Genomic DNA, 576,716 nt, shown 5'->3' with positions numbered 1-576,716 from the left:
CCTTGAAAATCCTCACTGTGGAGAGTCCCCTGTCACAGCAGTTGCAGAGGATCGCTATCATCTCCCATTGATTTCAATGGGGCTGCGCTGCTACCGCCGGCCCCATTGGAAACCATGGGCAAGATCGCAAAAAATGGACATGCTACATCGCAAGTGTTAAAACATCACACATGTGAATGCATACTCTGAAGCCATTGGCTTCATAATTTTGCGATTTCTCGCAGTGCTAGGAAATCGCATGATTTCCTTACCAGTGTGAAGGCACCCTGAGGAGTTTACCAAGGGCACTAGAACTTGAGAGGGTCACTAACAGGCACTATCTATGATGAACACAGGGCACGGCTTAGTGGAAAAGGGGCATAGCCAAATGCAAAAAAAATTACATCAACTTCCCCTCTCTTTATTGGGAGGTATGGAATAGTACAATGTATGATTTGAAATAGACTCCAGCGCACATGTACAGCTGTCATTAAGAGATTTCTTGGCTTACACTGGCTACATCTAATTTACTAATGGTGTAACTTGATAGCTACAGAATTGCATAAGAAATTGCAACCTCTATACCAATATGTAATAATAGAGGTTTAGAATAAAGAATGTGATTTCATACAAGACTTTTTAATATTAATGCTAGATTTCTTCTCTGTGGTAAAGTAGCAACTTTGTACACCATCCTACAAGTTTTAGGTGACAAACTTCCTATTTTACTTCCACATTAATCATCGCTTCCCCTTTTGCCGCCAAGGCGGAAATCTCTTCCCTCCGACATAAAATTATCAATTCTTGATCAAAACCCCTTGTGCCTCAAGGACACAATGTGAGCAGGATATTATGAATATGGTGATAAGTGTAGCAGATGCCTCGTCCTGGCTCATTCCCCTCCCTCATAGTTTCTCCATTAACTCTCCCACGACCAGTTTGGTTCACTCCCCTCATAGGATCCTGGAGGAGTTTTGCTCTTATTATGCTAAGCTATACAACATTCCTAAATCAAAAAGCTCCTTTGAAGTTCTATTAACCCCTAAAGGACCAAGCACAGTAAATATCTGGCGCTTCGTCCTGGGCTTTAATCTCTGCAGATAGTAAAAATACGCAGCGGGATTAAAGCCTCTATTCCTGCGAACAAGCAGGAGCAGATTGGGTTCTCAGATGTTAGTCACAGCTGAGAACCCAGAGGAAAAGGCAGAAGCAGCTTATGGCCTCCTGCACACGGGCGGAAATTCCGCGGCGGGATTCCCCGCAGAATTTCCGCCCGTACACGCCTGCATAGGATTGCATTACAATACGCAATCCTAGGCAGACGGCCGTGGTTTATCTGTGCGAAATCACGTGCAAAAAAACAAACTGCAGCATGCTCTATTTCTGTGCAGGGCTCGCAGAGCTCCCCGCACAGAAACGTCACTCCCCTGCCGCCGGCAGCCGGCACATGAAAGAGCCGGAGCTGCGGGAGCGGGTGAGTTCCGTGCTGCTCCCTGCAGGCGCTCGGGTCCCGCTGTGAGAATTCTCGCAGCCGGATCCGACCCGGCCGTCTGCAGACGGCCTAAAGCGGAGGAAAAACTCATAGCATGCTCCATTTTTGCATGGATTCTGCATGGACAGCTTCCAATGAAGTCAATGGAAGCTGTCCGACCCAAGGCCCACGGATTACCGTGTAATCGCTTAGCAATGGCGCTGGAAAAAAAAATGTGAAAAATCCGTACTGCAAATGCTTATGATGGGGGGGGGGGGGGGGGGCAGGAACCAGTCCAACAGAAGCAGTGGGGATCAGGTGAGGTGAGCATTACTTATTTATGTTTCTACACCACCTTTAGAGAGTTTCAACACATTTTGCGAGACTGGACAAATTCTTAAAAGAATCCTAACCCTACAGAAAATCAGGATATTGGTATTATGAAGAAAATTTCCCTGGCTATGTGGGATGCTGAAAGTAAAGAATTCCCTTCCCTGGAAAATAAAAATCACTCATTAGGGACCAAAAAGAGGTTTATTACATAACAAGATCCAAGTTCAATAACCCCAGTAATGATCTGCTCTACAAACAGAAATCAGACCACTGCACCCATGTGTTCTTTTCATATGGAACAAATTCTCCAATTATTATGTGGTTGCCTCATGACTTTGCTCCGGTTGTTTTTTTCATTTGTCAATAGCGTTACACAGAATTTCTCCAGAATTTATTTAGTTTCATTTCTATTGTTCTCTATAGACATCCACATTTTAGAAGCTACTCACATCGGCCAATTATTGTATATAGGCATTCAGAGCTGTCCACAATATATTCAACTAATATGTTTTCCTGATGTGAGCTAAATCTGTAAGGGTTCATTCATACAATACAGTCAGATTGTGTTATTTGCCACAATTTTGCAAGAATTGCAGCAAAAAAACAACAGGACCATAATGCATGAATAGCCCCTATCCAGCACAAAATCTGTGTTCACAAATTGCGGACAAATCACAAAAATGCAGTATGACACCTACATGTGGACACAGCCTGGTGGTCGTGTCACATGGGCCGATTATTGTGTTGCATTTGTAATATGTGGGTTTCTTTGGGTGTTTTTCAATTCCTTTGGTAAAGACTATAGAAAAAATAATGCAATAACTAGGGTGTGCTGCGTTTTGAAAAAAAATGCTACTGCCCCAAAAATCCCCAAAAAACACATACAATAACTCCATGAAAAACATGGCAGTTTTCAGCTAATTGTTGCATGTGAAACCAGCCTAAGTCTTAACCTTCATTATTAATGCAAATACAAATATTCACTCCTATATATTTGCGCTTATATAAAATGATCCTAAAAGCTCTGTGCTTCCATATTCAAATTACCTGGAATCAAATATTCTAATGCCGTTCTGTGTGACTTTGCTAGTCTACTTCTATCCACAGCAACTTCTGGGATGGCACATCTAACATGTGCATATATTCCAATCATTCCAAATGTAAGTCTTCCCTTAGGTAAAAAGAAAAAAAGTAAAGTTTAGTACCAGGTTAGCCTGTAGAGCAAAATGTGACTGTTCTCAGTAAGAGAAACCAAGTGATCTTGTAGATATACCTTTTAATGTTTAACAAAAACACATGATGTTATAGCAAGCTTTCAAACCAACTTAAGGTTCTTCCTCAAGCATCAGGAAGAACCCTGCATAGGTTCTAAAGCTTGCTGTAACATAATCTCCGTTTGTTAGCCATTAAAAGGTATCATATTTATAAGATCACTTCGATGATATTATGTCCTGTAGATAGTGGGATATTCTTCGTAATTTTATGATAAAGAACATTTTTCTGAAATTGGTCCACATTTTTTAGACACCGTTTTTTCACAAATTGGTGAAACGAGATGTGTTGCTACCATTGACTTCTAAATGAGTTAATATTTTTAAATGAAATGGGAAAATGCTTCATTTTCAACATCTGATTAGTTGTATATATGATGTTGTGAGTAAAATATGATGATAGGAGATTTCAAAATCATTGTATTCTTTTTTTTCTTTACATTTATTCACCTTTTACACAGGGTCCCAACTTTTCTGAATCGGACTTGTAGAGGCCCCAAAGCAGGCTTACTAGACGTCGCTGCTGATGTTCCTGCTGGCCTCCTATTGGCTGCAGTGGTCATGTGGGTAAACAACCTACATCGGCGGCAGATGTAGGAGGTCAGGGGCGGCAAATTCAAATATAAGGAGCCGAGAGAATGCCAGAAAGTGGTGCCGAGCTCAGGAAAGGTGTGTTGTGCTGCACTTGAGAGAACCTTCAGCACTCGCTATCTAAATATGAGTGATCCAGAACCTGAGAACCCTGTACAGGCTGGTACCCCCGGTGTTGTAAGTAGCCAGTGTGGCACTTTCACGGAGTCAATGGTTTACTGCACAGGGATTTACTGCCTTATTATGTTTACTTAACAGGTGGATAAATCTGCAGCAGTGTCTATTAAAGCGAAACTTAAAAAATGTGTTTCCTGCCGGAGAAGTTTATCGCAGGATTACAACAAGATCCTATGTAAAATTTGAATAGCCCAGCTTGGAAAAGATGAATCAGCAGGGTTGTTGAATGACATTAAAATATTGGTGAGGGATGAGGTCCACACGGCTTTGGTTTCTCAGAGCAGTACTCCTCCCTCTACCTACAGAACCTGCAGGAGACCTCGTAACGAGGATATAGTCCCAGATTCAGAATATTACCTTCTCGGAGGAATTAGAAGAATCTTTTTTTGGAGTCCTCTGACGAGGAGGAATACAAGAGGTTTTTGTTTAGCCCTGAACATATAGGGGAGCTAATCAGAGCCATAAGGGGTAGATGGATATAAAGGAGCCTAGAGAGCCCAGATCAATCCAGGATAAGGTTTTTGGGAGTCTGGGGGAGAGACAGAGACCTTCTTTTCTGGTTCACAAGAATATTCCCAAAATGATCCGGAAGGAATGGAAAAGGCCCGATTCAGGTGGTAGATATAGGAGTATTAAAAGATGCTACCCCTTTCCGGAGGAAATCTGCTCTGACTGAGACACTGTTCCTAAAGTCGATGTACAGGTCGCAAAAGTGGCAAAATATACTTAGAGTTTAAAAGTGGGTTACCAGCTAGAATGGACCTCTCAGCCCCCACAGGCTTTTTGACTTACCGAGGGCCCAGCCGCCAAGATGACCCCCTTACTTCAGGGGATAAGAAATTTATTAAAACTCCAGGCTACTGTACCGTACCCCCAGATCAACAGGGGAAGGGTCATTATTCCCTCCTTTTTGTGGTAAAGAAGCCAAACGGGGATTCCAGACTTCTTGTGAAACTAAAACCTCTGAACAGATATGTAAGGTACAGGAGGTTTAGGATGGAAACGGTAGAATCAGCGGTCAAACTGATCCCGAAAAATGCCTATTTAGCCACTATAAATCTAAAAGACGCATATTTCCATGTGCCCATCCACCCCAAGGCTCATAAATATCTGAGGTTCGCAGTGCGTATTAGGGGCAACGTGAGGCATTTTCAATACAGATGCCTCCCCTTCGGGATTTCTTCAGCACCATGGATCTTTACAAAGGTTATGGCATAGGTTGGGTCCATACTAAGAGAAAGGGCGGTTACAATAGTACCTTATCTAGATGACATCATTTTAGTGGTAGACAACAAGGACCTTCTGCTGTCCCGCATTGTGGCCACCACACAGCTACTTCAGCATTTAGGGTGGCTGATAAATTGGAAAAAATCCGACATGGAGCCAGGTCAACAAAAGAAGTTTCTCGGGATCATGTTGGATTCAGAACATCAAAGCTCCCTTCTCCCCACTTCTCGGGGAGAGAGTCTTCATGTTCAAATCTTTCATTTTCTATCCACAAGGTCTTGTTCCATCAGGGCAGTGATGTCCCTTCCGAGCAAATTGACCGCCTGGATTCCGGCGGTAGCATGGGCTCAGCATCACTCCAGGGCCTTCCAAAAATTTGTACTAACAGTATGGGACAGGCAACAATACTCTCTAGACAAAAGAGTCATCTTGACAGACACCGTAAAAGTTGCCTTCTTTGGTGGCTATCAGAAACATATTTATTAAAAGGAGTAGAGTGGTTTCCAGACCCAGTAATATTAATTTTTGCAGATGTCAGCCTTCTGGGCTGGGGCACTCAAGTAGGGGAAGCTTATTTTCAGGGTTCTTGGCCTCAGGAGGTAAAGAGACATTCCTCAAATATCAGGGAACTCTTAGCGATATGGAAGACCCCTCAGAATCCTGTCCGACAATGTGACAGCGGTAGCATACATATGTAATCAGGGCGGAACAGGTCAGGCGCTGTTACAGAACATAGCGCAAAGAATTGTCCATTGCGTAGAAAGGCATGTCTAGTCTGTTTCAGCTACAGGCCTGAAACGGGTCCAGAATATAACAGCAGACTTTTTGAACCGCTGGAGGTTGGATCCTGGGAGTGGGTCCTCTCTTTGGATGTGTTCTAGGACCTGACTCGCCAATGGGGAATCCTCAGCATAGACCTATTTGCAACAATGAAAAATCGGAAAGTGGAGGAGTTTTTTTCCCTCAACCCACAGGATCAGCCGTTGGGTCTAGACATGTTAGTTCAGGATTGGGGACAGGAGCTAACATGCCTTTCCACTGTTTTCTCTAATCCCCAGGGTGTTACAAAACCTCTGGCGCAAAAAATGCGCAGTGATCTTTATAGCACCTCTGTGGCCCAAAAGAAACTGGTTCTCGCTACTAAAGAGTTTAAATATCAGCAACCCGATACCCCTCCCTCCCTCCCCACAAAGGCCTGCTAACCCAGTGGCCCCTATATTACCAAGGAGTGAAAACTCTGCATCTCAGGGCTTGGTTATTGAAAAATCCCTGCTCCTAAAGAAAGGGTTTTCCCATAGAGTGGTAGACACACTGTTGGCTAGTGGAAAACAGACAACTAATAGGATTTATTCCAAGGTATAGAAAAAGTTCTCCTCCTGGTGTGAAGAGAGACACCTTATAGCCTCATCTCCAGATACAAGTACAATACTGGAATTGTTACAGGGTGGATTAGACTTGGGACTGTTACCTAGCACCCTTAAGGTGCAGGTAGCAGCACTTAGTGTTTTTCTGGACGCCAGACTATCAGCTAGATTGCAAGATTTATGAGAGCAGCCAGCCACTTAAAACCTAAAATGCCCTGTTTGATTCCCCCTTGGGATCTCAACTTGGTTTTGTCGGTAAATTCCTGACCTGGAAGACTGTGTTTTTGGTAGCCATCACCGCAGCTTGGAGAGTGGGTGAGTTGCAGGCTCTATCTATCCGATCTTCTTTTTTTAGGGACACGGGTGAAAAAATAGTGCTCCAGTTAGACCCCTTGATTTTTCCCAAGGTAGTTTCCTTTTTACACAGATTTCAAGAGATAATTATTCCGTCGTTCTGTAATAACTAAGGATGAGCGAGTATACTCGCTAAGGCACTACTCGTTCGAGTAATGTGCCTTAGACGAGTATCTCCCTGCTCGTCCTTAAAGATTCGGGGGCCGCCGCGGGGCGGGGAGCTGCGGGGGAGAGCGGGGAGGAACGGAGGGGAGATCTCTCTCTCCCGCCCGCTCTCCCCTGCTCCCCGCCGTGACTCACCTGTCAGCCGCAGCGGTCCCCGAATCTTTATGGACAAGCAGGGAGATACTCGTCTAAGGCACATTACTCGAACAAGTAGTGCCTTAGCAAGTATACTCGCTCATCCTTAGTAATAACCCTAAAAATGGGAAAGAACGAGCATATCATTGCCTGGCTGTGAGAAGCGCAGTATTACAGTATATTTTCTCCACGGATCAGTAGATAAGAGACAAAAATTTTGTTTTTGCAGTTTCAAGGAAATAATAGGGGCAAAAAAGATGCTAAGAGCTCGATTAGCAGGTGGATCCGGACAGCCATCATGGAGGCTTATAGGGTATCAGATAAACCAGTTCCAAGAAATCTCAAGGCTCATTCTACAAGAGCAATGGCGTCTTCTTGGGCAGAACACGCTTCCGCTTCCTTGGACTAAATATGCAGGGCTGCAGTGTGGAAAAATCCACACACATTTATCAGACATTATAGATTAGATGTACGGGCAAACAAGGACTTGGCCTTTGGACGTAAAGTCCTGGCTGCAGTGGTCCTGCCCTGAAATTGTGTTTCTTTGGTATTTCTCACCCGGTGCTGTCGTGGAGATGATTTGGAAAGGCAGATTAGCCTTACCGGTAATCCTCTTTTCAGGAAGTCTCTACGACAGCACCAGTATATTGCCCCCTGTTCAATTTCTTTGGACTTTTCTTCTTTAGAGTTCTTCCTACGATAGGGAGGATAAGTTTATTTTAGATATACAGTCCTACTCCTGACAGGTCTTTCGTTATGAATACTGAGGAGTGTAGAAAGGGGGGAAGCCTTTAAACGTCTTAGTATGCTTCCTGTCCTATCAGGGGAACATAATCTCACCTGGTGCTGTTGTGGGGACTTCCTGAAAACAGGATTACCGATAAGGCTAATCTACCTTTTTCCATTCTATATGGTTGCAGGTGTTCAAAAATTACACTATTTTATGAGCACAAGAAATTGCTAGCGGCCTGATGTTACAGTGTTTTATTATGCATGTATAATTTATATAGGATGTACCGGAAGGATATACAGCAGAAACTATTGTGGTATTATTGGGTACAATATCCTTTTTTCCTAATCTATAAACTACTATTGTGGTCCTGCGAGACCTGCTATATGTTGTTCTTTTTTCTTTGGTAATGTGTAAAACTGCGTAAAAGTTTTAATAAAAACACATTAAACATAAATAGGACATGCCGCAATTTTTTGCGTGGCCCCAAATAACGCAGGTGTGAGTGGCCCAATAGAAATCAATTGGCTATTGTCATTGTGTGTTGCATGCGCAACGCACAATGACAATACTCTTGTATTAGTCCAGCCTAAGTATGCCCTGCGATTGGCCACAAACCACAAAGGTTTAAATAGGTGCAAGCCTCTTAATACATCAGTTTCATCTGGTGGCACCTTCATGCAGTAGAGCTGGAGAAGGTTCTGTTTACAATCTACGCAAGCTTCTGGGGTGAATATAGAAAAGAGACAAACTACATGTGGCCATGTCCTTTTATATGGGATGACTTTTTCTTAGAAGGGTGAGTGGGTTCCTAATTTTTGGTATAGGGCCCCATGATTTCTATGTACGCCCCTGATTGTGATTCACATAAGTGTTGACGCTCATGTGCCTCATATTGTACTTTTTGATAAAGCATTTTCATTGCTAACTATTTTCACTGCAATACATATGCAGTATTCTGGCCGGTCTTCTCAGAAGCTGTTTGGAAGAGCGGGCAACCTATAAGAGCTCTTCCATTTGTGTGAATGTGCATTTGTCAGTAACTGGCAATGGGGCATTGCGGGAGATGAAGTTTTTGCACTCCCCGGTAGTTTAAAAAAAAAAAAAAAGGAAATCTGAAGGTGGCTGGAACACAGCGGTGGTGCAGGGAAAAAAACTTTCCAAAGTTCAGTTTCATGGCTTAGGGCTTTTACTCACTAGTGGTTTTTTTGTGTTTTTTTTAAAGCTGCAATATTGCTGCGATTTTTTTAATGGGACTTTCTAATGTTAAAGTCGCATCACACAAAAATCACAAGTTTGTGCAATGCGATTTTAACATTAGAAAGTCCCATTGACATTTGCATTTAAAAAAATGCAGCGCTATCTCAGAGTAAAAAAAAATGCTAGTGAGTAAAAGCCCTTACATGGATATTTGTAATAATGGCAGTAAGTGGAAAAATTAAGCAAGTTTCTGAAAATTTTAGCCCCAAACACCCTTTTAAGGACATTGTCAAGATTTACGAAAACAGTCTTTTTTTTCCCAGCAAATCTCCCATGCGTTTCAATTATCTGGTACTGCTCCCTACTCCCATTCACTTGAATAGAGATGAGCTACAATACCAGACGCAGACCGTGAAGAAGAATTGTGCGATTATATGATTATTAGAAAGAAAATTAGATGCTTTTTTTCTCAGAAACCCTTTTTACATATTGACTCCATATCTCTGAATACTTTATATAGGTGTACTTTATATATGACAGCTAATTAAAGCGCCATCATAGCAGCACTTTACATTTCATCCCTGAATCACTAATATTATGATTAGGAATAATCTGTATATTACATCACGGTAACAGCAGTAGGTTACCGCCACTGAGCCAAGTACAGAGTCGAATGAGAAAAAGAAGTTGCAGTATTCAGGTAAATTTGTAATGGGTTGTAGAACATAGCAAGAAAATCATCAGTGTGTTCTAAAACAAAGAGAAGATAATTAGTTATTTCCCTTCGGATCAGGATGACAGTAGAGAGGAATAGGTGGGTCATCCAGCATAGTGGTTATTTATGTATGTAATCTTTTAAAATCAAATGAAAATTAATTTAAAAAAGGTAAAATCACCACTACTAAATGGGGCCACATAGGGGGCACTATTACTGATTGGTAATACTGAATGAGGGAGTAGCAGGAGAATGTGTAGAGACGAGTCGTGGCTGGAGGAAGTATTCATGGCAATGTTTACTTGGATAGAAGAAAGACTAAACGGACTTCACCAAACAGAAGAAATCACCTGTTCTGGCTGTATGTAACCGTACTGTAATCGCTATCTATAAAAAAAATTGGAAGGTGGGCCCAATTCTGAATTTTGCTAAGCGGCCCCATGAGTTCTATGAATGCCCCTGACTATAATAGGTTATGAGTGGTGCCTTAATCACCTATTTTTATGAAGGTGTAAACAGCTAGCGCCCCAATACGGGAGCCCGTCGTGACCAGTCTATGCCCCCCAATTACAGGTGCATTGCAAGCTGGCAACACAAAATGGAACGCATGTCAGTTGTCAGTTTATTCTGACAGTTCCATGTGAAATAACGGAGATGCAAGCTCACGCCATGCTAAGCCATGCCCCAAACCACATACCCCGATCCCATGCTATTTACTGTTGTTGGTACTTTTTGATGAAAAAGGGGGCAACCCTACTTATCAATCACATACTTGCTCTGGTTTTTATATATTGGTGTCTTTTTATTCCATAAGAGTAGTGAAAAGATAATGCTTACAGCACTGTATCTTTTTAGCCATCTAATTAATGTTTTTTCTGAAAAAACTTTTTTACCCTTACACAATGTTCTATTAAAAAGAATAAAACAAAAACGCCCAGAATGGGTATTGCCACGTCCATAACGAACCGTACTAGAACATTTACATTATTTATCTTGCACACAAATGGAATAAAGAGTTCAATTTGCCTTCAGAAAGAAAGTAATCAAAAAGTTATTTACCCCAAGATGGTATTAATTGAAAATTCCATATCGTTTTTCAAAAACCAAGCCGTGACATGCTCACCATTTTAAAGGCATGCTGAGATTGTGGGATATTATGTGGAAAAGTAATTATGTAGTAATTCAAAATACACATAAGGGAAATTTTGCTTACATAAAATCTCCATCGTAGTAAAAAAATGATTGCGGAAATTTATCAAGTGAAAAATAGAGCTGTCACCCCTATCAACCATTTAGATTGCTGCTTTCATTTCCTAAAGGGCTTCTAAAAAATGAAAGCTAAAACAAAAGGACACTGTATAATTTTTTAATTCTTTTTGGTTTAAAGGGGTTTAACAGAACTTAAATAATTGATGACTTATCCTTTGGAGTAGAGATAAGCAATCCAAATCTGTAGAATCAAAATTCGAGTCAAACTTTGCTAAAAATTCAGTTAGGCTAGAACCCAAACCTCAGACAGTTTGTTTCTGCCTAACCAGAAGTCCATTTACAAAAATACCTAAAACAAGTACTGAACACTTTCTAGGTTCAATTCTGACCAGAGACAACATCTGCATGGATTTTTAAAAACTTCATACAGATGTTGCCCTTGGTCAGATTTGAAACTAGAACCCCAGCAAGGCAAGGGTGATAACCACTAAACCATCATGCTTCTTCTTCTTTCTCTGGAGAAGATGAAACATAAAGAGAACATATAAATATAGATGAGCGAGTATACTCGCTAAAGGCAATTGCTCGAGCGAGCATTGCCTTTAGCGAGTATCTCCCCCGTTCGAGACAGAAGGTTCCGGTGCCGGTAGCGGGCACAGAGCTGCGGGGGAGAGCGGGGCGGAACAGAGGGGAGATCTCTCTCTCCCTCTCCCCCCCCCCCCCCCTCGCTCCCTCCTGCTGACAGCCGCTACTCACCGCTCCCCCGCGCCGGCACCCGAACCTGCAGTCTCGAGCGGGGGAGATACTCGCTAAAGGCAATGCTCGCTCGAGCAATTGCCTTTAGCGAGTATACTCGCTCATCTCTACATATAAACTTCATACAAAACTTATCCTTGGTCAGAGTTCTAGGTTCAAATCTGGAGTGTTGCCAGTGCTAACAAGGTTCAAGAAGAGTCGCCACACTTCTTTCTCCTTCTCCAGAGGAGGAGAATGAGGCGAAGAACAAAAAACATAAAGAAAACATAAAAACTACATACAGATGTTGTCCTTGGTCAAAAGTGAACCCATGACCTTTGTACTGCGTCTTCTGAGGAAGAAGGAAGAAGAAGCAGCAGCTCAGTGGTTAGCATTATTGCCTTGTAGTGCTGGCATCCTTAGTTCAAATCTGACCAAAGAAAGCATCTATATGGAGTTTGCATATTCTCTTCTTGTTCATCTCCTCCTCCTCCAGAGAAGGAAGAATTAGAAGGATGATGGTTTAGTGGTTAGCACCCTTGCCTTGTAGTGCTGGGGTTATAGGTTCAAATCTGACCAAGGGCAAAAACCACATCGAGTTTTTTAAAGTCCATGCAGATGCTGTCTGTGGTCATATTTGAACCTAGGATGCCAGCACTGCAAGGCAACAGTGCTAACCACTGAGCCACATTGAATGAATGACCACCAACAGTGTGGAATACCAGTTTTAGGGGTTCTTATGATGTTTTGGTTCAGAGCAAACCAAACCTTTGGACAAATTTTGGTGAACCATTCAAACCATACTTTTAATAAATTAGGACAGATCACCAGTAACAAAGTTCCTGAAAACCCCACTTTAAAGTGACACCCTGAGCAAATACAGAAACCCAGAGGACAGACACCCAACTCCCTACTTACGCTTCACTTACATTTTCTTCACATATTTGTTTTTTGGTCTTTACCGTTTGAAAAAACACAATGATTTTTCAGCATTTTGGGGTTGAATTTTTTGCCATTCACACTTTTTTTGACGAGCATTCTTTGTTTTTTTGCCGCTCTCTGCTTCATGTTACAGTGATAACACCAGGGACATGTGATCACTGTAGCCAATCACTGTTTTGGTTCCACCAGTGATTAACTGCAGCGACCAGATCTGCCTGTGTCAGGACATCATCACTGCTGCAGCAGGAAACAAAGACAAGGGGGGATCGGGCACAGGTGAAACGGGAGCAGTGAGAACATTTTGGGGGCTGGATAGTCCCTCTAACCGTTTGCAAACCAATTTTGGATTCAGGGTTTCCTAGGGGGCTTTCTCTTCCAGCCATTTTACAATGGCACCATCTGCTGGCTAGAGCCAGTACTGCGGTATGTGACATGCCAGAGAGGCCCCTGACAACAGAGCGGCCAGTAATATACAGTAAGAATACCCTGCCGGACATCTTCTGACATCGGAGCTGTACAGCCTTCAATCAGAATGTCTTTAGACGTCAGACAGTGGATTGGAAAGGGTTAAAAGAAGTCTTAACCTCATAGTAAATGATGACATTAGTATTATGAGGAAATTGTCCTTGGCCATGTCGAATGCAGAAAGTAAAGAATTTTTTTCACTGGAAAATAAAATGAATCAATAGGGACCAAATAAAAAACAGCTTTTCGACAAAACAAATACGAGTTCAATAACCCCAGTAATGATCTGTTCTGCAAACAGAAGTCAGGCCACTGAACCCATGTGTTCTTTTCATATGGAACAAAGCCCTAATAATTATCTGGTTGCTTCATAACTTCAGCTGTAACTTTACCCTTCATGTTTTTTCTTTTGTCAATCACACTAGACAGAATTTTTCAGAAATCCTTAAATTACTTCTCTATGGACAGCAACATTCATTATATAATCACAGCATACAGTCATTAAGAGTTGTCCACAATATACTCAACTACTCAGCTCTACTTATACATTGCAGTCAAATGGTATTTTTGCAAACATTGCAGCAAAAAAAGCAATTGAACCATGATGTGTGAATAGACCCTAACTAACACAAAGAAACATGTGCTCACATGTAGTGCACAAATCACGGTTGTGGAAGAACATGCAATTTGACAGCTACATATGAACACAGATTAAGGTTGCTTCACACGGCCGAGAAAATCTTGCGATATTTGTGTGATGCAAGATGTAAAAAACTCGCACAGATTACACAAAATCTCCATCGTAGTAAAACATGATTGGGGAAAACTATCAAGTGAAAAATAGAGCCATCATCCATATCAGCCATTTAGATTGCTGCTTTCAGAGGGCCTCTGAATAGTGAAAGCTAAAACAAAAGGACACTGTATAATTTTGGAAATCGTTTTACTTTAAAGGGTTTTCCCAGAACTAAAATATTGATGGCCTATCCTTAGTATATGTTATCCAAATCACATTGGTGAGGGTGCCGATCCCTGACAATTCCACCGATCAACTGTCTGAAGAGGATGCAACACTTGGGCGAGCATCGCTGCCTCTTCCTCAGTCTGTGACTTCATGTTCATTGGTTATATGGTCTTTTTGCAGCTCAGTCCCATTTCTAGTGAATGGGATTGAGCTGCAATGCCAGGCACCACGTTTACAAAATGCATGCATGGTACCACTACTGCTGCCCCATTAGAAGCAATGAGATGAAGGGATTCCCCGCTGTGATGCAGGGCTGTTTTGACATGAAAATGCCAGCTTGCATCCATGGGGCTTTTACATGGTGGAAAGTGCGATATTGGGCTGCGAATATTTTTGAAGGGTATGAACTGCTCATATGAAGTACTTAGGATATTTTTAAACTTCTCCCATTTGTACTGTTATTTTTGAGGACACTGTTCCAATTAAGATTGCAGAGAGTAATTCTGAGCTGATCAAATTTTGCTTTACTAAAGTTCATTTTTTTTTGTCACTCCCTGATGAGACTTCCTATTGAATGACAACTGGAAATTAATTATCTCTTCTGGCCGGGGATTGAAAAATCCCTGCCTCCTGGACGCACTGCCATTGATTGGCTGAGTGTTGTGATGCTTAACCAATCACAGCCAGCGCTCAAACCAAACCACGTTTTCGTGCGATACGATGCAACAGTGAGTAAGGCTTTATAGGGAAACATGGGCTAAAAAACCTCGCGAGTTGCGTGCATATCGCGAAACCCACGAGGTTTTTGACTCCCAATGTCGCATGCTACAAAACTTCGCAAATGTGAAGGAACCCATAGGAAAGCATGGGCATCACATACATGTGATTTGTAGCATTGCCGCAATGCGTGAAAATCGCGCAATTTTGTCGCCCGTGTGAAGGAGGACTTAAGGCTGCTTTCACACGGGCGACAAAAACGTGTGATTTTGTAGCGATGCAACAGCGCTACAAAACGCGTGTATGTGAAGCCCATGGTTTTCAATGGCTTCCTTCACATTAACTATGTTTTCACTGATGCCACGTTGCTAGAAAAAAAAATTGTGGCATGCTGAATATTGCGATGTTTTGTAGCCCATGTTTCCCTATGGAGCCTCCTTAGTTATCACATCGCATAGCAGGAACGTGCGAAACTCCATGATAATAGTGCGATTTTATTGTGTGAGAAAATCACGGGTATCACTGAAGGTACAAAATTGCGCGCACAAAGCTAAGATATCACCGCGATTTTGTAGCAGCGATATCGCTGTCGCCCGTGTGGAAGCGGCTTAACACACTGCTAAAGTGGAAAAATGGAAATACAACAGCAAACAGTGCTGGATTAAACCCTGTGGAGGCCCCTAGGCAGTTGAATTCTCAGGGCCCTCCTCGCAAAGAATCCCCTAATACGTTTTTAATTGCACCAACCAAAAATGTTAATAAACAGGTTTTATTACACCAAATAAGCATTAACAATTATTATGTTACACACAAAAAGTATTAAATATTCTTAAACAATATTAAATATAATACTTCTACTTGCAAAACTTCTACTAGGATGTGGAGTTGGTGGGAACTTGTAACATACTAAGGGCACTTCCACACGGCTGAGAAAATTGTGCGAAATTTCTGCATTGCGAGACACACAACTCCTGCAGAAATATGAACCCTTTTCTTTCGAATGGGGTCATATACACGAGCGATTCCCCCCCCCCCCCCCACATCGCATTGTGGTGTGGGAAAAAAATTGCGGCATATCCTAACTTTGGGCGTTCCCTCAGAACGCCTCACCCATTGTTTTCAATGAAGCCGGCAAAGCATCACAAAGCATGTAAGGTGCATGCGAGTGCGATGCGAGGTTTCCTATTGAAAACATTGGAAAATACTTGCCAGTCCTCTGGCGAGGCTAAAAGCCTGATGGAGGATCATTACTTCCCTGAAATGACGCATGGCGTTTTTAACACAAAGATTGCTCACAACTTCGGGGGCATTGCACGCTGGCGAGCGCGATATCGAGCTTCGAATCACTCGCCCATGTGAAGCTAGCCTGAGGCCACTCTCACACATGCGTTCAGTAAAAACGCAGTTAGAAATGTGGCGTTCCAGCACAGGTCTGCGAAGCCCCATTGAAATCAATGTCGGCGTTGTACTGCAGTTAGCACGGCGCTCGGGACACCGTACTAATTGCCGTAAAAAGTGGTGAGAGTGGCCTTAGGCCTCATGTCCACTAGCAAAATAGAATTGCGGATTCCGCTGTGGATTTCTGCTGTGGAATCCACATTCAATTTTGCCCATAGGGAATCATTGGCCATCCGCGGTCAATTAAATTGTTTTTGCACTCGCGAATGGCATTTTAATACAATTGCGTTTTTCACGCGTGGGAGAAAAAACACGGCATGCTTCATTTTACCGCGGATCGGCCACATTGCTATCACATTGATAGCAATGGGTGCAGATATCCGCATGCAAAAAAAAATGCCATTTAAAGCAAATCCGCGCGGAATCTGCCGTGGAAATCCGCAGTAGATTCTGCACGGATTATATTTTTGTAGTGGACATGAGGACTAAGGGTGGTTTTATATCTGCACTGGGGGTTTAGCTCTCAGGAAAGGGGAATCCCCACAGCCGAACAACTCCATCTCTGGACGGAACTGAACAGCGCTGGACGGACCCCATTGACTATTATAGGATTCGTCTGCTTTTTTCTTCCGGTATTTCGGGCCTTTTCTGTGCCGGGACCTCCGGTTGGAGGTTTGCCACAGATGTGAAACTGGGCTTACTAACAGAAAGCTTTATTTCCCGAGGTTTCCTATGCATGCACTCTAGTGTGATGACACTGAAGGAGGTAGTGTAGTGTGCACGCCGGCCACTAGATGAGATGATGCGATGGCCATTACTGCTGTACATTACACGTATGTAGGTTGCACTAAATTTTTTTTACAAACTGACAGTAGATGGAAGATGAGCTTTGAAGACACAAATTGTAATGTGAGCTTGATGATTATAGCTTATGTGCTTTAAGTTGTTAACTGGTACATTACTCTTTAGAGTCTTTAATAGAAAGTTTTAGTTTTTTTGAGTTGATTCATTTTTGCTCTATCTTTTAAAAACAATTTAATTGTAATTTTCTTTCAAGACTAAATCATTATCTGTCTGATCTGTTGCTTTGGTGCCCCTAAATGGCGCCAGGCCCATGGGCCCCAATTTGTAATGCACTTTTCTCCCAAAGCGCAAATGTTTATCGAATGGAAATAAGCCAGGTTCAACGTGTTTGTAAAAAACTTCTGTGGTCTGGAAATCAGAAAGGTGTCCTTGCGAAATAATCATTCCAGGGAACCGAGAGAAAAACAAAGATTTTCACTGAGAGTATAAATAAGGCTCATCACAGAAGTTTGGGAACGGCAGAGAACTTCTCATGATGGTAAGTGTTATATCTCATATTCACACAAGGTAGTTTTTGATGTGTTTTAGTCAAAACAAGAAGGGAATAAAAGAAGAGAAGTATAAGGGTATGTTCACATGTGACAGATTTGTGGCAGCAATAGGGCTGTGATGCAAGATTTCCCTGCCAGATCGAACATGTTGCGATTTTTTTTTTCCTGCATCGCATCGCTGCGCCTCACAGGAAAACATCGCTAATGTGTATGAACGCATTTTAAAAAATGGGGTTCAAATCTGCGTGAGATTTGTGGTTCTCAAAAACATCATCAGACAAGATTGCTTACATTTGAAATACAAAAAGAAATACGCAATTGTAATATAGCTTATAGATTCTACCCATTTCAATACCGCCCATCAAAGGGGCTTCCAGTCATTACATGCAGTTTTTAAAGAAGTAGAACAGGGAGAACATGAAAATCAGCTGTTCGGAAATAGAGCAGAAACAATAAGTTTATTAAAAAATTGTAAAAACCTTTTGCTTAGGATTTCCATTCGAAACGACTTTATCAGAAAATCCCATTTACATTAAAGGGGTTATCCCAAAATTAACTTTTAGGATAAAAGTCTGATCAGTGGGGGTCTCAAAAGTGAGTCTGCCACCAGTCCTCAGAATGAGGGTCCCATGTTACTCTCTCCTCTTCACTGTGGGATCATTGCATCTCCTGTAGTATTGTGGAAACTGAATGCAGCTGTAGACGAGCATGTGAGGTGCTGCTCCAGTCATTTCAAAGGGGTTGATGGAAATAGCTGAGGACAAGCGCTTGGCTATCTGCAGTTCCGTTGAAGATGATTGGAGCAGCACTGCACATGTTTGATCGCTGCACCATTCAATCTTCTCCTTACTGATCGCAGTGAGATCCCCACCAATCAGTCTTTGGATAGGTGATAACTGATTTTGGGAATACCCCCTTAATAGCCTAGACTCCCAGGGGTCTTCACTCCCTTGTGCTTAGAGCACATAGTGCAGTCTTGTCATCTTCTATATATATAAAATTGAATGTATGTCTGTGTGCATGTGTGTCTGTTTGTCCTTTATGCGCTACTACACCATTCATCCGATCGCCATGAAACTTTGGGAAGTTGTTGAGTACACTCCTTGGAAGATTATAGGCATAGTACATTTATGCTATGATAAATGGCGCACGTGTAAGCGTCATCGACAGTTACGCCCCCCCCCCCCCACGTAGATCGTTCGATTTCCATCATTGCCACTAATTCTCTCACTTCCCGATGTTGTAGAAACATGAAATTTGGCACGGGCATTAATTATGTCATAAATAGGAAAAGCTAATGAGTCCCAACTCGATTATTCAATTCTAAGCGCAAAAGAATTAGCGTCCAAATTTTACATACGGAATCTAATTCTCTCACTTCCCAATATCATAGAAACTTGAAATTTGGCACGAGCATTAATTATGCCATAAATAGGAAATGATAATAGGTCCCAACTTGATTATTCAATTCTAAGCGCAAAAGAATTAGCGTCCAAATTTTACGTACGGAATTTAATTCTCTCACTTCCCGATGTAATTTGGCACGAGCATTGATTATGTCATAAATAGGAAAAGTTAATGAGTCCCAACTCGATTATTTTTTTTTTTTTTTTTTTTGTAATTCACTTTTTATTGAAAGTTTTTCAAGTACATAGTAGTAACATTGTATGGGTGCACATTATTTGACCATAGTATACATTGTGTGGTATAGTCGAGTTTTCAACATTCGTATATAAACTTTGCAATATTGACTAAATAACTGTAATCACTTATCTCTGGTCCCGACGCCCTCTCCGGCCCATTTACCTAGGCTTAAAAGCTTTATTTTCAGGGCCAGGGTTGGCGGCGGTGGCTACTCCCTGAACTCGTTCATGCACCTGAGACTTAAATTAACTTAGTAAGTTATTAAATGATTAGCAGAGTGATGACTAGACAGAAGAGGAAAGGAAGTAGGGGGAAACTAGGGTATGCAAGGAATGGAAGGATAATGGATAGATGGGGTAGGGGGGGAGGGGATGGGTCACTGTTATCCGCATTTATGCTTTAACTTTTTATTCTGTAGTTAACTCTACTGTGTTATCTATAATATATTTTAAAGTATTATATTTCTCCGGTAGTCTCAGAAGCGCACCCTTTTTTTTTTTAATTTTAAAATTTGCGGTAACTCGTCTGATCTTGATCGCCCGGGGGTAAATGGCCGTGACTCCGCCGGGGGATTGCAGAGACAGTCATCCGGGCGGCGCTGCATTTTATGCTCCTCGGGGTGGCGCAATCTCGTGTGTACCGGAGAAACACGATTTAGAAAGCAAAAACATTAATTATGTCTTGTATCCGGGGATGTGGTATGGTATGGTATAAGGCACTAGAAGCTGTTTGGTTCTCATTGTATTTTGTTTTGTAGATTGTATACACTATGTATGGTATTTTGTGGACTGCTGTTGGCTTTCCAACTTGTTATTTGGAGGTATTGCTTAGTCAATGACAGAGTGGTCTCCTCTCTAATCTGGTGAAATCGGCTGAGAATGGTGGGGTGAATGTTCTGTTACCTCTAGTTTCATTAGAAGTAATATTATCAATCTAGGGAGGAGGGCTGATCGGCTGATGGAATGTTGAGCAGTAACTTTCCCAGGGGGACCAGACGTTCAAGTGTGTAGTGTAAGTCAAGTTTGTCCAGCTTAGGATCTCCTCAAACTGGTGGATCTGGTTGATCTTATCCTTCCACATCTTAATAGAAGGGGGTACTGGGTTTCCCCAATATAGGGGGATCAATGCTTTTGCTGCCGCTATCATAAAAGCAGCAAGTTTGTCTTTCAGGGGGTTAAATGACTTGTTTGGTCTGTTTAATATTATCATGTCTGGGGTGAGGTGGAATGTTTTGTTGAGAATTTTAGTGATTTCGCTTTCAATTTCTGACCAGAAGGGTTTGATTTTTTTACATTTCCACCAAATGTGAAGATAAGTTCCTGTATTTTCCTGACATCTCCAGCACTTATCCGATTCTGAGAGTTTGTAATTATACAGCCATTCAGGGGTTTTATACCATTGGGATAGAAGTTTATATTGGTTTTCTTGGAGGCGAACACATGTGGAGACACCATAAGAAGATTTAAATATCGTTTTGAGTTCTGCATCTGATATTCTTATGTCTAACTCCTTCTCCCAAGAGGTGATAAAAGTTGGTCTGCGAGTTGTTGTGAAATTTTTGGTCAAGTGTGCTATTTTCCTGGACTCTGTATTTTTAGATTTTATTAACCTTTCAAATTCTGTTGTTGGTCTTGAGGAAGGGTATTCCCTTCTAAAATCAGCGATTGTGTTTGTAATGTGCGCGATGTGTAGGTCTTGTAGCTTATTTTGTGAGCTTAATGAGTTAATTATTACATTAGGTGCCTCATGTATGATGTTTTGTAGGTCGTGTATTGACCTTCCCTCAAAGATATTCCAGAGATTCTCTGGCGTCCAGGTTTTAAGGTGTTTGGTGATATATGGGAGTAGACTTAAAGGAGCGCATGGGGATGGTGGGGGAGCTAAATCGTGGGAAAGGGAGTCCCAGGTCTCGCAGATGCCCCTCAGCAGTATACTGAAGTCTTTTGAGCGATATGTTTTGGGGTTGGGAAGCCACATATCCCTGATGAGGTCGTTGCCGTGAGTTAGTTGTGCGATTTTCCTCAACTTGTTGTTTTTTATCGGAGCTATCATTTCCAGCCATCTATTTAAATTGATTGCCCTATAGTATTCTAGAATGTTGGGGAGGCCCACTCCTCCCTGTTGTCTTCTCTTGGACATAAGTGAGTATGCGAGTCGTGGGCGTTTATATTTCCAAAAGAAACATGAGAATTTTGAGTTAATTTTTTTTAAAAAGGATTTGGGTATATGTATTGGTAGCATTTGTAATTTGTAAATAATTTTGGGTAATATGTATGTTTTTATGAGGTTTTTTCTCCCAAACCATGAGATGATGGGTAGATTATATGAAGTCAGGAGTGATGCGATATCTGTTAATAGTGGTCCTAAATTGTTCTCAAATAGTTTTGTTAAGTTATTTGTAATTTTAATGCCTAAGTAGTCTATTGAGTGTTCTGCCCAGACATAAGGAGAGGATTTTTTTACCTCCGTTGCTCTGTGAGGGGGTAAAGATATATTCAGAATAACTGATTTGTTTTTATTCACTTTTAAGTTGGAAAAACTACCATAGTCGTCTAGTAGGTGATTCAAACTGATGAGACCCTGTGCGGGGTTCGTGATCAGAAATAACACATCATCTGCGAAAGCCGCGGACTGTATACATTCGCCTCCTATTTCTAATCCTCGAATCTCTGGGTTTTGTCTAACCGCCTGTAGCAGAATTTCTAGGGTAAGAATAAAAAGTGTGGGGGAAAGTGGGCAGCCCTGGCGTGTGCCATTTGTTATATTAAATGGTTGAGATAGGGTATCATTTATTTTTATTCTTGCATAAGGTTTTGTGTATAGGGAGAAAATGGCTTCAATGAATTGGGGAGGGAAGTTAAATTTGTTGAGAACTGCTCTCATGAACTTCCAATCGACGCGGTCAAACGCTTTTTCAGCGTCTATCCCTAGGAATATTAAGGGGGTGTTCTTTTTCTTAGCGTATTGTATGGAGTGTAAGAGTATTGCGGAGTTATCCCTACCCTCTCTACCTTTCACAAAACCTGACTGTTCGTCGGATATTAGATTGGGAATAATTCTGCTCAGGCGGTTAGCTATTAATTTAGCCCAAATTTTAATATCAACATTTAATAGAGAAATTGGACGAAAGTTATTGCACTGGGTTGGGTCTTTGCCTTCTTTATATATTAAGGTGATGTGGGCTTCCTGTGATTGTTTGGGGAACTGGGCACCTTTCATAATAGCATTTAGTGAGGTTCTGAGGTGGGGTTCCAATATGTGTTGTAGTGTTTTATAATAGCCTGTTGTTAGGCCATCAGGCCCCGGGCTCTTACCATTCGGAAGATTATTAATAATCTCTGACAGTTCTTCTTTGCTTACAGGGACCAGAAGATCTGCGGCTTCTTCAGGATTTATTTTGGGTAGTGTAAGGTTTTTGAGAAATACTTCCATGTTTTTGTATTTATTATCTCGATCTGTTGATGAGAGCTTGTCGTCGAGATTGTACAGCTGTGAATAATAGTTGTGGAATTCCGTTGCGATGTCTTTAGATGATGTAGCCATCCCCCCTGCTTCCTTTTTAATTTCTTTAATATGCGTTTTTTCTCTAGCTTTCTTTATAAGAGTGGACATCAATTTGCCTCCTTTGTCTCCGTGGGCATAAATCTTTTGCCTGTAATTTACAAAGGATTTAGTAAACTTTTTATCTAAGAGAGTCTTTAATTGGTCTCTGAGGGAGTTCAGTTCGGTTAGTGTTTCCTCTATTGCTGATAGTTTTCTTTTTTGCTCTAAAGACGCAATTTTTGTTAGTAGGTCATCTATTTTCTTTTGTTTCTGTTTCTTTAATTTTGAGCCCATGGAGATGAAGAGGCCTCTAACATATGCCTTGTGTGTTTCCCAAATCATGGGGGTGTTTGTGTTATCTTTCAAGTTGATCTCGAAGAATTCAGTCACATCTTTTATTAACTCTTGTTTATATTCCTCCTCCCTTAATATCGATTCATTTAGAATCCATCTCCACTCTCCCTGATTATTAGACAGCATACTTAGGCTAGTGTGCATTGGGGCATGGTCTGAGATTGTTATACTATCTATCTGAGAGCGATGTATCGCTCCTAGAAGTTTATTGGATACGAGGATATAGTCGAGTCTCTGATATGATGAGTGAACTTGCGAGTAGAAAGTGTAATCTTTTTCTGCTGGGTGACTGTATCTCCAAGAATCGGCTAGGTTTAATTCCTGTAGGGCAGTGTGGACTCTTTTTAAAGCTCTCTGCGAGACCTGGGATCTCCCCTTTGATGTGTCTAGTAAAGGATTCAGTGTAATATTGAGATCTCCTCCCAATATTATAAGCCCCTCCGCAAAAGACTTTAGTGTGAGTAAAGCCTCTATTAACCAATTAGTTTGATTGGTATTAGGTACATATATGTTGGCTAGAGTATAGTGGGCGCCGCCTAATGTGCCTTTTACAAATATGTAACGTCCTTCCGTGTCAGTGAGTTGTTTGTCGCTTTGGAATGGGAGGTCTTTGTGAATGGCGATTGAAACTCCCTTGGAAGCTGAGGTCAGGTTACAACTGTGGAACCATTGTTTGAAATAGTTTTTTGGAAGAGCTGGGATCTTGTTACTTTTAAAGTGGGTCTCTTGAAGAAATGCGATTTTCGTTTTATTTTTCCTTAATAGCCATAGCATGTGATGTCTTTTGTTGGGGGAGTTTAGTCCTTTAGTGTTAAAAGTAGTGATAGTTGTAGTTCCTGTTTGAGGGGATGGGTTTTTTCTTTGTTTTTGCTTTCCTTTTTGTTGTGGGGGGTGATAATTACGTTGACTATGTGGAGTATCGGTATTGGTAGAAAATTTTGCGGGCATACTAGTGGCGTCTGTTTCCTTGTGCATATACGTGCGGTGTGTGGAGGCGGGGGGGGGGGGTAAGTAATCTGGAAACGGTGGCTAACGAAAGCTACCTGACCGGGAAAACAGTGCCCGGTTAAATGTTAAGTAAACTAGTAATGTTGTTGTGTGGATCAGAAGCACCCTGACAACTTCCCCAAGCGGGATCCTGTTGTCAGTATCTCTCTCATCCAAAAACTGCCCACTGGTAGAGGCAGAAGCAAGAATTTTGTATGTAGTAGACTCACTCACATGTGTGGTCCTCCTCCGTCCGTACCGGATCACGTGTCCTCCATAGGCTCGCTGGTACCATCGGAGATATCTTGTCTTCCCCCTGGTCCAGCTAGGTTTCTGTCATATGAGCCAGGACATTGCGGCTTGAGCGTGAGTAAGGAGAGAAGTAAACCAAAATAGGAGGGGGGAGGAAGAGACAGAAGGTAGGGAAAGGCACATAAACATGAACGATAATCTGTGCTAACGCTCCCTTTAAACCTAACCTGTCACAATCCGCATAAGAGACTTACTGTATCTATAACTAGTACACTCAGAGGTCGTACCCATCTATTTATAGTATCTTTGGTGTGTGTTCCATCAAGCAGGGGAACCCGGAGGGGGGCCGACCCCCGTACGACCCCCAGGGCCCCAACCCGCTCCAGGCACCAACTCTCCAATGTAGGTCAACCTCCGAGTGCACTACCCTGTTATTCAAGTTTGGCAAAACGCATAAAAAACTTTGTCGTCTTTAAGGTCCCCTCCAGGTGGTCAGAGGTCCCCTGAGGCGCATCTGGTATTCTTGCTCCTAACGATCTAAACTGTAAGCAGGTTACCATCTGAATTCGAAGGTTTAAAGTCCCATGTTTGTTCCTCTCTCCTATTGAACTAATATAACGCTCTCCCAAGAAGTCGCTACGCCGCAATTAGAGTCTCTTTTTCCGTCCTAGGATTGGGTTTTTGTGCCGTATTTCTTGCTTTTTGGAGATTTGGACTTAGTAATCGTTCTCCAGGGCTCCACTTCTGGAAGAGAGGGTATAGTTAAGTCGTATTGTGTCGGCATCCATGAAGAAATTTCAATTGGATCTATTTTCAGATGTTGCCAGATCATTTCAAGATCCTCAGGGGTTCTAATTGTCAACCTGCGTCCTGAATCGTTAATTGCCAGACCAAATGGGAACAACCAAGAATATTGGATTCCTTTTGATTTTAGGACCTCCAATAGTGGGCGAAGTAGGCGCCTTTTCGCTAGAGTAGAAGGTGCAATGTCCTGAAAGAGTTGTATTAGCGCGTCATTGTATTTGATAAGCTGGCGAGTTCTTGAAGCATTTAGTATATCACTTGTATCCGTAAATGAGAGCAGACCGCAAATTACGTCTCTTGGCGGGTCGCCTTCTTTGGGTTTGGGTCTGATTGCTCTATGTATTCTCTCAATTTGGATTTTTATAGCCCTCTCTTCTCCCAGTAAATCTGTGTATATTTCACATGCTACTTTGCTGCCCAGGACTCCGGGAGGCCTTTTATCCGGACATTACAACGCCTGCTGCGATTTTCTTGATCTTCAATTAGGGTGAGTGCTCTATCAAGATAAGATCGGTGTACCTCGACCACTTGTGTGGTAGCTTTTGCATGTTTGATGATGGCTGAGCATGATCCTTCCAGGTCATCCACTCTATGCCCGATTTGTTGAAGTTCAGATTTAATGTCCGCAAGCTCCGACATTATTGGTTGGGTGACCTTGAGAAGGGCTTTTTGTAGGAATGATTTAGAAATTTGGGCGCCTAGGTCGCAATCTTCTTCTATATCGCTGTCTAGCTCTGAGTCCTGAGCCGGTTGGTCTGGAATGTTTTGTGAAGGAAGTGGTTTTGCTAGGGCGCTTGGGGACTGTGAATTTTTTCTTTTTAGGAATTTCTGCATATCGGCTTGATTTTTCTGTCTTCTTGGTGTGTCTGGCGGATCACTACTCCGTTCTCTGCTACCTTTCACCATTCTGAGTGGCGATGCGAGACGTAAAAGTGTGACTGGCTATTTAGAGGAAACTTGAAAAATGGCTTGTTTTGTAATATATCCCGCGTTGCGGGTCAGGGAGCAACTTTCTCCACACTATATAGACATCAGTCCGTCATCTTCGGGGTTATTAGATACCCATTGACTGAAGGTATTGACTTAGGACTGTGAAAAATTAATTCATAGAGTTTTGGCAGACTTGTATCTGAAGTCCTGAAAAATTGTGTTACTGTGGATCTGTACAATACAGATCCGGAAAAAATTAGAGCTCTGCTCTTGAAAAAATTGCTGCTTCGGTGAAATTTGAATGAGAAAGTCTATTTCTGTAAAAATTAGAGCTCGGCTCTTTTGGTGAATTACACGTATTGATAGTTGGTTGGACTGTTGTGTTTCAGTTAACTCTCTCAAAGAATTTCCTCTCTTCCACCCAGCTGGTTGTTTTGCACAGCAGAGAATACCCTTTAATTAGTTATTTCTCTGGTACTACTTTTCTGGGCTTGAGAGTGTGGGATGTACTTGCTCAGGTATTAATAGGCTCTCTCTCAGAGGGATCTCCTCTGTCTCCTCAGGAGGTTAGGATGGAGGATGGGTTAAGCAGGTAAGCACTCTCACATGGGAGGGGAGGCCAGTTTCATAATGCTGAGGGGTTAGGAAGGGGGGGGGGCGCTATGACAGGCAGTCTTCTGGTTACAAGTATAACTTGTTATGGAGGATCCTCTGCTCCGAAGACAGGTCTGCCTTAAGCTGCCCTGTGAGGGTGTCACTTAATGTCTCTCTCCTGTGTCTGTGTCTGTCAGCACCTGTAGATCCGGAGGGAGGGGGGTGCAAGATAACTACTGTAGTGGCGGGAAAACTGGCTGTAGAAGATGGAGAAGGAGAAGGGGGGGAGGGGGGGAGGGCGCCACAGCAGGTAGTCCACGGGCTCCCGCTGTAACTTGTTATATAAATTCCTCTACCCCGAAGAGTGACAGGTCTGCTGTGCTCTGCTCTGTGAGGGTACCGTTCGAGGTCTCTCTCCTGTGCCTCTGACTGTTAGCACATGTAGGTCCGGGGGTGGGGGGTGGGGGGGCGCAAGATGGCGACCGGAGTCTGGAGTGGCGGGAAATTTGGCCTCAGGAGATGGAGATATAGGGTGGGGAGGGGGTGTTCACAGACCTGCTCTCCGGATCTCTCCTCCGATGTATCCAGAGGTCTCAACTCCTCAGATGCTCACCGGCAGCACCGCTGATTCCCCCGGTCCCCCTGCGCTTGAGTTGCTTCTCCCGTCTGTGACAGCTGCCGCCCCCACCACTGTGCCAGCGTGCGCTCTCGAGTCTCCAACCAGCCTCTCCTTACCGGCGCTGCTGTCCGGACACTGCAGGAGGTAGGATCGCTTTTGGTGTTCTGTTCTAGTGTCCTTTGTGTGTCTCCACGTCTCTCCCCTCACCTCCGCACCGGCGCTTGGATCGCTGCTTGAAGATCTTCCGGACCCTGATGCACAGGATCGGTCAAAATCACTGCGGAAACTCTCCGGTTTCTCCTTACCCTGCAGGGGTGTTGGATTTTAAGTAGCTCGGGTCGTCTGAGGGAATTAAACTGCCTAAAAGAAGCAATAAAAGCCTCTTGGCTTAGGAGCCCTGTTTCAGTGCGACTGAGCTCGCTGCAGGTTAAGCCACTCCCCCCAACTCGATTATTTAATCCTAAGTGCAAAAGAATTAGCGTCCAAATTTTACGTACGGAATCTAATGCTCTCACTTCCCGATGTCATAGAAACTTGAAATTTGGCACGAGCATTGATTATGTCATAATAGGAAAAGTTAATGGGTCCCAACTCGATTATTCAATTCTAAGCGCAAAAGCATTAGTGCCCAAATTTTACGTACGGAATATAATTCTCTCACTTCCTGATGTCATCTATATATATAAAATGAATGTATGTCTGTCTGTCCTTTTTGCATTACTACACCATTCATTCAATCACCATGAAACTTTGGGAAGTTGTTGAGTACACTCCTGGGAAGATTACTGGCATAGTACAACAATCCTACGATAGGTGGCGCGTGTGCGAGCATCGTCGACAGTTATGCCCCCCAGACAAAGATCATTTGATTTCCATCTCAAGCACAAAAGCAAAAGGCATTACGAGCAAACGTGTTCAACTACAAAATGATGCATCCGCCGAACGTTTCGCAAGACAATTGCTGGATATTGAGAATGCTGAGGTAAAATGAAAGCTGTGCTGTGATTGGTTGCTATTTCTTATACTGCTGAGGCAACATGAAAGCTGTGCTGTGATTGGTTGCTATTTCTTATATTACTGAGGTTACATGAATGCTGTTCTGTGATTGGTTGCCATTTTTTATATTGCTGAGGCAGAATAAAAGTTGCGCTGTGATTGGTTGTCATTTCTCTTACTGCTGAGGTAACATGAAAGCTGCACTGTGATTGGTTGTTATATATTATACTGCTGAGGTAACATGAAAGCTGCACTGTGATTGGTTGTTATCTAGATATATACAAACGAATGTATGTATGTGTGTGTGCCTGTCTTCGCAGCAACGCGCGACGGGTAAGCTAGTCTATATATATATATATATATACATATATATATATATATATAAAATTGAATGTATGCGTGTGTGTGTGTCTGTGTGTCTGTCTGTCTGTTTGTCCTTTATGCGCTACTACACCATTCATCCGATCGCCATGAAACTTTGGGAAGTTGTTGAGTACACTCCTGGGAAGATTATAGGCATAGTAACTTATGCTATGATAAATGGAGCGCGTGCGAGCGTCATTGACAGTTACGCCCCCCCCCCCCACGTAGATCATTCGATTTCCATCATTGCCACTAATTCTCTCACTTCCCGATGTCGTAGAAACATGAAATTTGGCACGAGCATTAATTATGTAATAAATAGGAAAAGCTAATGGGTCCCAACTCGATTATTCAATTCTAGTGCAAATAAATTAGCGTCCAAATTTTACATACAGAATCTAATTCTCTCATTTTCCAATGTCATGGAAACTTGAAATTTGGCACGAGCATTGATTATGTCAAAAATAGGAAAAGTTAATGGGTCCCAACCGATTATTCAATTCTAAGCGCAAAAGAATTAGCGTCCAAATTTTACATACGGAATCTAATTCTCTCACTTTCCAATGTCACAGAAACTTGAAATTTGGCACGAGCATTGATTATGTCATAAATAGGAAACGTTAATGGGTCCCAACTCGATTATTCAATTCTAAGCGCAAAAGAATTAGCGTCCAAATTTTACATACGGAATCTAATTCTCTCACTTTCCAATGTCACAGAAACTTGAAATTTGGCACGAGCATTGATTATGTCATAAATAGGAAACGTTAATGGGTCCCAACTCGATTATTCAATTCTAAGCGCAAAAGAATTAGCGTCCAAATTTTACGTACGGAATCTAATTTTCTCACTTCCCAATGTCATAGAAACTTGAAATTTGGCACAAGCATTGATTATGTCATAATAGGAAAAGGTAATGGGTCCCAACTCGATTATTCAATTCTAAGCGCAAAAGAATTAGCGTCCAAATTTTACGTATGGAATCTAATTCTCTCACTTCCCGATGTCATAAAAACTTGAAATTTGGCACGAGCATTGATTATGTCATAATTAGGAAAAGTTAATGGGTCCCAACTCGATTATTCAATTCTAGCACAAAAGAATTAGCGTCCAAATTTTACGTACGGAATCTAATTCTCTCACTTCCTGATGTCATCTATATATATAAAAATGAATGTCTGTCTGTCCTTTATGCATTACTACACCATTCATCATTTTATTTCGCCATGAAACTTTGGGAAGTTGTTGAGTACACTCCTGGGAAGATTACTGGCATAGTACAACTATCCTACGATAGGTGGCGTGCATGCGAGCATCGTCGACAGTTATGCCCCCCAGACAAAGATCGTTTCATTTCCATCTCAAGCACAAAAGTAAAAGGCATTACGAGCAATGGGATGCGTGTTCAACTACAAAATGATGCATCCGCCGAACGTTTCGCAAGACAATTGCTGGATATTGAGAATGCTGAGGTAAAATGAAAGCTGTGCTGTGATTGGTTGCTATTTCTTATACTGCTGAGGTAACATGAAAGCTGTGCTGTGATTGGTTGCTATACATTATACCACTGAGATAACATGAAAGCTGCGCTGTGATTGGTTGTTATCTATATATATAAAAACGAATGTATGTATGTCTGTCTGTCTTCGCAGCAAAGGGGCGACGCGTAAGCTAGTAATTTATAAATCTCACTTTGTTCCCTCCAAACAAAAGTAAAGACCCAGAAAGATAGATTTTCATTTAGTCAAAAACTGATTTTCCAACAGTTGTGATTTGTCTGGCAGTCTGGACTGTCCATCTGTTTCATCTGTTTCGTCATAGGCCAGTCAATCACCTTTCCATCTAAGTACAGTGTTTCCCATGAATGTCTAAGACTAGGAGTGTAGCAGCGTGCCGACACTGCAGAAGTACCTGGTGTCGGCCATTGGGAATACCTTAGGTTTTCCGTATTCTCTTACCTACTGCATCATTACCTCCAGTGCATGTTCTGATTGGTTGTCTGGGAGGTGATTCCCCTGGTTGACCAATTGAATATCATTATGCTATATATCTGACAGCGCCTGCCATTAACGCTGGTCATTTTGTCTACATCTGCTGTGGGGTGCATGCTGCTGTGCTGGAGCTCATGCTGTCTGATTCCCTGTATGTTCTGAGCTCTGTTTGTCTGTCATGTTGTTGTGTGCATGCTATGCTGTGTTTAGTGAGTTTGTCTGTCTTGCCAGCTGTCCGTCCGTTAGTCCGTCTCCCTGCTTGCTTGTCAGTCTATTTTTTCATATGTCTGATCCATTCAGATGATTGTTTGTCCTACCTGTCCGTTGGTGGGCGGATGCCCAAGCCTTGTACTGTTTGTTTCCCTTCGTCTCTTGGTAAGTGGACGCTAGTGCCTTGTCTTTATCCGTTCAGTCCATCGGTATGTAGATGCCCGAATCCCTTTTGTCTGTAGGTGTGCAGACACCTGACTGTATCTTATATTGTGTGTTTGGTGTGGCAGTGTTTCCTGTCTGACTTGTCCTTTTTGTTTGGTTTTCCCTTATTGTCTTCCAAGGAAAGACAAGACCCAGTAGGTACGAGATGTGGGGCCGTCCATATTGGGACGATTGCCCTGATTTCCAGCAGGAGCCCACCAATGTTCTGGTTTGTTTAGGGAAAGTATTCCCAGGTTCGCATTTATCCTGTTTAGTTCAATTTTAGTTCTGTCTGGTGAGGCCCGTGTAAGGCTTCGTGGTTTTCTCCTGCATGGATGTGACAAGTGTTTTATGTTTTATTTTTATATGGGTCAGTATAGTACAGTATAGATGTTCACACTAGCATTTAACATCTATCGTGTATATGCTTCAATGCATAAAAACTACTAAAACTTATTGCTTAAATTACCATTGAGTTTCTCCAACTATTATTGGAAAAACGTAGCTCAGACGTGCATACTTTTTATTCTGCTAGTGGAATCCACAATTCCTGCCTGCATGTCTGAGCGAACCGGCGAAAGTTCATGCCTTTCAACGCCCACGTATTATCGTGAATTGTCCATGTGGACGCCAATCACAGAATCCACAATTCAAATCAGCCCATGTGAGCCCGGCCTAAAGGGAGAAAAATCTCAACTACAGAACTTTACTAAGAGAGTAAAGAGACACATAGAAACATATGGATATCCGTTTAATGTATGTTTTAAAAACTTACAAGTATGCTTTAAAATGGCATATGTTTGTATATGTTTTTAATGTACATTTAAGGCCGGCTTGGAGTTTTTGCACACGCAATACGCAGAGCATAGAGCCCATTGATTTCACTGGGTTCGTTCCCATTCACGTGTTTTTCATACACATTTCGGTCGTGAAAGAAAAAAATAGAACATGTTCTATTTTTCTGAGTATTTGTGCACCAAAGGTCCCAAAAGTAGTCAATGGGGTGTGTGCAAATGTGTGCTCAATATGCAAGGAGGTAGAATATGTCCATTATACTCAGACTAAGATTTTGCCTTTTCTTACAGAAATACCTTTGGGTGATCGCTTTGTTTGGCGCTGGGATCTTTGTGGGCATTTGTAATGCCGCCTGCTTTCAATCAGCACCTAAGGAACATGAAGATGGAGATCCTGAAGGTAAGCTTGGGAGCACAAGATAGGGCAGTGACAGGAACATATGGTCGTATACCGTGTATCAATCAACTTTTACTATAAATAAAGTATCCCTCATTTAACCATTTTAGGAAAGTCTAGTAATATACTTACTGTATGTGAAACAGACTAATTAATAAATGGCTTTCACTCTAGGGGGGAGTTATTTTACCAAACCTTTACATAAACCTAGTTAAAGGAGTTCTATGGGATGACAAAAAAGGCTATTTTGGGGGGTTGATAGCTGCAGTCTTGTGCTGTAACCAATCACAGGCTTCAGTGATCAAGGCAGAATGACTACTGGAGCCTGTGATTGGCTGAGCGCTGAAAACTCACATGCACAATGAATGGCATATGACTGTAGCTGACTTCTTCCACGTTCAGAGCAGCAGGTATGGGGCTCCAGCACTGAAAGGGGAGCCACCAAAGGAAGTAATCATGCCTTTTTAAAAATTATTTTACAACATTTCACAGCTGTAAAAGAATTTTTGGGGGTCCTGAAAAAAAACCCTTTAAAGTTGTCATCAAAATTGATGATCCCACTGTCCACTTTCATGAAATACCATTCCTAGAATATATATTATATAGATTTATTTATTAAACACATTGGAGGAAATTTATCAAACGCTGGGCGGTAGTTTCATAGTTAGGCCTCCTGTCCGCAGGTGATTTTTCACTGCGTTTCCCATGGCGATAATCCGGCTGTCACATACAGGGATTTCCCCTTTGGTCAATGGGGCCGATGGCCGTATTCACATACAGAGAAGATCGCGATTCTCTGCCCGAGCTGTGACAGCTGTGGCAGAGGATTTCTTCATCTTCACGGGGAGTCTCCTTGTCAATGGACACTGTGACAGCATTGTCAGTGTCCAATGACAAGGGGACTCCCTGCGGAGATGAAGAAATCCTTTGTCACAGCTGTGGTAGAGGACTGCAATGCTATGCCATTGAATTCAATGGAGCCGATGCTACAGCAGTGAGATGCTGGCAGCCCCTGCAGTGATTTTCGGGGAAGAGCTTTAAATATAAGCATCCCTTGAATGTGTAAAAAATTAAAAAACATATATACTCACCCGTCTGCAGCTGCCGGGGCTCAGGCGCATCTAGCCGCATCTTCTCCCTGAACTGCTGTGAAGTGCTTTCAGCAAGCGGGGATTTAAAATCCTACCAATCAGATGCAGCACTCACTCATTCATTGAATTCGATGAATGGCTGAATTCAATGAATGTGTGAGTGCTGCCTCTTATTGGCTGAGCACAGGGACTAATCACAGGCAACTCAGCTGTCATTTAATAGCTGAGTGCTGCCTCTGGCTGGTCACAGTGCTCAGCCAATCAAAGGCAGCCCTTTCAGCAGGTGGGGATTTTAAATCCCCGCCTGCTAAAAGCACTTCACAGCAGTTCAGGAAGAAGACACGACTGGATGCGCCTGAGCAGCGGCAGCTGCGGAGAGGTGAGTATATATATTGTTTAATTTTTTCACATTCTAGAGATGCTTTTCAGGGAAGGGCTTATATTTAAAGCCCTTTCGTGAAAATCACTGCATGGCTTGCCGGCAGCTAATTGCTTTCAATTGGGCTGCAGAAGCGCCAACCCCATTGAAAGCAATGGGAGAGCATTGCGCTCCTGTGCCACAGTTGTCACAGCTGTGCCAGAGGATCGCGGTCTTCCCTGTATGTTCTCGATGGGGTCGGCGCTGCTGCCGCCGGCCCCATTGAGCACAAGGTGAAACCCCTGGATGTGACAGCATCCAGGGGTTTCACATACAAAAAAGGCGGATGCTGCAGTTACTTGCATTTTAAAATCCGCTGCACTATATTTACCGCTGCACATTTTTATGCGCAGGAATATATCGGGCATGTGACTGCTGCTATTGAAAAGCATTGGTTCATAATAGATACGAATCGCAAATGCGAGTAATATTTTCACATAAAAACGCCCATTTGACTGAGGCCTTACTCTATTTTTTTAAGGTGAAGAGAAAGTAGGGTGTGGTTTCAGGTTATAAAACAGATTTAGGAATTGCAACTCCTTTAAAAGTTACAAAATTTATTGCAATCTCTCTAGTGGATGGGTGGCGTAAAAAGTAAGTACACATCTGTAGACATATATAAGGATGTGACTAATTGATCATCAGTGGGCAACACAGATGACCACAAGGACTCCCGCAATACAAACTACGCAACCCTTCTCAATTCCCCCATAGATATATATGGATATTCATTCGTTGTATTGTGGATATTTGTAAGAAAACGCTTTTTTTGTAAAACCCATCAGGTAAAGTAGCAAACTTTAACAAATCTGCATTCTGCATATACATCCTATATTTAATGAGTATCTTCAATTCCTAGGATGCATGTATGATGGAGTGGTTCATGAATATGGCTCAAAATGGAGAACAAAGGAGTGTTTAGACTGTCACTGTTCTGCTGGTGGATCCATGACTTGCTGCCAAGCGTAAGATGTTTCATTTTCAATTTAATGGGACAGTTAAGGCTCTGTTCACAACAAGCAAGGGCTCATTCACACAGGCGTAAGCGCATTTTGGTAACATAAATATGCAGCGTATTAATGTGACCGAAAAATCGCCCGCTGCTTTACGGTTTTGTGCCTGCCAACACACTGTGTATTTGCGCATGCAAAAGAGTATACAGAAGGGCCCATTTTTTGCTGCTCAAGTACAGTGAATACACGTTTCCTGCATATTCAGGACTTAAAAAGATTGTTAAGGACCGTTACACATGACCGGTCACATTAACCTTTCAAGTCTTGGGTTCCAAATCAATTCGTATCCGCTGCAGCACGGAGGCCAAGAACCACACAAGAGTCGGTTTCCAGTTCTCCTCAGATACGGAGAGAGAGCCACGGCAAGTATATAGCTCGCTTTGCTTAAGGCGTACGTACTCTGAGCGTTTATTGACTGAGTATCGTTCTAAATACAGGAAAGCAATACGTCATCATTAGTCATGGGGTTAGAAAAAACATCAAGAATTGTGCTTTTTTCAACAATCAGCGCAGTGAGAATAAATATGTGAAATGTCCTTCAAATGATTCCTCCCGGACGTTATCCCATCCTCCCTTGTGGTGCTTGGATGATCGCAGCGTGTTATCAGCACGATTTGCTCTTTTCCCATAGCTCAGGAGTGGGGGAGTCTCTTTTGATAGCGACTGTACCAGGCAAATGTTCTCGGATGAATAGAAAAAAAACAAATCATTAGACATTGCACCGAAAGCCATGCTCTGCAAGTTATCTCTGATTTAATTATTGTTTCACTACACACAAGCTTATTTACATCTTATAATGCTCCATTTTGTATCTAGCGGCCATTTTGAGACAGATTCTTCCATTTTATGGACCTGTACCTTCTCAAGATGAGCGCATGCGCTAATACGCTCCCTACTATGCAGCGTGTCAACCGTTTTTCTTGCTTTTGACTATTCAAACTCCTCGCTATTGCGCTCAAGTTTGAAAAAAAGCAAAAAGGTAAAATAGATCCTGCTTTCTCTTTTGCGCACATAGAAAAACTACATACGACAAAGATAGGGGAAGTCCTATCTTTTCTCGCACGTAGTATTAACGCACAAGAGTCCCGCTAGAGAAACGTAAGCCATTGAAATCAATGGTTTTGTTACGTCCCATTTTAAAGTCATGATTTTCACAGCTGCAAAACAGGACAAAAATATGATCCTCTGTTTAAACCCTCACTGTGTATTAGCGTTGGCCCATTCAGTCAAATGGTCTATTGTGGTGCAGAATATGCCTCAAAGTAGGACATCTTCAAGCGCATGAAAAAACACACTGTGAATAAACCCATTATGAACTTCTTTTATAAATTATAAACTTCTTTTAACTGTTTAGATTTTAAGTAATAAATAGGAAAAGGGTTTTTTACTTTTGATAATTTAGCTTTTTAAAAATGATGTTAAACTTTTTGTTCAGTTCCTTTTTTTATCCCACTAGCAGACTATACCATGCAATTGCTTGATCACATTTAAAATATAGTGCAATCCTTCTGGATTGCAGTGTATTCTGCTATTAGCATTATCCTATTATACCATGCCTATGGTAGAGTGTAATGGGAGTACTAAGATGACATCTGTGGCAGCCATTGTTAGACTCTTAGCTACCATAGCAATGCATTGCCACTATATGCCCTGTGGGAGATGATGAGGTGATAAAGGGAGGCCACTCTGCTTCTAATAACTTAGTTGCTGTGGTCACTATTGACCATGACATCTGACAGGTTACATGGCCAAGATTAGAACTAGCTGAGCTCCTGAGCCTGCTCCATACACTCCCCTAGAATACTTGATGTACATGTATGTCTTGTTGGGAAGAGGTTAAATAAATATGGTTTGGGAGACGAGTTCACATGGGTTAAGAATTATTATATCATTAATGACTTAGCAAGGCTGTGTAAAACTGGGAAGGCAGCTTTGTTGATTAGTCTATATAGGAGGACTAGACAAGTTTGCCGTCTGTCCCCATTGAGCCATTGGCATAGATAAGAGAATCCTCTTTAAGGGCTTATTCACATGAGCATATATCGGCTGGCATTTTTACGGCTGGCCGCTGTACGCTGCCCCTCTGATGCATTGGTTTACAATGCATCAGTGCACAGGGGTGTATTTCCATGGAGTAAAAGCGCTCAGATGGGCGCTTTTACACTGGCGGCAGCTGCAGAGACTCTTATGGGAGCCAATGACAGCTGCCGGAGAAGGGAGGTGGGAGGAAGTTTATCAGTGTGACTCCTAAACTCACCCCCCCCCCTTCTCTTCTCCTCTCTGCCTCTTGCCGCTGTTTGCAATGAGAGTGGGAGAGGTGGAGCTAGGCTTCGCCCACTCCCGTTGCAAACAGTGGCAATGGGCGGAGAGGGGGCGGGAGCTCAGCACACTAACTCCTGCCCTGCTCCGCCTCCTTCCCTTGCAGAGAGTCGGGGAGGGAAGGGGAAGACAGCTAAGCTGTTGCCCCCCCACGTCCGATCATGTATACACCACCCCGTGAATTACTCGGTAGCTTCTGTCGGCCGATATACGCTCGTGTGACTAAGCCCTTATTCTGAGGTTTGTTTGTTTTTTATGAGCATTACATGGATAAGGCATTACACTGGTGAGAATATAAGGGTACAGTTAAAGTGTTAATAGCTTTCTAATATATTGTGTTTTTTTTCATGTAGTCATGGTACACCGAAAAATTATGATGAGAAAAACTGCATAAAAGTTTGGGACCAGGAGGCCTGTATGTATTATGTGCTGAGAAAAAATGCGACATGTGAACACGCCATGGTGGGCTAAATCCATTACTTAAAATGAACAATACAAATCGACATAAGTTCAGCATTTGTATTTTTGCGTAATTACAGCAGCTACAATATTTCTTGTCATATACCTTACTTCCAGCACTTCTTGTATTCCTGTCATATGCTCAATAAATAAAACTGCTTTTTGCCTATGGTGGAAATGAGACAGACTTCACAAGTGTTTGATTTCTTGATCCAGTAGCATGCAGTCTAGTAATAAAATATACAAAATAGTTAACCGTATGCTTTGTCTTGTAGTACTACCTCCAAGTAGTAATGACACCTAACAGATCTATTGTCATAGAAACTTATGGTGGTCTTAGCTGCAGATTTAGGGCGCCCACCCACTGGCGTTTGCGATTTTCGTGCGTGAAAAATGCAGCGTTTTCCGCGGCTTTTTCGCGGCATTTTCGCGGCTTTTTCCGTTAATTTACATTGACATTCATGGGTGCATTAAGAGAAAAATAAGAACACATATGCAACTGACAGTTCCTATGTTAAAAATTGCAACGGACTGAAAAAAAAAACGCCAGTGGACAGGAGTACATTCAAAACTAATTGCTCTTGAGAAAAAACGCAAAGGAAAAAAAATCGCCAGTGGGTGGGCGCCCTAAGGCAGGGATTCTGTGCCCAAATCTGCAGAATTTCAGAATTCTAGTAAATGTTACATTATCCTACAAAATGTAATTGGTTCCCTAAGCGAGAATCAAACGTAGTATTTATTTACATATGTTAATTCTTAGTGGGGCTTCATGACATTGGTTACTCTCTGTGGCATAATCTCTACCACATCTGATACACTTCAGTTGGTATTACCCTCTATTCATCCTGCCAATGTCTGGCGAGTTTTTTCAAAGATGTATTGCACTGTTTACAATGGTGCAAGGAACATCGGCATTGGACAGTTGAGCAGTGGAAGAAGCTTCTGTGAAGTGACATACCCTGGCTCAGACTAGGCCACTGGGGGGCCAGTAAATCCTCTGCAAGTGCAACAGCGCACACGGCAGTTCCTACAATATGTACTGTGCTGCCTCCATCCACTGAAGACTCAGTGCTGTCCGGAGGAGAGGAGGTCCTACCAGCAGCTCAGTCCCTTTCCGGGATAAACTGGTTGCTTTGTGCAGACTGACTGGAAGAAGGAGGAAGGAGGGGGGGGGGGGGGCTGAAGACCCTGTAAAGAGGCCAGGGTCCACAGAAGGAGTCCTGCCCTGAGTGGATAAGGTGCCTCCACAGCTGTCATACTTGCTGCTGTTCACACTTTATCTGCTGATATGATATGTGTAATGTGTGTATTACAAATGTGTGTAATGTATGTGTGAGGGATTAGCGTTAGGATAGGTAGCAATCTGGGCGTAAACAGTCAGGGACTGTTAAAGTTCGTAGTCCAGGCTTTGCCTGGGTTTATTTCAGTACGAAACAAAGGCCTTAACTCCAGGCCAACATAAAGTAACCCCTGCTCGTCAGAGCACTCACTAGACATAGACCGACCCTGACTAATCACTTGCAAAAACAAACACTTGCAGCGCACAGCCAGCCTGGCTCTCAGACCTGCAGGGGTCTCAGCACCCTTCCCTAGGACCGGCAGGCCCAGGCTTTATAAGGCCTGGTACCAGCCTCACCTGGTACGTGGGAGTGGTCATCCCACCCTTAACTTTGACCACTCCAGGAAAAGCTGGCCCGGATTATACTTGGAGCCACTTACCAACTACAACGTGTCAGTAACTTAATGTTACTGACACACAACTGCCGGCTTCCTCCATCGAGCCCAGGCTGCTCGGTGGCACGTATCTGCCCACGTGCTCATAGGAGAGCATCCTAGGCGAAATATATCTGCCCTCCAGTACTTTGCCCGTCACTGTCTCATATATATGTGTGTATATATATATATATATATATATATATATATATATATATATATCTCCACGGTATAATGTAAGGATCTGTTCACACTAGTGTTTTTGGCTCTGTCTAGCTGTTCCTCTTTAGGGCAATGTTTAATTAAACAAAACGAAAACACTGCCATCCGTTTTGGTTCCCACAATGGAACAGCAAGAAGCAAAAATCGCTGGTGTGAACTGACCTTTATATAGCTAAGTAGATATATAATGGTGGATCATCAGGCTGCCCAGGACCTGAGGCTCCCAGGGGCCCATGATCACCTGAACTGCTTGCTGTCGAACAGTGCACTTGACCTATAAGGGTGACTACCCACTACAGTTTTTTTTTCCCTGCGAAATTCGCAGCATTTTTTTTTCTGCAGGGGTCTATGGGACTTGTAATGTTAAAATCGCAATTGCGCAAAATCACGATTTACAGCGAAGTTGCGATTTTAACTTTACAAGTCCCATAGCACATAGACCCCTGCAGAAAAAAAAACCTGCTGCAAATTTCGCAGTGAAAAAAACTGTAGAGGGTAGTCACCCTTACAGGCCATTTATAAGTTAGCAGAAGTCAGACATTACCAGCAGCAACCCCTGCAATGGAGAAGAAAAGCCTGAGCGGTCTTATCTGTGTGTTAGGTTGCATTCACATGTCGCGATTTTTCTTGCGTCTTTGAACTTCAATCAAAAATTGTATTTAAAAAGCGCGTGTGCAGCAAAAACGTCAAGTGTGAACACAGCCTAAAAGTATGCCTGAGGGTCTGTATAGTATGCTGCTGTGTATGTAAAATGTGTCACGGTGTCTGCATTTAGGTAAGTGTATGGGTAGGTCCACATGGAGCATAAATGCTTCGGTATTTATGTGCAAAATTTATGTACAGAAAATCTGCAGCATTTATAATAGCAAAGTGGATGAGTTTTAACCCCTTAAGGCCACAGGATATAAGTTTACGTCCTGGCTGCCTGATGCTTGAAGCAACAGGATGTAAACTTATAGCTCATGTGCCATCTACAGCGTAAGCCGGCTGTGACTAACAGCTGGCATAATTAAGAATGCTAACCCCTTTCATGCTGTGATTGTGGCATGTAAAGGGTTCATAAAGGGAGCACACTCCCTCTGTGATGTCATCGGCCCACCATGATCTCATTACGAAGGGTCAATGGGTTGCCCTGGCAACTTGACACAATTGCCTGGCATCCAGGTCTGCCATGGCATACGATCGCTAGCGATAATACATTGCAGCACAAACTTACTGCAATGTATGGTAGTACATTGCTCATATGATCGTAAATCCAACTCCCTTACAGGGACATAAAAAAATAAAAAGTGAAAAAAAAACGTAAACAATTTTGCCCACAAACCGGTATGTTTAGTATTGGAACATCTGTAACAACCTATACAACAAATTGAATACAGTCTACCCTGCACAGAATCAAACATTTAAAAAAAACCTGAGAAACTTGAGCCAAAATGCTTATTTTGTTCATTTCACCTCTCAAAAAATGCAACAAAAGTGATCCAAAAGGCCGTATGTACCGCAAAATGATACCAATAAAAACTACAGCTCACCATTCAAAAAAAACAAGCCCTCATAGAACTCTGTGAATGGAAAACAAAAACAATGTTTTGAAACTTTGAATGTAGCAATGCCAAAGAGAGAAAAATTATAAAAAAAAGTTTTATTGTGAAAATCTATGGGAGTGCCATGTTACTATTCCACTTCCTGCCCAGGACAGTTTGACAGTAACAGGAGCATAACACAGAGGCATACCTTGACATTCTAAACAATTATTTTTGCCCAACTATATGGCAATACTCTGTGAATGGTCAGTGGTAAGCAACAATGTGCCTCATCACAAACCCAATGCCGTTTTACAGATATGGATGCTCTACAATTGGACTGACCTGCACAGAGTCCCAATATGAACCGTACTGCATGTCTTAGGGATGAAATAGAACGTCAGATCAGGAAATATGAAGAGCATTCCTCATTGACAGAACTTGCCAAATGTTTACAGGATGAATGGAGGGAAATACCAGCTAAATTGTATCAGATGAAAGTATGCCATGGAGAGTATCCAATATCATTAGGGTTAAAGGAGCCCCGCAAGATATTAGCATATGGAAATTAATAATACTTTTGATTCTTGCTCTTGTAGCGTCCCTGAACATCATTCTGGTCCCCTCCATAAATGTCATACATGTTTGTCCTATGTAGATGCACTGTGAAGAGCTTGTCTTGTCATATCCAGTGTGTGTTGCACAGCTGTGGCGCTTGAGAGGTTAACTTTCATAAAATCATTGCCTGCATGTAGATGTTTCAGTTTGTCATGTCATGTGGTTTGACTAAAGGTATAAATAGGAGTGTTAGAGAGCAGGAAGAGATCCATCTTCACTGGGGGTTCCATCTTCTTAAGTAGCAGGAATGCCACCTAACACAGAGCCACATGAAAGCACCTTCAGCTTCCTTGTGGTGAAGATGGAGGAGAAGGAGAGATATCCCATAGCGACTGCATTTTGAATGTGAGTGGAGTGGGCTCCAAGCCTAAGAGAGAGCCTTTGTAAGTAACCACTTTTCCTGACAGGACCCAGTGCAGAGGTACTAATTCAAACCCACAAGTTTCCCTATACGGCCGTCCAAAGTCAGGATCACCGTGTAAAAGTACTCTCCTAAGTCATACCCATGCGTCTTCAGTGCGGGGTGCAAATCCTAAAAATAAATAATACTACCAGAGTGTCTGTGGAGTGACCCCTACCCCCTTCCTCCTCCGGAGTGCTCCCTGTCCAGGAGTGGTACCTGACAGATAATGTGGGTTGTAGGACCAGTTTAATCCTGTGTATCCTCCCTTACCTTGGACCTTCCTTTCTTTCCTGCACTGTGAAGAATTGTACCTGGATTGCTGTATAAGAATTGTTTTGCCAAAGTTATTCCAAGTAAAGTTCATACCGGACCCTAACCGTTCCTGGGAACCCGAGGTACTAGAAAATCAGTGTCTGTGTTTATTCTCTGCCGTCTAACATATCGGTGTGTAGGAATGGTGGCGTCACCCGTGACAATTACTACCCCTATCATCCTGTTTATTGACATTCCCCATCCTAGGGGTGTCAATGGTGGCCTGCAATCTGCTCTGGCCTTGGCTATGTGTCATCCCTTTGGGAAAGAAGCCTGGTAACTGCTGCCGTGACAAGCCAACACTTATCCCTCTCAGCTCCCCATAGTTGTCAAGTGTCTGGGGTACCCCTCTGGGGTGTTGCACTCTTAAGATCCCACTAGGTAGGATGGTGTATGAAACTTTGTGCTGTATGAACTGTGTAGTGGGAAAAAACTTTACATGTAAATTCTTGGTACAATTTCTAAATGAAATCCACATGAAAGCTGGTCAGGCAGCTGCACACAAATTTTTCCTATTGCCTGGGGCTAAATCCATGGGCGGATGGGCAGAAAAATCTGCAACAAAGCTCCAAGACCCTTATCTTAGGGCTCATGTCCACAACTGTGTTGTACCATGGATGCGTTGCAAACACATAGGATACGCTGTGAGTAGAGTCAATGAAAGTCAACGGAGTTTCACTGATGCATGCGGAGCGTTGAGTAGACAATGTGTATTGACACACAAAAGAAATAAATAGCAGCATGCTCTATTTCTCTGCGTACTTACGCAGTGTGAGCCCTATAATAATAATCTTTATTTGTATAGCGCCAACTTATTCCACAGAGCTTTCAAAACACTGGAGAACATAGACGGTACAACAGTTACATGTAGTATTCAATTATTGGGAACAGATGGGGTGGGCGGCCTGCACCAACGGGCTTACACGCAACAAGGAGAAGGTGATGCAGGAGGTACGGGGGTAGGAGATGTACACGGTGGGGAAAGTGGAGAAATGTGGGGTGCTATAGATAGATAATAGTCCAGGCATGCAGCGGGGGCATGTTCTAGGGGGGAGGGGGAATTAGTTCAGGAGATTTGATAGGCTTTGATATGATATAGAGTCACATGGGGCCTGTCCTCCGTGCAGGGTTAGGGATTCTTCAGATGAGTGTGATTTTGGAACGTTTTGCGGGTGCCACGACATGAAGCCATTGATTACAATGGTTTTGTTTTAACTAGAGTGATTCTCGAGCCAAAAAAACTAGGCCGTGCGCGATCTTTCTTGACTGCAGTTTTGTTAGTGCGAGAAAAGATAAGGCAGATCTTAGCTTTTAGTTTTTATTTTTGCGCGTGAGAAAAAAGAAAGGCTTTTGACAGGTTCATGTGCAAATGCACTCCGCAGCATGTGGGTTTTTATGCCACCCCAAATCTGCACCAACTCCGCTACGTCTGAACATACTGTCAATCACACTAACACGATCTATAGCAGAGTCCCACACATACAGACCACACAGGGAATATTGGGGATAGCTTTGGGCACTGATACTCAAGAAGGACATCTGAGCTTGAGTGGTTCAAAGGCGGGTAACTAAAGTAATAAATGGGATGGTGGACTACAATACCCAGAGAGGTTATCAAAATTGAGGTTTTGTTCAGAAGAAAAACAAGACACGAAGAGCGACTAAAAAAAAAAACAATAAATACATTCATTGTAAACCAATCCCTCTCGTAGAAGTTGTCAGATGGATGAAACTTTCTCTGAGTGATTGTAAAATTGATATAAGTAAGTGGTTACAGTAACAGAATAATTTATTATGGAAAACAGACCCCTAGTACCCTGTTGTATCGCCTCTAGCTTGGATACAAGATGTGATACGGGGGGGCATGGAGGCTCTAGTACCCTGTTTAGAGATGAGCGAGCGTACTCGTTCGAGCTTGATGCTCGTTCGAGTATTAGGGTACTCGAGATGCTCGTTACTCGAGGCGAGCACCATGCGATGTTCGAGTCAATTCCATTTCCTACCCTGAAAGTTTTGCGCCATTTTCTGGCCAATAGAAACGCAGGGAAGGCATTACAACTTCCTCCTGTGACATTCCAGCCCTATCCCACCCCCCTGCAGTGAGTGGCTGGCAAGATCAAGTGACCCCCGAGTATTTAAAGTGGGGCCGCCCGCGGCTCGCCACAGTCACACAATGGGAGAGATCAGGGACAGTGCTGGTGCTGCTATAGGGAAAGTGTTAGTGTAGGATCCTGTTAACAAGAACGCCAACGGTCCTTCTTAGGGCCACATCTGACCATGTGCATTACTGTTATGGCTGCTGGTAGCAGTTTTGCAAATGTTTTTTTTTCGTATATCGGGTGTGCAGCCCCATTACAGCTATAGCTTTCTCAGGCTGGAGTCTCTACTAGAGATGAGCGAACGCGTTCGTCCGAGCTTGATATTCGTGCGAATATTAGGGTGTTCGGGATGTTCGTTATTCGTAACGAACACCATGCGGTGTTCTGGTTACTTTCACTTACTTCCCTGAGACGTTTGCGCGCTTTTCTGGCCAATTGAAAGACAGGGAAGGCATTACAACTTCCCCCTGTGACGTTCAAGCCCTATACCACCCCCCTGCTGTGAGTGGCTGGGAAGATCAGGTGTCACCCGAACATAAAAGTCGGCCCCTCCCGCGGCTCGCCTCAGATGCCTGGTGAGTTAGATGAGGGACAGTGCTGTTTGTACCGGAGCTGCTGTAGGGAAAGAATTGGTAGTTAGTGTAGGCTTCAAGACCCCCCAAAGGTCCTTATTAGGGCCACTGATAGCTGTGTGTTGGCTGCTGTTAGCAGTGGCAAATTTTTTTTTTCTCAAAATCGGCAGTGCAGAGCATTGCACCCGGCATTAGGGACAGAAGTGCTGCATAGGCAGGGAGAGTGTTAGGAGTGAGTGTAGCCTTCAAGAACCTCAACGGTCCTTTCTAGGGCCATATCTATCCGTGTGCAGTACTGTCCAGGCTGCTGTTAGCTGTGCTGCATTTTTTTTTGCTTCTCAAAATCGCCTCTACAGAGCATTGCACCCTCCATTGATACTGCAGGGAAAGAATTGTATAGGCAGGGCGACAACACAGTTGTTATTCATTGAATATACGCAGTGCTGCCTTTTGGTGCCAAAAAACGGAAAATAATTAAATTTGTCCTGCCTCTGTCCGGCCTAACGCCGGTGGACACGTGTGAGCTGCGTCTGCAACCTGTAAAAATCAGACGCACCCAGCTACGCTTTACTGCTGGCTTCGCCATTTGCTTTCCTTAATTGGGAAAAAAATACCTGCTCTGCCAGAGTTATAATAACTCTGCTACCCTCACGTTCTGTGACACATAAGCAGGGACACAGCACAGTTATTAAACTTCTCATGTTCATTGAATATACGCAGTGCTGCCTTTTGGTGGAAAAAAACTGAAAACAAATCTATTTGTCCAGCCTCTGTCCGTCCTAAGGGCTGTGGACACGTGTGAGCTGCGTGAACAACATTGCTAAATCATACGCAGCCAGCTACGCTTTACTGCTGGCTTCGCCATTTGCTTTCCTTAATTGGGAAAAAAATACCTGCTCTGCCAGAGTTATAATAACTCTGCTACCCTCACGTTCTGTGACACATAAGCAGGGACACAGCACAGTTATTAAACTTCTCATGTTCATTGAATATACGCAGTGCTGCCTTTTGGTGGAAAAAAACTGAAAACAAATCTATTTGTCCAGCCTCTGTCCGTCCTAAGGGCTGTGGACACGTGTGAGCTGCGTGAAGAACATTGCTAAATCAGACGCACCCAGCTACGCTTTACTGCTGGCTTCGCCATTTGCTTTCCTTAATTGGGAAAAAAATACCTGCTCTGCCAGAGTTATAATAACTCTGCTACCCTCACGTTCTGTGACACATAAGCAGGGACACAGCACAGTTATTAAACTTCTCATGTTCATTGAATATACGCAGTGCTGCCTTTTGGTGGAAAAAAACTGAAAACAAATCTATTTGTCCAGCCTCTGTCCGTCCTAAGGGCTGTGGACACGTGTGAGCTGCGTGAACAACATTGCTAAATCAGACGCACCCAGCTACGCTTTACTGCTGGCTTCGCCATTTGCTTTCCTTAATTGGGAAAAAAATACCTGCTCTGCCAGAGTTATAATAACTCTGCTACCCTCACGTTCTGTGACACATAAGCAGGGACACAGCACAGTTATTAAACTTCTCATGTTCATTGAATATACGCAGTGCTGCCTTTTGGTGGAAAAAAACTGAAAACAAATCTATTTGTCCAGCCTGTGTCCGTCCTTACGGGCTGTGGACACGTGTGAGCTGCGTGAACAACATTGCTAAATCAGACGCACCCAGCTACGCTTTACTGCTGGCTTCGCCATTTGCTTTCCTTAATTGGGAAAAAAATACCTGCTCTGCCAGAGTTATAATAACTCTGCTACCCTCACGTTCTGTGACACATAAGCAGGGACACAGCACAGTTATTAAACTTCTCATGTTCATTGAATATACGCAGTGCTGCCTTTTGGTGGAAAAAAACTGAAAACAAATCTATTTGTCCAGCCTCTGTCCGTCCTAAGGGCTGTGGACACGTGTGAGCTGCGTGAACAACATTGCTAAATCAGACGCACCCAGCTACGCTTTACTGCTGGCTTCGCCATTTGCTTTCCTTAATTGGGAAAAAAAATACCTGCTCTGCCAGAGTTATAATAACTCTGCTACCCTCACGTTCTGTGACACATAAGCAGGGACACAGCACAGTTATTAAACTTCTCATGTTCATTGAATATACGCAGTGCTGCCTTTTGGTGGAAAAAAACTGAAAACAAATCTATTTGTCCAGCCTCTGTCCGTCCTAAGGGCTGTGGACACGTGTGAGCTGCGTGAACAACATTGCTAAATCAGACGCACCCAGCTACGCTTTACTGCTGGCTTCGCCATTTGCTTTCCTTAATTGGGAAAAAAATACCTGCTCTGCCAGAGTTATAATAACTCTGCTACCCTCACGTTCTGTGACACATTAGCAGGGACACAGCACAGTTATTAAACTTAGATAATTCATTCACTAGAGGCAGTGGGGCCTTTCGTTTTCCAAAAAGGGCAAAAATTATATTTGGCCTGCAGTCTTGCGCCAATTTATTTCCTGCCTGTGAAATCAAATCACTGGTAATACAGCATGCTGAGGGGTAGGGGTAGGCCTAGAGGACGTGGACGCGGCCGAGGACGCGGAGGGCCAAGTCAGGGTGTGGGCACAGCCCGAGCTCCTGATCCCGGTGTGTCGCAGCCGACTGCTGCGCGATTAGGAGAGAGGCACGTTTCTGGCGTCCCCACATTCATCGCCCAATTAATGGGTCCACGCGGGAGACGGTTATTAGAAAATGAGCAGTGTGAGCAGGTCCTGTCCTGGATGGCAGAAAGTGCTTCGAGCAACCTATCGTCTACCCGCAGTTCTGCGCCGTCCACTGCTGCCAATCCGAATCCTCTGTCTGCTGCTCCTCCTTCCTCCCAGCCTCCTCACTCCACTACAATAACACCTGCTCAGGAGCGGGAACACTCCCAGGAACTGTTCTCGGGCCCCTGCTTAGATTGGGCAGCAGCGGTTCCTCTCCCACCAGAGGAGTTTATCGTCACTGATGCCCAACCATTCGAAAGTTCCCGGGGTCCGGGGGAAGAGGCTGGGGACTTCCGCCAACTGTCTCAACAACTTTCTGTGGGTGAGGAGGACGATGACGATCAGACACAGTTGTCTTGCAGTGAGGTAGTAGTAAGGGCAGTAAGTCCGAGGGAGCAGCGCACAGAGGATTCGGAGGAAGAGCAGCAGGACGATGAGGTGACTGACCCCACCTGGTGTGCAACGCTTACTCAGGAGGACAGGTCTTCAGAGGGGGAGTCAAGGGCATCAGCAGGGCAGGTTGCAAGAGGCAGTGCGGTGGCCAGGGGTAGAGGCAGGGCCAGACCGAATAATCCACCAAGTGTTTCCCAAAGCGCCCCCTCGCGCCATGCCACCCTGCAGAGGCCGAGGTGCTCTAAGGTCTGGCAGTTTTTCACAGAGACGCTTGACGACCGACGAACAGTGGTGTGCAACCTTTGTCGCGCAAAGCTCAGCCGGGGAGCCAACACCAACAGCCTCACCACCACCACCATGCGCAGACATATGATGGCCAAGCACCCCGCAAGGTGGGACGAAGGCCGTTCAGCGCCTCCGGTTTGCACCCCTGCCTCTCCCCCTGTGCCCCAACCTGCCACTGAGATGCAACCCCCCTCTCAGGACACAGGCACTACCGTCTCCTGGCCTGCACCCACACCCTCACCTCCGCTGTCCTCGGCCCCATCCAGCAGTGTAGTTCAGCGCACCGTCCAGCCGTCGCTTGCGCAACTGTTGGAGCGCAAGCGCAAGTACGCCGCCACGCACCCGCACGCTCAAACGTTAACCGTCCGCATAGCAAAATTCATCAGCCTTGAGATGCTGCCGTATAGGGTTGTGGAAACGGAGTCCTTCAAAAGTATCATGGAGGCGGCGGCCCCGCGCTACTCAGTTCCCAGTCGCCACTACTTTTCCCGATGTGCCGTCCCAGCCCTGCACGACCACGTCTCCCGCAACATTGTACGCGCCCTCACCAACGCGGTTACTGCCACGGTCCACTTAACTACGGACACGTGGACAAGCACAGGCGGGCAGGGCCACTACATCTCCCTGACGGCACATTGGGTGAATTTAGTGGAGGCTGGGACAGAGTCAGAGCCTGGGACCGCTCACGTCCTACCCACCCCCAGAATTGCGGGCCCCAGCTCGGTGGTGGTATCTGCGGAGGTGTATGCTTCCTCCACTAAAGCACCCTCCTCCTCCTCCTCCTCCTCCTCTGTCTCGCAATCAAGATGTGTTAGCAGCAGCATGTCGCCAGCAGTCGGTGTCGCGCGGTGTGGCAGCACAGCGGTGGGCAAGCGTCAGCAGGCCGTGCTGAAACTACTCAGCTTAGGCGATAAGAGGCACACGGCCCACGAACTGCTGCAGGGTCTGACACAGCAGACCGACCGCTGGCTTGCGCCGCTGAGCCTCCAACCGGGCATGGTCGTGTGTGACAACGGCCGTAACCTGGTGGCGGCTCTGCAGCTCGGCAGCCTCACGCACGTGCCATGCCTGGCCCACGTCTTTAATTTGGTGGTTCAGCGGTTTCTGAAAAGCTACCCACGCTTGTCAGACCTGCTCGTAAAGGCGCGCCAGCTCTGCGCACATTTCCGCAAGTCCCACACGGACGCTGCCACCCTGCGCACCCTGCAACATCACTTTAAGCTGCCAGTGCATCGACTGCTGTGCGACGTGCCCACACGGTGGAACTCTACGCTCCACATGTTGGCCAGGCTCTATGAACAACGTAGAGCTATAGTCGAATACCAACTCCAACATGGGCGGCGCAGTGGGAGTCAGCCTCCTCAATTCCTTTCAGAAGAGTGGGCCTGGTTGGCAGACATCTGCCATGTCCCTGGTAATTTTGAGGAGTCTACCCAGGTGGTGAGCGGCGATGCTACAATCATTAGCGTCACCATTCCTGTGCTATGCATCTTGAGAAATTCCCTGCAAACCATAAAGGCAGCTGCTTTGTGCTCGGAAACGGGGGCGGGGGAAGACAGTATGCCGCTGGATAGTCAGGGCACCCTCCTGTCTATTTCTCAGCGCGTACAGGAGGAGGAGGAGGAGCATGAGGAGGATGAGGTGGAGGGGGAAGAGACAGCTTGGCCCGCTGCTGACGGTACACCGGCTGATTGCCTGTCATCCTTTCAGCGTGTATGGCCTGAGGAGGAGGAGGAGGAGGATCCTGAAAGTGATCTTCCTAGTGAAGACAGCCATGTGTTGCGTACAGGTACCCTGGCACACATGGCTGACTTCATGTTAGGATGCCTTTCTCGTGACCCTCGCGTTGCACGCATTCTGGCCACGACGGATTACTGGGTGTACACACTGCTCGATCCACGGTATAAGGAGAACCTGCCCACTCTGATTCCCGAAGAGGAAAGGGGTTCGAGAGTGTTGCTATACCACAGGACCCTTGCGGACAAGCTGATGGTAAAATTCCCAGCCGACAGCGCTAGTGGCAGAAGGCGCAGTACCAAGGGCAAGGTAGCAGGGGATGTGCGTAGATCGAGCAGCATGTACATCCCAGGCAGTGCAACAGTCTTTAAGGGCCTGGCCAGCTTTATGGCTCCCCACCAAGACTGTGTCACCGCTCCCCAGTCACGGCTGAGTCGGCGGGAGCACTGTAAAAGGATGGTGAGGGAGTACGTAGCGGATCGCACGACCATCCTTGGTGACGCCTCTGCCCCCTACAACTACTGGGTGTCGAAGCTGGACACGTGGCCTGAACTCGCGCTGTATGCCCTGGAGGTGCTTGCTTGTCCTGCGGCTAGCGTCTTGTCGGAGAGGGTGTTTAGTGCGGCTGGGGGAATCATCACAGATAAGCGTAGCCGCTTGTCAACCGACAGTGCCGACAGGCTAACACTCATCAAGATGAACAAAGGCTGGATTTCCCCAGACTTCTGTTCTCCACCAGCGGACAGCAGCGATACGTAAGCAATACGTAGGCTGCACCCGCGGATGGAAGCTACGTTCTCTCTCACCATCCAAAACGGGGACATTTCTGCTTCATCAATCTGTGTCTAATATTCCTCCTCCTCCTCCTCCTGCTCCTCCTCCTGAAACCTCACGTAATCACGCTGAACGGGCAATTTTTCTTAGGGCCACAAGGCTCACTCAAATAATTTTTCAGAACAATTTTTATAAGTTTCAATGCGCTTAAAAGCATTGGAACTTTAACTTGAACCAATTTTTCGTTACACTGGGCTGCCTCCAGGCCTAGTTACCACTTAAGCCACATTAACCAAAGCGATTAATGGGTTTCACCTGCCCTCTTGGCTGGCCATGGCCAATTTTTGGGATGTACATTAGTACTGTTGATACAGCAATTTTTGTGGGCCCTCGCCTACAGTGTAATCAAATTAATTTTTAGCCCACCTGCATTACAGCTGACGTTACCTCAGCTGTGTTGGGCAATGCAATGGGATATTTTTATGTACCGCCGGTGGGTTCCAGGGAGCCACCCATGCTGTAGGTGCACACAGAGTTTTTAATACATCTGTACACTTCTAAAGAACCCCAGTCTGACTGGGGCATGCAGTGTGGGCCGAAGCCCACCTGTATTACGCACGACATTACTACCTCAGCTGTGTTGGGCAATGCAATGGGATATTTCTATGTACCGCCGGTGGCTTCCTGGCACCCACCCAGGCAGTGGGTCCACAGGGAGTTTAACCTACATGTGTCCACTTGTAAAGAACCCCAGTCTGACTGGGGCATGCAGTGTGGGCCGAAGCCCACCTGCATTAAGCACGACATTACTACCTCAGCTGTGTTGGGCAATGCAATGGGATATTTTTATGTACCGCCGGTGGGTTCCAGGGAGCCACCCATGCTGTAGGTGCACACGGAGTTTTTAATACATCTGTACACTTCTAAAGAACCCCAGTCTGACTGGGGCATGCAGTGTGGGCCGAAGCCCACCTGTATTACGCACGACATAACTACCTCAGCTGTGTTGGCCAATGCAATGGGATATTTCTATGTACCGCCGGTGGCTTCCTGGCACCCACCCATGCTGTGGGTCCACAGGGAATTATAAATGCATCTGTTTCCACTTATAAAGAAACCCAGTCTGACTGGGGCATGCAGTGTGGGCCGAAACCCACCTGCATTAACCCTTTCCAGTCCACTGTGTGACCTGTGAAGACATTAGGGTTTAAGGCTGTACAGCTCCGTTGTTGGTAGACGTCCGTCGGGGTTCTCTTACTGTATATTGCCAGCCTCTCTGCTGTCGGAGCCTATCCTACGTGTCAGCTCATGCAGTACTGGCTTTAGCCAGCATATAGCGCCGTTGTATAACAGCAGAAAAAGAGTAAGCCCCCTAGGAAAACCATATACAAATTGGATTGGAAAGGGTTAAGCACAACATTACTACCTCAGCTGTGTTGGGCAATGCAATGGGATATTTCTATGTACCGCCGGTGGCTTCCTGGCACCCACCCATGCTGTAGGTGCACACGGAGTTTTTACTACATCTGTACACTTATAAAGAACCCCAGTCAGACTGGGGCATGCAGTGTGGGCCGAAGCCCACCTGCATTAAGCACGACATTACTACCTCAGCTGTGTTGGGCAATGCAATGGGATATTTCTGTGTACCGCCGGTGGGTTCCAGGGAGCCACCCATGCTGTGGGTCGACAGGGACTTCACAATAGGGAGTTGTACCTGCCTGTGTCTATGAATTAAAAAGCCCGGTCTGACTGGGGCATGCAGACACCTTGACAGAATGAATAGTGTGTGGCACATAGGTTCCCCATTGCTATGCCCACGTGTGCAGCTCCTGATGGCGGTGGCACAGGATTCTATTTCTCATTGCTTCTGTACAGCATTGTGGGCTATCGCTCCGCCACTTTTAAAGAGGGTCGCTGCCTAGCCGTGCCAACCTCTGCAGTGTGTGCCTGCGGTCCCTCGTCATGGCAGACGCAATTCTAAATAGACATGAGCGTGGTGTGGCATGAGGGCAGCTGAAGGCTGCCCAGGGACACTTTGGTGTGCGCTGTGGGGGGGAGGGGGGGCGGTTGGGCAGCATGTAACCCAGGAGAAGTGTCAGTGGAGTGTCATGCAGGCAGTGATTGTGCTTTGTTGGAGGTAGTGTGGTGCTTAGCAAAGGTATGCCATGCTAATGAGGGCTTTTCAGAAGTAAAAGTTGTTGGGAGGGGGGGGGGCCCACTCTTGCCGGTATTGTGGCTTAATAGTGGGACCTGTGAACTTGAGATGCAGCCCAACATGTAGCCCCTCGCCTGCCCTATCCGTTGCTGTGTCGTTCCCATCACTTTGTTGAATTGCCCAGATTTTCACACATGAAAACCTTAGCGAGCATCGGCGAAATACAAAAATGCTCTGGTCGCCCATTGACTTCAATGGGGTTCGTTGTTCGAAACGAACCCTCGAGCATCGCGGGAAGTTCGTTCCGAATAACGAGCACCCGAACATTTTGGTGTTCGCTCATCTCTAGTCTCTACTACATAGTATAGAGATAGCGTTGCTGAGATAGGGAGATTGGTAGTGTAGGATCCTGTGTACAAGAACCCCAATGGTCCTTCTTAGGGCTACCTGTGACCGTGTGCATTTTACAGGTTGTCTGATGGGAGTTGTAGTCCATCACTATTGCACTTAGGCCTGTTTGTGGCCTTCCTGACTATTTTTTTCTGCCTGGAGTTTGCCTTACTAGAGTGCTCTCAGTGACAAAGTCTACGCACATAATTCCAAGATTATTTACACTGGCCTGTGTCTGCAGTGTATTAGAGACGCACAGCATACAGCCACAGCGGCTGATAGAGGGAAAGTGATATAAACAGTATATAGCCTGTATTCTTTGACCAAAAAAAAACAAAAAGCTCCTCAGTTGGGCTACCTTTCACTGTTTAAATTTCACTGGGTGTCTGATGGGAGTTCTAGTCCATCACTATTGCACTTAGGCCTGTTTGCGGCCTTCCTGACTATTTTTTTCCGCCTGGAGTTTGCCTTACTAGACTGCTCTCAGTGACAAAGTCTACGCACATAATTCCAAGATTATTTACACCGGCCTGTGTCTGCAGGGAATTAGAGACGCACAGCATATGGCCACAGTGACTGATAGAGGGAAAGTGATATACACACTATAAAGCCTGTATTCTTTGACAAAAAAAAAAAAAGCTCCTTCTTAGGGCTACCGCTGACCGTTTACATTTTACTGGCTGTCTGGTGGGAGTTCTAGTCCATCATTATTGCACTTAGGCCTGTTTGCGGCCTTCCTGACTATTTTTTTCTGCCTGGAGTTTGCCTTACTAGACTGCTCTCAGTGACAAAGTCTACGCACATAATTCCAAGATTATTTACACAGCCACAGCGACTGATAGAGGGAAAGTGATATACACAGTATATAGCCTGTCTTCTTTTTCAAAAAAAGCCGAAAAAGCTCCTTCGTTGGGCTCCCTTTGACCGTCTGCATTTTACTGGGTGCCTGGTGGGAGTTTTGGTGCATCACTATTGCATTGCTAGACCTGTTTGCGGCCTTTCTTCCATTTTTTTTTGCCTGGAGTTAGCGTTACGATTCCGCTCTCTGCGTGAAAGTGTACGCATATAATTACATAATTATTTACAGCGGTCTGTGTCTGCTCTATTCGTAATCCACCATGCTGAGGGGTAGGGGTCGAGGATGTGGATGTGGGCGAGGATGCGGAATTCCAAGTGAGGGTGTGGGCACAGGCCGAGTTCCTGATCCAGGTGTATCCCAGCCGGTTTCTGGGGTCCCCAGCTTCATATCACAATTTATAGGTCCACGTTGTAGACCTTTATTGCAAACAGAGCAGTGTGAGCAGGTCCTGTCATGGATTGCAGAAAATGCATCCAGCAATGTATCGGGCACCCAGTCTTCCACGCATTCCACTGCTGAAACTCTGAATCTTCTGGCTGCTCCTCTTCCTCCCTCACAGCCTATACTGCTGCTACAGAAATGGTACTGGGGTCTGCCTATACTGCAGCTACAAAAATGTTACAGGGGTCTGCCTATACAGCTGCTACAGAAATGTTCCTGGGGTCTGTTTATACCTTTGCTACAGGTATGTTACAGCAGTCTGTCTGGACTATGGGTGCACTAATTCTTCCCATCGCGGTGTTTTACCTATGTGGCACAAATAATACAGTGACTGACTAGGCCAGAATTGCTGGCCGAGGCCAAGTTGCTTGGCGGGGCAAAACTCTCCCATGGTTGGGCACTCCAATTTCTTCCTGTGTAATACCATCTTTGTGCACTTACAGCATAGGCTAGGCCAAGGAACTCAAAGACCGCCCCTTCCAGTGTTGAGCTATCTATGTTACGACACATGGATTTCCCATTGCTATGTAACTCAGGGCACCTTGGGTCACAAAGGTGGAGGCTTGGAACCGAGCCTGACCCTGGGCTCGCTAATGTGCTTCCCACACAGACTATAGCGGGTCCTGGTCATGGTGTCTTGGGCTTGTAATGCCACCTCCTCCTCCTGCTTGGGGTCAGGGGATCAGCACTGGGCATCATGTATTTTCTCCCGTGTTACCACAGTTATCTGAGACACTGATTTGGGCCAAAGAAGAGGAGCATTACTGCATTGATGAGACCTTCACAGCTGTACTAGCATCGGAGTCTGCTCTATGCCCACGATTGCTGAGGGTGTGTGCAGAGGCCTATGTACTAGGCACAGTAACAGTCTGGCATCTTTGGGCACTATTATTTCTTCATGTTTATTACTGTCTTTGGGTTCCTTCGGCTCACCTACGCTGTGGGTGCACAAAGACTTCCCATAGCGATGATTTACCTGTCCGGCACAAAGTCACTGACTGACTTGGGTAGGGTCCATAGTGCAGATGGCTTTCCCCTTGCGGTGTGGATAGAGCTATCCAACACCTAGACAGAATGAATACTGTGTGGGCACATGGACTTCCCATTGCTATGTCAGTCACGACACCTTAGTCTCACAAGGTGTTTGCTTGGACCGAGCCTGGCCAAGGGCCCGCTCACATCCTTCCCACACAGGCTACAGCGGGCACTGGTCATGGTTTCTTGGCCTTGTAAGGCCACCTGCTCCTCCTGCTTGGGGTCAGGGGATCAGCAATGCGCATCATGAATTTTCTCTTGTGTTACCACAGTTATCTGAGAAACTTGTTTGGGCCAAAGGAGAGGAGAGTAACTGCATTAATGTTACAAGGGTCTGCCTATACTTCAGCTGCAGCAATGTTACCAGGAGCTGCCTATACTTCAGCTGCAGAAATGTTACAGGGGTCTGTCTATACTGCTGCTACACAAATGTTACTGGGGTCTGCCTATACTGCTCCTACACAAATGTTACTGGGGTCTGCCTATACTGTTACTACAGAAATGTTACTGGGGTCTGTCTATACTGTTACTACTGAAATGTTAGTAATACTGGGCTATGCCTATACTGCTGCTACGGAAATGTTGCTGGGGCCTGTCTATACTGTTACCACTAAAATGTTACTAATACAGGGCTCTGCCTATACTGCTGCTACGGAAATGTTACTGGGGTCTGTCTATACTGTAACTACAGAAATGTTACTGGTGTCTCCCTAGACTTCTGCAACATAACTGTTAGTGGGGTCAGCTTATACCTTTGCTTCAGGAATATTACAGGAGTCTGTGCATAGTATGGGTGCACTAAGTTTTCTCATCGCAGTGTTCTACGTATCTGGCCCTAAAAAAAAAACCCAGACTGACTAGGGCATGGAGTGTGGGCCGAAGCCAACCTGTATTTGATCTCACGTTAGCTCAGCTATTGGGGGCACTGCAATGGGATTTATTAATGTACCGTCGGCGGCTTCCTGGGACCCACCCATGCTGTGGGTCCACACAGACTCTAATAGCGGAGTTGTACCTGCCTGTGACTATTAATGAAAAAAACCCAGTCTGACTCGGGCATGCAGTGTGGGCCAAAGCCAACCTGTACTTTATCTCACGTTAGCTCAGCTATCGGGGGCACTGCAATGGGATTTATTAATGTACCGTTGGTGGCTTCCTGGGACCCACCCATGCTGTGGATCCACACAGACTTCCCAGAGCGGAGTTGTACCTGCCTGTGACTATTAAAGGGGTTGTCCCGCGCCGAAACGGGTTTTTTTTTTAACACCCCCCCCCCCCCCCTGTTCGGCGCGAGACAACCCCGATGCAGGGGTTAAAAAAACAAACCGGGTAGCACTTACCCGAATCCCGGCAGTCCGGCGTCTTCATACTCACCTGCTGAAGATGGCCGCCGGGATCCTCTCTCTCTGTGGACCGCAGGGCTTCTGTGCGGTCCATTGCCGATTCCAGCCTCCTGATTGGCTGGAATCGGCACGTGACGGGGCGGAGCTACACGGAGCCGGCATTCTGCACGAGCGGCCCCATTGAAGACAGCAGAAGACCCGGACTGCGCAAGCGCGGCTAATTTGGCCATTAGAGGCCGAAAATTAGTCGGCACCATGGAGACAAGGACGCCAGCAACGGAGCAGGTAAGTATAAAACTTTTGATAACTTCTGTATGGCTCATAATTAATGCACAATGTACATTACAAAGTGCATTAATATGGCCATACAGAAGTGTATAAACCCACTTGCTGCCGCGGGACAACCCCTTTAATGGAAAAAACCCAGTCTGACTAGGGCATGCAGTGTGGGCCAAAGCCCACCTGTATTTTATCTGACGTTAGCTCAGCTGTCCGGGGCACTGCAATGGGATTTATTTATGTACTGTCGGTGGGTTTCAGGGAGCCACCCATGCTGTGGGTGCACAAAGACTTCCCATAGCAGAGTTGTACCTGCCTGTGACTATGAAAAAAGGCCAGACTGACTCTGGCATGCAGTGTGGGCCGAAGCCAAACTGTAGTTTATCTGACGTTAGCTCAGCTGTCCGGGGCACTGCAATGGGATTTATTAATGTAGCGTCGGTGGCTTCCTGGGACCCACCCATGCTGTGAGTCCACACAGAATTCCCATAGCGGAGTTGTACCTGCCTGTGACTATTAATAAAAAAAAAACAGTCTGACTAGGGTATGCAGTGTTGGCCGAAGCCCACCTGTATTTTATCTGACGTTAGCTCAGCTGTCCGGGGCACTGCAATGGGATTTATTTATGTACCGTCGGTGGGTTCCAGGGAGCCAACCAAGCTGTCGGTGCACACAGACTTCCCATAGCGGAGTTGTACCTGCCTGTGACTATTAATAAAAAAAAAAAAACAGTCCGATTTGGGCATGCAGTGTGGGCCGAAGCCAACCTGTATTTTATCTGACGTTACCGCAGCTATCCAGGGCACTGCATTGGGACAAACAAGAGGAGCGATACAGCACTAATGAGACGTTCACAGCTACACTAGCATTGGAGTCCGCTTTAGGCCTGCGATTGCTGAGGGTTTGTGCAGAGGTCTATGTCCTGGGTGCAGTGAAAGTCTGCTTCCTGCCTATGATTGCTGAAGCTGTTGGCCGAGGCCTATGTCCCGGGGGAACTGCAACTGCGCCAGGTTGGGGCTGTGGAGCTTTTTCCTGGCTAATCCAGTCATTGGAGTGGGGAAAGGAAAGGTAACTGATTTACTGAGCCCCTTACAGATGAACTAGCATCGAAGTCCGCTTCATGCCCACGTGTGCTGAGGGTGTGGGCTGAGGCCTATGTCCCGGGGAAAGTGCAAGTACGCCAGGTTGGGGCTGTGGAGCTTTTTCCTGCTAATCCAGTCATTGGAGCGGTGAAAGGAAAGCTAACTGATGTAATGAGTCCGTCGCAGATGAACTAGCATCGAAGTCCGCTTCATGCCTACGATTGCTGAAGCTGTGGCCCGAGGCCTATGTCGTTGGCGCTGTGCAAGTCTGCCATGTTTGGCCACTCTGATTTATTTATTGTTCATGTCTTCGGTTGCCTAGGACCCACCTATGCTGTTGGTGCACACTTAGTTCCCATCGCGGTGTTTGACCTGTCTGGCACAAAGACACTGACTGACTTGGGTACGGGGCAGAGTGCAGATGGCTTTCCCCTTGCGGTGTCGATTGAGCTATTCGACACCTAGACAGAATGAATACTGTGTGGGCACATGGATTCCCTGTAGCTATATAACTCATGCCCACGTTTGCAGCTCCTGACGGAGGTGGCACAGGATTGGAATGAAGATCGAACGTCAATTTCTCATCGATTCTCTACAGCATTGCCGGCTATCGCCCCGCCCCTTTTAAAGAGGGTCGCTGCCTGGCCCTGCCAACCCTCTGCAGTGTGTGTCTCCGGTTCCTCCTCATGGCAGACGCACTTATAAATAGACATGAGGGTGGTGTGGCTATACGGCCAGCGTGTGGCATGAGGGCAGCTGAAGGCTGCACAGGGACACTTTTGTGTGCGCTGCGGATGCAGGGTTGTGCGGGTGGGGGGGTTGGGCAGCATGTAACCCAGGAGAAGAGGCAGCGGTGTGTCCCGCAGGCAGTGCTTGTGCTTGGTTGGAGGTAGTGTGGTGCTTAGCTAAGGTGTGCCTTGCTAATGAGGGTTTGTCCAAAGTAAAAATTGTTAGGTGGGAGGGCTCACTCTTGCCGCTATTGTGGCTTAATAGTGGGACCTGGGAACCTGAGAATCACAGGGGCAGAGCTTTGTCTGACTAAATCAAATTGGAGCCCTTCACAGTGACAGACAGACTAAAATATAACTTTTATTCAAGACTAACATAAAATAGTGACTTGGGCTAAGAACAAGACAAACATTAAGACAGAGAATATTACAGATAGGTGGGTAGATGGAGTTATTAGAATCACCCCACCTAGGCTATGGTAAAGACGAGACTGAAGAGTCGCTAGTGATGCATCAGATAGTCCGTAATTTAATGAGTAGAATTACGGGTATCAGATATAAGTCTAGGAACACTTTGGTACTGGAGCAAAATTGCTCAAAAAACCTATGGAGATCGCACTGGTTTAGTCGTCACTTGCGATTAATCAATCCAATGGTCACTAAAGTGGGGCCCCAGTACCTATAAACTATAAGAAAAGTGTCACGCATCAGTGTAGCGACCGTCTGTAACAAAGTGGTCACATTCGGATAGGTTGATGATCACAGGATTTGATAGTTACTTAGCCAATAATATGATTTGAGGAAACCATAAAAGTACCTCGAGTATTTGGCTCAGAGTAGTATCAGTCCATATCATTTGGAAAGAACGGTAAGCTCTCTTTAGTATAAGTATAGCTCAATATACAACTCATATAACTCAAGAGAGAAGAATGGATGACCTCTCTTTATGTGAAAGGGTGATTACTGCTCAAGAATAATTACTGCTCGTAGAAATATGATTACTTGCTCAGGAATAATTACTGCTCAACGCGTTTCCCTACTAGGATTGTTGGTAGTTCATCAGGAGCAATTGTATGAGTTATGCCATACGATATGACAGGTTCATTGAGTTGAAAACTCAAGAGAAAGAGAGAGAAAGTACCACAAGGTCGCTAAATAGCGAAATAATAGCGGTCTGCAACTTGTTCATATAATAAGCTCTATAGATATATAGTAGCCTGGGACTAGTCTATCAAAAAAGAGATAGAGTTCTAGGCTACATAGAGCTTTTTTCAGATCCCTTTCATTCTATCAAGGTCTCTAGGCAGCGCATAGTAGCATAAGCAGAGCGGTGTCTTTGCTGCCTAGATATGAGACCTACATCCAACACACACACATTCAGATAAAATAACAAAAGTGGTAGAGCCTGGAGCTCTGATGGTGAGCTATTTAGCGACCTTGTTCAAAGATTATTGATGAACTAAGTATGGGTCTTGAATAATCCCCTACTTTCTAGTTCTGATCCCATTTCAATTCTTTGAGGTTAGTTGATGTGCAGTATTCCTCTATAAATCAGTATATCTCCTGCACATCTCCTAACTAGCCTGCATGACCACACCAACAAAAATCTGATAGAGATTATATAACCCTCTATGTCCCAATACACGATTGTGGTACTTTCTCAAAATCTGGCAGAAAGTAATTAACCCTTCGTGTCCCAAAACACGATTGTGGTACTTTCTCAAAATCTGACAAAGTATTTAACCCTTCGTGTCCCAAAACACGATTGTGGCACTTTCTCTTAACTCTTTGTGTCCCAAAACAAGATTGTGTCACTTTCTCAAAATTTGACAGAAAGTATTTAACCCTTCGTGTCTCAAAACACGATTGTGGTACTTTCTCTCTCTTTCTCTTGAGTTTTCAACTCAATGAACCTGTCATATCGTATGGCATAACTCATACAATTGCTCCTGATGAACTACTAACAATCCTAGTAGGGAAACGCGTTGAGCAGTAATTATTCCTGAGCAAGTAATCATATTTCTACGAGCAGTAATTATTCTTGAGCAGTAATCACCCTTTCACATAAAGAGAGGTCATCCATTCTTCTCTCTTGAGTTATATGAGTTGTATATTGAGCTATACTTATACTAAAGAGAGCTTACCGTTCTTTCCAAATGATATGGACTGATACTACTCTGAGCCAAATACTTGAGGTACTTTTATGGTTTCCTCAAATCATATTATTGGCTAAGTAACTATCAAATCCTGTGATCATCAACCTATCCGAATGTGACCACTTTGTTACAGACGGTCGCTACACTGATGCGTGACACTTTTCTTATAGTTTATAGGTACTGGGGCCCCACTTTAGTGACCATTGGATTGATTAATCGCAAATGACGACTAAACCAGTGCAATCTCCATAGGTTTTTTGAGCAATTTTGCTCCAGTACCAAAGTGTTCCTAGACTTATATCTGATACCCGTAATTCTACTCATTAAATTACGGACTATCTGATGCATCACTAGCGACTCTTCAGTCTCGTCTTTACCATAGCCTAGGTGGGGTGATTCTAATAACTCCATCTACCCACCTATCTGTAATATTCTCTGTCTTTATGTTTGTCTTGTTCTTAGCCCAAGTCATTATTTTATGTTAGTCTTGAATAAAAGTTATATTTTAGTCTGTCTGTCACTGTGAAGGGACCTGGGAACCTGAGATGCAGCCCAGCATGTTGCCCCTCGCCTGCCCTATCCTTATGCTTGTAGTTTCCATCACTTTCGTAGGTTTTCACAAATGAAAACCTTAGCGGAGCATGGGTCATATACAAAAACGCTCAAGTCGCCCATTGACTTCAATGGGGTTCGTTACTCCAAAAGGAACTCTCGAGTATCGCGGAAAGTTCGACTCGAGCAATGAGCACCTGAGCATTTTGGTGCTCGCTCATCTCTAACCCTGTTGTACCACCTCTATCTTGGATACAAGATGTGATACGGGGCCCATGGAGGCTCTAGTAGCCTGTGTACTGCCTTCAGCTTAGATACAAGATGTGATACGGGTGGGCATGGAGGCACTAGTACCCTGTTGTACCGCCTCTATCTTGGATACAAGATGTGATACGGGCACATGGAAGCTCTGATAGTCTTTGTACTGCATTCAGCTTGCATACAAGATATAATATTGGGTGGGCATGGAGGCACTAGCACTGTGTTGTACCGCCTCTAGCTTGGATACAAGATGTGATACGGGTGGGCATGGAGGCTCTAATACCCTGTTGTACCGCCTTTTGCTGGCCAACAGTATGTGATACAGGCAGGCATGAAGGCTCTAATACCCTGTTGTACCTCCTCTAGCTTGGATACAAGATGTGATATGGGTGGCATGGAGGCTCTAGTACCCTGTTGTACCACCTCTAGCTTGGATACAAGATGTAATACGGGGGGCATGGAGGCTCTAGTACCCTGTTGTACCACTTCTATCTTGGATACAAGATGTGATACAGGGGCATGGAGGCTCTAGTACCCTTTATACTGCCTCTAGCCTGGATACAACATGTGATACGGGTGGGCATGGAGGCTCTAGTACCTTGTTGTACCGATTTTTGCTGGGCTACAAGATGTGATACAGGCGGGCATAAAGGCTCTAATACCCTGTTATACCACCTCTAGCTTGGCTACAAGATGTGATATGGGTGGGCATGGAGGCTCTAATACCCTCTTGTACCACCTCTAGCTTGGATACAAGATGTGATACGGGGGGCATGGAGGCTCTAGTACCCTGTTGTACCACTTCTATCTTGGATACAAGATATGATACGGGCACATGGAGGCTCTAGTAGCCTGTGTACTGCCTTCAGCTTGGATACAAGATGTGATAAGGGTGGGCATGGAGGCACTAGTACCCTGTTGTACCACCTCTCTCTTGGATACAAGATGTGATACGGGCACAGGGAGGCTCAAGTAGCCTTTGTACTGCATTCAGCTTGGATACAAGATGTGATACGGGTGGTGATGGAGGCACTAGCACTGTGTTGTACCGCCTCTAGCTTGGATGCAAGATGTGATATGGGTGGCATGGAGGCTCTAATACCCTGTTGTACCTGCTCTAGCTTGGATACAAGATGTGATATGGGTGGCATGGAGGCTCTAGTACCCTTTGTACTGCCTCTAGCTTGGATACAAGATGCGATACAGGGGCATGGAGGCTCTAGTATCCTTTGTACCGCCTTTTGCTTGGCTACAAGATGTGATACAGGCGGGCATGAAGGCTCTAATACCCTGTTGTATCTGCTCTAGCTTGGATACAAGATGTGATACAGGGGCATGGAGGCTCTAGTTCCCTTTGTACTGTCTCTAGCTTGGATACAAGATGTGATACAGGGGCATGGAGGCTCTAGTATCCTTTGTACCGCCTTTTGCTTGGCTACAAGATGTGATACAGGCGGACATGGAGGCTCTAGTACGCTGTTGTACCACCTCTAGCTTGGATACACGATGTGATACAGGGGCATGGAGGCTCTATTACCCTGTTGTACCACCTCTAACATGGATACAAGATGTGATACAGGGGCATGGAGGCTCTAGTACCCTTTGTACTGCCTCCAGCTTGGATGCAAAATGTGATATGAACGAGGCATGTAGGCTCTAGTACCCTGTTGTACCGCCTCTTGCTTGGCTACAAGATGTGATACGGGCGGGCATGGAGGCTCTAGTACCCTGTTATATCACCACTAGCTTGGATGCAAGATGTGATACGGGCGGGCATGTAGGCCTACAGGTTCTATATGTTATCCTGCGTCATATTGGTCCACATTTGCTGCAACTGGCAATGACAACATATATTTGTAAAGCACTTTTCTCCCAAAGCTCAAAGTACAAAACAGTCATCAAATATACATGCAGTTGTACACTATGGTTATCAAATGGAAATATTCCAGATTCAATGTGCTTGTAATAAACTTCTGTGGTCTGGAAAACAGAAACTAAAACGAACAAATGGAATGTGCACCACAAGGTCCTGTTGTTCCCTTTTAAAGTCACCGTCCTGAGAAAGGTACCGAGAGGTACTGAAACGCGTTGTCCGTTCTGCATGTGTGTGTTATACGCATACGGCATCTGTGTTTGTCCGCTCTACACGTGGGTGTTGTACTCACACGGCATCTGTTTTTGGAGGAGGAGAATAAACCTTTGAAGAATCTTTCTTATATATTGGGTGTAAGAGGATTGGTTTGATCATTTGGAGTCTTCACTACAAGGAGGGGGATTCTGCATCACATACCCCCCTCCTATAGAGTAAGTGTTTGTTCATCACCTTACTTATGAAATAGAGGCAAATAATCTTTTTATGTTCACCATCTCTGGCAGCGCAGAGTGTTTTTAACAGTTCATTGGAAAACAGAAAGGCGTTCTTGCGAAATAATCATTCCAGGGAAGGGAGAGAAAAACAACGCCTTTCACTGGAAAAAGAAATGTGACTCCACTGAGAGTATAAATAAGGATCATCACAGAAGTTTGGGAACGGCAGAGAACTTCTCATGATGGTAAGCCATATATCTCTCGATTACTTTCATATTCACACAAGGTGGTTTTTGATGTGTTTAAGCCAAAACAAGAAGGGGATACAAAAAAGAGAAGTATAAGGGTATGTTCACAGGTGACAGACATGTCTGCAACTGTTATATAGATCTGAATGGGGTTTTAAAGATTTCTGTAACAATTTTACACTGTGTGCACTTTAAGGGCTCCTTCCCACGGGCGTCATTTAGACGCAGAGTAGCCGCGTCTAAAAATCACATCTAAAAGAACCCATGGTTTCGTATGGGTTCTTTTAGACAAACAATTTTTTTATGCGTCTTAATTAACATTTTTAATGCCGAGATTTCTCTCCTGTGAGAATCTATGCGAGCCGGCTAGCAAAGGAAGGGGAGGAGGGGGGGGGATTGCTTGTCGCTGCTAAACTCCCTCCCTGCTGGCAAAGTGAGGGAAAGGGAGTTTAGCAGCATGACATTGTACATTGGCCGAGGGTTTTCAAAAAATAGCTGCAGTTTTAAGCTCCAATAGCGGCAATCTTTTAGTGTGGTTATCAGATCGCTAAACTGACGCCCGTGTGAAGGAGGTCTCAGGGGAAAAAATCACTGATTTGCACCACTTTTTTTCTCGAATTCTGCCCAGAAATGTCACTAAGGACAGATAAGGACAGATACTCGAGCGGGTATCGTCCTTTTCAAGTACCTGCCTGCTCGCTTGCAGATTCGGGTGCCGGCGGGGGGTGGCGGGGGAGAGCGGGAGGTAGATCTCTCTCTCCCTCCCGCTCCCTCCTGCTCACTCCCACAACACACTGCTCACCCTCGCCGGCACCCAAATCTTTGCAAGCGAGCCGGCAGGTACTCAAAAAGGATGATACTCGCTCGAGTTTCTGTCCTAAACGAGTACGCTCGCTCATCTCTAGTCACTAATCATTATGTACAAAACAGTTAAGCATTTGGAACAAAAGTACAATGTTTGCATATGGCGCAAATTTTGGAGTACAACAAAGCCTGCTCAGAGCAGATGTCAATTTAATTCTCTTCAGCACAGCCGAAATTTATTAAGAGGCGTGTGCCCTTAAATTAATTTTCCTGCATATTTGTGCACCAAGGGCCCCATAGAAGTCTATGGGAGGTGTGCAAATATGCAGTCATTGCCCATGCAAATGCCTAATATGCTGCATAAAACCATGGGGCAAAGAATACATCAAGACCTTGTTGGGCTAAATTAGGGTAGGGATGCTTTTGTGTGCATGTGAACAAGCCATGTATGTGTAAAAAATACAGTACTATATATATGTGCATAAAAATGACTCGTTCATGCAGAAATATTTCACGCTGGGGGGAATGTATTTGCACATATGGTCATCTGAAGCTGCCCCTTAGGCTTCATTCATACAAGTGTACATCGGCCGCGCTTTCATGGCCAGCCGATATACGCTGCCCATCTGATGCATTGGTTTACAATGCATCAGTTCAGATGGGCGTATTGCGTGGTGTAAAAGCATCCAGCTGGCCAAGATAGCGCATGCAGTGCACATTCCGGCCAGGCTTTTACGCCAACCAGGAAGGATAGATCAGGAACTATCTTCTGGACAGAATACAGCGGCAGCTCCCATAGACTCCTGTGGGAGCCTATGGTAGCTGCAGCAGAAGTTAGGTGGGAAGTAAAAATGCATCTGAACTGATGCATTGTAAACTTTTCTTAGTAAAGTGTGGTAGCTGATACTTTTTTTTCCTTTAACACATTTGATAATAAACATCTACAGTCAATATATGGAAATGTAGAGCTGTATGTTTCCATAGGTTTTCCATTGACTAATGTTAAAAAATAAATACTTTTACATATTTTTGTGTGACAGAAAAGCGTGGCATGCTATGTTTTCTATCCCACAAATAAAGGAGAAAAAAATATATGCAAGTGTAAGGGAGATCATACAAAATCAAGGGTATGCACGTTTAAACTCCGCTTCTCAATAATAGCCAATGGTAATTTCAGCAATATGTTTTAATAGGTTTTTGTATTAAAGCATATACACTTGATAGATAGTAAAACCCTAATATGAACAGCCCCTTACTATACTGATGTAAAAACTAGGGCTCATTTTCAAGGTGGGGCTTATATTTTAAGCCTCCCTGAAAATTTGGCTTGGGCTTATTTTCATGGTAGGTCTTATTTTCGGGGGAACGGGGTATATGCAGAGAGCTTTCCACAAAAATGTCAATAATTTCCAAGTACCATACATTTATTCTTAGTTTATTAAGGTATTGGAGCTTGTCATACAGTAAGTACAGAATGTGCATGTTGTTGCTTCCATTACGAAAGTGGGTGGCAGTCTAAAAACTCTCTCTTGACGTAAGTAGACATGCTCTATGATACTCATTCACAGACTAAGATTTTGCCCTTTATTGTAGAAATACCTTTTACTGATTGCTGTATTTGGCGCTGGGATCTTTGTAGATGTTTGTAATGGTGCCTGCATTACCTATGGACCAAAGGGACCAGGGGGACCTCATGCTGAAGCTCCTAAAGGTATGTTTGAGAGCAGAAGGTGGGTACTTTAAATTTCACTTCACAAGGACTCCAGCAAAGCTAACCACCGTAAACAACTCTTCTTAATAAATTCCCCCCCAGTGTTCATTATATCGCAACATTGGAAGAAAGGTTCTATTTGTAAAATCCATCAGATACAGTAGCAAATTTTAACAAATCTGCATATATATCCTATATTTAATCCTATATTATATTTATCTTCAATTTCTAGGATGCACTTATGAAGAAGTCCTTCATGAATATGACTCAAGATGGAGAACACAGGACTGTCTTGACTGTGACTGTAATGCCGACGGATCTGTGAGATGCTGCCAAGCGTAAGATATTTCATTGCCAATTTAATGGGACACTAAGGGTGGCTTCCCACGAGCGTGTTTTTGTACGTGCATACGCGCGCACAAAAACACGCTTCTATTAGAACCAATGCATTCCCTATGGTGTATTCACATGTCCATGTTTTACAGGCATGTGCCTCTAAAGATAGGACATGTGTGCACCATAGGGAATGCATGCATTGTCCTCAATGGAGCCATGGTGGACAGGTAAGTATTTATTTTTATTTTTATTTTTTTTTACACTAAAATTCTTGTTTTTCAGGGAAGAGCTTATATGTAAAGCTCTTCCCTGAAAAACAATTCAGGGGTGCCGGCAGACCATTGCCTTCAATGGAGCTGCCGGCAGCAATGTGGCTCTATTGAAGGCAATGCACGTACCTTCATACACACGTGTTTTTGCGCATACAGGGGTGTGCACCTATGTACGCACACGCACACGCTCGTGTGAAGCCACCCTTAAGGTTCTGTTCAGAAGAAGTAAGGGCTCATTCACACGGACGTAAGTGTATTTCAGTTACACAAATATACTGCGTATTTATGCGACGAAAAATCGTTTATGGCCATGTATTTCACCTGCTTCTGTGGGGTTTTGTGCGTGCAAATACAGTGCATATTTGTGCACGCATAAAGATACGTAGAAGGGCCCATGTTTTTGCTGCATACATATGTAGTGAATACAGAGGTTTCCAGCGTACTCACTGTGTATTTGCGCCGGCCCTATTCACTTTTATTGCATTGTGTAATATGCACCAAAATAAGCCATGTCATGTATTTTTTTACACCATCAAACACTGTGTAAAAAAATAAGCCCATGTAAATGAACCCATTGAAATCAATGGGTTCTATTCACTGCGTATTACATGTGCAAAAAATGTGCAGTGACCAAGACACAAGGCACACCACTGAGGACAGGGCTGCTACTCCATGAACTAATCTCATGCAAGGAACCCCAGGAAGGACTGGTTTGTGTAAGGTTTTGTACCTCCTCATCGCACTCGTCTAAAGGGACGGGTTGAAAATGGCGAGTGGTAGAGTGCGGCACGGCCAACAGTTCCTCTTCAGAAGACGAAGTGTCTCTGATTACAATTGGAGACGTGGGTACTCCTTGCACTTGACACAGCCTAAGGTCTCTGCATGGAGGAAACATCTTTCCAGCTTGACCGTGGGTCATAGAATGAGCTGAGAGCTCTATCAGCTCCTCTGTAGAAGACACCTCCTCTTAGAGGCGATCTTGTCTTTGGTGCCAGAGTTCCTCAGTGGGGGTTGTCCTCCCCCCTTCTTTCACCGTAGCCAAGGTGGGAATTTCTTGGCGGGGAATGTTTGGCGGGAACTTTGTGGCAGGAACATCTTGTGAAGAAGAACAAGATGGCTGGGTGCCATTTTGAATGTCCATTTTGCAATCCTCAATGGGCTTTGTGGCAAAATCCAACAACTGTACATGATCCAGTAAAACAATAAAGTCATCTCTCAGCATGTAACGCATCCTCGCTACAGCGGTCTGAGAGGAAATTTCTTGCTCTATCTGTTGCTTAGACAGGAAACTTAATGCCGACTCTCCTAAGTCTTTTTGGGCACTGGCAGAAGACATATCAATGGTGGATACTTGTATAAATGGCAGGTTCAGGGACTTGAATCCTGTTCTTGACACGCCAGATATGCAAAAAAATGAGGTTTGCGTTAACGCAACCACAGGGATGCGGGATAGAGACGTTTTTATCCTGTTCGTGATGCCAGAAGAGAGGTTTTGGTCCTGCAACGACCGAGACACAATTCAAACCACTGGGGAGATGGCAGGGGTAATTGTTAGGGATGTTACAGTGGCACTAACAACTCCGGCCCGGAGGGACGCGTGTGGCACTTGGCCAAGGCGCTAACAACAAAGATATCGCCAGCAGCACACAGACAACCCTATATGGGTTGGACTCACTTCAAAATGCAGCAGCCCCCAGGACATGGGCCATGTCGAAAGGTGCAATCAAGAAAATAAAAAGTGGCAGTATCAAATGGCGCAAAGATTCTTCAAGTATTTATTCTCCCATAACAAGAATACATAGCAACATTTCGACCTATAATTAGGTCTTTGTCAAGCTCTTGACTAAGCTGTGTATAGGAGAATAAACACTTGAAGAATCTTTGCACAATTTGATACTGCCACTTTTTCTTTTGTTCTTTACTTGGCCAAGGCGCTGACAAGCCTCTCCAGGCAATGCTAGGGTAGCGGTTACCTGCATAAAGGGGTGTAGAGGACTGGAAAAATCTTTTCAGGGTGACGCCACCATTCCTTACTCCGTTAGATATCCGACGAGAAAAAGTCCAAACACAGTTAACTTGAGAAAACTCAGCTGCTGGTAAGGCCGCCTGCAGACGAGCGGGTCGGATCCGGCAGCGAGAATTCTCGCCGCGGGACCCGACCCGAGAGCCTGCAAGGACGAGCGCGTACTCACCCGCACCTGGCGGCCCCGGCTCTTTCATGTGCCGGCTGCGGCGCAGCCGGCGCATGCGCAGACCGGAGCCGGCGGCCAGGTGAGTGCGTGCCCCGCACAAAAATAGGACATGCCGCGGTTTGTTTGTCGCGCGAGATTTCGCGTGGCCAAACCGCGGCCGTCTGCATAGGAGTGCGTATTGTAATGCACTCCTATGCAAACTTTCAGTGGCGGAAATACCGCCGCGGGATTTCCGCCCGTGTGCAGGCGGCCTATCTGTCAACAACTGGAACTTTGCTTGTAGAAATACTTCTGAATATACCCTCACAGTTTCTTGTGGGACTTTACACACCAGTGCAGGAAAGGCAAATGCAGGAGGTCGAAGAAGAAGAACACAGAATGAAACTGGGCCTACAGTCGAGTTATCTGTATGACTCCGATCCTGGGCACACACACTCTCCAGAGGAGGACAAAGCACTCCACTGACACTCACTTTCGGACGGTTTGGGAACACTGCATGGCAGAACCTTTTTCTCCTCACTCGCTCTCTTTCTTAAGATAGGACTCCTGGAGTACAGTCATCAGGGAAATCTCTCTTCTTCCTCCATTCTTCACCATATGAGGGTTGAAGGTACCCTCATGTGGCCGGCACTCTCTCTCCACTCCCAACCATTGAAGAAATTTGAGACCCTCATCTGCACCTTGCACTCACATATATACTTGCATACTCACGTGACATGACAAATTGTCGTAATTTCCAGATATATCCCAGACATTCACAGACATTAATGTCTTGCATGCTGCAGCTGGGCAATACACATAACTAGTGACAGGACAATTTGCACAGTGCATCCACACTGAAGACATGGCATGTGAGACAAATACAAGACAGTTATGGGGGGCGAGATATATATGTTTCGGGCCACTACAAGTGCACATGTAATACGCACAGAAATATGCCCATGTGAATGAGCCCTAATACTGAATGAGTCTATAGACTTCTATGAAGTGAAGTTTGCCAAAACAGTGTGCTTTTAGCATGTCCGGGCAGTATATCTCAGCCTAACCTCCTTATGTGTAAACTGAGCCTTACAATGCACACAAAAAAGTGGGTTAGGCTCCTTCTAGTCCTTGTAGCCAAATACAAGGAATGTGAGAAGGGGGAAGGTGATGTACTAGTACATATACAGAAGAGTTCTTATATTTACACATATACATGAATTTCTTAAAATGATATTGGGTATTTTAGGCCTGTTTCACCCGGGCTACAAAATCACGCAATTTTGTAGTGATACGAAATTGCTGCAAAACGCATGTATGTAAAGCCCATGGTTTTCAATGGGTTCTTTCACATGTGCGATGGTTTGTAGCCTGCTACATTGTGAGACTACAAAATTGCGGCATGGTCTGCACAGCCGCAATTTGCGGCGTTTTGTAGCCCATGTTTCCCTATGAAACCTCCTTGTTTATCATATCGCATAGCACGAACTTGTGATTCTCGTGCGATGTGATGCGATTTTAACATATTGCGATATTGCTGTCGCCCGTGTGATAGAGGCCTCATGCCTTAAAGTCAGAGCACTCGGAGGAGAAGATTCTTCTGATTCTCAGCTGCTTTACAGGCTTCTATTGTATAAAGGATGCTGTAGTCGGTCGCCCAGACAGGCACAATCCGCATCTGAAAAATCCAACAGATTTCAGCCTCAGATTTGCACATGCTGCCGCTATGGATCCACATGCGGATTTATCCACATTCAGTGGAGCAAATTCATGTGTAGATTTCCAAACACGGATTCTTAAAAGGAATCTGCATCCCCACTGATTTCATGCCATATACTGTAATATAATGTATGGCACAAATTTCCATTAATATCAATGGTTTACGATTAAAACACGGATTTGCCCCTGATTTGATGTGGAATCTACTCAGAATCAGGATGAATTGCACATTAAATCCATGTGTGGGTTCGCTGACATGGAATCCACATTAAGAAGTTACGCAGTAACAGAAAGGGGTTGTCCAGAAAAAAATGAAGTGTTCAGCCTACTGTACAAACAAAAAAGAAAGTATCCCCTGATGGTGCCGAGCCCCGCCGCTCTTCCTGCTGCAGCCAAATAATGTCTTGCTTTATCACATGTCCCTGTGCCAGGACGTCATAGTGGAGAGCAGTGAGGGACTGGGCATCATGATAGCAGCGGGTTCGGGTGCAGTGAGAATGATTTCTTTTTTTGTTAATAGATTTTTAGTGATTTTATATTACCATTTATATCATGAGCAATACAGTTAAGAATGCTAATGACAACATAGAGCTTAAAGCCCATTTACACGGAGCGATGATCGCTTAAAAAAAACGCTAAAAAGCAATCATTTGAGCAATAATCGTTACATCTAAACGAGCGGCCATCGTGCACTGCTAGCTGATAGTTAAATTCAAGCCAACCTAAAAATCGTCGTTCAGCGTTATCAGTAGTTCTCCACGGGTAGTGCTGATAGCATTATTTACCATCGGAGAACAAAGGAACTGAAAGCAGATGAGAGCCTTCGGGCTATTAACTGCTTCCAGATAAAGGCTTCATTTGCACACTAAATAGCTATTAAGTAGCTGAGTAGCTACTTAATAGTTTATGCAAAATGATCGCTCAAAGCTGTCACTCAAACTGTCGTTTGAGCGATCTTTGAGCGATTATCGCTCAGTGTAAATGGGCCTTTACTGAGTAGAGCTTACTGAATAAAAGATAACAAACCAAAATTTGCAATGCTAGGTCCCCAGTCGATAGCATAACAAGCTCTTACACATAAACCACAAACAGGAAGGAAACATAGGGACCATGGTAGGGAAAGAGGGAAGGGTAATCCATTGACTTCTGAGCATCTGCCTCTTTATCATGCTTAATCGCGTTACTCACTAGTGCCTTCCTGGAGCCATTTGGTTAATATGGAGTTGTTCCTGACATCTGCCCACACAGCCTACGTGCGATAATAGCCTTTGTACACCAACTTAGAATCAGCGAGTCTCAGCCCTTCCATATGTTTAATCTTGTCTATCGCCTCTACCCATGCAGCCCTAAGAACGTCTATACTCTGTTTAAAGAGCCTAGGAATTACCTGCCTCGTGGCCATGATAAAACATTTCAACAAGCCTGTTTTGAGTGACAGCAAAGTGCCGGGTGAGATGGACAACAACGCCAGTTCCGGTGTCAGGACCAGTAACTCTCTACTCACTTTCTCAAACAGACACATTACATCCTTCCACAAGGGGGCCACTATGGGGCAATCCCACCATACATGGAGTATTGAGCCTACCCCAGCCCGGCACCGCCAGCAGACCTCTGAGGTGGATGGGAAGAAACTATGTAGCCTCTCTAGGCTCATATACCATTGTGAGATCAATTTTAAAACTGAACTCCTGAAGCTTACTAGATAGACATTTTGTGTGTTAACCGAAAAGCTCTACTTCAGAGCTCTCCGGGAAAACACCTGCCCAGTGCTCCCTCCCATGCCCCAATCCACCTGGGGAGGTGACTGTTGAGGCACTTCCCTTCCACCAGGCTATAGAACAACGAGACAGGGTGACTAGGTGTTTCTAAGACACAATACAGCCTTTTGAAGGGGGTGAGCGTCAGACTCCAGCCCTGTTCCAGTGTTCTCTTTCACAAATAACTAGGTATCTGGAAGTATTGCACACACCTCCCCCGCACAGGTCCATCAATGGCCTCAAATTCCCTGGGCCCATCACCTCCCCCACCCTGGACTCTGTTCCCACAGGCAGGAACACCAGGCTGCGCGTACCCAAGGTAGACGGGAGTTGCGGATTCCCCACCAAAGGAGTAAGAGGCCTGGGGACTGAGAACCCCCCCTCCAGGCCCTGAGTGATCATCATAGTCAAGGCTCCCCTCCCTTCCCAATTGACCCTCCTGCATATGATACAGACAAGGACTACAGGTGTCCAAATCGTCTTTGGGAAGCAGAGAGACACAACAGACCTACATGCAAACACAGCTCTCAGTGGGCACAAACCAGATACATCCAAACAGTACAAACACCAGCATCAACTACTGAGAGGTGCTGGTTCTTATGTGCTGCAGACTAAAGGGGATTGGCTGCTGGAGAATACCACACACAGCTAACTCAATTAGCCCTCACCTGTGGGGCTGTGCTGCTAGGAACCTTAGCACTACAGATCCCAGCAGCACACCCTGACACTCATCTTGCCAAACCATGACATTGGCACCCCTGCCCAACCCTCCAAATCCCTTCCAAGAGACAACAGAAGCGGTTTGTAATTCAAGTTGTATATCTGGGTCGGATCTGCTGGGATCTGAACCACTAAGTATTTTATTGACTTATTTTACCAAAGAAATTAGAAGGCCACCGCTAAATCCGTCGCCTCTTTCTGCAGAACTGAAATGTTTAGTATCACGGATTTCTATGCGTTTGAGTATGATTTCTTTTATGCTGGTGCAGCAGCCTGAGCACTTCATTTTTTCAATACAAGTGTTTTTTAACAAATAAGCTTTTTTAAACATAAGACTGTCTCCATATTCTGAAATTAATAACTTTTTATCTTTTTCCGTCGATGGAGCGATGTGGACGCTTGATTTTTATAGGGTGAGCTGTACTTGTTGTTGGTACCACACGACTATTCATTTCATGTTTTATAGGAGATGAGGTGACCGAAAAAGAAACAGTTTTGGCATTGCTTTTTTTTTTTTTGCCGTCCACCATCTGGAATAAATAACATAATATTTCATCAATTTGATACTTTTATTGACTGCAAAACCACTTATATTAACCTATTTAGAACTGTTTATATTTTAAGTGATCAATTGGAAATATTTTAGCTTTTTTATATTTTTGAAAATGTTGTTCAACGTTAACTCTTTTTGTCTAGTCGTTTTTTTTTCTTTAAATCCCACTAGCAGACTTTACCATGCGATTGCTTGATCACTTTTATAATACACTGAAACCTTTGTAAAGTTTAATAGTACTAAGATGACATCTGTGGCAGCCATTGTTAGACTCCCAGCTACCATAGCAATGCATTACCACTATATGCCGTGTTGGAGATGATGAGGTGATAAAGGGAGGCCACTCTGCTTCTAATAACTTAGTTGCTGTGGTCACTATTGACCGTGACATCTGACAGGTTAAATGGCCAAGATTAGAACTAGCACAGCTCCTGAGCCTGCTTCATGTACTCCCCTGGAACACTTGATGTACATGTATGTGTCTTGTTGAGAAGATGTTAAATAAATATGGTTTTGGGGACCAGTTCACATGGGTTAAGCATTATATCATAATGATTTAGTGTAAAACTGGGAAGGCCACTTTGTTGATTAGTCTATGTAGAAGGACAAGACAAGGTTGCTGTCTGTCCCCCTAAATTGTTGTGTTCACTATTGAGCCATTGGCAAAAAAAGAGGTTTCCTTTTATAAGCATTACATGGATAAGGCATTACACTGGTGAGAATATAAGGGTACAGTTAAAGTGTTAATAGTTTTCTAATATATTGTGTTTTTTTCATGTAGTTATGGTACACCGGTTGACTATGATGAGAAAAACTGCATAAAAATTTGGGACCAGGAGGCCTGTATGTTCCATGTGGTGAGAAGAAATAATCGAAGGAAGACATGTAAACACGCCATGGTGGGCTAAATCCATTACCCAAAATGAACAATACAAATCGACATAAGTTCAGCATTTGTATTTTTACATAATTACAGCAGCTACAATATTTCTTGTCATATACCTTACTTCCAGCACGTCTTGTATTCCTGTCATATGCTTAATAAATAAAACTGCTTTTTGCTTATGGTGGAAATGAGACAGACTTCACAAGTGTTTGATTTCTTGATCCAGTAGCATGTAGTCTAGTAATAAAATATACAAAATAGTTAACCGTATGCTTTGTCTTGTAGTACTACCTCCAAGTAGTAATGACACCTAACAGATCTATTGTCATAGAAACTTATGGTGGTCTTAGCTGCAGATTTAGGCAGGGATTCTGTGAACAATCAGCAGTATTTTAGCATTCTAGTAAATGTTACATTATCTTGCCAATTGTAATTGGTTTCCTGAGCAAGAATCAAAAGTACAATTTATTTAAACATGTTAATTCTTAGTGGGGCGTAATGACATCAGATACTCTCCGTGGCATAGTTTCTACTCTATCAGATACATTTCAGCTAGTATTACCCTCTATTCATCCGGCCAATGCCTATGTGTAGATTGTCTTTATTTCTACCGCCGAAGAGTCATCAGTGAGAAGGAATGGTGGCGTCACGAGTGACAGCTTATACAGTCCACTACACACCTACATGTAACCACTACCCAGCATTGCCTGGAAGAGGATTGGCGGTGCCTTGGCTGAGGTTCCGGGTATCCCTTCAGGGAGGAGTCTGGTACAGCCACTATGACAAGTGACACCTCTACCCCCACCAGTTCCACAGCGTGGGCATTGTGTCTCAGTTGCTGTACTACAATATATATACTGTGCTACCTCCATCCACTGAAGACTCAGTGATGTCAGGAGGAGAGCAGGTCCTGTCACCAGCTCAGGGCAAACTGGTTGCTTTCTGCAGACAGACTGGTAGAAGGAGGGGGGGAGGCCCTTTAGAGCGGCCGGGGTCCACAGGTACTTATACCATGAGGCTGAGTCCTGTCCTGAGTGGATAAGGCGCTTCATACTTCCTGCTGTTCACACTTCATCTGCTGATATTGTAAGTGTATGTGTAATGTATATACCGTATATACCGGCGTATAAGGCGACGGGGCGTATAAGACGACCCCCCAACTGTCACCTTATACGCCGGTATACAGTGGAGAAAAAAAAATAAATTTATTACTCACCTCCCACGGCGTTCTGTCGCGCTCCGGCAGGATGTCGCTCGCTCCGGCAGGCTGTCGCTCGCTCCTCGTCCCCGGCGCAGCATAGCTTTCTGAATGCGGGGCTTGAAATCCCCGCTTCCAGAAAGCTAATACACATGCCGGCAGCCATGACATCATTGAATGGCTGTGATTGGCTAAAGCACACGTGGCTTCAGCCAATCACACTATTCAATGACATCATTGAATGGGTGTGATTGCTAACACGTGCGCCTTCAGCCAATCACAGCCATTCAATGATGTCATTGAATAGTGTGATTGGCTGAAGCCACGTGTGCTTTAGCCAATCACAGCCATTCAATGCTATCATGGCTGCCGGCGTGTGTATTAGCTTTCTGGAAGCGGGGATTTCAAGCCCCGCATTCAGAAAGCTATGCTGCGCCGGGGACGAGGAGCGAGCGACAGCCTGCCGGAGCGAGCGACATCCTGCCGGAGCGCGACAGAACGCCGTGGGAGGTGAGTAATAAATTTTTTTTTTTTACACTTTTTTTTTTTTTTGTATTACCGGCGCATAAGACGACCCCCGACTGCAGAGCAGATTTTTCGGGGTTCAAAAGTCGTCTTATACGCCGGTATATACGGTATGTCCATAATATGGTTATAATGTAAGGACCTGTTCACACTAGCGTTTTTTGTCTGTCCAGCTGTTCCACTTTGGGAGTAGCAAATCAGAAAGAAAATGGAGATGAAAAACTGAAGCTTCCATTTTGTATTGACAGCAATGTTAATGTATTTAAAAACTAAAAAATTCTAAGGGAGAGAAATGGAAAAAAAATAAAATTCTGCCATCTTTCGCACCTTGTTTCTGCCGCCAACTTTGCGAACAATAGCTTTTTTATTTTTCCATCGACATAGTTGTGTGTGGGTTAATTTTTTGCGGGACGTCCTGTAGTTTGCGTTTGGTATCATTTTGGAATACATACGACTTTTTGATCGCTTTTCATTGCATTTTTTCTTGGAGACGGGGTGACCAAAAAAAGCTCATTTCTGGCGTTCTTTTTTTTTTTTTTTCTGACGATGTTCATTGTGCGGGGTAAATAATGCATTACTTTGATAGATCAGGCTATTTACGAATGCAGCGATACGAAATATGTATTTTTATTATATTATTTATATTCTTTTATTATAAATATGGCAATTATTTTTTTTACTTTTTTTTGCAATTAGTAAAACTTTATTGATTTTATTTTTACTTTTTTTTTTAGTCCCCAGAGGGGATAACAACTTGAGATGCTTTGATTGCTCCTGCAGTATGATGTAATGCCATAGAATTACATCATACTGCTATTATGGTTCAAAAATATTTTATTAGCTGTATCGGACAGTACAGTAGATAATCGTTGCAGGGTTAGTTGTGCATCAGTCAAATCCTAATCACAGACCTTTCTCCCTGATAGTTCCTCCGCCACCCAATGTCCCAGCTATTTTTATTTTTATTCGTGAAAAGTGAAATATAACAAAACAAAGTAATCCAAAATCCCCTGGTGTAAATTGCGACACATCCTGGTCTGGGGGATTGAGGTAATATCGGGGTCTTCAGGGTTTTAGAGTAGAGCACTGAAAGCCCTGAAGAAGAGATTTGGGGGGGGGGGGGGAGTAGGGGAGTAGAAAAGTAGAAAAAGAGAAAGGGAAAAGGGGGAAGAAGAAGGAAAAGAGAGAGAGAGAAAGATGTCTGTCCAGTCTATAAACACCTATCAGTAGGTTCGTCGGTATGTTTGTTAGGGTTCGTCAGCTCCATTAGGATGTGTTCTGGAACTTAAAGAGCGGCAACGCCACCAAACAACCAGGCGTCCAGTTTAGGTGAAGCCCGAAACTGTATCCACACCGCCCAGGTGTTATAGAATTTAGAATATTTCATCTTTGGCACAAAGTTCCTCCATTTGTTTTAAGTTGTCTATGGCTTCCAGCCACATCAGTCGTGATGGGGGAGTTACTGCTTTCCATCTCCTGGGTATGATCTGTCTCATAGCCAGTAGAAAGAAGCGTAGCAGGGAGCCTTAGGCTCGCGACACTGATCCTGGTATCATGGATAGAAGTGCCATCTCAGGGGTGAGATTGAGCAGACTTTTGCAAAGCGCTGTGTATAAAGCTTCCACCTCACGCCACAGTGGTTGAATTTGTGCACAAGACCACCAGAGATGTACGTAGGTACCCTTTTCGCTGAGGCACCTCCAGCAAAGATCCGGATACTGGGGGTACGTTCTGGATAGTCCCGCCGGGGTCCTGTACCATCGGGTCGGAATCTTATAGTTAAGCTCCTGTAGTCTGCTGGAGACGCTCATCTTATGGGTCATAGCATAGGCCTTCTCCCACAACTCTGCCTGAAACTCCTTTCCTAGTTCGTTCTCCCAGGTTAGTTCCAGGGTCCTATTTCCCCCTGATGTGTCTCTCTCTAGAAGTGAACTATACAGTGAGGAGATAGACTGTGGTGTATCTGGTGTAGTCAAACATAATTTCTCGAAGGCCGTGATTGGTCTCCTCAGTTGTTGTGGGCGTCCTAAGGACCTGATATAGTGGCGTAGCTGTAGGTATTGGTACCATGCTCCGGCTGGGGGGCTGCCATCCCGGCCGTCAGGGGTGTGCCCTTTAAGAAGGTAGGTATATCTGGATTGCCCACCAGTGGGGTAAGTGGACCCAGGGATGTAATCAACCCGGATTTGACGGCTGGTCCGATCCAGGCGCTGAGTAAATTTTCTATAAAGGGCGAGAATCCCAGGTCTCTGTGTCTGTCTTTTCCCGGAATCCAGATGCAACCTTGCCCCCCAAATAGGGTTGAGTCCTGCTCCGCCTCTACCCATCTTTTCCGTTCCCTACCATGGAGCAAATCTAGCACGCATTTGGTCAAGGATGCTCTATGATAAAGTGAAAGATTGGGGACTCCCATTCCTCCGCTAGCTTTCGGGCCAGAAAGGGCTTTCCATCTACACCTGGGTCTGTGATTGTCCCAGATGAATCTCCTGACTAACCGCCGAATCCGTGACAGAAATACGCCTGTTAGTTTTATCGGAACTGTCTGGAAGATATATAAGAATTTGGGGAGAGAATTCATTTTGATTGTGTTTATTCTCCCGAACCAGGACAGCGGCAGAGACCTCCATCTATCCAAATCCCTCTCAAGGGCCGCAAGCAGCGGGGTATAATTTTTTTCAAAAAGCCTGTCAGGGTTCGCTGTGATGACTGTTCCCAGGTATTTGATCCCGTCCTCTCTCCAGGCGAAGGGAAATGCCAGTTGTAAGGATTCTTTCTCTTTTCTGGGCAGGGTAATATTTAGCATTTCCGACTTATTAAGATTTACTTTGAAGTTAGATATTCCACTAAACATCTCAAATTCCTTTAGGATACAGGGGAGCGCTATTCTCGGATTGGTGATGTAGATCAGCAGGTCATCTGCATACAGAGCGACCTTGTGCTCCTCTTGGCCCACCCTGACCCCCTGTATACTGCAGTTAGCTCTTAGGGCATTTGCTAATGTCTCCATCACCAAGATATAAAGGAAGGGAGACAGGGGACAACCTTGCCTTGTGCCGTTATTGATGTTTATTGGCTGGGAGAGTTGTCCGTTGACCCGTACCCTAGCAGTAGGGCTGTGATACAGAGCCAGGACTCTACTCAAAAAACGCGGACCTATGCCCACCATCCGCAGGGTTGCCTCTAGAAACCTCCAATCCACCCTGTTGAATGCTTTCTCGGCATCTACGGATAGTAGGCACAGTGGGCTTCCCGAGCGATGTGCCCCTGATACAATCGCCAATGTTCTAATTGTGTTGTCCCCTGCCTCCCTTCCGGGGACGAATCCCACCTGATCCCTGTCTATCAGCGAGGGGACGAGCAGTCTCAAACGAGCCGCTAGCATCCCAGAATAGATTTTAGTGTCAATATTAAGCAGCGATATGGGTCTGTAACTGCCACAGGCAGAGGGGTCTTTCCCGGGTTTAGGGATGACTGTTATGGTGGCCTGTAGGGCCTGTGGTGGGAAAACGCAGTCATGTGATATGGCGTTAAAGGCGTCTAGCATTATAGGGGCCATCGCCTCCCCGCATATGTTGAAGAAGCGTGGAGTGAAGCCATCGGGCCCGGGACTCTTTCCCACCTTGAGGGCCCGAACACCGTCATTTAATTCCTCAAGTGAGAAGTCCTCTTTCAGTGACCGGCAGTCGGCTTCGGAAAGGTTTTTAGGGCAGTTTTGTAGTAGATAGGCGTCCTGACCCCTTATTATCTCCTCTGGCTTCCCTGTGTGCTCCTTCTGTAGGTTATATAGATCGTGGTAGAAAGAGTGGAAACTATCTAGAATTTCCGTGTTGGTATGTACCTGTGCCCCTTTTCGTGACTGGATAGAGAATATGTATGTCTGTGGGGACCTAGGGTTGAGAGCCCTAGCTAGTCCTCTGCTGCACTTATTCCCGTATTCATAGAAACTTCCCTTCGCCTTATCTCTCTGACACAGCGAAGCCTGATCCAGCAAAAGGGCATTACTTCTTTCTTTTTTGAGGCGTGCCCCATGGGATATAAAAATGCCCCATAACACGCATTTAAGCGCCTCCCATTTAATTGGGGCTGGGGTGTCATCCAGCTGATGGTTGGCTTTGAATTGTTCTATTGCCAGTTGGATGTCCTGTAGGCAGACCCTATCGTTCAACAGATTATCGTTGAGCCTCCAGCTGTTGTTAGTGTTATCCTTCCTACCCCACTCTAGGGATCCCCAGACCGGAGCATGGTCCGACCACAAGAATGACCCCATGGAGCACCCCGGGCCCCTATCTAGGAGTCTATGTGAGATGAATAAATAATCTATGCGGTTATAGCTATTATGTGCTGAGGAGTGGTAGCTGTAATCCCTAACCTTGGGGTGTAGCATGCGCCACATGTCTATTAGCCGCAGGTTTGTCAGTTCCCTCACCAATCTACATGTTGCTGAGTGCGATATGCCAGACTTACCCTCCGATGAGTCGAGGCCAGGATTCAGACCCAGGTTGAAGTCGCCTCCTAGTATTATAGAAGACCCGTCAGCAAAGGACGCCAGAGCCCCCAGCATCCGGATCCCAAAGCGAACCTGTGCCTGATTAGGAAAATAAGCATTGGCAATTGTGAATATCTCCATGCCCATTTGTATTTTCACAAACAGATAACGGCCCTCGGGGTCAATTTCTGATGAGAGGAGTTTGTGCGGAAGATTTCTGTGGATAGCAATAGAAGTTCCCCCCGCCTTTTTTTGCGGGTGAGGGCTGTGAAACCAGGTCGTGTAGTGGCGGTGTCTGCATCCGGGGATGTTTCCGGCTTGGAAGTGTGTTTCTTGTAGTAATGCGATCATTATGTGGTGTTTGTGTAGGTAGTCTAATATTTGCCCTCTTTTGACTGGTTTGTTTAGACCCCTCACATTAAAGGTGCCGAATGTAAAGTTAGCCATCATGTGGTTACCCTGTGGTGGTTTTCAAAGACTGGACAGACATCGAGTAGAGGAAGGAGAGACGTTAGAATGTGGGGGGGAAAGCGAAGCTCAGGAGTAGGAGAGAGAGGGAAAATAGTGAACGGCGTAAAATAGCCGTTAGATGGTGAATCAGTGGTACCAGCGATTCGCCGGGGGTCGCGTTCAGTTGCGCGACTAGTCACCCAGTAGGGAGAGTGAAAGCACATCGAGGGTCAAGAGGCACCCCCTGGCTACTACCACCCTTTAAAATATCAAAACTCAAACGTGTGACCTCCAAGAGGTCTCTGCTAATGAACCCCGGACACCGACGTCCCGGTAGATTTAGGTAATTTTTTTTCCTAAAACAGTAGGCCTTTTCAGAACTGGGTCTCTTAAACAGGAAGGCTTGAATAATCATAAACATTGCGCCCTTCAACGGGACCCGTCTCCGTCTCTTCCCCACCCCCGGCAAGTGGCCGGGGAGGGGGAGTCGACCGGAGACAGACCCCGCCACTCCGTATGCAAAGGCATCAGGCAAACATTCTATTCTGGGATAACCCCCTCGAGGGGGGGAGCATGCAGTAATAAACTTTCATGACGTTAAAGTCTCCATTCACGTGGTATGGCCTCCTCCTCTGTGGCCTTCTCATTGTCTCCTGGGGCGCGCTGTCTGCCACTGCTCCCGTGTGGTCTGCGTGAGCAAGCTGGGAGGTGTGGGCCATTCAGGGAGTGCGATCATTGGCAGTTCAAATGTTCCTAAAAATTTGGGTAGGTCGCCAAGTGATCGGAAGACTGCGGATCTGCCATCCTTTTTTGCTGACAGCGAGAATTGGAATCCCCAGCGGTATTGAAGTCCGCGATCTTTGAGTGCCATAAGGAGGGGCCGCAGAGCCCTTCTCAGTTGCAGTGTGTGGCGGGCCAAGTCCTGTAATATGATGATAGGTTTGCCCTCACACACTAGGAGGTCTGGCTGGTCTCTTGCTTTGCGAAGTATAGTGTCCTTGTCCCGGAAAAAGTGGACCCTGCATATGACATCTCTAGGGCGGTTTATATCAGTCGCTCTTGGGCCTAGTGCTCTATGGATTCTGTCAAGGTCAACTGGGCGCTCGGGTGGTCTGTCCAGTAAACGCATAAAGAGAGCTTGAGCCCATGGTTCTAGCTGGTTTCCTTCAATTTCCTCAGGGATACCTCTAATACGCAGATTATTTCTCCTGTTCCTGTTCTCTAAGTCGTCAAGGTGCATGGTAAGATTAGCGATCTGATCTGCCTGCGCTTGGATTGCTTGTTTATGTGATTCCAAGATGGCTGCTGTCTCCTCCTGCGCCTCCTCCACCTGGTGCAGCCTATGTCCAATCTGGTGTACCTCTGTATGGATGGACTCTAGCGCCTGTTTGTTGGATGCTTTGAACTTATTAAAGAGGGCGCTCAGTTCGTCTCTTGTTGGGATTGCCATGATATGGGCTTTCCAGCTATCCTCCCCTGCCTCATGTGGTGACATGGTTGGCAGTACCCTTCTTGCCTTCTTGTGGGACACTGTGGGATACTCTGTAGGGGATTGTGTCTCACTCCATGGGGGACTACCACTCCTCTCAGGCGTATGTCTCTGTTGTTCATGAGGGAGGGGGGGTGAGGAGTGCTGGTGTGCAGCGCTGCTGCTGCTTGCTCTACTCACATTTGCCCTGCCATGGGCGCTGGAGGAGTTCATGGGGCTGCTGCCTCTGCTGTCCTCATAGGCTGTGGGGCTCCGTGGAGGGGATCCTCGGTCAGCTGTGGTGCCGCTGGCTGCTTCGGAGGAGCTCCCCGTTCCTGTCTGAGCCGCCGGAGTCTCCTGCACGTGGCGCTCTGGCGCCATCTTGTGTCTGCCGGGGGTTGAGCGCGGGGTGCTGAGGAAGCGTTCAATCGCCCCCCCCCCCCCTCTGCTGCTATCGTCTGCCGCTGCCTCCGTCCTGTCGTTCCTGCGTCTTCCCATGCTTACTGCTGGGGCTTGCAGGGTGAGTCTCGTCGGTGTCTGGGGTCAGATTACGGGTGGGTGCCGTGGGAGCTCTTCAGGTTGCTTCCTTATCCCTCCATGCGCTGGCCACGCCCCCCATCATACTGCTATTAGGCAGGCAGTCTATCTTTCTATTGGGCATGGCTTGATAGGCATTCTGCCATGACAGCCATGGGGCCTTTCAGAAGCTCCCTGGCTGCCATGATACCTGCATGGCTCCCTACGATCTCATCCTTGGTATTGTAGTATGGTCAGAATTGACAGTGGTATTTAACCCCTTCCCACTCCATGACGTAAGGGTATGTCATGGCAGGCTGGTACTTCGCGCAAAATGACGTACCCTTACGTCATCGGGATAGAGCGAGATCATGACTGACCTCGTGCTATCCCGCAGCAAGAGTCAGTCACAGCCGGCGTCCCGCTACAACAGCGGGGGGGCATCGGAGATGCGCCCCTGCTGTTAACCCCTTCCCTGCCACGATCTAAGTAGATCGCGGCAGGGAAAGAGTTCACAGAGGGAGCGCGCTCCCTCTGTGTCTCTGGCCGGCTCTCTTATCGTGAGAGCCTGGCTTGTTGCCATGGCAACAGGACACCAGATACTCGCGTCCTGTAGTGCCAATGCCTATGATCGCTGTATAAGCGATAAGGCATGGCAGGGCAGTAGCTCTGCCATGCCTTATCACAGCGATCATAAGTGCAGTGATGTAAGCCCCTCAGAGGGACTCAAATAGTGTAAAAAAAAAAAAAAAAAAGAAAAGAAAAATGTAAAAAAAATGTTTAAAAAAACCCTTTTTTGTACTTTTTTTAATATTAGCATAAAAAAAGGTAAAGAAAAATTAAAACCCCACATATTTGGTATTGACGCGTCCGTAACAACGTGTACAAAAAGTTGAACATGCTTTTGATTTTGTACGCCAAAAAGTGTTAAAAAAAAACGCTTAAAAACAGAGGCAAAATGCTAATTTTTAGCATTTTGCCTCCCAAAAAATGCAATAAAAGTGATCAAAAAAGCCATACATTCCCCAAAATGGTACCAATAAAAACTACAGCTTGTCTCGCAAAAAATAAGCCCTCATAGAGCTCCGTACATAGAAAAATAAAAAAGTTACAGGACTTTAAATGCAGCTATAGAGAAAAAAAAAAGATTTCCAAAAAAAAGGGGGTTTTATTGCAAAAAAGTGTAAAAACCTAAAAAAAATAAGAATTTTGGTATCGTTGTAACCGCACCGACCCACAGAAAAAAATTAGTGTGTCATTTAGGGTGCATCCCCACAAACGTATATCGGCTCGGTTTTCACGCCGAGCCGATATACGTCGTCCTCATCTGCAGGGGGGGGAGGATGGAAGAGCCAGGAGCAGGAACGGAGCTCGCGCCCCCTCTCTGCCTCCTCTCCACCCTTCTGCACTATTTGCAATGAGGAGATGCAGGACGGGGCGGGGCTAATTCTCAGAACTTAGCCCCAACCCCGTCCCACCTCTCCCCATTGCAAATAGTGCAGAGGGGCGGAGAGGAGGCAGAGAGGGGGCGGGAGCTCAGTTCAGGCTCCTGGCTCTTCCATCCTCCCCCCCTGCAGATGAGGACGACGTATATCGGCTCGGCGTGAAAACCGAGCCGATATACGTTCGTGGGAATGCAGCCTTATGCTGCATGATTAATGCTGTAAAAAAAAAAAGTCTATGGCAGAATTGATGCGTTTTCTCTCCCTGTTATCATAAAAAAAATAATAAAAGTTTTATGATATAGTCTATGTACCCAAAAGTGGCACCGATAAAAACTACAGTTCATGGCTCCGATCAGCCGAACAGCTACTTTTGGATTCTTGCTCTTGGGATCCCAATACTTTTGGTAGGATACTGTATGAACATTTGCACCAGATGAACTGTGTTGTGGAAAAAAATTGGCATGTCAATTCTTGGTACAGTTTCTAAATGAAATCCACATGGAAGCCAGTCCGGCAGCTGCACGCAAATTTGTCCTATTGCTAATTCCATGGGCGGATATTCAGGAAAATCTGCAAAAAACCTCTAAGGCCTCATGTCCACGGGGAAAATCAGGCCCGCTACGGATTCTCCATGGAGAATCTGCAGCGGGTCCCTCCCGCCCCGCGGACATGAGCGCTGAAAATAGGAATTTAAAAGAATTAACTCACCCGCAGCGGGCCGGGAAGGTCTTCTCTTCCTCACGGCCGGATCTGCTTTTTCGGCCGGCGGCACGTCGCCAGCACGTCGCTGACGTGCCGCGCGCATGCGCCGGGCACATTCGCCGAGCCGAAGCAAGAAAGATCCGGCCATGAGGAAGAGAAGACCTTCCCGGTCCGCTGCGGGTGAGTTAATTCTTTTAAATTCCTATTTTAGGTCTCCCGCGGATCCGGATGGCTTCCATAGGCTTCAATAGAAGCCAGCGGGAGCCGGCCCCGCGGGAGACCCGCACGAAAATGGAGCATGGTCCAGATTTTTTCATGCTCCATTTTTTTAAAAATCCCTTTTATTGACCATCCGCGGGTATTTATCTACCCGCGGGTGGTCAATGCATCCCTATGGGGTGCGGATCCGCGTGTGGGAGAAGAGTTAAAATCCGCTGCGGATTTTAATTCTTCTTTTGCCCGTGGACATGAGGCCTAAGGCCTCATGTCCACGGGAAAAATCAGGCCCGCTACGGATTCTCCATAGAGAATCCGTAGCGGGTCCCTCCTGCCCTGCAGACATGAGGCATAAAAATAAGAATTAACTCACCTCTCGCCCGCTCCGGATCTTCCCTTCGCCGCGGCTTCATCTTCTCCCCGTCGCGGCCGGATCTTCTTTCTTCGGCTCGGCGGATGCGCAGGGCACGTCGGTCGCGTGCCCCGCGCAGGCGGCGGCCTGAAGAAAAAAGATCCGGCCGCGATGGAGAGAAGATGAAGCCGCGGCGAATGGAAGATCCGGAGCAGGTGAGTAAATTCCGATTTTGGTCTCCCGCGGATCTGGACGGCTTCCATAGGCCTCAATAGAAGCCCGCGGGAGCCGTCCCCGCGGGAGACCCGCACGAAAATGGAGCATGGTCCAGATTTTTTCATGCTCCATTTTTTTTAAAATCACTTTTATTGACCATCCGCGGGTATTTATCTACCCGCGGGTGATCAATGCATCCCTATGGGGTGCGGATCCGCGGGCAGGAGAAGAGTTAAAATCCGCTGCGGATTTTAATTCTTCTTTTGGCCGAGGACATGAGGCCTAAGGCCTTCATCTTAATCTCTAAGGCTAGTTCCACACGAGCGATTGCAATTTTACTGCAAGAAGATTGTGTCTTTGTTATCATGATTTTTGAGCGACAGCGATGCTTTTTTCTTAGAATACTTGTGTATTGCATCGCTGCCGTCCATGATAAAATTGCGCTATTTTTTATAGCGAAAGCCAATAGCACTTTCTAATGTAAAAATGGCAACGCAAGTTTATGCATTGCGATGCGATAAAAAGGAGGCTCCATAGGGAAACATGGGAGTTAAAAAAAACATTGCTAATTGGAAGGAAACCATTGAACTAGTTTGTTATTATAATATATATGAAGTCTAATCACTGTACAATGAAAAGATTTGCAACTTATCTATATATATATAAAATTGAATGTATGCGTGTATGTCTGTCTGTGTGTCTGTCTGTCTGTCTGTTTGTCCTTTATGCGCTACTACACCATTCATCCGATCGCCATGAAACTTTGGGAAGTTGTTGAGTACACTCCTGGGAAGATTATAGGTATAGTACATTTATGCTACGATAAATGGCGCGCGTGCTTGCGTCGTCGATAGTTACGCCCCCCCCCCCACGTAGATTGTTCGATTTCCATCATTGCCACTAATTCTCTCACTTCCCGATGTTGTAGAAACATGAAATTTGGCACGAGCATTGATTATGTCATAAATAGGAAAAGGTAATGGGTCCCAACTCGATTATTTAATTCTAAGCACCAAAGAATTAGCGCCCAAATTTTACGTACGGAATCTAATTTTCTCGCTTCCCAATGTCATAGAAACTTGAAATTTGGCACAAGCATTGATTATGACATAAATAGGAAAAGCTAACGGGGTCCCAACTCGATTATTCAATTGTAAGCGCCAAAGAATTAGCGTCCAAATTTTACGTACGGAATCTAATTTTCTCACATAGAAACTTGAAATTTGGCACGGGCATTGAATATGTCATAAATAGGAAAAGCTAATGGGTCCCAAGTCGATTATTCAATTCTAAGCGCAAAACAATTAGCGTCCAAATTTTACGTACAGAATCTAATTCTCTCACTTCCTGATATATATAAATGAATGTATGTGTGTCTGTCTGTCCTTTATGCATTTCATACACCATTCATCCGATCGCCATGAGACTTTGGGAAGTTGTTGAGTACACTCCTGGGAAGATTACTGGCATAGTACAACTATCCTACGATAGGTGGCGCACGTGTGAGCATCATCGACAGTTATGCCCCCCAGACAAAGATCGTTTGATTTCCATCTCAAGCACAAAAGCAAAAGGCATTACGAGCAACGGGATGAGTGTTCAACCAGAAAATGATGCATCCGCCGAACATTTAACAAAACAATTGCTGGATATTGGGAATGCTGAGGTAAAATGAAAGCTGTGCTGTGATTGGTGGCTACTTCTTATACTGCTGAGGTTGCATGAAAGTTGTGCTGCGATTCGTTGTTATATATTATACCACTGAGGTAACATGAAAGCTGCGCTGTGATTGGTTGCTATATATAATACCGCAGAGGTAACATGAAAGCTGCGCTGTGATTGGTTGCTATATATAATACCGCAGAGGTAACATGAAAGCTGCGCTGTGATTGGTTGCTATTTTTTATATTGCTGAAGCAGAATTAAAGTTGCGCTGTGATTGGTTGTTATTTCTCTTACTGCTGAGGTAACATGAAAGCTGCGCTGTGATTGGTTGTTATATTTTATACTGCAGAGGTAACATGAAAGCTGCGCTGTGATTGGTTGTTATATTTTATACTGCTAAGGTAACATGAAAGCTGCGCTGTGATTGGTTGTTATATATTATACCACTGAGGTAACATGAAAGCTGCGCTGTGATTGGTTGCTATATATTATACCACTGAGGTAACATGAAAGCTGCGCTGTGATTGGTTGTTATCTAGATATATAAAAACGAATGAATGTATGTCTGTCTGTCTTCGCAGCAACGCGCGGCGGGTAAGCTAGTTAGTAATAAAACATACGTTGTATTTTAATTTGTTACCATTTACCAGATCTCTGCTGCTCTCAATAAATAGAAATATTCTTATTTATGTCCAAAAGCAGAAAAATTGTCCTGATTATGTCCAGTGGAGTGTTAGGGATGTATGATCGCCCTTTTCCAATTTTTCTGATCCTCTGAATTAGACCCCTTATCTTTCATTCCACCCCTTGTGCCTCTTACCATAGAGGGCTGACCATCTCATAGGAAAGCTATTACCCCTTCCACCTAAAGACACTGCATGACACTCGCATGCCGATATACGGCGTCTTTCTCTGCAGGGGGAGGAGGCTGGAAGAGTCGGGAGCAGTGCGCTGCTCCCGGCTCTTCCAGCCTCCTCCCCCTGCAGAGAGAGACGCCGTATATCGGCTGGCGTGAATAGCCGGCTGATATACGGTCGTCTGAATGCACCCTAAGGCTGCGATTACACGGGCGTCTTTTCATTGCGCACACAATTTCTATTGGGCTACTTACACCTGCATTTTTTGCACATGCGTATTATTTGCACTAAGTTGACGCATATGACACGCCAATATAGTGTACGGTAAGTAGCATCACACAACAAGCACGCATGCCATTGTGTACTTGCTGCGTACTCGCGCATGAGAGATGTGTGAGGCCTGTAGGTAAACAGGGTTGTGTGAGCCTGGCCAAAGAGTGTCTCACGCTCTGGGGGGCTGTGTGTCCATGCATTACATGATCAGCCATTGCTTTGCACACTGCTGGGAAAACGTACAGCCAGATACAGCTTCATGTTTCTCATTTCAGGAAGTGTTCGCCACACAGTCACAAGATGAGCCAAACTCATCATAGTGACGCACAATGTGTGATATGACAGATTTGGCACATCTTACATGGAGCTGGACACTGTTCTTTTACTTACACCATCTCTTGATTGACCTACTCTAAATTGTGCCTAAAAATTAGGCACACCAATTAAAAAATATGTCACAAATTACAACTTCACTTAACCACACCCACTTCCAAGCAGAAAAAAAACCGCAAGCATGACACGCACAGCAATTGTATTTGGCACAAAGCATTAATAAAATCTGTATAACAAACAGAGTACCTGCACTTTTAGAGACTTTTGACAGGTCAGGGGGTCGCGCTGATGAAACCCCCGCTGATCGCTAGAACATGGGGGCTGCAGTGCCCACCAAAGTGCTGTGCCCCTTCAACCATCTTCACTGTTTTTCGTCTCCTCCCTGCAGCAGAAGATGGTCCACATAAAGGTTTATAGAAAGCACTAAAGACCCGATCTTCAGCTGCCAGGAGGAGACAAAAAACAGCAAAGATAGCCGGAGGGGTACAGCGCTCGTTTTAGAAATCAGTGGATTCCCAGTAGAGTCCCAGCAGTGGGATCCTCACTAATCAAAACTTTTGACATGTCTCTCTGACATCTCAAAAGTTTCTGAAAACTGCAGTTACTCTTTAAATGTTGGCTGAAAGGACCCCACACAACAGACCTAATGACTTTAGTAAATGTGGGATAATGCTGCTTAACCCCTTAATGACATGGCCTATTTTGGGTCTAAGGACGCAACGATTTTTGCAGAATTTTCGTCTCCATTTATCAAAAGCCATAACTTTTTAATTTTTCCGTTGACGCGGCCGTATAAGGGCTTGTTTTTTGCGTGGCGAACTATAGTTTTTATCTGTGCCATTTTTGGGTACATAGACTACATTGTAAAACTTCTATTTTTTTTATGATAACAGAGAGAAAACGCATCAATTCTGCCATAGATTGTTTTTTTTTTACAGCGTTAATCATGCAGCATAAATGACACAATATATTTTTTCTGCGGGTCGGTACGGTTACAACGATACCAAAATTCTTACATTTTCTTTAGGTTTTTCCACTTTTCTGCAATAAAAACCCTTTATTGGAGATCTTTTTTTTTTCTATATCGCTGCATTCAAAGTCCTGTATCTTTTTAAATTTTTTTATGTACAGAGCTCTATGAGGGCTTATTTTTTAAGAGACGAGCTGTAGTTTTTATTGGTACCATTTTGGGGAACATACGGCTTTTTTGATCACTTTTATTGCGTTCTTAGAAAGGCAAAATGCTAAAAATTAGCATTTTGCCTGAGTTTTTTTAGCGTTTTTTTTACACTTTTTTCTATGCACAGTCAAAAGCTTGTGCACCTTATTGTACGCGTCGTTACGGCAACATGGCAACAGGCCGGGCTCTCTGCGATTATATCGTGAGAGCCCAGCAACTTCACAGAGGGAGCGCGCTCCCTCTGTGAACCCTTCCTATGCCGCGATCTACATAGATTGCGGCAGGGAAGGGGTTAACAGCGGGGGGGGGGGGCACATCTCCGATGCACCCCCGCTGTTGCAGCAGGACGCCGGCTGTCAGTCACAGCCGCTGCGGGATAGCGCAAGATCATATGTGATCTCGCGCTATCCCTAGGACGTAAGTTTACGCCCTGTTGTGGGAAGTACCCCGCTTCCGAGACGTAAACTTACGCCCTGGTGCGAGAAGGGGTTAAATAGAATGTGTCATCAGAAAATGACCTCTTATATAAATCCAGAATTTATGTTAAACATTTTTAAATATTTTTAGGTGATTTTTTTTTTTTTATCCTAAAATCCTGCAGTTTTGCTACTGCCCACTAAGCCTAATAATACACTTCATATTCTGTACAGATTACTTTTTAGAAAACATCTCAATATCATCACAGGCAGGATTACAATGTAAGGCAACACCTATATATATAAATAACACATGATTTTACATTCATAGGTCATGGTTGCAGCTAACCTCCTTCCCCTTCCTGCACAATAACCATTACTCATGTCACAGAGCATGTCTAGAACAATCCCATAGAAGTAATTGGGCCAGCACCTATCCATTGTGTAAATGGCCCATTAGGCTGCTGTAAAGCACATCTGTAAATGTTGTTAGGTGCAGCTTAGGCAAGATGCAGCGCTCATGGTCATGTACAGACAACAGAATAAAACGTCTACCATCAGGAAATAAAAACAGATCAGAAAAATCTATCTTGCTTTAATTAGTCAATAAAATAAGTAATATGGTACCATACAATCCCTTTAAATCATGCTCCTTTGCTGCCATCAAGTGGTGATATGGGATATGGCAAGACAGTAAATGTGTCTAGTTTCAAAAAGATTTATTCCTCGCTCCTCGAGATCTTTACAGTTGTTTTATTAGTAAAGTCATTAGAAAGATCTGCTGTATTTAGGTAGTTATTTAAGTACCACTTTTCTTTCCATCCCAGCAGTAAGTAGGCAGGGGCAGGCGGCAGCCAAAAGATGTGCCATATTGGTGCATTTCACTCCAGCGTACTATGGATTAAGAACAGTATATGAAAATCTAGCCTTCACATGAGCGTATGTGTATTTGCACCGTGTTTTTGTGGAATGGGCGTCGCATATTTATGCATGCAACTACATTTTTAACTGTATTTTCTCACGCATGAATCATGCCCATTTGCACGCTTAAAAAAAGTGCAACAATGCTCTCAGCCATTGAAATTGCCAATTAGTTTCATGACTCCAAAATGTTCTCTTTTCCTGCTTAAGTGTTCAAGAAAATAGAACATGCTGAGTAATTTTAATAGAACATGCTGAGTAATTTTGGGCGTGACCAAAATACGTTTGCAAAATACGAGCATGTGAATAAACACAATGAAATCAGTGGGTTCTATTTTCTGCATATTGCGTATGCAAAATTTCCACATGCAAATATGCTCGTGTGAATCCAGGAAAATTCCCTTCACAAAGTTCAGAATGAGCGCCATATTTATGAAGCACCTTCACCGCTTTTTATGACATGCGAGTCAAGTAAAGCTGAAGAGGTTTAGAGTTATGTGGACTGTAACTTAAAACTCCCTCGACTGGGGATACTGGAGTGCATCGGTATTAACAGCGCTCCGCCTTTAAGGATCTGTTCTGAAAATATGCTCAAGTGCCTGACACGTGTCCAGTGTTAAAGGACCCTTAGCTTAAAGGGGTTTTCCGGTTACTGGACAGCTCCTTTTTTTAAATAGGACCCCCTGGGGTAAAATAATAGAGGAATACTTTCCTCTCCGCAGATGCTGGAATCTAGCACTACAGCTTGCAGCAGTCCCGGGGATTCCTGTGACAGATGATGCCCCAGGAAGTCAGGTGACTGGTGCAGCCAATGAGCACCATAATGCCAGGAGTACCAGAACCTCTCATTGGCTGCAGCAGTCCTGGGGATTCCTGTGACAGATGATGCCCCAGGAAATCAGGTGACTGGTGCAGCCAATGAGCAGCCAGGAGTACCAGAACATGACGCTGCAGCTTCTCGTTGGCTGCAGTGGCCACGTGATTTCCCTAGACATCATCTGGCACAATAAATCCTGGGACTGCAGCGCCGTATCCCGGCGTCCATTGAGGGGTAAGTATCTCTCTGTTCATTATTTTACCCAAGGAGCTCCTATTGTAAAGGGGTTGTCCAGTAACTGCACAACCCCTTTAACGTCTTGGTGGACTAGCATATCCCTTTTCCCCACGGCCCTGGATTTTAAATGTGTGTCAATTCATGCTGCAGATTTTTACCTTTTGTGATTCGGGGAATCTACGGCAAACCCACTAGGAATTCCACAACAAAAAGCATACGGAGTGAACATTCCCCTAACAGTCCTACCTGCCACAAAGACAGCAGCCAGATTCGCTTTCATTCCTTCTGAGCAAATGCTAAAAACTGAACAAGAATGAGGCTTACAAGTTACTCCAATTCTCCAACAAAATGTGAGCCTTTCACCATTAGCACAGATCCGCGCTTCATCCAGTAACTTACGCTTACCCATATATCTCTTGGGCGAAAGAAAACGAGAATCAATGCCATAGATATCAATGCAAATAAAAAAGGACGCCGTATAAATACATATTCACGTAGGCATAGTGTCATCAGAGTAAATGTCAAATGAGAGAGAATAAACTCTGCAGACCTTTCCGTACCCTGCAGGAACTGAGAAACATAAAGCTTTAATAACAGGAATGACCTTATTATTATGGTCTGTGGCCATATACAAGTCCTGCTTCTAGCATTAAAAGGGGGCTCCCATCTAAATGTAATTCTTAGGCGGCACAATATCATTTCAGATCTCACAGCCTGGCAATTTATTTCTCATAAAGCTTTTCTTATAATATCTATTCAGCCTCCCACATGATACTTGTTTATGTCTACTGCTACTGGTGCATCTTGTCTCCACTGGAAGTAGGGGTGGAGACATGGGTTAGTCGGGTTGACAGAGAGGGGAGGGGCAGGTGATGCCCACAGGTTGTGATTGGCTAATGCAGGCTGTCCCCAATGAGCTCCCACCCCAGCAGAGTGTTGCATCTCCGCTGGCAACTCCCCTATCTCCACTGGCTGAGACCCCAGAGCTGTGATTGTGTGGGATCGCATCTTCCCTGGCAGCAATGCCGCTGCTAAGCATGTCTTACTCCCCTGCCGATGTCGGTTACGCTCAGGACATATTCCCCAATCCAACTCATGGTACCAATGTCTCCCCTGCGATGTTCTATGGTCCTTCGCTGTAATTCCCCACCCCCCATCACTCTCCTGCACTGCTCCGGTATTCTGCTGCACCGTCCCTCACCACCCCCACCACTCTCCTGTGCTGACAGCCTCCCAGCCCATGTGCTCCGGTCCTACGCTGCGCTGTCACTCACCACCCCCGCCGCTCCCCTGCGCTGACAGTCTCCGGGGACAGTGACAGCAGCGCGGGTCCGGACTGCATATGGTAGCTGACAGTCTCCTGAGTTGGGACAGTGACAACAGCGGGGTCCGGGCGGAAGATGGGAGCCGAGACCTGGAGATGGCAGGGCTGCGGGGGCAGCCAATAAAAAGCTGTGGGCATCACCTGCCTCTCAACACAGCTCAATTATGTCCCCACCCCTAGCATCTGGTGGAGACATAATGCACCAGTACCATACCTACCTTCACCAAAGATCTACAGAGCTATGTAGACCTGCAAAACCTCTGCCATGTTGTTGATCCTGGATTACGGACCACCCAATGACATTTATCTCTGTATTAACAGTACATGTGATACATGTGAGAATGTTGGACAAGCCCGGACTGGCAATCTGCCCAACAAGGCAGATTCGGGTGGGCCGCAGTGCCAGAGAAGTCAGTGACCCAGCCTGTCTTTGTCCACCTGTGACCCTGCATCTCCACCTCCTACTGTGACCATGGCTGCGGCCAACATTATGAGATTTGATGTTGGCCATAGGTCATAGGCCAGTGTCAGTACACTTATCAGCCCACCAATGCTGATTAGTGAACTATTGAGCAGATTATTTTGGGTTCATTTTGCCTCCCAAAAAACACAACAAAAATGTGCCCAAAATGGTAACAATAAAAACTGCAGCTTGTCATGCAGGAAACAAACATTCACACAGTCCCATCAAGGTAAAATGTAAAAGGTTCTGCTATTTTTAATGCAGTCATGTCAACAAAGGGGTTCTATTGTGCAAAACCAAAGAAACCTCAAATATACAATCCTTGTCAAATAATCAAGGACCTAGAAGGATAAATGAAATATCCTCTGTGTGATTGTAACGCTGATATAAAGAAGTGATTACAATATCAGAGCAAAAGGATCATTTATTGCAGAAAACTGACCCCTTGAAGGGAGGCTCCAGTATCCTGTTGTACTGCCCCTAGCTTGGATACAAGATGTGATACAGGAGAGCATGAAGGCTCTAGTACCCTGTTGTCCTGCCTCTAGCTTGGATACAAGATGTGATACAGGTGGGTATGGAGGCTCTAGTACCCTGTTGTACCGCCTCTTGCTTGGATACAAGATGTGATACGGGCGGGCATGGAGGCTCTAGTACCCTATTGTACCACCTCTAGCTTGGATACAAGATGTGATACAGGCAGGCATGGAGGCTCTAGTACCCTGTTGTACTGCCTCTAGCTTGGATACAAGATGTGATACAGGCAGGCATTGAGGCTCTAGTACCCTGTTGTACCGCCTCTTGCTTGGATACAAGATGTGATATGGGGGGCATGGAGGCTCTAGTATCCTGTTGTACTGCCTCTAGCTTGGATACAAGATGTGATACAGGTGGGCATGGAGACTCTAGTACCCTGTTGTACCGCCTCTTGCTTGGATACAAGATGTGATACGGGTGGGCATGGAGGCTCTAGTACCCTGCTGTACCACCTCTAGCTTAGATACAGGATGTGATACAGGTGGACATGGAGGCTCAAGTACCCTGTTGTACCGCCTCTAGCTTGGATACAAGATATGATATGGACGGTCATGGAGGCTCTAGTATCCTGTTGTACTGCCTCTAGCTTGGATACAAGATGTGATACAGGAGGGCATGAAGGCTCTAGTACCCTGTTGTACCGCCTCTAGCTTGGATACAAGATGTGATACGGGCAGGCATGGAGGCTCTAGTACCCTGTTGTACCGCCTCTAGCTTGGATTCAAGATGTGATACGGGCAGGGATGGAGGCTATAGTATCCTGTGGTACTGCCTCTAGCTTGGATACAAGATGTGATACGGGTGGGCATAGAGGCTCTAGTACCCTGTTGTACCGTCTCTAGCTTGGATACAAGATGTGATACGGGCGGGCATGGAAGCTCTATTACCATGTTGTACCGCCTCTAGCTTGGATACAGGATGTGATACATGCGGGCATGGAGGCTCCAGTACCCTGTTATATCACCACTAGCTTGGATGTAAGATGTGATACAGGAGGGAATGGAGGCATACAGTTTCCAGATGGTATCTTGCGGCGTATTGCTCCACATTTGCTATGACTGAACTTTTAGATCGTGCAAACTCGTAGGTTGTAGAAGCTGGTGTCCCAGATGGTCCCATACATGCTCTATTGCTGATAAATCTAGTAGCCACGGCAGTGTGACAATGTTGTGGGGGCTCCTGTGACCCCCTTGTGTTTTTGCGCCTAGCCTTATCCTGCTGCCTCTTGGAAGCCGCCATGAGAGGAACACATGTGGCTGCAGGATATCCTGAACATATCGCTAAGCTGTCATTGTCCCTCGTACCACTACTAAGGGTGACCGACTGTCATATGCGCAGTACACAGTTTTTAAAAATATTTCCTGTGCTGTCGCTTAGCGATGACGCGTATGCCGACAGCCCATACACAATGTAATTGCATAGAGGCATGTGTATATATGCAACAATAGAGATCGCTCTATCTCGCATATATACACTGCACAATAGAACATGTTCTATTTTGTGCTTGCGGATTACGCAATTCCAGTATGATAACGTGAGTGAAGCTGCGTACGGCCATTTAACGGGTAGCCTGTGAGTGGCACTATGTGGCGGTGTTTGTGCGCGGTTAATAGTTAATGCTTGAAAAGAAAGGTTATCCAGCTTACAGAAAACTGAAACCAACTGCAAATGGTATGAAAAAAAGAAGAATCGCTTTCACCGCGGCGCTCGCCCACCCGGGTCCTTGTTTACAATCTCCCCTCCTTGATGGGGAGCCATGACGCCCTGCACACGACCGCTGTAGCCACTGACTGACTGCAGTCGTCACATCATGGCTGCTTCTAGGCTTCAGTGCTTGTCCATACGGGTGTAAGCGCATTTCAGCCGCGCAAATATGTCGCATGTTTGCGCAACAAAGACGCGCTTACGCCCGTGGATTTTGCTGCGTATTTGAGTACACATAAAATTACACACAAAATCACATTGCTCTTGTCCATATATGTTCAGAGAATACGTAGGTTTACGCAAGACCATTTATTTTACTCAGCTCTGGCCATGCGCAAATAAACAAGTCAGGTCATGATGCGTATTTTTTAACGTAATCGCGCATCACCTGACAAGATACGCTCATGTGAGTGAACCCAATGAAATGAATGGGTTCTATTCACTACGTATTACGTGCGCAAATACACTTCTGCGAATGAGCCGTCATTCACAAGACGACCTGGAAAAAGGTGCAGCTCATGTCCTCTTCCTGTTCGTCAATACGGACAGCAGGTCATGCAGCCATATTATTTTTCCCTAAGGACCGGCGGTTGGTGTGAACCGCCTCATATGTTTAGGTCCGTGTGCGCTCTGTGCCATACATGCACAAAAAATACACCCATGTGAATAAAAAAACGGAAGGACGGCGAGAGTTGGATTGTCGAGGTATTGGTTTTTTTTATTTTATACCATTTGCAGCAGGTTTTACATTTTTCTACAGTTGGATAACCCCTTTAATGGCTATAAACACGTGTTCGTGCAGCCATGTCACCATGGTTACAGTAGTGCAGTGTACTATAGAGACTATCACACACACTAGTGAATGCTTTCGACTGCTGTGCAACTCCAGTCCCAGCATACTTTGCCATAAGGCATGCTGGGACACGTAGTGCTCCATTTCCTCAGGACCACAAGCTATGGACAGCGCGCTCTATTCATTAATTCTGACGCGCCGCCCACGGAAGTGCGTCATCACGTCACCTCTGCGTTCCACGCGCTACCCTCGTCACTTCCGGTCTGGATCCCGCTCTTTGGTTGTCGCAGACTAGAGGAGGTGATCGGGCGCCGCGCTGGTTTCTCCAACGGACACATGTCACGGTCGTCGGTGATGCCTCGGATCTACATCGGACGGCTCAGCCACAGGGCCCGGGAGAGGGACGTGGAGCGCTTCTTCAAGGGCTTCGGGAAAATCGTGGAGGTGGATCTGAAGAACGGGTAAGAGATTGGCGCTTAGGGATGCGGGAGCTCCGGGGATGCTGCGGGACATCCGTCTCTCTCCTCCCGGAGCCGGGCTTTAGCTGATGGTCCGGCCTTCAGCGACGTATTCGGACCATGCGGTCGTTAGTCCGGAGCTGGAGGGGCGGTTGAGTGCAGGTGACCGGCTGGAGTGTCTACTCACCGGGGCCACAGCGGCCGTATGGTTGGCTGCAAAGGTCGGCTGTATACCGTAGTAATAGAGGCCTCAGTAATAGGCGCCCCCTGTGGTCCCAGCAGTAGAAGGGGTCCCCGGCGACGATAGCGGCCCCCCGCCGGCAGAAGGGGTCCCCGACTGTACTCTGATGCCCTCGCTGCTTTGGCACTGCCACCGCGGGCCACATGAACTGGGACAGTGCTCCGGATTCGCCTCGTATTTGGCGTATGGGCTGGCAGTACGACCGGCCTTGTTACCTCCAGCAACCAGTCAGAGCTTGGCTTTCGTTTCTGAAACTGCTCTGAAAAAATGAAAGCTGTGATTGGTTGCTACGGGTAACCACGGCCCTCTTCCTGCTAGATGACTGTGGTAAATGGGGCCTCATCTGTCTGCTGCCGAAATCAGAGGTTCGCTCAGTCTGCACCTGCTGTGTATAGCGACCGCTATTCTCCTCTCGGGGTGTGTGTAATGCGTGAAAACGATGCCCCCTTAGGCCTCATGTCCACGGGCAAAATAGGATTTTAAATCCGCAGCGGATCCGCACCCCATAGGGATGCATTGACCACCCGCAGGTAGATAAATACCCGCGGATGGTCAATAAAAGGGATTTAAAAAAATAAATGGAGCATGAAAAAATCCGGACCATGCTTACCCGCAGATCTTCTCTTCTTCCCGGCTGGATCTTCTTGCTTCGGCTCGGCGGATGTGCCCGGCGCATGCGCGCAGCACGCCGCCGACGTGCCAAGTACATCTGCCGGCCGAAGAAAGAAGATCCGGCCGTGAAAAAAAGATGATCTGCCCGGTCCGCTGCGGCTAAGTTTTTATTCTTATTTTCAGCGCTCATGTCTGCGGGGCAGGAGGGACCCTCTGCAGATTCTCCATGGAGAATCCGTAGCGGGCCTGATTTTCCCCGTGGACATGAGGCCTTACCCCAGCGTCTTGTAGATGTACTGCGCCACCTTATACTGCTCAGAAGACAGGAAGTAAAGCCCTTGTAAAACAGTCGCCACTTCCGCCGCACTGGTTTCACGATTTCTGCTCTTTGTGATGTTGCGCTTCCTACTAAATATTAATTGCGCTGTTTTTCTTTCAGCTACGGATTTGTAGAATTTGAAGACCTTCGTGATGCAGATGATGCCGTTTATGAGATGAACGGGCGGGACCTGTGCGGTGAGCGCGTCATTGTGGAACATGCTCGTGCGCCGCGGAGGGATGTGCGCAGTAAGTATACCAAGCGGGCCACCTAATAACGGCAAGGTCGTGCCGGCGCTCAGTCTGGTGTACCTAGGATTCGTCAGGTTTACTATAGTATCTATTAGACGTGGGGCTTGTGGGTACTACCGGGCCGCCACCGTTCATGGTATGCTAATTAGCGGAAACCTGCACCTGTGTGCGGTAGTACCCGGGAGCCCTGCGGGTTTTTGTTATGTTTTTTTATTTATTTATTTTTTGCTGCTGCACAATTTGCATGTGTTTTTTTGTTTTTCCATGTTGAAAGCTGAAATCCTCCCAAGAATCTGCAGCAGACACTAAGATGCTGCAAGTATTAGCTGCAGGTCAGATTCCCTGCGCAAAATGTTTCCGCAGGTCTGTGTGATTGGATGAGATCTCATCCGCACGGAGTAACCGCAGAATTCCCGTCTGGTCAGCATAGTCCTAGGAGGAGTCCACACACTTTTCTGCAGCTTACCCCATGCATATGAAGGGGGCTTGCAGAAAATCCTAGAGAAATTTACGTAAGTCTGTGCGCCAGAAACTCAAGCATAAAAAAGTCACATTGTTTGTGCAAGTCATACTTGCGCAGAAATGTACGTGTTTTTAACTTTTTTTTTTCCCCCCGCCGTCCTCACAACTTTTTAGTCTTTTTTTCTTTTCTTTTGTTCCTGGAGAACGGAAGCGGCAGTCGCAGCCCGACACATTTACTCTAAATTACACCAGAAACTGCCATCAATTAAAGTGTAATTCTACATCGGCTAATAGCTGCCGTAAATCTGGCTTTGGCGCACATAGGATGGCCAAATAAGAGGCCTGCATCTTACTACATCAGTCCTAGTCCCTGTGTGCTCGGGGCAGAAATGACCCCATTCGGATGAGTGGAACGGATGGTTAGAAGTTTCTGCACTCAAACTTTCACGTGTGACTCTCTCTTAAAGGGTCCTACGTAGAACTTACGTCTGACTGGGATTACAGTAAGCTGCACATACTTGTCAGTGGAGCAACGACTCTGTAACATGTATGGGGGCCACCTGATGCTTTCCCTACCCACAAGGGTCTGAATGCTGCTCTTTTAGCGTATCTAGACATTCTCATACCGGGATATAACTGACACTATAGATGTGAGTGTCGACTTCTCCTGTTTCCTGGCAGTTGGCAGTTCTGGGCATGAACACTTATGGAGAAGTGATGAAATAGTTTGGGCTTGCTGAGCGGGTCAGTCCGTGCTCACAGATGCCACACGTTATCTTCTGACACATCTATATGACTTGTTAGGCCGCCTGCAGACAGCCAGGTCGGGTCTGGCTGCGAGAATTCTCGCAGCGGGACCCGAGCCCCTGCAGAGAGCAGCACATACTCACCTGTTCCTGCGGCACCAGCTGTTTGATGTTCCGGCGGCCGGGTGGTGAGATAGAGCATGCCGCGACTTGTTTACCGCGCAGACAAATCGCGGCCCTCTGCCTAGGATTGCGTTTGTTAACGCAATCCTATGGCAGCTTCCACGTGCGGAAATTCCGCAGAAAATCCTGCCGCGGAATTTCCGCCCATCTGCAGGCGGCCTAAGAAGATGCATTTTGACGTAATTTCTCACACAGCAGCTGTAATTAAGGAACATTAAATGCGAATAATCCGCATCCAGGGGACACGGGCCCCAACATCTCCCTCTGGTCTTTGGATTGTGCTAGATAGGGGGCGGTAAAGGCTGCTGTGACTCAGGAGGGACACATTGTTCCTCAAGCTAGGCAGCAGCTTGCTGCAACAGTAACCTCCTTCCTGTTGTATCTGCAATGGGGGAGCAGTAATGTCCAGTCCACACACTCGGTCCCCAGCCAAATTGAAGGGTTAAGAGTCCATTGGCCCCCGCTGGATTTTGACGTTTAAGAACAGACTGAAACACAGGTGAGTATTTGTCTTTATAGCCTTTAAAAACTAACACAAACTTTGTTGCTTTACAAGAGTGATCATGAGTTTTTTTTGCTGCACCAAAAAGTTTTGTACTTGGGAGAGCGGTTTTGAGATACTCCATTTTTTTTTTGTGTGTATTGCTGATAATTTTGGATATCTCCAAACCCTCCTTCCTCTTGTCTTTACGACACTTTGCTGTTCTACCTAACTAATGCCTAATGCATTTTAAAATGGTCTCAAATTGTGGAGAATGATTCAACGGCCATTTTAAAAGTCTGCCATTGGGAGATTATGGAGAGGCTAGCATGGGGCTGACTCAGGGTCTGTCTCCAATAATACTGATTATGCAGCCTCTTCCTTCCCCCGCCTCTCTCTTCTTCTCGTGAGATCCGAGGAGGTGCCGCGGGGGGGCGCGTACGTGGGGGAACGCGTTGGGTTTACCAGTCGCAGGGGGGCCGAGGCTGATGCGCGCGGGCAAAGGGGAGCCTAGTACTGTAAGGTAAGTGAATTTTGGGGTGCATGTGTATTTTGATGAGAACTTGTTTAGGGGTGGGGGGACATGTACAAACAGCTGGTAGGCTGAACGAGTATTTGGATAAGGCACTATGGTGGCTTAAAAGATAAGATGTCAAAACTGAGGGAAGGTTGGATGGAGAGAATTGTAATTGGTGTGAACAGATGTATGTGCACATCTTATCTGCTAGTTGTCATGGGAGAAACCATAGTCTATATATATGAGGGGAGTGCTCACTTTATGCTAATTATTCCATAGCTGCACATTTGCTACCCCCTGATCTCTCTTCTCTGTCCCTGTGTCCCAGGTGGCTATGGCTACCGCAAAAGTGGCAGTGACAAGTTTGGACCCCCAGTTCGCACAATGTATCGTCTGAGAGTGGAGAACCTGTCTACAAGATGCAGTTGGCAAGATTTAAAGGTAGGCTTCCATGTGACAGACTTTCAAAGTTTAAAGAAACTCTTGTCAGCTCCCGTGAACTTCATAAACCAAAGCTAAGGGCTCATAGGAGCTGGAGCGCCGAGTACAGGGATGTTTGTGGAAGAGATGTTACAGCATCCGTGGTGTCATATAAAGTTATTTAATACCTCCAGACACAAATGACGTTTAGATTCCTGGGAGTCTTTTTTTAAATATGAGTACAGAGATGTCACTCTTTTTCATCCTTTCAATTTCCTCACAGGCCACCCACAAAGCCGTTGCTTCTTGGACTAAGGTGCACGCCCATTATAAAGATAACTAGTAATTATTAGGAAATTATAGTACCAGTGTTTTTGGTGACAGTGCTACATGGTACATCCATTATGATCCCCATATATCCCACACACACAGCTGTGGTACATCCATGCTGATTTCCAGACGTCACCAGTTCAGCAGACTCCTGGATACAGTGATCAACCACTGGTCATGTGATCCCTGACTCTACCCACGCAAATGGATCACATGACGGTGACCTCATCACAGATCCCGGTGGCTGCTGTCGGCTTATCCAGTAAACAGTATTTTCTACCAAACTGCACAATGGCTCCTCCCACAGCAGTTTTATATATTTTGTAGGACCTGCAATGACTTTACCAGGGGCCGTAGCATGAGAAGCACCCACACACAAACATACATACAGTTAAGTGGTCTTTAGTAATTTGACTCGTCCTCTTCGTTATAAGCGTGTATCTAAGTAATCTGCTGCATATAAGAACCAGCTGTATTGTAGGTGAACAGTGAGGCAATGGGGAGGATGGTGAATACGAGTGGCATCTAAGTACTCGGCACTCCAGCTTCTATGATCCCGTAGGTTTAGTTTATGTGGCTCATAGGAGCTGACCGTCTCTTTAACCTCTTAGAGACCAGCCTATTTGTGCCTTAAGGTGCAAGTGATTTTCATGATCACATTGCAAGAAACGTAAATCATAGACATAGCCATATGAGTTTTATTTTTTAATGGCACCAGTCACAGGAACATATAATGTGCTGTATATTACACTTTGGGGGGGAGAAGGGATACAGATGGAAAAAACATGCAGAAATTCTGCCATTTTTTTTCTTGCATTTTGTTTTTACAGCGTTCACCATTCTGTAAAAATAACTTGATCATTTTCTTATGTGGATCAGCACAATTACTGTGATATCAAGTTTGCATAGATTTTTTTTTTTTTTACTACTTTAGCGCAATTAAAATCATGTTTTTAAAGAAAAGCAATTGAATCTTCATCGCCTCATTCTAAGAGCCATAACACTTGTATTTTCCAGCAGCGGAGCTCTGTGAGGTCTTGTTTTTTTGTGGGAAAAGTTGTAGTTATTGGTGCCAATTTGAGCTACATGTGAATTTTGGATTGCTTTTTGACAGCAGCGTATTAGACAATGCAGGAGGTGGAGCCTAATAGGCTGAGTTACCTAACAAACATGGAAGCCTTTGTCAGGCTTCCAGTTGCCATAGGAAACCATTGGTAATTTGTGATTGTTTTTTGGGGTGCTGATGGATGACAGGAGCCCCCTTCCCCTGTCATCTGCTTACATGCTGTAGTTACTATTGATCGCATGGAGACATGCGGGTGTCATGGCAGCCTGGGGCCTTCTGAAAGGCCCCAGGGCTGCCTTAGCAGACTGCCTATCAAGTCATCCCTGTGGGGTGGCTTGATAGGCTGCCTGTCAGATTGCAGTATGATGTAATGCTATGGCTTTACATCATAGTGCAGGAGCGATCAATAAAAAAGTTATTGCGCGCAGAAGATGGTGCCAGAAAATAATTGTAAAAAATTTAATGTCTTTAAAAATAAAATAGTGCAATAAAAAGAAACTATACAAGTTTGGTATCGTAGCAATCGTACTGACCCATAGAATTAAGTTATCAGGTCATTTTTGTTGCAGTTTGTGCGCCGTAGAACCAAGACGCACTACAAGATCGCAGAATGTCTTTAAAAAATTCCAAGTGGAGTAAAAAATAAAGTTTTTCAGTACATTATACGGTACATTAAATAGCACCATTGAAAAATACAACTCGTCCCGCAAAAAACAAGCCCTCATACAGCGACGTCGGTGGATAAATAAAGGAGTTGCGATTCTTTTTTCCTTTTTATTAAAAGGGGGTGGAAAAACAAAAATGGGGGGGGGAGGGGGCCGCGTCATTAAGGGGTTAAAGCCCATTAGTGAGGTCAATAAAAAGGCGTATTACTGTCTCAACGGGTTACGGCACAGATCCTTTTTTTTTTCCATTGTGCTTGCAATTTATGCTTCTCTAAGGGATCTGGTGTCAAAAACCCATTTTCATACATTCTTTTGAGTTTAATGGGGTTATCTGGCAATGTATGATCACGCATACAGAAGCCATGATGCACATGTAAGACTGTTGACACAGAGTTGGGCATATTCTTCAGGATGGTATCTAGGCGTATACTTGGAAGTGGAAGAAGCCCTTTAAAGATTGGTTAGTTTTGGAAAAGGATAGGCCAGAAATGTCCCAGATGGAAATACTGCTTGAACTATAAGTGACATCACCTATGCTTTTCAGGACAACGGCACATTGCAAAAAAAAAAAAAAAAGTTGTATATGGTTGCAGAATTTTTTTTTTCTCTCGGTGTGCGCCCTGAAAGTAATTGTCGAACATCTTATGAATAGATTCTTACTTGGGTTGGGTAGGGGTTAAGGAAATCTCCATTCTACAAGTTAACTATTTTTCTGTTTAATTTTACATGTTTAGTAACTTCACATTTATTGATTTGTGTCTCCTTATGATGGTCTCACCCCACCGCCACCATTTTACACTTTTTGTTTGCCCCCAAGGACTTTATGCGGCAGGCAGGGGAAGTCACTTATGCTGATGCTCATCATCGCCGGCCCAATGAAGGAGTCATAGAATTCCGATCATACTCTGACATGAAGAGAGCATTAGAAAGACTGGATGGCAAAGAAGTGAACGGCCGAAAGATCCGTCTTGTGGAGGATAGGGCCGGTTCCGTCACCAAACGCTCATCTTCTCGCAGCCGCTCAAGGTAAAACTTTCGGTTCCATTAATGATCATTTACCTTTTGTTGGTGTTTGTCTTACAATTGATTAGAATACTATGGCTGAACTAGATGGACTATTATGGTTTCACCCCCAAAGAGATTTATTTCGTATCCACAGGATAGGGAATAAAATAATTACTGGTGGTCCAACCACTGAGATCTGCTGTGATATGAAGAACTGCGTCCATAAATGCACAGTGATTGCTGAGGGCATTGAACTCTGTCTCTCATAGAAGTGAATAGAGTGGCAGTCGAGCATCTGTACTGTTGCTCCACTCAGAGGGGAATTAAATGGTGCAGTTCTTAGGCAATGGGTGTCCCACATGTTGGACCTCCAGCAATCAGACATTCATCCTCTATCCTGTGATAGGAAATAAATGTATTTGGTGGTAAAACCCCTTTAAATAGATTTTCTCCATTGTATTCTTAGAGGAAAATAACATGCCAGGTGTAATGCTGAGTGATAAAGTCTTCATTAAATGTCGCCAGTATAATTTAGGAAGTGCGGGGCCGCCTTTAAAAAGATCAAAATAGGCACAATCGCCAGGGCCCGACAGCATACACCACAGGGACCTAAGGGAATTGGAAATAATGGTCTATATTTAGTGATTTGTGTGGGGTACCACAGGGGGCAGTACTGGGCCCTATTCTATTAAATATATTAAGGACTGAAATATCTATTTTTAGATTATACAAAACTATGTAAAGTAATTAACATGAGACGGCACACAGTTGCAAATGGATCTAATTAAGTTGGGGGCAGAAAAGTGGTAAATGAGGTTTAACACTAATAAATGTAAGGTCCTGCACATGGGCAGGAAATACATGTCACCCTTACACACTACATGGGAAACTAGTGGGTAAAAGTCCTGGGGTGCATTAAAAGGGGCAGAGATGCACATGGAAAAAGACTTGGGGATTTTAGTTGACTATAAACTTAACTCGGGCAACCAGTGTCAGGTAGCTGCTGCCAAGGCAATTAAGATCTTTGGGTACTTTGAAAGGGGGGTAGATGCACAGGATGTGAACATTGGAGATTTATGATTTATGCCCGTAGCAACCTATTACAGCACAGATTTTATTTAAGTGTATAGTATGTCACAACCTGACGGTGCATAAGGGTCCAGTAGAAATGGGCGCTGTAAAGGGGAGAAGCTGTCTGCATCACAAAATGGCTTCCCCTTATGCAGTGCCAGGAGACAGCTAAGCGGAGGCAGAAGACTAATCTGCACCAAAATCCATGCCAAGTCTACATGTCATACTTGTGGAGCCTACCACAGATCTGTAGTGGATTTCCACCGCGTTGACCATTTCCCATGTAGATGTATCATAACATTAAAATGAGCAAATGAAAATCTACTTTCGAAAATATATCTATTTATCTTATACATGCATATTTTGGATTTAATTTGTTTCCTGTATCAAATTTTAGGTCTCGCTCATGGAGGAGCAGCCGCTCTAGATCCAGGTAAGTGACATCTTTGTTTGTTTTTATCAAGTTGATGAAGTTCCCCACATTTACCATTCTTTTATTTCCTCCAAATCACTTGCAGATCTCGAAGCAGAAGCAGACGACGGGATAGAAGAAGCAGGAGTCGCAGCGGAGACAGGCGAGATAGTAGAAGTGTTAGCAGGGGTAGGAGGGACAGTCGGAGTCGCAGTAAAGACAGAAGCAAAAGTCGTAGCAGAAGTGGAAGCAAGAATAGAAGAGCAAGAAGAAGCCGTAGCTACAGTAAAGAGAGGAGCAGGAGTCTTAGCAAATCTCGAAAGAATAAAGATAGCAGAAGTCCCAGTGCAGAAAGAAAGAAGAGCCGAAGTAGGGAGAGGGAAAGCAGAAGTCGTAGCAAAGCGAGGGACAGTAAGAGTAAGGAAAGAAGTCCTAGTAAGGGAAAGGAAAAGAATGGGAGTCAAGAAAGAAGTCCAGTAAAGCAAGAAAGGGGAAGAAGTGCGAGTATTGATGCAGATAGAAGAAGCCACAGCAAGGAAAGGAGAGATAGTAAGCGAAGAAAGGATAGGAACAGAAGCCGAAGCAAGGACAGGAGAGATAGAAGCAGGACCAGGGATCGACACAGAGACAGAAGCCGGAGCAAGGAGAGGGATAGAAGTCAGAGCCGCAATGATAGATACAGTCACAGCAGAAGCAGAAGTCCCAGTGGAGAAGGAAGGAAGAAAAAGCGAGATAGGAGTCGCAGCAAAGAAAGGAGCAGTAAGAATGGTAGAACAAGTCGTAGTCAGAGCCGGGAGAGAAATCCGAAACATAGTCGCAAGGATCGCAGCAGCAGTGGCGAGCCCGCTCGTAAAAAGGATGACACTGTAGCATTCACTACAGAGTCTGATCAGGAAATTGAAGAAGGTGAGATTGTTTGCAATGAAGAGGCTACTGGAGATGGTAACGCCGCTCCGCCTTCTCCACCTCCTGCGGAAACCTCTGCCCCGGAAGAAATAGAAGAAGAAGAAGCCGCTCAGTCAGCTACCTCTCCTCCTCCCGAGCAACAGTCCAAACCAGCCTCCCCTGCAGAGCCTTGAAGTTTCTGGCTTTGACCTCTCTATTGAACGGAGTTGCACTCTGCTCCTTTACGTTGATGTTTTATATTTATTTCGGAAATTAAAACATTTTTAATATATCTCTCCTGGTCTGTAGGCATCTCCCCAGATTTTCATTTCCGGAGCAAAATTGTTGCTGGTAGACTTTGCAGCCAATGCATATCTAATGCATGACGATCGTTGGTGGAATTATTTTGTATGCTTAATGAGGTAGTTACTTGTTGAGTGGTAAAATGTCAAGAGTCCAGGTTATAGATTTCTGGTAACACCTGAAAATCTCATGGTGTCACTTTACATCTAATATTTTATAATAGTCATTTTTTTTTTTTTTTTAATCTGTACTTTTTTTTCCCCGTGCCAGTTGTTTTTTTTTGTTTGTTTTTTTTAATTTCATATTAGTGAAATCCTGCCTGGTATTCTTTCAGATTGAATAAAGAATATTTTTGCTTCAGAAAGCAATAGTGCCATTATTGAGTAATAGAAACTAAGTCTTTCCAAAAATTATGGAGGTTGTTTAAGAATGGCCACCCTGGCGATCAGCTGCTTGCTGCAGGACGGCTCCTGGAACTGTGAGAAATCAGCTGTTCTCCTCTGAAGAAGGTTCATCCATACATTTCATCTATGCCATTATGGCCACTGCTCGGAAAACATAGCATCAGAATAATTCCTGGATAGCCAACCTCTCTGTAGTAATCAGTGACTATAACATACAGTGTGGGTGGAAAGTATTTAGTCAGATACCAATTGTACAAGTTCTCCCACTTAAAAAGATGAGGCCTGTAATTGACATAGTTGAGGTCTACCTATGATAAGAGTGAATATAAGAAAAATGAAAAAAGATCCAGCGCTCCAGAAAAACCTTTCTGACTCAAATTAGTCAAAGGCTCCTTGAATATGCATACATACTTTTATTGAAAATATATCCAAATCCAAGACTTGAAAAAGTCGCTGTTAGGCGACGAAACGCGTCGGACATATTTGGATATAGTTTCAATAAATGTATGTATGCATATTCAAGGAGCCTTTGACTAATTTGAGTCAGAAAGGTTTTTCTGGAGCGCTGGATCTTTTTTCATTTTTCTTATATTCACTGATATATTGTCACATCACCACCTAGTGGTGCGACAGATCCTTGCTTGCTCCTTGTGTTTTATTTCATTTTTTTCTGGACTGGAGGGAGGAGTTCTAGGAAATTTGGATCAAGGAATTCCAGTAATATATACAACACCTACCAGGACGTGGAGGTGTTTGGTGGGGGGGTCACACACCAGGCCCACCCACCTACACTGGGTAAGTCCTGTTTATATATTTGCCACACTAACAATATACTACAGTGGGAGGAGCACTGTCTCACAATAGTCTTTTTGTTTTACCTATGATAAGAGACAACATGAGAAAACACATCCAGAAAATCACACTATCTGATTTTTAACGAATTTATTTGCAAATTATGGTGGAAAATAAGTATTTGGTCAATAACAAAAGTTCATCTCAATACTTTGTTATATAACCTTTATTGGCTATGACAGAGGTCAAACGGTTTCTGTAAGTCCTCACAAGGTTGGCACACACTGTTGCTGGTATGTTGGCCCATTCCTCCATGCAGATCTCCAAGAGCAGTGACGTTTTGGGGGTGTCGCTGGGCAACATGGACTTTTAACTCCTTCCAAAGGTTTTCTATAGGGTTGAGATCCATAGACTGGCTAGGCCACTCCAGGACCTTGAAATGCTTCTTATGACGCCACTCCATTGCCCTGGCGGTGTGCTTGGGATCATTGTCATGCTGAAAGACCCAGCCACATTTCATCTTCAGTGCCCTTGCTGATGGAAGGAGGTTTGTACTCAAAATCTCATGATACATGGCCCCATTTATTCTTTCATGTATACGGATCAGTCGTCCTGGTGCCTTTGCAGACAAACAGCCTCAAAGAGGAAGAACAATTTTCTTCTCAAGTGCCCCTAGACCTCTTTTGATGCACTCCATGATCCTATTTGCCTTGGCAGCAGCTGCCTGACACGGGTTGCTACAGTTAACTGTAACCTTAACTAAAATCCCCAAGTCCTTTTCCATGTCAGTGTTTCCCATTTAGTATAATGTGATTGTTCTCAGTAAGAGAAACGACGTAGTCTTGTAGATATGATACCTTTTAATGGCTAACAAAAATACATGGTGTAATAATAGCGAGCTTTCGTACCAACGCAGGGGTACTTCTTCAGGCTTATGGATTGGATCTGAAGAGGCATGGATATTTATACACACTTATAACACATACTTATGACAAGGCACAGATATGGATGTGATTGGTTCGCACTTAAAAGGAATTCTGCAACAGCAAACAAACTTTTTTTGTCTAGGCACTGATAGCAGAGTGAAAGTTTTATGGTCCCTAAATTACTGTTGGAGGGGGGAAAAGTCAGCAGGCTTGACTTTTTACAAGAGATACACAAACATTTTTAGCTAAGCACTGATAAGGGAGTGAAAGTTTATGGTCCCTGAATTACTGTTGATGGGGGTCTTATCTGTATAATAAATGTCTCACACTTCCCATTCACGCATAAATCCTGGGGAATAATTTAACCTAGTTTTCAGCGTGTCAAAGGTTGTTATTAATTTATATTCCCAAATTCTTCTGTGGTTTTGTGACTTGAAACCACCCTTCAATATCAAAACTCTCATATCACCTATGTCATGTCCATGGTTAGAGAATTGTTCGGCCACAGGTAATTCTCTTTTTCTGTGTTCAATCGTGTGGCGATGAGATCTCATCCTGGCTTTCAGTTTGTGCCCTGTTTCTCCAACATAAAGACCCCCAACAGGACATTTACTGCACATGATCAGGTACACAACATTGGATGAGGAACATGTGAATGTCCCAGGGATCTTATAGTCCTGCTGTGTGTTGGGGATCCGTACCCTATCCGCAGTCAGTACATGTGAGCAGGTCTTACAGCTCCTTACATTACAGGGATAAGTTCCTTTTTGTGTGTCAGAGGGTAATGCACTCCTGATTATCAAGTTCCTCAAGTTAGGAGGTTGCCTGTAACACAGAAGCGGAGGGTCCGGGAATATGGTTTTCACACGGTCATCCTTGTGCAGGGTATGGTGGAGTTTTCTTGCGGTTTTCCCTAGTACCTCTAGTTGCGGATTGTAGGTCACTACTAGAGGCACACGATTGTTTCTTTCCTTCTCCTTGTATTGGAGTAGTTGATTTCTGGGTATCCTGGTGGCTCTGGTGATTTGGTCATCAATTGAGGTGGGATGGTAGCCCTGATTTATAAATGTTCTTTTAAGATGGTACAAATGTTCCTCTCTGTCCGTTGGGTTGGAGCAGATCCGGTTGTTCTGATGGCCTGGCTGTAGACAATGGACTTTTTGATGTGTTTAGGATGGAAACTGTCCCATCTGAGGTATGTGGGTCGATCAATCGGTTTTCGGTATAGGGATGTCTGTATTGAGTTGTTTGAAATTTTTATGGTGGTGTCCAAAAAGTTGATTTCTGTATGCGAGTAGCTTAATGTCAGTTTTATGGTGGGGTGGAATGCATTGAATCTTTCATGGAATTTTATTAATTCTTGTTCGGTGTTGGTCCAGATGATTATGATGTCATCAATGTAGCGGAAGTAGGCCAATGGTTTGCTGGGGCAAGAGGCCAGAAAGTCACTCTCCAGTTTTGCCATAAAAAGGTTGGCATATTGCGGTGCCATTTTACTGCCCATGGCAGTCCCTGTGAGTTGCAGGAATTTCTCTTTGCCAAAGGAGAAATAATTGTGTGTGAGAATGAATCTTGTGAGTTGCAGCACTGCATCAGAGGCGACCCCATTGGCCTCAAGGTGCGCCTGGCAGGCAGGCAGTCAGTCCATCCTCGTGTGGGATGTTGGAATATAAGGATTCCACATCCATATTGGCCAGGATGGTGCCATTGGGGAGGGGACCTACGGTTGACAGTTTGTTCAGTAGGTCCGTGGTGTCTTGCAGGTAGCTGGTTGTGTTTCTCACCAGTGGTTTGAGGATGCCTTCCACCCATCCTGAGATTCCTTCAGTGAGGGTTCCCACACCTGAGATAATCGGCCTTCCTGGGTTGCCAGCTTTGTGTAGTTTTGGAAGCATGTAGAATGTTCCCACCTTGGGTCCTGTAATGGTGACCGGTATTTTCTTTGCCCGTGTGCAGAACTTTACACAATATTTAATGCAAGACCTATTTTTGGTCTTCGTTTTCGCGGTCAGTCTTTTTTTAGGTTGGATCTAAAGTTGTCCATCTTAAATGAAGACAACCAATATTCAAAAACATGAAAAGTCTGAGCTGGCAGCGGCTTCTCCCTTGACCTACATGCAAACAATGCTCACTCTGCCATTTCTCCTGCAACCCCCTCATCCATGAGCAGTCTTTGTGGACAGGTATCCAATGTGTAGCTTTACTTTTGGGCTTGTTCACACAATGGTGTTTAAGAAGAGTACGAGGTGCCCAAATTTTGCATGCATCATACGCAGTGAATAGAACTCAAATTTCAATAGTTTTGTTCACATAAGCGTATTTGTTTTCCGCACAATGTGTAATCATATGAAAAAACAAGGAAATACCAATTTTGTTCTGCATTTGTGCACTGGGAGCCCATTGACTCAATAAGCGTGCATAAATGGACATGTGATATACAGAAAACCTGCATATTTACTGCGCACATGCACACGATGTGATCTAGTGTGTATTTTATGTGAGCATTTGCACACTGAAATACATGCAGGAGTAGGTGAAATGTGTTTATGACCATGTGAACAAGCCTTTAGAAGGCATGCAGGAGCTAGAGAAGAGAGCAGGTGTGATGCCTTTATGCCATCAATGGCTCAGATGGGAATATCACTTTATGGCTCTACGAAGTGGCATATCTGATAATGTGGCAGAAGGCTCAAAAAGTCCGCATCCCTATGTTAGCCTATATTGATGTGCTGTGCAACAGAAGACAATGGAAACTATCTACTCCTAGTCCCCGCTGTAGTTGGGCCCTAAAACACCAACTGTCACATTCTCACCATGATTGTAACTTTTTGCATATGTAAAACTACACTTTTTGAACACATCACATTTATTGGAGGTGAACAAAACCTAGCAGGACTGTTCTTTGTCCTGAAAATAAGTTTCCAATCCCACCATGTTTAAAGCCTAACCTACATTAATATTACATATCTTTTATTACTTAGTCCCGCCTCCATTTGTAAACACTTTTCAAAACTTTTTCTAAGACAAATTTGCTGTACAAAATGTAATCCATCTATTTTTGCATCGGGCGAAGTAGTGCGGTATAATAACCTGTTGACTATAGCAGCCAATCACCTTTTATTTTCCAGAGCAGTTTTAGAAATGAGGTCAGTGCTTTGATTGGTTGTAATGAGTAACAAGGCCCACATCTGATGATTATTACACCTATTTATTTCTTGTGGTCCAGACATACCTGTAAGGAAGGGGGTGTGCTGTTCATGTAATTGCACAGAGAGTATCTGGGGCCAGTATAGCCTATGAGGACTGCAGGCCACTGGGAAAGAAAAAAAAAAAAGCACTTATGGCCGCCTGCAGACGAGCGGGTCGGATCCGGCGGCGAGTATTCTCGCCGCGGGACCCGACCCAAGCGCCTGCAGAGACTAGCGCGTACTCACCCGCGCCCGGCGGCCCCGGCTCTTTCATGTGTCGGCAGACGGCGGCCGGGTGAGTAACGTATTTGTGCGAGGCTCTGCGAGCCCCGCAAAAAACTAGGACATGCCGCGCGACATTTCGCGCTGCCAAACCGCGGCCGTCTGCATAGGAATGCGTATTGTAATGCACTCCTATGCAGGCTTTGAGCGGCGGAAATCCCGCCGCGGGATTTCCGCCCGTGTGCAGGCGGCCTATGGCGTGCGTTGTCCGTTTCACGAATGCTGTGTCTGTATATCAGAGAGGTGGTCATGTGTAAGCTGAAGCGTGATGTGTCTGAGATTCCCAGGGGCAACGCGCAGTTACGGCCCCTAGTCTAAGTGGACGAGACACATATGAAGCTTACTTATAAGTTTGCAGCAGGCATCCGTTGTCAGGTGCATGAGACAGTTTTTGCAAAGAGGCTGAATTTTTTTTTATCTGTTACGCAGTTTTTTTTCGGCTGTAGGTAAATAAAAGATGCAAAGCCCTACAACCATTGCCCTTTTATTATTTAGGTGTTTTTTCCTCACTTTGGCTGCATTTTTGGGGGGGGGGGGGGGGGTGGATTCTGACCTTTTTTTCCCTAAATTACAGCATACTGTGTGGCTGACTGTTTTTCCATAGGCTTCTCTCTACGGAGAGAAAAGCCACCAACAGCAGCAATATAACACAGGGTCATTCAAGAACTGCATGCAATTTTCTGTCTTTTTGGGGTTTTCCTCCACCACAAAGAACAGAAAAATACTGTTTGCCTTGACTACAACTCTACACTGTGTGAACACGGCCTTCAGGTTCCTGCAGTGGATAAGATGTGCAAAACACTGGTGTGCTGGGACTTAAAGGAGTTTTAGCATTAGGGGAAAAAAAATATCCTATACTTATCTGTTCCTCCCCCGTCAGTCTTCTTACTGCATCTTCTCCTCGCTAATCGCCTGGCTCCTGCGGTCCCCGGGTCACATCACCTCCAGCCAGCCAGATCCTCCTCCTCTTGTTATGTAGCGTACATGAGCTGCAGTTCACTTCTGCACTGCTTTAGCGCACATGCGTGATAGCTCGCTGTTAGTGTTTCATATAGCATATGAAACACTAGCAGCAAGACATTACACATGCGCGCTAAAGCAGGCTGTGAAGGATTTGGCATTTCCTGCTACGCAGTGAACGCTACATAACTAGTGACCAAGTATGTTGCCCTGCAGGAAGGAGAATGTAGCAATGTATGTTACATAACAGGAAGAAGAGGAGCCAGGAGATGATGTGGTTAGAAGATGGACGGGGAGAAATAGGCAAGTATAGAATTTTTTTTGATGACACAACCCCTTTAAAGCTGTATTCAGACCATACAGGGAGAACAGCATACACTTAAGGCTTCTTGTGTGTGCTAGTTGTGGCCCCAAGGGTTTGGACACAGCTCCCATCAGACAGCACAAGTACACCTGTCTGTTTTCTCATTTATGATACGGTATGAGGTTTGCTTACATGAACCACTGGTCCGTGTGAAAAAAAATGTTACTCTGCATCGCCCCATTGGCTACGATAAGGAGTTGTGCTGCCTGTGAATTAACATTGACAGCATACAGCCCCAACTACACTAGTGTACTGAACGCCTTAGGCCACTCTCACACATGTATTCAGATAAACAGCACTTGAAACCGCAGCATTTTACCGCAATTTCGAGTGGCATTTTTTTTTAATGCACAGTACAACGTTTGACAGTACTTTTTTACGTACCCCAACCTTGTGATGGGTGATGAAGTGCGTGAAAAAAAATGCAAAAACGCAGAAAAATGTAACAGACAGCACTAGAAAATCACAGTGTTAGGCTGGATTCACACCAACGTATATCGGCTCAGTTTTCAGGGGGGGGAGGAAGAGCCAGGAACAGGAACTGAGTTCCCGTCCCCTCTCTGCCCCATTGCAAATAGTGCAGAGGGGCGGAGAGGAGGCAGAGTGGGGGCAGGAGCTCAGTTCCCGCTCCTGGCTCTTCCATCTCCCCCCCCCCCCTGCACATGAGGACGACATATATCAGTTCAGAGTGAAAACCGAGCCGATATACGTTCATGTGAATCCAGCCTTAGAAACACCACGTTCGAGCGCAGGTTGAAATCAATGGAAGCACGGTGCTGCGCTAATTGTGGTAAAAAGCGGCTGGTGTGAGCGCCTTTAGCTCAATGTCCACAGGTGGATTTGATTTGCGGAACCCACAAATCAAGCCACCCATAGGGAGACCTGGGCGCGAAAAGCATGCGGATGTGATTTTTTTCCTTGACGTGCAGCGTACACGCACAGGAAGAAAACGCAGCGTGATCCATTGTCCTGCAGATCCCGCAGGGACGGCTTCCATTGAAGCTAACACTGTGGATGGCCATGGATCTGCGGAAAAGCGGGAGATTCAAAATAGAAAAAAAAAAGATACCGAGCATGCGCCGGGCGTGTCAGCTGGCACGCCTGGACACATCCACCGTGCTGAAGAAAGAAGATCTGGCTGCGGCAGCAGAGACCTGCACTGGATCCGGAAAGGTAAGAAACTACATTTCTGTTCATGGCTGCAGGCACGCACGGATTCCGCAGTGGACATGAGGCCTTACTGTGTATTCCAATATAGTCACACAGAAACCGTGGCAAATTACCATAAACTCACCTGTGGTTTTCAGCTGCACTGTCTGAATACAGCCGGAAGGTATGGTTGAAAACTGCAGCAAAACTGTGTGTGATTTCATCAATGTGGTTACATTAAAAACAACAACTATATTACAGTAAAACCGCATGTACATGATGGACTGGGGGCATTTTTGGCCTGTATTACCGCCGACGGTCCGGCCAGTCCGGGGGTCTGCTGAGGGGTTCTGTGAAGTCTCTCCTGGCCTCCAGCGATGATGGCTCCTCCCATCCGTACAGCACAATTGTAATTTGTTGAGAATTTTGACTTCTCCATTAAACTCAAGAGGAAAAATCCACAATAAATACGTGAGCAGTCCGTAGAGATACATAGTAAATTAGACCGAAAGAATACAATGTCCATCTAGCTCAGCGTGTTCCCCCACCCTTGTTGAGGGAGGAAGGCAAATAACCACCAATGAGGCAGAAGGCAATTTAGCAAATTTGGGGTAAAAAAATTGCTTCTCAACTCCATAATGGCAGTCAGAATACACCCTGGACTGCCAGCTTTCAGATTGTAGATGTGTACCACTGACCAATTTACCCTGCAGATTTTCTTTCCCCCATGAGATTTCTGTAATAAGCTGCAGAATTTTTTGCATGCAGATCCAAGGCAGAACATACACAGCATGTGCGCTACGCATGAACAGACCCATGAGGGCGTATTTAGAGGTGCAGTTTTACCAGGATTCTCAGCTCTGTTCCATGCATTCTAAAGGTACTGCTTTGAGACTGCCGCATGCAAGCAGGAGACCGATACAGTCATGACCCAAGAGAGGGAGGATGGATGGAGAGACCGGACTTTATTCCGTGCTTTTGTTTTTGTCCGGGGAATAGGGCCCAAGCGCTGTATATTTACTGAACTTGGTCCTTAAAGGGTTAAAGATGCAAAGATTTTGGAGGTAATTTCTTCTCCACTTTTCAAAAGTTGTAACTTTTTCTATCACCATGGCCATATGACGGCTTGTTTTTTGGGTGATGAACCGTATTTTTTTATTGGTACCATTTTGAGGCATATGTAATGTATGACATTCATTTTTCTGGAGAGCAGGGTGAAAAAAAACCCATCAATTCTGCCCTTTTTTTTTTTTTTTTAAAGAGCATTCACTACGCAGCTGAAGTGAAAGGATAACTTTTGCCTGTGAGCTGGTATGATTACAATAATACCAAAATGATCATTTGTTATTTCATTTTTTTTACAATTAAAACCCTTTAAAAAAAATCCATGTATATTTTTGTATTGCTGCATTTAAAGTCCCATAACTTTTTTAGACCGTCAGTGGAGCTCTGTGAGGGCTTGTTTCTTTTGTTTTTAGCAGCATTATTTTGGGTTACATATGACTTTTTTAAATCACTTAAAGCGTCAAGAAAATCCACACAAATCTCGTATTGCATCACGGGAAAAAAATTGCAGCACGTTCTATGTTTAGGTGTGCCCTTGCATCACCCATGGTCGGCAGCAGCACCGCACCACATGCGAGGTGCCCGCAGTGCCATGTTTCTCCACTGAAAACAATTGGAGAAACTCCACGATCCTCCAACACAGCTGACAGTTGCAATGGAGGATCACTACTTTCCCTAGCTCAAAACCACCTCGCCTCCGCAGGGAAATCGCATGTTGGTAAGCGCGATATTTCGCCTGTGTGAAATTTGCTTTATTGTGTTACTTGGCAGGCAAATTGGACAAAAAAAAAAAAAGCATTTGGCTCCTTTTGCTTTTATTTTTTTTGCCGTGCAGGATAAAAAGTGTGTTCAGTTTATTGTTTGGCTCATTACCAATGCGACAAAAACAAAGAGGGGGTAGTGTCAAAGAAGTTACTTTTTTTTTTTTTGGACTATTTTTATTTTTTTCGTGTAAAGGACTTTAACTTGTGATGTGCAGATCACTCAGATAATACACAGCAGTACTTCTCTGCTGAGCCCGGTCGCCTCGTGTGCCCTCGCACATCCACTGGTCCCAACACCCCCTTAGAGTCTGGTCAGAATGGTCCAGATGGCGGCAAAATATCACTACGACTATCTAGCTTCTCACGTCAGTAATCTTGGCTCTGGTTGGGGTATATACACGGGTGAGTTTCATGCACAAGTTCTGCCTGATAGCGATATGGACGGAACTCACATTGTTAATAATATTGATGTCAATGTGTTTATTCCCATGAGCAATTTTTTTTCACAGTGATGCTGTGAAATTGAAATATTTTGGGGCGATTCCTCGTAAAGAATTACCCATTATTTTCTATGGAGTCTTTACCCCCTTAAGATGGCTAACAAAAATACATGATGTTACCCCAAGTTTTTGGGTGGTTCTGTTAGCACCACCTGTTAGATGGCAACATTCTTTCAATCAATTTCTGAATTTTTATGAGAAAAACAAATGACAAAAAACAGACAATGCTTGGGGTGAGGACACCCGTCTTGACCTCCTGCAGAGCTAGTATTGATTGTACGAATGTTGCCATCCAATAGGTGGTGCTGCAGAGCTAGTATTACCATCTTTACATGTGCAGTTGAAGTAGAGATAAGAGACATCATAAAACTGTCACATTCCTCATCTCAGTGGAGTGATTAAGCATCTAAATCTTTGCTCAGAAAGGTGTTTAAGGGTACCTTCACGCGAGCGTTTTTGCACATACATAGGTGTGCACCCATGTACGTGCAAAAACACGCGTGAATGCAGGTCCGTGCATTGTTTTTAATGGGGCCGCTGCTGATTCCGGCGGCTCCATTGAAAACAATGGTCTGCCGGCACCCCTGCATTCTTTTTCATATAAGGCCTTCCCTGAAAAAGAAAAATTTTAGTGTAAAAAACACGCACGCACGCACGCACGCACACACCTCTCTGCCACTGCCGTGACCCCTGCGGGGATGAAGAACACATCTGCCGCGTGTGGCAGATGTTTCTTTCATGCCCGCTAGTTAAAATAATTCCCTGCTGCTACATCTGCCACATCTGTGACAGATGCAGCAGAGGAATTCTTCAATTTTCTACCACAGCTGTCACACGTCAGCTGCGGTAGAGGATTCTGCTTCTGGCAATTGATTTTAGGGAAGGGCTTTAAATATAAGCTCTTCCCTGAAAATCAAGTAAAAGTGGTTTAAAAAACAAAAATAATAGATACTCACCTCCCTTCAGCTGCCGGGGCTCAGCAGCGTCTTCTCCTGCTGTCTCCTGCACTGTGAATTTAAAATCCCCGCCTGCTGAAAGAGTTGAATGTGATTGGTGCTCAGCCAATCACAGGCAGCTCTCCCCGAATGAATGACGGGCGAGAGCTGCCCTTGATTGGCTGAGCAACTCAGCCAATCACATTCAGCTCTTTCACCAGGCGGGGATTTTAAATTCACAGTGCAGGGGACAGCAGGAGAAGATGTGGCTGTGCCCTGGCAGCTAAAGCAAGGTGAGTATGAATTTTTTTTTGTTTTTTAAACCACTTTTACTTGATTTTCAGGGAAGGGCACATAGTTAAAGCCCTTCCCTAAAATCAATTGCCGGCAGCAGAATCCTCTACCGCAGCTGACATGTTTGACAGCTGCGGTAGAGAATTGAAGAATTCCTCTGCTGCATCTGTCACAGATGTGGCAGATGTAGCAGCAGGGAATTATTTTAACTAGCGGGGATGAAGGAAACATCTGCCACATGCGGAAGATGTGTTCTTCATCCCCGCGGGGGTCACGGCAGCAGCGGTCAGGTAAGTATATATATATTTTTTACACTAAATATTTTCTTTTTCAGTGAAGGGCTTATATATAAAGCCCTTCCCTGAAAAAAAAAATGCCGGAGTGTCGGCAGCAGCCGCAACTCTATTGCCTGCATTCCCAATGGTGTACGCATGTACTATCTTTGCAGGCACACGCCTGTAAAGCACGGACATGTAAACACACCATAGGGAATGCAATGTTGCAAATAGAAGCGTATTTGTGTGCGTGCGTATGCCACCCTAAGGACGCCCACACACTTGCATTTTTAACACTGCTTTTTTTTAAACATGATTGTCAATGGGACTTTCTAATGTTAAAAACGCATCGCAAGTCCTTGCTTTACAATTTTTGTTCGATGCGTTTTTAACATTAGAAAGTCCCATTGACATTTGCGTTAAAAAAAAACACAAATGTGTGGGAGCCCTTAATCTCAAATTTCTGTGTGTGAACATTTATTTAGATCAAGAGGGGTCCCCCCTCCCCTCTGCATTTGTGTGTTATTGTGTGCCATCCAAACCAGTTTCATTTCAGCCTGATGAAGGGTGGATAACAGAACCACTTGAAAGTTTGCTGTAACCATTAAAAGGTATAGCTACAAGGTTACCTGGTTTCTCTTACTGAGAACAATCACACTTTACTCTCCTGGCTAACATATAATCCCTTAATGACGCAGCCCTTTTTTTTTTAACATTTTCTTTCTTTCCTCTCCCTTTAAAAAAATCGTAATTCCTTTATCCATCGACGTCGCTGTTTTTTGCAGGACAACTTTTATTTTTCAATGGTGCTATTTAATGTACCATACAATTTACTGAAAAACTTTTTAAAAATTCTAAGTGGAGTAAAATGAAAAAAAGGCAAACAAAAAACCGCAAATTCCGCCATCTTTCGGTGCGTCTTGTTTCTAGGTCCCACAAACGGCAACAAAAATGACATGATAACTGTATTCTATGGGTGAGTACAATTACTAAGATACCAAACATATAGTTTTGCTTTTTTTTTTGCTGTATTACTTTTTTCTTTTCAGAGATTTCATCTTTTTTCTTCCGCCATGTTCTGACCACAATCATTTTTTTATTTTCCATCGACATGGTTGTGCGAGTGCTTATTTTTTGCAGGACGTCCTGTAGTTTGCGTTGGTACCATTTTGGAATACGTAAGGCTTTTTGGTCGCTTTTTATTGCATTTTGTTTGGAGACAGGGTGACCTAAAAAGCACATTTCTGGCATTATTTTCTTTTTCTGACTACGTTCATTGTGTGGGGTGAATAACACGTTACTTTGATAGTTCGGAATTTTACGGACGCAGCGATACCAAATAATAATTTTTGGTTTATTATTTAGATTCTTTTATTCTAAATATGGCAAAAGGGTTTTCTTTTTTACTTTTATGATTTTTTTTAAAAATAATTCCTGTGTGGGTCGCACACATGGGAAGAAATCATACTTTGCGCCATTTCTATGCGGGTCTTTCGCATGGACGGCTCCCATTGAAACCTATGGAAGCTGTCTATATACGCGGCACAGCCGCAGCTGTTTTTGTGCTGTGCTGCAGATACGTGGGAGAGCAGGAGATTTTTTTTTAAATGGTGTGCACGGCACATGTGCACGACACGCTGCTGGCGTGACGAGCATATCTGCCGGCTGGAAGAAAAAAGATCTGGCCTGCACAGAGGAGAGCTCCGCAGCGTCCGGAAAGGCGAGTATAATGTATTTTCCCTCTCCATGGCCGCGGGCATGTACGGATTTCACTGCGGGATTCAGCAGTGGAATCCGTGCGTGAAAGTGGTCACGAGGCCTAACAATTATTGTTCAGATTCCTGTGATCCAGCAAGAATCTGAACGATTACCGTTCACTGTAAATGCATGCCCCGACTGAACGACGAATGAGAAGTCTTTAACTTCTTATTCATCATTCAGTTTCTGCATACAGAGGAGGATTCCCTGTTCAGGACCCTCATCTAAAAGACAGAGAAGTCAGAGACTGCAAAGTGTTTCGGTCACTCTGGAGGTCCATGCATTGATTTCAATGGCAACAGCGCAAACAAGAGAGATGGAACAATACCACTGCAGCACCACCTATTGGATGGCAGCATTTCTGCAAGTCAATGTTAGACTCTTTATACAAGCCTTGTAACAATGACTGAGAATTGAAAGCCAAGCCAGTATCCATACACAGGCAGCTGTTTCAGGGTGTTTGCTCCTCATCAGTATACAGTAGGTTTTTGACTTGGCTGGTGAGAGGTATTGTTCCATCTCCCAGCATGAATGGCCTTATAAGTAAGTCTCCTTACTCCCTTTCTAGGTGCTCTCCCTAAGGAAAAAAGATTGTGCTAATGATGCAGTGGCAACACTGTAATGCTTTATTTACCCTCTGCTAGCGCTGCAGAAAAAAAAAGACTTGCATGAAATCCATGTGCAAATTGACATGCCCTTTGGATATGTAATAAATATATGCTCATTGGGTGGTCCAACTGCAGGGACCCCCAGGATGACAATAACAGAACACCAGTGAATGGAGCAGTCTCTGGTCTTGCAACTCAGCTTCACTGAAGTGAATGTGCCTGACATGCAGTAGCGCACGCCACCTGTAAAACACAAGCCATGTTTTTCATAACCTCTACAACCCTTCAAAGCCATCTATTATATTAGACCACCTGGAAGGCCGGTATTCCGTCTTAACTACCTTAGATCAATAAAAGCTTTCTCCGCTTTCTAGCCGACCATAGAAGTCTTTTCCCTACGTGATTCTTCGTCCGTGTAGTCTGAAAAAACATAAGAAACGTTACTACAATATTCTCCTATACGATTCCAATGCTAAACAGAAAACCACAGAACAAAAACTACTTTTTAACGTAATAAAAGTTCTACATTTTTATTCAATATTACACGAGAAATTCAAAGATCTACCAATTTTGTGCATTTTCATTGGTAAAAAAAGGTCTTGAATACATGTGGTAGAAAAAATGTTAATTCCCCGACTACTTACAGATGCATTTTCCTGATATAACAAGGCAAAATTTGTTATCATCATGTGTAAAATGATAAAGTTGTGAAGAAAATGTTTTTTTTTTCCGTATATACAATATGTAAGGCAAGAGGTTGCACATTAATTATACTAGAAATGACAGAGCCAATTCTCTGTTCCGTAATGAAATCATTTTTTGAAGTCAATAAAGATATTACAAAACCATTTTTTTTTTCTTTTACACAAAAAAGTGCTAGATGCTCTTGTGACTCTTCAGTAAAGCAGGAATCTAAAAAGCGAGGGCCAAAAAAACAAAGATTTCATTGGCAGTAAGAGCAGTGGATGTGCTAAGAATGTCCCATCTTCTTCTCGAAGAGAATTAAGCTCCGGACTGTGAACCTCCTTCACTCGCTTTACCACAAGATTGAAGAAGCCATAAGTAGTTTGTACTTAATTAAGAAAAAAAAAGAAAGTCGACTTTTATGAGGTCTAGAATATTCCTTTAATTGATCGTGCTCCTGAATATGTTGGTTATTTCCTTTGTTCTTCCAAGAGGGGTAATAACTGCGTCTTTTACCCCTTTCGCTTGTAAAGACTCTTATAGTAGTAACAAACGGAGAAAAACTGAAAAAGTCGAATATTCCAGGACATTAAATCTACTGCTGCCTGCAGTCGGTAAACAGTCATCTCCTGAAAGAGGAACCCGGTCTTCACACTTGGAGGATTGCTGCTCCACAGTCTTCTGGTTCGGTGTAGTAAGACGAGTTTGTGTCCGAGTGATGAATGCCAAGAGCTTCTTTGCTCTCCAGATTTGGCTCAATTATGACAGTCGTTTTCTCAAAGGGTTTTTTTTTCGAGGTCTCGGGACAGTTCTGCACATAGATGACTCTGTTGTAAGCCTTTAGTCTCTTCCATAGCTGGACGTAGACTTTACATTGCACATACATAAACAAAAGTCCTCCGGTGAAGCCGATTGCTACCACGACTAATTTAGTCCAAAATGGCCACTCCAGGATACCTGTCCGAAGGGTAGAGAGAGGCATCAATATTCATGTATGCAACTATGACACATTATAACGGTAGGACATGGCCTGAAGACCTAGGTGTAGGGCTATACAGAGAGGATGTATGTTATGCTTTCATTGAGGGAATCGACACTTGGGTGTTGATTAGAGATGAGCAAGCGTACTCGCTAAGGCAAACTACTTGAGCAAGTAGCGCCCTATGGCACCCGAATCTTTAGAGACGAGCGGGCAGGTACTCGCATAAGGCACTACTCACTCGAGTAGTTTGTTTTAGCGAGTACGCTCGCTCATCTCTAGTCTTGATGTCAGTCATCAGTCATCCACCCTCTAAGTTAGTAATATTTGAAACAGTTTTCATTTGTGTGTAATGAAGCAGACGCATCCAGGCTTTCAGACTTCAACAAACCCATTCCCTCAATGCGTGAAAGAACTATTAGGAAACCTCTGTAAAATCATTCGGAACAATTTATACTAAAGGTTACCATCATAAAAAAAACAGACAAAAATGGCTTTGCGTGAATAGCAAAATATTACTCACTCCTCCTCCCCCAAACCGTTCTGATTAATCTTCATGAGAATGTGAAAAGCGGGCATCGGCATGCATGCATTTAATGATATAGTCAGGACCCAACATAGCTCTCCAGGCGGAAGAGAACAGTTTCTCAAAAGGCCCTATGCTATTTCGGAAGTTTTGTTCCTTGTCAATACAGTCTACCGATGGATCTCTCTGTCTTGGCTAATATCATGTTTCAAGGCTCGTTCCACTCATTTACATATATATTATGGTAGTAGAAAGGCGGTCCGAGCGCGGTGAAGGCAATCTATATTTTAGTATATACGGCAGTCCCTTCATTATTATATATTCGAGGACGTACTGTGATTTCACAGTCTGGAATTTGTTAAACCAATATTGTGCCCCTTTGTGAAACAGTCATCGTTTTGCGCTGCTTATGTGCATGTAGATGATGCGAGACATGAAGTTTGCTGTAGAAGCTATGGTGATGATGAGTGTCTTTTATGATCTTCACCTGGTTTTGGCTTCAAAAACAGCATTAGAAAACCCTGAACATAACCTGCATATGTAAATGCACCCTAAAGATAATGAGATGACTCCGTTCAGCTGCCTCATTCTACACCACAAAGCTGACAAGTGAGCTGCATGAAATGGGACTATTATTTGTGCTCCGGTGAAATCTGAAATATAGCAGGGTTCTTTATTTCATTATTTGCATGTCCTGTCTCAGCTTCCTGGACTACTGAACATGGCATAAGGGAGTGCGATTTTGAAGCTATTGCAGCAGCACCTGCATTGTCAGGTAAAGGGACCTTTCACACGAAAATTAATTGTTCCCCAGCACCCAGTTAAATTTGCTGCTGCGGAAATCTGCAAGTCTAACTGCGGATTTTGATACAGAAGTGCCAGCAGTATTAGGCAATTTTCAATCCTGAATTAAAATCCGCACATTAGACATACAGATACTGGTGCTGAATTTTCCACACAAGAGCAAATGCCGCCACATGTTGGGGAACAATTCTGCCCAAATGAAAGGCCCCTTATGCTTTGCTAGTTACAGGGACAGGACTATACAAAGTCCTTTTTAGGCCTTGTTCACTCGAGCGACATGGCATCACTGCGAGAAACTCGCAGCGATATCACATTGCAGCTCCGTGCGATATCGCTGCAGTTTCTCGCGGGGTTACCACGACTTTGTAGTGCTACAAAGTCACATGTGGTGCTACAAAGTCGCGCGACTTTGTAGTATCACAGGCAGGGATTTTTGGTGTGTAAGTATGTATGTGTAAGTCTGTGTGTGTGTAAGTGTGTGTGAGTTGGTTAAGGGGGTGGGGGGGTGGAAGGGGGGCTTGAAATATAAGCCCTACCCCGAAAAAAAGCTGTAGCTGAAGAAAAAAAATAAAAGTATATACCTCACCTTTACCGCACTGTCCGGGGCGCCGCTACAGCTTCGTCTTGGTCCTCGGCACTGTTTCACTTCATCATCTGGCCAGGGATTGAAAAAACCCCGCCTCCTGGAAGCGCTGGCTGTGATTGGCTGACGCTTAGAAAAATCACAGCCAGCACTCGGTGAATGGCTGTGATTGGTTCAATAACAGACATTCATCGAGCACTGGATGTGATTGGCCAAGACTCAGCCAATCACAGCCAGTACTTCTAGAAGGCGGGGATTTTTCAATCCCTGGCCAGAAGATGATGAAGAGAAACAGTGTTGGGACCCGGGGGAGAAGCTGCTGCAGCGTCGGTGAGCGCGCCTAAGGTGATGTATGTGTATTTTTAAAAAAATTTTTCTGCAGCTAGGACTTGGATTATAGCTTTGACGGTAGGATTTCCTATTGTCAAAGTTGCATTGCACCGCATGAAAACCGCGTTTTCGTGCAATGCAACAGAGAGGAAGGCTCCACAGGTAAAAGTGGGCTATAAAACCTTACGAGTCACGGGCTGTAAAGTTTATATCGCCGGACCCGTGAGGTTTTTGTGTCGGGTTGTCGCATGCTACAAAATATCGCATGTTTGAAGGAACCCATAGGAAAGCATTGGCTTCACATACATGCGATTCCTAGCATTGTAGCAACGCTACAAAATCGTGCGACTTTGTTGCCCTTGTGAACGAGGCCTTAGGAATTTAATCTACTAAGTATGGATTGAGTTGCATCAGCCTGTTTTATGGCAGATTACAGATGAGGGATGTGCAACAGCTCAGTAAGAATATGATAAAGTGTATGTGAAATATTTAGTATGTCATTGGTATGAAAGCAGTACATGCAAGAAATGCTATTAAAGAGGTGGTTCAGTTGTAAACTATTGACGGTATATTTGCAGAATAGGGCATCAACAGTAGATTGGTAGGAGTCTGCCAACCAGGACCTCTGCTGATCAGCTGTCCATGAGGTTAATGTACTCATACACTGAGCTGATTTCTGAAGGAAGCAGACAGCTCTGTTCGCATAGCAGTGGTCAGGCTTAGTATTACAGGTAATGCAATGAGAACAGAGCTGTCTGCTTCCTGCAGAAATTAGCTCAGTGAACAAGTGCATAAGTCTAGAATTCCAGGTGGTGAACTCCCACCGATCTACTTGATGGTCTATCCTACAGACATACCATCAATACTTTAGAGGACAACCTCTTTAAGACTGGATTTCCACACAGCATTTCTGCAGCATTTTCCAGAAATCTTTAAAAAAAAAACAAAAAAAAACAAAAAACGCAGTGGCTTTTGTTATTTTTTTGAATCTTTACCCATTTAGTCGGGGGGCGACTCTCAGACGCTTTATGGATCAGCCCTATCCATGTTACTTGTAAGTCTATAGCAAATCATTGAAAAGGCTACATACACAGAGTTTTTGTTTTTGTCACTGTTGTGTCCTTTTTTTCACCTTGCAGCATGCTTTGGGTATGGCGATTCACTTATTTCTCTATTGAACTTGAAAAATGGAGTTGCAAGCACATGGATTTCCGATGAATGGGACAGTTGCATCCTGAAGAAGATCTGTTGCCAGCAATGATCTGTTTATGACCAGGAAAAGCTCAGGCAGTGCCACTGTATTAGGTGGGCGCACTAGCACTCCTTCACCTCAAACACCATTGCTCCAGAACATGCCAACCCCCCCCCCCCCCCCCCCTCACTTACCAGTGGTTTGGCCCAATTTGATCTCCTCTGCAGTCCTGTCAATGAGAACATACAAAGACCAAACAACGCAGGTGATGGCAATGATGTGGAATGTAACCGAGCACATGATCTTCCTCCGTTCGCTTGAGGTCATCTGCAGCTTTTCCCACTAGAATGTCAAGATTAAAAATTATAATTTGTCTATCACAGAAACCAGTAAATGTCTCTACATGAATGCATTCTCTAGTAAGCTGGAAAAGTAAAGTTCAGCAATTAATGTATTGCGGCATTTAAAGCGCTGACAGAGAAACTATTTTTAAAACATTTTTGTAGGATGAAAAAAGGAAAGTGCAATTTTTTGGTGTTTCGCATGTTTGTTACTGACATACTAATTTTATACAGCGGGTCAGCAGGATTACGGCAATACCAAATTAATAATTAATTTTTTTTTACACCTGTTTTTTGTGAGTCTTTTAAATCACACTTAGGGCTTATTTACATGAGTGTATGTTGGCTGGCTGATATACGCTACCATCTGAGCAATCCTCCCTTCCCTCCGCCTCACCGGCTCTCTGCCTCTCTCCTCCCCTTTGAACAGTTTGCAATGGGAGGGGCGGAACGGGGCAGAGCTAAGCTCCCGCTCCTTCCCTGTAGCCAGCAATGGGAGTGGGCAGGATGGGGCGGAGCTTAGCTCTGTCCCCACCCTTCCCATTGCAAACGCCAGAGGGGAGGAGAAAGGCAGAGAGCCAGTGAGGGGGTAGGAATAGGAGGGGGAATGATCAGATGGAAGCGTATATCGTCCGGCTATGAAAACCCGACCGATATACGCTAATGTAAATAAGCCCTTAGTTACACTAACATATTTGCGCTGCGTATTACGCGTGCAAAATTTGCACACGCAATACGCAGCAAATAGAATCCATGGATTTCAATGGGCTTGTTCACATAAGCGTATTTTGTGTGCACATTTCGTTTACGCAAAAGCAACGCCAAAAAACGCAGCATGTTCTATTTTCGTACATACTGCGCCCACAAATAGCACATATTAAACTAATTAAACTTAATTACCCGTTGAAATCAATGGAAGCATGCTTGTGTCTTTGTGTACGCGCAAAAAATACAGTAAAATATGCACAGATGCATTCAAAAGCATAACGGGCGTCACGCAAATACGTTCATATATTGGCTTACGCCCATGTGGAGCCGGGTTTAGGGTGCTTTCACAATGGCGGAATTAGCCGCAGGACTCACCGCAACCTGCAGAAAATTCCGCACCGAAATCCCAGCAGATTTTAATGCAGAATTCCACAACGGCAGCTTAAGCTGCATCTTTTGCGGTGTGACGTGGCAAAATAATTCTGCCCATGTGCGGAATACGCCCTCTTGTGGAATATTCAGAATCAAAATCCCCACTGCTAACATGTGCATGCAGAATTGCAAATTCTGCTGGCAATTCCACATCATTTTCTGCAGTTAGCCGTGCCTAATTCCATGACAGCAAATAAACTGCAACACTGTTGCAGCATATTCTGTCCCATTAGACTTCCCTACAGATGGGAAAACCACCATCCCTAAAGTATGCTGGGAGTTGTGAAATAAAAAAGGGCATGTTCCCCAAAAATGTACCAAATGTGAGTGAAAATAATAATAAAAAAATGTAATGTTTGTAGGGAGTCTCACATTTACCATAACTGACTTCCAGCTAACGCTGGACACAAAACACACCATCATACCAGAAAAAAAAAACTTGTGTGATATCAGCCTTAAAAGATAAACTAAATTTTGTTTTTCCCTGTGTTGCTATTCTGAGTGTCACACATTTTTATTTTTTCATCAACTGAGCTCTGTGCAAGCTTATTTTTTGTGAGGCATTTTGAATTGTTCTTTAAATTAAAGCCATTTTGGCTTACATTCGACATGAATATTTATTTTTTGGGGGGCGTGGGGAAGATATAATTTTAATAGTTAAAAAATATAAAACAGGTATCATTGTGTCCATAAAATTTTGGTTACCGTATTTTCCGGACTATAAGGCGCACATAAAATGCTGAGAATTTCTCAGAAATAGAAAGTGCGCCTTATAATCCGGTGCGCCTTATATATGAACCCGACAGTAAAGAAAGGGGTTCATACAGGATCCTTTACCTCTATCGTGGGCGGCATACCACAGCACACACCATGCTCCTCCCCCCTCCCCCCGTTCGCAAGTCAAACAAGTAGTAGTATGGAGCGGGATCGCGGGTGGATCCTGCTCCATACAACGTCGGGTGCCGGCTGTTCTTACAGCGGGCACCCGGCGGCAGCAGTTCCGACGAGCCGCGCCGCTTGTCAGAACTGTTAACACTTTAAATACCGCTCTGACAGCGGTATTTAAAGTGTTAACAGTTCTAACGAGCGGCGCGGCTCATCAGAACTGCTGCCGCCGGGTGCCCGCTGTAAGAACAGCCTGCAACCGATGTTCAGGGGGCCCGTACAGCGTCCCACGATGAGATCGCGGGACGCTGTGCGGTTGCTAGGCAGCCGGGGACCTCCTGAAAGGCCCCAGGGCTGTCTATGCAGAGTGCCCATCTAGCGCACGACTTGCTAGGCGCTCTGCATAGACAGCCCTAGGGCCTTTCAGAAGGCCCCTGGCTGCCTAGCAACCGCGATCTGACCGGACAGGCTTCTATCAGGCTTGATAGAAGCCTCTCCGGCCCCTGCACAGCACTAATGTGCTGCGCCTTATAATCCAGTGCGCCTTATATATGAAACAAGATTGCTTATAATGCGCTCATAGAAAGTGCGCCTTATAATCCGGTGCGCCTTATAGTCCGGAAAATACGGTATTTTAAAAAAATTGCATAAGCAATAGAAAAGTTTTTTTTTTTTAAACTTTTCGTTTTTTTCTTTTATTATAGTTTTCGTTTATTTTTAGTCCCACTAGGGGTCATGAACATGTGATTGCTTGTATAACATACTATAGTATTTCTGGTATTTGGGGGTTAATAGGCTGAACTGGATGGATATAGGTCTTTTTTCGGCCTTACATACTAAGTTTCCTCCTGTCTTATATTAATTTTTGCCCTGAAAGAGGCACTAGGTCTTATTATACTTACCTAGCAGGCTTGGTCCAAGTCCCTCCTGCTGCTCGCCACAGCTCCGATGCGCTTCCCACAGTCCTTCAGCCACTCATACATCATCACTTCCTGGTTACAAGATTCATAAATCCCGTCTCCAGGAAGCAATGGCTGTGATTAGTTCTTTGACTGCTGCTCAGCCAATCAATGCAGAACTGGATGAACCAATCAGATGCTTTATCCAGTGCTGATGATTGGCTGAGCAGCGGTGTAAGAACTAATCACAGCCATCGCTTGCTGGAGGTGGGATTTATGAATCCTGTAACTAGGAATTGATGCTATATGAGCGGTTGAGGACTGCAGGAACTGCACTGAACCTCTAGAGAGCAGCGGGAGGAACCAGGACCGAACCTGCTAGATAATATATTCTTTTTTTTAATGTAGTGTAACTAGGGCTTATTTTCAGGGTAGGGATTATATTTTAAGCCTCCCCAAAAATTAGACTAGCTTATTTTCGGGTTTATAGGGTACAATGTTACGATACAGTGCATTGGACTATCAGCATTTAGGTATTACACCCTGGCGCAGTAGGTGTGCCACGTTGACCGCCTTGGCAGCCATTATTAGACCCTGGTTGCCATAGCAATCATTCGGCAACTTACCAGGGTTAATGGGTGATGGGGGAATCACCTTCCCTTTAATGGCTTAGATGCCACTGTTTTATTAACTGTAGCACCTAATGGGTTAAATAAACAGGATCGGAGAAAACACCGATACTGTCTGTCAGCAGTGTAATACAGTCGGCACCTGCTGCATAGTGCTTCACACACTCCCTTGCTACATGTACATTACATGCTGGGAAGGGTTTAAAGAAGTGAAACAACATCAATATTACAGCATTGCAATGCCCAATAGTCTCTCAGTGTGGTATGAGATAGGAACACTGGTAAATGTTCTGCAAGCATTAACCTTTACAGATTTGGTCTTGTGCTATAGAAGACTCAGCACAACAATGTAGCTGTTTAAAGTAGGAATATATGAGCTAGGCTGTGTTCTCATTGCGTTTGCGAACTCCTGGTGCTTACACGGAGGTCTAGACACTGACCCCATTCACGTGGGTTAGGTCTTTTTTCTCTTAGCTTGTGTTAGTGGTATTAATCATCCAATATCCACCATTCAAATATACTTCCATTGGTTGTACGGAAGCAGCTCTCCAACCATCCTGGTTTCAGTGGGACAGTCCTGAATTTAAGGCTTTTTCAGGAGGCAGGCAACGTCTCCTGATTTCCCCCTGCACTGATCCCTGCTCCTATATGCTGTCCACAAAAGAAACTCAACTTATGTAGAGTTTGGCCCGTTCATTGAGCTCTATAGAAGGGGAGGGTACCATGGCGTCTGGCTCTGGCTCTTAGAGTACAGTGTATCCAAGACAGAGGGCACTACAAGACAGCGGGGCCACAGAGGGGGCTCTACAAGACAGCGGGGCCACAGAGGGGGCTCTACAAGACAGCGGGGCCACAGAGGGGGCTCTACAAGACAGCGGGGCCACAGAGGGGGCTCTACAAGACAGCGGGGCCACAGAGGGGGCACTACAAGACAGCGGGGCCACAGAGGGGGCACTACAAGACAGCGGGGCCACAGAGGGGGCACTACAAGACAGCGGGGTCACAGAGGGGGCACTACAAGACAGCGGGGTCACAGAGGGGGCTCTACAAGACAGCGGGGCCACAGAGGGGGCTCTACAAGACAGCGGGGCCACAGAGGGGGCTCTACAAGACAGCGGGGCCACAGAGGGGGCTCTACAAGACAGCGGGGCCACAGAGGGGGCTCTACAAGACAGCGGGGCCACAGAGGGGGCTCTACAAGACAGCGGGGCCACAGAGGGGGCTCTACAAGACAGCGGGGCCACAGAGGGGGCTCTACAAGACAGCGGGGCCACAGAGGGGGCTCTACAAGACAGCGAGGCCACAGAGGGGGCTCTACAAGACAGCGAGGCCACAGAGGGGGCTCTACAAGACAGCGAGGCCACAGAGGGGGCTCTACAAGACAGCGAGGCCACAGAGGGGGCTCTACAAGACAGCGAGGCCACGGAGGGGGCACTACAAGACAGCAAGGCTGTAAAGGAGGCATTATAAGACAGTGAAGCTATAAAGGAGGCATTATAAGAGTGGCCATAGACTGGGTCAACAATTGGCACAATATATTTCGAAATATAATACAGCTGAGCCCACCATGTTTTAAAAGTTGTCAAAGCAGGATCTGTACTGTGATGGGGTCAGTAATGTTACTGCGAATGCAGTAGAAACAGTTGCTGACATGTATAGATACACTGTCTCTAAGGAAAATGGTACTGTATGACATCTGCAAGCCATAGTGCCCTAAATAAAACACTCGGCAGAAAATAGTTTCACTTACTTTTCTTAAAGGCTTTAATTTGGTTTCCATAATAAACTCAAACTTGCAAAGTTCACAGCACCGAGTATCGGAGCTCTTGATCCATTGCTGGAGGCAAGCCTGGTGCACAAAATGAAGGCTTCCTGTACAGTGACAGGGTGTTATCAGAGGACTTTCATCATCACCTTCACAGTGACATATCCTGAATTAAAGACAAGACATCCACAGTAGTACTTATAATAGGAAATCACTTTACTTTTTTTTTATATTATTGCATCCTACTGTATATAAGTGTAAAATCCCCAAATAACTGTATGTGAAAATCTTTCCATGTGTGCAAATGGAGTTTTTTTTCCTCTGTTGGAAATATATCCCTACTCTTGCCCTTACACAATAAATGTCACTGAATTATCAATAAAGGGGTTTGCATACGACTACAAAATTAATTGCCAATCCTTAGGAGTCCGATTCCCACATACCTGCCAAGCAACTAACTGAAGGGGCCGCAGCGCTCACTGGAACCCCTTTATAGTTCACCAGGCACAGCTCTCAACTTTTAGTTTTGGCTGTGCCAGATATTACAACTTACCACAACTATAAGTCCCAGTCAATGAAAGGGACTTAGCTGCCAAACGAGGCACAGCCCCAACTAAACTACAGAGAAGAGCCTTGTAAATAGAAGGGACAAGGCACACCTAGCCAGCTGATTGGCAGAGGTTCCGGGAATCGAACCTACACCGAGGTGATATGAGCTACTTCAAAGGATAGGCTGTTGATTTTGTAGCCCCACCCCTTTGATGCAATAGTCATACTTTTTAGCACTGGGTGATAGATAAGGCTATTTATGTAATGTAGGCAGTGTGTTTTATAGGTTTGTCTTTGAACCCCGAAAAATACAATTTCCAGTAAAAATATCTACAGTACAATTCCTTTAATCTGGCATCAACTGGACCACACACGTAGGAAGTTCTAAAATAGTCTTAATTACCAAATGACACAACGCAGAAAAACGTTTTCACTATGAATCCTCCAACATACGCAACTCAATATACAATACATAATTTTGTTGTTTTTTTTTTTGTCTTTTTGCTAATTCGAGGAGTCTGCTAAATTTTGGACTCCATTCAGTGTTTATTTACCCAAATATTTTGCGCTAGCCTTCCAGTAAATCGGATGCCAGATTAAACGAATGCCGTTGCAGTAACTAAGATGCTGGATGTATGTCACCGTGCACTAGTCACCTGCACTCACAGAAGCGACATGAAGATGTGGTGTTCATGAGAAGGAAGCAAATCACTTCAATTAAAACTAGTGAAATGTTTGAGGCAGGAGATGCCTACTGAATTGGCAAGCTAGTTTTACAAATGTATTCCGTTGGTTGAGTCTAAAAAGTATCTTGCCAGTTTTTGTAGGCCACCAATACACTTAGCTCAGGGGTGGAGAAAAGAAGGTTGATTTCAGGAGCCAGCTAATCCCATCCAAGATCCAGAAATACCTTGTAAGAGTCCAAGTGACGGGTATACATTATGACCAATAATAGAAATCTATAAAACACGAGTGGTATATTATACTCTGTCTCACGAAAAGAATACAGCCAATAGCGGTGGCATTCACCCAACCACAAACTAAGGAGTGATGCAACGCTATAGTTTGTGGTTGGGTGATTGGTCACTGGTGTCGATCATGCGACCATCTCTGTTGACCGGTGAGAGGTGTTGGCTATACACTCACTCTAATACCCCACCACAAACGGTGGAGCGATACGCTCAATGTCGTCGCTAACAGCTTCATTCTCTTCGTGAGACTATAACAACTATCACAAATTGCCCAGTGTGACTTTTCTAGGCTTAATGATGATCTGGCTCTTGAAAATTCTCCAATCCTGATCTAAAGACACTAACAATAAGAGTAACATGAAGCGAGGGCATACCGTTCCTCATATAGACTAATCTACATAAAATACTCAAAGCACAAACAAAGGTAGACTGATCTCGGAAGACATAATCAGAATATCTGCTCGAGTTCATTATCATATTTCTAAGTAATGTTGGCATGGGTATTGAATAGCAAATTGAAAGAAGAATGAATATGAATTTTATCAGATACCCAAGTAATTGAGTTGTAGACCAGAATTAATGGCCACTTGTCCTAGGTCCACCCAGAAAACAGCTTTGATATAGATATGCCAACAATACTGAGTGATATTCAGATCGTAAATCCCAATAATACTTCTTTAGCGTTAACTAAGATTTTGCATCCACAACTAAAAGCCCTTCTACATCTAACAAGATGTAATCCCACTGAAAGTTAAATTGGATAATTGACAGCCAAAAATGTACGAGCTACGTAATTGTGATGGGAATATCTTCATCGAGCACTGTCATACTTTTAGTCACTTTACATATCCATTCCTCTTAAGGTTACCCAAAGGGATTTTCATACAGGTTTTAGCTCAACTGCATTAAATAAAAACAAAAGGTTTGGAAATTTAATGGAGATATCATTCTTTAAAGCCAAGTTCCTGTTTGCAAAATCTGTCAGATAAAACATTCGACTTGTCAAAGCTTGATTGCTTGCTTTGACATCTCAAAAAGCCACCGGGTGGTAGGCTGTGATTTACTTACTCTAGCTGTCAATGATTCAATGTAACATTGTGGGACTGCACCTCAAAGAAGGTGGAGGGTGGTTCTTTTGTAAAACCAACCTGCATGCATCCCCAGATGCAGACACCGGGGAAGCGGGGGGGATTTTTTTGGAAGGGGTAGGACATTCAAGGTCACTATCCTCCACTGAACACAGAGGAGCCCTTAGTTCCTTTGGATCTTCTTTGACAGCCATATTGTCCTCAAACACATCATCATCCCCCATGTCATCAGAGCAAAAATCCGTACTTCCCAAAAGCATACTGGAAGAGGTGCCTGCGTGAAGACTTCTAGAGTAGCCATCAAGTTCTTGAAACCTGTTCAGGCTATGGACACTTGAACTTGGAGAAAACGAAAATATATAGTGGAGCAAGGTTTTGCTTTTTGAGGAATCGCTGTCTGCCTTATCATCCATTATGGGTATACATACAGATCCCAGACTAGTGTCCAGATATGGGATTTTCATTAGGTTGGAGGAGACAGATTGACCCCGAACAACATTACAGTTATTCGCCGAAACAGGATTATTAGTACATTTAGCTCCATTTTCTAGAAACTGAAATTTGTTCTTTGCAAAATGATGTTCTTCAGCTGAAAGTAGTTTCCCTTCTGAGCTAGTTCTTTCCACAAAATCACAGTTCCCAGATGACTCCTCAGTTTTTCGGTCCACATCATTGAGTGACTTTGAGAATGGGAGGGTGGACTTAGCCTTAGGGGGCTTCACAGTGCTGCTACAAGTTTTTATACTTGCATTTTCCATGGAGAAGCCATCTTGACAAATAATGGTCACGGTGGCCCCTGATGTCTTAGAACTCTGGCATTTGGGATTTTTCAACACAACAGCAGACTGCAATGGACTTTGATGACAACATTCAGAAAATACAGCACTGGAACTGCATGCAGAACAGTGAAAAAAGCATAGAAAGTAAAAAAAGAATGACAAGAGAAGACATTCATTGTGCTCAACATGAGAGTAAACAATACAGAGACAATATGGGGTGGAACAAGGCAGAACATACAGAACATATGCACATCGTTTCTGGTCTAAATCTATGGATTTAATACATTTAGCTTTTAGATGTATTTTTGTATACAAAAATAAAATGTATAAATTACCAGTCAATACCTGCAAATATCTTGGCTGGAAGGGGTCACTGATGTCCGTGGAAAGCTATTTGGTGCTGTAACCGAAGTTGGGCTTCCTGCCTGAAAAAAATATAAAACATTTGGTTCAACTAGACTGCAGTTACTAGAGGCTTCATTCCACATCAGAGATGAAAAATGTTTGGGCTCAATCAAATAAAGGGAGAAACTATAATCCTTGATGGCAGCAATTATTAGGGATTAATGCTTTAAGAAAAAGTCTTAGCCAAAACACAATTTACTAGATGGTCAGTATTATAGGCCACCATAGTCCAATGTGAGGCTGGATGATTTTTTTTTAACCTTTTCAGGATCAGAGATTTTTCATTTTTGGTTTTCATCCCCATATTCCAAGAGCCAAAACGTTTTCATTTTTTCATTGACATAGCCGTCTAGGGCTTGTTTTTTGGAATTTTTTAATGATACTACATGCTGACCATATAAAGTAAGGGAAAAAACTTTTACAATTTTTTTTTTAACAATTTTTATTGAAAGCTTTCCAATATACAAAAGAATAGCAGTATGAAAAAATATGTTGGCGTATTATAAATGAGTTATCACATAGCAATATTTGATCTGGTTTGATAAATGATACCAAGTTTTGGTGTTCCAGTATAACCAGAGTTTTTTTCAGCCTTTCATTGCTGTATTTCAGGATAGTAGCAATTCACTGGTAACAATGGCCTGGCCAGGGCCAATGAAGGTCAGAGGGGAAGAGGAGGGGAGGTTTCAGAGGGAGGAGGATTCTTCTCTCTCAGGGTGACGACCCAAAAAGGGTTGGGGGGAGCTGTAAGACTATGTTTTGGACTTAGAGAGGTTGTTGGGCCAACCTATGTTACAGGGAGGACATAATCTATCCATGGGGTCCAAATACTCAGGAACCTATCATACCTGTCTTCTATTATTGATGTTCGTTTTCATTGACTAGATACAAATTCATATGGCGCTTAACTTCAGAGAATTCCAAGAAAGCCTTACGCCAAGATTTAGCAGTTTTTTGTTTTGTGGCGAAAAAGAACAACAAGATTAGTTTTCTGGAGGATGGGGGTATATTTTCGATCCGCTTATTTAACAGGGATTCCCATGGTTTTTTTCTCAGGTTATGATAGGTTAGTTAGGGAATTTGTCCTAATCCAAAGTCTTTTGACTCAAAGGCAGCACCACCATATGTGGAACAAGCATCCCCAGAAGCAATCTCTGGAGTAGCCAGGAACCGCGTGTACTATTCTAGTGGGAACTAAATACCAACGCAGTAGAATTTTATATGAGGTTTCCAACATTAGTGTGTTCTGGGTACCGCAGTTGGTCAATCTCCATATCTGGGACCACTCATCCTCCTCTAAAGTTATTACCTATATCTTGTTTCCATCAAGATACATATGATAGTTGTGTGCGGTACGAGGTACGTATTAGCCTCAAGTAGATTTGTGAGGTGAGGCCTTTTGCTCGCAGGTATTTAAAACAGAATGTTTTAAAGGGGGTTATGGTTAATGGGGAGTTTGTACTTCGGTGGAGAGAGGATACAAAATTCTTAAGTTGTAGGAAACAAAATATTTCGGAAGGCAGTCGGTCATATGTTTCCTCAAGGGTGGGGAATGTTATCATGCCGATCAATGAGAGTAAGTGGTATATTTTGAAAATACCTTTGTTTGTCCAGATCTTAAATGAAAGGGGGGAGTCAAGATCTGGTGAAAATAGAGGGTTGCGCAAGAATGGTAGGAGGGGTAAATAAGGGGAGATCAACTTTACAGAATATTTAGTAGAGTCCCAAACTTTAAGGGAGTGCTTTATAATGGGGTTAGAGATTGCGGGCCTATATGTTGGGGGATCCATAAGATCAAATCTACGATGAGAGGATGTATCTCCATGGCTTCTGAGGCAAGCCACAGAGGGGCATTAGTTGTGGAGTGGAGGGAGGCTAGCTGGGCTGCTTGGTAGTATTTTATTAGGTTCGGGGCTCCTAATCCGCCCTGCAGTCATGACTAAACAAAGTGGAACGCGACACCCTAGGAATAGAGTTATTCCAGATACAGCTAAGAACTAGAGATGAGCGAGCATACTTGCTAAGGGCAATTACTCGAGTGAGTATTGTCCTTAGCGAGTACCTGCCCGCTCGGGAGAAAAGATTCGGGTGAGCAGTGAGTTGCTGGACTGAGCAGGGGGAAGCAGGGGAAGGGGGGGGGGGGGAGAGGGAGAGAGAGATCTGCCCTCCGTTCTCCCCCGCCCCCCGAATCTTTTCTTCCGAGCGGAGAAATGAAAAAATAAAATAAAGTTACGCATTTTATGGGGTGGGGAGTTAGTTTTTACAGAGCTCACAGTACAGTAAAAATGAACTATGAACTTTGTTATATAGGTCGGTTTGAACACTGTGATATTACATTTATATTGTTTTTCTTTAATGTTTTCCTACTTTTTTCTCAAAACAAAAATTGATTTCCATCACTATATTCTGAAACCTGCAACTTAATTTCTTGTGGGGGGAAATTATAGTGTTTATTAACACAATTTTTGAAAAAAATTGTGCTTTAGATCCCTTTTTATGCAAATTTTTGGGGATAACAAAAAAGGTCACCAATTCTGGCATCCCATACTATTTTTGTATGGCATTCACCGTGTAGGATTAATATTGTGGTATTTTAATAGTTGGGACACTTAGGTACACAGTGATACCACGTGTTTTTCTTTTGTTTTATTTATTAAATGTTTGGATTTCTTAAGACCTTGTGTCTTTTGCCCAACTGCAGTGAAACCTCCCCAAAAAGGCTGCCTTTTTTAGGGAAATCCACCCTGGTATCCACACCAGATTTCCTGTGCCCTATTTTTAGTCCTACCATAAATTAATCATACCGGTCATCTTTTGTTTGAGAAGACCATTCCCCAAAATAACCACTTTTTAGTGCAATTTCGGGTGGTCGTCTCAAAAAGATTTCACTGTATATCTTAATGGTAATGTAGTTTATCTTTGAACATTATCCTGCAGTTAAACAATCTACATGAAAAGTCAAGTAACTTTGTGATGACCAACTATGCGATCCTAGGTATATACCATCCATGTTACATATATAATGCAGGAGAGTTCATTCTCAGCATAGGGATAAGGCAGAGGTAAGTGATGGCTGCTCTGGGACGGTAGGGACTAAATAACTGGCGACAGTAGATAATACTACTCTAGGTACAGAATGGCACTGCATTGTACCATGAGAAGTGGTGTCATACAACTATGCAAGCACAGACGTTCACCATCTGGGCACTATAGTATGGAGGTAAAATTGGAGCATCCAGGGGTACTGCTAGCATCAAGTACATGACACTTCAGGTACATATTAACATTTTCTAGTTTATTTTAAATTCCGACCGTGTACAATAACCGATCGTGTTTGGGAATGGACCAGTACCTTCTTCAATGTAACTGACACCATATATACACTCAATGACCACTTTTATTAGATGCACCCAGCTATTAGCGAATCCAATGTCTTTAAGACTCTGAACCACAGCATGTCTTCATTACATAGGTTCCACTGGGCGTTGAAACCGTTCTGCAGGAGTAATGTCCCATGCAGACAGGACATCTTCCCTCAGTTTTCACAAATTAGATGGAGGTACTTATATTTTCAGAACAGCTGACAGGAAGTTTAAGTGCTGCTACTAGAGATGAGCGAGTATACTCGCTAAGGCTAACTACTCGAGCGAGTAGTGCCTTAGGCGAGTATCCTCCCGCTCTTCTCTAAAGATTCGGGGGCCGGCGGGGGTGAGCGGGGAGGAACTGAGGGGAGATCTTTCCCCCCTGCTCACTGCCGCAACTCACCTGTCATCCGCGCCGGCAGCCGAATCTTTACAGACGAGCGGGAGGATACTCGGCTAAGGCACCACTCGCTCTAGTAGTTAGCCTTAGCAAGTATACTCGATCTGTAGCTGTTACCCAAGCATTAATGGCACTCATGTAATGACTACTGCAGTCTCAAAATGATTCAAACCCTGAATAGAATCCTTCATAAGAGCACACATTTGAAAATCAAGTATTGACTCAAGCACACCTGATGCAACTAATCAAGGGCTTCATTAGTTGCATCAGATGTGCTTGAGATAAATCATCAAATATCTGGACTGGGGACTTTGAGGACTGTGAGGTCTGACTGCATGTTAGAAATAAGTCAAGAGTGGTCCACAAAGTTAAGAGAAAAGATTATTGCCTTGAACAAACAAGGAAAAGATAGAAAGGCATTGAATGTTCCCGGAGACACAGTTGAAAGCACAGTTTGCAAATTCAAAAAGTTAAAAGGACACTGCTTAGACTACTTGAATGTAGCAAAAAGAGAAAGCCATCAACAGCTGACATCAGATTCCAGAGGAGTCTGGTGGTCAAAAACAAAAGACCTACTAAACGCTGAAGGTCTTCATGGCTTTGGAGCTCTATGCACTATGATGTTTTTGCTCTCCTTCCACCTCTTTAGCACTGAGCTTCCTACCTTGGAGGGTGGCTAGGGTGCCTTAGTGGGGCTGTCACACCACCTGTAAGTTGCTGAACAGAGCGGTGTGGAAGCGTGTGCCAGAGCTCAGAATCAAAGATGGCTTCTACTCCCTGCGCCATCTGTGTCCTCCGGGGAAAGTGTAGAGCCAGTTGTTCTGCATCGGGAACATGTTGTGGGCAACTATAACACCATGGCGAGCCCGATTCAGGCAATGCGTGGCCTCTTGGGCAATGACGTATGCTGCACCATGTATATGGTCTCTGTAAGGTACAGAATGTGTACTGCATGTAGTAAATAGGAGTCGTATGGCCCTGTCCAGGCAATGTGTGGACTATTTGTCGGGGCACTGTAGGTCATCACTTAAAAAAAAATGATCAGTAGTTTAAAAAGGTATAATGGATGCCAATTTTTTGGTATTTTACCAAATCTAAGACTACAGTCAGAGCGGAAGTGTACACTTACCTGCACATTACTGCACGTGCGCAAAAAAAATTCTGATTTACGCGAATCATCACTTATGGTAATGTGTTTGGTAAATCAGCATGTTTACTCTCTATCAACCTCCAAAATGAACGGCTGCTTTAATGTTAGAAGACAAGCAGATCAAGCAAGAGGAGTGAGTCACAAGTGTATGTTAATAGGTTGTCATGGCAATGTATGATTTTAGTGCAGGCGGGAGCACGCAACATTTTTTTCCCTTTTTTTTTTTCCAGACTCTGGACTGATGATTTTCTCCTGCATTCACCAATATTAGATGTACTAATTTTCTTAAATGTCAAGTGATAGATATAGATTACTCGCCTGCAGATGAGGCGGCTTTTTTTTCAATAGAACACAATGTCCAAAATATACTTTTTGGAAACCCACAAATCTCTGGCTGTTTGAAGCACAATAGAACTATTCACAGAACTCGACATTTTCGTATTGACTACATTTATAAAGGTTAGTTCTGATCAATTTGACTGCAACAAAAAAGAACCGTTTTAGCATCTTAAATTGCGGTCACCGAGTCGGATGGTCATACGGATAAAGCTGGCATGCTTCTTTCTGGCCTAATTGTTCTCAATACCCGTTCTGAAATTGTATGAATGAATAATTGAGGCTGACAGAGATAAAATGATTGAGAAGTTATTCATGGTGTTTATGGAATCTAAGTACCAAGTCTTAATTCCGGCACTGCCAAGTGAATAATATGCGCAACAGTAAATTAACATGCATTATAGTAAATCCACTATCAAATATAGAAGATTTGCTTTGATACACTAGTTGAGCAAACGTACATGGACACTCCTAATTATTGAGTTTAGGAACGCACAGAGTCTATGTTAAAGAGGTTTTCCAGGCAAAATCTATGGGAGCTGAAGTAGCTATTAAAATTCCACACCTGACCTCGGTGTTGGAAGTGCTGGAAGTGTAATAGCTGGTGTTCAGCTTCCATCGAGTTCACTTACTCCCCCGACCACTATGACGACATCCGGCCTGAAAGCAGGCTGAGCGATCAGCTGATCGCCGGGGATCACAGGCGGAGAATCCCTGGTGATTGACTACTGATGACCTATCCTGAGGCGAGGTCATCAATCGTTTTTGCATAGAAAATCCCCTTTAAAATTTGGTAGAGGAGGGTTAACGGTCTTTGGCTTTTTCTTAGGGTTTGGCCCCACGTTTGGGCTGACGGATAATGTTAATAATCTTAATTATACCCCTATCATATTCCACTGCACTTTACAAATACAACTTTAGACAACTGTCTCTTTCAGCCTTAGGGCGCCCACCCACTGGCGATTTTTTTTTCTTTGCGTTTTGCGTTTTTTCTCAAGAGCAATTAGAATTGAATGTACTCCTGTCCACTGGCGTTTTTTTTTGCGTTGCGTTGCGTTTTTTAACATAGGAACTGTCAGTTGCATATGTGTCCTTATTTTTCTCCTAATGCACCCATGAAAGTCAATGGAAATTAATGGAAAAGCCGCGAAAACGCGGCAAAAAACGCCACGGAAAACGCGGGAAAAACGCAGCGAAAACGCCGCGTTTTTCACGCACGAAAAACGCAAACGCCAGTGGGTGGGCGCCCTTAGGGTAATAATTTAAGGAAGGTTCTTTCCTATTCCAGCAAGACTGAACCTTGTGCGCAAATCAAGGTCTACAAGTCATGGTGTGATCAGTTTGGAGTGGAGGAACTTGAGTGGTCCGTACGAAGCTCTAACCTCAATCCCATCCAAGCCTTTCAGATGAACTAGAACAATCGTGAGCCAGACTTTCTTGCCCAGCATTAACCCCTTAAAGGGGTTGTCTCGCGAAAGCAAGTGGGGTTAAGCACTTCTATATGGCCATATTAATGCACTTTGTAATATACATTGTGCATTAAATATGAGCCATACAGAAGTTATTCACTTACCTGCTCCGTTGCTAGCGTCCCCGTCTCCATGGCTCCGTCTAATTTCAGCGTCTAATCGCCCGATTAGACGCGCTTGCGCAGAAGGGTCTTCTCCCTTCTGGTCGGTCCGGGCACGAGCGGCGTTCTGGCTCTGCCCCCTTCTACACGTCATCATGTAGCTCTGCCCCGTCACGTGTGCCGATTCCAGCCAATCAGGAGGCTGGAATCGGCAATGGACCGCACAGAGCCCACGGTGCACCATGGGAGAAGACCCGCGGTGCATCGTGGGTGAAGATCCCGGCGGCCATCTTGGAGGAAAAGAAGGAAGAAGTTGCAGAGAGGGGATTCGGGTAAGTAAAAAATTTTTTTTAATTTCAACACATCCCTTGGGTTTGTCCTGCGCTGAACGGGGGGCCTATGCAAAAAAAAAAAAACGTTTCAGCGCGGGACAACCCCTTTAAGGGTGCTTTTGGACCTTAAAGGGGTTATTCTGCTTATAAAAAAAACAAAAAACTTGGCCTATCTTCAGAGTAGACCACCAATACGTGTTTCTTGCTCCATCCCAATGATTGTACAAATCAAATAATTAGAAAGGGGTTTTCATTTCTAGTTAGACTTGTCGCTTTCGAAATGATATAGTTTTATTGAAAATCCCAGACAAGTTATATCTGTCTGTTTAGATGAGTTTTATTGCCGGTTGCTACCATATGATTATCTCAGGAGCCGCTCTAACTAAAATGTTTTTGCACATTAAAAGGATAAGAGCTGTGAAGCTGGTATTCTCTTTTATTCTAGAAATCCCGACTGTAAACACGGCACAAAAATGTTGAAAGCTTCTTCTGGTATTACAGGCGAGCCTTGTTCTACAATGCATTTGTTCAGAGCGAGAACCAATTCTTAAAGTGACTTAACACATTCACATCGAAGCATTCACTAACTGAAGATATAATTATTTCTCTTAACATTTGCTTTGATTGCAATTAATTTTAGATTTCATTTTATGAAGTACGCAAATTCCCATTGTATTTAAATCATATTTAATCCCATGTTATTACATGCAATTGCAAAGATTTAAAAAAGCTCCATTCACACATGAAAGATTTGTTGCTGAAGTTTCTGTGACTGAAAATCAGCACTGTTCTTCTGAATGGTTTGGTGGCATAAGGATTGGGCTAGTTAAGTTCTACCGCTCGATCCTGGGAAGACTTAGGAGGTCGCCATACACATTAAATCAGTGGGCTCAGCTAATGTGTATGGCTACCTTTAGAACCAGGGTCCCATGTGGCGCAGAGTGTTAAGGCAGCAGAAATGCAGTCCTAAGGTCTCGCTCATGACCTGAAGGTTGTGGGTTCAGGTAATCGGCTCAAGGTGGACTCAGCCTTCCATCCTTCTGAGGTCGGTAAAATGAGTACCCAGCATGTTACCCTAGGAATCAGTCACAACTCGGTGCTTGCACCAGGGGACATTAACTTTACCTTACCTTTAGAACCAAATACAGATTAGACTACTTTTCTTGAATCTTTCAGATATCAAGTTCAATTCAGATTGAGACAATTCCAGAAACTTCTAACACAAGTTTGCCAAGTATGAATCCATAATAGACTTAACACTTTCAGCTGAAAGGGTGAAATTTGCTGGGTATCCGCATCAGAATCTATTTTGACACAGATTTAGGCATGGATCCGCAACATGTGATTGCACCCTTAGGTTATGTGCTGTCCACTTTACTCAAAACCCCATTCATTGGATGTTCTACTCTTGTCTGTGAAAGCACATGAGAATAGAACATGTAACAACTCAGTCACCTTGCATCCCAAAAATAGAAATGGAGTAAAGTGGTCAAAAAGTGTGTACCCCAAAATGGTACGAAAAAAAGCTGTAAACGGAAGCTCACAAGGCCCTATGTCTTTGGTTTTTTAAAACTAGAAGTAGATAGCAAAAACTATATAAATTTGGTAGACTTATAAATCGTACAGACCTGTAAAATGAAGTTAACATGTCATTCTTAACACCGAATGGGAGCTGCACCTGTAATACCAACCCGCTGCGTTATGGTCAGCGCTTTCTGCATCTTGCTCTGACTGCAATTAAAGTGGCTCAAGGAATCAGCTGATATGTGGGGATCCAAGCAGTGGGTCCCCACCAATTATCTATTGATGACCTGTCGGTCACCAATAGAGAAAAAGTCCTGTAAAACCCCTTTAATTCTAAATGCAATGTTATCTGGTGCCTGAAAAATTTGAGAACAGAAGTCTAATCTGTATTTTGTTCTAAAGGTGGCCATAGACATTGGATGTATACTAGCTGAACCCACTTAAAGGGGTTGTCCCGCGCCGAAACGGGTTTTGCTTTTTTTTTCAATAGGCCCCCCGTTCGGCGCGAGACAAACCCAATTCATGTGTTAAAAAAAAAAAACGTTTAGTACTTACCCGAATCCCCGCGCTGCGGCGACTTCTTCCTTACCTTAGCAAGATGGCCGCCGGGATCTTCACCCACGATGCACCGCAGGTCTTCTCCCATGGTGCACCGTGGGCTCTGTGCGGTCTATTGCCGATTCCAGCCTCCTGATTGGCTGGAATCGGCACACGTGACGGGGCGGAGATACGAGGACCAGCTCTCCGGCACGAGCGGCCCCATTCACCAGGGAGAAGACCGGACTGCGCAAGCGCGTTTAATCGGGCGATTAGACGCTGAAATTAGACGGCACCATGGAGACGAGGACGCTAGCAACAGAACAGGTAAGTGAATAACTTCTGTATGGCTCATAATTAATGCACGATGTACATTACAAAGTGCATTAATATGGCCATACAGAAGTGTATAACCCCACTTTCTTTCGCAGGACAACCCCTTTAATATCTTTGGTGACCTTCTGAGTCTCCCAAATAGGAGACAAGGATCAAGCAGTAGAACTAGCCCAATCTTGTTGTTCTTAATGAGGCAAGTCGCTGCGAGAAGGGTCTGGCATTGGCTTACTCCCATCTCTCCATTCAGAACACATGTAAACTCAGGTAAGCATGCATTTTTATGGGGATCTCAGAAGAGACTGCTATTGGCCATACAGAAATTTCAGCATCAAAATGGTGCCTGATAAGTATCAGTCAGGAGGCAGCACTGAATGGAAGTGACTGTAATACGCAGAGAAGACCTCCAGAGTGTGAGGGGGCAGGAATGAAAAATCTATATGTGTATGGTCCATCTAAGATAGAGTTTCACCGTGTAGTTTAGAACCAGTTTCATCCAGACTGGTTGGATAAAGTAAACCAGTCTAGGTAGGATCTATTATGTGTGAAGCGACTTAAAGCACTTTAATATAAATAAATGACCTGAGCATATAAAGAAGGAGGTCACATTCAAATGTAAAATCATAGAATGGTAGAGTTGGAAGGGACCTCCAGGGTCATCGGGTCCAACCCCCTGCTCGATGCAGGATTCACTAAATCATCCCAGACAGATATTTGTAGCAGACTTGTTACAAATATGTGGCAACTTAAGACCATCTTCATATGAGTGCTTCATATCCAGCATAGGTTTCGGAGCAAAATTGGATACGTGAACTATATCCAGTATACAGAGCCATTCAATGACCACATCGCTCATTTCCCAGTAGAGACCGCAATGAAATGTTTTGTATTATAGAGAAAATCTGTCCAGATAAGACAATTCCTGCACTTGTACCATTCCCATGGTGTTGAATTGTGTAACCTTTAATGAGATGCTGAGGTTTAATTACTCTACAGAGATAAAGAACTCCCTTAATTGCTAGCAGAACAAAGCACCAGTGTACCAGCTCACAACTGCTGTGTTTGCTTAGCCATGTATGTAGCAAGAGAATGTGGGCTTTCAGAATACTGTACGTACGGTTGGCAAATTTACAACATAAATTCATTTCCATGTCTTTTTATTGTGTTTTAACAAGTTCTTAAAAAATACACTCTAGGATGGAATGTCCAACATAATTGCCCTGTCATAAAAACAATGTTTTTATGATATTTGTCCTATTTTATTTATTTTAAAAGTCCGGGGGCTAAAGAAGAGGACAGTCATAGGTGATGACATATCAACAAGAACTAGTAACAGCTTAAAAGGGTTTTCTCATCTCTTAAAATTGCTCCACAACCACTCTGTCCTTCATGATGGCTGCTGATCAGGTCATGTGACTGCTGCAGCCAATCGCTGGCTGTAGAAGATCACGGCTATGGGCAGCGATTGGCAGCAGCAGTCACATGTCCTGGTCAGTAACAATCAGGAAGAACAGAGTGGTTGTGAAGAAATTTTAAGTTATAAGAAAACTCCTTTAAGAAGAAAGTATTAGTCTTTTGTCCTATGAGGATTTCATACCTAAATCAAATGACAGCAAATTGCTCGGGCCAACCCCTTTTATTAGCTGCCAGAGGGCCACTCTGGCAAAAATAAATTTTTCATCCCTGCCCCCTAACACTCTGGAGGTATTCTCTGTATTACAGTCACTTCTATTCAGTGCTGCCTCCTGACATACTTATCAGGCACCATTTTGATGCTGAAATTTCTTCCTGCTCCCTTCACTATTCTGTGCTATCAATCTCACGATACATCAGTACAGCATTACATGCATAGCTACAGCATTACCATATATGTATTATATATTCAACTTAATAGATTACAGACCAAAAGTATACAGTCATAAGGATGAGCTGTGATCTCCTCTATTATAAATGTGTGACAGGAGATCTGTGATCATCAGCAGCAACTGTGAAAGGAGTGTCTGTGTCCCTCGCCCATGCCGTATAAGCAGTTTCTGTTGCAAAGTCTATGTAATAGCATCAGACAGACTGCAAAACTGCCTAGTTCCAGACAAAATAACCCCAAGTAAATCTGCGCTGTTCAGAATTGAGATCACATGGCCATCTGAGACGAAAGAGGTTTCAGATAGGAAGGAATAACTAACCAATATAATACTAGCTGATATATTATTGCGTGGTTTATTTTAGAAAATCACTGGGGCGGAGAAAGTAACATAGTTTGTAAGGCCGAATGAAGACAATGTCCATCTAGTTCAGCCTATTTATCCCCCTGTGTTGTTGATCCAGAGGAAGGCAAAAAACCCCAAGAGGCAGGAGCCAATTAGCCCTTTTGGGGAAAAAAATTCCTTCCCGACTCCCTAATGGCAAGCAGACTATTTCCTGGATCAACCCCTATTAGTTCCTACCTGCCTGTATACCCGGATTTATAACCTATAATATCCTTCCGCTCCAGAAAGACATCAAGTTCCAAGGAATATTAAACACTACCACAGGAGGGGACCCCTTTAAAACATAACTTTTATTAAATAATATCTAAAATATATTTGGACCAAATGGGATAGACAAACAAACAATTACGTGTATAGAGTGGATGATGAGAGAAGTGGTTATACATCCACCGCTCTCTATAATGCTAGGATGGCTTACAATAGTATCTCCAGCACCAGTTGTGTCTTCTATCAGATATGTGGAGTATTTTATATCTATCTATATATATAAAAGCTACATTATAAGTGTGTGTGTGTGGGGGGGGGGGGGCTTTAAATCAGTGTTCTGGTCAGCGACATTCTTAGTCATTCATATTGGCAATACCTGCATGAGGTTGTCCATAGGACATTGCTAAAATAGCATTAAATGGGTTGTACCAGAATTAACTTTTATCATGTATGCAAAGGATAGGTGATAGAGGGAGTCTCATCACTGAGACCCCAATGATCCCGGACCTTGTGATATATCTTTTCCAGTCATGACCCGGATATGCCGTGTAGGCACTTCTGGTGTGCGTCACACAGGGGACCCGTGTCCTCCTCTTCTAGTCAGTGTAGAGATGCTTCTCCCACCTGTAGTGACAGAACACTGAATGAATAGAGCAATGGCTGCGGCTCCATTCATTTCGGTGGAGCTGAGGGAAATAGCCGAGCACTTGTACTTGGCTATCTCCAGCAGTCCCATTGAAAATGGAGTGACACCACACATGAACGGCCATCACACCATTCTGTCTCCTCCTCACTGCTAGGGCTAATGTGCACGGGCATTTTTTTTTTTTGTAAACTCTTTTTTTAATTTGCATTTTCATAGATTACAAACATGGATGTACATTTCTACTTCCTCTGTCCTTGCGGTAACAACTTATACAAAAAGAGTTTCTCTAATAAACTTGTTTTCGTACAAAGAAAAGGTTTTTATGCGTATTCTATTTTGTATTCTTACTGATAATTCAGATTTATCTCATTCCCATGTATAATCTTTTCCTTTTTCTTTATTGTCTCCTCTCTCGTCTTATAGCTTTTATAAAAAAAAACATTTAAACATTAAAATATTGAAATATTGAACTGAAATATTGAACTGTTGGGACTCGTTGACGGTGTGCAATTTTCCCTGACGTTTATCCTTCTTTAATCTAGATCTTTTGTGATCGGCTTCTCTCATGACATCTCTAATATTCCTAATCTGTTCATATCTTTCTGGCTGTAATACCATGTAGTGTTAGTGAATTGCATCATGCATTCCTTGATTTCATTGGGGGTCGAGGAATTTCTCGATGAATTCCCTCCATTTCTCAAAAAACTTTTTGGCTTGAGATTCCACCTTGCGTTCTATTTCAATTCTTTCCATTTTAAGGAGGTGTTTTACTTGCTGTATGACCTCTCCTACTCCCGGTGGGTCGCTTTGTAGCCAATTATTGAGTAAGCATCTTTTGCTAATCAGAAGTATGGTGTGGGTTATTGCAGTTTTTTTTGTCTGGTCTGGTATTACATGAAGTATGAATGTTTGTGGTGTAAGTTGTAGAGGTTGGGGTTGCCCGCCTACCTCTTGTATCAGTTTTTGGATCTCTGCCCAGAACGTTTTAATTTTTGGGCAGTGCCAAATGCCATGCAGAAAGTTAGACTTGGGTGCCGCACATCTCGGGCACACCTGTAGTCTCGTCGGACCGTTGGGAGTTTTGGGGGTTTGTCAAATCCGTATATTGCCCTGTGTATTATTTTGAAATAGGTTTCCCTCCACCTTTCGTTTAGTATCGCTTTTCTTACTGAGTTCCAGCCTTCAACTATTTCCTCTTGTAAGTCAGGGTCTTGTAATTCACGGGTCCATGATTTAAATATGTTCGAGCTCTTGTCTTTCCCCTTTACTTCCCTGATCCTAGTGTATGGTTGCCTGCAGACGAGCAGGTCGGATCCGGCAGCGAGAATTCTCGCCGCGCGATCCGACCCGAGCACCTGCAGGGACGAGCGCGTACTCACCCGCGCCTGGCGGCCCCGGCTCTTTCATGTGCCGGCTGCCGCGCAGCCGGCGCATGCGCAGACCGGAGCCGGAGGCCGGGTGAGTGCGTGCCCCGCAGAAAATTAGGACATGCCGCGGTTTGTTTGCCGCGCGAGATTTCGCGCGGCCAAACCGCGGCCGTCTGCATAGGAATGCGTATTTTAATGCACTCCTATGCAAACTTTCAGCGGCGAAAATCCCGCGGGAAATCCCGCGGCGGGATTTCCGCTCGTGTGCAGGCAGCCTATATTGTAGAGATTGAGTGTCTATAGGCGTGGTTGTTGGCAAGAGTGTCTATGGGATTAGTAGTTGCTTCTTTTGAAGCATCAGCTAGTGTATTTCGTAGAAAATTTTTCACTTGTGCATATGGGAGGAAATGTGATGACGGTAGGTTATATTCCTCACTCAGCTCCTTGAAGTTTTTATACCTTGGGGTGTCCCGGATGCATAAGCTGCTGGGTATTTAGGATACCGTTGTGATGCCACATTTTGAACATTTTATTCTCCCTGCCTTCTTTAAATTCGGGGTGTCTCCATAATTCCATGTGCTTGGATATTTTAAATGGCAAGTCGTATAATTTACGGGTTATCTTCCACGCTGCTATGCTGTCTTTGGCCATGACCGAATGTTTGCTTTCTATTGGGAGTTTGGAGAAGCTGGTATGCAAAAGTGCATTTAGGCTCCATGGGGCGAATAGCTCTGATTCAAGGTCGTAGTTGGAGAAGTTGCTAGTTCCCTTTAGCCAATCAAGGGAGTGTCTCATAATGCTTGCTATATTATATAGTTTAATGTCGGGGAAGTTTAAGCCTCCCTCACTTTTAGGGAGCATCAATTTTTTAAGTGCGATGCGTGGTCTTTTTCTTGACCACAGAAAGGTCGTGAACGCTTTATGGAGTTTTCCCAGGTGTCGTCTTTGTAGTAGGAGGGGAATTGTTTGTAATGGGTATAACATTCTTGGGAAGCTTATTATTTTGATTAGATGGGATCTGCCTATCAAGGAGAGTGGTAAGTTGCTCCATTTGTCTAGTTCCTTAACTATTTTGGCTATCAGAGGAGGATAGTTTAATGAGTATATTGATTTTGGTCTTTTTCCTATATGTATCCCCAAGTATTTGATACTATTTTTGACTATGTTTACTGAGTGGTCTTTGAAGGTTGAGTCTGTTAGTTTGCCTCGTGGTGAGATATCTATCAAGTCGCATTTTGTGGTGTTGGCTTTGAACCCTGATTTTTCCTCAAATGTTTTCAGTAGGTTAAAGACTTTATATAGGTCTGTATGTGGACGCCCTAGCGCTATCAGTATGTCGTCAGCGAATAGCATGGTTTTGATTGTTTTGTTCCCGATTTTGATCCCTTCAATCTCTATGGAGCTTTCTAAGGTTCTTGCTAGGGGCTCTATTGCTAAATTGAATAGGAGTGGGGATAAGGGGCACCCTTGTCTGGTGCCTTTCTGTAGAGGGAATTTTTGTGATAAGAAACCTGGTGTGTATACTTGTGCTTGTGGTGTGGAATATAGGTTCCATAGGTATGTGCAGAAGAGGCCCCCAAACTTCATTTTGTCCTTTACTGCCTTTAGCCAAGGCCATAGGACGTTATCAAAAGCCTTCTCTGCATCTATTGCTAAGAAGGCTGGTGTGGGATGGAGCAGAGGGTGTATTTTAATTTTGTCTAGTATTGTCAGTATTTTTCGTATATTAGTGATGGCTGATCGTCCTTTCGTGAAGCCAGCTTGTAGTGGGGAGATTAATTGGGGCATAAGTCCGGCCAGGCGGTCGGCCATGATTTTGGCCATCAACTTCAGGTCTGTATTGATTAGAGATATTGGTCTATATGATTTTACGTCTGTTGGGTCTTTTTTTTCCGGTTTGGGTAGTAATTTGACATGTGCTGTATTCATCTCAGAAGGGATGGGGCTGTCTTTCATGTATCCATTGAATAGAGATTCTAGTATTGGGGCAGTCTGGTCTTTTAGTACTTTGAAAAATTCACCTGTATAGCCGTCTGGGCCAGGGGCTTTGTTATTTCCCAATTTTGATATATTTTCTTTGGATTTCTGCTATAGTTATGGGCGCATTTAGTTCTGTTTTTTGGTCTTCTGACACTGTAGGCCAGTTTATGTTTATAAAATTGTCTAATTCTGGGTCCTTGTCTGTCTGCGTGTGGGAGTAGAGTTTGGAGTAAAATTCAAAGAATAGTTGGTTAATTTTTTGTGGGTGGTTTTGTGTTTTCCCTAAATTGTCTTTTAGGCCCACTATATTGTTCCTATGAGACAGTCCCCCTGCCAGGTTAGCCATTATTTTCCCTGCTTTGTTTCCATATTTGAATAACTTTGCCTCTTTTCGTGTGTATAGCATTTGTTCTCTTTTATGGAGCCATGTCTCATAGGATTCTTTTGCTGACTTCCATTTTTTTTGTTACTTTCATTTGGTTTCTCTTGAAATTGGGTGTATGTTTCCGGTAGTTGTTTACTGTAGTTGTTTATTTTGTCCTTGATTTTCTTTTTAAGGGAGATTACGTAGGCTATTATTCTGCCTCTTATTACTGTTTGGACGCATCCCACAACAGTTGGGGGTTGCTTGTATGTGGTTCATTATCAGACATATATTCCAGCCACCATCCTTTTAGTGAGGCACAAAAGGTTTCGTCTTCTATCAGAAATGTTGGGAATCTCCATATGTAGTCCGTTCCCCTTGGTGTTTGCTCGTTTAGGGACCATATCACAGGAGCGTGATCCGAAATTATCATTTCTCCTATGGTGATGCTAGATGTTCTAGAAACTAGCTGGGGTGTTGTAAATACATAGTCTATTCTAGACCATGAAGTATGTGCATGTGAGAAGTGTGTATATTCGCGCCCCTCTGGATTAAGTTCCCTCCATATATCTTTGAACCTAACGTTGTGCATAAAGTTCGTTAAATTGGTGTCTTGGTGTCTGGTATTATCTCCCTTGTTGTTCTGGCTGCTCCGGTCTTCTGACGATTTAATTGTCGCGTTAAAGTCTCCTCCCACTACTTTATGGGGCTCTGTGTCTGCAAGTAGTCTGTCGGATAGTTTTGTTAGGAATGGTTTATTCTTTGAGTTCGGTCCGTACACACTGTAAACACTAAATCTCTTCGATCCTATTTTTATATGGTTTACAATCCTCCCCTCTGTGTCGCTCCATTGATCCTGCACCTCAAGGTTTAAGCCATTTCTAATAAGGATCAGCACCCCTGCTTTCGATTGCACTGAAGGTGATCCATATACTTCCCCTACCCATAGTTTTCGCATACGGAAAAAATCTTCTTTGGTTAAGTGAGTTTCTTGGAGTAGTGCTATATCTGTTTTAGTGCACGGGCATTTTTCATGGCGTATCACGAGGAGGCAATGAAAATCAAAAAGGACTTTCATTCTTCCATGCACACCAGCATATGGCACACTGCGTGTCGATATGCGTGTGCAAAAAAAAAAAAAACGTGTCCTGCTCTATTTCACCGCGTAATACGTGCATACAGCCCCCATTGAACTCTTTGGATGGGTGTGAATATTCAGAACTTATGCAACCCTTTACGTAAGCCTTGTGTGTGAACCGCTTGTTAACTAGCAAAATGCTAAAAAATGCAGTATATGCTTATTTCCCAGTTTGCGTTTTTTCATGCACGTATGGAAACGCAGTTATATACACAGCCAAACCCACACAAAAAAGTAATGCATATGCACTCAGAAGCAGGGAAATATGCAAGGAATACGCAGGCTTTGATATGCTGCGGTTTGCGTATACTACCGTGGACATGAGCCCTTAGAGGTGCAGTAAGCCTGCAGTGAGAAAGAGGGGGCACAGTCCACCCTTCTTGGAATCGGTGGGTAGGGAGGGGACCCCACAATCAGACTTATTACCTATCCTATGGATAGGTGATAAAGTTAATTCAGGTACAACCTGTGAGCAAAGCCTGGCGGTACCTTTCTCCTTTCTCTCTATTTGAGTTGAGCATGCACATGTATGGGGATGACGGGAAATGTAGCTGTCAGCTGAGCGTTCAGCCAACTTTCAGCCTAAGAAAGCTCCTTCCATATACCCTATTAGGACTTATGGAAGTTATATAGAGGGGTGTCCCCTGCCAGGAATCATAGTCAAGAGAGTAGAGCTGGTAAGTCTCAACAGGTCTAGCCCTCAAAGACTCGTCCATGCATCACTGCTGCAGTGGAAATTTACGGCTGGACCTAAAACCAGAAACCAAACCCCCGTGATCAGATGACCGCAGGAGTTTTCGAATTGTGATAACCCATTTAAAACTTTCCTTAAAAAAAAACAAAAAACAGTGCTTCTGGCATAAGGCTTTACAAAAGAATACAGATCCATCAGATAAGGTCTTGTGACTCATCACTAACTTTCTCCACTTTGGAATCGCGCAGTGAAGACGGGTTATTTTGGGACACGGCATTCTTTACACTGTGCAGAAATGTTCTGTATTGTATTCCACAGCAGACTATGATCCCGCGGCGCTGCTGGTGAATTGAACAATGCTGTGCAGGTTAAACCTGCCCCTCTCGGAGGTATCGCTTTTCAGTTTTCATAGTCTTGGCAAATTTATGATAGCAGCTGGATACATAAAACTTTAATTAGCATAATTCATCTGAAATAAAAAAAACAACACACAAAACTGGTTCGCATTAAAAGCAACACAAGGTTTGTAAACAAGTTCAATGACAGCCAGTTTTTTTTTTCTTTTTACAAACACGCTCTTCGGAAAATAGGAAGATTCATCAACGCGTATCGATGTCATCTGTTGTATAGAAGGTAGTTACTGTATGGGTTACACAACGTAAAAGCCTGAGCACACACACTATAAAATACTGTAATATTTATACATGGGGTAATACAAATATAATGCTCCTCTAGGCTATAATTACCAGGGCTGGACCGCAATACTCCAGTGGAGACCTTGCATGGTCACACCTGCCAGCGGTGTATACAGATCACGGCGGCCATAGAAGGTGCAGATCTAGGTTTGATTCACCATCAATTTTATGGGTGAAATTATATTAAAATAAAGGATATTTGGGCTAAGCACCTTAATGGCATACAATCATCAGTTGTGTCACTAAATAGGGACGTAATGCTCTTTCATTAAAGAAAAAAAAATCAATTGAAGGACACTCTCAGGCCCTAAATGTCTGCCCACAGGCACCAGCAGATAGCATTTAACTACATAACATGTTTCCCTGAAAATAGGACCCCAAAAGAGGCACAAGGTCTTATTTCCAGGGGATGACGCATCATACTTACCTAGCAGGCACAGTCTGGGTCCCTCCTGCAGGTCTTCAGAGTTCTGGCGCTCTTGCTTGCAGTCCTCAGCCGCCGACAGAAGATCGCTTCCTGTAACAGGGTTCGTATACTCCGCCTCCAGGAACCGGTGGCTCTGATTGGTTCTCGAGCATGGCGGCTGAGCCAATCAATGCAGGGCTGAATGAACCAATGCAATGGCTGTGATTGGTTCTTCGAGCACTGTCTTGACTGGTTCTCAAGTGCCGAGACTGAGCCAATCAGAGCCAACACTTGCTGCCGGGGGGGTTTACAAACCCCTTTACCAGCAAGCAATCTTCCGTCGTCAGCTGAGGAATGCAAGCAAGCATGCCGAAATTTCGGAGACCAGCAGGAGGGACCTGGATGGCACCTGCTAGGTAATGTATTGCTTTTTTACTTTACTTTTATGTAGAGTAGCAAGGGCTTATTTTCAGAGTAGTTCAGTTTATATGTCAAGCCACTCTCCCCTCACCCCACCACCAGAAAATCAAGGTAGGGCTTATTTTAGGCGTAGGTGTTATTTTCGGAGAATCACAGTAGTAGATAGTGATAGTATAGACCGCCTATTTCGTGTTGCTTTAAAACTAATCGTGACTGTAGAAACCAAGTAAACCTGCAGATATGATACCTTTTAATGGCAAATAAAAAGACATGATGTTATAGCGAGCTTTCCAACCTACTGAGGGTTCTTCTTCAGATTTAGATCCGACCCATTCCATTAAGCCTGATGAAGAACCCCGAGTAGGTCTGAAAGCTCGCTTTAACATCAATGTCTTTTTGTTAGCCATTAAAAAAATCATAGCTATAAGATTACTTTGTTTCACAATTTGCTCTACTGGCTAACATGGTACCAAAACTTTTTTCTTTCTAAAACTAATTAAATGGCTTGTACAGGATTGAAAAACTGAAAAGTTCTTCTGCAGATCACACTTGATGAATAAGGGCTCCAGTAATGGCATTTCTTGCGATGACGGATTCTTGGGCAATAGTTCCAATAACAAATGATTGCCCAAAGCAGACAAGCCCTTTTGTTCTGGGGTGTCAAGATGTAAGGGCATATGTGATAACATTATTATAACATATAACAACTTTACGCAAGCCTCAATAAGTATACAATCTGATTACAGCAAAACCCCGGGCAAAAACTTATAAAATCTCACCATTCAAAGCTTTCTTACATGATCCCAGAAATAACACATGGATCTCATGTTATCAATTGCATCTCTTTCATTTATGGGCGATGGGTGATAAAGGCGCTGTCCTGAAGAAGTATATCTCAGGATAGATTGCAAGACCCAGGATAAGAAAGTATTTATGGGGTTGGGAAGACAACCCACTTTAATAACAATGTAGTGTTCTTTATCAGAAAAGGTTACATTGAAGCATTCAACTGATGGAAAGGAGGAGAGCCGCAGAAGAGACGCATCTCCATTCTAGCGCCAGCACTGCACCACTATCTCTTGCTAGAAAGCTAAGTTGTGGACGTGAGTAGATTCTCCTGTCAAAGTGAAACGGAGGAGAGATCAATTTAAATAATGCTTGTGTGTGCAAGACCTTGATTGTGTTTGCTATTACTGCAGCAAAATTTTGCAACAACATCCACGTTATCTAATTTTAGGGCTTCCTATATCCTGATTCACCTTTGCTTTCCAAACAGAAGACAGGCCTATACATCAGCCCGATGGCTTAAATTTACATTTTGCGCAGTGAAAACGATCTACTGTTCTGTCATATCCTGCATTTAATTTGCATATATTAGTAGTTATTCCCCACTTTACTTTGCAATTAAACCACTGGGACATTATACAGCAGATACTGCCAACCACCAATGGAGACCATGATTTAAAGTTCATTTCTGATTATATAAACAACTTTCCATGAATCAATACTACAATCCAAGAGAAGAAACGTATTAACGAACATTTGCCTCTTTCTCCACTTATCAGACCAAGGTATTTGTTCGATGCATGCATACTTCGTAGAGCTCTTTGAGACCGTGCACAGTCCCTTACAGAATTTTGTCAGGACACTATATTTTCTCCTTAGGGAGAGCACCTAGAAGGTGAGTGAGTGAGGAGACTTATAAGGCCATCCATGCTCCTCTGGGAAATATGCAAAAAAAGGGAATGGAACAATACCTCTGCAGCAAGACCTATTGGAAGGCAGCATTCCTGCAAATCAATGTTAGACTCTTTATACAAGCCTTGTAACAATGACTGGAAATTGGAAACCAAGCCAGAATCCATGCACAGACAGCTGTTTTGGGGTGTTTGCCCCTCATCAGTGTCCAGTAGGTTTCTGGCTTGGCTAGTAGGAGGCCTGTGATGTGGGTCAGGAACGCTAGCTTTTCTCTGTAGGGAGAGCACCTAGAAGGTGAGTGAGGAGACTTTATAAGGCAATTCAATTCCGAGTCAGTGTAACGAGGCTTGTATAAAGAGTCTAACAGTGACTTGCAAGAATGCTGCCTTCCAATATGTGGTGATGTATGGTTCCATCTCCCTTATTTGCACATTACAGATTTCTGTAATGCAGGGTCTCTATCTCAATAAGTCTTGTTTCTATCAAAGGGGTTTTCTGGGACTTGGGGGGAAAAAAAAAAAGCTAAGAGGGTTTAAAATAAAATAGAATTTGAATTCTTACCTCTCTTGGCTACTGCCCATCCAGTGCTGTGGTTCTGGTGCCTGCCACACAGACCCTGGAAGCAGCAACGAGTGGTCATGTACTGTTCATTGTGCATGTGACCCCTAAGTCACTCACAGGCTTCAGCGGCCATAGAAGAATCCCCACTGAAGCCTGTGAGTGGCGTGTAATATCGAATCAGTGGGGGAACTGCCACTTGGGACCTTATCAATCAACCGTCTGAAGTAGATGCAGTGCTCGGGTGATTGCCACTGCCACTTCACTGCGTACTAGGCACAATGCCATACATTTCATAGCCATATACCAGCTCAATCACATTCAGTTGAACTGCTGCTAGGTCATGTGACCGGGAAACGTGAAAACACAGGGCTGAGGTGAGAGCGTAGCCTCTTCAATCAGTGGGGGTCCTGAGCTGCAGACCCCAACCGATCTGATATTGATGACCTATTCTGAGGCCATCTTAGTCCCAGAAAACCCCCTTTAAGAGTTTTTAGCATAATTCCCAGTCAAATGAGTCCTACACTTGAGCCATCTACCTAAAGGCAGATTTGGTTATGTAAAGTGCAGAGACATCATCACACTCAACTGAGTATTTAGCAGTATTTAAAGTGACCCTGTAGTCCAGCGATCCCCTTTCTAGTAAGCATTAGTTGCCAACTGCTGCTTCACTGCATGAGATATAAGAGGACCAAGTATGCCCCTTTTACACGGGACGATTCTCATGTAAGCGAGCGCACAAGCGAGTGACGTGACCGCTAATTTGTTTGCAGTTGTTCGCGATCGTTGAGAATGTATAGACCAGCAGATTATCGTTGAGACTTTTTCCCTTCTAGTTCAGTACTTCACAGCCCTATGTGACACGCTGAGCGCGGAGCGTTTGGATGTAACGAGAAGTGAGCGAGCTGGCAATGGTTTTTGTGCAGGGTGAAACTGAGGGAAAAGCTAACCAGTGCACGAAAAAAAAAAGTGCGCGATGAGTCGCGAATACACGTAACAATTATCACGCAGTTTTGTTTATTTGTAAATGGACCTTAACCCCACTGCGAACCCTTAAGGCTATGTTCACACAATGATTTTTTTTTTATGAGGAATGTACTTGCCATAGAATGACAGGAAGAAATCCAAGGCTGCAACTCAGATTTCTGCTGAGCACTTGAAGTTAGGCATACAGCAGACCGCACATGAATTAACCCCATGCAATGGGGCTAAGTAGTGTGTGGCCACCTGTGGCCATTTCTGTACAAACTCTGCCTCAATAAGAGACATGTTGCTTATTTTTTCACATCCAAGTGCAGAAAAATCTGCACCATCACAGCATGGATTCCTAGATAACTCAATGCAAGGCGGAATACGCCTCAGAATTTGCGTAAAATGTACTATGTGTGAAGATACCCTAACTGGCTGCCATTCGGACTACCGCTCTTTGGCCATCAGGGCTTGTTGAACTGTAGTTTCAGAACAACTGGAGAGCCACAAGCCGGTGACCAGTGTGCCAGGGTCAGAGGCGTTTGCCCAACTGCTTAAGTGGAGGAAGAAAAGTATGAGAAGACGAAGAAGTTGTGTCAATATCTTACACTTATTTATACCACCGAGAAATGCTTAACTAAGGTTTTCCAACACTTCTAATGCTTGGATTTTTTTTATAGGTAATCAGATAGTGCCACCACTGCAATACTGAATGCACACAGACCGCAATGGAGGAAATAGTATCATCCTACATTACCTTGGAAATGTTGCTGGAACGGCTGACTGAACGCCCCAAAGTCTTTTCATTCTGAAATACAATGTAAATGGAAATACATGAGACGTGTTAAAAGACAATTCACATGAAAGAGAACAGACAACAATAGCCATCAGTCACCTCAGCAGAATACTCCTTAAGTCTGTATATTGGGCTGCAAGACACAATTTTATCTGCCTTCACATGTTGGAATGAGGTTTGTCAGAATGTAAAAAGAAAACATTGTATGTACTGGACATTTCAGAGCCCGTCAACATGAATGTAGACACAGAAATTGATGTACTTTCAATAGAACCTAATAGCTGCAGGCAACGCAACGGATTTCCGCCGCGAATTACGCGGCGGAAATCCGTTCGTGGGAAGGAGGCCTAATAGGCGTTAAACTCCTTTGAGCCCGGCCCTACTATGATTTTGCAAAACAATTTACTACTCAGGCATTTAGATCAGTCAGGGACTATGCTTCAAGACTCGCAGAGCGCTGGAATTACGGTGTGAGAGCCCTAATCTCATTAGCACAAGGAAAGATTAGAGACTGAAGGGGAGTAGACACAAAGTAGATGTTAGACAGTAATGGTGATGAATGAGTGGAACAGGTTGCCATGGGAAGTGGTGAGTTCTCCTTCAATGGAAGTTTTCAAACAGAGGTTGGACAGACACCTGTCTGGGATGATTTAGTGATCCTGCACTGAGCAGGGGGTTGGACCCGATGACCCTGGAGGTCCCTTCCAACTCTACCATTTGATGATAGATAAACCATAGATAAAGAGCAAGTGATTCTGCCCTTTTATCAATAATGGGGTCTCAGCACCTGAACCCCATCAATGAAAACATCTCAAGTCACAGGTTTTGTGAAAGGACCGCAACCTTTTAAAGCAATGTTCTGATTGGTTGTTATTGGTAACCTACCCACTTTTTGGTTTCATTATAAAATCCCGGTGAAAAATGGAGTTGCTGGGCCTCAATGCAAAATCTATAACAGCCCCCAACAATAATGCTTTATTTATAGTACTTCTCTCCTTATTTGGGGAAGAGAGACTTATGGGCTCCTAAGGCACCAGGGCCCGATGCGACTGCATCCTCGGTACTCATTATAGTTACACCCTTTCCTATCATCAGACTTGGAGACCCCCATGGTTCTAGAATAGGAGGTCTCCATCACAGTATATCACTATTTATCATTTCTGCAGTAATACACTATTTTTTTTGTTTTCTTTCAACACCAATGTGAATAATCCTTCAAGAGACCCGTTTGTGGAGAAGGAGCATGGTGCCATACGCTGAAATAACAGGCTCTTAAAATTGATGTCAGTCACCAGAGGGATGCTATCAAGTTCACTGCTATACATTTAGAAATGACCTTTTCCGAAAGTGTCCTTTATTGTCAAGAAATTCCTCAGCTATCTCCGCACTAAACGTACAGATTTCAGCAACTTTGGTTTTGCAGAATGACATCATATATAAATGTGCACTTAAAAAAAAAATTATTTTTTTTTACTTAAAAGCTTGAAACTTACAGTTTTCCCTTTTTTTTTATACAAGAAATGTCAGGCGAGAATATCGCTGGGTTTAACGTCTTCCATCACTTAAACACTTGTGGTTTTTCTAGCAGCAGAGTACATCACCTGTAATTGGGTATGTTTTGTCCTTGTTATAATTGAAGATTTCACTGTCAAAGCTGTTGCAGCGCTGAAAATCTCGACTCTGCAACCTTTGATTTTTATAAAATCCCAGGTCATCATTTGGCAACTCAATTTCCTCATCTTTCATTGCTTATGACACATCATGACTTCAATTGTACAAGGGGACGAACTCATCAAAGACCAATGTATCCGTCAGCTTATTCTCCGCAGTGTTTGTTTTTAAACAGTAAATGCGGCGTATTAAACTGGAATTTTAGCTTTTTTACAAAAATATTGCAGTTTCCACATTGCCCACAATGGACGGTCTGATAAAAAAAACAAAAAAAAAAACATACTCTCTCAGGTTTTACGGGGAGCAGCTCTATCGAGGCGATTTACCACTATTCGCAAGTGATGGCACATCGCTAGGCTAATCCATTACTTACTAATCGATGGGGACCCCAACCTTCCTTTATAATGAAGCTGTAGCTCCTTCATGGATTTTCCCTGCCACTATCTTGAATAGGGCTGTTCTGCAAGTTTCTTTGTTCTTCAGTTTGGCAAGCGTCCTAGAGATAATACTAAAATGGCATATCCTAGTGATATTCCATAACTTTCAATTACGGGAATATTCCTTTAAAAGGGGTTATGCCATCAGAATAATTCATCCAATACCATAAAATAGCTGATAAAAATGATTGATCATTGGTGGTCTGACTTCTGAGACCCCCAAAGATCATGGGACAGCACACCTCAAGTTTCCCTTAGTGAATGAAGTGGCGGTATGTGTGCATGAACACCACTTCAATGCATATGGATATAGCTGAGTGATGTGCTCGGCTATCTCTGTCAACCCTATAGGAGTCAATAGCGTATTGGGCATGTATGCGCACTATCACTCCATTCACTAAGGGGAGCTCAGTGGTAGTGGTGGTGGGTGTTTTATTCTCATGATCCCTGGGGTTCCCAGTGGTCAGGTGGATAGGCAATACATAATTTTGGTTAGAAAACTGCCTTAAGGACTGTCTCCAGTAGGTAAAAACAAAATACAGTAAAACCTCTTCTAAGGTTGGTAATCCGTCCGAAAGCAATTGACTTTACCTGAAACCATTGCTACTCAAGGTAATTATTTCCATGGGAATAAAGGAAAACCAATTAATTCGTTCTCGACATTCCAATAACACACCAAACCACATTTAATGGAAAATAAATATGGTCTTTAATATCAAAAACATAAAAGACAACTGTAAAGAATAAATGAACATTTAACATATTATTGAACATGTTACTGTGTGTTATTTGTGGTTACATCTACTACATCATCTGTACTCAGCATTATCACTGTGTTCTCTGTGCTGTTACATAGGACTGCAGGTGACATCATTATAGGTCCTCAGCGTTAGCACAGAGAAAACAGTGATGTTACATAGGGCTGCAGGTGATATCATTATAGGTCCTCAGCGTTATCACTGTGTTCTCTGTGCTGTTACATTTGAGTGCAACTGTACGGTACTGTACTGTACTGTACTAGTGTATTACCCGTCGCCGATTATGAAGAAGGGTGGGTTGCATTAGTAGACGCCGAGCAGGAGACAATGTGGATTTAGCAGCAAGCCCACATGGGCCGGCACACGCTGATGTTATTAGAGGCAACCAATGTTACTAGAGACAACATTTTGGCTAAAAAAAAAAAAATTCGGCCTTACTCAAAAATGGTCTTAGTAGATGTCAATGCTAGTAGAGGTATCACAATGAAACAGTGTCAGCAGCAAAATCAATTTTCTACCCTATTTAGGACCAGACCTTTATGCATTCGCCAGAAGGAAGCCTCAAACAAACGCCTCCAGAAGTAGATTCAGTCATGCAAAGAAGTACTGGTAGCATATCCGGATGCAGTAAAAAACTGAAGGTTTTTATTCTCCCATCACCACAAGAAACAGCGACGTTTCGGCTGAAGAGCCTTCCTCAAGCTAGTCGAGGTTTGACTAATTTGACTGTACATATAAAACAGATTTACCGTATATACTTGAGTATAAGCCGAGTTTCTCAGCACATTTTTGTGTTCTGAAAAAGCCCCCCTTGGCTTATACTCGAGTGTGGTGAAAAAAAACAAAAAAACAAACAAAAAAAAACAAAAATGCAATACTCGCCTCCCAGCTGACGTCTGTGTCCTCGGCGCAATGCTCTGCCCGGCGGTGCAGCAAGCTGCTTCAGATTTCTCTCCGGCTTGGTTTTATATTCCCCCGCCGTCAGCGCTGTGATTGGATCGAGCGCCGGCTGTGATTGGCTGGCGCTCGATCCAATCCCAGCGCTTCCTCACACAGCGATGATGGCAGGGGAAGTCAAAACAGAGCCAGGGAGATGACAGCGGGGAGAAGTCTGAAGCAGCTTGCTGCATGGCCAGGGAGAGCATCGCGCCGGGGACACAGACGCCGGCTGGCAGGTGAGTATTGCATTTCTTTTTTTTTACCTAGTATATACTCGAGTATAGCTAGGCTTATACCTGATTCAATGGGTTTTACCAGTATTACCAATGGGTTTTACCATATTGTTTTTCTTGTACTACTTTTAAAGAATATATTTTTAAAAAATGTCTTTCTCTCGCTATCTATTAACCGCCATATTTTTTTTATTGATAGAGTTATGTATACCACTTGGTTTTGAACTTAATATTTTTACTACTTAAAAGAAAAATGAGTTTTAATAGAGGTTTTTTTTTTCTTTAGTTATTTTATGTCCTCATAGGGGACATGGACTGCCATTGTTTGATCTCTTATAATATATTCAGCAATACTTCAGTATTGTAGTATAATGCATTCAAACAGGCATTCTATTAAGCCCTGCCCCGGGCAATGCTTAATAGGCAAGCAGTCATGACAGCCCTGAGGGCCTTTACAGAATTGACAGTTATTGACCGTAATAGGAGTTCTCTCCGATCGCAGCCACTGCGGCTGGGTTTCGGCTGTCAAAGACAGCTGACACCCTCTATGTGTGGAGGGGGCTCAGCACGCAAGCCTGCTCCATACAAAACCCACGCACATCGGACTTACATGGATGGCTGATGTCAACAAGAGATTAATTAAAAGAAAAACACTGAAAAATATCCATGCAAAAATTACTTTAGTGTTCTGAAGAAGATATTTAGAAAAATCTTTAGTGCCACCGTTGCCAATAATGATTTTTTGTTTAATACACAAAATTTTTCTAATGTGAGTGTCTCCATAGTTAGAGACTACAAACAAACCCTGTGTGCAGTCTAATCCCAATGCCTTCGCTCTGCTGCACGTTTTGCCAACCTACACACAGTAGAAGATGGGACAGTTGGAAGAAAGTAGCACATGACTATAGGATCAGACTACCTACAGGGTTTGATTGTGTAGTCTGTTACCATGGAAACGTAGTTCTACATAGAAGCTGTAAACATTAAATGGCAGATTTTCAATCAAGATTTTTCGTAAAACCGGTTTATTTTTTTACCCTACATGCATTAAAGTAATGTGATGAGATACTTTAATAAGACATTTAATTTTCCAATACCTATTACCAGATCCTAAGACAGAAGATGAATCAGATTCTCAATCTTAGTCGCTCCTACATATCCCTTACCTGTTTGTTCTTCTAAAACAAAGCATGAATGGAACTTTAAACGTTCAAGTGAGATCAAATACAGATGTTGAGTTAGAAGCGATGCTTTGTTTCTGCAGTGCAGGCAATTAACCTCTGTTAAAAACATCATTTTAATTGTCAAAGGTTTACATTTTGAAACTGCTCTTGGGAATTTGCGGCTTCAAAAGCACACCACGTGTTCCCTTAATTTCCATATGCAAAACCTCTTATTAATTGTACACACTGCAGATGAAATAACAATCTTAAAGCAACAGGTAGTTGTATTTAAGCATCGTAGTGAGAAATATTATTTCCTATGCCAATTAATTAAGTTCACTGGCAAAGAGATCGAGGAAAATCTGCATGCGGAGGCATGTAGCGCAAAATAAAAGGAAGTAAAAAAAAAAAAAAAGTATTTCATTCCGCCCCTTATTTTTTTTTCTCCTTTTTAAAGTGCATAGATCCAACAAGTCCTCCATACAGAAGTCTGATTAACTGCTTAAACTCTGCCTATTTAACATGAATATAGCAATATGCGTGGAGAAAAAAAAGGAATGCGGTGTATCAAGTGCCATGCCACGTGTTCCAGCATCCTTGTGTCACGACAAAAAAATTAATAAAAAAGTGCCCCCATCATTCTTCATCCCAGCAATTGGTAGGACGCACATATGTCAGAACATCCTTCCCCTCTGTACTATTCAAAAGAGGTATGGACAATACTTAGAGGGGTTGTCCAAAAGATAGCTTATGGACAAAACACCATTCCCATGCACTAAAATAACTAGACATATGCTCCCCTCTTCCTGTGTCCAGCATTGTTGCTCCAGGTCTCCTCTCTGACTTCACATGTACAGGCTGTGCCAAACTGTTTAAGGGACATCATAGGTGCTGCAGCCAATAACAAAGCTCAGTGATTGATTGCTGAGCTGCTATTGGCTGGAGCGCCTGTGACGTCCCATAAACTGGGAGGGACTGCAGCCTGTGCATAAACACATGGGGCAGAGGACAGAGCAGCGGTGTGGGACACAGCGGGAGCGAGGAGAGGCAAGTATATGTTTATTTGTTATTCTAGTGCATGGGAAAGGCATTTTACTCATAAGCTGTAACTCCCCTTTAAGGGAACCCATCACCACCATCTCACCCTTCAAACTTCACTAGATAGCAGGTGAGGAGAAATCTATCGCTTCTAATGCCAACTCTTTTCCTAAGATATTCATGCACCTCTGCAATTAGGTTCCAAAGTAAGTCCGTGCCACATGCAAATCAGCAGAGAAAATCATCTGGAAAGAAGAGTCATGCTGATTCATTAGCTGCCTCATTTATAAATCAGATTGTCACATCTCCATTACACAGGAAACTGTGTCCAGCAAAAGAGAGGGGGCAGACTTAACTCAGGGGTCATGTATCAGCATGACTCTTCTTGGCCAGATGACTCTTCTCTGCTAATTTGCATATTGCATGGAAATTCTGAAACCTAATTGCAGAGATGAACAGGTTCATTAGGAAAAGACAAGGAATGAGAAGTTATTGATATATTTCTATTTCAACCTCTGCCAAGCAGCGAAGTCAGGTTTAGGCTGGGCTCACATGGGACGGAATTCCAGTGGAATTTTCGCAAAATGGCCGCACCGAAAAACTGCGAGAATTCTGCTGGAAAAGCGCAGCTTCAAAACACGTGGCCTTTAGTGGCCTTTAGTTTTGTAGCGGTTTCACCATTGGCATTTCACTGCGGCCATCTCCCCCCAAAGAGAGGAGAGAAGCAGCTAAGGAATTGAAAAAAGAATTGACATGCTGCGTCTTTGTTTTCTGCACCGCATGTCAGTTTCCGCGTGGCTTGGCCGCAGCGTGTGGGCGAGATTTTTGCAAAATCTCGTCCACTTTGCTGGCTAATTCTGGGATTAGGAGCCGTGGGCGGAATAGCCATGCGGACATTCCGCCCCGTGTAAACCCAGCCTTAGGGGTGAGATGGTGGTGACATCCACAGAATATGCCATAAAAGTCTGCAAGTTGTTAGTCCCACCTCTGGGACCTGCACTTATCTTGCGTTTGTGTCCTCAGCACCCTGAATATTGGGGTTGAAGTGGTTTGGAGGATACAAATAGCCAAGCATCTTATGCTACACTGTTTCTGGACCTCCCACAGAAGTCGATGGTAGTTACACTAACAGCCTTGTACAAGAAGCTACGTTATCTCTGTAATTCAGGAGCTACAGAAACCACATAACTCGCTGTGCTATGCTGTTTGCGCAACTCTATGGGATGTTTGGATCTCTGCCAGTGTTGGCAAAGATGATAACACCCTTTAAAATAGGACAGGTGAAAATATAAAGGATGATTGCCAGAGGTTTGACTGCTAGGCCCCCTACAATCACAAAACCTGAGATCCCCCGTCCTCTGCAGGAATGGAGCAGGGATTACGAACGTCACCTACTCTCAATCCACAGTCCATGGGACTGACATACTGTGAGTAGCTGATACTGTTAGTGAGCCAACTCCTTTAAATGGGTTGACAGACTAGGACAACCCACTGCCATAAGCCCTATTATTGTAGGGTGAGGGTTCATTTGTAATGCTACTGTACATTTTCCCTATAGTGGTCACTCCCGGACCCACTACAATCAGACAATCCCCAAAGGGTTTGCATTTAGTAAACCTCTTTCAGAAAAGATCCATGTTCACTCCCAGTATAGCTACAGATGCGGCTGTCCTAATGAAAAGGCACACCCCGAATATACTTTGGGCTGCTTAAAAAAAAAAGTCTTAATGACTTGTAAATAAATTGTTTTATTATCTAAGAAAAATATTTAATGGATTAAATATTCTTTTTGTAAAGTTTCAATATATTAAATGGTCTACTTCGAAAACTCGCCTTACTACTAACAGAACCAATAATGGTGAAGCATTCACCTGCTATGGAGACACTAAGGGCTTATTCAAATGACCGTATATCAGCTGCGTTTTCACGCCGAGCCGATATACGGTGTCCTTGTCTGCAAGGGGGGGGGGGGGGGGGGAATGGAGGAGCCAGGAGCAGGAACCGACCTCCCGCCCCTCACCACTATTTGCATTGAGGGGGGGCGGAGCTAAGTGTCAGAACTTAGCTCCGCCCCCATCTCGCCCCCTCCTATTGCAAATAGTGGCAAGGGGCGGAGAGGGGGCGGGAGCTCAGTTCCTGCTTCTGCCTCTTCCATCCTCCCCCCCCCTCCCTGCAGACAAGGACACCGTATATCGGCTCGGAGTGAAAACCCAGCCGATATACGGTCGTCTAAATAAGCCCTAAAGCTGCTCTGTGATTTGTTGCTGGCCACATTATCTGTCCCACAGTTTCCACTAATGATGCATAATGTTACCGAACAGTACTAAAAATGACCAAATATTTCAAGGGAAATTAAATCAATTCTATTATTATGTTTGCCGCAAAAACTTTAATTGAAATCAGTTTTTCACTTAAAAATTCGGAACAGAAACCCTACTAAATATCTAATTCTACAGTAAAATGGGGTTACAGAAATATGGGGATTGAGAGGAGCTTCAACCCGAGAGCGAAAAGGTTAATGGATACGGAATGGGTTGTTTATTTTTAGCTTTTATCATGTCAGCCAGACCCTTTAAATGTGCTGATGAATGGCTTTATATAAACCGCTTTTGCTTGAGTAAGTAAAAAAATATATAATGACCTCCGAAGTCTCCTTGGCTGACATTAAACAATAACCAAGCAACTATTGAATTATGTTATTCAGCTGCATTGTAATAAGGAGACACGGCACAAATAATATATGCGTTTAATGGCTCTCTTGGATTACGGCGTTGCTCTGTAGATGCCTCGGACGCTGCTCACGGTAATGCTAGGTGGCGCTGTTCTCCTAGCTTCCTAACCAGTTGTGAGCAGGCAAAAAACAGTAGCGGAAGCGAGTGTGCACTGATGGGAAAGCCATTTTTTTCGGCTTAAACAGAGACCGCAGCCTATTTCCTAGCAAGAAACTTCCACAAGTCAAACATGCAAACAGTATTTAGAAAATAGGACTATTGCAATGTATTGGGGAGAGTTATTAAAGCTAGTGCAAGGAAATAGTGGAAAGGTGAATCACGTGACAAATCTGAACACTGCTTTAGTTTCCCAGAGAGCCAATGAGAATTTAGAGCTTTCATCTGATTGGCTGCCAATGGGACAACAGCTTGACATTTTCCCTCCCAATAGTTTTGATAACTTGCCCTTTATTATCGGTATTTATAATAGATTCTAGTCCACACCCAAAAACGTACCCAAAATATATATCTTGGGCTGCCCTCACACTTGCGTTCACAAAATAGTGTGCTCTAAATTGCGACAATTTTGAGCAGCGCTTTTCAACGCATTGTACAACATTTTTTAAAATGCCCCCCATCATTGTGATGGGTGATGAAGTGCATTAAAAAACGCAAAATTGCTCAAAAACGAAATCGAGCGCTAAACTGCACAGCCCTATTGAAATCAATTGAGGCATTGTACCGCGATTAGTAATCCCAGTAAAAAAATGGCCTGTGTGAGAGCAGCCTTATGGTGAATACTGAACAATGCCATCTCCTACATTTGGCAAGCAATTACTGTAATTTGGATGAAATCTTGTATATTTGAGGGCAGAGTTTTCAATACCCTCGATAATATCAATACCTGTAAGATCAGTCATATATTTGAGTGAGGTCATCTCCAGATTTATTAGAGTAAGGGCGCCCACCCACTGGCGTTTGCGATTTTCGTGCGTGTAAAATGCAGCGTTTTTGGCGCGTTTTTTGCGGCTTTTTCCGTTAATTTACATTGACATTCATGGGTGCATTAAGAGAAAAAGAAGGACACATATGCAACTGACAGTTCCTATGTTAAAAATTGCAACGGACTGAAAAAAAAAACGCCAGTGGACAGGAGTACATTCAAAACTAATTGCTCTTGAGAAAAAACGCAAAACGCAAAGGAAAAAAAATCACCAGTGGGTGGGCGCCCTAATAGAGAAGAATCTACAGAATCTACTCTTCCATAAAAACACTTTACAGTGTAAAGGGTCACTAACTTTCCAACAAACCTATAATAGTCAAAGCGATAATCGGCAAAGTTACTACCTACAATGGTGTTTTTATTCATAATAGTTGGATGAACCAATGCAATGGCTGTGATTGGGTTTTCAACTGCAATCAATGCAGCGCTGGATGAACCAATCAACAGCCATCACGTTGTGGAGGCAGGATTTATGAATAGGCTGGCCACGGCTCACAGCCAATTCATAAATCCGGCCTCCACAATGCGATGGCTATTGATTGGTTTATCAACTGCTGCTCAGCCAATCAATGCAGTGATGGATGAATCAATGCGATTGCTGTGATTGGTTCTTTGACTGCTGCTCAGCCAATCAATGCAGCGCTGGATGAACCAATCACAGCCATTGCTTCCTAGAGGCGGGATTTATGAATCCCATAACCAGGAAGTGATGTTGTACGAGTACCGAGCACTGCGGGGAAGCGCACGCCGAAGGTATGAAGAGGAGCGGGAGGGACCTGGACCGAGCCTGCTAGGCAAGTATAAGACTTCCCCAAAAAATTGTGCCTCTTTTGGTGCAAAAATTAATAAGACTGGGTCTTATTTTCGGGAACACAGTAGATAGCAAGACGAATTACAGAAAGTGGGAGAGGAGTGTTGTCTCATGCTGACCATAGAAGTCTATGGAGAGTAAATAGGTTGTCTACTCAGAGGTTCTGAGAACCCCTTTCATTACTAGCAAAACTCAAAAACATGCAACTGCATCTGACATATCTCAGTGCTGAAGTCTGGTCCAATTATTTCAAATCTGTGTGTAGAAAAACGCTGTACTGTAAAGACTACAAGGCAGATTCCCATTGAAAGCAATGGCATGCAGATCTGACATGGATTTAAGGTGGATTCACCACCAAATCTGCATCCAATTATCTGCCATGTGAACAGGGCCTTACATTTGTCACTAGGCAGAGACATATCTGACTGTAGAGCAGAATCCAAGGACATGTAGGCTACAGTATAGTCACAGGAGGAAGATTTGCTGTAGAGGTTTGTGCAACTGAAAAATCCATTCCATACATCTTAATTGTTTCTACAGCAAGCACATGGAATTTTGGTAATCCCTATTCAGAGGTTTGTGGCAATAGCAGAAGTAGTGGCCCAGAGTTAGTGGGGCCCCTTCATAATGTCTTTCTTGTGTTATTGTCTTGTCTGTGGCATGCATTTGATTTAGGTGTATTGAATGTTTGCAGGACTCAGAGGGTTAATGTCTGGTATGTCCTGTCCGGAAAATGTATCGTATTCAGTGTATCGTTTGTGGTCATGTGATTAGGATATATGTATATGTGTTGGCAAGAATGCAGAGAGTCGGTCAGTCTAAGTCAGTCTGAGTCTGTCAGTGAGTGAGCCACACAGACACAAGAGAAATCGGTCACTTGTGTGGAGTATGGGGGAGGCCGAGCAATTGCCAGAAGCTCAACCTGGCCCATCTGACCATAGATACCTCAGTATTTTGCGCTGAGCGCCGAGAGAAGGACAAACCACTTCATAGCAAGAAGAAGGGTGGGGAGCGAGTGAGTGTTTGCCGGTGGAGAGCGAGAGTTTGCTGGGAGAGGAGTGTGGCAGATAACTTGGACTGTGGACTATCCAAATGCCCTGAGAATCCTCCTGATTATACCACTGCGCTTTGTTTAGCTGTATAAAGACTGTTTATATGGATTTAGGTTCAGGAGTTTTCAGTAAACAAACAGAATCGACCATTCCCGGTTCTTGTTCAGAAAGTTACCCTGTGTGTGGACTACTTTATTACATCTGAGATATCAGCCGCAGAGTACAGAACAGTCGCATCACAAGTGACAACTGGACCTTAGGTAACCCCCGGTTATCTCTCCCCAGCAGTAACGTAGTCCGGTCCCGGGCTACCCCAGGTGGAGGAGATGGCAGAGCCCCGTGACAAGGCCTTTCTCTACCCCGCTGTCTCCTCGGCTGTGAGCCCGCTCCTCGGACGCTGGACAGAAATATACCATAATAGTGACCAAATGCTTATTTGTCCATTACCATTGTGTCTGACAGGCCAGGTTTTAATATCTTTTTAGTTTTATTTTCAAAAAGATGAAAAGTGAAGCATGCTGGGAGGTATAATTTAATAGTGACGAGCAATGTGGAAGGAAGACGTAAATGTAACAGTTTTACTGTACACTGTGATATAAACCTTGCAAAAAATGTCAATTACCTGGAAATATGAATTAATTTTACTTCTATAGATCTTTACTGTCTATTATAGTGAATGATTACCAGTTAGTTCCAAAGATCTTTCATCTTCCAGAAAATGAAGAAAATGAATATACCAGGAATATATTTTACTGAATGATTATGAAGGAGTTTTAAAGATTTTTGTTTTTCAGAAAGTGCAGAAATATACCAAGAACATATTTATTCTCGAGGTGTCGGTCCTCCATCTGTAAGTTGGTTAAAAACCTGGGAAACGCAGTCAAGTAAGATCCCTATTACATCTTTCCCAAACACCTGAGAGGGTAGTTATCTTAAAGGGTCTTGTCGTAAAACTAGAAAAAAGGGTCTTTTGTTTTTTCATAAACAGCGCCACATCGGTCACTGGGCTGTGCCTGGTATTGCAACGCCTCCCTATTCAAGTAAATGGAACTGAACTGTAAAGCAAAATCTCTGGCCAGATGTAGTGCCGTTAATGGAAAACCGGCAGACCTTTTTTTTTTCTTTTTAGACCCCGATAAAACTATTTAAATGGATAGTGAGAGTGTTTGAAAATGTCTTTTCTAAACCAATTACGGATCTTTCACACAGGACAGAATAGCTTGCACGACGCACCACAAGCTGGTAGGTTTCTGCGGTTTATGATACAGAATTGAAAAGAGCTTAAGCATCAAATTCGCAGTGAGTAGAACCCATTGATTTCAATGGGTTCGTTCACATGAGTGTATTCCGTCATGCAATGTGCGATCGTGTGAAAAAATACGCAGCATAAACTATCTTGGTACGCAGTGCAGACGCCCAGTGAAATCAATGGCCGTGCAAAATATACAGGAAAGCTGTGTATTCATGCACAAAATCAATGCAATTTTGTGCGTGAGAAAAAAAAACACAATATATTTGCACACACAAAAACACACCGAAGCGGCCCAAATAGGCAGGAGTAAGCACTTTTCACTCAAGTGCATACACAGCGTATTTACGTGGTCGAAATGCACTTATACGCATGCGAATGACCCCTTAAGGTGACAGATGCCATATGGTGAAATCCGTCACCTACAGGCTACCATACTAAACAGATACATTTAACCTATGGACTCCACAGGATGAAGCAGTATAGTCTACTAGGGTGAGCAGCCCACTGAATGACCTAGGATCAATGACCATTCTTGGTCGTAAAAGCAGGAGTGAAGCATGTCAGTAATTGTCTAATCACAATGAGTGCGTTATCTCACATAGGGGCTTGTTTTTGAGAAAGAAAGCTATAATTGGTGGTTCAGGTCACATGATTATAGGTAAAAAATGGCTGCTAATGGAGATAGTACCTAGACCTGCTCTTCGAGAAATGAAAAAGTAGCAAGACTTTTGACTGATTGCCCAAGAAATGCAGCAGCTCGGTTTTCTCTGTTTGCAGGTGGTGCCCAATGTTTTTTTTGTTATATTGGCATGAAAAAAAGACAAAACTGGTAGACAATCTGACACAATGGTTTCTGGCTGCCATTCTGTCAAGTAGTCATAAACTGGTCTAGTAAATACACAATTTCCAGTGAATGATCGAAGTGGTCATTCAATGAGCTGTTTTTGGTTGTACTTGAAATGCCTTTAGTACTAATATAAATTGTACATTAGTGTTGGTTGTACCTATATTATGTCAGTAAGTGATCATGTTCACACTCTATTCAGTGAATGACCAGGGTGTTTCAGTGGCATTGATTATATCACAGCTGAAGAAGAACCCCCAGTCAATAACGGGCCGTGTACAGTTCTTCATTGGTGATGAGCTGTTTTTTTAGGTCTTGTTTCGCGTAGGACAGTTAAAACCTAAATAAGAAGTAGTAGCCTAGGCCTATTTAGGCTGCAAGAAGAACGAAGATGGTAATGGGAGACATTTTTAATGGTTTCAAGAGAGCACTAGGCCTTCCAAAGCAGAAGATAGCAAGCCAGAAAAACAGATTGTATCAGCGTGATCGATACTTGGAAGCAATTGGATCTGTACAATCATATGGGTTGGGAATAAACACAGAAAGCAAATAACTTGGAACTGTGAAGGGTCCTCTCCTCAACAGGTTATGTGAAAAGAGATCAGAAATCAGGCTCATAGGTCTGCCTCCAGTGTTCTCAAGAAGATGTGCTTAATAAGGGATACTTTGGAAAGCCAACGTTGACTTTCCAATGCATCTCAATGAAGTCAAGGATACTGTGCAGACCATTAGAGAAGAGATAGGCAGACAAAATCCTCTTATGGACAACCGAATAGGTGAACTCAACAACTCGCCCAGCATCACCTTCAGAAACACAGATAATGAGGACAGGCCTACTAAAATGGCAATGGCTTACATTTCAGGTAGACCTATTAGTGTCAAAGCCTTCAAAATTGTGGAGTAGGATGGCAGATATTTTCTGGGATTTCTGACTAGAAAGACAGATGATGAGGCTGAAGTCAGTACAAGGACAGTGAGTGGTCCACAACATTAGAAATGGCCAAAGAAGACAAAATCTGGTACAATAAAGATATATCCGTGAACAAGCATGGTCATTACAGTGTCCCTGAAATGAAAATATACAGAGAGCGGTAGGCTGAGCAAGTGGGAAGAAACCCTATAGAACATGCCATAGAGGCTGCATGGAAGGTAAATTGATGGCGGTCATTAACTGGACTTAAGTTTCTCATTCAGTGGATGATAAAGGGCAGTGAATGACCTATAAAATAGACATTGTTTTTTCTAATAAATGTGAATTATTTTGCAGTTTTTCAGCAGACGGTCTATAACTCAGAATCAAACATTATGCATTCCAATTTGATTTTTAATACAAGAATACAAAACTTTTTAATTACTTTATTAAAATGTCAGTCTCCTTAAATAGTCATTTATTAGTGTGCCCACCCTATGTTATTCAATACCTGGTTTTCTGCAGTGTACTGGCCTGACTGAAACCCGACTCACCTGACCGTAACGTAAAACGCTGCATATAAATCACGTTTTACCGGCATGTGGAACTGTGTATCCCTGCGTTCTATTGCGTATGCCTGCGCATTGACCAGGTATCTTACGTATGCTGCCCTGCACAGACTTCCTGGTTTCTTCTTTTTTTTTTTTACTTTCCTTCTGTAGTCGCTTAGCAACGTTGCGTAAAAATGCCGCACAGCGTTTCGTACACCCATAGAGAACAATAAGGCTCTATTGGGCATAACATGCTGTGTTCTCATTTACGCCCATAACATACGCAATAAATATACGAAGGTGTGAGTTGAACAGCGAAAATCCATGTATTTTAATTGCAATGATTTACCACGTATTATATGCACGTAATACGCAATTCAAATACATCCGTGTGAGCCAGGCCTAAGAGGAAATCTATGTAGATGTTTTGCATGTAGGTCAGCAGCTTCACTGGCATAAATGCTAAAAGTAGACAAGGAACCTAATGTAAATAAGCCGGAATACAGTCATGGATTCCTCCAACACTTTGCATTCCGATGTCTACGAGAACTGGGTTACAATCTGTGTGGGAAATAATGGCGGCACGTTGGTAGCCAACCAACTCTAAAAGAGGTTTAGCTTACAGAGAGATGGTTAGGTTCTTTGGTAACTAGACAAATGAAGGTCAGGGAGGGTAACATTTCTCCTTAGGGAGGGTGTGAGGGGACATATAAGGCCACGCATGCTCCTCTGGGAAATTTATGCAACTGAAAATGAACCAATGTCTCTACAGCGCCACCTATTGTAAGGTAGCAATCCTGCAAGTCCATGTCAGACCTTTTAACAAGCCTTGTAAAAATGACTTGGAATATAAGCCAAAGCCAGAGCCTTCTCCAGAAGTTACCATCTACAGACTGGAGGTATTTGCCCCTTATCAGTGTACAGTAGATTGCTGGCTTGCTCTTTAAGAAGAATCTTTACCCCCCCCCCCCCGAACCCCCGTCATAAGCCTCTCACCCAGCCAATAACCTACTGTACACTGTTCAGGGGCAAACAACCAAAAATAGCCCATCTGTACACGATTATCTTTTCCTTCTGGAGAAGACTTAGGCTAATATTCTCAGTTATTATTACAAGGGCTGTTAAAAGGTCAGACGTTGACTTGCAGTAATGCTGCTTTCCAAGAGGTGACTTGGTTAAAAGTAATAAATTTTATTAAGTTTTATCTAAAAAAACACGATTGGGCACAACAAAAGACACAACACAAAATCTAAGTTGTAATGGAAAGGCGTTAACCCACCAAATAGTGGATAGAAAAATGATTGGTGGGTTTCAAAATTACAACTTGGTATTACTTCTGATACTCCGTATTTCTTAATGTCGCACGTCACTTAGGAATACAGTCTGCATGGGGGCTGTTCATGGATTTCCCAAAAACCGGAACCCCAATTAGATATCTGTAGTTTTATTAATATAATGACAGAATTCGACCAGAGATACTCAGGTTGCGGAAACGTGATGTTCAACCTGAGGAAGTGAATATCTCTGTCAAAAATACTGCCTGGTGGGCTGAAAAGTTTTTAACAGCTCAAAAGGACAGTATGTCAAGGAAATTGATTTTAGTCAATTTTTATTCCTTATGACCAGTACTCCTACTCATGGCGACAATGTTTGAGCAGAAACTTTCAGATTGCAAAAAAGTGATATTCAACCTAAGAAGATAGTTATCTCTGTCAGAGCTTGTTGCCTAGTGAGCTAAGACTTGTGAACGGCTCAAAAGGACAGTGTGTCAGAGATTTTAATTTTGTCAATGTTTTTTACTCATTATAAACAGTACTCCCACTCTACGCGTTTCACCACTGAGTGTACGTGGATCCTCAGGAGACTTAGTACTTAGAGAGTAGTAATAACAACAATAATGTTTACAGAGTTATGATGGTAAACAATTAGGGTATCACTCCATAGATAGAGTATCACTAAAATATTTAATCCTCAATCAGGAAATGAGCTCTTAGCGTTCAATTTGAGCTAGTAGGGTTTAACCTCGGTGAGGGAATAGATAAAGATTGTAAGTACGAGGTTCATTTCTTTCAAATGTTAAACCCTTCTTCTCTATCAATCCTACTTTCAATAGTCCCATGCCAGATGTAATGGTCAATAGGATCTCCTTACAATGAAAGTAGGGATAAAGAGTACTACATGCATGAGATTACTGGGTTTGGAATTTTGGTCTGGAGGTAATAACTCTAACAGATCCAAATCCCCTATAATTGAGTGAAGGAGGTTTCAAGCCCTAAAGTCCTTAACTACTCATGCAAATACAAGCAATGAGGCCGTTAGCATAGCAGGACAAGGAGTCAATCCTCCCTAGGCACAGAGGAGTATTTTTCCCTACACCCTCCTTTCTTTTTTCTATCTTTTTTCCCCCTTTTCCTCTCTCCCAGTAAGCTCAAGGTTACTGCATGGACAGCAATCCCTACAGAAAGATAGAGTGCTCAAGAGGTCAGAGCATGACATAGGTTAGTTCCCATCGCCTACCATCAAGGCCCTTGTCAAGTCCTCTCCAATCTCTATGCTTGCCCATTCTTCCTGCTTCCAACACATCAACTTCAAGAACTGACTGTTCACTTGCTGCCAAATATGTTCCACCACTTACCAAGTGCCAGTGTCCCAAGATAATCAATGCTAATCACTTCACTTGCCAGTGGTTTTAATAGTAAGGCTGAATGGAGTGCGAGTGCATTTTACAACCGCAATTCTAAAAAAAGTTGAGATGCTGTATAAAATGTAACTGAATGTAAAAAAAATGCAAGGATTGGGAAATCTCATATAACCATATTTTATTCACAGAAGAAGATTTTTCCATTTAATTTAAAATAATTAACTCATTTAAAAATTGATGGCAGCAACACATCTCACAAAAGTTGGGGCGGAGCCATGTCTACCATTGTGTAGCATCCCCTCTTTTTTTTACAACAGTCTGTAAATGTCTGGGAAGTGAGGAGACAATTGCTGGGTTTTTTGGAAAGGAATCTTGTCCCATTCTTGTCTGCTGTAGGGTTCTGGCTGCTCTGCAGTTCTGGGTCGTCATTGCCGAATTTTTTTTTCATTATGCACTAAATGTTTCCTATTGGTGAACGGTCTGGACTGCAGGCGGACGGATCAGCGCCTGGACTCTTCTTCTGTGAAGCCATGCTGTTGTGATGGATGCAGCATGTGGTATAGCATTGTCTTGCTGAAATATACAAGACCTTACCTGTTATCAGCGCACAGTTCACTGGCCTGCATCGCTGATGGTATGGGGTTGCATTAGTGCCTATGGCATGGGCAGCTTACACATCCTGAAAGACACTATCAATGCTGAGAAGTATATAGAGATTTTACAACATATGCTTTCACCCAGAAAAAGTGTCTTTTAGGCCTCATGTCCACGGGCAAAAGAAGAATTAAAATCCGCAGCGGATTTTAACTCTTCTCCTGCCCGCGGATCCGCATCCCATAGGGATGCATTGACCACCCGCGGGTAGATAAATACCCGCGGATGGTCAATAAAAGGGAATTTTAAAAAAATGGAGCATGAAAAAAATGGAAGCCGTCCGGATCCGCGGGAGACCTAAAATAAAATAACTTACCCACAGCAGACCGGGCACGTCTTCTCTTCCTCACGGCCGGATCTTCTTGCTGCGGCCCAGCGGATGTGCCCGGCGCATGTACGTGGCACGCCGCCGTGCCGAGTACATCCGCCGGCCGAAGAAAGAAGATCCGGCTGTGAAGAAGAGAAGACCTTCCCGGTCCGCTGTGGGTAAGTTCATTCTTATTAATTCTTCTTTTTAGCGCTCATGTCCGTGGGGCAGGAGGGACCCGCTACGGATTCTCCATGGAGAATCCGTAGCGGGCCTGATTTTCCCCGTGGACATGAGGCCTTAGGGACGGCCTTGCACATTTCAGCAAGACGATGCTAAACCACCCATCACAACAGCATGGCTTTAGAGAAGAGGAGTCTGGGCTCTGAACTGGCCGCCTGCAGTCAAAATGTGAACAGAGCTTGATATTATTTTAACATGTGCTTGTTTAAATGGACACTGGCTTTTCAAATAATTTCTGCTTATTTGATAGCCAATTTAATAACTAGTAAAAGTGCAAATTACTTTATTTACCTAAAATGATATTTTTGTGCTGCAAAACCACTCTAAAGCGCTAGCCCCTGGGGATCTCCCTTCCTTTTAATTTACTGTCCACTACTTCTCGTGAAGTGATGTCCATTTCTACTAACAGACATACCAAGGGGATAAGAGGGAGGAGACTCATGCTGCTCCTAGAAGTCTATGGGAAGAAGAAGGTAGCGGGAGGAAGCTGCTGGAGAGAGATTCATAGAAGGCTGCCTGTTGCTAATAGTGATCGTTTACTGCATTAGGTCTAGTGAAATTGCATCTATACTGCTCTAATGTCCTCCATGCTCGTGTTGTGCATCTGTGTATGTTACAGACAGTTACAGAGCAGAAACCGCAGTTCTCTCTGTGCACAAATTTATAGAACAAAGCATAAAGGCTAAAACTCATCCAACTGGTTCAGGGTCAAGTGAAAAATCAGAGATTAAGCCTGTAGGGAGATGAAATGGTGATAAACGCAAGATACAAGTTATATAATGGTCAGCAATAATGTTATTCCTCATGTATACACGCAACCTGTGACATATACATGGCACACTTTAAGGAAACATCTCCATACAAGTGCTCCATTATACTGAGAGATCAAGCTAGAATACAACTACAGTTTATCCAATGATTTTCCTATATGAGCACACATGGAAGATAGCACAGGACATTTTTAATTGGCACATATCTGTTGTATAACCGGCAGTTATCTGCCATTCATGGTTTTATAGGATATTAATATCTTGCCAAAAAGAAGTTCTCACTTTTCAAAAGAGTCCATAAAAGTTACACAATATAAAGCGCTAATCAACACTTCCCATGATGTCAAACCTTCCAGTTATGTAGCGGAAACCAAATAGTAAAATAAAAATAGGTTAAAAATTAGAGATGAGCGAGTATACTCGCTAAAAGCAATTGCTTGAGCGAGCATTGCCTTTAGCGAGTACCTGCCCGCTCGAGACTGAAGGTTCGGGTGCCGGCGGCAGGCAGGGAGCTGCGGGGGAGAGCGGGGAGATCTCTCTCTCCCCCCCGCTCCCTCCTGCTGACTGCCGCTACTCACCGCTCCCCCGCGCGGGCACCCGGACCTGCAGTCTCGAGCGGGCAGGTACTCGCTAAAGGCAATGCTCGCTCGAGCAATTGCCTTTAGCGAGTATACTCGCTCATCTCTATTAAAAATGTTTTCTCCTATATACGTATTTCCTTGGAAACATTCAAGTCTCTTTCACGTTACCCCTCCAATGTGAGAGCTGTGAACAAAGGGGTTACAGACAAATAGCAGGCACTAGGTATCTTTGCCCCTTGCTGGGAAACGGCTATGGTAGAACCCTCATACAGATTTTCTGAAAGGAAAAAAAAACGGACATTCTCAGCACAATATGGCCTTTGTAAAGGAGACACTATAACAACATGACCAAAGCCTACTTTGAGACTTTTCGGAAGGCCTACATCAGTAACAATGTTACAATGTTACTATATCTAGTTGGAACTGTGACATTAAATAGATTCTGAAAACCCAGCTTGTCCCAGTCTAGCAGAAATCCCCATGGATCCTGGAATAGGACATAACATAATGCTTTTCACATGTAATGGAAAACCTAAAATGCAATAGATAGTTATTGAAAAGAGAGAAATACTAACATTTTGTCAATAGAAATGTTTTATCCAATTAAAAAAAAAAAAGTGTAGTTGAAGAAGCTCATGAAGGGCTTAGGTATGTCCTAATACTGGCTGTAAAAGTTGTGGATACCGAGTGATACATTTTTATTCCCCTTCCAGTAAAATTTCTTCTTGTCCTGGCTTAATGTGGCATAAACAAAGTATCAACCAGTCAAAACGTAATATTTATTCATTTCTGCCAAGACTCATTTTCAGAAAGAGTGGGCCGTGATGAATATATTGCTATTCTCCATTATTGTAACCAAAGTCCATTACGCTGCACTTAAGCCCAGTGAAGATGATAACCCATTATTGATCATCCCATTTAGAGAATCCCTCAGAAACGTCTAAGCACCCTCTTATGGTTTGGTTAGAAAGATACAGCTTTCAAAGCAGCATGTACGGATATTATTTACTGCTGGTTCTTGATCACTTATTGGCACACACAAAAGGAAATTACAGCCTTCCGAGGTGACGTTTCTACAACACAGGACCTTATGCCAGCTCAGATGACAGTTCTCTGATACTTCTACTTTAAAGGGTTAAAGCAAACCCATCATGTGGTCCGAACCATAGGCAGCATGAACCTGGGATAGGTATATGCACGTTTGTAACGATACGGTTCAGGGTTGGAGTCCTTTGTTGTAATGGATCAGTAGCGTAGTCAGGGAAAGTCAGAGGTCGGTACGCAGGTAGGTATCAGTTCACAGAACAGAGGAGCAGGCGGGTAGCGTAGTTAGGTAAGCCAAAGGTCGGATATCAGGTAGGTATATCAGGTAGCGGAATGGAGGAGCAGCAGGTTCGAAAGAGCTGGGCTACTGGCTGGGAGCACAATAATCTTGCAAGGAACTGGAGGAAGATCCAGGCTTTGATAGCATAACCAATTAGCAAACAGGGTGGAATCAAAACAGGAACTGGATCAGGAGCACAGGAACAAGGCTAAAAGGTTCAGCAGGTGAGCTGTCCAGAAGGCTGAATAGCTTAGCAGGGCAAGTTGCCACTTGGAGCACTGGAGCTCCTAAACTTGAGCCCTGAAAATGTTGTACCCATGTATGTCTTAAGGCCCTTTTATATAAAAGACGACTCTTGGGCATTAAAGTGCCTGACAACTGTCCAAGTGATAATTGCTCCTGTGCTTTAACATATACTCGGGTAAAGGGAGGTGGAGCAGGCTGAAGATCGCTCTGGCCTCCCACCTCTATTCAAAGTAAACAGGCAGTCAGTTGTAGATGAACAACTGCCTGTTTAAACTGAAAAATGCAGTGGCAACCAACGATCATTTTTGGGGCTGCATGTAAGATATGATTAGCGATAATCTAACGATTTAATAATTGGGTCGTGTAACAGAGCCTTTATTTTGAAACACTGCAGCGTTTCAGAACAAACATACTTTGAAGATTCTTTCCAAACGAACCTCCGAGTCACAGGAGCTGCACCACGTTGGTCTCTCGCCACCAGCACCATTTACAGTGACCGGTCTCTCCCTTTAAACAAACAGGGAGAAAGCCATCATTCTAGTTGATGCGGGAAGGGAGAGGCCAGTGTGCGACTCAGGAGCTCCATTTGGACAGCAAGTAGGTTTGTTCTGAAACGCAGCATAAACATGGGCACGATATACATAACTGTCCTGGATTTTTTTTTTGAGTTGCAACGTTACATTTTATGTTAAAGGGTTATTGCCATTTTACAAAGTGATAGCATACTGGTAGGACATGCCATCACGTTATAATTGTAAGCGGTCTGACCCCTAGGGCCACCGTTTGTGGCAATGAAGGTGCCATAGTACAGATCTAGCATTGCACCCTAGAAGTTTTTTCTGCACATTGGCCACCTTCAAGTAGGCAACTACAGCCAACGCCATTCAACTGAATGCTCTAGTGCCCTGCAAAGCCTGGTGGCCAGGAGCGCTGCCGTGTAAAGAAAAAAAATATTCTGAAGAGGACGAAGTGTTAAATCAAGGCTGTGGCCCCTTCATTCTCAGGAGTAGTGAGGGTCCCAGAGGTCAGACTCATAGAGTCATAAAGTGAAGGTATAGCGATATGCCATCACTATGCGAGATGGAAATAGCCCTTTAATATGATACAAGAAGAACCTTACCGCATTTATCAAATGCTCGCCCAAATACAGGACTAGAACAATGTGCCCAATCGTATTTTTAGCACAGAGAACTGATGTGGTATTTCTTCAGAGGACTGATAACAACACAGCTGCAGTAAGTACACTTTTCAGACAAATATAAGTGGCTCTAAATTAGTATGCTTGTAGATATGGTATTACACAGGAGAACACTCTGCCAATATGTGCCCCAGCATGCCACCATTGTACCAAGTTAAATTCAAGCTAGTTGACAACTAAGCTATATTATTAGTCAACTATTTGATATCTTCAAATCTCCCATTAAATAACATACTCCACGATTAAATTATAACTCGTAATTCAATATGAAGGAGCTAAAAGGGCGATTGGAAAATATATCTTGTAGATTCCACCGAAAGCAGAAATTTCAGACATAGACTTTAGTTTCCTTTTTTTGATAGAGGAAGAATTCTCCATAAGCCAAAAACAGATTGTCACGGCCACTGGTCGCAGTGGGAGGATCAGGTCCCGGGTGACATCACGCCGTCAACCTGGGCCCCCAATATCACTCAGTGGTTTCCTGCTTGACCTCGGTCTCAAGCGAAGCCAAGTCTGCTTCTCCTGTGAGGCTATTGAACATCTTATTGATCTACATCTCAGTTGTCATCTATTTAGTCTCTACTACCATCTACAGATAGAATAGGGCCACCGCAGGTTGCTGACACGGGGCCGCCCCCATCAGGGCGATTACCCCGCTTATAGGCAGCGATCTCTTCTATCAGTTTGTTAGGGTTTGTTTCCCCTTTTCTGTTTCCTCATACACTATTTAGTGTTATATGCATTTGTACTTTGCGCGTGTGTATATATATATACACACACACACACGTGTGTATATATATATATATATATATATATATATATATATATATATATATATATATATATATATATACACACACACACACACATATATACACACACACATATATATATTTTATTTGTGTAAATATTAGTTCTTTCAAGACATAATATTAACCCCCCTTGCAGGTCACTGCCGTTGCGCTTTGCATGGACGTGACACTAATATACCCAAAGGGAAAAAGGATATTGCCATCTTCGCAGGATATGGTTTATGGAGGGGTATCTGCTGCCTACTTGGCTCTTAACCTACAGATGTACCATAAATGTTTAAAGAGGACCTGTCGGCTCTTCTTATTTATCTGCTTTAGTAAATACTTCCGTTCCCCATAATATAATAAATCTGGAGCATCTTTTCTTAAAACTCTGTGTTATACTGTTTCTCTATAATTCCTACTAGAAAATTTATAATTAAATTGACAACTGGGTGTTACCACTTGGGGTATGTCCCTACATACCGACATTGACCAGTGTCACAGTGTCAGTGCTGACAGAGTCAAAGTGTCCATGGACATGAGGAATGGTAACTCCTAGTTGTTAAAGGGGTTTTCAGAGACATGGAAAAAAAGTTATAAGGGCATAAAATGACGAAAAATTTAACACCCATCTATCCCGGCGGTGCCCATCCAGTACTGCAGGCCCGCTGCCCAGAACCCGAAAGAAGTGTCAGGCAGTCCCGTGTCGTTCATTGTGTATGTGACCACTCAGCGAATCGTAGGCTTCAGTGGCTATGAAAGAATCACGGCTAAAGCCTGTGCCTGGGGCCACAGCACTGAATAGGAAGCTGCCAGGGTAGGGGAGTATTCCATTTTTCTTCATGCGAAGCCCGTATAACTTATTTCTAGATGTAACAGAGGAACAACACAGAGTTAAAAGAAAAGATGCCCCAGAATAGTTATTTCATAGGGAATACAAGTATTTACTAAAACAGACATTTTTTTTTTCTTTTTTTTTTTTAAACAACACTGCAGACTATGCTATTTTTTGGTCCAAAAAAACAAAAATCTGATGGAACGGGAAAAAAAAGCCGGTTTGCTTTCCGTTTTAAAAAAAAAACCCATTAAAATCAATGGGTAACAAAAACAAAAAAACATCAGATTTTTTCAGTTTCTTTTCTCCAATAAACAGTGCAGACAGACGGAGACTCTAAACTAAACCCTGCTAACAGACTAACGCAGATATGATAGCAGGCTTAGGCTGGGCTCACACGACCGCATGGAAAAAACACTTTAAAAATATTTAACTTTTTTTTTTTTTAACTTTCTACTTCTGTTTCACTACAAGTGGAATTTTACTTGAACTGATCGTTCCTATAATACACTGCAATATTTCAGTATTACAGTGTATTCTATTGGCTTACGAGACTCTGCTTCTTTAAAAATGAGCAGAGATGCAACATTTATTAGTCCATTGTATTCTAACGATTAATGTGAGATAATTAGAGATGAGCGAGCATACTCGCTAAGGACAATTTCTTCCGAGCGGGCAGGTACTCGCTAAGGACAATGCTCGCTCAAGTAAAGAGTCGGGTGCCGGTAGGGGGCGGGGAGGAATGGAGGGGAGATCTCTCTCCCCCTCTCTTCCCTCTGCTCACTCCCGCAACTCACCGCTCACCCGCGCCAGCACCCGAATCTTTTCTTCCAAGCGGGAAGGTACTCGCTAAGGACAATGCTCGCTCGAGTAATTGTCCTTAGCGAGTATGCTCGCTCATCTCTAGAGATAATGTCTGGTTAATGCGTCACTATGCTATACTTTGAACCCTGGCATAAAGTAAACCTGCAGCTATTACTTAATACTGTTAAAGGGCTTGTCCCGCGACAGCAAGTGGGGTTAAACACTTCTGTATGGCCATATTAATGCACTTTGTAATATACATCGTGCATTAAATATTGGCCATACAGAAGTTATACACTTACCCCCTCCGGTGCTGGCGTCCCCGTCTCCATGGCGACGACTAAACTTCTGCTCTGGTCGCACGAACAGATTCCTCTTTTGGATGGTCCGGGCTCATGAGCTGCAGCCTGGCTCCTCCCCCTTCTCAGCGTCATCACGTAGCTCCGCCCCCATCACGTGGTGCCGATCAGCCAATGAGGTGGCTGTAATCGGCAGTGGAGCTCAGACTGGAAAAGAACATCCACCGGTGCACCATGGGAGAAGACCCGCAGTGCACCATGGGAGAAGACCAGCGGTGCACCTTGGGAAATGACGGCGGCCATCTTGGAAGATGATTTTTATAACTTCATGAAACAGCTTCATGGTGAGTAGAAACGCTCTAAAAAAAACAATTTACAGGGGTAGTTTGTGATGCTTGCTTAATATGGGGGACTGAGGTGTGAAAAATTTTTCGTTTTGGCCGCGGGACAACCCCTTTAATGTTTAGGCCTGAGTTCAGATTCACTAATTAATATCTTCTTTGCCCACCTTGGGACTGAAGTTATTACTTGGCATAATAAAAGGGATACCCAAGTGTACACAGTGTGAAACAGACTAATAGAGTATGGAAGTTGCAGGGGCACCTGGGAACTTGTGCTTCTCTATATGACAAATAACATGTAATAGTTGAAGAACGCTGGTTACATATGGAAAAAGGAGCTTCAAGCTGTCCCTGAATAATTCCCCTTAAGGGTTGACCTATTTCTACTATACCTTCTTAAAAACTTCAACTTGGAAATCAGATGATTGTATGGTCTGGCTGTGTAAACCCCAGCATAGTGATAGGTCAACGCAAAACACCTGGTTGTACAGAATCCACCGGAGCTGCCACTCTGACCAATAGAGGGACTTCCCAAGAGTAGGCAATATAATAGGATAAATTGGAATGAGGTTTCCACATGTGACAACAGCTTTAACGTTGTTCTACAGCTCTTCAGCCCCATTTACACACGATTGTCGTTTGAACAAATGAATTAACGTCTTAACAACTTTTTTGCTTTCAAATGCTGAGCGGTTACACGTAAAGATAATTGTTTGAAATCATCACCATTTCCCTCATTAGCCATGTATACACTGTATATGTTTAGTCAGGTGGGTGTTTATACAAAGAATCTGTGGCTGGAAGGTTTTTAATTAGTGCGAAGAAAAGCCATTGTCCTCTGCGGCATGAGTCGTTGTGTTCAGCTGGGCAAACAATCGCCCCTCCCCCTCAAGTCGTTTGAAAGACTGAATGAATGCCGTTCCAACCTAACGACAAGCGAACGAACTAACGACTATTTTTATTCAGGGTGAAACTCAGAGAACAACAAAAAATGAATGAATAGTGTATGATGGCTTCTCGTTTACACGTAACGATTATCGCTCACTTTCACTCGTTTGAACAAATTTTGAGTGATAATCGTTGCGTGTAAATGGGCCTTTACACTAGAAGATATACCAACTGGGTCTTTAGGGACCCTTCTCCACAGGCCAATGATAGGAGATGAACATTTGAAGGAATGTCAACAATGAGCATTTGTCAGCTGATCGCTTTGTTTATGCCCATTCGTTGGCCACACATCTCCCATTGTAAATGAATACAATCTGCAGGGAGAGACACAATCATATTAACGATTGCTTATCCCCATACTAGCAATGATCTGCCATATGAAACAAGCGCCAATCAAGATGCTACAATGTCAATTAACACTGGTTAACGGGCAGAAGTGCTGCCCATGTAAGAGACGCATTTTCATGGATCCTGGGGCGACAGCCACAACGGACAGGGTTTACTCATGTACATCTCTGAGACACAACACATACGGAGCCTCAGGATGGACATTGTATCCATATAGTAGGTTTTAGGCCGGCTTCCCACGGCCGTGACGGGCTCTGCCGCGGCGGAGCCCGTCACGGCACCCCCCAGAGACCCCAATACTTACCTCCGGATCCGGCGTCTTCCATCCCGCATGACGCTTCAGCGCACTTGCGCAATAGAGCGCATGACGCGCCAGCTGACACGCCCACAGCATCACATGACGCATCGGCCGCGTCAAATAACGTGGCTGGTGGTGGGCGGGGAAGCGGTTTCATGCTATCTTCCGCTGTGCTACAGCGGAAGATAGCGTGACGGACGGCTTCCATTGACCGCAATGGAAGCTGGCCGCACGTACACCCGCGGCAAATAGAGCATGCCGCGGGTGAGGACGGGAGAATTCACTGTGCGGAATTCCACGATGGAATTCCGCACCGTGAGCATGGAGCTATTCGGTTCAATAGAACGTAATAGCTGCGGGCAATGCAGCGGATTTTCGCCGCGCATTACGTGGCGGAAATCCGTCTGTGGGAAGGAGCCCTTAGAGTACCTTCAAAATATTATATTAAACCTTCCACCCCCTTTTTTTGTCCCTGCCTTATGATGCTGTCCATAAAGGATAGCAAAAACATAGTTTCATCAATAATTCCATAAACAAATATGTAAACAGGACACTTAGGCCGGCTTCACATGGGCGGACTGGATTCTGCATGCAGGAGGTCAACAGCGGATTCTGGCTGTGAGCCCGGCCGGCGACCTCGTGTACCTGAATTTTCTGTATTGTGTATGACTGTGGTGGCTCGTCGTAGGTCAGTGTAGCATACATCACTAGTGACGTAGCGTTGACTGCCTAGGAAGGAATGCCGATCTATTGCTGAGACTGTGCACGTGCGCTGTCTCGCCCCGAGTGTTAATATACTATGCCTATGCGCAGTCTTGGCAATAGCTCGGCACTCCCTGCTAGGTTGTGAACGCTATGACACTAGTGACCGGGTAGATTGCCCTGCAGGAAGGAGAATGCCGGCAATGGACGCTTCGTCACCAGAAGAAAAAGAATCGGCTGGCTGGAGGTGAGGTGACCCGGGGTGACTGGAGGAGGCAGAAGAAAAGCGGCGGGGAGAAGATGCAGTAAGTAGACTGATGGGGAAGGAAAAGGTAAGTATAGAATTTTTGTTTTCTAATGACAGAACCCTTTTAAGGGCATGTTCACACAGGGCGGAAATGGTGCAGAAAATTATGCTACAAATTCTGCAGCATTTCCGTATCCAAAGCATTGGTGGGGATTTTGACTCTAAATCAGCTACATATCCGCAGCTTTTTTTCAGCAGATTCAGCACTCCCCTAACCTCCCAATTCTTTGCTCCATCAGCACAGCCGTTTACCCAGTAACGGTAGCCTCTAGTGAGTGCAGGGGATGCGGTTGCACCCGGGCCCAGGAGCCTTAGGGGGCCCATAAGGCCTCTCCTCCATATTGGAAGCCCAGCACTATAAATAAAGCTTTATAGTTGGGGGCCCTGTTACAGGTTTTGCATTGGGGCCCAGAAGCTTCAAGTTACGCCTCTGTGTTAAGGGGTTAAGTGAAGTTGGGGGGCCCAAGATAAACTTTTGCACCCGGGCCCATGAGCCTTTAGCTACGCCCTTGGCCTGCTGAGATTATAATTTGTAAGCATCTGTCAAAACATGGCAGTAAAGAAGAGGAGAACCGATCACTTATATTCTTAGAAAACCAGTAAAATACACACCGGGGTGCACTTGAATAAACGATATCACGTGCAAGACGATGCATTACATTTACATGAAGATGGATAACCCCTTCACCAGATGAGCTGGTAACATAGATGGATGAATTACAGCGCAAATCTAAGTGGGAATCATCATTAATGCTGAACACTAGAAGAGATTACCACATTCTACTAAATTAAATGTCTTCACCAGCACTCAGCAGAATTACCCATCCGCTTACATCAGCAGGCATGGCCTGAAATACAAATCATAGCAGGATCTCATGTACTTAAATTTAACGGCCCGAAGACCCAGGCCTTTCATGTCCTACGACTAAAGGCATCATTTTATTATTCCAGACATAGAGTGCCATGCATTGAGCCCATTAAACCAAGCATGTTTCAAAGCCTGGCAACAGCGCTCAGTCCCTCCCCCAGACCAATATATTACCGCAAGTGAGAACTTTACCGTAAATGCCAAATAGATTTATAAGCAAAGTCTACATGTAGTGACTATCATCGGTATCAAGCAGATCGCTTTTGTTAGCAAAAAGGCAAATTAATACACAAAGACAAGCAAATTATACTGTACTTTTCAGACTATAAGATGCACTAGAATTAGACAAGAAAAAAATGGAAGAGATATTTTATACTAACTGGTGGTCTAAAGACGTGGAGGCGTTAATGTCACTAACTTGTCGGTGTTATCACTCATTAACGCTGTAAGTGCCCCAGTTAACCGTGTCATCAGAGTACCTCCATTGTAATGATTACCCTCTGTTAGTGGTGCCATCATCTGTGCCAGAAAGGTGCATCTTAATTAAACGATGGCATCAGGGACCCATCATTAATAGTGGCATTAATGCTCCACATTAAAGGGGAGGTCTGCTGATGACACCATGGTTGTGGCAAAACACGGTTTCTCAAACGGTGTTACCATCAGTGCCATATTGCTGTATTCACACCTGCTGCAATAATCTGCAGGGCAGTCCTCCTCTGCAGATCATTAAGTAGAGCAGTGAGGGAAGCCATACACTACCCGAAAAGGAGGTGAGCACAGACAGGGTGGGAGACAACAGCAGACAGACTGGCAAAGGGTACAAAAGGGGCTGCACATCAGTGGAGGTGGGGACACAAGCAGGGAGGCACTGATTTAGAACTATAAGATGCACTGACTTTTTAGCAAAAGTTTTTCTTACTAAAAAGTGCATCTTCTGATTTGAAATTATTTTTTTAGTATTTATATTGTGGATATTACATTTTCATATGTACAAAATAATGGCTGTGGAAGCTACCGGATAGTGCCTGAGGGATGAAGCAGGTTGGAGTTTAAAAACAGCAGTTTCAATAATTTTGCAATAGGGAATTGCTTAGAATATACTTGGTTCACACAATAATAACTAAAAAGCTACGTATATCGAGGACAAGATTTTTATTTTGTCTAACCTACTTTTCTCTTCCCATTGAATGACTTCTGTATGGCTGCAGACAGGGCTTCAAAAAGAGAGAGAACACCTGGTGGATGTATCAGGAAGAAAGATAAAAAGATCAGTTCCTGACACATTCTGGGGAAAGAAAGCTGGCTGCTAGCCAGAGTGAGAGGCGGTCAGAGGAGCCATGTCAACAACTTGGTGCGGACCAGTTTGGGACTCGTCACCCCATCTGACAGGGGAGGTACCCATGTCCGGACCGAGAGGTCAGCAATCTGCAGGCAAGTAACCCCCGGCTTGCCGCCACATACATATTATAAATATACACATACACATACACACACACACAGCTGCAACCTTATTCCCCTTCCACATTTATTTTCTCATATTAAAGGGATTATCAGAGTTATAGCGTATCTGTAAAACGCCTTCCCAATGCACTAAATAAACAAATGGTGCTATACTCACCTCTCCCACTATGTCCCGGTACCGATGCTCGGTCCTCTGCTACTGTGTTTGTTTACAGGCTGCAGCCAATAGCAGAGCTAAGTGATCAAGCACTGACCTCTTTTATTGGCTGCAGGACCTATGTGGTCCTGTAAACCGACTGGGGCAACCTGTAAATGTGAAGTCAGAAGGGAGACCCGGAGGAGCGCTGCAGGACACAATGAGAGCGGGGAGAGGCGAGTATATCACTACTCGTTATTTTAGTGCATGCTGGAGAATTACAAATAAACTAACTCTGATGATCCTTTTAAAGGAGATGTCCCGAGGCAGCAAGTGGGTCTATACACTTCTGTATGGCCATAATAATGCACTTTGTAATGTACATTGTGCATTAATTATGAGCCATACAGAAGTTATAAAAAGTTTTATACTTACCTGCTCCGTTGCTGGCGTCCTCGTCTCCATGGTGCCGACTAATTTTCGCCCTCCGATGGCCAAATTAGCCGCGCTTGCGCAGTCCGGGTCTTCTCCTCTTCTCTATGGGGCTCCGTGTAGCTCCGTGTAGCTCCGCCCCGTCACGTGCCGATTCCAGCCAATCAGGAGGCTGGAATCGGCAATGGACCGCACAGAAGCCCTGCGGTCCATGAAGATAGAGGATCCCGGCGGCCATCTTCAGCAGGTGAGTATGAAGACGCCGGACCGCCGGGATTCAGGTAAGCGCTGTGCGGGTGGTTTTTTTAACCCCTGCATCGGGGTTGTCTCGCGCCGAACGGGGGGGGGGTTTAAAAAAAAAAAAAACCCGTTTCGGCGCGGGACATCTCCTTTAAAGGACCAGGGTGTTTCCTCAAGATTTAGTCCGCCTGCACACAAATGGATTTCCATGCTACAGAAAAATCGCTTCTTCCTGCACAGTCACAAAAAATAATTGCGATTTCCATTAGTAGAGGAAAAATCCCAGCATGCTCTATTTTGTGCGGTGTCTGCACGGACAGCCTCCATTGAAGTCAATGGAACCCCTCTGACCTGCAACCCGTCCGCAATTGACATTATGGACAGGTTGCAGATTACGCATCTTTGCCTAGCAATGGCACGGGAAAGAATCCGTACTGCGCATCTCCGACGGCGAGCCACTAGGTTCAGTACAGATAAAGAAGAAAGAAGACAGGTACGTGCGGTCGCGGCTGGGCACAGGGCCGGACTCTGCTGCGGGCTCCCGCAATACTGATTTATGCTACAGAATTACGATGGGTATTGCTGTACGATGGCTCTAAATTGGAGCATATTGGATTGAAGTGAAATAGTCGGGTCTTCGGATGCTTGGCAGATGAACATATTGCGCAGTGCTGATAATAAGATCCTCTAGCAGACATTCCTACATTGTTTACTCTCCTACATATTCTCTGTCTTGCACATTCTCTAAATAGGGGAAGAGATGACATTTGTAGGCCCCTATCACACAGCGAAACTGAAGACTGATGGTTTCAGCTAGAATCCCCAGTGCCGAGGTTAAAATGAATGTCTCCCCAGAGCGCAGCGTTGACTGCACAGTTACCATAGAAACGGCAGACACTAGAGATTAGGAAAACAATATTTTTAAATACTAAAAATATAATATATACATTGGGAAAAAAATAGAAAAAAAAAAAAGCTTACGGGAAGGTACAGACATTAGGCATGGTACACAGTGGGGACCAGAAAAGCAGCATGATAATGGTAAGACGTATAGGGGCTCTCCATCTTCAGTATCATAGTATGTGAGACCGAAAAAAGACGTGCCCATCCACTTCAGCCTATTAACCCCCAATGGTGACAGGGGAAGGCAAAAAAAACCCCAATGAAGTAGAAGCCAATTAAGGGGAAAAAAATCCTTCCGACTCCAATCTGCAATCGGAATAATCCCCGGATCACTGACCCTTCTGAAGTAATCAGTGATATAACATGTAATATTGTTACACTCAAGAAAGGCGTCCAGGCCACTCTTGTACTCTTATCGATTTCGCCATCACCACGGCCTGAGGCAGAGAGTTCCATAGTCTCGCTGCTCTTACAGTAAAGAACCTCCTATGTCAATGTAGAAACCCTCTTTCCTCTAGACATAGAGAGCGCCCCCTTGTTACAGTCCTGGTATAAATAGATGATGGGAGAGATCTCTGTATTGTTCCCTGATATATGTATACATAGTTATTAGGTTGCCCCTCAGCCGTCTTTTTTCTAAACTAAATAAACCCAATTTCGATAACCTCTCTGGGTATTGTAGTCCGCCCATTCCATTCATTATTTTAGTTGCCCATCTTTGTACCCACTCAAGCTCTGATATGTCCTTCTTGAGTATCGGTGCCCAAAACTGTCCACAATATTCCAAGTTTTGTCTGACCAGTGACTTGTAAAGAGGAAGAACAGTTTTTGCATCATATGTCCTTAGACCTCTTTTGATGCACCCCATGATTCTATTTGCCTTGGCAGCAGCTGGTTGCTGTGGTTAAGCTTACAGTTAACTAAAATCCCTAAGTCCTTTTCCAGGTCAGTGTTTCGGCTGGTCATTGTAATATCCAGTAGAACCATTTATATACACTCTTTGTAAAAAAAAAAATCAAACACCTATTTTCCATAAATTAACCTTTTGCTCCAATATTGTAAATATTTAGCCACTCACACGTATTGGCATTGCGCATGCAATTTTCCCACTCGCGATGCCAACAGCCCACTGATTTCTATTGGGCCACTCACACCACCGTTTTTTTTCGCCCACGTATTACTCACGTTAAAAAAAAAAAAAAAAAAAAAAAAAAAAAAAAAAAAAAATCGCAGCATGCACTATCTTGACACGTATTATACGTGCATACACGCCGTGATAGTGCATAGGGACTGGCGGCACAAGTACGCATATCATTGCGTTATGCTGCGTTCCGGCTTACAAGGTCCTATGAGCCCAACCTTACTTATATCAACATTACAATCACACATATAACGTTTCATTCGATTCCGACCACTCCGTATTCTCTTCTTTTTACAAAGCGTGTATATAAAGGATAGTGCAAATCATAAAAAGCCGAAGTAAGCCACACATTAGGTAACTCAAGTAGCCTTTATTCCCCTTGCGCTTTGCCTACCTACTGCATTGACTAGACTAGGTCTACAGGTGTGAGCGCACTATAGGGGAGCATCTCAGACTACCGCTTCCCTTTAATTGCTACAATAGTCCCAAGCGATGGACACACAAGGGCTGGAATCATTACAAGACACAACTCTGATAACTGTAGTCTAGCAATTACATGACCAGCGCAGAGTTTTATGCCCTGCAAGTAAAGGTTCCTTAATTAAGAGGTTTTCGGAGACTAAAATATAGATGACTTATCCTTAGGATAGGTCATGAATATTAATTTGTTGGGAGGAGCCAACTCCTGGGATGTCTGCTGATCAGCTACGCTGCTCGGGTTAGCGCTGCAGCCTCCTATCTGGTCTGCGATGCCATGCTCACCAGTCGCATGGTCTAAGGGCAGCTCAGTTTATGGGATTGAACTGCAATACTGCAGGAGTGCGGAAACAAAATGTATGGTGCGTGGCTGGTATACAATGAAGAATCCCCAGCACTCACCCGAAAGCGGACGCCTGTTCAAACAGTTGACGGGTGGAGGTGCAGGGACTCTAATGACCTATATGGAGAACAGGTCATCAATATTTTATTCCCAGAAAACCCCTTTAATTGACATCAAAAATGGGTCCTGGAAGCCGTGAGGAACAGATACAGAAAGTGAATTACAAGGTTTTATCAAACAACGAATAACCTTTATTTGCTGAAACGGCAATTTGCCTTTGCGTTAGGCACAGCTGGTCTAATAACCGCCCGCATACAGCTAAAACACCACCTTTACCGTGAAATCATCACATTCAACCGATACTGGCATAGGGAAAAGTGCTGGTTTTTATTGTTGGAAATCACAGAACTTGGATGGAGTAATTGTACCTATTTTCTGTGCCGCTTTCTTGTATGGTACTACAAAATAATTGGGTAGATACGGTCACTAATTGGTTGATACTTCTCTCGGTGGCTCAGAGTGCTCGGACCCCGGGACTCAATGGAGTAGGAGACTTACACGTGAAAATGACTGCTGCGAACAACGCTAGTAGAAACACAGCCGTCAGGAACACACACCGAGATCACCGATCAATAGACCAGAGAGAAAATCACGTTGCTTTGACATTTATTAGTGGAACACAGAGCGCTCGCTCCAATTTTTGAAAGGCTACAACAAAAAAATCTATTTTCCATAGTAGTTAAGACTCTTTGATGATAGCAATATTTGTTTCCTTCCCAATGTCCTATGTGGTTTATTGGAAAATACAGCTAGAATGCCAGTTCCGTCATGTATGACCTGTATCTGTGAGCCGCATGCAATGGGAACATTAAAATGTTGACCACATACCCTTTGACAATAGCTTAGGGGCGACCTGACCGTTGAAACATCGCCAGCTCACAAAGACGATTTAACATAACTATAAGACAATGGGGGAGGGCAACATTTATGGAATATTCCATGGTTTGCAAAAATAGGTAGAGAGTCACTCATGGACATAAAATATGTAAGAACATAACAGTACTACAGTTGATAAACATGATATCGCATACAAAATGTATAAGTTATATAAGCCAAGAATGAAGAACAAATAGCGCAGTAGGCAACTACTGCATGGTGTCATCTTCCATAATTTGTCTTTAATGCCAATATAGTGGCATCATCCCTAGCTGTAGTAAAAAAAATATATATACTCACCTGTCTGCCAGGGCTCAGGCGCGTCTAGCCGCCACTTTTTCTCCCTGCACTGCTCTGAAGCTCTCCAGCAAGCGGGGATTAAAAAGGCAAGGAGAACAAGCAGCAGCTAGGCACGCCTGAGCTCCTTTCGGCTGCGGACAGGTGAGTATAGGGATGATTTTCAGGGAAGTGCTTATATTTAAAGCCCTTCCCCGAAAATCATTACAGGGGTTGCCAGAAAGACATTGCTTTCAATAAGGCTACCAACAGCAGTGGTGGCTCCATTGAGAGCAGGGCTCTTAACCCAAGACTTTGCTCTTAAATCAGAGCAAAAATTCGGGAGGAAGCCTGCTACCAAGTCAAAAAGATTAAGAACAGTGAGCCTGGATGTTAGGCTAAATGTTTTCACCCAACCGCACCCATGTACACCCACTGGGTTCAGTGTCCCTGACAGACAGCAACATCCAGGCTCCATGTGGATACATGGTCCGACTGGGACATTGAATTTAGCGGCCTTATATGTGTGTATGGCTGCATGAGAGCATTTAGCCAACTATTAAGGCTTTATGTGAGCATATGGTTGAACTTCTACCATCCTGGTGAACCAGTTACAGTTATACAGTAGCTGAAGAAACGCGTCGATGCTAGATTGTAAAAGTGATTAAAAAAAATCTATCAACAACAATAATTAACAGATTAAGCAGACATTGAAGCTTAATAAATGAAGCAGACACCTAACTTCATTGCTATCAGACAGACCATTATTCCCTCTAGAGTTGCATATACTTAAACATGAGAGATAACTGGTAGACCTTAGACCACTATTGGAGGCTCAGCAGAAATAGCAGAGACCACCAGAATATTGGTAGGTTAATATTAATTCACTAGATCTATATCAAGTGACGTTGAAGAAGGTGGAGTAATTGTACTCATGAGGATTTAACAACCTATACAGGTGGACCGCAAGGATTGATACTACGTATCCCTCGATCTAATAATCGGAGCTGTTTTATGCAGTAGTCCTCCATAGTGGTGGGCATCATTGTCTTTCCACATATAGGATGTATAGATCAATCATTTCAAATTGAAGAATCGTCATGGAATAGGTCCAATATTGGATGTATAGAACTATTGGCACAGTACAACACATGCCCCATGTACATCCATAGACCACTTCGAACCAGCATCTACAAATTGTGATTTGTATGCCACTAGTCCAATATCAGACACATAGTGGCCTCTACATCACGTCACCTAGCATATACAATATTAGTGGCATATTTAACGAAACCTGGTCCCTGTGTATTATACCAGGTCTTGTATTTTTATAGGTTTTGTCTATGTTTATAGTAGTCGATCCCATATTTTAAGTTAATGTTTTAGTTAGTAGGGTCTTCGCAGTGATTTCTAATTCTATATAGGAACCGATCTGTCCCAGTGAATATTTTATTTACTCCAAATTCATTCTGCAGCAGGACAACGGCCCAACACATCCAGCCAATGTCATTAAGAAGTATCTTCAGTGTAAAGTACAACAGGGAGTCCTGGAAGTGATGATATGGTCCCCACAGAGCCCGGATCTCACACCAGCCAGTCTGCTTGGGATTACATAAAGAGACAAAGACTTGAGCAAGCCAACATCCACAGGAGATCTGTAGTTAGTTCTCCAAGATGTTTGCAATAACCTCCCTGCAGCGTTCCTTCAAAAACTGTGTGCAAGTGTCCCTAGAAGAACGAATAGGGTTTTGAAGGGAAAGGGCGGTCACACCAAATAGAAATTTGATTCAAACTTCTCTTTTGTACATTCAGTTTGTATGTTGTTAATTGACCAAAAATCTATTAACACTTCTATTTTTGAAAACATTCTTATTTTGCAGCATTTTCCCCCACCTACATAATACCTTTACACAGTACTGTATGCCTAGGGGGAATAGCTACAAAATTAATTAAAAAAAAAACAAAACACCAGAGTGGCCCTTTAAAAGGGGTTGTTTGTGGAGGCCCAGAAGTTGAGACCTGCACAGATCAGATAGTTAGCCCCTATCATGCAGATAGGGGAAAACATTTAATCTTGGCACAACCCCTTTAGGGCTTATGCCCACGGCCATGACGGGTTCCACAAGCGGAATACCGCAGCGGAATCGGTCTTGGTGCCCCCCCAAAGACCTCATACTCACCTCTGGATCCGCTGTGTAGCTTCCGCATGACACTGCCGGCGCGCATGCGCAGTACAGCACATGACGTGGCCGCGCGTATTCCCACAGCAAATAGGACATGGCGCGGGTTATTTCACGCTGCGGAATACCGCGGTGGAACTCCACAGCATGTAAATTGAGCTATTAGCCCTTAGGCCTCATGTCCACGGGCAAAATAGGATTTAAAATCCGCAGCGGATCACCCGCATGCGGATCCGCATCCCATAGGGATGCATTGACCACCCGCGGGTAGATAAATACCCGCAGATGGTCAATAAAAGGGAATTTTTTAAAAATGGAGCATGAAAAAAAAAACGTGACATGCTCCATTTTCGTGCGGGTCTCCCGCGGGGACGGCTCCCGCAGGCTTCTATTGAATCTGCGGGAGACCTAAAATAAAAATAACTTACCGGCAGCGGATCGGGCAGTTCTTCTCTTCTTCACGGCCGGATCTTCTTTCTTCGGCCAGGTGGATGTGCATGGCGCATGCGCGCGGCACGCAGCGTGCCGAGCACATCCGCCGGCCGAAGAAAGAAGATCCGGCCATGAAGAAGAGAAGATCTGCCTGTTCCGCTGCGGGTAAGTTAATTCTTATTTTAAGCGCTCATGTCCGCGGGGCAGGAGAGACCCGCTACGGATTCTCCATGGAGAATCCGTAGCAGGCCTGATTTTCCCCATGGACATGAGGCCTTAAAGAGAGGTTCATACTGATACAAAGGAATCCTATAGCAGAAAACAAAAAACAAAGGAATTAGCTAAAAGAAACCTATTCCAACACCCGTTAACTTCTGCGCTCCACGTTCTTGCTAAATGTTGCTGTTACAGCCCATCTCAATTCCAAACATTTGACAAGAGTCTTTGGCTGTAAAGCGATCCTGATTTATCCACAACGCTGATTCTTTCAATTCAGAATCAATCTACCAATAACGAATACAAATTATTTCACTTTTCTGTGTGAACGATCTCCTTTCATCCGGAGAGATGTAATACTTACAGTTATTAGAAGTGCTGTGGAGAACACATTCAATTATGTATAATTATGAGTGTGAACATTTGAGTGCATCCTGCTATGACGGGGTTAAATCTAATGACAGTAGAAACACTTCTCAAGCGGGGAGCAGTCAACCAGTGGCAGACATCACATGGCAGCAAGGTGGCCACCGTGGGGAGGAAGCGCTGGGTTACTGGAATCCCTGCAATTACATTGATGGGCACAGATGGCCTGGAGAGCGGCACGGTGACCACACGTAGAAATGTTACGCCACAGGAGAGAAGAGCGCCGGGTCAGTGAAAGGACACATCAGGATGGGATCAAAAGGATGACAGGAAGACGTAGTAGAAGCTCTACTCTAAAAAATGACATTTTATGGGTTCATCATTGTACAGGGAATGAAAAGAAAATCGTAACATGCCGTCTGTTGGAATTGCGTGCTGCAAGGATCGGACCTACGCCGGTGTGCGCAAGTGGATGTATCCGTTCTATAGCTGTAAGGCTCCGTTCACTTCAGTGTTGGGGCTCCATCGCATTAAAAGCCCATATGAAATAGTGCAGCATGCTGTATTACTTATCCAGGGTTATGCTGGGCAACATGACAGAAGCTGAACGGACCTCATTATGGTCAAAGGGGTCTAATGGGCGCCATTTGTTTCCATCATGAGACGGATCAGTTCCAATACCAGAGTAGCTGATAGGACCAGTGTTGGAAGCACTAGTCTTATTAATTCCCCCAATAGGATCCCTGCTTGCACCTGATGAACCTAACGGATGAAGAGGCGCACACCTCATACATTAGGTGCATCACAAGCGGTCCATGCGCCTGCAGAGAAATCTACACTAGTTACGAGCCAGTATACACTTTTTGTATAGTTTAGACCAGTTACTAGCCTAAATTATACATAAATATCTCAGATTTGAGCAATCACGCTTCCTGTCGGCAAGCTAGGCTACTTTTTTTTTCTATAAAGTGCTGTGAGCAGCCGTGGATTGCAAAAAGTCGCAACTTTTTATGCAAAGTTGGCACCAAAATTTGCAACTTTTGTCTGCCTTTTTTAACTTGATATACACTATTCTAATAAAGTAATTGAACAACGGAGCAAGAATCAAAAGTAGTATTTATCTCCATATGTTAATACTTAGTGGGGCTCCCTTGGCCTTAACGACAACAGATACTTGCCAAGGCATACTTTTTGCTAACCACTGATACTCATTAACTGGTATTTCCCTCCATTCATCCCGAAACTATCTGGCAAGTTCTCTGAAGAAGATGGACGCTGTTCTTTCATCCTGACCCGACGTTCCAGTTCATCCCAAAGATGTTCAGTAGGCTTCAGGTCAGTCCAATCATGGAACATCCATATCCTCAAACTAACGTTTACTTGGCAATTTCCCTCGCTGTCAGTGAAATGAATGGAGCGGTGATGCACATGGGTGTCCTCCATTTCATTGATAGACTGTTTAGTATAGCTAGCTCTATATTCTTTTTATCTGTAGCACACATACAATAGAGCAGTGGCGTTAAGGGCTTATTCACAGGAGAGTATATCGGCTGCCATTTTCACAGCCGGCCAATATACGCTACCATCGGAGCTCTCTTCCCTCCCCCTCAGTAGTCTAAGGCTGCCTTAACACTGGCGAGAAAAATCGCACAATGCGAGAGTGCTAGGACACACAGATTTAGGAAACCCATGATTTTCAATGACTTCTTTCCCATCTGCAATGTTTCCTGTCATGTGATGCTGCAAGATTTGGAAATTGCTGCCTGCCCTTTCTTTCTGCGCTTTGCTATTTTGTCTCGCCCATGCTTCCCTATAGAGCTTTTGATTTATCGCATTGCAAGGCACGAACTTGCAATGTCTGTGCGATACGGTTTTAGCATTAGCATCAACTGTTTTTGTCTATTGCGCGAAAAAAAAATTGCAGGAAAAAGCATAGCTGACGCTCAAACATTGTGCGAGTAAAAATGTGATATTGCTGCGATTTTCTCGCAGCTATATCATGCACGCCAGTGTGAAGGAGCCCTAAGTGTGCCTTCACATCTGCACCCACGGTTCCACTTTTTCCTTTCCATTCGGGGAGTGGGGAAAGGGGAAACCATGTGGCCAAACAGCTCCATCCCTGGATGGAGCCAAACAGCGCAGAATGGACCCCGTTGACTATAATGGCGTCTGTTCAGTTTCCACTCAGCTGTACGGGGTTTAGATGGACGCTTTTTCTTCTGGCATTTTGAGCTGATCAGTGGCGAACGCAAACGTGAAACCGGCCTTAGATCCCAATAGTGCACAGATAACAGATTGCGATTAGCGGGAATGTGCTACGCAATTCAGAAGAGAACGTTGCTAAAATGAAGGGATCTTTCTAGCACCAAACTCCTTTGACTCATAGTTTGGAGTATTTGACATCTCTGAGCTTTTCCTTTGACACACCCCACCCCAACACACACACCATCAATGCAATCATCATGCTCCGTATAATTCCATACTGCCAAAACCCACTACACCAAGACCACCACTATGTAAGGGCAAAATAATACCGCCTGACCATGATCAAATATTGCCACCACACAGTGATGACATAATACCAACATACTGTTACTGAATAAAGAACATTACAATGATCAGCATTACGAAAAATACTATAAGGAGGCCCAAATCACACAGCACTCTATGATCATGTTACCACAACATAGTAGCTGGATAATACCACCATACTGTTAGGGAATAAGACCCACTACGAAAATTGATATTACCAATAACAACAATAATATATGAGACACAAATGATACCCACAGACTGACCACATAATGCCCCCATATTGTTTGTGAAAAACCGTGAATAATGGCCAAAGTTACCCCCATACATTAACCATACAGCAGTAGATATCAGTTCACAGTCCAAGTACACAGAATGTATAAATGATTACCGTAGAGTTATCTCCAGTAATAGCTGGTGATGTCCCTTCTTACTGGGGTCGTTCACTTTACCTTTTTTTCTCCACATGGCCCAAAACAGGGGCGTAACTATAGGGGATGCAGTTGCACCCAGGCCCAGAAGCCTTAGGGGGCACATAAGGCCTTTCTTCTCCATATAGGGAGCTCAGTACTATGAATAAAGCATTATAGTTGGGGGCCCAGTTACAGATTTTGAATTGGGCACCAGGAGCTTAAAGTTACGTATCTGGCCCAGACTGCCATCATGACTTCTCCCAATCACAAATAGTCTCTGTAGAGTTTGACACACAGATATATCTTTGACTCCTCAGTTTTCCAGCCACCTGGCTTTGTTTTCCACACCCACGCAATCTTCCCACTTTTCCTGCCCCCTACACAGCAATGGTGCCTCCTTTTATGCCCCTACTCAGTAGTAATGCCTCACCTGACCCCACTTGGTAATAATAATGCCCCTCTTGTCCCCCTTTTAGTAATAATCCCCTTATGGCCCCCTCTTTGTCCCCCTTCTGGTAATGCGCATAATAGGTTTAGATGTAAAAAAAACAACAACAAAAAACAAACAAACAACTTAAGACCCTTTTACACGCGCGGATATACTTTTCAGCGAATGCACAAACGCTGATGTCACCAGTAAGGTTGTCAGCACTCGTGCAGCGCATTCAACCTGAAAGTCCTGCCGGCGGCTCGCTGGCTTCATGTCCGCTTCTCGCTCCCCGCTTAGCGCTTCATATGGGAAGCGCTGAGCTGTCACACAGGACGAGAAGCCAGCGATCCAGCGAGTGCTAACAAGGTTTTTTAAAGCTGTCTGAAAGAAAAGTCAGCTTGAACGACAAGTGTGCGATTTTTTTTGCTTCACACTGAACGATTATTGCTCACTTTTACTGGTTTGACCAAATTTTGAGCGATAATCATTGTGTGTAATTGGCCCTTTATACTCACCTCTGTTTTTCCTCTCGGCTTCTGCAGTCCATTCCACATTGACTTCCGCATTGTGCCATTGCGTGATCGCCAAGTCCATTCCTCAGCCCCACCAACATTGAGGCCAAGTAATGGACACAGAAATCACACGATTGTTGATCCACCGCAGCATTTAGACTCAACAATCATCACTCAGGTTCCTGTGATCCAGTGAGAATCTAAACGGTGATCGGCCCATGTATAGAGCCTCTTAGTCTTGCTGGCATTCTGTTTACACCCAGTATGACTGTACCACAATGATTCAACAGCATCTCAGATTTTCCAATAGGGCTGAAAATAGAAGGACCGACAGGCCTAATGCTTATCTTCATGCCAGGTATGCCAGCCAAGAATTTAGGAAATTCTAGAACAGAAGTGAGAGTTGGCACTATGGATCTAAACCATGGCACTGCTTACCTAAGAGTCCATGCTCATGCTGCCATCTGCACATTAACCTCAGCCACGCTCCTACATTTCTATATTAGTAGTACTATCCAGTATAGCATGCTCCGTCTACTCCGCATGTGATTCTAAACAAAGGCCTTAGAGAGATTGTCAGCTCCTTGGCGCACATTATAAAGGCTTTGAGTTTCCTTAGGAACATGATTTGCATAATTAGCTCCCTAGCAAGTCTCTGCATTAGGATTTAGCATTGCAGCACACCTATCACTTTGTGTTGGGTTACAGGAACCATTGTATTGTGTGGATTGTTTTCCTACAGTCTGAATGGCTAAACAAACAATTGCTTCCTTTCTCAATGACATGCTAGGATGCAGACCTTGAAGAAGGATAGCAGTTACAAAAGATGTCTACAGACTGCTATCCCCACCTTAGGTTTCATTCACACAAGATGACTCTCGGACACTCAAGTGCCCAGCAGCCATTCAAGCGATTCTTGCCGCTGTGCTTTCGGACAAGAGCGATGGCGGAGTGCGACGGAGATCTCTTCCGGCTGCCCATCTCTATACAGGGTAAAAAGGCTCCTAACACGGGCCGACAGTCACTTGGTTTTTAGCGGAGCTACCAACCAAGCGAGTCGGATAAGAGAGTGATTATTGCTCACTTGCCTTTTGTTGGGTCAAGTGTTTGCACGCAGGGTCATTCAGAATCACTCTTTGAGCACTTACTCGGGCAACTATTGGCCCATATAAAAGTGCCCCAAAACATCGAACTAACCTGCTGTCTGAAGGTGATATAGCATCTTAAAGGTTCCTTACTAGAGATGAGCGAGCATGCTCGGTAAAGGCAGTTACTCGAGCGAGCATCGCTCTTCTTGAGTAACTGCATACTCGTCCGAGCAAATGCGGGGGGGAAAGCGTCGGGGGTGAGCAGATGGGAGCGCGGGAAGAGAGAGATCTCTCTCTCACTCTCCCCTCTGCTGCCCCCCGCATTTGCACGGACGAGTATGCAGTTACTCGAGAAGAGCGATGCTCGCTCAAGTAACTGCCTTCACCGAGCGTGCTCGCTCATCTCTATTCCTTACCATTACTAAAACACGGGGTCCAAACTTTCTTGACACCACAAGGTCTGGAGAGCTACCGTTTCTCCTTGTGGAGAGCACCAAAACAACATTGAGAGTTTTATAGGCCGTGCAATGTTACCTGGGAAAAAAATGCAAATGGTGAAAAAATGCCTTTCTAGTTCTACCTATAGGCAAATAGCTATCCTACAAGTCAATGTCCTTTTAACAAACCTTGCACCCATCTACCACAGTTCCAGGGGCTTTTGTACCCTCATCAGTGCAGAGCAGGAACCTCGTTGGCCAGGCGAGAGGCCTTTGATGTTGGTCTGGAGGGTACCGCAGAAAGAGTTATGGAGGTGGGAGTGTGGCACAATACAACATGATATTGCATGCCCAAAACACTACGGATAGTTGGATAGTTCCAGAAATTTGAAATTTCAGCTCCAAACCTCCAAACATAGGAATACAATGTCCTAATGTCACCTGAGAGGACATACAGACAAGACACTCTATAGAGCTCCCCACCACCCTCTTTACCTGGAGTGAGATGACAAGTCGGAGAGAGAAGATCATCTGGATAAAGTGGTGTGCCTTGTAAAGTGTAAAAGGGCAAGAGAAGGGATGATCTAAAAACACTGGATATGACTGGCAGAGAGAACAGCTACCTTATGCAAACTACTCCTGTGAAACTTTATATTGCATGTATACAATCTAAGCAGTAGCACAACCCACCATGTAAAAAATATTCCCATGGTACTGCCTGCCATGCCATTAAGTCGGATTAGTGGAAAGGTGTATATATACCATGTATATACAATTGCTGCAAATCCAGACTAGAATCACTTCCAATAGCGACATTATATTAGGTTATCAGTATTTGTTTATGCAATGAACTAATAAATCCTGTAAAGCATCTTCAGAATGGGGCTGAGCTGCAATACCAGGCTCTGGGGAGAGAGTAGACGCTTTTATTCTAATCCTGAGCAACTCAGTCGATGACTATGTTATTTATAGAGCAATGTTTAACCGTAACATATGGAAGTTTTGTTTGCTATTGTATTTCCCCAATAATTAGTATTGCCAGTGCCAGGAGAAGGTTAAATTCTGTGAAACACGAGAAAAACCATGTTAAATATAGGCTACTTTTGAAAGTTCCAGAAGATTAATATCGAATGGCTTGTTGGGGACTATAGAGAACTTTAATGCTCAGCCGAGTGTTCCAAAACATCTGTCCCAATTATAAACTCATTAATGGCTGCTGTATACACAGTAAATGTACATTCACATTATGGCTTGACTGTATTTCTGGTTGCACAGAAACCACCTTCTAAATTGGATTAACTCAAGTGTAAAACACTAAGTCTTTCCCTTCTGCGTCCAATAAACAATAGTGATATGTCTGACAGCATGAGGAGATACTGACACCTTCATGATACCAGAGGCTCTTTTGTTCCTTTGTCCATTGTCAGTAGTTACAATGCTCAGTTGCTATCAATGCGAAGGTGTCTATTATATGTTTAAGCCTATTGAGACTCTCCCAGGGGGGGTCTACTATTAACAAAATAGGGTTATGCGTACATAAGTACACAATGAAGGATAAGCAGCAATGTAATCCCCACGTGATCGAACATGGCTGCCCCCTGCAACGCCAATCCCCCAGAGGATCTAAGTAAAGCAAACTGCCACAATGGTATATTTTACTATAGCAATGGTAGATCTTACGTTGTTTACAAATATGTATTAACATTTAGATGTTTAAAAAGCATAACAATGTGACAATTGTTGCCAATATTAACATAGCAAACAATTTTCACAATGTACAAACAGTGTAGCCACAACTGGTTAAGTAACAAATTCAGCTCTGCTACATCACTGGGTGCATGTTTGACACAAAATAGTTGCTGTTCTCCCGGATACAACGCTGCGATTATGAAATGTTTCCCGCAGAACAGGTGATATGATGGTATTGGGATAAACACACACTTGTCAGTCACAGCCCTCCAATTCCAGGATAGTATTTGCCTTTGGATTCCAGTAGGCAGTAGAGATAAGTAACATTCTGCAAACAGCCTCAGACCCTGGCATGAAGGAAGGGGAGGGGAAGGGGGGGTTGTGTGTTGTGCCAGTTCTGTGGGGCATTGCATTGGCATACAGTATATACTAATCCCCAGCGGACCATGTGATGATCAACCTTCTCTCTGGAGCTTTCACACAAAGCTAACAGTTTTCTCCATGCTGCAGTGATGTCATTATTTTCCTCTAGGTAACTGGCATATGAAGCACAAATAAGCCCGTGCATGCCCGCTGGGTATACATGCTGTACCTTTGCATCATTATGCTCCTGCACACCTATTCTATAGGCTTCCATACTGCACCACTTTGTATTAACAGCGTCTTATTAGGACACAAAAGGATGGCAGGGATATATTTTTTTCTTAACGGCGAAGATATGACAGGGGCAAAAAGAGGGAGCAAATATCACGCCAAACAAAGAGCCTTTGTTTATGTTAGAAGATGCTCAAGGGATCCCCCGGGATATACAGTGCCGGCGCTGAATACAACTGCTTTCAATTACTGGCCAATTCAATACGTACAATGAGTATATGTCACAGCAAACCATACAGATAGCCACGGCGATGAGTCAGGTACGACCACTACCTGCGTACCTAGAAAACTTTAATATATATATATATACATATACACACACATTGATCCATGTGTCCACCGTACAGATGTCACTGGTATCTGACACAATGTGACAACCCATCACTGTGCAAACATAAAAGAAAAGAAAAAAGCTAAAACATAGAAGTCATTGGCAACATTGTAGCGATACAAGTGCTAGTAATGAAAGGCCATTTACTTTTGCAAGTACTAGGAGTGGAAAGCGATTGTACTCAGCTACTAGATGCCCAGGAGTATGAATAATAAATCAGAGAGATGTCTGCTGACAAAGCTTTCCCCTACCTGAAGCTTCATTTTCCAACACGAATGCATCAGAGTATCCTTATTAAAGCTTCTTCCTCTCGCATGACTCCAGTAATCCAGACTAAAGGGATGAGGTCTCGCTGCACATCTGCCGTTTGCCCTACATTTGTAAGAGGGAGAGGGAAAAAGTTGACTTGCCTGGGCTTGTTAAAAAGCCGGCTGGGGCTAGCAAGTATAGGAGGAGAGTGGTGGGAGCACTTCCTCCAGCTGATTCTTGTGAGAGGAGGCAATGGATGAATAATGTATGTGCTCCTCTTTATCCTCCTTCAAGGCCCGCTGCCCCCGCCTCCAACTACTGCTTTCGTGAGGTTGCAGCCAGTCCTCTGTTGGTAACCGCATTAAAGATGCAGCATCACCAGGCTCATTGAGGATAGCCACCCATGCCGGAGTGCTGGCAATCAGGCACATTCATACTTAGGGACTTCATTTCAGAGTTACCCAAGTGCAAGGATTTTCAATAAATTGGGCATAGCACCCAGAGTATCAGGCTGGGCTCACACGGATGTATGCGTAAAAACGCTGCGCGAGTCACGTGTTTTACCGCTGCGGAAACCTGATCTACCGCCACGTATGAGAGCAAAATTGTACCGTGCATGACAATGTAGCTCACGTATGTGGTTATGCGCGATCTTCTTGTTTAGTTTTTTGTAATTTCTCGCAATGTCGCTTCGCAACGGCACGTATATATGCAATGTAATTGCGTATTGATTACGCACCAGTAGAGAACAACGGGTTCTCTTCGCGTAAAATGTGAAAAAATAGATCATGTTGCGTTCTTTTTTGTGCTTGCGTATAACGCAAATGTGAGCGAAATAACATAAGGCAATGTATGTGATTGCCTGTGAATTGCAGCGTATCACACGTGTAATACACGCTAATCTTACGCTCATGTGAGCCCATCCCAATAACGTATGTATGGATCTAATATCTAGACACACATATACAAGAATAGCTATATACATATCATATGCACGCACAAATACAATAAATGAGCCAATTACAGTACAGCAGGCAGTGTTCTTCCTGCAGCTGTCCAAACACTTGGGCCAGATTCACACGGGCAGATTTGTGCTTGCACGATACGCAGAGAAAAGAACCCATGGACTTCAAAGGGTTTGTTCACATTTCTGTATTTTTCATGAGCATTTCTGTTGCACACAAAAAAACAAACAAACCAAAAAAAAAAAAAACAGCATGATCCACTTTTTTCCCTCCCCATAGAAGTCAATGAGAGGGTGCGCAAATGTGCGTGCGATACGCAAGGAGATTCATAAAACGCTGTGTATTTTCGCTGGGGGAAAAAAAACACATCTGGAATTTAGATGATTTAGCCATTTCAATTGGTGCGTTTGTTTGCCACGTGCTAATGTACATGCCTTGCAGGTGCAAAAAGTACTGTTAAATATGCTTATAAGCAGGGCAAAAAAAGCATACTTCGTCCCCGAAAATCAATACGGTCACACGCGTGAAAATACACGTATGCGCGTGTGAATCTGTACTTTAAAGGGGCATTCTGGTTTAGGGCACATTCATAGGTGCGCCTAGGCTTTGGTTCATTTCTGTTATTCAGCTCCATCTTTGGAGCCAATCAATGAAAATCCCAGAACTGCTGGATCGGAGCTGTGCCGGACAAACCCCACTGAAGTCCCGATAACATTCCATCCAAGATTTCATGCCGGAGGCCTCCAATAGAGCTTCCGATGCAGATGTGAAAGCACCATTATAAACCCCAATTTCATATCGCAAAAAAGAAAGGATATGCTGTGATTTTTTTCCCTGCATAGCATTTCAATGCAGTACTATGCAGGGAAACATCGCAAATGTAAATGAACCCATTTTACAATGATTCTCCGGTCGTGGACAGGTGGAAAGCGCTCTCCAAAGCAACGCTACGGAGAGCTTTCACTGCGTTCCTCGCAGCCGGATTATCGCCGCAGGGAACGCAATAAAAACCCGCTTGTGGACGGGCAGCCTTAAGTTAATAGCCGGGGGTCCCCGTTCAGCATCCTCATCTTTTGGCAAGAGTGTAGAGTGGTTACCAACATCATCTCACTCTGGAGGACCGGTTCTGTCCTGCATTGAGGTACCTTTACATAGAACTATTGGGTGCATAAGAGCCTGAGAGCCGTCGCAACGAAATCGCTCCTCTACTATCACGCAGGAGTGATAGTCGTTCAGTAAATGGCCGCCCGCTTCCATTCACATTGAACAGGCAGTCGTTCAAAGATTGAACAACTCCTGTTTATATTGAGCAAGAAGTTGCTTGCTAGTCACTTTGTTTCAGTGAGCTAAAAACGAGAATACAGATCGATTTCTCACTCAGTGCCCCATCGGTGGTTGAGTGTACATAATAGGACTAAGGCTGAAGGTAGCCCCGTGTAATAAGGCACTTTTTCACAGACAACCCATTAATTTATAAGAGGTCGGCCAGCTCTAAACTGTTGATGACCTTTGCTCAGGGTAAGTCAATTATTGATCAGCGGGGTACACCCTTGGGACCCCCAGTGATCAGCTGCTACCTGGCCTGCTTTCAGTGTGTATGAGCCCGGTGTGCCTTCAATGCCAACCCAGGCTGCAGCAATGTGTACCTAGCACTCAGCTTCTGTCTCTGTCAATACAGACATTGGGCTGGATAGAAGCTGGTCACGGTGGTCACATCCACTTGGTGCTCTACACAAAGATTCCATCGCATGATGTCCTTCGGTTGTTTTTAGGCGAATGATCATTATTCAACGAGCGAAAGTGAATGAAAATCATTCAGTCTAAACGAGAGTCATTCGCTTTTTGCTCGCTGTTCATCTTATGCGGGCATAAAAACCATCGTTGGCTCATTCGCTTATCGTTCAGTTTAAACAGTGAATGTGAAAGACTGCCGATACTGAATGATGCTCCTTTGAATGCGTCAATGATGTATCTGCCCGTCTAAACAGGTGACGGCACTCGCTCGTTCTAAAGAAGTAAATCGGCTCATGTAAAATGAGCCTTAGGCTATGTTCACATCACGTTACATGAATATTCTACTCCAGGAACATTGCTTAAATACGGCATGTCACAGTACTTACAAGTTCGTAATATGCGCCTGTATGCCACTGTGTACACGGACCTTGAACAGAGCTTTGCCGTATGCATGAGCGCTTAAGCATGGGCGTAACTATAGGGGAGGATGTTGCACCCGGGCACAGGAGCCTTAGGGGGCCCATAAGGCCTCTCTTCTCCATATATGCAGCCCAGTACTATGAATACAACATTATAGTTAGGGGCCCTGTTACAAATTTTGTGTTGGGGCCCAGGAGCTTCAAGTTACACCTCTGCCTTAGGCCTCATGTCCACGGGGAAAATCGGGCCCGCTACGGATTCTACATGTAGAATCTGCAGCGGGTCCCTCCTGCCCCGCGGACATGAGCGCTGAAAATACAAATAAATGAGAATAAACTTACCTCCGATCCGCTCCGTTTCTTCTCTTCGCGGCGGCGTCATCTTCTCTCGTCGCGGCCGGATCTTCATTCTTCGGCTCGGCGGATGTGCACGATGACGTCGGTGACGTGCCCCGCGCATGCGCCGGGCCGAAGCAAAATGATCCGGCCGCGGCTGAGAGAAGATGGCGCGGCGCCGAAGAGAAGAACCGGAGCGTGTAAGTAAAATATGATTTTTGTGTCCCGCGGATCCGGACGGCTTCCATAGGCTTCAATAGAAGCCCGCGGGAGCCGTCCCCGCAGGAGACCCGCATGAAAATGGAGCATGGTCCGGATTTTTTCATGCTCCATTTTTTTTTAAATCACTTTTATTGACGATCCGCGGGTATTTATCTACCCCGCGGGTGGTCAATGCATCCCTATGGGGTGCAGATCCGCGCGCGGGAGAAGAGTTAAAATCCGCTGCGGATTTTAATTCTTCTTTTCCCCGTGGACATGAGCCCTAGGGTTTGTTGGGTAACAATTTAGTGTTCTAGAAAATAACAAGAATTTACACATTTCTGCGACATGACTGAAAAGCACAGTCACAATAAATGTTTGTATGGTAAAACACAATGACATCAATCATACTTCTTTTATTTTCTTCCTGCCCCAAACCTGTCAGTCCTACATTTATCACATTTCCAGGCTAACATGGTTGATGGCCTATGGGGAAATGATTATACAGCTATACGCATATTATATACGTATGTAATTTATAACTGCCAGCAGAGGAGAAATGTTTAGAATAATCCAATAAAATCATCGCAGCTAATTTAATTTTCCAGGTGTGATTGTTCCGTTAAATATGATTAGCTCTATCCCAGAATTGGTGTTTCAGGTGATAGATTACTTTGGGGTTTTATTAAAATCCCAATATATGGGATAATAGAACCCCTTACTGTACATGACATTATAATTAGATAGCTAGAGACAGAATCCAGATGGGTGGGCATATTACTCCGCACGTGGGCTGGTGGTCCACTTAGATGTCCATAAGACACCAGGACAACCTCTGGGCCAGCACACACTCCTAGGGCTCCTCACACACTCCTCGGGAGATTTAAGTTACTCCCCAAAATCTACGTGGCACACAAAATGGCATGTCTTTTCAAGGGCTTTGCAATGCATGTGATGATAGTAATGTACTGTAGAATGCGGTGCCTGACAAAAAGTAATGCATTGATTCACGTTTTACTCCGTACAGCTTACAATGTTGTTCTGCTGAGTATTTTATATTAATATACTGATATCTTGGACCATGTTCAGATGTGGGGGATTTGTTGCACAACAAAGCATGTGAAATAGGTTTTCACAAAACAAGTTAGACACAATGTTTGAAAAATTCTATCAAGTCTGAATGTAGCAAAAAAAGTTTGGTACTAGGTTAGTAGAACAAAATGTGATTGCTCTTAGTAGGCAGTACCTAACACAAAGAAATTATGTTACAGCAAGCTTTCAAAGCTATTTAGGTTTCTTCATCAGGCATCTAGAAAAGCTTGAACAATGGGTGATGACTAACAGAATGGTATTTAATGGTTTTGGGGTTTTTTGCATAGGCCCCCCCCCGTTCAGCGCAGGACAACCCCAAGGGATGTGTTGAAATTAAAAAAAATTTTTTTACTTACCCGAATCCCGTCTGCAACTTCTTCCTTCTTTTCCTCCAAGATGGCCGCCGGGATCTTCACCCACGATGCACCGCGGGTCTTCTCTCATGGTGCACCGTGAGCTCTGTGCGGTCCATTGCCGATTCCAGCCTCCTGATTGGCTGGAATCGGCACACGTGACGAGGCGGAGCTACGTGATGATGCGCAGAAGGGGGCGGAGCCAGAACGCCGCTCATGCCCGGACCGACCAGAAGGGAGAAGACCGTTCTGTGCAAGCGCGTCTAATCGGGCGATTAGACGCTGAAATTAGACGGCACCATGGAGACGGGGACGCCAGCGCAGGGAAGGTGAGTATATAACTTCTGTATGGCTCATATTTAATGCACGATGTATATTACAAAGTGCATGTATATGGCCATACAGAAGTGTTTAACTTAACTTGTCATCGCGGGACAACCCCTTTAACAAAGAGAAATGCAAAGTCCTACATTTGGGCAAGAAAAATGAAAAAAGTACACGCAGAATGGGAGGAATTGGACTAAGCAGCAGCACATGGGAAAAAGACTTGGGTATACTAATAGATCATAGACTGAACATGAATCAACAATGTGATGCAGCAGCAAAAAAGGCAAAAAATTCTGAGATGTATTAAGAGAAGCAGAGTCTAGATCACGTGAGGTCATTATCCCCCTCTACTCTTCCTTAGGGCTCATTCACACAAGTGTATATTGGCTGCCGTTTACACGGTCGACCTATATACGCTACCATCTGATGCATTGTATTACAATGCATCAGATCACACAGGCGTATTCCTGCGGCGTACAACTGCCTGGCCGGCCAATATAGCGCCAGGCAACAAAGATAGTCCTGGAACTATCTTTCTGCCCGGAATACGTAGGCTGCTGCAGAGACTCCTATGGGAGCCAATGACAGCGGACGGAGAAGGGAGGGAGTTTAGCAGCGTGACTTCTAAACTCAATCCCCCTTCTCTTCTCCCCTCTGTCTGTTTGCAATTGGAGGAGGTGGGACTGGGGTGGGGCTAAGATCCGCCCCTCCCATTGCTGGCTGCGGAGAAGGGGTGGGGAGGGAGCTTGGCTCCGCCCCTGCCCCATCCCCTCCCATTGCAAACAGCTGGAGGGAAGGAGAGGAGGTAAGCCGGCAAAGGGGAAAGAAGGAGGAGACAACTTCTCTTCCCGCCCAATGGCATTGCTACCTCGGTGTATATGCGCTGGGCCTGGGCTGTCTGAACGGGGCGCACAAACGTTAGATTTGTGCGTCAGTTTACACGTTTTTACGGTGTCGGTGGGCGCATGTAAAAACGCCTACAGCCGTGTGAAAGAGCTCTTAGTCAGACCTCATCTGGAATACTGTGTCCAGTTCTGGGCACCACAATTTAAAAAACTGGAGTTCAGAAAAGAGTAACTCAGATGGTGAGTGATCTGCAAAATATGTCCTATGAGGAACGGTTAAAGGATCTGGGAAAGTTTAGCTTGCAAAAATGAAGGCCGAGAGGAGACTTAATAGCTGTCTACAAATATCTGAAGGGCTGTCACAGTGCAGAGGGATCAGCCCTATTCTCATTTGTACAAGGATAGACTAGAAGTAATGGGATGAAACTGAAAGGGAGGAGACACAAATTAGATATTAGACAGTGAGGGTGATCAATGAGTGGAACAAGTTAACACAGGAGGTTGCAAGTTCTCCTTCAATGGAAGGATTCAAACAAAGGCTGGACAGACATCTGTCTGGGATGATTTAGTGATCCTGCATTGAGCATGGGGTTGGACTGGAGTTGGTCCCTTCAAACTCTACCAGTCTATGATTCTATCTAATAGGATAGTAGAAACCCAAGTAGTTCCAAAACCTTGTTGTAACATTATTTTTTTGTGCTAGCCATTAAATGGTATCGTATCCACAAGATTACTTTGTTTCTCTCAATGAGAACAACCACATTTTGAATATAGCCAAAGATTAGATGCAAATGGAATGGAAATGCTGAGATTTTCCATCTAGATTTGCGGAGGGAAAATCCACCGTGGATTACCGTACAATGCAAGTGGATGAGGCTTTAGTAAATCTCATCCATAGGCAGCAAAAAACGTCCACACAGAAACTGACCTGCGGTGCGGATTTGTACCCCTTTCAATGTAGAGGGGTGAAATCGAAGACTGTTTGCCATGCATGCAGCTACCCTAATAAAACCTGCATAAAGAAAGCAGAGATACATAACATAGCGCTAGTTATCCCCAAACGTCTTCATACGTCAAGACGACATTGTATAGCAAGAGGCGGCTCGCTAGAACAGAGGCTGTTTTGTATGGAGATATACAGGGCTATTCCAATAAAAGGTTTCTGCAACGTATTCCTATTTCCTCTGCTGAGGGTTAGAAGTCATTTTCCTTCTTAGACCCTGCGCACACCTTCCCGTATGTCATCTATCTAGTTTAGCGTTCCTTTACCGTCTTCTTCACCCTTTCGAGCAATGCAAACAAAGGACAATATTTAATGGGATGGACCATACCACTTAAACTACTTCATAGGAGGCGGCGATTGTATTCTTCTGCACTTATCTAAATTGAGCTCTTTCAATGGATTCCGCTTTATGAAATTAACCCCTTCTCACCAGTATGTGCAGAGAGGGCCAATCATATCCTCTGCCTCCTTTTACTCTTCCCAGCTACCATGGAAACTAGACAGCGTGTAAACACTATTGTAGCTACTATGGAAATTGACTGGAAAAGGAGGAAACGTCGCCGTACTTTGTTGATGTACGTTATTTCCAGTATATGTGGGGCTGGTGTACACAATTCTTCCATAGTGATTAACCCTTGGTCTACAACAGTAGAAAGTCACAGTGAATACTATGGATACGGTGAGAGTGTAAGCTTTATTCAGGCCCAATCTCCACTTCTACGCACGGATTCCACTGCGGAATCCCACAGCGGAATCCCTCCGTGCCTGCAGACATGGGGAGAAAAATACATTTTCTTACAGGTCTCCTCCGTGCTGGCTGGATCTTCTTTCTTCAGCAGGGCGGATGCGTACGGATGCTCTGACTGACGTGCCGGACGCATGCGCAGTGCAATATATATTTTTTCAAATCTCCTGCTTTCCTGCGAACCGCGGCACGTCCACAGTGACACATGCGGGTGTGCCGCGGATGAGACGGCTTCCATTAACTTCAACATCCGCATGCTCTAAATTGTTTTGCGGATGCTAATGCATGCCTACGGGCGCCTAGAGCTGCGGATCTCCCACGCGGGAGACTTGTGCGGATTTTATAATTAAAATCCTCCTGTGGACATTGGGCCTAGGGGGTTTTCTTTTGTTAAACATGCTTCAAAATGAAATCTTCTCATCTTGCATCTATAGCCAAAATATCAAAGATGTTGTAACATATACAGAGGAGATACACATACATATATACGCACATACATACATACATACATACATACAGTAGTATATAACTTGTCATCACGTCAATGGGTGGTCAAGAAATCACCACATGGTTAGGAGATTCTGTAAGTACTCAGAGTTTTCCCACTAAGCGTGAGATGTTCTTTTGAGCTTTGACCATGGACAAATACTCGCTAAGGGCAATGCTCACTCAAGCAATTCCCCCTAGCGAGTATATTCGCTCATCTCTAATGGTGGCACGATCTCACACAAGTCACTCTCTAGAAGTCTGATTTTGCATATGAATTTATATTTCATCTTGCAACTATGTATATGGTCTGAAGATCCCCATTGAACACTACCACCTGGGATCATGGATAATGCAGGAATGGGCAACTGGTTTTGTAGTTGATTAGTGCATCTGATACATTCATTTATATAGAATGACCCGATTCCCCTTTAAAAAAAAGTCCCACAGAGAATTTGAGATATACAACTTGCTAGGAAAAGAACTCAGAATGTTGTACTCCTGTTCCAAGCCTTGTATTGTTACTCGGCATTGGAGATTACGTACAAGCAGGCTTCACCTTTTCTTGTTTGGTTTTTCTCAGAAGATGGCAATCACGGTTTCAATTTCACTACCAGTGGATTGGCTGTATCCATTTATGCCATTTCTCATGAGCTCATATATATCTAGTAACATGCTTTCACATGGCATGGAGACAGTTGTGCATGCAAGGCATCCCAGAAATATTAATGAACTTAAAACGCATTTGTGAGAAGAAATGGTCCAAAATTTCTCCTCAACGTTGTGAAAATCTTATTTACAGTTATAGGAGATGATTGGTGGATGCGATTAACCCTTAAGGAAATCTAGAGTTACCATATACTTTAAACAATTGTCCGCTTGTTTGTCCAACAGCTGTTTTTCCCAGCTGCCCATGGGTTCAGGAAACAATAGGATTGGGTATTGAAATTCGATGTCCCTGATCCTTCTTTCCACTGACATCATCTGTCTGGGGAAAGTTGAGCTGTCTTCGTACACATCACAGAGTCAGCTTAAAAAACCTCACTGGCTTCTCGTCCAGAGTAAAAGCTCCCCGCTCAGCACTTCCCATAGGAGGTGAAGCAATGAGCGAGAAGCGGATGAGAAGCCCGCGAGCCGGCGGCAAGTCTTTCAGTTTAAAATGCTCTGAACGAGCGCCAACGACCTTAGCGGGGGTGTCAGCGTTCCTGCAGTCGTTTATAAGACTGTCGGCCCGTGTAAAAGGACCTTTAGTTTTTGTCCCTGCATTGTGGATGTTTATTCAATGTGCTCAATAAAACACATGACTTGTCCAACTGTTTGTATTATGAGTTTAGTAAGATTGTTATCGAAGTTACTATTCTAGACAAACACAATCGTACCCCATTTTATTAGTAATCCATGCAGAAATCCAGGTGATTCCAGAGGACTTAGGCCTCCTTCCCACGAGCGTGACGGGCTCCGCAGCGTAATATTACGCAGTGAAGCCCGTCACGGCGCCCCCCAGAGCCCCTATACTTACCTGCGGGACATAGCGTGAAATCGCTTCCCCGCCCACCGCCGCCGCGTCACCGCTCGTCACCGCCCACCGCCGCGCGTCACCAGCCGTGTCACGTGCACGGCCGGCCGTGTCACGTGACGCGGCCGGACCGCGTCATTTGGCGTCATATGACGCTCGGCGGTGGGCGGGAAAGCGTTTTTTCACGCTATCTCCCGCTGGTTACAGCGGGAGATAGCGTGAATGGACGGCTTCCATTGACTGCAATGGAAGCCGTCAGTGCGTACAGCCCGTCCTCACCCGCAGAAAATAGAGCATGCTGCGGGTGAGGACGGGAGAAATCGCGGTGCGTAATTCCGCGGTGGAATTACGCATCGTGAGCATTGAGCTATTAGGTTCAATAGAACCTAATAGCTGCGTGCAACGCAGCGGATTTTCGCCGCGAATTACGCGGCGGAAATCCGTTCGTGGGAAGGAGGCCTTACTCCTTCTTGCAACGGTATCTTGCCACACAGGGTTTAAAACAAACAAACAAAAAAAGACACACTTCAGTTAAATGAAAAATATAGACTCAAATGCTAAAAGATACTTTGTGTATGGCTAAAGGCCCTTTTATACGCAACGATTATCGCTCAAAATTCACTCAAATCTTTTCAATGATAATTATTGTGTGTAAATGTGTGTCCCTCGTGCACTTTTCGCCAATCGCTGACTTCAGGTCCGCATGAAATCCTCATCCCTCAGGACGATAAGATAAAACAGACCGCACGCTGTGTTCTCCGCACGCAGCGCTGATAACATTCTTTAACAGCTGTTAACAGCTGCTGTCCCCACTGGAGAACAATAGTGATGTATTTAGAGAACAGACCACCTGCTGCTCTCTAAATACATGCAATGAAGTACTAAAGGGCTGATTTAGCCCATTAGTACCTATGCAAAATGATCGCTCAAAACTGTCAGTTTCTGATAAATTTTGAGTGATCATCTGTGTGTATAAATGCACCTTTACATTACTTATAACTTTCATATACTGATAGTCTGGATAATACATTTCTGCAATGGTATATGGGAGTCTATGTATAAATCATAACTCACATTCGTATGCGGGAAACCACTGTAAAAGTTGTAAATCATTAGACATTGAGTAAAATAAAATTAATAATCAGGTCAACTAGACTACCAATAAATAATAATTAGATTTCTATGATATAATATCACAGTATCACTTTCTTTTGAGCTCCACTGGAAGCCAATAAAGTAAACAGAAGCAAAGCAGCTCCAATAATCAGCAAACAGTTTGGCACATACGGTACAAATAAACCATTCCCAAATGACCAGGAAACGGGTCTTTGTTATGTTGTTTCTTCCTGAGAAAATGCAGCCTCAGCACAAGGAAGAATCCTACTGCTGGAAATTGAGTTGACGGGCCAATTAATATTTATCATAGAAACTAATTGAACTTCACGCTCAGCTGCAATTCTGGGAAGATATTCTTAAAGGGACCAATGACTGGGGCTAATTTTCCCCAAACCTCTTCAAATCTTATTATATATAGGTCATATCTAGCTTATCATATATAGGTCATCACAACAGGATGACACTTTTTTCTATTTAGTTAACACTTAGGCTACATTCACATGGGTGAGCGTGATGACGGGTCCGATATCGCACTTGCCAACGTCAGTTATTCATGTCACTGCAAGGCTTTTTAATTCAAAACCGCCTTGCATCGCTTCTGTGCAATTGTGATCCTCAGGAGTCAGAAACGCTATCTTTTCTCCTTAGGGAGAGTACCTAGACGGTGAGTGAGGAGACTCAAATGGCCATGCACGCTCCTCTGGGTAATATGCAAATAAGGGAGATGGAATAAAACCTCCACAGTGCCACCTATTGGAAGGCAGCATTCCTTCAAGTCAGACTTTTTATACAAGCCTTGTAACAATGACCGGGAATTTTTGTGATCCTCAGGCTCGTGTTTCACGTGCGTCAGAGGATCGCAAGTGATTGGGAACCATCGCATTACACTCATGTGCATATCACACGGCATGTTAGTGCCATGGGGTGTTTTTTAAGGTCCCATTGAAAACAATGGTCGAGACATTCCGAGGGAACGCCAAAAGATAGAACATGCTGCGATTTTTTTTCCTTGCAGCATTGCGCAAAAGAATTGAGTTCACATTTGTGCGAGTTTTGTGCATCTTGCAACACATAAAACATGCACGAGATTCTCGCCCGTGTAAGCAAACAACTATCTATCACTTAACTCTGCAGATAAAGGGTATAGACGCGTTTTTCAAATAAGAAACGGAAAAGTGAAAAATATTTAAAGAAAAAAAATTGCGGGAAAGATGCCGGACGAGTCAATATTCCATCATTCTGCCATGCTGCTAATTAAAACTTCATAATTACCCATAAAAATGTATAAAAAGAATTGCAGTTACATGGATTAAATTGTCAATGGCATAAGTAATTAATGTGACATACAATACAATACAAATGGCTATACGGGAATGAATAGAACGCTCACAGTGTCCGCATTATCTGTACATGTCGGTAATTCAATGAACTCCAGAGCTTTAATTCACAAAATTAATGTTCAGAATACAATTGATGAAAAGCCGTACATGCTGGACATAATTAATCATACCGCAATCTCCATGCAGATTTCCATCAGCCCGATTACCTGACAACCCGGGAGCTGGGATCAACATGCTCAGGATTACATGTTAAAAGGAAATCTCATAGATAATGTAAAACAAAAATAACATAGACAAAAGCACCTAAAGGAACTCCTCATCGTTCCTCCAACTAGGTTCAAAGGAATTCAATTACAAGGATCAAGCATTAACCCTTTCCAATCCAATTTTGGATTCAGGGTTTCCTAAAAGGCTTTCTCTTTTTTGCTGTTATACAACGTTGCCATCTGCTGGCTAAAGCCAGTGTGTGTGCGCCAGACAGGCTCCGACAGCAGAGTGGCTGGCAATAGATGGTAAGAATACCCTGTGGGACGTCTTCTGACATTGGAGCTGTACATGCTTCAATCAGAATGTAGGAAGACGTCAGACAGTGGATAGGAAAGGGTTAAACTGCGCAAATGAGAAATTTCAGGGACACATTTTGCTTATTGGTGGCACAGAGGCAGCATGCTTTATACACATTAAAAGGGTTTCCGAAAATGAAAATAAATTCTATTAGGCAGATAATTCGCTAAGATTAAAAAGAAAAGGAAAACATTGTCACTAGAGATGAGCGAGCACCCAAATGCTCAGGGCCGCGTTATTTGAGTCAAGCTTTTCGTAAAATTCGAGGGCTCTACTCGAGTACCGAACCCCATTGACTACAATGGGAGACTCAAGCATTTTTGCATGTGGGACGCCGGGTCCTTTGTAGTTCGTGTGTTCTCCTTTCCCCCTACCCCTCCCTCTCTCCCTCCCCCCGCCATCCCAAAAATTTGCCATTGACGCGCACTGCGTCGCGGCAGGAAGGGGCCAAAACAGGCACGTCACAGCAGGGGGGAGCCAAAAACTGGGGCGGGGTTGAACACGGCGTGATGCTCGTTCGAGTAACGAGCACCATCGAGTACGCTAATACTCGAACTAGCATCAAGCTCGGCAGAGTACATTCACTCAACTCTAATTGTCACTCCTCTGATGCTGTACATAAACTCCGATGCTGTTTTGGGCCCCAAAAGAAGCAGTCACGTGCCGATCACTGTACAGGTGAGCACTCAACCGTTCATGGCAGTACAACAGCAGAGGCCAGTGATCGGCTGAGTGGTTAAGTGCACAATGAATGGCACATGACCACCGCAGCTACTTCAGGGATCGGAGAGGCTTCTGAGCAGGAAATATGCAGGGTTTTTGTTTCTTTTCACCTTTTTACATGGTTGCTTGCTTCTTATTTTTTGCATGCACCGAAAGTAGTGCCACGATTTTGCAGTGACTTGAGGGGACAAGGTTTCTGTAGAGCCTTAAAATCAACGGTGAACAACGAGAACAGAGATGAAGAGCGGCGTGATGCAATTTGGAATAAACTACAGCAATCCTTTCAAAACTATGCTTTCCAGAACCAATGAGTGCAAACATTTTCATGAAACTTTTTATTTGGCATATCTGGCCTCGGTTTTGTTTTTCCTATTAAAAAAAAAATCAAACTATGGAAAACCCCGAAGCAAAATGCTGTGGATGTACCTGGCTGGAGTGAAATAACACTGAGCTTTGCCCAAAACACACTGACACTTCCATAGGTCTGTATGCATTACTACCACCTGCGCCCAAGCAGGAAAGATGCCAGGGTGAGATAAGTACAAAGCATTATTGTATGCATCTTGCTCAAGCAGCTTCTCTAATCACAGGAGGTTTAAGACATGATGTACATCTGCCAATCCATGGGCACCAGGATCTCTTGTGTCACCTACTATGCTGCTCTATGCTGTCCATCATTGGAAAAGGGGGCCATTTCAGTGTTTGACTTGGGTTAAATTGCAATCTGTGCAGAATTAGTTTTGGTACCCTACCACATCATAAAAATAAAACACAAGCTATATATATATTGCACTGATAGACAGTCTACCTGTATTCTGCTTGTGTAGAAAGCAGCAAGATAGTAGCATATCCACACCACTAGAACCAAGCTCATAACATAAATAAACCAGAAGTGAGCTCATGGCATAAATACAGTTCCAGCACCAAGCTAAGAACATATATACAATGCCAGAACAAAGCTCACAACAAACATAGCTCCACAACAACGCTCATGATATAAATACAATACCAGAACCCAGCTCATGACAAAAATACAGTACCAGAAGCAAGCTCATAAATACAAGAACAAGCTCATAACAAATACAACACCAGAACCAAGCTCATGATTTAAATACAATACCAGAACCAAGTTCATGATATAAATACAATACCATAAGCAAGCTCAAAAACATAACTCCAACACTAACCAAACTTAGTACATAGATACAATACCAGAACAAAGCTCATAACAAATGCAGTAGCAAAACCACGCAATTGTGTTGCAGGAGTACCAACTGGCAGACAGAAGTACCACAGAACATCAGAAGAGAGGACAATGATTCATATCGCTACTACACAAGAGCTGCCACATAGAAATAGAAGATCATCAGGCTGGGTGCACCTAAGGGGACAATCATCCCCAGCCTACATCCAACCAGTGACCCCCTACAAGCTGGCGGCTGTCGCCCAATGCAACCAGACTCAAAGCTAAGCTTTTCTTATGTTGCCCCCAGCTCTAACACTGCTACCCTAAGGTAATAATTACTCGCATAGCAACAGTTATTTAGACATTTATGAAATGACTTGAATTTATAGATCCCCATATAATACATTTCTGTTCCTTTTGGTTCAGTAAACTCTTTATGTTGATGCAGTCCATAGATCCTAATTCTCTGCATAAACCTATTTGTGACCTTCGTGATACTCTAGCCACAGTCTCTACCCATCAAACAGGCTGCATTGATTACAGTGTAAACCTACAGACTGTTCAACAGATAGCGCAGCAAATCCCCGGGCTTGGCTGTATGAAGGAATTCCGAATAATTGCTGTGGAATTCCCCCACATGACTGAGATGCAGCTGTTGCTAGTGAGAGCACGACCGGCGGATCTGGGAAGCAGACACCGCCTGATAGAAGTAATACGATGAAGCAAATTATCGCAGTCCCTCTAGATCTTTGTTAACTGCACTGTGACTGCTGATGAAATGGAAGGTAACCGCCGAGTGCGCTAGCCAGTGCCACGTGGAGCGAATACCCATTAGAAATTAGAACATTACTTTAATCTGAAGACCAATGGGTGAGAGTTTTCTTTTTATAAAAAAGGCCTAAAAACTTAATATTTTTGAATCCGCAGAAATGTACCAAATCCGAACATGAGAAGGTTTTTAGAATGTTCACTAACCACTAAATGTCTTTGAAAGTCTTGGAGAAAACGTTTTTGGAAAGCTACGAGATTAGAGGGATTGTCCGCCAATTTTTTTTTAGGGCACCCTGCCCCCAAAGTGTAAGCTATACATGTTCTTACTGTGGTGCCTGAGTGCAGCTTCGGCATGCAACCGCAACGCCATTGGGTCTTCTAGCCTAGTGATATCCCTTAACCCTTTCCAATCCAATTTGTATCCTGGTTTTCCTAGGGGGCTTACTCTTTTTCTGCCATTATACAATGGTGCTATCTGCTGGCTAAAGCCAGTACTGCATGAGGTGACATGTTGGATAGGCTCCGACAGCAGAGAGGCTGGCAATATACAGTAAGAGAACCCCGACGGCCGTCTTCCAACATTGGAGCTGTACAGCCTTAAATCATAATGTCTTCAGAGGTCAGACAATGGATTGGAAAGGGTTAAACCTGTCACATGGGACAGGATGTTACTGAGGATGTCCTGTTGTGGGGTTCCTGCTGCAGATGCTTGGGTAAACCACCTAAGTGGCGACTGCAGGCCAAGTATATAAACCATCGGAGGACCAGAGCGGCGGTGGGGAAGTAGCATGACAGTGGATGGGGGATGTGTTTTTTTAAAATGTTTTTAATATACATTTAGTCTTCCCATGGAAACCAATGAATTTTATATTGGAAGACCCCTTTTAAGTGAACTTGACTGCCAATTAAAGGGGTATTCTCATCTCACACATTTATGGCATACCTACAGGACATAAATGTAGGACCTGCACCTTTTTCTTGAATGAAGAGTCCCCAAACCTCCTGCTGGCCATGACCTTCAGGCTGTGAGCAGTGAAGAACCAGTGGTACATGCTGTGCTATGCCACTTCTATTACTCCCACAGAAGTGAATGGGAGTTACATAAACCGTGTAGCACAGCTACTGTAGCCATGTTGTTTCTGTAACTTGTATCAATGTGTAATGGAGGTGAAGCAGCATCCACGGAAATTATTTCAAACGCTTTAATTCATCCAGCATAAAACAACGTTTCAACCAACTTGTGGTCTTTGTCAAGTTCAATGACACAATGCAAAAACACATACTTATATACAAACAAGACACACCCCTTACCCAATGCAAAACCCCAACATATATGTGACATTACTAAAAACACAAAACAGATATAGAACAGACCCTGTGGTTGGACGGACCGGATCAAGCAAGCTGCTCCTTCAGCTGTTCCTCCTCATGTTGTAATCCCCTCGGTGTATTCATGACTGCTTTGTCCCTCTCTGATTACGTCACTGCGGGGCCGCCACTGATTACATCACTGCGAGACCGTATCCTGCTCTCGCGTTATATTCGCAGGACGGGAGGGGGAGATCAGCTCCCTCATACTCCCGTGCGCAGGCGCTAGGGTCTGCGATCCGTCTTTGAAAGGAGATTATGAGTCTGGGGAAGCAAGCGCTACTCGGCCAAGTCATGTATTGCGCATGCGCAAGTAATACAATTCCCCGAGCGCCCGCACATACATGTCACCCGTTGCTGTCACCCGTGGATGGTAACTTGAGTAATTGAGCAGATTGTTTCTATCGGATGGTTTGCTGTATAGATCTGTTATAAGTGAATCACCTTGTCTAATGACCATAACGTGAAGAAACTGTACTGCCGTACTAGATGACGTCAAAGTAAAATTGAGCTCAGGTAACACATTATTCAACTCATCATGAAAAGCAGATAGCTCCTCTGCGGTACCACTCCAGATGACAAAAATGTCATCTATGTACCTCCACCAAACCTGTGTGAGGGTATATATATATATTGCCATATGTTCTTTATACTTTTATACTTATATGCAAGTTCTATTCAATTCCAAATAAGAAAAAAACTTAATCTGTCGCCTTACATCAGATATGCCAAGAGGCCTTGCCAGGCGAAGACAAAATGTATCTTGAACAAAATGTATCTTTAAACACAGCAAAGGAAGAACCAGACACAAGGACGCGTACTTGACTGTTTTTCCAGAGGTGCCGTAGCAAGATATCAAGATGTTCAACCATGTACATAATTTTCACTGTCTCAGGCCGGAAATCCGGACTGCCCATATATGGTTTGAGCCCATCACCCCTTGCTGGTGATGGGACAAAGGGTATAAGATCTCATGTAATCTGTAATAAAGCACGGCGAAGCGCAGTCATGTCCCGTGTGAGGAATGATACCAGACCTCTGTGTGGGGTTTCTTTCTTTACGGCCGGCAGCGGGGCAAGTGGGGTGGGCCCGATTGGTGCTGTACTTAGAAAGAATTACCCTGACACCTGGACCTTGGTCCAGGATGGGGAGGCACATAGAAGAACTTCCTCCACGTATCGCATGTATAGATTGGCGTACGATGGGGCCATATTTGACCCCATCGCCGTACCGCGTTTTTGTCGGAAAAATTGTCCATTTTTTGTTTGCTTTTTTTTTTATGTTACTCCTCATGTCTATCCATTCGGTAGGAATTAGATGTAAGAGAATTTTTTTTCTCTTTAGAATAATTTTTCACTTTTTTAATAATTGAATTTTCTCTAATGATTGAATGCTCTATTGTGGTTGAAAATTTAAATGTAATAAAGCAGGCATAAACGTAATCTCTGGGGTACGGCTCATTATATTCTGCCTTTGACAATGATCCATATATGGCTATTGACCCTAGATAGGCCTTCTCATCTTGGAGTAAGGGACAAACATGCAGAATTCTTGTATGAACAGGTATTCTAAATATGGATTGAGACTTAGGCATTTTCAAAAATTTATTTTACAACACTAATATACGATCAATATTGGGCTCAGGGAGCCATTACATCAGGGTTTATATAATATTAGAAGTCAACATAGGGTTAACTTTATAGCACACTAGATTTGGATATTGAGGATATAGTAGGTCTGTTTGGGGCGCGCACGCGCAACTCATTTGGTTAGCGTTACCAATCACCTAGGCAACGGGGTGACATGTATGTGCGGGCGCTCGGGGAATTGTATTACTTGCGCATGCGCAATACATGACTTGGCCGAGTAGCGCTTGCTTCCCCAGACTCATAATCTCCTTTCAAAGACGGATCGCAGACCCTAGCGCCTGCGCACGGGAGTATGAGGGAGCTGATCTCCCCCTCCCGTCCTGCGAATATAACGCGAGAGCAGGATACGGTCTCGCAGTGATGTAATCAGTGGCGGCCCCGCAGTGACGTAATCAGAGAGGGACAAAGCAGTCATGAATACACTGAGGGGATTACAACATGAGGAGGAACAGCTGAAGGAGCAGCTTGCTTGATCCGGTCCGTCCAACCACAGGGTCTGTTCTATATCTGTTTTGTGTTTTTAGTAATGTCACATGGGTTTTGCATTGGGTAAGGGGTGTGTCTTGTTTGTATATAAGTATGTGTTTTTGCATTGTGTCATTGAACTTGACAAAGACCACAAGTTGGTTGAAACATTGTTTTATGCTGGATGAATTAAAGCGTTTGAAATAATTTCCGTGGATGCTGCTTCACCTCCATTACACATTGATTCCTGTTAAACTCGGTTCAGTGGATCCAGGACCGATTAAGAAGCGTGCACCTTCCTGCCCAGGGGTTTCCTCCCTCAGATTGAGGTTTGGCGAGTGCTGTCGTCGATTGTTTCTTTGACTACGGTTTCTGTAACTTATGGAATACGGAAACAGGTAGCTTAGCTTGCTCACAGTGGTGCACATTCACAATATATTTGTCGAAGCTTGCTAGAAATGTTTGACATATTACAACACATTTTATAACTCCACATTGAGAAAAATTTACTAATTCTGTCTAAAGGTGCATTTAGACACAACGATTATCATTCAAAAGATGTCTTTTGAGAGACTTTTGAGCGATAATCGTTGTGTCATTTACAGCACAAGGTGATTGCTCAAACGTTGAGTGATCATCTTACGTTCCGAGCAGAGGATGCAGAAGACAAGCGGGGGCCTGTGTCTTTTGCTTCCAGCTGTTCCCTGCTAGGAGCTCCCGGCTGTTATACAGCCAGGTGCTCGGCTGCCTTCAGCATGCTGAAAGACAACGATGAGCGACAGCTTAACAAAAATTGCATGATGTACTTAAATTTTTTTTGTTAAATACCCTTTGTGTCATCATATTCATAAAACCATTTTTTTTCCATTGACGGAGGTACAAATTTAGGGTACATATTACTTTTTTTGGTTCAATAAGTTTTTATTAAGACATAGAGGCACATAAAGATTTCAACACAGGGTACATATCCATCATTGGTACATTTGTGACATAGATATTGTTTGTGTTGCACCCACTATCTACTCCACTTCGTCTCCGCCGTGGAGTCTGTAAATTGACCGCCTGAGTCCAACATTTCTTTTAATAGATAGAGTTCTTTCCCTCCTTGCGGTAGGGGTCCAGGAGGTGATAGTAAGAAAGATGAGAGAAAGAGAGAGAGAAAAGTTAACCAGGGAAGGTGCTCCGAGGAGCTCAAGGGAGGATTAGGAGGGGATGGGAGTGGGGGATTGGGTGTGGATGAATTGGGAGAGAGAATCTGTCGACACACTGTATATCTGACTGTATTCTTGACGTGTCTAGTGTTATAGCGCCCCATTTCGGGGGGGGGGGGGGGTTCAGTATGGGCTAGTCTGCCGTCCTCAGCCCCGGGGGAGGGAAGGTCGCCTCCTCTTTGTTTGCAGGGAGATATCAGGGGGCCCCCAGACTGTGTCAGGCTTGTCTACCGAGTGATCCATTCTCTCAAACCGGGTGATGATCTGAAGTCCAGCCAAGGTCGCCATGTTGCATAGAACCCCTCCACCGTGACATCCTCCTCTACATATTACTTTTTGTTAATTTTCTATTCCATTTTTTGGGGAACGAGATTACCAAAAAAGAAAAAAAAAGCTATTTTTTAAGTGTTCAGTGATTTAAACAACATTGTAGTTTTTTTTTATTCTCCTATCGAAATAGTTAATAAGTTAATTCATTACAATTTAATAATAAAGAGCCCAAAGTCCCTGTTTGACCCACTTCCCTTTGACCTTTTTTACCTCCCCCCCCCACTAGCTGTTACCTACATTTTTGCCTCCTCACACTCAATGCCACCACTTGCCCCCCCCCCCTCAGCCTCCCTCTCAGCCTTCGCGACTTGAGGCACCAATAATAGCCAATGAGAACTTTCCCCCAATGAAAGCGCTTACTGGTGCATTCACTGATCAATGAGAACCTCAGACATTAGGGAAAAGCAAGGCCCTCATTGGCCAGGTCACAGTAGGGTTCACTTTCCCTCTTGAATCTCTTCGATACCTTGCGGTACTCCAGCAACACATTCCCTTCTGGATAGATACATGCAGACAGAACAGGCCATGAGGCAGTAGGCAATGGGACGGATACGACAGCATGGACTGACTGAACATCAGTGTGGTGCCTACCAGTGCGGTCTGCTAGGCAGCTACTACCTTATTAATTCTGGGTCCCCGAGACAGAGTTACTTCACCATCCCAGCGCGATCGGTAGCCAACTGCTTGGGGCGCTATCTCTTATTATCCCAGCCTTGCCGACAGGTCCTCTTTAATGTACAAGTAGGCAGGATTGTTTCTACTTTGACTACTAGAGTTTATTGTTGTCTGCTTGATACATCTACAGGCTACTTTTTCAGAATCTTGCACTGCATCTTAAAGGACATCAGAGTTCCATATCGCTCATCTTACACCATGTGTTATTTTCGTCCTACCATGAATTCATTACATAATGAGAAATAATTGATATGGCAAAAGCCTGAATACAATGCCCTGGTGTTACAATGTTTTATTCAGCATTAACCTATTTAGAGCTGCTGCATTTCAAGGTAAAATAGAACCCGTGTCATCTGGATTCAAGGAAGAATTTATATGACTTGGAGGAAAAATAATCTGTCACTAATCTTTTAGCACCAAGTGACAGATGTCAATGGGAGGAGGTGCAAGGAACGTTCATGTCTTTAAGCCTATTTATATATAATCTGCTAAACTTAAGATGCTAATATTTAACATCCTAGCCTTGCTATTCATGGAGGGATGCTAATCTTGATGACAGGCTAAAAGAAAAAAAAAGTGAATTTCTAAATATATTCTGAAACCCAAAATTCAAGATTCAGATGCCAATTTTTGAAATCTGCACCTTTCATCTCAAATGAGGACAATCGAATAAAAACTAGAGTGTCCAATAATAACATGGCAAACACTAAATGGGTCATTTTCAATCTATATGGAAACATATTTGGGAGGGTATCTGCTCCTGTGTGTTTCAGTTGGTCGTTCAAAAGCTGGGATTAAAAATGGAGTTGTATAGGTGGCATTTATGTGGGACTGATTTTCACCTTTTCTATGAGGAGGAAAAAGCCAAGACTTGTCGGAGGTTCTTTGTGCTTCCACTTCTGTCCTACTGTGTAGAGGCAACTGAAATCCTCATACTTCACCAAATCAGAGAGAAAACTATTGAAAACGTATAAACCATTCTGTCACCATAAATATATTTTTGCTTGAACTATGGCAATAATTTCTGCTGGGGTAACTGCATAGTTCTTTCCCTTGTAGGCATGCCTAAAACCTTGATGCTACACTTACCGATTCTTCCCTACTACATCTAGGCTAGGTAATAGAAAGCACATAGTAAACCCCTATGATGTACACTATACATACATACATACATACATACATACATACATACAATGCCCATGTAGCTTCTTTCCCAAAATCTAAGCTGGTTGACCACCCTACCAACGCTCAATGAATATTCTAGAAGGGGTTGTCTGACAGATGCAAGATAGCCCAGGGGTTAGCACGGTTTTCTTGTAGGGCTGCGGTCCTGGGTTCAAATCCAAAAACCTAACAACAGGCAATAAGCCCTAATGGGAATAGGACCCAATATCAAGGGAGCACAAGCCATGTACAGCACTGTGGAATATGCATGCACTACATAAAAATGAGGAAATAATAAAAAGGTTTGACTAGGATGATTGGCTGCAGCAGAGGGGATTGAAGAGGTGCGTTTTCTTTCTCAGACGGCCCTGCTAAGCAATTTATCTGGTGGACGAGGGCAAAATACCGCAGCACACAAATTTGTTGAATTTGTACAGAAAAAATGTCATGAAACGGAGGCATCCAATGATACATTAGAGACCTCACGGACCACTTTGAAGGTCTTTGAATCTCCTGTTTGAGAACTATAAAAAAAAAAAAAAAAAGAAAGAATGGAGGTTTTCCAACTTGTTACCAATTTCTGGGTTGCATAAAATATATCTGATCCATAGATCTTATACAAGGCCTAATTTGGCAATGAATGATCCATTTTATAAGCCTTCTCTGTTCTTTTTGGTACTATAATGCTGATGGCCTAAACTTCGGATAGCGGATTCAGCAAGTGCCAAGCCCACCTTCATTGTCTACCAGGTACGGCACCATGCTTTTGGTAGTTATGGATAGACACACGAGAACAGTGCAAGCATTCACGTATATAGAGGATTCAAAGACAGAATGACTTATGGTGCGTTTAGACGGAACGATAATTATCATTTACAAAATGGTTCAAACTAACGGAAGTGAATGATAATCGTTCGGTTTAACGCAAGCCAATGACTGAATGAGAATCAGGAGGTTCTCGTTCCTCATTCAGTTCCAGCCGGTCACAGATCGGTCACATAGGATGTCAAATGATGAGTGAACGAGAATCCTGTAGTCTAAACAGGCGGCCAGAGCGCTAACGAGTTGGTGAGGACGTCACCACCAAGTCATACGCTCAGGCAAATGAGAATCGCAAGTATCTCTCTGTCTAAAAGGGCCATTAACCTGACTTTGCTGAATTTCTGCTAATAAAAGAGGTCTTTCAAGGTGGAGCTTCATTCTCAGTAAACGCTGGAGGCAACAAAACTACAGAGAGTATGATGGGCTTAGTTGTGTGCCCGGGTGTCAGAGAAGGAGGTAACGCTGGTTGGCAGCAGCTTCTCTAATGCTCCATCCTAAATACATTATTGACTTTGAGTTACCCCTTCTTTGTCACAGGGGCACACAATTAAATCCATCATATTTGCTACAATTGTGATCCCTTTAGTGTTTAGCTTTGCTGAATTTATGCAAAATAATCAGGTTATTCAGGTTGATTCATCAAGTCTTCTACACATGGGTGCTTGTGCCATGCATGGTTTATAGTCTCTATGTAAGAAATAATACATTTTGTTACTTGGGTATTTTGTTACTGAGTATTCATTTTACTGACTTTGGAAGGACTGAAGGCTGAGTCAACCCGAACCATGCAGGGATTGAACTCACAACCTTCAGGTCGTGAGCGAGAGCTGAGGACTGCATTTCTGCTGCCTTGTTAACGTTGTTAATCCAGTTGGAAGCAGCCTCCGTAATACATCACCACAATTTTAGATTACTGACTTTGAGATATTACACCTCTTGTGGGGCATTCACAAATATCTGCAAGAGTACTCCTTTCCGCTTTTTTCAAAAAACTTTTTGATAGCGGCTGTGGTCTGCTAATACAGGTCAGTCCTAGTCACCTGAATGGGACAGAGCAGCTGTGGACCGCAATAGCATGCACATGCACTAAAAGTATGGCGCTGTACCTGGTAAACAATGAAGGGGGCTCTGCATGCCACAGTCGCTTCAGTCAGCTTATTGGTGGGGTGCTGTGGGGCAGACCCCCCCCCCCCCCCACTTACCTGTTATTGATGGGCCAAGAATACTGTATTCACAGAAAAAGCCTTTAACCCTTTTTATGATCCGCAGTGGTGTGAATTAGTTGCAGACATGATCCACTACTGAATAGATGGAGAATTCAACACAGCACTTTTAAAATTGTATATCAAGCCCACATTAGGAATTGGCTACAATTCAATGTGAATATTTCTCAAGTACGATTCAAGTACAACAACACTCAACTGCAGACAATGAGGTAGAGCTACCGGCTCTGTATAGAGTGCACATAAAGTGCTACTTTGCTGATAAATTAATGGCTCGTAGAGGCACTTGAGGCTAATAACTTATATCTAGAGGGGGTGTGGCCTAGAGCGTGGTGTGAGCAGTGGAGGCGTGTCTGGAGAACTCCACCGGTCCTGCTAGCTTGGCTCTCTTCCTGGGGCAGCGTTTGCACCTCCGCTGCGCCGATTGCCTTGCTGGTTTCTGGACCACTGATTGTGTTGGGTCATGGTTCCTGCTGTGGAAGAGTACAGGAGTGGAGAAGTGGTAATAGTTGAGGCTGTGAGGCATGTGGATGTATTTTTTGGTGTCTCAATTGCAAAAGTTGAAGAGTTGGGGGGGGGAAGAAATAGTATGGAGTTGAATGACAGTTTGTGGCCCCCTATAATAATCTGCAAAACAGGAATGAAAGGAGGAGAAAAAAGGAATTATATCTGACAATTACATTAACCCCTTAACGACCAGCCCATAGTGTTTTTACGTCCTCCCGAAGTGGGCTTTATTCTCTGAGGACGTAAAAACATGTGTCCTGCAGAGAATAATGCCCCTCGGGCTGTGGACGTGACAGCTCCATGCTGTCGGTGTCCGCAGGTAGCTGACAGCATGGAGCTGTCATCCCGGGCTGTTCGGAGCCCCCCCCCGGCATTGCGATCGGCGCTATGCAATGGATAGCGCCGATCGCAAAAAAGTAAATAAAAGTGCAATAAAAGTTAAAGATTCAGCTGCTCTGATGGATCGGATCCATCGGAGCAGCTGAAACTACTCACCGAGGTCCGCCGCACGACTCCCCACTGTCCCGATGCTCCGGGCGCCGTAGCCGTCCTTCTGCGCATGCGCGCCAGGCGGCATTACGTCAGCCGCATGCGCAGAAGGCCCGGCGGCGCGGGAGACTTAAAATCTCCTGGCTCCCGGCTCCTGTAGGTAGCCGGGAGGCAGGAGATGTCAGCGGTGACTGTGGTGAGCGGTCCCCGGTACCGCGATCGCCGTTATATAATGGATAACGACGATCGCGGAAAAGTGAAAAAAAGTGTAAAAAAAGAAAAGTTTCACCTCCCCTCATGGATCGGATCCATGAGGGGAGGTGAAAATACTCACCTCAGGTCCGCCGATGTCCTCCGGCCGGTGTCGGGACCCCCCCGCTGGCTTCTGCAATGTGCCGATGCGGCGCGCATGCGCAGAAGCCGGCGAGCCCGGCAAATTCAAAATCTCCCTGCACCCGGCTGTCACAGATAGCCGAGTGCAGGGAGATATGACTGGGGACCGCTGTATGCGGTTTCCAGTCATATGATCACTGTTATCCATCAGATAACGGTGATCATATAAAGTTAAAAAGTATAAAAAAAAAAAGTTAAAAGTAAAAAAAAGTTTAAAAAGTTAAAGGGGTTGTCCCGCGCCGAAACGGGTTTTTTTTTGTTTTTTTTTTTTTAACCCCCCCCCCGTTCGGCGCGAGACAACCCCGATGCAGGGGTTAAAAAAACAATCCGCACAGCGCTTACCTGAATCCCGGCGGTCCGGCGTCTTCATACTTACCTGCTGAAGATGGCCGCCGGGATCCTCTGTCTCCGTGGACCGCAGGGCTTCTGTGCGGTCCATTGCCGATTCCAGCCTCCTGATTGGCTGGAATCGGCACGTGACGGGGCGGAGCTACACGGAGCCGGCATTCTACACGAGCGGCCCCATAGAAGACTGCAGAAGACCCGGACTGCGCAAGCGCGGCTAATTTGGCCATCGGAGGGCGAAAATTAGTCGGCTCCATGGGAACGAGGACGCCAGCAACGGAGCAGGTAAGTATAAAACTTTTTATAACTTCTGTATGGCTCATAATTAATGCACAATGTACATTACAAAGTGCATTAATATGGCCATACAGAAGTGTATAGACCCATTTGCTGCCGCGGGACAACCCCTTTAAAGTTTCATCTCCCCTTATAGATTGTATCCGGAAGGGGGGATGAAATTACGTACCCAAGGTCCCGGATTTGTTCCCTGGTGGGATGTTGATCCGCGGATCTTACCCCAGCTTCGGCGCATGCGCCCGTCAGCATGATGGCGGATGCATGCGCAAAAGTGAAAGATTGCCCAAGAAATATAAAATCTCCCTGCTGCTGGCTACAAAAGGTAGCCAAGAGCCTGGAGATGTCACGGGGAGCCGCGGTATGTGGTTACTGGTCACGTGATCACCGTTATCCAATGCATAATGGCGATCACGTAAAAGTTCTTTAAAAAGTGGCAGTTTCATTTCCCCTTACCAATGCGATCAGTGGGGGGAGATGAAACATCTTCTCGGAGGCTTCCGCATTTGAATGCAGATGCGATTATCCTCCATGGACCCTTCCGGCTGCTGCGCATGCGCCCACCGGCAAAATGCCGGACACATTCGCAGGAGCCGGGAAGCCCAGGAAATTTTAAATCTACTTGCTCCCAGCGACCAACAGTCGCTGAGTGCTTGGAGCAGTGACTGGTGGCCTCGCTAAGCGGTCCCCGGTCACGTGATAAAGTAGCGATCTAACATTAGGCCGGTCACGCGTGACCGGAGAGGAATTACAGGTTCTGCATGCGCTTGATCAGCGGTAATCCACGGATCAATCGCATGCATTGGATTACACAATTCCCCCCAATTAGCGGGTCGGAATTACGTAATCCACTCGCAGAAACAGAACACGGCATGCTATATTTTACCACGAATATCTGCGACCTAGAGCCCTTTGTGCTCTATGACCGCGGATATACTCGCAGCCCATGTGCAAACACATTGTGTACGGGCTGCGGGTACCCGGGTCATCTCTAAGCGACGGCACGGGAAATGCAAACAAAAAACCGCCTGTGTGAGTAGGCAGTTATGCGCAGTACATTACGCAACCGTACGCAGGGTCACAGCCGGGCTCACAGCTGGAATCCGCTGCAGGCCTCGGCAAGCGGATTCCGCCTACGGCTACGTGAGCCCGGCGTTATTCAGACCGCTACCTGTAATCCATAATTTACAAGAAGCCCCGGGAACGTTCGTCTTCCTGTAGTTCCAGGAGCAGCTTGTTGAGCGCCTTCTCTGTGAGACCGCTGCACCGCAGCAAGATTACAAAGCCTCACAGCGCAACTTTCTACACCCCATCCCCGCCGCTGAGGTTACGAAATACCCCCCAAAATACATGAGAGGAGGGGGGGGGGGATACACGGTTTTCTTGCCCCATGTGCCCAACCCAACCAGCCTTCGTAATTACCCCTGTCTTCGGACATAAAACGCAGTTTATATTATTACCTTTATCTAATATTTAGGGAATGCCAAAAAATGGGGATGGCGGGGGGGATTATTTTTAGGAAGTCAAATTTTTTTCCGTATAAGTGGGCAATGGGGCCTGGAATTTATTCAGTTCTGCCCTGAAATCCAGCGGGCATTCCCTCCATTATGGGCCTAGACATGTGTCCTGTAGGTAGATTAGGGCCACAATAGGTATGTTTCTGAACACGGGACAAACAGGCGTATCCATTTTGGGGTGAAAGTCTTCATTCCTATGTACACTGTACAAAAAAAACTGTTTTTAAATTGACAAAATTGACAAACAAATGAAAATCGTAATTTTTTCCTTTTGCTTTGCTTAGATTCATTCAAATACTTTGGGGTCAAAATATGCAGTACACCCCTAGATGAATTTCTTAAGGGGTCTAGTTTTTAAAATGGGGTCATTTGTGGGGGTTCTCTATCGTTTTAGACGCTCAATGGCTCTACATGTGGGCAATGGGGACTGGAATTTATTCCGTTGTACCCTGAAATCCAACGGGTGCTCCTTCCATTATAGGCCTAGCTATGTTTCCTTTAAGTAGATTAGGGCCACAATGGGTATGTTTCTGAACACAGGACAAATGGGGGTATCCATTTTGGGGTGAACGTCTTCATTCCTATGTACACTTTCCAAAAAAAACAGTTTTTAAATTGACACAATTGCCAAAAAAATGAAAATCATAATTTTTTCCTTCTGCTTGGCTTAGATTCATTCAAAAACTGTGAAGTCAAAAAAGTCATCATACCCCTAGATAAATTCGTTAGTGGTCTACTTTTCAAAATAGGGTCACTTGTGGGGGTTCTCCATCGTTTTGGTCACTCAAGGGCTCTACAAGTGGGCAATGGGGACTAAATCGCCTTCAAGCAAAATTTCTGTTCCGAAAGCCACCGGTTGCTCCTTTCATTTTGGGCCCCATTGTGCATATAGACGTAATACTAGGGCCACAATGGGTATGTTTCTGAGCACAGGACAAACAGGGGTATCCATTTTGGGGTGCAAGTCTTCATTCATATATGTGCGGTACAAAAAAAACTGCTTTTGAAATGACAGAATTACCAAAAAAATGAAAATCGTATTTTTTTTCCTTCGGCTTGGCTTAGATTCATTCAAAAACTGTGAAGTCAAAAAAGTCATCGTACCCCTAGATAAATTCGTTAAGGGGTCTACTTTTCAAAATGGGGTAACTTGTGGGGGTTCTCCATCGTTTTGGTCACTCAAGGGCTCTACAAGTGGGCAATGGGGACTAAATCTCCTTAAAGCAAAATTTCTGTTCCGAAAGCCACCGCTTGCTCCTTTCATTTTGGGCCCCATTGTGCATCCAGACATATGATTAGGGCCACAATGGGTATGTTTCTGAGCACGGGAGAAACAGGGGTATCCATTTTGGGGTGCAAGTCTTCATTCATATATGTGCTGTACAAAAAAACTGCTTTTAAAATGACAGAATTACCAAAAAAATGAAAATAGTAATTTTTTCCCTTCGGCTTGGCTTAGATTCATTCAAAAACTGTGAAGTCAAAAAAGTCATCGTACCCCTAGATAAATTCGTTAAGGGGTCTACTTTTCAAAATGGGGTCACTTGTGGGCGTTCTCCATAGTTTTGGTCACTCAATGGCTCTACAAGTGGGCAATGGGGCCTAAATCTCCTTCAAGCAAAATTTCTGTTCCAAAAGCCACCGATTGCTCCTTTCATTTTGGGCCCCATTGTGCATCCAAACGTAAGAATAGGGCCACAATGGGTATGTTTCTGAGCACGGGACAAACAGGGGTATCCATTCTGGGGTGCAAATCCTAATTTTCATGTGTACTATAGAAAAAAGTCCTGTCTTTAAAATGACATATTTGCAAAAATATGAAATTTTTGTTTTTCTCTTCTAAATTGCATTGACTCCTGAAAAAAAAACTGTGGGGTTAAAATACTCATGACACCCCTCAGTGAATACGTTAAAGGGTATAGTTTTTAAAATAGGGTCACTTGTGGGGGTATCTATCATTTTGACTCCTATGAGCCTTTCCAATCTTGGATTGGTGTAGGAAAACAAAGTGTTCCTCAAAATGCTGAAAAGTAATGTTACATTTGTACGTCTCCTAAATGGTTAAAAAAAAAACGAAAGCTTTTCCAATGTGCGCCCAAAATAAAGTAAACGGATGGAAATATAAATCTTAGCAAAAATTTCTATATTATGTTTGCACATATTTGAGATATTGCAGTTGGAAATGTGAAAAAAATGACGATTTTTTCAAAATTTTCCCAATTTTGGCGCTTTTAATAAATAAACACAAATTCTATCGGTCTTTTTTTTCCACCTAAATGAAGTACAATATGTGGCGAAAAAACAATGTCAGAATCACTTGGATATGCAAAACCTTTCTGGTCTTTTTCCATGCTAAAGTGACACGTGTCAGATTTGCAAAATTTGGCCTGGTCATTAAGGCGTAAACAGGCTTGGTCACTAAGGGGTTAATGATTAAACTATGGAATATATTTAAGAAGATTTTACAACTAAATGGATTTACTATATTACACACCCCTCTGGAGGAACGCTAAATTGCCAGAGTTTTTTTTCTTAGGTTGGAGGTTTTTTATACAATGGGAGATGTGATTTTTTGGAACAGATGCATTTTGGGGAGGAGGGTCTTTATTATAGGTTTGAGCAATTTAGAGAACTTTAGGATGTTCCATATAGCCACTTTTTTCAGTTCCTTCAAGTACGACATGCGTTTGCTGCCCAGTCGGTATCTGTGCTTGCGATGCAACATCCTTTGGTGAATTTTCTTGGGTGCTCTGGGGTTACGAAGGGTGTAATATCTTATGTTTATAGACAGAGGCTTTTCTATTATTTACAACAATTCTGAATAAGGATAAAAGAAAAATGGCAAAAAGATTTAGGCCAAATTAGTGATGATAAATGGGCGGCAGTGTTGCATATGATTCCAATAATATCTCTATCTGAAAGTCCACGGTTATCGCAATTATATTTAGCTCATAGAATTTATCGTAATTCATTGAAAGTTGTTTAATATGGGTATTAGATTAAACTCAGGCGGCCCGAAATGTAATATGGATGGTTCAGATTTAATGCACACGGTCTGGGACCGTGTAAAGTTACATGGATTTTGGAATGGGGTGTTAGGGATGATTAAAAAATATATATTTGTCAATACTGATCTGAATCCCAGATTTTGCATACGGAGTATTGTTGATGGGCACACTCTTATGGGAATTCAGAGAACTCTAAATCAGACATGGAAGCTGATTACTGCCCGTTAGATGCCGCCTGCCCTCCTGACAGGTTGCATCTTGTTGCAAAGATAAGTGAGGCTTTATCTTTGGAAAAGAGGATACAAAAAAAAAGAGGTTGTTTGACTGAGGGCTCTTTTACACGGGCGCTGCGATTTTCAGACGGCCGTGTCACAGCCACAGCGCGACGGGGAATTGCATGAATTACAGGCAGCCCGCGATACGGGCGTGGGAGGTTGGGGGGTTTAGCTATGGTGAACTCCCATTCCCTTCTCCCCTCTTGCCGGCTGTCTGTAATGGGAGGGGGCGGGAGATAATTTTCTAAACTCCTGCCCCTTCTCCGCTCCATGATGGTTGTCTGCAATAGAAAGGGGGGGCAGGGGGATCAAGGCAGGAGCTAGTGTGCTAATCTCCCATCCCTCCCTTTGCCAACAGCCGGCAAGTGGCGAAGAGGGGGGGGGGGGGGGGGGAGTTTAGCAGAGACGATGCTAAAATTCCTCCCAACTCCCTTTTTCAGCAACTCCGTATTAAGGCTGGAAGATAGTTCCAGAACTATCATTGCCAGACTGCGTAAAAGCGTCCGACCGGAATGCGCACCGTATGCGCCGTCTTTGCATGGCCATCTGAACTATGGCAAGCAATGCCTCAGATGGGTCACGTATTATTGGCCCTGAAAATGGAGCCAGTATACGCTTATGTGAATGAAGCCCAAGTTTGAGGAAATTTGGGGACGATGGTGGGATATATAACTGGAATATTTAATATAGAATGTATAGATGTACCGTAGTTAGGTTTATGGGATTCTGAGTGGGCTAGTGGGAGAGGAGAGAAGGTGGAGAAGAGTAAGGCCTCATGTCCACAGCATAAATTGCTATACAAAATCTGTACGGGCGATCCGCACCCATAGGGAATCATTGGGCACCAGCAGGTAATTAAATACAGATCGCACGCGTGAGAAGACAACCCCAGCATGCTCCATTTTTATGCAGTTTTCCTGCACGGACGGTTCCCATTGAAACCAATGGAAGCAGTTCAATCCACGACAGAAAGACAGCACGGCGCATGCACACGGTACATCAACGGTGTTCTGAGAGAAGAAAAAAGATCCGGCTGCGACGGTGAACCCCGCAGCGTCCAGACAGGTGAGTATAATGTATTTTTTGGCCTCATGTCTGCTGGCCGGGTGGAATCCACTATGCGGCTGCAGGAGATTAATCTCCTCGCGCTCTCCCATCCCTCTCCATTGACATAACATAGCGGCTATTCAGTACTGAACGGCTTCTATTTACACTGAGCGATAAGCGATCAGCTTATTGTCCATGCAGCATAAACGATGGATGACGAGCTGATGGTTGATTGTAAATAGCAACTGTTCAGTATTGAACAGCCACTATGTTAAGTCAATGGAGAGGGGCGGGGGAGCGCGAGGAGAGAAATCTCCTCCAGCCTCCCTGCTCTGAGCCAACGATACTAGCTCCCGTGTAGCAGCACAGGAGAAAGTATGTGCAGGGACGAGTGTCTGGCATTGTTTGCCAGACATTCGTCCCGTGTAAATGGGCCTTTAGGCTCAAAATATTTTTAAAAAAACCATAAAATTAAACATACAGCAGTTAGCATACACTATTCCATAAATCGGGTATATCTGGCGAATTAAGATGGCAACTACCAGTAACCCCACATTCCCAACTCATGTGCCAACCACTAGACCCTGTACCAGAAATAATAGTGTGCAAGTTTTGTCCAGAATGTTTCATTCGATGAGGACTTCCCAAACTTTTTCGGTACTGTTGTATCTTAACGCCACCGGAAGCTAGGGGTTTGACAGGGCTGAGATGGAGCAACGCCCCTAGCACACCCCTAGCTCCAGATTGGCTGCTAACCCAGCACAGCTCAAAGGGCTGACAGCAGCTTGGAAGAAGTTTTGCCGTGGGATGGAGAGTTAGGGGTAGTTTCAGTGTTAGGCTTACATTATTAGCTGTAAATGCTTCCATGTGAATGCCGTCCGGCATTTACATGAAAGCATTGAGACCTAATAATGTAAGCCTAACTGTGAAACTACCCCTAACACTCCATCCCACGCAAAAGTCTTCCCCCCCCCCCCCCCACTGGGGGCCTCTCCTCTGCGCTCCTGCCTGCAAGTCCTAACATCCATACCCTGCACTCCAACGGACAAGGGAGTGCAACTGTCGGCATTGGTGCCCCTGGAGTGCAGAGGGTATGCGGCTGCTGACGGCTACTCCGCTTCTCATGGTCCTCTCAGCAGTGGTGCCCGTGACAGCTGCTGAAGGCAGCGGAGGCAGGGGAGTAGAGTTGCCATTGGCGGGCGCCTTCAGTGAAGCTGGAGACAGTGCATGACGGGCTGTTCCACAGCCCTGAGCGCCGCAACATCAAGGATGAAGCCACTGCTCCCAGCCTTACCGGTGACAGGCCCCCAGCCAATCAGAAGCTGGGGGCTTTACTAAATTTTCACACAGCTGTATTATGTCGCGACCCCTTACTTCTGGTGGCAACATAATACAACAGTACCAACTTTTTCTACTTGTACTTTACAAACTAGAACATGGTTACACATCACTGGTCGTAGTTCACGACCAAATGTAAAATATATCTCAGTTTGCCTTTCATTAGGCTACACAACTCAGTATAACATTAAAATAAGCAAAAAAAAGTCCATAACAAATGATTGCTGCAACCAGACAATAACCTATGATCAATTCTGTGATAAACTGCTTCTTCAGCTGAGCCTCATAGACAACAGGCACCTCACCAGTGAGGCAGATCTCAGTTTGTTTAGCACAGCTTTAAATTGTACCTCCAGGAATCCATTTAAAAAACCTCCTGGGATATACATCTCAGTGTATAGATTGAAAGTGAACTTGAATATCCTATCCAAATAGTATATTACAAAGTTACTGGTTTGTCTATTGAGGGAACTTGCTTGCTAATAAAGCCATGTGATTACAGCAGCATCTGCACTTAGTCTTGAGAAGTCGGAAGCACAATGTGAGTTCTTCTATATCTATATAACAAAACAGACAATATCATCAACTTTCTGTTCGTGAATTAGAAGGAAGACATCTGCAGTGCTTTGAAGACACAGGCTTCACAAAAATACTGAACACGAGCATCTCAAGGCAGTGTCACGTTTTTACTTTCACTAGGCGTATACCGTAAGATAAATGGGGTCATCAGATGTACATACTCCAACCGGTACATTTATTCTTAGTACTGTAGTTGGACATTACTGATTTGGATAGGGAAGCACAGAAAGGCAAACATAATTTTCGCTACCAGCAATCATGGCTGCTAATGCTAGTTTATTTTCCAAGATCCCTTAATCTCTATTAGTGTAATTATGTTCTCATGTGAAGCAAAATGACTTAGCAGTAAAAGGTTAATATGCATATGATATTTTTAATGACAGATCCAATTTCACACATAGAATAATAGTTTAAAACTTATGCCGAGGAAAGATCATTTGCGAAATGTCTCTCAAAAACATAATTGGAAATAATCTTCTAACTAGTCTACTGCCCGGGATAAATGTTCCAGGATTGGAAATAGTCCAGCAGTTTGAGTGGCCCGGTACTGATGTGCCAACGACGCATGCATATTTAGCTTTCCGAGATGATTGTCACATATGAAATGGAGCTTGTTCCTGGCTACTCGGAGGGGGCTGAGTCATACCCAAAGTTCTACAATGGACTGACATCTCATCCCACTGATGACAGTCCAATTAAGGATTTATTCCTAATTATATCACGAACAGCTTTTTGCATGTTATCACTTCTTACTACCGCACATATTTCCTTCAATATCCTCTGGTCTAGACTGCCTCGTAATTTTAAAATGATTTGCTTTTTTGAGACTTGTGCAGCTTTATACATTTTTTGCTTTGCACAGTCAGTGCTATAATAGCCACAATTACTGATCATTCTATAGAGCAGGATGCTTGTGCATGCAGCACACCCATAACCTTGCAGAATGAATGCGTCTATCCTAAACAATACACCACCTCCATAAAGAACAATTCCGAGAGCACAGCTATAGGAAAACACTGGCAAAGGCCACAACAGGAATGCTGCCGTCTCTTTATTGTGAGAACTGCTGCGGATAGGGTTTGTGATGTTTTCCTCAAGTTCATCCAAGGTATGCGAATTAATGACGTACGCTTTCTGCTTTTAATTTCCCCACATAGTAATAATAATATTTATTTATATAGCGCCAACATATTCCGCAGCACTTACAAGACAGGGAGAACAGAAACAAAACCATGGTGTCATGCAAAAATAGCATGTGGACAGGTCCTGGGAACACAGATTGTTCTTCCGTAAACAGTTCATGAACCCTGCCATTGAGTCGCGGGAGGTGCAGCTTGTTGCCCCATCTTGTTAGAAAAGCTATAAAAACGTTTCGTTTTTCTTCTTGTGTTAGTTGGTTGTAAAACTGTTGAAACATGTTGAGATAAACCTCAGTATTTGCAGCTGATTTGAAGGAAATTGGGCTAATTATTCATGTTCCTGACACCGTACGCCAATATTCTGGTCATGCAGTGGTGTATTACGAGTCAAGTAGGGATTTTCAGTAGACCAGTACCCCACATTTTTTTAATTCACATGACCTGATAAATGAAATGATGCTTTGTCCAACATAAAGTACCGCAATGGGTCCAAAAGTCCTCTAGCAATCATAGTCAGCAACTAGGGTCAAGAGGGGTGTAGTCTCTCCTTAAGGAGAGCACCCAAAAAAGAGTGTGGAGACACTTTGATGGTGAGTGGGTTGGGGGATGGCATAATCTCTCCCCAAGGAGCACACCCAGAAGGGGTGTGGGAAGACACCTGAGAGGTGAGTGAGGAGACTTATACGGCCATGCACACTCCTCTGGGTAATTTATGCAAATAAGGAAGATGGAACCACAACCACATATAGTTGGTAGATGGGCCAATGTAATTTGATCAGATTATATACCAAGAACCTTTCATTATTTAATGTGGTTCGAGTATTGATTATAGGTATGTATACCTCTGATAGTAAATTTATTATGCGTGCTGTTGCCATTTTTGGTTTCTGCCATGGTTTAACATGCACCTATATATTTGTATTGAGATATATTTCCGTTGGGTAGTGCTGACCTATTTTATCTTTTTTGTAGATATAGTAATTTCCATGTTTAGCTTGGTCAAGCTCCTTCAGCTCCTGCTCACGTTATTTGGTATGGCTCCAGGTTCAGAGATTTCAGCACTACCTGAGTACTTGTCAGTGAAAGCCTCCTGTGCTTCCTTAATTGATTTGCTTTGGTCATAGCCTTCCACAATAAGTATTCGCTGTTTCAGGAAGAACGCATTGAGCAGATTTATGAAAGCTGTCTAAAAGAAAATCTGTCTTTATTGCCCATAGCAACGCATCACAGCGCAGCTTTCATATCTAATACTGTTGAGGTAAAATGAAAGAGCTATGTCCTTCTCCAAAGAATGTGGTGCTGGGATAGGAGATGGAATACTTTTCTGTGGCATACCCTGTCTAACCGATCTGAAAACGGGTGAATTTAATGACCATTGGTCTTTTTTTAACCTGCGTAACTATGAAACATAGTAGGAAGAATTACTATAGTCTGTCTCACAAAGAGAAGGCAGACGATAGTGGCGGCATGGAGTGCATCAATCTGCCGTTTGTGGTTGGGGAATTGGCCAATCAGCTGCATTCTCTGTGTGAGGCTATAAACCTAATAGCTAGACAGTGCACACTTAGACCAAGTAGTCTAAAAATGTGACAAATTTATCACAGTAGCTCATGCTAGATAATAACGTTAACACATCTTTCTTATGACATCTCTTGTTAGCTTAGGTTGCGCCAACATTTTGACGCCATTTCAGAGCACATTGACGCATTTAAAAACCACCCCTTTTATACCAACCTTCACCCATTTTCCAATAAGCCAAGCTCCCTTGTGAAGCAGGATGTAGTGGATCATTCTAAAACTTGATGCAGCAGTAGGCGCCAGAAATGTATCACATTTTGACACATTTTAAAACACAGTCTAGGCATAACGACATTAGTAAATCTATTCTAATGACTCTGAGTTCATCAAAGCTTTCTAAGAGAATAAAGCTTCTTCCACGTAGCCGTATTCTGGCTCCAAACAAACACAGAGTGGATCAGAGTGGATCAGACAGAAAAAAAAACAAAAAAACATGTCATGCCCTATCAGATGCTGTATTGCATCGGTATTCTCCCCTACAAACATTGCTTGCAGCTCCGAACTATGGTGCCGTTGTAAAAGGCTTCTGCACACAGCTCATCCCATTCTTATCCAATCTTTAATAATGTGGGATTGATCCAATATCCTAGGTCACTGTCAATATGTACACAGAACTCAACGGACATTGTCGTACTGAAGAAGACTCATTGAGGTAAAGAGTAAAAACAAGACTGTCTAATATGTGTAAAGGCCCTTTTACATGCAACGATTATCGCTCAAAATTCGTTCAAACATCCAAAAATGAGCAATAATCGTTACATTAAACACAGGCATCATACACTTTTTGCTTGAACAAGGATTTTAAGGTTAACTTGACATCCATCGTTCTACTGAGAGATAAAGCAAACACATTTATCTTTCAATAGACCACACACTGTTCACCCCACGGCATGTTTACACTAGTGAGGAGAGTACAATGCAATCTGCAGGCAGCCCAGAGGAGAGCAATGCAGCTTATGAAAAGCTGGGCATGTGTTTAAACACAAGCTGGGCTCTGCAAACAACTGGTGCAGGCCCTTTTACATGCAAATGAAGATGATAAAGTGTTAATGGCCATTAACAGTTTATGCAAATAGATCAATACATTTTTCAATCGTTTGAAAGATTATCTTTGCACGTAAAAGGACCTTAAGTTGTTAACTGTTCCATTCCAATACATCATGCATCTGTTTAGTAATATAGTATGCAAGGCCGAAAAAACGACATGTGTATGCAGTTCAGCCTATTACCCCTGTCAATGTTGATCGAGAGGAAGGCAAAAAAACACAAAAAAGAACAAATGAGCTAGATTCCAATTTTCCTCATTTTAGGGGAAAAAATTCCTTCCTGACTCCAATCTGGCAATCAACAAGCCTTCTGAAGCTATTAGTGATTATAACATATAATATTGTATCGCTCAAGAAAACCATCCAGGCCCCTCTTGAACCATTTTATCAAATTTGCAGTCACCACATCCTCAGGCAGAGAGTTTCATAGTCTCACTGCTTTTACAGTAAAGAACCCGCTTCTATGTCGGTGTAGAAACCTTCTTTCCTCTCGAAGTAGAGGACACCCCCTTGTTACAGTCAGAGTCCTTGGTATAAATAGATTATGGGAGATCTCTGTATTGTCCCCCCATAGTTATTAGGTTGTCTTTCCTATAAACTAAATGTTGATAACCTCTCTGGGTTTGTTGGTATCCATGCTTGTTGGAAGATTCTAATGACATTTCAAATAAAGTATCCAATTCTTTTTGTCACTACTGCTGGTCTTTGTGCTTCTTGTTCATTTGTCTGAAGGCTCAGATGTCCAGGCACTACCCCAGGTAAGGTGCCAGCCTTTCTTTAAATAAAACGTGAGCACGATACAGACTGGGTCTGCCTTAGCAGTCAATACACTGCATTCTATCCATGTGTGCTTCGCTTCATACCCATCAGTCCATGAATCTTTCCCTTTATGATTGGATTACTCTTCGTTAAACGCCAGCCAGTTTCAATGATGCATCCACGGATCTGTAGGGCTCATCTGGCTGTTACGCACCTCCAGTATCAAACTGCAATAGGCTACCTTCTAAACATATGTGTCTTAATGTAATTATGAGATTGGGAAACTGACAGTCCTATAACGGAGAAGGTTTGATGGCTGTGACCCGATATTACTAGATTTATGATGGTAGGCCATCTCATCACATTCTGAAGCAGTCTCTGCACAGTGCTGCCAGGTAACAGATGTGTCCTACATTTTGTAGGACTGACAATGATAAATAACGCCTGAAGAAGGACTAATGAATCAATTAAGAACCTTAACACCAGTCTTTAAAACAGGAATATAGAAGAAGATAGAAAACAAAATATGTGGAGCCCTCAACCTATGACGGAATAAATATGAAGGATATAGCCCTTTGTAGGTACTTAAACTTGTGAAAAGAACAGATTGTTCTAAATTATCTAATGGCGTAAAAGTGTTATCCTTTATTATACAGCAACGTGACTCTCAACTCATAGGGCAGGAGATGACATGGCTTCACCGGCTGTACAGCAGTGGCTAAACCTTTAAAATACAATCCCAAGTAAATGTAATACTTGGGCAGCTTATAAAACAATACAAATACCTGTGTGCATGTCATATTTCAGCTAGCTTTCTGGCTTCTACATGGGCCTTGCAGTTCCTTTAAATTCAAAGGAACAGTCAATTAAGATGCCAATGTATAGGAATCTCTAAGCCTACAGCTAAGCTGGCATTGCAAGATGGGTGGCTGCAGGGGTATTTTGGCACTTCATAAACCACTGCAACTTTAACCCTCTGTAAATAACTTTAAAAAGGGGTGGTTCCATCAAAATTAGGACATATGGATGTCATAGAGGGAGTTCCAAGATACCTTCTCCTGTAAGCGAACGTGGAGAACCATTAACCAGCAGTACTCATTAGCAACCACAAATATCACTGGAACCATGCTGCATTACCGCCCTTGGCGACCAAGGCCAATATAGAAAAATGAGCAGTTGGCTACATCTTACTATCGCTAAAATCAGCTATTTGCCGGAGGTCTCATAAGCCAGTGATCACGGAAGCGGTTCCAGTAGTGTGTAACGTCCTACAAGTTCTATTCCGGCTAGGAATAAAAAGTGTAGGTATAAAAAAGTAATCTGTATAGTTTGATGTCATGAGGGTTTATTATTGTTTGATAACTGATCATATCTGGCTATATATCGTAAGTGATATCGGTTTGTGGCATCAGTTACCAAGTGGAGATCCCTGATGATCCCTTAGAACTTAGTGGTGAAAAGTATAGGAATATAAATGTTATCTGTATCATAGTAACATAGTATGTTGGGCTGAAAGAAGACAATGTCCATCTAGTTCAGCCTGTTTCAAACTCCCCCCCCCCCCTTCCTTGTTGATCCAGAGGAAGACAACGCCCCCACCCCCGATGAGGCAGAAGCCAATTTAGGCGTAAAAGAAATTCCTTCCCAACTGAATAATTTGATGTCGTAACGGCTTGATGTATATATATTTTTTCTGTATTATGTTTGTTTGCAATTTTTCATTTTGATGGTGGTATTTTTTATTAATATATTCTTTTTCAATTTTTTGGATCAGGTCCCTTATCCAAAACCTCCCCCTTATCTTATCCCCTTCCTATTTTTAAATAGGAAAAGAAAGGGAGAGGCGGGTCAGGTTACATTGGGGTGGAGGGTGGGGGGTTGCCATTTTCGGTGCGGATACTCTGCTTGTTCATCTAAATATGATAGATTCGGACATTATAGGGTGCAGTCAGCCTTTTTGATTACTAAGGAAATTGACAATCAAAAGGATACACTTTTCTGTGAATTTCAAAAAAAAACTTTTTGTGGCTGTGACTATATATTTTGGCCCGTAGTGGGCGTTTATTCCTGATATTCTGTAAGCTTTCAGATGTTATGGCTGTAATTAAGACAAGAAACTGTATAAACGATCTTACATCCGCGTACAGCTATAAAAAAGTGCAGACTAATCCTGCCGATTTTGTTAGGAGTCCGTTTATTCCATAAAGACATTAATTAGCCAGAAGATATATTGCAGACAGTATTGTCACTGATAACAAATCTCATTTCTGGATTTCTATAGATCTGATTTCATGCTAATGTTATTATATACATTACAAAGCCGATGGGATAAGCACAAATAAGGCCAACAACAATATAAAGTGATGCTGTAACATCATGTTTCTGGCCGAAGAGGAGAAGTAAACAATGGAAGACATATTCTTAGTATATAAACATCTTCTTCTGGAACCCTAACTGAATTATCAGTGAACCTCTGTGCCGGCCTCAGCTGCTTCTTTGTTCCGGATGGAGACAAAAAGCCGAGCGACAATGATTCACAATTAACTACAACAATGACAGTTATCAATACGACAGCGCTGTGTGAAATAGCGGGTTGTCTATGGACTTACCTAAAAGACAATGGTTATTGCACGCATAGCGGACAATAGATTTGCTAGAAGATACTGATAACGCCGTTAACTCCTCAGGTCCTTTTACACGGAAAGATTAGCATTCCAAAAAAATGTAAAATTGTGAGAAAATGAACAATCTTTCAGTGTAAACACGGCAACGAATGATAAATTAGTTCGCTTCTTGTTCGCCGTTCATTTTTTTGCAGACACAAATATTATCGTTTGTCACTCGTTCCGTGTAAAAGGCGATTATTCAGTCATTCGCAAACCATTCCCAGACTCCCCAGACAGACCAACGATGGACTGTACGAAGGACATAAAAATGTAACCTAGTATCTGCGTCAACAGACATTATATAAAAGCAAATGTCTCAATTGCTTACGCCAATGATTAATTGCTCCATGTAAAAGGACCCTTAAAGGGGTTTTGTCATTACAACAAAACCCCGTCCATCTGCTCGCCCGCCCTAAAGTAAAAAAAAGAAAAGGGGCATACTCGCCTGTCCTGGAGCCCCAGGATGCAGCTGAGAGACACCGCCAGTATCAGCGGCGACTTCCCAGTAGACGGCCCGGCAGAAGTCAGGCATCGTCTGATGCTAATCAGAGGCCGCAGTGTCACCATACATGTCTACCAAGAACATGTATGGTGACGTATGTATAGTTACACCGCAGCCTCCGATTGGCCGCAGCGGGCACATGACTTCCGCCATGTCGTCAATCTGGAAGTCACCACCCGTACCAGTGGCGGCTTTCAGCTGCATCCTGGGGCTCTAGGACAGGAGAGTGTGTGCTCTTTTTTATTATTTTAGGCCAGGCAGGTGGAAGGGGTTTTGTTGTCATTAGAAAACCCCTTTAAGCTGGCCATATACGTAATGGTCCTTTTACATAGAAATTTGAACGATAATCATCCTGTGTAAATACATGCAGAAAACTGAATGACGAGCCGTTCAGTGTAAACAGCAGTCATTCACTTCTGAATGACTATCTGTTTACTGTGAATGGAGGCAGGCAGGGGAGAACCCAACCTGTCTAAATGGACATTTAGATAGCGGTCATTCAGCTCATACACATGTACGATCAACGGGTTGGGAAGTAAGCTGTTGCCAGACAACTCTAATAGTGCGCTTATCTATTCTGAGAGCAAAGAGATCTGGCATCGAGGGACAATCGGGAGGCCCCCCCCCCTACGCATAAAAAGATCAGCCAATCCCATCAAAGTTAACAGGTTTGGGCAACATGAACCTGATGAGTATGGCCTGTGGACACAGTAAAATTTTTTTTTTTAAGTCCCAAGAGACATAATTGTTCAAAATTTCCGTTGACATAGTTGTAGGAGGGCTTGTTTTTAATGGCACCATTTTAGGGTACATATAATGTACTGAAAAATATTTATTAGTTTATTTAGGTGTAAATGGAAAAAGAAAATGGCATTTCTGCATGGAATGCTTTTTACTGTGTGCACCTTGTGGTATTCCATGGGTCAGAATGATTGTTAGGCCAGCTAAAGTGACTGCCGCCCTCTTGCTGTTCCAGGCAGACATGGGCGTTGCTCTACTCCTCCTTTATGAATGGGCTCATAGCTATATACTTTCCATCAGCACTGCAGGAGTTAATCCTCCCCAGTGCTCTCAGCCCAGCTGCAGGGTAATAGGCTATTGCCCTTCTATTTAGCTGAGCTGGGGATCCCTCTTGCCCATGTATCGGTGTGAGTTTTCTCAGTCACCTAACAAAGGTCTCAAGCTTCTGACTCCTGTGTCTGCCTCAATCCTTGGGCTTTATCAGGATTATATCTGTACTCTGCCTGTCCCGTCATTGGACCAAACTCTGAATGCAGTTCGGACTGTTTTGTGGTGGTTTGCACCAGTGTCTCTGACTCCCATGGGTTAGCTGCCAACTACACTGGGACTATTCCAGGAGGTAGCGGTTTCCCACAGTGAAGACCAGAACTCTCTACAGGAGTTAGGGCTGAATCCCGGGGAACCGCCAAAGCCATAATCGCGCTGTCCCAAACAATGATTCTAGCAATACAATATTTTAAATAATTCTATAATGTTTTACTACTTTTGAGCAATGCAAAAACTTAAATAATTTCTTATTTTTTGATGCCATATTCCGAGAGCCGTAACTTTACTTTTACAGCGACTGAGCTTTCTTTGGTGGTTGGAGCTGTAATTTTCATTTGCGTTAAAGGGGTTATCCCGCGGCAGCAAGTGGGTCTATACACTTCTGTATGGCCATATTAATGCACTTTGTAATGTACATTGTGCATTAATTATGAGCCATACAGAAATAATAAAAAGTTTTTTACTTACCTGCTCCGTTGCTAGCGTCCTCGTTTCCATGGAGCCGACTAATTTTCGCCGTCTAATGGCCAAATTAGCCGCGCTTGCGCAGTCCCGGTCTTCTTCTTTTTTCAATGGGGCTGCTCGTGCTGGATGCCGGCTCCGTTAGCTCCGCCCCGTCACGTGCCGATTCCAGCCAATCAGGAGGCTGGAATCGGCAATGGACCGCACAGAAGCCCTGCGGTCCACCGAGTGAGAAGATCCCCGCGGCCATCTTCACCAGGTAAGTAAGAAGTCACCGGAGCGCGGGGATTCAGGTAAGCGCTGTGCAGTTTTTTTTTTTAAGTCCCTGCATCGGGGTTGTCTCGCGCCGAACGGGGGCGGGGGGGGGGGCTGTTAAAAAAAAACAAAAAACGGCGCGGGACAACCCCTTTAATGATCTTGAGGATAGATCATCAACAGAAATTGCTCTTTAAAAGGGCTGTCACATGAACACAACCGCTTCCCTAAAGACAGTTATCCAATAATAAGCTGATCTCCATGAATCTAGATTGTAGACGTTGCTGGGGGAATGCATGGATGGACAATAGCGCCAGCGCAATATTATATGCTGACCACTTAAATGGATAGCCAACCGCGTATTACATGCACAGGCCAGCTCCACCAGAATAACTGCTGTTCTTACTAAGCATCTCTCCACTCTGACTCTGAAGGGCTAATTCACCTGGGTGTGCGCAGTTTTAGTCCGCAAAAAAAACAAAAAAAAAAACAAAAAACTTTCAAGGCGTGTGTAAGTGCATTTTTGGTGCGTCTTGCATCTGTATTAACCCTTTCCAATCCAATTTTGGATTCAGGGTTTCCTAAAAGGCTTTCTCTTTTTGCGGTTATATACTGGTGCCATCTGCTGGCTAAAGCCAGTGTGTGTGCGCCAGAGAGGCTCCTATAGCAGAGTGGCTGGCAATAGATGGTAAGAATACCCTGTCGGACGTCTTCTGACATTGGAGCTGTACAAGCTTCAATCAGAATGTAGGAAGACGTCAGACAGTGGATTGGAAAGGGTTAACTGCATATTTCATGTGTAGAAAAAAAAAGACACATGAAGGCGCAGTTGATATCACCTTTTTTCACACGGTCTCTTGGTAACAGGCGTAAAAAATGCATTGAATACGCAGGCAACATCTGTTTTCACTGCATTTTATTTACACTTTCATAGATTTTTGTGGGCCACCATGACTTAAAATACGCAGGTCTGAATACCCAATTTATTCCAATGGGTCCATAAACAATACGAACTGAATACAAACAGAAAATACACTTGTGCAAATAAGCCCCAAAGAAGGGCCCCGAGCAGGAGACCCCATTGTCTATGATGTTCCTAAACAGGTTACACCACCATAGCAATTTATCACCTATCACAGGGGGGTCCACCGCTAGAACCCTCCCCAATCACAAGAACATGAATGGAGTGGCAGTTACAAGTTTGCACTACAGTTCCATTTTACCGTAATGGGAATGCCAGAGATAGCCGTGTGTTGTACAGGGAAAATAAGGACCCTTGTTCTTGCGATGGGTGTGCATTCCAGGAGGTAGGGACCCCAGGAATCAGGCATTTATCATCTATCCTGTGGATAAGTTGCAATGGTGGTCCAAGCTCTTTAGACCAAATTATGGCACATGGACAGGGATTATCAAGAAGAGACAACGCCTTTAATTTAAAGAATCCTAAAAAAATATTACAATAATATAACATTCACATTTTCCCTCTGCTTAAAGGTGTTCTGGGGGTTCAATTTAATGATAAATTAATGGCTAGGCATGCATTAAATAAAAAAATTAAAAAGTAATATACGCATCTGCCTTTGTTCCTTGGGCACCGCTAACCAGCTCCACTGCTTCATCCCAGTTTCTCGCTACTGAAGGTCAGGTGACTGCTGCGGCCAATCAGAGGCAGCAGTCACCTGACTTCCGCCAGGCAGAGAACAGGGATGGAGCAACGGAGACGGTTAATAGTGCCCCTAGTATGTGCTATTTTTTTTATTTTAACGTGTGCCCAGCCATTACATAACGCATACTCACCGGCCTTCCATCCAGGGATATTTACTATAGTCAATTTTGCTACAGAACCTGGAGATCTACTTCTGTTTGCACCTATATTTGGAGGTTACAGTCCCATTTCTTCACATTGCTGAAATGCAATATGGTAATAAGAATTCTCATTCAGTCTTTTATCTTAACACCTGAAGCTACAGTACTTGAGTATTTGTGGAAAGTTCATAAATATGCTCGGAAATGAGTTCTCTTGAGCTTTCTCTGGTTTGCTAGCAATTTACAAGACATTGATTTCTGCTTCTAGAACCTAAAGAATGGATTAAAAGACATTTCTCTGTCTAAACAGATGAAGCGGCTACAAATTTCCACAAGTTTGACAGTAATTAGAAACTTGGAGGTAGCACCAGCTGTGCCTGCGATAGAGATTAAGTCTGAACTGTACAAGAGATGATCCCCCTATCAATTTTCCCTGAACTACAGCCTATATGAGGAATTCAGATACCTGGCTTCAGCAACTTTTCATTATAATCTCCCGACTGCACATACGAGCACCCTGAAGAACATTCGACCATTGCGCAAATATTGCCAATAGTCTAGTTAAGTCCTGAAGAACAAAAGCAGCTATAAATTTTTCAAGGCCTCTATGCACCCCAAGACCTTGTATAGACTGTACCATTTGTGATATCCTATCTATTAGCATAGCCTCACAATTGTAGAAAATGCTAGAAATAACCAAGAACTCGCCAACCTGTCCTGTCCTCAGCGAATAACTTAAAGGGAATCAGTCACGATCATCTCGCTCCCAAAACTTGACTTCACTGCCCAGCTGGAAATGAAAAAGTAATAATACCGAATACCCTCTCTTTTCCTAAAGAGATCATGTGCCTTTGCAATTAGGTTCGAAAGTAATCAGACACTGTATGCAAACCAACAGAGAAGAGTCATCTGGCCAAGAAGAGTCACACAGATTTATGAGCTCCTGAGCTAACTAAGTAGCCTTTTCTTTTGGTAAATGGGGTTTTTGTCTGTAATGGGGATGTGCCGAGCGTTCTGTCTATCGAAAGAGGGGTACGTAGTTAGCTCAGCAGCTCACGAATCGGTGCGAGTCTTATTGGCCAGATGACTCTTCTCTGCTGACATACAACGTCAGTTAACTCTAAAGCCTAATTGCAGAGGTGCATAGACTCACTAGGAAGTGACTGATTTTTCAGGCAGGCAGTGAAGTTAAATTAAGGGGTGAGATGGTGCTGACAGGTTCCTTTCATTATCAATTAGGTCTTGACAAGGGTCAGTTGGTGTAAAACTTTGACACACACACACACACACACATATAATATAGAGTGTGTATGTATATATATATATATATATATATATATATATATATATATATATATACACACACACACACACACATACACACATATAGATGCTTTCTGAAAACAGCCATAGGTTTGCAGAGTGAAGTTAAAAGTTAAGTACTTTCCAAGACACTAGGTTTATATTAACACAATGTAAAGTTATCCTCCTAGCCAAATGGTCCCTGTTGGATTCGGTAACAACTGTTTCACCAGGCATGTCTTAAAGCGTATCTGAGATTTCCCAAAATTTTCAGGTCTTCATTGGCCGCGGCTTTGCTACTCTTTGCACCCAATTTGAGCTTTATGAATTGTTTTCTATGTAGATTGTCCTAGTTTTCCAATGCCAGGCTGTTTGCAATCCACTTAAAGAGGGTGAGGGTGTGGGGGGATGGGGGGGCTTGGAGGTCCTAAGTAAGTTGACTAATGTCTTGAGCATGACTGTATAAATCTCAGGATCTAAGCAGTCAATGTGCTTCGAAAATTGTTAATGGTGCCTACATTTTTGAATTATTTTCTACAGAGGTCTATGAGAAATCTTATTGTTAAGAATACCCAATAATACATAATTCTTGTGTTTGGATCATTCATAAAGCAGATCCATCACTAACTGGTCCAAGACCACATATACTAAAGGTGGCTGCATCAGAGATTGCTATTATCATCCCCCAAACTGTGAATTAGAGACATACAAGTTACCCTCTCTAGAATGTCAGGTGGTGTAGGTAACTTCAGTGCAAACAGCAATAAGAAAGGACGGCATCAGATGCTCTGGGACATACTTAGATCGGTGTTTTATATGCTGGTCTAAAGGATGCTTTACAAGGACCGATTCTTTGCTGCTTAACAACTGCTAGCTGACCATACAGAATTTTGACTGGTGCTCATTACTGCCATTCAAATTATTAGAGGGTCGCTAGTATAGGGAGGAGCAAGCATTAATACCCCGTTTCTCCTGAAAATAAGCCCTACCCTGATTTGGGGGATTTTCTGGGAGGCCTGAAATATAAACTCTATCCTGAAAATAAGCCCTACCTATGCTACATTAAAAAGAAAAAAAAACGGAATACATTACCTAGCATACTCGGTCCGGGTCCCTCATGCCGCTCTCCGAAGGTCCGGAGTGTTCACGCAGTCCTCAGCCGCTCGTAAATCATCCCCTTCTGGTTATGGGATTCATAAATCCTGCCTCCAGGAAGCAATGGTTGTGCTTAGTTCTCAAGCGCCGCGCTCAGCCAATTTATTAATCCTGCCTCCACAACGAGATGGCTGTTGATTGGTTCTTCGAGCGCTGTGGCTCAGCCAATCAATGCAGTGCTGGATGAACCAATGCAATGGCTGTGATTGTTTCATCCAGTGCTGTATTAATTGGTTCTCGAGCGCTGCTCAGCCAATCACAGCCCTCGCTTCCTGGAGGCAGGATTTATGAATCCCATAACCAGGAAGTGATGTTGTACGAGCGGCTAGGACTGAAGAATAACGCGGACCTCCGGAGAGCGGCATGATTGATGTGGACCGAGCCTGCTAGGTAAGTAAAATAAGTAATTCCCTGAAAATAAGACCTACTGCCTCTTTTGGGGCAAAAATTATTATAACACAGGGTCTTATTTTCAGGGAAACACAGTATGATAGTTTGTCTCCTTACAGATTGCAGTAGTCAGCAGCACATCTTGCTTACACCGGGAGATAAGCTGCTGATGAGCAAGCAATTTTATGCCTGCATAAACAATTTGATCAGCCAATGAATTAACGCTTTGCTCGTTTGTTAGCTGATTGCAGACATTCTCATACGAGACTGTGCCGAGCAAATGAACATTTGTAAGAAGGCATGCTGGAAGTTGTAGTTCTGCAATAGCCAGAGGGCCACAACTGCAGCGCTTTATAATGTAGAATTAGGAGCGTTATACATGCGCTTGTACTTAGATAATGTCATTTGAGGGAAGGGGGGAATTAGTGGCCACCACATCAACAAATTAGAGGTATACTGAAGATGCAAATAATGGTGTAAATACCACTGACATTCCCGCTGAACCTCACACAATATAGAGGTTTATTTCTGATATATACGGATGCTATTATGTTGCTCATCTTCTTGTGCTTAGTGCTCAGCAGGGCTGTAAACAGGTAGTTTTGCCTTAATTTACCTAGACATATGAGCAACATGTTCCAGCATGATCCATAAAGGCTGTTTTGTTCTCAAGGCTGCGGGAATGTCACAAGGGGATGCAAAGCCTCCCATGAAAATACCGGCAGAACACAAAGCAGTTACCATGATGATTCTTCCTTTGAAATACTAAGCATTGCTTCTGCCACAACCAGTGGTCACCTTTGCAATCAGTTAGGTAGATTAATTGTTTTTCTTTGTCGGCTGTTCCTTTGAATGTTGGGGCTCACGCTGTGTTTTTTCTGAAGATGCATGCTTTGTTAAATTAGTTTTTTATAGTTTCTTTCGCTTTCTTGCTCCTGAACTACATGTGCATTAAGATAAAAAAAGATGAAATCAAAAGACTATTTATACCCAATCGATGAGAGAGAAGGCAATTTCATTTTGGCTGTAGTTGCACGCCTGTTCACGGATACAGTCGTACTGAAGCACGAAGGAGCGTCAAAGTAGATTGAGCTGCACTTTGCATGCTGTAGCTTGGACAACCCAAATTAGCTGCCATGTCACATAAGCAAGTCAGGAACTCTATCTTTTCTCCATAGGGAGAGCACCTAGAACAGGGATTCTCAACCAGGGTGCCGTGGCTCTCTGGCTTGAAATCATGTTGGTACTGTTGTACCTTGACGCAGTGGCGTAGTAAGGTGGCTGCGGGAGGGGCACTGCCCCCTAGCGCCAGTTAACCCTCCCCTGGCAGTCCTGTCATGAGGGGACACACAGACCTGCAGAGCCGGCAGCTTTCAGGACCTTCGATGATGTCACATCATAGGATACCCTGTGTGGGAGGAGTCAGGGATCACATGACCATGGGTGAGCTCAGTAAATGTAGGACTCTTCAGTGTTCTGTGTGTGCGTGTGTTGGAGCTGTGGGGGTCAGGATGGATGGATGGATGGATGGATGGAGTGAGTGAGTGAGTGCAGCTGTGGGGGTCAGGATGGTTTGAGTGAGTGGAGCTGTGGGGATCAAGATGGATGTAGCAGAGCAGTGTGTGTGATGTCTGGGGATCAGGATGGATGTAGCAGAGCTGTGTGTGTGATGTCTGGGGATCAGGATGGATGTAGCAGAGCTGTGTGTGTGATGTCTGAGGATCAGGATGGATGTAGCAGAGCTGTGTGCGTGATGTGTGGGGATCAGGATGGATGTAGCGGAGCTGTGTGTGTGTGTGTGTATCTCCTGTATATAATTATATATGTACAGCTGGTATAAGCTAGACATTCCCTGTATATAGTGATGCCCGGAAATCAAATAATATGTCGTAATAAGCCACACCCTAACCACACCCTCTTTTGGTAGGGGTGCCACGCCTTAAAAATAATTTTCACAGGAGTGCCCCAATGCTGAAACGGTTGGGAAACACTGACCTAGAAGGAGAGTTAGTGAAGAGACTTATAAGGCCATTCATGCTCCTCTGGGTAATATGCAAATAAGAGAGATAGAACAATACCTCCACAGTGCCACCTATTGGAAGGCAACTTTCCTGCAAGTCAATGTTAGACTCTTTATAAAAGCCTAGTAACATAAGCAAGTTATCTGAAACGGAGGTTCCTGTGCCTTTAGCCTTAGGGCTCATGTCCACGGGCAAAATGACATTTAAAATCCGCAGCGGATCTCCCGCGCGCGGATCCGCACCCCATAGGGATGCATTGACCACCCGCGGGTACATAAATACCCGCGGATCGTCAATAAAAGTGATTTAAAAAAAAATGGAGCATGAAAAAATCTGGACCATGCTCCATTTTCATGCGGGTCTCCCGCGGGGACGGCTCCCGCGGGCTTCTATTGAAGCCTATGGAAGCCGTCCGGATCCGCGGGAGACCTAAAATAGGAATTTAAAGTATTTACCTATCCGGCGCGGGCGCGGAATGTCAGCTGTTCCTCACGGCCGCATCTTCCTTGCTTCGGCTCGGCGGATGTGCCCGGCGCATGCGCGCGGCACGTCGACGACGTGCCGGCGACGTGCCGCCGGCGTCAGGAATTCATCCGCCGGCCGAAAATGAAGATCCGGCCGTGAGGAACAGCTGACATTCCGCGCCCGCGCCGGATAGGTAAATACTTTTAAATTGCTATTTTCGGCGCTCATGTCCGCGGGGCAGGAGGGACCCGCTGCAGATTCTACATGTAGAATCTGCAGCGGATCTGATTTTCCCCGTGGACATGAGGCCTTAAAGCAGTTGGTCGCTTTATAAGTCACGGATAAAACTATGGTCAACTGTGGTCTTTTCTTCAAGATTTGTCCCAACATCTTCATTACTCACCCAGGCTTTTACCGCATGGCCAGCCTTCTGTAACCCCTCTGTCATCCATAAGATGGCAGCCTATGAAGAGGCAAGTAACCAACATGTCATTGCGTCTCTTCCATAGCTGCACAATGCACTTGAGTCCCAATGTTCAGGACCTGCACATTCACAGGTGGATGGCACATTGTGCATCTATGCAAGAGGCATGATAATGCATTGGCCATGTGTCACGCTTATTGTTAGGAACGCTGTTCAGTGGAGAAGGAAAGTTGGCCAACCGAAGGGGGAGTTAACTGAATTATGAATACATCGGAACGCATCTTGAAGAGTAGATCTACTAGTAAGGGTCCTTTTATACGGGACGACAATCAGGCTCTTAGGCAACCAACAGTCGTCCCAACAATCATCGCTTCTTTGCTTTTCAAAGCGGAGTGATAATCACTCAAGTAAATGGAGGCAGAGCAGGTCTAAGGTCTCTTCCAACCACCCACCTCCATCCAGTATAAATAGGCAGTCTTTCACAGATGAACGACTGTCTGTTTACGCGGGTCGATCGTTGTTTGCTTATGGGTCATCATTCAATTTACACAGGCATAAAAATCAAACTATCATTGACCCATTCAGTCGCTGGCAGTGTTTACACTGACCGATTCAGAATTAGGCATCCCGATTCCTACCTCTGCTGACAGGAGATCCCATAAACATTAAATGGTTAGTCAATTCTGCGGAAATCGACAGGTTCAGCATTGAAACACCTTCTCTGACTGGCCCACAACAGTACCAGAAGAACCTCAATTGGGCCAAGGTTTGGACACATGCACAGGCTGAAATGGTCCACAAGAAGAGAAGCCCATCTGCAGTTGATTTTGCCCAATCAGTTGTTGCTATAAACAATTCTTATTGGTTTTAATTAGATACAGTTAGTTAAAGGGGTCATAGGTCATCAATAATTAATTGGTTGGGGCCCCGACGCTCAAAGCCCCGGGTGATTAGCTTGCCGTCATTGCCACTACACACAGGTGTATGGAGTTAAGCTGCTGCTCCGACCCAGGTGTAGTGGCCAGAGCTTGTAACTGCAGATGCAGCTCTCAATAAAATCAAGGACAGCTGCACCTGCAGTAACAAGCAGCAGCACCCATAGGAGCCTCAGTTACAGGGGAAAAACATCCCCCAATAGTGACAATAGCGATCCTGCAGCTCTGACATGCCAGAGGGCACCTGGCGATCACGTGTCTACCAGGTCGAATAACGGAGGTGGCACTTGAGCCCACAAAAGAGAAGGCAGACGAGTCTTTAAAAAACGCTTCTGTCTTCTCTTCCGGGTCCTGGACTGTCACCGATATCTGGAGGGCCTTGCCTGCTTCTGCTAGATTGCAGGAGCAGAAGCTGTAATCTCACGCTGTATTTTTACTATGGCACAGGAGTAAAATCCAGGACCAATATATAGTATATACTATATATTGACAGCGCTTGGACCTTATTGGGGCATTCCAAGTCTTTCCCATAATTACAAACATTGCTTAATATATACCATTTAGGGCTCCTGTCCACAGGCGATAGTTCATTGCGTTATCCGTGGCGATAATCCGGCCGCGGGGAAAGCAGAACACGCTATCCAAAGCGTTGCTATGGAAAGCGCAGCCCCGACGTCCATGAGCGGACAATCACAGTGATTCTCTGCTCGCAGGATTCAAATCGCAGCATGCCACGATTTGCCGTGATTCTCCACGGTGAGCCTGTCAGATAGGCTTAATGCGGAGACCTGACAGCTCTAACCCCTGCTCCCCCATGGCGGAATATTGCTAGCGATATTCCGTCACGGCCGTGGACAGGGGGCCTTAGCTTTTTCCTGAAGCCATTATATAATTATTAAAATTAGCACACAATGAGTGAAACACATTGCCATATCAGATACTGCTACAGACCAGCATTTGATCACTCCTATGAAAAATGCCTCAAAACCTGCGGCCCCTCTCCTGGTTTGAAAAGCCCTGATCTACATCTAAATGCAGCAAATCCTCAGCTGAGTAAAGTATTCGCTCTGTACAAGTTTCAGCATTTGGATGCAAAGAATTTTCCCATTCAGTGACAAAAGCAGAGAAGTTAAATAGGAAATGAAACACAACTTTTTTAAAATAGCGGTAAAACTATTGCGCAGTTGGGGAAATCAGCACTCCGGTGATGTCGTACATACCAAAATTTCCCTAAACAGTACTCAGTACCCTGATAGTGCCATATAGTGTCAAAGGAGTGCCCCACTGTGCCCATTATAGTGTTCATTTGGTACCTATCAGGGAGTCACCAGCCACATCTCTTTCCCGAGATGAAGATTTACTCACACGCACTCTGCAAGAGAGTTATGGCGCCCTCTGTTGGCAGTAGCCAATAAAACTAGTAATGTCTAATTGACAATACTAGGTTTACTATACAGGGATGCTATTAGGGGCGTAACTAGCGCACTAGCAGCCATAGCTGCTGTTACAGGGCCCACATCCAAGGGCGGCCCGGGCTGCTGGATCTGGACTGGCTTTAGTATAAATAGACAGTTTATTTTCCTCTAACACCCACAGCTCTGCGGTCCCAGTGGCTCTATTCTCTCCTCGCTTCTCAGAAGCTAATCACGTGACGGCATGTGACTGCTGCAGCCAATCCCCAGCCTCAACTGTATAATGGCTGGGGAATGGCCACTTACATCTGAGTATGTGACTGGCTGGGAAGCAAGGAGAGAACAGAGCAGTGGGGACAGCAGAGCTGTGGGGGTGAGAGGTGAATATACTGTCCCTTTTGATATTACAGCATTATGCAAAAAATACTGAGGAGGGGCGAGGGGTGATATAAATACTTAACAGGGACATAAGGGGAGGGGGCACAAATACTGAGCAGGAACATAAAAAGGCATTATTACCGAAAAGGAGTGTAAAGAGGCACTTGTTGTGCGAGGGGTGCTAAAAGTAGCACTTATAGTGTGGGGTCTACAAGAAGCACAAAAGTCAGGATAGTATTCTTGTTTTGGACACTATTGGTGGCATTATTACTATCTGGGGAACTATGAATGTGAAGATTGTTCAGAGGGGTGGAAAACGTAACAAAAGTGCTGTAAACGCAAGGATCCAAAGATGTCTGTAAGATAAATTCTGCAGAGACAAGTTGTGAACAGAAGTCATCAAGGCGGACTGGACAGGATGGAAGAGACGGGAAAAGTGAACAACTCCAGTCAGAGAGAACATCACTTGTGATTACTGAATATAACTGTACTGTAATTACTTATACAGTCTGCAGAGCACATGTGTAGAGCTGGCATCTACCACTATATAGTCAATGGTCATGAATGAGGGGAGGGGCCATTCAAAATGTTGCTATGGGGCCCAGCCTTTTCTAGACCTTGGATACAACCCATTATTCCAGAATATCCTCCCAGCTGTTAAATCTAGGTGGGTTGTAGAGGAGCCACCTGGGAACAGCGTACATAACCTAGGACTATCCTGCTGAATCTGGGACAAATAGAGTGCTTGTTTTTATGTTACTCACATAATTTGTCAAAACATAGTAAGATGAGACAAGGCAGGACGTGCAGGAGACATCTAGGGCAATGGAAATCTGGGATTGGCTGGCTGGATGTGGACACATTGAAGAAATGCTTTTTGGGATGATGATACACCTCTTAGTCAGATACCTCTAGTATGTGCTCCAGCCCATTCAAGAGTCAGAAGCTCATTGGGAGAATCATGCTTCCAGTCATGAGCAGGTCTAATTGATCATCCTAGAGGACGCGTGATCCAAGTCTATGTGGTTGAATCGTAATAAGTGCATTTCTTCTGACCTCCTCAAGACTAAGCATTTTAGAGTTTTGTTACCGGTTACAATAAAATGTACAATTTACCTGTTCCTCTCTTTCTTTGACCTTTTTCTGGAAGCATGTGGAGTGCAGATCTCTGGATGGTATCGCAGACATCTGATTCATTTTCATCCCAGCTTCTCTGTTCAGTCCTCTTCAGATGAAAGCTTTCCATTGCCTCCCATGTTGGACTGTAATTTCAGCTTCTATACTGCAAGAATAAAGAACAAAGTATAAGAGATGTGTTGTTGTCAAGCTTCCTGAATATGGATATTGAACATTAGGAGTATATATATTTGGCGCTTAGTTGACAAGAAAAAGCTAAAAGGGATAATAATCTATTAGGGAGACCATAGCGGTCCTTCTTCTGTTCAGGAACTACTTGGCCAGAGTGGTGAGCCGTTACAAAGGGCGTCTAACGCTCTGGATGACCAGTCCTGCATTACATAGATTACTCATTCATTTGAATGCACAATGTGTAATACTTAATTTCACCTGTGGTAGTGCTGCAGGGAACTAGAACTCCTAGGCCGCCTGCACGCGGGCGGGTCGGACCCCGAATGCGGGATTCCTGCAGCGAAGTTTGACCCAGTGCCCAGCCAGTGACCCCAGCTTATCTCTCCACCATCTTCTCCTCTGCTGCAAATGTGCAAGCTGAAGCGCAGTACAGAAGACGCTGTGCTGTCACTATGGCGATGACGCGGATCCTGCGACCATTCTGCAATGATGATTTCAGAATGGCCGCGGGACGGATGGCTTCTATTGACTTCAATGAAAGCCGGCCATGCATAGCCCACACAAAATCACAGCATGCTGCGATTTGTCCCCTGTGAGTGGGACAGAAATCGCAATCGATTTCTGCTTGTGGGCAAGAAATCGCGTTTTCTCAAAGCATGCTATGGGCTGGATTTGCTACAGAATCCAGAGGCGAAATCCCGCTCCAAATTTCGCAATGCAAATCCGCCTGTGTGCAGGAGGCCCTAAGGTGCTCAAACATCTCCAATCGCTGTCGGACGAACATCGGCTCCCTAAGACAAATGACCGCTTGGTTTGGCCAAGTATTCAGAGAAAGCCACAGCCAGACAGCTCTGGTAGCTGTGTATCTCCAAAAGAGAAAAGATCAAGTGTTTCAAGTGTTGAAATTCACTGTGCCCAATCCTTCTTTCTCCTAACGAACCCCTTCACAGATCTCGTCAAAACTGGCGGATTTGGACAAATTTTGACTATTGTGTATGGAAGCCTTTACTGTCAGGATTCCTCAGAGTTCCCAGCAAGTTGCTGGGACTCCCAGCAGGGGGGCACTTTGTACTTTGATTATTGTTAATGTGCCCTTGTAAGAATTGTCTACAATGGAGAATCCCTTTAAAAATTATATCTATCTATTAGATTTCCAGCAATGTCATTAGCAAAATGATGGTTTTCCCATCTTACACAGCGATCCAAAAATCCATAGTGGCCTGCCCATTCTTCAATTAAAATGTATGGCAAGAATTCTGTATTTTATCTTGGAGTTATTGCATTTACACTACGTTCTAATTTCCATGAAAAGGTTTTTCCGTCCCCTATTTATATCTGACAACTCTAAGTATTTGAAAAGTCAACATTTTCAAGATTATGTAGTTGCCAGGTCCAAAGAAATTTGCCACCAAAACAGCCTTTTGAAAGATTAAGGAAACTGGGCAAACATGAACTAGAAAGCATAATTACATATACAGTACAGTAAGTGAACAGCTGAACGGTCACCCAGAACTTTGGCCCTCGAGAGCTCATTCAGGCACCGAATAGGACCGTTTCTCCCCTATTGATTCTTGTGAACATCCGCACACCTTCTCTAGGAGGTACTCACACGGTCCTCAGTGTATGGCCATAGCCCTGAGGGTATTTTAATATTGTCCATTTGAGTAAGGGGAACTTGAATTTAGAACTTGGAGAACCGCTGGTCGAGAGGAGAGTTTCTCAACTCCAGGCCTCAAGTACCTCCAAACAGGTCATGTTGTCAGGACTTCCTTAGTATTGTACAAGTGATATAAATATTGTAAATGCCTCAGGTGTCCTTCCTATATGATATTTTCAAACCAAGACCTGTTGGGGATGCTTGAGGACTGGAGCTGAGAAGCACTAGAAGACCTTGTTTCTAATAAGTTGAAGGGAGGATTTTCTTCTCTTTTTGTGCCAATTTAACAGATACAGTTGCATCCACTAGTTCACCTTTGATAGGCCTTGTACAGATCCTACTCTTCTATTGAATTCTGACATTTTGCTGAAAAATATACTATGGAGAAAAAAAACATCAGATTTCAAAGGTTTCTAAAAAAAATGTCCTACATTATAATTGATGGTGCATTTACAATTGTGTATATACACTGTGATGGAGCCCTATTGTTTTCTATGGGCGCGTAATAAACTCTGTATATATGCAATTACATTGCATATGAGCGGTGCCTGTATACAATGTTGCTAAGCAACAGAGCGGAAAATGAGAAAAAATAAAATAAATTAACCCAGGAAGACTTCGCATGACAGCATGTGTGAGATACGATGTCATGCGCAATGCAAGAATCGCGGTGATATGCCTGCTCACGCCGTCTCACTCAGCAGTAAAACGCTGCGTTATACACGCAGCGTTTTACCAAACGTTCAGGTGACCCCGGCCTTATTCAACCCACCATTGCAAATTAGGTTTATTTGCCAAATTTGCAAACAGCTAAAAGTTTGGAAATAATCATCCAACAGGAACAATTTAAAAATAACAAGCGATTTCTCCAAACTCAGCACAAAAACGTCTTTTGATAATTCCTTGCGCCTACAGAATTATTCAGCCCCTTCATGACAAGCATCTTTAGTACTTCGTAAAGCACCTTTTGCTGTTATGACCTGCTAAAAATGTGAAACATAGCCAGACATCAGCTTCTGGGAGCGTTCCAGAGGAATCTTACTCCATTGGCAATGGTCTCCAGTTCACGAATGTTCTTAGGTGTGCGAGCTGCAACTGCGTCATTCAGATCCCATCAGAGATTTTCGATGGCGTTGATGTCAGTTGACTATGACAGCCACTCCAGAATCTTCCAGGACTTCTGAAATGAAGCCTTGCTGGACTAAGGCCATCCCACACATGCGTTCAGTTAAACTCAGCTCAAAACCGCTGCTTTTTACTGCGATTTCGAGCAAAGTTTTTGAATGCATGGAACAGCGTTTGACAGAAAACACTGAAAAATGGAGCAGACCGCGCTCAAAAATTTCTAACGCCGTGTTTGAGCGCTGGTCTGCGAGGCCCCATTGAAATCAGTGGCGGCGTTGAACTGCAGTTAGAACGGCGCTCTCTACACTACGCAGGTTTCCAGTGATAGACAACGCAGAACAGCCCCAGAGCATCACCGAGCCCCCGCTATGCTTCACTGTAGGCAGGGGGTTCTTTTTAGTGTATGCTTCAGTCTTCCTCCTCCAGACATACCGCTGATTCACAGGACCGAAAAGTTCCATTTTCGTTTCATCACTCCACAGAACAGAATCCCAAAACTTCTGTGGCTTATTTATATGGTTTTGAGCATAAGGAGCAAACTTTTCTTGTGCTGGGTTAGTAGAGGTCTTGGAGTTCGGGAAGGAAGATTTTTAACATTTAGTATGCACCTTACTGTGCAAATGGAAACTTCAGTATCAGCTGCCACCAAATCTTGCTGCAGGCCTTTTGTGGTCACTCAAGGGTTTTTAACCATCTCCCCAGGAACCTGGTGGCAGACGGTTCATGGCTTCCTCTTTCTGCCATGTCCAGGTAAGGTAGCCGCGTTCCTTTAACTTCAAACTTGTATACTATGCTTCCAACTGTGTCTCTAGGAACATCCAGTGCCTTTGCTATGTTTTTGTTTCCTTTTCCCGGTTTGTTAAGTAATGAGCTTTTCGGACCGCTCTCTTGACTTATGCCCCTTTTACACAAGCAGATTCTCATTTGAACGAGCGAGTGACGTCAGCACTAATTAGTTCACAGTTGTTCTCCCTCGTTAAGAATGTTTCGGCAAGCAGATCATCGTTGAGAATTCTTTACTTCTTCACATTCCTATATGAAACACTGAGCGGGGAGTGTTTAATCAGTGAGCCACCGATGATTTTTAGGTTGACTGAAATTGAGTGACAAACAAAAAGGAAACTAGGGCTTAGATGTAACAATTATCGTGTATTTTAATTCGTTTGAATGAATTTTGAGCATCAATCGTTACGTGTAAATGGGCCTTTAGCCAGATTTCTAACATGCAATCGAACATTACAGTCAACAAAGCTCCAGCCCCTCCAGGTATTTGATGTGTTTTAGCTCAAACACATGTGATGCAACTAATGAAGCCCGTGATTACAATAGTTGCATCAGGTGTACTTGAGACAACACGTGATTAGCAAATGTGTTCTCTTATGAGAGATTCTAATCAGGGAGTTGAATTATTCTGAGACCGTAGTAGTCATTAAGGGGGATTTTGTGTTGAATTTGGAGAAACTACTTATTATACTACTTAATATTAACTATTTAAATTGTTTTTGTTGGATTGTATCTTGCAAATACTTACAAGTCTGTAAATTTGGCAAGTAAACCTAATTTGTAGTGGGGGTTGAATAATTTTGATTCCAACTGTATGTATCTCTGAGCAAATCAATTATTGCAATTTGGCCTTTTTTTCCCCAATTCAAAACTGACATATGTGGGATTTCATATTTCAGAAACAGATACTTCTCTACGACCATTCGAAAATCCAAAATATTACATAATCCGCCTCTATCAGAGCCCTATTGTTGGTGGATTAAAGAATGTATTTTTTATGATGGAAAAAAATAGAAAAAGATTACAAAAAATATCTATACAGCAGATGCATTCCATACAGATGTCTTTCTAATCACTTGAGGACTTATCAGAAGATTATGTGTCAATCTTCATTGCAAATATTCTACAGTATGGGTGCATATGAATACCCCCTACTGCTACTTTGCAGGTGATGTAATGCAACCCTTAGCCCCCAAGAGATAACACACTTTCCTTTATCACCAAGTTGAGAAAATCCTTGAAAGGCTTCTAGGAACGTGTCAAATGATATTTATATACATGAAAGAGCAAAGCTGTACATCCGACTATGAATATTTCAGAGATGGATTGCCGACAGGCAATATGCCATCTTTGCAGATTATTGTATAAACAAGTGTTTAGATACGATCAATCTACTGTATATTGTGCTGCAGTAAATAGGAACATCAATCTGAAAGCAAAACATTGCATTTACTATAAATGATCACAACGCTGACTTGATGGATGGGTAATTGTTATTCATTTATGTCTCATATTATGGGACTATTAGCATGCCCATCAGCATCGGGAGCTTTAGGTTACTCAAGCATCATTGGGTAGTAAATGGCTTCCTTAATAACCAATTATTAATTACTACTTTAGTTAATAACAGGCTTATATTACAGGCCATGCACCGCAAGTGTGAAAGAATTAATGCCAGAATCAATTACACTCGTTTATCCAAGTAAAAACAAATGATAACTTTTTCGTTCTTTCAAGCAGAGCTCTGAAGTGGACCATAGCTGAAGCTGGGCCAGGCCATGGTCAGTCCAATATGGCAGCCTTTGCAGAATATGCTTGATTGGACCATCATCTGATGTGTCCTAAGATGACAACCTATGGGCCTTTGCAGGCTTAGTTTGCAGTGGACCCACCAGTTCTCATAACCCTCTTCAATCTTTGGTGGCCGCAGCTCACCTCCTCTAGCCCACACTCCGATTTCTAACCAACAGATCGATCTTACAGATGATGATATTGGTCTTGGCTGGCCATATACCCCCTACGGAATATTTTGATAGGAGAGAACAAACTCCTCTCTTCCTCATTCCCGAATGAATGAAGAGTAAGTCGTGCGGGTGCACCGCTGCTCTATTCACTTGGGGACAGACCTGACCCCTGTTCTCAGAATCGGTGGGGGTCCCAATACTCAGATCTACACTAATCATAGTGCGATTCCCTGTGGATATGAGTGAAACTTTACAACTTGTTACAACCCCTTTAACCCATTAGTGACTATTTTAGCCATAAGGACGTGACAATTTGGGGGGGGGGGGGGGGGATTTTAATCTCCAGTTTTCAAAAGGCATAACTCTTATTTCTTTTTTGGTTAACACGGCCATACAAGGGCTTGTTTGTTGTGTGACAAGCTGTAGTTTTTGTAAAAAGTGTATTCAATTTATTGGACGGGTCATTATTAGAGATGAGCGAGCACGCTCATTTAAGGCTGCTACTCGATCGAGTAGCAATCTTATCGAGTAACTGTGTACTCGCCCGAGCAGCATGTGGGGGGGGGGGGGGGGCAAGGGGTAGCGGGGGAAAGTGAGAGAGACCTCTCTCTCACCCCCCCCCCCACTCCCACCCCGCTGCATGCTGCTCGGGCGAGTACACAGTTACTCGATAAGATTGCTACTCGACCGAGTAGCAGCCTCAAACGAGCATGCTCGCTCATCTCTAGTCATTATGGATGCATAGATACTAAACAGGTCTTTTTAAACAAAGAGGGGAAGTGTGCAAAAAAGTTCTTTTCCTTACTATGTTTTTATTTTATTTACTTTTTTAACAGTTTTTTTGTACATAGAGGCAATGAAAGAGGTAATAACGAATCCAATTGACATGTTCATGAAAGGACCATCGCAAAGGAATTCTATATCTGATCTATACTACTAAATCAGGGATGGTTGGGCCAAAACAGAGAGTACACCTTTGTTTAGAAAATGGTAACGAGAACTACAAGATACAGAACGATCTAAAAAAACGGTGGATGGTTGGTTCTCTATAAGAAAGGCTATAACCAATGAAAGATAGAGGGAAACTTATTTTAAAATCATACATGGAGCGATTTATGGTTTTAACATACCCGCGCATCCCGAGAGCCCAACTAGACTGCAGGCGTGCCCTAGATGCTCACAACCAAAAACAGATTTTCTGCATGGAATCTGGCATTGCCCCCAAAATCAAAACAATCTGGACAGAAATTAAAACATTTGTACATGAACTTGCAGGAATTACTCTACCATTGAGCCCACAAGCTTATGTATTTCACTCTCTCCCTAGCCAAATGGACCCGACAGCAGCGCGCCACACTACGAAACATCCCTCAGGGAGCTGACTGAGGCGCGGCACACTACTGGACATCCCTCCACCGCTTACTGCATCAGCACACCAGGGAGGCAACAGCGGCGGACCCGGGGGACAGGTGGCTAACTGCGGTGCTACAGTGGGATCGCTCCTCTGTCACATCCTAATACATCCCACGGCGCTTCTGTCTGAACCCTGTCAAACCCCTAGCTTCAGGTGGCATAAAGATACACTAATATCCTAAAACACCTTCTAAAAATGGAGACTGGAGACAGAAAGACGTGTAGAAGCATCAACTTTTTTGAGGAAATGGTGAGTTGTCATAGAAAGATTCATGTTCCCAAATGAGATCACAGAATGCATGCATCCACTTAGCCACACATCCTGGTATCACACTCAAGCAGGAGCCGATAAATTAGGAAGATTAAAAATAACAAAGCAATATTATTAAATCACATAAGAAATGAGAAGGTGATATTTTCAGGCAACAAATAGATATTTTTGCATATTGATACGCTGTAGCATATAGTGAATTAATAGAAAAAATGAAAGAGACGCAAAGTTATACTCTCAATATCCACCATCAGTTGTCCATTGTTTGTTTTTTTATTTTATTCTATGTTGACAATTAAAGCCAACGTGAAATTGGATGTGAGCATTCTTTAGGTCCTAAATGAGGACAGTGGGACGGGTGGCACATTCTGCAGAGGGACATCGGTGCATGCAGCCTGAGGAGAATCTAACGCTCCTCTATGTGTATAAATATTTTATTCCTTCGTTCCTCTAAAGTAACCTAAACTTCATGAAATGTTTCGTGCAAACAACACAAACACCTGTATTAAATTAACTCGGGTGATGACGGGTATATCAGCTAGAATATATATAAAATTGTTAACCACTGCAATTCAATTATTCAAAGCTGTGGAATACGCAAGACACAATGCATTCACATTTTATTTAATTGAATTATTTCAGTAAACTAATTAGTGGATTCCATCCTGGGGAAGCGTACTTTCCTAATGGCAACATGTACACGTGTTCAAGATGTAAATGTAATTTGATTACGCACATTTTTTTTGTATCGTAATGTGAGTTTTGATAGGTTTTGTTTTTGATTATAAAAAAGAATTGTAATAAAAAAATAAATAAATAAATAAATTAAAAACCATGTTAAAAAGAGGATAACTGGACATAGTAAATAATTAAAGTGTGCATACCACCTTTGTATGCAAAATGGCAAAGACATTTACAAAGTGGACGACCGAGCAACAAACACATCACAGTTTTCCAGCTGTAAAGCATTTCCACGGAAGGCGAATACTCCAGTCTGGAGCCGCGGTTGTAGCATGTTGGTTACTGTAAAACAAAACTGATGTATTCATTGAGCCATGGCAAAAAGGTGAAGCTAGACGCGCCATGGGAAACTCCACAGTGCTCAGCGCCTCCAATACAAGTCACTGAGGGGTCAGTCTAAAAATTACTGATGGAAATAGAGAAGTCATTTTTTTGAACAACGACTAGTTTATTTATCTATGTCAGATTCCTTTGATCCGGCACCTGCTAATCCAGAATTTTTGATTACCTGGTTTTATAAATAAGAATCACTGAGCAGAGAGAATCAGTAGACTTCTAGAAGACAAAGCGATAAAGCCAAATTTTGCATTAGCCCAAAGTTACACAAAAATACTGTCCCAGGACTAGAGGGAAGCAAGACACGTTACCTGCAACTGCTCTATTGGTCATGTAAGACGGATGACAATCATTAAACTGCCCACAATGCATTGGTAGTGTTAGACTACCAATGCACTATACTTGGTCTGTGATTGACCAGGGCTGCTCATGTGATCAGTGCTGGCCAATTACAGAGCAGTGCACAGTGTGCATTAGACAGTTAGGAAATTTCTGCAGCCAATTTGGAAGGCTAAAGCCTGTTAATGTACCCCCTCCCATCTTTGTCAGTGTGCTTGTGCACCAAGCAGATTTCTGCAGGAAGCAAAACAGTTCCGTTCCCACTGCAGTGGCTAGGCTTGGTATTGCAGGCAAAGTTCCCATTCATTTTAGTAATACATTTAATACCATGATGGGCCACTGCAGTGAGAGCGGAGTGGTTTGCTTCCTACAGAAATCAACTGAGTGCACAAGAGCACCAGACTGGTAAATAGGTGAAATCTGCTGCAGTTTTGCACTAAAAACTGCAGCAATTCAGCAATGTGTGAACAAACCCTTAGACTAGAAAGATGTTTTTGGTGATTGAGGAAGTTGAAAAAAGAATGCAAGAAGGAAAGGGGAACTAGATGATTCTGAACTGTGAGATAGATACCACTTTGGCCACGTTCATACGGAGTGATTTTTAGCAGCATTTGCAGTAGTAGCAAAGTAGATAAGATTTTGAAAATCTTGCCCACGTGCTGCGTAAACAATCCGTACAAAATCCAATGTGGAAATTGACATGCAGTGGAATTTAAATCTGCAGAATGTCAATTTTATCGCCATTTATGCTACGGCATTGACCTCTTCTCAATGTGGGGGTCAATTCCGCACCAAAATCCACATTAAAAAATGACATCAAAGGCAGTGCCAAATGGTGTGGGTTTTGATTCAGACTTTCAGCTGTGGATGTGTTGCAGAATGTCCGCTGCGTTCATTCCGCAGCAAATCCGTCTTATGTGAACATAGCCTAAGTCCTCATGTCCACGGCAAGCGCGGATTCCGTGCGGGGAATCCAGCACTGCCCACGGAGAGTGAGCCCTGCTTACCTGCATTTCCCCGGCAGCGGTGTCTGTGCGGATCCCTCCACTTACGGGTTCGCTGTACTGTGAATGGTCCTAACGACTTGGACATGCCCAGTACATTTTTTTCTTCTTAAATCTCTTGCTTTGCCAAGGACCCATGGCACATCCGCAATGTATGCTGTGGGTGTGCCACGTATCAGACGGCTTCCATTGACTTCAATGGGATCCGCACATAAACGGAAGATGTTACATATTGCTTTCCGGACCAAAATCCACAAATCAAATCTGCATATTTTTAATACATTTGCGGACACCCATGCATCTCTATGGGTGGCTTGATTTACGGATCTACCGCGCGATTTCCATAAATAAAATCTGCCCATGGATATTGGGCCTTATTCTAATAATATCTATCACAAAGTAGGTTTTATTAGTTTTCAACAATTTGGCTTATCTGGTCACTGACTATCTGTGGATAAAAAAGGACTTTCTTACAGAACACACTTTACGACTTACTTAAGGGTCCGTTTAGACAAGATGATTTCTCGTTTTAACAAGTGAACAATGTCAGAGTTGCCTGTTTATACAGATACATCGTTGGCTCGTTGAAACAAAGAATTGTTCAGTCGTTCACATTCGCTCTATAAGTTAGAACGGCTGAACGTTCGGTAATTAACCTGAATGTTATGTGAATGAGCCAACGAGGATGTTTAGTCCTGCAGAAAATAAACGCCGAACGAAAAAAGAATGAGTTATCATTCGTCATTCAATCGTTGGCTGTGTTCACAATGAATGATTATTGCTCATTTGAATTTTTTTTAACGATTATTCTGTAGAAAGGGGTCTTAACCCCTTCCAATCCACTGTCTAACCTCTGAAGACATTAGGATTTAAGGCTGTACAGCTCCGATGTTGGAAGACGTCCGTCGGGGTTCTCTTACTGTATATTGCCAGCCTCTCTGCTGTCGGAGCCTATCCAACATGCCACCTCATGCAGTACTGGCTTTAGCCAGCAGATAGCGCCATTGTATAACGACAGAAAAAGAGTAAGCCCCCTAGGAAATCCAGGATACAAATTGGATTGGAAAGGGTTAAGACAATGTAGCATTTTGCATAACGAAAGGCCCCATAAATTTGCATAGTAAAACATGTACTTCACCAATTTTGTAAAAATATTCAATACTCTTCATATGGAGATACTTCCATCCAACTTCCATTAATTTTCTGCAACTTTGACTGGGTTCAATTTCCATCAGTGTACTAGATCAATATTTTATTAAGAACATTGGCTTTTATATTTTATTATGGCATTGGACATTGGCTAAAATTTGGGCCTGGGCCATAAGAAAATAAGCATCCCAACCTGAAAGTTCTTCCAGCCTATAATATGATTTACTTTATCAAACCTTGATTGGAGCAATGGAGGGTCTTCATGCAGCTGCAACGGTTTACAAAATTGTTGGAAGATTAAGCTTAGTGTAATCCGATTTGGAGGGCGCCAGAGAAATACCAATGGTATCCGTATGGTTAATGAAACCAGGGTACCAGAAGAAAACCAACACAAACATAGGAAAAACCTAGAAGCGTCACTCAGAAGGTGCCGCGGTTGGCTTCGGACCGAGGAATCCAAAACTCAAAAATAGCAATGCTAACTACTGAGTAAAAAAGTATTATGGGCTCATTTTTGGGCACTCAATCAAATTCAGCCTCTTTATACCTGTTCTGAAGTTGTCTGATCTGTTATCAAGGCCAACTAGATCCAGCAGGAATAAGGAAAGGGCAGCTACTGAAGGGGCGGCTTTCGTTAAATATAATGTGGGCAGACAGCAAGTAATGCAAAATGTACGTTTTACAAAGTAAGAGCCATGAGAAAAAGAAAATCTTCTATGATTTGTAGTCACCTTTTCTATTCAAGGAACGCTTTATAAAAATAGACTTGACATGAGCCAAAGGCTAAGAAGAGCTGTGGAGGTGAACACGGCAAATGAAATGCACTTTCAAATACTAGAAATACTGTGTGGCACAGCAGATAGTCACAGTGCAATACTCCGAATTTACAGGATTTACAATTTCTACAAAATCAACCCATTTCTATATTTCAGCAGTGAGGCCGGGCTCACTCACCGTGCGCCGACGTGGCGTGGGCACCCAGCAGGTATGCAATGACATGTGTACTTGCTGTGTGACGACAATCTCCATCTTGTATGTACATGTTATACAGGACAAGATAGACATGCTGTGATTTTTTTTTTTTGCGTGCGAAACAAAGCGCTGGCGTGAATGGCCCAATACAGAATCAATGGGCGATTGGCATTGCGTGACGCGGAATGACAACATGTAAGAGCGGCCTGAATTATACTGTAGAATTGCAAATACAACAAATCAACAAATATTTGTAATGTACTTTTTTTTACCAAAGTGATTATCATCATCATAATTAAAGTATAATTTTTGGCAAAAAATATGAAAGTTCTTAAAGCAGATGTCCAGTCTTGGGCTATATAAACACATTGTGATGCTTGACTGCTATGTACTCTCCTCAGTGCTTGATGTTTGGCTACTTTTGACTGATTACACTTTAGCTACAGCAATCTTGGCTGCTCTGAAATCTACCTGCTGTCTTATTAATGGTTCAGGCTGTTCTCTCCCCCTTGGCACTGTAGCTCTACCTCTTCATTTTTAAAATATTAAAGATGCACCTTTAGGGCAATTTTTTCATACATTTTTGGCTGACAATCATTTTTGCAATAGGGTTTAATTAGAAATTTTGCACCATGTATCTTCTGCAGCTTCTACATATCCCTGTATATAGAAAGTGCAGTCTAAGGCTTCTTTCCCACGAGTGTATATCAGCCAGACGTTTTCACGGCCGGCTGATATACGCTGTGATCTGATGCATTGGATTCCAATGCATCAGATCACATGGCCGTATTCCTGAGACGTAAAAGCACCCGGCCAGCCCAATATAGCGCCAGGTGTTTTTACATCGGGCCCAAGAGATAGTCCTGGAACTTTTGGTCCGGAATACGTGGGCCACTGCATGGGCTCCTATGGCAGCGGCCACAGGTGGGAGGGAGTTTAGCAGCATGGCTGCTAAACTCCCTCCCTCCGCTCTCTCCCACCCGTGCAGGCCTTAGCCTCAATAGGATACATGTAAAATGAGGTTGGACTGACAGCTTGCTTTCCCTCTACTCTCTCCTGCACTTTCCTATCAGCTAATTTATGACCACAGCAAAATAACCTCTTAGTGTTGAAGCCTGTGAAAATGAGGATTTGCACCCCAAAATAGATCCCCGTTTCTCCTGTGTTCCGAAACATACCCATTGTGGCCCTAACCTTCTGTTTGTATGCACAACGGGGGCCCAAACTCAAAGGAGCAGCTGGTGGCTTTCAGAACAGAAATTTAGCATGAAGGCGATTTAGGCCCCATTGTCCATTTCTAGAGCCCCCGAGCGGCCAAAACAATAGAGAACCCCCACATATGACCCCACAGTTTTTGCAGACAGAAGGAAAAAAATTACAACTTTTTTTGGCAATTGTGTCATTTTAAAAACAAGTGTATGAAAACTTGCACCCTAAAATGGATCCCCCGTTTGTCCTGTGTTCATAGACATACCCATTGTGGCCCTAATCTACTTACTGTAAGGGCCCTAATCTACTCATGTAACACATTTGGATTTCAGGGCACAACTGAATAAATTCCAGGCCCCATTGCCCACTTGTGCAGAAAAAAACATTTACGTGCGTTTGTGTGTCCCGTTACCTCGGGAGAATTTAATGTTCCAGCCTCCCCCATGCACAGCCCCTCTTACCACAGAGACTGCAGTTGTGATTTGCCACAACTGCGGTCTGTGAGTGACTGCCACGTGATTGGTCCGATGTTGTCCCGGGTTAAGGAGGAGGGGAGAGAGTGGACAGGAGTAGCAGAGGAAGTCATCATCCCTCATACCACTACTAACAGTGAATGACTGTCGTATGCGATGGTGCCCCAGGCCATCACACCAGCAGGGGGCAGAGTGCCGCTGCACAGCAAAGGCAGGATTGAGGCGCTCATCCCTAGATCTCTAGTCATGAATGCGGCCGTTGTCAGCGCCCAAACGAAGTCAGACGATACGCTCTACTGGTGGTCTGTAGAGGGCGTCCTGAGCCCAACACCTCTTAACAGTCTGGTCAGAACAGCCAGTGGGAGACAATTCGTCGCTACGACCATTTAGTTTCTCACATCCCAATAATGCGCCCCCTCTCAGACTCTGGTAACAGGGCGACATCTCTCCTCTGTGTCGTAGAGGCGTCTAGTGGTCAACAAGCTCTACACAAGCGGAAGAAGAGGTCACTTCACACAAGGAGCCTCAGAGCTTTTTATAGGCCAAGGGGGGAACCACTTTTAGGGCCTCAGGTGACAAGACCGTTCATCTAATCACACCACAGCTCTAATCATTTGCATATCTGCCTGAGATGGAACTGCAGGATGAGTTTTGTAGCAAAATGACTTCTTCTAGAGTTTTTTTTTACAGTGTATATCAGGGGACAATACAGAAATCTCTCATCATGTATTTATACCCAGGACTCTGACTGTAACAAGGGGGCCCTCTAAGCCTAGAGCAAAGAAGGTTTCTACACCGACATAGAAGGGGGTTCTTTACTGTAAGAGCAGTGAGACTATGGAACTCTCTGCCTAAGTATGTGGTAATGGGAAGGATTTTTTTTCCTCCAAAAATGAGGAAAACTGGCTTCTACTTCATGAGGGTTTTAGCCTTTCTGTGGATCAACATTGAGACGTAATAGTCTGCACTGGATGGACATGTCTTTTTTCTCAGCCTTACACACTATGTCATTATGATATTGAGGCGATAGGTTCAGAGTGCACAAGGACTAACTTAACCCCTTTAAACCTTGTTATGTACAAAAAAGCTGCAATGGAATTGTGAAATATCCCCAAGATATAAAGATCAGTTAAGCTGACCTACTACCAGTGAGAAGCTGACTGATGGCAATGTAAGTGATTTACTATGTTGTAGCATTGTTGGCTTGTAGCGCTGAGGTCCTAGGATCAAATATGACTAAGAACAATAGCTGCCTATGGTGTTTATGTTCCCCCTGTGTTTGCCTGCATTTCCTCCGATTTCAATAGTTTCCTATAGTTTCCTCCCACACTCCAAAAAATAGGTCAATTTAGAAATGTGAAGCTCCAATAGAGACAAGACCCATATTATCAAATGATGTAAAGTGCTCCAGAATACGTACGCACTATATAAAGGTGATTATATACCAACAGGAGCATTTCTATCTTAGGCCGCCTGCTCACGGCAGATCTGCGAACGCCTGCTGTGGATTCCGTAGCAAAACTCTGCTTGTGTGGCCTAAAACAAACATATTGCCATAGATGGTTTGGATGTTTTTATCTCCATATTGGAGCGGTCACTGCTGAACAGCATCTTACATGAGGAGTATTTGCTGGAGCCCCCAAATCATCTGCTGTGAATGGATTGTAGCTGTGGAAATAGTTTATGCAGGTAATAGAGGGGTTATTTTGATGGAAAACTAAATTGGCCGGACCTGTTGGATATACGCTGCTGCTTTCTGTTATACTGTAGGCATTGTACCAGAGCTTTAGTTTTCATGTAGTATAAAAAAGTATAATTTTTTTCACAGAACCACTACTATAATCATGTCTCACCATCATATGAGTGATTCACAAAAAAGGGACGAGGGAGAGAAGTGTGCCAAACTCTCTAAAAACCAAACCAGTTTATATAAGTACCAAGCGCAGCAAATAAACGGCGCTTGGGCCTGGGCTTTAATCCCCACTTATAGTAGACCTATGTAGCGGGACTAAAGCCTCTGTTCCTGCAATCAAGAAGGAGCAGGTCGGGTCCCCAGCTGTCAGACACAAAACTAGGACGCAGAGGAGAAGGAAAAAGTGATTTTTTAACCCCCTTCTTTGCCTTCTCCTTTCCTGGGTACCTAGCACTCAATGAGCGCTATGTACTAAAAAGTGAAAGTAGAAGTAGAACTTCCACTATGCGACCCGCGCAGCTACATGACAACTGGGTGCCCCCTGTTGCAGCAGAGCTGCAGGGTCCTAGTAGGCCCTGATCGGTTCTGCCATTGACTAATTATAACTACTGGGGAATGCTTTTTCCTGTAACCTATAGATACCCCAGCTACAGTGGAAAAGTGTGAAATAAAACAAACAAACAAACAAACATGTGAATGATCCCCAAGAGATCTCATATGATATCATGGAGTACATAGACAGTTAAAAATAAGTGTTACAAAAAGAATTTAAAAAAAAATAAAAGAACGAAATAAAAATATATACATAAAAAAGAAAATGACCCAAAGCCGACACCAACCAAAGAACAGTCACCATATTAGCCTTGTAATCAAAAACTATACATATATCAAAACGTCCAAAACAAAATGAGGAACCCCTTCCCATACTTTTTTTTTTTAATTAGTATATTTATGCTAAAATAAACAAAACACACAACTAGAAATTTAACATTTTTTTTTTAGCTTTTTAGCCCCACTAAAGCTAAAAAACAGTCAGTGAAAAATGATATTAAAATAAAAGTGTCTGATCCTTAAGGGGTTAACACAGCTGGAAAAAGTAAGTACACCATCTGCCCCTCAGTACCACAGAACTAGGCTCCCCACCAGGAAGCTTACATGCGAGTCCTGGAGGGTACAAGTCCAGATGAAGGCTGCAGCACAATCATAGAGCTACAGATAAGTCAGAGTCCGTTGTAGAGTCCATGTATTCTAGCAGAGGGACACATCACAGAGGTCGTTATCCCATTACCGTTCAAGATGGAAATATTAAACCGTTCATTACAAGTCATGTTCTATGTTGCCGTGTATATACTCGCATCGGAGCCCATGGTTCTCTATGGGCACACATATACGCCTATTGTGCACGGTCCGGGTGTATATGTGCAGTTGTGAAACAATGGCGCAGGAAGTATATTAAAAAGAAACAAACAGATGGACTGTGCATGAGATACGCTGCCATGCTGTACAATTTTGCTGCCGCACGCGGCAGTATACCAAGGCACCGCCAGCTCCACCGCAGTAAAATTCTGCATGACCCACATTTTACGCTTATGGCCATGTGAGCCCGGCCTAATTCAATTACTTGCTCTATGATCAAGTAGAAGAGGGGACAGTTTCTAAAGTCCAAAAGTCACAGTTCTATTCATTTAGAATGGATATAACCCAAAATATGGGGAAAGTTGATCAACTAAGTCAAATCTTTAGGCATGTGGTGAATGAGAGAGACGGAAATTTAAAGGGGTTGTCCCGCGGCCAAAACGAAAGATTTTTCACACCCCAGTCCCCCATGTTAAGCAAGCATCACAAACTACCCATGTAAATCGGTTTTAGAGCGTTTCTACTCACCATGAAGCTGTTTCATGAAGTTATAAAAATCTTCTTCCAAGATGGCCGTCGTCATTTCCCAAGGTGCACCGCTGGTCTTCTCCCATGGTGCACTGCGGGTCTTCTCCCATGGTGCACCGTGGATGTTCTTCTCCAGTCTGAGCTCCACTGACGATTACAGCCACCTCATTGGCTGATCGGCACCACGTGATGGGGGGCGGAGCTACGTGATGACGCTGAGAAGGGGGAGGAGCCAGGACGCAGCTCGAGAGCCCAGACCCTCCAGAAGAGGATTCTTCTCTGCGCAAGCGTGACTGTTGCGGCGACCAGAGGAGAGGTTTGGTCGTCGCCATGGAGATGGGGACGCCAGCACCTGAGGGGGTAAGTATATAACTTCTGTATGGCCAATATTTAATGCATGATGTATATTACAAAGTGCATTAATATGGCCATACAGAAGTTCATAACTGCACTTGCTTCTGCGAGACAACCCCTTTAAAGGGCCGCTGGTATTAAAATAGAGGAAGCCTATGTGGCATTGACATGTGTCCGAGCTGTCAGTAAATAAAAGAATGCCCTTTATGTACATTGTGCAGCATATAACCTCAATTCAGTTTTGTAGGATACAAATATAACTGAAATTTCAATTTTTTTTCATGGTCCGGTCTTCGTACAGATTCTTTGGCGACAATGTGAGGAGAAGGGCATTTTTTAGTTTCCTCCCCAACTCTAAGGCCTCATGTCCACGGGGAAAAGAACAATTAAAATCTGCAGCGGCTCACCCGCACGCGGATCCGCACCCCATAGGGATGCATAGACCACCCACGGGTAGATAAATACCCGTGGATGGTCAATAAAAGTGAATTTTAAAAAATCTGGAGCATGAAAAAAATGGACATGCTCCATTTTCGTGCGGGTCTCCCGCGGGGACGGCTCCCGCGGGCTTCTATTGAAGCCTATGGAAGCTGTCCGGATCCGCGGGAGACCAAAATCAGAATATACTCACCTGCTCCGGATCTTCCCTTCTTCGCGGCTTGATCTTCTCTCCGTCGCGGCCGGATCTTTTTTCTTCGGGCCGGCGCATGCGCGCAACACGCAGCCGGCGTGCCGTGCACATCCACCGGGCCGAAGATAGAAGATCCAGCTGCGACGGAGAGAAGATCAAGCCGCGAAGAAGGGAAGATCCGGAGCGTGTGGAGAGGTGAGTAATTGTTATTTTCAGCCCTCATGTCCGCGGGGCAGGAGGGACCCGCTGCAGATTCTCCATGGAGAATCCGTAGCGGGCCTGATTTTCCCCGTGGACATGAGGCCTAAAACAACTCTGCACAACCAGATATGACTCGGTGCTCGCCCTACGGTTCAGGTTGGTTTAATGACATTCTATAGGCTTTGTCTGAAAAGGGCCGATGCGTTGAAAACAAAACTGGGGTCTTTTCAGTCTATTTTTTTATAATTGTCCGGCAAACCAAGATTTTGGAAAGCGTTAATTCAGTTTCAAAAGTTCTGCAGTCTAAAGACAAGGATCTCTCGAATGTGACCGAACTGATACAGGATGCGACGCAAGTCCTCGCCAACTTCACAAATGATGATGAGGCTAGAAAAACAGCAGTAAGTCTTGCAGAAAAATGGGGCATCCAAGCAAAGTTTGAAAATAAGTGAAGAGAGTCAAGCGACACTTTGATGAGCCGCGTGTGGATGAAAGATTACAGGACCCAGAAGATAGATTCAAAATAACCGTCTTTTACAGATGTTCGGATATAGCTATAAATCAGCGGCGTAGACCATTTACTGGCGTGAACACACTTGCACAAAAGGTTCAGAATACTTGAGCCAGAAGCGCTGTCAGCAGAATCTAATGCTACAGTATGCAAAGAAGCAACAAACTTACAACACTTTTACCCGGAGGACTTATCTAATGATTTTCTGGTCAGTTGCTAAGCTTTCGATCTGAGCTTCCAGAAGTTATGCAAAGAGCGATGGTGGAATACTCTGGCTCGTCTCCTACTCTACCGGATGCCTGCAGAGCATTTTCAGTCTTCCATTGCCCAACCGTATTATCAGCAGAACGATCATTTTCAAAGTTAAAACTGATCAAAAATTGTCCGAGGAGCAAAATGTCTCAAGAAAGACCGAGTCAGCTAGTTCTATTGGGTATCAAAAGCGAGAGGGCCAAAAAGCTGGAAATTCAGAGCATGATTTTGGAGGCTAAGGCACGAAGACAAACCTTTTAGTAGGATTCGTGAGTCTACAGATCACCCGTTCAGAAATATATTTTTTTAAAGTTTGTAATAACTTTGTTGCTTATAGGGTGCTTTTACATCTGTGCTCTGGATTCGGCTTTCCTGTTTTGTTATGGGAGCAGGAAAGGGGAATCTCCATGGCCAAGCGGCTCCGTCTTATGACAGAACTGAACAGTGCCAGACCCCATTGACCATAATGGCGTCCGTTTGGTTTCCACTCAGCCGCCTGGCTTTTAGCCAAAAGTTCCAATGCAGATGGGAAACCACTAGAGATGAGCGAACCTACTTGTTTCGGATAATTACTTGATCGAGCACCACGATTTTCGAGTACTTCAGTACTCGGGTGAAAAGATTCGGGGGGCGCCAGGGGGCGGGGGGGGGGGGGGGCGTGGCGGCACGGGGGGGGGGGGGGGAGCAGCGGTCTCTCCCTCTCCCCCCCACTCCCCGCTGCAACCCCCCCACTCACCCACAGCGCCCCCCGAATCTTTTCGCCCAAGTACTGAAGTACTCGAAAATCGCGGTACTCGGGCGAAAAAGGGGCGTGGCCGAGTAGGCTCGCTCATCTCTAGAAACCACCCATACTGACACAGTTCACATTTAAACAGTCTGTTGCACGGTCCAGACTAATGCATTTGTATAGCATCTGCCTCACTGACATCACAGGATAGAGAGAACACTATGTATGGGATACATAATGCAATTTGGGTCAACTGCCATATACTGTACATGTGGCTTGGATGTAGATGCTTATGGCTTCGACATTAGTCAGCAGGAATCTATAGCAGCAGCAACATGAGCAGAATGTAGTTAGACAATGCCAGGTATCTGAGCCAGTAGTAAGGATCAATGAATACTACAAGTCCCAGGCAATTAATGCAAATGGTAATGCAGGAGAGTAGTCAGGATGAGGGTGTAGAAGCACAGGTAAGAGTAGACAATCCAAAGGCTAGGCAACAGGGCAGGAGCAGAGCAAGATCACTGACCAGTGCTGACTGGATATATACATAGTTGACCCTTATAAACACATCAGAAGCAAGTATACAGCAAGAGAGGCTGGACCCAGGAAAGTCTCTCCATTGACTTGCCAGTACAGCAGGATGTGGCTCAGCAATACCAAAACCTAGAGCGGGATTGCAGTTGAATATGTAGAGAAGACTAGGAGGAGGCTTCTACAAATCACCTGGATGATGGAGGGGAGAGGTGAGCAGCAGCGCCGTCTGGACTTATATTTCTCCAGAGATGACCGGAGGGAAAGAATTACCAATCGTATTATGGGGTTTGTATCACACTCTGCAGTACGCATACATGGTTGGATGTCTCTGTGTATTGATAATGAAGACAGAAGTTTACAATTAGGCCGGTTTCACATCTGCATCGGAGAGGAGGTTAAGTCATAGATCCAGCTGAAAATACCTGCATGCAGAGCCTTTTCTTCTGCCCAAAAGCTAGGTAGAAAGTGAACGGACCCATTATAGTCAATGGGGTCCAACTGGAGCGATTCGGTTCCGTCCAGAGGCGAGCCGTTTGGCTGCAGGGTTCCCCCTTTCCTGCACCCTGAACGGAGGAGGAAAACAGAATCCCCAACGCAGGTGTGAAACCACCCATATACAGTTTCCTCTATAGATAGTATGAGTTCCAATTCTCATTTTTTCTCTCCGTTTTACAGGCTGACCATTCAGTTTGACTGCTCACCTCCCTTGTGTTGCTGCCTGTTGTGGGACTCGTCAATATTTAATATTCATGGCAGTAACCCTATTCATCCATCTCAAGTTGTCAGTATGTCAGGTCTTGTAGAGATTGTAATGTATTCTATGTAATGTAATACCGTCTGATTGTTGACCCAGATGCTGATAAATGTCCTTGTAGGTGGGTATGGCTTCCAACTTTGCAGTTCCATTAATTGTTGAAGACTAAGCATTCCTGAAGATCACGGGCTGCGCGTCGCTGCAGAATTTGGAACTAGTCTCAGACTAGTTCCAAATGCAAAAAATGAATCACTTCTCTGTATACGATCACTCTTATATACAAGTAATTCAGTTTATATAACCTCACATGAACAAACCATGTGATATGTTACATAGAATATCTGACAAAACAGAGACAGCATTACAATACTATTAGTGCGCCAAATCACTAACATTTGTCCTGCTCCTCGCTGTGTCCTCCTAGTAAACGGACCCCTTCAGCATCATTCCACTTTTAGTCCAGGTTCAGACGATTGTAAGCGTATTTGCGCAAAAAAGAAAACACGCAACGCTGCTCTTAGCCATTGAAATGGCCAATATTTTCATATTTTCTAAATATTCTCTTCCCTGTACAAATGCGCAGGAAATTATGTTTCAACGGTTTTTATTGAAATAAAATCTTAAGTCTGGGTTCACACAGGGCGGATTTTCGTCGGAAATCTCGCGGTTTGGCTGCAGCAAAAACCGCGAGATTTCCGCCGGGAGAACTGCCGCGGTTTAAGCCGCGGCGGCTTTGAAGCGGTCCGGCCGCATGCTTTTCCGTTGCGGCCGGCTCTCCCATAGAGGAGAGCGCGGCCGTAACATAAATAAACAAAAAACCGACTGTAAACAGACATGCTGCTTCTTTTGAAACCGCGGCTGCGGCCGCCGCAGCCGCGGTTTCAACCGGATTTACCGCAGCGGATTAGCCGTCCCGTGTGGACGAGGTTTCGGGGAAACCTTGTCCACATGGCTGGCTAATCCCGAGATTAGCGGCCGCGGGCGGTTTTGCCGCCGGCGGATCTGCTGCGCCAGAACCGCGGCAAATCCGCCCTGTGTGACCCCTGCCTTAGGGTGGCAACACTCTGCCGCAATTTCCCCACGCAGGGGGGTAAAGTCTTGACAATACAGTACAGAGTCCTTGGCCTGTTTTTAACTTATATACTATAGATAACAATTAACAGAACTAAAATATTTATTCAGTTTGCATAGATAGGGTTACATCATGGTGTTATGAGTCTCACATGTTTTTATTAGAATGATAGGGGGGTGAGGGGGTAAAACAGATCTCGATGTCCTCCAGCTCTGGTCATGACTGAGAGAATCATTATTTTTTAGATGTCTTTGCCACCTTCATTGTGGATATTTTTAGATTAGTGAGTATAACTAGATGGAACTGGCAGGATCTTCCACTTATGTCCTCATGTGGTTGTATAAATTAGGGATGTTGATGTGCGTTATCCAGGGATTCCATATCTTCTCGAATTGGGGTTTTGTGTCTTACCGAATGGCAACAAGCTTTTCGTTTACGAAAATCTTATTTATTCGTGTTATGCAGGCTTCGAAGGGTAGTGTAGGTTTTCTCCATTGTTGTGCTATTAGTATGCGAGCTGCCATAGTTATATGTTGGAGTAACTTGAATGGAGGGTTGCGCATTCCTGTGGGTTTATTTCCCAGTAATAGGATGAATGGGTCTAGTCCAATATCTGTCCCTGTTACCGAAGCTATGAGATGGGAGACTCTTTTCCAGAAGTCCTGGGCTTTTGGGCATGACCACCATATATGTCTATGCGAGCCCGTGTCGTTGCATCCTCTAAAGCATAATTGTGAGATATCTGGGTATATGTTGTGTAGTCTTTCAGGTACTAGGTACGCTCTGTGTAGTACCTTTAGGGAGGTCTCGGTTAATGATGTTTGCCAGCTATTCTTGCTGAGGGTTTCACAACAATGGTGCCACCGAGCTAGTGATAAGGTTGTGTTAAAATCAGTTTCCCACTGTAGCATGCAAAGTAGCTTGTGATCTGATAGTGTGTTGTTTAGCATGGCATAAAAGTGGGATAAGGTTCCCGGGTGAGTGGGGCAAAATTTACATATGGCTTCCATCCGATTTAATTCTATCTTTGTTGATAGCTTTAGTTTTGAGGTTCAAAAGTGGAAGACCTACATTTTCCTCCACCACTCGCCAGGTGGTGGGTTGTAGTGGCTGTTAAAAGTGGACATCGATATCAGTTTGCCATGGATCAGAAAGTCATATAAAGTATTCAGATTATTTGCTTTCCACCATATGAATTGAGACTCTTCTAGCCCGGGTGGGAAGTCTGGGTTATGGCACAAAGGTGTCAATGGTGATGGGGTAGCGGGTACGTTTATTTTAAATCTAGTTTGTCTCCATAATAGTATGGAGAAGAAAGTATATGGAGAGTTGGTTTTTAGATTGGGTGGGAATGCGCAGGAAATTAAAGCATGCTGCGTATTTTTTTGTGCAATCGAATTACAAAATCCAAATTAGCACATGTGCACGAACCTATTGAAATCAATGAGTTCTATTTTCTGCGAATTGCATGCAAATTTGTGCGAATCCAGTTTTACTGTAAATAAAGTTCCTATCTGTAATCAATTTCCCTATGATTATTGGGTGTGCTATATTGGGGGTCGGTGAACACCCGGGCCCACAAGCCTGTAGATACGCCCCTGGTTTTGGTCCATGACCCTGGACCAAAATAGGACATAGTGTGATATATTTTTTTTAATACAACAATAGTATTCGGGGGTCTGTGTTCTGTCCATACTTCGTCCATAAACAATACAGACTGAATACGGACAGAAAATATACCCATGTGAATGGGCCCGTATTCTGAAAGTTATCTGAAAGTACACACACGCTTTAAAAGAACTTGGGTAATTAAATATGGAACCTTCTTCAGAAGTACGAGTCTGGTAGATAGTCTTGTAGAAGACACAGAACAGGGTAAAATCAGAAAATTAGGGAACCTCAGAACAGCAAAATAAGTCAATGGGGGACTTCAAAAAAGTCAGATTTTCAGACTGCACCCGCTCTTCACCGGCGGACAGTGTGGGCACCGGGCAGCAAGTATGAAACACACATTGCCCAGTTCCCATCAGCTCCCGAAACAGCAGAGTAAGTTCATTTATGGAGCGGTTACCTCTAAATAACACAGCCAAATTCTATGGAACTAAAATAAGCCATGTTCTAGAAGATCAGTCTACAGGTAGCTACAGAAGGGGGGAAGAAAGGACAAGGCCATGTGCGTCAACATTATGACTAAAGAGCTGAGCAGATATAAATAGTCGTCTGTAGTCTTTCTATTAATATGTATTGCTGGTACCCTTCAGCGCTGCGAGGCAGTTACTTCACATAAGCCTATGTGCTTATTACTTACTGTGATATGCCAGAAATGAGTAACATGACAGGCCAATCATTATAGTCCATGTAATACGTTGTGGATAACATATGTTATCGCAGACGTACATCAGCCTCTGTATTCCTGCCACCGCGGCATGAGTCAGGGAATTTTCTAATCCATTTACTCAGATTTCTAAAGGACCATTTTAAGTCAGCAAACCTTTTTAAACATTATGCTTGTCCTTCTTTGCGGAGGACTAAAAACTCAAGTTAAAGGGGTTGCAGGCGTCCTGTATTACCATTGTCTGTGATCGCTGTAATAAGAGATAAGGCATTGCGGGAGAGAAGTCCTGCAATGCCTTATCATAGCGATCATAGGTGCTATGGTGTAAGTCCCCCAGAGGGGCACAAATGGTGTAAAAAAAAAAAAAAAAAGATAAAAATAAATGTACAAAAAAGAAAAATGTGAAAAAATTAAATGTAAAAAAGCGTTAAAAAATGCTAAAAAAACTGAGATAAAATGATACTTTTTAGTGTTTTGACTCCCAAAAAAGCAATAAAAGTGATCAAAAAAGCCATATGTACCCAAAAATGGTACCAATAAAAACTTCAGCTTGTCGCGCAAGAAATAAGCCCTCACAGAGCTCCGTCCACGGAAAAATAAAAAAGTTATAAGACTTTGAATGCAGCGATTTAGAAGAGAAAAAAGATTTCCAAAAAATGGGTTTTATTGCAGAAAAGTGGAAAAACCTAAAAAAATATAAATAATTTTGGTATCATTGTAATCGTACCGACCTGCAGAAAAAAATGTAGTGTGTCATTTATGCTGCATAAGTAACGCTTTAAAAAAAATCTATAGCAGATATGATGCGTTTTCTCTCCCTATTATCATAAAGAAAAAATAAAAAAGTTTTACAAATAGTCTATATACCCAAAAAGGGCACCGATGAAAACTACAGTTCGCCACACAAAAAACAAGCCCTTATATGGCTGTGTCGAAAAATAAAAAAAAGTAATGGCTTTAAAAAAAAAGGAGATTAAAATCCGCCAAAAATCGTTGCGTCCTTAAGCCCCAAATAAGCCATGCCCTTAAGGGGTTAAAAGATGACAACTAAACACCAGACACTTAACCCCTTGAGTGGCACGCCCGGAAATTTTCCGGGACGAGCTCCACTGCAGATAGTGATATAGCCCAGAAGATTTCTGGGCTATGTATCACTATGGGAGCTGCAGAGCACAATGCCACAAGCTGTGACAGTGTGTTCTGCCTGCACAGACCCACACAGAGCAGTTCAGGAGAACCAGAAAACAGAAGCAGGAAGATATTGCCGATATGCCAGCAATCTCCTGCTTCTAATGTCCTGCTTTGTTTACGGGTTGCCATAGAGACCATCGGCTTGTCATAAGCAAGCCGATTGTCTCTGTTGCAGGGAGAGCTGGTGCTTAGCTGTCAGAGGACCGCTAGGTACCAGCTCTTACAGCAGAGATCAGAGAATCTCTGCTGTGTTAACCCTTTACATGCTGCAGTCTATGTGACTGCAGCATGTAAAGGGCTGCCACCATGGGACCCATCCAGAATGTGATCAGGGAGTCCTGATGGGTCTCTGTGGAAGTCCCCTAAAAAAAAAAAAAAAAAGTAACAAATTATTTAAAAAATAAAACAAAATTAAAAACACTTGTCCCCCTTTACTTTGTGAAAAATTAAAAATAAAATTACACATGTGGTATCCCTGCGTGGTAATGACCCAGAGAAGGAAGTTAGTACATTATTTAACCCCTTAATGACACGGTCCCTTTTTTTCTTCTTTCCCCATTTCTTTTTCTCCTCCCCCCGTTTAAAAAAGTCATAACTCCTTTATTTTTCCATCAACGTCGCTGTATGAGGGCTTGTTTTTTTGCGGAATGAGTTATATTTTTCAATGGTGCCATTTAAAGTACCATACAATGTACTGAAAAACCTTTACAAAAACCTAAGTGGAGTAAGCACCATTCTTCAGTGCGTTTTGTTTCTACGGCACACAAACTGCAACAAAAATGACCTGATAACTTTATTCTATGGGTCAGTACGATTACTACGATACCAAATGTGTATACATTTTTTTGTTGTAGTACTTGTATTTTTTCTTAAAGACATTTAATTTTTTTAAATTATTTTCTGCTGCATCTTCTGCATGCAATAACCTTTTAAATTTTCCATCGACGTACTTGAGCAAGGGCTCATTTTTTGTGGGACGTCCTGTAGTTAACGTTGGTACCATTTTGGAATATATACACGACTTTTTGATCGCTTTTTATTGCATTTTTTCTGGGAGACAGGGTGACTGAAAAAGTGCATTTCTGGCGTTCTTTATTTTTTTTTCGGACTACGTTCACCGTGGGGGTAAATAATGCACTATTTTGATAGATCAGTCATTTACAGACGCGGTGATACCAAATGTGTATTTTTCTTTTATGATTTAGATTTTTTTATTATATATATGGCAAAAGGAGGGTGATTTAACTTGTGTTACTTTTTTTCCCTAATCTCCCTACAAATTTTTTCACAAAAGTTATGCAATACATTATATATACCCAAAAATGATGCCATCAAAACGTACAACTTCTCCAGCAAAAAACAAGCCCTCGTATGGCCGTGTCAATGGATGAAAAAAAGTTATGGCTCTTGAAACACGACTGCAAAATTAGTTGAAATTAAATGATTGGCCCATTTAAAAAACCTGCCCTGATAGGCACGACAGTGGGGTAAGAAACCCGCCACTCAAGGGGTTAAAGGGGTTTTATGAGACACCAAACAAATGTAATAAAATCCACAGACCTAAGTTAAAAAAAAAACTTAAAAAAAGAAAACATTCGTACTCGCCTCATGTCGCATGCTGCTCCGCTAACGCTTGGCGTCACTCTGGTCTTCTGTTTAAATTGGCGGCAGCGGTCACGTGAGTTGCTTACCCACATGACTGCTGCAGCCAATAGAAGGCCAGACAGGGCAATCATCAGTGACGTTCCATAAATCCGTCTTGGACATTCTACATTAGAAGCCATTGTCACAGGCTTACAGGACGTCACCAGGCCTTCCTTGACGTCACTTGTCACATATGGTGCAGTCAGAGAGCCCGGGAGAGTAGATTTACTTTAAATAGTTTCAGGCACAAGGAGCCCAACACTATATAAACAAAATAACTGTATATACAAGTTATGTAACATTTTAGAACCTATTTTTTGATATATAAAAATCTTATTGCCGGTGCTTTATCCACGCGAAAGGCAGCAAATGGGTCACTTAGGGCTACATAGAAAAAGCCAAAAATGCCACAAACAATGGTCCATGCTGATGACCATCATTACCGATTGGGGAAATTTCAATTCCTTTTATCTCGCAAAAGCTTATTAAAAAAGGCAATGCCAGTAGGATGTATCGCCATGATTGTTCGAGATGACAAGTATCTCAACTTACAAACAGGGTTACTCCCCGAGTGATTTCCAGCTATCAGCCCAATGTTGGACCATGATGATAATAGCAGCGACAAAACAATCCAACTTGATTTCAGATCGATTTTATCCAGAAATGGAATTACCAAAACACTAAAATTACAAAGAACGAAACTAAATACAAAACAGGCATTCAATCGTCAACCAAAGCTGCAGAAAATGGGAAGTAAAAGTGTTCTGCAGAAAACCTATACACAATCACACAACTGCAGAGTAACAGTAGATTGGGAAAACTGTTGCTTTTGTCATTTCACAAGCGGAAAATTTACTGTGTATTTTAGGGTCGTTATAGATGGAGATAGCACTTAGTCACTCCAAGTTGGTAAATTACCCATCGGTCATTGGACCTATTGGTGCTGATCAGAGTGGGGCAAATTTACTAGGCATGTCTGATGTTTAGGGTGAAGCCACACGAACGTATATCGGCTCGGTTTTCACGCCGAGCCGATATACGTTGTCCTCGTGTGCAGGGGGGGGGGGGGAGGCTGGAAGAGCCAGGAGCAGGAACTGAGCTCCCGCCCCCCTCTCTGCCTCCTCTCCGCCCCTCTGCACTATTTGCAATGGGGAGAGGTGGGACGGGGCGGGGCTAAGTCTTGGAACTTAACCCCGCCCCGCCTCTTCCCATTGCAAATAGTGCAGAGAGGCTTAGAGGAGGCAGAGAGGGGGCGGGAGCTCAGTTCCTGCTTCTGGCTCTTCCATCCCCCCCCCCCCCTGCACAGGAGGACAACGTATATCGGCTCGGCGTAAAAACCGAGCCGATATACGTTCGTGTGACTTCACCCTTAAACAGTATAAACGTAGAGCAGGAAGTCTAATAGGGGGTGCACCTAATTAATTACAGCGGCTCATGCTGGATGAGAAATGTGGTACATCATTGCCTAAGTTTATACTACCTATTGGTTGGCTTGCTTTGCGCCAGAAACTTGTGCCAAACTTTTTGCATATGTTGTAGCAATTTAAGCCACATCGCATTCTAACTAAATCACACCTGCTGAGCCATGCCCACCAGTTGAGCGCGGCAATGTAGAGAAGCAATACACCAAAGAATATTGCGCACATCCGCAAAAATGTATGTACAAATTTTACTAAGTTAGGCTGGGCTCACATGGGAGGATCTGCAGCAAAACTCAGGCATTCAAAAGGTACAGAGTGGGGTAAGAGGGGTGCAGCACAGCGGCGGGTAAGAGAGAGGGAGGCCGCCTCACTTACATGGGACGTCGCTTCAGCCCCTCTGGCATGTTGTTGGAACTTTCGCTATTCCGCCAATCAGGAAATAGGGGTATGACGGGCGGTTTCCCTGTCAAACCCCTTGCTTCCGGTGGCGTCAAGATACAATAATACAACCAGAGTCCTCGTTAAGTGACGGCATGGAAAATACAAATAGTCAAGAAAAAAAAACCCCTGTACTGTGCATGCCCAACAGCAAGCTGCAGTGGTCATCTGCAATACAGAAACCACAGGTATGCAGGATCGCCGTCCGATATACATGGAAAAGCCAAGCCACACGTGCCCATGTAATGTATGATTAATATCCTATTATAATAAAAATGTGCAAATACTGCAGAGTCAGGGTTTTACTGGAACATTCACTCTCTACAGCTATACCTCTCCATGCCATGTCCTACTCAGGCTGAACATTACAATGTCGCTCAGAAGTCTTAGATCAAAGGCTTTGGAAGCTCTCTTGATGTTTTCCTAATGTAACTGAATAGTGTCATGCAGAAGTCAATCAAACAGGCAGAGAACCGAACTGACCTTCAATTCTTTCTTCACAATGACAGTCTACTGCAGACCAAAAGGTTTAGATTACTTGTGGGAAATGTGAACGATTTGCAAGAAATCCGAAAGATCTTGGGTTTCTGGGAATTATCATAACTTTCAAGCCACAAAGTAACTGCCTAACCTCACTTGGTTGGCCAAGTTTTCGAAACAGTAGGAGAAGGATTTTTGCTCACATACATGGAGCTTAAAAAAAACTGAACTTCATTACATTGGTTCAGTAGTTTATTTAAATAGTGTTACTGCTGGTCTATAAGCACGCAGGTATTACTGCTGCTGTGCAGAATTGCAATGGATAGGCTATGGCAAATCTGGGCAAATTTACGTAGCCAAATTAATTAAAGATTTGCATCTGCTCGACACCTTAAAGATTATTATTTGTATAGCGCCAACTTATTCCGCAGCACTTTCATAAGTGTCTAGAGAAAAGGGGCAAACCCTTTTTTTAAAAAAAATTAGAGCTCCCGTTCCCACCCTCAGGTCCCGCACTTTGATCTGTGGAAACATCAGCTCTCTTCTAGACATGTGCAGAAGAGATCTCTGACATCGGACCTCTCTTCTGCACGGAGTTAGAAGCATGTGTCGGACCTTGTCCAACGTGGCAGCTATGCAGGAAAATCTCAGTGCTGTACGAGGTCGGACACTGGATTGGAAAGGGTTAATAACCCAGCTTCAGCTATAGGTCTGTTTTTCTTCTAAAATCAAGAGCGAGGTTATTTTAAAGGGCCACTCTGGCAAAAACATACTTTTTCATCCCTGCAATATTTGCGCAGATTTATTACAGCTACTATTTCATTTAAAAAATTCCAAAAAATAAACTTGTTGTAAGAGTGTTAAAAGGCAGCAGTATGAGATCCTAGGCTTCCGCTCGTGACCTGAAGGTTGCGAGTTCAATCCCCCCATCGTCCAGGTAGCCGGCTCAAGGTTGACTCAGCCTTCCATCCTTCCAAGGTCAGTAAAATGGATACCCAGCTTGCTGGGGGATAATAAATAAATTACCTGAAAGTGCTGCCGAATAAGTTGGCGCTATATAAATAGCAAGTCCCTTTCCCATACTCGTCCATTAGGAGCAGTCAGAGATTTGCATCACAGTTTGCAACATTTTATGGTTTTATGCTTAATAAATCTATCTAAAAGTTGGTAGCCACACTCCTTGCCCACTTTTCCAACTTTTGTCTAGCGTGGTAAAAAAAAACTTACAGTGTGCACAATTTGTGACTTTCTTCAAAATGCAACTTTTTTGGGCTCAGTCTGGGGCATTGTGTCTACTCTAAGCGTAGGATATTTAGATGGCAGAGAAGAGGGCCTATGGACAGGTACATGCCATATTTCCAGGCCGTGTGCGGTCCATGTATTCCACAGAACTTACACACGACCCCATTATAGCCTATGAGGCTATTCCCATGCACAATCCTTCACACACATCGGTGGTCCGAATGACAAAGATCATGGTATATCCTATTCACATCAGTTTTCATGTCTGAGAATAGACATGCAATGTGCAGATTCCTTGTAGACCGGACAGCACATGGGTGAGTATATGGAGTGCAACTCGCAGACGGCCGTGAGCCTGTGACCTTAGTCATAGTTTCCTACATTTTTGCATTTTCCCACTTCAAAGCCTTCTGCATCATTTTTTTAGCTCTGTTCTTAATCCTTGCTTACTATGTGACCGCCATTGTCTAAAGCCGTAGGCTTCCATGTTAAATAGTATCATTTGTAGTGATGAAATAGCTTTTTCATTTCAAGTGTCAAAGGCCAAATGAAAGGGAAATTAAACAGCGCTTTGTACAAAGCAAGAGCTCTTCTAGTTATCTCATCAATTTTTGTACTTCAACTCGGAGGACGTGGATATAAGAATAACACAACTACACGACCTTACAGGGAAACCAGAAAATGTACTTAATAGGACTAGAAAGTAATGCAGGATGTTAGAGCCAGCCTATACCCCATACTTGATGAGATGTCCCTAAGGAGCCCCACAATCCCCTAAATTAGCACAATGGTCTCCAATAACACCAGCAATGCTGCAAAAAAGGACAGAGGGATTTAAATGACGAATCAAAAATAACATATGGGAATGTGAATAGGATTCAGCTGCGACCGTTATTCGGTACTGTGCAAAAGTTTTAGGCAGGTGTGAAAAAAAAGGCTGCAAAGTAAGAATGCTTGAAATCAATGAAAGAGTTTTGCTGAAATTACCATGGCGTTCAAAATGCCTCGGTAATTGCGCTAAAAAAAGCACCTGTGTAAGTGGCCTTAGTTTATTTTTGCCTGCAGACACTCATTGTACCGCTCTCCACCACGCTTAACAGCTCCCTGCAGACACTCATTATTGTACTGTTCACCATGCTTCCCTGCTGCCTGCAGACACTCATTATCGTACCGCTCACTACCATGCTTCATTGCTCCTCATTATTATACTGCTGTCCACCATGCTTCACTGCTGCCTACAGACACTTATTATTGTACAGCTCCCCACCATGTTTCACCGCTGCCTGCAGACACTCATTGTACCGCTCACCACAATGCTTCACTGCCGCCTGCAGACACTCCTTATTTCCCCACTATCATCATGCTTCACAGCTGCCTGCAGACACTCATTATTGTACCACTTCCCACCATGCTTCACTGCTATCTGCACACACTCGTTATTGTCCCGCTATCATCATGCTTCATGGCTGCCTGCAGACACTCATTATTGTACCACTCTCCAGCAAGCTTCATTGCTCCTCATTATTATACTGCTCTCCACCATGCTTCACTGCTGCCTGCAGACACTCATTATTGTACCGCTCACCACCATGCTTCATTGCTCCTCATTATTATACTGCTCTCCACCATGCTTCACTGCTGCCTGCAGACACTCATTATTGTACCGCTCTCCACCATGCTACCATGCTTCACTGCTGTCCGCAGACACTCATTATTCTTCTCTCCACCATGCTTCCCTGCTGCCTGCAGACAAGCATTATTGTACTGCTCTCCACCATGCTTCACTGCTGCCCACAGACACTCATTGTACCGCTCTCCACCATGCTTCACTGCTGTCCGCAGACACTCAATATTGTACCGCAATGCTTCACTATAATTACTATCTGTAATTGACATTACGTACAGGCAGCGGATTCCGTGAGAAAGCAGTAGTTTAAAATAAAAAAAATGTACTGGCTGGCGCTTCCGCAAGTCATTCGCGGTATAGACCCAGACAGGTGCACAGGGACGCCGGCAGGTTAGGATTCCGCTGCAGGCTCCTGTATGCAGAATCCGACCCGCACATGGATATGAGGCCTTAGTCAAGCCATTTCCAGATTTTATTTATTATATATATATAAATTTGTTTTTAAATAAAAGATCCCCAACCATGAGGGGCCGATTGAGACCAAATCTTCAATGCACTTTAAAAACTGAAAATATATTTTGTATTTTTAAGACTGAGTATTGAGATTCTTGTGTGTCCCCATAAAAGTCATAGGGCCCCCAAAGTTAAGAGACTGTCAAGTTCACAGCTTTAAGGCCTCTTTCACACGGGCGACAGCGATATCGCAGCGGGAAAAATCATGTTTTTTCACAGCAATGGCTACGATTGGCTCATCGAACGCTGCAGTGATTGGTTCTTGAGCGCCGTGGCTCAGCTAATCACAGACAGCGCTTCCTGTTGGCAGGGATTTTGAACCGCTGACCAGGAAGCGCTGGGTGAAAACTACAAGCAAGTCTGTCGGAGCTGCTGAGGAGACGTGTGGCGGACGTGATGTATTGTGTTTTTTATTTACTGCAGCCAGGGGCTTATCTTAGGGGGAAATAGTAGGATTTCTGTAAAAGTTGCATTGCACTGCACAAAAACTGCGTTTTTGTGCAATCTGATGCAACACAAAGAAAGGCTCCATAGAGAAACATGAGCTACAAAACACCGCAAATCGCACAATATTCAGGATGTCCCCCTTTTTTCCCCCTCAAATGTCGCAGGCTACAAAACATCGCTAATGTGAAGGAATCCATGGAAAGCATGGACTTCACATACATGCGATTTATAGCACTGTCACATCGCAATAAAATCATGCGATTTTGATGCCCGTGTGAAAACAGCCTTAGCGGCATGAAACTGTGACTCCGGCATGAAAGTGTATATACTTTGTATTTGCGTAGTGCTGTGTATATATATATATAATATTACTATCAGGGGAAACATGGGATTGAGGTCATTGAATGGCTGTGATTATTTAATTGAGCACCAGCTCTCATTGGCTGACGTGGCTCTTGATGAACCAATCAGAGCATTAGCTACCCGGAGGCGGGGTATTCAAGCTCCGTTTCCAGAAAGAATTGCTCTGTCGGCTTGAAAGAGGACCAGGAACCCTGCAGCAGCGGCAGAGGCCAGCGCGAGGACCGGAACGCTGGTGGTGAGGTTTTTTTAGACACCCCCTGAAAATATGACACTGTGCCTCTTTTGAGGCAAAAATTAATATAAGACAGTGTCATATTTTCGGGGAAACATTATCTATATGTATCTCAGACTGGAACGCAGAATTTCATCTCTACTAAAAAGCACGCAGTGGCCAAGTAGCGACAGTTATGATAAATATTGGAGTTATGACCATCTTACATTATCATCTGCCGACTATCACAGGAAAAACCCAAGAATACCAGCAATGGCAGAAAGCAATGTAACACAGCCAACACTTCCCAGAGAAATGACTGACGAAGTATCACATACCACTGAGAATGAAAAGCTCTTGCTGCAAGCAGTACAAGCATCAGGCCCCAGTAAGTGCTTGCTTTTCTTGGATTAATTTTTAATGCAAAACACAGAATGTGAGAATTCAATGACTGGTATGTTATACAATACACTTGTATGCTGCATTTGAAGAACTAGATCAGTGTGCTGCTAGTAGTTTTTGTAAGAAGGGTCTACCCTAAGGTTAGCTTCTTTAAGCAATCCTACCCAAAGACGTGAGATATGCAGCCAATTCCGTTTGTAACTTTTCTACCGTTCAGTGACTCTGATCCCCCGAAATAGTAGTTTACAAGCAAGTATGCAGTTGTAAGACGGTCAAAAGGCAAATATTTGCTGCAGATTTCTCAGCTTTTGGTGCTTTTTTGCCCCAGATATCACTATTGCGTTGCAAAAGATGAAATCCGCTCTCCATCTGCAAGCAAGAATATAGCAGAATGGAACATCAATGCGCATGTGACAATTGCAGAAGCGCAGCGCATGTGCAGCAAGTAGAATGCATGGGGTCTCCAGATCATGGGAGCTAGAGATGTCAATTGAGAGCCAAGGAGCATGTTTTAAGACTATGGAAGGGAAAAGCGCAGAAACCAATTTTACAAATTAAACTCGCATCTAAACTGTAACCGCTAATTTGCATACCGCAGTTTGAGGGATTGGAGTCCCTGTAAAGAGAAGACAGGTTACAATTAGAATTGTCCGCATATCTTTGAGTAGGATTGGTATAGGACGCCGACTTTATGTGACAGACGTCCTTTACACTGGATTGTTCTTGATGGATCTGTTGAGTCTCCTATCATAGACATTTATAAAATCACTTACTTGTTACCCACCACTTCATCCGCATGGAATTCGTATTTTGTTTATCCAATCTGTGCTTTGCTGGTATCTCTAGCTCTGAGAGACGCATTGCGGTCAGCATCTAGGGTTCGGTGGATCCGAGATCACCCCAATGTCTCTGTAGCTTTAAGAGACGCATGGCGCTCATAATCTAACTTCCGACGGGCCTGAGACTGCTGCGGGTGTCTCCTGCTCTAAGAGCAGCTGGTCTTTCAGCTTGTTGATGCCATCTTGCCTCAGCGTGGTCATCAGAGTTTTGGCTTCTCGTAATTTTCGCAGCTCGAGCTCTGCTAGACCTATGCGCTAGATCTGACTTGCCCTTGCGCAGCTAGGGTAAAATAAAATCTGTGCTGTAATTGGCTGCTAAGGGCAACACAGATATACTTTAACATCTCAATTCATGTTTATGTGTCTTTCGTTCAAGTTTTAATCCCGGGCAACGTCTGTATCTCTGCCAGCTTAATCATCGCATACATGCGGCAACAACGTCTGCCCTCACGTGTCTGCCCATTTGTGTAGGTATAGCTTATGATGCACCCCCTTCCCCTCCGCCCCGTCAGAGCATAGGTGGGCCTGCGCATCACCAAACAAATCTGTCTTGTTGGGCTCCCTAGAGAACTCTATAAATTTTCGGGATAAAACGTAGCCCACGTCCTTCCTCAAGATACAAGCTACCTCTCTGCCAAATTTAAACAAAATTGCTGCAGCGGTTTAGCTGTGAAAAGGTAACAGACAGACAAAGTTACTTTTGCATTTATAATATTAGCATGGATATGGATAGACTGGTAGAGTTGGAAGGGAGCTCCAGGGTCATCGGGTCCAACTCCCTGCTCAGTGCAGGATCACTAAACCATCCCAGACAGAGGTCTGTCCGGCCTTTGTTTGAACACTTCCATTGAAGGAGAACTCGCCACCTCCTGTGGTAACCTGTTCCACTCATTGATCACCCTCACTGTCAGAAAGTTTTTTCTAATATCTAATCTGTGTGTCCTGCCCTTCAGTTTCACCCCATTGCTTCCAGTCTTTCCTTCTACAAATGAGAATAGGGCTGATCCCTCTGCACTGTGACAGCCCTTCAGATATTTGTAGACCGCTATTAAGTCTCCTTTCAGCCTTTTCTTTTGCAAGCTAAACATTCCCAGATCCTTTAACCGTTCCTCATAGGACATGATTTGCAGACTGCTCTCCATCATGGTGACTTTTCTCCAAGCTTTGCGGTGATTTAACTTTCGTTTTCGGACGCAGTTCCCTGTGGCTGACAGCAGAGTTTAGCACAGCTCATCATGGATGAGGTGCGCTAAACGTTAAAAAATAGAACAGACTCCGCTCGAAAATCAAGCGACTGTCTGAGAGGCTCCATGAAAAACAATGGGACCCTTATACTCAGAATGCCATGCTAATCACATTAAAAAGCGCCTGTGTGAGAGAGGCCTAAGGAAGAGTAGAGGGGGATAATTACCTCACGTGATCTAGACTCTATGCTTCTCTTAATACATCCCAGAATTGTGTTTGCCTTTTTTGCTGCTGCATCATATTGTTGACTCATGTTCAGTCTATGATCTATTAGTATACCCAAGTCTTTTTCACATGTGTTGCTGCTTCGCCCAATTCCTCCCATTCTGTATGTGCTTTTTTCATGTTTCTTGCCCAGATGTAGGCCTTTGCATTTTTCCTTGTTAAATATTCTGTTAGTCACCGCCCAATGTTTAAGCTTTTCTAGATCGTTTAGAATCCTCTCTCGCTCTTCTATAGTGTTAGCTATCCTTCCTAGCTTTGCGTTGTCGGCAATTTTGATCAGTTTCCTCTCAATTCCCTCCTCTAGATTATTTATAAAAATGTTGAACACTGGGCCCAGGACAGAGCCTTGTGGTACCTCACTTGCCACATTCTTCCAATTGGATGTGCAGCCATTTATGACCACTCACAGTACGATCACTTAGTCAGTTGTACATCCACCTGACAGTTGTCTTGTCAACCTAACCACCTTACCTAACCTTATCCACCTAAGGCCGCCTGCACACGGGCGGAAATCCCGCGGCGGGATTTCCGCCACTGAAAATCTGCATAGGAGTGCATTACAATACGCACTCCTATGCAGACGGCCGCGGTTTGGCCGCGCGAAATGTTGCGCGGCAAACAAACCGCGGCATGTCCTATTTTTGTGCGGGGCTTGCACTCAGCCAGCCGCTGGCTCCGGTCTGCGCATGCGCCAGCTGATCGGCAGCCGGCACATGAAAGAGCCGGGGCCGCCAGGCGCGGGTGAGTACGCGCTGCTCCCTGCAGGCGCTGTAGTCGGGTCCCGCGGCGAGAATTCTTGCCGCCGGATCCGACCCGCCCGTCTGCAGGCGGCCTAACAGTTGCCTTGCCATTTATAATGTCATAGGCCACCTACTGGGAGGAAGAACCAGGTACTCAAATACCCTTCGATCAGGAAAGGTCCTTGCAGTTCTAACAGATCATATTAATATGTCATAAGTGTCTGTGATTGGAAACCTCTTAAAGCAACCTTCTGGTTTCAGGACAAATTCTGTCCCTGGACAGAATGGGCAATGGATTATATTACCTGTCATTGTTCTTCTCTGACACCCCTCTGATCCAACAGTTTTGAGCCAGTTTTCGGCCATACAAAACGTCTGCAACAATTTTCTAACTACCTAATGCGCACTGTGCTCTGTCTCCGATTGGCCAGTGCTGATCAGATGAGCAGCACTGGCTAATCAGAGAATAAGTATAGTGCATTGGTAGTCTAAACACTGCCAATGCACTGTGGGGGATTAGGTAGTCTGAATATCCCGTCAGCCATCTTGCACGCCCAAAAACAGAACCCAGAAGTGTCAGATCAGAGGGGCGGCAGAGAAGAACAATTGCAGCCTTAACTCTCAGGACAGAATTTTGCTTTGAAATTGGAGGGTTGCTTTATAAGGCAGATATCTGTACCTCCTGAAATGACAAACCAATACAGAGCAATCCGCAGGACAAGATCAACTGGTACAGGAAGTGTAGACCAATGTGTTTCTCATTTAAAGCCAGATAATGGGAAAGGATTAACTAGTCACACTCCGACAAGAGGGTTTCTATTTCAGTACAAACATTTTATTAATGTATTTTCCACAACAGCAGGGATAAAAAAATTAAGCGGAAACAGCTAAAAAAAAAATCTTGACAGTTCTAAATATTATTTTCCACTACAAACAAGGCTACATTGCCAAAAGCTATAAAATAATAAACAGGTTTCAGCAGCCTAGTTTAAAGAACAGTGTTCATAAAAGAAGCAGAACCCAGAAACACAATGCTGACTGATACAGAAATAATGATTAAATTCTGTTGTCATGTAATTCCTTAATATACTTTATGGTAAGACAGTACTGGAAGTGACCATTAAGATGGTCCTGTGACAGTTGTTCCAGGAGAGAAAGGGTGTCTGTTAGTTAATCATGAGGCACCTGTGAGGTTCTTGTAAAAGGAGTGGGCATGCCACTCACAACTGGAGCAGCTGCAGTCGGGACTTGGAGCTCCTGAGGGTCTGTTGCCCATCTGTGACAGAAAAGACACCCTCTGCACTACAACCAAAGAGTGGGTGATGGACTTAGAGGTGTTATGTTATGGCACTAGGCCTGAGAGTTTGTGCCAAATCTAATGTATAGTTAGTGGCCAGAAGGCCAGGGTTTACTTATGTACTGATTTACTGTCAAATTGCTATAAGCCTTTGCTGTGTTGGAATAAATCTGGCAGATGCCAGATAAATAGCGTTTCGGTTGTCCAGTGAGTTTCTGAGAGCGACACCAACCATCTTGAGTGCACAACATAATGATCTCAAGTCGGGACTAATCCCCTAATGCCACAGCTTGATCTTAAATAGAGGCTCCTAGTTTCTCAGTATGGGGTTCTCTGATTTGGCAATTCCCTGCAGGGTCTTTTCAAAATTAGCAAATCAAAGAGAAAAAAAAAGAAAAAAGAAATTGTCCCCCTGATAGAAATGCCAACCATCATCAAACTACTGATGACCACGTGTGTGTGTGTGTGTGTGTGTGTGTGTGTGTGTGTGTGTGTGTGTGTGTGTGTGTGTGTGTGTGTGTGTGTGTGTGTGTGTGTGTGTGTGTGTGCTTCTCATACTCCGCCCCTGGTGACATCATCACAGGTCCTATAACAAAATGAGAATACAACTAAGCGGTTTTTATCGCAGACACAACTCAGCGGTCCTGACAGAAGACATCAACCTACCGCCACCACAAATATCCAGTGGGGTGATGGACCTGTGGTGATGTCACTGCCGTGGGAGAAGTCATTCTGGAGTTTGGTAGAAAGTACTGTATACTGGACAGGCTGACAGCAGTTACCAGGAACTGTGATGACGTCACCTTCATGTGATCACCTGTGTGGGTGAAGTCAGGATCACATGACCAGGAGCTGATCACTGTATCCAGGAGTCTGCTGTGCTGGAAATCAGGATGGATGTGGATGTACCACAGCTGTGTGTGTAATGTGTGGGGTCAGGATGGATGTAGTAGAATTGCGTGTGTGATGTGTGGGGAGCCAGCATGGATGTAGCAGAGCTGTTTGTGTGATGTTTGGGAATCAGAATTAATGTAGTAGATCTGGGTGTGTTGTGTGTGTGAATCAGGATGGATGTACCACAGCTGTGTGTGTCATGTGTGGGGAATCAGGATGGATGTAGTACAGCTGTGTTGGTCATGTTTGGGAATCACCATGGATGTAGAAGAGCAGTTTTTGTCATGTGTGGGAATCAAAATGAATGTAGTGAAGCTCTGTGTCATGTCTGGGAATCAAGATGGATGTAGTAGAGCTGTGTGTGTAATGTCTGCCCATCAACATGACTGTAGTACAGCTGTGCATGTAATTTGTGGAAATCATGTAGTACAGCTGAGTGTGTGATTTCTGGGAATCAGGATGGATGTAGTTCAGCTGTGTGGAGTCAGGATGGACATAGTACAGCTGTGTGTGTGATGTCTGGGAATCAGGATGGATGTAGTACAGCTGTGTGGCGCATTGCGCCACCAGAAACACTGGTAATATAATTTCCTGATACTTACTAGTAATTTCCCTACAGCACTACCACAGGAGAAACTAAGCATTACAAAATGTCTATTCATTTTAATGTCTGGCCCGTGTAATGCAGGACAGGCTCTCCGGTACTAGAGGCGCTTTTTTCTAAACATTCACTTCTGGTTAAGTGATGAGTCTCATTTACACGGTAATCCCCTTCACCATTAACTCAGAATGTATATGGGTATATGAAGATGAGCAGACAACAAGAAGCTATTTACTTATGACACTGGTGGGGTTTCAGCTCCTGGATGCCATTGATGTTGCTTATGAATAGGACAGCAAATGCCATCACTGGCGTACCCTTGTGGAAGTCCACTGAATGGTTGCATCATCTGATCTGATCAACCCAAGTGCTTCATTAGACTTGAATTTAAATCGAGTATAAGCTTCAATATGTATGTCTCTATGCGTTATAAGGCTGCCTGCAGACGAGCGGGTCGGATCCGGCGGCGAGAATTCTTGCCGCGGGACCGGACCCCAGCTCCTGCAGGGAGGAGCGCGTACTTACCCGCGCCCGGCGGCCCCGGCTCTTTCATGCGCAGACCGGAGCCGGCGGCCGGGTGAGTGACATTTCTGTGCGGGGGGACAAACTATGGCCGTCTGCATAGGAGTGCGTATTGTAATGCACTCCTATGCAGACTTTCAGTGGCGGAAATCCCGCCGCGGGATTTCCGCCCGTGTGCAGGCAGCCTAAGTAGTGCAGCAATACTGGTCACTGAAAAGAAGCGAATTAGGTTTACTAATAAAGTCCTACTGAAAGCTATGGTGACATATGAAAAGGAAAATCGAAGGAAAATATGTAATGGAAGACCATACAAAGAAAACTACACCACAATCGTGAATAGCCATCAACTGCAAAAGGTTTATGTACAGCCAGTGTATATTAAACTAGAGGCCAAGCACCCACTGAATCAAATGGAAACTTGGCCTGCAGTACCAAGCCTTGCCACTGCACTGGGAACGGAGCTGTGTACTTCGTGCAGAAATCAGCTCAGTGCATTAGAGCATCAGCCAAGAGGACAGCTAATCGGCATGGGTTCCCGACAATGGATCCCTCCTGATTTACTATTGATAATATACCCTCGACAACCCCATTAAGTTCCTGTAAGTTGTATGGCCATACATTTTAGCTGCTGTAGGGACCCATCTTTAGCCATTCAAATGTAATGCATGTACAGGCGATATGAAAAGGATGCTCTAATAAAGAGCCATAATTCTATAATTTCATTTTAAAGCAAACTGCAGTAGTGAGAGTTTCTTAATTAAAAACTCTGTAATGAATGCCTCATCTACGTTTTGTTTGTAACGCAGGTCACAAATATGTTGAAGCTGCTATCTACTAACAGGTGCTGCATTCAGTGGGTGACCACGATGAAGAGCAGACAAAAAGTATTCGAATTGGGACTTGGCCAGCAGACATCAAGACTTCCATCCTGTTCCAGGATTATTCAGTGTTGTTACATCCAGACCTTTTGGGGCTATGTATACACCCCGTGTCAGGAACCCTTCGGGTGCCTGCACACGAACGGAATTTCCAGCGCGTTATTTTAGGCACATTATCTGCCCCAGACCGCAGCCAATATACTCCTATGAGGATCCGCAGTTGTCCCCAGACGGACGGATTTGTATCGCGTTTTTTCACGCGCGTGAAAAAATCTGCGACCTGTTCTAATTTGGGTCGGATTCTGCGCGTGAAGCCTCCAATACAAGTGAATGGGTGCGTTTTTTCACGCAGTACATCCGCAGTGCAGCTGCGGATGGAGTCACTGGTTGCTATGACTACAAGAAGTAGGCATGGTAGGAGGCGTCCCAACACACAGCACAGAGCTTCACAGGCAAATTTGTAGAGGGAGATAGGTAATATTTCTTGCCAATGCAGGATCTAAGAATGCAAAATCTGTAGTAATGAATTCCTCTTGTGAATTTTTTTGCAGTGACTGAAATAAAGTCACGCTGGAGAAGCGCCTGAAAAAAGTTACCTGGATCAACCATGCCCACAAAGACATCTGCTCACCGGGTGAAAGCATGTTGCCAGAATAATTTAACGGTGCTCGCACAAGCAAGAGGGACAAAACGGAATCTGGGTGTTGGTTTTTAAGCTGTTTTCCAAGGAATGGGCAGTTCTCTAGGGGTTGGGTTTACAATACGGGGTGTCTGCTGGTTTTTCTGCGCGTTTTTTTCCGCAACACATCCGCGTATATCCGCGCGTGATTTTTCACGCATCCGCACCTATCCGCAAGCACATTTAGTTACCATACGCGCGTGAAAATCCGCTAGCGGAATCCGGAATGCTCGTGTGCAGGCGGCCTTCTACAATGACAGAACAGCTTTCCCAGACACTCTCAGAATAAAAACTGAAAGCACTGCTTGCCTGCTATGAGGAAGCTGGTACCCAGGCCTCCTGCCAGATCGCTGCCTGTATTATACTGAAGTGAACCAGAAATTACACCACATCTCTAAAATACTTCCTCCTGGGGAGCTCAGTTCTGAAGAAATCTGAGTAGGACACAAAAATACATCATCATCATCTGTAATTACCGGAAAACATTCACATATTTAGCAATTCATAGGCCCAGGAAATATCCTTAAAGTAACATAGTATGTTAGGCCAAATGAAGACAACGTCCATCTAGTTAAGCCTGTTTCAACCTCCTTGTTGATCCAGAGGAAGGAAAAAAAAAAACAATGAAGCAAAAACCAATTTAGCCTTTTTGGAGGAAAAAATTCCTTCCCGACTCCATAATGGCAGTCAGAATAATCCCTGGATCAACGCTTGATAGTTCCTACCTGACTCCAAGACCCGGATCAACAGCCCCACTGGTTATTTAATGTCTATATCCTGTAATATCATAGCGCTCCAAAAAAAGACGTCACCATGCCATCACCATGACCTTCTGGTTTTAGGCCGAAATTCTGTCCCAGGACCGAAGAGAATATATTACCCGAATCTGTTGTTCTTTGCTGTACTTCCGATCCACCAGTTCCCAGTCCCGTTATTGGCTGTTCAAGATGGCAGATACAGTCTTCAGACTACCAGATCCCCAGAGAGCCTACCTAGGTAATAATAGACTACCAAAGCACTATAACTCTTCAGATTGGCCAGTGCTGCTCACATGATCAATGCTGGCCAATCAGATAGCAGTGCACAGTATGCATTAGCTAGCTTGAAAATGGTATTGGATGACCGATAACAGGACCAGGAACTATGGGGACAGAACAACTGCCAGTAATATACCCTCTCTCCTCCAAACCAGGTCCCAGGACACAATTTTGTCATGGGACCTGTTTTTCTTTCTACAGCTCCTGCACAGATCTAGGAGTCTCTTCCATTCCATTCTTAATAGAAGACATTTTGGGTATACCTGGTGGTTATATTATAAATATCTCCAATAGAAATATTTCCTTAAACAAGCAATATGGGTAAAGTTATTCTCATATAGGTTGCTTAAAATAGAACCCATACATCCCCTAACAGTGCCAGGCACATATTACCCCAAATAATGGTGCCAGCCACAGTGTCACCCATAATAGTTTCACCTACAGACTGTCTCTTCATAACTATGCCAACTACACAGTGCCCCATTTGTATTCACCTGCCCTTGCTCCTGCACAGTGTGCCACTTCTCCCTGCAGCCTCAGGCTGCCAACTGCGAACCCTCTACCAAAGGGTCCTTTAAGAAGGGATAATTGTCAGAAACTCAAAACACCTGATTGTTGTCCCAAAGGTTAATTCCAATGTCCAAAACCTGCATGTGAACAAATGAACGGCACATTGTGCGTCTATGCAGGTTGTATGATAACATGTTGGCCAGATGTCTCTCCATAGGCTATCATCTTATGGTCAGGAGTGCTCTTCAGTGGGGAACGAAGTCTGGCCACGCTGAGGGAAGTCAACTGAGCTATGAACACATCAAAACATATCTTGAAGAATAAATTTTTAAGCAAGGCCTCATATCCATGGACGGATGGGGTTCCGCATGCGGGAGCCCGCAGCCGAATCCGACCCTGCCCACGACCGAGGACACTGTGTGTCTTCTACTTCATTCTCTTCCCTGCGGATGTGTCCGTAAGTGCCGGCCGCACATGCGCAGTGGAATTTGTGGGGGTTTTTTTAAACCGTCGGAATCTGCAGGCCGTCTGCAATTCAATTGCGGATGAGCCGTAGAACGGACGGCTTCCATTGACCTTAATGGAAGCTGTCTATGCTGGATCCACGCTAAAATGGAGCATGCTGCGATTTATTTCCGGACCAAAAGTTCCGCAAATCAAATCCGCATGCTTTATTTCATCTATGGACGCCCATGTATCCCTGGCAGCTTTATTTGCGGGTCTTCGGCATGGATTCTGCAAATCAGAAACGCATGTGGAAATTAGGCCTAAGGCTACTTTTACACAAGATGACTGTCTGGCTCTTAAGCGCTCAACAATCATCGCAACAAATACCGCCCCTATGCTTTAACATAGTGATAATCGTCCATGCCCAAACTAAACTTGGATCAGAAGAGGTCACTACACACAAGGAGCCTCTGAGAGCCTTTTATAGACCAAGGGGGGAACCACTTTTAGGGCCTCAGGTGGCAAGACCGTTCATCTAATCATGCCACAACTCTAATGATTTGCATATCTGCCTGAGATGTAACTGCATGCCGAGTTTTGCAGAAAAGCGACAATTTCTTCTAAGTGCTTGACTTTTTTTTTGACGAAGTCAACTTTTGAAAAGTGCCTACTGAGGTGTAAAAACTGCCTAAAATGAGTAATACGTCTGACACACAGCACATTTGCCTTAGAAAATCAGCGTCACTATGTCCATGTGACCGCTCAACACTCGGAAAACAAGCAGTTTTTTCTTTTTTAAGTATTTTCTGTAAGTATTACAAAAAACATATGCAAATTTCAAGGTTTCCTCTTAGAAGAAAACAGAAGAAGAAATATTTAAATACCCCAGTTCCACTTTTTCTTCTCTGTAGGCTTTATTGGTAATCGGGCTAATATTGGAGATGGCTCTATAACAGTGATATCAACCTGTAACGACTTACAAGTAGCGAATTTGTCCACGAGAGATCCGAGCAGTAGTGACTTACAGCGGCTTAAGAGGGGCTTATCCTTCCTTCCAACAATCAGGTTTGACCTTTGTTCCTGGGGTCTTCGGTTTAAGACGTCTCTTTTTTCATGAGAAAACTAAGGCGGCTTAAGTTTTGTAAAGTGAATGACCAATTGCAATGTCATCAGCTGGGCCTAGAGGAGAGCCATCTCCCCAATCGATCTTCAGGTACTAGAAGAGTTATGGGAAGAGAGGGAAAACATGCGGTGGGGGGGTGGGGAGGACCATTTGCAAAGTTAAAATCAAAAAGTTCTAAATTCCCCGATTGGTTAATGCCCCCACATAGGCATCTTTGGAAAACCGTTATCAATGAGGTGATGAGATTGGCGCAATATCCACAGAGCAAGAAATCTGATTCCTTAACCCCTTAATGCTCCAGGTCGTTCATTTACACGGTTTGTATAGAAGGAGATCAGGGTCGATCCTGCTACATAAAATGCAGGTCCCGGCTATTTCTTACAGCCAACACCTGCCCGCAAAAGCTCCAATCAACACCGCCGCTGAGTGCAACTATTAACTGTTTAAATGCTGCCACCAATCATGAGAGCAGCATTTAAATGCCCGATCAGAGATCACAGGGTGCAGTTCGGTTGCCATGGCATACAGGGGCCTTCTGAAAGTCCACAGGATTGCCAATCAAGTCATGCCTGTGGCCAAGTACAGTGAAAAAGTATGAAATTAAAAGAAAAAAAAACAAACTATGTGACTGCCCCAAATAAGACATCACGGGACACAGATGGTAAAAACAAAATGAATTACAAAAATAAAGAATTATTATAGAATAAAATAAATATATACATAAGGGCTTATTCACATGAGCGTATAATGGCCGGCATTTTCATGGCCGCCTGATATATGCAAGCATGTGATGCACAAGCTTGGCATATATGCCGTCGGGTAGAGAGACAGCTTAGCTCTGTTTAGCTGTCTTCCCCTTCCCACCCCCTTGCGGGCTCACCTCCTCTCTCCTCCCCTCCGTCTGTTTGCAATGGGATCCGCAACTGAATTTAAGCATGCGGATTTCATTTTCGGACCGTTTGGTGCAGAAAACAAATCGCAGCCTACTCCATTTCAGTGCGGATTCTGTGTGGACGGGCTCAACAGAAGTCAATGGGTGCGGACGATCCGCAGTGCATCCGCAAATACAATTGCGGATGCATTGCGGATTTGAAGGTTAAACTCAATTAGGGAGGTGGGGAAAGCGCTGGGAGGTTGCAGATTATTTCCGCGTGGGTGATCTGCAGTGCATCCACACTAAAAAACCATTACATCCGCGATCTCCCGCAAATTGTTTCCGCAGGTCTACCACTGCAGAAATCCGCATGCGGAATCCGATCTGCCCGTGGACATGAGGTCTAAGGCAGACACGGACAGATCTGCGCTAGAAGCTCCAAACGGAGCCACTGGCGCAGATGTGATCAGAGCCAAAGGCATGCAGATTTTAATGTGGATTTGTTTGTGGTGGCTTTAATGTCATGTATTAATCCACCCCAAGACCGTGCTTACAGGAACGGGTCGGATTACGCATGCGGATTTCCGCAGCAGAAGACCTGCGATAATTTGCAGAAAATAATAGCTAATCGTCACGGATGCATGCGGTTTTGCATGTGGATGTACGTGTATGCAGAGCGTATAGTCTGCGCGGAAGAAACATCTCTCTCCCCTCCAGCCGGCATACCTATCTATTTTCCTATGAAGTTGCAAGCGTTTCCATCGCTCATACGTAATGTTAATTGCATATGGGCTGTGGGTCGCTTGCATCCATAGACATCTATTGAAGTCGAAGCAGCAGGACAAAAGTTATGGTAACGTTTTTCTCTGGGCGTCTTCAAAAGTTTCTACCGTTATACTTTGTATGTAGCAATTCGGATGTCAAATAAGGTTTCCTAAAACAAGATTGAGGAAGAAGCTTCAGTACATGTCACTTCTTATCAGTTATTATAGTACAAGCCTGCACTCGTAGGCCAGGAAACCAGATTAAAAAGAGCAAGACCGCATATTTTAGGGAATCCCCATAACCTTCAGGAAACACCTTAAGGTGCTGGCAGGATGAAAGGAAACATTAAAGGGTTTATCCATGGAGGAGAAAATTTTTTTTCCAATAGGCTCAGAGGGGTTTAATAGGATAGAAGCAGCAATACTCATCCCCCACCCCTACTGCTGCTGTTCTGCTGATGGTGGGCACCCCGCTGGTCTATACTTCCGGCTGCAGCAAGCCAGCAATGATGTTACATTAAAGAGGTTGCCCTGCTACAATATAATTTATTAATGACCGATCAACTGGGCTTAAGATAACAAAACCAGCGCTATATGTACCTGTTTTCTCAGCCCCAGCAGCCCAACTCTCCAGCCCAGCGGCCCTCCAGTCTTTTTTGGAACGGCCTTCGCATGACGGCTGCAGAGTCTGCAGTGTCAGCTGCCGTTCTTCTGCCATCTCTGCTCAGGGCATTCTAATAAACTGTGTTCAGACTTCACCCAATCTCAAAAACATGTATTTTTTTTTATATGGGAGCCCAGAACAAGCAAATTGTTGCAACAGGCTCTGTGTGGTCAAAATGTCCCAATCATACTGATGAATTAAGACTGTGTTCACATTCACACCTGCTCAGGGCCTCCATCACCAATTCTATCAGGTTTTACAGGAAGCATAGCGCTAGTCTTGCCATCAGATCGATGGACACCAGACGGACTGCACTGCAATGGTCACTAGTAGTATGCATCAAGTGCGGAACTGCATTATGGCTTCTGTTATAGATGGACACGCAAATCAACAGAACCCAATATTCATTTTAAGAAGGGACTCCAGCTGCAAAGATTAAGGCCCATTTCACATGGGCGACGCAATATCGGCACAAGAAAATCGCAGTGATATCGCATTAGTAGTTTGTACAATATCGCTACGTTTTCTCACAGCGATATCACGATTTTGTGTTGCTACAAAGCTGTGCATGGTGCTACAACGTGGCACGACTTTGTAGCACTCTTTTGCCAGGATTTGTTTCTTGGGGGTGGGGGGCTTGAAATATAACTCCTACCCCAAAAATAAGCCCTAGCTGCAGGCAAAAAACAAATACATCATCCCAGAAGCGCTATCAGCTCCACCACATCTTCTCTCAGGTCCCCGACATTTGTCTTCAGGCATCTCTTCCTGGTCAGGGTTTTGAAAATCCCCGCCTCCAGAAAGTGCTGCCTCTGATTGGCTCTCGAGTGTGGCGGCTCAGCCAATCAGATTCAGCGCTCAATGAACCAATCACATACATGAGTGATTGTTTCCCACATCGTATCATGGCACAGGAAAAAAAATAAAAATAAAAAACTTGCAACCTCTCCTATGTTTAGGCGTTCTCTCAGAGCTCTTTGCCCATTGAAAACAATGGGAAACACTTGCTGATCGCTACTTCTCTGAAGCGTTGCAAGGTGTTTTTTGACACAAAAATGCCTTGCATTCGCGGGGAAAACGCACGTTCCTGAGCACAATACCGGCGGAGTTTCATGGCCTGATATTGTGCTCACCCGTGTGAAATTAACTTATGGAGAGGTGTGTATTCCATTTGTAATTGTCAGTTTTTCCAGAGCTCCGTTCCAGAATGGGCAGCACTACCTACTATGGTATTCTCTCACATTGGGGAGCACTGCACCCCGTCCACTGCTCCCAATTCTGTGGCTGCTTCGTGAGCCAACGGAGGTTCTGAGTCATGTCCCCACAGCCTCAATATTGTGGTTGATTACCCACTCCTTTATGAGACATGAGAAGTGGCAGCAAACACTCTGAAGTTCTTCTCAGTGTAATATGATTCCTCAGTGAGGAACACTGATGACTGCAGTTGGTGAGGTTTTTCAGTGATTGCAGTAGACAGGTACAGACCGTGCAATAAGCAGGTATCAGGGGGCAGTAGTATTTTTGGTAATTTTCTTTAAAGGGAATTTGTCACCACTAAACATCACTGTTGCAGGAGGTGACAGGGGTCAGGGGAAGTTTTTTCTTTCTTTTTTTAAATATTTTTTATATTCACCAGCTCTGGCACTGTCCGTTGAAAAAGTCCGGGCAAGATCTGAAAATCTAGCTGTCTTCACACTGCTGTGCACACGCACTCCCATAGAAGTCTGAAAAGAGTCAGATTATCGGAATGTGTGTAAACTTCACCAGCGGACAGCGTAGGAAAAGAAAACTGGTGAGTCCAAAAAAATAAATCCATCCCCAGGTCCCCGTCATCTCTCTGAACAGCAACATGACCTAGAATATGTTGCTGTTGAGAGGTGACAGGGTGCTTTTAAATTTATCCATTATCCTTGTATGTGTTGATAAGCCATGCTGTGTGCATGACTAACAACACTATTTCTGGCCACTGCATGACTTCTCTGCATTTTCTCCAGTTTTCCCATCTACAAGCACCATCTCTGAGCTCAGAGACAACTGACAATTAGTTTTAGGCCTCATGCCCATGGCCGTGATGGACTCCTCCAGTGGAATATCGCAGCGGAGTCAGTCACGGCACCCCCATACTCACCTCTCCGGATCCGCCGTGCATGGTACGCATGCACGGTACAGCGCACGACGCACCAGCAGCGAGCGATGACACGGCCGGCGGTGACGCATAATAACGCGATACTTCCGCTGTGCTCTCAGCGGAAGTATAGCGTGACAGCTGGCTTCCATTGACTACAGCTCACTGCTTTAACACTCTCAGAAGAAGCAGAAGCATGGAGGACATTGTACAGCAGAAATGATCAGTGCAGCTGGGGTGAAACTGTACAACACTTACTAGAAGCAGTAGAGGGTCATTTTTTTCTGTCTTTCTCTTTGTAGACTCTTTATAGACTCTTATGGGCACCAACTGTAACCTGATCTTGGTGTACAGATTTTATCAGATAATTGAGAGAGTATTCAAGGTGGAGGAGGTTTGGAGTCTAAGTGGAGAAATACCTTATTGTTTAAAATGTCCTTAGAAGTAAATATACTGCTTATGATCGAAACCCTAAAACTGCCATGAGTGACCTAAAAAGTGGTCGTTATTCGTGAACTATGCTCAGGGTAGGTCATCAATAGTTGATCGGCAGGAAAACCCCACTCAGGATCCCTGCTGATTACCCGATTGCCGAGTTGCTGTCAATGTTGATGGTGCTGTAAACACTACAGTGACCCAGTTTGGCACTACAGGCGTAACTCCCATTGAATTCAACAGGAGCTGTGCTTGCAGTACCAAACCGGACTGCTGCAATTATTACCACACCTCTGCTTTCAGCATAGTCTACACTGACAGCAGTCCTGGTGATCAGTGGGGATGCTGAGAGGGGTTACTCCTGCTGATCAACTACACCGTGCAACAAATTTTTAAAAAAACTTTCATAACAGAAAGTAATTGATATGTTTCGGTAAAATTAAGACATACTGATTACACTGGTAAGACTGAATAATAGCAGCATGTCTAATTTTCAAGTTATTTAACCCCTTAGTGACCAAGCATTTTTTTGTTTGTTTTAAAAAAATCATAACTCCTTTATTTATCCATCAACATAGCTATATGAGGGCTTGTTTTTTGCGGGACGAGTTGTATTTTTCAATGGTGCTATTTAATGTACCATATAATGTACTGAAAAACTTTTAGAAAGTTCCAAGTGGAGTAAAATGAAAAAAATTAAATTCCACCATCTTTCACTGCATCTGGTTTCTACGGGCCACAAACTATAACAAAAATAACATGACAACTTTATTCTATGGGTCAGTCCTCCCGCCATCTTCTGCGCGCAATTAATTTTTTATTTTTCCGTCCACATAGTTGTGCAAGGCCTTATTTCTTGCAGGACGCTCTGTAGTTTGTATCAGTACCATTTTGGAATACATACGACTTTTTGATCACTTTTCATTGCATTTTTTCTTGGAGACAGAATGACTAAACACATTTCTGGCGTTTTTTTGTTTTTTTTCTCTCGGACGACGTTCATTGTGCAGGATAAATAATGCATTACTATGGAGGACCTAACGGCATCTCTCAAAGACACTCGGGAAAAGTTTACCAAAACGTGGCATCATTGGGTGGAGTTCCAAGGTTCAGATGCATATAAGAATCTCGCTGGATAGAGCGCTAAGTAGGTTTCCCCAACATTGGTTACCGCTTAAATGATATGTAGGGACAGACATCTGCATCTCCCCCTTCCTTATATATTATATTTTTTTTTTCTTTTCTTTCCCTCCTTTTCCTCATCAGCCTGGGGTCTCGTCTGTTTGGTTTCCCCGCCACCACTAACCTTTCCTTCCCCCTTCTTTTTCCCCTGCAGCGTGGAACCTCTCTTTTCTCCTTTACTCTCAATGGATGGGGGTTAACCACTGTTTTATATTTTGAAGGGAGCATTGGTTTTCAGCAAATTAGAATATTAGTTTATTGTTTATTTGTTTACTACTAAATAGAAACATTTTCCTATTTTCAACAGTATATTATGCCATGATCTCTGTTTTATATTTTGTCGGATGTTCTAGTACATTATGCTATTCGTGTATCACCTTTGCAATATGTCATTGTAGAACCACAGTTTTATATGGAAAATGACTAAATAAAGAATTAAAAAAAAAATAATAATAATGCATTACTTTGACAGATCGGGCTTTTACGGACTCAGCGATACCAAACATGTATTTCTGTTTTATGATTTTGATTCTTTTATTTAGTCTAACCAATGACCTGTAAAAACGCAGTTCATTAATTACAACTTACTGGTGGATGATCCGCAGTGTTTCTGCCATGTGGAAACATATCCTATATGTTACATAAACCTACCCTTATAGTGTCTAGTCAGCGTGCGGTGTGTACCAGTGATGGGGAAATAGTTGTGCAATCACTTTTGTTATTCTTTTTAATAAGCAATGTTAATGTTGAGCCGACTGGATTAATTGTATAGGCAGATTCCCAGTAATACAATGCAACTGCAGTTGGATTACATTATTTCCCATAATTGGAATACCTTACGTGGCAGAAAAAAAACCTGATCTCATATTTGAATTCAGCGCACTAAAGTGACTATGAGCCGCCTATCCTGACTGTAGGTCATCAATAATAAAGTCCCAGTAAACCCCTTTAAGGCCATGAAGCCAATGTGGTGTTCTAACTGTAGCGGTATTTGATCAGAATCTAGTTTTAAACATTTACAAACAATGTGCTCCGTGTTCTGCTGTATGACGTGTGGTTAATACTGAGTGAATGATAAAGATTGTTTAATGACCAACCAGACTTACCGCTATAATAAAAACGTGTCTGTTCAAAGCAGATAGGGAAGCGAGCCAAGGGAATGCACTGTCTGCCTCTTATCTCTTGTCGTATTTTTTAGGTATTCAACAACTTTTTGGCAGAAACACTGAAACAAGTATTCTTATTATGTACTTGTACAAATCTATGACAGCCAATGCAACACAAAGAGAGCAGAATATATTATTTACAGATATAGCACTGGAGATAAATCATCATTCCTCCCGCTTGAAACTGCTCTCTAACAATGTAATAAGCAACACATTAACATAAAATAAATGGGTCTGAAAAAAAAAATTAAAAAATTAAAAAGTTTTCCCAAGAGTGGCACTAACATTTCATCAGGGTCCAATTGCCATACAATGCCTATGCAGTCAGTTAATATAACTATCAGCAGCTTCATTGAGGAAAGACCAGTCCCAGTATGATCATCATCCCATATGACCAGCGATATGACTAGCCAAATGCCAGACCAGAAAATCACTCGTTCCTATGAGCGACACTGCAGGTCACGTAGGACGATGGGGGACAGGACTGGAATAGGTCTCATCAGCACAGCGGTTGAGAAGTATATTAACTGCCCTGTTATGCACTACTGTATGGCAACAACACCCTGAGGAAAAGTTTCCTTAAAGGGGTTGTCTCGCGAAAGCAAGTGGGGTTCAGCACTTCTGTATGGCCATATTAATGCACTTTGTAATATACATCGGCATGTATATTACAAAGTGCCTCCTGATTGGCTGGAATCGGCACACGTGACGGGGCAGAGCTACGCGATGACGCGTAGAAGGGGGTGGAGCCAGAACGCCGCTGCTGCCGAACAGACCCGAAGGCAGAAGACCCTTCTGCGCAAGCGCGTCTAATCGGGCGATTAGACACTGAAGTTAGACGGAGCCATGGAGACTAGGACGCCAGCGCAGGGAAGGTAAGTGAATAACTTCTGTATGGCTCATATTTAATGCAAGATGTATATTACAAAGTGCATTAATATGGCCATACAGAAGTGTATAACCCCACTTGCTTTCGCGAGACAACCCTTTTAAGGCCCATTTACATGCAAAGACAATCTTTCAAACGATTGAATGATTGACAGTTTTAGCGATCATTTTGCATACAGTGTTAATGGACACTAATGTCAATCAGCTTCATTTGCATTTAAAAGGGACCTCCAGGCGCTGTTTGTATAGCACAGCATGCGGGCTGGGCTCTGCACACAGCTCCATTGTTTTGGCATGGGCTGTTAACAGAATACAATGTAAACCTCGACTGCCATGCAGAACACAGCATGTGGTTCCTGTTGTTATCTCACTCTGGCTGAAGGATGGATTTTAAGCTAATTTTAAAATCATTGTTCAGCAAAAGAGTGAATGATAGCGTTTACACGCAACTATTACACTACTCAACAGCATTTTTGCATCTGGTGTGCGATATATCAATTCTTATGGATTTTTGGGTGTAGAATCTGAATTCACCTTTAGAAATGATGTCTCACGTAAGGTTTTTATGTAATTTAGATTTTGACAATTTTTTTTTAAAGTTTTTCTGTTTGTGCTCATTTTCTGGTGAATTATTTATATAAACTTAAATCAGTGACTAAGCTAAACTCTTTATTTGAATGTCATACACAGTGGATGAAGTTCTAAAAATGGTCACTAGACGGCAGAACAATGTAGTTGAGCAGGAAGGTTACCGACATGAGCCTATCTGTACTGCTGTTTAGTGTTTGTTGTAATCTGCATGAAGCACTTCTCTTCATTCTTACTGTAATATTGTCTATGTAATAGTGCTATGTATCTCAGAAATGTGATGTGATAGATAGAATCTGATTCTTCCACTCAATTCTGCACTCCAAAATTAGTTGAACCAACTTGTTTCCAAACCAGATACAGAAAATTTCTTTTGATTTGTTGACCAGTGTTATCGCTCATCTGCCATCGTTTGAATGAATTTTGAGTGAGAATCGTTGTGTGTAAATGGGCCCAGAGAGAGGCTCTTTAAAGGAACACTGTGTGTTAAATGGGTTTTCCGACCAATACTGAGGACCTTTTTTAGAAAAGGTCATCAATATCTGATCGGTGATGGTCTGCCGCTTAGGACCCCAGTAAAAGAGCATGAAGAGGCCAAGGAGCTAGGGCGAGCAGCGTGGCCTCTTCACTTATGCCAGGCACAGCGCCATACATTTCGCAGTAGTAATGCCCGGTATTAACAACTCAATCCCCATTCCCTTTTATTGTTTCTTGCTCTTGATGATCAGTATGGCTGGTTTCATATACAGGATTTTTGGTAAATCTGATGTAGTTCTGAACTGGATCTAGTAGAAATTCTTCCTTTATATTCCCAATTTCAAGATAACCCACTTTTGATTTCGGCTCAAAAAAGAAAAAAAAATGCATGAAAGACTAATAAAAAAAATCTGTGCATGTATGTTCACATGTAGCCAATTTGCAGCAGATTTCACACATTGAATTAAATCTGCACCAAAATCCAAAGCAAATCTGCTCCATGTGAATGGGTTGTCCCGCGCCGAAACGGGGTTTTTTTTTTTCAATAGCCCCCCCGTTCGGCGCGAGACAAACCCGATGCAGGGGTTAAAAAAGAAAACCGGATAGTGCTTACCTGAATCCCCGCGCTCCGGTGACTTCTTACTTACCTGGTGAAGATGGCCGCCGGGATCTTCACCCTCGGTGGACCGCAGGTCTTCTGTGCGGTCCATTGCCGATTCCAGCCTCCTGATTGGCTGGAATCGGCTCGTGACGGGGCGGAGCTACGAGGAGCCGCTCTCCGGCACGAGCGGCCCCATTCAGAAAAGAAGAAGACCGGACTGCGCAAGCGAGTCTAATCCGGCGATTAGACGCTGAAAATTAGACAGCACCATGGAGACGAGGACGCCAGCAACGGAGCAGATAAGTGAATAACTTCTGTATGGCTCATAATTAATGCACAATGTACATTACAAAGTGCATTAATATGGCCATACAGAAGTGTATACCCCCACTTGCTTTCGCGGGACAACCCCTTTAACATGAGTGTATGCGCAAAATTCATGTGGAATAATCTGATGCAGAATCCGCCAACAGGACAAGCTGCGCTATTCCTTCCAATAAAGAGAACAAAATCCCCGTCGTACCCATTATTTATTAGGATTTACTGCAAAGTGGATCCATCATATCGGAGGTGGATGCTGTCAAAATGGAAACAGACCTCACATTCTGCAACGTGTGGGATGACGCGTTTCCTTACTGGCGGTATTCCAGCAGTAGCTGAATGCTGGAGGATAGCGCTCAGTACCGCTCAGTTTTAGCATAACTACACCAGCATGGGGAAATCACACACATACAATTAGTCATCTTAACAAGGAGATGCAATGTAGTTCACAGCACTTATTTGCTTTGTTGATTGTTTTATTCTGCATTATACATATTTTCAAGTACTATCTACAGTGCGTTTCTATAGCAACTTGTGAAATTTGTGATCCTTTGATCCTATTCATCTGGTAGAAGCAACATGTTTTGTAAAAAATACTCTTCAAGGAGGGTCCTTATGCCGAAATGTTCCGCCACGTTGCAAAGACCTTCACATCGTGATGTTAGGCTGAAAAGAGGCATTTAACTGCTAATTAATGCATTTAGTTTATTGAATTAGTTGCATAAAAATAACACTAAAAAATAACTAAAAAAAACAAAACAAACATGCAGTTTATGGATGCCTAGCAAAAGCAAGGCTCGGGTGACTTCACATCTGTGCCAGGGGTTCCGTGGTTTCCTGCTCCATTCGGGAAACAGGAGAGGTGAACTCCCGGGGCCGAGCGGCTCCTTCTCATGACAGAAGCGAACAGCGCTGAACAGACCCCATTGACTTACTAAAACAGGGTCTTTCACTCCGCAGCGCTTTGACTTCCAATATTTTGTGTCACATTCGTGATGGAACCTCCAATGCAGATGTGAACCACCCTTAGGCCAGTCTCACGCGAATGAGTCGGATTCCGAATGTGGGAGCCAGCAGCAGAATCCAGCTCTGACCCCGGCCGGCACTTTCTATATTGCGGATGACTGCGGTATTGGGGATGACTGCGGACGCTCGCCGTCGGCCATGCTGTCTGGTCTACACAATACAACAATTATTAAAAAGAGTGAAGTTATAAGATTCTTAAGGACGTCCTGGAGGAAGGGCATCCATTAAAGAAAAATATACACCAGGGTATGACCGTGGAAGCAAATTGTGTATGGTCACGTATGAGTGCGGTTTTCCGTGTGGATGTACAGTGTATTGCACGTGCGGAAGAATGAACACAAGCAGGGAATGACAACAGAAAGTAGCCCAACCCCCTGGAAACACCCTTTATCACTCAGGTGACATTCCATGGGGCTGTCGAGGTGAGAGATGCTCTGGGAGCCTTCAGAATGGGATACTGCTCTCTAGGCTCGGCTGGTTTGTACTACTTTTTAGGGGAAGTAGTATAAACCACTGTTAAACAAAAACCCTTATTCTTGAGTAGGCAGAGCCCAGAAGAACCAGCAGAGGTTGCAGGCAGCAGTCTGCATGGGGTGTTGCTCCCCAGATTATGTCCTTCATTGTCTGCCTGCAAATTCTTTCTTTATCGTATTTGTGTCTGGTCTCCTAGCAATCCGCATCCATGTGCGAAACAATGAAAATCAATGCATTTGATTGACCACGTATCACGCGCGGACAGCGATCGTGGAATCTGCTATTCAAATCCGTTCATGTGACACCGGCCTTAGACAAAAGCTATACTGTTACTCCACCTTGCTTTACACTGCAGTATTTTCTTCTTCAGATTGTCTTCTAATTATAAGCACAAATTAGGAACTCTGTACATAAGGGATGGTTTCCATTATACCTAGGTAACAAAGATAATACACCACCATGGAAATAAGACTAGCAGCCAAACAAGCCCGTGGCGATCCGCTCGAACTACAAGCAATAATATGTGCATACCAAGAATAAAATGTAGCAGAAGAACAAACACTTTGTTTCATTTCAATACGCAGTTCCTGTCCTGCAGAATGATATTGTTACTCCAGCCAGGCATTTGTTTTGCAAGATAACAAAACTGCATTTGGCACCAACCAAAAAACAACATATTTATGAAGTTACTGTAAAAAACTGCTCTTCAAGAGGTTTTCTGACATTTAAAAAAAAAACAAAAAAAAACACACACAAAGCGCCAATTTCATCAGTCAGATGATTTCCCAGGTCCAGCGCAGTTGCCCAGTGCCCACTGCGCCAGCGGTCACATACTACTTATTGTACAAATGAAAACTTAGATAATCACAGGCTTCATTGGCTGAGTGTCATTTATGGCAGCATCACACAACTAAAGCCAGCGATTGCCCAAGTGCTCTTGGGTACAACGCACGACACAGGGCCACAGCAGCTTCCGGGCCAAAGTTCTGGAATGTGATCTGTATTTTACGTAAACCCCACTTTGGGAAAACATGGATGTGAAACACTATAGGAGACATTGATTTAGAGTACTGATTGTGCATGACTATGCATGTAAATGTGGACAGCCCAGCACAGTGTAGTTCCACACGGTACATTACTAGGTTTAGCTATACACACTGCATCATCAGATGCCCCTGCAGACTGCCAGCCTAAACATGACACCACTGGCATCAGCTGAATGGCATCACGTTGTACTGCCATTGATACTGCATACAGGTGAAGCTAAACCAACAGTGGATGCTTCTGCCATTGCTACTAATACAGTATGCAAGAACAGGTGACCAGTGCCGTTACTGTATAGCTCCCTATAGCTCTTAAAAAGGGACCTCTTAGGCTCCTAATGGTGCCCAGGCTGCGGGCACTACAGTTTAGTGGCAAGCACGCCAATTTACATGACTAGGCATATAAATGTGGACAACCCAGCACAGTGTAGTTCCACACGGTAGATTACTAGGTTTAGCTATACACACTGCATCATCAGATGCCCCTGCAGACTGCCAGCCTAAACATGTCACCACTGGCATCAGCTGAATGGCATCACGTTGTACTGCCATTGATACTGCATACAGGTGAAGCTAAACCAACAGTTGAGGTCTCTGCCATTGCTAATAATCCAGTATGCAAGAACAGGTGACCAGTGCCGTTACTGTATAGCGCCCCATAGCTCTTAGAAAGGGACCTGTTAGGCTCCTAATAGTGCCCAGGCTGCGGGCACTACAGTTTAGTGGCAAGCACGCCAACTTAAAGAGTCTGGTCACTTCTAGGGATCACCTCCCAAGCTGGAGAAAACTTACATATTAAAGTCTGCAGCAAGCAGCAGAAGTCACTCCGATGGAACTCATTACTATTCAAATATACCCTGCTCCCCTCCACCAGACTTCTTTCTGACACTCACTACAAACTTTGAAATGTAAGCTTACCAAAACTGGTGAAGAGATCTTTATAAGTGACAGACCGCTAAAATCAGCATGTCTGCCACTATACCCTGCTACCTGGAGACAGGGTACCATTAGGGACCATATGGGTTGGTTTAAAAAAAAAGAAAAAAAAAAGGCAAATGGATACATATGTAGTGAATGTATAGAATTGGATAGGTTTGCAATGGACTGCTATTAAAGTATATATGCCAAGCCAAATGATACTGGTGGAGTCTACAAATTTGCATGTGACTCAGCAGCATTTTGTTGGCAACCAGTAAAGGGAAACTCCAGGGTTTCCTCTGCAATGCTAAGATTAAGTTTCTAGGCAGCCCAAGGAGGAGCATGTGGATAAGGCAGCTACATGTATCAATGCCCATTCCTACCGTGCCCAAGTGCACCTATAACAATAGGAACCACTATATCCCCAGGGTCAACCATGATGCCAGTGTTCCCAGGTCAGTAACTGTGCCCATGGACCTTTATATACCTCTGTGTTTACTGGTAACTGCCGCTGCCATGCCAGTCTGTGCGGGAAAAGGTCTGGCAGGAAAAAAAAAAAAAAAGGTTGGCAGCACTAGAGGCAGTGCTGACAACCGAAAGTCAAAGAGGCCCTTAAGTTCATTGTTAACTTTCTATTCCTTCCTTCATTATGGGAATAATCATTTCCTTTTCTCAAGCAGAGAATAGTTAACACAATAAGATCTCATTCCGTGGAAGTCACACTTGGGACCAGCCAACAGATCTTCAAATGGGAATATTAAGCTGGAATGGAAGTCCACCATACTGAAGATCATCTTTAGCGCCCTCCGAAGTTAGTTCAGATGCTTCATGCACACAATGCTCTTACAAATAAGGACACTCTCGCATCATTTTTTTACTACGCTATGGGATTACGTCAGAGGGGTTGTGACCCCCCCCCCCCCCTCCCTTCCCCAACAAAAAGGAATGGAACCATTCACTGTCATTGGTAAACAGACACCACTCTGGCTTCCATTCGTCTGTTATATTTGAAGTACAGGATGGTGTGATTGACTACGTTATTCTATATTCCAATGGAGGCTATAAGAATCCTAGTAAAATGGAAACCAAAGTGGTGTCTGTTTCACTAATGCAGGTGAATGGCTCTGTTACTCTCTACGCCTGCTCACAGTGGTAAAATGCTGCGTTTTACACGCAGCGTTTTATGTATCCGATCGTGTGCGGCGGCCCGTACTCTGAAAGTCAAACTGGCAGAATTGCATTCCGTAGGATGGAAGATTAAGAAAGTAAACAAAAGATAAGTAAGATTGTAACAACACAGTGGAAATCCAGCCAGGCACAATCTAAGGCCGCCTGCAGACGAGCGGGTCGGATCCGGCGGCGAGAATTCTCGCCGCGGGACCCGACCCGAGCGCCTGCAGAGACGAGCGCGTACTCACCCGCGCCCGGCGGCCCCGACTCTTTCATGTGCGGGCAGCCGGCACATGCGCAGACCGGAGCCGGCGGCCGGGTGAGTGACGTTTCTGTGCGAGGCTCTGCGAGCCCCGCACAGAAATAGGACATGCCGCGGTTTGTTTGCCGTGCGAGATTTCGCGCGGCTAAACCGCGGCCATCTGCATAGGAGTGCGTATTGTAATGCACTCCTATGCAGGCTTTCAGTGGTGGAAATCCAGCGGGAAATACCGCCGCGGGATTTCCGCCCGTGTGCAGGCGGCCTTACTGGAGCCCGCAGTCATCAGCTGTAATACTTGGGGTGGGAGGGGGGGTTAACGTAGCAGTTGGGCTGCTCTCACACCGGCCGCCTTTTACTGCGATTAGCCCCGCTCTAATTGTAGTTCGATGCTTCCATTGATGTCAATGAGGCCTTGCAGACCTCCGCTTGAACACGGCGTCTCTAGCAATGGGATTTTTGAGTGCTGTCCGTTTAATTTTTCCGCATTTTCACGTTTAACGCACCTTACCACCCATCACAATGATGGGGTGCATGGAAAAGCGATGTCACCACCCAATCTCCGGGCAGCAGCGTTCACATCCTGAGAGCCATGATGCCCGGAGTTCAGAACGCTGACGCTGCAGCCTCTGATTGGCGGCGGTGGTCACGTGATACCTGGGGACAGCATCTTCAACAGCAAACTAGAGTGCTGGATTGGGGCAGCAGCGGAAGGGTATAAGCACGGCCAATTTTGTTATAAGAGCCCAGTTGGATGTATAGGGGGATTGTTGTCTGGTAACTGGACAACCCCTTTAACCCTTTCCAATTCACTGTCTGACGTCTAAAGACATTCTGATTGAAGGCCATACAGCTCCGATGTTGTAAGATGTCTAGCAGGGTATTCTTACTGTAGATTACTGGCCGCTCTGTTGTCAGGGACCTCTCCAGCATGTCACACACCGTAGTACTGGCTCTAGCCAGCAGATGGTGCCATTGTATAATGGCAGAAAGAGAAAGCCCCTAGGAAACCCTGAATCTAAAATTGGATTGCAAAGGGTTAATATGACGCATTATGATCTCTTTCTGTGCCCCAATTTACTTACGCCTTTGACTTACAATGAGCTTTCTTGTGTTAAGATCAGAACAATTGCTTTTTAATGGCTTAAGATAACTTTCTGCTACAAGTTACCACAATCAAGTTAAACTTCCCTTAAATTGCATACAAAAATGGGATTTTCTGAAAATACGCGATCCTTTAACGAAAAGCTAATTTCTTCGAAATTCACATATTCACTCGGAAATCTTAGTCAGTCTAGCGTTCTGGAGAATGATTAATAGAGTGTAACAGAGCAAATTATTAATGAAATGGATATGAAATGTGAAGAGATTATTAATGTGGATAATTAAGAATGACACGGGGGAAACAGAATGCCCTGAAGTGATACGGCCAGACCTTCCAAAGTAATTAAAGAAGGGCAAAAATTACATTATTATTTTTTTCTAAAAGCCATAATGACAAGAAGAAGCAAAACACTAGAATGTATAAGACAGCAGTACAAACCCCTGCTTTATAGACTGTGCAGGGAGACTTTATGCGATAATGCTAATATTTACTAGCAGATTGCTAATTTATATGGATGATGATGATGATGATGATGATGATGATGATGATGATGATGATTATCCATTCAGTCGAGGCCAACTTTCGGTCACTTTATAGATAGTCGTACTCCATGCTTTCCTATCCGCGACCGCTTCTTTCAGTTCTTCCATGCTCATGTCTGTATCTGCTTTGATTACATCGGGCTAGCATGCTCCTTGGCGTCCTCTTCTTCTGGACCCACTGACTGGGCCACAGTCAATATGCAAACATGTCAGGTACATTCTGCATGAACCCTCAACAAAACTTTAAAGACTAGGTACATATTGCCCTCTAATTAATCTGCCAGATAAAATAAAGTAGAGGCGTAACTAGAAAAGGCTGAGCCCCATAGCAAAATGTTGAATGGCCGCCCTTTGAGCATGATCATTTACCAGCCCCATGTAAAAGTTATGCAAAAGTTCATGTAAGGAAACAATTTCCTGCTGGGCATTGGTTCAAAAAATAAAATAAAAGTAATGCTTCCCCTTATTGCCCCAGCAGTACCAATACCCCTCCCTTACTGCCCTCATCAGTAATAATGCTCCCCCACTAGTAATAATGCTCCTCCACACCCCATTATGCTTTAAAGTAAAAAAAAAATTATATATATATATATATATATATATACACATACATACATACATACATACATACACACATACATATATACACACACACACAAACGCCAACTTTGCTCTCCCTTTTGCTTTGATCCTTTCTAACTTCTGGGAAGTATGGTCAAGCACATGACCTGCTTCAACCAATCCCTGGTCTGAGATGTCGAAGCCAGGGATTGGTCACAGTGACCACATGCCTCAGCATGTGATTGTGGTACTGAGAAGTCAGAACTGGAGAAGGGAAAGTGATAAGAGTATAATTTTTGATATTTTATTGCATCCCCTACTTAATACCGTAACCACAGTCTCTCGTGGGCCCAGGAGCCCAGGCCCCCCTGACACGCAGACTCCACAGCAGCCACTATAGCTGCTACGGCAGTAGTTGCACCCCTGAAACAAAGCAACTTCATAAATGGTTTCCATTAACAGCATCCTACTGTTTTGTGTTAACACCTGCTATATAGACATACACGTTATGGCTATAGGAGCTACACAAAATAGGATATAAAAAAACAAACAAACATTGGTTTTTGTATTTTACTGCAGATACACTGAAGCAATAACCCAAAAAAACATCTATTATATAATATTGAGAGTAGGGTGTTACCAATGCTTCAAATTGTCCAATTATTCCTGAGAGTGTCAAATTGCCTATGATACACCCTCCTGAAATGGGGAATGGTAACACCATGGAGGAACAACAGAGGAACAGCCCAGCGAAGAAAAAGAAAATGCTCCAGAATTGTTACTTCATGGGAAATATAGGCAATTACTAAAATAGACATCTCAGGTGGGGATGGGTTCTCTTTTAGACTTTAGATCATTTACACATTGTTTAATATTTTATTTAATTGATTGTATTCTGCATATAACGTGGCTAAATTCAGTTACGCCCCCCCAACATCAATATCTTTTAAAAGGCTACAAAAAGTAAATCTACCTTTGTTCTAGCTCCGTAAATACACAATTTGCACCGCCTCACGCAGGGCATGCAAGTCCTTACTCTGAGTAATAAATTGAAAAAAATAGCAATTACCAGCAGAAGACTGGGAACAGATAGGAAGAGGAAATGTAAATTCAGCAAAGGATGCTTTTTTTTCCAGTGAAAGCAGCTAAACCAGAGCTGGCTGGCTGCCGGTCATGTAGCTTTACTGCTGGCCGAGGTCTTACCAGGAACTTTATAGCCTCTGTTTTATGACCTCTCCATAATTGCATCTGGCCAGCAAGCATGTATATAGAACAGATCTATTTTCCCTATGAAGCTGCACTGAAAAGACTCGAAACAAATTATCCATCCCGACAGCGGCCATCAGAGATCCCGCTTACCCCATTGTACTTGGTGTTATCACCAGCACATTTAACTTTTTAGCGCCCCCCTAGGGAAAGGGACCCTGACAGGATGTCAGGCACCCAAGAAGAAAATTCTACATGGTATAAATGTGAAGAAGTATTTTGTGCCGTTCCATTAGCCATGTTTTATTCATAGGAATCTTGTGCTGCTTCACTTTCAGAGTGGGCCACTTAAAAGGAACCCGTGTGGTATGGAAGGAGTTATAAATCCTGCTCTTATTTCTGGAACTGGGTCAAGCAGAAAGAATAGAGGTAAGCTGAAAAGACAGTCAACCTCACATTAAACTTCTGCTGCAGCTGTGAAGATGCTAGGTATTATTCTAGAAGGTTTCCAGCTCCTTGTATCGGGACTAAAAATAAATACGTCCATTACAGAGGAACCGGATTAATTTTACTGCAAGGTCAGAGGTCACCATATAAACAGCTTCTAACTGGAAGGGGTATAAACACCGATTTACATAAGTGACATCTACATAAAAAGTTGGGCAAGGGTGGTGTCACATATGTGTTGGAACCTCCGGCATGAAGTGCACAAAGCACTTTCTTCTATCCCAAAACCGAGCAGCTGGGCGGAATGCGGGTGGACCTCATGGTCAATTGGGCCAAAGATGGAACCGTTTGGTCGCAGGGATTCCCCTTTTCTGACTCCCCATCGGAGCAGGTAAGCTGAATCCGCAGCACACAAGTTGGCAAGTTTTTTCAGGCAGAAGAAAGCCAAATCTGCTGATAGTTTGACCAACAAGGGCAATGTAGAGAGAGACGAGAAGAGGACACGGAACTGACCTCCGAGGAACCCCAACAGCAAGGGGAAGAGCAGAAGAAGTAGAGTCAACAAAGGGTAAACTGAATGAGCGTTCAGAGTAGGAAGAAAACCAAGACAGCCCGGTATCCTGAGGCCGCTCTCTCACACGCCACTTATTTCAGATTTCAATGGAGCGTCTCAGATGAGCGTTTGAACGCAGCATTTTTGAAGCGCCGTCTGTTCCATTTTCTGGCTTTTCAGCGTTGCTAAAACTCAATGCATCACCCATTGTAATGAATGGGGAACATTTTCAGCGCTGTCAAAAATGCATGTCCGCGCAGCTGAAAACACAGCAGATGCTACGGCGAAAAAACGCAGCGATTTTATAAGCGCCTGTGTGGGAGTGGCCTAACGGCCGGGCGTAGAGCGAATGAGAAGGATTGGTGGTCTACAGTTTAAAATGCCACAAAGACCCATAAGAATCTATAGAGGACAGCTGCTGTGAGCCCACTCTCTCACACGGTGTCGGCAAAACGCCATGATTCTGATTGCGGTATTTTGCCGTGATTTTTTAGATCTGCGTTTCTCAACACAGGTTACTATGTTCAACAGCACTTTTCAATGCAGCCCATCATTGTGATGGGTGATGGTGTGTTAAAAAAACGTGAAAATGCTCCAAAATAGAGTAGACAGCGCTCGAAAGTTGGGAGCATTGTACCTCGGTGTATAAAACACGGCGGTAATCACGGTAAAAGTGCATGTGTGAGAGTGGCCTTATACTCAGCCATCAGGCGACCCTTCAGTAAGGACTGCGTCTGTACCGTGTAGATTATAGATCCCAGACTAGAGAGAGAAGTGTTCCAGTTCAGAGATGAAGGGAAGATTAGAGATGGTCGATAGGCAGCGGCACAGGATAGGTCAAGAGGGTTCCGACAGAATGTTTAAAAGAGGAAGAAAAGATCCCAGAAGAAAGCGAGAGATTAGATATTTTGGTAAGGTGTCTAAAGCCAGCAGAGGAGAGGGACAAGGTAAAGTCTGAGGAAATAGGGTCACTAATGCAGGGAATAGCACAAGAAGAAGAGAGGAGTCGGGAGACGTCTTCTAGTATTGGGTCAGATGCTGCGAGTGAACCAGCCAGTAACTAAGGATCAGCACAAGACAATGGTGTCATGCAGGGTTAGAGATTTATTATCCAATCTAAATATTTAAATTTTACTAGTTTGGATTAAAGAGGTTTTTATTTTCTAAGGAAATTAAGATAAAGCTAATGTATGACAACTGAGAAAGAACAGCGCTGTATCCCCTTGTGAACGCCATTATTAGAGTTATTCTTCAAAACACAAAATAGGCAATAAATGGAGGAGGCAGGTAGAATAAAACATGTTTTAACAACCCAAATCAATAGAACATTTACAATATTAAAAAATGTAACTAACAGTATAAACAATGCAGCATAAAAACAGTAAAAATGTAACATTAACAGAATAAAAAATATAAAGAACAACCCCTTCTATTAGGCCTTCTGCACAAGGGCAGAGGTTCCGCGGTGGGATTTCCCGCAGACATTCCGCCCGTGCCCGCTGCCATAGGATTGCATTAGATGATACAATCCTATGCAGACAGACGTGATTTGACCGCATGAAAACTTACACAGTAAACAAATTGCAACATGTCCTATTTCTGTGGTAGCCTCGCAAAGGCCCGCACAGAAACGTCGCCTCTGACGCACCAGCTGGGCGTCAGCCAGCACATAGCAGAGCGGAGAAGACGCCGGGAGGAGGTGAGCCGCAGGGGTCTCTGAAGGGGCACAGCTTGCATCCCGCTGTGAGAATTCTCGCAGTGGGATCCGAATCGGCCATCTGCAGGAGGCCATAATGCAACCAGCTGGGAATCAGCTCCCCTAGGGTCTGGCTGCAGTAAGCCCCGAGGACCATCTATTTTTACAGGGGGATAATGCGGACGTCTGTACATTCCCCCTATATACATGGCAGCCATACCAATAAATGTATACTTGTGCCGAATCCTCCAGGATCGGAGCCACTCTTTACAGTGGCTCTCCGATAAGGCCAGCTGCACACGGCAAGGCTGGATTCCGCACGAGAGTATCCGCAGCGGAATCCGGCTGTGACCCTGGCCGGACCCTACATACCTGCTTTTTCTGTACTGCGGATGACCTCGGACCCTCATCGTTTGTCATGCCCGGTACAGATTTTTTTTTTTTAAATAGTGACGACGCGGGTACCCGCAGCCTATCCGCAATGCATTGTCTTTTTTCTTCGCTTGCGGAATACACAATCTGTTGCAATGCATGCAACTTGCTGCAGATCCTCTGTGCGGACGCCGACCACAGATTCTGCAGTAAAAATACGGGCATGTGAAGCCGGCCTAAGGCTAATAGAGGGAGATGTCAAGCACACATCTATTTCCTATCTGGCTATCCATTGAGGGGCAAATTGGAAAGGAAGCTGAACCATAGAAACTTAACAAAGGACCCATCATGGCAGAACACATAATAAGGGGCTGCACTTTGAACAAACTTTGCATAAATCAAAGAAATTTTGAAATACATATCATAAAAATGCTTATTTTTCAAATGATCAGGCTTCTACCCTCTCTCCCTCTATCCTATACGGTTTACACACTATGAAAAAAACTGCTAAAACCAGACTTGGTGGACAAGACTTACTAACCGCTCACTAATGGATCAAATTACATGATATCCATAGATATCTATGGAGATTGTGGGATGGGGGATTATTAGCTGAGTGAAAAAGAAGCTGAAAGACCTACACAGATCTGCTGCAGCCAATAAGTGTTTTACTGTCTTGTGGTTACTGGATTCACATCTACACTGCTCAGTACAGCTGTATACCATCCTCCATGTTGCTACTTCTTTGTATATGAGACATTGAGAGGAGCAGGAACTCCTCTATCACTATCTGGGAGGCATCCTAGCATCTAGTCTCCACCCACTAACTTAGGGAAAACCGAAAACTGGACATGGAACTTGTAAAGGGGAAAACCGGTAAAGAGTTCCATATACAAGTAATATTATGGCTAGAGATACCAAATAGTGTTATTACTTATGTACACATGACGGCTTATTCTGAAAAGTCAGCTGAAAGTGCGAGTACTCTTTAAGCGTGCCTGGTATTATTTGGGAAATACCTGGTAAAAGCAATGGTCTGAGATTTGAACATGGCTTTCTTACTTGCTAAGCAGATGACATCTCGGGAGAGGTTATCCATTTTTTTTTTACTGCACTTTCACACAGGGGGACTAAAACTACCAGCACCATGCAACACATATTTAAATCTGGATGTCAAAAATACCTTGACATCTGCTTAACTTATAAAACCACAGAAACTTTTACTTTGACAAACTCAGCTCTGCTGCATCCATATGAGTTATTGTTAGCATTATATAGCACTAAAATACATTTCAAATTTGTCCTCCCAATGCACTTCCAATAATAGCGGTCCATAATGCAGCTAACAGACAACCTCGGGGACATGATGGGCTTCATTGCGTAGTAAGCCCCTTGTCCCAAGTATATTTCTGTGAGAGGAGCAGTTTATTTGGTGTATATTTTCCTAATTCGCTATACACCAAAATGTGTGGCGCTCGCTCTTAGGCCCAATTCCCACGGGCGATTTCAGCTGCGTATCACGCGGCAAAAATCCGCGGCGTTGCCCCGCAGCTATTAGGTTCTATTGAACCTAATAGTGCAATGCTCACGGTGCGGAATTCTACGGTGGAATTCCGCCCCGTGAAATCAATTGCAGCATGTTCTATTTGCCGCAGGTGTACGCGCGGACGGCTTCCATTGCAGTCAATGGAAGCTGTCCGTCACGCTATCTTCCGCTGTAGCACAGCGGTAGATAGCGTGAAACGCTTCCCCGCCCACCGACGCCTGCGTGACGCTGCCGGAGCGTCATGCGCTGTACTGCGCGTGCACACAGGATGCAGGACGTCGGGCAGTGAATCTGTAGGTAAGTATGGGGTCTCGGGGGGGGGGGGGGGGGGGGCGTGTCGGACTCCGCTGCGGAATTCCGCTTGCGGAGCCGGTCATGGCCGTGGGCACTAGGTCTTAGCCACGTTAGACTGTCAGTAAGCAATATATGTCATATATTCTTCCCGTATACTGTGCGATGTACAGGACACCGCACATTACATGTTCTACTCTCCTGACAGACTCACATAAAAATAGGACAACCAGCGATTTTTCAAACTTGAACCATCTGTCAAGAGTGAAAAAAAAATCACTTATGCACATGAACCAATTCAAATTAATGTTTTTTTTTCCCGTGCATGTTCTGTCCATATCGCAATCAGATGGATTTCGTATGGAAATATAGCCCATGTAACTACATCATTAACGTCCATGCAAACGGGCATCTGCAAGTTGCACCCAAGATTCTCTGGCACAAATCATATCGGACGGCACATGGACACATGTCAGACAGGGAACATTTCAGGTCTTGAAAAGCGGTTTCAAAAGCATAATTGGCTATACATGGACAGCCCAGGGACTGGAACCTTAGTAACGTGTGTGTGTGTGTGTGTGTACGTGCGTGTGCGTGCGTGCGTGTGTATTAAATTTGCCCTGCTAGTCTTTTTTAGAATAAATCTGCAATTCATTAGTTGAGCCTTGTCCATTTTAAAACGATCCATACTCAGAAGAGATTGTGGTGTTAATACAATCTCATGTCTAGCTCGCCTGAGAACCAGCTGGTAGTGGCAGCGTGTGCGAACGGCATTGTGGAGTGCTGGAGTGCGTAAGACCAGATCAGGGGGGCGATTTGTGCTTTCGGTCTGCATGTGGCAGGACCTCGTGCAAACTGGTTTCAAATCCACCTGTAGTCTGGCGACTTCATACACACAATTCCACTAGAGCGATCAGACTCTGCCGTGACAAATTGGACGCAACGGTTAAATTGATATCTCTCTCTCTCTATGACAGTTCAGATTCAGGCTTGATGCGGGAATCTAAACAATTTAGTCAGAGAAGGCTCTAAGATGTGTTAAAACTCTTTATTTTTACTACAAAAACTAATTTTTCTTCTATGGCTGCTGTTAAATAATGCAATGCTCTATACGCAAGATATCCTAATACCCTTGCAAAAGTACATAAATACTTAGTCACTGACCGTGAAGAGAGTACCTATGAGACAAAACACCACACAAGTGATCACAGTGAACCCTCTATAAATGTAGCACAGCTTCTATGCCAGCATCCAAGTACAATGCATTGGATTCCACCATCCTAGTATTGTTGTTATAGCAACAAATTAAAATTAGTAATCATTACTGTCCTCAAATTAAGAGGTACTCCCAAAAGTAAAACAGAATTAAAAAGATATACAGTGATACCTTGGGTTAAGAGTGCCTCAGCTTACAAGCTTTTTGACTTGAGAGCAGACTCTCTCCCAAGTTTTTGCTCTGATTTAAGAGCAAAACTTGGGTTACGAGCCTTGCTCTCAATGGGGCCGCCACTGCTGCCGGTGGCCCCATTGAAAGCAATGGCCTTCCAGCAACCCCTGCAGTGGTTTTCAAGGAAGGGTTTTAAATATAAGCCCTTCCCTGAAAAATCTTCCCTAGCTGTAGTAAAAAATATATACTCACCTGTCCGCCACTGCCGGGGCTCAGGCGTGTCTAGCCGCCGCTTGTTCTCCCTGCATTTTTAATCCCCGCCTGCTGAAAAGTTTATAGCAGTGCAGGGAGAACAAGCGTCGGCTAGACGGGCCTGAGCCCTAGTAGACAGGGGAGTATATATATTTTTATTACAAGCTAGGGATGATTTTCAGGGAAGGGCTTATATTTAAAGCCCTTCCCCAAAAATCACTGCGGGGTGCCGGCGCCCTATTGCTTTCAATGGGGCAACGCCATCCCAATTGAAATCAGTGGGAGAGCTTTGTGATCCGGAACGAATTAATGGCTTTTTCATTCATTTCAATGGGGAAAATTGATTTGACTTACAAGTGTTTTGGGTTAAGAGCTCTGTCACGGAACGAATTAAACACTTAACCCAAAGCACCACTGTATATCTATCTAAGAGAACTAATTAACTTCTTACTCCACCAAACCCATGCTTCTTCAGTCACATGTCACAGATTTGTGCCTGCCCTGTAATCTTACTTCCAGTTAATCAAACCTCTATAATGTAATATAATAACCTAGAAATGAATCTAAAAATGCACACAGAAGAACTGTCATATGACGGGACAACCTGAATTGAATAGTCCCATCTGCATTACAGATGGTTGTTGCAGCCGAGGAGTCAGAGCCACATCCTGCACCTGTTTATAGAAAGGAATGATGCAAATTCAAAGAAGCAGTTTTTTTAAAATTATTAATATTTTGGGGAAATTCATCACAATAATCTTTGGCCTTTGCTGTGAAGAATCCAGTTCTGTAGCTTGCTCCCTCCAGTCTGTGTATTCTGCACTTCTCTTCCATCCTTCGCGTCTCGTGGCCAGCACTCTGAGTTTGCTCTGTGTCCTGCAGTCAATGGGGCAACTTTATGATAATTGTCAAAGAAATAACAAAAAAGTGTCTTTGTCTATAGGAACCAGGAAAGCTGCACTGTGATTGGTTGCTATGGGCAAGACAGACACTTTCTTTATGGCAGTTGACATAAATCTGCCTCATAATTGCAGGATACATAGAGTTATCAGAGTGCTGATCATGTAACGTGGAAGAAAAAAAATGCTAACTACACCACATGGAGGGGATGAGCTACAGAACGACATTATTCCCAGTAGAGGTCAGTGATATTGTAATGAATTTCCCCAAAATAAAATTTAAAAAAACAGAGTGCTTCTGGAAGGATAGAAGGCTACAATGTTACGGATCAGAGTGCAGATGCAATCACATGTGCAACCTCTATTTTCCCAATTCATCAGAGGAACAGAAATATAAAGAATTGAAGAAAAAACAAAAACAAGCGCCGAATTCATCAAAAAACAAGCACTAGTGGTGCCTTATGGAGCCCACTGACTTTTTGGATATGTTCACAATTCTGCCTTCTAATTATAAATTTTTAAAAAAAGCGCATTAAGGGCTTACTTACACGAGCGAATAGCGACAGACATTTTCACGGCCGTCCAATATACGCTTCCATCTAAACAGTTCCACCCTTCCCTTCCCCTCACCGGCTTTCTGCCTCTCTCCTCCCCTCCGAGCGGTTTTCAATGTAAGTTGGCAAGATGGGGGCGGAGCCAAGCTCCTGCCCCCCTTCCTTGTCCAGAGCCAGCAATGGGAGTAGGCGGGACAGAGCGGAGCTTAGCTCTGCCCCTGTCCCGTTCCCTCCCATTGCAAACGCCAGACTGGAGGAGAGAGGCAGAGAGCCGGTGAGGGGGGTGGGGGGGAGAACACTGCTTAGATGGAAGCGTATATCAACCGGGCATGAAAACCTGACCGATATACGCTCATGTAAATAAACCCTAAAATCTGTTTTTTGACGCAGAATCTGTCTGTAAATTGGCAAAATCCACATATGTAGTGCCAACACAGAAAAATCACTTTTTTGCACAAAAAAAGTGACAAGTCACTTCTTGATGCAGCAATGAGACTTTCCACATTAGAAATCCCTGAACGGATCTTACCCATTGACGGCGCAAATTCTGCATGCGGATCCTCGCCAAAAGTTTTTTTTTCAGACGGAATTTGCAGCAGCAAATTTTGGGGTGAATTCCACAGTGTGAACAGGTCCTAATAGGTTCTGTTGAGTTTCCGTCATGGTGTCTGGCCTTCTATCCGTAAAAACACTCCAACATGCTGTTTTTTTCTGCTACTTCTAATGGACACCATGACGGAAATGTAAGCAGAGCCTTATATGACAAATCTGTTTTCATTCCCACTTGGACAAGAAATACATTCTTCCGTCGTTAGCAATCTCTTGCTTCGCCACAGGAGCCCAATGTTGGCATTCTATTCCAATAAAGGAACATATCGCAGGACATTACAACCGCCGACCCCCACCCACCACCATTCAAAGGAGAAAATAAAACGTTCAAAGCCTGAAGATCCCCAGACACAATGACCCTACGGCTCACACTGAGATGATGCCAGCAGCAGGTCCCTTATCTCTAACGGCTAGATGTTTTATCAGTCATCAGGCCTGTGCTTTACAGCGCTCATAAATGGAGAGGTCAATGCCGCCTCCAGGCTTCAGGGTACAACACTGGTCTGTGGCGTATACTGTTGGTTTACCTTAATAGCCAGCATACTGTTACAATAAGGTTCTATCTCCTCTCTATTATTTATATGGTCTAATTCATATTTAATGATGTGATGTAAGCAAAAACAATGTTTTCGGAAATCTGCATCTATTCCTCCGCTGTAGTAGGATTGTTTAGAAGTAGAGATGAGCGAGCGTACTCGCTAAGGCAAACTACTCGAGCGCGTAGTGCCTTATGTTATCACAGAGACGGGAGAGTCTATAGTAAATAATAGTTAAAGCCCTTTACAGTTATAGACTTAAAACTATAATTCTTTATTAGGATATCGCTTAAAAAACATATATGGGCTGACGAACACAGACAACATATAGACGAAGGATACGAAGTACCCTTTCTAAACACCTTCCTCCTATAATAATATAAATCGGAGGTATAATCAATGTTTGATGGAAGCTCAGTGCTTAGATAAACTCAAATATAGGATAACCAAAAGTGTCGTGCTAGGACTGATAATGCAGTACTTGACTCCGAAAAAACTTACAGTGGATCTGATGTACTTTTTGAGACTCCCTAATCAATGTGCTGAAAGGGAGGGCCCGAATTGGGTATACAGTTCGTGGCAGTAGAATGACATATTGAAGGCCTACAATAATACTCCAGCTCTAATAGCAGAGCTGAGGTTGTAGTGCGCCTGTAATATGGAAGCACGTTTGCAGACTACTGGTTTAGGGCTCTTAAGGCTCAATAGGTTTCAGACTTGGCTCTTAAGGCTCAACGCGTTTCCCCACTTAAAAACCGTGGTTCATCAGGAGCGAAAGTTGCTGAATTAAAGTACACAGAGTATATGTACCACAGCACTGTCGCTATGATGCACAGATCTAAGATTAGTTGCTCAATCGTAATGGCGCAAAGTTACTGATTTAGACAGTGAGGGTTGTTGAGTAAGTAATAATTCAAGATGGAGTCAGTAGTGACATAACAACCACGGCGCAAGCGCTGAACGGATAGTCAGCGACTACGCTATATCATGCCAGAGGCTGAGACTAAGCGGTCACAAGGCATAAATGCTGAAAAAATAAACAGCGACTACGCTGTATAGTGCCAGACGGTCGCTTTGGTTGGCCACAAGGCGTAAATGCTGAAAAATAGTCAGCGGCCACGCTGTGTAGTGCCAGAGGCTAAAACTAGATGGTCGCCTCGGCTGGCCACTTGAATATTCAGCAGTCAGATGCCCTATGAGGACCGAAGAAAGCAAGGTAAAAGCCCTCACCGACTAGATACAGCCACAGGATAGTCAAATAGACCTAGCTAAAAGTTAGATCTAGTCATGGTGGAGCAGTCTAGCTAAAGATTCTCAAAGCAGCTCAGCTAAAGCATTAGATATAGAGCACAACAAAATAAATGAAAGAAAGAGTATCAGGGACCTCACCATCAGAGCACAGGTCCCTCATACTCTTTCTTTCATTTATTTTGTTGTGCTCTATATCTGGTGCTTTAGCTAGACTGCTCCACCATGACTAGATCTAACTTTTAGCTAGGTCTATTTGACTATCCTGTGGCTGTATCTAGTCGGTGAGGGCTTTTACCTTGCTTTCTTCGGTCCTCATAGGGCATCTGACTGCTGAATATTCAAGTGGCCAGCCGAGGCGACCATCTAGTTTTAGCCTCTGGCACTACACAGCGTGGCCGCTGACTATTTTTCAGCATTTACGCCTTGTGGCCAACCAAAGCGACCGTCTGGCACTATACAGCGTAGTCGCTGTTTATTTTTTCAGCATTTATGCCTTGTGACCGCTTAGTCTCAGCCTCTGGCATGATATAGCGTAGTCGCTGACTATCGTTCAGCGCTTACGCCGTGGTTGTTATGTCACTACTGACTCCATCTTGAATTATTACTTACTCAACAACCCTCACTGCCTAAATCAGTAACTTTGCGCCATTACGATTGAGCAACTAATCTTAGATCTGTGCATCATAGCAACAGTGCTGTGGTACATATTACAGGCGCACTACAACCTCAGCTCTGCTATTAGAGCTGGAGTATTATTGTAGGCCTTCAATATGTCATTCTACTGCCACGAACTGTATTCCCAATTCGGGCGCTCCCTTTGAGCACATTGATTAGGGAGTCTCCAAAAGTACATCAGATCCACTGTAAGTTTTTTCGGAGTCAAGTACTGCATCATCAGTCCTAGCACGACACTTTTGGGTATCCTATATTTGAGTTTATCTAAGCACTGAGCTTCCATCAAACATTGATTATACCTCCGATTTATATTATTATAGGAGGAAGGTGTTTAGAAAGGGTACTTAGTATCCTTCGTCTATATGTTGTCTGTGTTCGTCAGCCCATATATGTTTTTTTAAGCGATATCCTAATAAAGAATTATAGTTTTTAAGTCTATAACTGTGAAGGGTAGTGCCTTATGCGAGTACCTGCCCGCTCTCTCCTGTTCCTCCCCGCTCTCCCCTGCCGCTACCCGAATCTTTAGAGACGAGCGGGCAGGTACTGGCATAAGGCACTACTCGCTCGAGTAGTTTGCCTTACCGAGTACACTCGCCCATCTCTATTTGGAACCTTTATAGCAAAAAGTATCTATAATGCACTCGATACGGTGTTTATTCTAATTGTCAAAGTAAGTGGAGAAAACTAAAGGTTCACTATGAAATCTCCAAATAACCCTATAAGGCTCTACTACGTACCCCAGGCGAGCCGCCCAACTGTATTCCATACATCAAACTTGAATCTTTTCTTTTTAATTTGCTGATGTAACAATTGTGATATCTGTTATTAGCTGTAGCGGACCTTTTCTTTAGAGTTGCTTTATAGGGATATTCGCACCTCGTTGATTGCATACCAAATTGTAGTACATATAAAGATGCAGATTTCTAAATACCTTCAATTTTACATTGTGTCATTTGGGAGATTCTCATTCTGGTCGCTTGAGCCTTGAGCAGCTACCTGACCCAAGCAGGGATTGAACTCACAACCTTCAGGTCATGAGCTGCTTTAGTACTCTGCACCACACGAGGCACACCCTTAATATGCCTACACTTACGGCATGTTCACATGTAGCACATACACTGCAGGTTTGTGTACAGAATCTGCAGGCCATTACAGCACAGGCAACCGTGAGGAAATTTAAAGAATTTCCATCTACTTGCTGTGGATAGAAATCAGCAGCATAAACTGGTGTGGATCTTAAAGGGGTTTTCAGAGTTATGTCTTTTATGTAATGTTAGCCCCCCTGTGCCCAAAACTATATTAAAGCAATATACTTACCATGGTGCCAGACCGACACTTTGGCACTCCGATGCCACAGCATCCGTCCGACAGATGACGTCTTCAGACCAGAAGAAGGGGAGATGTCCCGTAAACCTGTCACAGGGGCTTCTAATGTGGTTTTAGGGACGTCACTGATGACGTCCCTATGGGACCTCCAATTGGCTGAAGTGGCCGTGTGGGCTATATGCAGTGCCAAAATCCCATTGATTTTCATTGGGCCATTCAGGCCTGTGTTTTTCTAATGTGGGTATTCCACTCATAAAAACTCCCCCAAAAAACACAGTATGTCCTATTTTGGTGCTTAATATGCCCATTATAGGCTATGGGTGTTTAAAATATGCATGTTACATGTGTATTTGCTGCTTACTGCATATTACATGCATACAAAAACCCTGCAGCAAACATATGCCCATGTGAGTGAACTCCTAACCGAGCGGTAATCCTGTGGTTTAGTCCGTACGATAGTGATGATTGCAGAACCCCCCCCCCCCCCCCCCCAAAAGAGGGGCTTCAGTATACAAGGGGTTCGTGTCATTACAGACCAACAGGAATAAAGATCAATGGGAGCGGTTTATTGCGGCCATATTTCATTATAAATAGAGATGAGCGAGCGTACTCGATAAGGCAAACTACTCGAGCGAGTAGGGCCTTATGAGAGTACCTGCCTGCTCGTCTCTAAAGATTCAGGTGTCGGCGGGGGAGAATCTCTCTCTCCCCTCTCCCCCCCCCCCCCCCCCACTCCTCCCTGCTCACTCCCGCTACTCACCGCTCTCCCCAGCCAGCACCCGAATCTTTAGAGACGAGCAGGCAGGTACTCGCATAAGGCACTACTCGCTCGAGTAGTTTGCCTTATCGAGTATACTCGCTCATCTCCATTAATAAACATGATTCTGGTCTGTATATACATCCCCATTGTGTTTTTCTGGGATTTTTAACTATTTGTGTTGTCAGTATGTGCAGTAATAAATAAAGGTTGTCTATCTGATATCGGTATGCCCTGTAATTTATTCACAATAATATTGTGTTCCATCTGCAGTCTTACTGACACAATACAGACTACTATAAACTGCAGCCTGCATTCTGCAGATATCTGGTCAAGGCAAGTAGTTTTGCAGCGAACAGAAAAAAAAAGAAAAAAAAAAAAAGAGGGGTAGGGTATTGTAAATGTTAGAATTGAACTATTAGCTTTAAATGGGGTCTTTGATAAACAATGAACAAGAAGGACATAAAGCCCTTTTACACAAGCAGACAGTCGAGCAAGCAACTGTCGAGCACGGAAGTCACCGCCAGCTCACAGCGCTTACCCTCCTATGTGAAGCGGTGAGCATTTACACGGAAGGACAAGCCAGTGAGCTAACGAAGTTTTTTAAGCTGACTGAAAAGTCAGCTTAACAAACCGTGAACGACAAGTGGGAGATTTTTTCGCATTCACACTGAACGACTATCACTCACATTCGTTCGAACGACTTTTGAGCGATCATCATTACGTGTAAATGGGCCTATACACAGATTATACAGTCAGCACCATATTGTTCTTCTATTTCTTCAGTTAAAAGAACTATCAATATTCTGACACCACAAACTGCTGATCTGGGTGGCTTCCCGGAGCAAAATCCACATAGTCAGCTTAACAGAATATGATCAAAACCGGGACACCAGTGACTTGCCTCATCGTCCTTAGATGTGTAAAGTGCAGTACAATTCGCTTCTTTTTTTTCCAAAGGCCAAACACGTACTATAAGATGAAAAGTCACTGGGCAAAACGCCAAAGCTGAAACTGCAAATCGGAATTAAAAATGTATGATTTCTAACTCAACGGAGACTAGAATTAGGAAGATAAATATATGTAGTTAGCAAAAATGTTGCAAAAGAACACTTGTAAGCCGAAGATCGATCAGTTGCCCTAAAAAGATCAGCGATGCACCCAACAGTATATTTGGACTGAATGATTGTGAACCTCTTCATAACAACTAGCAGTAAGGTGGCACCACCATGAAGTTGATGGAGTCTGAGGAGCGGGGGGAGGAACCCTGAAAGCGCTTGCTGCTAATGTGTGCAATATATTCCATTTGTGAGAGAAATCATAGTGTCTTCTGAACACCATTTTGTTCCCAACTTCATTTTTTAACTTGCCTGAACAAGAAAGCCAAGATTGGCCTTCACTTACACAATGTGTGGCCAGACAGTTGACTAAATATGGGCTTTGTTTTAGAAATGTACTCTGCTTAGCAAATAGAACTGTATTATCGGTTTTATTTTATTTGATCTTCTATACATATATTTAACTAAGTAAACCCTAACTAAGCTCAGGAATGCCTATAGATTATCTATCAATGACCTCAGAGAGATGGCAAACGGCTTATGACTAAGAGACCCCCAGAGACTGACGTTACTGCATGTGCGAAGTTTAGGATTCTGTAATAAAGAGGAGTAACAAGTAATACTTATGCTAAGTTAGGTAACCTTTAGTATCACTTTCAATGTATTTGTTTTAACCCTGTGCAATCTAATTTTGGATTCAGGGTTTCCTAGAGGGCTTTCACTTTCTGCCATTATACAATGGCGCCATCTGCTGGCTAAAGCCAGTACTGTGGCATGGGGCATGCTGGAGAGGACCCCCGACAACAGAGCGGCCAGTAATATACAGTAAGAATACCCTGCCGGACGTCTTTTGACATCGGAGCTGTACAGCCTTCAATCAGAATGTCTTCAGACGTCAGACAGTGGATTAGAAAGGGTTAAAGGACTATAAATAGCTTGGCTAGTTAACAAATAAAATGACTCTTTTCGATTTACACAAATGCTATGTGACATGACAGTGATTCTCTGAGCTGCTAGAATTTGAACCCTTAATTTGGAACGCAAGAATATACCTGTAGCGCTCCATTGGAATATCTGAGCCCTTGGACAGGTCTTCTGTGCACATGGATGATTATGCCATTGTTATGTCTGGAGTTCGGAGTGAAATATCTAGAAGTGCAAAGTGATTTAACCTTGGTGTCTTTGTGATTGCATTAACATGGAGATGGGATCGATATAGACCCTGTTGGGCTCAGTGTATCTTCGGCTGCTATAATACTTTATACCACCATGAAGCCTCTCATTCAGGGTCATCATCTGGATCAGCAGCACTGGGCATTTAGGAGAACACCACAGGATAGTGGTTATAATCAGGTTGTGAAAAGAACAGTAAGGGATGGAGTGAGGATAGAGCAGACATTTATAAGATTTGCTTTAGGACAAGCTAGTGTACATCATGATTGATAAGGATTATCAGCTACTGAATAACGTGGCTCCCAAAATACTTCCATATACTTACATTATATAATTCCGTGGCTGAGCTGCAGGGGCCCAAAAAAAGGCATTATTACACAGTGTTCCATTAAAATGAATGTACGTCCACTGATGGTTATCTACACATTTCCCCAGAGGCAATCATTTTATCACTACCACCTTTTCCCACTTCAGGTACATACAGGAACTTAATAACATGTGTGTGAAAGTAGGGGGGCACAAGTGGGCTGCTTTATGGCTGGGCGATTTGACCTAACTTTTCAAATCTCGCCTCCATTTTCCTCTTTTTTCTTTCCTAAGCAAGCTAAAAATGCCAAGATGTTTTTTTTACATAAGGGAATCGCATGTGCTGCAACTCCTAAAAGGGTTGTCCAAGAGGTTTTTTTTTTCCCTTTTCAAAAACACATTCCCTAAGCAACAACATAATAAATAGTGATGAGCGAGCATACTCGCTAAGGGCAATTGCTCGAGCGAGCATTGGGGAGACCTCTCTCTCCCTCTGTCCCCCCCGCCCCCCCCTGCTGACTGCCGCAACTCACCTGTCACCCGCGCCGACACCCGAACCTTTTCTCTCGAGCGGGCAGATACTCGCTAAGGGCAATGCTTGCTCGAGCAATTGACCTTAGCGAGTATACTCGCTCATCTCTAATAATAAACAGACATATACTTACCTCTCCCGGCTCGCTGCTGTGTCCAACTTACAGCATAAAAAGACGGAACAGCCCATCTAGTCTACCGTTATGTTTATACTGCCATGATGTGTACATGCTGCTGCAGCCTGTTTATGGGACTTCACAGCCTGCTGCAACCAATAATAGAGCATAGCAATTGATTGCTGAGCTCAGTCACTGGCTGCTGCAGCAGCCTATAATATCCTGCACACAGACTGCTGCAGCATTTAAACAAACTCTGGGCATGGAGAACAAGCAGTGGTACGGGAGCTGCAGGGAGCCGGGAGAGCAGCAACCCTTTTAATATACAATGATTATCAGAACTGAATGGGACAATTCTGATAATCAGTACAAACTTTAGTTATCACAGACCCCCATGTAATTAACTCCCCTCTCAGTCACCACAGTCCTTATATACTGTATTCACTCCCACCCAGCCCTAAAATACTTTCTTTTCCATCCAGTCATCCTAGGCCACATATATTATCCTCCACTCCGTACACTACGCCATTCCCTGACATTCTGCACAACACGCTTCCACAATGGGGAACCAAATTCAAAATTATATATATTTCGTCTTCATTCTGTGGCAAGGGGGTTTACTTACCTAGGGATCGCTGACCACTCGGTTCACAAATGGGCACCACACATATACAGGAGACTTGCTTTTCTTTAAAACTGGCACCTGCCAGCATTTATTTATCAGCATACAACCAACTGCAAGGTATCGCAAATGTCCATTACTCAAGGTTCCCAAACCCACTGGGTCACCATCACTAAACCCGTCCGGGGTGTCTAGGTGGCGTCTTCGTCTATCAGACGCGTGATGGCCCAGACCGGTCCACACTAGACCTCTGGCTTACAGTCCTGATGCGGCGTCTCTCACTACAGCCAGCATTTCCCGTGAATGTGGCAGGAATTGACACCTTTAGGCTGGGTTCATGCAGGGTGGATTTCCGGCTGAGTTTCCATGCGGCAATTCCGCCTAAAGCCGCTAATCCCGGGAAAGCTATTAGCTGCAAGATAATGCCGTGAAATGCGGCAGTTTAGTCGTTCGTGCGCATTAGCCCTAAGAGTTCGAGAAAAAAAAGGGCAAAAGGCAACATATATTAAACCCAACTTCTCAACAAAACAGCAACACTAATGTGTTTCAAGGCGAGTGCTGGAGGGTATGGCAGGGGCATACATCTTGTTAGCAAGAGATGTAACACAAGAACACAACTAAGCTGTATGCCCCTGCCATAGTTGTGTACCCTCCAGCACTGACTGAAGAAGAGGCCAATGCTCTGAAACGCATTTGTTTTGCTGGTTGTTGTAATTAAATAAATAGAAAGAAGTCCAGTGTCATACGACACAAGACAATGTACACCGAGATTGCATTGATGTAAGTAACTTAGCGGCAGAGGGATCCCCAGAGGTCTCCTTCTACGGTTACAGCTCAAAGACGTTCACAGTTAAGGGACTATCACTTAATCACTCTTGCTGATCTGTTGAATTAGTACTAGAATTTTGAACATATTATACAGTTTGCACATGCTGTTGAATACTAATTAGAGATGAGCGAGCATACTCGGCCACGCCCCTTTTTCACCCGAGCGCCGCAATTTTCGAGTACTTCCGTACTCGGGCGAAAAGATTCGGGGGGCGCCGTGGGTGAGTGGGGGGTTGCAGCGGGGAGTGGGGGGGGGGAGGGAGAGAGAGAGAGAGAGGGCTCCCCCCTGTTCCCCGCTGCTACCCCCGCTCCGCCACACCTCCCCCCGCCACCCGAATCTTTTCACCCGAGTACGGAAGTACTCGAAAATCGTGGTGCTCGATCGAGTAATTACTCGAAACGAGTACGTTCGCTCATCTCTAATACTAATATATCAGAAACAAAAAGCTAGTAACCTACAAGTGATCGTTCAAAGTTACTAAGGCTGCCTGTTCACGGGCGTTTTTGCATTGCGTTCCCCACGGCGATAAACCAGCCGCGGGGAATGCAGTGAACGCTTTCATAGTGTTGCTATGGAAAGCACAGCCCCCCCTGTCCCACCATTTTTGCAGCAAGCCTTTGGATTTGTTTTATTTTATCAAGGTTTGTTTTATAGGCGGGGGTCTCCAGAAGTGAACACAGAATTCCAGATGTGGTTTCACCAGAGCTCTATACAACAGGATCACAATCTCTCTCCTTCTACTGGTAATACCTCTAGCTCTGCAGCCAAGAATCCTACTTGCTTTCTTTGTTGCCTGACAGCACTGTGGACTCATTTTCAGGCTGTCAGAAATCAGAACTCCTAAATCCTTCTCTTCTGAAGTCTTGGCTAACACAGAACAGCCATTAGAATACTCCGTCCGAGCATGGTTGTTGGATTACATAGATCTCTGCACGTAATCCATACCGAAATCTGTATCAAATCCAACAAGTGTGAACATACCCTAAGAGAACAGAAGAAAATTACTTGACTTGTTAGGGCCTGAGTTTGTATCCAGTGGGGAAAAATCCTTTCAGAACACAAACAGATGCAACCACTTTGGTGGCTTCAGAGAGTAGTTGTTACGGTCCTTTTACGTGGGATGACCGTCAGCAACTTAAGAGCCCGGCAGTCGTCCCAGAAGTTATCGTTCCTGTGCTTCCACACAGAAGCAATGACCGCTCAGTGATTGGATGCGAAGTGGGCCAGAGATTGCTTCCGCCTGTCCGTCTCCATGCACAGTAAACAGGCAGTCGTTCAAAGATAAAGGACTGCCTGTTTACTCAGGCAAATCGTCGTTTGATTTTTCTGCCTGCATAAACTGAATGTCGAATGATTAGCGAACAAATTCTGGTTTGTCACTCAGGCTCTGGCAGCATTTACACTGAACGATATCACTAAGACTCCCGCAATCCAGCGAGAACCTGGCCAATAATCGTTCTGTGTAAAACGGGCCCAAATCACAAACCTAGTCAATTGCCCAGTCATGTATCAATCTTGTGTCACCCCAATAAAGAAGCTAAAAGCAAATGTAGCATCCTATTCACATAATGTTCTAAATAGACTCTCTAAGTTAGCTGTCTAAACCCCTGCCATCCTGTGCTGGCCATGACCGTGCTCTTTCAATTATTTAGCTCTCCAATTACAGTTTTACTACCTTCCTTATACTTATTTGCTTGCATATCTTTCTTTCCTGGCATAGTGACATTGGTGCCACAGTGCAAAGTCAAAAGGTCTTCCCAAAGAATCATTTCTGAAGTACAATCATGCATTTAACTGACAGTTACATAAAGTGTCGGTATACGGCCAGTTTACTAGTTATGTACACATTTGCATCCAATGCTTTTATGGCTTCAGTGCATCTAAAATATGATAAAAATAACTAAACTAAAATTCAGCAAGTAGTCTTGATTGCTTTGAGTCTACAGCTTGTATGCAGAATAGCAGGCGAGTCAATATTAGGTATTAGTGCATCTTGTCGCCACCAGAAGCTAGGGGTTTGACAGGAGGAACGCCTCTCTCACACACCTAACTTCCGATTGGCACAAGAGCTGAAGGATAGCCCAGCTTCAGTTCCTCCCACCCTTCCTCTCTGCTCCCCAGCCTGCACTGCGGGCTACAGCGCTGCTCTTAAAGTCTCAGGTCCCCCTGTCTCAGCTCCGTGCTCGGCCGATTGCGCTGCTCACCTCACCACTGGCTGCTCTGTAGCCTCCGGTACTGCACATCAAGGAGTTCCTCAGCTCCCCTCTGCCTCCAGTTGTCCGCGCTGCGGCGGACTCCAGCAGTGACTTAGCGCCTCTGGTCCCCAGTCGTGTGCAGTGTTCCGCTCTGTCACCCACTGTGCTCCACGCTCACCACTGGGTTCCAGAGTCTGAGGTGGGGCCGCCTGTAGTCTCCGGCATTGCTATGTCCGCGGCGCTGCTCCCCACCACCACTGTGCCTCACCCGCTCCTCCGGCCCTGCAGTGGGAGGCCTTACTAAAGTCCTCCGCCGTACCACAAGCAGTACCCAACGGACCCACGCTGAACCACAGACCAACGAGGCGCCCAGCTGGTGAGTATCACTGCCTCGGGGGCATGGCACTACATGCTCACTAACTGCCAATGCGGAGGTAGGGGTGTGACAGGGCCGTCCCTCTATGTAAGCCCTGTCACACCCCTACCTTCCGGTAGCGTCAAGATACACTAATAACTCAATATTATACACACATAAATTGGGCTTAAGCTGCTTTCACAGCTGCGCTGGGGATTCCGCTTCCGTTCGGGGAGCAGGAAAGGGGAATCCCCGTGCCGAACGGTTCTGTTTGTGAACAGAACAGACTAGTGCTGGGCGGACCGCATTACCTATAATGGGGTCAGCCCTCTTTCCGCCCAGCTTTTGGCCAGAAAACATAGCAACAGTATGCAAGACTGAAAACAAAACGTGTCCATGCAGTACATTTTCGAACCAGATCTGTGACCGAACCTCTGGCCGGAGGACCCAACACAGATGTGAAACCTGCCTAACAAGTGCAACTACTTTACAACACCATGTTGTTCTCACGATCAGTGAGATCCTGGGGGCCACACCATCACTATTCAGGTCTATAGGTCATGTCTGACCGATTAAAAAGTGTTTGCTCCAACATGTACAACTCCTTTCAGAATGTGGGGCGTGGAACGATCAGTTGATCATCCCAGACCCAACGCGCCCACCACCTCTTGCAAACAGCTGATTTTGCCAGGGATAGCCGCGGCCAGCAAGATATTTTACTGCATGGGAAATGTAGCATTACAGGATGGCCATTCACAATAATGGCCATTCTAGAATTGAAAGAATGGAACACAGTCCGCTCGGATGGGAGCCACTCTTAGAGGGGGGGGGGGGGCGTTCTGTGTTGTTCGTAGACTCTAACAGCCCATCCCATTTTGGCACAGCCCCTTTAAAATACATGACTGATGAATAGCAGTCAAGTTTTTTATGTGGTAAATTGAGGTTAATCATATAAAAAGACATTATTTGATAGCAGACACTAAATGTATAGGACACAAAGACAATACAATTACAAGAGCCTGAAGCGATGGGGGCTTTTCACTCAGCGATGTCACGCTAAAATATATTAGAGTCACTTATGGTTTCTGTGGCTTGCATTGAATCAGGAGAGGAAACCATAGTTAGGTATATTATGCTATTGGCAGTCAGCCATACTGAAACTGTATATCAGCTACCTATCGTTAAACATTAGCCAAAACCAGTTGAGCACCATGAAATAAATTGGGGTGACTTCATGGAAAGCAATTAGTACTATGATCTGACCAAAAATATGTAGAGTGATATAGGCTACATGTATACTGCCCAAATAGTCGGATCCTCTATTCCGAGCACCGGCGTGATGATATAGTAAATGTCCAATAAAGTATTCTTTTTATCCACGTTGTTTACCATGGCACTCTGTTAATGGGGGACGTCACCCACAATGCACCAGAGGCCGAGGGGACAAGGTGGCCAGCTGCACCCAGCGCTATACTAGTGCCAGCTACTTCTTCTCAAATTGTGAGATTTGGAAGAGGACAAGAAAACAGAAGGGACTTTATGATGTTGCTTAGCTGTAGGGTGGACTTCAAGTGGTTGTCCAAGATTAGATAAAAAGTAAATTCTGTAAGCACAGAAAAAGTTATGGTACTTTATTTGCAATGATAAGAAAAATATATAAAAAAATATTTTTAAAAAAAGTTCATGAAAAAGCCCTCCGCCCCACGCACAGGCTGTAACTGTATCGGCCCGGGGGGGGGGGGGGGGGGAGACGCGATGGCACGGGCAGCCACCGCTATTGCCTCCGTGCTGGCAGCCTATATGTGACATCGCTGGGAAAGACGGGCGACCTTCTGTGCCTGCGCTGCCAAAGAGCCTCCAGGGCAATCTTGTAACCCCTTCTTTTCCCCCCATGTCTGCTTTGTGGGCTCCCAGGACCTGCAGCCAATCAGGTAGAGGGGGCATCACCCCGTCAATTTTGACTCCACCAGGACTTCCTGGTGGCGTCAAGATACACTAATACCAATATGCAGTTGCCCAGATTGTTATTGTAGGCTGAGTTACATTGACTTCAGTAGGACTCAGCTTGCAGTACCAGGCATGGCCAGAGCGCAATGTACAGAGCTGTTTGCTTCCTGCAGCAAAACAACTCTGTACAGAAAGACACTGGCCTGAAGGAACTGCTGATCACTGCAAGTCCCAGGCAGCAGCCCCCAATAGCTGGAAGTCAACAGCTGGAATGTTCTTTTTAAATTTATTGACAAACTGGAGCAAGTTCAGAGAAGAGTTACCAGGATGGTGAGGGGTCTGCAAATCATGTCCTATGAGGAACGGTTAAAGGATCTGGGAATGTTTAGCTTGCAAAAAAGAAAAGGGTTAAGAGGAGACTTAATAGCTGTCTACAATGTGACAGCCCTTCAGATATTTGTAGAGGGGCCAGCCCTATTCTCATTTGAACAAGGAAAGACTAGAAGCAATGGGATGAAACTGTAAGGGAGCAGACACAGATTAGATATTAGACAGTGAGGTGATCAAAGAGTGGAACGGGTTGCCACGGGAGGTGGCGAGTTCTCCTTCAATGGATGTGTTCAAACAGAAGCTGAACAGACATCTAGGATGATTTAGTGATCCTCCACTGAGCAAGGGGTTGGATTCAATGACCCTGGACTTCCCTTCCAATTCTAGCATTCAATGATTAGTTGGAAAAACTTTAAAGCCTCTCGGTTTTCAGTCACACTATAGGAAAAGATGTCAATACAGCAATACAACAGGGTACTAGAGCCTCCATACCTGCCTGTATCACATCTTGTATCCAAGCTAGAGGCAGTACAACAGGGTACTAGATCCTCCATACCCACTCATATCACATCTTGTATCCAAGCTAGAGGCAGGACAACAGGGTACTAGAACCTCCATGCCCTCCCATATCACATCTTGTATCCAAGCTAGAGGCGGTACAACAGGGTACTAGAGCCTCCATACCTGCCTATATCACATCTTGTATCCAAGCTAGAGGCAGTACAACAGGGTACTAATGCCTCCATGCCCACTCATATCACATCTTGTATCCAAGCTAGAGGCGATACAACAGGGTACTAGAGCCTCTCTTCCAGAGGTCACTTTTCCTTATTATTTTATCCTTCTGCTTTGATACTGTAATCACTTACTTATATCAACATTACAATCACACAGGGAAAGTTTCATTCCATTCGACAACTCCTAGGGGAGGGAAGTTACTGACAATGAGTGTACAAAGTGGCTGGACTTGGATTCAAAAGCTAATAAAAAGGTAATCCAAACAAAATCTGATGCTCAACAAAGAGTTTGCTCAAGAATTGTGAAACCTTAGAGTGTTCTTGTATGTAGGACGTTTGCGGTGAAATAATCCACTGGTTAGATTACTTGGCACGATTGTCTGCAAACTTCAACCACTTGTAGTCTACAACATCATTCCAGAATGCCAACAGAAATCCACACTTATTATTAATATACAAGTATATCTGTATGTGCAGCAGGACATGTGTACACACCGAGTACTGGTGTCAGAGGGGGAAAGAAAATAGGGCATTTATTCTGCAAGCAGGTGGTTGATGGAATACTGGAGCGCTGGTAGCCCAGAAGGGGTAGTAGTAAAGTAACATGGAAGCACCATAAAGGTACATGTCTGTGCTGGTGCCATTCATTGGCTGACAATAACAGTTTTACAGGGTAATGGTGCAAAAGTAAAAAATGTTAATGCACCACTGCTGCCCTGCTCAAATGAGAGATTCAATAATCAATAATGAACACATTTATTCAGCTGGCCCTGTAGTAGTAGCACTGTGGAGGTCACTGTTAAAAGCGGTGTTCCATGTATTGATGACCTATTCTCGGGATAGGTCATCCTTATTTGATCAGATGAGGTCTGGACCCCAGCCTATCAGCGGATCAGGCACTCATTGTCAGTACCACTACACACAAAGGTACGGAGTGGAAGTTGCTGCTCCGACTCATGTAGGGAATGGCACCTGTAAATGCAGATGCCACTTCCATTGATTTTTAAAGGGATTTTATATAGCTTCTTGCCACCCCGTGCCCAAAATTATAATATCTATCTATATTTGTGGCAATTCAATGCACAGAATGGCTTGCAGAGGTCTGTAACCAGGCCTTCTGTGAACTTGGGTATGTGCTAATCAGCAGGGAAAGCTGGGGCCTATAAACTTACGGTTAGAATTTTGGAGCTTTCCATACAAATGCCCCATTTCGAGTCACAGGGCAGGCCACTGGAGCCCGAGTCACCATGTCATTAGATTATGTATGCCCCCTCCGCTGGATGTGGTGTATTAAACATGATTGTAAGCACTGGTGGTAGTTTGAGAACGAAAATCCTGATGACCACTTCCCTTTAATGAATCACTGTGACTTACTCCTTCATGGCGGTACTTAAAGGGGAGTATATTGGTGCGTAGAATAGGGACCAACAACCAGGACACGTACAAGCATTACATTTACATTTTTCACATCCCAGCATTTTGAAATAGAAATTAGGTACAGGACCCTAACCAATAAATCAATGATGCATACATGTACGGGTATCACTGAACCAGTCTTGAGTATCCCCAAAAGAAGTAGCCTGTGTAAATGTCAGTTCAAAAAAGGAAGAATAAGCAAAAACATCAATTTACTGCGTTTAACTTTGCTTTCTGAAAGCTCCTCCTTGAATTTCGGCAAATCTATGATCAAGTCAATTGTAAGAAGTGGTACTTCCTGATTTACATGGCACTCTTACATTTAGCACTGTGCCACCTACATTGGCACGCTCTGAGAGCAGGTATAAGAGATAGACAGAAGATAGCTGGTTTGTACGGGCTTCTTTACTTGTAGGCTATTGCAATGAATCATAGTCATGTTGATTCTTAGCAAATGACTGAATTGCAAAAGTTGCTAATTCCCCTTAAATCTGCATCCTTTTCACACGTACTCATTACAGTAATGTGCTGCACGTAGCATTCAGCCGGATTGAGAAGGTCCATGGTACAAATTACGGTGGAGGGCTTTCCGTGGCGAGGAAGTGGATAACAGCTGTCATTTTAAGCTGGTTTAAAACAGCCGCAATGAAGCCACTTTTTGACATCTATAAAACAGCTGTAATACCCTGCCTGACCTCTAGTTGTCCTACTGACCCGACGGTGATCTACGTTTGGTTCAGTAGAACATCAGAGGTCTGAGTGATGCGGCCATAATACGGATGCTACAATCTGGCCCCATTACAGTGTTCCGAAACCGGCCTTAAGGAAATTCTGCCATCATGTTCATGCTGTCTGAACAACGGGCAGCACCAACGTGGAGCAGGGATGCCCATTGCCCCGTGTAGGTTTTATTCTGAAACTGTTTCAGCAAAACCACATTCAATTGCCGAGTCAAACTTTAGAGTTCTGAGTCACAGAGGCAGACCGTGCCAACTTCTCGCCAAACACTCAGACCGCGCCAACTTCTCGCCAACCGCAGCATGACGTCTAACAGCTCTCCTCCCTTTTGTGTATATGGACGGAACTGTCGGTCTACATGGTGCGGGCGGGAAAAAGCCAGTGCGGCCCATCTTCATGACTTGCAGCTCCATTTCAAAGTTACATTTCAAAATATGTTTTTTTTCTAAAACACCCCAGCGTTTCAGAATGAAATTCTCACAGGGGCAATACGCATCCCTGTTCCGGGTTCAAGATGCCCACTGTTCGGCCACCATGGACCGGATGACAGAATTCCCTTAGGACCAAAACCCCGTAGAAATCTCGTGGAGTAACCGCACTCTGTGAGATTTCCGCGGGATAAGCGTGGCTTCAAAACCGTCAACATTCGCCGTCGACATTCCACTGCAGCCATCTCTCTCCTTGGAAACGCAGAAAACATTGACATGCTGCGGCTTTGATTTCCACGCTGCATGGCAATTTCAGCACAGCTTGGCCGCAACGGATCGGCCGCAGTGTGTGGGGGAGATTTTTGCAAATCTCGTCCACTTTGCTGGCTAATCCCGGGATTAAAAACGCAAGCGGAATTTCCTTGCAGAAAGTCAACATGGACCTTCCGCCCCGTGTGAACCCAGCCGTAAGGATTTATTCCCAGGTACTTCATTTTTTTTCTTTTAGTTGCAGTTTCCCTTACAGAACAGTTTTAAAGTGCAAACGGGGGCGTCAAAAAAACGACCCCTAAAAACCCTATTTAGGACTTGGTCACATCAGCTTTTCAATTTGTGCTTTGAAGTGACCCTATTGCTTTAATCTGAATTCCATTTTGTTATCTGTTCCAGTGGAAGAAAAATGTAAACCATAGTTTACGGGGTTTTCTTTTATTTTCTTGCGTGGGAGGTTGGGGGGTTCATGGATTTGGTAGATGGTGGAAAGATTCTAAAAAAAGAAAAATGAAGACTTATTTCCATTTCCTTCAGTTTGTATCGGTTTTTAACAGATCTGTTTTGTATTCCTGTCTATTCTTCTGCATTAACTAGACCCTTGGGGCTTATTTACACGAGCGTATATCGGCCGGCGGTTTCAGCTAAGCTCCGCTCTGTCCCGCCCACTCCCATTGCTCACTGGAGACAAGTGGAGGGAGCTTAGCCCCGCCCCCGTCCTGCCCACTCCCATTGAAAACAGCCGGAGGGGAGGAGAGAGGCAGAGAGTCGGTGAGGGTATGTGTAAGTGGTGGGGGTTGGAGATGAAAGCGTATAAATTGGCCAGTCGTGAAAACGCCGGCCGATATACGCTCATGTAAATAACCTTTAAAGACAGAACCGAAACGTAAGGCTTTCCATTAACTTCCATCACCCATTGTCTATAATGTAAAAAGCAAGATTAAGGTCGGTCTCACACCAACGGGTCGAATTCCACATAGGTGTTGGCCGAAGCGGAATCCGGCCCTGACCCCGGCCGGCAACCCCATGTACCTGTCAGTCCTGTATTGCGTATGACTAGGCGATAAAGCGGGTATGATGCGGATTCCACACAAAAATAGAACATGCTGCGATTTTAAATTGGCTAATCGCACTCACTATCCGCTCATCTGAGCAGACATGTGAATGTTATATTTTTGCAATAGGTGCACAATGTCGCGTATCGTCCGCACAGGTGACGATCGTGGATTCCACAATTGAAATCCAGATGTTGCAGCTGGCCTAAGGCCCAATGTCCACAGGCGGGTTTTACTTGCCTAATCCGTTCAGGGTACCCGCATAGAAGATCTGCAAATCAAGCCACCCATACGAAAACATGGGCGTCCGCAAATGGAATAAAGCATGCAGATTTGATTTGCGGATCTTTTCGTCCGGAAAAATCCCAAAATATCGCAGCATACTCCATTTTAGTGCGGATTCCACACAGATGGCTTCCATTGAAGTCAATGGAAGCTGTCCGATCTGCCTAATTGATGTGCGGACGGGCTGCGGATTCTGAGTGAAAGCAAGAGATTAAAAAAAAAAAAAACCCGAAAACTCCACTGCGCATGTGCAGAGGCCCGCGCTCCCACAGACATCCGCAGTGAAGAAAATGAAGACCCAGACGGGGAAGGGGAAGACCGCAGCTGCGGGCTCCCGCATGCCGAATCCAATCCGTCCATAGACATAAGGTGGTTTCACACACAGCATATAATTTTTTTGGTGGGGTTGGGGGGGGGGGGGGGGGGAAGGGAAACGGCACTACAGTTTTAGATGCAACCAGAAGTAGATTCCGCAGAAATGGGAAGTATAAGCCGTTCTTTTATATTTTCCATTTCTTCTGAATCCATTCCTGGCTTCTACATCAAAAACGACGGCTTTATTTTTTCTTTCTCTTAAAAAAAACAAACAAAAAAAATGTTAATCGCCACACAACGCTGTATGCAAAACAATGTAGAGGGGTTTTTCTAGCGCCATTTTTAGTTTATTTTTTTTTAACAGACCCTTATACGAGGGTATACTGTAAATAACAAAAAGTAGTGATTCTCACCATCCCAATCCCCTGCCACTATCATGCTGATCAAGGTTTTCGATGCCCCAGTGATTGACGTGACATGGCAGACAATCACTGGATGTAGCTGAAGTGGAAACGGGTCACCACCACTGAAAATCACCACCATGACCAATAACTGCCTGCAGTGGTCACATACTTTATGAAACGTTTTTACAATACTTCTTAGAGCTGAACTCTTTAAAGCAACCCTCTGGTCCAGAACAAACAAAGATGGCCGCACAAAGACCAGCTCCCCCAACATGCTTCACCAGCATATAGGCCCTATACCCCTGATGATGCCAGAGTTCTGGTGAAGCATGTTGGTGGAGCTGGTCTTCTAGCGTAGAGCCTCATGTAGTCTATCCTGCTAAGCTTATGTCAGCCTTAGTTTATCTGGCAGCATCTTATACATGCTGGCAGCTCATGCAGGGATCTATTCCATTTCAAGTTATTCAAATTTTACTACATATCAATAAAAGGTTATTTGTTAAGGGGACCCAACTGTGGGTTTCAGGTTATGGCAAAGGCTGTGGTGGGGTTAGTTACAATTTAACCCTAATGGGCCCTTGAGCCTCCCAAAATATTTTTTGTTCGCATTATGAAGGGGAAGTGGCTTCGCAGGAAGGGCACTACTAATAGTTGGGGGGCCTTGTAGATGGAAAAGAGGAAAGGGCAAAGGACCCAACCCTGAGGAAGCCCAACAGCAAGGGAAAGAGGAGAAGTAGAGTTGGCGAATGAGACACTGAACGAGCGGTCAGAGATGTAGGAGGAGAACCAGGAGAGCACAATAAGGCCAAAAGGCTCGGAGCATATTGAGGAGGAGCTGGTGATCTACAGGGTCAAACGCTGCAGAGATATTCAGAAGAAGTCAGTAGAAAGTGGTCGCCATTAGATTTAGCTGTCAGGACATCATTTGACACTTTAGTAAGTGCGGTTTCTGTAGAATGTGGAAACTAGACTGCAGGGGGTCAAAAAGAGAGTTATATGAGAGATACCTTATTAGGCGAGAGCAGACCAGATGTTCCAGAAGTTTGGCTCAGTAGTTGGCAGCACAAGACGAGTCAAGAGATGGTTTCTCTAGTAATTGGGAAATGACAGGAGGTTTGAAGAAGGAGGAAAAGGTATCAAAATGAAGAGACAAATTGAATATTGTTGCAAGGTGACCAATGACAGCTGGGGAGAGGGCCTCAAGGAGGTGAGATGGAAGAGGGCCTTTGATGCAGGTAGTGGGACGAGAAGAAGAGAGGAGCCTGGAGACGACGTCTTCAGTTGTTGGGTCAGATGCTGAGAGTGAACTAGAGCGGGTGCAGGAGAGAAGGGGGATCAAAGCTAGTCGGGGACTGGGAAGTTATTTCCTGCCGCATCTTCTCAATTTTCTCTTTGAAACAGGCAGACAGATCTTCAGCACGGAGAACCATCGTGGAACGGACTTCTGGTTCGTCTCCAAATAGCTGGTATTTTTATGCTTGCATAAACCAGACGATCAGACAAAAAATAAGTGTTAGCTGGTGTCTTGGTTGATCGTAGGTCCCTTTACACGGCCCGTCTGCATGCAATCGAGTGTTTGTAAGGACACTTGGGCCCGATTGGCCCACAAGGACTTTTAGTTTTCCCTGTCTACCTATTAGATAGGATTAAATCAATAGAAGCCCAAATCAATTCAAACAAGAGGTCCCGTATGTATATCAAATACTACACCAATAGAAACAAAAATAGTAATATCAGAGGGAACATACTTTATGAATACGTATTTTACATTTTTCATAGAACAATAAAAACAAATAGGACCGTGTCTGAGCATAGGAAACCGCAAAAACATCTAGTAAAGAACATTTTAGGGTCGATTTCCTTGTTTTGCTGCTGGGATCCGTTCACGGGTACATAAATAAAAACTAACCAAAACAAGAAACCGCTCTGTTTGTCGGCAGAATGCTTTGTGCCCTTCCAGTTTATCTCTGAACTCAGCGGATAAAGAGTCTGGGATCTGCCAAAAAGGAAACCCGGCCTCATAGAGGTCCACAATATTGGAGAGCAGCTGAACTGTAGAACAAGCAGGACTGAATACCATCTAGTTCTGTGCTTCAGGTTAACATCACCAGAGCTAAGTCCCCGGTGAGGGGCACGTTAATAAATGCTCTGCGGGCCTGAAATCTTCCAATATTAGCCGGTCATATGGAGGGAAGGAATAAGGGGATGCACAAGAAGGGTCTAAGCCTCCGTTTCTCATCCATTCTGACTTTTCATTTGTGTGCTGCAACTCAAATTAAAGAGGTTTTGTGGGACGGAGGTCATCAATAGCTGATTTGCTGGGGTTCCTGAGCCATCAGCTCTTTTTGTCCCCATTGTCAATACAGATAAAGCAAGAAATGGAGAACACCATCCACATTGAATTCAATAGAAGCTGTGCTTGCATTACCAACCCGGGCTCCAGCAATGTGAAGGGTGCAGACAGCTTCTGGCTCCATCCGCACTAGGAGCGGGTCCAATTGTTGGGGGTCCTGAGCAGTAAAACCTCACAGATCGATTCTGATGATCTATACGGAGGCTAGGCCATCAATAGTTAAGTCCCAGAGAACCCCCTTTAACTATTACTTTATCCCATCACCTGTATTACGCTACGTCCACAGGATGCAGAATTTACTTGCTCATAAAGGCCCCGTGCACACGGGCGGAAATTCTGCAGCGAGATTTCCCACAGAATTTCCACCCGTGGAAGCCGCCATAGGATTGCATTAAAAAACGCAATCCTTGGCAGACGGCCGCGATTTGTCCACGTGAAATCACACGCGGAAAACAAATCATGGCATGTTCTGTTTCTGTGCAGGTCTCGCAGAGGCCCGCACAGAAATGTCACTCCCAGCGCCCCGGCTCTGCTCTGCGCATGCGCCAGCTGGCCGGCACATCAAAGAGCCAGAGCCACGGGAGAGGTGAGCGCTGCACTGCTCCCTGCAGGGGCTCGGGTTGGGTCCCGCCGCGAGAATTCTCACAGCGGGATCCGACCCAGCCATCTGCAGGCAGCCTAAAAGGAGTGAAATCCGCAGTGAAAACTTGCAGCATAAAAATCCCATACTGCAGATGTATAATCCGCCCCGCATGTGACTTCTGTAAGCGGGGGAGTGTCTGTTCTGGGCGAATTTGATGTGGAATTCCACAGCAGAAATTTTTGCTGCATCCCGGCGGAAATATTCCACCCGTGAAAGGGCCCTTGGGGTACGTTCACACTGGAGGATTTTGGTGCGGTTCTGCACCAAAATCAGCACTATATTTTGTGCTACAGATTTTAGAGCAGGTCCGCTTCAAAAACGGATATGGTTTTTGGTGTGGATCTGCAGTAGATTTCAGCCTTTCAATGGAAGAGGTAATTCTGCTGTGGATCTGCACCAAAAGTGCGGATTTTGATGTGGAAATTGACACGTGTTTCGTAGCAGATTATCCACTGAGGAAAATCCACACAGTCTCTGCTACATTGAACATAACCTTAGGCTAATTGCACACGGGTGATATCGAGCTCGCCACTGTGTGATCTCTCTAGGAATGCAGTGCAATTTTGTATCAGAAACGTCTCGCATCACTTCGGGGAAGTAGCGATCTGTGGCGCCGGAGGATCGTAGAGTGTTTGCCTTTGTTTGATGCTTTGCCAGCCCATTGAAACCAGTGGGCAATGTGAGGGTACCCCCTAGAGAAGACATGCTGCGGAAAAAATAAATAAATAAAAATAATCGCAAGTTTGCGCTTCTGCGATTTTTGCACGATGCAATTTTACCATTAGAAAGTCCCATTGACATTTGCAGTAAAAAAAAACAAAAAAAAAAACAAAACACAGTAGTGGGTAAAAGCCCTTACAGAGCAGAAGTGTCCTGAAAGGGGCCAAATTCTCATAGTTTCTTTGCAAATTTGTGATCAGCATGGTAGCCGGAGTCCTTGACCAGAAGGGGAACTTGGAGGATTTGTTTCCCCGCAACGTCCTACTCCATTAGATCCCTCCCACTGATAACAGAGTATCCAATGATAAGCGTACATACAAGAATGTATCGGCGCTGCTCCTCACTAGGGGAGCACACATTGTTTCTGATAAAGTGAAGACTACCTGAAGTGCATAAATGTCGCTTTTTTTAATGCCGAAGACTAACACAGCAGGAAAACGTTAGTCGACTGCTATTATGAAGAAGTAACTATAGAAGACACCATAAATTATCACAGAAAGGATCCATCACAACATTGCCTTCACATTGCACTACTTTTCATTAATTTCCGTGCTGTAGGAGCAAATCTGTAAATTCCATGTATGCTCCATTGTCATCTCCCATGCTATCTTGCCAGTAAAGGCCTAAGACATATGCCGGAAACAGCAGCAGGGGAATTCCAGCAATAGACGTTAATGATGAAATGTTTGGACCACTTCCTACAAAGTGGGATATACAATGCTTTCAGAATTTATCTCCAGTCTCCTAAGCCAATTCACAAAGTAATGTTATAGGATGCTAGTATAGAGAACTACAGATGCATGAATACCACGGTAAGTAGGCATCCGGGCACTACCCACCCTTTGCATACAGCACTTTGTGCCACAACCGCTCTGGTTCACATTTTTTCTATCATTTATTTTAAATGTTCATATCTTAGAATGTGAGTGACTGGCAGCGCCACGTCCATATTTACGCTTCATCCCCAGAGCCAGTCTGCTGGGAAACAGCTTGAGCACATCAATATTCAACTCCAGAATAAACACTGTGGAGCAATAGCTATGAACACCAATCAAGCATTTATAGCTCAGGTGGAATGCATTTTCTGGTAATTCACTCCGTTTCACATGTAGCTGGATTGCCCTGTATGCAAAACGCAGAATTGCAAAGAAACTCCCTTGAGAGCACATGAGCGGCGTCCTTCCTTCTTCACATGAGCGGCGTCCTTCCTTCTTTGCTTGCACAACACCTTTTTACCAAGTTCTGCTATTTCTTTCAGAGTGAGCAAATTAAGCTTACCAAAGATTATTTTACTCCCAAAGTTACTTTTTTTCCAGCAAAAAATGTTTTAAGGGAAAATTCTTGGCGTTACGGCCCGTTCTGCACACTCCTGCAGCGCTCCGGTTGGATGAACGGCTGGAGGAGGATGCATTGATAAGTACCACCAGTTGTTTGGCTCCAGGGCCAGCGGATAATTAATCTGTCTTAGAAAACCCATTTTCATATACTATGGGAGTCAGAGTTATGTGCGCCCATACACACAATGGGTGATCCTCTGAAGTCACATGCAAATCAGGGACGGCACCCAGACAGACTGACAGAAACAACAAGTGCAGGTGTCACTTAGCAGCCAGTGGTGAAACATATGTGGTTACCATTGACAGTGGATGAAGCGCAGAGTGTTTGGGCATCGTCCCGTGTTCTACATTTGGAAGGTCTTGATGTGTAGCAGAGTAAGTGAACAGTAGCTGCTGTGTTCCCCCACAGATCGTTGCGGGTCTCAGCGGTGGGTGTATTAACAGTGGAGACTTTTAAAGGGGTTGTATGAGAGTTTTTTCCCCAAAAGGGTCCCTCGGGTGTAAACATAATAAGGAACTTATAAAGCTGCTCAATGCTCTCCACTCGCCCCCCGCCGGCTGCTCCAGGTCTCCTTATTGATGTCATCTTTGCAGGCTGCAGTCAGCCTGAACCATCTCCATACAGGCTGCTGCAGCCGATGACAGAGCTCAACAATGGTCGCTGAGCTTTGTCATTGGCTGCAGTGGTAGTTTATGGGAGGTCACAGGCCGACTGAAGCCTCCAAACACCACAGCTGAGACCCTGCCCGTCTTCCGCTGGCAGCTCCGGAAGTATCAGCACTATGAACTCCTTATTAGGCTTAAATACTGGGGGACCCCTTTGGGGAAAAAAACAACTTATCTTTGACAACCCCTTTAATTAAAGGGATTGTCCAAATAGAAGAGCCCCAATAAGATGAAAATTAAGCTCTGACTTTTCTAAGGTCGCCTGAAAGTTGCTTGCATCTATGTATGCATTGTTCACACTAACCAATCTTTCTTAAAGGGGATTGTACCACAATTGCAAGTTATCCCCTACAGTGGGGGGGGGTTCTCTTCTACTCAGTCCTCCTCAGTGTGGGGTTATCAGTGTGAGGAAGAGACTGAATGGCGCACTGGGCATGCAAGCCCACTTGCACTTCATTCACTTTCAACTGGACTGCGCAGATAACAGAGTGGGTGCCGGTCAGGTATTTCTGCCAGCCTCACTGAAACAAATAGAGCGCTAATCAAGCATGCTCAGCCAGCGCTCCCTTCATACAGACATCGCTACTGGGGGAGAACAGACCCCCATAGTGACGGGCAGAACGGGGCACAGGAGGCCTATTTTGCAGATCGGCATCAAGAACGTCACTGATCAGCAAGTTATCCTTCATCTCTGGGATAGGGAATAACTTACAGTTGGGTTACAACCACTTTAACGGGAACATATTTGTCAGTAACCAGTCCTCATGATGCTTCGTTCATTAAGTAAAGTACTTGTGACACCCACACGTCCAATCTAATCCCCTTAATTGAAATACGTTTTGCAATTAGCTCTGGGAGAAGTTATTAACACAGAGGTTCATGAAACTCCTACAATTGGTTAAGGATGCCGAGTTAATGTTACAACTTTGATTCCAAATGTTAGAAAAGGTTTTAACACGGACGTAAGATATCAAGAGGCTCTACTTACAGGGCAGTCTGAGGTGATAAGAAAATTATAAAAACCCAGGAGAGTGAGAATAGTAAAAATAAGAACATGGTATGAGCATTATTAATGTAAGTTTTCTTTAATTGTAGTCCTACCGTGTTTCCCTTAAAATAAGACCTACCCCGATTTTTGTGGAAATGAGAGGGACCAGGACGGTGCCTGCGAGGAAAGTATTAAGAAACCCCCTGAACATAAGACATTCCCTGAACATAAGACACTGTGCCTCTTTTGGGGCAAAAATTAATATAAGACAGGGTCTTATTTTGGGGGGGGGGGGATGGTAGTTTATGAACCAATATGCAACATGTTGCATTTCATGTATTCTCATTTGCTTGATCCAATAAAAAAAAAAAGTTTTAAAAACAAGTGCCACTATTTGTGTGTCATTAGCTTAGATTTTTATCTAAATCACAATTCTAGACTAACACAAACAGACCTCATTTTATTAGTAATCAATCAGTAATCCAGGCGATTCCAAAAGGGATCACTTACTCTTTCCTGCAACTTTAAGGCTGCCTGTCCGCGGGCGACAAATTGCCCGACGATCAGACTCTGTAAACCTTTCCATAGGGTTGCAATGGAAAGCGCAGCGCTGGCGCCCACGCGCGGAGAATCATAGCGATTCTCCGCTCACGGAATTTAAATTGCGCCATGCTGCGATTGCCACGATTCTCCGCGGTGACCCTATTTATTAGATAGGCTCATCTCAGAGACCTGTCAGCTCTCCCCCCTCCTCCCTGGCTAGCGATATTCCGCCTCGGCCGTGGACAGGGGGCCTTACATATCCTGTAGAACACATAGGTGAATACTAGATAACATAAATACTTACACCCCAGCACAAACATCAGGTTATAGAAAGTAGAAAGAGAACACTATGTAGCTGCGCACATCTTCTGTGCCGTTCTACTGCAACTCAGAGAATTTCCTGTTTATAACCAAAGCATTTGTGTAGAGGTCAGGGAGCAAATACTTATGTGCTGCTTTTACTTTCATTTATCCTAAAACGCTCAGGAGTTTGAGGAACAAATACTACCTTTGTACTTTGACTATCTGCCATGTTCAATTATGTCGCCACTGACATGTAATTGTGTCAATACAAGAAACCATAGTATGCCTATCTGCAGTGAGGACAGCAGGTGATTATAGAGTCCGTACCCCCCCCCCCCCCTCCCTCCGCACACACACACCTCCAAACTGGAGATTGGGGAAGTGGTGTAACACTTCTGCATTCCCTATGAGAGCATGTCAATTGGCAGATCTCCTTCAAGCAAATAAAAGTATAACAGTCCTTTCTAAAATGTATAGGGGCTTATCAAAAGTTTTAATCGCCGGGGCTTCGAATGCCGAGACCCCCATTGATCATTAGAAGAGCCAGCTGAGCGCCGTCACTGTTCACTAGCTGAAGACAAGCCCATAAACCTTCTATTGCGTCTGCCTTCAACTAGCGAGCAGTGACAGCACTCAGGCAGGCGCTTCAGCTGGCTCATTCTAGCGATCAGTAGGGGTCTCAGCACTTGGATCCATAGCGATCAAAACTTCTGACAAGTCCCTAAAACACGTCAAAAGTTTTTGCAAAGTGCAGCTATACTTTTGATTTTTACGGCGTAGTCACTGAACAGACCACACTGATAGGACTCCATCTGCTGGGACTCTCAAGACTCTAGTAATTCCCGGCAGATCAACGGCCGTGCTCATGCAATCACTCTCCAATATAGCCTTCGGTGAATATAGGAGGAGGTGAGCCCAATCATTAAGCAATTTCTATATTACCCATACAGTATAGCGGATTGTGAAACATAACTGGCCACATTTTCACTTCTCGGGATTGTAGGCGGATATAATATAATGGCTGCGTCCTCTTCCAGGAGTTACAAACAACTACACTGGAAGCATTGCCAAGTACCAAGGAATCCATAATAAGGAATGGGCTGCACAAATATTAACCAGTATAACTAATCCCGGCCTTTATCTCTGGCTGGAAGAATTACATTGTTTCAACTGTTACAATTTCCAAATGTCTAAAAGTAGTTAAAACAATTTGCTTGGCATGATACCGGCTGGTTCCCGGGACCTCTGATCTCCGAGCAAGCAGTCCTCGCTACAGCCATTTATCTGGTCAATCTACGGCGTATTATTAAAAAATGTTCCGTGTTGTCATAGAAACAAAGATAGTTTATGCAACTTGGCAGAACGCAAGCATTGTGAATAGACAGGCCTGCTGGCACAGTACGTTACCTGTGGTTATCCTGCCAGTGTAGTGCTAATCCTACAGTAAAACGGTGTTCTTCTCACGAGCGATAAGATCCTGGTAACCTCAGGCAGTTCTAAAAAACCAAAAGGGATTTTATTTTTTTTTCCCCATTAAATTCAAAAAGAAATAGAAAAAATACGAAATATACGAGAACATCGGGAAGCATTTAAAAAAGATTATTTGTATATGAAGTGGTAAATTTTTAAAAATGTCACATGTGACTTTGGCACAACTCCGGCCCTTCAGAAAACTCCTTACAACAGTTATTTGGGCCACATTTTCAATACATACTACTAGAGATGAGCGAGCGCACTCGGTAAGGACAGATGTCCAAGTGAGTATCGACCTTACCGAGTACCTGCCTGCTCGTCCACAAAGATTCAGGTGCCGGAGGGGACCAGCAGGGGAGAACGGGAGGGAGATCTCTCTCTCTTCCCCCCGCTCCTTCCTGCTCACTCCCGTAACACAGCGCTCACCTAGCTGGCACTCGAATCTTTGCGGGCGAGCAGGCAGGTACTCGTTAAGGACGATACTCGCTCGAGTATCTGTCCTTACTGAGTACGTTCGCTCATCTCTACAAACTACCCTACCAAAAGTAAGTAGACACTTAAGCAAAAATCAAAAGTATTTATTTCCATATCTTAATACTTAACGGGGCTCCTAACGTCTGATACACGTCGGCTGGTATTTCCCTCCATTCATCCTGCAAACAAGTTCTCTCAAAGATGATGAATGCTGTTCACATTTCCTGACCCAACATTCCCGTTCCTCCCAACAATGTTCAGGTCAGGACTCTGAAGGCCGATCCAATCATGGAACATCCATATCCTCAAACCAACTTAAAACAGAATTTGTGACAAGGCACGTTGTCTTGTTGGAAGTATGGCCGACCATTTCCAGAGTATTTCCACTTTGACAAAACATTCTTCTTTAGAATAGCAAGTTATACCTTTGTGTTCATGGTTCTTGTCACTACAACAGACTGGGATTATGCTACATGAGACATTTCCAGACTATAACAGACGCTCCTTGCATCACTTCGGGCCGATGCATTGCTTCACGGTGGACACCTTGTGTGCAGCGGCAATAACCCGTGTATCCAATAGCATGCATATCCCATCACAAACCATGGCCGACACCTCCAAGCATCCGCATCTTAGGCCTCGTTCACACAAGCGTGGCTTTAGCGCAGAATAGGCACGTGAAAACATCGCAGCCAACTGCACGAAAAATAGCGTGAACAGGCGATTTCCAGCTATCTATTAATTAGCGGTGAAAACGCCCATCCACACGATCGGGGGCGGAGTGTTGCAGGAAAAACGCGCTGCAGTTCGGAATTCCCTTGGTCGACAGAAATCCTCCTAATGTTTAAACTACAGACACCTGTCTTTTCCGAGTGTGGTTCACAGCTATACCCTCTCCCATTCTGTCCTGCTCCCACAGGAGTCTATGGAAACTCCTGCACATCACGCACCAAAGGTACCGTATATACCGGCGTATAAGACGACTTTTGAACCCCGAAAAATCTGCTCTGAAGTCGGGGGTCGTCTTATACGCCGGTAATACCAAAAAAAAAAGTGTAAAAAAAAAAAATCATTACTCACCTCCCCCGGCGTTCTGTCGCGCTCCGGCAGGATGTCGCTCGCTCCTCGTCCCCGGCGCAGCATTGCTTTCTGAATGCGGGGCTTGAAATCCCCGCCTCCAGAAAGCTAATACACACGCCGTCAGCCAGTTACAGCCATTCAATGACAGCATTGAATGGCTGTGATTGGCTGAAGGCGCACGTGGCTTCAGCCAATCACACCCATTCAATGACATCATTGAATGGGTGTGATTGGCTGAAGCCACGTGCGCCTTCAGCCAATCACAGCCATTCAATGCTGTCATTGAATGGCTGTAACTGGCTGACGGCGTGTGTATTAGCTTTCTGGAGGCGGGGATTTCAAGCCCCGCATTCAGAAAGCAATGCTGCGCCGGGGACGAGGAGCGAGCGACATCCTGCCGGAGCGCGACAGAACGCCGGGGGAGGTGAGTAATGATTTTTTTTTTCCTCCACTGTATTACCGGCGTATAATGTGAAAGTTGGGGGGGTCGTCTTATACGCCGGTATATACGGTAGGTCAGGTCCTAGCTTTTCTCGCACCATGGACCCTAGATGCGGGCTTTGTAGCCACGCAGGTCCTATCTTTGGAAGGTGCAAGTGTTTTGCGCATCTAAAATTCCTTCATCTGAACGTTTCCATAGGAAACCAATGGTTCTATAAGCCGTAATTTTTCATGCGCCTATTCTGTGCTAAAACCACACTCGTGTGAATGAGGCCTTACGTAGCATGTTTTAGGACACGTGACATTCTAATATGGCAAGATCCATTCTTCTGATAAGGGTGTACAAATACTTTTGGTAGGATAGTGTATAATATACCACAAAACAGGCACGTCACAGCGGGGAGGAGCCAAAAACTAGGGCGGGGTCGAACACGGCTTGATGCTCGTTCGAGTAACGAGCACCATAGAGTACGTTAATACTCGAACTAGCATCAAGCTAGGCAGAGTATGTTCACTCAACTCTAGTAACAACCACAGTAAAAAACCCAAAGACAGTCAATTTTATGCCTGTCCTCTGGAGAACTGGTGGGATCACAATACATCTGAGGTTGGAAGAAGAATGCAAGGCCAGATTTTATGAGATGGTTAAAATCTAGATCTGCTTTCAGGGAGTGTTTACACGTGGCAGATTTGCTGCAAAAAACTTGTCCAGATTAATTACACAGTATGGGAGCTGTGCCTGTAGTACCAAAGCTGACAGCACTGTCCTCAGCAGGCCTAGTGATCAGCAGCGATCACGAGCGGCAGACCCCCTTAATCAACTACTGATGACCTATCCTGAGGATGGGTCATGAATAGTAAAAGTCTCAGACTACCCCTTTAATAGTTATAGCCAGCTGTTAGCAGTTAAAAGGGCTTTCTAGTCTTGTCTCTTGATGTCTTAAAGCAAGCTACCCAGATGTTACTACATCTGCGCCATTTTATACAAGATTTTCATAGACTTCAGCAAGCAAGGCTCCAAACGCTGGTGTGAGCATAACCTTCTGGGCGGTTTGCTGTTGGGTACTTCAGTGCTCTCTTCCAATACATAAAGCAGGTGCCCCAAAGTTGTCTAAGGCCGCCTGCACACGGGTGGGATGGATTCTGTAAGACGTATCCGACCATGTTCCCAGCCAGCATCCGCATGAAAGTCTTTTTATCTGTACTGCGGATGGTCCGCACAGCGAGCTGTCTGACATGCACAGTACAAATTTTTATTTAAATCTCTGTTTTTCCTACATCAACGCCTAGTGATGACGTGGAATCCACAACCTTTCCGCAATGTCATTGCAGAAGGGCCACGGATCTGACGGCTTCCATTGACTTCAATGGAAGGGTACTGGTGCAATATGTCAACACCGGAAACTAGGGGTTGACCGCCCTTAGCTGGAGGTAATGCTTCGGTCACGCCACTAGCTGCCAATTGGCTCCTGGGCTCTGCTGTCCCGTCCTCACTGCTACTTTGTGGCCGGCCGGCATGGCTGAAGACATCAGCTGACTTCTCCATCGATCCTTCTACGAGACAGCAGCGGTTGACACCCGGCGTGGCGATGGCATGCATCCAGCTGCAGAAAACAGCGTCTGACTCAACCTTGTCGGCGCGGCTGAACACAGCGGCTATTGTGACAGCAGAAGACAGTGGCTGAGACCCAGCGGAGGTGTGAGCTGGCAGTGAACTGCATCCATCCATTGGAGGCTAGCGGGGAGAAGAGTGACAGCGGAGCCAGGATCATGGAGGTGGGGAGGCCAACGGGAAGACTAACCACGGGGCCGTGAGCGGACACATGGCAGGGCACCAGGGACTGTGACAGCGGTGACGGGAGTGAAAATGGTAGCCCGGTGGGGAAACGAATGACAGCAGAGCTAGGAGGCCACTGCCAGTGGGGAGAGTCCCAGTGGGGCCGGGAGCGCTGCAGCAGATGACAGCGCTAGCAGGTACACTAACAGAGGGTTCCAGAGTGGAAATAGGAGCCCAGCAGGGAAAGTGACAGCGTGCATCAGCACCTGTGGGCGTCAGTTGCCCGTCCCCTGTATCTCAACCCGGCTACACCCATGTCTCCACCCATTCTTCCAGTGAGGACATAATGCACTAGTACCCAATGGAAGTCATCTGTGCAGAGATAGAGCATGCTGTGATTTCCACTCCACGAGCAGAAAATTGCAATCGATTTCTGCTTGTGTAGAGGAAATCGCGTTTTGCCATAGCATGCTATGGGCAGTATTTTTTGTGGAATCCATTGATGGATGCCCGGTCCTGATATCGTAATGCAAATCTGCCCATGTGCCGGAGGCCTAAATGGACTGCATAGTACAACGAAGACTACCTACACTAAGGGCTCATTCACAGCGGCGTATTTTCACCGCATATTACGCAGGCACTCATTATGCACATAATACACTGTGAATGGAATCCATGAAAGTAAATGGATTTTCATTGATCCAATTATATTAACGTATAGACACTGAAATACGCACGAGAAAAAGATCGCAGCAAGTTCTATTTCTCCGCAATGTAAGCCCTATTCTCTATGGCAGGTGCGTGCAGCGCTGTAGATACACAATACATAGCGTATGGGCGATGATACATAGCGTATGGGCGATGATACATACGCAACCCTGCAGTGAAACAGAGAGCAGGGATTTTTTTAAAAAAAAATTTAACTACAAAGTCACACTGCGCACGACTATGTGCGTGAGATTCGCGGTCATGCGCAGCGCACTCACTACCATAGGCGGCGTTAGCCGGCATCACACAGACCAGTAAAACACTGCGGGACCTTAGCAGCGTTTTCTGCATACAGACATGTGAATGAGCCCTATACTGCAAAAAAAAAAAACTCTTCCATATTTGCTGCCATTTTTCAGACTTTATTATTCACCCCTGAGAAGAAAAAGAAAAAAAAAAAAAAAAAAAAGACCCCCCTCATTGGAATACATTAATGTGACACCAATCCAGACATCACTTTTTCTTTGTGTGTACACATTGGCTAGCGCCATTTCTGGAGTGGTCTGAGTCTATTTACTGGGCTGCATTGGCCATTCTTATGGGGTCCTGCTCAGCATTTCAGTGCGGGGTTAACATACAAAATCCATTCTCACAAGCTGAGAATTGTCAGACATCAGCAGCCGCGATGACCTACATGCAGGCCTACAGGTGATGGAAACTTAGTCAAATCATACTGGGCTGTGGCAGGAGGCTATTTCAGTCAGCCAGGGCCGTGAGAGAGTCGCAGAGTGGTTTTAAAAATCATCCCAAACTACAGGATACTACGGCACCAAATACTTATGAAAGCTGGCTAGAAGAAAATCTTTGTTGCCCATCATAAAATAATTGGTTGCTATGGGTAACAGTCACAACACAGCAATCACCGCGCAGCTTTCATTTTACCTCAGCTGTGTAAGAAACCGCAACCAATCACAGTGTAGCTTTCATTTCTTGTACTGCTGAGGTAAAATGAAAACTGCGCTGTAATTGGTTGTCGTTTCTTATACCGCTGAGGTAAAATAAAAGCTGAGCTGTGACTGTTACAAATAGCTACCAATCACAGCGCAGCTTTCATTTTACCTCAGCAGTATAAGAAATGACAACCAATCACAGCGCAGCTTTCATTTTACCTCAGTATAAGAAGTGACAACCAATCACAGCGTAGCTTTTATTTCTTAGGCTGCTGAGATAAAATGAAAGCTTGGCTGTGATTGGTTGCTATGGGTAACAGTCACAACGCAGCTCTCATTTTCCCTCAACAGTATTAGGCTGGGTTCACACGGGACGGAATTTCCGTACAGAATGTCCGCATGTCAATTCCGCCCATGGCTCCTAATCCCGGGATTAGCCAGCAAAGTGGATGAGATTTTGTAAAAATCTCGTCCACATGCTGCGGCCAAGCCGCACTGAAACGGACATGCTGCGCTGAAAACAAAGATGCGGCATTTCAATTATCTCTTCATTTCTGCAGCGGCCTCCCTCCTCTCTATGGGGAGAGATGACTGCAACGGAGATGCAGGCGACGAAGCCGCTTCAAAACCTGCGTCTCTTGGTTTTCCGGTGCGGCCAAGCTGCGAGATTTCTGTGGGATCTCCGTCCCGTGAGAACCCAGCCTCGCGAGCGGCGCGACTTTTGAAGCTGCATTTCTGCTGCGGAAATCTCACGGTATTTCTGTGCGGTCCCACTGTGGTCATTCCGCGTGATTTCTCAGGGATTTATGCCCCATGTGACCACAGTCGTAGGCTGGGTTCTCACGGGACGGAGTTCTGCTGCGACCATCTCTCCCCGTAGAAAGGAGAGATGGCAATAAAATTGACATGCTGCGGCTTTGGATTCCTCGGGACATGTCAGTTTCATCGCGGCTTTGCCTCAAGCGGTTTCTCCGCAGCGTGCGGCTGGCCTCAAGCGGTTTCTCCGCAGCGTGCGGCTGGCCTCAAGCGGTTTCTCCGCAGCGTGCGGCTGGCCTCAAGCGGTTTCTCCGCAGCGTGCGGCTGGCCTCAAGCGGTTTCTCCGCAGCGTGCGGCTGGCCTCAAGCGGTTTCTCCACTTTGCTGCTTTGTCACGGGATAAATATTGCCGGCGGAATTTCCGTGCAGAAAGTTTGCACGAAAGTTCCGTGGCAATTCCGCCCCGTGTGAACCCAGCTTAAGGGTGCCTACCCACTGGCGATTTTTTTTCCTGCGATGCTAAATTGCGTTTTGCGTTTTTTCTGAAGAGCAATTAGCATAGAATGTATTCTTGTCCATTTGTTGTTTTTTTTTCGTTTCATTGCAATTTTTCACATAGGAACTGTCAGTTGCATATGTCTCCTTATTTTTCTCTTAATGCACCCATGATTGTCAATGGAAATTAACGAAAAAGGCGTGAAAAACGCTGCGTTTTTCACGCACGAAAATCGGCAACGCCAGTGGGTAGGCGCCCTTAGAAATGAAAGCTTTCATAGGAGTGTGGTGCGGGCTACCTGGCCGTGGACCACCCTGTATTTTGTGTTTATGCCACATGATTTTCCCCTCAGGGACCCCCACCGATCAGAACACTAAAAGGACAGCTGCGCCCCCTAGACTGTTTACCTAGGCACAGCCGCTTGTCCATACGGCCATCGCACCCAGCACTGCGGCTCATTTGTTTTTCCTGCAGCCACGCATGTTATCTGCTAGAAGAATAAGCAAACTGCTCGTCAGACACTTCCCCAACATGCGGGGATTTAGGCAGTCAACTTTGTATCTGCCTGACAATACAGGCTGCACAAACGCGCTGGTGACGACGCCATTCGCTCGTGCAAACAAGAATCGTGCAGGGAGAAAGGGAGCCCTAATCATTTGTAATCATTGCTAGAAAGAGGAAGAAGCAGAGAGAGGAGTGTGAGACCTTGGGGCCGCCAGCGACTACAGAACACCTAACGTCTGTTTCGGTTCTATTTTATAGGCCACTGTTCTCTGTAATCAGCCACTTCATGACTGTAGAGGTCATGTAAGGGAGATATTTGCTGGCGGATCTATTGAATCAACAGTCACGGACGAGAACAACAAAAAATGAAACAAGGGTTGGACAGCTCATGTTTAGGCGTACACGAACACGAGCGCGAATCTCGTTTTGTGTGTTGAGAGATGCACAAAACTCGCGCAGATATGAACTCCAGTCTTTCTAATGAAATTATTCACATAAACGTTTTTTTCCCTCACAGCGATACTGCGGGGTTAAAAAAAATAAAAAATTTTTTTAAAAATCACTTCATGTTCTATTTTTTGGGGTTCTCTTGGAACGCCTCACCCATTGTTTTCACTGAGACCATTAAAGACATCACATGACGTGCGATGTGCATGCGAATGCGATGTGATGTTCCCATTGAAAACAATAGGTAACACTTGAGATCCTCTGACGCGCGTTAAACACGTTTCTGAGGATCGCAATTTCAGAGAAGCGAGGCGTTTTTGAATGAAAACCGCCCCACATCCGCGTGTAAAACGGACATTGCAGGCATGATACTGGCTGAGTCTTTCAGCCCATGTGAATGTAGCCTTACCCTGTCTTTACCTTGATGGTTTGGCAGCCATTAATCTCCCTCCTTGTACACACGCACTCCTCCGAGCTGGAAGTCCGCCCGCAATCACCACTGTGTCACGAGTTCAAACGCAGAACAAAACTCTGGTGACATGCAAATTTCTCAACCAAAGATGACTAAGAATGGTTCTTCCCCCGACATCACAAATGGTCATTGATTCTGGGGCTAACAGGAAATATTTCTCACAAGTGATAAGGATATGGATTCTGGCTGCTTGCCTGGGGAGAAATAAGGATGTTATCTACTGATCTCCATAGGAGGAGCGTATAGAGGAAGCAAGATATTCTCCAGGCCAGTGTAAAGGGGCTGCTGAGGCTGTGGACAAATACATGGTTCCTGTTCTAGGATACATACGGGAACCATATACTGCACAACTGCAAGTACAGCTCGGGTCGTCTGGGTGGCCTTCTTCGGCCTCTCATGAACTACCGTGAATTCGGACATTTGTCTATGGAGGTCAGGAGAGGCGGGAACACATATTACATGTGAGGAGGTCTACAGATGTAATATGAAAGATACAGACCCCCAACTGTTGCCTCCTCCCCAACATCTCAACACATTCACTTAGTTCTGCTACTGTTTCTGCACAGAGCTCCCACCCGCCGCCACAGCCAGGTGCCCGGGGCTCCCTCCCGCCACTGTATTTATGTATACCCAGGCTGTTCTGGTGTGGATATGCTGCTCTCGGCACAAGTAGAATACAAGCAAACTGCATATATCAGAGCAATACATATAACATTTTTCTCCATATTGGGGGAGGGGGTGGTGCCAAAAAAACATTTTACACAGGGTGCCATCTAACCTAAGGCTGGCACTGACAATGGGCATCATGATTGGCCTTTTTCACAACAACATTAATATTGTGTCCTGTACTACTTTTCACGGGACGACTGTTGTCTAAGCAAGCGCGAGTGATGTCACCGCTAGTTGTTCGCGCAGGATGTTTGGACAGCCAGATCACCACCCACTCCTCGCTACGCGTTTCACACCTCTATATAAAGCACGGAGCGAGAAGTGAGTGAACAGCAATGAGTTTTATACAGACTGAAACTGAGCGACAAACAAAAAGTGCGCGATGGCTTCGTGTTTAGATGGAATGATTATCGTGCGTTTTTGTTTGCTCGAATATCGCACGACAATCGTTACGTGTAAATGGGCCATTAGAGTATGCCAACCAACACTAGTTTGTAGCGTAAGTAATAACATTATATTATGACTGGCATTCCTGATGCCGCTCTTCGCTCATGACTGGCATAGTAAATGCAGAGCACAAAGTTTCAAATCTGCCAATCTCAACATCATAATGAAGCAGAGCATACCCCACCGAATAGACCCAAAATATCAATCAGCGGAGAATGGGATTAGGCCCTGCATCCTGTGAGTGGGAGAAAATAAGAATCAGGCCAAAACAGAGGGAAAAAACTGAAAGTACCAGCTCAGCTCTGCTACATCTGTAGATTACAGAACGCTGCAGCTCACATGGCATTCTCTCTCCTGATGCCAGTTATTACGTCCGACTACAAAAATAGATGAAAGTTTCAGAAATGTACATTTTGCAGACTACTTAAAAAGAGAGGTGCAAACACATCTGTAGTTCACAAACAGGGTGCAGCACCCATCATCACGTGACCTCACTGCCACAAGCTGCAAAAGCAAAAAGAGTGCAGGTAACACTGTACCAGGAACCACCGCTGACCCAGCAGCCCCTCTGCGCATACAGAAATACTCCGACCATTTAGGATATTGCATATATGTAAGGCAACCATAAGCAGCGGTGAATGCTGGGATTTGTAGTCCTGCTGCAGCTGAGCCGACAGGTTGCGTTAGCTCTGCAGTGCACTGACCTTTTAGAAGAAGGTTTGCAGCGGTGAGGTCATCCCCCGGCGTAGTGACAGATCGGGAGCTGAGCTGTCACTGAGACTGCCACCCGGAGTCTAAGCACCATCCACAAACGGAGCGCCACAGTCTGCAGCCCGAGCAGCGCTGACAGCACAGGGAAGTCCACAGACCAGGTGCCCCTGTTGACAACCGGACAGCCAATTGTGCCGCGCCACGTCACGTGGCCAATGACAGCGCAGTACGCTAGAGACGTCAATATGCCCCCCTATCCACGGCGAGGCGGAATATCGCCAGCAAGCAGTATTCCGCCGCGGAGGAGGAGGGGGCCGCTGTCAGGTCTCCGCGCCGAGCCTAGAGGCTCACCGGGAGAATCGCAGCATGCCGCGATTTGAATCCCGCGAGCGGAGACTCGCTATGATTCTCCGCTCGTGGTCGTCAGGGCTGCGCTTTCCATAGCAACGCCAGCGTTCACTGCGGTACCCGCGGCCGGATTATCGCCGCGGATAACGCACTGAGCTATCACCGTGGGCAGGAGCCAGGCTGGGGTCCACACAGGGCGGATTTGCCGCAGAAATTCCGTCTGGAATTCCGCTGCGACAGAGCCGCCTGCGGCCGCTAATCCCACAGTTAGGCCCCCTGTCCACGGGCGTTGCAGTATCCCGCGGCGGAGCCGCCGCCTGGGAGCAGGAGCCACAGACGAATCTCTGCTGGTCAGCCTAATCTGATAGATGGGCTGACCGCGGAGAATTGGGGCAATTCGTAGCATGCTGCAAATTGCCAGCCGCGAGTGGAGAATCGCAATGCCTCTCCGCTCGTGGACACGGGGCCGGCGCTTTCCATAGCAACGCTATGGAAAGCTTCAGCTGGAGTTGGACAGGGGGCCTTAGGCAACTATGTGGACGAGATTTGTCAAAAATCTCGTCCACACGGGACGGCCAATCCATCGGCCGCAGCATGTCTATTTTTTTTTCCGTTGCGGCCGCGCTGCTCTCTACGGCTGCCTGTCCACAAGTGAGTTTGAATTGCTATAGAGAGCGCTTCCCCACTGTCCACGAGCAGAGAATCATTGCGATTCTCCGCTCGCGGACAGCAAATCGCAGCATGCTGTGATTTTCCGCGGTCTGCCAATCTATCAGATAAGGCTGACGGTGGAGTTCCGTCTGACGGCTCCTGCTCCCGGGCAGCGGCTCCCGCGGCAGAGATCCGCTGCAGGATACCGCAACGCCCGGGGACAGGCAGCCTACGGAAGTGCCGCCTGCAACGGAAAAACATGCGGCTAAGCAGCTCCAAAACCCGCGGCTAAGTGCCGCAGGTTTTGAAGCAATGCTTTCCAGGTGGAAATCTCGCGGTTTTTCGCTGCAGCCACACCCATCCTAACAGAAAGTCTCACCGTAAAGAATCGCAGCATGCCACGATTTAAATCCCACCAGCAGAGAATCCCTATGATTCCCCGCTCGTGGATGCCGGCGCTTTCCATAGCAACACTTTTTTTTTGCATGAAAGCAATGCGTGTGCAAAATACTCTTATGTGAACGAACCCATTGAAATCAATTTACCGCATGCGCAAAACGCTGCGCAAGTACGTTCATGTAAAACAGGCCTAAGTCCTAATACAGGGACCAAAGCAGATCATCTTTAATACAGATCCCAGATTTATACTCCTGTCAGCAACAAGAAAAAGTGGCCAAAAACGCAGTAAAAAGCAATAAAAAAGCCACATGTACCCCAAAATGGAAGGATAAAAGCTGCAACTTATCCAGCAAAAAAAGCCCTTGTGCAGCTCCATCAGTGGAAGATTAAAATGCTGCGGGTCTCAGAGCTTCTTCAGGCGGACAATTGATGTCAATCGGTTCATTCACATGAATGATTTTTTTTGCGCACATTTCAGAGTGCATACGAAAAATAACCCCTGCTCTGTCTTCCTGCATATTTGCGTTCCAAAGGCCCCTATAGAAGTTGATGGGAGGTGTACACAAACAATATGCAAAACCGCCGAGAGGAGAAAACATCTGGACCTCATTAGGCTGAATAGCCGTTTAAAACATGTGGGGGTGTTGGGCGCGCATATCAACAGGCCCTGCGTGTGCAAAAAAAGTACAGTCCTATGTGCCTGTATGCATGCAAATGCACCTCATTCACTATGCAGATATATTGCACTGAGTCGAGCATACTTGCGCATACAGTCATCAGAAGCCACCCTTAGGGCGCATTCAGACGATCGTATATCGGCCAGGTTTTCACGCCCAGCCGATATACGTCGTCCCTCTCGGCAAGGAAAGGAAGCTGGAAGAGCCAGGAGCAGTGCACTGAGCTCTCCGCCCCTCGCCACTACTTGCAATGGGAGGGGCGGAGCTACGTCCGGGAATTTAGCTGTGCCGAGTTCGTGCACAGCCACAATTGTCAGAATTGCGGGACACGCCAGGTGTGATTTCTCTGGAATAGTGGGTGTCCCAGCAGTCAGACCCCACCAATTTGCAAGTCACCCCCTATCCACGTGGTGGCAAACCTATGGCACGTGTGCGAGAGGGGCCACTCAGAGCTTTCTCTGTGCACATGCGCGCTGACATCTGGTCACTAATAGGTTATTCTCACACAGGCCATTTTTTACAACATTTAGCACAGCGTTTCAAACTGGGGCCACTGTGGGGGTCATTATTACTACTGGGGCTGATATAGGGAACACTATTATTACTGAGGCCACTGTGGGGGTCACTATTACTACTGGGGCCAATTTAGGGGACACTATTACTACTGAGGCCACTATGGGGGTCACTATTACTACTGAGGGCACTGTTGGGGTCACTATTACTACTGAGGCCACTGTGGGGATCACTATTACTACTGAGGCCAATATAGGGGGACACTATTACTACTGAGGCCACTATGGGGGTCACTATTACTACTGAGGCCACTGTGGAGGACACTATTACTACTGAGGCCACTGTGGGGGTCACTATTACTACTGAGGCCACTGTGGGGGTCACTATTACTACTGAGGCCACTGTGGGGGTCACTATTACTACTGGGGCCACTGTGGGGGTCACTATAACTACTGAGACCACTGTGGTGGTCACTATTACTACTGGGGCCAATCTAGGGGACACAATTACTACTGAGGCCACTCTGCATGTGGCAGTGTACATCAATGTACAGTGTACATGTGGCATGTTTACATGTGGTGGAAATGCTGTGGAATGTTTGCAGCAAATGTGAGGCCACTACAGGCCGCTGGAATCGGAAGCCGGGGAGCGCCGCATAGTATGACATCAGCTGCAGATACACAGCTAATTTCCAGTCAAAATCCGCGCCAATGGTACTCCAGGGCTCCAGCTAGGAAAAAAACACACGGCGTTCCTCCCTGTCTATTTTGAAATAGCTCTTTCCTTTTTATGACGACGGAGGTAAAATCACACGCCGTGATAAGCCCCGCCCCCTGATGTGTTGGAACTTTGCGATAAATAAGTAGGTTTTGGGTTGCAGTTTGGACACTCGGCCTCTAAAAGGTAAAAGTTATGGCTCTTGGAATGAGACAATGAAGAAGCTTTAAAAAAATGGCTTGATCGTTAAGGGATCTTTCACACAAGACAGAATTACGCTACTGGACACAACCAAATCTGCCCCTGTGGAATTCCACACCAAAATCTGCAGGTAGCCCACGGATTTCGGTGCGGATACCGCGCCTTGCGGTGCATCCTGTTGGCTATTCTGTCCCATATGAAAATTCTTAAAGGGGTTACCAGGGGCTTTAATTTTTTAGGGTCCTTTTACACCACAAAGCAATTAATCGCTGCAGTGAGTAAACGATCGAACACGTCATTTGTTTTTAAATGACCCCCATTCCCACACACAGATAATCGTTCAGTCCTTGCCTGGGAATGGTTTGCAAAAGACTGAATCGCTTTTTACACGCAGCGACGGACACACAGGACGGAATTGCTGCGGAATATCTGTGCAGACCCCCCACACAGAAATTCCGCAGCATTTACAGCAGCAGCAAGGTGGATGAGATTTAGAAAATCTCATCTACAGGCTGCGGAAATAATCCGCACAAAGTCTGTGCAGAAATTACCTTGTGGTGTGGAATTCAATTCCGCAGCATGTCCATTTTATAACCGTCTCCGCTGCGGAATTCACCTGCGGGGTGAATTCTGCTGAGGAATACGTGATACAACCCACTTCAAATGCTGCGGGTTTGGAGGCAGGCTTTCCGTAGTATGATCGCTGCGGACAGTCTGCCGGAAATCAGCCATAATGAACAACAAAGGATAAGTGAATGAATTATCGTTCATTGTTCAATCGTTGGCCATGTTTACACTGAATGAGTCATTCATTTTTGCACAATTTATTTATCAAACGGCCCCCTGCAAAGTGGCAAAAGTGAGGGAATGCTGTAAACCAAAAAAACAAGACTATACTCCCCTTTTTCGCTCCTTTGCCTTTTTGGTCGCTATCTCCCTGGACCCTGTGGGTCTGCGTGTGCATCCACGCAGCCATTCATGTGTCTTCTAAGCAGAGATCATGAAGACCAGAGGGACAGCAGCTGGAGCAACGGGGGGACAGGGGGAGAGGCGAGTATAGTTTCGTATTTTGTTTTTCTTCTTTTACAAAGTGAGGGAATGCTGTAAGACACTGGGCAGCCTCTTTGATGGAGTTATCACAAAATCAAAAGTTATCCACAGGTTCCGGGTTCACTTTATCATCAGTGGGGGTCTTACTACTGAAACACCTACTGATCCAGAGAACGGGGGTCCCGTGTCGCTCCTCTCTCATCACTTGCTTCTCCCACCAGCAGTGACTGGAATGCTGGCTGAGCATGCATGGCCGCAAGCACCGCAGTACCGCAGGGGTCAGCGCGGAAGCCTCCGCGACGATCTCTATGTAGTGGCCGGCACTTTTAACTGCAGGCACGGTTCTTATGGCAGAACTAGCACGGAATATGTAGCCATTCATTTGAATGAGTTCATTCACATGAGCGATTTTTCACTTAGAGTGATGGTCTGCAAAAAAAGTGCCACGATACCGTACACCTAAACTGTACTGCTATAATTTTTACCTAAAGCATAATTTTTACCTCATGCAGGGGCGCAACTATAGAGGGTGCAGGCGATGCGGTTGCACCCAGGCCCAGGAGCCTTAGCGGGCCCATAAGGCCTCTCTTCTCCATATTGGGAGCCCAGTACTATGAATAAAGCATTATAGTTAGTGGCCCTCTTACAGGTTTTGCATTGGGGCCCAGAAGCTTCAAGTTATGCCTCTGTGCAGCATGGTTTAGGTATGGGTACGGGTACAGATACAGATAGAGGGGGGCCCCAGCTCACCTTTTGCATTCGGGCCCCTGAGCCTTTAGTTATGCCCCTGACCTCATGAGAGCCATGCCTGCAGTAACAAGCGTTGGCCACTACATGGAGTCAGGCAGCTGCTTCCGCTCCGACCTCTGTGTTATTGCGCTACTGACTGCATGCGCCCGCTCAGCTGATCAGTTGGAGACCCGAGTGACTGACCCCAGCCGATCAACTATTGATGACCTACCCTGAGGATAGATTATCAATAATATTTTCCATGGAAAACCCCTTTAATCTCTATGAGCAGGAATGGGGCATCCTGTGACCATGAAATACCGCGCCCCGGAGTCCCCGAAACCATCATCTTTGAGCCCCACTGTGTAGTTTATGGGGCTCTAAGGTGATGAGTGTTGTCTAGGTATGTAGTATAGCAGCATGGTTGAGCAGCACAGTATAGCAGCATTATTTAGGTGTACAGAACAAAAACATTGTTTACGTAAATAGTATGGCAACAGCATGGTTTAGGATCTAAGCAATGCTGCCATGTTGTAAACCTAACCCATCCAACCATACCGTGCACCTAAATGGTATGGTTGGGTGGTTTAGGTGCACAGTATATAGGGATGGTTTAGGTAAAAATGATGGCAGCACAGTTTAGGTGTACGATATGGTGGCACATTTTATTTCAAACGCAGACCATCGCTCCAAGTGAAAAATCGCTCATGTGAATGAAAGCATTCATATTCCATGCTAGTTCTGTCCGTGTAGGACAAGACAGAACTCGCACGAGTTTAACGGCCATGTGAAAGCGCCCTAAGACAGCAATTAACGCTGTGAAGAGCTGACATATTGCTCACGTCTCGGATCATGCCGCCAAACCAGCATTTACCCTTCTGCAGGCAAGAAATGTTCGGAGCTCCGGCAGTAAGTGCACATTAAACATTTAAGAGTTGAACTTTCAGACTTCTATTTCAGAGCCCTGCTCAGACTCAGATTCGTGTTGAAGAAAGTTCACAGGAGTTAATTTACTACTGAACCAATATGTGGAGATGACCCCCGCAAGACGAGTCCTTACACAGGAGAGCCACCTATAGGTCAGCTAAGAAAATGCACCTATTGCTACAATGCCAGAAAGATAGATGAGAGAGATTTACTAGGCTGAATGCATAAGGCCGGACACCGCCGTGCCGTGTGCGTATCTCTCACGCAAGTACGCAATGATGTGTGCCGCGAATCCCCATGCACTATCTTGGCATGCATGCACACGTAATACATGCCAAGATAGAAGTAATACATGCGTGAAAAACACGCAGAAGGGTTATTGGCATCGAGTGTAGCGCACGGGAAAATTATGCATGTGACACCAATGACAATACACCCGTGTGAGAACAACCTAAGGGCTCACAAGCATATATTGTGTGCTTACTTCATGCATATTTTTTACGCAGTGCTGAAACCCCATAGACCTGCATTTAGGCATTCAAGAAAGCGTTTTTCACCTACATATCTTGCACGCATAAAAATAATCACAGCATGTTCTATTTTGGCTTGTATTACATACTGAAATAGCCCATGTAAGTCTATGGGAGCAGTAAAATACGCAATTGCAATGCATGAAACGTGTGTATTCACGCAAAGAAGGAAAAATCTCTTGCACCTTCTTGCGTTTTTTTTTTCGTGCATAAAGACACAGGGATCACTGTGTATTTACACCCGTAAACAAAACAAAATACGCACGGAATCTGCCTATTTTGGTGGTGTAAATGTGTAGCGTATTATACAACCAAATACGATACACCTATGTGAGTGAGCCCGTAGGCCATATTTACATGGCGAGTGCGATATTGGCTTGAGAAAGTTGTAGTGTAGTGGCCCGTAGTTAACAGGTCACCTCCCTAATGTTAAATGTTTGTCTTGTGCAATGGTATTGTCACTGTATTTTATGTTGTATGCATTTAATGTGTATTGCACCTCTGCAGCAATGAATGGGTTAATGTCTGGGTTATGTCTAAGAAATGTATCATGTTGCATGTCATGTGACTGTGTTTCATATATGTGTGTGCAAGGTGGAAAGTGAGAGCCTAGGGTCTTCTTGCAAAAGAGAAGTTGCAGTTGGAATCTAGTCTGCAAGCAAGTGGGACACACAGCCACAGATTGGTCTGTGGGGAGGGAATAAAGAAAATGAGAGGTATCCATCAGCTTGGCTTGGGACTACTTCACCCAGGATGTGCCGGAGTCATTGCTAGAACACCGAGGGAGAGAGAGAAACAGGAAAACGTCTGAAGTGTGAGTGTGGACCGGTAGAGAGTTGAAAAGTGAGAGTGAAAAGTCACTGGGAGCGGGATCTCACAGATAACCAGCCTGTGGATTGCCCGGAGTCATCCCGAGAAGTCCTCCCTGTCACACCACCTTCTGGAAGGGTAATTTGTGTCAATACCCTAATGTTTGTTGTAACTATTCTAAAGTTGAAGTAAACAGGCATTACCGACCATTCCCGGTTTGTCCATGAAAAGTTGCCCTGTGTGTGGACTCTTTTATTACATCATCCAGTTTCACCGCAGAGGACGGTACGGTGGCGTCACGAGTGACAAAAGAGACTCAAGGTAATTTCCAACTATCTTTCCCTGTGACCTCCCCCAGCAGTAACTTGATCGGGTCCCGAGCTACACTCAGGGGAGGAGATGGTAGAGCCTCCGTTGCAGAAACCTTTATCTACCCCGCAGTCTCCTCAGCTGTGGGCCCTCTCCTCGGTTGTGGCAGTAGCAATACTGCAATTGCAAACTTGCGAGTGTGATGCATTTTACAAGACAAACACATCACATCTCTGCATATGCAGTTTTCACTTGCATGAAAGTTGCATGTTGTTGCAACAGAAAAATGAAAAATCACATTCCACTTGCATGAAAATCGCAATTGCATGTGACCACGATGTGATTTTTATTTTTTGCTCAACAGAAGGGCTGGGTGGAGAGGCTAGCATTGTTTTGTTTTTTTGAGGGAATGCTGTAAGACACTGGGCAACCTTTTTGAAGGGGTTATCCCTAAAACAAAAGTTATCCACAGGGTCGGGGTTAACCTTATCATCGGTGGGGGTCTCACCACTGAAACCCCTACTGATCCAGAGAACGGAGGCCTGTTGTCGTTCCTCTCTCATCACTGCAGGGTTGCTTCTCCCACCAGCAGTGAATGGAATGCTGGCCGAGCAATAGAAAATAATGGGCGATATCACCCAAAAGAATAAGACTAGTTTAAAAAAATTACTGAGTGAAAAAAAATGCAAAAAGATCTATGTATATGTATATAGAAAACGACCCATTGCTGATGCCTACCTAAACCTACAAATTTTTTAAATGTTCGAAACAAAATGAGGAACCCATTCCTGTACTCTATTTTAGCTTTTTACCCCTAAGAAAACTAAAAGATAGAAAAAAAAAAAATCTGTGAAAAAACATTAAAAAATAGCCCTCTATAATCACAGAAAAAAAACGCAAAAATAATTTTGGTAGCTGAAAAAAAAATAGGGCAGTAAAACCACCACATTGGTAAAATTGTGTTTGGTGCTTAAAGCATTTTACTATTGAAACCACGTGCATTTTTTTCCCATGTACTTGAAAATGGATGTAAATCTGCGCATGTTTTCATTGTGAAAACGCATTGTACACACATGAAAATTGCTATCAAATCGCAGGTAAAATGGTCAGTTTTTCACTGACCTACTTCGCACTTGTCCCCGTAAATACAGCCTAATTTTGGCTCATATCGAGTAAAAAACCCTGGCGTACCTGCTTTGCCCCACATTTATTATGTTTTAAACTTTGTTCGCACCTTGCTCATCAACGTGCGCTAAAACTGGCGTAAAATACAAAGTAAGACAGCCAATAGTTGATGTTAGCAGAGAGAAGAGTGACAAATTTATTATCCAGCATGAACCCATGTGATACATTTTGCACATTTTCAGACTGTCTAATCTAACGAGCAATCTATAAATTCTCTAACAATATTGGTGCAAATTTTGGTGCACACCACATCCACAACTTTTCTCATTTTTACGTTGTTCTCACCATTTTTTGAGAACGCGGACAGTGCTTAGAGAGGGCCCTCCACAGCTCAACAAATGTTATAATTTATGCCGCAAGTTTGTGTTAATAATAGCGCAAATCTACACCAGCTCCTAAGCGTAGATGCTCCAAACCTGTTAAGAGGCTGGCACTACCCTCACAGATATTATTTTCTTGTGTGGATTATCTTCACCAATAAAAATGGAAGCATGATCTGCTGAAAACGTTCTCGGCAGATAATTGGAATGTTCTAAATTACATAGAAGAAAAAGACATGCAATTATTTTAAGGAAGATTTTCCTCTTGTCGTGGTGTCCTGATTTCTTGGTATAAGCTAAAATGGGGCATTTAGGACACATTTTCCAGATTTCCTTCCTCAAGGTATTGAAAATCTCAGTCAGTCCCCAAGGAGCTGTATAGCCTGAAACGCGTAAGAGTATCTTCCATTTTTTCTGGATCTGTTCTTAGTTATTTCAATAAATACAAGCTTTTCAAATGCTTTATTTCTCTTTACATTGTAACACTTACCTTTATGAGTCTCCAACAAAGCCAAGATTCATGCAGGATGGGAGATAATTGTGCTACAGCATGATACTTACGGCAGATTTGCAATCAAAAAAGGCCATCACGCTTGCCGATTCTGTTCTAACATGGACTTAACTGCAGATTTCAGCTTGAACCACGTGATACATTGGGAAAAACAGATAGACATTCGTTTATGACTGACAGGATGACACTTTTAAATGCATCTAACGGGAACAAGTAGGACTATGGGATTGGATGGATTGGTACCTTAGATACGGGTTATGGGTAGACTTTCTAGGTACTGGCGGATCTTACAGATTGATCCTGATCTACATAATGTCCTGACTAAATATCCATCGGTCATTTACTGTAAGGGTAGATCAATACATGATCGTCCAGTCAGCAGCCATTATGTCAGCCTAATGCCTTCAGGCTGTAGAAGACTGAGAGGGGCTTATCCGTTGGGCCAATGTAAAGTGTGTCTGTTTATGGACAGATCGGAGACATTTACTGGTTTGGTAACCAGAGCAGCATTTAAAATACGAGGCTTTGCCAATTGTAAAACTGAGGGTCGTCTTCCTATCTGTCCTTGTACATGACCGAAAAAGTCTATAGAAACACAGGAATCCGGCCCTGGCAGCAGCGGCGTCTGCGCATATCTGTTGCTACTTTGCTTTTTCTGTACTGTAAATGGTCCGCACGGCACGCCATGGGACATGCACAGGACAGATTTTTTATTTTTTTTAAACTTCTGCTTTTTCTGTGCCATCGCCTAGCAATAAGGGTGAATCCGCGACCTTTCCGGGGAAGCCGTCCACATCGAATCCGCGCAAAAAATGGAGCATGCTGCGTTTTTTCCTCTATGAGCAGAAGCCGCAATTGGTTTCTGCTCATGTACAGGAAATAGCACTTTTCCATAGTATGCTATTGACGGTATTTGATTCGGGAACCCGGAGGTGGATGCCCGCTACAGATTCTGCAATGCAAATCCGCCCGTGTGCAGCCAGCCTAATGGAAGTGATATGACCATCTCGAGGGGGGATAATCATGATTGGAAGATACTACAGAAGGAATGTAGATGGATATACCATAGAATAATATAGGAGATAATTTGTTAAAGGTGGAGCATGATGGAACCCGTCAATGTGGCGATGATATAATAGTCATCTTTATTTGTATAACGCCAACTTATTCCATGGCGCAATATGTGCCTAAAAAAAATACAGTCACAAGTATTGTATACACTTTACCAGGGGATCACGCGTGTTTCCATTACTAGGTAGGGTCTGTATCTGCAGACAGCTGAGCAAGTATAAGTGCGGTTATTATCTGCACATGCGTGAATTGGCTTTGCCCTTATCCATCATGGCACCGAGTGTTTCTATCTGGGGCACCTATGAGTCTGTGTGCATCAGAGGATGATTGTTCGTTTGGTGCAGACGCAGTAGGATGAGAGCTTTCTAGCTGCTGTCTAGGGCGCTATACACAATGCACGTGTGTTACTTTTTGTATGAAACATCAGAAGCTGGACCTACGGGTATCACGTGTGAGCGCACGTACAGTGTTGTGCGCGTAACTTTGTGGGCTCTGTTGTATAAGTAAGGCTGTTTTCACACCTGCATTAGGACTCACACGGCTGTAGGGGACCTGAACCAGTTTCATCATTCACGACATCACCTTCATTTGCAGTGATATTGTGAATGATGAAACTGGACTGCTACAGAGTGGATGGGGGTTGTCTTCGGTGACGAATCCAGGTTTAGTTTGGGGACTGACGATGGCCGTTTTTGTGTCTGGAGACCTAGGGGTGAGCGCCCCCCCACTGCTGTATGGTGGCCTGGGGGGCCATTGCACATTGCATATGACAGTTGGTCACCCTTAGTAGTGGTACGAGGGACAATCACAGCTCAGCGATATGTTCAGGACATCCTGCAGCCACATGTGTTCCTCTCATGATGGCTTCCAAGAGGCTTCCAGCAGGATAATGCTCGGCCGCACACACAAGGGGGTCACAGGAATGTCTGCACAACATTATCATACTTCAATGGTCTACCCGGTGACCAGATTTATCAACAAAAAAAAACATGTATGGGACCATCTGGGACCCCTACTTTGACAGTCTAAGAGTTTGCATGATCTAGAGACTTGGTTACAGCAGATGTGGAGTGATATGCTGTAGGATATGTAGTGGCTCAGAGTTAGGGGTCCCCACCAGCACCTCAGAATACTTGTTTTATGTTTGTCTTGTATTTCTGTCATAAGTGTGGAATGCATCAGAGTGATGTGTATTGGAGTTCGCAGGCATGAAAGGGTTAATGTCTGGTGTCTGGAAATTGTATCATTCTGTCTGTTCGTAGATTGGTTGTTGACCATGTGATGTATGTTGAATTAGGTGGTTGAGGTAAGTTAGTTAGGCCTCCTGCAGACGGCCGGGTCGGATCCCGCTGCAAGAAGAGGAATGCAACCCGTGCCCCTGCAGTGACCACTGCAACTCACCTGCTCCCGGCGTCTCCCCGCTCTGCTAAGTGCCTGCTGCCGCCCAGCCGACGCATGCGCAGAGTGGAGCCAGCGCATCACTAGTGACGTTTCTGAGTGGGCCTCTGCGAGGCTCTCACAGAAATAGGACATGCCGCGATTTGTTTACCGCGTGTGTTTTTCCATAGTCAAATCACGGCTGTCTGCATAGAATTGCATTATCTAATGCAATCCTATGGCAGCGGGCACGGGCGGAAATTCTGCGGGAAATCCCGCTGCAGAATTTCTGCCTGTGTGCAGGGGGCACTAGTCAGTGAGAGTTGAGTATCTCAGAGAGTGGTTTTGTGGGTTGAGTTGGAAGAGAGGTTGGGAAGAGATAGAGGAAGCAGAGCAATGGTCTGCCGCCCGTGCCAGAGCCCAGCCATTCCAGGAACCCTCCATATAACCGAAAAACTTAAAGAGAGTGAAAGCCCTGATATGATGGCACCACGTAGGAGTACAGCACAAGAACCACATGTAACTGGAGAAAGAGAGAAAGGCAAGCTCTAGTACCCTCTAGTACACAAGTGTGCGAGAAAAAGTGAGGGTTTGTAGTTAGAGTGTTTAACTGAGAGGAAAAGCCTACAGATAACTAGGACTGTGGATGCATAATGGCTCAGGAATCCTCACTACTTCAAAACTATGTAATCGTATGTAAGAACTGTTCATTGTTACTGTTTGAAGAGTTGAAGTAAACGGATAGGACTGAACATTCCCGGTTCTCGTTCAGAAAATACTCTCTGTGTGTGGACTACTTTATTCAATCTGGAGATCTGCCGCAGAAGATGGAACGTTGATGTCACAAGTGACAAAGAGGACTTCAGGTAACCTCAGTTACTAATTGTTGGTCTTCCCAGAAGTAACGAGGGTGGGTTCTTACTCGGCTATCTTCAGGGAACAGTAGAGCCACCAGTGACAAGGTTAATCCTCTACCCTGTTGTCTTCTCGGCTGAGAGCCTGCTCCTCGGATGCTACAGATACCTTACAGAACCTGTATGTCTCCATGTTCACCCATATCCATTTTATATCCAAGGCATTAGGTGGCCAGCGGGTTTGTAGCTCCGGCTCTTACAGTCAGGTAGGAACTATCAAAGGCTGATCCAGGAATTATTCTGATTGCTATTACGGAGTTGGAAAGGAATTTTCCCCCAAATGGGCTAATTGGCTTCTGCTTCTTGGGGTTTTTTGCCTTCCTTTGGATTAACTAGGGGTTAAAACAGGCTGAACTAGATGGACATTGTCTTCATTTAGCCTAACATACTAGGTTACTATTTTGTTTTGATGAAGGACCCTGTAAGGTCTGAAAGCTCACATTAACATCATGTATTTTTGTTAGCCATTAAAAGGTATCATATCTACAAGATTACTTGGTTTCCCTTACTGAGAACAATCACGCTTTCTCCATATCCAAGCTAGAGGCAATACAGCAGGGTACAAGAGCCTTCATGCTCGCCCCTATCACATCTTGTATCCAAGCTACAGGCGGCCCAATGGTACTAGAGCCTCCATGCTTACCCGTATCACATCTTGTATCCAAGCTAAAGGCAGCCCAACAGGGTACTAGAGCCTCCGTGCCCACCTGTATCACATCTTATATACAAGCTAGAAGCGGTACAGTAGGCTACTAGAGCCTCTGTGCCCGCCTGTATCATATCTTGTATACAAGGTAGAGGTGGAACAACATGTAGTAGAGCCTCCATGCCCACCCATATAACACCTTGTATTCAAGCTAGAGGCGATACAACAGGGAACTAGAACCTCCATGCCCTCCCGTATCGAATCTTGCATCCAAGCTAGAGGCTGCCCAACAGGGTACTAGAGCCTCCATGCCCACCTGTATCACATCTTGTATACAAGCTGGAGGTGGAACAGGGTACTAGAGCCTTCATGGCCCCCTCCCCCCCGTCCCTCCCCTCCGTATCACATCTTGTATACAAGCTAGAGGCGATACGACAGGGTACTGGAGCATCCATGCCTTTCCGTAACATCTTATATCCAAGCTTAAGGCAATACAACAGGGTACTGGAGCCTCCATGCCCGTCCGTATCACATCTTGTATCCAAGCTAGAGGTGGTACAACAGGGTACTAGAGCCACCATGCCCCCTCTATCACATCTTGTATCCAAGCTAGAGGCAGCACAACAGGTTACTAGAGCCTCCCTACAAGGGATTAGTTTTCCGCAATAACTCCTTTTCCTCTGATATGTAATCACTTACTTATATCAACGATGCAATCACACAGAAAAGGTTTAATTTGATCTGACAACTTCTAGGTACTTTTTTTAGGGTGTGCACACTGTATTCTGATATTTTCGTCACATCATAGCAACGCCCGAGAGGTCCCTGCCAGTGGGGTATGTAATGTGTGGTGAGTGCAGGGTTACTGTAGGCTTCCCTGCATTGGTGCGTATTCAGGTTGGAGTATAGTAAATAACATGTACTTGATACCCAATTTGTGTATATCTTTGTGATGCTGAAGAGCACAGTAGCGCACACATTTCCGATCACACAGGAAGCCAATTATTATCTGTCAATCACTCGGTCCATTATCTCCCGATCCAAAAATGACATTCTAGATTTAGTCACACTATGCAAGAGCTTCCAGCGCCCTGCAATTGGTACCTGACAAGGCAATGATCTATATCTCACAGGGTAATGCAAGCAATATGCATTTAAAACACTGCAATTTACTGTGAGAGCAGAGTGTTGTGAAGTAGATACTTGGAGCATCAAGCCGAAAATTATAGTATTTATAGACAATTAAGCACTGTGCTTGTACTGCCGCTCAGTGTATTACATTGTCACTAAATTAAAAGGAGTTTCCAGGAGTACATAGACTTTGCTTAAGCAAAAAAAACATTAAAAAATAGCACTTCATTAAAACTGTTACACATCCCTGTTAAGCTGAATTTAAACAAGGTCATGTGTCGTCCATTGTGATGTCAATTCCAGAAGTCACATGACTTTATTACATATCAATATCAATCAACGGCTCTAATGCTGTATGCGCACAGCTAGTGGGGACTAGTTTGCATGAACACTGAACGCGATCTCACAAGGGGTTTAAGCAGCAGATGAATCTAGTACTACGTGGCCAAAAGTATATAATCAGGCCATTTTCAGCCATACCGATTATTTAGAGGTGCTTAAAAATCAAGTTAACTGCTGTCAAAAGGGAAGCAGACATCTGCCATTGACTTCCATTTTTGTGTGGCTTTGAGTTGTTCTGATAGGTGTACCAGCCAAAGGCCCCCTGCACATGGGCAGAAATTCCACGGCGGGATTTCCTGCAGAATTTCCGCCCGTGCCCGCTGCCATAGGATTACATTAGATAATGCAATCCTATGCAGACAGCTGCGATTTGACCGCATGAAGACTTGCACGGTAAACAAATCGCGGCATGTCCTATTTCTTTGTGAGCCTCGCACTAAAATAAAACTAGTGATGCGCCAGCTCTGCTCTGCGCATGTGCTGGCTGGGTGTGTGGTAGCCGGCACATATTAGAGTGGCGCGAGCCGCAGTGGTCACTGCAGGGGCCTGGCTCGCATCCCGCTGTGAGAATTCTTGCAGCGGGATCCGACCCGGTCATCTGAGGAAGGCCTATCCCTGGCAAACAGATATCTGCTTAATAGGATCCTATGAATACTACCCAGTATGAGGAGCGTAGCTAAGGGCGCATGTGCAAAAATTCAATTATTGCTTGGCTGTTATTGGTTCATTGAATGCTGCCTCTCATTGGTTAAGCATCACAGCACTCAGCCGGTCAGAGGCAGCGCTTCCAGAAGCCAGGGATTTTTCAATTAATGGACAGAAGAGATGACGATCAGTGCAAGGAACTGGGAAAAAGATGCAGCGCAGGAGTCGGACAGCACTTTCGGGTGCCGGCAGGGGAGAGTGGTGAGTTGCGGGAGTCAGCAGGGAGCCGCGGGGGGTAGATCTTGCCCCTGTTCCTCCCCGCTCTCCCCAAATCTTTAGAGACAAGCGGGCAGGTACTCGAATAAGGCACTACTTGCTCGAGTAGTTTGCCTTAGCGTAGACGCTCGCTCATGTCTAAATATACACACACACACACGACTTTGCAGTGCCAGAAAAATCGCAGTGTAGCTGCGAGAAAATGCAGTGATATTGCACAGACCAACGATGCAATATCGCTGTGATTTTCTCCCACCGCTGTGGTGTCACCTGTGTGAAGGAGGCCTAAGGCACTCAATACCACAAAGAAAGGGTGGTAATTCCAGGTTTACTTAGTGTGCAAAACAGTCACCAGTCCTAAGAGTGTTTGGAATAAGACACTGGAGGGAGAGGCTGATAGAAGATAGTTATGATTCATTAATCACTGGCCTATTAAACAGTGAATTTGTATGATATTAGTCTGTTATAGACATATGAACGCCACTCCTGACTCGCACATCCAAACACTTGTGTATGCACTTTTTAGTTACAAGAAAGTTTGTTTGCTGCCTACAGCTGGAAACCCGGTCTAGGAACACGTCACACAGGCGACACAATATCATTGCGAGAGAGTCGCGGTGATATCACTGTTTTCTCATGGCAATACCACAATTTTGTGGTGCTACAGAGTTGCAAGTACAAACTAAAAACACATACATTACCTAGAACCGCTGTCTGGCCCCAGCCCATGTTCTCCCCGGTTCCTGTCAGTTTTCTTCAGCATCTCTTCTAGTCGAAGAAAGTCCTGGATAAGCCCTTTAGGCCTAATGCACATGGCTGGATTTCCGTGGCATTTGACTGCAGCTATTAGGTTCTATTGAACCTAATAACTCAATGTACATGCTACAGAATTCCGCAGCATTAAATTACCCGTGGCATGTCCTATTTACTGCGGGTATACACACGGACAGCTTCCATTGTAGTCAATGGAAGCCGCCCATCATGCTATACTTCCACTGTAGCACAGCGGAAGTATGGCGTGAATACGCGCCGCGACCACCGGCGTCATGACGTTGCCGGCGGGTCATGTGACATCGCCATCGCGTCATGCGCTGTACTGCACCGGCAGTGTCATGCGGTATTCCGGTTGCGGAGGCCCGTCACGGCCGTGTGCATAAGGCCTTAAACTGGCTTACTTGATCACAGCATATAACCTTTCTATGCATGAGCATAGAATGTACATGCTGCTATGTAGTCATGGAGTCATGGAGTGCGGATGGGTTGCCATGGCAACTAGACAACAGTGATTGGGTTTGCCATGGCCTATGATCGCTATTGGAAGAGATAATGCATTGCAATACAAAAGTACTGCAATGCATTAACCTAGCACTCAGATTTTTTTTTTTGGTTCAAGTCCTTTACAGAGACAAAGGTTAAAAAAAAAAAAAAAAAAAAAACACACAAAAAACAAAAACACATAACAGCCACAATGCCTATTTTGTCTTGCTAAATATGAAATAAAGTGATAAAAGAGCCACACACACACACACACACTACTATAGTGCAATAAAACCTGCAGCTTGTCATGCAAAAAGCAAACCCTCTTTTTTTTTTTGCATCGCTGCATTCAAAGACCCATGGCTCTGTCTTTTTTTTGAAAAAAAAAATAAAAAATTAAGACAGAGCCATGGGTCTTTGAATGCAGCGATGCAAAAAAAAAAAAAAACAACCCCCAAACTTCTGGTATCATAATTGTACCGCAGGGAAAAAAGATGTATATGTATCATATTATTTATACTGTTCACAATATATTATATGTACCCAAAAGTGGTACCAATAAAAACTAGTTTGCTACACACGAAGAAAATCCTCAAACCAGAATTGCAGATTTTGTTAATCTTGCCTCTAGAAAAAAAAAAGAATAAAAAGCAGTTAGAATGTTATATTTTCCCCAAAATTGGATAAATGAAGTCTAGAGTTTATTTGCAAAAGACAAGCCCTTAGGGCTCCTTTGCACTGGCGACCGTGAAATCCTTGTTCACACGCTTTGAGCATTCGTGTGAACAAGTTCGTGCACTGCGATGTAAGCTTTTTATTATATATAAACTTGGTAGCACCGGATACGCGCCAATCCAGAGAAAAGGTTATTACATGATTTATTTTGCACACAATCTAAAAAAAACCCAAAAACTAAAATGGCTGAATTTTTTTTCCCTCCAACTCCCCTAAAAATGTAATACAAGATGCAATTATATTATATGTACCCAAAAACGATGCCATAAAAAAAAAAAACAAAAAAAACAAAAAAAAACAAACAAAACAAACACATTATGAATAAGACAACCCCTCTATCACTGCATCGGTGATGGCCTAAGGTTTTTAAAAAGGTATTGCGTGTCCTGTTCTTGTGCAAGTCTGCGAATTGCGACTGAGAATCTCAAGCACACAACCAGCTCTCAGCTGTGTGAATACAACCTTACTTTACCAGAAACCTAACATGCACCAACATCCTGCTGAGCTTGTGGTTGTTCATACTGTAGTAGTCATAATCTGTAAATGTAAAGCTGTAGTTGCCCTACACAAAAGTATATTGGTGGCCACAGATTAACTTCCACTATCAGGTGTCTGGAGTCCATAACATGGTAGCTCAGCAGCAGGGCTTATTCACATGGGCGCACAAATCTAACGTTTATATGCCTGTTCAGTCAGCCCTGGCCCATATACGCCGAGTCTGCAGTATCAGTGGGCAGGGGGAAACCGTGTAGCTGGCTTAGCAACTAGCCCCCCCCCCGTATGAAGCTAGCTTTAAGGGCTTATTCAGACGTGCGTATTTTGCCCGGGTTTTCACACTGTCGATTTACGCTGTCCCTTTCTGCAGGGGGAGGAGGCAGGATGAGAGTGAAAACCCGGCCAATATATGCACGTCTGAATAAGCCCTAAAGTTGTAAACTTTGTGGTGGCATTGTACTGCGGAACAATTCTGTCCCACGTGAAAGTTTCCAAGTAGCCCATTCACCGCTGTCATAGGAATTTTGGTTATGGTGACAAAGTTGGTTGTCTCTCCCCGTAACATAAACCTCGGTTCAATTCTGCTTCATGTTCCAGTTCTCTGAATGGCTCCAACAACGGATATAAACTATCCCAGAAGTAGGTTCATGTAACTAGAACCTTCTCTTCTAGGCTACTCTAATACTTCACGATGAGCGGGTAAGGTGTAGGACTGAACACAGCTGCCGCCAGGAAAACAAGTGACACAAGCCAATTAAAAGACAAATATTTATTATTTTTATGACAGCAATCTGCATTTTTAGAAGGAAAAACCCTGAAGTTTAAAAAGTAACAATTACAAAAAAGAATAAAAATGCCTAATTTGGAAACCTTGTAACATGAAACACTTGATTGCAAACCCAAAAATGCGTGGCTGGCATTACATATATTGAATGCCAAGTTAAACCGACCGATACAAGCCGATTGAGGCTGCATCCACAGGCTGGAGTCGAGCTCCGTACAGGATCGGATCCAGTGAAGACGCGGCCAGGAGGCCTTTCCCCAAAGCTCGTGTTTGGTAAAGGCTTCCTGATGGGACCCGATTCATTCCCATTTGCATATTGAAGAAATAATTTAACCATACAAAAACCAGACAAGAATAAAAAACAGACAAAAACAAACAGTAGAATACATGATTCCTTCCATCATTCCCCCAGTTATACAGTAGAGATTCTTCAGTAAAGTGCATCTTCTGTAAGATTTGTTTAGTGAAACAGCAGTTTTTGCCAATCTAAAAACCTAACAAATCGTGAAGAAAAGAGACGTCAATGTGAGAATTTTCTTTTTCACAACTTTTCACATTATTAAATAAGTTGGAATGAGTGCTCGGAACTTGGCAAAGGTTTAGCTTGGAGAAATAGGCAAAAAATAAAATGTATGATTAGAAAACCAAAACCCCCACACTCTTCCAGGTGTGGAGGAATATACAGCGCGAGTTAGATCTTAGGGAGTTTTGGCGCAGTTATGACTGGGTTGGATTCTTGCAGATACCTCCTACCCGCCGTTTTGTAGTCATAGGTACAGCTGTGAGTTTCTGCATAACGGTGAGTGGCACAAAAATTGTTCCCGCACCTAGGAGACACAAATATACACATATATATCTAAAGTTATGTACAGAATGAAGTTAAACCTACATAGGAAGCAATCGCAAATATAGGTCACAAGCCTGTAATGCTTTATTGTCCCTGTGGGGGTGCTGCAGGGAAACTGAACACTTCTTGTCAAGTCTCACAGCAGATTACATTCGTCTTTCATATCCATTTTTGATATTTGCTCCTCTGGGGTAACAGTTAAAACATTTTGAAGCATGTGGAGGGACTGACCTTAGATCAGGTTTCACTTCAGTTTGACATCTGAAACATTGATAAGCCTGCTCCTGTATCAAGTATGAAATAGCCAAGCAGAAAAGGCGAACCTTGGTGTTTTTTTTTTAAATGCAAAAAGAGTTGTCCAGTTGTAAACTATTGATGGTCTATCCTTAGAATAGGCCACCAGTACTAGATTGACAGAGGTCTACTGCTCGGTATCCCTGCAGATCAAATTAGTTTGCTCATGCACTGAGCCAGTTCTACAGGAAGCAGGTGGCTCTGTTCTCACTTTAGTGGCCTTGCTTGGTATTACAGGCCCATTCACTTCAATGTCAGTAATACCACGCCTGGCCACAGCAGGTAGAACAGAGCTTTCTGCTTCCTGCAGAAAACAGCTCAGTTTACTAGCACATTCGCCCAACAAACAATTGGCAGAGATCCTAGGCAGCGGACGCCTGCTGATCTACTACTGATGGCCTATCCTGAGGACAGGCCATCAGTAGGTTACAACTGGGCAACCCTTTTCAAAGTATTCCAGGCTTTAATCAACTGAGGATAGGTCATCAATGGTAAGTCTGCTGCTTGGGATCCCCACTGATCAGCTGAATGTGTGACGCGCTGTTGGTGTAGCAGGGCCAGACAGTAATCGTTGGCCAGAGCTGGAAGTGCAATGAGGGCTCTGCTCCCACTGAAATCAATGGGCGCGATACATTCTATTACACATCTACTTCTGACAGGCTAATTATGTACAGAGAGGAGATTAGATGGCGAAGGATCATCTCAGATAGAGGGGATTGATAACATGAGTAAGGCCTCCCTCACGCAGGCATTCGGCAAAGCGCCAAGATTTTACCTTTGGCCACAGCTCCCTGCGGCCTTCCGTGGAGTTTAGCATTGAGGTGCGCTAAATGTCAAGACTAGAACTGACTCCGCTTGAAAGATCACAGCCATGAAGACCACCGTGATAGAACTGCTGTCTGGGAAGCTCCATTGTAAACAATGGGAACGTTATAACGTGGCGCTGAAAATGCTGTGCCAATAGCGGTAAAAAGCGCCTGCGTGAGGGGAGGCATAAAAAGGGTCAGCATTACCCCTCCCCTGGGGTTATCTACCGTTGTACAGGAGTATGGCTGCTTTTAGACGGAACGATCATCATTTAAAAAAATAAATCGTTCAAACAAGCAAAGGGCCTCATGTCCACAGGCAAATTCCATCCGGCCCGCAGACAAGAGGCCCAAAAAAACCCCAAAACATTATACTAACCTGTCCTGACGCTCTCCTCCGTCGCAGCCGGATCTTTTTTCTTCTGCACAGCGGTTGCGCTTGGGAAGCAGGTGCCGTGCCTTCTTGTATTTTTCCCCCCTCCCCAACTCTTGCTTTCCTGCAGTCCATTGTACGTCCGCGGTGTCAGCTGCGGATATGCTGCAGATCTGGATGGCTTCTATTGACTTCAATGGAAGCCATCTATGCAGGAAAACTGCAGAAAATGGAGCATGCTGCATTTTTTTCCTGCGTGTGTGATCTGCACACTGGGAAAAAAAAATAAATAAATAAAAATTATGACACCCGCAGGTATTTAAATACCTGCGGATGCCTAATGATAGTCTATGGGCATATTGAACTGTGGATCAGCCGCGCAGGAGAACCACTGGGATTCCGCAATTCAATTATGCCCATGGGCATGAGGCCAAAAGGGAATGATAAATTTGTTTAGTCTGATTGCCAAATGAGAATCCCTTTTCAATTGTCGTTCATTTTATGCAGACAAAAATTATCGTTGGCTCGTTCACTAATTCAGTTTAAACAGCAGGGGGAGTGACTGGAAATAGTAGATGTATATAGAATTTTTTTATTTAATTTTTTTTTTTTGCAGTTGGCAATGAAAGGGTGGGAATAATAAAATCAAGGCCGTTGTAAACAGCCCTGTGTGTACGATGACCCAGTTTTACCGTGTGCCCGGTTGGTGTTGTTATTCCTAGCAGACATGAGTTGCAGTCTATACAGTTACCTGCATTCATAGCTAGTTGCCAAGCCAGTTTTCTTCCCGCAGAGGAAGCAGTGCTTTGTTGCTGTCTTCTTCTTACTCCGAACAGCAGACTTCACAGGAGGAAAGAGATGTGTGGCTTCTACTGTGGAGGGGAGACAGGAACAACATTTTTACAATACCGCTACCAGTGCTGCTTTATCCACAGGTTTCTTTAAAAGGCCACTCTAGAAAGGTTTTCCCACCTCTGCGCCCCTCACCTGTCTGATACTCCATTTCCATTTCCCCCTGCTTTCTATTCCTACATGCTGTGATAGCATTCCCATGATGTATTGCCACAGTATCACATGACCAGTTAGAGCCTGTACCATCTCTGCCTGCTAGGAGGACAGAGTGATACCATTACCCTCTATATTCTCCTAAGTAAGCTAAAAAGCATAAGTATACAGTCAGGAAGGCTGAACAATACCTCCATTATAACAGTGTGACAGGAACCGCTAGTCATCAACAACTGGTAAGCGTTTTGACCCATTCCCCCTCACATAATCTACCTGAAGAGGAGAACGCCAGGAACTTTCAGACAGAAAAGACTAACTAAACAAGGTAATACTAACAAATACACGGGGCTAGTTATGTTTTTTTTTTTTTCAAACATCAGTTAACTAGATTTTCCTCTTTTTCCAGCACCACAGCTCTGTTCTGTGCCACATCTGCGTTTGAGACGTCAGGCTGCTGCAGCCAATTATAAACCTCAGTGCTTGAAAACCAAGGTCTGATTGGCTGCAGCAGCCTCCATACACAGGCTGCTGCTACATGCACACAGTCATAGGGAAAACCTGGAGCTGTGGTGCGGGACACCGCTTGGAATCCAGGAGAGCCGAGTATACACACATAGGGAGTAGAGATTTAAGGAAACACAAAAAAAACTGACAACTCTAAGTAGTTTTTACCTGTGCCTTTTACACAGCTTGTATTGATCACACTCTGTCCAAGTCCATGAGGTGTCTGAAAAAAAGTTGAACAGCTCACATGTAAAGAAGGCATTGCTACTCAACTACATGTAGATGGAGGGAGGGTAGTGGCCCTGTGCCGATGCCCAGTTAGCAGTGAGGTGCTGTTCATACACGTGACCGCTGAGGCCAGCGATTGGCTGCAGTTGTCACGTGATCCATGAACTGCAGAGTTTCCAGCATGGGACTAGAGGTCCTGGTCTGGAGAGACATTTAAGAGTTCAGCAGTTCTCTCCCATTTTTTTTCCTAAATATTTTATTTTTCTGGATTTCACCCACATATTTTTACTCCAAGAAACCCCCTTAAAAGTTCTCTACGAGTTGCAGCTTCCTTTACATAGGTACACTGATTGGCAGCTTTATTAGAAACCCATCTAGTAGTGAAGTACTGGACCTCCATCCACAGGTATCAGAGCACCCAGGGTGCATCAAGAGATCAATCCACCACACCATTACTCCACCAGCCTGAACTGTTGTCACCCGACAGGCAGGGGTCATTGATTCTTACTGCTTGTGCCAAATTCTGACTCTTCCCTCAGCATGGGGCAACAGAGACGTGAATAACTCTGACTAGGCTATGTCTTTCCATTGCTCAGGGATCCAGTCTTTACACTCTTTTTGCCACTGGAGACCTAGCCTTTTGTTTCTCTTAGGCCACTCTGAGTCTTACCGCGATTACCGCTGCGTTTTGAACGCCGCAGCTAAACGCTCAAACTCCTTGCACATTTGCCTCGTAGACATGCGTTTAATCATGATGCTGCATTTTCGAGCGCCGTCTACTTTTTTTTTCAGCATTTAACGCACCTGGTACACTAAAACGCCGTCGGCCACAGGAACCAGAGGCCAAAAACGAAAGTAAAATCATGGCATTCAAAATTGCAGCGTTCTGCCGACAATGTGAAGTGCCCTTAGACAACAATGGCACTTGAGCCAGTCTACTGTTATATCCCATTGATGCCAAGGAACGTATGCATTCAGACACGTAACATGGACCACCCGTGTTGTATTTGGCTACAGTTTGCTTGAAGGTGCACTGCGTGTTCATCAGAGCAATTATTAACATCCTCCTACCCCTTCTTCCAGTGGTTTATGATCACAAGATCTCCTTCTGCTGGATTACCAGCAGATTACAATGTTCTTTGCATACTCAATGTTGCACAAAAAGAAAAATAAAAAAGGTTGGCAATTTTTGACATACTGGCCCTGGCTAGTCTAGCACCGATAACCACTCCGCATTCGAGGTTACTCAGATCCCAGTTTCTCATTCTAGTAGGAAATGTGCCCATGTGATTTTAAGCTGAACTCTGGTTTCAGTGCATGTCTGTACTTACATAAGTTTTGAGGGCATTGTCCATGGGGAAGACTTACTAAACTAAATGCACCAGACTTCTGGCTCAATTAGCATAAAAAGTTTAAAAGGCTCTTTTACATGAAAATGAGCAATAATCGTTACATGTAAACGCAGGCATTGTGCATTTCACTCATCTTTCAAAAGACTGCGGGACGTTCTGCCCGCTGAGTGTTTGCATTGTTCTTCTCAAGGCTACTGTAATCAGCTGGAAGCTGCCAGGAAAGCAATGGAATGTGTCAGCAGCTGTTTGCACTGCTGGGGGTGTGTTTAAACACACACTGGGCTCTGCAAACAACCCGTTTATCATCTTTATTTGCATCTAAGAGGGCCTAAAGGGTTAATGGCTATTAACACTTCATGCAAAGAGATCGCTAAATCTTTCAGTCATTTGAAAGATTATCTTCGTCCCGCGTAAAAGCATCCTTAAGGCCCTTTTACATGGGACGATCTGCCGGGCAACAGATGTCGCACATGTTGTCCCAGCGATAATAGTTCCTGTGCTTTTACACAAGAAAAAGCATTGCTGACTGAAAGGAGGCGGAGCGTGCCAAGATTGTTCCAGCCCACCAGTCTCCATTCACAGTAAGCAGGCAGTCGTTCATAAGTGACCGACTGCCTGTTTACACGGAACGATAAGGCAGTCCATTTTTTTGCATGCATGGAATTGAATGATGAATGAGAAGGGAATGACTTGTTAGTCATTCAGTTGGTACATACATTTACACTGAATGATGAGCATTCAGATTCTTGCCGATTGTGGGAATCCATATCATTCAGTGTAAAAGCTGCTTTAGCCAACCAACAGATGGCATAAAGTTGCACCTAAAGCACCACATTGAGCCACAGATTTGGCTAAAAATCTAGATTTTAGACCATATTAATAAATCTGCCCTGATATCTTTTTGTCAATCATACTGGAAGCAGAAAGAGTGAAGAACCCGTTAAATTTCAGCTTGTGGATACTTACACTTAAGATGTTCAGACGGTCATGTAGAGAGATTTTCTCTTCCTGGAGTATGGCTGGTGGAGCAACAAGACTTCGTAGTCTTCCAGGATTGCTGGAGTTGCTTAAATTGTCCCTACTTGCGCTTCGAGCCAGCGAAGCAAAAAACCCCAGATTATTAAGTGACCCCATGGGCTCTTTAGATGCTTTATTAACCAACTCAGTCATGTCTCTGGCCTCCATTTTAGAAATCACATCTGATCGCTTCCCTGGAGATTCCACCTTCACCCCTCTGAATCTAGTAGTCCTAGAAAAAGTAGGATCAGCCATGTTTCGGAGCTGCAGGGAATGGAAATGACTATGTGACGCAGGAGACCTCAGGCTTCCCAAGTCAAAACATTTAGGCTGATGTGCCTTAGAGAAGGTGGCATCGTTCAACTGCGAAGAAAAGTGGATGGGTGACAGAAACTTGCTTCTTGGTGGACTAAGTTCAGCAGCATTGATAAGAGAGGTCTCCATCAAATCAGAGTTCAAGGACTTGGCGAGCGCTGACTGATGAGTCTCCGGCGAGGCCTCTTTGCTTCCTTCCGTCAACTCAAACTCCGATGTGGTTTTTCTTAAGCTGCACAGTTCTCCGTATGGCTCGGAAGGTCCGGCCTCGGCTAACAATGAGAAGGACTCAGATATTGATCTAGCTGTATCTTCAGAAGCAAAAAGGTTTAGGTTCTGATGAGAGATGTGGTCACTGTCTTTCATCAGCAAGTCTTTCTTGGGTAAAGGTGTAACAGGGGAGAGGAGTGTATTTGTCGAATGACTCGCATTTTCAAGTTCTACCCGTGAAACCTTGGGAGGTAAATTAATACTAGTGAGTGATGGAATTAATGCTGAGCTTTCCCAGGTCTCCTCCTCTTTGAGAAAGTCACTAGTGATAGAAGGTATTGTCCTAGTAGCAGCAGTTAGGGTAGAAAGTGCATTGTGGGAAGACTCGGAGACATATGGGCTCCCGGGAGGTAGGCAAGATTGTCCAATGTGAGGGAGAACTCTAAGAAGTCTGTGACGGGTGGAAGCCATTGAGCCACTAGTAGACCGTGGAGCGTTAGGAGGCCGTGGTTTCAACTTAGAAGACTTCTTCGGCTAAACAAAAAGTAATTGAGGGGAGTCAACAGCGTATACACATCAAGATATATAAATCAAATCTGATATATTATGCCCCAAACTAAACCAGAGTATAATAAATACACATATATCCTTAAAATAGCTGATGAGTGAGGAAGTATACGTGAGCGCCACCTGATTTTTTTTTTTTTGTCAAAAAAAAAAAACCAAAAAACCGAACGCTACTGCATTTTTTTTTTGTAAAGCTTGGCGATTCCCAAGTGGAAACAATCTGGAAGATACAAAAGGGCTTTGGGAATGCAGCAATGGGCACCACACCGATAGAGGAGTAGTTCAACTGCTTCAAAGATGGGCGCACATCAGTGGAGAGTCAGGCTCCCTACTCTCCCGACGGCTCCATCTGGCTTCTGCCTTCCTGTGCTGAAAATACCCCCAAATGGAATCAGATTTAATTCCAGAGAAGACCTCATGCAGAATGCGACGGACCAGCTACGCGCCATCTCAAAATAGGCGTTTCAGCACTGCTTCCGACAGTGGCAGAAGCATGTGGCTGCCCAAGGCGACGACTTTGGAGATTAGTGCAAGATTGTTGTATCTAAATACAAAGACTTTATGAATAAAAGGGTTGGATACTTTCACACATCTCGTATATATCCATGGATGGCTTTACACAGGAGAAGAAAAATAAAATTCGTCCAAACTAGCGATTTTCAGCGATAGTTGTCCATGTAAACAAAGGAACCAACGGCGTACCGAACGACTAATCGCTCAGTAGTCACTTACTGAAACAAAGCCACTAGTGAACGAGTTCTCACTCAGAGTAAACAGGCAGTCTGTCATCTTTGAACAACTGCCTCTTCACAATGAATGGAGGGAGGCGGCTGGAAGAGCTCTCTGGCACACTCCACTCTAGTCAATGAATGGCCATCGCTCCTGTGTGAAATCAATGGAGTGGCAAGCCTTGTCCCAACTATCAGGTGCTTGTCAAGCCATCTTATACACAAGGGGATATCAATGGTTCAAACACATAGCGATATTCTGATACAACCACTTATACTTGGACATTACATTAAGGCCCCTTTACGCGGAACGATAATCATTTAAAATAGTTCAAATGAACTAAGAATCGTTCAGTGTAAACGCAGACCGCTAGCAAATAATTTGCTTTTCATTCATTTTATGCAGAAATAAAATTGTTGGCTCGTTCACCAATCATTCGATTTAAATCCTGATCGCTCAGCCGTTCTCACTTATACAGCGAATATGAAAGACTGAACGATTATCTCATTTCAACGAGCCAATGATGTATCTGCCTGAGCAAACATTGGCTTCGTCAAACGATAAATCATTTGGTGTAAACAAACCCTTAACCAAAATCAGGAACAAGGCGAGTCAAGTCTTGAAACCTGCCCGATATACACCACCACCCTATTATGCTTTTACGTCCTGCCGTTGCAGGACGTGTATGGAGAGAGATCGCTCTGCTATCTCCCTCCACACATCATGGGTGTCAGCTGTTTCTTACAGCTGACACCCGCGGGCAACAGCCCCGACAAGCCGTGCGTCGAACAGAGCTGTTAACCCTTTGAATGCTGCTAAATCTGATGAGATCGGGAGAGCCGTGTGGGTGTCACGGCAGCCGGGGTCCTTTCCTAAAGGGCTGTCATGGCAGAATGCCTATCAAGCCATCCCCGTGAGGTGGCTTGATAGACTGCCTGTAAGAAAGCAGTATGATGTAATGCTATAGCATTACATCATACTGCAGGAGAAATCAAAGCATCGCTAGTTGTGGTCCCCACTGGGGACTAAAAGAAAATGCAAAAAGAATAAAAAGTTTTGTTAATTATTTGAAGAACCCTTTTGCTATATTTACAACACAAAAAAAAACAGATACATATTTGGCATCGCTGCGTCTGAAAATCCAATCTACCAAATTATTGCATTATTTACTCCGCATGGTCAACTTCGTCCGAAAAAAACCCCCCAAAACAACGAACGTCAGAAAAAAAAACAAAAAAACCACAAACAAAAAAAACAACAACAACACTTTACAAGTGTTGTATCGTAGTAATCGTACCGACCCATAGAATAAAGTTTTGTCATTTTCTTTGCAGTTTGTGCGGCGTAGAAACAATACGCACTGAGAGATGGAATATCATTTTCCACTTCTCTCCACTTAGAATTTTACCGTTTTTCAGTACATTATATGGTACATTGAAAAGCACCATTGAAAAATACAACTCGAACCACAAAAAACAAGCCCTCATACAGCGACGGCGATGGATAAATAAAGAAGTTACGATTTAAAAAAAATTTTCTTCAAAAAGGATGGAAGAGATAAGGGGGAGAAGAAAAAAAAAAAAAAAAAAAAAAGAAAAAAAGGTGTGGTCACTAAGGGGTTAAGGAAACAGTTGTATTAGTTAAGAGAAAGCGTTTATTTTAAAGACCTTTTTATTGAGATTCATGTTCTCCATCTTTGATTTCAACAGCTTCATTTTGTTCATAGTAATGGAATTTTCTATAATCTGTTGGCCAGATGGAGAAGCCTCAAGGTCGTCATCCTCCTCCGCGTACAAGTTATACACCGACCCGCCACTACAGAGAAGACAAACAGATCGCGTACAGGTTAAGAGGAAGAAGCAGAACTAATACATCAGTTGGCTTCAGCCTGATGTAGTGAACGTTTCTGGACGCTGGCAGATCAAGTGGACTCATTTGTCAATTATTGCAATTCATGAACGTTTGCCTGCAAGTTAAAGTGTATTAGGGGTCCATGACCAAGTACCTGCAAACTGCAACTCCTACCGTGTTTTTTCACCATCTACCTGCAAATGGCACTTTTTGCAGTAGATTAATTGCTTTGAGTGATGCCAGACACGGGCACCTACTTACAGAGGTAAGTGGCAGACATGATTGCCAGCCACTGAATACATCTCCCTTCTCAGTTTATGCTGCAGAAACTTATAAAAAAGTTGATAGAGAAAAACAGGTAAAGAACACAGTCATAGAAAAGGGCAACAAAGTAAAGCAGAACACACTGAAGACATGCAGAAGGTTTCATATGAACTACTGCTATGATATAGATGATTGTCCGTTTTTGCAGATCACGCAGTTTTCTAGCTTAAAGCAACCCTCTGCTTTCGGGACAAAATTTTGCCCCAGGACCAGAAGGGTCGGGAAGGAGGGAAGGTCATACTACCTGTAATTATTCTTTGCCATTGTCCAATTTGCCGGTTTTGGTTCCCATGTAGGGACATCCACAATGACAGATGCAAGCTATAGACTACCTACGCCATAGTGCATTGATAGTGTTAACCAAAGCACTATATTTGCTCTTTGATTGGCCAGTGCTGCTCATGTGATCAGCACTGGCCAGTCAGAATGGCGCAGTTTGTATTAGTGAAATAAAAAAGTGCAGCTGTCACCTTGGTTGTGCAAAATCTGGGACCAGTAGCTTAGATAACAGAGAGACCAAATACAGGTAATATACCCCTTTGCAAACCCCCCCCTCCCAGGACAGAATTGTGTTGGAGGGACACGAACACAGAGGAAACTAACTTCTTGTAATGGTAACAATTAGAGATGAGCGAACGTACTCGTTACGAGTACTTACGCACCCGAGTACCGCCATTTTCGAGTACAGCAGTACTCGCGCGTAAAGATTCGGGGGGCAGCAGTGGGGAGTGGGGGGAGGGGGGAAGAGGGAGAGAGAGAGGGCTCCCCCCTGTTCCCCGCTGCTCCCCCCCGCACCGCCGCGCCTCTCCCCGCCCCCCGAATCTTTACGCCCGAGTACTGAAGTACTCGAAAATGGCGGTACTCGGGTGCGTAAGTACTCATTACGAGTACGTTCGCTCATCTCTAGTAAGAATGCACAAAAAAAAAAAAAATTGTGAGATGATTGGTATACCAGGAATATGAGGAAACTGTGCTGCCTGATGTCCACAGGTAGCATTCATTACAACACGAGACATAGATATACCTACGTAGATCCTTGCAGTAATCGGTCCATAGGTTTCCTATCCAGGCAGTATTACATACACAGCACATTTGGGATCTAATTAAAGCATCCAAGTTGTTCTAGTCTCCTGGACTCCATGTGAAAATGAGGCACAGATGTAGTGCCATATCATCAAGATGCTTCATGTATTTGGCTACGACTGCAGCAGGTCACATAGCAGCGTAGCCCTAGCATTGAAGGAAATCTGTCACTATCATTTTGCAGTCCTTTCTGTGACCAGCACAAGGTAGTGACACTCACACCCATTACAGGGATATGTCTGCTTCATGCATCCGTGCAGTAGTTTGGGAGAAACTTGCATTTTATTAGTAGCAGCCAAACACAAAAGACTACAGGAAGTAGTCTGATATTCATGAGCTTTAGCTAGCCCCAACCACTGAATGGCAGCTGTCTCACTATGCACAGTAATAGGCAGAGGGCAGTAGGAGACTGAGGGCAGCGTGGGCGAGACTAGCTTACAGCTCATGAATATTAAGGACTACTTCCTGTAGTCTTGCGTCTGACTGCTACCAATAAAACGCAGGTTTCTCCCAAACTACTGCACAGACAAACAGATCCATCACTGTAATCATCGTGTGTCACTATTGCTCTCAGAGAGGAGAAGATGGTGACAGAAGATCCCTTAAAAACCTGAGCTGCGTCCTGTACAGAGAAAATAAAGTGACATTTACCTGAGAGATTCCGATAATGGCGTCAGGGTACCATCCCCTCTGTCCACTACTCGGAAGAAATTCAGTTGATCTCCTTCCCGGTATACCAAAAATGTAACCTGCTTATTTGCGGGGGTCTTTTCCCATACATCATCTCGCATGGGGTCCATGTACTCCGCCATCTCCCTGACTTGGTCATCCAGTGGCACTAAACACAACAAGAGGGTAAAACAGTAATAAATCACACTAAATACGAAACCACAAGTTTAATGGTCCTGTTGACTTGACATGGTCCCGACACCCTGAGCTGCTGCAAGTGAGACCAGCTAAACTGTGCCGCGCCCGTCAGACTGGTGACAACGGGTGTATTACAAAGGAGATGCTCTAGGCATTGTACAGGGAAGCACCTGTCCGTCTGTATATGGTGTCCCCGATGACACAACAGCTGGATGAGGAAGACAAGCGGCCCCGCTTGTCTTCTGCATCCCTGCTCAGAGCGCAAGGTGTTTGTTCAATGTTTGAGCGATCACCTTGCGCTGTAAATGCACACGATTAGCTCTCAAAAAACATCTTTTAAGTGATAATTGTTGCATCTAAAGGCCCATTTACATGCATCAATTATCGCTAAAACGATCACTGACACAGGGCTGGACTGCAGACTTTCCTAATACAGCTCATTAATATTCATATATGCAAATTCCCACATCCATCTCCCTCCAGATGCTGATTGACAGGCCCATCTATATGCACAGTAACATGGAAGGACCTGCTAACCAGCGAGGCAGTAGAAAGTGTTGAGCAGATCTCTGCTGAAAACCATGAAGAGCAGTGGGGAAGGATAGGGCGATGGTGGTGGTGAGGCTGACCCTCTACATCAGGGCCCATGAGCCTTTAACTACACCTCCGCAGCACATACCTCTCCGAGTGTTAATTGGACCGCCTCTCATAGCCAACACCAACTTCAGAGTACAACCTTCAGAGATACTGGGGTGAAAAGAAGGAAAAATAGGAAAGATACAAAATTACGGATGGTGAAATAGTCTAAAGAACACAAAGATCCCAAACCACATTACAAAACACTTACTTATAGTCATTCAGACAAAACTCGTCCTCTAGTTCCTTGTTATTCCAAATTAGATGCTGCTGCGCAATGGGAATGCCTGAAATTATATGAGAAGACAACATGGATGTAATGAGAGTTACATAATATTACAGTGTTAACTCATAACAGTACTGGAATCTAAGCTACATCACGTATTTAATATAACCCTTTAATTAAAAAAAAAAAAAAATATATATATATTCCAATATCCTGCAGTTCTCCCACTGACCACTAGGCCTATTAGTAGTCACACTTCCTGTTCTGTAGGGAGAACTTCTCAGCCGTCATCTCTATATCATCACAGGCAGGATTATAGTGAAGCATGCTTCCTACATATAGATAACACATTCATGATAGGGGAGGATCACAGCTCACCCGCTCCTACTCCCTGCACAGATAACACCCACAATATTCTCCTATGGAAGTCAGGAAACTATAGACTAGAGGACTGTCTATAAAGCCCATCTCTGAATGCTGTTAACAGAGCATGGCAGCCATTATCACCATGTAGAGAAAATAAGAAGTCCAATCCAATGTAAAAGAAAACTTTATTATAAGAAGGCAAGAAGATATTCTAAAACTATACCCTGCATAGTAACAATAGTAGAGAAAAAAAATCTCCACAACCAAAAAAATAAAATAAAAATACATAATTTTTATGAAAGTGAATGACTATTTTATCCCCCCTCGTAGACACAGCGCCACGCTTGTCTAAGGGCCATTAGTCGTTGGCTAGAGCGATCTTTTGCAAATGTCATTTCTAAAGGGAAGGTTTATCCCTTGTTGGAGCTCAGCAGGGGAGAAGAGCGACTTACTGGAAGGACTGTTGACACCACCTCCGCTAGTGACAAGACACTAATTACACCCGTGAGAACACATGAGCAGCGAGGTGGAGACAGCTTGGATGACCAACGAGACAGACCAGCAATGAGTAGTTCCCAGGTATTATGTCCAACTATAGGCGAAGCTCAGACAAGTCTTACAGCACCGGGGATGTGTAGTCGGCACCCAACCCACTGGCAGAGCCACAATCCCAATGACCTCCATCATCTAACAAGTGCAGGCAAGAGTTAGCATGGCCACAGGCTATACGTCTCCCAAGATTGCTCAGCTGTTGAGGACTAAATCCCATTCAGAGCCTGCCAAGAAATGGACTTTAATATCAAGGATTCCAGTAGCCCTCCATATAGGCCATTGTGTAGGACATCCCTATGGGCATCCAAAGGTCTTCTGGGCTCTTTGTTTGGAGGACTGGCACAGAGCCAAGTTAAAAAAAAAAAAAAAAGCGTCCTGCTGGTATTTTTTGACTAAGAAAGCGATTGGATTGGACAGACGGCTAATCCATAACCATCAGGTATTCTAGGTCATTCACTAAAACCATTACCTGCGAAAAACCAAAGGCAGAAAGAACGGTCACATCAGGTTCGAAAGAAGATGAAGTTGCCCACAGACATTACACTGCTGTTTGCAGATCCCATCTTTCTGCTGGGATCAGCCATCACCAATAGTAGATCATCGCGGGCCTCTGACACCAGCTCACTGTGTAGGGCACCAGAGATGCAACACTCAGCCGAGCACTGTGGCCCATTATATAACGAGGCACAGTGCCGTATATTGAGTAGTGGCAGTGCCTGGTATTGCAGTTCAATCCCAGGACCGAGCTGAAGAAGGCCATGTGACCGATAAAGATGACATCACAGACAAAGGGAGAGACCACAGAGCTCACTCAAGTGCAACTGATGATTGAGAGTCCTACTTCCAGCACCCCAATGACTGATGGGAAATTATTGACCCATCCGAATGATCGGTTGTGAATATCTAAAAGTGGCCATAGACAAACTAAAGCTGATGAAAATTAATGATTTCACCCAAAACATGCCCCCTACCTCCTCTGGACTGTGCTCTTGTATACAAGATGGCTGCATACAGAGGGGCTGTAACCAGCAAGTCATTATGCCTCCTCTACTGAAGTACACTTGCTCCTAATATACCCAGTACCTGCAGGCACAAGCTGTGTTTCAACAGGGGAGGCATGAGGATAACATATCCCTTCATACACAGGCATCTTGTCAACAGGACCGCCACCTAGAGGGGATAGAAACTGGGCGGAGAAGGGGTGGGCACATGGCTTGTATAAGGACATATTCAAAGGTCTAGGAAGGGTTAGATCTGCTCATAGCAATCTACCAGATAACGAATGGAGGTGGAGCGGCTGGGGATTATTCTGGTTCACCCATCTCCAATCACAGTATGCAGGAAGTCGCCCATAAGTTATACCGCTCGTTTACACAAGCTGATGCATTGTTCAGTTTTTTTATTCATCGTTCAGTCGGGGCGTGCCTTTACCCTGAATCGTTCAGATTCACCTTCAGGGCCCTTTTACACAGGCCAATAAATCTTTCAGATTCCCACGATCCAGCAGGCATCTGAACGCTTCAAGGTAAAGGCACACCCCGACTGCATGACGAACAAGAATTTGTTAGCTTCTCATTCATCGTTCAGTTTATGCATGCAAAGGGGAAAAAAAAAAAAAAGAATGGATGACACTTCGGCTTGTGTAAACAGGCAGTCGATCACTTATGCCTGCGTACAAATCCCTGCGGACTGTGAATAGAGGCAGGCCAAAACGATCCCCGACCCCTCCCTCCATCATTGATGATCATTCCTATGTAAAAGCATAGGACAGATAATTGTTAGGATGGCCCATCGGGGATCTGTACCCAACCGCTCGCCCCGTATAAGGTCCCTCACTCTGAAGCCTGCCTGGTTCCTGCGCCGTCCTTGGTCATGCAGGAACCGTTCTACTAACGTAAACTGGAATGCGAATGCCATAGGCCAAGAACAATTACCTTCGAGCCTCTGAATTTTAGCTTTTACGCAGACAATTGTTTCAAATGGCGAGACGCGAAGTTCAAAGCAAGTCCCTGTAAGCGTTTCGATGAAGAGCTCCATGGTCTCATAAAAAGGTAGTTTGTAATGGAAGGATCCAAGGTTATCTTCGTTAAAAAAAGGAGGCTCCTTCTTGTTGGACATTGCATAGGATATAAAATTAGTGAGAAGAAGAATTAAAACGAGGAAACCTCCAGGTGGCAGACGAGCGTGAGACGAGCGGCCTCCATGATTAAATATGGCAACCTGCAGACACATAAGAGGAAGATGGTTAGAGACAAAGTGATCCATCTTCAACGAGTCCGTGATCACCACTACGTATACTCCATGCCTGCAGCTATTCCGATGGGAGAAGTAGGTAGAAGGAGCAAGAAAGCATGAAGCATGCAGAAGGCAAGTACCCAACGCAGACCGGAAGGGGCTATATAGCGATTCTAGAACTGGGTGACCTAACAGAAGCTGCGTACGACCAGTTAGCCGCGCCGAATAGTATAGCAAGGTACATTAGTCTGGACAGTAAAGAAAAATATGGAACCCTGATGACCCCCATTACAGGAACCAGTTGGGTCCGCTATACTTCACACCACTAACAGATCTGTCAGACTGAAGCCAACCCACACGTCAACCAAGTGCCATATTTGTAATAGAGTCACGCTGCCACCTGCTGGCCACATTGAGTACATCTCCTATAAAACAGTTTCCCTGAGACTTGCAACTCTCTCAGGCTGCCTTCATGTTTGCGCTGACGCAAGAAGGACCAATGGATGTCTCCTGCCTTCTTCATAAATACGCAGTGAATCCGCGTGTATTGTGTAGATTTTAACGCTCCCGTAGACATGAGGGGTGATTCTGATCTGTAATACGAAGAATCGGATATACTGCTAGTTCTTCATACTTAGAAGATACACGTGAACAACATGTTTACATGCCCAATGCAAGTCTATGCTGTCCATATAAAATACAGACGTAATAGGAATGGCAAATACGCCCGTAGGGGCGAGCCGTGAGTCACAGGATCTTCTGGGACCCAACTAGTAAAGAGCGGGAGGCTAGCTTTTTCATGTCGGTTTCCACTGCTTTTTGGAAGCCAGAATATAGAAACCTGGTGGATCCATTCTAGTTATAGGATCAGTAAGGATCCACGATGCTCCTATAATAATGGAGCAGCGGCGCCGATAACCGCTGCACTCGGGTTATAATATACATGGTATTAGTGGGGGTTGGATTTTCACTGCTGTTCTCTATAATGGACAAGGGGCATCTCCTATAACCAGACTACATGTTTAGACTGTAAGCTCTTATGGGCAGGGTCCTCTTCTAGTTCATTGTTGGTTAGTTTGGCTTAAAGAGACTGCCATCTTTTTGCGCCCCTCTCTGAGAGCACCATAAGGTAGTCCCTGTCACAACGATTGCAGGGATAGGGCCGCTGTGTGGATCTGTGCAATAGTTTTGGAGAAACTTGCATTTTATCAGTACATACATGGGGGACTACAAGAAGTAGTCCACAATATTCATGAGCTGCAGGCTAGCTATGCCCTCCAGTTACGGATTGGCAGAGGTCTGCCTATTACTGCGTAAAGAGAGATCTGTCAATCATTGGCTGATGGGTGGGCGGGGCTAGCTTGCAGTTCATTAATATGTAGGACTACTTCTGTGTCTGGCTGCTATTAATAAAATGCAGGTTTCTCCCAAACTACTGCACTGATCCACATAGCAGACATATCTATGTAATCAGTGTGTAATTCACTCCGAGCTTGACAAAGGCTACAGTGGTAGCCGAAACGTCGCTACTTTTTACGATATTTGAGGAATACAGATACATCTCGAGGTCATAATACTATTTTTTTGCACCAGACTTTGCCATCCTGCACTGCTGCTTTTTCCTGGGATAATATTTGGATGTGAATCCAGTCCTAGCGGGGCGTGCATTCAATACCCCAGTAAGGGTTAAGAAGGCGAGTGCTGCTGTCCTTCCAATTACATTTGGACAGCAACTACTATGAGACAGGAGAGACAGCTGTGTAGTATTGAGTGGGCGTGGTTATGCTACACAGCCTCTAAAAGAGGAGAGAGGAAGAGGGAGCTGAGCTTGTGTGCTTTCCTGCGATAGACCAGCTGATCAGTGCTGGCCCTCCCACTACTAGAAACAGAAATATAGCACAGTCTGTAAACCAAGTATGAGGCTTTCTTAATGCATGTGACGGAAAATTCAATTACACTCCCCTCTCCTGATACATGTGACAACACCGTCACCTAAGCTTCAGCCATACGGTCTCTGCTCACTTCTAGGTTGTGGCTTATGTTTATGACAGGACTCACTTTGTGCTTTTGAGCTCTTTTCTAACTGTGCGTTGCCACATTCCAAGATGGATAACATTGTTATATTGGCAACAACGGCGTTCTGTGACGACTTGTTTTTTTCCAGGAAGAATTGTAGTTTTTGGAGGTGCGTGTGACCTCTGGATTTACTTAGATTCTGTTTTTAGGGGAACAAAAGAAAATAGCAATTCTGGTGTTCCTTTTAAATAATTACTTTTATGGCATTCGCCGTGTGCGATAGGTAAGATATTTTTATTGTCCGTGGCGTTACGTACGCGGTAATACCCATTAGGTGGGGCTTTTTTTCTTTTGTATCTTATCCATTTAAAAGAAATTATGTGGGAAAAAGTGGTTTTTTTATGGATTCTCTCTTAAAATTAAGCTTTATTGGACTTTTTGTCGCCATTTTGTTTTAGTCCCTGAATGCAACGTGAAGATACGTTAATCCAATAGATAGAATAGTACACTGCATTACTTATGCAGTGCATTCTATTGGCCTATGACAGCAGCCTATAACACTCTGCAGGAGACCGGGTCTAATAGGCAGAGTTACAGGTCCATTTACATGGGTACATTGGTACCTTGCAATCGCCCTACAGGGGCTAATGGGTGACAGACAAGCCCCTCCACCTATAATCAGCTGTGGATTGTGGCATGTAAGGGGTTAAACTGCCCAGATCGGAGGTTTCTCATCCTCTGGCGGTTAGAGCAGGAGCCGGGCTGTCAGTAGTCAGCCAAGCCACCCAGGATGTGCAGGTTAACCCCATCAGCAAGGTCAGTAGTGAGGCGGATTGCAGTCACTAAGGGGTTAATAATACATGGGGAATTACTCTTGGCATGAAATATGACAGAATGGCCAACTAAGTCTGAGAGCTGCTAAAGCTGCCCGCCCCCCAGGGGCCCAATACAGGAGCGCAGGGGGCCACCGATTGGGGGAAGGGGGCCGAGGTCAGGGACCATTGATGAGGGGGAGGGAGCAGAGGTCCGTGGCCAGCTCCGAGGATCCCCCATTGTCCGACCACCAGGTCCCCTCCTGCCATCGGCTCTGTTCACGGTTCAGCCCCGCCACAAGAGTTGACACTTCACTCCTCCCGAATGCCGTGACCTACCTCCTCCTCTCGGGGCTCTGCGGCTCGCTCATCGGTGGGGTCACCATATAAGGTCACACTTGGCACTGCCCAGCGGGGTCCGCCGGGTGACCAGCCCCGCTGCCCCTTCCCCACCAGTAGGCTATCCCGGGTGAGAGCCCCCGCACATGCCCCCCGGCTCCCAGCTGCGACCACCCAGACCTCCCTCCAGCACCTTCCCAGCGACTAACCCGAATTCGCCTCCAAGCCACGCCTCTCCTTTGTGACGTCAGGATGAGTGACAGACAGTCGGCCCATTAAGTACGAGGCCTGAACAACGGCGGCGCCGGAGCGGAGCGGCGGCCAATCAGATGAGTGGGCGTGGCCATGCAGACAGTGGAGGGAGGCGGCCGCGGGGAGGGGAGTAAGGGGCGGGGTCTCTGGTGCTTGTTGTTGTTACGGAGCTACCCGGACGTTAACCCCTGTCCTTAACAACGGAGATCACATGACTCCTCCTGCTGGGAAGCCATAGGCTGCCGCCGGGTCATGTGGTCGGGGTCAGTAACAATGCACGGAGATGACAGAACGCAGTGAGTGAAGGACCTTTGTGACGTCACTGTCATGTGCTTGTCAGGCTGGTCTTGTAGGAGGCTGAAGGAGCAGCGTGGAGTCACCTCATAGAGAGCAGCAGAGCTGTGTGTGATGTACATGGAGATCGGGTGGTAGTGTAAATGTAGCAGTGCTATTTGTGTAATGTACCGTACGAGGAGATCAGGCTGTAGTGTGAATGTAACAGAGCTGTGTGTTCTGTACATGAAAATCAGGCTGTAGTGTGAATGTAGCAGAGCTGTGTGTGATGTACAAGGAGATCAGGCTGTAGTGTGAATGTAGCAGAGCTGTGTGTGATGTACAAGGAGAGCAGGCTGTAGTGTGAATGTAGCAGAGCTGTGTGTGATGTGCATGGAGATCAGGCTGTAGTGTGAATGTAGCAGAGCTGTGTGTGATGTACAAGGAGAGCAGGCTGTAGTGTGAATGTAGCAGAGCTGTGTGTGATGTACAAGGAGAGCAGGCTGTAGTGTGAATGTAGCAGAGCTGTGTGTGATGTACAAGGAGAGCAGGCTGTAGTGTGAATGTAGCAGAGCTGTGTGTGTGATGTACATGAAGCAGTTGTGTATTTCTGTGTGCTGCCTGTACTGTCCCTGGAGGTGTCTGTGTACATCCTGGTGTCACATGGGGTGTACCTACCTGCCAGAGCTCAGGTTTGTGTCGTCTCTTCTGAGTTTTGTTTTTTTCACCATAGGAGAGAAGCCGCGGGCTCCGATATCAGAGCTCCTCCCACCGTCTCCGGTATGCACTACGGGAAGATCTGGTACACGGACGGGCAACAAAACCCGAGCTCTACAGAAAACGGTTGATGTGGTTCCTGTATTTTCCATCCTCAGCCGCTCTGAAGCCAAATCTGGGGTTAAAATAAAATTAAAAGAACAATTCTTTCCCCTGTACCGGTCCTTCCCGGCCGCAGCTCCCCCCCCCCCCCCCCCCCCCCCGCACACTTGTGTGTCTGCGCCAAGCGCTGAGTCTGGTTATATATGGCGCTGTAGGGTGCTTCACCGCAGGGCATAAACATCCACCGCAGCTCGGCTGCACATTTTGTTGCCGATTTGCAAAGTGTGTGAAATTGTGTGGCGCAACGTGTAAGCTCTCGCTCACAACCTGATGGTTGCAAGTTCAAACCCCGAATGGTTCAGGTAGCTGGCTCAAGGTCGACTCAGCCTTCCATCCTTCCGAGGTCGGTAAAATGAGAACCCAGCTTGGTGGGGGGGTAATAAATAAAAATTAGCTGAAAAGCGCTGCGTAATAAGTTGGCGCTATATAGATAACAAGATTTATTATTTATTTTATCAACCAGCAGGACATGCAGATTTCTGCGTAACGTATTTTCACAGCCCATGGGGGGCGCCTCAGGCTTATTCTCACACGAGCTTGGAGTGATGTTCACAAAACTCACATGAATATGAAATCCGTTCTTTTGAATAGATTCACTCGCATGAGCGATATTTTTCCTCAAAAATCGCGGCACGTTCCACCTTCGGATGTTCCCTCGGATCCACTGTTTTTAATGGGACCTTAAAAGACATGTTATGATGCTCACGCTTTTGAATCAGGAACACTTCCCACCGCTGTGAAAGTTACACGTTGGCAAGCGCGGTATTGGGCAGGTTTTTTTGGCTGGATATGGCGCTCGCCCGCGTGAATAAGCCTTTATGCTGGGATATTTGCGCAACTGTTTTACTGCCACAAGTCGGCCATTTCCGGGGCTTTCTGCTCAGTAAGTACAGCTTCGTATCTGAACTGTCCGTTCTGGGTGAGACAGGCCATATTTCTTAGAGCTCTCTCACACAAGCGTTTTCTCCTGCGTCCTGCGGGCATATCTTCCGCGCAGTGAACACCCAGCAATGCATCGTGTACTTGCTACACACCAACAATCCCCCATACATTATCTTGGTGTGTCTATGCGTGTAATAGCGCCAAGATAGTGCATGCCGCCATCTTTTTGGTGCGCACTGTGCATGCCAGGCTCCACTGAAAGAAAATATAAAGTTTATTACTGCATGTTACATGTGCAAAGTGCGTTAAAACCGCTCCTGTGAGAGAGTCCTAATTAAAGAGACAGTCATCAACTTTGATCCCTAGAGCTAAGCTTATTGGCTGAAAGTAAGTGACCCCCTGCGTCCAAGGATGTGCCTTGATGACTGGAGTTGTACAGCTGGCTTAGGACAATTGTACTATAGATTGTTCACCCCCATAGCAATGATTCATGGCCCCCTGTAAATGGCATGATACAGGTCCTGATGAGGTGGGGTCTTACCACCTGCAGATGCGAGTCCGCTGGGGGTCTCCTCTCTGTAGTTCTCTACCTCAGGCTGCTTTAGAGATGGTGGGAGAGAAAATGCCCTTCCTATTCCACGTGGATCTGATTCTATTTGATGTTCAGTGTCAGTTACACAAATCGCCCAAACCTCTTCCAAGTAGTCTTCAGGTGTTATTATATTAGCACCGTTAAAGGGGTTGTCCCACGTCTTGCTGTTTTCAGACAGCACCTTACATTGCATAGTGGCCCAGATTGGTACTGCAGGCTGAATTCTATTGGAGTGATTGGGACTCAGCCTGCAGTACCAACCTGAGCCACTGCACGATGTACAGAGCTGTTAGAAAATGGCTAGAAGTCAGAAACCCCTATAATGCTCACAATTTACTATGCAAACGTGCAGTTGTCAGTTAATCCTAAGCGGTGCCCACTAGTAATTGTGTAAGGTGTATTCTTGGGCTAATTACTCAGATTTTTCTTGCGGCTAGATTCTAGAAACTGCTGACCTGCGTAGATCTGCCCAGACCTCCAGCGTTTTAATGGAGTCCACTGAGGTTCCATATTTTGATCGAAAATATATTACTGCATGGTCTGTTAGGCCTCTTTCACACGGGTGAGAGCGCAGCTTTGTACACGTAATTTTGCAGTGTCAGTAATGCTTTTTCTTGTAAAAAATCTCCCATGACTGGTACCTGCGATTTTCTTGCGCAATTTATCACAAGAAAGTTAATAGGTGTTTCTAATGTTAAAAATGTATCGAATTGCACGCTAATCGCAAATACGTGCTATGCGAAGCAAATAACAGGGAGACTCAATAGGGAAACGGGCTACAACATATCACAAATCGGGGCTGTATAGAGGAACATAGCATGAGACAAAACATTGCTAATGTGAAGAAACCCATTGGAAACCATACATGCGTCTTGTAGCGCTGTCACAGTGCTACAAACCCCCCCCCCCCCAAAAAATGCACAATTCTGTTGCCCGTGTGAAAGCAGCCTAAGGCCTCTTTCACATGGACAGCAGCGATATTGCGATTTTTGCATCGCTACAAAGTTGTGTGACTCTGTAGCCCCCTTTTGCCGGGATTTTCAGGGGGGGGGGGGGGCTTGAAATACAAGCTCTACCCTAAAAATAAGCCCTAGCTGTATTTAAAAAAAAAAAGTAACATCACCTAACAGACGCAGTCTGTACCGCTGCACCTCTTCTCCGCACACTTGCTTGTAATTTTCAGTCTGTCCTGGTCAGAGGTTCAAAACCCCTGCCTCCAGAAAGTGCTGGCTCTGATTGGCTAAGCCGGGCGCTTGAGAACCAATCTCTGCAGCACTCGATAAACCAATCACATCATTCAATACGATGTCTGCGATTGGTTCATCGAGCACCGCAGCTCAGTCAATCAGAGCCAGCGCTTCCTGGAGGCAGGGTTTTTGAACACCTGACCAGGAAGCGCTGGGGACCTGCGAGGAGAAGTGCGGCAGAGCGGACAGCGCCTGTTAGGTAATGTTTTGTGTTTGTTTTTTTAATGCAGCTAGGGTTTATTCTAGGGCTCAAACAGTAAGATTTTTTTTTTACTGTAAAAGTTGTATCGCTCCGCATGAAAAATGCGTTTTTGTGCAATGCAACACAAAGGAAGGCTCCATAGGGAAACATGGGCTACAAAACATTGCAAATCGCGGCTGTACAGAGCATTCTGCAACTTTGTATTCTAGCAATGTAGCAGCCTACAAAACATCACTCGTGGGAAAGAACCCATTGGAAAGCATGGCCTTCACATGCATGTGATTTTTAGCACTGTCACATTGCGAGATTTTGCAGTCTGTGTGAAACAGGCCTAAATCTTACTTTCATATGTGAGAGAACGTCCTAGGACAGCCTCAGGAGCAGCGCGAACCAGTGCAGAGCAGGAGAACTTATTATTTCCTTCTTCCAGACTACAAGAGATGGGCTTCCGATAAATGAATTTGTTGCCCATTTTTCTATCTAGCACAGGGGTGTCAAACTCATCTGCAGTGCCAGGGGCCGCATCAGCCTTATGGTTGCCTTCAAAGAGCTGTTTCTAAGGGGCTCATTACGCAATTTTTTTTTCTACACACAATACAGAGCTGAAAGCACATTGATTTGCATTGGAGTATTCAGACATGCGTTTTAGGTGCATGGAAAAATAATTCCAGCATGTCCCATTTTGGTCTGTCTTACAAACTGAAATTGGCCATCAATAGGCTTACGTAACTACACATCATAGTATTCACTTTGTAGTTGCACATGAAGGCAGTAGAAATCTATAGGACATGGTTGTTTTTTTTTGTGCACGTGAAAAACGCAGTGATTACGCATGAATTAAAAAAAAAAAAAAAACGCAAGAAGTTCCAAATACGCAGTAAATCTGCACAGTTTTGGTCTGTGAAAATGCTGAATATTTTGCAGATCAGAACTGTGACTGATCCCTAAATGTAACTCCTCTTAGTATGGGAATGGCGCACTATGAGGACGCTTCTCTGGAGGTAGACGGTGCACACGGGCAGGTGTTACACTAGATGCGGAAGTGTCCCCGCAGCGTTCTATGGTTATGTACCTTTTTTTCTAGGTTACTGATTAAGTAGTTCCAAATATTCCACCAGAGATGTTCTGGTGCGCCGCTTAGTCAGTAAAGGGCCAAGATGTTGTTTAGGACCAGGTTAGATAAACAGGTAGAAGAGGCTGGCTATTAACACAGAGCTTACTACTTCGTAGGGTGGCAAGGGTGCCCCGGTCAAGTCTTTGCCAGCACCTGTGAGCTACTGAACACAGCGGTGTGGAAGTGTGGGCTGGAGCTCAGAATCCAAGATGGCGCCTGCTCCCAGTGCTGGTGCCACCTCTTCGGCAAAATACTGGCTGCGTCCTCCGGGGAAAGTAGAGAGCCGCTGCCGATTCCATTTCCAGACCTTGTGAGCCACAAAAAAATGATCCAGTGGACCAGATTCCACCTCGAGTTTGACATGTAATCTGGGGTGGCATTTGTCTTGTATGTCTACATCAGAGCTACCCAACCCAACAGGTCAGGACTGGCGGATATCCTGTGGCAATGGCTGAGGCACTGACCATAATTTATCACCTGTGCAACGCTATGGAAATCCCAACCTGTTGGAGGGTTGTGAAGACTGGAGTTATATATCCTTTGATGTAGACCACATTCAGACAGCTGCAATATGACTCTATACTGAAGTCATACATTTAGTACCAAGAGTAGGGTCAGATCCTCTCAGGGGAAAGCTATACCCAAAGGCTGAATATGGGAAAGCTTGTCCGCGATCGGATCAGCTTCTGTTCTTTACTATTTACACAGGAGGCATCTGGATAAGGAGGTTATCTACCAACCATCAATGGAAAGGATTCTTTGGTGCCCTTTTTAAAGAAGGTCTCAGTTTTTGGAAAGAATTCTGTCCTGGGACAATAAGGGAGGGTACGTTACCTGCAGTTTTTCTCTGCCACCTCTCCGACTCCGCACTTCTGAGCCCCGTTTTCATATTTCCAAGATGGCTGCAGCAATTTCCTAACTACCTAATCCACACTGTGCACTGCCCTCCGATTGTCTAGAGCTGTTCACGTGATTAGCATCGGCCAATCACCAAGCAGGTATAGTGTCTTGGTAGTTTAAGGGCTAATGCCCACGGCTGGATTTAGGCCGCATTCCCCGCAGCATAAATCCACAGCAGAACAACAACTATTAGGTTCTATTGAACCGAATGGCTCAGTCCTCACATGCAGGATTCTACCACGGATTTACGCTGCAGGAAAAAAATAAAAAAATTGCGCCATGTTCTATTTTACCACGTTTTTCCGCGGTGGGAGGGCACCATTAATATAGTATTAGCAGGGACTGTTTTTTTCCCAAGGGATTCCCACAGTGTAAAAACGCGTGCGTATCCTGCTCCGTCTGTGTGCAGGAGGCCTAACACTACCAGTGCACTGTAGGGATCAGTTACTCTGAAGATTGCGTTGGCCGTTTAAGTGGACAAGAAACGAGACCTGAAAGCAGCGGATCAGATGGACGTCACAGAACACCACCGGCAGGTAATGTATCACCTTCCCCTCTGATCCCAGAACAGAACTTTGTCCTGAAACCAGTGGGTTGCTTTAAGGCCGGCCTCAAGGATGTAAGCACAATTGCAAAAGCCTTAGCGCAATGATTTTGCACTATGAATGCAGCTTCTTTTGCTTCCATATCAGCATATTTTACTGCAGGGCATATTCATTTGCGCACAGCAAACAAAATGCACCGACTGAAATGGCCAATTGGCTCCAGATCTGGTAATTCTCCAGCGCAGTTACGCAGCGTTTCATGCATCTCCTTGCATATTGCAAACGTATTTGCCCCACCCCCTCGACTTCTATGGGAACCTTCAGTGCGCAAATCCGCAATAAAGCAGGTGTTTTTTTTTGTGTGTGTGTGTGTGTGTGTGTGTGGAGGGGGGGGGGGGGGTTCGTGCCCATAAACGTGTGCGCCAAATACGCACATGTGAACAAATCCATTGAAATCAATGTATTCTATGCACCAAGTATTGTATGCGCAAATACGTCCATGTGAAGCCAGTCTAAGGGTAACAGACGCCATCTTCTAGTTGCTGAACAGAGATACTGCAGACATCGACATGCATAGCAATTGTGCATTGTGGGAAGACTCCATCTACTATCAGAGCGTCATGGGTCCATCATGAATGGTGCAGGGAAGACATTCGGTCCTGTTCACCTCTACAAACGGCATGTGTTCTTCCAGCCCCTTAGAATTTTGTGATGTAGCGAGCCACAGCGAGGTGTAGATCCAGCAGGACGGAAAAACAGAAAAGATGCAATTTTGGCTAAAAACAGAAGACCTAGATGATAAAAAAAGAAGTAGCAGGGGACCAACAGAGTAATTGTCTTATGAGGTGTGACTGGCATACAAAATACTTGTGAGCCACCAGTATAGAATTAGCTTTATTTGTTAGACATCTGGATAGAATTCTTGCATCAGGCTTTACAGTATGTACTTTATAAATGTACGCCATTATGGATACAGGTTGCAACTGTACACAATGTTACGTCTGTGTGTAATCCTTCATGTTGCAGATTCCAATATAATAAGACGACTGGAACCCTATGTCATCCCAGTCTGGAAATGGTAGTAGGTAAAGAAAATAGAGTGGAGAAACTTCGACAACTGCTGATCAACATCCGTGAGAGAATAGTAGAGCGTGGTTTTCACTTGCTGGGATAATGGTCCGATATTGACACGCTCTACCGTATAACGATGCACATCGTGTGTAAATAACCATATTTTTACTTTTGGTGCAATTTACAAACAACAGTAACTTAAGATCGAACCCTGATCTGCTCTGAGAATACGTCAGAAAATACGTAAACTACACCCAGCTCCAGTGTAACTAAAACCACTGACGAACTCCAAGAGTAATGGAATGTCTCCCGCACTGATCAGGGCGAGGCTGTCTGCTCTGTCCACCAGCCCTTCTTATATGTACACACATCTGAGATGATCAGGTCTTCAGGGTAAGAAAGTTTGGCACAGACATTTAAGTGCTTAAGACGACTAAAAGCCTTCCTTCTTGTAGCCTATAAGTAAAATATCGGACTACTGATAACAGGCCTTGAATACGAAGCAAAGACATAAAATTGTGCAAATATACTCTCTGAAAAAGGACGTCCGCTCCTTATTTACCAAGGACATTTAAGGGGTCATCGAACGCTGTGGGAGCCTTGGTATCAGACTTGGTTTCCGATCCCTGCTGAGTCGACTTGGATTTTGACTTGGTCTTCTTTACGTTGGATACAGATGCTGAAAATATGTCATCTGTAGGGAGAGATTAAATACATAAGTGTCCATGGCAGCGGAGAACGTCACTGAGAAAGTAGTGACTTCATTACAAACGTTGACAACTAGGTGGTAATAACTTTGGAATGCTTATACTTATGCAAGTGATTTCGAGAATGTATTTTTCATGACAAATTGATACGTTTTCCACTTATAAAAATATTCTAAAATTTACATAAATTTTTGAAAAATTTTGCACTTTTCAGACTTTGATATATCCAAAATCTATCTTTTAATGGACTGATTCAGTTCTGTAGTGACTTTGAGGGGCTTATATTTTAGAAACTCCCATAAATCACCCCACTGTTTTTCAAAACAGCATTTATAATGTCTGTTAACTCTTTAGACATTTCATAGGAACTAAAGCAAAGTGGAGGATTACATTAAAACATTTTCTTGCATATTTTTGATTCGAGTCCTTTTTTCTCTAACACAACAGAAATGATCAGATAAACAAAACTTTTTATTACAGTGAATCGGCATTTTTTAAAATAAATCTTCCCCATGTGGCCCTTGTGTATAACATGACTAACATGCAGGCCTCAGAAATGAATAAGGAGCACCCTGCAGACTTTGGGGGGTCACCCTTTTACTGGGCCAATTTTTCATTGCCATATTCAAAGAAACTATTCTATTTCCCCATCTACGATGTTGGGAGGTCTTGTTTTTGCAGAATAAGCCAACGTTTTCATCGGCACCATTTTGGGGTGCAGACAAATTTTAAGCTTTCTACTGTGTTTTTAGGAGACAAGCTGTTCAAAACCTCCCAATTCTGGCTTTTTTTTTCTTTTGAGGCAAGATGATCAACATCAGTGATTTTGGTATTTTTTTTTTTTTAGCGTTATTTACCAAAGGAGACAACAACGATTGTATAACACCAATCGTTACAGAACACTTCTACGCTTAAGTTTGTGGTTTTGTTTTTTTTAAATTTGCACTTGTTCATATAATAAATAGCGTTTTATTGAAAAAAAAAAATGTAGATTTTTGGATTTTTCCAGAGGAGGGGTTTACATGTGAAAATATTTATTTTTTGCCACATTTCTTGTTGTCCCACAAGGGGACTTTAATACGCTATTGTTTGATTGCTTAGATAAGACACTTTACTACTTCTGTAGTACAGTATATTCTTTTTCATTGCTACATTCTTCCGACCGACGGTACAGCCTGCTACTGTCCGTGGTGCTGATGATCGTAACTAGGCACGTGCAGAGGTATCCTATGAGAATAACGTCCGTAGTGCTGCTGAGTAAGATAGGTGACGTAGAACAGATCTCGTGCGTTCCACAAATCTCGCACATGTGCACTGGGGATATTGAGACACCAGATTGGTGATGGGTGCGGTGGAGCTACATGAGAGTACAGAGAGCAATCAGCACCTGATGGATACTGAGGCATCTCCACACATGTAAAATGTTGTTTTTAATGGTATGTTTTTTGCGATTGGCTGTGATTGATATAAAATGGTCGTCTGTACATACATCCTGTGAGCTTGACAACGACTACATACAACCTGTAGTCGAAACATCGCAATCTTTAATGTCTGAAGGAATAAAATCACATGCTGGTGGATGTTTTCTGTTGGCACAGATATCCTGCTGCCCTTCATATCTCTGCATATCTGGCTTTATCTGGGCTGGGATTCTGCCCGTTGTGGGGCGTGCCTTGGTAATTGCTCTTCTGAAAAATTATTTGGACGTGTGGGGAGTGTAGCTGATCTCAAATATTTTCTGGTACAGCCCGTTACTGTCAGAGATGAACACTGACCCTCATAGGTCACCATGCATGGCATCCCTTGATCGGACCATGGAAGTGCTTCATTGGCAGGGGTGTATAAAGGGTTAAATCACCAGGATCACAGCCAAGCTTCTTTCCGGTGGTTGAAACAGGGCAGCAGCTGTGATTTACAACTGCGATCCCGCTCTAATTACTGGGCGCTCAGCTTTTAAACCCCCTGGTAATCCGCGCCATACATGTACGGGGTGATCCGGGAACTACTGGCCCACTGCACCATACATGTACGGCACCTGTCAGGAAGGACTTAAAGTTGGGAGAAACTGGCGATTTCTGTGGCATCATATTATGATCTCGTGTCTAGGGGCTGCGGTAGTTTTTCACATGAAAATGGACCTGCAGCACAGATTTTTTACAGCATGTCAATTTCTGCTGTGGATTTTCACAAGGAATTTCCCCCCTTTCAATTTAGAGGGATGAAGTTTACAGGTTATACATGCAGATTTGATTGACAATTCACAGCAAAATCCACAGGCGACCTTCCAATGGATTCCTCTGTCCTCAGTGGACGTGCCCATTATGGACACGCCGCACAACTCTAGCTGTAGACAGCCAAGCAGGTTTTAGCTGTTCTATACATATGCTTGCTGGCAAGGTAACAATGATTTCCCCATACATACCCATGTCATCGTCAAATATGGATTTAGGCTCGGCCTTCTTTTTCGCCTTCTTCTCTTTAGGCTTGTGTGTGAAATCAGCAAAAATATCCGTATTATCATCAAACAGATTGGCTTCTGACGCCCCTCTTTTCTCTTTTGCCTTCTTCACTGGTTTGACGGCTTCCTGTGCAAATATATCATCCTTAAAAACAAAGGACAGCAAACATCAGTGGTATTCGAACTAGGACCAGTCACTGAAATGTAATAGGTCAATGCAGAAAGTAACCAAATAACGTAAAAAAAAGTATAAAAACAGGCATAATACACTCACAGAAGTGGACAAGCCCATGAGAAATAGTAACAACAGTCCACTAGTGATACATATATGTATACTTGCTAAAGTTGCAAATGCATGCCACACTCCAGAAACCTACTGCACAACGATGAGGAGCAATCACCCCGAAACAGCTGTCTGTGTATGGTTCTCTGGCTTTGGTTAACAATTTCCAGTCTTTGTTACAAGACTTGTCTAAAAAGTCTGACATGGAAGGCAGCATTTCTGCAGGTCCAACAGGTGGCGCTGCAGAGGTATTGTTCCATTTTCCCTATTTGCATATTACCCAGAGGAGCATGTATGGCCTTATAAGTCTCCTCACACCTTCTAGGTGCTCTCTTTAATGATAAACAATACCCTTCTATACTCCATAATAAAATAACTAATAGAATATCATCAAACACAGTAGCACATGCATAAATTGGATACAAAAGTATACAGCCTGGTTCTCGTGTGCACAGGGTGGGTGAGATCCAGCAGTCTGTATACTTTGATGATATTCTGTTAGTTCATTTCTAATTGAGTATGGCATGCATTTGCACCTTTAGAAGGTATTCATATATGCATCACTAGCAGACCTACTTCTGAGGTTACTATTTGTCATAGGCTTGTCTGCTTCTGCGAGTGTATTGCGCCGGTTTTATACCTTTTACATTGTTTGCTTTATATTACAGCTCCCACATACTAGCGTTTTGTTAATGCGATTGTCAATGGGACTTTCTAATGTTAACGCATTTGCAAGTTTGTGCTTTGCGATTTTTGTGCGACGCGTTTTTAACATTAGAAAGTCCTATTGACATTCGCGTTAAAAAAACAGAAGTGTGTGGGAGTCCTAATAGTTGTTTTTATTGGTAGTTTGTGTGTCTTGTGTAGGCATATATTAATTTGCATTTGACATACATTGGTACTGTTAGGGCTCAGGTCCACAGGTGAATTCTGGAATCCGCGTGGGACACCTGTGCGGATGATCCGCAGTTCAAGCTGCCCATAGACAATCATGGACGCCAGCAGCTTAATTAAAAGCATGTGGATTTGTTTTGCAGACCTTCTGGTCCGGAAAACAAATCACAGCATGCTCCATTTTGCCGTGGATCCCGCAAGTCAATGGAAGCCGTCCGATCCGCGGCACAACTGCAACTGTCACTGCAGGCGTGCCACGGATCCTGTGGGAAAGCAGATTTAAAAAAAAATAAATAAAAAAAATCTTCACTGCGCATTCCGGCTCGCCTGCTCACATCCACGGAGGAGAAGACGGACGACCCACATGCCAAGCAGAAGATCTGGACTGGTAAGTTATGTCCTCATGCCCGCCCGTGGACATGAGGCCTTAGTTGCTCTGTACTTAAGTTGTATATCTGAAGAGAATCAGCTGACTGTCAAGGTCAGTACATTTGGAGCAGCCTAGTATCGCATGCGCAGAAGACCTGTGCGGCGCGAGCACGCCGGAGCGGCCCCATTCAACAGAACAGAAGAGAAGACTGCGCAAGCGCGTCTAATCGAGGGAGAAGGAGGCTTCGGTCGGCTCCATGGAGACTGGGACGCCAACATCGGAGGGGGTAAGTGTATAACTTCTGTATGGCCAATATTTAATGCATGATGTATATTACAAAGTGCATTAAGATGGCCATACAGAAGTGCTTAACACCGCTTGCTTGCGCGGGACAACCCCTTTAAGAGTTGTCACCTTTGAAAGAAAAAAATCATACATCACTTACTTCAAACATGTCGCTGGTTGTTGACCTCTCTTTAGGAACAACAGGTTGAGAATCTACTTTTTTCTGAGGCTTCTGAAACCCAAAAAGATCATCTTCGGGTTCCTTATCTATAAGAGATGACTGGGGTGTCTTTTTGGGTTTCTCGCTTACAGACTGAAATAAGTCATCATCACTGCCATCACCATCAAACACAGAGGAAGATTTCTTCCCCTGATCCAGGAAAGACTTTTTAGAGAACTCGCTCCCTGAAGACTCTTCTTTCTGTTGTCGGGATGCAACCAGACCAGGCAGCGAGTTATCGGCAAAGAGATCAGACCCGAATAGATCATTCACATCAGGAGTCAGAGGATTTACAGCTACTTTTGGGTGTGTTCTGGGCTGTATATCATTTTCTGAAAGGGATAACTTCATAGTAGAAATTTCATCTCGATCGGCTCTCCAGTTTGATTCAGCTATTCCAGTTTCCGTCTTTGCAGCCGACGGCGGCGATACTGGTGACAGATCTTCATTTTCCCCCGAATCTTGGGATGCAAGCTTCCTGCCCAGTCGTGTAGGAGGGCGTCTTTTACCACCAACTTTTACACGAGTCTGAGGAATACAAAAGTCACAAAGTACAGAATACTTAGGAAACTGGTAAAAAAAAACCTCAACAGAAGCAAATAGGTGTCTGGATTATCAGATATTCAGTTTTCTTTTCAGGTATACCAGTTACTGATGCGTACGCCAACTGCAACATCCTCCTCAAGAAAGGCAGAAGAACATTCGTCATATCAGACTCTTCGTGTCCCCATACACATAAGTCATCTGAACCCTACGTGCATGATGGCCTCCCAGCTCCATAGATACATGATGTGTGAATGCTGAATTTTAACATGGATCCTTTTGCTTTCAGGGAAGATAAGCAGCCAAAGGAGGTCTACCCATTGCTTACACCCCCTCTCCCCATACCGAGCGTACATGTGTATATGGGATCTTGGGAGGAATAGTTGTCGGCCAAACAACTGTTGTAGGTGTACGGGTACTTTTAGGCAGCGGTCAACATCAAGTAACCAGTATACTTCCTACTTATAAAGGCTATTTAGTTTTTACAGTTTCTAATAGACTTCATGTACATACAGTCCAGTATCTTACACATTGCTATATCTACGGTACCTTCAACAGATCCAATGAACAGAGTTCTGTTGGCTTCATAGTTTACAGAGTACACATCATCCAGTCATTACAATATAACAACCGATAGACTGCATGGTTAACCCTGATTATCTTGTGACAATGGCACCTGCCGAGGGGTGCGATACATTAGGCAGTGAACAGGCAGTTTATGAAGTTGAAGTGTTGGAAGCAGGAGAAACTAACAAGTGTAAGGATCTTTGAAAATGACCAAATTTGGGTGTTTAGAGGACTGGGTCAGAGCATCTCATTGTGCCGTGCAACATAGGGCTTGTTAAGATGTTATGGCCTCCATCCAGGGCCTCAGCAGGGTTTCCTTTTAAAATCCCAGAAAAGGCACTCCTGGATGGCACTAATATATATATATATTTTTTTTTTTGAGGAACACTAAAAACAATAAACAAAATACTTGCAGTGATGGACAAACCCCTTTCCAATCTATTTTAGGATTCAGGTTCTCCTAGGGCGCTTGAAGTTTCTTTCATTATACAATGGCGCCATCTGCTGGCTAAAGCCAGTAACTACATGCCGGGAATGTGTCAGAGCCGTGGGCAGCAGAGTGGCCAGCAGACCATCAAGTATATCGTTGGACATCTTTCGACACTAAAGCTGTACATGCTTTGATGATTATGTCGAAAGATGTCCAACAGTGGACCTGAAAGGGTTAACATTTCTTGGCAGTCCTTCCTGGTTAAAACTGTGCATAGCTTGCTCTATAAAGTGTAGTCTTTACACTAGCTACTAAGTATTAAAAATGATGTAGGCAAAATGTTACCACTTCCGACCGGCACAGTAAATTTACATCGCTGCTTGGACTCTGTGCAGCAGCGACGTAAAGTTAAGTTCTGCTGTCAGAGGGCGATCGTGGCCACCCACAGTAGATAAAACACCCAAACAAGCTGTTCCCAATAGCCTGTGGTTCAGGTACCACCATTGGGACCGGATGGGTTCAGGTCCTTATAATCTTATTAGTGACAACCAATCACAGCGCTGGCTGTTAAAGTTTGTTACCAAGTCAAACTTTCCAGGCATATCAGCGTATCTGCCGCCTCCTCCGAAAACAGAGTGTAAAACGCCACGCGTTGACATCAAACTAACCCTTTCCATACATCAACCTCAACCTTCTACTACAATCACCAATACAAGTTAGTTAGTATAGGCGACTGTATATTGTAGGGCTCAATGAATTACATTTTTAAAGGCATGTTCACATGCAGAGGATTTTGGTGTGGATCCATACCGTGTGCAGATTTTGATGCAGAGCCACAGTACATTTCAAAAATAGGTGTGAAGTCCGTTGTGGATTCACATCAAAATCTGCATCAGACGGAATCGGATGCAGTGGAAAATCTGCGCAAATTCTTCTTGCTCCAGGACGTACATTTACGTCCTGGAGCGTCGGGGTATGTATGCAGAGAGGTTGCGGGGCGACCTCTCTTCATACAGCACAGGCGTCAACTGTTTATTACGGCTGACACCCTCGGGCAATACCTGCTATCGGCCGTTTGAATGATCGCGGCCATTAACCCTTTAAATGCCGCTGTCAATTCTGACAGCGAACGTCCCATACGGGTTCCCCCCCGATGAAGTCAGCAACACTCAGGAGATGGAAGACAACTCGTGACCCAGCGCCAGGACTGGGACGGAAGTGGTAGTGCTGGCACTGCTGGATTGGGCAAGTATACTGGCTACCTGGATAACCCTTTTAAAGGCCATTGACACCTTCAAGAGGCATTTTCTCCTCTAAAAAGTTATTTTGGGCCAACAATCATTGCAATTAAGTTTCATTACAAATTTTGCACAGCTTATCAAACAAACACTTTCTTGTGGTCATAAATCAGCTGATAAGAATGTTCAGGAAAAGAGAAAGCAGAGAGAAACCAAGATGTCAGTTCATCAGCTAACAGATCTCCTGCCAACACTCAGGGGTACCTATATATGAGCCAACTATTGGCTGAGGGGAAAAAATAACCTAAGAGAGCAATTTTGCACCATTAATCGTTCCATATAAAAGTGGGACCTATCAGCTCATTGAAATGAACTGACTGAGTGACTTCTCGCTCCGTGCAAACAGGCAGTCGATCTATGAATGACTGCCTGTTCACAGTTAATGGAGGCGGGCTGCCTTAAGAGATCTCTAGCATGCTCTGCTTCCATTCACTAAATGACTATATGCCTATTCAGACACAACGATTATCGCTCAAAAGCCATATTTTGAGTGATAATCGGTGTGTAACTCCACTGACATCGTGCAGTTTTCTTTATACTGACGATCACGCTGAAAGACGACGATTAGACTTATCAGGGATTCACAGTGGGATACAGCTGATACTATTGTTTTAGCTGTATCCCGCTCCCTGATAACAGGCTGGGTATGAAGAACAGAGCGGTCCAGCTCTGTTCTCCATACCCCGCTCAGAGCGCTCGGCTGTACAACAGCTGGATGAAGAAGACAAGCGGGGACACCCCGATTGTCTTCTGCATCCTCAGCTCGGAGCACCCGGCTGTATAATGGCCGGGCACTCCGAGCAGGGAACAGCTGGATGCAGGAGACAAGAGAGGACACCTTGTTTGTCTCCTGCATCATCCGCTTGGAGCACTTGGCTGTATAACGGCCCGGCACTCCGAGCGGGGAACAGCTGGATGCAGAAGACAAGCACCTGCTTGTCTTCTGCATCCTCCGCTCGGAGCGCAAGGTGATCGCTCAATGTTTAAGCGATCATCTTGTGCTGTAAATGACACAACGATGATCGCTCAAAAGACATCTTTTGAGCGATAAGCGTTGTGTCCAAATGGGCCTCATCACTCCTGTGTGAAAGCGTAAGAACAATCGTTGTCTCATGTAAAAGTAGCCTTGGTCTGCAGTTTCTATATACAATGATATCAAGAAAGCTGCAGAAGACTAAATGGTGCAAAAGGTTTCATAAAAGCCTATTGCAAAAATGATTGTCATCCCAAAATTCATGCATTTAAAGGGAATTTTTTTGTGCCAAGAATATGCCTTCAACTGGTCAATGCTGTGATTATTTTCTGGACACTGGATATTAAAAAGGGACATAAACAATCAGAATGATGTCTTTCAAAAAAAAATCTTCAGATACCTGCAAATACAGTAACAAGTTACCATTATATTTAGCGGTTCACTACTGTCCAGTAAGAGTAATACTGGTCTATTCTACAACAGGCCTACCTAAATTATATGTAAACCCCGAGTCTACATATAAAAGAGGAGGAAGAAGAAGAAGAAGAAAAAAAATATTCTGAAATACCTTATTAGCATTATGAAGAGTATAGACTTGTGCCGGGGTCTCAAAGCTGGGGCCCTCCAAGTTTTCGCCGACAGATTTTGAAGCAAAGTCATCCTCTGCAGCTGCTGAGATCCGAGCGTCTACCTCCGTGGCAGCAGCTCTTGCTTCTCTCAGCTTTGGAACAGCACCAGGTAACAATGCAGCTGGGTTAATGAGCAAGTTTGCCTGCAAATAAATAGCATTTTATCAAGTCTTAGTAATCTTGTATGTAGATGGTAAGTTCCTGTAGTGGGAATAGATATAAGAAAGAGGGTTGCATTGGTATGAGAATAAGCCACATGCACTACACAAAGGAAAGGCCAGCCCAGTTCCATGCTAGTGGGAGAAAAAGTATAACCGGCAGAATCTTAGTTTTCAAGGAGAGAGAATCAAATTATTAGGAAAGTCTTAGAGGAGGAGCAGAAGAATGGTAATGTTCAATAGTTACTTGGAGCTTTCCAATCCGAGAAGAAGTACTTTTTGTTTTAATTGGTGCTGGGTCAGTGGTTTTCTGTACAAAAATTAATTTAAAGATCAAAAAGGAGAAGAAAAAACAGCATATCAGTAATACACTACTGAGAATATGAATATATGACAATTCATATAGACATCCACACAGAAGGGAGATCCATCAAAAAGTACGTAGTCTTTAAGACTCTGCTCACTTGGAAAAAAGTATGCAAAATAGCTGTACGCCCGGAAGAACTGTCTATACAGTGGCACATATAGTAAAAGATGGCAGATTCCGCTAGTGCTCCACAGACCTCCCTGACTTACAATGGGGTCCTTTGGGCTCAGTTGTGATGTTTATCATTTTGATAGGAAGAATAGTGCTGCTTTCGTTGCCATTCTGGCCCTGACACAAAGGTGAACTGAGACCGAGATCTAATCATGTCCCTAGTCTTAGCCGTAGCTACCAGAATGGAGACAGAAGACTGAAAAATGGGAACCAAAAAAAAAAAAAGAGAAAGATTTCCATTAAAAATATCCTCCAATCTTAAGATCAGCAGGAGTTTCAGTGGCGAGATACCTGTGTATAGGGGATAACTTGTGATTTTGGCACAAGCCCATTAAAGGGCATCTATATACAGTACAGAAAAGACCAGAAGTGTCTCCCTGATCTCATTCATAGGGGCAGACCCACCTCTTACATCTATAAGCCCTAATAGGATATATTGATAAGGACTGTTCTCAACAAACTGTTGTATTATGTACTGTATACGATAGTTTTTAACCCTTTCTGCCTTTTTCTTCCCTGAGTACACAGTGCTTAATGAGCCCTGTGTACTGAAAAGTGAAGTGTAACTTCCACTATGGGAGTTGGGACGGGGGTGGGGGGGAATCATGTGACCGCCGGGATTCCCTGCTATAGCAGAGCTGTACTAGAACCTGATCAGCTCTGCCAGTGACTTATGTAACTACAGAGGTCGTTTTCCCCTGTAACTGGGGCTCCTATGGATGCTCCAGCTACAGTGGGAAAGTGTCAAAAAAAAAATATATATATATATGAATGTTCCCCAGAGATCTTACATAATGTCATGGGGGACGTAGATAGTAAAAAAAAAAACATAAGTACATAAATAAGTAAAACAAAATTACAGAATAAAAACAATATATACATAAGAAAGAAAATAACACAAAGCCGGCGCCAACCAAAACCTTCGCAATAAGTGCCATGTAATCCAAAACCATACATATTATACATCAAAATGTCCGAAACAAAATGAGGAACCCCTTCCGATAGTATATTTACACTAAAATAAAGTAATTTTAAAAAGAACAAGAAATGTTAAAAAAACCAAACATTTTATTTAGCTTTTTGCACCCACTAAAACTAAAAAACGGGGAAAATAGTCAGTGAAATAGATATTTAAAAAAATAGCCCTATATGTCGCAGAAAAAAAAAGGAGCAAAAATAATTTTGATCTCTATAGGAAAAAAAAAATAGGGCAGTAAAACCACCACATGGGTAAAATCCCTAAAAAGTGTTTGGTCCTTAAGGTACAAAACAGCCTGGTCCTTAAGGGGTTAAAGTAGTCACCTCATTGACTTCCAATGGCCTGCCGGGTTCTTTAGTAGTTTCCAAGTCCTTTTTTCTGATAACTGTTTTCTTCTCTTGAACCTTCTGGAGTTGGAACATAAAATGAAAGAGATGACAAGCGACCAATTTTTGCATAGGATTTCATGTATAAAACATTCCCAGAGAATAGATATCTGCCGGCAAGGTGGTAAGCCCAGGTTACAGATGTGTGATGTACAGTGTGATGCATGCTTGGCTTGGTCATATCTGCATGTTGGTTTGTTGTAGGCAAGATGGAGGAAGTATCACTAATGCTGTAGGCACAAGAAAGAATAAACTGCCAGAAGTAGCAGCCATCATTGTAGCTCCTGCGACACTTTGGGGGTTAGTCACATGCTGGATCGCCCTTTCCAGGACAAGGTGGACTTGGCACACATGTATGAAGTCACTCCATCACAATGCCCTTTCAAAACAGGATTTGTTGTTACCGTAAAATCCTTTCTCTGATCTTCATTGGGGGACACAGCGAGGACCCAGAGTATAGCTCCTGCCACTAGGAGGCGGACACTAAGCAAAGGAAGAGTTGACGACTCCTACCAGCTATACCCCTCCTGTAGCCACTCTGCTAGATCAGTTTGTACACAAGCAGTAGGAGAGGAAAAGCCTGAGGGCTAACTAAATATAGCACTTTAAAACAACTAAACGAAGAAGGGGGAAGCTCAGAACCGAGAAATAGCAGGTTTCCCAGAACAAAGGCTGATGCAGTGCTGCCCAATGAAGAGGATTTCATAATGAGCAGAAAAGAAAAAAAAAAAAAAAATCCCGTTGTCTTGCGTATGTCATTGGGAAACAAAGACCTTGGGACATCCAAAGCCATTCCCGAGGGGTGCGCTAAAAGTACCTCTGAAGTGGTCAGCATACTGCCGCCTGCAGAATCCTGCAGCCAAGAGCAAAATATGCTCTCTGTAAAACTTCACGAAGGTATGAAGTGAAGACCAGGTCACAGCCTTGCAAACCTGAAGAGCAAAAGCATTAAGGGACATCACCCAGGATGCATCCACCGCACATATGTAGTGATCAATCAGCTGAATGAGCGGAATCCTACTGTTGCCACTGTAGGCCTCCGTGATTGCCGACCTGATCCATTGGGCAATGGTGGACTTAGAGGTTGCCAGACCTTGACAAGGGCCATCAAGGAGGAGGAACAAAGAAACCACATGGCGGAAGGACCAAGGTTCTACCTTCTATGGACACCAAGCTGAAGCTGATTTAGCCAAGTGGCTACAGGAGGTGTATAGCTGGTAGAAGGAGTCCACTCTTGCTTCGCTTAGTGTTCGCCTCCTAGTGGCAGGAGCTGTGTACCTGAGGTCTTCACTGTGTCCCCAATGACACAGCCGAGAAACTGGTTTCCTATCAGATTTTATTCACAGCATTTCACATCATTGCAGAAACACAGCACAAAACCTGCCTGTCTAACTGACAAGCACAAATGTTCCTTTCTTACGGCATGTAGGCCTTCACACCCCAAACATACATACAGCTGGTTTCATACCATAACAATGGCTTCCACAGGTTCCTGCATTGCCTACCACAGACTAAGCATTCTGGGACAATCCCAGCTGACTTATTTAGGCTTCCCAGCTAGATCCCAATAAAGGCCCCCTGTCCACGGCCGTGACGGAATATCGCTAGTGAGCGAGGGGAGCGAGCTGTCAGTTCTCTGCAGTGAGCCAATCTGACAATAAGCTCACTGCGGAAATTCACTGAAAATCGTGGCATACCATGATTTCAATCCCGCAAGCGGAGAATCACTATGCTTCTCCGCTCTTGGACAGCGGGGCTACACTTTCCATAGCAATGCTATGGAAAGCGGTCACTGCGTTACCCGCGGCCGGATTATCGCCATGGATAATGCAATGAACTATCACCCCATGGACAGGAGCCCTAACTTCATTATCATTTCTCTGCCTCTGAGCTCCTTCATCTACTACACAAACTGCTTGAGAAGTATAATATATAATAATACGAGTATATCCATGGAGCAGGCAAGGTCAAAACTGGAGTCAATTTTTCTAGGAGCTTTAAAAATTACACCTCCTGCTCACCATCAGTAGAAGATACCTGGGAGATGCCATTCCATCTACTGTGCAGGACGCATTTCCAAGGTGTTCTCCATGGATGGTGAGGAGGTGAGCCTTGGATTTTATTGCTTCTCTGTTGAGCAGTAAGGTGTAATTTATAAAGGCATAAAATGCCACTCCAGTGGCCCCTTTGCCATACTCTTCATTCCAATGGGATGCACTATATAGCATATGTTCATATATTGTATGATATTAACACAGTTGTCATTCTAATATCTTTCTGTTATCCATGTTGTAAAAGCCTAGGCCAAAGGTGGCGAACCTGCGGAACGCAGAGTCCTCCCTACTGGCACACACCGCCATTGGCTGAATACTTTAGTGAATAACGGCAGGGTCCGTGGCTCCCCGCCAGCCATTCACTCAGCTGTGCTGCTAGCAGCGCTGATCCCGGCGCACACTGTGACGTGAATGCGCAGTGGGGATCCGCCTCTCCCTTCCCCGACGTCTCCTCTTAGGTTCCGTGAGAGCAGGGGAGGGGCATCCGGCAGCACACTGATGTCACAGTGTGCACCAGGATCAGCGCCGAGCAGAGGAGCAGCAGAGCTTCCATGAGGGGGAGGGCGGTAAGTATGTGGGTCCCTAGGAGGGATTGGGAGCTGCTGTGGGGGTGTCACCACTATACTGGGGGCCGCTGTGGGGTAGCACTATTACCGCTGGGGTATGTTTACATGTGGCGGAAATGGGCAGGGCTTTTTCAAAAAAGACAGGGTGCATTTGACTGCATTTTGGATGCGGAAATGCTGCACAATTTTCCACAGAAATTTCCGCTAAGTACATTCTGCAGCATTTCCGCATCCATAAAACAGTCAAAATCTGCATGCTATTTTAAAGTGGCCCTGTCCTTTTTAGCCCCGCCCCCTGACATGTTGGCACTTTGCGATAAATAAGTGGGTTTTGGGTTGCAGTTTGGGCACTCAGTCTAAAAGGTTCGCCATCACTGGCCTAGGCCATCCTGTAATATGTTACATTATAGAAATACAATAATACATGCTTATCTAACATGACAAATCCCACCTATACATACATTAATTTATAGAAATACTTACAGGGGGCTTTTTTGGTTTAGCTGAACTGAAAAGGTCATCATTGTCATCATCACAAAATAATGCTTCTCCTGTTGAGAATTTAGTGTTTTTGGGTTTCTCGAACTGAAACAAAATAACCCCAAGTTTTTATTTAGCTTACTTTAAACCTAGACATGAATGTTAAGTCTTCCTTAACAGGATATTCCAACAGGATAAGTCATAAATGTCTGAAATGCAGGACCCACACCTATCTCCTGAGCAGGGGTTCCTGATCTGTCACTGCGGCCCGAGGTGGTTGGGATTACGGAAACCGCTGTACTGACTGTTCTACACCATTTATTTTGCTCCCATGAAAGCGAGTTGGAGTTACAGAAATAGCGAGGCACAGTGAGCTACACTATTTCAGGCGCTACAGAAACACCACAACTCATTTTGCTGTGCTCTTTCCATAACTCCCATTCAGTTTTATGGGAGTTGCAGAGACAGATTAGAACAGGCAGTTCGGTAGTTTTCATAGTCCTCACCACCGGTGGTCGCGCAGACTCACCAATTATGGCGGAGATGGGAATGCCCTTTAAGTATATATTTCACCAAAAAATGCATCCTTCTAGTAAGAGCGCTTTCACATGGGTGGAATTTTCCGTATTGCAAGATGCGTTAAAAACTCTGCACAAAGGCCACACGGCTCCATGTGGATTTTGATGCAGAATGAAAATGTCTTGTATTTGCCTGCAATTCCTCACCAAAAGCCACAGTTAGCAAATTCTGCTGCATCCTGGCGGAAATATTTAGCCCGTATGCAAGGGCCCTAACTATTCAGCAAAAGTAAAACATGAGACTATAAGAGTGCTCATACACCATAACAAACTCATACATATAGGGTAGTTGGCCTGTAGTTCTGCTGCTAAGTGGACAGCATAATCTCCTTTGGGCCGAACAACTTTGATGACCCATTCTGAGAATAGGAAGAGTCCCAAACAACACCTTTAACCCTTTCCAGTCCAATGTCGGGCCTGCCCCGACATCATAATTTCCCTCCACAGCTCTGATGTCGGGGCAGGCTCAACACTGCAGTGCAGGAGTGGATCTGCACCCGATCGTCAGACACATCGGGTGCAGATACACTCCTGCACTGGTCCTCATCGAGGACCCCCGAGGAGACGGCAGAAAGGGTTTTTAACCCTTTCTGCCTTCTCCTTTACACATTACATAGCGCTCAATTAGCGCTATGCAATGCATAGAGATTCCGGCCGGCGATCATGTGACCGCCGGTGTTACCTGACCCCCGGCGGTCACATGAACGCCGAGCCGGGAGCCTGCACCGTGGGGGAACCTGCTTAGCTGTCCGGCGTCTTCCGCATTCTCCCTTCTGTCTCTGGGCTCGGCGATCATGTGACCGCTGGATGCCACCTGACCCCAGCGGTCACATGATCGCCGAGCCGGGAGGCAGAAGGAGAATGTGGAAGACGCCGGACAGGTAAGCAGGTCCCTCCACGGTGCAGCGAGCACCTGCACCCTCCTGAACTTTGTCAGTTCAGGAGGGTGCAGGAAAATGTATTTTTTCTCACCCATTCTCCCCAGCTCCAATTTATTTGGAGCTGGGGAGAATGGTTGAGAAAAAATAAATGGATTGGAAAGGGTTAACACTTACATGCTTGTGCTTTTTCGTTGGAAGGGCCTAATATGATCGGGAGAACATACTGTATTTGCATGAAGTTTTTCACACAATGATAAAAACAACTTACGGATTTCTTATTGGCGCTGGCAAACAGATCAACATCTGGGTCATTATCCTTTTGTAGCTCTTTACTGAAGAGAAGCTCCTCATCCTGAAACACTCCTGTGCTCTTCCCCTGACTGCTATTTTCCACAGAGTCCTAAAACAGTTAAGAAAAATGGTGGCTGCTTTGTGTTTAGGTAAGGTGTCCATTATGTATTTGTTACTCATCTTGTTTCAAAAGATTTCTCTAACACTAACAACATCGGATTCTGAGTTTTAATCCCCCCATCCGTATGATCTCTGTATATTCCAAAGCGGTTTAAGTCACATCCAAAGGGTGCTCCCTCCGTGTAAGAGGATAATGACAGCTCTACACGGCATTACTGCCACTGATCAAGAAGTAGCGCAATAACACCTACCTTCCCAGGGCCCTGCTGGGTGATATTCGTTACAAAGTGATCTTCTATATCATCCTCCTCATCCCCAAAGAGACTCAGCACATTGTTACTTTTTGTCTTGCTTGCTTGTTTGGTAGGTTGTGGTGATGATGATGATGCAAACAGATCCTCATCAGATTCCTCAGGAGAATCTGGATTTAACTGATCAGAGGGAAGAAAAACAAAAAAGCTTAAAACGGAGCACTGAAGTAAAAACGCATACCCCACCCCCACCCAGATTTTCTGAAGGATGGTGTAAAATGGCGAAACGTGAAGATAAAAAATGTACAGTGCTCCTATTGTGTGCGCACGCGCGAGTAGGTCGGAAATACTGTACTAATTTCACAATTTACCTTTTAACTGTATTTATTACATTTCTTTTAAGGAAAAATTGTTGCGCTACAGAAAATAAGGAAGGGTTACAAAAGAGTAATGAGCTACAGTAATACACTTAAGGCAATCTACAGATGTCTCAGGGAAATAACAGAATAGATACAGTATCAAAATGAAGACTATGCGCTGACGTAAAAAGAGGATGACAGGAAGAATGACAGCAGTGGTAGGTCTCAGCCTGGCAACCATCAAATAGAGGAGGAGTATTACAGCTAAGAGCCATATAAAGCAAACAAAAGCGAGTGTACGAGCTGTATTCTAAAGTGTGCCATTACTGAAAGGGGTTTTCCAGGGAGAATATTATTGATGATCTATCCTTAGGATAGGTCATCAGTAGTTTATAAGCTGGGGGCGGTAGCTCGGGACTCCGACTGATCAGCTAAGTGGACGCATGCTGTCAGCGCCGCAAATGCGCAGAGGTCAGAGCGGAAATCACTGCACTGACCTCTGTGTAGTGGCCGGTGCTTGTAACTGCAGGCGCAGCTTGCGTTGATTTCAAAGAGAGCCATACTGCTGTATGAAATGTGAGCATGCTGTGAGTTTCGAAGTCCAGATCCTGAATCTAAAGGAGCAGCTTGCAATGCCGAGATCCATTAACAACCTGGAAAGGAGTTTCTTGCTCACTAAGAAGATACTTGGGGTAGATGTGGGGGTGGATATTAGTATGGGAGAAGATGATGAGCAAGCAGTTAGTTGGGTGACAGAAGGAGGGGTAGACAGAAGAGATACAGGGAGGCTAGTCCTGAACCTGCACACCCCAACAAGTTTGCAAAGTTGGCAGATGAGGGGTAGGTCATTACAGGATTAGCACTGCTGCAGCGTGACATGGCCTCTGATCGCCAGGGGTATGTCCGCGCCAGTAAGCAGGGGAATAGGAGTGCAGGGCAGGCTAGACAGGTCCTGGTAATAGGGTGTTCACTTATTAAGTGGACCGACAAGCCAATCTGTTGCAAAGACCTGCATCGCTGAACAGTGTGTTGTCTTGCTGGTGCTCAAATTTCACACATCGTAAATCTGGTTAGCAGATTACTTGGAGAGGCCGGTGAGGATCCAGCTGTCATGGTGCACATTGTTACTAATGATGAAGTTAGAGGTAGGTGGAAGGTCCTTAAAAACGATTTCAGGGAACTAGGACAGAAGTCTAGGGCAAGGACCTTCAAAGTAGCATTTTCTGAAGTACTATCTGTACTAGGTGCCACACCAGAAAGGCAGCGGGAGATTAAAGAGGTAAACAAGTGGCTCCAGAGTTGGTGTAGGAAGGAGGGGGTTTGGGTTCCTGGAGAACTGGGCTGACTTTGTTGCTGGCTACAGGTTCTACTGTAGGAATGGGCTACATCTCAATGGAGAGGGTGCATCTGTGCTGGGGGAGAAGATAGCTAGAAGGTTGGAGGAGTGTTTAAAGTAAAAAGAGTGGGGGAAAGGTCAACCAGATGGATAAAGTGGAAGATAGTATAGACAGTGACCTAGGACTAAGTAAAGAGAAAGGAGGTGGAGCAGTTGAAGGGGTTAGTGCAGTTAAAACTGGCAGTCAATGGGGACACCAAAAAATAAAAAAATAACCAAAAACATCTAAACTATTTGCTGACTAATGCTAGAAGTCTAACTAATAATGCTGATGAACTGGAAGTAATAATGTCTGAGGAAAACTATGACATAGTGGGAATAACTGAGACCTGGTTGGACAAAAGTTGTGACTGGAAGGTCAACTTACTGGTGGGTAAGGCTAACTTCACATGGGCAAGCGCAATATCGGGCCGAGAGACTTTGCCAGAAATTCTGATCCTCCGTGCAATGTATTTAAAGGGGTTGTCTCGCGAAAGCAAGTGGGTCTATACACTTCAGTATGGCCATATTAATGCACTTTGTAATGTACATCGTGCATTAAATATGAGCCATACAGAAGTTATTCACTTACCTGCTCCGTTGCTAGCGTCCCCGTTGCCATGGTTCCGTCTAACTTCGGTGTCTTCTTGCTTTTTTAGACGCGCTTGCGCAGATGCATCTTCTCCCTTCGGCTGGTCTTGGAAGCATCGGCGTTTTGGCTCCGCCCCCTTGTACGCATCATCGCGTAGCTCCGCCCCCGTCACGTGCCGATTCCAGCCAATCAGGAGGCTGGAACCGGCACACGTCATGGGGCGGAGCTACGCGATGACGCGTACAAGGGGGCGGAGCCAAAACGCCGATGCTTCCAAGACCAGCCGAAGGGAGAAGATGCATCTGCGCAAGCGCGTCTAAAAAAGCAAGAAGACACCGAAGTTAGACGGAACCATGGCAACGGGGACGCTAGCAACGGAGCAGGTAAGTGAATAACTTCTGTATGGCTCATATTTAATGCACGATGTATATTACAAAGTGCATTAATATGGCCATACAGAAGTGTATAACCCCACTTGCTGCCGCGAGACAACCCCTTTAAGGTACCATTAAAATCAATGCAAATCAAATAAAAGAAAAAAAAAAAAAAAAAAAAAAGAAGATTTTCCTAAAATTTATAAGCCCAAAAATAAGATACATGTTCATCTCCGCAGAATTTCCATTTTCTCACTAGAGATGGAAAAATAGGAAGCGGACAGAAACCTCTAGAATAGCTTTCTTTCTGGGAAAATAGCATGGTGACATCCAGCATGTTCGTTTGGGTGAGTATGACTGACACCATAGACAAACATTTCATCTACAAAAAGATTTATCTTAGAAACAAAAGAATACTGTTCTCTATACACTTTGTTGGCACTTACCTCATTATTTTGTGGTACTGGAGGCAATTTTTCCTCCCTAGCTTGAACTTTTACTTTAGATTCATTCTTCTTATCTGTATCTTCAACCAAGGACAGCTTCTCATTTTCTTCCTTTACAGGTATAGATGCTTTTGGCTGTTCCTGTCATACAAATGCTTTGAGTGTAAAATATCCAGCATATGTCACTGACAGTCACCAGAAGAGGGCACACTACAGGAGTATGGGAAAGGTGAGAACTTGCTATGACTACTGCAGGATAAGGCCGCCTGCACATGGCAGAGGCGGATTCCGCAAGCGTATTTCTGCCGCGTAAGACCTGTGATGCAACGCGGAAATGAATTTAAAATGCTTGCGGACGATCACGAATTCGAGAGTTTTTTTGACACGGATGCACAGCAGACTGTCCACGCGGGAGGGGGGGGGGGACACGCAATTTTTACTACTGGGGGCACTTCTGAACTTTCAATAAGAGGACGCTGTATTCTTTAAAGGAAGGAAATCTCGCAGGACATATACTTCTATACTCCATCTTGCAATTAATGCACATAAAATGCACTGCAGCTGGTAAGTTGTGTAGACTACAGCATGTGATTGCTAACTCGTAGACCGGGCTAACATTTGTCCAAGCCTGCAGTGTATTTATATAATGAAAAAAAATACATCTACATGTAGCCATATGACAAATCCAAATCTTTGTAAAGCACAAAAACTCAAAATCTGGAGCAAAAGTATTAAGCAGTTATAATGCAAGAATGAAAAAGTTGTGAAGCTCTACAGCAGCACTAGTTACCTAAAAGAAGCCATTTACCAAGAGTGGAGGGGTCACAAACCAAATGGTATATCAATTCTGCCAAGACATTATATTAAAAATGCGCTTCACCTTGCTCAGTCCCAAGATTTAGAGCTCATAAGCCCTTGGGGCACAGATATTACATTTTCCTCTCAGTGTACGCCATATTCACTAACAGTGCATTGATGAATATAGCTTTTCTAAATGGTAAAGTTAGTTTTTTTTTTATCACCCCTTGCAACTTACCAAAGATTTGGTTCCTTCAGATGAAAACAAAAGTTCCTCATTGCTGACATCATCTTCAAACAGCAGGGAAATGCGCTGAGCTTTCTTCTGGCTGTAAATAAAGAAAGCTCACTAGATGTGGTACTCTAGTACCATCACACCATGCCTAACCTCTATGGAATAAAAAGTATATTATAGATAGGGCGAGGATATATTTGAGGGAAAGGTAAAAAAAAAAAAAACCTGGCTAACATTCAATTTCTTCAGAGTAGACTACATCATGTCCATGCCAGAGGAAAGGAAGTCTCCTACAAGAGTCCTTTTACTTGGGACGATTGTCGAGTGCACATGTGCCCTTCAGTAATCGCTCCTGAGCTTTTACACAGGAGCAATCATCGCTCCGTAAATGGAGGTGGAGCGTGCTGTGGATTGTACCGGCCTGCCCGTCTTGATTCGCAGTAAACAAGCAGTTCTTCATAGATGACCGGCTACCTGCTAATCGTCGTTTGGTTGTCATGCGTGCAGAAACTGAGCGACAAACGATAGATGAATGAATTATCGTTAGTCTTTCAGTCGCTGCATGCATTTACACCGAACGATTATCGTTCAAATTGGCGCGATCCAACAAGAACCTGAACGATGACCAGCTCTTGTAAAAGGACCCAATGTTATCTTTGTACAGTATACAGTACTTGAAGGGAAAGGTTACGCTGTTTGTCTACCACAGTTTCACACAACTCTTTCAGGTTAGCCATGAATACTTTCAGCCAGCTCTACCAACTACAACCGAACATATATGGACACCGGAAGCCCACTAATATTTGCTTTAAGGGCCATTTAAATGCAAAACATAATAAGGGCGTATTCGCATGAATGATATTCTCATGTGGGTTTTGTGCAATGCGCACAAAACATGCGCAAAAATGAAACCCATTCCTTTGAATGGATTCATTCACACTAGAAATGCTGCGTTTTTGTTTTTTTTCTCCCTTTGGGCTTTTCTGTGGAACGCCTTGCCCATTGCTTTCAATGGGACCTTATAAGACATTGCATGTCACTCACTATCTGTTAACGTGTGGAACGATCGAATTTCACAGAAGTGATGCAATGCACTTTTGAATCAAAAAAACGATTTGCACTGCCATGAAAAACGCACGTTGGCAAGCGCGATATCGCACGCGCCCGTGTGAATGTAGCCTAACATAGTACGCAAGGCTGAAAGAAAAGACATGTCTATCCACTTCAGCCTATACTCCTGCAGCTTGGTTCAGAGTTCTAATTTTTATAGGAATCAATTTTGGGGTAAAGATATATGTTCATTTTTAATATGTAATTTTTTTTCCCCCACAACTTTGTGTGGCACTAGAGGCTGTTTAGGGAAAGCGAGATGATCAGGAAAAGGGTACTTTGAATTTAATTTTTTATGACATTTTTTGTGCTTGACAACTAATGCAATACGTTGTTATAGATGTGGCAATAACAATTATGTGTAGGGCTTTTTTTGTTCTTTCCATTTTTTCAATATTTAAAGCAAGGGGAAAAAAAATGTTTTTGACTTTTTTTCTGTAAAAATGTTTAGTTGCCACGGTCAGCAATGACTGCAACATCTACGGGGTTAAACAGTGTAGAGGAGTGATTAGATAAGCAAGCCCTCATCATTTCACTACTTTTCTAAGAAAACCCCATATGTGACAAGCAGAATGTAAATATGCTCTCTGATTGATTGGGGGGGGTGATAACATGAATAAAAATGTATATGTTACCCCTCGCCTGGGACATTGAGCTATAAAGAATCATCATAGCACAGATCTTCTCTGTTGCTACTGGTCTCCCCCTTTCCCTCCCCTCTTGCTCTCTCTCCTCTGTACAAACATACTAAAAATGACAGCAGTTAATTCAGTATTCCCATCTCCAATTTAAACAGCTGTAACTCCGGTTCTGTCGGGGATACGGACATGCTTTGTGTTATTTTAAAGCATCTTAGCCTTAAAGTGCACACCAAAAGCATGTTGGTAGCCCTGACAGAACCAGAGCTGTTTGGATTGCTGTAATGTCTTTTTCCTGCAGAATGAACAGAGCTTGTCCTAAGCTGCTGGGAGGAAGGGGTTAAATGCAGTAGAAAAAGAAAAACATACCTCTCCTTTGTAATTGCAAAAAGATCCTCCTCCTCAAAGAGGCTAGATTTCTTCTCACTTTTTGCTTCCTTCTTTGGCTTTGGTGGAACAGCTGCATCTGGTTTGCTTTTCTCTACGGGTTTTACATTGGCAGACTGGGCGACAGGATCCTGAATGAAATCAAGTAAGATGGAATGAAAGCCTGAAAATAACTGACTTAACACAGGATTTTCAATATATCACCTTGCCAAATTCTGTTGGTTTGATTACACTGGACAACAAAAAATACACTTTGGGTAGTTTTAACCTTTTGCAATCCAATATTGGATTCAGGGTTTCCTAGGGTTTTTTTCTCTTTTTGCCATTATACAATGGCGCCACCTGCTGGCTAGAGCCAGTACTGCGGTATTGGACATGCTGGAGAGGCCCCCAACAACAGAAGCAGCCAGTAATATACAGTAAGAATACCCTGCTGGACGTCTTCCGACATCAGAAGCTGTACAGCCTTCAAATCAAAATGTCTTTAGACGTCAGACAGTGGATTGGAAAGGGTTAACCATTTTGAAAAAGGAAAAACCTCAAATTTTGGATCAAGAAACATGAATATGACATTAGATTTTGTTTATTAGCTCTAGTTTAAGATATACCAATCTCCAAATCAAAATACTAAAAATACGCTTTGAAGTTCTTTCTCAAAATAACTAAACTATGCTAATTTTGGGTTGAGAAAATGAATGTGACATTCTATTTAGTTTAGTGGGCCTAGCTCTGGTTTTAGAGATATACTAAGGGCTCCCACACACTTGCGCTTTTTTTTTATGCGAATGCCAATGGGACTTTCTAATGTTAAAAACGCATCGCAAGTTTGTGCTTTGCGATTTTTGCGTGATGAGTTTTTAATATTAGAAAGTCACATTGACATTCGTGTAAAAGAAAAACAAAAACGTAGCGTTAAAAAAAAAAAAAAAAGCAAGGAGTGTGGGAGCCCTAACTTCAACTAAAAGGGCTTAATCACGTATTCTGTTTGCTAGTTGCTTGTACTCCTCTTCTGGGGCGTCTCTTGTCACTGTCCAACAGTAGTTCCCAAGCAGAGAAGCGTTCTGTTTTCCACCGATACCTTTGTTCCATTTTCGATACATCCTGATGGAATCGCTCTCCGCGTTCGTCACTCACGGCACGGCTGTTGTCGGGGAAGAATTCCAGGTGAGAATGTAGGAAATGGACTTTGAGTGACACGTTGTAACCTAACCGATGGTACTGTTCTAGAAGTTTATGCACAATCCTGAAGTAGTTGTCAACTCTTCGATTCCCCAGGAAGCCATAGAGAACATCTGTAAACGCCTAATCTTGTGGATCGGAATAAAGGTACATGTATTTAACCTAAATGGGCTACATCTCAGAGCCGAGAGCGGAGCTCAAAGTTTTCAATGTCCTTTTTGTTTCTTCCATAATGAAATGACTAAGAAATACCCATTTTCAAGTCAGAAAGATTTTCCCTGTTGACCAGTGTTAGCTATCCACTTCCTATACTTTTTACAATAACTTTGTATTTCTTTACTTAAGAGGAAGTCTGTCAGTAAAATATTAAGATACAGTCATGCTAAAACTAGAAAAAAGGTGTCTCATACCTTCTATTCCGATGAAAGTGTAGGAATGAAAGAGATTGCAGCAATTTCCTGCATTGAACACTGTATGTAAATTGGTTGCAATTAGAGATGAGCGCGCGTACTCGGAAAAGCACTACTCGCTCGAGTAATTTGCTTTATCCGAGTATCGCTGTGCTCGTCCCTGAAGAGTCGGGTGCCGCTGCGGCTCACAGGTGAGTCGCAGCGGGGAGCAGGGGAGAGCGGGCGGGAGAGAGGGAGAGAAAGATCTTACCTCCGTTCCTCCCCGCTCCGTGCCGGCACCCGAATCTTCAGGGACGAGCACAGCGATACTCGGATAAAGCAAATTACTCGAGCGAGTAGTGCTTTTCCGAGTACGCTTGCTCATCTCTAGTTGCAATCTGTCCGATGGGCGGTCTTGCAGCTTGAAGTGGTCCTCATAGACATCTACAAGCTCAAGGGAGCTATAGACGTCAATCATCAGGAAAGGGGAGGGGCTGCAGATTATCGCGTGCACACAGCTAGAACAATTAATATCTGCAAGACCGCCCATCGGATCGCAGCTAATTTACATATAGTGTGACGAAGGAAAACACTGCGATCTCCACATTGTCTTCAGAAGGCCTCCCTACCTTTAGCAAGAATTTATAGTCAATATTTTACTGACAGGATTACCTTTAATCAATGAAACCTAATCCATCTTTCTTCATCCCATCATATGGATGTGCCCCACATGTTGACCCAGCCAACTTAAATCATGTAGCAGTTTTTTGTATTTGAATGTCAGGGCGAGTCACATGGCTGACTATGCTTCGTTCTACTCAGCTGGAGACATTTCCAAGGATAAGTCCATGGGCTATATCATTCTACTCTGCAAATACGGGTCAATTGCACTAATGTGAAAAAAGGTATATGAGCAGAAATTTAAATGCATGTATATTAAAAAGATTCTAGCATTTCCTATTCTATAAGAAAATGAATTAAAAAAATATGCTCTTTAAACCTCACTTTACCTTATAATTAAAGGGAACCTGTCATATCACTACAGCATCATAAGCTAAGTTAAGGTGCTGTTTGGGGAGGTGACAGGGAGCCAAGTGATGCTTTATTAATCCTCACCAGCTCCTTAGTTCCAGCACTGTCACCTGTCAAAGATCGCACATTGCACAGAAATCGGACGCTTTTCAGATCGCCGTGCATACACTCTCCATTTCAAGACTATAAATTCATAAGGTCAACAGTTATTACCTCCTCATCACTACTAAACAGGCCCGATTTTGGAGTCTTTACTTCTGCAGGTATGGCAGATTTTTGCTCTGGCTTTGAGGCTGCACTTGGTATCTTCTTTTCTGCTGCTGAACCAAAAAATTCCTGGCAAATAAAAAAAAAAAAAGAATTTTTTTGAGTACTCCATAAAATACTTTTCTTGTTTAGTTCCTTGGGGCAATTGTTCACATGGTATGAATTGCACTCAAATCGGCAACACCAGGCAAGGTACAGGACGGATGGCGATTGCCACCTTCACACTCCAGAGATGCAGCCAGACTCCAAATCAGATCGTTATATAGACCATAGGTGCGTCTTTATTCCAGAAATACTCAAGTAAGCAGAAAATTATACAATACAGTTTAAAAGCACCAGAATGTGTAAAAACCAGCCCTGCGCTGGAAGAGATGGACCCCCCGAGCCTCCATTATGTTTTATATCTAGTTTGACTTTATACCCTTGTAAGTATAATAAATAGAACAACTCATTTTTATATACTCTGGTACTCTAAACATTATTGCATTATATTCTATTTCAATGTCTAACGAATAAAAGACAAAGCACATGTGATCAGACACGGAGTCCGGCTTTTTTTCAGGAGCGTGGAGGTGGAAATAGACATCCATTCTGCTTCTTGCCTATTAAGCACAATTCACATCACATGAACATGACCCCATGTTCTCAAAGTGCTACATTTTGCGTGGAAGAAGAGTATATTATCTTAACTCCTCCAGGCTACATCCCTCCTGCAGACACCAAGTTGAATCAATCAATATATACTCAAGCAGTAGAAGCAGCTGACAATCAAAAAAGAACTGCAAATAGAGAATAAAAATTCAAAGTCAGAGTGTAAAGACAAATAATCCATCAAAGGAGACCTGGTAACTGAGTAACAAAATGTTGAGAGGTAGCCGTGTCCCCCAATAAATGCTGTATGGCTCTGGTCCCATTAACCCCTTAGTGACCACCCCATAGTGTTTTTTACGTCCTGGTTTGCTGGGCTTTAATCCCCAGGGAAGTAAAAACACGCTTCCTCTGTGGATTAAAGCCCTGTAGGCTGTAGACGTAACAGCTCCATGCTGTCGGTTACGAGAGGTAGCAGTCAACCTGGAACTGTCATGAGGGGCCGTGGGAAGCACCCCCTGGTCACACGATTGCTGGTATCCACCGGATACCAGCGATCGCATTAAAGTGAATGAAAAGTTTTAAAAAGTTAAAGATTTAGCTCCTCTAACGGATTGGATCACATAAGATGTGCATTTGTTTTTAAAATGGGGTCATTTGTGGGGGTATCTATCATTCTGACACCTATGAGCTTTTGCAATTTTGGCTTGGTGCAGGAAAACAAAGTGTTCATCAAAATGTTAATAATTAATGTTAAAAAAAAAAATAAAGACACTTAATTTTTTCCAATGTGAATCTAGAAAAAAAGTAAACAGATGGAGATATATACCTCATTAAAATTTTGTACAGTATGTTTGCACATATTTGAGATATTGCAGTTTAAAATTTTTTTTTAATTTATATATGTGTATATACACATCTCAAAGTTTTTTTCAACATTTTCCCAGTTCTGGCGCTTTTAATAAATATATACAAATTCTGTCTATTTTTACCACTTAACCCCTTGAGTGGCACGCCCGGAAATTTTCCGGGACGAGCTCCACTGCCGATAGTGATATAGCCCGGAAGATTTCCGGGCTATGTATCACTATGGGAGCTGCAGAGCACAATGCCACAAGCTGTGACATTGTGCTCTGCCTGCAAAGTCCCACAGAGAACAAAGCAAGGGCTTTGAAAAACCAGCAGAAGATATTGCCGATATGCCGGCAATCTCCCGCTTTGTTTACAGGTTGCCATAGAGACCATCGGCTTGTCAGAAGCAAGCCGATGGTCTCTGTGGCAGGAAGAGCTGGTTGTTAGCTGTCAGAGGATAGCTAGGTACTAGCTCTTACAGCAGAGATCAGAGAAAACCTCCGATCTCTGCTGTGTTAACCCTTTACATGCTGCAGTCTATGTGACTGCAGCATGTAAAGGGCTGTCACCGCAGCATGTAAAGGGCTGTCACCATCGGACCCCCGGAATGTGATCAGGGGTCCTGATGGGTCCCTGTGGAAGTCCCCTAAAGGGACAAAAAAAATAAAAAGAAAAAAAGAAAAAAAAAAAGAAAAAAAATTATAAAAAAAATTGTCTCCCTTTACTTTGTAAAAAATCAAAAATACAATCACATGTGGTATCCATGCGTCATAATGACCCAGAGAAGGAAGTTAATACATTATTTAACCCCTTAATGACATGGCCCCTTTTTTCTTTTTTCCCCATTTCTTTTTTTCCTCCCCCCTGTTTAAAAAATCACAACTTGTCCCGCAAAAAACAAGCCCTCATATGGCCATGTCAATGGAAAAATGAAAAAATTATGGCTCTTGAGACGCAACTGCAAAATTAGTTGAAATTCAATGATTAGACCATTTTAAAAAACCTGCCCTGGTGGGCACGACAGGGTGGTAGGAAACCCGCCACTCAAGGGGTTAAATGAAGTACAATAGGTTGTGAAAAAACACGTCAGAATCATTTGGATATGCAAAACCTTTACAGAGTTATTTTATGTTAAAGTGACACGTCAGACTTTCAAAATTTGGCCTGGTCATTAAGGTGCCAACAGGCTTGGTCACTAAGGGGTTAAGATGGCAGTATTTTGCATCAGGACCTGGAAGTCAAAACCACAAGTGGGTCCTAAATATGGAAACTATGCAAATGTTTCCATGATAGTTTTTCTCTGTAGCTCTTAATTCCTGAGTTTGGTTTCCAAATACTGATGCAAAATAATGATGTCTACATGGGGTCTTAAAATGATTTTTCAAAACTAATGCATATATAACCCGTCCCTAGATGAAGGCTCAATTAGCTCTAAATAATGAAAGCTCACATAAATGAGAAAAACAACAAAAAAAAACCCCATTCAAATCTTCTAATTTTAACAGAAATAGATTTGCAATGATAGTAAAACACTGGGCCAGATGCCAATTTCAACATTTTGGGTCCCCCTGTCAAATAGTATGGTAACTCGAGCCTTTTTTTCTGTGTTTGGAGCCTCTGTTGCAAATGTAGACAACACTTGCAACCTTAAGGGGAACTCAAGTTCTCCATTATAAGTTATTCACTGCAGGCGATATTCGTGATAAATTTGGCAGAGCAGTCTGGCTTGTGTTACTGTATATGAAGAAGCCACAATACAAATGTGAACAGAACCCACTTCTTCTTTGAACTACACAAAGCAATGAAACACAAAACCAAGATTTTTGGTACCTTAAAATCTCATTCACATCTGTTCATTGGGGGACATAACAAAGACCTGGAGTATAGCCGCTACCACTAGGAGGCGGACACCAAGTGAAGTGTTAGCTCCTCCTACTAGCTGTACCCCTCCTGCAGCCACCAAGCTAAAACCGTTTGTACATAAGCAATAGAAGAAGCAGCACCAAAGGCCAATTAGGAAGAAATAAAGTAATGAACTAGAAAAAATACAAAATACAACTACTGGAAAGAGAAGTGGGTAAGCTTCAGAATAAAGGCTGGCTCCCCTGTAAACAACCATTGAGTGGGTGCTGTACCCCCCAATGAACAGATGTGAGAGATTATACAGTAACAAAATTCTTGTTTCCTTGTCTGTGTCACTGGGGAACACAGCGAAGACCTTGGCATGTTCAAAGGTAGTCACTAGAGATGGGCAAGGAAATGCCTGTAATGTATTCAGGGTACTGTCGCATGCAGGATTCTGCAACCAAGAGCAGTGTCAGAAAATGCGGGTATGTGCACTCTGTAAAATTCTTCAAATTTGTGAAGCGAAGAACATGTTGCGAAGAAGCATCCACCACTTATGTAGAGTGAGCGGTGACCTGAAAAGGTGGGGTTTTGCCCTTGGAGCAATATGCTACCCCCAATTGCAGACCTCATCAAGAAAACAAGTGTCCGACCCCTCACAAGGCCGTGGCTGTGAAAGATGTGCAACCCACTTCCCCCACCGATGTCCGAGGAGGAGGAACAACCCATATTGCGCACAGACATCCCGGAAGTCACTTCCTAACCCGGAAAAGGAGGGTCACATCAGTGGCAGGAGGGACAGAGCCAGGCACAGAGCAAACAGTGGAACCGTGGCGAAGAAGAGCTGGCAAGGCCGAAGCTACATTGCTGCCTCTCCCTTCTCCCCAAGGAGCCAAACTACAAGGAGAAGTGGTAAAGGAGGGTGTAAAAGAAGCACGTGTGCAGGATAGGGGGCAGTGCAAAAGGGCTTGGAATACTCACCAATCTTAAAAGCATGGGAGAGCCAAGATAGTCTTCAGCAATGAACCCCTATTGCCGTCTCCCTTTGGTGGGCAAGAGAGCCCTGGGGCAGGAACGTGGGGACTATGCTGGTTGTTCACAGAGGAGTAATGGCTTTTCTGTGTCACTTTTGTTTCAGGTAGTGAGAAGAGCAGGAAGGTTAGATCAATAATGATGCCCTTCCTCACTGAGTTAACAGGGGTACTCTGTCATCCTGTATGCAGGTGGGATATAGCTGTTAGGAGGAGCAAACACTTTTTCACTTAGTGTCGCCTCCTAGTGGTAGTGGCTATACCCAAGGTCTGCGCTGTGTCCCCCAATGACACAGACAAGAAATATAATTATTAGAAGAACATACATAAGTTAACACTAGTTCTACTTACATCATCGTCATCATCAAATAGGGATAAGGATTTACTAGTCTTGGTTGCTGGTACACTTGCAGCTTTAGTCTTGCTAGCAGCTTGGCTTGGTGAAAATAAATCTGACTATAAAAGAATAGAAACAGGATATAGAAAGGTGATTAGAATACTATATTTAAATGTAATTTTGTATATGTAAATATATACTTGAGAAATATGTATTATGGTTTACCATAATGCAATAAAAAGCAAGTGTGCATGAAGGAAAATCATCAGCATCTTTACTCCACTCTTAGCAAAAATGGCATCTTGTCATCTTCTGACAAAAGATGTGCGCTGGGGACGCTCCTTGTTGCCATTACTATAGTCAGGACTTTTAAAAGGGATGTCCTAAAAGAGATTCATCTTTTCTAAAAAGCCCCAGAGAGCAACTGCTTGCCGAAACCCCTAGAGATCAGCTGTCATTATCGGGAAAACTGCATGTATTCACAAGTCTCCTGGGAAATGTTGCCTTACATGACGAGCATCCAAATGAATAGGAGTACATGTAATAAATCGTTATAAGGAGTCCTCCAAAGTGGTAGCTGCTGCGGATTAAAACCACAAAAAGGAAAAAACATTTCCCTAATGGATGGCACTATTGAACTGCACTTCCCAGCATCCAAAGTTTTTTTCAGCTTAGCCTTATAAGTTAAAAGGGTAAATGCTCTGGTCTGTGAGACGTTGCTAATGGACACATGAAGATCAATATTTCACAGTTCACATTCTAAAAGGTCAAGCAATTCTCTTCACCGTGAGAGATACAAGAGTGCTATCCCACACTCCGCGACTACCAGGAATTGCACCTTTTTGTGGCTGTCGGAAAGGTTAAAACCAATAATGTACGGCTTCTGTTCGCGACTGTGTTGGAGGCTCCATTTGAAGCTTTTGGTGCAGATGCAGTATAACATCCCAGCTGAAATAGCGCAGTATTTATGCCATTTCATCTAGAATGCTGCTGGGTGGCATACCGAAATGCCAACAACCCCCATTATAGTGAATGGGGTCTGTCGGATGCCGTTCATTTCTGTCACAGGATGCATTCCCAGCAGGGATTCAGTTTTCCTGTTCCAATGACAGAACAGGAAACCCGATGTGCAGATGTGTACATGGACTCACAGACAGTATTGCAGCAGATATAAAATAAATTGTTTTCTTGATTGATTCAGTGTTCGTTTAATTATAAATATGGCCCACAAACATAATCATGGGTTTGGTAGTGACCATACCTCAGAATCTTCCTCATCAGAGAAGAGACCCTTGGTTTGTTTTTTGATTGATGGTTCAGGTGGCGGAGTTTTTTCTGTAGGTATCTGTATGTTCTGGAAGCAAGCAAAACAGAATACAGAAATCAGTATGGCTGGGTTCACACGGGACCAAAATCCTGCGGAAATCTCGCTGAATGATCGCATGGAAAAACCGTGAGATGACCGAAGAATAAGCGGGTTTTGGAGCGAATTCGTCATTGGCATTCCGCTGCAGCTGTCTCTCCCCACAGAGAGAAGAGAGGCCGCTGTGGAAACAGAAAGAATTGACATGCAGTGTCTTTTACTTCTGCGCCGCATGGCAATTTGAGCGCGGCTTGGTCACAACGGATTGGCTGCAGTGTGTGGATGAGATTTTTGCAAAACTCATCCATTTTGATGGCTAATCCCAGGATTAAAAACGCAGGCAGGATTTCCGTGCAGAAAGTCCGCATGGACATTTAGCCCCATGTGAACCCAGCCTATATACTCCTGTGTATAACACGATAAATGCAACAAAACAAGATGAAGCAACATACACGCAAACACATCCAAATTCATACAATTCTAGATTTTACTGTCTTCTACACTGACGGAGAACATTCAATTCTCTATCACTAGGTCATCATCTGCAACTAAAGCCCACCCTTAAGCTCCATTTACATGGAACGACTATCGCTCAAAACGAACGAAATTGAGCAATAATCGTGCAGTGTAAAACGCAAAAAAAATTGTTTACTATTTGTTCACTTCTGGTTATTGCTGACTTCCAGTCAGCATAACAAACCGCTGGATCGCGAGCTTGTCGATCAGTGTAAATGTTCCCCGCTTCACATAGAAGGTGAAGTGCTGACCGAGAAGCCTCCGATCCACCAGTGTTCACTGCTTATATAAACGCTCTGCATGAGCGCCATCGACATTAGTGGTTATGTCAGCACTCGCGCAGTCATTTAGACGGCTCTCGTTCAGTCTAAATGGGACATTAAACAGCAGTTTCACTAATTGACCAATGCATAATGAGTGACTTAGTAACCAGAAAGCTCCACTTTCTCTCTATTTGCACTGGAACTGTGACAAGTGCTCCAATTGGCATTTAATATGACTGTCACTTCCCTCCTCCCAAACAAAAAGTAGTCAATGAGTAAGGGCATGGGAAACTGTTCTTGGGCTTGGTCTTGAGAAGAAATTTAAATAAATATAGGTTGTACTGAATGGTTTCCCCAAAAAACCACATAGCAGTCTGATCTTCATGAGCTATAAGATGCTGATCAGCCGATACTAGGTGGACTTCTTACCTTTCATCTTCTGGCCAAGCTTTATAGTACCCACAATAAGACATGGTTCACATGAGTGGGTCAGATTCCGGCTGTAAACCCAGCTGGTGACCCTGCATGCGTTAATTGTATTGCGCATGACCGTGGAGGCTCACAGGCGGTCATGCATACTACAGGTTTTTTCTATTTCCTGCGCCATCGCTTAGCAATGATGTGGGTACCCGGAGCACAGACGCAATGTTATTTGCCCATGGACTGCGGGTTGGTCCTCTCCATTGATATCAATGGAGGCTGTCCGCACTTATTCCATGGTAAAATAGAGCATGCTGCGAAAAATGCATATCTTTCAATGCCCGCGTTTTACTGCGGAAAATCCGCGCAGGTAACGATCGCAGAATCCGCAATTCAAATCCGGTCGTGTGAGCCCTGCCTAAAAAGGACATTTACCAGCAATGTTTAAACATATGTACAGCCATACCTTTTTCTCCAGTGGTTTTTGTGTAAATGTTTCAGTATCTTTTGATTTAGGAGTTGCAGAATTGATAGAATGGCGGTCATCGAATAAGTCGTCATCATCGGCGAACAGATCTGAGGCTTGTTTGGCTTTTGCTGTAAGAAAGGAATTTAAAAAAAATGTTAATTTATGATTGCCAATTATATTATACCAGATTTAAAAAAGGGAAGTCCTCAAATTGGGCAGAAGAGCAACATGAAAAAAACTTGCATCCTTGCTTAAAAAAAAAAAAAAAAAAAAAAGAAGGTTAAATACACAGAGATGTCGCCTACCTGTGGCCTGTATTGGAGCTGCTCCAAAAATATCATCATCGTCAAACAGACCCGCACTGGCTGGAGGTTTTGGGGCATTACTTGTAGGGGTGGGTTGTTTTCTTTTATCTTTCTCTGTCAATACGGATGAGTTGATCACATTCTCTCCACCTGCAGCACAGGAAAGGTTTACAACAGACATAACTGCAGATTAATATTTATCAAGTAGCAAGACGTTTGTACATGAAGATACATTCCACATGTCATATAAACACACCCAACTAGATAGTCCAAGTGATAGAAACGTAAAAATAGGTACTTATCTAAGGTTTTAAATCAAGTTGAAGTGTTGATAAAGTATGTGAATTACACGGGTATCACATGGGCAGAAGCACAATTACATGCGTATTTGCATGTTTTACGGTACTTTTTGAGAGTGCATATCGTGCAAATTTGTGAATGCAAGAAAAAAAAAATATATAAAAATGTAACTGTGCTCACATTCATTTAAATGGACAAGTTAATTAGTTCAATGGGTGCTATTTTAGTGTACAAATATGCAAGTAAACAGAGCAGAATGCGTATCTTTTTGCGTGAACGAAATGCCTGCACAAAATACGCTTATGTGAACAAACTCATTGAAATCAATAACTTCACAGAGGGGGCAGTATAGAGTCAACCAAGAAATATAAGCCCAATTCACAGACGTGACTACCACTAAAAACGTATTTTATTAAATGTATTAAAAAACATAAACTGGGCACTACAAAGACAACACACAGCAACCAAGTACCTCCAGACACAGATTCGTTATAGGAGGATAAGGACCTGGAGTTATTTAATACTTGATAAGCGATAAAGAGATGGTCCTGAATTGTTATAGGTGTCGACAAGACAGGATTACCATCTAGATATTCACTTATGATGATCAGTACTTGAGTAAGCCAGTGCAAATACTCAGATCAGTACTAGAGTTGGTCAGTACTTATACTCTACGCGTTTCACCATTAGTTTGTTGGATCATCAGGAGATACAGTACTTGAGTCATAGGTTCAGAGGTAGAGGGAATGAGAAATCCCCGAGAGAACATCAAACTGATATATAGAAAGCTGTATCTAAGATGAATACAGCAAAACTTGTGTAGTAATCAGGATAAATATCCTTATTATAAGAGAGTTCTATACTCTCAATTGGGGCATTAAGGTAACTCTTAGGGTTGGGGGCCTGCCAGAAGGTACCTCTAAGCAAGAAAGCTTATCTTGTATGCTAGCGGTTAATAGCTAGATGATATATGTAGGTACATAACGAGAGGTGTTTATTTCAAAGTATGCCCGTCAATACACGCACAGAGGTAGAGTAGAGCGTCCCCGAAAATATGGGGGGGCACTGCTCTCAAGTATCTGAGCGCTAGAGAGATGGTATAATGCTTGTCATGCACAAATAGGATACTCAAAATAGTTAGCGTATCGAGTTAGAATTTAGGTCATCGATATGGGGATGAGGCATAAAATTATGTCCTGATCTCCTGACCCAATTAATTGCACTTAAGCAGACAAGAATAGCTAAAGTGCTAGGTTCCAACCAAAAGTGCTCGCATTAGAGGTCATTGGTGTGGAGGTATGACATTAATATAAGTCAAACTCTCCTGACCTAATTGTAGAAGCACTTTTAGATGTCCAAATTGCTCGCATAGAGGTCATTCGTATGGAGGTATGACATTAGTATGAGTCAAACTCTCCTGACCTAATTGTAGAAGCACTTTTAGACGCTGTGCATGTTCTCAAGATAGACAAGCCATAAAGCTAGTTTCCTAGTAGTTAGATTTCAGGCAAGCAACCCCAGCAACCCCCCCCCAGATATAGGGCTCAAGAGAGAGCAGAGAAAAGGGTATGACCCATCGCCTTGATGGTAGGCTAGGGAATGAAAAATGCCCCATTTGGAGCTGCTTATATATCCTTAGACACGCCTCCAAGGGGGCCGGCTTAATCGATACAGCCAATCGTGGCATGTCAGTCCATAAACAGAGGCTATCTGCGGCTAAGAAGCAAGGAAAATCCGGTGTAGTAGTCCCAATCCAGGAAGCTGTACCTGAACTGCCCAGGGCTAGGTTCTGATCCTGGGGTGCAGGCCGATAGCTTCTGGATCCGTCCACCGATTGCCTATACGGAAGGACAAGGCAGCGGTGGGTATCCGGGACACAAGCCGTTACCTAGGTAACGGAGTACGGAACTGACGTCAACACGTAGCTGACGTCACTGCGCACGTAGCGCGCACGTACAGCTTCTTCTGTGGGGATACACCCACAACTTGATGTCGTTGCCTATACTACGGCGTCCTGAAGGACACGACCGCACATGCATAAACAAGAAAGGGGAGTGTCAAGGACCGAAGACTTGCCGCGGGGCAGGTAGGAGGGACTGGACGGATGCCGGGCCGAACGGACAATCCCATCGTAACGGAGGGAGCGGTGCCAGATAAATGAGGTCACACAGGAGGCGTGACTGATAGTCAACTAAGCACAATTCTAGAGTATAAAACTCCTGATTAAAACAACATAAAGGACTGATGTCTCCCTTTTGAGCTTGTTATGTGTGTTAGTATCTATATTACCTCCGCTGATGTTTCACAACGATATAATTAATGATGGTAGAATTAACATTGCGGCCTTAAATAAACGTGTAGTGACCAAAAGGTGTTTGGAGAAGGTCTTTAAGATGAGAAAAATTTTTTTGAGAGAAGCTAGTTGATAGGTAATGAAAGAGGCCAAAACTGTAGTAATCGCGGAAGACCCCTAAAGGAAACAATTGAACAACAATTGTTCGTTTAGGCCAGCCGGTTGGATCGTATCAAACCGATAGAAGGAATCCACGTCGCCCCTCCTTCCATCAGATTTTATAACTTCCATTCCCTGGAATTTCAAACAGCTCGCGTCACCTTTATGTGATTGTAGGACATGAGTTGATACTGAGGTGGCTTCTTTCCTCTCAATGTTGCCTATGTGTGCTAATATCCTGCGGCGGAATTGCTGCCTAGTTTTCCCTATATATTGTTTCCCGCACCTGCAGGTAATGAGATAGACAACGTTGGTGGAGAGACAGTTGATAAAGTCCCTTGTGATATACTCTTTCCCTGTTGTAGTAGATCCAAAAGTATTCCCTTTCTTAATAAATTTGCACACCAAGCAGTTAGTACATGTAAAGGTGCCCGTAGGGATGGAGCGGGAGAGCCAGTAACCTTGTGATTTTGGTGTTTTGAAGAAGCTCTTAACTAAGTGGTCTTTGATGTTACGGCCACGTCGATAGGTCACTTTGGGATGCGTGGGAATGAAAGTTTTCACGTCTTTATCGTTTTGAAGGATATCCCAGTACGATTGGAGTATCTCGAGCACTTGTTTCTGTCCGGCATCGTAGGTGCCGATAATGCGCATGTCTGTTGACTCATCGTGTTTTTTTGGGATGAGTAACTCATTTCTATTACAGATACGTGCATGTTGTTCAGCTTTATCCAGAATGTGAATAGGGTACCCTCTTCGTAAAAACCTCGCTCTCAATTTATGGCATTCACTATTGAAGGTGTGCTCCTCGGAGCAGTTCCTTCGAATTCTTAGGAACTGCCCCTTAGGAATGCCTTGTCTTAGAGGCTGAGGGTGGAAGCTATTCCAAGAGAGTAAGCTGTTAGTTGCAGTTTTCTTACGATACAGGTTTGACGTGATCCTGCCATCTTGTTGAATTTCAATGATTACATCCAAGAATGTCATGGATGATTTGTTAAGGTCAGCTGTAAAATTTCAAATTTAAATCGTTGCTATTCAACCAAGTGACAAAATCTTGGAACTGTGGTTTAGAACCTGTCCAGAGGATCAAGATGTCGTCGATGTATCTGATCCAGGTAAGAATGTTACTGGACCAGTCGTGATTTTCGGTGGAGAAAACGTATTTTTCTTCCCACCAGCCCAGGAGCAGATTTGCGTACGTAGGGGCACATGGCGTCCCCATCGCGGTGCCCCTGAGCTGGTGGAAAAACTTTCTGTTAAACAGAAAGTAGTTGTGTGTTAATACGAATTCTAACAGTTGTAAAACGAATTTGTTTTGTACCTGATAGTATACCCCTCTTTGGGACAGAAAATGTGCAATAGCTCTCAGCCCCACATCGTGGGGAATAGAGCTATACAGTGCCTCGACATCAAGGCTCGCCACCCATGTATCGGGGGTAACTGAGATTCCTTCAATCTGACGTAGGACGTCCATCGTATCTTGTGCAAAAGATGGTAGGGCTGAGACAAATGGTCTCAGCAACCAATCCAGATAAATACTGGAGTTTTGTGTGATATTATTGATGCCAGATACGATTGGACGTCCTTTAAGGGGACTAGTGCCTTTGTGGATCTTGGGTAAGGCATAGAATATTGCTATTCTAGGTGTAGTTGGGGTCATGAATTTGAATTATGTATCGCTAATGCATTTAGTTTCTTTAGCTGTACACAGAATTCGATTAAGAGCTGTTTGAAAAGTATTGGTTGGATCATCTCTGAGTATGGCATAGGTGGTTGTGTCGCTCAGAAGGTCCATACACATATCAATATATTTGTTTGTATCCAACAGCACCACGTTGCCCCCTTTGTCGGAAGGTTTAATCACGAGATGCTCATTATTTTCAAGATCCTTCAGTGCTGATTTTTCCGATCTAGTCATGTTTGGAGTTTTAACATATCCAGACTTGATTTTTTTCAGATCTCTCAGAACAAGTTTTTCAAATAGGTCCAACTCAGGACAGTTGATGACCGGTGGATTTGATTTATTACGGAGTCTGCAGTCAGTACTAGCCATAGATGTCTCCTCTTCTAAACTCTGAAGAGCTCTAATGGCTGGAATATCGGAGCTGGCTAAACCAAGTTCCTTAGCCAGTTTATCATCCTTAATGGAAAAATATTTTTTCCACCGGAGTTTTCTGACGAAGAGGGAGATGTCCTTTGCCCAGACGAACGGCTGAAAACGGGTCGTCGGGACAAAGGACAGCCCCCTCTTCAGAACTGCAATTTCATGACTCGTAGGTATGTATGCGGACAAATTTATGATCTTCATTTCTTCACTGATTGATGAATCACCGACAATCCCTTGGTGTACTTCAGGATTGTTAAGTAATGTCAGTAATTTGTCTGCTGATCCCTGCGCCCCTGCAAAAAATACTGTGAAATGGGGAGGTCTTGAGGAGATTGTTGGTTAGAACGTCCTCGACCTCGTACTCTATTACGTCCTTGATTATGTCGGGGATAGCTAGGTCTATGGGGGATTCTTGATCCCTCAGTATCGGATTGATCCATCTCTGAGGAGCTCAGTTCTGTTCCAGAGTGCCTGTTCTGGCCAAAATCAATAAGCTCTATTTACTTCATGAAAAATAAAAAAAAGTTAATGCGTGCAGAAGATGGCGGCAGAAAATAATTTTAAGAAATGAAATGCCTTTGAAAAAAAAAAAAAGAAAAAAAAAAAACTATACAATTTTGGTGTCATAGTAATCGAACTGACCCATAGAATAAAGTTATCAGGTCATATTTGTTGCAGTTTGTGCGCCGTAGAAACAAGACGCATCGAAAGATGGCAGAATTTCGGTTTTTTTTCCTCATTTTTCTCCACTTAGAATTTTTTTTTTAACAGTTTTTCAGTACATTATATGGTACATTAAATAGCACCATTGAAAAATACAACTCGTCCCACAAAAAGCAAGCCTTCATACAGCGACGTTGATAGATAAAAAGGAACTACAATTTTTTAAAGGTGGGTGGCGGGCGTTGGGGGAAACTGCGTCATTTAGGGGTTAAAAGGAGTTGTCTCAGAAAAGTCTGGTTTTAGACCCCACACCGCTTTGCAGGCAGGTCATTTTGAAAGAGGTTATCTTCACTAGATAATCCTTTTAAAATGGCCTGTCAGAAACTTTATGCTGCTCTCATTTAGAGCAGCATAGAGTAGTGACAGACACGCGGTGTCACTTATGGGGTAATGTGTAGTGATAATTAGGAACTTACACCTTGTTACTGTAGCTTGCAGTAAGAGATAAGTCAAGTTTATACATGAGGACCTGGTAGTCCTGCCTATCCGCCCTGACCGAGAGCCTTCTAGCTATTACACTGCATAGTGAGAACGGTCAATCAGGTTTGAGGGCAGTTGGCCCAAGATTTCTTGTCCTTTCATAAGTTTGTCCAAGGAAAAAACTTGTCCGGGCGGACAATTCGTCCAATCTCAATTTGTCCTATATAGCACGATGTCCAACTAGATTTCATCCTCATAGCATTGGAAATGCAAAAGTGATTCTAAGCCACTTGTTGTAACCCCTTAGTGACCAGGCCTGTTTGCGCCTTAATGACCAGGCCAAATTTTAGAAATCTGACATGTGTCACTTTAGCACAGAATAACTCTGCAAATTCTGACACTGTTTTTTGCCACATATTGTACTTCATTTAGGTGGTATAATTTGTATGACAAGAAAATTGGCCGAAATGTCCTGAACTGTCAATCAGGGTGGATGGACACAGTTACTAGGAATGAACTAGACTCCTCTCTTGCTGGGAGCTGCAGAAACATGGTTCAAGTATTTAAAAGCCACTGCACATTACCCCTAAGTGATAGACCGTTGAAATCACCAAGTCTGCCACTATACTTTATGCTGCCCTCAGGGAGATAAGCATAAAGTACATGACAAGTTTGCTTCAAAAATCACAAGACAGAACGGCTCCACTTACATTGTAGTTTTCTTTCCCCCCAATCTGATTTTGTAAATATATATTATATATAAATGAATTTATACCTGGGAAGAGGGAGACTCCTCCGTAGGGTGGTTTCTTTTTCACATCGGATGGTAAGGTTTCTGCAGTGTAGACAGAAGTATTAAATTTCACATTATAAACATTGCAATGCGAGAGCTAATAAACACATTTGTCAACAGAAGTTTGTACCTGGCCTAGCTACAGGAGTCGATTCTGTTATCCGATGTTCCTTCTTCTGTACATCAGAGAATAGGTCACCCTACAACCAACAAGAAAGAGAAAATAGGCTATACAGCAGCCAGAGGAATAGAGTAAGGGTTAACCGATCGGACAGGAGAAAGTAAAAGAAAAATGTAGCAGCAGTAAAGTCTAATAAATCTGATTATAATTAAAATGACTTTTTTTCTCTGATGTTCCTTAACCACATCATGGTCTTGACTGGGAATTGTAGAAATCCACGCACTTTCGTCTGAAACATTCGGATGAATGAAACAGATTTGCAGTCACAAAAATGTGCGCAACAAATCTGTCGCATGTAAATAAATATAGCCAAAGAAGTTTTACAATAGGTTTCAGTACAATTCAACAACCTCTACTACATTTTCGTCCTCATCATCATCGTCATCAAAAAGCCCCTTCCCTCCACTGAAAAGTCCTCCTTTATTGCCAAAGAAATCTTCATCTGTGAGTTTGGGCGGCTTAAAAATATCATCCTCTTCATCTTAAAAAGAAAAACATTTAGTTTAATTCGAAGAATGTCTAGTGATATAACGAATATTTTATACTTGGAAGCTACTTAAAAGACCAACCTACCATCAGAGGGAAGCTGACGGACCTCTTTTGTCTCCTTGTCTTTTTTGCTTTTGACTTCCACAGATATAGCTAAAGGTTTGAAATTTAAAAAAAAATAAATAAAAACCAGACACATTAGAAATAAATTTTTACTTTAAAACCCTGGAAAAAGGAAGACATTTTTCAACGCACATGACTGTTCTGTCTCCTGCCGTTTTGGAACTTCCGATTGTATGCGTGCTGCCAATTCATCAGCGAAGGATTTTGTTCTCGTCTTCATCTGAAAGTATATGTTGGAGGGAGGAAAAAAAATAAATCATGCACTAATTCCACTTTATTATACAACCAGATGTGCTTCATGTACGATTAAACATGCTACTAGAAAGGCATTGTGATGTGATTCACAAATGGGAGTGGGGGGTGGGGGTTGGGGGAGATGTATAGGAAAGCAACTACAGTGAGACATCTGCAAAAGACCATCTCTATGAGAATGCCACCTCCTTATCCAGACCAGACTTTCAGTTCCATCATACATAATGCATACTGGTCATAGTCTTTGACAAGTCCACCCTCTTTGAAGACCACTTTCCAATGCAGTTTTCTGTGGTCATCTAACAGAGGTTTTTCCTGTATATGGGGAAACTGAGCATCATAGTTCTATTGGCAACTGTAATCTGGTCTCTCGCTGAAGCTGAAAAGCAGTGTCGTCTCTGAAGACGGATTTTATTAGTCAATTCAGAGCGAGTGACCAGTTTAGGAGGCAGCGAGAGGAGAAGAGGAGAGCAATCGGACAAGAGAAGAAAGCGGAATTTTTCTCTAATATAGCCTCTTTCACAGCGATGCGACATCGCTACAAAACGCATGTATGTGAAACCCATGATTTCCAATGGGTTCTTTCAGGCCACAAAACATCTCTCATGTGAAAGAGGCCCATGGGTCCATTTACAGCAAACGATATATCATTTGAACAAACACTGTCAGAGTTCGCTCCTCCAGTCTGTTTATACAGGCAGATACATCACTGTTTCGTTCAAACCAGAAATTGTTCAGTTGTTCAGAATCGCTGTATAAGTGAATGAGAACCACTGAACGATAAGTCAACGAGCCAATGAGGTTTTTTTGCCTGCATAAAATGAACGAAGAACAAAAAGCGAACGATTTATCGTTCGTCGTTGGCTGCGTTTAAACTGAATTATTGTTCCCTTTCGCCCATTTGAACAATAATTGTTTCGTTTAAAAGGGCCTTTAGATGCATTACAAAATATCACATGCGCTTGTAATACAAATTTATAGAAAGTGGTTTAGGAATTATAACAGTTGGGCTGCCTACAACTGCCACTAGGGGGAGTTCATTGCAAATCGATGTGTCTAGTCCACTCAATGTTAAACAGATTTTTATGGACTTTTATATTTATGGCCAAAGCATTTACATATTAAGAGCAACAAACATCACAACTTACAGACTTATTATCTTCTTCGTCGTCCTTGTCTGAATCACCAAAAAGGTCTGAACCATTATCCTCTTCCTCGTCACTAAGAGCTGGATGGCGCTATACAGGGTAGAAATATAAAAAAACTCTCATAATGCTAATTTATTTTCCTAAAACAACCATTTCATGGAGTATATTTGAAGTGTTCTCTCTTACTTTGATGAATGGTAGTATTCTAAGAACAGATATAGAAGAACATTACTTATGGAAAAAAAAAAAAAGAGCTGAAATCAGTAATAAAATAAGTAGCTGGAATCTATAAACTGGGTATTCTGGCTACAGGTTATGCCATTAAAAGTCCAATGGTTGCGGATCTCATTTCTTGGCCTTCTAATTAACTGGGGAAGAGAGGAGGTGGTCTGTGGTACCCAGGGTATACCTCACATTGCTGCTTTGTACATCTCCCACGATTTACATTGCAGACCTTATGAAAAACCAATTTGAGTCAAAGATTATCTAGGAAGTACCACATATAAGGGAAAGATTGGAGCGTATGCGTGTTTGGTGGAGGGTGGGCAAGACAGCTGGCAGACTCAATTTGCTACATAATATGCAGGCCGAGCCTAGACTGAATAAAGCCATGGTTTTATGGATGCTGGACCCTTTTCTTGTAGTCTTCTGCAATGGATTCTGGTACATGCTACTGGTGAGCGGACTCACTTTCTGCATAAAACATTGTAGACTGGTTCATACATACAATTTTCGGAACGATTGTCCATACAAACCGTCACTCGACCACTGCAGCATTTAAATATAAAACCAATGAGCGTTGATCAACTTGCTATAGTACCAATTGGTGCTCACTGCAGGCAGTAAACTGCGGTAATGGTGTCCTAGGTACTCTATTTGAAAGGGATATTAGTAGGAACAGTTGTCGGCTGAAAAAGTGTTTGACCGAGAGGCATCAAAATGCATAGGTAGTTTAAGGGAACCTGTCAGCTTGAACATGCAGTCTGATTGCAAGCACCATATTATAGAGCAGGAAGAGCTGAGCGAAATGATATACAGCTTTGTGGGAAAAGATTCAGTATATCTTCTGTTTCATTTAACTTAATCCCTACTCTTTCTGAGCTTGGAGGTCCAGTGTGCTGTCGTATTAGTGATGACCAGCTATTTGTGTATTCACAGCCATAGGCCGGCTGCACACGGCCAGATTTGCATAGCGGAATCCGGAGCAAGCATCCGCCTCCAGATTCTGCAGCAAATACTGCCCATAGCATGCTATGGAAAAGTGTTTTTTCCTGTACACGAGCGGAAAGCAATTGCAATTTCCGCTGACGAGGGAAAAAAAATAATAATTAATTGCAGCATGATCCATTTCAGTGCGGATTCTGCACAGACGGCTTCCGTGGCCATCCCGCAAGGACATTGTGGAAAGGTCGGGGGTAACTGCGTCATCGCCTAGCAACAATGCGGAATTAAAAAAAATAAATAAACTTTTGCGCAATTCCGACAGCAACCTGTGTGGACCATCCACAGTACAGAAAAAGAAGATCAGCTACGTGCGGATGCCGACTAAGCACTGGGTCAGATTCCGCTGCGGGCTCCAGCATGTGGAATCAGACCAGATTGCGTGCAGGTCATTCACCGACATGACCGCCCACTAGACTTCTAAGCTCAGAGATTTACATGAATGAAGTAAAAGTTATACTGAAACTTTTCCCATAAAGCCATTATATCAATCCGCTCAGCTCCTCCTGCTCTATAAAACGCTGTCTGCAGAATGGGCGGCATTTGCAACCTGACAGGTTCCCTTTAACACTAGGCCTGCAGATAGAGGGCACATTTAACCTACTGCCTATAGACATCTGGAGGCTGCAGTGAGCAGATTCCCCTCCCCCATCCCCGTCCATCAGCAAAGAGACCATATCCAATGTATGGATATGGAAAGTGTAGCTCGTGAACTGAACATTTTTTAGACTGTAGTTTGCTTGTTCATATGGGAGGGCAAAAGGGAGAAAAAGAAAGAAAGAAAAATCTCAGATTTCAGGAAATAAAAAGGTAACTTCAAGGCTTAATGACTGATCACTTTGGCAGTATGTACAGACTGTCACTGGTGGCCCCATTTATTTTAGTGGGATTTTACCGATACTAAATGCAGTACGTTGGCATCAGATAGCCTTGTTTTAATGAGGAAACCTAATTGGTTGGTAGACTAGTGTAATGCAACAGTCTAATATTTTTAAAGGGACGAACAGTCTAGGATTAGTAAAACATGGCTGCTTTCTTCCCAAAACAGTGCCACAGCTGCCCACAGCTTGTCTATGGTATAGCAGCACAGCCCAATTCACTTCACCTGAGTTAAGCTGCAGTACAAGACAAAACTCACTGACATATGTGACAGCATTTTGGGTAGAGCAGTCATGTTTTGCTAATCCTGTCAATCCCTTTAACACTGAAGTCAAAGGAAAATAGGATCAACATGGAAAGCATTGGTGTCAGTCTGTTAGTACTTAAGTTAATGTGATCTCAGCTTTGTACTGTCTTCATGTTTGAACAGTAGAGCGTAGAAACTAAATCTTACTGGTTTCTTTTCTTCCTCAGAGATGTTGCCAAAATCCTCTTCCGACTCCTGTTGACGGAAACAAGCGAGAAAGGTTGTGACCGAAGAACATAACTAGCAGGAACTATAGCAAGGAAGCCAAGAACACAATTACAGCTAACACTGCGCATGAAATGTGAAGAAACAACCTAGGGCCAATCTACACGTTACATCATTGGATCATGCTAATGTTTTTTTTATTTTTTTTTAAATAAATCTTTTTATTTAACTATCTCCATTATGTGTTCTTTTCCACCATCACAACACAAAACATACCTTTACATAACATACAAAAAGTCAACCTAGCAAAGCATGGCTCTGTCCCCGCACAGAATGTCCTTTCGGATTCCATTTCTGTTGCTGCAGTCCTCAGTCAGTGTTCATTTGTAACAGCTTCTTATTTATATCTCTGTAGCAGTCCGTAGCCTCTATGACTTCCCATCTGCATCTCCCATTTAGACATTGTACCTTCTACCCCTTCTCCTCCCTGCTATTCAAGCGTATATTGCACATAGATATTTCTCTTTCTATTTCCGGCTGACTAGCAGGACGGCCGGCGGCAAACCAACTCCCCTCTATCTTGCTTGTTAGAGGTCCAAGACTGTCAGGCCAAATATATGAAGCCACTTAAGTCATATTTCATAGTATTTCTTACTAGCTCTGCGCTGTAAATATATACCCTTTTCCCATGGCAGTATCTGTTTACTTTTTTCTGAAATTCCCTCAGTATGGGAGGATTCTCATCTAGCCAATGTTGCGCTATAAGTTTCCTGGCTATGTACAATAGTCTCGCCACCGCCAGCCGTTCCGGCACGTACACCGGCAGATCTTCCACATATCCTAGTACACATACCATCAGGGGTTATTCCAATTGCACTCCATACACTTTTTCTATTTGGCCGCACACCTCCTCCCAGTAGCTGTTTAGTTTAGGACATCTCCACATCATGTGGATGAGACCTGCAAGTTGTATCTTGCACCTAGTACACAGTGGACTATCTCTAGCCCCTATATCATATAGGAAGACAGTGGTATGGTACACTCTATGTATCATATAGATTTGGGAGAGCCTATGGGTTCTGCTTAGTGAAAGCTTCGGGGTCATTTGTAGTATTTCTTCCCATTGCGAATCAGATCATGCGAATTTGAACAATAATCGTTCACGGTTAACAGTCCAATGACTGAACAATGAATGAGAATTCGGTCACTTCTCTTCGTCGTTCATTTGGCATAAAAATAATCGTTTGCACGTCGCTGCATGTGAATAATGATCATTCAGTCGTTCACATTCCCTGGTACAGCGAATGTAAATGACTCAATATGTGAATGCAATTCTGAATGATTTATCTGACTTCATAAACAGGCTGCATGACCGAACAATCAAACTGTCATTGTTCGCTTGTGCAAACGCTTTATCGCTCTGTGCAGGAGGAGCCTTACACTTCCACCTTATGACATAACTAACAAGTTTGATTGGGGAAGTAACAGTTATTTGTGGGAGTCACATTGTACACTAGTCACATTAGTAAAACTGACAATTCTGCATAGTAAGATCTCAGAACACTTGTATAATCAGGTAATCTAACTGTGAATACAATGAACTGGCTAGCTTTTGAGCCATTCGTTAAAGAATTTAAGGGAATGTGTAATCAGAAAATCTTCTGTTGTATATATCTAGTTTTTATGCTAAACAGAGAATTAAACAAGAATTTTCGGCGTTTTCATTTTTGCTGTCTATTTTTTTTTTTACCCAAAATCCTGCAGTTTTCACAGTGACCACCAAGTCTCATAATAGTTTGAAAATTCCAAGTTCTGTAGAGAAAACTTTTAGCAGTCATCTCATCATCACAGGCAGGAATAGGACGACAGGCGACAGCTTTATACAGCCAACACAGGATCCACCATTCACTACAGCTTACCTCCTCCCCTCTCCCTGCACAATGACCTCTGTAGAGGTCACAGAGCAGAGGAGACTAAAACTGTCTCGCATAGAACTCAATGGGTTTCCTCCTGCCCATTATGTTTATTGTCTATGAGACTTCTGTAAAGCATCTCTTCAAATGCTGTTAACCCTAGCTCAAGCAGACAATTCAATTAAAAAAAAAAAAAAAAGTTACAATCTGAAAATAAAAATATTAGTAAAATGGAAAACTATTCCACTATCTGGCTTTAATTTGAAAAATGTGGGCTATATCATACATTCGCTATTCACAAGGTAGGAGATAACGGTCTAATTTTTGGGAGGACGTCTGTTGAAATCATGGGATTAGGGGTCTTGTGCCTCCTACTGCATGACTGGAGCAGTGACCGAGCAGGTGAGCAGCCATCTCATTCATCTCTATGGAATTGTAAAAGAGAAAGCCCCTGCTCCATTTACACAGGAGTACATGGCACCTTCATCCACTTGTGATCTGTAGGGAACACAACAGTCAGACCCTCACCGATCAGACACTTATTTCTTATCTACAGAATAGGAGATAAAGAAGTTGTACCAAGATTTAAACTTAAGACCCGTTTACATGAAAGGAGCATAACCACCACGAAAAAAGGATTAGTGGTTTGAAAAAAAAAAACATAACTATTTGTGATGGACATTTTTATCCTAAAGAGATGGGGAGAGTCTCTGATGCCCAGTGACAGCTCCTGCAAGAGCCAAGCACCAGGCAGCGATGCCCACTACAACTGTAGATCTTGCGATAAGTAAAATTCTCACCAATAACTGATTTTTAAGGCAGCATGACTGATCGACATCGATCCTAGATTTACTGTTTACTGCTGATCTTTGTTCTGTATTCACATTGCCCAATCAAGATGATTATTGGTCAGAAACTAGTGAATTGCAACCATCACTGATCAGTATAAAGGTTTCTATGAAACCATTTTCTTCACAGTAACAACCGAAACTGACATACAAATATCAGTAAAAGGAGACACGCTGACAACACTGGGATAAAGAAAGAAAAGTTACCTCATCGTTATCTTTGTCATCGTCCTCCTCACTGTCAATAGCACTCCCCCGATCATTATCCACGGAGCCTTCTGTGGGAACATAAAAGTCTTTATCAGAACATATGAAGATCTAAATGAGACAGATATATAGAAGAATGATATTAATTCCAAAATGGAGGGGTTTAGGTCTATTTCTATTTAAAGTATAAATAAACTTGTTAAAATTTCTGACATGTGACCTGATTGCTTGGGGGGTATATGTGCCAAAAAAGCGCTTATCTGAGCACTGTGCCAGTTTGACTGTCATCCCGAGCAGTGTACATAGCCCACAGCCCACAGACCTCCTATAGAGCCGTACACCACTCCAAGCACTGACAGAAACAGCTGAATGGGTACAGCACCACACTGCCCTAATAGCGAACAGTGGGGGTCTCAGAACTAGAACCCCACCAAAGTTTATGACACTATCACGTTAGAAGTTTTGTAAAACTTTTTGTTACGCTTTTAAGAAGTTCTTTAGTCAAAGGTATTTAACTGAAGATTCAGGCAATTACTGTAATCGGCCGCCTTGTTGTTCTTTATATCCTTCAGGTGGCAAGAAAGTAACCAGTACACAAGGAGGCCACTGATCCTCGTTGTACAGAAGACAAATGCTTAATCTCTTGCAGTGTCCAAGTACTGAGCTTTTACAGAGTGGGTGTAAACCTACTCCATGTCAGGAATCGAACCGACGGGAACCCCCTGCACTCCAGCCGGTAGCTCTCATTACTGAGCTATCCAGCTTGTGGACATAGGTAACTCCATAGATTGCACCTTCATAGGCACTTACACACATAAAAAGTTACCTTCACTTGATACGTCCCCAAGACCTACATCCTCTTGCTGCATGAATAATTGGGAGCCAATTAAATAAGGTAACGGGCGGTCTATGTATAGATCCTGGAAAGAAATGAAACAAATGTTTTACTCAGTTTGGTATTGCTTTCCATCTGCAGACAACCTAGAAAAAAAAAAAACAGTTCACATGTGGCATTTTACACCAAACAGAGTTTAATACTGTTATTATATTGTACATTATAAATTATATGTAAGTGGAGCCCCTCCTAATCAGAAACTTCAAGTGTTTTAGCCACAATTCTTGCAGCTACATAAATGAAGCAGTGTCATGCAATCTCCATAGAAAAAAAAACCAGATAGTAGCAGGGGCGGCACTGAAGAAATCATTGACTTCAACCCTTAAGGACCAGGCTGCTTCCAGGCACTTTTTAGGGATTTTACCCATGTGGTGGTTTAGCTGCCCTATTTTTTTCCTTTCAGCTACCAAAATTATTTTGTTGTGTTTTTTTTCTGTGACATATAGGGCTATTTTTAAAAATATCTTTTTCTTTGCCATTTCTTTGTTTTATTGGGGGTAAAAAGCTAGAAAAATAAAACATTTATAGTTTTTTTTAAATTAGTATATTTATGCTAAAAGTATGTGATTGGGTTCCTCATTTTGTTTTGGACATTTTGATATATAATATGTATAGTTTTGGATTATAGGGCGCATAGGACGACTGTTTTGGTTGGCTTATTTTCTTTTTTACGTATGCATTTCTATTTTATTCTATAATTTTGTTTTACTTATTTATGTATTTTTTCTTACTACCTATGTCCTCAATGACGTCATATAAGACCTCTGGGGGACATGCACGCTTTTTGTTTTTGTTTTTTACATTTTTACACTGTAGCTGGAACCCCAGTTACAGGGAAAACATCCCCCTGTATTGACAATAGTCACTGGCAGAGCTGATCAGGGTCTGCTAGAACTCTGTAGCTCTGCTGTGCCAGGAGATCCCAGCGGTCACGTGACCACTGGCTCGCGTAGTGGAAGAAACACTTCCACTCTTTAGTGCATAGCGTTCAATAAGCCCTGTGTACTAATGAAACAAGGAGGCAGAAAGAGTTAACCACTTCTCCCTCTTCCTCGAGGTTATCAGCTGTGTCTAAGAGCTGACAACTTGTCCTGCTTTTGATTGATTGCAGAAGCAGGGGCTATAATTTGCTACAGGACATTTTACTTATTTACATGCATAGCTGCACACACAGCTTTAACCTTGGGACGTTCTAGAGCAGTACCCAAGGGGGCGAAAAAATATAAGAAGCCGCATGTGTAACGAAGCGTAATCAGCTCTTTAACCGCAACTATTGTTAAAGGATGTCTAGGCATCCGGCCCACTCAGAGACATATCATACAGGGACCCGAGTAACAGCCCCAGCCACCCACCGGGAAAAAAATCCTGACAAGGAGCTTCCCATGAGACAGCTGCTGTCCGAGTAATCGTTGTTGAAACACAACCTGAAAAACATGATGTCCCTGGAGTGGTAACCCCGTACTGCCGTGAAATGGAGCCAATGCAAGGATCCCACTTCGAAACCCAAAGACGGGACTTGTGTTGTCGGGAATACCAGCAGAGATTCAGGATCGAAGTCTCCATTGACGTGGAATCACGATACCACATGCAGAGAGGTAATCCGCAGCCGATCGATTACAGCTTCTATTGAGGACAGGGAAATTCCACCCTCTAGCGTCTCCTGCTTGGAAGAGAGACTAGCAGCCACGGCGAGCAGGACATGACGTCAGTATCATTGGCAATGGGTTAATAGGAAGCATCCCAGGCAATGCGTTGGGACTACCACTACCAGCGAGAACAGGAGCTGTAAACGCATGGCTCAAAAATACCATTAGTATCAGTCTCTGAGCCTGTGACATGGCCGCAGCATCCACCTTTTGCATTAAGCCTGTGGTTTTTGACGAAGTCTAGGCTTGGAAATGGCGTCTCTCTGGGATGCCCACCAAGGCAGATCCTTACTAATATGTCATCGCAACCGCTAATCCAGGCACCAGAAAATGGGTGTGGATCTCGCCGGTCTTTGTGGAAAACATCCGGAGCCGGGTGGGAGAGCGCTAAGAATTGAAATCAGTATCTGTGCATACCATTCACGGTCTCCTACACGTCATCATGCAGGAAGTACATGTGACAGAGGATCACAGAGTGCTTCTGGATCTGCCTGATTGAAACTCTTTGTCTCCCGGACGGAGCCCTATGAAGGCGAAGTCCAAAAACCGACCCAGAACAAAAACTCACTACCAGTGACTTTCAGCCAAACTGGTTTCAGAGTACCTGCACAAATGAGGACCCTGAAAAAAAAGGCACCTGTGTCATTGCTGAGAACACCCAGCCCATGTTCCACTGACGCCAAGCGCAGCAGCAGAACATAATAATACTGCACAGCTGCCTGTCCCACAGAAACGCAGCAGGCCCCCATTGCCCCTGTACCTCCCTGCCTAATGGCAAACATGACACTCGCGGAAGCGTGCGCCGTCATCAGAGACCGGCTGTGCGCTGCCAACATGGAGGGGCCTCCGGCAAAGAGATAGGATTGCGCAAACAAGGAACCCGCCCCAGCGCAAGGAGTGGCCCTGCGCCAGCATCGCCGGCCAGACACTCAAACCCCACGTGGCGGCAAACCAGATGCATAAAGCTACCGCCCCCCACGCTGCATGGCGGCAAGAACCACAGAGTGGTAAAAAAGATGGCCACAGCTCAGAAAATAAATAAATAAATAAATACAGCAACGCAGAAGACAGCCTTGGGGCAGAGGGAATAAGGGGCTACACCATCGCCGCGCTGATAGGGGGGTGAGGTGTGGCGAGACTATGGTGGATACTTACCTTCTGCTGAGGTAGAATGCCTTTTCAGCTCTAGCAGAGCTCTCCCCCACCATCGCCTGCCCTTGTATGTTGAAGGGATGCAGACCACTCAGGAGAAAAAAAAGGGGGGTGGGTGGGGGCCTTTATGGATAGTGGGTGACATGCAGGATAATCTCTGGATGTGCCTCCTTCCCTTCTGAGGGGACAGGGCAGACAACAGAAGGTTGGTCCCATTCTGTTTGCCCTCCTCGGTTAGGTTAACAGGGAGAGTCCTGCCTCCCAGTTAGCCCTTGTCCATCCGGAAAATGGAAAAATTAGCCCTTACGGGCGACCGTCCACTACCTGCCGATACTAAGCTAAAACTGAGTTAGCTGGATGCCTGCAGGTGGAATATAGCTAGTGGGAGGAGTTAACACTTTTTATGCTTAGTGTCGCCTCCTAGTGGCAGAAGCTATACCAAAGGTCAAAGCTGTATCCCCCAATGATACAGACAAGAAATAATGTATTTTATAGTGTGTTATGTATGTGGCAATACCAATTTTGTGTAATTTTTTGTTCTTTCATTTTTATTAAATTTAAAAGCCTTAAGGGGAAAAAGATTTTTACATTTTATTTAAAAACATTTAAATGCTATGGTTAGCAATGACTGCGATATATGCGGGCTTAGGTGAGCAAATCCTCATTATTTCAATCCTTTGTAAAAAAAAAATAACATGTGACAATCTGAGAGCAAATTTGCTCTGTGATTGATGGGCAGTGATAAAATGAACAAAAATGTATGTCACCCCCTTGGATAGGAGGATATACAAGAGAATCACAGATCTTTTCTGCTGCCTGCTGGTTTACCCTCCCCCTCAATTTGTCCCCAACACACACTGACTGAAACAACAGCAGTAAATTCAGTTTTCCCGACCCAACTTCAAACAGCTGCCAATCCAGTTCTGACATGCTTTGGGTGTCATTTCAACACCCAGGATCTTAGCTTTTAAGTGATGCCAAAAGCATGTTGGTAGCCCTAATAGAACAGGAGCTACAGCCGTTTAAGGTAGAACGAGTTCTGTTCATCCAAAACTAGAATGTCCTTTTTCTTCAGAACGAACAAAGCACATCCTAAACTGTTGGAGTTAACGGGTTAAATGGCTGAAATTGGAACTAGCTCTGATGGTGGCTGCTGCCGATGGATATCAGATGTTTAGAAATTGTCACCTAACGGGGATGGAGCAGGCTTGGCTTCAAGGCCAACCCCATATACCTCATGGTTTCAGTCAGTAGCAGAACAGATTCTCTGGTGAGCGGGCGGGCACAACTTTAGAGGAAGAGCTGAATGACCATTAAATTTCAAGCAGTCCATCTGATGGCCACACTAGACCAGCGGTTCTGAACCCATGGCATTTAGGTCATAAGTCCACGGTTTGCCCCCCACAGCCACGGAAGGAGGTCGCGATGTTCGCCACGGTGTTCAATGGGCCAGCGCTGCTGCTGCCAACCCTATTGGGAGCAAGGTGAAACCCCTGGATGTGACAACCTCACATCCATGCGGGGCTAGAGGTATCCGCTGCCGCAGCTGTCACAGCCGCGGCAGGGGATTACAATCTTCTCCGATTGCTTTCAATAGGGATGCTGCTGCCGCCACCGGCTGCATTGGAAGCAATGGGCGATATCGCAAAGAGAATGGACATGCTGCGATTTTTTTTTTTTCACTCAGCATCGCAGGAGTGAAAAATCACAAATGAGAATGAAGCCATTGAAATTCCTTGTTTCATAATCATGCATTTTCACTCACTTGCATTGCGAGAAAAATTGCCTGATTTTCTCGCCAGTGTGAATGCCCCCTAAAGGGGAATAGTTGGAGTGACTATTCCAAAACTTATTAAAAGGTGCACACCTCATAGTAAATGAATGGGTTGATGCACAAGTGACTTTTCACTCGGACTGATGGTCCAAATTTGAAAAATCGTATGAGTCTCATACGCAAATAGGAATGTGCAGTGTCTCCATGTGCTATGTGCTGTCCGATGCAAGTTGCACCAAAGAACCTTATAGTCATCCGAATCCGTGCAGAAATAAGCATCCGTTATATTTGGACACCGCAATGGATTTGCCTATGGACTAAACGCTTACTTCATCCTAAATTGCACTGTATGTAGCCAGATTAATGGACAACTGAGTAGCTGCAATAACTATAATCTGAAGAGTGACATTAACTGAGCACTGGCAACATGTGTCATTAAAGGACAATAAATGGCAGCACTAATCAATAATTAGGGAGTATTTATTAAGCACTGTATTGGGATATCAAGTAGGCAAAGTATGGTAGTATAAATTGAGAAAAGCGGTAAGCCTCCACAATGAATAACATGAACGCTCTCTTGTGTTGTTCTGTACACCTATTGTATTCCATCATGTGATTGTTTTATGCATGTATTTGCGCTACTGGCAACATCACAGTGTAATATGCTGCTAGCTGAGTACATCTGCTTCATATTGTGATGGACCATAGCTTTGGAGTAATTCCTCAGACTAGGGGAAAGTAGGATGAGAAAGGTGCACTTTGATAGATGAAACACAGAGATCATTTAGTAAGAGATCGGGCTGCTGGGCCAGCCATCTGAACTGGTCAGTAACTTTCTTCTGTACTGACATTTAACTACTTCTATTGCGATCTACATACCACCTGTTTCCAATACAGTAGTCCATCTCCCAGCCTATGCTCCGGTTTAATTAAACATCTGCAACTTTTATCAGGTATTCTCTTGTGATTCTGTTTGCTTACCTGTCAGAAAGGGCTTTATAGTACCCAACTGCAGCAAAATTATAATTCTGCCAGGCTAAAATAATGGAAATTTACCTTTGGCTCCAGAATAAGTTCGATTCTTTCATTGACTTCTTCATCTTCAGAATCAGAGTTTCCTGCCTTAATATCAAGTTGTTCAAATGCAGTTTCCAGAACTTGCAATCCATAATTTACAGCCTCCTGGATTTTGGGGATTAGTTCTACTTCCTTCTGTTCTCTGGTTTTCTCCTTTAAAAGAAAAAAAAGTTATCAACTGAAATGAACAAAACAAGAACGAAGTGTGCAAGTCTTCAGAGCTCTGTGTTACGTCCAACAGCTCCTATCTGTATTTTTGGTCGCTTCTTCTCAATGAACCAATGCGATGGCTGTGATTGGTTCTTGAAGCGCTGCATGAATTGGTTCTCGAGTGCCGCGGCTTAGCCAATCAGAGACATCGCTTGCTGGAGGCTGGGTTTATGAACCCAGTTACCAGCAAGCAATTTTCTGTCAGCGGCTGAGGACTGAAGGAAGAGCACCGGAGCTCCAGAGACCAACGGGAGGGACCCAGATGGCGCCTGCTAGGCAAGTATGATTAGACATCCCCTGAAAATAAGACCCCCATGCCTCTTTTAGGGCAAAATTAATATAAAGGACAGGGTCTTATTTTCGGAGAAACACGGTATAATAAGGACACACTGAAGTGGACATCTACCTGTTCTGGTTTCTCTCCTGCTTCAGATTTTACAACATGTTCCTCCACTTCTTCATCGTACACCCTCTGAAAAAGATGTTTCTTGTTACAATTACATTACAGTTAATCTAAAGAAAATGGCAGCAGTTGCCATCAGCAATCAGCGGTATGTACGGGCAGCAGTGCAGAGGAGAAAGAGAACTGCTTTCCTCCCCTACTATAGAGCGGACCTGGCCGGCAGCTGTGTAGTAAGGACGTGTGATCTTTATCACACAGCTGCCATCCAGGTCCAAATTTCATCACGTTTACTTTATAAGATGCACTGCCCCCCCCCCTACTTTGGGGGAAAAATGATGCGTCTTATAGAGCAAAAAATCCAGTATATGTATTGTAGAACTGAATGCTGTGTAGTTTCACCCACATTCTCTATAAACTGAGTATTGGATAACATGAGGAAGTCATTAAAGATGTTGTGCAGCCGGCACTCTGTGCTCTTTGCTTCATGAACAAGTCCATCCAGCTGCTTCTCAATCTCATGCGTTCTAGAGATGGTCTGGTGGGAGAACTCTTGGAGGAAATTCAGGAGCTAAAGCAATAAAGAACAAATAATAAAAGAAATTAATATACTGATAGTGCAGCAATAGATCAGATACAAGACGCTGCAGGTTACAGAACCACAATGGGAAGATACTTCACATATATAAAAGAGATCCACATCTGCAGCAATACCCTAATATATACTATTAGAAGCCAAAGTGATATGCAAATAAGGGAGATGGAATAATACCTCCACAGCGCCACCTATTGGAAGGCAGCATTCCTGCAAGTACCAATGACTGGGAATTGAAAGCCAAGCTAGAATCCATACACAGACAGCTGTTTCGGGGGGCTTGCCGCTCATCAGTGTGCAGTAGGTTTCTGGCTTGGGTAGCCGAAGTGAAAGACAGTGAAGAAATATGCCTGTATGGCCTTTAGAGTCTAACTGCAGAGTGGGACCAAGGTAATGTGCAAATGGCCATCAAGACAGCCGAGCCGCTCTCCGTCTCCACAATGCAAGTGCTGTAAATGTAATAATGTATAGGAGAAACACCTTAAGAAAAAAATCTTCACTTTAACCCCTCTTCCCGGTGTGAACAGTACATGTCCTCCCCTGCCAGTTGGGCTGTTTGGAGCGGGTTCAGAAAGCATGGCCACTACAAATCTGACAGTAGCATTTAAATGCCCTAATTGGTGTTTGGAGATCCCAAATGGCTCTGCGCAATGTGATCATGCGGTATTGTTCGCTGGTCATGGCAGCTCGGGGCCTTTTGAAGGGCCTCCGGGGCTGTCATGAATGAATGCCTATCAAGGTGTGTCTGTAGCACACCTTTATAGACTGCCTATCAGAATGTGGTATAATGCAATACTAGGATTTTTCATTATACTGTATGAGGGAGCAATCAAACAATCGCAAGTTTAAGACCTCTATGGGATTAACAAAAATGTAAGAAAAAGCAAAAAAAAAAGTCTTATTAAATAATATTAGAAAAAAACGTAAAAGGTTAAAAAAAAACAAAACAAACAAAAAAAAAACACAACACACAAACGCTTTTTCCAGTCGTCTCATGAAAACAAAACAATTTTAACTTTCAGATTTCCACATCCGCAAAAATCCAGACTACTAAAATATCACATTATTAGGCTGGGTTCACATGGGGCCTAATTGCCGTGGAATTTCTGTGCAAACTTTCTGTACAGAAAATCCGCCTGAACTTTAATCCCAGGATTAGCCAGCAAAGTGGATGAGATTTGCAAAGATCTTGTCCATGCGCTGCGGCCAAGCCGCGCTGAAATTGACATTCCGCGCGGAATTCAAAGACGCGGCATATCAATTCTTTCCGTTTCCGCGGTAGCCTCTCTCCTCTCAATGGGGAGAGACGGCCGCGGCGGCATCAGGCAGCGAAGCCGCTCCAAAACCCACGGCGAAAGGCCCTCCGTCCACGGCATCTTCGCCGCCCAGGAGCAGGACCCGGCAGATGGATCTCCGCTGTCAGCCTATCTGACAGATAGGTTGACTGCGGAGAATCGTGGCAATTCACAGCATGCTGCGAATGGAGAATCGTAATGATTCTCCGCTTGTCGACACGGGGCCGGTGCTTTCCATAGCAATGCTTTGGAAAGCTTCAGATGGCGTGATTCACCGCTGGCGGAATCAAGCGCGTGGACAGGGAGCCTTAAGCTGAATTTTCCCTGTGGAAATTTTGCAGTATTTCTGCAGGGGAAATTCCGCGGGGTTTCAGTCCCGTGTGAACCCAGCCTTAATCCCACACGATGAACTGTGTGGGAGAGAGGAAAAAAAAACAACACAAATGCTGAATTTTTATCACCTTGTATCCAAGAAAAAATGAATAAAAAGCTATCCAAAAGTTATATGTACCCCAAAAATAGCATTAATAAAAAACTACAGTCACTGCGCAAAGTCTTCACACAACCCAATTAACAAAAAAAAAAAAAAAAAAGGGTTATCAGGATCGAAAAAAAAAAAATATATATGTAAGTCCTCCTGCATTGAAAGAATATACATAGATTTGGTCTGGCTGTAAGCGTGCTGATCCACAGAATAGAGTTAACATATTTTCACTGTCTCATCAGTGCCGTAAAAGCAAACACCCGCCACAAAATTGCGCAGTTGCATTTACCCCCATTTTTAAAAGTTTTTCAGTACATAATATAACAAAACTAAATGGTACCATTCAAAAACAGCTCGGCCCGCAAAGTACAAGTAGCCATGTATCCAGAAAAATAAAAGGTATTTTTTGAAAGCGTGGAGGAAACAAATGAAAAAAACTAAAAAAAAAAAAAAAAAACCCGCACAGGAGCGAGAATACAAATGGTACTCGGAAATCTAAAGTTAAATTGAGAAAACAATACCGAAAATAGCAGAAGAGAGGAAAACGTGGGGGTACCCAAATCCCAAAATGAAAAATGAAGAGTTGCACCTGGGCTTCTTCCAGCGTTGGGGTATATTTGGTCGATTTTTTTTTGATCCAAGGAAAAAAAAAAAAAAAAAAAAAAGGGAGGCAGCGATTTTTTTAAAGTGCTTTAAAAAAAAGAAAAAAAAACAAAACACATCACATGCAAAGCTCACAGAAATCGAATGTGAAAAATCACTAAAGACACTGGAAAATTACATGAAAGATATTGCACCACAAAAAAAAAAAAATAAAAAAATAATTCTTTTTCAGAACCCAAGAAAAAGATTTCCTGTGTGAATATACCCGTAGGGCTCATTAGTATGAGCGTATTTACGCAGCATATAACGCACACACATTTTGTGCATGTAACCCATAGTGAACAGAAGCAGTTGATTTCAATGGGTTTGTTCACATGAGCAGATTTTTTACATGTGATGCACAACTGCGTAAAAGAACGCGCAGCGTGACCTACCCTGGTGCACATTTGCGCACCATAAGAGCCCATTGAAATTAACGGGCGTGCATAAAGGCGCGCAACAGACACCGAAAACCTGCGCATATATCAGTATGAATATTTTTGTGTATTTTTTGTGTGCACAAACAAGTGCACATCGGAGGGCGAAACCCGCAGTCATAGGCGCATTCTGGCAACGAAACACCTGGCATATTAGTCCAGCTGAAACGCGTTATGCCGTGTGGGGGGCGCACCGGCGCGGTCTGTCTGCACGTATGTGCTGTAATACGGTGGAGCGTCCCAGCGCGACCCAAATTCAGAGGGATTTATAATGGCAGCACTGAGCATCAAGAAGCCCCGCAGTCAGGTGGGGTGACTCGCCCGGATTAAGGACGCGTAAACATGGTGGGAGTGCGCTGGCGTGTCATCGGCTTCCAACTAATGACATTTATCCCCCTTCCACAAAGCTGAGGATAATTGCTGGAATCCCGTGAAATAAGCCCACTGAACGCCCCATGGAAATGGCGCAGCGCTGCCTGTGCGACTCACTAAGCTTCTTCTACCCCATGATAGCAGGAAAGCCCTCTTTATTGGAGGGAGAGTCACTATAAGGAGGGTCCAGCGGGCCACAAATATGGAAGGTCACTGCTGGCTCTAATAAGCCTCATACAGAAGCAGCGCCATCACCCATAGCAACCAACACCCGGCCGTCATCCATGGCAACCAACACCCCCTCCGTGGGTGACGTCACGCCCCCTCACCCCAGCATCAGCCGCTAGAGACCAGTTCTGGCTGCTCCTGCCGATCTCCTCCAGGGACCACGGCCTCTCCCACACCGGCTCCTCCGGCCCGTCGCTCACAGGCCCGTTCATGGCTCCCGGTTCCCACCGCACAGTACACGGAGAGAGGCGGACGCGGGTTACATCACCGAGTCTCCGGTCCCCGAGGGCGCCATATTAGAGCAGGGCTCAGGTGACTGGCGTCATGTGACCGGGAGCACGTGACACGTGACCTGCAGGCGGCGGCGGGATGTCAGCGCTCATTGGCTTCCATGCAGTGATGCTCCCGGCGCCGCTATAGCTAGCGGGATGATAACCTTGTGCTAGCAGTATCAGTCCCGGCCACCATCAGAGGAGCAGCTGAAGGCTCAGCATGGTTGGCTTCCTTAACCCCTAATGACATGGTATAAATCAGGACAGCGCTCCAAGAGGTCCCAAAATGCAATTAAAAACCAAATCGAGAGAAAAGAAAATGGGTATGACTTACCCGGTGTATAGTGGAGCCCTGTGGGAAGGGTCTGCACTAACACCCCATCCCTTGGACGAAACGCGTTGTACATTAAAGGAGTTTGTTTAACCATCGCTGGCCGGGAGTCAATATTCCAAAAGAGTGCGGATCCACTTTTTCTTTCTTCCATTACCCTTAAGGGCTCATGTCCACGGGCAAAATGAGATTTAAAATCCGCAGTGGATCTCCCGCGCGCGGATCCGCACCCCATAGGGATGCATTGACCACCCGCGGGTAGATAAATACCCGCGGATCGTCAATAAAAGTGATTTTAAAAAAAATGGAGCATGAAAAAATCTGGACCATGCTCCATTTTCGTGCGGGTCTCCTGCGGGGACGGCTCCCGTGGGCTTCTATTGAAGCCTATGGAAGCTGTCCGGATCCGCGGGAGACCTAAAATAGGAATTTAAAGCATTTACTCACCCGCAGCGGGCCGCGAAGCTCTGCTCTTCCTTACGGCCGCATCTCCCTTGCTTCGGCTCGGCGGATGTGCCCCGGCGCATGCGCGCGGCACGTCGACGACGTGCCGCCGGCGTCAGGAATTCATCCGCCGGCCGAAAATGAAGATCCGGCCGTGAGGAAGAGCAGAGCTTCGCCGCCCGCTACGGATAGGTAAATGCTTTTAAATTGCTATTTTCAGCGCTCATGTCCGCGGGGCAGGAGGGACCCGCTGCAGATTCTCCATGTAGAATCTGCAGCGGATCTGATTTTCCCCGTGGACATGAGGCCTAAGGCCTCATGTCCACGGGCAAAAGAAGAATTAAAATCCGCAGTGGATTTTAACTCTTCTCCCGCACGCGGATCTGCACCCCATAGGGATGCATTGACCACCCGCGGGTAGATAAATACCCGCGGATGGTCAATAAAAGTGATTTAAAAAAAATGGAGCATGAAAAAAAATGTGACATGCTCCATTTAGGTGCGGGTCTCCCGCAGGGACGGCTCCCGCGGGCTTCTATTGAAGCCTATGGAAGCCGTCCAGATCCGCGGGAGACCTAAAATAAGAATAATTTACCCGCAGCGGACCGGGCACGTCTTCTCTTCTTCACAGCCGGATCTTTCTTGCTTCGGCTCGGCGGATGTGCCTGGCGCATGCGCGCGGCGTGCCAAGTTCATCTGCCGGCCGAAGAAAGAAGATCTGGCCGTGAGGAAGAGAAGACGTGCCTGGCCCGCTGCGGGTAGGTTGATTCTTCTTTTCAGCGCTCATGTCCGTGGGGCAGGAGGGACCCGCTGCAGATTCTCCATGTATGATCCGTAGCGGGCCTGATTTTCCCCGTGGACATGAGGCCTAATGACACGGCCTATTTTGGGCTTAAGAACACAACGATTTTTGACGTATTTTCATATCTGTTTTTCAAAAGCCATAATTTTTTTACTGACGCGGCCGTATAAGGGCTTGTTTTTTTTTGCGTGGCGAACTGTAGTTTTTATTGGTGCCATTATTGAGTGCATAACACTATATTGAAAAACTTTTAATAATTTTTTTATGATAGCAGGGAGAGAAAACGCATCAATTCTGCCACAGATTTTTTCTTACAGCGTTAATCATGCAGCGTAAATGACACAATCCATTTTTTCTGCGGGTCGGTAAGATTACAACGATATCAAAATTCTTATATTTCTTTTATGTATTTTCACTAGAGATGAGTGAACGTACTCGGTAAGGCCGATTTCGCAATCGAACACCGCGATTTTCGAGTACTTCACTACTCGGGTGAAAAGTATTGGGGGGCGCCGTGGGTGAGCGGGGGGTTGCAGAGGGGAGTGGGGGGGAGAGGGAGAGAGAGAGAGCTCCCACCTGTTTCGCGCTGCTACCCTCCGCTCCACCACGCCACACCCCGCCCCCCGGCGACCCCCGAATCTTTTCACCCGAGTAGTAAAGTACTCGAAAATCGCGGTGCTCGATTGCGAAATCGGCCTTACCGAGTACGTTCGCTCATCTCTAATTTTCACGTTTCTGCAATAAAAACCCTTTATTTGCAATCCCCCCCCCCTCTAAATCGCTGCATTAAAAGTCTCACAACTTTTTTATTTTTCCATGGACGGAGGTCCGTGAGTGCTTATTTTTTGTGAGACAAGCTGTAGTTTTTATTGGTACCATTTTGGGGTGTATACAGCTTTTTTGATCACTTTGATTGCATTTTTTGGGAGGCAAAATGAAAAAAAATAAGCATTTTGCCTCATTCTTGTTAGTTTTTTTTAACGCTTTTTGGCGTTCAGGATAAAAAGCGTGTTTAACCTATTGTCTGCGTCGTTACGGACACAACGATACCAAATATGTGGGATTTTAATAAAATATATGCTAATATGGGGAAAATGCACACAAAATAGTGTTATTTTATTTTTTTTACATTACTTTTATCTTTCTTTTTTTTTACAGTATGTCCCTGTAGGGGGACTTGTACAATCACACTTATGATAAGGCATTTCAGGAAGTCTGTCCTGCAAAGCCTTACTGCTTGTATTAGTGATCACAGGCACTGGCAATGCAGGACGCCTCTATCTGACGTCCTTTGTGTTGGATGTAGTTTTGCTCGAGGCACTAATGAACTTATAAACAAGTTCTAGAAACTTTTGGAAAGTGTCAGGTGACTCTGTGTCACCAATAAGTTTTGCTCCTGGCAAAATGACTCTCAGAAACAGTGGGGTCTTCGGCCCCTTCTCCACATGCGTTTGTTCATCACGTTGGACGCAGGCTCTGTACGCTTGCGTCTAACGCGATGGCTGGGGGCAATGCTTTCTAAATGAAAGCATTTCTACATGCAGATGGAGGGCTGTGCTGAACGCACGAAGGTCGGGTCCAGAAAAGGAGACGCAACATGTCGTGTGTTCAGCATCTAACATTTTCAAAGATGGTGAAATTCTGTCTGCTCGAAGGAGCATTGTGAAGGGAGAGCATGCAAGCAAATTAATATTTCTTGGCTCATTAATAACGATCATTGGGGCCAATGATAAAAAACTTCTCATGTACCTAATGTTAATTCTATGTTTGATCTGTAATTTTTTATTTTCATTTGTAACTGTAATATATTTTCATGTTAATAACAGTTATAGGTTAATAATAAATTTAACAGTTTAACGTTTTAAAAGAAAACTATAATTTTTTTATTGATTGTGTTGCTTTATTAACCCTCGACCTGTTTTATTTTTATACACTATTTAAAAAAGTCGAAATATGGATAGTTTTCCACCGATATTTTACAATAATTAATAGTTTGTTCCCCAATAGTCGATACTATTGACTATCGACATTTTTGTGTTGATGTCCCAACCTTATTCCAGATCGAAGGGACTATAGGAGCCTCGCACTACTTTTCCCTAAAACTGCTACCATCTAGTGGTGAAACATAGAATTGCATCTGTATTCAAAATCCCCCAAGAGTACTGCTGAGATCTAGTGGCAAACCTTGGCACTACATCCACAACCTATCTTTCTGAAGTTACTGACGCCATCTAGTGGCAAGTGCTGATAGCTCACCCTGCCATAACCTATACATATATACAGCAGCCTTAACATAGTGACTTTTGCAAACAGTGTTTTTTGAAAAACATTGCAATCGGCAGAATCAGTCTGGCTCCTCGTACTATCTGCCCAGCTCAACTCTTAAAACCTAGACATATGCAGCAGACCCACTAGGAACCCCTACTAAGTCAAAAGGGCACATACATGGACACAATGTTTTTCTCTCATCCGTGACCTGTGCTCCACACCTGTCCTGGTAATTTTGATGGGAACCAGGTCGATGCCACACCACTATGCCAAAGAGAATTAGCAAACAGAACAAATCACGACCTTCTACTTCCCGGAGCACGCTTCCAGAACTATTCTCAATTCCTCAACCCAACCACGCCAAACTGGAAAGGCCACAGCTCCAGGCTTCAGATATGGACAACCCAACATCACTATCACTAGGAGACCAATCTGCCCCCCCCCCCCCACCGCTAACATCAGAAGATTCCTCACTATCTGCCTCCGATACAGCGTTCTTTCTACGTATTCAACACTTATTTAAAGCTGAGCTACAATCCACGCCTCGCGATATTAATAGCCAGATTCATGATCTAGGGCAACGCACTGCGGACCTGGAACACAAGACAGATGACACCATAGAAGCCCTGAGTCAGGAACGAGTTAAAGGCGAAGATGTCTCTGAGCGGATAGAAGCTTTGGAATTGAAATGTGAAGACCTGGAAAATAGAAGTAGGCGAGCAAATATCCAAACCAGAGGTATGCCAGAGGCAATCACCAACATCCGTGAAGCTACAACTAATTTATTCTCTGTGCTGCTACCACAAGTAATATATGGGATCTGGTAGGGGGTGTTGTTGGTGTTCTAGACAATAGTCTAGTACAGGGTGTTGTTAGTGTTGGTGTTCTATACTACAGTCTATTGACAGTTACTCATTTACTGTCTTTTTGTCAGACTTATCTGAGGAATCCAGGTTCTTCATGTAAAGGAAATCATCCGCAGGTAATTACATTTTAAAGGGGTTTTCCAGTGAAATACTTATGATGACCTATCATTGGAATAGGTCATCAATAGTTGATTGTTTAGGTCCGCTGCTCAGGACCCCGACCGATCAGCTGTGTGGGAGCATGCTGTCAGCGCTGCAGTAACAGAGAGGTCGGATCGGAAGCCTCTATGCCAACCTCTGTGTTGTGGCCGACGCTTGTACTTGCAAGCACGGCTCTCATTGAAATCAATGGGAGCCATGCCTGCAGTTACAAGCGTCATCCACTACATGGGAGGTCGGCGCAGAGACCTCCACTCCAAATACACAGAGGTCGGAGCAAAAGCCTCTACGCCGACCTCCTTATAGTGGCCAGTGCTTGTAACTTCAGGCACAGCTCCCATTGATTTCAATGAGAGCCGGCCACTACACGGAGTTCGGTTCAGAGGCTGCTGCTCTGACCTCTGTGTTATTGCGGCGCTGACAGCATGCGCTCACTCAGCTGATCGTTCGGGGTCCCAAGCGACAGGCCCTGGCCGATCAACTATTGATGACCTATCCTGATAGTATTTCACTGAAAAAACGCTTTGTTTTTTTTAAGTATCTCAAAATCAGATATTTGCAGGATGAACTTGGTAAACAAGATTGCAATCAAGCCCGAGAACATCCTGGTAGCTGAAATGGGACACATCAAGATTTCTGACATTGGACTTAGCATTGATAACATCCATGGAGGCCAAACAGCGACTGGATACGTTGGAACTGCAGACTACATGGTACCGGAGGTGAGAAGAAGAGAGTTTTTTCTTGTTTTTTACAAAGTAATTGTATTAGTTATCCAGGAGCAAATACATGATTCTACATATGACTATTAGTTCCCATTAACACAATGTAATTTCACTACGAATTTAGGTATGGATTTTGCAGCCACATTCCCAGTGACATCCTCACCATTTTAGCATTCTAGTGAATTCTATAGAAATAGTTGATATGATGTGGATTTTCCACAAGCGGATATCGCAATCTGCAATGTGGAAAGAAAGATTGGCCTGCCAATTCTTGACGGGGTTTCCTCATGGAATCCATGCAGAAACCGTGCCTGGAAGCTGTACATGGATTTTTCCCATTGACTGGAGCTAAATTCACATACAAATCTATGTGAAAATCTGCAGCTGAATTCTGAGGCTCAGCCGTGGATTTTTGCCATGGATTAAAGTGACAGATCCATGTGAAAAGAATACAACTTGAATCTGACACTTCAAAGGCCATGTGAATGAGGCTTTACAGTTCCATTGGAGTGAATAGGACACTGACAAAAGAGATTGTAAAATCTACAAGCCAGACAACAAAGGTGCACGGGGCTCAGAGGAGTGATTGGTAAATTACAGGGTAGATACCCCCATCCATCACGTCATTGGGATTTGCAAAGGGTAACATTCTCATTGCATCGTACAATTCTGGCTGACCATTTGTTCTCTTTTTCATGGTAGATTATAGCTAGAGAGGAGTACAACGCCGGAGTCGATTGGTTTTCCTTTGGAGTCATCCTAAAAGAAATGGTCACCGATGAGTGTGCCTACCATCAGACCATCGATGATGTGTCCTCAAGGATCTTGTTAAACAGGTCAGTAGACTTCCTGGTACTATGGTTTATACATGTTCTAGTAGTCATCAGTGACAGTAGATGGACTGGAGGCTGCTTTACACATCCTGCTATATTCCAGTGCTCCGAGGATGACTATGAAAATGTTGTATTGTCTCTACTGCCTAAAGTCTTGGGTTTTCTTTGTTTTTAGCTTCTTCAGAAAGATCCAGCCCGACGACTTGGAGTCAACGGTGACATCAGGAAGCACAAGTTCTTTCGGGGTATCGACTGGGTCCAAGTGGAAGTGTAAGATGGTCCATGTGAAGGCATGGGAGGAAATTCATTCACTCATGCAAACGAATATTCGCACGTGTGAATGTTCACACAAAAGATCATTCTCACTTGCAAAGCTCCATCCCATTCCCTAAGTCCAAGAAACTTTGGCGCCATTAGCACCTAGTCTATAAGCCTCTGACTTGCATCACTACAGGAAGAGGCAGAGAGGAGCAGTAGCAGCAGCATTTTGTGCCATTGCAGCATCACAGGGCGAGACGGCAGCCAACTGAAAACTGTTACCAAAGCGTTGTTCCCATGTTGAAGGGCAGTGCAGGTGAGATGAGGAAACGGCCTGGTGACCGGAGCCAAAAGACTCAGACTGTGTGAAACGAGAAGGAGCATCCATTTCTACAGGGACTTGGTCCCAAAGCAGATGACAACGAAATGCATCGGGAACGACGAAAGCTGCCAGATGTGAGACTGGTCTCAAATGACTAAGTGACAGAGGACAGTTTTTTTTTTTTTTTTTAAACCAACATCTAGCACATGCCTATGATCATTTCACCATTACCGGTATTTGATTTCCTCCCATTTATGAACGCACTGTCATGTGTGATGGGGAAAAGGCGCGAGCTGGACGGCTATTAAGGAATGGAGGAGGCCAGGACTTTTTTTTTTGCAGTGATTAATAGTTTGCATATATATTAGTGCAGAACAAGCCCTTGTTCGAGAGATTTTCCTTTATCAGCTTGGAAACTCTTGGAGGCCGGAACTTTTTTCTTTTTTAATTATAAATATCACTTGTTGGTTTTTCGGTGTTTTTGGTTAGAGATGGAACTTTGTTGTCAATGATATGGAATATTGTTACTGTTAGAATATGAATAAAGCTGTGACCAATCCCACAGTGATGGTGTCTGATTATTTCTTCACTATGGAAAGTTATATATGGTATGGTCTACAAGTTGGATCTCTTTTTTGAGTAGTTCATGTTTTCACAGCTATTGCACAGGCAGGTAAGGTAGGACAGTATATACAATAAAATCAGACATTGGAACCATGACTGCTGAAGTCTGCGGTTGGTTGAGCAGTCATGTCCACAGTGATCGACACATAAGAGCTACTAGCTCCTGTCGAATTCGGAATGACTATGACTCCTGCGCTGAACCAAGGGCCATTTAGGATGAGTACTGCTTATTTCTTTATTTTACAACATTCTATATAAATCAAATATCTTTTTGGAGTCCCTAAAAAAACCTCTTTAAACCCCATGGTAAATGATGACATTTGGATTAGGAAATTGTCCTTGCAGAAAGTAAACAATTCTTTTCACAAAGAAAATAAAAATTTACTCAACAGGCACCAAAAGAGAGCTTTTCGAAATAGCAAATTCCGAGTTCAATAACCCCAGTAATGTTCTGCAAACAGAAGTCAGACCAGTGAAGCCATGTGTCCTTTTCATATGGAACAAACTCTTCAATTCTTTTTGGTTGCCTCATGACTTCCGCTGCGACTTTACTCTTCATGTTTTTGTTTCTTCTTTTGTCAATGACATTTATTTACAAGGACGAGTGTGATGTAGGTTTGTGAAAAACTGACGGTTTCACCTATGATTTCCTGTGCAAGTTGTGTCCACCTCGCAATTGAACAAAACTGGCACGGAAAAATTACCTGTGCAAATGCGGACATCCAGGACTGGGGTTAGGGGGTGCAAACTGCGAAATTGCCCATGGCCCCCGTCCCCAAAAGGGCCCCATGCCTTCAGTGCCGTTACTTCTATTCAGCAGTGCCACTGGCCAAATTTGCAAAACTGTACAGTGGGTTCACTCACTATGCTGGCACTATGGAGCTTGAGTCCAATTCCTTCCTCCGTGACGTGCGGTGCTGTGCATCTCCCCCATCCCCTCCACTCTGTTTCCTCTTCACTGAAGCGCCAGAGTGCAGGAGACAAGGAGGATCGAAAACGCACAACACGGAGGAAGGAATTGGACACAAGCTTTTAGTAACAGCCCAGTGAGGACTCCAGAGGTAGAGTCAGACGTGTAAACCTGTGGGGGCACTTTAAACTTGTGGAGTCACTAAAGTTGTGGGAGTACTTTAACCACCTATACGTTTTTTAACGTTGGTCATTAAGGGGCCTTAATCTGATGCAAGCACCTTTTTACAGCACTGGCATGGGTCTTCTGTGCCAGGAGGAGTGGGTGCTCATTGGTCTGATGACAATCGATCACCTGCTCCAACAGCGAGGACTGGAGAAACCACTGATCACCACTGTAAACCCTTCACATGCCGGCCAATTTTTGATTAAATAAAAATGCTTGGGTACTTTGAATGCGGCAATAGAAAAAAATCTAAATAAATAAATATGTGGGCATGGAGGCTCTAGTACCCTCTTGGGCTGCCTCTAGCTTGGATACAAGATACCCACGGGCATGGATGCTCTATTACCCTGTTGGCTGGCCTCAAGCTTGGATACAAGATGTGATACAGGCACCATGGAGGCTCTAGTACCCTGTTGGGCCACTTCTTGCTTAGATGAAAGATGTTATATGGGTGGGCATGGAGGCACACAGGTTCTGTCTGCTATCCTGCAGCATTTTGCTTCATATTTCCTGTAACAGAGCCTCTAGATCGTGGAAACTCATAGGCTGTCGAAGTTGTTGTCTTAGATGGTCCAATACACTATTGCTGATAAATCTGGTGACCAGGCATCCACGGAAGTATGACAATATTCTGGAGACATTCCTGTGACCCCCTTGTGTGTGCGCCGGAGCATTATTCTTCAAGAAAATGACTCCTGGAAGCCGCCATGAGAGGAACACATGTGGCTGCAGGATGTCCTGAACATATCACTGTCATTGTCCCTCATACCTCTACTAGGGGTGACCGACTGTCGTATGCAATGGCCTCCCAGACCATCACACCAGCAGTGGGCACAGTGTCCACAGCAAAGGCAGGATTGAGGCGCTGACTCCTAGGTCTCCAGACACGAACACGGCCATCATCAGTGCCCAAAATAAACCTGGATCCATCACTGAAGACAATCCGGTTCCATTCCATAGCAGTCCAGTTTCGTCATTCACGACATCATTGCAAACTGAGGTGACAGTAGGTAGGTTTTAAAGGCCATACATGTAATGGGCATCATGAGACAAAATGTCCTTCAGCCAAGCACCTGGAAATGGTTCTACCAAACAAGGGGCCTGTGACGATGGCGCCACCTGTCTCTGGATGGCGGACAATGAAACAGTTGAAGTTGCTTGTGCTTGTCGGACAATCAGGTGCTCCTCTTTACTGATGGTCTGTTGGGGCTTTCTGAGCCTGGTCACCTTGTGTGCCCTCATGCATCCACTAGTCCCAACACCTCCTAACAGTCTGGTCAGAAAGGCCCAGATGTCGGACAATTAATCACTACGACCATCCAGCGTCTCATTCCAATAATGCGCCCCTCTCAGACTCTGGTAACGGGGTGACATCTCTTCTCTGCATCGTAGAGGCGTCTAGTCGTCAACAAGCTCTACACAAGGAGCCTCTGAGAGCCTTTTTATAGGCCATGGGGGGATCGACGTATAGTGCCTCAGGTGACAAGACCGTTCAACTAATCTTACCACAACTGTCGTCATTTGTATATCTGCCTGGGATGTAACTGCATGCCGAGTTTTGCAGCAAAACAACAACTTCTTCTAAGGGTGGATTTTTTTACAGTGAGTGTACCAATGATTGTATATAAGCTGTTTCTTACATCATGTCTTCTCTTTATTTGAAGTTGAAACTTTTAAAATAAAAACAGTAGTAAGTAAAAGATTGCTAGACCATTATACAGAACAAACACTTTTACCTCTTCTATCACCCCTATTTCCTCATGGATTGTAAGCTCTTGTGTACAGGGCCCTCACTGCTATTGTTCATTAGTTTAATACAGTGTTGTCTGCAATGTGTGATTTGTTCTGTACGGGTACCTTCTGATTCGTAAAATGCTGGAGGACATGCTGCATTCTATAAAGATTAGCATTATTACTGCAGAATATAATCACAGATAGCAGTACAGTAGATATATTGCATAATGTACATATCAGTACACCATGTAGTACAGCTAGAGAGCAGTATACACTATGTTGACAAAAATATTGGGACCCCCCACTAATCGTGCTGTCTGGCAAAATGGGGTATGCGGATGTATGAGCATTAGGTATAAGGGAAAGTATCACACAAGCCAATTCAGAAACTACCAGAATGCCACCAGGTGTAGAGTTAATAGACTTCCAATGGGGTATATTGGTGGATGTCACCTGAGCAACCAATCATAGGTCAGTGATGACTAGAGATGAGCGAACGTACTCGGTAAGGGCGATTTCGCAATCGAGCACCGTGATTTTTGAGTACTTCACTACTCGGGTGAAAAGTACTCGGGTGCGCTGTGGGTGAGCGGGGGGTTGCAGCGGGGAGTGGGGGGGGGAGAGGGAGAGAGAGAGAGGGCTCCCCCCTATTCCCCGCTGCTACCCCCCACTCCCCTCTGCAGCCCCCCGCCCCACAGCGCACCCGAGTACTTTTCACCCGAGTAGTGAAGTACTCGAAAATCGCGGTGCTCAATTGCGAAATCGCCCTTACCGAGTACGTTCGCTCATCTCTAGTGATGACGAAACTGCCACCTTATTTATAGCTAAGTGCCAACACGTCAGGAGGCGGGGCTTATCACAACGTATGATTTTACCTCCGCCATTATAAAAAGGACAGGGCCACTTCAAAATAGACGGGGAGGAACGCCATGTGTTTTTTTTTCCTAGCTGGAGCACTTAGGTACCATTGGTGCAGATTTTGACTGTAAAACAATTGCGTAGCCACAGCTGATTTCATACTATGTGGGACTCCCCCTCACCTCCTCCGGAGGCCTGCCACTGTCAGCGCACCTCTGCTTCTGGTTCCCAGCGGCCTGTAGTGGCCTCACCTGACCAGGCCGCTGGGAACCGGAAACCAGGGAGCGCTGACAGTGGGAAGCCTTCGGAAGAGGTGAGGAGGAGCGCCGCGTAGTATGAAATGAGCTGCAGCTACGCAACTGATTTCCTGTCAAAATCCGTACTGATGGTGCAGATTTTGACTGTTTTTATAATGCAGAAATACTGTGGAATATGCCACGGAAATTTCTGCTGCAGACATTCCGCAGCATTTCCTCTACAGGTAAACATACCCTAAGTACGCTTGAGCTACGCTGCCATGTGCAGAGTGGCCTCAGTAGTAATACTGACCCCCACAGTGGCCCCAGTTGTAAAAGTGTCCCCTATATCAGTCCCAGTAGTAAGTGTCCCACACAGTGACCTCAGTAGTAACAGTGACCCCCTCAGTTGCCTCAGTGGTGATGGTGTCCCCTATATTGGCCTCAGTGGTAATAATGTCCCATATATTGACCTCAGTAGTAATAGTGACCCCCCACGGTGGCATCAGTAGTAATAGTGACCCTCACAGTAGACTCAGAAGTAATAATGTCCCCCACAGTGGCTCCAGTAGTGATAGTGACCCTCACAGTGGCTTTAGTGGTAATAATGTCCCCTATATTGGCCTAAGTAGTAATAGGGACCCCTACAGTGGCTTCAGTAGTAATAGTGCTCCCACAGTAACCTCAGTAATCATAATGTCCCCCACAGTGGCTTTAGTAGTAATAGTGACTGCCACAGTGACCTCAGTAGTAATAGTATACCCCACAGTGGCCCTCAGTAGTAATATTAACTGCCTCAATAGCCCCAGTAGCAATATTAACCCCTCAGTAGCCCCAGTAGTAATATTATCTCCATCAATAGCCCCAGTAGTAATATTAACTCCCTCAGTAGCAATGTTAACCCGTCAGTAGCCCCAGTAGTAATATTAACCCCCTCAGTAGCCCCATTAGTAATATTAACTGCCTCAATAGCCCCAGTAGCAATATTAACCCCTCAGTAGCCCTAGTAGTAATAATAACCCCTTCAGTAGCCCTAGTAATAATAATAACCCCCTCAGTAGCCTCAGTAGAAATAATAACCTCCTCAGTAGTAATATTAACCCCACAGTAGCCCCAGTAGTAATATTACCCCCCCCCCCAACCCATATACTTACCTACTTCTTGTAGTCAGCGCTGATCCTCCCAGTTGCACAATCGGTCGGCAGTGTGTACGCTTGGAACACTTCCTCTATTCACCTCTCCGGCGTAACTAAGGGGGAGAGGTCAGTGGAGGAGGATCCAGGGTGCGCACACTAATGTCAGAGTATACACCAGGATCAGCGCCACAACATGATTACTGGCCTGGGAGCCGTCAGAGCATGTGCGTGCCAGCAGAGAGGGCTCTGCGTCACCCCCCCCCCGGCATGTGTGCCATAGATTCGCCACCACATATATAGGACATTGCGGAGCTTTTGAACCTTCCAAAGTCCACTGTTAGCAATGTTATTTGGAAATGGAAGCCATCTGGTGTGTGTGCAGCGCAGCCACGTTCAGGGAGAACACTTTGTATATGTATTCGATCCACGTTTGTGTGTGCTAGCTTGATGATGAGCTTGATATTGTGATCTGTAAGTACACAGCACAGGCTTATAGCTACTTGTACAGACTGACATATGAAAAACCTGCTAAAAGTGGAAAAATTGAATACAACAAGTATTCAAGACACCCTTTTCTCATAAAGTGAAAATGCAAAAAAATAATCAGTTATAAATGTAGTTGTTATTCCAGATTTACTGTGCACACAAAAATTATTGTGGTCCGTAAATCAGAAAGAAATCCTTGCCAAATGAGAACTCTGGGAAACAAATAAGGAGAAAAACAGCAATTTTTACTGGAGAAAGTAGTTTCACAATGTTGACTCAGCTGAGAGTATAAACACCGCTGATCACAAGGTTTAGTAACTGCAGAGAACTTCTCACGATGGTAAGTATCATATTGCTATATTGCTATCAGCATTCCCCCCAACTGTTACCAAAATCCAGGATTGTCCCACCACCCCTATAGGCAGGAAACACGTCCCGATTCCTTCCCCACCAATCTATCCATCAGCAGCAGTAACCATCTTCCCCAGATTACTCACAGACACAAGGGACCTGCTGGGCACGGCGCTCCGTATGGAATATAACCAGACTCCTCCATCCCCGGGCAGGTTATGGTCAGCACACGAGGTGCACATTAGTGTGGTGCAATGCAAGGTGTCTCATTGAGAACAATGGGAAACACTCCGCAATTCTCCGCCACGGCTTTCCCTGAAGTGATGCAAAGTGTTTTTAAAATATCACACATTGGTGAGCACGATTTCAAGTGAAATTAACCTAAAAGTATGTGCGCACATTGCGGAATTCCGACATGCTAATGTGAGCAGAACTGCATAAAGCAATGTAATAGATTCCCTGCGAGTTACCGCATATCACAAGGGTGTACTGAGCCCGCATAATATGCAGTTCATATACAGTCGGGTGACACCGGACGTGTAGTGATTCTTTATGCTGTAAATCATGTTTTGGTGTAATAAACAAATTGATTGCAGATGTAGAGCTGGCCTGTAAGTGTCATCTGCACACCTCATGTATTACCTCTGCCATGTTTTTATTTCACACACCTCAGAAAGTATTTGTGGCAGTTGCATTTGGTGCCGGAATCCTTGTGGTCTTATGCAGTGCAGCCTGTTACCGATCGGATATTGAAGTCATAGCGGGTCAAGAACCTAAAGGTGAGTGGGAGTACTTTTACCACAAATAAGCAATTATTATTATTAGTGGTATTGTTATTATAATTTATCATTATTTTTGAGGTTGTACTACGGTAGTGGCTGTAGATTATAATTTTAAAGTTTTCAGTAGTTTACTAGTGATAATTTGATCTATTAGTACTAGACAAAATAGACTTCTAGTTTTGAAGTTTCACATAATGTAGTTGACTAGTCTAACTAGCTCTATTAGCTTTTTTATACTCTAGTGCAGTGTTCCCCAACTCCAGTCCTCAGGGACCACTAACAGGTCATGTTTTCAGGATTTCCTTAGTATTGCACAGGTGATGTAATTATTGTTGGTGCCTCAGACATTGCCACAGCTGTTCTTACTATAGGATATCCAGAAAACATGACCTGTTGGTGGTCCTTGAGGACTGGAGTTGGGGACCCCTGCTCTAGTGTACTGGTTGAAATTGTAGTTACCGTGTTTCCCCCGAAAATAAGACACTGCCTTATATTATTTTTTGCCTCAAAAGAGGCTCGGTGTCTTATTTTCAGGGGGTGTCTAATAATACTCACCTAGCAGCCAGTGTTTTGGTCCCTCGCACTGGTCTACGTCGCTGCTGCAGGCTGCCGTGTCCTCCTTCATGCCAACAGAGCAGTTTTCCACGAAGAATACCCCACCTCCAGCAAGCTTATGCTCTGATTGGTTAATCGAGCACTATGTCAGCCAATGAGAGCCGGCGCTTGATTAACCAATTAATAGATTAACTTGATTAACCCTAAAGCTACATTTGCATGAGGCTGCATTCACACGAACGTATATGGTGTGAAAAGAGCTGGGACAGGGGCGGGGCTAAGTTCCGAGAATTAGCCCCGCCCCTGCCCCGCCTCTCCCCATTGCAAATAGTGCAGAGGGGTGGAGAGGAGGCAGAGAGGGGGCGGGAGCTGAGTTCCTGCTCCTGGCTCTTCCATCCCCCCCCCTGCAGATGAGGACGACGTATATCGGCTCGGCGTGAAAACCGAGCGGATATACGTTCGTGTAAATGCAGCCAGGGGCAGACCTGTTACAGAAATTTATGTGAATGTTCTGTATAGGGTTAAAATCCAGGGTCATCTGAATTGGATTAAAATCCAATCACTTGCTGCATAAACAACTCCATGCAGAAGTATCAAAGAGATATTTAGGGCTTAAACACATGGAATCTTATGCTCTATATTAATATCTTAACATATACCTGATATAAAAACCACAGACGCCAACATGGATTTGAAAGGTTGTGGCATTTATTTTCAACGGGGTTAACTTTTAAATATTGATAACTCAAAACCCAACATATATAACATGTAGACTGAGTCCTACATACTCAAGTCTACACCAATAACCAATCTTTAATCCATCTTTATACCCACCCGCAGGAGGCGGGCAGCATTCCCCCATTTAAACATGCCGCCACAAGTTGGAAGCTAAACAAGAGGGCGGGCAGGAGGGACAATCTTGTGGTACTGTAGAAAAAACTGAAGCCACTGCCCTGTCAGCAGCTCCTTATATCAGCTTTCTCTCACCAATCACTCCTACAATCAGCTCTTGTTGCTAGGGCCCGAGCCTCACAGAAGGATCCCTCAGGCTTCTTCCAGCCATTTTCTTCAGACCAATCACCACCCATCCTAGGGCTCCCCGGCTGGCTTCGGCACCTTCCAGCCTGCACACAGCTGACCCTGTAGTGAACTCATATAACATCTATTAAATACCTACCTAATAATAATTAATGGCCAAAAACCTTTCAAAAACCATTTCCGCTCAGATTCCATGAGGCCTCAGTCCCTAATTGGCCTTCGGCCGTACATTGACATGTATTTGTCACTGATTTCAATGGTTTCGTTTTCACTAGCTCTATTCTAGGGTGTGAGAAAAATAGGACTTGCCCTATCTTTCCTGCGCAGAGTTTGAATGACTGGAGGAACAAAAAACGTTCCTGCACAACTACCCTCCGTAGCGGTGAGCGTAGTTGCACATACGATCATCTGAAACTGCCCTTAATTGCAGAAATTTCTGCAACACATATGCCACGTGTAAATATACCCTTAGGTCAAGGTCAGATGTCCATAATATAGCTGCATCTTAGGGCTTTAACAGGCGGGTATATGCGCAGCTATGCTTGCCATTATGGAGTGTAGTTGGGCATGAACCAGCGTTTGTTTTTTAAGGACCATTTTAACTCTGCACTATTGCATGCGTTTTTGAAAAAAAAACATAGAAGTTACCCTGTTTCCCTGAAAATAAGACATAGTATGATTTTCCAGAACTTTTGAGGATGCAAAATGATTTTTCAGGCTTTTTGAGGATGCTTGAAATATAAGCCCTTCTCCAAAATTAAGCCCTGCTAACAGCTAATTTAAAAAGTCAATTTAAATAGTGTCCAGGCACCTATACATGTAAAAAAGTTAAACCTTTTTGAAAAAAAAATTAATATAAGACACTGTCTTATTTACGGGGAAACACGGTAGGTCCTGTCTTATCTTACTCGCACGTAGTATTAACAGGCAAGAATATCGCTAGTGAAAACAAACCCTTGAAATCAATTGTTTTGTTCAGTCCCGTTATGCGACCGTGATTTTCACGGCCACATAATGGGACTAAATCACGCCCATCTGTTTAAGCCCTTAGTGTCTGTTGTTAAGGTCCCAATGCCCAGACCTCCTGCGATGTCAGAAGAAACAGGTTTCTGATTGTCTTAGTTCATATAGGGACATATAGGATTCTTAGTTTCATTTTTATTGTAACATTTTTTGTTTCTAGGTTGCTACTTTAGAAAAAAGATGCATCCACTCAACAGTGAGTGGCGGACAAAAGATTGCTTGGACTGCACATGTGGTTCTTCTGGAGACTACGAATGCTGCACAGCGTAAGATAAACCCTTTACTTTTTCAATATAAGGAATACTGCAGTATATTAGCACCAGCAAGTGTATGTAATCAGCGCTATGAAGACGCAGTGTATGTACAATAACAGATACTATACTCTTGAGTTTATAAAAAAAAGTTCAAACTGAAGAACTTGATGATTTCTCTCACACATGGAGGGCAACAGGGCTGGGCTGGAACCAAAATGCAGCTGTGTTAAATACAAGGGGTGGACAAAAATATGGAAACACCATACAAAATGCATGCTTTAAATTACAGGGGGTTATAAATCATATTTCAATAAGACATGTAGAGACGGATTTTAGGTGGAGATAATATGACACAGATGCTGCCGGGCAGAAGTGAGCATCTGCCTGAGCAATAAGGTTCCATTGCTCAGGGGTTTGAGTCATTGTCAATTCTGACAGGCATTTAAATGTCTCGATGAGATCGTGGGGTGCCCATTGGGTGTCATGTATTTCTGCCCATTAAGATGTGCCTGTGGTTTATGGCACGGTTTAACAGATTGCCCCTTTTTTATGACAATATTATCTTGATTGGCTAGTTCTTTCAACTTGGTCACAGAGACAGATCGGTTCTTCTATATAGACAAAATCACTGTAGAGAACCTACCAAATATAGTTATCTAAAATATAACTTTTAATAGTATTTTAAAATTAATGGACCAACCACTTTAAACAGAGACAAAACATAAATATAAACCTGGTTTGACAATACACCCTGTATTATTATTTTATAGATGTCGTACTAGTGTTTATCACATATTTCAGTTAGCGCTACACTATGCCAGTGTCGTGGTGGAAGCGGTGTAGGACCAATTTATAATAAACTTTTGGTCAAAAAAGTATACACCGCCACAGGCTATAGTATGCACAACAATATGCGGATAGTGTCTTATCGATATCTATCCTTATGTTAGCGGTGGATACTTAGTTATATTATATAACTAATCAAAGCATCAGTTATTAAAGGTTCTGCTCATCAGGCCCAAGCCATTATTGACACAGATTGATTGTGGCAAACATTTTTATTATTATTAGTTGAATTTCATTGTTCTTACATTTTAAATAGTCTTCTGACCATTAAGGATTAAGGTGTATCTTGCATTTTCCTTATACGTTTCTATTGAATGATAATTAAACGTAGTATTATTGCTTGCTTCCCCCCCAAAAATTATCTTCTACAATAAAACCTATTTATTATTGTATCCACAATGAACTTGTTTTTAAATATTTACCCCTACACTCTCGCCGCCTGCAGACAGCCAGGTCGGATCCGGCTGTGAGAATTCTCACCGCGGGACCCGACCCAAGCCCCTGGAGAGAGCAGCGCGTACTCACCCACGCCCCGCAGCTCCGGCTCTTTCATGTTCCGGCTGCCAGGCAGCCAGCGCATGCGCAGACCGGAGCCGTCGAGTGACGTTTCTGTGCCCGCACAGAATTAGAGCATGCCTTGGTTTGTTTGTCGCGCGGACAAACCACGGCTGTCTGCCTAGGATTGCATTTGCTAATGCAATCCTATGGCAGCTTCCAAGGGCGGAAATTCCGTGGGAAATCCTGCCGCGAAATTTCCGCCCGTCTGCAGGCAGCCTTTAGCAGCTAAAATTTAGCTGACTAAAATACATGTTTTCACAATTAATGCTAATCTGTTAAACACTTTCAAACTTTCTAAAAAAACTATTCAGTATTTAAATTTGTACTTTAAACTTTGTAAATAAGGTAAACTTTGACTGAGTTTACCTAAAGGGAGCACTGGGCTGAAAAAGGTTGAGAACCATTGCCCTAGAGGACGAAAAAAAGTAAAATAAAGTTTTTATTATTATATAAAAGTTAAAAAAACACTTCTCCCATATTTATGATGAAAACATTTATAAACCAGGAGCTATAAACCAAAAGAAGGCGGGGGTGGGTAAAGGGCAGGGAAGGTTAAAAAAAAGGGGTGTGGAGATTGTGTTGGTGGTATTGGGGATGAAGACAATCAGGGAAAGTGTTATGATTAACAGTCTAAGTTAAAATGAAGGGGCGTTGGGAGACTATTTTCTCATGAAGGTGTGGAGAGGATCCTTGCAGAAGTCTCTGGTACAGATCCATGTTTATTACTGTGCTTGTGTACGGCCTGCGGGTACCCGCATCATCGCTAAGTGACGGCACGGAAAAAATAAACAAAAAATGGTGTACTGAGCCTGACCGCCTGTCTGAGTACGCAGTTATGCGCAATACATTATGCAGCCATACACAGGGCCATGGTTGAGCTTACAGCTGGGATCCTCTCTAGACCTCCCCGAGCGGATTCCACGTACAGCCGTGTGAGCCCGGCATTATTCAGATTACTACCTGTAATACGTAATTTCCAAGAAGCCCAGGAAACGCTCACCTTCCTGCAGTTCCAGGAGCAGCTTGTTGAATGCCTTCTGTTTGAGACCGCCGCACCTCAGAGAGCTTACGAAGCCTCACAGAGCGCCACTTTTTTTTTTACAATCCCTCCCTCCACTAAGGTCAAGAAATCCCCGCACAAAAAGCATGGGAGAAGGAGGGATACCTGGTTGTATTGCCCCATATGCCCATCTCAATCGGGCCTCTGTAATTACCCATTTTCAGACATACCACACAGTTTACATTATTACTTTTATTTAAGATATAGGGAATGTCAAAAAGGGCATGAAGGGAGGGATTATTTTTAGGGAGTCATTTTTGTTCTGCACAAGTGAAATTTATTCAGTTGTGCCCTGAAATTCAGTGGGTGTTCCGTCCATTACAGGCCAAGCCATGTGTCCTATAAGTAGATTGGGGCTATAATGGGTATATTTCTGAACACGGGACAAACAGGGGTATCCATTTTGGGGGTGCTAGTCTTCATTCATATGTGTGCTGTACAAAAAAAAATGACACAATTGCCCAAAAAATTAAAATAGTAATTTTTTTTACTTCTGCTTTGCTAAGATTTATTCAAAAACTGTGGGATCAAAATATGCAGTACACCACTAAATGAATTGTTAAGGGGTCTAGTTTTCAAAGTGGGGTCATTTGTGGGGGTTCTCCATCGTTTTGGACGCTCAAGGGCTCTACAAGTGGGCAATGGGGCCTGAAACACTTTCAAGCAAAATTTCTGTTCTGAAAGCCACCGGTTGCTTCTTTCATTTTGGACCCCGTTGTGCAGTTGGACATAATATTAGGGTCACAATGGGTAGGTCTCTGAACACAGAACAAACAGGGGTATCCAATTTGCGATGAAAATCCTCATTTTCATGTGCACTATAGAAAAAAAACTGCTTAAAATGACATATTTGCAAAATGAAATTTTATATTTTCTCCCCTAAATTGCATCAACTCCTGAGAAAAATACTGTGGGGTCAAAATACTCCTGACCCCCTCAGTGAATATATTAAGATGTATATATTTTTTAATGGGGTCATTTGTGGGTGTATATATCAATCTGACAACTATGAGCCTTTGTAATCTTGGCTTGGTGTAGGAAAACAAAATGTTTCTCAAATTGTTAATAATTAATGTTTTTAAATGTGCATCCAGAATAAAGTAAATATATATATATAAAATAAAAAATGTGTACAGTATGTTTGCACATATTTGAGATATTGTAATTGAAAATGTGAAAAAATGGCAATATGTGGCAAAAAAACAATGTCAGAATCAGTTGGATATGCAAAACCTTTACGGAGTTATTCTATGTTAAAGTGACACGTAAGATTTCTAAAATTTGGCTTGGTCATTAAGATGCAAACGGGCTTCGTCACTAAGGGGTTAATAGTGGTGTTTTCCAAAATAAATGTATCAGAGTGTCCCCCAAACATAATTGTCTCCCTATGCAGAGCATTTAATTCTGTGTTTTAAAACACCAAAAAAGGGAACATTTTCATCCAATCTCATTCCCACATTGCCCACTAAAGGTCTCGACTAACCTGTACCTTGAGCTTATTGTAGAACAGTTCAGGTAGGCATGTTTATGTCATCATGCTTGTCCGTGTTGAGGACCTGCCTTCCCACAAGCCGTGGTTGTAAAATGGGCTGTAGTCTACGAAGTCGAACTATATGGGGCACAGTTTTCGATTTCACTTACATTTTAAGAACAAGGATAGGGTTGAAAGTGGAAGCCACTGATGCCTATGATCTACTCGGGACTTGTGTGATCAACCTGATCGTAATCCATGCACTGCCGATCTGGGCTTTATACAGTCATACATAGGACAAGAGTTTTGCTTATACTTTTATAAATACTGTATAGATTTGTAATACTCATCTGTTCCATTTAGTTACGGTAGACCAGTCGACTATGATCCGGACAGATGCAACTTCGTGTTTGACCGAAAGGATTGTGTTTACAAGCTGATTCCAAATAGCGATCCAAACAGACAGTGTACATCGTACGGAATGGTGGGATGAACATGTTGTCAGTCTCAGTACTCATCTTTATTAAAGAGAACGGTCACATTTATTTACATTGTACAAGTTAATGTAAAATAAAAAGTGTGTTTCTTGCATTGGATCTTGTTCATTGAATTAAGGATACAGAATAATCCCTTAAAAATGACTTCTAAGTGTAGTTTATTTTGACTTTCCATCACTATAAATACACATGGAGAACTGACAGTTTTCATAAACCCTCCAGGAACATTTATTATCCAGGCGCAAGATAAATGCTAAGTATTAGAGTGAAAACATATGGCCATATGCACAACTACGCTCGCCGATACGGAGCGTAGTTGCACCTGAAGAAGGGTAATTTTTTCCCCTATGCTGTCCATTCAAACTTCACACCATAGCGCACGTAATAGTGCAGAGTTTGAATAGTCCAACCAGAAAAACAACCCTCAGTGCATGTGCTAATACGCTCTAGAGCGGTGAGCATATTAGCACATGCCTCCATCTGTTTGCACCCTAAGGCTGGGTTCACACAGGGCAGAATTGCCATGAAATTTCCGTGCGGAAATTCTGCTTGGCAATTCAGCCTGCGGCTCGCCACCCCAGCATTAGGCCATAAAGTGGACAAGATTTTGCTTGTAGAAGCTGGATGCATAAAGAAAAGTTTAGATTATAGTAGGCCTCCTTAAGAAGATGTGTTTTTAGGGCTTGCTTAAGGCCTCCTGCACATGGGCAGAAATTCCGAGGTGGGATTTCCTGCAGAATTTCCGCCCGTGCCTATCGCCATAGGATTGCATTCGATAATGCAATCCTATGCAGACAGCCGCGATTTGACAGTGTGAAAACTCGCGCAGTAAACAAATCGCGGCATGTCCTATTTCTGTGCGAGCCTCACAGACGCCAGCACAGAAACGTTACTTGGCGGCAGCCAGCACATACCAGAGCGGAGGAGACGCCGGGAATAGGTGAGCCGCAGGGGCACGGCTCACATCCCGCTGCAAGAATTTTCGCAGCGAGATCTGACCTGGCCATCTGCAGGAGGCCTAAAGCTGCGAGCTACATTATTCAATACAGAAATATCCAGTGTAAAAATGTATACAATGGCATCAAGATATGTTTTTTTTAACATTGAGACCACATGGGCAACATATGACCCAAAAGCCTATATAGCCCAATGGCATATGTCGAAGACTACAGTTAGATGTACTTTTTAGAAAATATTGCCTCCAACAGAGGACTCTGACGTGATGTGAACAGAGCCTTACTCAGCAGTTTCCCTGTCCATATAACTTCATATCCAGAAGCACAGTTGTGAACCCCCACTCCACTATCCTGCGAATAGGGCATAATAACTTGTAATCTTGAAACAACCCGCCCTCCGATCGCATAATAGAAAACCCCGCCCCCAAAGCTCCTAACCTGACCCAATTCCCAGCTACAGTAGAGCCAGCCCCACCCCTCACAGGCCCTTCAACCACAGTCGCCTATACTGCAAGTATGCCACAGTGCTAATTGGTTCACTCTATTCCACAAAGATTCATGATTAGAGATGAGCGAGCACGCTCGGTTAAGGCTGATGCTCGAGTGAGCATCGGTCTTCTCGAGTAACTGATTACTTGTCCGAGCAAATGCTCTCTCTCCCCCCACTGTCCCCCCCCCTCCACTCCCGCTCACCCCCCTGCATTTGCTTGGACGAGTAATCAGTTACTCGAGAAGACCGATGCTCGCTCGAGCATCAGCCTTAACCGAGCGTGCTCGCTCATCTCTATTCATGATGTTGTATGTTCGGTTCTTGCACTACACACCTTTTAGCTTTACCAAATCGCTGCCCTTAAATGGCTTTGATATACCTGTCTTTTTTAGAATAATAGGTGGGTTAGTCTCATGATCAACTAGTTTGGTCAGCTAGACTTCCTGGGGCTGAGAAACTTGATGCTCTATCCCCTCCAGACATTGGGTGCGCCTTACCTAATTGATTAATGCCTAATTTAGACACAACAATTATCACTCAAAAGACATCTTTTTGAGCGATAATCGTTGTGTGCATTTACACGGCAAGATGATCGCTTAAAAGTCGCTCAAAACTTCAGTTTGAGTGACAGTTTTGAACGTTCACTTTGCATAAGTGTGTAAATGAAGGTTCACGCTGTATGCAGAAGACAAGTGGGACCGCTATCTTCTGCATACAGCTGTTGTGTTCTTGGAGCGCCTAGCTGGTGTACAGCTGAGCGCTCCGAGCAGGGTATGCAGAACACAGGCAACCCTGCAGTGATTTTCGGGGAAGGGATTTAAATATAAGCCCTTCCCTGAAAATCATCCCTGCATATGTGAAAAATAAAAAAATATATACTCACCTCTCCGCCGTAGCTGGGACGCCACCGCGTTTAGCCGAGTCTTCTCCCTGCACTGCTCTGAAGTTCTTTCATCCGGCGGGGATTTAAAATCCCTGCCTAATGAAAGAGCTGTAGCAGCTTGCTGAAAGAGGACGATGAAAAACTCGTTAACGAAAACTGCACAATGTCTGTGCAGTTAGACCCAACGATTCTCACTCAAAAGACGGCTTCGAGCGATTTTTGAGCAAGAATTGTTGAGTATAAATGGGCCCTAACAGCACACTTAGTCTGGACTATTTAGGGATTCTATACCCAATAATGCAATACTTAATACTTTCATATAATTTATTTTCTGTTGTTTTGTTCGGTTTTATGTCCACACACTGTGACAATATTTACTGGAGCTCTGAGGGCTCTTGGAACGCAACTGGAAAATGAGTTCAAATTAAATGATTTAAAAAAACCTGCCCTGGTGGGTCTGACAGGGTAGTAAGAAACCCGCCACTGAAGGGGTTAAATAATAATCTGTATGGGAATGTTAGAATTATGTTACAACTTTTGTGACCCTTATTTTAAAATATAAATGGAATGTTACTTTGTGTGTTAAAACAAGATCAGGGTGAAGGAATGCAGTTCGGTGGCTAGAAGTTAGATTTTGCTCTTCTGTAAATAGTTTCTAGTAGATACGGGTAGCAATTATTCAGCCAGCAGAATACAAAGTTAGGGCTCTTTCACGGTCGCTGTCTGCCCGCAGTGTAGGTGCGTGCATAGCTTGCGGCTACACTGCTCTAAAGATCGCGTGAACGGGCTAATTCAAACTACTTGAAGTAGGCAGTCCACAGGTTTTGAGGTGCGGGATGCATGCTTTCCAGCTCCCATAGGAGTGTATGGAAAGCAAGCATTACCATGTATCGCCCGCGAGGGCAACGAGCGGGCGATACGTGGTAATCCGCTCTTATTCAAAAGATAGGAGTTTTGTGTGTCCGCTCAGATGAGTGGATAATAATTGCTATTTCCGCAAGTGGATTTAAAATTGCAGCATGTTCTATTTTGGTGCAGAATCTGCACGGACAGTCTCAATTGAAGTCAATGAAAGCCAACCGACCCACAGCCCATCCGCAATTGACCTGAGTCATTGCCTAGCGACGCAGGAAAAACAAATATTTTAAAAAAATTTGTACTGTGCATGCATGAGTGACGGCACGGGTCTGTGGTCATCCGCATTACATAAATGACAGGTACGCAGGGAAAAATCCCTGCCTCCTGAAAGCGCTGCTTCTGATTGGCTGAGCACTGTGAACAACCAGAGGCAGCGCTCAGCTGTCATTCCATTAATGGCTGAACGCTGCCTGTGATTTGCTGAGCACTCAGCCAATCAGATACAGCCCTTTGAGGAGGTGGGGATTTTTCAATCCCTGGCCAGAAGAGAGGCTGAAGAAGAGTGTCAGGGACCTGCTAGTAGATGCGCTGGAAATGACAGTGCTTCTAAGGTAATGTATTAAGAGGGTTTTTTTTTTCTACAGTTTGAGATTATTTTTGGGGTAGGGCTTACATTCCACGCCCCCTACCCCCAGTGGCAGAGAATCGCGATCATCTCACATTGATTTCAATCAAAGAAAAAAGATCCCCGTGCTCCGGAGTCTCCCAAAAAGCAGTCGTATCAAAAGTACAAAGCACACTTACAATTTACAAAGAGCTCACGGTAGACGCTCATCCTTCTTCCCGCCCCCCCCCCCCCATCGTCAGAGGGAATGTCTTTCCACTCACGTGACTACATACATCACTGCTTCTCCGTAGTGGAACGCACTATGCGTTCCATGTATCAATTCGTTCATAAATTCCACCTCTAATGTAGCGGAGTGTTTTCTGTAATATTTAACCCATTCCTGCATCGATCTCATCACTACCATATATATTACATTACTATACTTGTTCTCATGTGATTATAACATAAAACTAATACCATTAAATACTAATGATTCATATAAATTATAGTAGTATCATTCTAAAATCATTCCATTATATTTAACCCATCCCTACATCAATATCATATATTATATCTTTATATTCGTTATCATGTAATTATTACATAAAGCTACTATCGTTAAATATCAATGAAATATATACATTATCACAGTATCATTTTAAAAAACATAAATACATAACTTTATATAAAATTTAATAACATAAAATTACTATCCTATAGAGCTATAACAATACAGCTTAAAATGCTTAAATACTTAACTAGTACTAAAAGATTCCATATTATCACCATACCTACTATCTGAACATCTAATTACATTTATTGGTATTATTATTCTAATAAACTATAAGATTTCTAATTTTTTTCTAATATTTAATTTAATCCTAATGGATTTAATGCTTTCAATTTAAAAATCCAAAACATCTCTTTTCTTCTAAGCTGACTAACAGATTGAGGTTGGACTACTTCTAGGAGTGTGACATATAGGTCTTCTGTTCCCCCAGTGGGTGTATTTCCCAGGATGACTCTCCTGTGAACTGAATCAGGAGTTAAAGATATTTATTGAAGGAGAACGTGGATGTAGGCGCCGGTGGTTTCTCTTACCAGAGAAGTCCACCGAGCACCAGGTGAGTGCACGACGCTTATTCACTCATGTTGATTTGGGTGCTGTTTGGTTTTTTCAGGGGCGCTTATCTTATTCTGTTTACATTGATTTCAATAGGGCTGGGCGCTGCTGCCGCCGGTCCCATTGGAAACAATGGGCGAGATCGCCAAAAGAATTGACATGCTGCGATCTTGTTTTCACGCTGCATCGCAAGCGTTAAAACATTGCACATGTGAATGGAGCCATTGGAGCCATTGAAGGTTCCCTAAATGTAGAAAGAAAATGTGGTTATAAGTGCAATCCCATTTAACTCAAAGAGGCACGAGATGTGTTTTTGAGCTCAGCGCCTCTGTTTTTATTAAAAAATTAATCCAGCATATAATAATAGATGCGTTTCGGGGCTGTTGCACCCCTTTCTCAGTATTTTAGCTGGGATTACACAAGCAGCATTGGTGTGTTATCTTTGCAGGAGTAATCAGACTCTGTACTTGTTGTACCTCAATCAAGTCTCATACAGCAAACCATGGTCAGAGCTTCAGGGTGTTGCTTTGGTTTACTCCCTTATCCAAGAGGTGTGGTTCCTTTAAATCTGCAAGAGAAACAGACAAATAGATCCTCCACTAGTGAAGCACCGCAAAGCCAAGTTCTTCAACATGCTGATTGATTTCTACTTACAAAAAGCTAAAACATGATTACATTAATGCCGGCCTCAAATAACTGAATTTGAATTGCTAATTAAAATGTCTGTTTGTTCGAGCATCACGCACAAACTGTACGACGGCGTTGCTAGTTGATGACGCAGGTCAATTGCGGATGGGCTGTGGGTCAGTTGGCTTTCACTGACTTCAATGGAGGCCGTCCGTGCAGATTCCGCACCAAAATAGAGCATGCTGTAATTTTAAATCCACTTGCGGAAATCGCAATTACTATCCGCTCATCTGAGCGGACACACAAAACTCCTATCTTTTCAATAGGCACGGATTACCATTTATCGCCCGCAAGGGCGACGAGCGCGGTTTCCGCAATTAAAATCTGGCCATGTGAAGCTGGCATACAGGTAAGGCCTCATTCACACGGGCGCTGTCCGCACGCATGAGAGGTGCACACAGAACGCGCTTTCATTATTGACATAAAATTGTGCACACAATATAATCTCGACCCGGAGAAGTTTATAGGCTAAAAAAAAATTCTGAAATTTTGTTGTCTCTGCAACCTTATTTGCATTTTTTTTGCCTTTGCTTGAATTTTAAAACAGCAACCCCCAAAATTTGCTTTCACTATTGGATTCTAAGTACTTAATTTAGTATTCCTGGTTATTTCCAACAAGTAATTCCCACTAGAAGGGTCAGACTGAGGGCTGACAATTTGTGTTTCACAGAGCAGCTTTCATTTTTCCTCAGCACTAAGAGAATTAAATACTGTTGCCCATAGCAATCAATTACAGCGCAGCTTTTATTTTACTTCAGCAGTTTAATATATGGCAACTAGAGATGAGCGAGTATACTCGCTAAAGGCAATTGCTCGAGTGAGCATTGCCTTTAGCGAGTACCTGCCCGCTCGAGATGAAAGGTTCGAGTGCTGGCGGCGGGCAGGGAGCTGCGGGGGAGAGCAGAATGGAGGGGAGATCTCTCTCTCCCTCTCTCCCCCCGCTCCCTCCTGCTGACAGCTGCTACTCACCGCTCCCCCGTGCCGACACCCGAACCTTTCATCTCGAGCGGGCAGGTACTCGATAAAGGCAATGCTCGCTCGAGCAATTGCCTTTACCGAGTATACTCGCTCATCTCTAATGGCAACCAATCACAGCACAGGTTTTATTTTACCCCAGCAGTATAAGAAATAGCAACCAATCACAGCACAGCTTTTATTTCACCTCAGCAGAATAATATATAGCAACCAATGATGGCGCAGCTTTCATTTTACCTAAGCAGAATAACTAACAAAAAGCTATGATTGGTTGCTATTGCAACACAAAATCCCAAATTTTACTCAAATCGGATCAGAACTGGGTATTTGTATACGACACAAACAAACAGATTTGGTGTTTTAGATATAAGATGCCAAGCAAGCAAAAGATTTGTTTGGGTAGAAGGACAACAACTGCACCTAAAGTAGCAGCTGCTCAAGTAGCTGCAGCGCCGGAGCAAACTAACGCCCAACTCCAGAATCACAGCACTCAACAAGCCGCCGCTCAAAATGTAGAAACTGACGAAGCAAAGCATGCCAACATTCTTCAGACCGAGAGACACTCAGTTTTGAGAAGAACAGCTTGTAAATTCCTGGAGGGGGAAGCTTTTAGATACAAAGAAACAATAACTATGAGTGTCATCCCCAGCTTTCTATTGGCCGAATGAACAAATCATGTTCATGTTGCAATGTATCTCGTTTTGTATTGTATGTGTTCTGTATCTGGTACCCGGCCTAGTGTATGTATATGTATAAAACATGTCCAGAGACTTACTGATACAGACTCAGGTCTGTTAAGTCGAAAACTGAATTAGACTATTGAAACAATGTCCACTCACGTGAAGCAGGCAACGACCTGCTTAAAGCAATACCGCGACTATGGCCTACTTTGGGGAGGGATGACGGAGAGACGTCTGGTTGCCCAATCAACATCTGGATGCTGGGGTCCCACTTTTCCTCTTCTTATGGGCTCCAGATGTTTCTGCCAGCCTCTGGACAGCCAGATCAGTACTGTCACCGAGCCACCTCATTCTACAGGCAGATGTTCTGGAAAGTTCTCAAGGATTGCTCAGCTGACCATGAAATGACTTCTCATTAGAGATAAGCGAGTATACTCGCTGAGGCACATTACTCGAGCGAATAGTGCCTTAGCCGAGTATCTCCCCGCTTGTCTCTAAAGATTCGGGTGCGGGTGGGAGAGAGGGAGATCTCCCCTCCGCTCCTCCCCGCTCTCCCCGGCCGCTCCCTGCCGGCCCCCGAATCTTTAGAGACGAGCGAGGAGATACTTGGCTAAGGCACTACTCGATCGAGTAATGTGCCTTAGTGAGTATACTCGCTCATCTCTACTTCTCATCATAAGTAAGTTAGGGCTCCTGCACACTTGCATTTTTCTTGCGTGTTTCTTTCACGTGATATCGCTGCATTTTTTAAACACGATTGTCAATGGGACTTCCTAATGTTAAAAACGCATCGCTAGTTTGTGCTTTGCAATTTTTGTGCGATGCGTTTTAAACATTAGAAAGTCCCATTGACGATCACGTGAAAAAACGCAGCGATATTGCGTAATAAAAACATGCAAGAAAAACGCAAGTGTGCAGGAGCCCTTACACAAGCATCCTCTTATCAGAGGGAAGAACCAACTATATTAATCTTTTACTGTCTGGATCCCATGTAATAGCTGCTGTTGGAGATAACTCTGATTGTGGCTGTTAACTCTTCAAATGCCCTGATTCATCAGGATTTAAATGCCCCAAACGGCTGTTCCAGGGCTGCAATGATCATTTGCCTATTAGGAACATGCCTGTGGTACATCTTTAATAGGTAGCCTGTTAGAATACATCACAATGCAATACCAAGGTATTGCATTATATTGTAAAAGCAATCAATCACAAGTTTAAGTCTCCTATTGAGACTAATAAAAAAGTAAAAATAAGTGAAATAAAGACTTTTTAATTATTGGAAAATAAAAATGATAAAGACGTAAAAAAACCCTCCTACTCGTTGCTTAAAGAATAAAAAACTATCTAAAAATTGGTTTTACTACATCTGTAAAGATCAAGTTTATTAGAATATCACATTATTAACCCTGCGTGGTTAACTCAATAAGATAAAAAAAATCGCAATGGCAGAATTACGCTTTTTAGGTCACTCCATTTCCAAGAAACAATGGAATAAAACGTGATCAAAAAGCCGTATGTTCCTCAAATTGGTTCAATACAAATTACAGATTGCCCTACAAAAACTGGTCCTCCCACAGCCTCATTGATGAAAAAGTAAAAAGGTGATAGGGTTAAAAATATGGTGGCAGAAGGCAATTCTTTTAAAAAAAGGTATTTTCAGAAAATAGTTGGAATACTTAGAAACAGTTTTTTTTGCCCCCAAGTATTACTATAGCTATCTATCTATCTATCTAAAAACATTGTATAAATTTGGTATCACTGTAATCGTACTACTGACCATACTGGCTGTAATACTCTCTCACCCTTCAAAAATTTGTGCTTTCCTTCCCATTTCACCCTGATTTTTAAAAGTCTTCCAATACATTATATGGTATGTTAAATGGTACCACTGAAAAACACAACTCGTCCCGTTGAAAGTGGGAATACCTGCAATGCAGAATGTGACCTGGATGCAGACGTACCAGTAATCCTTGGTCAAGGAAGTAAAACTGACTCTTATTCAAGTATTTTGACACTTTATAGGGTTTGTGCCATGTATGACGGGTAACCCCTATCCACAGGGGAATCATTTTCAGAACGATGGGGGTCCAACTACCCGGACCCCACTGAGCCCAAGAACAGGGCATCCTGAAGTGGTGCTGGAATATGCGCCCACTGCTCTCTTCAATGGGACCGCTGGAGATAGTTCTGTGGATAGGGGAGAACTTTCAAACTCGGCACAACTCCTTCAATTAAATAATACATGTTAATAAATATAAAAGGAAGGTAACTTCGTGCGTTTAAACAAGATGAGGGTGAAGGAATGCAGTTTGGTGGCTAGAAGTTACATTTTGCTCTTCTGCAAATAGTTTCTAGTAGATACGGGTAGCAATTATTCAGCCAGCAGAATACAAAGTTACCTTTAGGCCGGCTTCAGACAACCAGATTTCAATTGCGGAATCCGTGATCATCACCCTCGTGGGCGATACATAGAAAACATATGGGTGTCGCATGTCCACTGAGATGAGCGGATAGTAATTGCAATTTCCGCAAGCGGATTTAAGATTGCAGCATGTTCTATTTTTGTGCGGAATCCGCACGGGTAGTCTCCATTGAAGTCAATAGGCTGCGGGTACCTGTGTAATCACCTAGCGATGCGGAAAAAACAAATATAAAAAAAAAATCTGTACTGCACATAACCAACGGCAAGTGTCCGCGGTCATTCACAATACAGAAATGACCAGTACACAACATTGCCAGCCGAGATCAGAGCCAGATTCTGCTGTGGGCTCCCACATGCAAAAATCTGTACAGTGCATAACCAACGGCAAGTGTCCGCGGTCATTCACAATACAGAAATGACCAGTACACAGGGTTGCCAGACGAGATCAGAGCCAGATTCTGCTGTGGGCTCCCACATGCAAAAAACGACTCGTTCGTGTGCAGCTGGCCTGAGGCATTGTCTTATTTTCAGGGCGTGTCTTAATACTCACCAGCAGACAGCGTCCGGGTCCTTCACGCTGGGCTGCGGCGCTCTTGCAATCTTCCCTGTAGTCCTCAGCACTGAGATCGCATTCTCTTCCTGGTAAATGGGGTTTAAATACCCTGGCTCCAGCAAGAGATTGCTGTGATTGGATCACGAGCACCATGGCTCAGCCAATCAGTGCCTGCGCTAGTGAAGTAATCACAGCCATTCAATGTGTCTTCCGTTAACAGGAAGAGAATGTTCTTTCAGTACTGAGGACTACACCGAAGACTATAAGAGCGCCGTAGCCCAGTGTAAGAGACCCAAATGCCGCCTGCTAGGTGAGGATTTTTATTTTTTTTCATGTAGTGTAGCTAGGGCTTATTTTTTGGATGGGGGGGCTTATATTTCAATCCCCCTCTGAAAATCAGGGTAGGGCTTGTTATCAGGGAAACACAGTATGCTTTTCTTGGAAATAATGCTGCATTCTGTGAACAGAGTATTTGCTCCAATATTGGTTCATATAATATAAACACCCTTGAAGCTCCTCTGAGCTAATTTCCGTACATATCTGAGAAAACTGAAGCAATTTCTTCCTGATTTATCTACAGTATAGGGAACTGATTGGCTCACAGACTATATAAGCCTGTGTTATGATCAGCAAGAATTCTTCTTATATAATGGGTAGAAATCTGTTGTAATATAAAAAATGGTCATCTCTTAAGTGGTCCACTCATTTGTAGCGCCGCTGCACCAGTACTCACCCCTCTGATCCCAAAAGAAGCTGCAGCAGTCATGTGCCAAAAATGTGTATGAGATTGCTCAGCCAATCTGAAGCTTCAGGAGTGATAATGCTACAAATGGCAGGTGACTGTCGAAACCAGTGACTGGCTGAGCGGTCATGTGTACTATGAAGAGCATGTGACTGCAAATGCTTCTACCAGGATAAAAGCAACAATGACCAGAATAGCTACTCTAGACTGGGGAACTATCTAAGAAGTGAGCATGGCTTAGTTTTTTTAATTTTTCACCAATTTCTGCCCATTAGATTTTTTCTAGTCACAGAAAACCTCTTTAAATATTTCTAGCTTCTGCAATGTGCTGCTGATTATAGCGTAACCTCTATGAATTTTAAGTCGCCATTACTTGAATACTACTAAGCAATACTGCCATGGCTCTATTTATATGCTCAATATTTTACAATGGTATGCAATCATGGTCACTTATTGGTGGATTTCCACTCATAACAACACAGCAGGTCTCAACTGGAGCTCCCACAGCTAAGACTGAACACACTGACAGGGCATTCTCAGCTCTGATCAGGTTAGGGGGCTTTTGCTCTAACTTCTCTTACAGTAGCCTCCCAGGACTTCTCTCATGGCTCAGGCCACATCCAACCTTGCACCAACCTCTCATACTTGCTGCTCATTCCACTACCATGACCAAACATGACAATGTGCATGGCACACCCTATCTTTTATACCGAACACAGACACCACTGTGTGGAGTGAAACCATTGATATGTGTAAAAAACACTCATGTGTACAGCCTAAAATAGGTCTGTATGCTGTCTATGAAATACATGGACAGCAGTGGATGGAAAATATGGTCGTCTGAATAACAGTCAGTAGACCTACGGTTGGGCCAGAACACTTGTCCATATTACAGTCGCATAAATGTGCCCATAATACGTTGTGTGAAACTGGCCTTATGCTGATTTTTTCACTCATTAGGATGCATAGAGAAATAAAGATCTTTTAAGTAGTTAACTGCTTGTAAATGAAGTGAGATTTTGGAGATCTGGCTTGGGTCACTTTATTAGAGAATAACTGTGTAAAAATTTTGCACATTCACGTAATTCTAATTTATTTCAGTTACATACTGTATTTATTTAGGCGATAGAAGAAAACTGATGCAATTTGTCTAAATTTATTTTAAAAAGCAGATGTTTTTTTTAATGACATTTTTGCTATTTTCAATTGCAATATGTCACTTGCACAATACATACTGCACACATTTTTATCAGATATATATGTTCATCTATATATCTTGGAAGCACATTTGAAAAATTTTCAATTTTTAGCAATTTAGAAAATTGACAAATTTGAAGAACACTTTGCAACCACTCAGAAATTACCTGATTTCAAAGACTACAACTTGTAATGTATGCATTGAGGGGTGTTGTGAATATTTTGATTTCACATTTCTTGCAGATATTAATTCAAATCAGGTGAAAAAAGATTTTTTTATTTTCACATGTCATTTTAAAAACAATTTTTTGTACAACTTACAATGAAAGTGAAAAAATTCCCCCTCAAATTTCTCACCGTGTCAAAAAATTTGCAATAGGCAGTGAGAAGAGAGTTCTTCTGAAGAGATGCTTTGAGATCATGCTACTCTATGCAATAGAGATTCCTAGGATGACTAAATGATTAATAATTTTGCTTATTTTATTGGCTGTAATTGCATGCAACCAGAGACTTAATCGCAAATTTGCGCTGGGTCATGGCGAAGACGCATGATCACCAAAAGGACATATACCTGTGCTTCAATGACTACAGAAAAGCTTTTGACTGTGTTGAACATGACAAGCTGTGGAAATGCCTAAAGCAAATGGGAAGATCCCTTTATGAGAACCAAGAAGCCACAGTCAATATTGGCTCGTTCACATGAACATAATGACAGCACTGTTAGCAGCGAAAAAAGCTGTCTGCTAACAGCGCTGTTAAAGACCGCGTGAACGGGCTGCTTCAAGTTCCCTGAAGCAGCCCGTTCACATACTCCATGGTGTGGGCTGCGTGCTTGAAGGCTCCCATAGGAGCCTATGGAAAGCACACAGCAAAGATAGGACATGTCCTATCTTAGCCCACAGCTCAGAGCCAACACTTGCATGTCCTATCTTTTGTTAGGTGCCCAGAGTTTCGCGCACCTAGCAACCTCCATGTGAACGCTTCTATAGGAACCTAGCAGTACACAAAACTACGATCATGTGAACGAGCCCTTAAGAAGACATAGCTGTTGACAACAGCAAGCAATGTTGTACCACGCATAACGATCGACAATAAAGAAACTAAATCAGTCCAAGATTTCACTTTCCTTGGATCCAAGATCAACTGCAGTGGCGAGTCGGGGCCTGAAATACAATGAAGAAGCAGCCTTGGCTGTAGTGCAATGCAAGGAATGGTGAAGATATGGAAGAGCAAAGACATCATCATTACAACAAAGATCCGGAATAATTATGCAATGCAATCATTCTCCCAATGACTACATATGTATGTGAGAGCTGGACACTCAAGAAATAGACAGAAGAAGGATGGAGGCCTTTGAGCTGTGGTGCTAGTGGCGTAAGTTGCGCATACCATGATCAGAGATGGTCACATATAAGGCGATCCTAGACCGTGCCAGATCAAAAGTATCAGTAGAAAGCAAAATCACCAAGCAACGGCTTTCATACTTTGGTCCTGTCATACGAGCCAATTCTCTGGAAACAGCATTAATGCTCGGCACAGTCAGTGAACCAGAAGAAGAGGGCGCCAAAGAACACACTGGCTAGACCCAATCAAGGTTGACACGAACATGACTGTGGAAAATCTGAAGGAAGCGGCCAAAGACAAGGAAGCATGGCATGTGCTGATCTACAAGGTGACTGAAAGTCGGCAACGACTAAACGGATAAATATATAGTATTTGGGCCTCTAAGCTACGTGGACCCACAGGCGTCCTTTGGCACACTAATGCTGGCTGAAAGTTTAAGAATCTTATTACATCTTCAACATCCGGTCAGCAGCTTCTTATATTGGCTCAGTATCCTCCCTGTCTTGATTTCCTCCACACCTTGTAAAATGCTTTTTGCAGTGGAAACAGCAGCCTTAAACGGTGTGGTTAGTCGGGCAGATCTAGGGACGCTGGGCTGTGGCGCTATGTTTAGGAGATGGAGAAAGGAAGAAAATGTCGTGCCAGATACACACAGCAGCAGCATTGTGTCAGAAAGTGTAAGTAGTAACATAAACAATGTGAGAAGAGCATCTTGTGTGATGAGCGGGAGTGTAGCATAACGGGGCATCTGTTGGGAGAAAGGGTGCAAATAACCATGAAAGGACATTCTGTGTAATGAGGGGGAGCTATAAAGGCTATCCTGTGTGACAAGGAGGAGGGAGGACCATGAAGGGGCATCTTGTGTGACAAGAGGACGAGGACCATTAGAGGCTTCCTGTGTGACAAGTGGGGAGGACCATAAGAAGCATCCTGTGCAATGAGAGAGGGGAGAAACCTGAAAGGGCATCCGGCGTGATAAAGGGGAAAGAACCACAAGGAGCAGGGGAGGGGAGAGCTTTTCTCTGTGATGGGTGTGGGCAGAGCCATAACGAGATTCACTAGTTTATGTTTCAAAGAGTTTTATTGAAATTGAATTTAGGGTTGGCAACACTCTGCCTCACAGACCCCGCGCAGAGGGCGACATTCAATATTGTAGAACAGAGTATCGTTAGAATTAAACTAATTTGTTAGTCTTAATAGAACGGGAGATGGGGTATAGGAGGAGGGAAGAGGGAAGTTGTTATAGTGGGCTGGGTGACACTTGGGGGACATGGGGGGGGGGGGGGGTAAAGTGGAGAGGAAGGAAATAAAGGGGTCAAAATATCAAGAACATTAACAATGGACAGGGTACATTCTCCATAAGTAAATTTCGGTTTGTCAGCATCTCATTTTATTTCTCACCCGGGTGGGGGGACCATATCTCACCCTCCTTCTCTTTAATGTGCATGTGAATGTGGGTTTTTTTTAGTGGTTGCTTTATTATTATCCTTTTTTTTTTTTTGCGTGTTATTGTGGGGGATTCTGCCTATAGTCTCATAATATAGTTTAAGTTCGGTGTATTAATGTGGGATATCCAGGGGTTCCATACCCCTTCAAAAAGCGGGACAGTGTCTTGTCGTATGGCTATGAGTTTTTCATTTATCATGGTTTTATTGATGCGAGCTATTAGAGGTTCATATGGGAGCGTTGGCTTACGCCACTGTTGAGCAATCAATATTCGGGCTGACATCGTGATGTGTTGCAGTAGTTTAAAGGGAGCGTTGTGCATTCCCTTGGGTTTGTCTCCCAGGAATAGCACGAAGGGGTTGTGTCTGAGAGTTGTCCCAGTTACTGTAGCTATAAGGTGGGAGACCCTTTTCCAGTAGGTCTGCGCCACCGGACATGTCCACCAAGTGTGGAGTTGAGAACCCCCTTCGTTGCATCCCCGGAAGCAAGTATTTGGTGTTTCTGGGTAGATTGCATTTAATCTCTCTGGGACCAAATATGTCCTAAGCAGGACCCTAACTGATGTTTCTGTCAAGGCTACTTGCCAGCTGTTTTTGCTTATGTTTTCGCAGCAGTGATGCCATCGCTCCAGTGTAAAGACGCTGTTAAGTCTGATTCCCATTGTATCATGAAGGGGTGTTTGGAGTCTTGTAGAGTCTTGTTAAGCATATTATAGAACTGCGAGAGAGTCCCTGGGTGTGTAGGGCGGAATTTGCATATGGCTTCCATCGGGGACATTTTGGTTTTGGTTGAGGGAGGTAGTATGGAGGCCCAGAAGTGGAATATTTGTAGCTTCCTCCACCATTCCTGTGGTGGTGGCCTATGTTGGCTGGTAAAGGTGTGTATTGAGGTCAGTTTATCGTGTATGAGAAAATCATAAAGGGATGTTAGGTTTTTTGTTTTCCACCATGTGAATTGCGATACTTCCAAACCCGGCAGAAATTCCGGATTGAGTAGTAGTGGGGTAAGTGGAGATGGGATATTTGAGGGGTTCAGTTTGAATCTGGTTTGTCTCCATAGTAAGATGGAGAAAAAAGTGAAAGGGGCATGTGTTCTAAAGCCTGGCGGGAGAGGGGTCTTAGTCCAGAGCAGTACTGGTCATCTGTGCGGGGAGAATTGTGATTCCTCTATGGCGGTCCACAGTGGGGCCTGGCGTCCTGCATATATAGGTGGAATCTGTGCTAAACGGGCGGCTTTATAGTATTTAAGGATGCAGGGTACCGACAGGCCTCCGTATTTTTTGTGTAGACACATTATAGGTTTCGAAATTCTGGGGCGTTTGTTTGCCCATATGAAGGTGGATATTTTTTTTTTGCAACGCATTAAGGATTAAGGTCGGGACTGGGATGGGGAGGGTCCTGAATAGGTAGAGTAATTTGGGTAATAGGGTCATTTTAATGCTGTGTATATGGCCGATCCATGAGAGATAAGGGGAATCCCATCTCCCCAGGTCAAGTTCTAATTGGCGAAATAGTGGGTCATAGTTGTGCTTGTATAGGGAGTTTAGTGTATTAGTGAGTTTTATCCCCAGATATGGGAGATAGTGGCGTTGCGTTTTAAATTGGAAGTTGGTTTCTATTAGTTTTTGTGTATTGATGGGGGTGTTGCAGTGGAGGATTTCCGATTTTGTCTGATTGATTTTGAGTCCAGAGATATGGCTAAATTTTTTGAGTAGTTTTAGCAGGTTGGGGAGGGATATTAGTGGGTTGGTAATTGTTAGTAGGAGGTCGTCTGCAAATAGACTCAGCTTGTTGTTAGTGGTGTCTACTTGTAGTCCTGTGATGTTCGGGTTCTCTCGTATAGCGATTGCTAATGGTTCCATTGCTAGCGCAAATAATGCAGGTGAGAGAGGGCATCCTTGTCGGGTGCCTCTCAGGATTTGTATTGGGGTGGGCTGGGTTGACGGGATTTTGAGGTAGGCAGTGAGTTTAGAATAGAGTGCTGATATGATTTTTAAGAATGGGCCCGTAAATCCCATTTTATTGAGGACTGATTGAAGGTAGGACCATGATAGGGAGTTGAAGGCTTTCTCTATGTCTAGCGCTATTACCGACATAGGGGTTTTGGTGTAATTTGCGTTGTGGATAAGGTTGAGGATTTTCCTTACATTATCGGGGGCCTGTCTTCCCGGGATGAAGCCCACTTGATCCCCGTGGATTAATGAGGGAAGGAGTCTGTTTATCCTGCTTGCTATGATGGAGGTGAAAAGGTTTAAAGGGGTTGTCCCGCGAAAGCAAGTGGGTCTATACACTTCTGTATGGCCATATTAATGCACTTTGTAATGTACATTGTGCATTAATTATGAGCCATACAGAAGTTATCAGAAGTTTTTCACTTACCTGCTCCGTTGCTAGCGTCCTCGTTTCCATGGAGCCGTCTAATTTTCAGCGTCTAATCGCCGGATTAGACGCGCTTGCGCAGTCTGGTCTTCTTGTTTTCTGAATGGGGCCGCTCGTGCCGGAGACCGGCTCCTGGTAGCTCCGCCCCGTCACGTGCCGATTCCAGCCAATCAGGAGGCTGGAATCGGCAATGGACCGCACAGAAGCCCTGCGGTCCACCGAGGGAGAATATCCCGGCGGCCATCTTCAGCTGGTAAGTAAGAAGTCACCGGAGCGCGGGGATTCAGGTAAGCGCTGTGCGGTGTTCTTTTACCCCTGCATCGGGGTTGTCTCGGACAACCCCTTTAAGTCTATATTGAGGAGTGAGATGGGCCTATAATTCGAGGGGATGGTGTGATCCTTTCCTGGTTTTGGGATGGTTGTGATTAGGGCTTGTAGAAAGTCTGCGTGGATGTGGCCTTTGCTAAGGATGTGGTTGAATAATGCTGTTAAATGGGGTTTCAGCAGGGGGGTAAATTTTTTATAGTATAGGGACGTAAATCCATCTGGCCCTGGGGCTTTTCCTCGCTTCAGCCGTTTAATCGCCCATTCTGTGTCCTCGTCGGTTATTAAGGCATTTAGATCAGCCAGGCCGGATTCCGACAGGTGGGGTAGATTTAGTTGGGAGAAGAATTCTCTGATAGTGTTTTCTGGTGGGGCTTGTTGCTGTTTATATAGATTTTGATAATATTGGTGGAAGGTTTTGTAAACTTTATCGGGGTTGGAAGTGATTTGGCCCCGCGACTTTTAATTTTGTGAATTGTGTTGATGGTTTGTTTTTCCCTCAGTTGTCTAGCTAATAGTTTGTCTGGTTTGTTTGCATATCGGTAGAATGTTGCTTGTGTCCAGGCCAGTGCTCTTTCTGTCTTGTGGGACAGCAATACGTTTAATTCTAATCCGGTGTCCCGTATGGTTTTTCTTAAGTAGGGGGAGGGATGTTGTGTGGAGGCGATTTCAAGTTTGCGTATTTTGTGTTCTAGTGCTAATTGGGTTTTTGTTTTCTCTCTTTTCTTCTGCGAGGCCATGGCAATCAGGGCACCTCGTATCACGGGTTTGTGAGCTAACCATTGGATGTCCGGTTCTGTGTCCTCTGGTGTGTTATGGTGAAAGTACTCCTCGAGCTTCTGCTGTAGTACGGTGGCTGAAGCCAGATTAGTGAGGAGGGCCTCGTTTAGCCTCCATGTGTAGGGGATTCTTGTTTGTGGGGACAGTAGAAATTCTGCCAATACTGCGTCATGGTCTGACCACGCACTGACCAAGTGGCGAGAGAAAGATAATAGGGGCAGGGTCAGGGAGTTTGTGAGGATCCAGTCTAGCCTAAAGTGATGTTTGTGCGCTGGTGAGAAGTAAGTGTATCCTCTCTTGGCCTGGTTAAACTCCCGCCAGGTGTCCGCTAGTGTTAATGTCTGGAATATTTCCCTGAGCCTCTTTCTCTGTCTTTTGTCTCTTATGGGAAAGGGGGGGGTTGGGGAGGTGGAGTCGATGCTGGGATCCTTAGTGAAATTAAAGTCTCCGCACCAAATTAATCTGGTGTATTATAGGGAGATAAGGATGTCACATATTTCTAGGAAAAATTCTATGGGGTTTTCGTTAGGTGCGTAGGTGTAAACTATGCACAGTTTATCATTGTATAGATTCCCTGTCAGTATCAAGTATCAGCCCTGGTTATCTGTAAGCGAATCGGTCAGTTTAAAGGGAAGAAAGTTCCGAACGAAGATGGACACCCCTCTGCTTTTTGTGACGTAGCCGGCATGATGGTGTGTTTGGTATCTGGGATGGAAAAATTTTGGGGTGGAGGTGATTGAGAAATGGGATTCTTGTATGCAAATAATGTCGGGTTTGTGCCTTTCATAATCTATGAAAGCTTTTCTACGTTTCTGGGGTTTAGTCCTCGGACATTGTGGCTTAGTAATCTACACATATTTGTTTGGGTTAGTTAGTGCGCTGGTGTTAAGAGATGGTTGGGTGGGATTAATTTTATATGCGTTTATTGCAAATAACAAAATAGGTCCGCACTCCAGGAATATGGCACTTCAATACTTTAATCTTTTCAAGGTTGTGAAGTGAAGATTAAAGTATTGAAGTGCCATATTCCCGGAGCGCGGACCTATTTTGTTATTTGCAATACACTTGTACTGAGCGGCTCTCTGCTAGAGAGACGGAGGACGAGCGCGGCTCCCCAGCTGACTGGCCCAGCAGGACATCAGGGGATTAAAGGCACAGGCGCATATATAAGAGAACCTGGATAAAGAGTGTTAGTGAGGATCCTAACAAACAGGATCTTCACTAGGCACTGGGTGAGTGAGATATAATTTTGTTTTGTGTCTGCTATATGACCTCTTAGTACACTCTGGCAGCGCTATCCTATTTTTTCACACATTGTCCTAATTTTATATGCGGGCGGTGTTGTGTTGTTCCTCTGTATGATGAGATGTAGTGATAGGGAAGGAGTAGTGTACCCTGTAACAAACAGAACAGTCAAAATAACATTGTTGCAAATTTTCCTAAATACTTTAAACTTAAAACAAGATAGGAAGCGAAAGGGGTCCTTAAATCGGACCAGCCAAATTCGCTTAAACCAGTTGGACAGCATTTCGTCCGTGTTGGTGGCATTGATCTTATGTAACGTTGGTAGCCGCCAATAGGTCGCTGGGAGGGCAACTCAAAGTCTTGTTCGCCTCTACAGTTATTGGGTGGTATAGTGTCCTGACAGCGACCACCCTGGGTGTCGCAGCATAATGAAGCGGAGTTAAGAGGATCTGTCGCACCCCTGGTGTTCGTCTGTTGTAAGTGGCATGCATGTCAGGGCACCACCAACTCTACTATGCTTGGTAACTTCAGTGTGGTGTCTCTTGGGAGGGGGGTGGACGTGGTCTCTGGCGTCTTCTTTCCCATAATCTTGTGGGGCGTTGGGATTGTGGGGGGTTTTGTTCTGGGGTTGTGACATCATCCATTGGTATGTTTGCGGCCTGGAGTATTTCTTGTCCTTCTGTCAGCGTGTGGATGATGTGTTCCTGGCCTTCAATTTTAAAAGATAGCATGAATGGGAAGCCCCAGCGGTAGCGTATTTGCGCTTTGTGCAATGCCAGAGTGATGGGGCGCAGTTGTCTCCTGCGCTCGAGTGTGGATGGGGCCAGGTCTGCGAATATTTGTACGCCCTGGTCCACTCCAGGGAGTGGGGATACGTTTCTTGCAGCTGCAAGGATCATGTCCCTGGCTTCTGCATAGTGCAGTTTGAGGATGATGTCCCTGGGTTGATTTGGATTGCGTGGTTTGCCATGTGCTCTGTGTATGCGGTCCATACGAAAAAAGTGAGGGTCTGCTTGTGGGAGGGGTGCTTGAAAAATATTTAGCACAGTTTTTTTTAAGTGATGTGAAGCGCTCCGGCAATCCTCTAATACGTAGATTAGCTCTTCTGGATCTGTTTTCAAGGTCTTCGAGTTTTAACTGTAGCTGCTCTATCATTTCTTGCTTTTCTTTGATGAGACTTCTGTCTTGGTCTAATGCCTCTATTATTTTGTCGGTTTTATTTTCAATCTCGTCTACTCGTTGGCCCAATTCGTGTGTTTGCTTTGAGAATTCGGAGATTGCATCTTGTAGCTCCTTTTTGAATAATTGTTGGATATTATCGTAGAGCTCCTTGATGTCTATGTTAGAGGGATTAACATTGCTTTGAGGTAGATTTGGAGCTTTGTTTTGTGAGGTGGACGGCTGGTCAGAGTCTTGGTCTTCCATTTCTGGAGTAGGTTGAAAGCGGAAGATTTTTGGGATTGTTTGAGACAGGTTTTGTAACGGGACGGGTTTCGGGTTTTTCCCGCATTTTGGCATAGTATTTTGGTTTTAGTAGTAGAGGCGTTTAGTTCGCTGTGTGTATATTGAGTTGCAGCTTTAAGGAATCACATGCCACCAGGCAGTCGGGGGTTAATACAGTAGCATCGAACCTCCGGGTATGCGTCCGCTGGAGAACTTTTTTGGTGGCTTTACAGTTTAGGACAGGTGGGGGTTTGGTGGTCTTTTATAGAAGCGGTTAGGTTGGATGCTGTGGTGGTTTAGGGGGGGGCGGAGGAGTGTCTCTCTCTGTGGAGCAGATCCTTTCTGCTGTAGTCTGCCAGGCTGTTGGTATTCAGGGGTTTGTAGTGGGTGTAGTGCCTGTGATTACACTGGAGGTGGCGCAATGCAAAATGTGGCAGCTAGTTGGTGTGGCCCCACAACCTTGGCACCCCACCAATGCCCCTTGCTTGACTTTACAGTCTTTGTGAAATGTAAGTGCGTGGTGGGGGGTGCAGTAACACTCACTGTGGTCCACGGAGACCTCTGGACTGCCGGGCCGGCACTGGTTTACGCGGTGCTGCTCTCCTCTTGCTCTCTCACTGGCTGGAGGGCAGTTCTTCTGAGCCTCGGTGCCTCTGGGGTCTCTGAGAGCCCTGGTTGGTGCTGCTGGCTTGTCACCACCGTCGGGGGCTTGCCCTCTCCTCACCCGAACGGCAGTTGTTTGCAGGCGCCCTGCTGGGGCTCAGTGCTGGCGCTCCTCTGCTCCTGTGCTCCCCCCCCTCCTCCTGCTTGTGGTGCGGCTCTCCTGTCTCTCCTCCGGCAGCTCCCCTCGGTCCTCGGTTGCAGCGGCTGTGGGGTCTGGCTTCCCCCCTTTGTGTGGTCGGGTCTGGCTCCGTTTGGTGTCCTCTGCGGAGGCTCCTGCTGCCCCGCTCGAGATTCACTAGTTTACGTGAAAGAGAATGGAATGATGGGGAGCAGTTTGTTTGAGATGTGATCTGTGAGAGAGGGTGGCATTGGCAGTATGCCTCTGTGAGGGCGAGGCATGGGGAGCATTCTGTTTAAGATTGCTCATTAAGAGTAACAGCTAGTTGGCACTATTAAAGGAGTGGGGCTGGTTTTGAATAGTGTGGGGATGTGCTGGGAAAGCATGGAGCCAAAGATGTCCATGTTGCAAATTCTGAGATGATATGTAGCTAGCAAAGTCGTCATGGCAGTCTTGGCTGCAAATAAGTTGGTGCTATACAAATAAGGATTATTATTCCTTATGAGGGAAAATAGTCAAATGCTACTTATCATCTACAAGTTAGCAACAACAAAAAAAGGCACAGATGTATCAGAATTTACCATGACTTTTATTAATACTTTCTGATAACTTTCTGTGCAAAAGTTCATTTGCCCTTTCAATTGCTTTACAATAGATTTTGTTGTGTTAATAAGAGAAAACAATAGTTTTTAATGGCCTAATCCCTCAGTGATGGGCCCATTTTATGCCTTAATGATCAACCAATTTTTCAGTTTTTTTCATTGTTGCATTCAAAGAGCCATACATTTTTAATTTGTCTGTCAACATAGCCATATGAAGGCTTGTTTTTTGCAGGACAAGTTGTATTTTTTAATGGAATCATTTCAGGGTACATAAAATGTACTGCATTACGTTTCCTAACATTCTGCCATTGTTTTTTGGATTTCATTTTACAGCGTTTGGCTTGCACAATAAATAATGTGATAACATTCTCTGGGTCAACACAATTCAGATGGTAATAAATTTTATACAGTTTTTTAAGGTTTTTCTAACAATTGTTTTTAAAGATGTGCTTTTGTGCCTCTGCATTCCAAGAGCCATCAAATTTTTATTTTTCCATCAAGAGAGCTCTATGAGGGCTTGTTTTTGCAGATTAAGGGTGCATTCAGATGACCGTATATCGGCTGGGTTTTCATGCCCAGTTGATATATGGTGTCCCTCTCTGCAGGGGGAGGAGGCTGGAAGAGCTGGGAGCAGTGCTCTGAGCTCCCGCCCCCTCCCTGCCTCCTCTCCACCCCCTGCACTATTTTCAATGAGGAGAGGCAGGGCGGGGGCGGAGGTAATTCACAGAACTTATCCCCACCCCCATCCCGCCTCCTCTCATTGCAAATAGTGCAGAGGGGCGGAGAGGGGGTGGAGAGGAGGCAGAGAGGGGGCGGGAGCTCAGTGCACTGCTCCCGGCTCTTCCAGCCTCCTCCCCCTGCAGAGATAGACGCTGTATATCGGCCGGCGTGAATACCTGGCCGATATACGGTCGTCTGAATGCACCCTAAGGGTGACTACTCATTACAGTTTTTTTTCACTGCGAAATTCACAGCGTTTTTTCCTGCAGGGGTCTATGCCAGGGGTCCCCAACTCCAGTCCTCAGGGACCACCAACAGGTCATGTTTTCAGGATATCCTATGGTAAGAACACCTCTGGCAATGTCTGAGGCACTGACAATAATTACATCACCTGTGCAACACTGAGGAAATCCTGAAAACATGACCTGTTGGCGGTCCCTAAGGACTGGAGTTGGGGAACACTGGTCTATGGGACTTGTAATGTTAAAATCGCGATCGCGCAAAATCACGATTTCGCGGTAAATTGCGATTTTGCGCGATCGCAATTTTAACATTACAAGTCCCATAGACCCCTTCAGAAAAAAAAAACACCGCGAATTTTGCAGTGAAAAAAAACTGTAGTGGGTAGTCACCCTGAACTTTAGTCTTCATTTCACCCTTTTTTGAAAACATAATATTTTGATACATTTTTTTATTCCATTTTTTTTAGAGGGAAAATAAACAAAATCTGCAATACTGACGTGATTTGTTTTTAAATTTCTTGTCTACAGCGTACATTGTATGGTATAAATTATATGTTTAATTAATTCTGCGGTCAGTATGATTCTATCTATTACCAAATTTATATAGTAGGTTTTTTTTGCCTCTTTTTCCCCTTTTTTTCCCCTAAATGTATTTTATTCTATTACCGCATTCAAAAACCCCTGACATTTTTCTTTTTTCCCCAATGGTGCTGTGTGTTTTTTTTTATTTTGCATCAAGATACTTCAGTGAGTTCTGTTGCCTTTTCACTGGCCTGTGATCACGGGACCTGTTTTACAAGCTGCAGAGCCTGATTGTGATGGAATGTCACAGGTTGCTGTAGGCAATCCCAAACCTCAGCGCTGAATGGTAGGTGCAACAAATTATCTACAATTTAGTAATTATAAGAGTTGTTTCATGGCTTCAAAACTTTAAACCTGAACCAGGAATTTCTGAGACTAAGCAGAGATTCATGTTGAACAGCCGACAAACAGTCTTGTTTATGAAAGCAAACCTGCTGTTGATAACTACTAACTAGTCTTTACTTACTGTACTTTTTAAGGAAGCATTTATGGTGGGTTTAGATGTAATGATTATCGTTCAAACGAGCAAAAGTGAACAATAATCGCTTAGTTTAAACATAAGCCAATGACAGAACGATGAAAAGTTCATCGTTCAGTTTCAGTTTGGTATGACTCTCTTCTCGTTGTGTTTAAACACTCCAGCTCAGTGTGTCAACATAGGAATGTACAATACTGAACCAGAGGTTCTCACTGATGATCTGCTTGTCTAAACAGGCTAAACAAGTGCGGACGAGTTAGCAGTGACATGACTCGCTCGTTCAATGGAGAATCGGCTTGTCTAAAAGGGGCATAATCAAGGTTGGGTAATCAGACCTTAATGCAAGTTGTGCCCAACAATCTTGGGCACAACTCACATCGAACAAAACATGGACACACATCTGTGTTGTCCAATATGCGAGGGCAGTGCACATTGCATGTCCTGTTCTCATCTATGATACGGATAAGGACTTGCAGCAATGTTTTTTATATGGACCATAGATTAGTGTGATAGGCGCATAGGCTATAATGGCTCTGTGTGCTGTCTGTGAAATACATGGAAGCACACAGACGGAAAATATGGACTTGTGAATAAGGCCTAATACTTAGGAATCTGATGCTGGGTCAGTAGACCTGCGGTCGAACCAGAGCACTTGTCCATATTCTAAGCGCATAAATGGGGAACTGGCCTTATAATGATTTCTTCACTGATTGGGATGTATAGGGAAACCAAGGGACCCTTCACTTGGGACACAATTGTCCACAGGACGCAGCACAGATGGTGATTTTGGCAATCAGTGCAGATTTTGTGTTTTTAACTGTGGAATGCATTCTGCGGAACATTCTCTGGAGTTGCTTGCATTTTCTTACCCCTTCTTTAATTGCGAAATCATATCTTCTGTATGTTAGATATCTGCAGCAACAATTCTGCAAGTCATCCTTAATGCCACAGCAGAAAGCTTTTCTGCTGCAGAATTTAATCCAGCAGTTTTGAACTAAAGATGTGTGGATTTTAACAGGTGTGGAATTCAAGCCTTATAGGGATAGCATTGTGACACAGAAATGTCTGCGCGGACAAGTTCCATCTTGTGTGAAAGGTCCCAAAAAGATCTTTAGATATTTAACCCCTTAGGGTGCCCACCCACTAGCATTTTTTTACTGCGAAATTCACAGCGTTTTTTTTTTTCTGCAGGGGTCTTTGGGCTATGGGACATGCAAAGCTAAAATCGCGATCGCGCAAAATCGCGATATCGCGGTAAATCGCGATTTTGCGCGATCGCGATTTTTACATTACAAGTCCCATAGACCCCCTGCAGAAAAAAAAAAACTGCGAATTTCGCAGTGAAAAAAAACGCCAGTGGGTGGGCGCCCTTAGAGAAAAAGTTAGATTTTGGAAATCTGGCATGTGTCACTTTATTACAGAACAGCCCTGTTATCAAGTAATTCAGACTTTTTACTTCTAGCAGACTGATGTGATGCCATTTTTGCTATTTTCAAATGCAGTATCACATGTGTACATATTGTGTTTCCCCAAAAATAAGACCCTGTCTTATATTCATTTTTGCCCCGCAAAAAGCACTAGGTCTTATTTTAGAGAGATGTCTTATTTTACATACCTAGCAGACACAGTCCAGGTCCCTCCTGTTGGTCTCCGGTGGTCTGGTAGGCTTTCTTGCAGTGCTCAGCTGCCAGCAGAAGATCTCCTCCTAGTAACGGGGAACCCCACCTCCAGGAGGCATTGGCTCTGATTGTTTCTCGAGAGCCGTGGCTCAGCTAATCAATGCGGCGTTCAAAGAACCAATCATAGCCATTGCATTTGTTCATTGAGCACTGCATTGATTGGTTAAGCCGCAGTGCTCGAGAACCAATCAGAGCAATCACTTGCTCGAGGCAGGGTTTTCAAACCCCGTTACTAGCAAGCAATCTTCTGTTGGTGCTGAGAACTGCAAGGAAGCCTGCCGAAACTGTGGAGACCAGTGGAAGGAACCCAGACAGTGCCTGCTAGGTAAGTATAAGACATTCCCTCGAAAATAAGCCCCTGTGCCTCTTTTAGGGCAAAAATTAATATAAGATAGGGTCTTATTTTCAGGGAAACACAGTATCTATCTATAAGGAGTCAGGAAGAGAGGATGCTGCACCAGGCACACACAATGGCAGCGTTGTTACAGGCAGTTTACATGAAAGAGAAGGAAGTGATAAGGAGCAGCTTGTGGGAGAGGTGATCTTTGGGAGAGGGTAGCATGGGCGGTAGTCTGTGAAATAGAGGTATGGGGAACAGTCTGTTTGAGATTATTTATTAGCAGTAACATCTGCTAGTCACTATTAATGGGGACAGCAGGATAGGCGGGGTTTGACTAGTGTGAGGATACGCTGTGAAAGCATGGTGCAAAAGATGTCTGTGTTGCACATTCTGCAGAGATGTGATGAGACTGGAAGAAGTTGTCTTGGCGGTCTGGGCTGGACTTCCTTATGAAGGACAATAATCAAATTTTATTTATTATCTACAAGTTGACATCAAATAAAAAAGCATATGATTTTGTGGCAGCTTTGTGATTGGATTAAGATGACAGAATTACCTATGAAATATAAACACTGTGGTGAATCAGCTTCAAGACTTGTATAGTATGTGTTCTCGAGGCACATTTGTTGCAGAAATATGTGACTGTTTCACTCAACTGAGTAAGATTTGTGAGATAAAAATAGCATTTGCTGCAGGTGTTTGTTAAGAAATATGATTTTCAGACCTTAAAATTGTAGGAAAAAAATTCTGCAACAGATCTGCCTTGTGTGAACATAGCTTAAAGGCCCATTTAGACACAACAATTATTGCTCAAAATTCGCTCAAAAGCCATCTTTTGAGTGAAAATTGTTCTGTCTAAATGCTCTGTCATTGTGCACTGTTCGTTCATCGCTCACTTCTAGCCAGCTAGAAATTAGCTATGAGCCTTATCAGTACCGTACGCTGATTTTCTCAGCGGGCGGCACTGTTAGCATTCTTTCAGCTGATATCCCAGCGGAGTACCAGCTGAAAGCTCAGAGAACAAAGGAGATGTATGCAGAAAACAGCACTCCAGCTGTCTTCTGCATACCCTGCTCAAAGCGCTCAGCTGGATACCAGCTGAGTGCTCCGAGAACACAGCAGCTGTATAGAGCAGGAGCCTTCATTTACACACTAATAAGCTCTAATTAGCTACTTAAGAGCTTATGCAAAGTGAACGTTCAAAACTGTTGCTCAAACTGCCCTTTGAGCGAATTTTGAGCGATCATCTTGCAGTGTAAATGCACTCAACGATTATCACTCAAAAGATTGCTTTTGAGCGATAATCATTGTGTCTAAATGGTCCTTTAAGCTACTTTCAGACGTCTGTAATATGGATGCATCTAAGGCCTCCCTCAGATCGGCGTTTGCAAAATTGTGTTTTTCAATACTGTGTTTGGCATGGCATGCATTTTGTCAGCGTTTTGGCTGCATTTTCAGCACGGCTAAAGAAAAAGAATACTCTCCTAGCAGGTGCTGTCCGGGGTCCCTGCCGCTGCTGTTCAATGAATGGCTGTGATTGGTGCATCGAGCGCTGGCTCTGATTGGTTGAGCCAGCGCTCGAGAACCAATCAGAGTAATCTTTTGCTGGAGGCGGGGTTTTCAACCCTGTTACCAGCAAGAGATGGTCTGTCGGAGTCTGACATTTTCACCGAAGTCTGCAGGAAAGCCGGAGAGCAGTGGCAGGGACTCAGATGTGTGTCTGCTAGGTGAATATTCCTTTTTTCTTTCTTCTGTTTTTTTACATAGTGTAGCTAGGGCATTTAGTGCTGTCAAAAACGTGGCACCAACATGCTTCGTTTTGAAAATCACGTACTAAAAAGCTCCGCAATTGAGCATCTTTCTGCGCCTGTGTGAGCGGTCCCATTGAAAATAATGGGAGCGTTGTACTGTGTGTGTTGAAAGTGCCACAATAATCGCGGTAAAAAGCGCTTGCGTGGGAGGCCTTAGAGTTTGCATTAAGGCTGCAAAGCCCAGAACTCCTGTGAAAGGTCAGGCTAAACAAGTAATCACGTCTCTAATTGTCTTTTTTTATACAGGAACATTTTAGGCATGTTCACACGGTGAAATCTGACAGAGTTTTCCACATGGAATCCATCTCTAAAACTATAGCTAAAATCCGCAGCTGAGGCCTCCTTCACATGACCGTATGCGTTTTTACGTTCACTCGTACGCAGAATATATACGCATGAATGACTTTTTGACATCATCAAGTCCTGAATCCTGATCTTACTTAGCATATTCAAATACAATCACACGGGGAGCTGCTGCGCGAATGTTAAAAAATACATACAATCCTCAGAAATCCTCAGAATGGCATTAAAATGCCTAATTAGGGCAAGCTGTTTTTGTTTCCCAGCGTTGTACGCAGGGTAACTCCCTCTCTCTATGGCAGCTGGCTGCATATCATGTTGAATGATAGGGCAAGACCTATCTTTTCACACGCCGTATAAAATATGTGGCCGGAAATAATCGCGTATGCCCTATTTTTTCACGAACGTATATTTTACGTGGTTAAAGAACGTTTATCTGAATGAAGCCATTGACATCCAATACTTCACATAGTCTAATTTTAGTTTTTTTATGCGCCAAAAGCCCTCCATAAATACGGTCATGTGAATAAGCACTAAGCCATTTTTTTCTGCGGCGTATTTTGCCACAGATCAACAGACAGATTTTGCCCTTGTGCATGGGCATAATCCGTGTGCGGAATTTCCAACACAGGTTCCTTGTGAATTCACGTTAAGAAGTGACATTCTCTTCTTTTTTCTCGCTTAAATTGGATTTAAAATCTGCAGTGGAAAAATCCAGACTCCTATTTAACTGAATGGGATGCGGATTTGGCGTAGATTTTGGTGTGGAATCCATGCCAGAGCCCAGCATGTGAACATACCCTTAGGGTTCTTATGTTGAATTTTTTCCACCCAATATTTTTATTTCTAGGATGCTTCTTAAGAAAAAAGCTAAATTTAGTTGCAAGATGAGCTCAACTTGCGTCACACCCTCTCCCTCCTTCTTTTCTTCCTCCCTCCTCCATTACCTGCTCCTCTGCTATATTACCTGAGCCCCTCTTCACCTCTTCACACATCATCACAGGGAGCCCTAAGCAGGTGTTCTATGCCTCAAGTCATGGCCAACCAGGTAAGTGGACATGAAGATGTGTATTTCTTGTGTGCTTCTTGAATCAATTTTCCTTATTTAGTCAGCACTGCATCTAGTATAGAGTGTATAGAATGTATATTGTATATACACATACACAATGCAGATATATAGTACAAGTGCCAGTATTTGCTAGTATAAGTGATACCTTCATCAACAGGATGCACCACTTGGCACAGGCTAAAACGGAAAGTAGACTGGGCATGGCATCATTTTCTGCCACTTTCTAGGTAGAAAAGTGATGAAAAAAATGGATAAATCAGTGAGACTCTGATGTCCTGCTCCACTTTCTGACATATTTGCATAATTACAAAATTTGGAACATCACATTTATGCCAGAAAATTAGCAGAAATATATTCATATATCTGTTTCTGTTTTTTTGGGAGGGGGGTCCATTAAGGCAGGAACACCGTACATTGGGTACTACCATATTATTTTGGTATTACTGTTGTTATTTATTGCATTATTATGTATTATTTAGGTATGTACATTAGTTATATGGAGGTATAATTTAGATACTGTATAGTACCATTATAAGGGTAGTATAAGATGTAGAGATGAGCGAGCACCAAAATGCTCGGGTGCTCGTTGCTCGAGTCGAGCTTTCCGCGATACTCGAGAGTTCGTTTCGAGTAACGAACCCCATTGAAGTCAATGGGCGACTCGAGCATTTTTGTATATGACCCATGCTCCGCTAAGGTTTTCATTTGTGAAAATCTTCAAAACCTACGAAAGTGATGGAAACAACACAGATACGGATAGGGCAGGCGAGGGGCTACATGCTGGGCTGCATCTCAGGTTTCCAGGTCCCACTATTAAGCCACAATAGCGGCAAGAGCGAGCCCCCACCTCTAACAATTTTTACTTTGGACAAACCCTCATTAGCAAGGCACACCTTAGTTAAGCACCACACTACCTCCACCAAGCACAAGCACTGCTTGCGGGACACAAAAGTGTCCCTGCGCAGCCTTCAGCTGCCCTCATGCCACACGCTGGCCACATAGCCACACCACGCTCATGTCTATTTATAAGTGCGTCTGCCATGAGGAGGAACCGGGGGCACACACTGCAGAGGGTTAGCAGGGCCAGGTAGCGACCCTCTTTAAAAGGGGCGGGGCGATAGCCCACAATGCTGTACAGAAGCAATGAGAAATATAATCCTGTGCCTGGGCCACAGCTTCAGCATGTTAGTTCATGTTAGTTCATCTGCGACGGACTCATTAAATCAGTTAGCTTTCCTTTCACTGCTCCAATGACTGGATTAGCAGGAAAAAGCTCCACAGCTCCAACCTGGCGTACTTGCACTTCCCCCGGGACATAGGCCTCAGCCCACACCCTCAGCAAACGCGGGCATGAAGCGGACTTCGATGCTAGTTCATCTGCGACGGGCTCAGTAAATCAGTTACCTTTCCTTTTCCCGCTCCAGTGACTGGATTAGCCAGGAAAAAGCTCCGTAGCCCCAACCTGGCACAGTTGCAGTTCCCCCAGGACATAGGCCTCGGCCAACAGCTTCAGCAATTGTAGGCAGAAAGCGGACTTTCACTGCACCCAGGACATAGGCCTCTGCACAAACCCTCAGCAATCGCGGGCCTACAGCGGACTCCAATGCTAGCGTAGCTGTGAACGTCTCATTAGCGCTGTATCGCTCCTCTTGTTAGTCCCAATGCAGTGCCCCGAATAGCTGCGGTAACGTCAGATAAAATACAGGTTGGCTTCGGCCCACACTGCATGCCCGAGTCAGACTGTTTTTTTTTAATTAATAGTCACAGGCAGGTACAACTCCGCTCTGGATAGTCTGTGTGGACCCACAGCATGGGTGGGTCCCAGGAAGCCACCGACAGTGCATAACTAAATCCCATTGCAGTCCCCCGGATAGCTGAGGTAACGTGAGATAAAGTACAGGTGGGCTTCGGCCAACACTGCATGCCCTAGTCAGACTGTTTTTTTTAAAAATAATAGTCTGTACAGGCAGGTACAACTCCGCTATGGGAAGTTTGTGTGCACCCACAGCATGGGTGGCTCCCTGGAACCCACCGACGGTACATAAATAAATCCCATTGCAGTGCCCTGGACAGCTGAGCTAACGTCAGATAAAATACAGGTGGGCTTCGGCCAACACTGCATGCCCTAGTCAGACTGGTTTTTTTTATTAATAGTCACAGGCAGGTACAACTCCGCTATGTGAAGTCCCAGTGGACCCACAGCATGGGTGGGTCCCAGGAAGCCACCGACGCTACATTAATAAATCCCATTGCAGTGCCCCGGACAGCTGAGCTAACATCAGATAAAATACAGGTTGGCTTCGGCCTACACTGCATGCCAGAGTCAGTATGGCCTTTTTTCATAGTCACAGGCAGGTACAACTCCGCTATGGGAAGTCTGTGTGCACCCACAGCATGGGTGGCTCCCTGGAACCCACCGACGGTACATAAATAAATCCCATTGCAGTGCCCTGGACAGCTGAGCTAACGTCAGATAAAATACAGGTGGGCTTCGGCCCACACTGCATGCCCAAGTCAGACTGGGTTTTTTTCATTAATAGTCACAGGCAGGAACAACTCCGCTCTGGGAAGTCTGTGTGGACCCACAGCATGCGTGGGTCCCAGGAAGCCACCGAGGGTACATTAATAAATCCCATTGCAAATACCTTGTGAGACCCAAGGTGCTGCGACTCACATAGCAATGGGCAGTCCATGTGCCCACACAGTATTCATTCTGTCTAGGTGTCGGATAGCTCTAGCGACACCGCAAGGGGAAAGGCATCTGCACTATGCACCCTACCCAGGTCAGTCAGTCAGTCAGTCACTTTGTGCAGGACAGGGAAATCACCGCTATGGGAAGTCTGTGTGTACCCACAGCATAGATGAGTCGAAGGAACCCAAAGACAGCATTAAATATGAAGGAATCAGACTGCCCAAACATGGCAGACTTAAAGTGCGTCGAGGCCATAGGCCTCTGCCCACACCCTTAGCAATCGCGGGCATAGAGCGGACTCCGATGCTAGTACAGCAGTGAACGTCTCATTAATGCAGTTACGCTCCTCTCCTTTGGCCCAAACGAGTTTCTCAGATAACTGTGGTAACACAAGAGAAAATTCATGATGCGCATTGCTGATCCCCTGACCCTAAGCAGGAGGAGGAGGTGGCCTTACAAGGCCAAGAAACCATGACCAGGGCCCGCTGTAGCTTGTGTGGGAAGGATGTGAGCGGTCCAAGCAAACACCTTGTGAGACCCAAGGTGGCGCGACTGACATAGCAATGGCAAGTCCATGTGCCCACACAGTCTTCATTCTGTCTAGGTGTCGGATAGCTCCATCCACACCGCAAGGGGAAAGCCATCTGCACTATGCACCCTACCCAAGTCAGTCAGTGACTTTGTGCCGGACAGGTAAATCACCGCTATGGGAAGTCTTTGTGCACTCACAGCGTAGGCGAGCCGAAGGAACCCAAAGACAGTAATAAACATGAAGAAATGATAGTGCCCAAACATGCCAGACTTTCACTGTGCCGAGTACATAGGCCTCTGCACACACCCTCAGCAATCGTGGGCATAGAGCAGACTCCGATGCTAGTATAGCTGTGAAGGTCTCATCAATGCAGTAACGCTCCTCTTCTTTGGCCCAAACCAGTGTCTCAGATAACTGTGGTAACACGGGAGAAAATACATGATGCCCAGTGCTGATCCCCTGACCCCAAGCAGGAGGAGGAGGTGGCATTACAAGCCCAAGACACCATGACCAGGACCCGCTATAGTCTGTGTGGGAAGCACATTAGCGGGCCCAGGGTCAGGCTCGGTTCCAAGCCTCCACCTTTGTGACCCAAGGTGCCCTGAATTACATAGCAACGGGAAATCCATGTGTCGCAACATAGATAGCTCAACACTGGAAGGGACAGTCTTTGAGTTCCTTGGCCTAGCCTATGCTGTGAGTGCACAAAGATGGTATTACACAGGAAGAAATCGGAGTGCCCAACCATGGGAGAGTTTCGCCCCGCCAAGCAACTTGGCCTCGGCCAGCAATTCTGGCCTAGTCAGTCACTGTATTATTTGTGCCACATAGGTAAAACACCGCGATGAGAAGACTTAGTGCACCCATAGTATAGACGGACCGTTGTAACATTCCTGTAGCAGGTATTAAAGGTATAAACAGACCCCAGGAACATTTCTGTAGCAGCAGTATAGGCAAACCCCAGTACCATTTCTGTAGTGGAAGTATAGGCAGACCCCAGGAACATTTCTCTAGCAGCAGTATACGCAAACCTCTGTAACATTTCTGTAGCAGCAGTATCAGCAGACCCCTGTAACATTTATGTAGCAGAAGCATATGCAGACCCCAGTACAATTTTTGTAGCAGCTCTATAGACTGTGAGGAAGGAAGAGCAGCAGCCAGAGGATTCAGAGTTCCAGCAGTGGACTGCGTAGAAGACTGGATGCATTTTCTGCCATCCACGACAGGACCTGCTCACACTGCTCTGTTTGCAATAAAGGTCTACCACGTGGACCCATAAATTGTGATATGAAGCTGGGGACCCCAGAAAGTTGCCTCTCTCCTAATCCTGCAGCAGCCGGCTGGGATACACCTGGATCAGGAACTCGGCCTGTGCCCACACCCTCACTTGGAACTCCGAATCCTCACCCGCGTCCACATCCTCGACCCCCTACCCCTCAGCATGGTGGATTACGAATAGAGCAGACACAGACCGCTGTAAATAATTATGGAATTATATGCGTACACTTTCACTCAGAGAGCGGAATCGTAACGCTAACTCCAGGCAGAAAAAAATGGAAGAAAGGCCGCAAACAGGCCTAGCAATGCAATACTGGTGCACCCAAACTCTCACCAGACACCCAGTAAAATGCAGACGGTCAGAGGTAGCCCAACAAAGGAGCTTTTTGGTTTTTTAAAAAAAAAGAAGATAGGCTATATACTGTGTATATCACTTTCCCTCTATAAGTACCTGTGTTGGCCGTATGCTGAGCGTCAAATTCACTGCAGACACAGGCTGGTGTAAATAATCTTGGAATTATGTGCGTAGACTTTGTCACTGAGAGCACTCTAGTAAGGCAAACTCCAATCAGAAAAAAATAGTCAGGAAGGCCGCAAACAGGCCTAAGTGCAATAGTGATGGACTACAACTCCCATCAGACACCCAGTGAAATTTAAACAGTCAAAGGCAGCCCAACTGAGGAGCTTTTTGCTTTTTTTGGTCAAAGAATACAGGCTATATAGTGTGTATATCACTTTCCCTCTATCAGTCGCTGTGGCCATATGCTGTGCGTCTCTAATTCACTGCAGACACAGGCCAGTGTAAATAATCTTGGAATTATGTGCGTAGACTTTGTCGCTGAGAGCAGTCTAGTAAGGCAAACTCCAGGCAGAAAAAAATAGTCAGGAAGGCCGCAAACAGGCCTGAGTGCAATAGTGATGGACTACAACTCCCATCAGACAACCTGTAAAATGCACACAGTCACAGGTAGCCGTAAGAAGGAGCTTTTATTTAAAAATTTTTTGAAAAAGAATACTGGCTATATAGCGTGTATATGACTTTCCCTCTATCAGGGGCTGTCGTCGTATGCTGTGCGTGAAGTTGACGGCAGACACAGAGCGGTGTAAAAAATTTTGGAATTATTGGCGTACAGTTGGAGGCTGACAGCGGTTACGTAAAGTTAACTGCAGCCAGAAAAAAAATTATACGGAAGGCTGCAAACCAGCCTAGCTGTGCAATAGTGATGGACTACAACTCCCATCAGACAACCTATAAAATGCACACGGTCACAGGTAGCCCTAAGAAGGACCGTTGGGGTTCTTGTACGCAGGATCCTACACTACCACTCTCCCTATCTCAGCAACGCTGTCCCTATACTATGTAGTACAGACTGCAGCCTGAGAACGCTATAGCTGTAATGGGGCTGCACGCCCGATATACAAAAAAAAAAATGTGCAAAACTGCTACCAGCAGCCATAACAGTAATGCACATGGTCAGATGTGGCCCTAAGAAGGACCGTTGGGGTTCTTGTACACAGAATCCTACACTAACACTTTCCCTATAGCAGCACCAGCACTGTCCCTGATCTCTCCCAGTGTGTGACTGTGGCGAGCCGCGGGCGGCCCCACTTTAAATACTCGGGGGTCACTTGATCTCGCCAGCCACTCAGTGCAGGGGGGTGGGATAGGGCTGGAACGTCACAGGAGGAAGTTGTAATGCCTTCCCTGCGTTTCTATTGGCCAGAAAATGGCGCAAAACTTTCAGGGAAGGAAATGGAATTGACTCGAACATCGCGTGGTGCTCGCCTCGAGTAACGAGCATCTCGAGTACCCTAATACTCGAACGAGCATCAAGCTCGGACGCGTACGCTCGCTCATCTCTAATAAGGTGACATAATTTGGATAGTGTATTGTAGTATTATATGGAAGCATCATTTAAATGATTTACATGTTGGTGGCCACCCAATTGTGTTTTAAAACTGCAAAACAAAATCGCTGTCAGCTGTGCACAGTGACGGTGATTACAGTGCTGTTACCTCAAGTAGTGGTAGTGCCTTTAGTTGTAATGCTCCACTTTCTCCTTTCTACTCTCTCAAGCCCACACCACGATAAAGACTTCTTCTATACATGACTCCTCTCTGCCTACTCTCCTCATCCTGCCACTTCCTCCTCCTTTCAATACCCTCTCATAGTAATAGTACCTCCACAAAGTAATAATGTGCACTTTGTGGCCCCAGAAAGCAATAAAGTGCCCCTCCAGGGCCCTGATTAGTAACAGTGCCTCCTCCGTAGTTACACTTTGCAATACTGCCCTTTCTGCAGCATAACTTACTTGTAGTGCCCCCTGTGACTTCACTTAGTAATAATTCCCTCTCTCTGGCCTCCATCATAATCGCTCCTCTGTGGCCTCCTTTAGTATTACTGCCCCTTGTACAATCCAACTCCTCTCTTCCAAGTGTAACCAATTGGAATTCAGAGAGAAGCCATCATTGACTTCCTTTTGAACTGTATGGAGGACTGGTTTTGGTACATCATGGGTTGCAGATAATTTATTGTGTATCTCTCTGACAGTGTGGTGCAATTATTATTATTTGCTGCTCATCTTAAGTACACTGTGTCACATGTACTGTCATATAACAAAGAATATGAGCGGGGGGACTGTCAGCAGCCAGAGCGGTAGAGAGACGGTGGGTGGGACGGAGCAGTGAGGTGCCACAGTTGCAGAGACATGGCGGGCGGGACAGAGCAGTGAGCAGGCACAGCCGCAGAGATACGGGACAGAGCTGTGAGGCACCATCAGCGAAGCACAGTGGCAGGCACCCACTGGGGGCCGCTCTAAAATGGAAGCATTTTCAGCTAACAATGTAAGCCTAACACTAAAACTAACCCTAACCCAACATCCCAGGCAAATATCAGTCCACACGCTGCTAGGACCTTGCTGAAGCCAGCCAATCAGCAGCTTGTGGCCATACACTGGGCATATACAGCACATCACTAGGTCTCCACCCATACTTGTGGTGGAGACAAGATACACCAGTACCAATTTTATAAGGATTATGTCTTTTAATCACATCATAAGACATGGTGGTGTCAATAACCATAAAAACAATAACCAATAAATCAATAAAAGGGGGAAAGGTGAGGGTGGGAGGGGTAGAGAGTCATCTACGCTGGTTCTTCATAGATTCTGGCCTGAAGACTTGTCCTTCGTAACTGTATGTGAAACCCTCAATGGATGAAGGGGATGTATTTGAGTTTAGCGGAAGTGGGATAACAGATTGATATTATTGTGACCTTTTGGTTATTTTTTAAAATCAATCCATGGTGACTAGATGGTTACACTTTTTTTTCTGGTACCGTTCTCCCAGCTTATGAGTTTGGTGTATTTTGTTTCCCCATTGGGTTAGGGAAGGGGGTTCTTTGTTCCGCCACGTTAGAGAGATGAGTAGCTTGGCTGCAGATAATACGATTGTTGGCAGGGAGTCTTTTTTTGGTGTAAAGTTTTTAGATGGTTGCAACAGTAATACCTCCTCCAGTGCCAATTTTATTGAGGTTGGACTGATTTTGTAGATTTGGGAAAATATTTGTTTCTAATATGAACTATCCCTGTGCAATTCCACCAAATGTGGAGGAGGGTGCCCCCTTGGTGGCCGCATTTGCTACAGCTATTAGAGGGTGTTAAATTCAGTTTGAATGGTTGATGGGGAGTTTTGCACCATCTCGTAATAAGTTTAAAAGAATTTTCTTGAATGCGGAAACCTCTTGAGAAACTATGGGAGTTGCTTGGGATTTTGTCTGTATTTTCTTTAGACAGGGTGATATTTAATTCTTTTTCCCATTCCCTTAAGTATCAAGGCTTCTGTGGGGCTGAGTCTAGGAGTTCTCCCTTTTGAAGCTTAGAGATTCATTTTTTTACAAGGTTTGGGGAAAGATAGATACGTTTTAAACCATAGTGGGTCTCTTAGTGCATTATGGTAGAGATCCTAAAATTTTTTGAGTAGTTTATAAAGATTTAATGCTTCCAAGAAATGGGGTTTGTGGTTTGGGGTGAGAGGTTCCATTTATTCTGATTTAGTAATTTTATCGCCTTATAGTAATTTGGGGTGTCTGGGAGGCAGAAGCTTCCTTGTTGTTTCTTTTGAGTGAGGTATGTAAAGGCAAGCTGTTGTTCCAGATATATGCACTGAAGAGTTGATGTAGTTTGTTAAAGGATGTTTTGGGGATAGGGATCGGGACAGTTTATAGCGTGAAGAGGATAGTTGGCATAATGTATGTTGCTACTAGATTTTTCCTACCCATCCAGTAGATGAAGGGAATGTTCAGGTGTTTTATTTGGTCTTGAACCTTCTTAGGAAGTGGCGTGAATTAAGATTGTATAGGCAAGATGGGTCTGCATATAATGTGAGGCCTAGATATTTGACCCCACACGTGGGCTAGGCGCAGGGTGAGAGAAGTTTCACTATGTGTATGCTTTGGGGGGGGAACACTTACATTTAAGGCTTCAGATATGCCGTTGGGGAAGAGCCACCTGATAGGAAGTTTTTTGGTTTTGAGCGTATCTGTTAAATGGTAGTTTACACGTATAATTACAAGATTACATGGACTGCAGTAAACTTTATGTTTTAACCCCTTAGTGACCACCCATACATGTTTTCCCATCCTGGGTGTCTGGGTTTTAAAAACACGCTGGCTCTGTAGACTAAAACCTCAGGTCTGTGAGTATAAAAAGCTCCCCGCTTTTGGCTACCCTGGATTTGGCTATCCAATGGATAATGGCGATCGCATCAAAGTTTTTAAAAAGTTAAAGTTTAATCTTTTATGGTTAAGGGAGATGAAACTTTACACTCTTTGTTCAACTTGTACGTGATCACCGTTATCCACTGGATAATGGTGGTCACGTGACCAGGAACCGCTCACCATGACCCTCGGTCACTGCTCCAGGCTCTCGTGCACCTTTAGTAGCCAGGAGCAAGGAGATTTTTCCCGAGCCCTCCCCAGCTACTGCACTTGCGTCCACCATTTTGCCTGTGGATAAAGATCATGTTAGGGGACATTGCCAGAGGATCTATGTAAGTAATTTTATCTCCCCTCGGAGGCAGGGATTTTGAATCTCCAATCCAGGAGGCGATGACAGAAGACTTCAAGCAAGTCTGCCAGAGCTTCAGGCGAGACATGCGGAGTGCTGACAGCGCCTAAGAGGTGATGTATTCTTTTTTTTATGCAGCTGGGGCTTATTTTTGGAGTAGGGTTTATATTTCAAGCCCCCCACTGAAAATCCTGGCAAAAGGGCACTATAAAGTCATGCAACTTTGTAGCGACACAAAATTGCGAATTGTCGCGAGTAACAGACCACCCATGCGATAGCGCTGAGATTTTCACCCATGTGAAAAAGGTGTAAAGTCCAGAGACCCAGGACATGAAAACATGTATGGGTAGTCACTAAGGGGTTAATATATCATGGACAGTTCCCTATTTTTCCTTCTTGTGTTGTGGTGCGTTTAGATGAAACGATTATTGTAAAAAAACAATTACTGGATCGTTCGAATTTGAACGATAATTGTTCAGTGTAAACACGGACAGCGATGAATGATAATTTGTTTGCATATTGTTCATTGTTTGTTTTGTGCAAGCATGAAAATTACCGTTGTCTCGTTTGCTAATTGTTAAGTTAAATACTGATCATTCAGAGACACAGTGAATGTGAATATCTGAATGATTTAGCTGCAGTCAACAGTGATTGCCACATGTAAGTGGTTGACAGGGAAGGGGCTCCCTGTGTCACCCATCGGCACCCTGCAATGCAATCACTAAGTTCCCATGGCAGCAAGAGGCCTGAAAATAGGCCTCCATGTCTGCCATGTATCCCAGCTATTGGAAAATCACTAGGTCATTAAGACACATAATAGGCTGGTTACTAAGGGGTTAAACATCTACAGTTATGTATAGGAACTGTAGAAACAAAAGGAAATTTCAAATCATGATGTATTGCAAAGTTGCTTCATTTTTCATATGAAATATACTGAGACAAGAAAAAAAACCTAGTTGTGAATGCAGACGTCACCTGTAGGTGTTATTATCGCTGCAAAAAACTGCATTTCGGAAATATTGCATATGTTTTCTTTTACTTATGTTTCAGAAATTCCTTCTGACCATTGCATTTGGTGCTGGAATCCTTGTGGTCTTCTGCAATGCAGCTTGTGAACGTGGTTTAAGTGAATTGAAACCGGGTGAAAAACCTGAAGGTGAGTGGAAGTGAATGTATCACGAATTAGCAATTGATTATTCTTTTTACCACTATTATTAATTGTCAGGTTTTACTAGTAGTTGTATTGGACTAGTTTGGAGGTTTTGCTAGGCCAGTAGTTGCTGTAAAGTTTTCAGTACTGCACAAATGATTAATTTTGTCTAGTAACAGTGTACCAGCTTTAAAACATCACATATTGTAGTTAACCTGTTCTTTAGGTTTTTTGTACTATAGCGTACTAGCGGAAATTAATAATATAAACCTTTTTTATAGCGCCAACATATTCTGCAGCGCTTACAATACAGGGGAAATAACACAAGACAACGGTTACATGAAGTAATCAATTGATGGAAACAGTAGGGGTGAGGGTCCTGCTCCAACAAGCTTACATACTACAAGTAATGGGGTGATACAGAGGGTAAAGAGGCTGGAGATGTGCACAGTATGGTGAGGTGGAGAGTGAGGGGTGCTATACACACAGACAATGATCAGGCCGTATAGTGGCGGAATCGGGATGACTGAAGGTGCCGATTCCACGCTGAGAAAAGGGCGTATTCTAGCGATGTTCTTGAGGTGCAGCTGACAGGTTTGGGTGAGAGATTGGATGTAGTGGGTGAAGGAGAGATCGGAGTCGAATATGACCCCAAGGCAGCAGGCGAGGAGAACCAGGAGAGGGCAGTGTCCTTTAGTCCAATTGAGCGAAGCATAGTGAGGAAAAGTTTGTGGTTGACAGTGTCGAATGCTGCAGAGAGGTCAAGGAGGATCAGTAGGGAGTAGTTGCCCCTCGATTTGGCAGTCAGGAGGTCGTTGTTAGCCGTAGATGAACCCATTATACACATACAAAAGCAGTAATGTACTCCCAACAGTAGAAGGGAATACAAACATATGTTTATGTTAGCTCCGAGACCATGCTTATAATATAGCAACGTAGCGTGTAAGATTGGAAAAAGACAGTTCAGCCTATCCCCCCCCCCCATGTAATTTACAAACTTCAGCAGCTCGCTAAGGAGACATGTTCACTAGTAGGTTTCGCATATCTACTGCATGAAATTTATAAACTTCAGTTGGTGGCTGAGGTGAAATCGTGACTTGTTGCTGTGTCATGTAAGCTGCATTAGCTTCATAGCTACATTGAACCCTCTGTGGTGACATGTTTGCACAACAACGATGGTTAGTTTCAACACTGGACAACGGTTGACAATTAGATGATGGTTGGACTGTTATTGGTGGCGTTAGCACTTGAGATGACATGATGTCATGTTCAGGAGATGTGAAGATAGCGATGAAGAACTATGCTTCAATGTAGTTGGTCATTATGCACTGCCAGCTATGTATGTTTACATTTGTGAGGTGTCATTTATTGGAGTCTCCACACAGGTGTCCAGCTGTCTCACAACCAGCTACAAACTTCCAGACAGAGTACTGCTGTATCCATAGCAACTGAGGCCATGGGGGTTCGTGGGGGATGTAGTCTGCCCATAATCCCTCATTCAGCTGAGAGACCATGTGACTGATCACATGACGGTGACATCATCACAGGTCCTGTCAGCACAGGAGCTATGAATGTGTAAATTTGTGAGGCATCATTTATTGGAGTCTCCACACAGGTGTGCAGCAGTCTCACGATCAGGTACAAACTTCCAGACTGAGTACTGCTGTATCCATAGCAACTGAGGCTGCAGTGGTTTGTGGGGATGTAGTCCTCCCATAATCCCTCAATCAGTGCACAAGGAGAATAAAGGACCTGTGATGATATCACTGTCATGTAATCAGGGGGTAGAGCTAAGAGCCAGTAACTGACATCGCAGGTGCTGTCAGGCTCCGCATGTAACTCACACAGCACACACGGACTGACAGAAAAGTGGTCGTTAGCACTTTGATTAATGATTATAACATATAATATTGTATAGCTCAAGAAAGGGCCGTCTTGAACTCTCTTATGGAGTTCGCCATTACCACGTCCTCAGGCAGAGAGTTCCATAGTCTCACTGCTCTAACAGTAAAGAACCCCCATTCTATGTCAGTGTGGAAACCTTCTTTTCTCTAAACATAGAGGGCGCCCCCTTGTTCTAGTCATATTCCTGGGTATAAATAGATGATGGGAGATCTCTGTATTGTCCCCTGATATATTTATACATAGTTATTAGGTTGCCCCTCAGGCGTCTTTTTTCTAAACTGAATTACCCCAATTTTGATACCCTATTTGGGTATTGTAGTCCACCCATTTCATTTATTACTTTAGTTGCCCACCTTTGTACCCACTCATGCTCTAATATGTCCTTTTTAAGTATCGGTGCCCAAAACTGACCACAATATTCCATGTGTGGTCTGACCAACGACTTGAAAAGAGGAAGAACAATCTTCTCGTCATGTGCCCCTAGACCTCTTGATGCATGACCCCATGATCCTATTTGCCTTGGGAGCAGCTGCCTGACACTGATTGCTTCATTAAACTTACAGTTAACTAAAATCTCCGCCCCATGTAACTCACTCACTCTTGCCCTGCTCCTGATCATCCGGAGTGAGTGAGTTACATGCTCCGCCCCTAATCACATGACGGTGATACCATCTCAGGTCTTTCACCCGGAGGTCATCCTGAGTAAGTGAGTTATGCAATCAGGGGCAGAGTATGTAACTCACTATGGATGAAGCACCATCATGCTCCGCCCCTGATCATCTGCCACTGACTTGGGATGAAGACCTTTGATGACGTCACCATCATGCGATCAGGGCGGAGCGTGTAACTCACTCATGGATGGACAAGTGAATGTTAGTAGTTTGAAAAAGAGGCAGACTTGTAGCAAATATTTCCATAAGTATTCTGTACATATGAAGAGGATAAAAATCCAATCACTTGCTTCAAAAACAACTCCATTCAGAAGTATCAAACATCTGCCATGTGTGAACATACCCTGGGGGTATGGGTACACATAGTGGAGAACTTCCTCAGCAAAATTTGCACCAGATCTCTTTGGCGATTTTTCATGCGGAATTCACTCTTTCCAATGAATGTATTAATGAATGAAATCCGTGACAGAGCATACTGCAGATTTGAAAAACTGCAGTATGACTATATTTCGATTCAGAGTTCTCCTACTGTAAATGTATGTAGTTCGTTAAAATCCTATTTACTTTCATTTTACTGAAGTTTGTTGTGAAATTTTGGCACTCATTCCACAGCCGAAATTCTACAACAATTACACTATGTGGAAACTCGCCCATAGGCCAATTTCAAATGTCCATAATATGGATGCACCATAGTGTCTGTATTGAGACCACAACACCCAGGCCTCCTGCAATGTCAGTAAAAACAGGTTTCTAATTGTCTTAGTTCATATAGGCCCCCTGCACTCGAGCGGGATTTTCACAGAATTTCCGCCTGTGTCCGCTGCCATAGGATTGCGTTAGATAATGCAATTCTATGCAGACGGACGCGATTTGTCCGCGTGAAAACATGCGAGGAAAACAAATGGCGGCATGTTCTATTTCTGAGCGGGTCTCGCAGAGGCCTGCACAGAAATATCACTGGTGACGGGCTGGCTCCACTCTGCGCATGCGCCAGATGGGTGGCAGCCAGCACATAGTGCAGAGAGAAGACGCCGGGAGCGGTTGAGCCACAGGGCTGTGCAGGGGAACGAGTCTGCATCCCGGTGTGATTATTCTCGCAGCAGGATCCGACCCGGCTGTCTGCAGGCGGCCATAGGGAGAAATAGGATTCTATTTAGAATTCCTTGTAATGTTTTTTTGTTTCTAGGTTGTTACGTTAAAGGACAGATGTATCCACTCAACAGTAAGTGGCGGACAAAAGATTGCTGGGACTGTACATGTGGTTCTTCTGGAGACTACGAATGCTGCACAGCGTAAGATAAATATAAGGAATACTACAATATATTAGCATAAGCAGTGTGAATATATTCAGTGCTATAAAGAGGGTAGTCGTGTGCAATAAAATAAATATACTCTGTAGTAAAACTAAAAGGTTTAAAGAAAAACACCTAATGGGAGGTTCCTCCTTAGAAATGTTGCAGAAACTTTTCGATGCAGAATAATTTTTATTCTGAGGTAGAGGCACAACACTCTTAATGGTTACTGTCACTTTAAGAGGTACATGAGTATAAAGGTTACAGACCATAGAAGAGGTATACTAAACTTGATGGTTCCTCTCACATGTAGTGGGCTTATCTTTTTGAAGGAGGGAACAGTTGTAGCTACTTTAACAGTCTTTTGCTGGTACTTGGAGAACTGTGCATCTACACCACAAATTCTACAGCAATCAAGATACGAAGACGGCTCTTGCCTGAATCTTTTATGTGGCTATGTGTTTAACGGATGCTACTGTCTACTGCAGCATATCACATCTAAGCATTGTTTGGTGTTGCAGCAGGTTCTTGAATGTCAATGTCCTGGTGCCTGATAGGCCCAGCTGCGTAGCTAAAGGCTCAGGAGCCCGGATGCAAAAGTTCAAATGCTTGGCCCATTGCAGTGATTCATCGGTACAACCACGTGTAAAAATATTTCAAATTTTCCTCCAACCACAGCACACACTTTCTTGTAGTGTGAGCCTATTTGAACCTTTGACCATGCCATGGGGCAACCAGTAATAAAACAATGCTGAAGTTGTTGTAGCATTAACAGTGCTACAAGAACATCATACAGTCACTGGCTCTCTAGTAATAGTCTCTCAGACTCACCACCCTATGTCTCTCTTCTTCTGAAGTGACTCTGAGGGATTCTAGCTCCTACTCTCTCCTCCCGACTGTCCTCACGTGGTGTTAACTCAGGCTCTATTCATCCTCAAGTAATTGTTCCAAGAAGAGTGCTCCCATCAGAAATAGAGCTACAAGTGTCCCCTACAATAACAATGCCAAGCATCATGCTTCCATAGTACCCCTGACATTAACAATGCCCAAAGAGTGCCACCCAAAACAATTGCACCAAAGCACAGTGGGCCGGCATACCTTAAAAGTTGGACAAAAGTGAAATTTACGAATTTAATGGCCAAAATTGGTAGTTTCACTAATTCGGGGATGTCGAATAAGAATCCGATTAGTTTGTTACGATAATCGTCGATATGGCCGTATGCTGGGCAGCTGGCCAGCCAGAATTCCTATATAAATGCGGTCAAAAGAATACATTTGTTATTAGCCTATATAATCTTTTAGTGAAAAAACAAATATTGTCAAAATTAACTTAATAAACATTTTATTTCAAGTAATAATTAATTTCTGTATTGTTCATAGCTGTAATAATGTAATATATAATGTTATGAATATGGCCTCATCATTATCTGAGCTCTCTATTTCGGATTCTGCTGCTGATGCTGATGATTTCAATGGCAGGTCTGACTAACTTGAGTATAAGTCGAGGGGAGATTTTCAGTCCATTTTTTTTGGCTGAAAATCTCGACTTAGGCCGCTTGCACACGGGCGGAAATCCCGTGGCGGGATTTTCCGCGGGATTTCCGCCACTGAAAGCCTGCATAGGAGTGCACTCCTATGCAGACAGCCGCGGTTTGGCCGCGTGAAATGACGCGCGGCAAACAAACCGCGGCATGTCCTATTTCTGTGCGCGGCTCGCAGAGCCTCGCACAGAAACATCACTCACCCGGCCGACGGCTCCGGTCTGCGCATGCGCCAGCTGCCCGGCAGCCGGCACATGAAAGAGCTGGGGCCGCCAAGCGCGGGTGAGTACGCGCTCGTCCCTGCAGGCGCTGGGGTCGGGTCCCGCGGCGAGAATTCTCGCCGCCGGATCCGACCCGCCCATCTGCAGATGGCCTTATACTCAAGTGTATATGGTATTTAAAACTTTTTATGGATTTTAACCCCTTAAGGACATGGTCTATTTTGGCGTTGAGGATTTTTGGTAGATTTTCATCTCCATTTTTCAAAAGCCATAACTTTTTTATTTTTCCGTCGACGCGGCCGTATAATGGCTTGTTTTTTGCGTGGCGAACTGTAGTTTTTATTAGTACCATTTTTGGGTACATAGACTATATTGTAAAACTTTTATTATTTTTTTTATGATCGTAGGGAGAGAAAACGCATCAATTCTGCCATAGATTATTTTTTTTAAAGCGTTAAATATGTAGCATAAATGACACACTACATTTTTTTCTGCGGGTCGGTACGATTGCAACGATACCAAAATTCTTATATTTTTTTTAGGTTTTAGGTTTTTCCACTTTTCCACAATAAAAACCCTTTTTTTGGAAATTAATTATTTTTTACTAAAATCACTGCATTCAAAGCCCTATACCTTTTTTATTTTTCCATGGACGGAGCTCTCTGAGGGCTTATTTTTTTGCAAGACGAGCTGCAGTTTTTATTGGTACCATATTGGGGTACATATGTTTATTTTGATCACTGTTTATTGCGTTTTTTGGGAGGCAAAATGCTAAAAATTAGCATTTTGCCTCAGTTTTTTGTAGTTTTTTTAACGCTTTTTTCACCGTGAAGGATAAAAAGCGTGTTTGATTTATTGTACAGGTCTTTACGGACATAATGATACCAAATATGTGGGATTTTAATACTAATATGAGAAAAAGCATAAAAAAAAAGGTTTTTTAACCTTTTTTTTTACATTTTTATTTTTTGTACATTTAGATTTTTTTTACACCATCTGTGTCCCTTTGAGGGACTTACACTACAGCCCTGATCATAGGCAATGGCAATACAGGATGCCGGTATCTGGCATCCTGTTGCCATGGCAACCAGCTCGGCTCTATGCGATAACATCGCGAGAGCCGGCTGAAGTCACAGATGGAGTGCGCTCCCTCTATGAACCCTTTCCCTGCTGCGATCTACTTAGATCACGGCAGGGAAGGGTTAACAGCGCGCGGGGGGGGGGGGGGGCATCCCCGATGCACCCCTGCTGTCGCAGCGGGAGGCCAGCTACTAGTGACAGCCGGCTCCCGCTGCGGGATAGCGCGAGATTTGCTATGATCTCGCACTATCCCTATGACGTAAGGGTACGTCTTTTTGCGGTAAGTACCCCACTCCCATGATGTACCCTTACGTCATGGGGAGGGAAGGGGTTGATAGATTTGAAGCGTATTTATTATTAATTAGTTATTTACTAGTTATTTAGTTATTAACCAAATAGTCTTACAGATCTAGTTATGTTATAATCTTGCGGAAATATATTACAAAAAATTCTACAATGCTTAATGTTCAGTACTGCGCGGCGTAGACAAATACGCATTTAGTACATTATTTGGTACATTTGAACACTCGTCATTATCGGAGAAAGTATATTATAACTCGGTATTATGCAAGCATCAGCAAAAATAATTTACAGTATCATTTTCTATACATATGAATGGCTATTTTAGTAAAAAAATATAACGCCGGACTAGTCCAGACTAATTTCGTACGTCTAGTCTTTTTAGGTCCATTTACCACCAATTTTTAAAAAAACTGATAATTTTAATAGAAAACTAATAAACAGAATTCTGAAATCCATACGTTAATTAACTATTTTCAGTAATCACTTCCTATATAACACATAAATAACCATATTACACAGAGATCGTGCAAAACGAAGAATAAATACAGCAAAGTCACAATCAGAAATATAAGAACAAGATGTGACTTGAAACGATTGCATCAGAGGAGTGGTGATCGGGAAAAAAACCTGACTCTACCCATCAGAACAGACTGTTCCTTCATCTTTACTAACACACAGTTATGAGCGCAAGTTATGAAACTTGATTTTTTGGACTTTTGACCACTGTTATAGGAATTCTGGCCCACAGTGCAAAGCAGAACTTCCCCATAGTTCTCCCAGCATTAACCCCTTGATGACATGGCCTATTTTGAGCTTAAGGACCAAGCCTTATTTTTCAAATCTGACATCTGTCACTTTCTGTGCTAATAACTTTTGAATGCTTTTACTTATCAAGGTGATTCTGAGATTGTTTTTTCGTGACATATTGTACTTTATGTTAGTGTAAAAATTTCATCAATAAATTTTGTCCTTATTAGGAAAAAAAATCCAAATTTACTGAAAATTTGGAAAAATTCACAATTTTCAAACTTTGAATTGTTTTCTTTGTAAGATAGAAAGTCAAACACCACAACATAGTTATTAATTAACATTTCCCATAGGCCTACTTTACACAGCAATCATTTTTAAAGTGTTATTTTACTTTTTGCAGACTCCACAAAGTATATAAATTTAGCAGTAATTTTTCACATTTACTAGCAAATTTCAAAATCTAAATTTTTTAAGGACCAATGCAGTTCAGACATAGTTTTGCCGAGCCTGTATATCAGAATCACTCATGAATTGCCCCATTTTAAAATCAGCACCCTTCAAAGTATTCAAAATGGCATTTAGAAAGTTTATTAACCCTTTAGATGTTTTACAGGAATTAAAGGAAAGTGCATCAAAAATTAGAACAGTTCCTTTTTTCTACTGATTTTCAATATAAAACCTTTTTTTTAATATAAAACAGTAGGAGTTAGCAAAGAAACAAAACTTGGAATGTATTACCCAGATTCCGCAGTTTTTAGAAATGCCCCATATGTGGACGTAGCCTGTTGTATGGGCACATGGTAGGTCTCAGAAGGAAAGGAGCGCTTCTTGTCTTTTTGAATGCAGATTTGGCAGGAATAATTTTCAGACCCCATGTAGTGTTTGCAGTGCCCCTGAGGTAGCAGTACATTTGAAACCCCCAATAACTGACCCCATTTTGGAAACTACACCCCTCAGGGAATTTATTAAGGGGTGTAGTGAGCGGTTTGAACCCACAGATGTTTGAGGAATTTTTTTTAACAGTTTGAGTTCAATACGAAAAAATCCAATTTTTCACATAATGTTTAGCTTTAGGCCCAGATTTTCATTTTTCACCAGTGGCAGAAGGAAAAACGTACCCCATGATGCTGTACCCAGTTGCTCTCGAACACGGAAATGCCCCATATGTGGACGTAGCCTGTTGTATGGGCACATGGCAGGACTCAGAAGGATAGGAGCGCTTCTTGGCTTTTCGAATGCAGATTTTGCTAGAATAATTTTCAGACCCCATGTAGTGTTTACAGTGCCCCTGAGGTACCAGTGCATTTGAAACCCCCAACAACTGACCCCATTTTGGAAACTACACCCCTCAGGGAATTTTTTAAGGGGTGTAGTGAGCGGTTTGAACCCACAGGTATTTGAGGAATTTTTTTAACAGTTTGAGTTCAATACAAAAAAATCACATTTTTCACATAATGTTCAGCTTTAGGCCCAGATTTATATTTTTTACCAGTGGCAGAAAGAAAAAACATACCCCATGATGCGTTACCCAGTTGCTCTCGAACACGGAAATGCCCCATATGTGGACGTAGCCTGTTGTATGGGCACATGGCAGGACTCAGAAGGATAGGAGCGCTTCTTGGCTTTTCGAATGCAGATTTTGCTGGAATAATTTTCAGACCCCATGTAGTGTTTACAGTGCCCCTGAGGTACCAGTGCATTTGAAACCCCCAACAACTGACCCCATTTTGGAAACTACACCCCTCAGGGAATTTTTTAAGGGGTGTAGTGAGCGGTTTGAACCCACAGGTATTTGAGGAATTTTTTTTAACAATTTGAGTTGAGAACGAAAAATTCACATTTTTCCAATAATGTTCAGCTTTAGGCCCAGATTTTCATTTTTCACCAGGGGCAGAAGGAAAAAACATAGTCCATAATGCATTACCCAATTACTCTGGAGCACGGAAATGCCCCATATGTGGATGTAAACTGTTGTTTGGGCACATGGCAGGGCTCAGAAAGAAAGGAGCGCTTTTTTTGAATGCAGATTTTGCTGGAATAATTTTCAGACACCGTGTAGTGTTTGCAGTGCCCCTGAGGTACCAGTGCATTTGAGACCCCCAACAACTGACCCCATTTTGGAAACTACACCCCTCAGGGAATTTTTTAAAGGGTGTAGTGAGCGGTTTGAACCCACAGGTATTTGAGGAATTTTTTTTAACAATTTGAGTTGAGAACGAAAAATTCACATTTTTCCAATAATGCTCAGTTTAGGCCCAGATTTTTATTTTTTACCAGGGGCAGAAGGAGAAAACGTAACCCATGATGTTACCCAACAGGGAAATGCCCCATATGTGAATCTAAACTGTTTTTAGGGCGCAGGGCTCAGAAGGGAAGGACTTAGCATGTGGCTTTATGTATAAGCTGTGTGAAGTACATCAGGGTAAAACGTCAGGGCAATAAAAAAATTAAAATTTCAGGGACGTGTGGTAGATCTTAAAACACTCATTTATACAGAGGCCGGGTTGTGTGGGGCATGTTTCACACTGGTATATGGTGTCTTTTCTTATCCCCTGTTTGTAGCACACTCTGCACCTCTTTTGGGTCCTTCCCTTCGAGAAAATGCTGCCCTGGTACAATTCTTGTGGCCTCGCTTCCAGAAGTACTGGGCCTCTCCCCCACCTCCTGGTCCCCAAATATTAGGTCCTTGATAACTTCCTCTTGAAATTCAAGGAATGTCCCCCTGTGGCCTGCACCTCGGAACAGCACGTAGGCATTATACAGTGCCATCTGTACGAGGTGCACGGCCAGTTTTTTGTACCACACCCGTGTTTTCCGCATGGCTCTATAGGGCTCCAGTACCTGGTCTGATAGATCGACCCCTCCCATGTACTTATTATAGTCGAGGACGCAGTCTGGTTTGGGGGTCTCTGCACTGGTACCTCGTACTGGGCAGGGGGTACTGCTGTGGCCGTGTATTGTCGTCAACATAAGGACATCCCTCTTGTCCTTATATTTAACGCACAATACATTGTCGCTGCATTGGGCCCGGCTCTCACCCCTTCTGAGCAGTTGCCCAAGCAGCGTCTTAGGGAGGCTTTTTTGATTTTTCGGAACAGTGCCACATGCCACTGTTCCTCTGGAAGCGAGGCACTGAAACAGGGGGACACTGGTATAAAAGTTATCCAGGTACAGATGGTAACCCTGGTCTAATAGTGGGTGCACCAGTTCCCACACTATTTTCCCTGTTACTCCCAGCACGGGGGGGCATTCTGGGGGCTCAATTTTAGTGTCCTTCCCCTCGTAAATACGGAACTTGTGGGTGTACCCTGATGTACTTTCGCACAGCTTGTACAACTTCACACCATACCGTGCCCGCTTACTGGGCAGGTACTGGCGGAATTTTAGCCTCCCCTTGAAGTGTACCAGGGACTCGTCTACTGCAATGTTTATCTGTGGGGCATACGCCTGGGCAAACTTGGCGTTAAAATGGTCTATTACGGGCCTGATCTTATACAACCGATCGTAATTGGGGTGATCGCTGGGGGGGGCACAGCTGGTTGTCATTGTAGTGCAGAAATTTTAAAATACACTCAAAGCGCGTCCTCGACATCGCCATGCGGAACATTGGGGTGCGGTACAAAATATCGGTAGACCAGTACGCCCTGATTGTTGGCTTCTTTATTAGCCCCATGGTTAGTATAAGCCCCCAAAATTTTTTTATCTCTGGTGCATCCACAGGGGTCCACTTATCGGGTCTGGCATAGCTGGAGGTGGGATTTTCTTCTATAAAATTCTGGGCGTACAAATTCGTCTGGGTAACAATATGGGCAATGAACTCTTCAGAAAAAAAAAACTTGAAGAAGTCCTTCCCTCTGAGCCCTTCCGTGTCAAATTGAATCCCTGGGTTCCCAATAAAATCAGGGATCTGGGGTCTGTAATCTTCCGGGGTACTCCAGTGAGCATCTGATGCATTGGGGTCAGTGGCGGTCCTTGGACGCCTTCTCGGGGGTGCAGGGAGCTCAGACTCGCTGGATGAGGATGAGGAGTCGGAGAATGCCAAAAAAGTGGGGTCGTCATCACCACTACCTGAGTCCGAGTCTGATGCAATGATTGCATACAGTTCCTCTGAAGTGTACCTCCTACGGGCCATATTTATATAAAATGGGGCACACGGGGAAAAAGTTTTATTAGATGGGACACTGCGGGATGGGGTGACCACGGGACGGCAGTCGGAAAGAACGCGGAAACTTATGTGGTGTATTCACGTAAGTGTTTTTTTTTTTTTCTTTTTTTTTTTACACAGACGAATACACTGACACAACACGGACTAACGACACACTACACACTAGACGGACTAACGACACGCTACACTAACTAATGACGGGTGACGGGACAGGTAACGAAATGGGAACAACAGGAACTTTTTTTGTTTTTTTGGTTTTTTTTTTTACACAGACGAATACACTGACAGTACACGGACTAACGACACGCTACACACTAGACGGACTAACGACACGCTACACTAACTAATAACGGGTGACGGGACAGGTAACGAAATGGGAACAACAGGAACTTTTTTTGTTTTTTTTACACAGACGAATACACTGACAGTACACGGACTAACGACACGCTACACACTAGACGGACTAACTAAACGCTACACTAACTAATAACGGGTGACGGGACAGGTAACGAAATGGGAACAACAGGAACTTTTTTTTTTTTTTGTACACCAAGGGATACACTGACTACACGCTGCGCTACACTACACTGCTGATCGCACGCTACAGCTCACTCACTACACTTCTGATCACACACTACAGATCCCTCACTCACTACACTACACTGCACTTCTGATCACTCACTCCACTCTGCTACACTACACTGCCTGATCAATCACTCACTACACTCACTACACTACACTGCCTGATCAATCACTCACTACACTACACCACACTGATCACTAACACTCACTCCACTACACCACACTGATGACTAACTCCTCTCCACTACACTGATCACTAACTCCACTCTGCTACACTACACTCCACTACACTACACTACACTACACTGCACTACACTACACTACACTACACTCACTCCCTGCCTAATCTACACACTAATCGCTCTTTTTATTGCAGTGATAAGACACAGGTGCTCTCTCTACAAGCACCGGAAACACACTGCGGTGCTTGCAGACAGAGCCCCTACTGTAAACAGCGGGAAATATCTGCTGCCGCGCTGTGATTGGTCAGGGAGTTTTTCCCTGACCAATCACAGCGATCGTGGGGGAGGGACCGCTCTGATTGGTCCCCAGCCCGGACGCAGCACTTGTCTGCTGACTATGTCAGCAGACATCACTGCTGTGTCGCCGCGATTGTCACCGCGGCGACACTTTAATGGCATGACGTACCAGGTACGTCATGTTGCGGGAAGTATCCCGCTACCATGACGTACCAGGTACGTCCAGGAGCGGGAAGGGGTTAATAGTGCAACTACATGTTCTCCCCAATACATTGTAGCAGAGTGCCCCTGAAAGAAAAAGAAAACAAAAAAAGACAAAAACTGTCACAGGTTACAGGCCAGAGGCATTATGTGGCCTATAGCTTAAGCAGTTTGTAGGATGGCACAGCAGGAGCGATGACATCATCATACCTTCCTATGTCAGTTACATGCCCTTCCATATGTTACAGCCTTAAAAATCTGTAGTCTAAAACAGGTAGAACTATAGAGCTCAAGCCGATGACTCCTGGATAAAGTTGAAAATGGAATATGTTACAGATGCCCATAATCTTGGGATGTGTCTGTGATTGACTTCCCAATTCATGGACTGCATCCAAACGTAAAGGTAGGTGCGGCACTCAGGAACTCGTTCAAGAATCCATATGAGTAAAAAGGTTATAAACTTTATTTCACTCCATCATTTTAAAACATGTGACTTTTCAACCAGAGACCGCTATATGGTCGAAACCTCTCATGACGAAGTGAAATAAAGTTCATAACCTTTTTTACTCATATGGATTCTTGAACAAGTTCCTAATTGCCACACCTACCTTTACATTTGGATTTATCACTGCTGGCCGAGGGGTCTGAGGCCATTTGTGTAGCAGGCACCATGCTGGAATACTTCCCCACAAAGTGTAGACGGGGAGTGCTGCTGATTACCTTTGTTTTGGCTACACAAATTAATGGATTCTGGTACAAATCCATGCCAAAACCTGCACCAAAAATAGGATTGATAGCATTACCCCAGAAATGTGTGTAAGCCATGCTGCAGCTAGAACCTCACTGTCAATGGCTCTATGTACATAAACACTAGAAGGAACGCAAACACACAGTGAGGGCATGTGATGCAAAAAAACGTGAACATTTATTGCATATCCCCAGATGAGGACAAGAGTAGGAGCGCAACGTTTCGGGCAAAGCCCTTTATCAAGCTAGTGAAGCATAGGATATCAAGACCAAAACAACTGGCGACTTTGGCCCCAATATCCTATGCTTCACTAGCTCAATAAAAGGCCTTGCCTGAAACATTTGGCTGCTACGTTTGTACTCATCAGGAATATGCAATAACTGTTCGCGTTTTTTTGTGCCACATGCGCTCAGTGAGTGATCACCATTCTTTTTGTGAAAATCTATTCCAAAATCTGCATCAAAATTGACATTTAACATGCAGATTTCGAAGTGTACTTTATTCTTTCTTTTGAATAGGTCAAATCCGTGTTGAAAGTCTGCAGCATAAATTAACATGATATGTTAATGATATTTTAATGATTTAAAATCCATAACGCAGGTCAATTTATGCTGCAAATTTTTTACGGAGCATGTGGATGACATTTTTTGGAAATCTTATCCACCTTAGGCCGAATGCCCACGGCCACGTTGGATGACATGGATCCGCTGCAACTCGCCACGGGACAGATGGCTTCCATGGACTGCAATGGAAGCCGTCCATGCGAGGCTCGCACTAGAATAGGACAGGCTGCGATTTTCCCCTGCGAGCGGAAAATTGCAGTTGATTTCTGCACTTGGCATGGAAAAGCGTTTTCAATAGCATGTCCTATGGGCAGTATTTGCTGCAGGATTTGGAGGTGAATGCTCACTCTGCATCCTGCAGTGCAAATACGGCTGTGGGCATTGAGCCTTACTGGTACTGTAAGATGCTGTGGATATTCTGCAAAATTTTCACCACTCCTGAATATCCCTTATACACTCATCCGTATAACTGACTGCTAGAGATGAGCGAGCACACTCGGCTACAGCAGTTACTCGAGCGAGCATCGCTCTTCTCGAGTGACTGCTTACTGGTCCGAGCGTGCTCGGGGAAGGGGGGGGGGGGGGGCGGCGGACTGCTATGACTGTTTGTACTTCTGCTATGATAAACACCGTATATAATAAATTATATATAATACTCATCTGTTCCATATAGTTACGGCACACCAGTCAACTATGATCCGGAGAGATGCAAGTTCGTGTTTGACCAAAAGAACTGTGTTTACAAGCTGATTCCAAATCCGGATCCAACCAAACCGTGTGAATCGTATGGAATGGTGGGATGAACAGGTATGCAATGGGCACCTCAATACTCATCTGTAGTAAAGAAAACAGTCACATTTATTAACCATGTACAAGTTAATAAAAAAAAAGTGTGTTTCTTGCATTGCATCTTGCTGGTTGGATTAAGGTGAATGAATTACCATAGGGCTACAGTGGGACACTAGTACTATAGGAGGTTACAGAGAGGTTCATGTAGGATAGTGGCATTATCGGGATCATGAGCAAAACTGAGTCATGGCTGGAAGAAGTCTTCATGGCAGTCTGGGCTAGTATAGAGAAGAAAAGCAGACACTTCCAATCACAGCAGATGTTACCTGTTATCACTGGAGGTAACTAAACTGTAATCACTATCATCATGTATTCCTCACTGGCCTGCTCAGCCCACACTCTGGTAGCCGCTAGAGCTTGGCTCTTTTGAGCAGTGAGCCCACATAACATGGTCTTTATGGGATTCTACTGCAGATTCACAGTACTCCCTCCTGCCAGTACCCTCCTCCTGCACCTCATATGGAGTCAGCCAAGGACACAGAGGTGAAGACGGCTCAGCAACAACAGGAACTGATAATTTTCCATGTCCTTCCCCACCAAAGTTCCACATAGGGCCAGGTCCTCACTCAGAAACTGGTCAGGGTGCTAGTCCAACAACCAGAATAGGATCAACCACACCTGAGGCAACAATTGACTTCACCTAGTTCTCAAGCTTGAATTCGACCCATGGAATCTCATAAGGCCCGGTTATTCTCGCAGCGGGATCCAACCTGGCCGTCTGCAGGAGGCCATTGGTGGTTAATGGATCCCAACACAGCAAAACAGTTTATTGAACTTTTAGCCTTCTGACCTGCACAACAGAGTAAGGATGCTATGAAGGAGAAGCCTTTATGCTGCAGATGGCTTCTCCTCTTCACATCACCCTCTCCCGACTGGACTCTCAGTGGATCGGGTATACACTGCTGTATGCCACAACTCAATGCACTGAGCCACTGAAAGTGCATTGGGTCAGGCGGGAGCGGTCGCTGTAAAACGGGAGAAGCTGTCAGCAGCATAGAACAGCGTAACACCCCAATACACTTACTGTGCGTATAGCCGGAGGTCTAGTCCTTTTCACGGTTACGACACACTCTAATTAGACTCTCTGAATGATATGCCGCAGGAATAATGGAGATGAGTCCAGTAAATTAGCAATCTAAGAGTGAGCAGATTTACTAACTGGAGTAATTTGCAGTGAACACAGTGGATTACAGTACTTGGTGAAAATGCAGTTGAACAGGAATACAGGTGCAGCAAGCAGGCAAAGTACAGTGGTAATGATGACACTTGAGCTTCAACGCTCTCTTTATTATATTTTCTGTAGACTGACGAACTAGTCAACTTCCCCACTAGTAGATTTGACTGAAGAATTGATTTAGGTAAACTAAAGAATAACTGAAGCAGAAGGACTAGTGGCTCCAATAGAGCTGCTTCCCTGCCCTTGGGCTCTGCACCAGTAAGATTAAACCTGACTGTCACCCAATGAGAAGCCAGCTGACATCAGGGATGAGCTCATAGATTAGAGCAGAAGGGGGAGACACAGAGTCTCTCCCACAGACGGCACCTTCTGAATCCAAGGATGGCATACAGACAGGTAAGATAGGACAGTGGGCTGTGTATGTTTTTTTTGTTCAATATATTTTTATTAATTTTCTGTTAACATCATATACAATACAGTTGAGAGTAGAGAGTATCAATGGCATTATAGGGCTTTGACAAATAGACCTTACTGAATAGAATTGTAAACCCCAGTTAGAAACATTATATTCCGGTCTATAACATAACACTCAAATCCCACATATAGGGAAAGAATGGGTTGGGAAGAAGAAGGAAGGGGGTAAGTGTGTGTGTAAGAGGAATCCAGGTAGTGACTCCTGGGCAGCCGCCTCTGTATAATATCTGATCAATTTACTCACAAGTGCTGTCTTGTAGCCATCTGGTGAACAAGAGGGTATTCCGTATACCTGTCCAAACAGCCCACGTGCGGTAGAAGCCCTCGTACCCCACAGTATCATCCGCCAATCTCAGCCCCTCCATGCGCTTAATCTCGTCCATCGCCCCCACTCATGCACTCCTGGGTATGTCTACAATCTGCTTCCAGAACCTGGGTATTACCTGCCTCGTTGTCATGATAAAGAATTTCAGTAATCCCGTTTTGAACGGTGAGGCATTGCTGGAATGGATGGACAACAGCGCCAATTCTGGTGTCAGGACTAGTGGCTCTCCTCACTTTCTCAAATAGTCGCCTCACATCTTGCCATATGGGTGCAACCATTGGGCACTCCCACCTAATATAAAGCATCAAACCCACTCCAACCCGGCAACGGCAGCAGATATCCGAGGCTGATGGGCTGACTCTCCTGAGTCATGAACCATCATGAAATAATTTTGAAATTTAGCTCTTGGAGCTTGCTAGATATGGACATCTTATGCGTTAACTGAAACGCTTTATCTCAGAGCTCTCCGGGGAAGGACTTGCCCAGTTTCTCCTCCCACGCCCCTATCCACCTGGGAAGGTGACCATCCAGACGCTCCTCTCGCATTTGGTTGTAAAGCAACGAGACCGTGTGCCTGGGCATCTCCGGGGCAGAGCACAGTTTCTCAAAGGGGGAGAGCCTCGTGTTTCATCCTTGCTCGGGCCTTATTTTCCCCAAATAACTGCATATCTGGAGATATTGCATCCATGAGCCCGGGGGCATATTCCAGGATTTTGTAGAATTTGGAGTAGAATAAACAAAATTCCTTGAGGATCTCCCGTGGGGAGTGAACCCGTCTCCCCACCGAGGAGTTTATGGAGTGTATATGTGGGTGAGCCACCCTAGGGTGGAGTGCCCTGGCCAACCACCTGCCACTCTTGTCGCCGTATTCATAATAGCCAGCTTTAAACTTATCCCTTCTACGCAGGGCTTTTTGATCCAGAACTTCAAAAATTTTATGTTGAAGTTCTGAGATTTTTCGGCTTGGAGAGCAGCAGCCGCTTGGGATTTGTTTGTCGTTTCTTTATCACTAAGTTCCCTTATTAACTGGGTGAGCCGTAATGTGTGTTCTTTTTTAAGCCCTGCTTCACGTGAAATAAACACGCCCTGCAGAACTCACTTCAGGGCCTCCCATTTTATCGAGCGGGTGTGGGGTCCGTGCTATGGTCCAGTTTAAAGTTTTCTATGGCTCTAGTAATGTCGCTCAGGCAGGCGGCATCTTTAACTAGGTTATCATTGAGATGCCACGAGGGCGTCCCTCTCCCCGTGTCCCCCGAACCCAAGGATGCAAAGAATGATCTGACCACAAGAATACGTCGAAGGAACACTGAGGGGCCCCGTCAACTAAACCACGGGAAACGAAAAGATAGTCAATCTTACTATAGGAATTATGTGCTATGGAATGGAAGCTGTAGTCACGCTTACCCAGGTTGAGGATGCGCCACAAGTCAATCAGGTCCATACTCACTAACATCTTTTGAACCCTGCGCATGGCTGTCCCTGTGAGGGCGGAACGTCCTGTAGATGAGTCCAGACGAGGGTCCATGCACATATTGAAGTCTCTGCTCAGAATGACCGATGTCCCCTCCGCAAAATCTGACTATCCCTGGAGAGCCCTGGAAGCAAAGCATACCTGTCCCTGGTTGGGAAAATACATGTTAACAACCGTATAGATCTTGTTAGCGATAGAGATTTTTAGGAAGATGTACCACCCACCCTCGTCACTCTCCTGCGCCGAAACTCTGGGAGCCACAGATTTGTGAAATGCTACAGAGACTCCTCAGGTTTTATTCTCAGGATGGGTGGAATGGAACCACATGGGGTAAAACTTATTCCTACCACAAATCAGATATCCAGTTCGCGGGTCTCCGGCCCCGTGGACCCCCACGGCATCTGGCAAAGATTATGTTTGGCATCTAACAAGGTATAACATATAGAGGTAAGGCCCAGTGCGGCCAAAAATGTAAACAAGATGTGATTGAAATGAGAAGCAAAGTAAAGTAAAGTAAGAGGGAGACAAAAGTGAAGCAGGGTGACAGGACGTGCAAGGTCAGGAGCAAAACGCAGAAGCGGACAGAGCCCCAGTCACCGAGACAAGAACAAACAGGGTGAGGAGGGTCCCGCTGCTGTGTGTGTTTTGTAGTGCCTGCTGGGACACTACACAATGGGCTAAATTGGCTTCTGCCTCATTGGGGTTTTTTGCCTTCCTCTGGCTCAACAAGGAGGAAGGGGGAAACAGTCTGAACTAGATGGAAAATGTCTCTCTTCAGCCTATGTTACTATGTACTTGTGAGCAGCATGGTGACTTAGAGATTATCACTGCTGCCTTGCAGGGCCCTGCTTTTTAAGAGGTTATCCACTTGCAAATCGTTGATAACCTATCCTTAGGATAGGCCATCAATAGCAGATCAGCAGGGGTCTATTTACAGACCTAGGCTAATGCAATCAGCTGATTTCTGCAGAAAGAAGACAGCTCTATTCCCAGGGCAGTTTTCTAAGGGGATTTAGACTGCAATACCAAGTCAGGCCACTGCAATGTGAATGGAGCTAACTGCTTCCTGCAGAAATTAGCTCAGTGTACAAGCACACAGGCTTGGCAAACAGCTGATTGGTGAGGGTACTGTGTGATGGATCCACATCACTCTGCTATTGATGACCTAAACTGATGATAGGCCATCAAAAGTTTACAACTAAACAAACCCTTTAAATTAACCCATGGCAACATCTGCTGTGCATGGAGCTTGTTTTCCGCGTGTTTGCATGTTTTTTTTTTAGGTAAGGTAATGAGGACTCTTGACATGGGCTGCAAGCTTACATATGTTGGCCAAAAACAGGTGGAAACTAACACCTCAACCTGTATTGCATGCTATTTTGTCCATACATTTTGATTTTATATTGATGTAGTGTGGGTGTCAGTACATGTATGGTGCACTTGGGGTGTTGGATTGTCTGCCAAGTCACATATTCCCCCCACTGCATTGTCAGTTAATGATGTTTTCACTGGCCATACCCAGTGTATATATAACACACTGAGCAGTCATTGGCATCTACTCAAACACGGCCATGTGAAAGAGCCCTAAGACCTGGATAAGTTAACACAATGACGGAACTTGAAATGTTTGCATATTTTGGCCGAGATATAAACCCATACCTCATGTTATTTAATGAAGGAAGATAGAACAATTATGATCGAGATTTTCTTTTTATAAATGAATAAAAAGGTTATGAGTTCATGGGCAAAATAAAAAGAGGAGCTTCTACATGTAGGTATTGTGAGGTGCTGATGGGTTCACATGGCAGCCCAGAATCAAGGGAAGGTTCCAGGGGCTCACATGTATTGCAGTCTATTAAGCTCTGTCTCAGTCAGATCTCAATACACTATCATTAAAAATACTATATACTATTGTAGAAGTGACCAAATTGTGTGGACTAAAAAAAATAAGTAAGATAATTATGATTTTTAAAAATATTTCAAAAATAAAGTGTATTTAAATAAAAAAAAAACTTAAACCATTTTTCACTTAAAAGAAAGTTAACTAAATATAATAAACATAATTGGTATTGTCACATCAGTAAGTCCAAGCATTTAAAATAAATAATTATTTGTCCTGCACGGGGGACAACGTCCTGAGAAAAAAAAAACCATGCCAGAAGTGCTTTTTGGTTGGGCATTCCATATCCTAAAAAAATTGGAATAAAAAATGATCAAAAAGTAATATGTACCCTCAAATTGTACAAATAAAAACTATAAAGTCGCCCTGCAAAAAGCAAGCACCCACACAGCATTATCAACAGAAATTTTTTTTTTAAGTTCTGGGTCTCAGTATATTGCAATAAAAGTACTTTTTTAAATTAAAGGTTCTTTTATTTTTAGAAGCAATAATACATTAAAAAACTATATAAATTTGGTAAGAAACGTTCGTACTGACCTGCAGAATAAAGTTAGCTTGTAATTAGAGATGAGTGAACACCAAAATGTTCGGGTGTTCGTTATTCGGAACGAACTTCCCGCGATGTTCGAGGGTTCGTTTCGAACAACGAACCCCATTGAAGTCAATGGGCGACCAGAGCATTTTTGTATTTCGCCGATGCTCGCTAAGGTTTTCATGTGTGAAAATCTGGGCAATTCAAGAAAGTGATGGGAATGACACAGAAACGGATAGGGCAGGCGAGGGGCTACATGTTGGGCTGCATCTCAAGTTGACAGGTCCCACTATTAAGCCACAATACCGGCAAGAGTGGGTCCCCCCCCCCTCCCAACAACTTTTACTTCTGAAAAGCCCTCATTAGCATGGCATACCTTTGCTAAGCACCACACTAGCTACAACAAAGCACAATCACTGCCTGGATGACACTCCGCTGCCACTTCTCCTGGGTTACATGCTGACCAACCGCCCCCCCCTCCCCCCCACAGCGCACACCAAAGTGTCCCTGCGCAGCCTTCAGCTGCCCTCATGCCACGCCACACTCATGTCTATTTAGAAGTGCGTCTGCCATGAGGAGGAACCGCAGGCACACACTGCAGAGGGTTGGCACGGCTAGGCAGCGACCCTCTTTAAAAGGGGCGGGGCGATAGCCCACAATGCTGTACAGAAGCAATGAGAAATAGAATCCTGTGCCACCGCCATCAGGAGCTGCACACGTAGGCATAGCAATGGGGAACCTATGTGCCACACACTATTCATTCTGTCAAGGTGTCTGCATGCCCCAGTTAGACCGGGCTTTTTAATTCATAGACACAGGCAGGTACAACTCCCTATTGTGAAGTCCCTGTGGACCGACAGCATGGGTGGGTGCCAGGAAGCCACCGGCGGTACATAGAAATATCCCATTGCATTGCCCAACACAGCTGAGGTAGTAATGTCGTGCGTAATACAGGTGGGCTTCGGCCCACACTGCATGCCCCAGTCAGACTGGGGTTCTTTACAAGTGGACAGATGTATTAAAAACTCCGTGTGCACCTACAGCATGGGTGGCTCCCTGGAACCCACCGGCGGTACACAAAAATATCCCATTGCATTGCCCAACACAGCTGAGGTAGTAATGTCGTGCATAATGCAGGTGGGCTTCGGCCCACACTGCATGCCCCAGTCAGACTGGGGTTCTTTAGAAGTGGACACATGTAGGTTAAACTCCCTGTGGACCCACTGCCTGGGTGGGTGCCAGGAAGCCACCGGCGGTACATAGAAATATCCCATTGCATTGCCCAACACAGCTGAGGTAGTAATGTCGTGCGTAATACAGGTGGGCTTCGGCCCACACTGCATGCCCCAGTCAGACTGGGGTTCTTTAGAAGTGGACACATGTAGGTTAAACTCCCTGTGGACCCACTGCCTGGGTGGGTGCCAGGAAGCCACCGGCGGTACATAGAAATATCCCATTGCATTGCCCAACACAGCTGAGGTAGTAATGTCGTGCGTAATACAGGTGGGCTTCGGCCCACACTGCATGCCCCAGTCAGACTGGGGTTCTTTAGAAGTGTACAGATGTATTAAAAACTCCGTGTGCACCTACAGCATGGGTGGCTCCCTGGAACCCACCGGCGGTACACAAAAATATCCCATTGCATTGCCCAACACAGCTGAGGTAACGTCAGCTGTAATGCAGGTGGGCTAAAAATAAATTTGATTACACTGTAGGCGAGGGCCCACAAACATTGCTGTATCAACAGTACTAATGTACATCCCAAAAATTGGCCATGGCCAGCCAAGAGGGCAGGTGAAACCCATTAATCGCTTTGGTTAATGTGGCTTAAGTGGTAACTAGGCCTGGAGGCAGCCCAGTGTAACGAAAAATTGGTTCAAGTTAAAGTTCCAACGCTTTTAAGCGCATTGAAACTTATAAAAATTGTTCAGAAAAATTATTTGAGTGAGCCTTGTGGCCCTAAGAAAAATTGCCCGTTCAGCGTGATTACGTGAGGTTTCAGGAGGAGGAGCAGGAGGAGGAGGAGGAATATTAGACACAGATTGATGAAGCAGAAATGTCCCCGTTTTGGATGGTGAGAGAGAACGTAGCTTCCATCCGCGGGTGCAGCCTACGTATTGCTTACGTATCGCTGCTGTCCGCTGGTGGAGAACAGAAGTCTGGGGAAATCCAGCCTTTGTTCATCTTGATGAGTGTTAGCCTGTTGGCACTGTCGGTTGACAAGCGGCTACGCTTATCTGTGATGATTCCCCCAGCCGCACTAAACACCCTCTCCGACAAGACGCTAGCCGCAGGACAAGCAAGCACCTCCAGGGCATACAGCGCTAGTTCAGGCCACGTGTCCAGCTTCGACACCCAGTAGTTGTAGGGGGCAGAGGCGTCACCAAGGATGGTCGTGCGATCCGCTACGTACTCCCTCACCATCCTTTTACAGTGCTCCCGCCGACTCAGCCGTGACTGGGGAGCGGTGACACAGTCTTGGTGGGGAGCCATAAAGCTGGCCAGGCCCTTAAAGACTGTTGCACTGCCTGGGATGTACATGCTGCTCGATCTACGCACATCCCCTGCTACCTTGCCCTCGGTACTGCGCCTTCTGCCACTAGCGCTGTCGGCTGGGAATTTTACCATCAGCTTGTCCGCAAGGGTCCTGTGGTATAGCAACACTCTCGAACCCCTTTCCTCTTCGGGAATCAGAGTGGGCAGGTTCTCCTTATACCGTGGATCGAGCAGTGTGTACACCCAGTAATCCGTCGTCGCCAGAATGCGTGCAACGCGAGGGTCACGAGAAAGGCATCCTAACATGAAGTCAGCCATGTGTGCCAGGGTACCTGTACGCAACACATGGCTGTCTTCACTAGGAAGATCACTTTCAGGATCCTCCTCCTCCTCCTCCTCAGGCCATACACGCTGAAAGGATGACAGGCAATCAGCCGGTGTACCGTCAGCAGCGGCCCAAGCTGTCTCTTCCCCCTCCTCCTCATCCTCCTCATGCTCCTCCTCCTCCTCCTGTACGTGCTGAGAAATAGACAGGAGGGTGCCCTGACTATCCAGCGGCATACTGTCTTCCCCCGCCCCCGTTTCCGAGCGCAAAGCAGCTGCCTTTATGGTTTGCAGGGAATTTCTCAAGATGCATAGCAGAGGAATGGTGACGCTAATGATTGTAGCATCGCCGCTCACCACCTGGGTAGACTCCTCAAAATTACCAAGGACATGGCAGATGTCTGCCAACCAGGCCCACTCTTCTGAAAGGAATTGAGGAGGCTGACTCCCACTGCGCCGCCCATGTTGGAGTTGGTATTCGACTATAGCTCTACGTTGTTCATAGAGCCTGGCCAACATGTGGAGCGTAGAGTTCCACCGTGTGGGCACGTCGCACAGCAGTGGGTGCACTGGCAGCTTAAAGTGATGTTGCAGGGTGCGGAGGGTGGCAGCGTCCGTGTGGGACTTGCGGAAATGTGCGCAGAGCCGGCGCGCCTTTACGAGCAGGTCTGACAAACGTGGGTAGCTTTTCAGAAAGCGCTGAACCACCAAATTAAAGACGTGGGCCAGGCATGGCACGTGCGTGAGGCTGCCGAGCTGCAGAGCCGCCACCAGGTTACGGCCGTTGTCACACACGACCATGCCCGGTTGGAGGCTCAGCGGCGCAAGCCAGCGGTCGGTCTGCTGTGTCAGACCCTGCAGCAGTTCGTGGGCCGTGTGCCTCTTATCGCCTAAGCTGAGTAGTTTCAGCACGGCCTGCTGACGCTTGCCCACCGCTGTGCTGCCACACCGCGCGACACCGACTGCTGGCGACATGCTGCTGCTAACACATCTTGATTGCGAGACAGAGGAGGAGGAGGAGGAGGGTGCTTTAGTGGAGGAAGCATACACCTCCGCAGATACCACCACCGAGCTGGGGCCCGCAATTCTGGGGGTGGGTAGGACATGAGCGGTCCCAGGCTCTGACTCTGTCCCAGCCTCCACTAAATTCACCCAATGTGCCGTCAGGGAGATGTAGTGGCCCTGCCCGCCTGTGCTTGTCCACGTGTCCGTAGTTAAGTGGACCGTGGCAGTAACCGCGTTGGTGAGGGCGCGTACAATGTTGCGGGAGACGTGGTCGTGCAGGGCTGGGACGGCACATCGGGAAAAGTAGTGGCGACTGGGAACTGAGTAGCGCGGGGCCGCCGCCTCCATGATACTTTTGAAGGACTCCGTTTCCACAACCCTATACGGCAGCATCTCAAGGCTGATGAATTTTGCTATGCGGACGGTTAACGTTTGAGCGTGCGGGTGCGTGGCGGCGTACTTGCGCTTGCGCTCCAACAGTTGCGCAAGCGACGGCTGGACGGTGCGCTGAACTACACTGCTGGATGGGGCCGAGGACAGCGGAGGTGAGGGTGTGGGTGCAGGCCAGGAGACGGTAGTGCCTGTGTCCTGAGAGGGGGGTTGCATCTCAGTGGCAGGTTGGGGCACAGGGGGAGAGGCAGGGGTGCAAACCGGAGGCGCTGAACGGCCTTCGTCCCACCTTGCGGGGTGCTTGGCCATCATATGTCTGCGCATGGTGGTGGTGGTGAGGCTGTTGGTGTTGGCTCCCCGGCTGAGCTTTGCGCGACAAAGGTTGCACACCACTGTTCGTCGGTCGTCAGGCGTCTCTGTGAAAAACTGCCAGACCTTTGAGCACCTCGGCCTCTGCAGGGTGGCATGGCGCGAGGGGGCGCTTTGGGAAACACTTGGTGGATTATTCGGTCTGGCCCTGCCTCTACCCCTGGCCACCGCACTGCCTCTTGCAACCTGCCCTGCTGATGCCCTTGACTCCCCCTCTGAAGACCTGTCCTCCTGAGTAAGCGTTGCACACCAGGTGGGGTCAGTCACCTCATCGTCCTGCTGCTCTTCCTCCGAATCCTCTGTGCGCTGCTCCCTCGGACTTACTGCCCTTACTACTACCTCACTGCAAGACAACTGTGTCTGATCGTCATCGTCCTCCTCACCCACAGAAAGTTGTTGAGACAGTTGGCGGAAGTCCCCAGCCTCTTCCCCCGGACCCCGGGAACTTTCGAATGGTTGGGCATCAGTGACGATAAACTCCTCTGGTGGGAGAGGAACCGCTGCTGCCCAATCTAAGCAGGGGCCCGAGAACAGTTCCTGGGAGTGTTCCCGCTCCTGAGCAGGTGTCATTGTAGTGGAGTGAGGAGGCTGGGAGGAAGGAGGAGCAGCAGACAGAGGATTCGGATTTGCAGCAGTGGACGGCGCAGAACTGCGGGTAGACGATAGGTTGCTCGAAGCACTTTCTGCCATCAAGGACAGGACCTGCTCACACTGCTCATTTTCTAATAACCGTCTCCCGCGTGGACCCATTAATTGGGCGATGAATGTGGGGACGCCAGAAACGTGCCTCTCTCCTAATCGCGCAGCAGTCGGCTGCGACACACCTGGATCAGGAGCTCGGCCTGTGCCCACACCCTGACTTGGCCCTCCGCGTCCTCGGCCGCGTCCACGTCCTCTAGGCCTACCCCTACCCCTCAGCATGCTGTATTACCAGTGATTTGATTTCACAGGCAGCTAATAAATTGGCGCAAGACTGCAGGCCAAATATAATTTTTTCCCTTTTTTGAAAACGAAAGGCCCCACTGCCTCTAGTGAATGTATAATCTAAGTTTAATAACTGTGCTGTGTCCCTGCTAATGTGTCACAGAACGTGAGGGTAGCAGAGTTATTAACTGTGGCAGAGCAGGTATTTTTTTTCCCAATTAAGTAAAGCAAATGGCAAAGCCAGGAGTAAAACGTAGCTGGGTGCGTCTGATTTTTACAGGTTGCACACGCAGCCGACACGTGTCCACCGCCCTTAGGACGGACAGAGGCAGGACAAATAGAATTATTTTCCGTTTTTTTGCACCAAAAGGCAGCACTGCGTATATTCTATGAACATGAGAAGTTTAATAACTGTGCTGTTTTCCTGCTAATGTGTCACAGAACGTGAGGGTAGCAGAGTTATTAACTGTGGCAGAGCAGGTATTTTTTTTCCCAATTAAGGAAAGCAAATGGCAAAGCCAGGAGTAAAACGTAGCTGGGTGCGTCTGATTTTTACAGGTTGCACACGCAGCCGACACGTGTCCACCGCCCTTAGGACGGACAGAGGCAGGACAAATAGAATTATTTTCCGTTTTTTTGCATCAAAAGGCAGCACTGCGTATATTCAATGAATAATAACTGTGTTGTGGCCCTGCCTATACAATTCTTTCCCTGCAGTATCAATGGAGGGTGCAATGCTCTGCAGAGGCGATTTTGAGAAGCAAAAAAAAATGCAGCACAGCTAACAGCAGCCTGGACAGTACTGCACACGGTTAAATATGGCCCTAGAAAGGACCGTTGAGGTTCTTGAAGGCTACACTCACTCCTAACACTCTCCCTGCCTATGCAGCACTTCTGTCCCTAATGCCGGGTGCAACGCTCTGCAGAGCCGATTTTGAGAAAAAAAAAAATTGCCACTGCTAACAGCAGCCAACACACAGCTATCAGTGGCCCTAATAAGGACCTTTGGGGGGTCTTGAAGCCTACACTAACTACCAATTCTTTCCCTACAGCAGCTCCGGTACAAACAGCACTGTCCCTCATCTAACTCACACGGCATCTGAGGCGAACCGCGGGAGGGGCCGACTTTTATGTTCGGGTGACACTTGATCTTCCCAGCCACTCACAGCAGGGGGGTGGTATAGGGCTTGAACGTCACAGGGGGAAGTTGTAATGCCTTCCCTGTCTTTCAATTGGCCAGAAAAGCGCGCTAACGTCTCAGGGAAGGAAGTGAAAGTAACCAGAACACCGCATGGTGTTCGTTACGAATAACGAACATCCCGAACACCCTAATATTCGCACGAATATCAAGCTCGGAAGAACACGTTCGCTCATCTCTACTTGTAATGTTATTTTTCTTGCACCATGAACACCGTAAATCCACCGCCACCCCAAAAAGAAAAACAACAAATGGTGCAATTGTGTCTTTTTTTTCTGTCATTTCACTTTTAAAATTTTTTTAAAGTTTTTCATTACATTGCATAACAACATAAATAAAACTATTAAAAAATACAGTTTGTCCCACAAAAACAACCCCTCATACAGTCATGTTGACAGAAAAATAAAAAAGTTCTAGCTCCTGAGAAACTTTGAGAGATTTCTGTTTTTTTAATGGGTTATCTGCAAGCTGTAATATTTACTCTCTTACCTCAAGTTTTTAAAAATTCTGTTCACCTGCAATAAAAAAGAAACTTTTATATATAGCACTAAGGTACTAGATAAGAAAATGCTCTTACCAGACGATGAATTCAGTCTCCTCTCATTCTACGATTTACCTTGAACTGTATCATACAAATTCGGGACTTCAGTTATTAATCTCATCACTCCACACACAGATTATTTGGTGACTAACAGCAGCATGAAATTTGTGTTAATCCTTCCTAACCAATATTTGGTGCCACTAACAGCCGTTATTTTATGCTGTTTCTGGCCCATTTTTCCTTTTAACAGATTAGGATGATTAAAGTAAAGTAAGCATTTCTATTGTACATCAGTTCTATGAACCCTTCAGAGGCAAACACTTACCCATGCTTATAGAATGTCTCACTTAAAGGGACTCCGTCAGCTACTGCGAACCCTATGAACTAAGCTGATGGGCTCAAGTGGATGTAAGTTTAGGCTGGCTTCACACGAGCAGAAGCATACCTGTGCGCACCTGAGCGCGGTGGATTTGCTGAATGAACGATACATAAGCATGTTTAACGGTAATTTTTGCCCCCACGAGGCATGTTCATCTGCCCACGGCCAACAAAGACGCAGCGATTGAAATGGCTAATTAGTTCCAGATGCGGGTTTTTTCCCAGTGGAATTACACAGTGTTTTTTATGCATCTCCCCCTCCATATTGCGCACGCATTTGCACACACCCCATTGACTTCTGTGGGGATCTTTGATGCATAAATACACAGAAAAATAAAGCATGTTTTATTACATTTTGCACAACCAAAATATATGCGCAAAATACAGATATACGAATGAACCCATTGAAATCAATGGGTTCTATTCCCTGCGTATTGTGCACAAATAGGTCCATGTGAAGCCAGCCTCAACATGAACGTAAGTGTAAATATGTTCGCTCGTACGGAACATATCAACGCATGAATGAATTTTTAGCAAGCTTGACTCTCGAATGTAATTGGCATATTTAAAGCTGCTCACCACGTGCGCTACAGCACGCATGTGAAAAAAACACGCTGAACGATCGCAAGCAATGACCAGAAGAAATGCTTAGAATGGCACTTAAGTGCCTAATTACGGCGAGCTGTCTCCTTTTTCCTACGATGTATGCAGGTTAAATCCCTCCCTCTCCCTTTTTTTAGCTGCCAAAGAAGTCTATGGCAGATTTCTGCGTAACCTGGACAAAGATAGGGCACGACGTACCTTTTCACGGCCCGTATAAAAGAAACATCCGACAAAGATAGAGCAGGCCCTATATTTTATCACACAAATATTTTGCATGGAAAAAACACGTTAGTCTGAATGAAGCCAAAGGCATCGCTTGGTCACGTTATACTGGTGACTTTTTAACGTGCGGAAATGCCTCCTCAAATACGTTCGCATAAAATTAGCCTTATACTTCCCTTTTGATCCCTCAGTTTCCCTCAGTTGGAGGGTGCATTCAGACGAACGTATATCGGCTCGGTTTTCACGCCGAGCCGATATACGTTGTCCTCGTGTGCAGGGGGGGGGGGCAGGATGGAAGAGCCAGGAGCAGGAACTGAGCTCCCGCCCCCTCTCTGCCTCCTCTCCACCCCCTCTCTGCCCCTCTGCACTATTTGCAATTGGGAGAGGTGGGCCGGGGGCAGGTGTAAGTTCTGAGAATTAGCCCCGCCCCCGGCCCGCCTCTCCCCATTGCAAATACTGCAGAGGGGCGGAGAGGAGGCAGAGAGGGGGCGGGAGCTCAGTTCCTGCTCCTGGCTCTTCCATCCTCCCCCCCCTGCACAGGAGGACAACGTATATCGGCTCGGCATGAAAACCGAGCCGATATACGTTTGTGTGAATGCACCCACAAGCCGCTGCAGTGCATCGAGCAGCTCACTAAGTAGTCCTTCCAATCTAATTTTACAACTTAATGCACTGGGGAACGGAGGAGAAAGTGAGTATAAGGCTGCTTCCTCACAGGTGGCAAAATCGCGCAATTTTCTCAAAATGTGACAGCGTGAGAAATCACATGTATGTGAAGCCCATGTTTTCCAATGGCTTCCTTCACATTTGCAATATTTTCTGTGATGTGATGTTGCAAGAAAAAAAAAATTGCGTCATGCTGAATATTTGAGCGTTTTGCGATTTTTTTTTTTTTTTTTTTTATAGCCCATGTTTACCTATAGAGCCTCCTTCTTTGTCATATCGCATCTCATGAACTAGTGATTTTCGTGCAATAGGATACATTTCTCTACACCTAAAATAAGCCTTAGGGCTTTTAACCACTAGCGTTTTTTTACCGCTGCGATATCGCTGCGCTTTTTTACTGCAAATGTCAATGGGACTTTCTAATGTTAAAATCGCATCGCACAAAAATCACAAGTTTGCGCTTCTGCTATTTTTGTCCAATGCGATTTTAACATTAGAAAGTCCCATTGACATTTGCAGTAAAAATATGCAGCGATATCGCAGCGTTAAAAAAAAACGCTAGTGGCTAAAAGCCCTAAGCTGCATTCCCAGACAAAAAAGGGAATACTTACCCAAAAGGCTCGGTCCTCCCGCCGCTCTCCAGAACTCTGCTGGGCGTTCTGCAGTCCTCGTTTGCCTACAGATCACTTACTAGTTGTGGGATTCAAAAATCCCACCTCCAGCAAGCGACAGCTCTGATTGGTTCATCCAGCGCTACCCAGTTAATCAATGTAGTGCTGCATGAACCAATGTGAGGGCTGTGATTGATTTGAAAAGTGGAGATGAAAATACCAGAAAATCGCTGTGTCTTTTGGGCCAAAATAGGCCATGTCCTAAAGGGGTTGTGGAGGTGGGATTTATGAATTGGCTGAGCCGCA

At 44.2% G+C, this 576,716-nt stretch overlaps 9 protein-coding genes across 20 annotated transcripts; 6 read left to right on the top strand and 3 right to left on the bottom strand.

Annotated features, from left to right (window-relative positions):
* The first annotated feature begins 17,427 nt into the window (after positions 1–17,427).
* Positions 17,428–37,660, top strand: LOC136624842 (beta-microseminoprotein-like). The gene is made up of 4 exons (XM_066598776.1): positions 17,428–17,484; positions 32,074–32,182; positions 34,548–34,653; positions 37,374–37,660. The coding sequence occupies exons 1-4, from the start codon at positions 17,479–17,481 to the stop codon at positions 37,489–37,491; spliced, it is 339 nt and encodes a 112-aa protein (XP_066454873.1). The 5' UTR covers positions 17,428–17,478; the 3' UTR covers positions 37,492–37,660.
* Positions 37,661–64,391: 26,731 nt separating this feature from the next.
* LOC136625970 (beta-microseminoprotein A1-like) lies at positions 64,392–75,802 on the top strand. Its single transcript, XM_066600614.1, has 4 exons — positions 64,392–64,679; positions 67,080–67,197; positions 67,430–67,535; positions 75,507–75,802. The coding sequence occupies exons 1-4, from the start codon at positions 64,674–64,676 to the stop codon at positions 75,631–75,633; spliced, it is 357 nt and encodes a 118-aa protein (XP_066456711.1). The 5' UTR covers positions 64,392–64,673; the 3' UTR covers positions 75,634–75,802.
* A 23,150-nt stretch (positions 75,803–98,952) lies between these two features.
* LOC136625969 (serine/arginine-rich splicing factor 6-like) lies at positions 98,953–109,496 on the top strand. 2 transcript variants are annotated; one of them, XM_066600612.1, is made up of 6 exons: positions 98,953–99,166; positions 100,456–100,583; positions 103,304–103,416; positions 106,274–106,482; positions 107,930–107,965; positions 108,051–109,496. In XM_066600612.1, the coding sequence occupies exons 1-6, from the start codon at positions 99,042–99,044 to the stop codon at positions 109,021–109,023; spliced, it is 1,584 nt and encodes a 527-aa protein (XP_066456709.1). In that variant the 5' UTR covers positions 98,953–99,041; the 3' UTR covers positions 109,024–109,496. The 2 variants fall into 2 exon arrangements, with proteins under 2 accessions (XP_066456709.1, XP_066456710.1); XM_066600613.1 differs by lacking the exons at positions 98,953–99,166; positions 100,456–100,583 and adding an exon at positions 100,591–102,981.
* A 14,416-nt stretch (positions 109,497–123,912) lies between these two features.
* Positions 123,913–376,359, bottom strand: LOC136625967 (uncharacterized). 6 transcript variants are annotated; one of them, XM_066600606.1, is made up of 9 exons: positions 376,164–376,359; positions 366,174–366,262; positions 264,972–265,137; positions 161,656–161,706; positions 137,886–137,965; positions 136,822–137,652; positions 134,139–134,319; positions 128,689–128,836; positions 123,913–125,037 (listed from the first exon to the last, which is right to left on the bottom strand). In XM_066600606.1, exons 3-9 carry the CDS (start codon positions 265,056–265,058, stop codon positions 124,730–124,732), a joined length of 1,686 nt encoding a protein of 561 aa, XP_066456703.1. In that variant the 5' UTR covers positions 265,059–265,137; positions 366,174–366,262; positions 376,164–376,359; the 3' UTR covers positions 123,913–124,729. The 6 variants fall into 6 exon arrangements, with proteins under 6 accessions (XP_066456703.1, XP_066456706.1, XP_066456705.1 ...); XM_066600609.1 differs by having other exon boundaries at positions 264,972–265,132; XM_066600608.1 differs by lacking the exon at positions 376,164–376,359 and adding an exon at positions 374,292–374,320.
* A 19,331-nt stretch (positions 376,360–395,690) lies between these two features.
* Positions 395,691–415,565, bottom strand: ZFAND4 (zinc finger AN1-type containing 4). Of its 4 annotated transcripts, none has more exons than XM_066600602.1 (10): positions 415,484–415,565; positions 411,807–412,092; positions 408,940–409,015; positions 408,772–408,839; positions 407,877–408,063; positions 405,635–405,782; positions 402,096–403,205; positions 399,718–399,772; positions 398,792–398,912; positions 395,691–396,547 (listed from the first exon to the last, which is right to left on the bottom strand). In XM_066600602.1, exons 2-10 carry the CDS (start codon positions 411,988–411,990, stop codon positions 396,412–396,414), a joined length of 2,085 nt encoding a protein of 694 aa, XP_066456699.1. In that variant the 5' UTR covers positions 411,991–412,092; positions 415,484–415,565; the 3' UTR covers positions 395,691–396,411. The 4 variants fall into 4 exon arrangements, with proteins under 4 accessions (XP_066456699.1, XP_066456698.1, XP_066456700.1 ...); XM_066600601.1 differs by lacking the exon at positions 415,484–415,565 and adding an exon at positions 415,275–415,460; XM_066600603.1 differs by lacking the exon at positions 415,484–415,565 and adding an exon at positions 415,275–415,460 and having other exon boundaries at positions 398,792–398,909.
* A 7,476-nt stretch (positions 415,566–423,041) lies between these two features.
* On the bottom strand, positions 423,042–531,250 carry LOC136625961 (WASH complex subunit 2C-like). 3 transcript variants are annotated; one of them, XM_066600597.1, is made up of 31 exons: positions 531,153–531,250; positions 510,393–510,484; positions 479,429–479,593; positions 479,029–479,094; positions 478,392–478,565; positions 472,695–472,788; positions 471,869–471,939; positions 468,883–468,930; positions 466,329–466,418; positions 465,061–465,148; positions 464,890–464,958; positions 464,667–464,797; positions 464,266–464,335; positions 464,118–464,177; positions 457,341–457,490; positions 457,033–457,163; positions 455,266–455,358; positions 454,019–454,123; positions 449,298–449,420; positions 446,467–446,615; positions 444,353–444,443; positions 443,317–443,457; positions 440,171–440,350; positions 439,777–439,908; positions 438,053–438,154; positions 434,887–434,970; positions 433,294–433,356; positions 432,828–433,031; positions 428,389–428,976; positions 426,361–426,541; positions 423,042–423,925 (listed from the first exon to the last, which is right to left on the bottom strand). In XM_066600597.1, exons 3-31 carry the CDS (start codon positions 479,456–479,458, stop codon positions 423,786–423,788), a joined length of 3,648 nt encoding a protein of 1,215 aa, XP_066456694.1. In that variant the 5' UTR covers positions 479,459–479,593; positions 510,393–510,484; positions 531,153–531,250; the 3' UTR covers positions 423,042–423,785. The 3 variants fall into 3 exon arrangements, with proteins under 3 accessions (XP_066456694.1, XP_066456692.1, XP_066456693.1); XM_066600595.1 differs by lacking the exons at positions 510,393–510,484; positions 531,153–531,250 and adding an exon at positions 483,177–483,401; XM_066600596.1 differs by lacking the exons at positions 433,294–433,356; positions 510,393–510,484; positions 531,153–531,250 and adding an exon at positions 483,177–483,401.
* On the top strand, positions 487,986–490,514 carry LOC136624841 (ribosomal protein S6 kinase beta-1-like). Its single transcript, XM_066598775.1, has 4 exons — positions 487,986–488,174; positions 488,780–488,939; positions 489,645–489,778; positions 489,951–490,514. Exons 2-4 carry the CDS (start codon positions 488,781–488,783, stop codon positions 490,165–490,167), a joined length of 510 nt encoding a protein of 169 aa, XP_066454872.1. The 5' UTR covers positions 487,986–488,174; position 488,780; the 3' UTR covers positions 490,168–490,514.
* Positions 496,840–505,093, top strand: LOC136625963 (beta-microseminoprotein-like). The gene is made up of 4 exons (XM_066600600.1): positions 496,840–496,904; positions 497,589–497,694; positions 500,474–500,579; positions 504,866–505,093. Exons 1-4 carry the CDS (start codon positions 496,902–496,904, stop codon positions 504,993–504,995), a joined length of 345 nt encoding a protein of 114 aa, XP_066456697.1. The 5' UTR covers positions 496,840–496,901; the 3' UTR covers positions 504,996–505,093.
* Positions 531,251–534,607: 3,357 nt separating the features above from the next.
* LOC136625962 (beta-microseminoprotein-like) lies at positions 534,608–560,864 on the top strand. Its single transcript, XM_066600598.1, has 4 exons — positions 534,608–534,715; positions 545,355–545,460; positions 549,217–549,322; positions 560,629–560,864. The coding sequence occupies exons 1-4, from the start codon at positions 534,692–534,694 to the stop codon at positions 560,756–560,758; spliced, it is 366 nt and encodes a 121-aa protein (XP_066456695.1). The 5' UTR covers positions 534,608–534,691; the 3' UTR covers positions 560,759–560,864.
* Positions 560,865–576,716: the final 15,852 nt, after the last annotated feature.

Source organism: Eleutherodactylus coqui, chromosome 4, assembly GCF_035609145.1.
Source record: "Eleutherodactylus coqui strain aEleCoq1 chromosome 4, aEleCoq1.hap1, whole genome shotgun sequence".
NCBI lineage: Eukaryota > Metazoa > Chordata > Amphibia > Anura > Eleutherodactylidae > Eleutherodactylus > Eleutherodactylus coqui.
This window is presented reverse-complemented; position numbering and strand designations above follow the sequence as displayed.

Coding starts and splice junctions, on each gene's coding strand:
- LOC136624842 (XM_066598776.1), top strand. Junction 32,183..34,547: donor TGAAGATGGAGATCCTGAAG/GTAAGCTTGGGA, acceptor TTCAATTCCTAG/GATGCATGTATGATGGAGTG. Junction 34,654..37,373: donor TCCATGACTTGCTGCCAAGC/GTAAGATGTTTC, acceptor TTTTTCATGTAG/TCATGGTACACCGAAAAATT.
- LOC136625970 (XM_066600614.1), top strand. Junction 67,198..67,429: donor TCATGCTGAAGCTCCTAAAG/GTATGTTTGAGA, acceptor TTCAATTTCTAG/GATGCACTTATGAAGAAGTC. Junction 67,536..75,506: donor TCTGTGAGATGCTGCCAAGC/GTAAGATATTTC, acceptor TTTTTCATGTAG/TTATGGTACACCGGTTGACT.
- LOC136625969 (XM_066600612.1), top strand. CDS start 99,042: ATGTCACGGTCGTCGGTGATGCCTCGGATCTACATCGGACGGCTCAGC. Junction 103,417..106,273: donor GCAGTTGGCAAGATTTAAAG/GTAGGCTTCCAT, acceptor TTTGCCCCCAAG/GACTTTATGCGGCAGGCAGG. Junction 107,966..108,050: donor AGCAGCCGCTCTAGATCCAG/GTAAGTGACATC, acceptor AATCACTTGCAG/ATCTCGAAGCAGAAGCAGAC.
- LOC136625967 (XM_066600606.1), bottom strand. CDS start 265,058: ATGAAAATGAATCAGATGTCTGCGATACCATCCAGAGATCTGCACTCC. Junction 137,966..161,655: donor GTTCCAGCAACATTTCCAAG/GTAATGTAGGAT, acceptor TATTTTTTTCAG/GCAGGAAGCCCAACTTCGGT. Junction 137,653..137,885: donor TCCAGCCAAGATATTTGCAG/GTATTGACTGGT, acceptor TTCTGCATGCAG/TTCCAGTGCTGTATTTTCTG.
- ZFAND4 (XM_066600602.1), bottom strand. CDS start 411,990: ATGTCCAACAAGAAGGAGCCTCCTTTTTTTAACGAAGATAACCTTGGA. Junction 409,016..411,806: donor TAAAATTCAGAGGCTCGAAG/GTAATTGTTCTT, acceptor ATATAATTTCAG/GCATTCCCATTGCGCAGCAG. Junction 398,913..399,717: donor AAGCTGTGTAAAAGGCACAG/GTAAAAACTACT, acceptor TCCCCTCCACAG/TAGAAGCCACACATCTCTTT.
- LOC136625961 (XM_066600595.1), bottom strand. CDS start 483,287: ATGAACGGGCCTGTGAGCGACGGGCCGGAGGAGCCGGTGTGGGAGAGG. Junction 468,931..471,868: donor ATGACAAAGATAACGATGAG/GTAACTTTTCTT, acceptor TTCCGTCAACAG/GAGTCGGAAGAGGATTTTGG. Junction 446,616..449,297: donor TGTTTAGTAGTGATGAGGAG/GTAATAACTGTT, acceptor GATTTCATTCAG/GATCCTGTCGCCCAGTCTGC.
- LOC136624841 (XM_066598775.1), top strand. CDS start 488,781: ATGAACTTGGTAAACAAGATTGCAATCAAGCCCGAGAACATCCTGGTA. Junction 488,940..489,644: donor CAGACTACATGGTACCGGAG/GTGAGAAGAAGA, acceptor TTTTCATGGTAG/ATTATAGCTAGAGAGGAGTA. Junction 489,779..489,950: donor TCAAGGATCTTGTTAAACAG/GTCAGTAGACTT, acceptor CTTTGTTTTTAG/CTTCTTCAGAAAGATCCAGC.
- LOC136625963 (XM_066600600.1), top strand. Junction 497,695..500,473: donor AGCGGGTCAAGAACCTAAAG/GTGAGTGGGAGT, acceptor TTTTGTTTCTAG/GTTGCTACTTTAGAAAAAAG. Junction 500,580..504,865: donor GACTACGAATGCTGCACAGC/GTAAGATAAACC, acceptor TGTTCCATTTAG/TTACGGTAGACCAGTCGACT.
- LOC136625962 (XM_066600598.1), top strand. CDS start 534,692: ATGCCTCAAGTCATGGCCAACCAG. Junction 534,716..545,354: donor CTCAAGTCATGGCCAACCAG/GTAAGTGGACAT, acceptor CTTATGTTTCAG/AAATTCCTTCTGACCATTGC. Junction 545,461..549,216: donor ACCGGGTGAAAAACCTGAAG/GTGAGTGGAAGT, acceptor TTTTGTTTCTAG/GTTGTTACGTTAAAGGACAG.